Here is a 476,137-nt window from a genome sequence, read left to right on the forward strand (position 1 = left end):
CTGAACAGTCGCTTTTTATGTATTCAGCACCTATGTATAATGTTGTAAAAATGCTCTAGAAGCTAAAGTCGCAGAAATGTCACACATATTTGGCCTGCAACTTTCTGTGCGACAAATTCAGACAGGAAAAATCAGTATAAATCCTTAGAAAATTATCCCCCAGTGTCTCCATCTGCTGGCGGTATTGAATAAGCATTGCTGCACTGATGGGGTATGCATTAGACGAAAAAAAAGAAGAAAAAGAAGAATAATACGCCCAGAAAAGAGGCGAAAAGGAGAAAAACGTAAAAAAACGTGAAAAAAAAGTAAGAGGAAGAGAAGGGAAAAAAAGGTGGAAATGGGTTTAAAAGTGATTTCGGCGGAGAAATATATATATATATATATATATATATATATATATATATATATACGCGCACACACACACATATATATAAACGTATTCTCCGTTGAGATATTGCAGCCGCTGCTGTGTCCAGGCCCAGGAGCCTTAGCACTGTGCTGTGATGTCACTCAATACCACTGACATCACTAGGTGTAAACAACATCTCTCCTTTGCTGTGTATGTGACTATGGAGCTGTTTGGTGATGTCGTCTATTATGGCCTTCATAGAAGCAACAGGAGATTGTTGCATCCATCTAGAACCCTCAGAACTACAGTGCTATGATGTCACTCACTTCCACAGGCCTTGCAGAGTGTAAACAACAACAACCCAGCTTTGTTGTGTATGTAACCATAGGGATTTGTGATGTCACCTAGAACCTTCACAGCAGCGACAGCTTTATGAGGAGCATCAGCACTGCTCTGCCTGAGCAGAACCATCACCGCCATAGGTTGTCAAATAACCCGGATTTAACCCACACAGGTAAGTCCAATGGGGTGCAGGCATGTCCTCTATGCTTACAGCTTCCCGTGGGTGTTGGTTTGATACCGTTTGGGGACAGCCAAGGAGGCATCTGCAGGCAACAAAGGTAGGTGTGTGCTTGTGTGTGTGTTTCCTATGCAGATCCTAAGCCCAGTGTCACATGCAAGTAGGAGGAGTAAGAAGGGTTCCTGGCAAATCCGGGTTATGGATTGCATTTAAAAAGGCCCCGTGGGAGTGCAATGGGCCCCTGTCTTGCTGCTTAGCAATAATGGTATGGGTTTAGGTTCTGCTGTGTGTACTGGTGGTTGACTGCCCCCCAGCCCAGAGTGTGCATGGAAAATTGTCTGGCAGCCTCCCTGACAGCAAGCAGTGATAGTGCCCATGAAGGGGACCTTGTTGGGCCCGCCCCTTTCACGGTTATCGCTTCTCGGCCTTTTGGCTAAGATCAAGTGTAGTATCTGTTCTTATCAGTTTAATATCTGATACGTCCCCTATCTGGGGACCATATATTAAATGGATTTTTGAGAACGGGGGCCGATTTCGAAGCTTGCTTCCGTCGCCCTATGCATTGACCCGATATGGCAGTATCTTCGGGTACAGTGCACCACCCCCTTACAGGGTTAAAAAGAAAGATTCCTACTTTCATTGCTACCTGCTTGCTGGCTAGCCAGCTAGCCAGCCCTGTGGGCCTTGCTGCTGCTGCTGCAGCCAAAAAACAAAAGGTGGTGCTGCTGCTGCTTCTGCTGCTTCTGCTTCTGCTTGTGTCTGGCCGCTGTTGGAGCGTCCAGGCACAGGACTTCTGCTGCTGCTGACTAAATGGCCTCCTTAATTGGATCATTTGAGTAGCCAGCACACCTGTGCAGGTAGGGCATGACATGATAGGCAGCTGCCTTGATAGCGGGTGGGTGCTGAATGTTCCTAATTGACAAAATAAGATTAATGCTTATGAAGAAATATAAAATCTCATCCCTTCCCCAATATCGCGCCACACCCCTACCCCTTAATTCCCTGGTTGAACTTGATGGACATATGTCTTTTTTCGACCGTACTAACTATGTAACTATGTAACATAACATGGGGGGGGTCTCCTGGCTGTTCACACAGGTGTGTCATTGCTGTACATTGACCATGCATTGCTTCTGTGGTATTGCAAAGGCAAAGACAAATGCTTCCAGCCATCCATTGCACTAATGGATTGGTCATCAGCTGGCTGTCTATGTCCCGCATCAATATAGACCAAAGTACAGAGGGTTAGGCTATGCTATTGTGCACCTACCTGATGCATCAGAAGGTGCGAGGCCCTTGCTAAATTCTGTGCACAGACTTTGAGATCTATACTTTAGACTGTATCTAAACCTGCTCCAACATGGACTGACATTCTGGCCTACTTTCAGCCGATGCGACTTGTCTGTCGCTGAACAGTCGCTTTTTATGTATTCAGCACCTATGTATAATGTTGTAAAAATGCTCTAGAAGCTAAAGTCGCAGAAATGTCACACATATTTGGCCTGCAACTTTCTGTGCGACAAATTCAGACAGGAAAAATCAGTATAAATCCTTAGAAAATTATCCCCCAGTGTCTCCATCTGCTGGCGGTATTGAATAAGCATTGCTGCACTGATGGGGTATGCATTAGACGAAAAAAAAGAAGAAAAAGAAGAATAATACGCCCAGAAAAGAGGCGAAAAGGAGAAAAACGTAAAAAAACGTGAAAAAAAAGTAAGAGGAAGAGAAGGGAAAAAAAGGTGGAAATGGGTTTAAAAGTGATTTCGGCGGAGAAATATATATATATATATATATATATATATATATATATATATATATATACGCGCACACACACACATATATATAAACGTATTCTCCGTTGAGATATTGCAGCCGCTGCTGTGTCCAGGCCCAGGAGCCTTAGCACTGTGCTGTGATGTCACTCAATACCACTGACATCACTAGGTGTAAACAACATCTCTCCTTTGCTGTGTATGTGACTATGGAGCTGTTTGGTGATGTCGTCTATTATGGCCTTCATAGAAGCAACAGGAGATTGTTGCATCCATCTAGAACCCTCAGAACTACAGTGCTATGATGTCACTCACTTCCACAGGCCTTGCAGAGTGTAAACAACAACAACCCAGCTTTGTTGTGTATGTAACCATAGGGATTTGTGATGTCACCTAGAACCTTCACAGCAGCGACAGCTTTATGAGGAGCATCAGCACTGCTCTGCCTGAGCAGAACCATCACCGCCATAGGTTGTCAAATAACCCGGATTTAACCCACACAGGTAAGTCCAATGGGGTGCAGGCATGTCCTCTATGCTTACAGCTTCCCGTGGGTGTTGGTTTGATACCGTTTGGGGACAGCCAAGGAGGCATCTGCAGGCAACAAAGGTAGGTGTGTGCTTGTGTGTGTGTTTCCTATGCAGATCCTAAGCCCAGTGTCACATGCAAGTAGGAGGAGTAAGAAGGGTTCCTGGCAAATCCGGGTTATGGATTGCATTTAAAAAGGCCCCGTGGGAGTGCAATGGGCCCCTGTCTTGCTGCTTAGCAATAATGGTATGGGTTTAGGTTCTGCTGTGTGTACTGGTGGTTGACTGCCCCCCAGCCCAGAGTGTGCATGGAAAATTGTCTGGCAGCCTCCCTGACAGCAAGCAGTGATAGTGCCCATGAAGGGGACCTTGTTGGGCCCGCCCCTTTCACGGTTATCGCTTCTCGGCCTTTTGGCTAAGATCAAGTGTAGTATCTGTTCTTATCAGTTTAATATCTGATACGTCCCCTATCTGGGGACCATATATTAAATGGATTTTTGAGAACGGGGGCCGATTTCGAAGCTTGCTTCCGTCGCCCTATGCATTGACCCGATATGGCAGTATCTTCGGGTACAGTGCACCACCCCCTTACAGGGTTAAAAAGAAAGATTCCTACTTTCATTGCTACCTGCTTGCTGGCTAGCCAGCTAGCCAGCCCTGTGGGCCTTGCTGCTGCTGCTGCAGCCAAAAAACAAAAGGTGGTGCTGCTGCTGCTTCTGCTGCTTCTGCTTCTGCTTGTGTCTGGCCGCTGTTGGAGCGTCCAGGCACAGGACTTCTGCTGCTGCTGACTAAATGGCCTCCTTAATTGGATCATTTGAGTAGCCAGCACACCTGTGCAGGTAGGGCATGACATGATAGGCAGCTGCCTTGATAGCGGGTGGGTGCTGAATGTTCCTAATTGACAAAATAAGATTAATGCTTATGAAGAAATATAAAATCTCATCCCTTCCCCAATATCGCGCCACACCCCTACCCCTTAATTCCCTGGTTGAACTTGATGGACATATGTCTTTTTTCGACCGTACTAACTATGTAACTATGTAACATAACATGGGGGGGGTCTCCTGGCTGTTCACACAGGTGTGTCATTGCTGTACATTGACCATGCATTGCTTCTGTGGTATTGCAAAGGCAAAGACAAATGCTTCCAGCCATCCATTGCACTAATGGATTGGTCATCAGCTGGCTGTCTATGTCCCGCATCAATATAGACCAAAGTACAGAGGGTTAGGCTATGCTATTGTGCACCTACCTGATGCATCAGAAGGTGCGAGGCCCTTGCTAAATTCTGTGCACAGACTTTGAGATCTATACTTTAGACTGTATCTAAACCTGCTCCAACATGGACTGACATTCTGGCCTACTTTCAGCCGATGCGACTTGTCTGTCGCTGAACAGTCGCTTTTTATGTATTCAGCACCTATGTATAATGTTGTAAAAATGCTCTAGAAGCTAAAGTCGCAGAAATGTCACACATATTTGGCCTGCAACTTTCTGTGCGACAAATTCAGACAGGAAAAATCAGTATAAATCCTTAGAAAATTATCCCCCAGTGTCTCCATCTGCTGGCGGTATTGAATAAGCATTGCTGCACTGATGGGGTATGCATTAGACGAAAAAAAAGAAGAAAAAGAAGAATAATACGCCCAGAAAAGAGGCGAAAAGGAGAAAAACGTAAAAAAGCGTGAAAAAAAAGTAAGAGGAAGAGAAGGGAAAAAAAGGTGGAAATGGGTTTAAAAGTGATTTCGGCGGAGAAATATATATATATATATATATATATATATATATATATATATATATACGCGCACACACACACATATATATAAACTTATTCTCCGTTGAGATATTGCAGCCGCTGCTGTGTCCAGGCCCAGGAGCCTTAGCACTGTGCTGTGATGTCACTCAATACCACTGACATCACTAGGTGTAAACAACATCTCTCCTTTGCTGTGTATGTGACTATGGAGCTGTTTGGTGATGTCGTCTATTATGGCCTTCATAGAAGCAACAGGAGATTGTTGCATCCATCTAGAACCCTCAGAACTACAGTGCTATGATGTCACTCACTTCCACAGGCCTTGCAGAGTGTAAACAACAACAACCCAGCTTTGTTGTGTATGTAACCATAGGGATTTGTGATGTCACCTAGAACCTTCACAGCAGCGACAGCTTTATGAGGAGCATCAGCACTGCTCTGCCTGAGCAGAACCATCACCGCCATAGGTTGTCAAATAACCCGGATTAAACCCACACAGGTAAGTCCAATGGGGTGCAGGCATGTCCTCTATGCTTACAGCTTCCCGTGGGTGTTGGTTTGATACCGTTTGGGGACAGCCAAGGAGGCATCTGCAGGCAACAAAGGTAGGTGTGTGCTTGTGTGTGTGTTTCCTATGCAGATCCTAAGCCCAGTGTCACATGCAAGTAGGAGGAGTAAGAAGGGTTCCTGGCAAATCCGGGTTATGGATTGCATTTAAAAAGGCCCCGTGGGAGTGCAATGGGCCCCTGTCTTGCTGCTTAGCAATAATGGTATGGGTTTAGGTTCTGCTGTGTGTACTGGTGGTTGACTGCCCCCCAGCCCAGAGTGTGCATGGAAAATTGTCTGGCAGCCTCCCTGACAGCAAGCAGTGATAGTGCCCATGAAGGGGACCTTGTTGGGCCCGCCCCTTTCACGGTTATCGCTTCTCGGCCTTTTGGCTAAGATCAAGTGTAGTATCTGTTCTTATCAGTTTAATATCTGATACGTCCCCTATCTGGGGACCATATATTAAATGGATTTTTGAGAACGGGGGCCGATTTCGAAGCTTGCTTCCGTCGCCCTATGCATTGACCCGATATGGCAGTATCTTCGGGTACAGTGCACCACCCCCTTACAGGGTTAAAAAGAAAGATTCCTACTTTCATTGCTACCTGCTTGCTGGCTAGCCAGCTAGCCAGCCCTGTGGGCCTTGCTGCTGCTGCTGCAGCCAAAAAACAAAAGGTGGTGCTGCTGCTGCTTCTGCTGCTTCTGCTTCTGCTTGTGTCTGGCCGCTGTTGGAGCGTCCAGGCACAGGACTTCTGCTGCTGCTGACTAAATGGCCTCCTTAATTGGATCATTTGAGTAGCCAGCACACCTGTGCAGGTAGGGCATGACATGATAGGCAGCTGCCTTGATAGCGGGTGGGTGCTGAATGTTCCTAATTGACAAAATAAGATTAATGCTTATGAAGAAATATAAAATCTCATCCCTTCCCCAATATCGCGCCACACCCCTACCCCTTAATTCCCTGGTTGAACTTGATGGACATATGTCTTTTTTCGACCGTACTAACTATGTAACTATGTAACATAACATGGGGGGGGTCTCCTGGCTGTTCACACAGGTGTGTCATTGCTGTACATTGACCATGCATTGCTTCTGTGGTATTGCAAAGGCAAAGACAAATGCTTCCAGCCATCCATTGCACTAATGGATTGGTCATCAGCTGGCTGTCTATGTCCCGCATCAATATAGACCAAAGTACAGAGGGTTAGGCTATGCTATTGTGCACCTACCTGATGCATCAGAAGGTGCGAGGCCCTTGCTAAATTCTGTGCACAGACTTTGAGATCTATACTTTAGACTGTATCTAAACCTGCTCCAACATGGACTGACATTCTGGCCTACTTTCAGCCGATGCGACTTGTCTGTCGCTGAACAGTCGCTTTTTATGTATTCAGCACCTATGTATAATGTTGTAAAAATGCTCTAGAAGCTAAAGTCGCAGAAATGTCACACATATTTGGCCTGCAACTTTCTGTGCGACAAATTCAGACAGGAAAAATCAGTATAAATCCTTAGAAAATTATCCCCCAGTGTCTCCATCTGCTGGCGGTATTGAATAAGCATTGCTGCACTGATGGGGTATGCATTAGACGAAAAAAAAGAAGAAAAAGAAGAATAATACGCCCAGAAAAGAGGCGAAAAGGAGAAAAACGTAAAAAAACGTGAAAAAAAAGTAAGAGGAAGAGAAGGGAAAAAAAGGTGGAAATGGGTTTAAAAGTGATTTCGGCGGAGAAATATATATATATATATATATATATATATATATATATATATATATACGCGCACACACACACATATATATAAACGTATTCTCCGTTGAGATATTGCAGCCGCTGCTGTGTCCAGGCCCAGGAGCCTTAGCACTGTGCTGTGATGTCACTCAATACCACTGACATCACTAGGTGTAAACAACATCTCTCCTTTGCTGTGTATGTGACTATGGAGCTGTTTGGTGATGTCGTCTATTATGGCCTTCATAGAAGCAACAGGAGATTGTTGCATCCATCTAGAACCCTCAGAACTACAGTGCTATGATGTCACTCACTTCCACAGGCCTTGCAGAGTGTAAACAACAACAACCCAGCTTTGTTGTGTATGTAACCATAGGGATTTGTGATGTCACCTAGAACCTTCACAGCAGCGACAGCTTTATGAGGAGCATCAGCACTGCTCTGCCTGAGCAGAACCATCACCGCCATAGGTTGTCAAATAACCCGGATTTAACCCACACAGGTAAGTCCAATGGGGTGCAGGCATGTCCTCTATGCTTACAGCTTCCCGTGGGTGTTGGTTTGATACCGTTTGGGGACAGCCAAGGAGGCATCTGCAGGCAACAAAGGTAGGTGTGTGCTTGTGTGTGTGTTTCCTATGCAGATCCTAAGCCCAGTGTCACATGCAAGTAGGAGGAGTAAGAAGGGTTCCTGGCAAATCCGGGTTATGGATTGCATTTAAAAAGGCCCCGTGGGAGTGCAATGGGCCCCTGTCTTGCTGCTTAGCAATAATGGTATGGGTTTAGGTTCTGCTGTGTGTACTGGTGGTTGACTGCCCCCCAGCCCAGAGTGTGCATGGAAAATTGTCTGGCAGCCTCCCTGACAGCAAGCAGTGATAGTGCCCATGAAGGGGACCTTGTTGGGCCCGCCCCTTTCACGGTTATCGCTTCTCGGCCTTTTGGCTAAGATCAAGTGTAGTATCTGTTCTTATCAGTTTAATATCTGATACGTCCCCTATCTGGGGACCATATATTAAATGGATTTTTGAGAACGGGGGCCGATTTCGAAGCTTGCTTCCGTCGCCCTATGCATTGACCCGATATGGCAGTATCTTCGGGTACAGTGCACCACCCCCTTACAGGGTTAAAAAGAAAGATTCCTACTTTCATTGCTACCTGCTTGCTGGCTAGCCAGCTAGCCAGCCCTGTGGGCCTTGCTGCTGCTGCTGCAGCCAAAAAACAAAAGGTGGTGCTGCTGCTGCTTCTGCTGCTTCTGCTTCTGCTTGTGTCTGGCCGCTGTTGGAGCGTCCAGGCACAGGACTTCTGCTGCTGCTGACTAAATGGCCTCCTTAATTGGATCATTTGAGTAGCCAGCACACCTGTGCAGGTAGGGCATGACATGATAGGCAGCTGCCTTGATAGCGGGTGGGTGCTGAATGTTCCTAATTGACAAAATAAGATTAATGCTTATGAAGAAATATAAAATCTCATCCCTTCCCCAATATCGCGCCACACCCCTACCCCTTAATTCCCTGGTTGAACTTGATGGACATATGTCTTTTTTCGACCGTACTAACTATGTAACTATGTAACATAACATGGGGGGGGTCTCCTGGCTGTTCACACAGGTGTGTCATTGCTGTACATTGACCATGCATTGCTTCTGTGGTATTGCAAAGGCAAAGACAAATGCTTCCAGCCATCCATTGCACTAATGGATTGGTCATCAGCTGGCTGTCTATGTCCCGCATCAATATAGACCAAAGTACAGAGGGTTAGGCTATGCTATTGTGCACCTACCTGATGCATCAGAAGGTGCGAGGCCCTTGCTAAATTCTGTGCACAGACTTTGAGATCTATACTTTAGACTGTATCTAAACCTGCTCCAACATGGACTGACATTCTGGCCTACTTTCAGCCGATGCGACTTGTCTGTCGCTGAACAGTCGCTTTTTATGTATTCAGCACCTATGTATAATGTTGTAAAAATGCTCTAGAAGCTAAAGTCGCAGAAATGTCACACATATTTGGCCTGCAACTTTCTGTGCGACAAATTCAGACAGGAAAAATCAGTATAAATCCTTAGAAAATTATCCCCCAGTGTCTCCATCTGCTGGCGGTATTGAATAAGCATTGCTGCACTGATGGGGTATGCATTAGACGAAAAAAAAGAAGAAAAAGAAGAATAATACGCCCAGAAAAGAGGCGAAAAGGAGAAAAACGTAAAAAAACGTGAAAAAAAAGTAAGAGGAAGAGAAGGGAAAAAAAGGTGGAAATGGGTTTAAAAGTGATTTCGGCGGAGAAATATATATATATATATATATATATATATATATATATATATATATACGCGCACACACACACATATATATAAACGTATTCTCCGTTGAGATATTGCAGCCGCTGCTGTGTCCAGGCCCAGGAGCCTTAGCACTGTGCTGTGATGTCACTCAATACCACTGACATCACTAGGTGTAAACAACATCTCTCCTTTGCTGTGTATGTGACTATGGAGCTGTTTGGTGATGTCGTCTATTATGGCCTTCATAGAAGCAACAGGAGATTGTTGCATCCATCTAGAACCCTCAGAACTACAGTGCTATGATGTCACTCACTTCCACAGGCCTTGCAGAGTGTAAACAACAACAACCCAGCTTTGTTGTGTATGTAACCATAGGGATTTGTGATGTCACCTAGAACCTTCACAGCAGCGACAGCTTTATGAGGAGCATCAGCACTGCTCTGCCTGAGCAGAACCATCACCGCCATAGGTTGTCAAATAACCCGGATTTAACCCACACAGGTAAGTCCAATGGGGTGCAGGCATGTCCTCTATGCTTACAGCTTCCCGTGGGTGTTGGTTTGATACCGTTTGGGGACAGCCAAGGAGGCATCTGCAGGCAACAAAGGTAGGTGTGTGCTTGTGTGTGTGTTTCCTATGCAGATCCTAAGCCCAGTGTCACATGCAAGTAGGAGGAGTAAGAAGGGTTCCTGGCAAATCCGGGTTATGGATTGCATTTAAAAAGGCCCCGTGGGAGTGCAATGGGCCCCTGTCTTGCTGCTTAGCAATAATGGTATGGGTTTAGGTTCTGCTGTGTGTACTGGTGGTTGACTGCCCCCCAGCCCAGAGTGTGCATGGAAAATTGTCTGGCAGCCTCCCTGACAGCAAGCAGTGATAGTGCCCATGAAGGGGACCTTGTTGGGCCCGCCCCTTTCACGGTTATCGCTTCTCGGCCTTTTGGCTAAGATCAAGTGTAGTATCTGTTCTTATCAGTTTAATATCTGATACGTCCCCTATCTGGGGACCATATATTAAATGGATTTTTGAGAACGGGGGCCGATTTCGAAGCTTGCTTCCGTCGCCCTATGCATTGACCCGATATGGCAGTATCTTCGGGTACAGTGCACCACCCCCTTACAGGGTTAAAAAGAAAGATTCCTACTTTCATTGCTACCTGCTTGCTGGCTAGCCAGCTAGCCAGCCCTGTGGGCCTTGCTGCTGCTGCTGCAGCCAAAAAACAAAAGGTGGTGCTGCTGCTGCTTCTGCTGCTTCTGCTTCTGCTTGTGTCTGGCCGCTGTTGGAGCGTCCAGGCACAGGACTTCTGCTGCTGCTGACTAAATGGCCTCCTTAATTGGATCATTTGAGTAGCCAGCACACCTGTGCAGGTAGGGCATGACATGATAGGCAGCTGCCTTGATAGCGGGTGGGTGCTGAATGTTCCTAATTGACAAAATAAGATTAATGCTTATGAAGAAATATAAAATCTCATCCCTTCCCCAATATCGCGCCACACCCCTACCCCTTAATTCCCTGGTTGAACTTGATGGACATATGTCTTTTTTCGACCGTACTAACTATGTAACTATGTAACATAACATGGGGGGGGTCTCCTGGCTGTTCACACAGGTGTGTCATTGCTGTACATTGACCATGCATTGCTTCTGTGGTATTGCAAAGGCAAAGACAAATGCTTCCAGCCATCCATTGCACTAATGGATTGGTCATCAGCTGGCTGTCTATGTCCCGCATCAATATAGACCAAAGTACAGAGGGTTAGGCTATGCTATTGTGCACCTACCTGATGCATCAGAAGGTGCGAGGCCCTTGCTAAATTCTGTGCACAGACTTTGAGATCTATACTTTAGACTGTATCTAAACCTGCTCCAACATGGACTGACATTCTGGCCTACTTTCAGCCGATGCGACTTGTCTGTCGCTGAACAGTCGCTTTTTATGTATTCAGCACCTATGTATAATGTTGTAAAAATGCTCTAGAAGCTAAAGTCGCAGAAATGTCACACATATTTGGCCTGCAACTTTCTGTGCGACAAATTCAGACAGGAAAAATCAGTATAAATCCTTAGAAAATTATCCCCCAGTGTCTCCATCTGCTGGCGGTATTGAATAAGCATTGCTGCACTGATGGGGTATGCATTAGACGAAAAAAAAGAAGAAAAAGAAGAATAATACGCCCAGAAAAGAGGCGAAAAGGAGAAAAACGTAAAAAAACGTGAAAAAAAAGTAAGAGGAAGAGAAGGGAAAAAAAGGTGGAAATGGGTTTAAAAGTGATTTCGGCGGAGAAATATATATATATATATATATATATATATATATATATATATATATATACGCGCACACACACACATATATATAAACGTATTCTCCGTTGAGATATTGCAGCCGCTGCTGTGTCCAGGCCCAGGAGCCTTAGCACTGTGCTGTGATGTCACTCAATACCACTGACATCACTAGGTGTAAACAACATCTCTCCTTTGCTGTGTATGTGACTATGGAGCTGTTTGGTGATGTCGTCTATTATGGCCTTCATAGAAGCAACAGGAGATTGTTGCATCCATCTAGAACCCTCAGAACTACAGTGCTATGATGTCACTCACTTCCACAGGCCTTGCAGAGTGTAAACAACAACAACCCAGCTTTGTTGTGTATGTAACCATAGGGATTTGTGATGTCACCTAGAACCTTCACAGCAGCGACAGCTTTATGAGGAGCATCAGCACTGCTCTGCCTGAGCAGAACCATCACCGCCATAGGTTGTCAAATAACCCGGATTTAACCCACACAGGTAAGTCCAATGGGGTGCAGGCATGTCCTCTATGCTTACAGCTTCCCGTGGGTGTTGGTTTGATACCGTTTGGGGACAGCCAAGGAGGCATCTGCAGGCAACAAAGGTAGGTGTGTGCTTGTGTGTGTGTTTCCTATGCAGATCCTAAGCCCAGTGTCACATGCAAGTAGGAGGAGTAAGAAGGGTTCCTGGCAAATCCGGGTTATGGATTGCATTTAAAAAGGCCCCGTGGGAGTGCAATGGGCCCCTGTCTTGCTGCTTAGCAATAATGGTATGGGTTTAGGTTCTGCTGTGTGTACTGGTGGTTGACTGCCCCCCAGCCCAGAGTGTGCATGGAAAATTGTCTGGCAGCCTCCCTGACAGCAAGCAGTGATAGTGCCCATGAAGGGGACCTTGTTGGGCCCGCCCCTTTCACGGTTATCGCTTCTCGGCCTTTTGGCTAAGATCAAGTGTAGTATCTGTTCTTATCAGTTTAATATCTGATACGTCCCCTATCTGGGGACCATATATTAAATGGATTTTTGAGAACGGGGGCCGATTTCGAAGCTTGCTTCCGTCGCCCTATGCATTGACCCGATATGGCAGTATCTTCGGGTACAGTGCACCACCCCCTTACAGGGTTAAAAAGAAAGATTCCTACTTTCATTGCTACCTGCTTGCTGGCTAGCCAGCTAGCCAGCCCTGTGGGCCTTGCTGCTGCTGCTGCAGCCAAAAAACAAAAGGTGGTGCTGCTGCTGCTTCTGCTGCTTCTGCTTCTGCTTGTGTCTGGCCGCTGTTGGAGCGTCCAGGCACAGGACTTCTGCTGCTGCTGACTAAATGGCCTCCTTAATTGGATCATTTGAGTAGCCAGCACACCTGTGCAGGTAGGGCATGACATGATAGGCAGCTGCCTTGATAGCGGGTGGGTGCTGAATGTTCCTAATTGACAAAATAAGATTAATGCTTATGAAGAAATATAAAATCTCATCCCTTCCCCAATATCGCGCCACACCCCTACCCCTTAATTCCCTGGTTGAACTTGATGGACATATGTCTTTTTTCGACCGTACTAACTATGTAACTATGTAACATAACATGGGGGGGGTCTCCTGGCTGTTCACACAGGTGTGTCATTGCTGTACATTGACCATGCATTGCTTCTGTGGTATTGCAAAGGCAAAGACAAATGCTTCCAGCCATCCATTGCACTAATGGATTGGTCATCAGCTGGCTGTCTATGTCCCGCATCAATATAGACCAAAGTACAGAGGGTTAGGCTATGCTATTGTGCACCTACCTGATGCATCAGAAGGTGCGAGGCCCTTGCTAAATTCTGTGCACAGACTTTGAGATCTATACTTTAGACTGTATCTAAACCTGCTCCAACATGGACTGACATTCTGGCCTACTTTCAGCCGATGCGACTTGTCTGTCGCTGAACAGTCGCTTTTTATGTATTCAGCACCTATGTATAATGTTGTAAAAATGCTCTAGAAGCTAAAGTCGCAGAAATGTCACACATATTTGGCCTGCAACTTTCTGTGCGACAAATTCAGACAGGAAAAATCAGTATAAATCCTTAGAAAATTATCCCCCAGTGTCTCCATCTGCTGGCGGTATTGAATAAGCATTGCTGCACTGATGGGGTATGCATTAGACGAAAAAAAAGAAGAAAAAGAAGAATAATACGCCCAGAAAAGAGGCGAAAAGGAGAAAAACGTAAAAAAACGTGAAAAAAAAGTAAGAGGAAGAGAAGGGAAAAAAAGGTGGAAATGGGTTTAAAAGTGATTTCGGCGGAGAAATATATATATATATATATATATATATATATATATATACGCGCACACACACACATATATATAAACGTATTCTCCGTTGAGATATTGCAGCCGCTGCTGTGTCCAGGCCCAGGAGCCTTAGCACTGTGCTGTGATGTCACTCAATACCACTGACATCACTAGGTGTAAACAACATCTCTCCTTTGCTGTGTATGTGACTATGGAGCTGTTTGGTGATGTCGTCTATTATGGCCTTCATAGAAGCAACAGGAGATTGTTGCATCCATCTAGAACCCTCAGAACTACAGTGCTATGATGTCACTCACTTCCACAGGCCTTGCAGAGTGTAAACAACAACAACCCAGCTTTGTTGTGTATGTAACCATAGGGATTTGTGATGTCACCTAGAACCTTCACAGCAGCGACAGCTTTATGAGGAGCATCAGCACTGCTCTGCCTGAGCAGAACCATCACCGCCATAGGTTGTCAAATAACCCGGATTTAACCCACACAGGTAAGTCCAATGGGGTGCAGGCATGTCCTCTATGCTTACAGCTTCCCGTGGGTGTTGGTTTGATACCGTTTGGGGACAGCCAAGGAGGCATCTGCAGGCAACAAAGGTAGGTGTGTGCTTGTGTGTGTGTTTCCTATGCAGATCCTAAGCCCAGTGTCACATGCAAGTAGGAGGAGTAAGAAGGGTTCCTGGCAAATCCGGGTTATGGATTGCATTTAAAAAGGCCCCGTGGGAGTGCAATGGGCCCCTCTCTTGCTGCTTAGCAATAATGGTATGGGTTTAGGTTCTGCTGTGTGTACTGGTGGTTGACTGCCCCCCAGCCCAGAGTGTGCATGGAAAATTGTCTGGCAGCCTCCCTGACAGCAAGCAGTGATAGTGCCCATGAAGGGGACCTTGTTGGGCCCGCCCCTTTCACGGTTATCGCTTCTCGGCCTTTTGGCTAAGATCAAGTGTAGTATCTGTTCTTATCAGTTTAATATCTGATACGTCCCCTATCTGGGGACCATATATTAAATGGATTTTTGAGAACGGGGGCCGATTTCGAAGCTTGCTTCCGTCGCCCTATGCATTGACCCGATATGGCAGTATCTTCGGGTACAGTGCACCACCCCCTTACAGGGTTAAAAAGAAAGATTCCTACTTTCATTGCTACCTGCTTGCTGGCTAGCCAGCTAGCCAGCCCTGTGGGCCTTGCTGCTGCTGCTGCAGCCAAAAAACAAAAGGTGGTGCTGCTGCTGCTTCTGCTGCTTCTGCTTCTGCTTGTGTCTGGCCGCTGTTGGAGCGTCCAGGCACAGGACTTCTGCTGCTGCTGACTAAATGGCCTCCTTAATTGGATCATTTGAGTAGCCAGCACACCTGTGCAGGTAGGGCATGACATGATAGGCAGCTGCCTTGATAGCGGGTGGGTGCTGAATGTTCCTAATTGACAAAATAAGATTAATGCTTATGAAGAAATATAAAATCTCATCCCTTCCCCAATATCGCGCCACACCCCTACCCCTTAATTCCCTGGTTGAACTTGATGGACATATGTCTTTTTTCGACCGTACTAACTATGTAACTATGTAACATAACATGGGGGGGGTCTCCTGGCTGTTCACACAGGTGTGTCATTGCTGTACATTGACCATGCATTGCTTCTGTGGTATTGCAAAGGCAAAGACAAATGCTTCCAGCCATCCATTGCACTAATGGATTGGTCATCAGCTGGCTGTCTATGTCCCGCATCAATATAGACCAAAGTACAGAGGGTTAGGCTATGCTATTGTGCACCTACCTGATGCATCAGAAGGTGCGAGGCCCTTGCTAAATTCTGTGCACAGACTTTGAGATCTATACTTTAGACTGTATCTAAACCTGCTCCAACATGGACTGACATTCTGGCCTACTTTCAGCCGATGCGACTTGTCTGTCGCTGAACAGTCGCTTTTTATGTATTCAGCACCTATGTATAATGTTGTAAAAATGCTCTAGAAGCTAAAGTCGCAGAAATGTCACACATATTTGGCCTGCAACTTTCTGTGCGACAAATTCAGACAGGAAAAATCAGTATAAATCCTTAGAAAATTATCCCCCAGTGTCTCCATCTGCTGGCGGTATTGAATAAGCATTGCTGCACTGATGGGGTATGCATTAGACGAAAAAAAAGAAGAAAAAGAAGAATAATACGCCCAGAAAAGAGGCGAAAAGGAGAAAAACGTAAAAAAACGTGAAAAAAAAGTAAGAGGAAGAGAAGGGAAAAAAAGGTGGAAATGGGTTTAAAAGTGATTTCGGCGGAGAAATATATATATATATATATATATATATATATATATACGCGCACACACACACATATATATAAACGTATTCTCCGTTGAGATATTGCAGCCGCTGCTGTGTCCAGGCCCAGGAGCCTTAGCACTGTGCTGTGATGTCACTCAATACCACTGACATCACTAGGTGTAAACAACATCTCTCCTTTGCTGTGTATGTGACTATGGAGCTGTTTGGTGATGTCGTCTATTATGGCCTTCATAGAAGCAACAGGAGATTGTTGCATCCATCTAGAACCCTCAGAACTACAGTGCTATGATGTCACTCACTTCCACAGGCCTTGCAGAGTGTAAACAACAACAACCCAGCTTTGTTGTGTATGTAACCATAGGGATTTGTGATGTCACCTAGAACCTTCACAGCAGCGACAGCTTTATGAGGAGCATCAGCACTGCTCTGCCTGAGCAGAACCATCACCGCCATAGGTTGTCAAATAACCCGGATTTAACCCACACAGGTAAGTCCAATGGGGTGCAGGCATGTCCTCTATGCTTACAGCTTCCCGTGGGTGTTGGTTTGATACCGTTTGGGGACAGCCAAGGAGGCATCTGCAGGCAACAAAGGTAGGTGTGTGCTTGTGTGTGTGTTTCCTATGCAGATCCTAAGCCCAGTGTCACATGCAAGTAGGAGGAGTAAGAAGGGTTCCTGGCAAATCCGGGTTATGGATTGCATTTAAAAAGGCCCCGTGGGAGTGCAATGGGCCCCTGTCTTGCTGCTTAGCAATAATGGTATGGGTTTAGGTTCTGCTGTGTGTACTGGTGGTTGACTGCCCCCCAGCCCAGAGTGTGCATGGAAAATTGTCTGGCAGCCTCCCTGACAGCAAGCAGTGATAGTGCCCATGAAGGGGACCTTGTTGGGCCCGCCCCTTTCACGGTTATCGCTTCTCGGCCTTTTGGCTAAGATCAAGTGTAGTATCTGTTCTTATCAGTTTAATATCTGATACGTCCCCTATCTGGGGACCATATATTAAATGGATTTTTGAGAACGGGGGCCGATTTCGAAGCTTGCTTCCGTCGCCCTATGCATTGACCCGATATGGCAGTATCTTCGGGTACAGTGCACCACCCCCTTACAGGGTTAAAAAGAAAGATTCCTACTTTCATTGCTACCTGCTTGCTGGCTAGCCAGCTAGCCAGCCCTGTGGGCCTTGCTGCTGCTGCTGCAGCCAAAAAACAAAAGGTGGTGCTGCTGCTGCTTCTGCTGCTTCTGCTTCTGCTTGTGTCTGGCCGCTGTTGGAGCGTCCAGGCACAGGACTTCTGCTGCTGCTGACTAAATGGCCTCCTTAATTGGATCATTTGAGTAGCCAGCACACCTGTGCAGGTAGGGCATGACATGATAGGCAGCTGCCTTGATAGCGGGTGGGTGCTGAATGTTCCTAATTGACAAAATAAGATTAATGCTTATGAAGAAATATAAAATCTCATCCCTTCCCCAATATCGCGCCACACCCCTACCCCTTAATTCCCTGGTTGAACTTGATGGACATATGTCTTTTTTCGACCGTACTAACTATGTAACTATGTAACATAACATGGGGGGGGTCTCCTGGCTGTTCACACAGGTGTGTCATTGCTGTACATTGACCATGCATTGCTTCTGTGGTATTGCAAAGGCAAAGACAAATGCTTCCAGCCATCCATTGCACTAATGGATTGGTCATCAGCTGGCTGTCTATGTCCCGCATCAATATAGACCAAAGTACAGAGGGTTAGGCTATGCTATTGTGCACCTACCTGATGCATCAGAAGGTGCGAGGCCCTTGCTAAATTCTGTGCACAGACTTTGAGATCTATACTTTAGACTGTATCTAAACCTGCTCCAACATGGACTGACATTCTGGCCTACTTTCAGCCGATGCGACTTGTCTGTCGCTGAACAGTCGCTTTTTATGTATTCAGCACCTATGTATAATGTTGTAAAAATGCTCTAGAAGCTAAAGTCGCAGAAATGTCACACATATTTGGCCTGCAACTTTCTGTGCGACAAATTCAGACAGGAAAAATCAGTATAAATCCTTAGAAAATTATCCCCCAGTGTCTCCATCTGCTGGCGGTATTGAATAAGCATTGCTGCACTGATGGGGTATGCATTAGACGAAAAAAAAGAAGAAAAAGAAGAATAATACGCCCAGAAAAGAGGCGAAAAGGAGAAAAACGTAAAAAAACGTGAAAAAAAAGTAAGAGGAAGAGAAGGGAAAAAAAGGTGGAAATGGGTTTAAAAGTGATTTCGGCGGAGAAATATATATATATATATATATATATATATATATATATATATATACGCGCACACACACACATATATATAAACGTATTCTCCGTTGAGATATTGCAGCCGCTGCTGTGTCCAGGCCCAGGAGCCTTAGCACTGTGCTGTGATGTCACTCAATACCACTGACATCACTAGGTGTAAACAACATCTCTCCTTTGCTGTGTATGTGACTATGGAGCTGTTTGGTGATGTCGTCTATTATGGCCTTCATAGAAGCAACAGGAGATTGTTGCATCCATCTAGAACCCTCAGAACTACAGTGCTATGATGTCACTCACTTCCACAGGCCTTGCAGAGTGTAAACAACAACAACCCAGCTTTGTTGTGTATGTAACCATAGGGATTTGTGATGTCACCTAGAACCTTCACAGCAGCGACAGCTTTATGAGGAGCATCAGCACTGCTCTGCCTGAGCAGAACCATCACCGCCATAGGTTGTCAAATAACCCGGATTTAACCCACACAGGTAAGTCCAATGGGGTGCAGGCATGTCCTCTATGCTTACAGCTTCCCGTGGGTGTTGGTTTGATACCGTTTGGGGACAGCCAAGGAGGCATCTGCAGGCAACAAAGGTAGGTGTGTGCTTGTGTGTGTGTTTCCTATGCAGATCCTAAGCCCAGTGTCACATGCAAGTAGGAGGAGTAAGAAGGGTTCCTGGCAAATCCGGGTTATGGATTGCATTTAAAAAGGCCCCGTGGGAGTGCAATGGGCCCCTGTCTTGCTGCTTAGCAATAATGGTATGGGTTTAGGTTCTGCTGTGTGTACTGGTGGTTGACTGCCCCCCAGCCCAGAGTGTGCATGGAAAATTGTCTGGCAGCCTCCCTGACAGCAAGCAGTGATAGTGCCCATGAAGGGGACCTTGTTGGGCCCGCCCCTTTCACGGTTATCGCTTCTCGGCCTTTTGGCTAAGATCAAGTGTAGTATCTGTTCTTATCAGTTTAATATCTGATACGTCCCCTATCTGGGGACCATATATTAAATGGATTTTTGAGAACGGGGGCCGATTTCGAAGCTTGCTTCCGTCGCCCTATGCATTGACCCGATATGGCAGTATCTTCGGGTACAGTGCACCACCCCCTTACAGGGTTAAAAAGAAAGATTCCTACTTTCATTGCTACCTGCTTGCTGGCTAGCCAGCTAGCCAGCCCTGTGGGCCTTGCTGCTGCTGCTGCAGCCAAAAAACAAAAGGTGGTGCTGCTGCTGCTTCTGCTGCTTCTGCTTCTGCTTGTGTCTGGCCGCTGTTGGAGCGTCCAGGCACAGGACTTCTGCTGCTGCTGACTAAATGGCCTCCTTAATTGGATCATTTGAGTAGCCAGCACACCTGTGCAGGTAGGGCATGACATGATAGGCAGCTGCCTTGATAGCGGGTGGGTGCTGAATGTTCCTAATTGACAAAATAAGATTAATGCTTATGAAGAAATATAAAATCTCATCCCTTCCCCAATATCGCGCCACACCCCTACCCCTTAATTCCCTGGTTGAACTTGATGGACATATGTCTTTTTTCGACCGTACTAACTATGTAACTATGTAACATAACATGGGGGGGGTCTCCTGGCTGTTCACACAGGTGTGTCATTGCTGTACATTGACCATGCATTGCTTCTGTGGTATTGCAAAGGCAAAGACAAATGCTTCCAGCCATCCATTGCACTAATGGATTGGTCATCAGCTGGCTGTCTATGTCCCGCATCAATATAGACCAAAGTACAGAGGGTTAGGCTATGCTATTGTGCACCTACCTGATGCATCAGAAGGTGCGAGGCCCTTGCTAAATTCTGTGCACAGACTTTGAGATCTATACTTTAGACTGTATCTAAACCTGCTCCAACATGGACTGACATTCTGGCCTACTTTCAGCCGATGCGACTTGTCTGTCGCTGAACAGTCGCTTTTTATGTATTCAGCACCTATGTATAATGTTGTAAAAATGCTCTAGAAGCTAAAGTCGCAGAAATGTCACACATATTTGGCCTGCAACTTTCTGTGCGACAAATTCAGACAGGAAAAATCAGTATAAATCCTTAGAAAATTATCCCCCAGTGTCTCCATCTGCTGGCGGTATTGAATAAGCATTGCTGCACTGATGGGGTATGCATTAGACGAAAAAAAAGAAGAAAAAGAAGAATAATACGCCCAGAAAAGAGGCGAAAAGGAGAAAAACGTAAAAAAACGTGAAAAAAAAGTAAGAGGAAGAGAAGGGAAAAAAAGGTGGAAATGGGTTTAAAAGTGATTTCGGCGGAGAAATATATATATATATATATATATATATATATATATATATATATACGCGCACACACACACATATATATAAACGTATTCTCCGTTGAGATATTGCAGCCGCTGCTGTGTCCAGGCCCAGGAGCCTTAGCACTGTGCTGTGATGTCACTCAATACCACTGACATCACTAGGTGTAAACAACATCTCTCCTTTGCTGTGTATGTGACTATGGAGCTGTTTGGTGATGTCGTCTATTATGGCCTTCATAGAAGCAACAGGAGATTGTTGCATCCATCTAGAACCCTCAGAACTACAGTGCTATGATGTCACTCACTTCCACAGGCCTTGCAGAGTGTAAACAACAACAACCCAGCTTTGTTGTGTATGTAACCATAGGGATTTGTGATGTCACCTAGAACCTTCACAGCAGCGACAGCTTTATGAGGAGCATCAGCACTGCTCTGCCTGAGCAGAACCATCACCGCCATAGGTTGTCAAATAACCCGGATTTAACCCACACAGGTAAGTCCAATGGGGTGCAGGCATGTCCTCTATGCTTACAGCTTCCCGTGGGTGTTGGTTTGATACCGTTTGGGGACAGCCAAGGAGGCATCTGCAGGCAACAAAGGTAGGTGTGTGCTTGTGTGTGTGTTTCCTATGCAGATCCTAAGCCCAGTGTCACATGCAAGTAGGAGGAGTAAGAAGGGTTCCTGGCAAATCCGGGTTATGGATTGCATTTAAAAAGGCCCCGTGGGAGTGCAATGGGCCCCTGTCTTGCTGCTTAGCAATAATGGTATGGGTTTAGGTTCTGCTGTGTGTACTGGTGGTTGACTGCCCCCCAGCCCAGAGTGTGCATGGAAAATTGTCTGGCAGCCTCCCTGACAGCAAGCAGTGATAGTGCCCATGAAGGGGACCTTGTTGGGCCCGCCCCTTTCACGGTTATCGCTTCTCGGCCTTTTGGCTAAGATCAAGTGTAGTATCTGTTCTTATCAGTTTAATATCTGATACGTCCCCTATCTGGGGACCATATATTAAATGGATTTTTGAGAACGGGGGCCGATTTCGAAGCTTGCTTCCGTCGCCCTATGCATTGACCCGATATGGCAGTATCTTCGGGTACAGTGCACCACCCCCTTACAGGGTTAAAAAGAAAGATTCCTACTTTCATTGCTACCTGCTTGCTGGCTAGCCAGCTAGCCAGCCCTGTGGGCCTTGCTGCTGCTGCTGCAGCCAAAAAACAAAAGGTGGTGCTGCTGCTGCTTCTGCTGCTTCTGCTTCTGCTTGTGTCTGGCCGCTGTTGGAGCGTCCAGGCACAGGACTTCTGCTGCTGCTGACTAAATGGCCTCCTTAATTGGATCATTTGAGTAGCCAGCACACCTGTGCAGGTAGGGCATGACATGATAGGCAGCTGCCTTGATAGCGGGTGGGTGCTGAATGTTCCTAATTGACAAAATAAGATTAATGCTTATGAAGAAATATAAAATCTCATCCCTTCCCCAATATCGCGCCACACCCCTACCCCTTAATTCCCTGGTTGAACTTGATGGACATATGTCTTTTTTCGACCGTACTAACTATGTAACTATGTAACATAACATGGGGGGGGTCTCCTGGCTGTTCACACAGGTGTGTCATTGCTGTACATTGACCATGCATTGCTTCTGTGGTATTGCAAAGGCAAAGACAAATGCTTCCAGCCATCCATTGCACTAATGGATTGGTCATCAGCTGGCTGTCTATGTCCCGCATCAATATAGACCAAAGTACAGAGGGTTAGGCTATGCTATTGTGCACCTACCTGATGCATCAGAAGGTGCGAGGCCCTTGCTAAATTCTGTGCACAGACTTTGAGATCTATACTTTAGACTGTATCTAAACCTGCTCCAACATGGACTGACATTCTGGCCTACTTTCAGCCGATGCGACTTGTCTGTCGCTGAACAGTCGCATTTTATGTATTCAGCACCTATGTATAATGTTGTAAAAATGCTCTAGAAGCTAAAGTCGCAGAAATGTCACACATATTTGGCCTGCAACTTTCTGTGCGACAAATTCAGACAGGAAAAATCAGTATAAATCCTTAGAAAATTATCCCCCAGTGTCTCCATCTGCTGGCGGTATTGAATAAGCATTGCTGCACTGATGGGGTATGCATTAGACGAAAAAAAAGAAGAAAAAGAAGAATAATACGCCCAGAAAAGAGGCGAAAAGGAGAAAAACGTAAAAAAACGTGAAAAAAAAGTAAGAGGAAGAGAAGGGAAAAAAAGGTGGAAATGGGTTTAAAAGTGATTTCGGCGGAGAAATATATATATATATATATATATATATATATATATATATATATATACGCGCACACACACACATATATATAAACGTATTCTCCGTTGAGATATTGCAGCCGCTGCTGTGTCCAGGCCCAGGAGCCTTAGCACTGTGCTGTGATGTCACTCAATACCACTGACATCACTAGGTGTAAACAACATCTCTCCTTTGCTGTGTATGTGACTATGGAGCTGTTTGGTGATGTCGTCTATTATGGCCTTCATAGAAGCAACAGGAGATTGTTGCATCCATCTAGAACCCTCAGAACTACAGTGCTATGATGTCACTCACTTCCACAGGCCTTGCAGAGTGTAAACAACAACAACCCAGCTTTGTTGTGTATGTAACCATAGGGATTTGTGATGTCACCTAGAACCTTCACAGCAGCGACAGCTTTATGAGGAGCATCAGCACTGCTCTGCCTGAGCAGAACCATCACCGCCATAGGTTGTCAAATAACCCGGATTTAACCCACACAGGTAAGTCCAATGGGGTGCAGGCATGTCCTCTATGCTTACAGCTTCCCGTGGGTGTTGGTTTGATACCGTTTGGGGACAGCCAAGGAGGCATCTGCAGGCAACAAAGGTAGGTGTGTGCTTGTGTGTGTGTTTCCTATGCAGATCCTAAGCCCAGTGTCACATGCAAGTAGGAGGAGTAAGAAGGGTTCCTGGCAAATCCGGGTTATGGATTGCATTTAAAAAGGCCCCGTGGGAGTGCAATGGGCCCCTGTCTTGCTGCTTAGCAATAATGGTATGGGTTTAGGTTCTGCTGTGTGTACTGGTGGTTGACTGCCCCCCAGCCCAGAGTGTGCATGGAAAATTGTCTGGCAGCCTCCCTGACAGCAAGCAGTGATAGTGCCCATGAAGGGGACCTTGTTGGGCCCGCCCCTTTCACGGTTATCGCTTCTCGGCCTTTTGGCTAAGATCAAGTGTAGTATCTGTTCTTATCAGTTTAATATCTGATACGTCCCCTATCTGGGGACCATATATTAAATGGATTTTTGAGAACGGGGGCCGATTTCGAAGCTTGCTTCCGTCGCCCTATGCATTGACCCGATATGGCAGTATCTTCGGGTACAGTGCACCACCCCCTTACAGGGTTAAAAAGAAAGATTCCTACTTTCATTGCTACCTGCTTGCTGGCTAGCCAGCTAGCCAGCCCTGTGGGCCTTGCTGCTGCTGCTGCAGCCAAAAAACAAAAGGTGGTGCTGCTGCTGCTTCTGCTGCTTCTGCTTCTGCTTCTGCTTGTGTCTGGCCGCTGTTGGAGCGTCCAGGCACGGGACTTCTGCTGCTGCTGACTAAATGGCCTCCTTAATTGGATCATTTGAGTAGCCAGCACACCTGTGCAGGTAGGGCATGACATGATAGGCAGCTGCCTTGATAGCGGGTGGGTGCTGAATGTTCCTAATTGACAAAATAAGATTAATGCTTATGAAGAAATATAAAATCTCATCCCTTCCCCAATATCGCGCCACACCCCTACCCCTTAATTCCCTGGTTGAACTTGATGGACATATGTCTTTTTTCGACCGTACTAACTATGTAACTATGTAACATAACATGGGGGGGGTCTCCTGGCTGTTCACACAGGTGTGTCATTGCTGTACATTGACCATGCATTGCTTCTGTGGTATTGCAAAGGCAAAGACAAATGCTTCCAGCCATCCATTGCACTAATGGATTGGTCATCAGCTGGCTGTCTATGTCCCGCATCAATATAGACCAAAGTACAGAGGGTTAGGCTATGCTATTGTGCACCTACCTGATGCATCAGAAGGTGCGAGGCCCTTGCTAAATTCTGTGCACAGACTTTGAGATCTATACTTTAGACTGTATCTAAACCTGCTCCAACATGGACTGACATTCTGGCCTACTTTCAGCCGATGCGACTTGTCTGTCGCTGAACAGTCGCTTTTTATGTATTCAGCACCTATGTATAATGTTGTAAAAATGCTCTAGAAGCTAAAGTCGCAGAAATGTCACACATATTTGGCCTGCAACTTTCTGTGCGACAAATTCAGACAGGAAAAATCAGTATAAATCCTTAGAAAATTATCCCCCAGTGTCTCCATCTGCTGGCGGTATTGAATAAGCATTGCTGCACTGATGGGGTATGCATTAGACGAAAAAAAAGAAGAAAAAGAAGAATAATACGCCCAGAAAAGAGGCGAAAAGGAGAAAAACGTAAAAAAACGTGAAAAAAAAGTAAGAGGAAGAGAAGGGAAAAAAAGGTGGAAATGGGTTTAAAAGTGATTTCGGCGGAGAAATATATATATATATATATATATATATATATATATATATATATATACGCGCACACACACACATATATATAAACGTATTCTCCGTTGAGATATTGCAGCCGCTGCTGTGTCCAGGCCCAGGAGCCTTAGCACTGTGCTGTGATGTCACTCAATACCACTGACATCACTAGGTGTAAACAACATCTCTCCTTTGCTGTGTATGTGACTATGGAGCTGTTTGGTGATGTCGTCTATTATGGCCTTCATAGAAGCAACAGGAGATTGTTGCATCCATCTAGAACCCTCAGAACTACAGTGCTATGATGTCACTCACTTCCACAGGCCTTGCAGAGTGTAAACAACAACAACCCAGCTTTGTTGTGTATGTAACCATAGGGATTTGTGATGTCACCTAGAACCTTCACAGCAGCGACAGCTTTATGAGGAGCATCAGCACTGCTCTGCCTGAGCAGAACCATCACCGCCATAGGTTGTCAAATAACCCGGATTTAACCCACACAGGTAAGTCCAATGGGGTGCAGGCATGTCCTCTATGCTTACAGCTTCCCGTGGGTGTTGGTTTGATACCGTTTGGGGACAGCCAAGGAGGCATCTGCAGGCAACAAAGGTAGGTGTGTGCTTGTGTGTGTGTTTCCTATGCAGATCCTAAGCCCAGTGTCACATGCAAGTAGGAGGAGTAAGAAGGGTTCCTGGCAAATCCGGGTTATGGATTGCATTTAAAAAGGCCCCGTGGGAGTGCAATGGGCCCCTGTCTTGCTGCTTAGCAATAATGGTATGGGTTTAGGTTCTGCTGTGTGTACTGGTGGTTGACTGCCCCCCAGCCCAGAGTGTGCATGGAAAATTGTCTGGCAGCCTCCCTGACAGCAAGCAGTGATAGTGCCCATGAAGGGGACCTTGTTGGGCCCGCCCCTTTCACGGTTATCGCTTCTCGGCCTTTTGGCTAAGATCAAGTGTAGTATCTGTTCTTATCAGTTTAATATCTGATACGTCCCCTATCTGGGGACCATATATTAAATGGATTTTTGAGAACGGGGGCCGATTTCGAAGCTTGCTTCCGTCGCCCTATGCATTGACCCGATATGGCAGTATCTTCGGGTACAGTGCACCACCCCCTTACAGGGTTAAAAAGAAAGATTCCTACTTTCATTGCTACCTGCTTGCTGGCTAGCCAGCTAGCCAGCCCTGTGGGCCTTGCTGCTGCTGCTGCAGCCAAAAAACAAAAGGTGGTGCTGCTGCTGCTTCTGCTGCTTCTGCTTCTGCTTGTGTCTGGCCGCTGTTGGAGCGTCCAGGCACAGGACTTCTGCTGCTGCTGACTAAATGGCCTCCTTAATTGGATCAATTGAGTAGCCAGCACACCTGTGCAGGTAGGGCATGACATGATAGGCAGCTGCCTTGATAGCGGGTGGGTGCTGAATGTTCCTAATTGACAAAATAAGATTAATGCTTATGAAGAAATATAAAATCTCATCCCTTCCCCAATATCGCGCCACACCCCTACCCCTTAATTCCCTGGTTGAACTTGATGGACATATGTCTTTTTTCGACCGTACTAACTATGTAACTATGTAACATAACATGGGGGGGGTCTCCTGGCTGTTCACACAGGTGTGTCATTGCTGTACATTGACCATGCATTGCTTCTGTGGTATTGCAAAGGCAAAGACAAATGCTTCCAGCCATCCATTGCACTAATGGATTGGTCATCAGCTGGCTGTCTATGTCCCGCATCAATATAGACCAAAGTACAGAGGGTTAGGCTATGCTATTGTGCACCTACCTGATGCATCAGAAGGTGCGAGGCCCTTGCTAAATTCTGTGCACAGACTTTGAGATCTATACTTTAGACTGTATCTAAACCTGCTCCAACATGGACTGACATTCTGGCCTACTTTCAGCCGATGCGACTTGTCTGTCGCTGAACAGTCGCTTTTTATGTATTCAGCACCTATGTATAATGTTGTAAAAATGCTCTAGAAGCTAAAGTCGCAGAAATGTCACACATATTTGGCCTGCAACTTTCTGTGCGACAAATTCAGACAGGAAAAATCAGTATAAATCCTTAGAAAATTATCCCCCAGTGTCTCCATCTGCTGGCGGTATTGAATAAGCATTGCTGCACTGATGGGGTATGCATTAGACGAAAAAAAAGAAGAAAAAGAAGAATAATACGCCCAGAAAAGAGGCGAAAAGGAGAAAAACGTAAAAAAACGTGAAAAAAAAGTAAGAGGAAGAGAAGGGAAAAAAAGGTGGAAATGGGTTTAAAAGTGATTTCGGCGGAGAAATATATATATATATATATATATATATATATATATATATATATATATACGCGCACACACACACATATATATAAACGTATTCTCCGTTGAGATATTGCAGCCGCTGCTGTGTCCAGGCCCAGGAGCCTTAGCACTGTGCTGTGATGTCACTCAATACCACTGACATCACTAGGTGTAAACAACATCTCTCCTTTGCTGTGTATGTGACTATGGAGCTGTTTGGTGATGTCGTCTATTATGGCCTTCATAGAAGCAACAGGAGATTGTTGCATCCATCTAGAACCCTCAGAACTACAGTGCTATGATGTCACTCACTTCCACAGGCCTTGCAGAGTGTAAACAACAACAACCCAGCTTTGTTGTGTATGTAACCATAGGGATTTGTGATGTCACCTAGAACCTTCACAGCAGCGACAGCTTTATGAGGAGCATCAGCACTGCTCTGCCTGAGCAGAACCATCACCGCCATAGGTTGTCAAATAACCCGGATTTAACCCACACAGGTAAGTCCAATGGGGTGCAGGCATGTCCTCTATGCTTACAGCTTCCCGTGGGTGTTGGTTTGATACCGTTTGGGGACAGCCAAGGAGGCATCTGCAGGCAACAAAGGTAGGTGTGTGCTTGTGTGTGTGTTTCCTATGCAGATCCTAAGCCCAGTGTCACATGCAAGTAGGAGGAGTAAGAAGGGTTCCTGGCAAATCCGGGTTATGGATTGCATTTAAAAAGGCCCCGTGGGAGTGCAATGGGCCCCTGTCTTGCTGCTTAGCAATAATGGTATGGGTTTAGGTTCTGCTGTGTGTACTGGTGGTTGACTGCCCCCCAGCCCAGAGTGTGCATGGAAAATTGTCTGGCAGCCTCCCTGACAGCAAGCAGTGATAGTGCCCATGAAGGGGACCTTGTTGGGCCCGCCCCTTTCACGGTTATCGCTTCTCGGCCTTTTGGCTAAGATCAAGTGTAGTATCTGTTCTTATCAGTTTAATATCTGATACGTCCCCTATCTGGGGACCATATATTAAATGGATTTTTGAGAACGGGGGCCGATTTCGAAGCTTGCTTCCGTCGCCCTATGCATTGACCCGATATGGCAGTATCTTCGGGTACAGTGCACCACCCCCTTACAGGGTTAAAAAGAAAGATTCCTACTTTCATTGCTACCTGCTTGCTGGCTAGCCAGCTAGCCAGCCCTGTGGGCCTTGCTGCTGCTGCTGCAGCCAAAAAACAAAAGGTGGTGCTGCTGCTGCTTCTGCTGCTTCTGCTTCTGCTTGTGTCTGGCCGCTGTTGGAGCGTCCAGGCACAGGACTTCTGCTGCTGCTGACTAAATGGCCTCCTTAATTGGATCATTTGAGTAGCCAGCACACCTGTGCAGGTAGGGCATGACATGATAGGCAGCTGCCTTGATAGCGGGTGGGTGCTGAATGTTCCTAATTGACAAAATAAGATTAATGCTTATGAAGAAATATAAAATCTCATCCCTTCCCCAATATCGCGCCACACCCCTACCCCTTAATTCCCTGGTTGAACTTGATGGACATATGTCTTTTTTCGACCGTACTAACTATGTAACTATGTAACATAACATGGGGGGGGTCTCCTGGCTGTTCACACAGGTGTGTCATTGCTGTACATTGACCATGCATTGCTTCTGTGGTATTGCAAAGGCAAAGACAAATGCTTCCAGCCATCCATTGCACTAATGGATTGGTCATCAGCTGGCTGTCTATGTCCCGCATCAATATAGACCAAAGTACAGAGGGTTAGGCTATGCTATTGTGCACCTACCTGATGCATCAGAAGGTGCGAGGCCCTTGCTAAATTCTGTGCACAGACTTTGAGATCTATACTTTAGACTGTATCTAAACCTGCTCCAACATGGACTGACATTCTGGCCTACTTTCAGCCGATGCGACTTGTCTGTCGCTGAACAGTCGCTTTTTATGTATTCAGCACCTATGTATAATGTTGTAAAAATGCTCTAGAAGCTAAAGTCGCAGAAATGTCACACATATTTGGCCTGCAACTTTCTGTGCGACAAATTCAGACAGGAAAAATCAGTATAAATCCTTAGAAAATTATCCCCCAGTGTCTCCATCTGCTGGCGGTATTGAATAAGCATTGCTGCACTGATGGGGTATGCATTAGACGAAAAAAAAGAAGAAAAAGAAGAATAATACGCCCAGAAAAGAGGCGAAAAGGAGAAAAACGTAAAAAAACGTGAAAAAAAAGTAAGAGGAAGAGAAGGGAAAAAAAGGTGGAAATGGGTTTAAAAGTGATTTCGGCGGAGAAATATATATATATATATATATATATATATATATATATATATATATACGCGCACACACACACATATATATAAACGTATTCTCCGTTGAGATATTGCAGCCGCTGCTGTGTCCAGGCCCAGGAGCCTTAGCACTGTGCTGTGATGTCACTCAATACCACTGACATCACTAGGTGTAAACAACATCTCTCCTTTGCTGTGTATGTGACTATGGAGCTGTTTGGTGATGTCGTCTATTATGGCCTTCATAGAAGCAACAGGAGATTGTTGCATCCATCTAGAACCCTCAGAACTACAGTGCTATGATGTCACTCACTTCCACAGGCCTTGCAGAGTGTAAACAACAACAACCCAGCTTTGTTGTGTATGTAACCATAGGGATTTGTGATGTCACCTAGAACCTTCACAGCAGCGACAGCTTTATGAGGAGCATCAGCACTGCTCTGCCTGAGCAGAACCATCACCGCCATAGGTTGTCAAATAACCCGGATTTAACCCACACAGGTAAGTCCAATGGGGTGCAGGCATGTCCTCTATGCTTACAGCTTCCCGTGGGTGTTGGTTTGATACCGTTTGGGGACAGCCAAGGAGGCATCTGCAGGCAACAAAGGTAGGTGTGTGCTTGTGTGTGTGTTTCCTATGCAGATCCTAAGCCCAGTGTCACATGCAAGTAGGAGGAGTAAGAAGGGTTCCTGGCAAATCCGGGTTATGGATTGCATTTAAAAAGGCCCCGTGGGAGTGCAATGGGCCCCTGTCTTGCTGCTTAGCAATAATGGTATGGGTTTAGGTTCTGCTGTGTGTACTGGTGGTTGACTGCCCCCCAGCCCAGAGTGTGCATGGAAAATTGTCTGGCAGCCTCCCTGACAGCAAGCAGTGATAGTGCCCATGAAGGGGACCTTGTTGGGCCCGCCCCTTTCACGGTTATCGCTTCTCGGCCTTTTGGCTAAGATCAAGTGTAGTATCTGTTCTTATCAGTTTAATATCTGATACGTCCCCTATCTGGGGACCATATATTAAATGGATTTTTGAGAACGGGGGCCGATTTCGAAGCTTGCTTCCGTCGCCCTATGCATTGACCCGATATGGCAGTATCTTCGGGTACAGTGCACCACCCCCTTACAGGGTTAAAAAGAAAGATTCCTACTTTCATTGCTACCTGCTTGCTGGCTAGCCAGCTAGCCAGCCCTGTGGGCCTTGCTGCTGCTGCTGCAGCCAAAAAACAAAAGGTGGTGCTGCTGCTGCTTCTGCTGCTTCTGCTTCTGCTTGTGTCTGGCCGCTGTTGGAGCGTCCAGGCACAGGACTTCTGCTGCTGCTGACTAAATGGCCTCCTTAATTGGATCATTTGAGTAGCCAGCACACCTGTGCAGGTAGGGCATGACATGATAGGCAGCTGCCTTGATAGCGGGTGGGTGCTGAATGTTCCTAATTGACAAAATAAGATTAATGCTTATGAAGAAATATAAAATCTCATCCCTTCCCCAATATCGCGCCACACCCCTACCCCTTAATTCCCTGGTTGAACTTGATGGACATATGTCTTTTTTCGACCGTACTAACTATGTAACTATGTAACATAACATGGGGGGGGTCTCCTGGCTGTTCACACAGGTGTGTCATTGCTGTACATTGACCATGCATTGCTTCTGTGGTATTGCAAAGGCAAAGACAAATGCTTCCAGCCATCCATTGCACTAATGGATTGGTCATCAGCTGGCTGTCTATGTCCCGCATCAATATAGACCAAAGTACAGAGGGTTAGGCTATGCTATTGTGCACCTACCTGATGCATCAGAAGGTGCGAGGCCCTTGCTAAATTCTGTGCACAGACTTTGAGATCTATACTTTAGACTGTATCTAAACCTGCTCCAACATGGACTGACATTCTGGCCTACTTTCAGCCGATGCGACTTGTCTGTCGCTGAACAGTCGCTTTTTATGTATTCAGCACCTATGTATAATGTTGTAAAAATGCTCTAGAAGCTAAAGTCGCAGAAATGTCACACATATTTGGCCTGCAACTTTCTGTGCGACAAATTCAGACAGGAAAAATCAGTATAAATCCTTAGAAAATTATCCCCCAGTGTCTCCATCTGCTGGCGGTATTGAATAAGCATTGCTGCACTGATGGGGTATGCATTAGACGAAAAAAAAGAAGAAAAAGAAGAATAATACGCCCAGAAAAGAGGCGAAAAGGAGAAAAACGTAAAAAAACGTGAAAAAAAAGTAAGAGGAAGAGAAGGGAAAAAAAGGTGGAAATGGGTTTAAAAGTGATTTCGGCGGAGAAATATATATATATATATATATATATATATATATATATATATATATACGCGCACACACACACATATATATAAACGTATTCTCCGTTGAGATATTGCAGCCGCTGCTGTGTCCAGGCCCAGGAGCCTTAGCACTGTGCTGTGATGTCACTCAATACCACTGACATCACTAGGTGTAAACAACATCTCTCCTTTGCTGTGTATGTGACTATGGAGCTGTTTGGTGATGTCGTCTATTATGGCCTTCATAGAAGCAACAGGAGATTGTTGCATCCATCTAGAACCCTCAGAACTACAGTGCTATGATGTCACTCACTTCCACAGGCCTTGCAGAGTGTAAACAACAACAACCCAGCTTTGTTGTGTATGTAACCATAGGGATTTGTGATGTCACCTAGAACCTTCACAGCAGCGACAGCTTTATGAGGAGCATCAGCACTGCTCTGCCTGAGCAGAACCATCACCGCCATAGGTTGTCAAATAACCCGGATTTAACCCACACAGGTAAGTCCAATGGGGTGCAGGCATGTCCTCTATGCTTACAGCTTCCCGTGGGTGTTGGTTTGATACCGTTTGGGGACAGCCAAGGAGGCATCTGCAGGCAACAAAGGTAGGTGTGTGCTTGTGTGTGTGTTTCCTATGCAGATCCTAAGCCCAGTGTCACATGCAAGTAGGAGGAGTAAGAAGGGTTCCTGGCAAATCCGGGTTATGGATTGCATTTAAAAAGGCCCCGTGGGAGTGCAATGGGCCCCTGTCTTGCTGCTTAGCAATAATGGTATGGGTTTAGGTTCTGCTGTGTGTACTGGTGGTTGACTGCCCCCCAGCCCAGAGTGTGCATGGAAAATTGTCTGGCAGCCTCCCTGACAGCAAGCAGTGATAGTGCCCATGAAGGGGACCTTGTTGGGCCCGCCCCTTTCACGGTTATCGCTTCTCGGCCTTTTGGCTAAGATCAAGTGTAGTATCTGTTCTTATCAGTTTAATATCTGATACGTCCCCTATCTGGGGACCATATATTAAATGGATTTTTGAGAACGGGGGCCGATTTCGAAGCTTGCTTCCGTCGCCCTATGCATTGACCCGATATGGCAGTATCTTCGGGTACAGTGCACCACCCCCTTACAGGGTTAAAAAGAAAGATTCCTACTTTCATTGCTACCTGCTTGCTGGCTAGCCAGCTAGCCAGCCCTGTGGGCCTTGCTGCTGCTGCTGCAGCCAAAAAACAAAAGGTGGTGCTGCTGCTGCTTCTGCTGCTTCTGCTTCTGCTTGTGTCTGGCCGCTGTTGGAGCGTCCAGGCACAGGACTTCTGCTGCTGCTGACTAAATGGCCTCCTTAATTGGATCATTTGAGTAGCCAGCACACCTGTGCAGGTAGGGCATGACATGATAGGCAGCTGCCTTGATAGCGGGTGGGTGCTGAATGTTCCTAATTGACAAAATAAGATTAATGCTTATGAAGAAATATAAAATCTCATCCCTTCCCCAATATCGCGCCACACCCCTACCCCTTAATTCCCTGGTTGAACTTGATGGACATATGTCTTTTTTCGACCGTACTAACTATGTAACTATGTAACATAACATGGGGGGGGTCTCCTGGCTGTTCACACAGGTGTGTCATTGCTGTACATTGACCATGCATTGCTTCTGTGGTATTGCAAAGGCAAAGACAAATGCTTCCAGCCATCCATTGCACTAATGGATTGGTCATCAGCTGGCTGTCTATGTCCCGCATCAATATAGACCAAAGTACAGAGGGTTAGGCTATGCTATTGTGCACCTACCTGATGCATCAGAAGGTGCGAGGCCCTTGCTAAATTCTGTGCACAGACTTTGAGATCTATACTTTAGACTGTATCTAAACCTGCTCCAACATGGACTGACATTCTGGCCTACTTTCAGCCGATGCGACTTGTCTGTCGCTGAACAGTCGCTTTTTATGTATTCAGCACCTATGTATAATGTTGTAAAAATGCTCTAGAAGCTAAAGTCGCAGAAATGTCACACATATTTGGCCTGCAACTTTCTGTGCGACAAATTCAGACAGGAAAAATCAGTATAAATCCTTAGAAAATTATCCCCCAGTGTCTCCATCTGCTGGCGGTATTGAATAAGCATTGCTGCACTGATGGGGTATGCATTAGACGAAAAAAAAGAAGAAAAAGAAGAATAATACGCCCAGAAAAGAGGCGAAAAGGAGAAAAACGTAAAAAAACGTGAAAAAAAAGTAAGAGGAAGAGAAGGGAAAAAAAGGTGGAAATGGGTTTAAAAGTGATTTCGGCGGAGATATATATATATATATATATATATATATATATATATATATATATACGCGCACACACACACATATATATAAACGTATTCTCCGTTGAGATATTGCAGCCGCTGCTGTGTCCAGGCCCAGGAGCCTTAGCACTGTGCTGTGATGTCACTCAATACCACTGACATCACTAGGTGTAAACAACATCTCTCCTTTGCTGTGTATGTGACTATGGAGCTGTTTGGTGATGTCGTCTATTATGGCCTTCATAGAAGCAACAGGAGATTGTTGCATCCATCTAGAACCCTCAGAACTACAGTGCTATGATGTCACTCACTTCCACAGGCCTTGCAGAGTGTAAACAACAACAACCCAGCTTTGTTGTGTATGTAACCATAGGGATTTGTGATGTCACCTAGAACCTTCACAGCAGCGACAGCTTTATGAGGAGCATCAGCACTGCTCTGCCTGAGCAGAACCATCACCGCCATAGGTTGTCAAATAACCCGGATTTAACCCACACAGGTAAGTCCAATGGGGTGCAGGCATGTCCTCTATGCTTACAGCTTCCCGTGGGTGTTGGTTTGATACCGTTTGGGGACAGCCAAGGAGGCATCTGCAGGCAACAAAGGTAGGTGTGTGCTTGTGTGTGTGTTTCCTATGCAGATCCTAAGCCCAGTGTCACATGCAAGTAGGAGGAGTAAGAAGGGTTCCTGGCAAATCCGGGTTATGGATTGCATTTAAAAAGGCCCCGTGGGAGTGCAATGGGCCCCTGTCTTGCTGCTTAGCAATAATGGTATGGGTTTAGGTTCTGCTGTGTGTACTGGTGGTTGACTGCCCCCCAGCCCAGAGTGTGCATGGAAAATTGTCTGGCAGCCTCCCTGACAGCAAGCAGTGATAGTGCCCATGAAGGGGACCTTGTTGGGCCCGCCCCTTTCACGGTTATCGCTTCTCGGCCTTTTGGCTAAGATCAAGTGTAGTATCTGTTCTTATCAGTTTAATATCTGATACGTCCCCTATCTGGGGACCATATATTAAATGGATTTTTGAGAACGGGGGCCGATTTCGAAGCTTGCTTCCGTCGCCCTATGCATTGACCCGATATGGCAGTATCTTCGGGTACAGTGCACCACCCCCTTACAGGGTTAAAAAGAAAGATTCCTACTTTCATTGCTACCTGCTTGCTGGCTAGCCAGCTAGCCAGCCCTGTGGGCCTTGCTGCTGCTGCTGCAGCCAAAAAACAAAAGGTGGTGCTGCTGCTGCTTCTGCTGCTTCTGCTTCTGCTTGTGTCTGGCCGCTGTTGGAGCGTCCAGGCACAGGACTTCTGCTGCTGCTGACTAAATGGCCTCCTTAATTGGATCATTTGAGTAGCCAGCACACCTGTGCAGGTAGGGCATGACATGATAGGCAGCTGCCTTGATAGCGGGTGGGTGCTGAATGTTCCTAATTGACAAAATAAGATTAATGCTTATGAAGAAATATAAAATCTCATCCCTTCCCCAATATCGCGCCACACCCCTACCCCTTAATTCCCTGGTTGAACTTGATGGACATATGTCTTTTTTCGACCGTACTAACTATGTAACTATGTAACATAACATGGGGGGGGTCTCCTGGCTGTTCACACAGGTGTGTCATTGCTGTACATTGACCATGCATTGCTTCTGTGGTATTGCAAAGGCAAAGACAAATGCTTCCAGCCATCCATTGCACTAATGGATTGGTCATCAGCTGGCTGTCTATGTCCCGCATCAATATAGACCAAAGTACAGAGGGTTAGGCTATGCTATTGTGCACCTACCTGATGCATCAGAAGGTGCGAGGCCCTTGCTAAATTCTGTGCACAGACTTTGAGATCTATACTTTAGACTGTATCTAAACCTGCTCCAACATGGACTGACATTCTGGCCTACTTTCAGCCGATGCGACTTGTCTGTCGCTGAACAGTCGCTTTTTATGTATTCAGCACCTATGTATAATGTTGTAAAAATGCTCTAGAAGCTAAAGTCGCAGAAATGTCACACATATTTGGCCTGCAACTTTCTGTGCGACAAATTCAGACAGGAAAAATCAGTATAAATCCTTAGAAAATTATCCCCCAGTGTCTCCATCTGCTGGCGGTATTGAATAAGCATTGCTGCACTGATGGGGTATGCATTAGACGAAAAAAAAGAAGAAAAAGAAGAATAATACGCCCAGAAAAGAGGCGAAAAGGAGAAAAACGTAAAAAAACGTGAAAAAAAAGTAAAAGGAAGAGAAGGGAAAAAAAGGTGGAAATGGGTTTAAAAGTGATTTCGGCGGAGTAATATATATATATATATATATATATATATATATATATATATATACGCGCACACACACACATATATATAAACGTATTCTCCGTTGAGATATTGCAGCCGCAGCTGTGTCCAGGCCCAGGAGCCTTAGCACTGTGCTGTGATGTCACTCAATACCACTGACATCACTAGGTGTAAACAACATCTCTCCTTTGCTGTGTATGTGACTATGGAGCTGTTTGGTGATGTCGTCTATTATGGCCTTCATAGAAGCAACAGGAGATTGTTGCATCCATCTAGAACCCTCAGAACTACAGTGCTATGATGTCACTCACTTCCACAGGCCTTGCAGAGTGTAAACAACAACAACCCAGCTTTGTTGTGTATGTAACCATAGGGATTTGTGATGTCACCTAGAACCTTCACAGCAGCGACAGCTTTATGAGGAGCATCAGCACTGCTCTGCCTGAGCAGAACCATCACCGCCATAGGTTGTCAAATAACCCGGATTTAACCCACACAGGTAAGTCCAATGGGGTGCAGGCATGTCCTCTATGCTTACAGCTTCCCGTGGGTGTTGGTTTGATACCGTTTGGGGACAGCCAAGGAGGCATCTGCAGGCAACAAAGGTAGGTGTGTGCTTGTGTGTGTGTTTCCTATGCAGATCCTAAGCCCAGTGTCACATGCAAGTAGGAGGAGTAAGAAGGGTTCCTGGCAAATCCGGGTTATGGATTGCATTTAAAAAGGCCCCGTGGGAGTGCAATGGGCCCCTGTCTTGCTGCTTAGCAATAATGGTATGGGTTTAGGTTCTGCTGTGTGTACTGGTGGTTGACTGCCCCCCAGCCCAGAGTGTGCATGGAAAATTGTCTGGCAGCCTCCCTGACAGCAAGCAGTGATAGTGCCCATGAAGGGGACCTTGTTGGGCCCGCCCCTTTCACGGTTATCGCTTCTCGGCCTTTTGGCTAAGATCAAGTGTAGTATCTGTTCTTATCAGTTTAATATCTGATACGTCCCCTATCTGGGGACCATATATTAAATGGATTTTTGAGAACGGGGGCCGATTTCGAAGCTTGCTTCCGTCGCCCTATGCATTGACCCGATATGGCAGTATCTTCGGGTACAGTGCACCACCCCCTTACAGGGTTAAAAAGAAAGATTCCTACTTTCATTGCTACCTGCTTGCTGGCTAGCCAGCTAGCCAGCCCTGTGGGCCTTGCTGCTGCTGCTGCAGCCAAAAAACAAAAGGTGGTGCTGCTGCTGCTTCTGCTGCTTCTGCTTCTGCTTGTGTCTGGCCGCTGTTGGAGCGTCCAGGCACAGGACTTCTGCTGCTGCTGACTAAATGGCCTCCTTAATTGGATCATTTGAGTAGCCAGCACACCTGTGCAGGTAGGGCATGACATGATAGGCAGCTGCCTTGATAGCGGGTGGGTGCTGAATGTTCCTAATTGACAAAATAAGATTAATGCTTATGAAGAAATATAAAATCTCATCCCTTCCCCAATATCGCGCCACACCCCTACCCCTTAATTCCCTGGTTGAACTTGATGGACATATGTCTTTTTTCGACCGTACTAACTATGTAACTATGTAACTATGTAACATAACATGGGGGGGGTCTCCTGGCTGTTCACACAGGTGTGTCATTGCTGTACATTGACCATGCATTGCTTCTGTGGTATTGCAAAGGCAAAGACAAATGCTTCCAGCCATCCATTGCACTAATGGATTGGTCATCAGCTGGCTGTCTATGTCCCGCATCAATATAGACCAAAGTACAGAGGGTTAGGCTATGCTATTGTGCACCTACCTGATGCATCAGAAGGTGCGAGGCCCTTGCTAAATTCTGTGCACAGACTTTGAGATCTATACTTTAGACTGTATCTAAACCTGCTCCAACATGGACTGACATTCTGGCCTACTTTCAGCCGATGCGACTTGTCTGTCGCTGAACAGTCGCTTTTTATGTATTCAGCACCTATGTATAATGTTGTAAAAATGCTCTAGAAGCTAAAGTCGCAGAAATGTCACACATATTTGGCCTGCAACTTTCTGTGCGACAAATTCAGACAGGAAAAATCAGTATAAATCCTTAGAAAATTATCCCCCAGTGTCTCCATCTGCTGGCGGTATTGAATAAGCATTGCTGCACTGATGGGGTATGCATTAGACGAAAAAAAAGAAGAAAAAGAAGAATAATACGCCCAGAAAAGAGGCGAAAAGGAGAAAAACGTAAAAAAACGTGAAAAAAAAGTAAGAGGAAGAGAAGGGAAAAAAAGGTGGAAATGGGTTTAAAAGTGATTTCGGCGGAGAAATATATATATATATATATATATATATATATATATATATATATATACGCGCACACACACACATATATATAAACGTATTCTCCGTTGAGATATTGCAGCCGCTGCTGTGTCCAGGCCCAGGAGCCTTAGCACTGTGCTGTGATGTCACTCAATACCACTGACATCACTAGGTGTAAACAACATCTCTCCTTTGCTGTGTATGTGACTATGGAGCTGTTTGGTGATGTCGTCTATTATGGCCTTCATAGAAGCAACAGGAGATTGTTGCATCCATCTAGAACCCTCAGAACTACAGTGCTATGATGTCACTCACTTCCACAGGCCTTGCAGAGTGTAAACAACAACAACCCAGCTTTGTTGTGTATGTAACCATAGGGATTTGTGATGTCACCTAGAACCTTCACAGCAGCGACAGCTTTATGAGGAGCATCAGCACTGCTCTGCCTGAGCAGAACCATCACCGCCATAGGTTGTCAAATAACCCGGATTTAACCCACACAGGTAAGTCCAATGGGGTGCAGGCATGTCCTCTATGCTTACAGCTTCCCGTGGGTGTTGGTTTGATACCGTTTGGGGACAGCCAAGGAGGCATCTGCAGGCAACAAAGGTAGGTGTGTGCTTGTGTGTGTGTTTCCTATGCAGATCCTAAGCCCAGTGTCACATGCAAGTAGGAGGAGTAAGAAGGGTTCCTGGCAAATCCGGGTTATGGATTGCATTTAAAAAGGCCCCGTGGGAGTGCAATGGGCCCCTGTCTTGCTGCTTAGCAATAATGGTATGGGTTTAGGTTCTGCTGTGTGTACTGGTGGTTGACTGCCCCCCAGCCCAGAGTGTGCATGGAAAATTGTCTGGCAGCCTCCCTGACAGCAAGCAGTGATAGTGCCCATGAAGGGGACCTTGTTGGGCCCGCCCCTTTCACGGTTATCGCTTCTCGGCCTTTTGGCTAAGATCAAGTGTAGTATCTGTTCTTATCAGTTTAATATCTGATACGTCCCCTATCTGGGGACCATATATTAAATGGATTTTTGAGAACGGGGGCCGATTTCGAAGCTTGCTTCCGTCGCCCTATGCATTGACCCGATATGGCAGTATCTTCGGGTACAGTGCACCACCCCCTTACAGGGTTAAAAAGAAAGATTCCTACTTTCATTGCTACCTGCTTGCTGGCTAGCCAGCTAGCCAGCCCTGTGGGCCTTGCTGCTGCTGCTGCAGCCAAAAAACAAAAGGTGGTGCTGCTGCTGCTTCTGCTGCTTCTGCTTCTGCTTGTGTCTGGCCGCTGTTGGAGCGTCCAGGCACAGGACTTCTGCTGCTGCTGACTAAATGGCCTCCTTAATTGGATCATTTGAGTAGCCAGCACACCTGTGCAGGTAGGGCATGACATGATAGGCAGCTGCCTTGATAGCGGGTGGGTGCTGAATGTTCCTAATTGACAAAATAAGATTAATGCTTATGAAGAAATATAAAATCTCATCCCTTCCCCAATATCGCGCCACACCCCTACCCCTTAATTCCCTGGTTGAACTTGATGGACATATGTCTTTTTTCGACCGTACTAACTATGTAACTATGTAACATAACATGGGGGGGGTCTCCTGGCTGTTCACACAGGTGTGTCATTGCTGTACATTGACCATGCATTGCTTCTGTGGTATTGCAAAGGCAAAGACAAATGCTTCCAGCCATCCATTGCACTAATGGATTGGTCATCAGCTGGCTGTCTATGTCCCGCATCAATATAGACCAAAGTACAGAGGGTTAGGCTATGCTATTGTGCACCTACCTGATGCATCAGAAGGTGCGAGGCCCTTGCTAAATTCTGTGCACAGACTTTGAGATCTATACTTTAGACTGTATCTAAACCTGCTCCAACATGGACTGACATTCTGGCCTACTTTCAGCCGATGCGACTTGTCTGTCGCTGAACAGTCGCTTTTTATGTATTCAGCACCTATGTATAATGTTGTAAAAATGCTCTAGAAGCTAAAGTCGCAGAAATGTCACACATATTTGGCCTGCAACTTTCTGTGCGACAAATTCAGACAGGAAAAATCAGTATAAATCCTTAGAAAATTATCCCCCAGTGTCTCCATCTGCTGGCGGTATTGAATAAGCATTGCTGCACTGATGGGGTATGCATTAGACGAAAAAAAAGAAGAAAAAGAAGAATAATACGCCCAGAAAAGAGGCGAAAAGGAGAAAAACGTAAAAAAACGTGAAAAAAAAGTAAGAAGAAGAGAAGGGAAAAAAAGGTGGAAATGGGTTTAAAAGTGATTTCGGCGGAGAAATATATATATATATATATATATATATATATATATATATATATACGCGCACACACACACATATATATAAACGTATTCTCCGTTGAGATATTGCAGCCGCTGCTGTGTCCAGGCCCAGGAGCCTTAGCACTGTGCTGTGATGTCACTCAATACCACTGACATCACTAGGTGTAAACAACATCTCTCCTTTGCTGTGTATGTGACTATGGAGCTGTTTGGTGATGTCGTCTATTATGGCCTTCATAGAAGCAACAGGAGATTGTTGCATCCATCTAGAACCCTCAGAACTACAGTGCTATGATGTCACTCACTTCCACAGGCCTTGCAGAGTGTAAACAACAACAACCCAGCTTTGTTGTGTATGTAACCATAGGGATTTGTGATGTCACCTAGAACCTTCACAGCAGCGACAGCTTTATGAGGAGCATCAGCACTGCTCTGCCTGAGCAGAACCATCACCGCCATAGGTTGTCAAATAACCCGGATTTAACCCACACAGGTAAGTCCAATGGGGTGCAGGCATGTCCTCTATGCTTACAGCTTCCCGTGGGTGTTGGTTTGATACCGTTTGGGGACAGCCAAGGAGGCATCTGCAGGCAACAAAGGTAGGTGTGTGCTTGTGTGTGTGTTTCCTATGCAGATCCTAAGCCCAGTGTCACATGCAAGTAGGAGGAGTAAGAAGGGTTCCTGGCAAATCCGGGTTATGGATTGCATTTAAAAAGGCCCCGTGGGAGTGCAATGGGCCCCTGTCTTGCTGCTTAGCAATAATGGTATGGGTTTAGGTTCTGCTGTGTGTACTGGTGGTTGACTGCCCCCCAGCCCAGAGTGTGCATGGAAAATTGTCTGGCAGCCTCCCTGACAGCAAGCAGTGATAGTGCCCATGAAGGGGACCTTGTTGGGCCCGCCCCTTTCACGGTTATCGCTTCTCGGCCTTTTGGCTAAGATCAAGTGTAGTATCTGTTCTTATCAGTTTAATATCTGATACGTCCCCTATCTGGGGACCATATATTAAATGGATTTTTGAGAACGGGGGCCGATTTCGAAGCTTGCTTCCGTCGCCCTATGCATTGACCCGATATGGCAGTATCTTCGGGTACAGTGCACCACCCCCTTACAGGGTTAAAAAGAAAGATTCCTACTTTCATTGCTACCTGCTTGCTGGCTAGCCAGCTAGCCAGCCCTGTGGGCCTTGCTGCTGCTGCTGCAGCCAAAAAACAAAAGGTGGTGCTGCTGCTGCTTCTGCTGCTTCTGCTTCTGCTTGTGTCTGGCCGCTGTTGGAGCGTCCAGGCACAGGACTTCTGCTGCTGCTGACTAAATGGCCTCCTTAATTGGATCATTTGAGTAGCCAGCACACCTGTGCAGGTAGGGCATGACATGATAGGCAGCTGCCTTGATAGCGGGTGGGTGCTGAATGTTCCTAATTGACAAAATAAGATTAATGCTTATGAAGAAATATAAAATCTCATCCCTTCCCCAATATCGCGCCACACCCCTACCCCTTAATTCCCTGGTTGAACTTGATGGACATATGTCTTTTTTCGACCGTACTAACTATGTAACTATGTAACATAACATGGGGGGGGTCTCCTGGCTGTTCACACAGGTGTGTCATTGCTGTACATTGACCATGCATTGCTTCTGTGGTATTGCAAAGGCAAAGACAAATGCTTCCAGCCATCCATTGCACTAATGGATTGGTCATCAGCTGGCTGTCTATGTCCCGCATCAATATAGACCAAAGTACAGAGGGTTAGGCTATGCTATTGTGCACCTACCTGATGCATCAGAAGGTGCGAGGCCCTTGCTAAATTCTGTGCACAGACTTTGAGATCTATACTTTAGACTGTATCTAAACCTGCTCCAACATGGACTGACATTCTGGCCTACTTTCAGCCGATGCGACTTGTCTGTCGCTGAACAGTCGCTTTTTATGTATTCAGCACCTATGTATAATGTTGTAAAAATGCTCTAGAAGCTAAAGTCGCAGAAATGTCACACATATTTGGCCTGCAACTTTCTGTGCGACAAATTCAGACAGGAAAAATCAGTATAAATCCTTAGAAAATTATCCCCCAGTGTCTCCATCTGCTGGCGGTATTGAATAAGCATTGCTGCACTGATGGGGTATGCATTAGACGAAAAAAAAGAAGAAAAAGAAGAATAATACGCCCAGAAAAGAGGCGAAAAGGAGAAAAACGTAAAAAAACGTGAAAAAAAAGTAAGAGGAAGAGAAGGGAAAAAAAGGTGGAAATGGGTTTAAAAGTGATTTCGGCGGAGAAATATATATATATATATATATATATATATATATATATATATATATATATATACGCGCACACACACACATATATATAAACGTATTCTCCGTTGAGATATTGCAGCCGCTGCTGTGTCCAGGCCCAGGAGCCTTAGCACTGTGCTGTGATGTCACTCAATACCACTGACATCACTAGGTGTAAACAACATCTCTCCTTTGCTGTGTATGTGACTATGGAGCTGTTTGGTGATGTCGTCTATTATGGCCTTCATAGAAGCAACAGGAGATTGTTGCATCCATCTAGAACCCTCAGAACTACAGTGCTATGATGTCACTCACTTCCACAGGCCTTGCAGAGTGTAAACAACAACAACCCAGCTTTGTTGTGTATGTAACCATAGGGATTTGTGATGTCACCTAGAACCTTCACAGCAGCGACAGCTTTATGAGGAGCATCAGCACTGCTCTGCCTGAGCAGAACCATCACCGCCATAGGTTGTCAAATAACCCGGATTTAACCCACACAGGTAAGTCCAATGGGGTGCAGGCATGTCCTCTATGCTTACAGCTTCCCGTGGGTGTTGGTTTGATACCGTTTGGGGACAGCCAAGGAGGCATCTGCAGGCAACAAAGGTAGGTGTGTGCTTGTGTGTGTGTTTCCTATGCAGATCCTAAGCCCAGTGTCACATGCAAGTAGGAGGAGTAAGAAGGGTTCCTGGCAAATCCGGGTTATGGATTGCATTTAAAAAGGCCCCGTGGGAGTGCAATGGGCCCCTGTCTTGCTGCTTAGCAATAATGGTATGGGTTTAGGTTCTGCTGTGTGTACTGGTGGTTGACTGCCCCCCAGCCCAGAGTGTGCATGGAAAATTGTCTGGCAGCCTCCCTGACAGCAAGCAGTGATAGTGCCCATGAAGGGGACCTTGTTGGGCCCGCCCCTTTCACGGTTATCGCTTCTCGGCCTTTTGGCTAAGATCAAGTGTAGTATCTGTTCTTATCAGTTTAATATCTGATACGTCCCCTATCTGGGGACCATATATTAAATGGATTTTTGAGAACGGGGGCCGATTTCGAAGCTTGCTTCCGTCGCCCTATGCATTGACCCGATATGGCAGTATCTTCGGGTACAGTGCACCACCCCCTTACAGGGTTAAAAAGAAAGATTCCTACTTTCATTGCTACCTGCTTGCTGGCTAGCCAGCTAGCCAGCCCTGTGGGCCTTGCTGCTGCTGCTGCAGCCAAAAAACAAAAGGTGGTGCTGCTGCTGCTTCTGCTGCTTCTGCTTCTGCTTGTGTCTGGCCGCTGTTGGAGCGTCCAGGCACAGGACTTCTGCTGCTGCTGACTAAATGGCCTCCTTAATTGGATCATTTGAGTAGCCAGCACACCTGTGCAGGTAGGGCATGACATGATAGGCAGCTGCCTTGATAGCGGGTGGGTGCTGAATGTTCCTAATTGACAAAATAAGATTAATGCTTATGAAGAAATATAAAATCTCATCCCTTCCCCAATATCGCGCCACACCCCTACCCCTTAATTCCCTGGTTGAACTTGATGGACATATGTCTTTTTTCGACCGTACTAACTATGTAACTATGTAACATAACATGGGGGGGGTCTCCTGGCTGTTCACACAGGTGTGTCATTGCTGTACATTGACCATGCATTGCTTCTGTGGTATTGCAAAGGCAAAGACAAATGCTTCCAGCCATCCATTGCACTAATGGATTGGTCATCAGCTGGCTGTCTATGTCCCGCATCAATATAGACCAAAGTACAGAGGGTTAGGCTATGCTATTGTGCACCTACCTGATGCATCAGAAGGTGCGAGGCCCTTGCTAAATTCTGTGCACAGACTTTGAGATCTATACTTTAGACTGTATCTAAACCTGCTCCAACATGGACTGACATTCTGGCCTACTTTCAGCCGATGCGACTTGTCTGTCGCTGAACAGTCGCTTTTTATGTATTCAGCACCTATGTATAATGTTGTAAAAATGCTCTAGAAGCTAAAGTCGCAGAAATGTCACACATATTTGGCCTGCAACTTTCTGTGCGACAAATTCAGACAGGAAAAATCAGTATAAATCCTTAGAAAATTATCCCCCAGTGTCTCCATCTGCTGGCGGTATTGAATAAGCATTGCTGCACTGATGGGGTATGCATTAGACGAAAAAAAAGAAGAAAAAGAAGAATAATACGCCCAGAAAAGAGGCGAAAAGGAGAAAAACGTAAAAAAACGTGAAAAAAAAGTAAGAGGAAGAGAAGGGAAAAAAAGGTGGAAATGGGTTTAAAAGTGATTTCGGCGGAGAAATATATATATATATATATATATATATATATATACGTGCACACACACACATATATATAAACGTATTCTCCGTTGAGATATTGCAGCCGCTGCTGTGTCCAGGCCCAGGAGCCTTAGCACTGTGCTGTGATGTCACTCAATACCACTGACATCACTAGGTGTAAACAACATCTCTCCTTTGCTGTGTATGTGACTATGGAGCTGTTTGGTGATGTCGTCTATTATGGCCTTCATAGAAGCAACAGGAGATTGTTGCATCCATCTAGAACCCTCAGAACTACAGTGCTATGATGTCACTCACTTCCACAGGCCTTGCAGAGTGTAAACAACAACAACCCAGCTTTGTTGTGTATGTAACCATAGGGATTTGTGATGTCACCTAGAACCTTCACAGCAGCGACAGCTTTATGAGGAGCATCAGCACTGCTCTGCCTGAGCAGAACCATCACCGCCATAGGTTGTCAAATAACCCGGATTTAACCCACACAGGTAAGTCCAATGGGGTGCAGGCATGTCCTCTATGCTTACAGCTTCCCGTGGGTGTTGGTTTGATACCGTTTGGGGACAGCCAAGGAGGCATCTGCAGGCAACAAAGGTAGGTGTGTGCTTGTGTGTGTGTTTCCTATGCAGATCCTAAGCCCAGTGTCACATGCAAGTAGGAGGAGTAAGAAGGGTTCCTGGCAAATCCGGGTTATGGATTGCATTTAAAAAGGCCCCGTGGGAGTGCAATGGGCCCCTGTCTTGCTGCTTAGCAATAATGGTATGGGTTTAGGTTCTGCTGTGTGTACTGGTGGTTGACTGCCCCCCAGCCCAGAGTGTGCATGGAAAATTGTCTGGCAGCCTCCCTGACAGCAAGCAGTGATAGTGCCCATGAAGGGGACCTTGTTGGGCCCGCCCCTTTCACGGTTATCGCTTCTCGGCCTTTTGGCTAAGATCAAGTGTAGTATCTGTTCTTATCAGTTTAATATCTGATACGTCCCCTATCTGGGGACCATATATTAAATGGATTTTTGAGAACGGGGGCCGATTTCGAAGCTTGCTTCCGTCGCCCTATGCATTGACCCGATATGGCAGTATCTTCGGGTACAGTGCACCACCCCCTTACAGGGTTAAAAAGAAAGATTCCTACTTTCATTGCTACCTGCTTGCTGGCTAGCCAGCTAGCCAGCCCTGTGGGCCTTGCTGCTGCTGCTGCAGCCAAAAAACAAAAGGTGGTGCTGCTGCTGCTTCTGCTGCTTCTGCTTCTGCTTGTGTCTGGCCGCTGTTGGAGCGTCCAGGCACAGGACTTCTGCTGCTGCTGACTAAATGGCCTCCTTAATTGGATCATTTGAGTAGCCAGCACACCTGTGCAGGTAGGGCATGACATGATAGGCAGCTGCCTTGATAGCGGGTGGGTGCTGAATGTTCCTAATTGACAAAATAAGATTAATGCTTATGAAGAAATATAAAATCTCATCCCTTCCCCAATATCGCGCCACACCCCTACCCCTTAATTCCCTGGTTGAACTTGATGGACATATGTCTTTTTTCGACCGTACTAACTATGTAACTATGTAACATAACATGGGGGGGGTCTCCTGGCTGTTCACACAGGTGTGTCATTGCTGTACATTGACCATGCATTGCTTCTGTGGTATTGCAAAGGCAAAGACAAATGCTTCCAGCCATCCATTGCACTAATGGATTGGTCATCAGCTGGCTGTCTATGTCCCGCATCAATATAGACCAAAGTACAGAGGGTTAGGCTATGCTATTGTGCACCTACCTGATGCATCAGAAGGTGCGAGGCCCTTGCTAAATTCTGTGCACAGACTTTGAGATCTATACTTTAGACTGTATCTAAACCTGCTCCAACATGGACTGACATTCTGGCCTACTTTCAGCCGATGCGACTTGTCTGTCGCTGAACAGTCGCTTTTTATGTATTCAGCACCTATGTATAATGTTGTAAAAATGCTCTAGAAGCTAAAGTCGCAGAAATGTCACACATATTTGGCCTGCAACTTTCTGTGCGACAAATTCAGACAGGAAAAATCAGTATAAATCCTTAGAAAATTATCCCCCAGTGTCTCCATCTGCTGGCGGTATTGAATAAGCATTGCTGCACTGATGGGGTATGCATTAGACGAAAAAAAAGAAGAAAAAGAAGAATAATACGCCCAGAAAAGAGGCGAAAAGGAGAAAAACGTAAAAAAACGTGAAAAAAAAGTAAGAGGAAGAGAAGGGAAAAAAAGGTGGAAATGGGTTTAAAAGTGATTTCGGCGGAGAAATATATATATATATATATATATATATATATATATATATATACGCGCACACACACACATATATATAAACGTATTCTCCGTTGAGATATTGCAGCCGCTGCTGTGTCCAGGCCCAGGAGCCTTAGCACTGTGCTGTGATGTCACTCAATACCACTGACATCACTAGGTGTAAACAACATCTCTCCTTTGCTGTGTATGTGACTATGGAGCTGTTTGGTGATGTCGTCTATTATGGCCTTCATAGAAGCAACAGGAGATTGTTGCATCCATCTAGAACCCTCAGAACTACAGTGCTATGATGTCACTCACTTCCACAGGCCTTGCAGAGTGTAAACAACAACAACCCAGCTTTGTTGTGTATGTAACCATAGGGATTTGTGATGTCACCTAGAACCTTCACAGCAGCGACAGCTTTATGAGGAGCATCAGCACTGCTCTGCCTGAGCAGAACCATCACCGCCATAGGTTGTCAAATAACCCGGATTTAACCCACACAGGTAAGTCCAATGGGGTGCAGGCATGTCCTCTATGCTTACAGCTTCCCGTGGGTGTTGGTTTGATACCGTTTGGGGACAGCCAAGGAGGCATCTGCAGGCAACAAAGGTAGGTGTGTGCTTGTGTGTGTGTTTCCTATGCAGATCCTAAGCCCAGTGTCACATGCAAGTAGGAGGAGTAAGAAGGGTTCCTGGCAAATCCGGGTTATGGATTGCATTTAAAAAGGCCCCGTGGGAGTGCAATGGGCCCCTGTCTTGCTGCTTAGCAATAATGGTATGGGTTTAGGTTCTGCTGTGTGTACTGGTGGTTGACTGCCCCCCAGCCCAGAGTGTGCATGGAAAATTGTCTGGCAGCCTCCCTGACAGCAAGCAGTGATAGTGCCCATGAAGGGGACCTTGTTGGGCCCGCCCCTTTCACGGTTATCGCTTCTCGGCCTTTTGGCTAAGATCAAGTGTAGTATCTGTTCTTATCAGTTTAATATCTGATACGTCCCCTATCTGGGGACCATATATTAAATGGATTTTTGAGAACGGGGGCCGATTTCGAAGCTTGCTTCCGTCGCCCTATGCATTGACCCGATATGGCAGTATCTTCGGGTACAGTGCACCACCCCCTTACAGGGTTAAAAAGAAAGATTCCTACTTTCATTGCTACCTGCTTGCTGGCTAGCCAGCTAGCCAGCCCTGTGGGCCTTGCTGCTGCTGCTGCAGCCAAAAAACAAAAGGTGGTGCTGCTGCTGCTTCTGCTGCTTCTGCTTCTGCTTGTGTCTGGCCGCTGTTGGAGCGTCCAGGCACAGGACTTCTGCTGCTGCTGACTAAATGGCCTCCTTAATTGGATCATTTGAGTAGCCAGCACACCTGTGCAGGTAGGGCATGACATGATAGGCAGCTGCCTTGATAGCGGGTGGGTGCTGAATGTTCCTAATTGACAAAATAAGATTAATGCTTATGAAGAAATATAAAATCTCATCCCTTCCCCAATATCGCGCCACACCCCTACCCCTTAATTCCCTGGTTGAACTTGATGGACATATGTCTTTTTTCGACCGTACTAACTATGTAACTATGTAACATAACATGGGGGGGGTCTCCTGGCTGTTCACACAGGTGTGTCATTGCTGTACATTGACCATGCATTGCTTCTGTGGTATTGCAAAGGCAAAGACAAATGCTTCCAGCCATCCATTGCACTAATGGATTGGTCATCAGCTGGCTGTCTATGTCCCGCATCAATATAGACCAAAGTACAGAGGGTTAGGCTATGCTATTGTGCACCTACCTGATGCATCAGAAGGTACGAGGCCCTTGCTAAATTCTGTGCACAGACTTTGAGATCTATACTTTAGACTGTATCTAAACCTGCTCCAACATGGACTGACATTCTGGCCTACTTTCAGCCGATGCGACTTGTCTGTCGCTGAACAGTCGCTTTTTATGTATTCAGCACCTATGTATAATGTTGTAAAAATGCTCTAGAAGCTAAAGTCGCAGAAATGTCACACATATTTGGCCTGCAACTTTCTGTGCGACAAATTCAGACAGGAAAAATCAGTATAAATCCTTAGAAAATTATCCCCCAGTGTCTCCATCTGCTGGCGGTATTGAATAAGCATTGCTGCACTGATGGGGTATGCATTAGACGAAAAAAAAGAAGAAAAAGAAGAATAATACGCCCAGAAAAGAGGCGAAAAGGAGAAAAACGTAAAAAAACGTGAAAAAAAGTAAGAGGAAGAGAAGGGAAAAAAAGGTGGAAATGGGTTTAAAAGTGATTTCGGCGGAGAAATATATATATATATATATATATATATATATATATATATATATATATATATACGCGCACACACACACATATATATAAACGTATTCTCCGTTGAGATATTGCAGCCGCTGCTGTGTCCAGGCCCAGGAGCCTTAGCACTGTGCTGTGATGTCACTCAATACCACTGACATCACTAGGTGTAAACAACATCTCTCCTTTGCTGTGTATGTGACTATGGAGCTGTTTGGTGATGTCGTCTATTATGGCCTTCATAGAAGCAACAGGAGATTGTTGCATCCATCTAGAACCCTCAGAACTACAGTGCTATGATGTCACTCACTTCCACAGGCCTTGCAGAGTGTAAACAACAACAACCCAGCTTTGTTGTGTATGTAACCATAGGGATTTGTGATGTCACCTAGAACCTTCACAGCAGCGACAGCTTTATGAGGAGCATCAGCACTGCTCTGCCTGAGCAGAACCATCACCGCCATAGGTTGTCAAATAACCCGGATTTAACCCACACAGGTAAGTCCAATGGGGTGCAGGCATGTCCTCTATGCTTACAGCTTCCCGTGGGTGTTGGTTTGATACCGTTTGGGGACAGCCAAGGAGGCATCTGCAGGCAACAAAGGTAGGTGTGTGCTTGTGTGTGTGTTTCCTATGCAGATCCTAAGCCCAGTGTCACATGCAAGTAGGAGGAGTAAGAAGGGTTCCTGGCAAATCCGGGTTATGGATTGCATTTAAAAAGGCCCCGTGGGAGTGCAATGGGCCCCTGTCTTGCTGCTTAGCAATAATGGTATGGGTTTAGGTTCTGCTGTGTGTACTGGTGGTTGACTGCCCCCCAGCCCAGAGTGTGCATGGAAAATTGTCTGGCAGCCTCCCTGACAGCAAGCAGTGATAGTGCCCATGAAGGGGACCTTGTTGGGCCCGCCCCTTTCACGGTTATCGCTTCTCGGCCTTTTGGCTAAGATCAAGTGTAGTATCTGTTCTTATCAGTTTAATATCTGATACGTCCCCTATCTGGGGACCATATATTAAATGGATTTTTGAGAACGGGGGCCGATTTCGAAGCTTGCTTCCGTCGCCCTATGCATTGACCCGATATGGCAGTATCTTCGGGTACAGTGCACCACCCCCTTACAGGGTTAAAAAGAAAGATTCCTACTTTCATTGCTACCTGCTTGCTGGCTAGCCAGCTAGCCAGCCCTGTGGGCCTTGCTGCTGCTGCTGCAGCCAAAAAACAAAAGGTGGTGCTGCTGCTGCTTCTGCTGCTTCTGCTTCTGCTTGTGTCTGGCCGCTGTTGGAGCGTCCAGGCACAGGACTTCTGCTGCTGCTGACTAAATGGCCTCCTTAATTGGATCATTTGAGTAGCCAGCACACCTGTGCAGGTAGGGCATGACATGATAGGCAGCTGCCTTGATAGCGGGTGGGTGCTGAATGTTCCTAATTGACAAAATAAGATTAATGCTTATGAAGAAATATAAAATCTCATCCCTTCCCCAATATCGCGCCACACCCCTACCCCTTAATTCCCTGGTTGAACTTGATGGACATATGTCTTTTTTCGACCGTACTAACTATGTAACTATGTAACATAACATGGGGGGGGTCTCCTGGCTGTTCACACAGGTGTGTCATTGCTGTACATTGACCATGCATTGCTTCTGTGGTATTGCAAAGGCAAAGACAAATGCTTCCAGCCATCCATTGCACTAATGGATTGGTCATCAGCTGGCTGTCTATGTCCCGCATCAATATAGACCAAAGTACAGAGGGTTAGGCTATGCTATTGTGCACCTACCTGATGCATCAGAAGGTACGAGGCCCTTGCTAAATTCTGTGCACAGACTTTGAGATCTATACTTTAGACTGTATCTAAACCTGCTCCAACATGGACTGACATTCTGGCCTACTTTCAGCCGATGCGACTTGTCTGTCGCTGAACAGTCGCTTTTTATGTATTCAGCACCTATGTATAATGTTGTAAAAATGCTCTAGAAGCTAAAGTCGCAGAAATGTCACACATATTTGGCCTGCAACTTTCTGTGCGACAAATTCAGACAGGAAAAATCAGTATAAATCCTTAGAAAATTATCCCCCAGTGTCTCCATCTGCTGGCGGTATTGAATAAGCATTGCTGCACTGATGGGGTATGCATTAGACGAAAAAAAAGAAGAAAAAGAAGAATAATACGCCCAGAAAAGAGGCGAAAAGGAGAAAAACGTAAAAAAACGTGAAAAAAAGTAAGAGGAAGAGAAGGGAAAAAAAGGTGGAAATGGGTTTAAAAGTGATTTCGGCGGAGAAATATATATATATATATATATATATATATATATATATATATATATATACGCGCACACACACACATATATATAAACGTATTCTCCGTTGAGATATTGCAGCCGCTGCTGTGTCCAGGCCCAGGAGCCTTAGCACTGTGCTGTGATGTCACTCAATACCACTGACATCACTAGGTGTAAACAACATCTCTCCTTTGCTGTGTATGTGACTATGGAGCTGTTTGGTGATGTCGTCTATTATGGCCTTCATAGAAGCAACAGGAGATTGTTGCATCCATCTAGAACCCTCAGAACTACAGTGCTATGATGTCACTCACTTCCACAGGCCTTGCAGAGTGTAAACAACAACAACCCAGCTTTGTTGTGTATGTAACCATAGGGATTTGTGATGTCACCTAGAACCTTCACAGCAGCGACAGCTTTATGAGGAGCATCAGCACTGCTCTGCCTGAGCAGAACCATCACCGCCATAGGTTGTCAAATAACCCGGATTTAACCCACACAGGTAAGTCCAATGGGGTGCAGGCATGTCCTCTATGCTTACAGCTTCCCGTGGGTGTTGGTTTGATACCGTTTGGGGACAGCCAAGGAGGCATCTGCAGGCAACAAAGGTAGGTGTGTGCTTGTGTGTGTGTTTCCTATGCAGATCCTAAGCCCAGTGTCACATGCAAGTAGGAGGAGTAAGAAGGGTTCCTGGCAAATCCGGGTTATGGATTGCATTTAAAAAGGCCCCGTGGGAGTGCAATGGGCCCCTGTCTTGCTGCTTAGCAATAATGGTATGGGTTTAGGTTCTGCTGTGTGTACTGGTGGTTGACTGCCCCCCAGCCCAGAGTGTGCATGGAAAATTGTCTGGCAGCCTCCCTGACAGCAAGCAGTGATAGTGCCCATGAAGGGGACCTTGTTGGGCCCGCCCCTTTCACGGTTATCGCTTCTCGGCCTTTTGGCTAAGATCAAGTGTAGTATCTGTTCTTATCAGTTTAATATCTGATACGTCCCCTATCTGGGGACCATATATTAAATGGATTTTTGAGAACGGGGGCCGATTTCGAAGCTTGCTTCCGTCGCCCTATGCATTGACCCGATATGGCAGTATCTTCGGGTACAGTGCACCACCCCCTTACAGGGTTAAAAAGAAAGATTCCTACTTTCATTGCTACCTGCTTGCTGGCTAGCCAGCTAGCCAGCCCTGTGGGCCTTGCTGCTGCTGCTGCAGCCAAAAAACAAAAGGTGGTGCTGCTGCTGCTTCTGCTGCTTCTGCTTCTGCTTGTGTCTGGCCGCTGTTGGAGCGTCCAGGCACAGGACTTCTGCTGCTGCTGACTAAATGGCCTCCTTAATTGGATCATTTGAGTAGCCAGCACACCTGTGCAGGTAGGGCATGACATGATAGGCAGCTGCCTTGATAGCGGGTGGGTGCTGAATGTTCCTAATTGACAAAATAAGATTAATGCTTATGAAGAAATATAAAATCTCATCCCTTCCCCAATATCGCGCCACACCCCTACCCCTTAATTCCCTGGTTGAACTTGATGGACATATGTCTTTTTTCGACCGTACTAACTATGTAACTATGTAACATAACATGGGGGGGGGTCTCCTGGCTGTTCACACAGGTGTGTCATTGCTGTACATTGACCATGCATTGCTTCTGTGGTATTGCAAAGGCAAAGACAAATGCTTCCAGCCATCCATTGCACTAATGGATTGGTCATCAGCTGGCTGTCTATGTCCCGCATCAATATAGACCAAAGTACAGAGGGTTAGGCTATGCTATTGTGCACCTACCTGATGCATCAGAAGGTGCGAGGCCCTTGCTAAATTCTGTGCACAGACTTTGAGATCTATACTTTAGACTGTATCTAAACCTGCTCCAACATGGACTGACATTCTGGCCTACTTTCAGCCGATGCGACTTGTCTGTCGCTGAACAGTCGCTTTTTATGTATTCAGCACCTATGTATAATGTTGTAAAAATGCTCTAGAAGCTAAAGTCGCAGAAATGTCACACATATTTGGCCTGCAACTTTCTGTGCGACAAATTCAGACAGGAAAAATCAGTATAAATCCTTAGAAAATTATCCCCCAGTGTCTCCATCTGCTGGCGGTATTGAATAAGCATTGCTGCACTGATGGGGTATGCATTAGACGAAAAAAAAGAAGAAAAAGAAGAATAATACGCCCAGAAAAGAGGCGAAAAGGAGAAAAACGTAAAAAAACGTGAAAAAAAAGTAAGAGGAAGAGAAGGGAAAAAAAGGTGGAAATGGGTTTAAAAGTGATTTCGGCGGAGAAATATATATATATATATATATATATATATATATATATATATATACGCGCACACACACACATATATATAAACGTATTCTCCGTTGAGATATTGCAGCCGCTGCTGTGTCCAGGCCCAGGAGCCTTAGCACTGTGCTGTGATGTCACTCAATACCACTGACATCACTAGGTGTAAACAACATCTCTCCTTTGCTGTGTATGTGACTATGGAGCTGTTTGGTGATGTCGTCTATTATGGCCTTCATAGAAGCAACAGGAGATTGTTGCATCCATCTAGAACCCTCAGAACTACAGTGCTATGATGTCACTCACTTCCACAGGCCTTGCAGAGTGTAAACAACAACAACCCAGCTTTGTTGTGTATGTAACCATAGGGATTTGTGATGTCACCTAGAACCTTCACAGCAGCGACAGCTTTATGAGGAGCATCAGCACTGCTCTGCCTGAGCAGAACCATCACCGCCATAGGTTGTCAAATAACCCGGATTTAACCCACACAGGTAAGTCCAATGGGGTGCAGGCATGTCCTCTATGCTTACAGCTTCCCGTGGGTGTTGGTTTGATACCGTTTGGGGACAGCCAAGGAGGCATCTGCAGGCAACAAAGGTAGGTGTGTGCTTGTGTGTGTGTTTCCTATGCAGATCCTAAGCCCAGTGTCACATGCAAGTAGGAGGAGTAAGAAGGGTTCCTGGCAAATCCGGGTTATGGATTGCATTTAAAAAGGCCCCGTGGGAGTGCAATGGGCCCCTGTCTTGCTGCTTAGCAATAATGGTATGGGTTTAGGTTCTGCTGTGTGTACTGGTGGTTGACTGCCCCCCAGCCCAGAGTGTGCATGGAAAATTGTCTGGCAGCCTCCCTGACAGCAAGCAGTGATAGTGCCCATGAAGGGGACCTTGTTGGGCCCGCCCCTTTCACGGTTATCGCTTCTCGGCCTTTTGGCTAAGATCAAGTGTAGTATCTGTTCTTATCAGTTTAATATCTGATACGTCCCCTATCTGGGGACCATATATTAAATGGATTTTTGAGAACGGGGGCCGATTTCGAAGCTTGCTTCCGTCGCCCTATGCATTGACCCGATATGGCAGTATCTTCGGGTACAGTGCACCACCCCCTTACAGGGTTAAAAAGAAAGATTCCTACTTTCATTGCTACCTGCTTGCTGGCTAGCCAGCTAGCCAGCCCTGTGGGCCTTGCTGCTGCTGCTGCAGCCAAAAAACAAAAGGTGGTGCTTCTGCTGCTTCTGCTGCTTCTGCTTCTGCTTGTGTCTGGCCGCTGTTGGAGCGTCCAGGCACAGGACTTCTGCTGCTGCTGACTAAATGGCCTCCTTAATTGGATCATTTGAGTAGCCAGCACACCTGTGCAGGTAGGGCATGACATGATAGGCAGCTGCCTTGATAGCGGGTGGGTGCTGAATGTTCCTAATTGACAAAATAAGATTAATGCTTATGAAGAAATATAAAATCTCATCCCTTCCCCAATATCGCGCCACACCCCTACCCCTTAATTCCCTGGTTGAACTTGATGGACATATGTCTTTTTTCGACCGTACTAACTATGTAACTATGTAACATAACATGGGGGGGGTCTCCTGGCTGTTCACACAGGTGTGTCATTGCTGTACATTGACCATGCATTGCTTCTGTGGTATTGCAAAGGCAAAGACAAATGCTTCCAGCCATCCATTGCACTAATGGATTGGTCATCAGCTGGCTGTCTATGTCCCGCATCAATATAGACCAAAGTACAGAGGGTTAGGCTATGCTATTGTGCACCTACCTGATGCATCAGAAGGTGCGAGGCCCTTGCTAAATTCTGTGCACAGACTTTGAGATCTATACTTTAGACTGTATCTAAACCTGCTCCAACATGGACTGACATTCTGGCCTACTTTCAGCCGATGCGACTTGTCTGTCGCTGAACAGTCGCTTTTTATGTATTCAGCACCTATGTATAATGTTGTAAAAATGCTCTAGAAGCTAAAGTCGCAGAAATGTCACACATATTTGGCCTGCAACTTTCTGTGCGACAAATTCAGACAGGAAAAATCAGTATAAATCCTTAGAAAATTATCCCCCAGTGTCTCCATCTGCTGGCGGTATTGAATAAGCATTGCTGCACTGATGGGGTATGCATTAGACGAAAAAAAAGAAGAAAAAGAAGAATAATACGCCCAGAAAAGAGGCGAAAAGGAGAAAAACGTAAAAAAACGTGAAAAAAAAGTAAGAGGAAGAGAAGGGAAAAAAAGGTGGAAATGGGTTTAAAAGTGATTTCGGCGGAGAAATATATATATATATATATATATATATATATATATATATATACGCGCACACACACACATATATATAAACGTATTCTCCGTTGAGATATTGCAGCCGCTGCTGTGTCCAGGCCCAGGAGCCTTAGCACTGTGCTGTGATGTCACTCAATACCACTGACATCACTAGGTGTAAACAACATCTCTCCTTTGCTGTGTATGTGACTATGGAGCTGTTTGGTGATGTCGTCTATTATGGCCTTCATAGAAGCAACAGGAGATTGTTGCATCCATCTAGAACCCTCAGAACTACAGTGCTATGATGTCACTCACTTCCACAGGCCTTGCAGAGTGTAAACAACAACAACCCAGCTTTGTTGTGTATGTAACCATAGGGATTTGTGATGTCACCTAGAACCTTCACAGCAGCGACAGCTTTATGAGGAGCATCAGCACTGCTCTGCCTGAGCAGAACCATCACCGCCATAGGTTGTCAAATAACCCGGATTTAACCCACACAGGTAAGTCCAATGGGGTGCAGGCATGTCCTCTATGCTTACAGCTTCCCGTGGGTGTTGGTTTGATACCGTTTGGGGACAGCCAAGGAGGCATCTGCAGGCAACAAAGGTAGGTGTGTGCTTGTGTGTGTGTTTCCTATGCAGATCCTAAGCCCAGTGTCACATGCAAGTAGGAGGAGTAAGAAGGGTTCCTGGCAAATCCGGGTTATGGATTGCATTTAAAAAGGCCCCGTGGGAGTGCAATGGGCCCCTGTCTTGCTGCTTAGCAATAATGGTATGGGTTTAGGTTCTGCTGTGTGTACTGGTGGTTGACTGCCCCCCAGCCCAGAGTGTGCATGGAAAATTGTCTGGCAGCCTCCCTGACAGCAAGCAGTGATAGTGCCCATGAAGGGGACCTTGTTGGGCCCGCCCCTTTCACGGTTATCGCTTCTCGGCCTTTTGGCTAAGATCAAGTGTAGTATCTGTTCTTATCAGTTTAATATCTGATACGTCCCCTATCTGGGGACCATATATTAAATGGATTTTTGAGAACGGGGGCCGATTTCGAAGCTTGCTTCCGTCGCCCTATGCATTGACCCGATATGGCAGTATCTTCGGGTACAGTGCACCACCCCCTTACAGGGTTAAAAAGAAAGATTCCTACTTTCATTGCTACCTGCTTGCTGGCTAGCCAGCTAGCCAGCCCTGTGGGCCTTGCTGCTGCTGCTGCAGCCAAAAAACAAAAGGTGGTGCTGCTGCTGCTTCTGCTGCTTCTGCTTCTGCTTGTGTCTGGCCGCTGTTGGAGCGTCCAGGCACAGGACTTCTGCTGCTGCTGACTAAATGGCCTCCTTAATTGGATCATTTGAGTAGCCAGCACACCTGTGCAGGTAGGGCATGACATGATAGGCAGCTGCCTTGATAGCGGGTGGGTGCTGAATGTTCCTAATTGACAAAATAAGATTAATGCTTATGAAGAAATATAAAATCTCATCCCTTCCCCAATATCGCGCCACACCCCTACCCCTTAATTCCCTGGTTGAACTTGATGGACATATGTCTTTTTTCGACCGTACTAACTATGTAACTATGTAACATAACATGGGGGGGGTCTCCTGGCTGTTCACACAGGTGTGTCATTGCTGTACATTGACCATGCATTGCTTCTGTGGTATTGCAAAGGCAAAGACAAATGCTTCCAGCCATCCATTGCACTAATGGATTGGTCATCAGCTGGCTGTCTATGTCCCGCATCAATATAGACCAAAGTACAGAGGGTTAGGCTATGCTATTGTGCACCTACCTGATGCATCAGAAGGTGCGAGGCCCTTGCTAAATTCTGTGCACAGACTTTGAGATCTATACTTTAGACTGTATCTAAACCTGCTCCAACATGGACTGACATTCTGGCCTACTTTCAGCCGATGCGACTTGTCTGTCGCTGAACAGTCGCTTTTTATGTATTCAGCACCTATGTATAATGTTGTAAAAATGCTCTAGAAGCTAAAGTCGCAGAAATGTCACACATATTTGGCCTGCAACTTTCTGTGCGACAAATTCAGACAGGAAAAATCAGTATAAATCCTTAGAAAATTATCCCCCAGTGTCTCCATCTGCTGGCGGTATTGAATAAGCATTGCTGCACTGATGGGGTATGCATTAGACGAAAAAAAAGAAGAAAAAGAAGAATAATACGCCCAGAAAAGAGGCGAAAAGGAGAAAAACGTAAAAAAACGTGAAAAAAAAGTAAGAGGAAGAGAAGGGAAAAAAAGGTGGAAATGGGTTTAAAAGTGATTTCGGCGGAGAAATATATATATATATATATATATATATATATATATATATATATACGCGCACACACACACATATATATAAACGTATTCTCCGTTGAGATATTGCAGCCGCTGCTGTGTCCAGGCCCAGGAGCCTTAGCACTGTGCTGTGATGTCACTCAATACCACTGACATCACTAGGTGTAAACAACATCTCTCCTTTGCTGTGTATGTGACTATGGAGCTGTTTGGTGATGTCGTCTATTATGGCCTTCATAGAAGCAACAGGAGATTGTTGCATCCATCTAGAACCCTCAGAACTACAGTGCTATGATGTCACTCACTTCCACAGGCCTTGCAGAGTGTAAACAACAACAACCCAGCTTTGTTGTGTATGTAACCATAGGGATTTGTGATGTCACCTAGAACCTTCACAGCAGCGACAGCTTTATGAGGAGCATCAGCACTGCTCTGCCTGAGCAGAACCATCACCGCCATAGGTTGTCAAATAACCCGGATTTAACCCACACAGGTAAGTCCAATGGGGTGCAGGCATGTCCTCTATGCTTACAGCTTCCCGTGGGTGTTGGTTTGATACCGTTTGGGGACAGCCAAGGAGGCATCTGCAGGCAACAAAGGTAGGTGTGTGCTTGTGTGTGTGTTTCCTATGCAGATCCTAAGCCCAGTGTCACATGCAAGTAGGAGGAGTAAGAAGGGTTCCTGGCAAATCCGGGTTATGGATTGCATTTAAAAAGGCCCCGTGGGAGTGCAATGGGCCCCTGTCTTGCTGCTTAGCAATAATGGTATGGGTTTAGGTTCTGCTGTGTGTACTGGTGGTTGACTGCCCCCCAGCCCAGAGTGTGCATGGAAAATTGTCTGGCAGCCTCCCTGACAGCAAGCAGTGATAGTGCCCATGAAGGGGACCTTGTTGGGCCCGCCCCTTTCACGGTTATCGCTTCTCGGCCTTTTGGCTAAGATCAAGTGTAGTATCTGTTCTTATCAGTTTAATATCTGATACGTCCCCTATCTGGGGACCATATATTAAATGGATTTTTGAGAACGGGGGCCGATTTCGAAGCTTGCTTCCGTCGCCCTATGCATTGACCCGATATGGCAGTATCTTCGGGTACAGTGCACCACCCCCTTACAGGGTTAAAAAGAAAGATTCCTACTTTCATTGCTACCTGCTTGCTGGCTAGCCAGCTAGCCAGCCCTGTGGGCCTTGCTGCTGCTGCTGCAGCCAAAAAACAAAAGGTGGTGCTGCTGCTGCTTCTGCTGCTTCTGCTTCTGCTTGTGTCTGGCCGCTGTTGGAGCGTCCAGGCACAGGACTTCTGCTGCTGCTGACTAAATGGCCTCCTTAATTGGATCATTTGAGTAGCCAGCACACCTGTGCAGGTAGGGCATGACATGATAGGCAGCTGCCTTGATAGCGGGTGGGTGCTGAATGTTCCTAATTGACAAAATAAGATTAATGCTTATGAAGAAATATAAAATCTCATCCCTTCCCCAATATCGCGCCACACCCCTACCCCTTAATTCCCTGGTTGAACTTGATGGACATATGTCTTTTTTCGACCGTACTAACTATGTAACTATGTAACATAACATGGGGGGGGTCTCCTGGCTGTTCACACAGGTGTGTCATTGCTGTACATTGACCATGCATTGCTTCTGTGGTATTGCAAAGGCAAAGACAAATGCTTCCAGCCATCCATTGCACTAATGGATTGGTCATCAGCTGGCTGTCTATGTCCCGCATCAATATAGACCAAAGTACAGAGGGTTAGGCTATGCTATTGTGCACCTACCTGATGCATCAGAAGGTGCGAGGCCCTTGCTAAATTCTGTGCACAGACTTTGAGATCTATACTTTAGACTGTATCTAAACCTGCTCCAACATGGACTGACATTCTGGCCTACTTTCAGCCGATGCGACTTGTCTGTCGCTGAACAGTCGCTTTTTATGTATTCAGCACCTATGTATAATGTTGTAAAAATGCTCTAGAAGCTAAAGTCGCAGAAATGTCACACATATTTGGCCTGCAACTTTCTGTGCGACAAATTCAGACAGGAAAAATCAGTATAAATCCTTAGAAAATTATCCCCCAGTGTCTCCATCTGCTGGCGGTATTGAATAAGCATTGCTGCACTGATGGGGTATGCATTAGACGAAAAAAAAGAAGAAAAAGAAGAATAATACGCCCAGAAAAGAGGCGAAAAGGAGAAAAACGTAAAAAAACGTGAAAAAAAAGTAAGAGGAAGAGAAGGGAAAAAAAGGTGGAAATGGGTTTAAAAGTGATTTCGGCGGAGAATATATATATATATATATATATATATATATATATATATATATATATACGCGCACACACACACATATATATAAACGTATTCTCCGTTGAGATATTGCAGCCGCTGCTGTGTCCAGGCCCAGGAGCCTTAGCACTGTGCTGTGATGTCACTCAATACCACTGACATCACTAGGTGTAAACAACATCTCTCCTTTGCTGTGTATGTGACTATGGAGCTGTTTGGTGATGTCGTCTATTATGGCCTTCATAGAAGCAACAGGAGATTGTTGCATCCATCTAGAACCCTCAGAACTACAGTGCTATGATGTCACTCACTTCCACAGGCCTTGCAGAGTGTAAACAACAACAACCCAGCTTTGTTGTGTATGTAACCATAGGGATTTGTGATGTCACCTAGAACCTTCACAGCAGCGACAGCTTTATGAGGAGCATCAGCACTGCTCTGCCTGAGCAGAACCATCACCGCCATAGGTTGTCAAATAACCCGGATTTAACCCACACAGGTAAGTCCAATGGGGTGCAGGCATGTCCTCTATGCTTACAGCTTCCCGTGGGTGTTGGTTTGATACCGTTTGGGGACAGCCAAGGAGGCATCTGCAGGCAACAAAGGTAGGTGTGTGCTTGTGTGTGTGTTTCCTATGCAGATCCTAAGCCCAGTGTCACATGCAAGTAGGAGGAGTAAGAAGGGTTCCTGGCAAATCCGGGTTATGGATTGCATTTAAAAAGGCCCCGTGGGAGTGCAATGGGCCCCTGTCTTGCTGCTTAGCAATAATGGTATGGGTTTAGGTTCTGCTGTGTGTACTGGTGGTTGACTGCCCCCCAGCCCAGAGTGTGCATGGAAAATTGTCTGGCAGCCTCCCTGACAGCAAGCAGTGATAGTGCCCATGAAGGGGACCTTGTTGGGCCCGCCCCTTTCACGGTTATCGCTTCTCGGCCTTTTGGCTAAGATCAAGTGTAGTATCTGTTCTTATCAGTTTAATATCTGATACGTCCCCTTATATTAAATGGATTTTTGAGAACGGGGGCCGATTTCGAAGCTTGCTTCCGTCGCCCTATGCATTGACCCGATATGGCAGTATCTTCGGGTACAGTGCACCACCCCCTTACAGGGTTAAAAAGAAAGATTCCTACTTTCATTGCTACCTGCTTGCTGGCTAGCCAGCTAGCCAGCCCTGTGGGCCTTGCTGCTGCTGCTGCAGCCAAAAAACAAAAGGTGGTGCTTCTGCTGCTTCTGCTGCTTCTGCTTCTGCTTGTGTCTGGCCGCTGTTGGAGCGTCCAGGCACAGGACTTCTGCTGCTGCTGACTAAATGGCCTCCTTAATTGGATCATTTGAGTAGCCAGCACACCTGTGCAGGTAGGGCATGACATGATAGGCAGCTGCCTTGATAGCGGGTGGGTGCTGAATGTTCCTAATTGACAAAATAAGATTAATGCTTATGAAGAAATATAAAATCTCATCCCTTCCCCAATATCGCGCCACACCCCTACCCCTTAATTCCCTGGTTGAACTTGATGGACATATGTCTTTTTTCGACCGTACTAACTATGTAACTATGTAACATAACATGGGGGGGGTCTCCTGGCTGTTCACACAGGTGTGTCATTGCTGTACATTGACCATGCATTGCTTCTGTGGTATTGCAAAGGCAAAGACAAATGCTTCCAGCCATCCATTGCACTAATGGATTGGTCATCAGCTGGCTGTCTATGTCCCGCATCAATATAGACCAAAGTACAGAGGGTTAGGCTATGCTATTGTGCACCTACCTGATGCATCAGAAGGTGCGAGGCCCTTGCTAAATTCTGTGCACAGACTTTGAGATCTATACTTTAGACTGTATCTAAACCTGCTCCAACATGGACTGACATTCTGGCCTACTTTCAGCCGATGCGACTTGTCTGTCGCTGAACAGTCGCTTTTTATGTATTCAGCACCTATGTATAATGTTGTAAAAATGCTCTAGAAGCTAAAGTCGCAGAAATGTCACACATATTTGGCCTGCAACTTTCTGTGCGACAAATTCAGACAGGAAAAATCAGTATAAATCCTTAGAAAATTATCCCCCAGTGTCTCCATCTGCTGGCGGTATTGAATAAGCATTGCTGCACTGATGGGGTATGCATTAGACGAAAAAAAAGAAGAAAAAGAAGAATAATACGCCCAGAAAAGAGGCGAAAAGGAGAAAAACGTAAAAAAACGTGAAAAAAAAGTAAGAGGAAGAGAAGGGAAAAAAAGGTGGAAATGGGTTTAAAAGTGATTTCGGCGGAGAAATATATATATATATATATATATATATATATATATATATATACGCGCACACACACACATATATATAAACGTATTCTCCGTTGAGATATTGCAGCCGCTGCTGTGTCCAGGCCCAGGAGCCTTAGCACTGTGCTGTGATGTCACTCAATACCACTGACATCACTAGGTGTAAACAACATCTCTCCTTTGCTGTGTATGTGACTATGGAGCTGTTTGGTGATGTCGTCTATTATGGCCTTCATAGAAGCAACAGGAGATTGTTGCATCCATCTAGAACCCTCAGAACTACAGTGCTATGATGTCACTCACTTCCACAGGCCTTGCAGAGTGTAAACAACAACAACCCAGCTTTGTTGTGTATGTAACCATAGGGATTTGTGATGTCACCTAGAACCTTCACAGCAGCGACAGCTTTATGAGGAGCATCAGCACTGCTCTGCCTGAGCAGAACCATCACCGCCATAGGTTGTCAAATAACCCGGATTTAACCCACACAGGTAAGTCCAATGGGGTGCAGGCATGTCCTCTATGCTTACAGCTTCCCGTGGGTGTTGGTTTGATACCGTTTGGGGACAGCCAAGGAGGCATCTGCAGGCAACAAAGGTAGGTGTGTGCTTGTGTGTGTGTTTCCTATGCAGATCCTAAGCCCAGTGTCACATGCAAGTAGGAGGAGTAAGAAGGGTTCCTGGCAAATCCGGGTTATGGATTGCATTTAAAAAGGCCCCGTGGGAGTGCAATGGGCCCCTGTCTTGCTGCTTAGCAATAATGGTATGGGTTTAGGTTCTGCTGTGTGTACTGGTGGTTGACTGCCCCCCAGCCCAGAGTGTGCATGGAAAATTGTCTGGCAGCCTCCCTGACAGCAAGCAGTGATAGTGCCCATGAAGGGGACCTTGTTGGGCCCGCCCCTTTCACGGTTATCGCTTCTCGGCCTTTTGGCTAAGATCAAGTGTAGTATCTGTTCTTATCAGTTTAATATCTGATACGTCCCCTATCTGGGGACCATATATTAAATGGATTTTTGAGAACGGGGGCCGATTTCGAAGCTTGCTTCCGTCGCCCTATGCATTGACCCGATATGGCAGTATCTTCGGGTACAGTGCACCACCCCCTTACAGGGTTAAAAAGAAAGATTCCTACTTTCATTGCTACCTGCTTGCTGGCTAGCCAGCTAGCCAGCCCTGTGGGCCTTGCTGCTGCTGCTGCAGCCAAAAAACAAAAGGTGGTGCTGCTGCTGCTTCTGCTGCTTCTGCTTCTGCTTGTGTCTGGCCGCTGTTGGAGCGTCCAGGCACAGGACTTCTGCTGCTGCTGACTAAATGGCCTCCTTAATTGGATCATTTGAGTAGCCAGCACACCTGTGCAGGTAGGGCATGACATGATAGGCAGCTGCCTTGATAGCGGGTGGGTGCTGAATGTTCCTAATTGACAAAATAAGATTAATGCTTATGAAGAAATATAAAATCTCATCCCTTCCCCAATATCGCGCCACACCCCTACCCCTTAATTCCCTGGTTGAACTTGATGGACATATGTCTTTTTTCGACCGTACTAACTATGTAACTATGTAACATAACATGGGGGGGGTCTCCTGGCTGTTCACACAGGTGTGTCATTGCTGTACATTGACCATGCATTGCTTCTGTGGTATTGCAAAGGCAAAGACAAATGCTTCCAGCCATCCATTGCACTAATGGATTGGTCATCAGCTGGCTGTCTATGTCCCGCATCAATATAGACCAAAGTACAGAGGGTTAGGCTATGCTATTGTGCACCTACCTGATGCATCAGAAGGTGCGAGGCCCTTGCTAAATTCTGTGCACAGACTTTGAGATCTATACTTTAGACTGTATCTAAACCTGCTCCAACATGGACTGACATTCTGGCCTACTTTCAGCCGATGCGACTTGTCTGTCGCTGAACAGTCGCTTTTTATGTATTCAGCACCTATGTATAATGTTGTAAAAATGCTCTAGAAGCTAAAGTCGCAGAAATGTCACACATATTTGGCCTGCAACTTTCTGTGCGACAAATTCAGACAGGAAAAATCAGTATAAATCCTTAGAAAATTATCCCCCAGTGTCTCCATCTGCTGGCGGTATTGAATAAGCATTGCTGCACTGATGGGGTATGCATTAGACGAAAAAAAAGAAGAAAAAGAAGAATAATACGCCCAGAAAAGAGGCGAAAAGGAGAAAAACGTAAAAAAACGTGAAAAAAAAGTAAGAGGAAGAGAAGGGAAAAAAAGGTGGAAATGGGTTTAAAAGTGATTTCGGCGGAGAAATATATATATATATATATATATATATATATATATATATATATACGCGCACACACACACATATATATAAACGTATTCTCCGTTGAGATATTGCAGCCGCTGCTGTGTCCAGGCCCAGGAGCCTTAGCACTGTGCTGTGATGTCACTCAATACCACTGACATCACTAGGTGTAAACAACATCTCTCCTTTGCTGTGTATGTGACTATGGAGCTGTTTGGTGATGTCGTCTATTATGGCCTTCATAGAAGCAACAGGAGATTGTTGCATCCATCTAGAACCCTCAGAACTACAGTGCTATGATGTCACTCACTTCCACAGGCCTTGCAGAGTGTAAACAACAACAACCCAGCTTTGTTGTGTATGTAACCATAGGGATTTGTGATGTCACCTAGAACCTTCACAGCAGCGACAGCTTTATGAGGAGCATCAGCACTGCTCTGCCTGAGCAGAACCATCACCGCCATAGGTTGTCAAATAACCCGGATTTAACCCACACAGGTAAGTCCAATGGGGTGCAGGCATGTCCTCTATGCTTACAGCTTCCCGTGGGTGTTGGTTTGATACCGTTTGGGGACAGCCAAGGAGGCATCTGCAGGCAACAAAGGTAGGTGTGTGCTTGTGTGTGTGTTTCCTATGCAGATCCTAAGCCCAGTGTCACATGCAAGTAGGAGGAGTAAGAAGGGTTCCTGGCAAATCCGGGTTATGGATTGCATTTAAAAAGGCCCCGTGGGAGTGCAATGGGCCCCTGTCTTGCTGCTTAGCAATAATGGTATGGGTTTAGGTTCTGCTGTGTGTACTGGTGGTTGACTGCCCCCCAGCCCAGAGTGTGCATGGAAAATTGTCTGGCAGCCTCCCTGACAGCAAGCAGTGATAGTGCCCATGAAGGGGACCTTGTTGGGCCCGCCCCTTTCACGGTTATCGCTTCTCGGCCTTTTGGCTAAGATCAAGTGTAGTATCTGTTCTTATCAGTTTAATATCTGATACGTCCCCTATCTGGGGACCATATATTAAATGGATTTTTGAGAACGGGGGCCGATTTCGAAGCTTGCTTCCGTCGCCCTATGCATTGACCCGATATGGCAGTATCTTCGGGTACAGTGCACCACCCCCTTACAGGGTTAAAAAGAAAGATTCCTACTTTCATTGCTACCTGCTTGCTGGCTAGCCAGCTAGCCAGCCCTGTGGGCCTTGCTGCTGCTGCTGCAGCCAAAAAACAAAAGGTGGTGCTGCTGCTGCTTCTGCTGCTTCTGCTTCTGCTTGTGTCTGGCCGCTGTTGGAGCGTCCAGGCACAGGACTTCTGCTGCTGCTGACTAAATGGCCTCCTTAATTGGATCATTTGAGTAGCCAGCACACCTGTGCAGGTAGGGCATGACATGATAGGCAGCTGCCTTGATAGCGGGTGGGTGCTGAATGTTCCTAATTGACAAAATAAGATTAATGCTTATGAAGAAATATAAAATCTCATCCCTTCCCCAATATCGCGCCACACCCCTACCCCTTAATTCCCTGGTTGAACTTGATGGACATATGTCTTTTTTCGACCGTACTAACTATGTAACTATGTAACATAACATGGGGGGGGTCTCCTGGCTGTTCACACAGGTGTGTCATTGCTGTACATTGACCATGCATTGCTTCTGTGGTATTGCAAAGGCAAAGACAAATGCTTCCAGCCATCCATTGCACTAATGGATTGGTCATCAGCTGGCTGTCTATGTCCCGCATCAATATAGACCAAAGTACAGAGGGTTAGGCTATGCTATTGTGCACCTACCTGATGCATCAGAAGGTGCGAGGCCCTTGCTAAATTCTGTGCACAGACTTTGAGATCTATACTTTAGACTGTATCTAAACCTGCTCCAACATGGACTGACATTCTGGCCTACTTTCAGCCGATGCGACTTGTCTGTCGCTGAACAGTCGCTTTTTATGTATTCAGCACCTATGTATAATGTTGTAAAAATGCTCTAGAAGCTAAAGTCGCAGAAATGTCACACATATTTGGCCTGCAACTTTCTGTGCGACAAATTCAGACAGGAAAAATCAGTATAAATCCTTAGAAAATTATCCCCCAGTGTCTCCATCTGCTGGCGGTATTGAATAAGCATTGCTGCACTGATGGGGTATGCATTAGACGAAAAAAAAGAAGAAAAAGAAGAATAATACGCCCAGAAAAGAGGCGAAAAGGAGAAAAACGTAAAAAAACGTGAAAAAAAAGTAAGAGGAAGAGAAGGGAAAAAAAGGTGGAAATGGGTTTAAAAGTGATTTCGGCGGAGAAATATATATATATATATATATATATATATATATATATATATATATACGCGCACACACACACATATATATAAACGTATTCTCCGTTGAGATATTGCAGCCGCTGCTGTGTCCAGGCCCAGGAGCCTTAGCACTGTGCTGTGATGTCACTCAATACCACTGACATCACTAGGTGTAAACAACATCTCTCCTTTGCTGTGTATGTGACTATGGAGCTGTTTGGTGATGTCGTCTATTATGGCCTTCATAGAAGCAACAGGAGATTGTTGCATCCATCTAGAACCCTCAGAACTACAGTGCTATGATGTCACTCACTTCCACAGGCCTTGCAGAGTGTAAACAACAACAACCCAGCTTTGTTGTGTATGTAACCATAGGGATTTGTGATGTCACCTAGAACCTTCACAGCAGCGACAGCTTTATGAGGAGCATCAGCACTGCTCTGCCTGAGCAGAACCATCACCGCCATAGGTTGTCAAATAACCCGGATTTAACCCACACAGGTAAGTCCAATGGGGTGCAGGCATGTCCTCTATGCTTACAGCTTCCCGTGGGTGTTGGTTTGATACCGTTTGGGGACAGCCAAGGAGGCATCTGCAGGCAACAAAGGTAGGTGTGTGCTTGTGTGTGTGTTTCCTATGCAGATCCTAAGCCCAGTGTCACATGCAAGTAGGAGGAGTAAGAAGGGTTCCTGGCAAATCCGGGTTATGGATTGCATTTAAAAAGGCCCCGTGGGAGTGCAATGGGCCCCTGTCTTGCTGCTTAGCAATAATGGTATGGGTTTAGGTTCTGCTGTGTGTACTGGTGGTTGACTGCCCCCCAGCCCAGAGTGTGCATGGAAAATTGTCTGGCAGCCTCCCTGACAGCAAGCAGTGATAGTGCCCATGAAGGGGACCTTGTTGGGCCCGCCCCTTTCACGGTTATCGCTTCTCGGCCTTTTGGCTAAGATCAAGTGTAGTATCTGTTCTTATCAGTTTAATATCTGATACGTCCCCTATCTGGGGACCATATATTAAATGGATTTTTGAGAACGGGGGCCGATTTCGAAGCTTGCTTCCGTCGCCCTATGCATTGACCCGATATGGCAGTATCTTCGGGTACAGTGCACCACCCCCTTACAGGGTTAAAAAGAAAGATTCCTACTTTCATTGCTACCTGCTTGCTGGCTAGCCAGCTAGCCAGCCCTGTGGGCCTTGCTGCTGCTGCTGCAGCCAAAAAACAAAAGGTGGTGCTTCTGCTGCTTCTGCTGCTTCTGCTTCTGCTTGTGTCTGGCCGCTGTTGGAGCGTCCAGGCACAGGACTTCTGCTGCTGCTGACTAAATGGCCTCCTTAATTGGATCATTTGAGTAGCCAGCACACCTGTGCAGGTAGGGCATGACATGATAGGCAGCTGCCTTGATAGCGGGTGGGTGCTGAATGTTCCTAATTGACAAAATAAGATTAATGCTTATGAAGAAATATAAAATCTCATCCCTTCCCCAATATCGCGCCACACCCCTACCCCTTAATTCCCTGGTTGAACTTGATGGACATATGTCTTTTTTCGACCGTACTAACTATGTAACTATGTAACATAACATGGGGGGGGTCTCCTGGCTGTTCACACAGGTGTGTCATTGCTGTACATTGACCATGCATTGCTTCTGTGGTATTGCAAAGGCAAAGACAAATGCTTCCAGCCATCCATTGCACTAATGGATTGGTCATCAGCTGGCTGTCTATGTCCCGCATCAATATAGACCAAAGTACAGAGGGTTAGGCTATGCTATTGTGCACCTACCTGATGCATCAGAAGGTGCGAGGCCCTTGCTAAATTCTGTGCACAGACTTTGAGATCTATACTTTAGACTGTATCTAAACCTGCTCCAACATGGACTGACATTCTGGCCTACTTTCAGCCGATGCGACTTGTCTGTCGCTGAACAGTCGCTTTTTATGTATTCAGCACCTATGTATAATGTTGTAAAAATGCTCTAGAAGCTAAAGTCGCAGAAATGTCACACATATTTGGCCTGCAACTTTCTGTGCGACAAATTCAGACAGGAAAAATCAGTATAAATCCTTAGAAAATTATCCCCCAGTGTCTCCATCTGCTGGCGGTATTGAATAAGCATTGCTGCACTGATGGGGTATGCATTAGACGAAAAAAAAGAAGAAAAAGAAGAATAATACGCCCAGAAAAGAGGCGAAAAGGAGAAAAACGTAAAAAAACGTGAAAAAAAAGTAAGAGGAAGAGAAGGGAAAAAAAGGTGGAAATGGGTTTAAAAGTGATTTCGGCGGAGAAATATATATATATATATATATATATATATATATATATATATACGCGCACACACACACATATATATAAACGTATTCTCCGTTGAGATATTGCAGCCGCTGCTGTGTCCAGGCCCAGGAGCCTTAGCACTGTGCTGTGATGTCACTCAATACCACTGACATCACTAGGTGTAAACAACATCTCTCCTTTGCTGTGTATGTGACTATGGAGCTGTTTGGTGATGTCGTCTATTATGGCCTTCATAGAAGCAACAGGAGATTGTTGCATCCATCTAGAACCCTCAGAACTACAGTGCTATGATGTCACTCACTTCCACAGGCCTTGCAGAGTGTAAACAACAACAACCCAGCTTTGTTGTGTATGTAACCATAGGGATTTGTGATGTCACCTAGAACCTTCACAGCAGCGACAGCTTTATGAGGAGCATCAGCACTGCTCTGCCTGAGCAGAACCATCACCGCCATAGGTTGTCAAATAACCCGGATTTAACCCACACAGGTAAGTCCAATGGGGTGCAGGCATGTCCTCTATGCTTACAGCTTCCCGTGGGTGTTGGTTTGATACCGTTTGGGGACAGCCAAGGAGGCATCTGCAGGCAACAAAGGTAGGTGTGTGCTTGTGTGTGTGTTTCCTATGCAGATCCTAAGCCCAGTGTCACATGCAAGTAGGAGGAGTAAGAAGGGTTCCTGGCAAATCCGGGTTATGGATTGCATTTAAAAAGGCCCCGTGGGAGTGCAATGGGCCCCTGTCTTGCTGCTTAGCAATAATGGTATGGGTTTAGGTTCTGCTGTGTGTACTGGTGGTTGACTGCCCCCCAGCCCAGAGTGTGCATGGAAAATTGTCTGGCAGCCTCCCTGACAGCAAGCAGTGATAGTGCCCATGAAGGGGACCTTGTTGGGCCCGCCCCTTTCACGGTTATCGCTTCTCGGCCTTTTGGCTAAGATCAAGTGTAGTATCTGTTCTTATCAGTTTTCATGCTGGTGGGGATGGGTGCTGCATGGAGGATGCAGGTGTACCAGGGCTTTCCGGGGCTGGTTCTGAGGAATCAGCTCGACGGCTGCCCCGATGTGACCTGTTCCCTCCGGGTCTCGCCATGAGGCTGAGAGGGTCTAGAGCCGAGGTACTTTTGTGCCTCGGGGAGTGGTGACCCCGAGGTGCCGAAACTCACTGGGAGAATAGGCTCACTGAGTTGAAGCACGGGCACCATAATCTCTTCACCTTGTGGCACTCACCTCTTGATTCCCGGCCTTCTGGCTAGGATCAGAGAAATTTTTATAGATCCGGCCGGATGTCCGGGCAGTATATCTGCACACATTCACTTATTTATTTCTTTTTTGTCTCACTGTGTCACTTTTTGCGTGTTGTGTGTTCACAGGATTTGTCAGGATGCGGTAGCCCTTCTGGGTGTCCCTCCTGGCGGTCTAGGGGAGGTGTGTGTGGCCATTAGGTTCCGCACCTCCCTGCAAACACCCCGGGTACTCCTGCTTTGGCAGGGTACCTACCGTAATCGGCTCTGCGGGCAGATACCTTGGCCAACGCCAAGGGGGATGCCGGGAGCATTTGTGGTCCCCTAGTAGCTTCGGCGAAAAGGGACATCGAACCTGGAACCTCGCAGGTACCTTTTGGTCCGGAGGTGAAGGGTAAGGTTTGTTGGGGGGCCTCTCTCCTATCGGAGAAGGGCTTGCGATAGACCGCATCCTTTGTGCACGTTTTTTTTAGTGTAACACGTTTGCACTTTTTCTTGCACTTTGGGTGAATCGAAAGCACGTTCCTCGGCTTTAGATAAAAAAAAAAAAAAAAAAAATCTGTTCTTATCAGTTTAATATCTGATACGTCCCCTATCTGGGGACCATATATTAAATGGATTTTTGAGAACGGGGGCCGATTTCGAAGCTTGCTTCCGTCGCCCTATGCATTGACCCGATATGGCAGTATCTTCGGGTACAGTGCACCACCCCCTTACAGGGTTAAAAAGAAAGATTCCTACTTTCATTGCTACCTGCTTGCTGGCTAGCCAGCTAGCCAGCCCTGTGGGCCTTGCTGCTGCTGCTGCAGCCAAAAAACAAAAGGTGGTGCTGCTGCTGCTTCTGCTGCTTCTGCTTCTGCTTGTGTCTGGCCGCTGTTGGAGCGTCCAGGCACAGGACTTCTGCTGCTGCTGACTAAATGGCCTCCTTAATTGGATCATTTGAGTAGCCAGCACACCTGTGCAGGTAGGGCATGACATGATAGGCAGCTGCCTTGATAGCGGGTGGGTGCTGAATGTTCCTAATTGACAAAATAAGATTAATGCTTATGAAGAAATATAAAATCTCATCCCTTCCCCAATATCGCGCCACACCCCTACCCCTTAATTCCCTGGTTGAACTTGATGGACATATGTCTTTTTTCGACCGTACTAACTATGTAACTATGTAACATAACATGGGGGGGGGTCTCCTGGCTGTTCACACAGGTGTGTCATTGCTGTACATTGACCATGCATTGCTTCTGTGGTATTGCAAAGGCAAAGACAAATGCTTCCAGCCATCCATTGCACTAATGGATTGGTCATCAGCTGGCTGTCTATGTCCCGCATCAATATAGACCAAAGTACAGAGGGTTAGGCTATGCTATTGTGCACCTACCTGATGCATCAGAAGGTGCGAGGCCCTTGCTAAATTCTGTGCACAGACTTTGAGATCTATACTTTAGACTGTATCTAAACCTGCTCCAACATGGACTGACATTCTGGCCTACTTTCAGCCGATGCGACTTGTCTGTCGCTGAACAGTCGCTTTTTATGTATTCAGCACCTATGTATAATGTTGTAAAAATGCTCTAGAAGCTAAAGTCGCAGAAATGTCACACATATTTGGCCTGCAACTTTCTGTGCGACAAATTCAGACAGGAAAAATCAGTATAAATCCTTAGAAAATTATCCCCCAGTGTCTCCATCTGCTGGCGGTATTGAATAAGCATTGCTGCACTGATGGGGTATGCATTAGACGAAAAAAAAGAAGAAAAAGAAGAATAATACGCCCAGAAAAGAGGCGAAAAGGAGAAAAACGTAAAAAAACGTGAAAAAAAAGTAAGAGGAAGAGAAGGGAAAAAAAGGTGGAAATGGGTTTAAAAGTGATTTCGGCGGAGAAATATATATATATATATATATATATATATATATATATATATACGCGCACACACACACATATATATAAACGTATTCTCCGTTGAGATATTGCAGCCGCTGCTGTGTCCAGGCCCAGGAGCCTTAGCACTGTGCTGTGATGTCACTCAATACCACTGACATCACTAGGTGTAAACAACATCTCTCCTTTGCTGTGTATGTGACTATGGAGCTGTTTGGTGATGTCGTCTATTATGGCCTTCATAGAAGCAACAGGAGATTGTTGCATCCATCTAGAACCCTCAGAACTACAGTGCTATGATGTCACTCACTTCCACAGGCCTTGCAGAGTGTAAACAACAACAACCCAGCTTTGTTGTGTATGTAACCATAGGGATTTGTGATGTCACCTAGAACCTTCACAGCAGCGACAGCTTTATGAGGAGCATCAGCACTGCTCTGCCTGAGCAGAACCATCACCGCCATAGGTTGTCAAATAACCCGGATTTAACCCACACAGGTAAGTCCAATGGGGTGCAGGCATGTCCTCTATGCTTACAGCTTCCCGTGGGTGTTGGTTTGATACCGTTTGGGGACAGCCAAGGAGGCATCTGCAGGCAACAAAGGTAGGTGTGTGCTTGTGTGTGTGTTTCCTATGCAGATCCTAAGCCCAGTGTCACATGCAAGTAGGAGGAGTAAGAAGGGTTCCTGGCAAATCCGGGTTATGGATTGCATTTAAAAAGGCCCCGTGGGAGTGCAATGGGCCCCTGTCTTGCTGCTTAGCAATAATGGTATGGGTTTAGGTTCTGCTGTGTGTACTGGTGGTTGACTGCCCCCCAGCCCAGAGTGTGCATGGAAAATTGTCTGGCAGCCTCCCTGACAGCAAGCAGTGATAGTGCCCATGAAGGGGACCTTGTTGGGCCCGCCCCTTTCACGGTTATCGCTTCTCGGCCTTTTGGCTAAGATCAAGTGTAGTATCTGTTCTTATCAGTTTAATATCTGATACGTCCCCTATCTGGGGACCATATATTAAATGGATTTTTGAGAACGGGGGCCGATTTCGAAGCTTGCTTCCGTCGCCCTATGCATTGACCCGATATGGCAGTATCTTCGGGTACAGTGCACCACCCCCTTACAGGGTTAAAAAGAAAGATTCCTACTTTCATTGCTACCTGCTTGCTGGCTAGCCAGCTAGCCAGCCCTGTGGGCCTTGCTGCTGCTGCTGCAGCCAAAAAACAAAAGGTGGTGCTGCTGCTGCTTCTGCTGCTTCTGCTTCTGCTTGTGTCTGGCCGCTGTTGGAGCGTCCAGGCACAGGACTTCTGCTGCTGCTGACTAAATGGCCTCCTTAATTGGATCATTTGAGTAGCCAGCACACCTGTGCAGGTAGGGCATGACATGATAGGCAGCTGCCTTGATAGCGGGTGGGTGCTGAATGTTCCTAATTGACAAAATAAGATTAATGCTTATGAAGAAATATAAAATCTCATCCCTTCCCCAATATCGCGCCACACCCCTACCCCTTAATTCCCTGGTTGAACTTGATGGACATATGTCTTTTTTCGACCGTACTAACTATGTAACTATGTAACATAACATGGGGGGGGTCTCCTGGCTGTTCACACAGGTGTGTCATTGCTGTACATTGACCATGCATTGCTTCTGTGGTATTGCAAAGGCAAAGACAAATGCTTCCAGCCATCCATTGCACTAATGGATTGGTCATCAGCTGGCTGTCTATGTCCCGCATCAATATAGACCAAAGTACAGAGGGTTAGGCTATGCTATTGTGCACCTACCTGATGCATCAGAAGGTGCGAGGCCCTTGCTAAATTCTGTGCACAGACTTTGAGATCTATACTTTAGACTGTATCTAAACCTGCTCCAACATGGACTGACATTCTGGCCTACTTTCAGCCGATGCGACTTGTCTGTCGCTGAACAGTCGCTTTTTATGTATTCAGCACCTATGTATAATGTTGTAAAAATGCTCTAGAAGCTAAAGTCGCAGAAATGTCACACATATTTGGCCTGCAACTTTCTGTGCGACAAATTCAGACAGGAAAAATCAGTATAAATCCTTAGAAAATTATCCCCCAGTGTCTCCATCTGCTGGCGGTATTGAATAAGCATTGCTGCACTGATGGGGTATGCATTAGACGAAAAAAAAGAAGAAAAAGAAGAATAATACGCCCAGAAAAGAGGCGAAAAGGAGAAAAACGTAAAAAAACGTGAAAAAAAAGTAAGAGGAAGAGAAGGGAAAAAAAGGTGGAAATGGGTTTAAAAGTGATTTCGGCGGAGAAATATATATATATATATATATATATATATATATATATATATATACGCGCACACACACACATATATATAAACGTATTCTCCGTTGAGATATTGCAGCCGCTGCTGTGTCCAGGCCCAGGAGCCTTAGCACTGTGCTGTGATGTCACTCAATACCACTGACATCACTAGGTGTAAACAACATCTCTCCTTTGCTGTGTATGTGACTATGGAGCTGTTTGGTGATGTCGTCTATTATGGCCTTCATAGAAGCAACAGGAGATTGTTGCATCCATCTAGAACCCTCAGAACTACAGTGCTATGATGTCACTCACTTCCACAGGCCTTGCAGAGTGTAAACAACAACAACCCAGCTTTGTTGTGTATGTAACCATAGGGATTTGTGATGTCACCTAGAACCTTCACAGCAGCGACAGCTTTATGAGGAGCATCAGCACTGCTCTGCCTGAGCAGAACCATCACCGCCATAGGTTGTCAAATAACCCGGATTTAACCCACACAGGTAAGTCCAATGGGGTGCAGGCATGTCCTCTATGCTTACAGCTTCCCGTGGGTGTTGGTTTGATACCGTTTGGGGACAGCCAAGGAGGCATCTGCAGGCAACAAAGGTAGGTGTGTGCTTGTGTGTGTGTTTCCTATGCAGATCCTAAGCCCAGTGTCACATGCAAGTAGGAGGAGTAAGAAGGGTTCCTGGCAAATCCGGGTTATGGATTGCATTTAAAAAGGCCCCGTGGGAGTGCAATGGGCCCCTGTCTTGCTGCTTAGCAATAATGGTATGGGTTTAGGTTCTGCTGTGTGTACTGGTGGTTGACTGCCCCCCAGCCCAGAGTGTGCATGGAAAATTGTCTGGCAGCCTCCCTGACAGCAAGCAGTGATAGTGCCCATGAAGGGGACCTTGTTGGGCCCGCCCCTTTCACGGTTATCGCTTCTCGGCCTTTTGGCTAAGATCAAGTGTAGTATCTGTTCTTATCAGTTTAATATCTGATACGTCCCCTATCTGGGGACCATATATTAAATGGATTTTTGAGAACGGGGGCCGATTTCGAAGCTTGCTTCCGTCGCCCTATGCATTGACCCGATATGGCAGTATCTTCGGGTACAGTGCACCACCCCCTTACAGGGTTAAAAAGAAAGATTCCTACTTTCATTGCTACCTGCTTGCTGGCTAGCCAGCTAGCCAGCCCTGTGGGCCTTGCTGCTGCTGCTGCAGCCAAAAAACAAAAGGTGGTGCTGCTGCTGCTTCTGCTGCTTCTGCTTCTGCTTGTGTCTGGCCGCTGTTGGAGCGTCCAGGCACAGGACTTCTGCTGCTGCTGACTAAATGGCCTCCTTAATTGGATCATTTGAGTAGCCAGCACACCTGTGCAGGTAGGGCATGACATGATAGGCAGCTGCCTTGATAGCGGGTGGGTGCTGAATGTTCCTAATTGACAAAATAAGATTAATGCTTATGAAGAAATATAAAATCTCATCCCTTCCCCAATATCGCGCCACACCCCTACCCCTTAATTCCCTGGTTGAACTTGATGGACATATGTCTTTTTTCGACCGTACTAACTATGTAACTATGTAACATAACATGGGGGGGGTCTCCTGGCTGTTCACACAGGTGTGTCATTGCTGTACATTGACCATGCATTGCTTCTGTGGTATTGCAAAGGCAAAGACAAATGCTTCCAGCCATCCATTGCACTAATGGATTGGTCATCAGCTGGCTGTCTATGTCCCGCATCAATATAGACCAAAGTACAGAGGGTTAGGCTATGCTATTGTGCACCTACCTGATGCATCAGAAGGTGCGAGGCCCTTGCTAAATTCTGTGCACAGACTTTGAGATCTATACTTTAGACTGTATCTAAACCTGCTCCAACATGGACTGACATTCTGGCCTACTTTCAGCCGATGCGACTTGTCTGTCGCTGAACAGTCGCTTTTTATGTATTCAGCACCTATGTATAATGTTGTAAAAATGCTCTAGAAGCTAAAGTCGCAGAAATGTCACACATATTTGGCCTGCAACTTTCTGTGCGACAAATTCAGACAGGAAAAATCAGTATAAATCCTTAGAAAATTATCCCCCAGTGTCTCCATCTGCTGGCGGTATTGAATAAGCATTGCTGCACTGATGGGGTATGCATTAGACGAAAAAAAAGAAGAAAAAGAAGAATAATACGCCCAGAAAAGAGGCGAAAAGGAGAAAAACGTAAAAAAACGTGAAAAAAAAGTAAGAGGAAGAGAAGGGAAAAAAAGGTGGAAATGGGTTTAAAAGTGATTTCGGCGGAGAAATATATATATATATATATATATATATATATATATATATATATATACGCGCACACACACACATATATATAAACGTATTCTCCGTTGAGATATTGCAGCCGCTGCTGTGTCCAGGCCCAGGAGCCTTAGCACTGTGCTGTGATGTCACTCAATACCACTGACATCACTAGGTGTAAACAACATCTCTCCTTTGCTGTGTATGTGACTATGGAGCTGTTTGGTGATGTCGTCTATTATGGCCTTCATAGAAGCAACAGGAGATTGTTGCATCCATCTAGAACCCTCAGAACTACAGTGCTATGATGTCACTCACTTCCACAGGCCTTGCAGAGTGTAAACAACAACAACCCAGCTTTGTTGTGTATGTAACCATAGGGATTTGTGATGTCACCTAGAACCTTCACAGCAGCGACAGCTTTATGAGGAGCATCAGCACTGCTCTGCCTGAGCAGAACCATCACCGCCATAGGTTGTCAAATAACCCGGATTTAACCCACACAGGTAAGTCCAATGGGGTGCAGGCATGTCCTCTATGCTTACAGCTTCCCGTGGGTGTTGGTTTGATACCGTTTGGGGACAGCCAAGGAGGCATCTGCAGGCAACAAAGGTAGGTGTGTGCTTGTGTGTGTGTTTCCTATGCAGATCCTAAGCCCAGTGTCACATGCAAGTAGGAGGAGTAAGAAGGGTTCCTGGCAAATCCGGGTTATGGATTGCATTTAAAAAGGCCCCGTGGGAGTGCAATGGGCCCCTGTCTTGCTGCTTAGCAATAATGGTATGGGTTTAGGTTCTGCTGTGTGTACTGGTGGTTGACTGCCCCCCAGCCCAGAGTGTGCATGGAAAATTGTCTGGCAGCCTCCCTGACAGCAAGCAGTGATAGTGCCCATGAAGGGGACCTTGTTGGGCCCGCCCCTTTCACGGTTATCGCTTCTCGGCCTTTTGGCTAAGATCAAGTGTAGTATCTGTTCTTATCAGTTTAATATCTGATACGTCCCCTATCTGGGGACCATATATTAAATGGATTTTTGAGAACGGGGGCCGATTTCGAAGCTTGCTTCCGTCGCCCTATGCATTGACCCGATATGGCAGTATCTTCGGGTACAGTGCACCACCCCCTTACAGGGTTAAAAAGAAAGATTCCTACTTTCATTGCTACCTGCTTGCTGGCTAGCCAGCTAGCCAGCCCTGTGGGCCTTGCTGCTGCTGCTGCAGCCAAAAAACAAAAGGTGGTGCTTCTGCTGCTTCTGCTGCTTCTGCTTCTGCTTGTGTCTGGCCGCTGTTGGAGCGTCCAGGCACAGGACTTCTGCTGCTGCTGACTAAATGGCCTCCTTAATTGGATCATTTGAGTAGCCAGCACACCTGTGCAGGTAGGGCATGACATGATAGGCAGCTGCCTTGATAGCGGGTGGGTGCTGAATGTTCCTAATTGACAAAATAAGATTAATGCTTATGAAGAAATATAAAATCTCATCCCTTCCCCAATATCGCGCCACACCCCTACCCCTTAATTCCCTGGTTGAACTTGATGGACATATGTCTTTTTTCGACCGTACTAACTATGTAACTATGTAACATAACATGGGGGGGGTCTCCTGGCTGTTCACACAGGTGTGTCATTGCTGTACATTGACCATGCATTGCTTCTGTGGTATTGCAAAGGCAAAGACAAATGCTTCCAGCCATCCATTGCACTAATGGATTGGTCATCAGCTGGCTGTCTATGTCCCGCATCAATATAGACCAAAGTACAGAGGGTTAGGCTATGCTATTGTGCACCTACCTGATGCATCAGAAGGTGCGAGGCCCTTGCTAAATTCTGTGCACAGACTTTGAGATCTATACTTTAGACTGTATCTAAACCTGCTCCAACATGGACTGACATTCTGGCCTACTTTCAGCCGATGCGACTTGTCTGTCGCTGAACAGTCGCTTTTTATGTATTCAGCACCTATGTATAATGTTGTAAAAATGCTCTAGAAGCTAAAGTCGCAGAAATGTCACACATATTTGGCCTGCAACTTTCTGTGCGACAAATTCAGACAGGAAAAATCAGTATAAATCCTTAGAAAATTATCCCCCAGTGTCTCCATCTGCTGGCGGTATTGAATAAGCATTGCTGCACTGATGGGGTATGCATTAGACGAAAAAAAAGAAGAAAAAGAAGAATAATACGCCCAGAAAAGAGGCGAAAAGGAGAAAAACGTAAAAAAACGTGAAAAAAAAGTAAGAGGAAGAGAAGGGAAAAAAAGGTGGAAATGGGTTTAAAAGTGATTTCGGCGGAGAAATATATATATATATATATATATATATATATATATATATATATACGCGCACACACACACATATATATAAACGTATTCTCCGTTGAGATATTGCAGCCGCTGCTGTGTCCAGGCCCAGGAGCCTTAGCACTGTGCTGTGATGTCACTCAATACCACTGACATCACTAGGTGTAAACAACATCTCTCCTTTGCTGTGTATGTGACTATGGAGCTGTTTGGTGATGTCGTCTATTATGGCCTTCATAGAAGCAACAGGAGATTGTTGCATCCATCTAGAACCCTCAGAACTACAGTGCTATGATGTCACTCACTTCCACAGGCCTTGCAGAGTGTAAACAACAACAACCCAGCTTTGTTGTGTATGTAACCATAGGGATTTGTGATGTCACCTAGAACCTTCACAGCAGCGACAGCTTTATGAGGAGCATCAGCACTGCTCTGCCTGAGCAGAACCATCACCGCCATAGGTTGTCAAATAACCCGGATTTAACCCACACAGGTAAGTCCAATGGGGTGCAGGCATGTCCTCTATGCTTACAGCTTCCCGTGGGTGTTGGTTTGATACCGTTTGGGGACAGCCAAGGAGGCATCTGCAGGCAACAAAGGTAGGTGTGTGCTTGTGTGTGTGTTTCCTATGCAGATCCTAAGCCCAGTGTCACATGCAAGTAGGAGGAGTAAGAAGGGTTCCTGGCAAATCCGGGTTATGGATTGCATTTAAAAAGGCCCCGTGGGAGTGCAATGGGCCCCTGTCTTGCTGCTTAGCAATAATGGTATGGGTTTAGGTTCTGCTGTGTGTACTGGTGGTTGACTGCCCCCCAGCCCAGAGTGTGCATGGAAAATTGTCTGGCAGCCTCCCTGACAGCAAGCAGTGATAGTGCCCATGAAGGGGACCTTGTTGGGCCCGCCCCTTTCACGGTTATCGCTTCTCGGCCTTTTGGCTAAGATCAAGTGTAGTATCTGTTCTTATCAGTTTAATATCTGATACGTCCCCTATCTGGGGACCATATATTAAATGGATTTTTGAGAACGGGGGCCGATTTCGAAGCTTGCTTCCGTCGCCCTATGCATTGACCCGATATGGCAGTATCTTCGGGTACAGTGCACCACCCCCTTACAGGGTTAAAAAGAAAGATTCCTACTTTCATTGCTACCTGCTTGCTGGCTAGCCAGCTAGCCAGCCCTGTGGGCCTTGCTGCTGCTGCTGCAGCCAAAAAACAAAAGGTGGTGCTGCTGCTGCTTCTGCTGCTTCTGCTTCTGCTTGTGTCTGGCCGCTGTTGGAGCGTCCAGGCACAGGACTTCTGCTGCTGCTGACTAAATGGCCTCCTTAATTGGATCATTTGAGTAGCCAGCACACCTGTGCAGGTAGGGCATGACATGATAGGCAGCTGCCTTGATAGCGGGTGGGTGCTGAATGTTCCTAATTGACAAAATAAGATTAATGCTTATGAAGAAATATAAAATCTCATCCCTTCCCCAATATCGCGCCACACCCCTACCCCTTAATTCCCTGGTTGAACTTGATGGACATATGTCTTTTTTCGACCGTACTAACTATGTAACTATGTAACATAACATGGGGGGGGTCTCCTGGCTGTTCACACAGGTGTGTCATTGCTGTACATTGACCATGCATTGCTTCTGTGGTATTGCAAAGGCAAAGACAAATGCTTCCAGCCATCCATTGCACTAATGGATTGGTCATCAGCTGGCTGTCTATGTCCCGCATCAATATAGACCAAAGTACAGAGGGTTAGGCTATGCTATTGTGCACCTACCTGATGCATCAGAAGGTGCGAGGCCCTTGCTAAATTCTGTGCACAGACTTTGAGATCTATACTTTAGACTGTATCTAAACCTGCTCCAACATGGACTGACATTCTGGCCTACTTTCAGCCGATGCGACTTGTCTGTCGCTGAACAGTCGCTTTTTATGTATTCAGCACCTATGTATAATGTTGTAAAAATGCTCTAGAAGCTAAAGTCGCAGAAATGTCACACATATTTGGCCTGCAACTTTCTGTGCGACAAATTCAGACAGGAAAAATCAGTATAAATCCTTAGAAAATTATCCCCCAGTGTCTCCATCTGCTGGCGGTATTGAATAAGCATTGCTGCACTGATGGGGTATGCATTAGACGAAAAAAAAGAAGAAAAAGAAGAATAATACGCCCAGAAAAGAGGCGAAAAGGAGAAAAACGTAAAAAAACGTGAAAAAAAAGTAAGAGGAAGAGAAGGGAAAAAAAGGTGGAAATGGGTTTAAAAGTGATTTCGGCGGAGAAATATATATATATATATATATATATATATATATATATATATACGCGCACACACACACATATATATAAACGTATTCTCCGTTGAGATATTGCAGCCGCTGCTGTGTCCAGGCCCAGGAGCCTTAGCACTGTGCTGTGATGTCACTCAATACCACTGACATCACTAGGTGTAAACAACATCTCTCCTTTGCTGTGTATGTGACTATGGAGCTGTTTGGTGATGTCGTCTATTATGGCCTTCATAGAAGCAACAGGAGATTGTTGCATCCATCTAGAACCCTCAGAACTACAGTGCTATGATGTCACTCACTTCCACAGGCCTTGCAGAGTGTAAACAACAACAACCCAGCTTTGTTGTGTATGTAACCATAGGGATTTGTGATGTCACCTAGAACCTTCACAGCAGCGACAGCTTTATGAGGAGCATCAGCACTGCTCTGCCTGAGCAGAACCATCACCGCCATAGGTTGTCAAATAACCCGGATTTAACCCACACAGGTAAGTCCAATGGGGTGCAGGCATGTCCTCTATGCTTACAGCTTCCCGTGGGTGTTGGTTTGATACCGTTTGGGGACAGCCAAGGAGGCATCTGCAGGCAACAAAGGTAGGTGTGTGCTTGTGTGTGTGTTTCCTATGCAGATCCTAAGCCCAGTGTCACATGCAAGTAGGAGGAGTAAGAAGGGTTCCTGGCAAATCCGGGTTATGGATTGCATTTAAAAAGGCCCCGTGGGAGTGCAATGGGCCCCTGTCTTGCTGCTTAGCAATAATGGTATGGGTTTAGGTTCTGCTGTGTGTACTGGTGGTTGACTGCCCCCCAGCCCAGAGTGTGCATGGAAAATTGTCTGGCAGCCTCCCTGACAGCAAGCAGTGATAGTGCCCATGAAGGGGACCTTGTTGGGCCCGCCCCTTTCACGGTTATCGCTTCTCGGCCTTTTGGCTAAGATCAAGTGTAGTATCTGTTCTTATCAGTTTAATATCTGATACGTCCCCTATCTGGGGACCATATATTAAATGGATTTTTGAGAACGGGGGCCGATTTCGAAGCTTGCTTCCGTCGCCCTATGCATTGACCCGATATGGCAGTATCTTCGGGTACAGTGCACCACCCCCTTACAGGGTTAAAAAGAAAGATTCCTACTTTCATTGCTACCTGCTTGCTGGCTAGCCAGCTAGCCAGCCCTGTGGGCCTTGCTGCTGCTGCTGCAGCCAAAAAACAAAAGGTGGTGCTGCTGCTGCTTCTGCTGCTTCTGCTTCTGCTTGTGTCTGGCCGCTGTTGGAGCGTCCAGGCACAGGACTTCTGCTGCTGCTGACTAAATGGCCTCCTTAATTGGATCATTTGAGTAGCCAGCACACCTGTGCAGGTAGGGCATGACATGATAGGCAGCTGCCTTGATAGCGGGTGGGTGCTGAATGTTCCTAATTGACAAAATAAGATTAATGCTTATGAAGAAATAAAAAATCTCATCCCTTCCCCAATATCGCGCCACACCCCTACCCCTTAATTCCCTGGTTGAACTTGATGGACATATGTCTTTTTTCGACCGTACTAACTATGTAACTATGTAACATAACATGGGGGGGGTCTCCTGGCTGTTCACACAGGTGTGTCATTGCTGTACATTGACCATGCATTGCTTCTGTGGTATTGCAAAGGCAAAGACAAATGCTTCCAGCCATCCATTGCACTAATGGATTGGTCATCAGCTGGCTGTCTATGTCCCGCATCAATATAGACCAAAGTACAGAGGGTTAGGCTATGCTATTGTGCACCTACCTGATGCATCAGAAGGTGCGAGGCCCTTGCTAAATTCTGTGCACAGACTTTGAGATCTATACTTTAGACTGTATCTAAACCTGCTCCAACATGGACTGACATTCTGGCCTACTTTCAGCCGATGCGACTTGTCTGTCGCTGAACAGTCGCTTTTTATGTATTCAGCACCTATGTATAATGTTGTAAAAATGCTCTAGAAGCTAAAGTCGCAGAAATGTCACACATATTTGGCCTGCAACTTTCTGTGCGACAAATTCAGACAGGAAAAATCAGTATAAATCCTTAGAAAATTATCCCCCAGTGTCTCCATCTGCTGGCGGTATTGAATAAGCATTGCTGCACTGATGGGGTATGCATTAGACGAAAAAAAAGAAGAAAAAGAAGAATAATACGCCCAGAAAAGAGGCGAAAAGGAGAAAAACGTAAAAAAACGTGAAAAAAAAGTAAGAGGAAGAGAAGGGAAAAAAAGGTGGAAATGGGTTTAAAAGTGATTTCGGCGGAGAAATATATATATATATATATATATATATATATATATATATATATACGCGCACACACACACATATATATAAACGTATTCTCCGTTGAGATATTGCAGCCGCTGCTGTGTCCAGGCCCAGGAGCCTTAGCACTGTGCTGTGATGTCACTCAATACCACTGACATCACTAGGTGTAAACAACATCTCTCCTTTGCTGTGTATGTGACTATGGAGCTGTTTGGTGATGTCGTCTATTATGGCCTTCATAGAAGCAACAGGAGATTGTTGCATCCATCTAGAACCCTCAGAACTACAGTGCTATGATGTCACTCACTTCCACAGGCCTTGCAGAGTGTAAACAACAACAACCCAGCTTTGTTGTGTATGTAACCATAGGGATTTGTGATGTCACCTAGAACCTTCACAGCAGCGACAGCTTTATGAGGAGCATCAGCACTGCTCTGCCTGAGCAGAACCATCACCGCCATAGGTTGTCAAATAACCCGGATTTAACCCACACAGGTAAGTCCAATGGGGTGCAGGCATGTCCTCTATGCTTACAGCTTCCCGTGGGTGTTGGTTTGATACCGTTTGGGGACAGCCAAGGAGGCATCTGCAGGCAACAAAGGTAGGTGTGTGCTTGTGTGTGTGTTTCCTATGCAGATCCTAAGCCCAGTGTCACATGCAAGTAGGAGGAGTAAGAAGGGTTCCTGGCAAATCCGGGTTATGGATTGCATTTAAAAAGGCCCCGTGGGAGTGCAATGGGCCCCTGTCTTGCTGCTTAGCAATAATGGTATGGGTTTAGGTTCTGCTGTGTGTACTGGTGGTTGACTGCCCCCCAGCCCAGAGTGTGCATGGAAAATTGTCTGGCAGCCTCCCTGACAGCAAGCAGTGATAGTGCCCATGAAGGGGACCTTGTTGGGCCCGCCCCTTTCACGGTTATCGCTTCTCGGCCTTTTGGCTAAGATCAAGTGTAGTATCTGTTCTTATCAGTTTAATATCTGATACGTCCCCTATCTGGGGACCATATATTAAATGGATTTTTGAGAACGGGGGCCGATTTCGAAGCTTGCTTCCGTCGCCCTATGCATTGACCCGATATGGCAGTATCTTCGGGTACAGTGCACCACCCCCTTACAGGGTTAAAAAGAAAGATTCCTACTTTCATTGCTACCTGCTTGCTGGCTAGCCAGCTAGCCAGCCCTGTGGGCCTTGCTGCTGCTGCTGCAGCCAAAAAACAAAAGGTGGTGCTGCTGCTGCTTCTGCTGCTTCTGCTTCTGCTTGTGTCTGGCCGCTGTTGGAGCGTCCAGGCACAGGACTTCTGCTGCTGCTGACTAAATGGCCTCCTTAATTGGATCATTTGAGTAGCCAGCACACCTGTGCAGGTAGGGCATGACATGATAGGCAGCTGCCTTGATAGCGGGTGGGTGCTGAATGTTCCTAATTGACAAAATAAGATTAATGCTTATGAAGAAATATAAAATCTCATCCCTTCCCCAATATCGCGCCACACCCCTACCCCTTAATTCCCTGGTTGAACTTGATGGACATATGTCTTTTTTCGACCGTACTAACTATGTAACTATGTAACATAACATGGGGGGGGGTCTCCTGGCTGTTCACACAGGTGTGTCATTGCTGTACATTGACCATGCATTGCTTCTGTGGTATTGCAAAGGCAAAGACAAATGCTTCCAGCCATCCATTGCACTAATGGATTGGTCATCAGCTGGCTGTCTATGTCCCGCATCAATATAGACCAAAGTACAGAGGGTTAGGCTATGCTATTGTGCACCTACCTGATGCATCAGAAGGTGCGAGGCCCTTGCTAAATTCTGTGCACAGACTTTGAGATCTATACTTTAGACTGTATCTAAACCTGCTCCAACATGGACTGACATTCTGGCCTACTTTCAGCCGATGCGACTTGTCTGTCGCTGAACAGTCGCTTTTTATGTATTCAGCACCTATGTATAATGTTGTAAAAATGCTCTAGAAGCTAAAGTCGCAGAAATGTCACACATATTTGGCCTGCAACTTTCTGTGCGACAAATTCAGACAGGAAAAATCAGTATAAATCCTTAGAAAATTATCCCCCAGTGTCTCCATCTGCTGGCGGTATTGAATAAGCATTGCTGCACTGATGGGGTATGCATTAGACGAAAAAAAAGAAGAAAAAGAAGAATAATACGCCCAGAAAAGAGGCGAAAAGGAGAAAAACGTAAAAAAACGTGAAAAAAAAGTAAGAGGAAGAGAAGGGAAAAAAAGGTGGAAATGGGTTTAAAAGTGATTTCGGCGGAGAAATATATATATATATATATATATATATATATATATATATATATATATACGCGCACACACACACATATATATAAACGTATTCTCCGTTGAGATATTGCAGCCGCTGCTGTGTCCAGGCCCAGGAGCCTTAGCACTGTGCTGTGATGTCACTCAATACCACTGACATCACTAGGTGTAAACAACATCTCTCCTTTGCTGTGTATGTGACTATGGAGCTGTTTGGTGATGTCGTCTATTATGGCCTTCATAGAAGCAACAGGAGATTGTTGCATCCATCTAGAACCCTCAGAACTACAGTGCTATGATGTCACTCACTTCCACAGGCCTTGCAGAGTGTAAACAACAACAACCCAGCTTTGTTGTGTATGTAACCATAGGGATTTGTGATGTCACCTAGAACCTTCACAGCAGCGACAGCTTTATGAGGAGCATCAGCACTGCTCTGCCTGAGCAGAACCATCACCGCCATAGGTTGTCAAATAACCCGGATTTAACCCACACAGGTAAGTCCAATGGGGTGCAGGCATGTCCTCTATGCTTACAGCTTCCCGTGGGTGTTGGTTTGATACCGTTTGGGGACAGCCAAGGAGGCATCTGCAGGCAACAAAGGTAGGTGTGTGCTTGTGTGTGTGTTTCCTATGCAGATCCTAAGCCCAGTGTCACATGCAAGTAGGAGGAGTAAGAAGGGTTCCTGGCAAATCCGGGTTATGGATTGCATTTAAAAAGGCCCCGTGGGAGTGCAATGGGCCCCTGTCTTGCTGCTTAGCAATAATGGTATGGGTTTAGGTTCTGCTGTGTGTACTGGTGGTTGACTGCCCCCCAGCCCAGAGTGTGCATGGAAAATTGTCTGGCAGCCTCCCTGACAGCAAGCAGTGATAGTGCCCATGAAGGGGACCTTGTTGGGCCCGCCCCTTTCACGGTTATCGCTTCTCGGCCTTTTGGCTAAGATCAAGTGTAGTATCTGTTCTTATCAGTTTAATATCTGATACGTCCCCTATCTGGGGACCATATATTAAATGGATTTTTGAGAACGGGGGCCGATTTCGAAGCTTGCTTCCGTCGCCCTATGCATTGACCCGATATGGCAGTATCTTCGGGTACAGTGCACCACCCCCTTACAGGGTTAAAAAGAAAGATTCCTACTTTCATTGCTACCTGCTTGCTGGCTAGCCAGCTAGCCAGCCCTGTGGGCCTTGCTGCTGCTGCTGCAGCCAAAAAACAAAAGGTGGTGCTGCTGCTGCTTCTGCTGCTTCTGCTGCTTCTGCTTCTGCTTGTGTCTGGCCGCTGTTGGAGCGTCCAGGCACAGGACTTCTGCTGCTGCTGACTAAATGGCCTCCTTAATTGGATCATTTGAGTAGCCAGCACACCTGTGCAGGTAGGGCATGACATGATAGGCAGCTGCCTTGATAGCGGGTGGGTGCTGAATGTTCCTAATTGACAAAATAAGATTAATGCTTATGAAGAAATATAAAATCTCATCCCTTCCCCAATATCGCGCCACACCCCTACCCCTTAATTCCCTGGTTGAACTTGATGGACATATGTCTTTTTTCGACCGTACTAACTATGTAACTATGTAACATAACATGGGGGGGGTCTCCTGGCTGTTCACACAGGTGTGTCATTGCTGTACATTGACCATGCATTGCTTCTGTGGTATTGCAAAGGCAAAGACAAATGCTTCCAGCCATCCATTGCACTAATGGATTGGTCATCAGCTGGCTGTCTATGTCCCGCATCAATATAGACCAAAGTACAGAGGGTTAGGCTATGCTATTGTGCACCTACCTGATGCATCAGAAGGTGCGAGGCCCTTGCTAAATTCTGTGCACAGACTTTGAGATCTATACTTTAGACTGTATCTAAACCTGCTCCAACATGGACTGACATTCTGGCCTACTTTCAGCCGATGCGACTTGTCTGTCGCTGAACAGTCGCTTTTTATGTATTCAGCACCTATGTATAATGTTGTAAAAATGCTCTAGAAGCTAAAGTCGCAGAAATGTCACACATATTTGGCCTGCAACTTTCTGTGCGACAAATTCAGACAGGAAAAATCAGTATAAATCCTTAGAAAATTATCCCCCAGTGTCTCCATCTGCTGGCGGTATTGAATAAGCATTGCTGCACTGATGGGGTATGCATTAGACGAAAAAAAAGAAGAAAAAGAAGAATAATACGCCCAGAAAAGAGGCGAAAAGGAGAAAAACGTAAAAAAAACGTGAAAAAAAAGTAAGAGGAAGAGAAGGGAAAAAAAGGTGGAAATGGGTTTAAAAGTGATTTCGGCGGAGAAATATATATATATATATATATATATATATATATATATATATATCTATACGCGCACACACACACATATATATAAACGTATTCTCCGTTGAGATATTGCAGCCGCTGCTGTGTCCAGGCCCAGGAGCCTTAGCACTGTGCTGTGATGTCACTCAATACCACTGACATCACTAGGTGTAAACAACATCTCTCCTTTGCTGTGTATGTGACTATGGAGCTGTTTGGTGATGTCGTCTATTATGGCCTTCATAGAAGCAACAGGAGATTGTTGCATCCATCTAGAACCCTCAGAACTACAGTGCTATGATGTCACTCACTTCCACAGGCCTTGCAGAGTGTAAACAACAACAACCCAGCTTTGTTGTGTATGTAACCATAGGGATTTGTGATGTCACCTAGAACCTTCACAGCAGCGACAGCTTTATGAGGAGCATCAGCACTGCTCTGCCTGAGCAGAACCATCACCGCCATAGGTTGTCAAATAACCCGGATTTAACCCACACAGGTAAGTCCAATGGGGTGCAGGCATGTCCTCTATGCTTACAGCTTCCCGTGGGTGTTGGTTTGATACCGTTTGGGGACAGCCAAGGAGGCATCTGCAGGCAACAAAGGTAGGTGTGTGCTTGTGTGTGTGTTTCCTATGCAGATCCTAAGCCCAGTGTCACATGCAAGTAGGAGGAGTAAGAAGGGTTCCTGGCAAATCCGGGTTATGGATTGCATTTAAAAAGGCCCCGTGGGAGTGCAATGGGCCCCTGTCTTGCTGCTTAGCAATAATGGTATGGGTTTAGGTTCTGCTGTGTGTACTGGTGGTTGACTGCCCCCCAGCCCAGAGTGTGCATGGAAAATTGTCTGGCAGCCTCCCTGACAGCAAGCAGTGATAGTGCCCATGAAGGGGACCTTGTTGGGCCCGCCCCTTTCACGGTTATCGCTTCTCGGCCTTTTGGCTAAGATCAAGTGTAGTATCTGCATTTGGTCTGGTCGGAAGGTGTCTGTGGTACCCCGCTTCTCGGCCTTGGGGGATTGTCTCTCCTTACGGAGGGACTTCACCCCCTTGCTGCTATTGGGGAGCGGGCTTAGTCCACGGACAACGGGTTGCGATCCCCCTGTCTCTGGGACCTTGTGTCTCAGAAGGCATTTTCGGTACGTTGAGCGTTACCTGTAGCTTCGGAAGCACCTAGGGTACCCCCGACCTCTGCCTTGGGTAAGGGTTCCGCTTTTATAGCGGGATTCCGAGCCCCTGCTGCTATTGGGGAAGGGGCTTAGTCCCTGGGTGTGGAAGATGCCGTTCTCCTGGGCTTTCCCCTCTGGGGAAATGTCGATGCGAAATACCATCCGCATAGAGGTGTCGGAGAGCCATCGTCAGTTGAAGAACCTCCGCTTCATTGCGGAGGTGATTCTTCTTGACTACTTCCGCCTCAACAGGGAGGACATCCTGTGTCTAAATGACCAGGAAAGCCGTGGCCTGTATACCGTCACCTTCACGGCCACGGCGTGTTGCGATAACATCTATGCAACCTTGTCTGGTGCGGACCAGAGGGACGATCGACTCGACGGTCTTTCGTTCCAGTTCCTCTATGGTGAGGAACATATACCGTTGGTGGTGGCTATGCACAGCCCTCATGTGACCACGGAGGATATAGCCACTTTTCTTCGGCGATACTGCGAAGAGGTGCGATTCGCAAACAAAATCTTGAACTCCGTGCGGTTCTGGAACGGCAAGAGGAAGTTCTGGGTCAAGCTCCGTAAGGATCCCGGTGGTATTGGGGGTCTTTGCCATCCGCCCCCAAATTTTGCCATCGGGAGAGTTCGGGGCTTCCTGTTCTATCCTCAAATGCCTATGTATTGCCGAAATTGCTTGAGGTTTGGCCACACCCAGGAGACCTGCGGCGCGGAGCGTGTGATTCGCTGCAATAGGTGTGGCCAAGAAGGTCACATAGCCTCAAGATGTAGCCATACGATAAGGTGCAACCTCTGCGGAGAGGAAAATCACGATTTTAATTCCTGTCCCCATAAAGCAAAAACTACGATGGGTGGGTCAAGGCTGGGCCCACCCAAAGAGGGGACAGGACAAAAGACGTCCTTTTTTAAGATGCCCAAACCCCAGATGGCAGGTACTGATGGGTCCAGGCCCAAGACCTCTGGTGCTCCATCGGGGGGCCCACCGGTGGTAGTGCTAGGGGGAGGCCATGGGGATTCCACGAAGCCCGGGCGGGTGATCGAGTTTACTGCCCGGGAAATTGAAAGACGTCGATCGACTTCCTACCTGGCTCAAGAGCCCGCCGAAACTTCTGAAGGGGGCTCACCTGTGGCGGGTGGCAGCCGACGGGCCTCGGTGGGGGCAAAAGTGGACCCAAAATTGCAGCATAAGCCAGGTACTGGCTTGGCCCAGGGTCGCCCTGCTCCGGACGAAGAGGCCCCGGTGAAAGCCCGCCGGAAGGGGAGCCAGGTGGCCAGGTCTGAGCCCGGTCCTGTTACTCCGCCTATACAGGACAGGGCCAAGAAGACAAGTGGCGCCAAACCAGGGTTTGCTGCCCCGCCAGCAGTGGACCCGGTGGGTAAAACTGGCCATCGTCGATCGATGGGGAAGTTGGAGCAACAGTCCTCAGCAACGCTTGCTGGGGAACAAGCGATGAAAACTTCCCAAGGTAGCGGCAAAGGTTCCGGAAAAGAGGCCTCACAGGCCCCTGTGCAGCAGTTCCAGTCGTCAAATGATGAAAGAAGACGCAGATCCATCAGCCGGGGGCCAGAGATTACATCGAGTGAGAGCAACACAGAGGATATGGACAGCAGTGTGACATTTAAAAGACAAAGAGAAGAAGAAGAGGAAGACATTCAAAGGAAAGCGGCGTGCCGTAGTTCGGACGAGAGCGAGCTCAGGGTCGGGGCATCATCGATCTCAAGCTCCGACCCTCAGAACATCAAGGAGCTGATGACCCCGCAGGCGGGGGATGACGGTACGCAGCTTATTATTGACTTTGATTCTCCAAGCACGGACTCTCCATAAACTATGCCTATCCCTGTAAAAATTGCCTCACTCAATGTGAGGTCCTTAAAGAGCCCTGATCGCAGGGCTGCTTTATTTTCTTATCTAGAGACATGTGACTTTGACCTTTGCCTGCTACAAGAATGTGGAATCCCTAGTAAAATGGACTATAAAGACTTAAAAGAAGACTGGAAGCTGGGCCCATCCATATGGTCCGGTGCAAATGACTGTCGTTCTGTGGGTGTTGGGCTGCTCTGCCGAGGCCAGTCCTTTTCTATTCATACAGTAACTGAGATTGTGCCTGGCAGAGCTCTTTTAATTCATCTATATTTTAATGGACTTTTAATTCGTGTTTTAAATGTGTATGCCCCTCCTGATAAACAGGAGCGGGCAGAACTATTTGAAATTTTACCACTGTTTTGTGTTGGGTCTTCCCCCCTGCTGGTGGGAGGTGATTTTAACTGCATACGTGATGGGGAACACCGGCAGGGTGGGGATATTAATCGTAAAGACCGCACTTCTTACCTGCTTAAAAATTTTATTGATGATTTTAATTTGAAAGATTGCTGGAAGGATCTCTTGCCGGAGGACCCAGGCGCCACATGGTCCAATGGAAGAGTGAGCTCCAGAATCGATTTTATTTTTTCCTCTAGAGCTTTTAAACCCCTGAAATGCACGCTCGAGCAGAATATCTTCTCTGATCATAAGCTCCTCTTGGTGGGCCTGGAGCTAGAGGGGGAGCAAAAAGCAAAAAGGGGCCTCTGGAGATTAAACACCACACTCCTAGAGGACCCTGAGATAAAAGAGGAGTTTGTGCGGACCTACCAATGCTGGCAATCACAAAGAAAACCCCACGAGCCTATGCTGCACTGGTGGGAGGGCACCAAATCTAAAATCAGATTTTTTTTTATCAAAGCAGGTAAGAAGAAGGCAAAAATGGAAAAACAGTGGTTTTATGTTCTTAACATGCGTTTAAATGTACTTTTTAAATTGAAAGAAGCTGGTATGGATGTAGAAAATGATATTTTAAACCTTAAAACTGAAATAAAACATGCCATAGAAAAGAAAGGGAAACAAATCATTTTTAACTCACATGTGCAGCACCTGGAGGAGGGCGAGAAATGTTCCCGTTTCTTTTTTAAAAAAGTGATGAATAGGAGGGATATCATCCAAAACCTTGAGGGTGAATCCACTCCAAAAGGCATGTTAGATGCAGTTTTTAACTTCTACCAGCTTCTTTTTAATAAGAAAGATCTTAATCCATCCTTTTTAGAACATGTTCTTAATTCCCTTGATTTTAAGCTAGATGTTTTAGACCAGGAGGTTTTATCCCGTGATCTTAACTTAGATGAACTTTTATTTGTTTTTAAAAGTTTTTCTAGTGGGAAGGCCCCTGGGGAAGATGGTTTACCCATCGAATTTTATTTAGCTTTTTGGGATATTTTAAAGGATGATATGGTTTTATTGTATAAAGAAACTTTTATTGTTAATGAACTTCCCCCTTCCTGGAGGAGGGGGATTGTATCATTACTTTTTAAAAAGGGTGAAAAGGATATGCTAAAAAATTGGCGCCCCATCACACTTTTAAATGTTGATTATAAAGTTTTAGCCAAGTTATTAGCTGTCCGTTTTAAACCTTTTATTCATAAATTAATTCACCCAAATCAGGTTTGTGGGGTACCTGGAAGGTCTATAGCTGAATCCCTAAATATTTTAAGAGATGTTTTATGGTATTTTAAGGATAGAAATCAAACTGTAGCAATTTTATCCTTAGACTTTGAAAAAGCCTTTGATAGGGTCTCCCATGAATACCTGTTTTTAGTTCTTAAAAAGATGGCAGTGCCTGAAACGATTTTAAGCCGAATCATGCTTTTATACCGATCCTGTTTTAGTCAAGTCTCTGTTAATGGCTTTTTAACCAGCGGTGTTCCTCTTTTATCAGGTGTCAAACAGGGCTGCCCCCTGTCCCCACTCCTTTTTATTTGCGCAATCGAACCACTGATGGCCCTCCTCAGAAAAGACCGGGTAGTAAGAGGCGTACCGATACCTGGTGGAGGAGGGACCCATCTAAAGGTGTTGGGGTACATGGATGATGTCACCATACTGTGCCCGGACTCTCCATCCATGAGGGGGGCATTGAGGAACACCAGCTATTTCTGCGAGGTCTCTGGTTTTAAGCTAAACACAGATAAATGTGACTGTTTTTATATTGGCTCCTGGGATTCATCCATCACCCCAGGAGTCACAATGCAACAGGATCAAATTAAAGTTTTAGGTATTGTTTTTAACCAGGTCAATGATGGGAGCCCTAACTGGGATTCAGCTATAGCTAAGATGGAGAAGAAGATTTTAATGTGGAATCTTAGAAACCTTACCATGGAGGGGAAGATTTTAATAATAAAGATGGTTTTACTCCCTATTATGCTATACATTGCCATGGTATTTCCTCCATCTATTTTATACATTAAAAAAGTAACTAGAATTGTTTTTACTTTTTTATGGGGTTCAAAAATGGAGAAATTAAAGCGTGATTTTATGTACAAAAGTAAAGATAATGGCGGGAAAGATGTTCCTAACCTTTTTACTTTCTTTTACATAAAGTATTTCTGTTTCTGTTTTAAAATTATTAAATCCGATGGCATTTTTAGCTGCTTTTTAAGGTACGCTGCGGGCATGGTTTTTAAAAGATGGTTGCGCATCCCTCTGAACGCTCCGGTGCTTCTGTGTCCCCCAAAACATTATGTGGTGTTGGAAAAGACAGTCAGGCTCCTAGGTCTCCAAGATTTGGAGCCTGACATACTGGGGGACCAGAGAAAGGTATCAAAGGTCCTCAGGCGGAGTGAGGTTACCCTGGCAGTGTCCAATTTCACACAGGCAAGATCCAAAAAGGTATGGCGGAACGTGTACGGGAAGTTTCTGGCGAATGTACACAGGGATCTTGCCTGGGCAATCGTCCACCAGTGCCTCCCTACTCGTGAGTTTCAGCACAGGCGAGGACTGGTGGCGAGAGCCAAGTGCCCGAGAGATGGCTGCGGAGTGGACGAAACGGTGCTGCACATATTTTGGAACTGCCCTTTTGCACGGGAGCTTTGGAGGAAGGTAGGCCCACTTTTGAAGTGGGCCTGCGGCCTAAAAGATTTTAATCACGAATGTGTCTTTTACGGTCTTTTTAACTGCCCCAATTTTAAACAGCAGATGATCTGCTGGATGATTATTAATTGTTTTAAAAATGCCATCTGGAAAGTTAGGAACATCTTACTTTTTAAACATGATTTTATTGATGTTAAAAACTGTATAAAGCTGGCCCTGAGTGAGATGTACATCTATTACCTAAGAGACAAGAAACAGTTGGGGGCCAGCGAGGCAGCATCCATGTGGTGTCTGCCTCTATGGAACGAAATAACAGTATAATCAGTTTTTATGACATTTGTATAATGTTTTATCCTGCCATTTTTATTTTTTCTCCTTTTATTACTGGTTTTATTATTTGTATTTTAAAACTTTTGTGAACCTTTTATTATTTTGCATTTTAAATTTTGTATGGTTTCTTATTTATTCAATAAAATTTTGTTGAAACCTTATCTGTTCTTATCAGTTTAATATCTGATACGTCCCCTATCTGGGGACCATATATTAAATGGATTTTTGAGAACGGGGGCCGATTTCGAAGCTTGCTTCCGTCGCCCTATGCATTGACCCGATATGGCAGTATCTTCGGGTACAGTGCACCACCCCCTTACAGGGTTAAAAAGAAAGATTCCTACTTTCATTGCTACCTGCTTGCTGGCTAGCCAGCTAGCCAGCCCTGTGGGCCTTGCTGCTGCTGCTGCAGCCAAAAAACAAAAGGTGGTGCTGCTGCTGCTTCTGCTGCTTCTGCTTCTGCTTGTGTCTGGCCGCTGTTGGAGCGTCCAGGCACAGGACTTCTGCTGCTGCTGACTAAATGGCCTCCTTAATTGGATCATTTGAGTAGCCAGCACACCTGTGCAGGTAGGGCATGACATGATAGGCAGCTGCCTTGATAGCGGGTGGGTGCTGAATGTTCCTAATTGACAAAATAAGATTAATGCTTATGAAGAAATATAAAATCTCATCCCTTCCCCAATATCGCGCCACACCCCTACCCCTTAATTCCCTGGTTGAACTTGATGGACATATGTCTTTTTTCGACCGTACTAACTATGTAACTATGTAACATAACATGGGGGGGGGTCTCCTGGCTGTTCACACAGGTGTGTCATTGCTGTACATTGACCATGCATTGCTTCTGTGGTATTGCAAAGGCAAAGACAAATGCTTCCAGCCATCCATTGCACTAATGGATTGGTCATCAGCTGGCTGTCTATGTCCCGCATCAATATAGACCAAAGTACAGAGGGTTAGGCTATGCTATTGTGCACCTACCTGATGCATCAGAAGGTGCGAGGCCCTTGCTAAATTCTGTGCACAGACTTTGAGATCTATACTTTAGACTGTATCTAAACCTGCTCCAACATGGACTGACATTCTGGCCTACTTTCAGCCGATGCGACTTGTCTGTCGCTGAACAGTCGCTTTTTATGTATTCAGCACCTATGTATAATGTTGTAAAAATGCTCTAGAAGCTAAAGTCGCAGAAATGTCACACATATTTGGCCTGCAACTTTCTGTGCGACAAATTCAGACAGGAAAAATCAGTATAAATCCTTAGAAAATTATCCCCCAGTGTCTCCATCTGCTGGCGGTATTGAATAAGCATTGCTGCACTGATGGGGTATGCATTAGACGAAAAAAAAGAAGAAAAAGAAGAATAATACGCCCAGAAAAGAGGCGAAAAGGAGAAAAACGTAAAAAAACGTGAAAAAAAAGTAAGAGGAAGAGAAGGGAAAAAAAGGTGGAAATGGGTTTAAAAGTGATTTCGGCGGAGAAATATATATATATATATATATATATATATATATATATATATATATATATATATATATATACGCGCACACACACACATATATATAAACGTATTCTCCGTTGAGATATTGCAGCCGCTGCTGTGTCCAGGCCCAGGAGCCTTAGCACTGTGCTGTGATGTCACTCAATACCACTGACATCACTAGGTGTAAACAACATCTCTCCTTTGCTGTGTATGTGACTATGGAGCTGTTTGGTGATGTCGTCTATTATGGCCTTCATAGAAGCAACAGGAGATTGTTGCATCCATCTAGAACCCTCAGAACTACAGTGCTATGATGTCACTCACTTCCACAGGCCTTGCAGAGTGTAAACAACAACAACCCAGCTTTGTTGTGTATGTAACCATAGGGATTTGTGATGTCACCTAGAACCTTCACAGCAGCGACAGCTTTATGAGGAGCATCAGCACTGCTCTGCCTGAGCAGAACCATCACCGCCATAGGTTGTCAAATAACCCGGATTTAACCCACACAGGTAAGTCCAATGGGGTGCAGGCATGTCCTCTATGCTTACAGCTTCCCGTGGGTGTTGGTTTGATACCGTTTGGGGACAGCCAAGGAGGCATCTGCAGGCAACAAAGGTAGGTGTGTGCTTGTGTGTGTGTTTCCTATGCAGATCCTAAGCCCAGTGTCACATGCAAGTAGGAGGAGTAAGAAGGGTTCCTGGCAAATCCGGGTTATGGATTGCATTTAAAAAGGCCCCGTGGGAGTGCAATGGGCCCCTGTCTTGCTGCTTAGCAATAATGGTATGGGTTTAGGTTCTGCTGTGTGTACTGGTGGTTGACTGCCCCCCAGCCCAGAGTGTGCATGGAAAATTGTCTGGCAGCCTCCCTGACAGCAAGCAGTGATAGTGCCCATGAAGGGGACCTTGTTGGGCCCGCCCCTTTCACGGTTATCGCTTCTCGGCCTTTTGGCTAAGATCAAGTGTAGTATCTGTTCTTATCAGTTTAATATCTGATACGTCCCCTATCTGGGGACCATATATTAAATGGATTTTTGAGAACGGGGGCCGATTTCGAAGCTTGCTTCCGTCGCCCTATGCATTGACCCGATATGGCAGTATCTTCGGGTACAGTGCACCACCCCCTTACAGGGTTAAAAAGAAAGATTCCTACTTTCATTGCTACCTGCTTGCTGGCTAGCCAGCTAGCCAGCCCTGTGGGCCTTGCTGCTGCTGCTGCTGCAGCCAAAAAACAAAAGGTGGTGCTGCTGCTGCTTCTGCTGCTTCTGCTTCTGCTTGTGTCTGGCCGCTGTTGGAGCGTCCAGGCACAGGACTTCTGCTGCTGCTGACTAAATGGCCTCCTTAATTGGATCATTTGAGTAGCCAGCACACCTGTGCAGGTAGGGCATGACATGATAGGCAGCTGCCTTGATAGCGGGTGGGTGCTGAATGTTCCTAATTGACAAAATAAGATTAATGCTTATGAAGAAATATAAAATCTCATCCCTTCCCCAATATCGCGCCACACCCCTACCCCTTAATTCCCTGGTTGAACTTGATGGACATATGTCTTTTTTCGACCGTACTAACTATGTAACTATGTAACATAACATGGGGGGGGTCTCCTGGCTGTTCACACAGGTGTGTCATTGCTGTACATTGACCATGCATTGCTTCTGTGGTATTGCAAAGGCAAAGACAAATGCTTCCAGCCATCCATTGCACTAATGGATTGGTCATCAGCTGGCTGTCTATGTCCCGCATCAATATAGACCAAAGTACAGAGGGTTAGGCTATGCTATTGTGCACCTACCTGATGCATCAGAAGGTGCGAGGCCCTTGCTAAATTCTGTGCACAGACTTTGAGATCTATACTTTAGACTGTATCTAAACCTGCTCCAACATGGACTGACATTCTGGCCTACTTTCAGCCGATGCGACTTGTCTGTCGCTGAACAGTCGCTTTTTATGTATTCAGCACCTATGTATAATGTTGTAAAAATGCTCTAGAAGCAGTATAAATCCTTAGATCAGTATAAATCCTTAGAAAATTATCCCCCAGTGTCTCCATCTGCTGGCGGTATTGAATAAGCATTGCTGCACTGATGGGGTATGCATTAGACGAAAAAAAAGAAGAAAAAGAAGAATAATACGCCCAGAAAAGAGGCGAAAAGGAGAAAAACGTAAAAAAACGTGAAAAAAAAGTAAGAGGAAGAGAAGGGAAAAAAAGGTGGAAATGGGTTTAAAAGTGATTTCGGCGGAGAAATATATATATATATATATATATATATATACGCGCACACACACACATATATATAAACGTATTCTCCGTTGAGATATTGCAGCCGCTGCTGTGTCCAGGCCCAGGAGCCTTAGCACTGTGCTGTGATGTCACTCAATACCACTGACATCACTAGGTGTAAACAACATCTCTCCTTTGCTGTGTATGTGACTATGGAGCTGTTTGGTGATGTCGTCTATTATGGCCTTCATAGAAGCAACAGGAGATTGTTGCATCCATCTAGAACCCTCAGAACTACAGTGCTATGATGTCACTCACTTCCACAGGCCTTGCAGAGTGTAAACAACAACAACCCAGCTTTGTTGTGTATGTAACCATAGGGATTTGTGATGTCACCTAGAACCTTCACAGCAGCGACAGCTTTATGAGGAGCATCAGCACTGCTCTGCCTGAGCAGAACCATCACCGCCATAGGTTGTCAAATAACCCGGATTTAACCCACACAGGTAAGTCCAATGGGGTGCAGGCATGTCCTCTATGCTTACAGCTTCCCGTGGGTGTTGGTTTGATACCGTTTGGGGACAGCCAAGGAGGCATCTGCAGGCAACAAAGGTAGGTGTGTGCTTGTGTGTGTGTTTCCTATGCAGATCCTAAGCCCAGTGTCACATGCAAGTAGGAGGAGTAAGAAGGGTTCCTGGCAAATCCGGGTTATGGATTGCATTTAAAAAGGCCCCGTGGGAGTGCAATGGGCCCCTGTCTTGCTGCTTAGCAATAATGGTATGGGTTTAGGTTCTGCTGTGTGTACTGGTGGTTGACTGCCCCCCAGCCCAGAGTGTGCATGGAAAATTGTCTGGCAGCCTCCCTGACAGCAAGCAGTGATAGTGCCCATGAAGGGGACCTTGTTGGGCCCGCCCCTTTCACGGTTATCGCTTCTCGGCCTTTTGGCTAAGATCAAGTGTAGTATCTGTTCTTATCAGTTTAATATCTGATACGTCCCCTATCTGGGGACCATATATTAAATGGATTTTTGAGAACGGGGGCCGATTTCGAAGCTTGCTTCCGTCGCCCTATGCATTGACCCGATATGGCAGTATCTTCGGGTACAGTGCACCACCCCCTTACAGGGTTAAAAAGAAAGATTCCTACTTTCATTGCTACCTGCTTGCTGGCTAGCCAGCTAGCCAGCCCTGTGGGCCTTGCTGCTGCTGCTGCAGCCAAAAAACAAAAGGTGGTGCTGCTGCTGCTTCTGCTGCTTCTGCTTCTGCTTGTGTCTGGCCGCTGTTGGAGCGTCCAGGCACAGGACTTCTGCTGCTGCTGACTAAATGGCCTCCTTAATTGGATCATTTGAGTAGCCAGCACACCTGTGCAGGTAGGGCATGACATGATAGGCAGCTGCCTTGATAGCGGGTGGGTGCTGAATGTTCCTAATTGACAAAATAAGATTAATGCTTATGAAGAAATATAAAATCTCATCCCTTCCCCAATATCGCGCCACACCCCTACCCCTTAATTCCCTGGTTGAACTTGATGGACATATGTCTTTTTTCGACCGTACTAACTATGTAACTATGTAACATAACATGGGGGGGGTCTCCTGGCTGTTCACACAGGTGTGTCATTGCTGTACATTGACCATGCATTGCTTCTGTGGTATTGCAAAGGCAAAGACAAATGCTTCCAGCCATCCATTGCACTAATGGATTGGTCATCAGCTGGCTGTCTATGTCCCGCATCAATATAGACCAAAGTACAGAGGGTTAGGCTATGCTATTGTGCACCTACCTGATGCATCAGAAGGTGCGAGGCCCTTGCTAAATTCTGTGCACAGACTTTGAGATCTATACTTTAGACTGTATCTAAACCTGCTCCAACATGGACTGACATTCTGGCCTACTTTCAGCCGATGCGACTTGTCTGTCGCTGAACAGTCGCTTTTTATGTATTCAGCACCTATGTATAATGTTGTAAAAATGCTCTAGAAGCTAAAGTCGCAGAAATGTCACACATATTTGGCCTGCAACTTTCTGTGCGACAAATTCAGACAGGAAAAATCAGTATAAATCCTTAGAAAATTATCCCCCAGTGTCTCCATCTGCTGGCGGTATTGAATAAGCATTGCTGCACTGATGGGGTATGCATTAGACGAAAAAAAAGAAGAAAAAGAAGAATAATACGCCCAGAAAAGAGGCGAAAAGGAGAAAAACGTAAAAAAACGTGAAAAAAAAGTAAGAGGAAGAGAAGGGAAAAAAAGGTGGAAATGGGTTTAAAAGTGATTTCGGCGGAGAAATATATATATATATATATATATATATATATATATATATATACGCGCACACACACACATATATATAAACGTATTCTCCGTTGAGATATTGCAGCCGCTGCTGTGTCCAGGCCCAGGAGCCTTAGCACTGTGCTGTGATGTCACTCAATACCACTGACATCACTAGGTGTAAACAACATCTCTCCTTTGCTGTGTATGTGACTATGGAGCTGTTTGGTGATGTCGTCTATTATGGCCTTCATAGAAGCAACAGGAGATTGTTGCATCCATCTAGAACCCTCAGAACTACAGTGCTATGATGTCACTCACTTCCACAGGCCTTGCAGAGTGTAAACAACAACAACCCAGCTTTGTTGTGTATGTAACCATAGGGATTTGTGATGTCACCTAGAACCTTCACAGCAGCGACAGCTTTATGAGGAGCATCAGCACTGCTCTGCCTGAGCAGAACCATCACCGCCATAGGTTGTCAAATAACCCGGATTTAACCCACACAGGTAAGTCCAATGGGGTGCAGGCATGTCCTCTATGCTTACAGCTTCCCGTGGGTGTTGGTTTGATACCGTTTGGGGACAGCCAAGGAGGCATCTGCAGGCAACAAAGGTAGGTGTGTGCTTGTGTGTGTGTTTCCTATGCAGATCCTAAGCCCAGTGTCACATGCAAGTAGGAGGAGTAAGAAGGGTTCCTGGCAAATCCGGGTTATGGATTGCATTTAAAAAGGCCCCGTGGGAGTGCAATGGGCCCCTGTCTTGCTGCTTAGCAATAATGGTATGGGTTTAGGTTCTGCTGTGTGTACTGGTGGTTGACTGCCCCCCAGCCCAGAGTGTGCATGGAAAATTGTCTGGCAGCCTCCCTGACAGCAAGCAGTGATAGTGCCCATGAAGGGGACCTTGTTGGGCCCGCCCCTTTCACGGTTATCGCTTCTCGGCCTTTTGGCTAAGATCAAGTGTAGTATCTGTTCTTATCAGTTTAATATCTGATACGTCCCCTATCTGGGGACCATATATTAAATGGATTTTTGAGAACGGGGGCCGATTTCGAAGCTTGCTTCCGTCGCCCTATGCATTGACCCGATATGGCAGTATCTTCGGGTACAGTGCACCACCCCCTTACAGGGTTAAAAAGAAAGATTCCTACTTTCATTGCTACCTGCTTGCTGGCTAGCCAGCTAGCCAGCCCTGTGGGCCTTGCTGCTGCTGCTGCAGCCAAAAAACAAAAGGTGGTGCTGCTGCTGCTTCTGCTGCTTCTGCTTCTGCTTGTGTCTGGCCGCTGTTGGAGCGTCCAGGCACAGGACTTCTGCTGCTGCTGACTAAATGGCCTCCTTAATTGGATCATTTGAGTAGCCAGCACACCTGTGCAGGTAGGGCATGACATGATAGGCAGCTGCCTTGATAGCGGGTGGGTGCTGAATGTTCCTAATTGACAAAATAAGATTAATGCTTATGAAGAAATATAAAATCTCATCCCTTCCCCAATATCGCGCCACACCCCTACCCCTTAATTCCCTGGTTGAACTTGATGGACATATGTCTTTTTTCGACCGTACTAACTATGTAACTATGTAACATAACATGGGGGGGGTCTCCTGGCTGTTCACACAGGTGTGTCATTGCTGTACATTGACCATGCATTGCTTCTGTGGTATTGCAAAGGCAAAGACAAATGCTTCCAGCCATCCATTGCACTAATGGATTGGTCATCAGCTGGCTGTCTATGTCCCGCATCAATATAGACCAAAGTACAGAGGGTTAGGCTATGCTATTGTGCACCTACCTGATGCATCAGAAGGTGCGAGGCCCTTGCTAAATTCTGTGCACAGACTTTGAGATCTATACTTTAGACTGTATCTAAACCTGCTCCAACATGGACTGACATTCTGGCCTACTTTCAGCCGATGCGACTTGTCTGTCGCTGAACAGTCGCTTTTTATGTATTCAGCACCTATGTATAATGTTGTAAAAATGCTCTAGAAGCTAAAGTCGCAGAAATGTCACACATATTTGGCCTGCAACTTTCTGTGCGACAAATTCAGACAGGAAAAATCAGTATAAATCCTTAGAAAATTATCCCCCAGTGTCTCCATCTGCTGGCGGTATTGAATAAGCATTGCTGCACTGATGGGGTATGCATTAGACGAAAAAAAAGAAGAAAAAGAAGAATAATACGCCCAGAAAAGAGGCGAAAAGGAGAAAAACGTAAAAAAACGTGAAAAAAAAGTAAGAGGAAGAGAAGGGAAAAAAAGGTGGAAATGGGTTTAAAAGTGATTTCGGCGGAGAAATATATATATATATATATATATATATATATATATATATATATACGCGCACACACACACATATATATAAACGTATTCTCCGTTGAGATATTGCAGCCGCTGCTGTGTCCAGGCCCAGGAGCCTTAGCACTGTGCTGTGATGTCACTCAATACCACTGACATCACTAGGTGTAAACAACATCTCTCCTTTGCTGTGTATGTGACTATGGAGCTGTTTGGTGATGTCGTCTATTATGGCCTTCATAGAAGCAACAGGAGATTGTTGCATCCATCTAGAACCCTCAGAACTACAGTGCTATGATGTCACTCACTTCCACAGGCCTTGCAGAGTGTAAACAACAACAACCCAGCTTTGTTGTGTATGTAACCATAGGGATTTGTGATGTCACCTAGAACCTTCACAGCAGCGACAGCTTTATGAGGAGCATCAGCACTGCTCTGCCTGAGCAGAACCATCACCGCCATAGGTTGTCAAATAACCCGGATTTAACCCACACAGGTAAGTCCAATGGGGTGCAGGCATGTCCTCTATGCTTACAGCTTCCCGTGGGTGTTGGTTTGATACCGTTTGGGGACAGCCAAGGAGGCATCTGCAGGCAACAAAGGTAGGTGTGTGCTTGTGTGTGTGTTTCCTATGCAGATCCTAAGCCCAGTGTCACATGCAAGTAGGAGGAGTAAGAAGGGTTCCTGGCAAATCCGGGTTATGGATTGCATTTAAAAAGGCCCCGTGGGAGTGCAATGGGCCCCTGTCTTGCTGCTTAGCAATAATGGTATGGGTTTAGGTTCTGCTGTGTGTACTGGTGGTTGACTGCCCCCCAGCCCAGAGTGTGCATGGAAAATTGTCTGGCAGCCTCCCTGACAGCAAGCAGTGATAGTGCCCATGAAGGGGACCTTGTTGGGCCCGCCCCTTTCACGGTTATCGCTTCTCGGCCTTTTGGCTAAGATCAAGTGTAGTATCTGTTCTTATCAGTTTAATATCTGATACGTCCCCTATCTGGGGACCATATATTAAATGGATTTTTGAGAACGGGGGCCGATTTCGAAGCTTGCTTCCGTCGCCCTATGCATTGACCCGATATGGCAGTATCTTCGGGTACAGTGCACCACCCCCTTACAGGGTTAAAAAGAAAGATTCCTACTTTCATTGCTACCTGCTTGCTGGCTAGCCAGCTAGCCAGCCCTGTGGGCCTTGCTGCTGCTGCTGCAGCCAAAAAACAAAAGGTGGTGCTGCTGCTGCTTCTGCTGCTTCTGCTTCTGCTTGTGTCTGGCCGCTGTTGGAGCGTCCAGGCACAGGACTTCTGCTGCTGCTGACTAAATGGCCTCCTTAATTGGATCATTTGAGTAGCCAGCACACCTGTGCAGGTAGGGCATGACATGATAGGCAGCTGCCTTGATAGCGGGTGGGTGCTGAATGTTCCTAATTGACAAAATAAGATTAATGCTTATGAAGAAATATAAAATCTCATCCCTTCCCCAATATCGCGCCACACCCCTACCCCTTAATTCCCTGGTTGAACTTGATGGACATATGTCTTTTTTCGACCGTACTAACTATGTAACTATGTAACATAACATGGGGGGGGTCTCCTGGCTGTTCACACAGGTGTGTCATTGCTGTACATTGACCATGCATTGCTTCTGTGGTATTGCAAAGGCAAAGACAAATGCTTCCAGCCATCCATTGCACTAATGGATTGGTCATCAGCTGGCTGTCTATGTCCCGCATCAATATAGACCAAAGTACAGAGGGTTAGGCTATGCTATTGTGCACCTACCTGATGCATCAGAAGGTGCGAGGCCCTTGCTAAATTCTGTGCACAGACTTTGAGATCTATACTTTAGACTGTATCTAAACCTGCTCCAACATGGACTGACATTCTGGCCTACTTTCAGCCGATGCGACTTGTCTGTCGCTGAACAGTCGCTTTTTATGTATTCAGCACCTATGTATAATGTTGTAAAAATGCTCTAGAAGCTAAAGTCGCAGAAATGTCACACATATTTGGCCTGCAACTTTCTGTGCGACAAATTCAGACAGGAAAAATCAGTATAAATCCTTAGAAAATTATCCCCCAGTGTCTCCATCTGCTGGCGGTATTGAATAAGCATTGCTGCACTGATGGGGTATGCATTAGACGAAAAAAAAGAAGAAAAAGAAGAATAATACGCCCAGAAAAGAGGCGAAAAGGAGAAAAACGTAAAAAAACGTGAAAAAAAAGTAAGAGGAAGAGAAGGGAAAAAAAGGTGGAAATGGGTTTAAAAGTGATTTCGGCGGAGAAATATATATATATATATATATATATATATATATATATATATATATATACGCGCACACACACACATATATATAAACGTATTCTCCGTTGAGATATTGCAGCCGCTGCTGTGTCCAGGCCCAGGAGCCTTAGCACTGTGCTGTGATGTCACTCAATACCACTGACATCACTAGGTGTAAACAACATCTCTCCTTTGCTGTGTATGTGACTATGGAGCTGTTTGGTGATGTCGTCTATTATGGCCTTCATAGAAGCAACAGGAGATTGTTGCATCCATCTAGAACCCTCAGAACTACAGTGCTATGATGTCACTCACTTCCACAGGCCTTGCAGAGTGTAAACAACAACAACCCAGCTTTGTTGTGTATGTAACCATAGGGATTTGTGATGTCACCTAGAACCTTCACAGCAGCGACAGCTTTATGAGGAGCATCAGCACTGCTCTGCCTGAGCAGAACCATCACCGCCATAGGTTGTCAAATAACCCGGATTTAACCCACACAGGTAAGTCCAATGGGGTGCAGGCATGTCCTCTATGCTTACAGCTTCCCGTGGGTGTTGGTTTGATACCGTTTGGGGACAGCCAAGGAGGCATCTGCAGGCAACAAAGGTAGGTGTGTGCTTGTGTGTGTGTTTCCTATGCAGATCCTAAGCCCAGTGTCACATGCAAGTAGGAGGAGTAAGAAGGGTTCCTGGCAAATCCGGGTTATGGATTGCATTTAAAAAGGCCCCGTGGGAGTGCAATGGGCCCCTGTCTTGCTGCTTAGCAATAATGGTATGGGTTTAGGTTCTGCTGTGTGTACTGGTGGTTGACTGCCCCCCAGCCCAGAGTGTGCATGGAAAATTGTCTGGCAGCCTCCCTGACAGCAAGCAGTGATAGTGCCCATGAAGGGGACCTTGTTGGGCCCGCCCCTTTCACGGTTATCGCTTCTCGGCCTTTTGGCTAAGATCAAGTGTAGTATCTGTTCTTATCAGTTTAATATCTGATACGTCCCCTATCTGGGGACCATATATTAAATGGATTTTTGAGAACGGGGGCCGATTTCGAAGCTTGCTTCCGTCGCCCTATGCATTGACCCGATATGGCAGTATCTTCGGGTACAGTGCACCACCCCCTTACAGGGTTAAAAAGAAAGATTCCTACTTTCATTGCTACCTGCTTGCTGGCTAGCCAGCTAGCCAGCCCTGTGGGCCTTGCTGCTGCTGCTGCAGCCAAAAAACAAAAGGTGGTGCTGCTGCTGCTTCTGCTGCTTCTGCTTCTGCTTGTGTCTGGCCGCTGTTGGAGCGTCCAGGCACAGGACTTCTGCTGCTGCTGACTAAATGGCCTCCTTAATTGGATCATTTGAGTAGCCAGCACACCTGTGCAGGTAGGGCATGACATGATAGGCAGCTGCCTTGATAGCGGGTGGGTGCTGAATGTTCCTAATTGACAAAATAAGATTAATGCTTATGAAGAAATATAAAATCTCATCCCTTCCCCAATATCGCGCCACACCCCTACCCCTTAATTCCCTGGTTGAACTTGATGGACATATGTCTTTTTTCGACCGTACTAACTATGTAACTATGTAACATAACATGGGGGGGGTCTCCTGGCTGTTCACACAGGTGTGTCATTGCTGTACATTGACCATGCATTGCTTCTGTGGTATTGCAAAGGCAAAGACAAATGCTTCCAGCCATCCATTGCACTAATGGATTGGTCATCAGCTGGCTGTCTATGTCCCGCATCAATATAGACCAAAGTACAGAGGGTTAGGCTATGCTATTGTGCACCTACCTGATGCATCAGAAGGTGCGAGGCCCTTGCTAAATTCTGTGCACAGACTTTGAGATCTATACTTTAGACTGTATCTAAACCTGCTCCAACATGGACTGACATTCTGGCCTACTTTCAGCCGATGCGACTTGTCTGTCGCTGAACAGTCGCTTTTTATGTATTCAGCACCTATGTATAATGTTGTAAAAATGCTCTAGAAGCTAAAGTCGCAGAAATGTCACACATATTTGGCCTGCAACTTTCTGTGCGACAAATTCAGACAGGAAAAATCAGTATAAATCCTTAGAAAATTATCCCCCAGTGTCTCCATCTGCTGGCGGTATTGAATAAGCATTGCTGCACTGATGGGGTATGCATTAGACGAAAAAAAAGAAGAAAAAGAAGAATAATACGCCCAGAAAAGAGGCGAAAAGGAGAAAAACGTAAAAAAACGTGAAAAAAAAGTAAGAGGAAGAGAAGGGAAAAAAAGGTGGAAATGGGTTTAAAAGTGATTTCGGCGGAGAAATATATATATATATATATATATATATATATATATATACGCGCACACACACACATATATATAAACGTATTCTCCGTTGAGATATTGCAGCCGCTGCTGTGTCCAGGCCCAGGAGCCTTAGCACTGTGCTGTGATGTCACTCAATACCACTGACATCACTAGGTGTAAACAACATCTCTCCTTTGCTGTGTATGTGACTATGGAGCTGTTTGGTGATGTCGTCTATTATGGCCTTCATAGAAGCAACAGGAGATTGTTGCATCCATCTAGAACCCTCAGAACTACAGTGCTATGATGTCACTCACTTCCACAGGCCTTGCAGAGTGTAAACAACAACAACCCAGCTTTGTTGTGTATGTAACCATAGGGATTTGTGATGTCACCTAGAACCTTCACAGCAGCGACAGCTTTATGAGGAGCATCAGCACTGCTCTGCCTGAGCAGAACCATCACCGCCATAGGTTGTCAAATAACCCGGATTTAACCCACACAGGTAAGTCCAATGGGGTGCAGGCATGTCCTCTATGCTTACAGCTTCCCGTGGGTGTTGGTTTGATACCGTTTGGGGACAGCCAAGGAGGCATCTGCAGGCAACAAAGGTAGGTGTGTGCTTGTGTGTGTGTTTCCTATGCAGATCCTAAGCCCAGTGTCACATGCAAGTAGGAGGAGTAAGAAGGGTTCCTGGCAAATCCGGGTTATGGATTGCATTTAAAAAGGCCCCGTGGGAGTGCAATGGGCCCCTGTCTTGCTGCTTAGCAATAATGGTATGGGTTTAGGTTCTGCTGTGTGTACTGGTGGTTGACTGCCCCCCAGCCCAGAGTGTGCATGGAAAATTGTCTGGCAGCCTCCCTGACAGCAAGCAGTGATAGTGCCCATGAAGGGGACCTTGTTGGGCCCGCCCCTTTCACGGTTATCGCTTCTCGGCCTTTTGGCTAAGATCAAGTGTAGTATCTGTTCTTATCAGTTTAATATCTGATACGTCCCCTATCTGGGGACCATATATTAAATGGATTTTTGAGAACGGGGGCCGATTTCGAAGCTTGCTTCCGTCGCCCTATGCATTGACCCGATATGGCAGTATCTTCGGGTACAGTGCACCACCCCCTTACAGGGTTAAAAAGAAAGATTCCTACTTTCATTGCTACCTGCTTGCTGGCTAGCCAGCTAGCCAGCCCTGTGGGCCTTGCTGCTGCTGCTGCAGCCAAAAAACAAAAGGTGGTGCTGCTGCTGCTTCTGCTGCTTCTGCTTCTGCTTGTGTCTGGCCGCTGTTGGAGCGTCCAGGCACAGGACTTCTGCTGCTGCTGACTAAATGGCCTCCTTAATTGGATCATTTGAGTAGCCAGCACACCTGTGCAGGTAGGGCATGACATGATAGGCAGCTGCCTTGATAGCGGGTGGGTGCTGAATGTTCCTAATTGACAAAATAAGATTAATGCTTATGAAGAAATATAAAATCTCATCCCTTCCCCAATATCGCGCCACACCCCTACCCCTTAATTCCCTGGTTGAACTTGATGGACATATGTCTTTTTTCGACCGTACTAACTATGTAACTATGTAACATAACATGGGGGGGGTCTCCTGGCTGTTCACACAGGTGTGTCATTGCTGTACATTGACCATGCATTGCTTCTGTGGTATTGCAAAGGCAAAGACAAATGCTTCCAGCCATCCATTGCACTAATGGATTGGTCATCAGCTGGCTGTCTATGTCCCGCATCAATATAGACCAAAGTACAGAGGGTTAGGCTATGCTATTGTGCACCTACCTGATGCATCAGAAGGTGCGAGGCCCTTGCTAAATTCTGTGCACAGACTTTGAGATCTATACTTTAGACTGTATCTAAACCTGCTCCAACATGGACTGACATTCTGGCCTACTTTCAGCCGATGCGACTTGTCTGTCGCTGAACAGTCGCTTTTTATGTATTCAGCACCTATGTATAATGTTGTAAAAATGCTCTAGAAGCTAAAGTCGCAGAAATGTCACACATATTTGGCCTGCAACTTTCTGTGCGACAAATTCAGACAGGAAAAATCAGTATAAATCCTTAGAAAATTATCCCCCAGTGTCTCCATCTGCTGGCGGTATTGAATAAGCATTGCTGCACTGATGGGGTATGCATTAGACGAAAAAAAAGAAGAAAAAGAAGAATAATACGCCCAGAAAAGAGGCGAAAAGGAGAAAAACGTAAAAAAACGTGAAAAAAAAGTAAGAGGAAGAGAAGGGAAAAAAAGGTGGAAATGGGTTTAAAAGTGATTTCGGCGGAGAAATATATATATATATATATATATATATATATATATACGCGCACACACACACATATATATAAACGTATTCTCCGTTGAGATATTGCAGCCGCTGCTGTGTCCAGGCCCAGGAGCCTTAGCACTGTGCTGTGATGTCACTCAATACCACTGACATCACTAGGTGTAAACAACATCTCTCCTTTGCTGTGTATGTGACTATGGAGCTGTTTGGTGATGTCGTCTATTATGGCCTTCATAGAAGCAACAGGAGATTGTTGCATCCATCTAGAACCCTCAGAACTACAGTGCTATGATGTCACTCACTTCCACAGGCCTTGCAGAGTGTAAACAACAACAACCCAGCTTTGTTGTGTATGTAACCATAGGGATTTGTGATGTCACCTAGAACCTTCACAGCAGCGACAGCTTTATGAGGAGCATCAGCACTGCTCTGCCTGAGCAGAACCATCACCGCCATAGGTTGTCAAATAACCCGGATTTAACCCACACAGGTAAGTCCAATGGGGTGCAGGCATGTCCTCTATGCTTACAGCTTCCCGTGGGTGTTGGTTTGATACCGTTTGGGGACAGCCAAGGAGGCATCTGCAGGCAACAAAGGTAGGTGTGTGCTTGTGTGTGTGTTTCCTATGCAGATCCTAAGCCCAGTGTCACATGCAAGTAGGAGGAGTAAGAAGGGTTCCTGGCAAATCCGGGTTATGGATTGCATTTAAAAAGGCCCCGTGGGAGTGCAATGGGCCCCTGTCTTGCTGCTTAGCAATAATGGTATGGGTTTAGGTTCTGCTGTGTGTACTGGTGGTTGACTGCCCCCCAGCCCAGAGTGTGCATGGAAAATTGTCTGGCAGCCTCCCTGACAGCAAGCAGTGATAGTGCCCATGAAGGGGACCTTGTTGGGCCCGCCCCTTTCACGGTTATCGCTTCTCGGCCTTTTGGCTAAGATCAAGTGTAGTATCTGTTCTTATCAGTTTAATATCTGATACGTCCCCTATCTGGGGACCATATATTAAATGGATTTTTGAGAACGGGGGCCGATTTCGAAGCTTGCTTCCGTCGCCCTATGCATTGACCCGATATGGCAGTATCTTCGGGTACAGTGCACCACCCCCTTACAGGGTTAAAAAGAAAGATTCCTACTTTCATTGCTACCTGCTTGCTGGCTAGCCAGCTAGCCAGCCCTGTGGGCCTTGCTGCTGCTGCTGCAGCCAAAAAACAAAAGGTGGTGCTGCTGCTGCTTCTGCTGCTTCTGCTTCTGCTTGTGTCTGGCCGCTGTTGGAGCGTCCAGGCACAGGACTTCTGCTGCTGCTGACTAAATGGCCTCCTTAATTGGATCATTTGAGTAGCCAGCACACCTGTGCAGGTAGGGCATGACATGATAGGCAGCTGCCTTGATAGCGGGTGGGTGCTGAATGTTCCTAATTGACAAAATAAGATTAATGCTTATGAAGAAATATAAAATCTCATCCCTTCCCCAATATCGCGCCACACCCCTACCCCTTAATTCCCTGGTTGAACTTGATGGACATATGTCTTTTTTCGACCGTACTAACTATGTAACTATGTAACATAACATGGGGGGGGGTCTCCTGGCTGTTCACACAGGTGTGTCATTGCTGTACATTGACCATGCATTGCTTCTGTGGTATTGCAAAGGCAAAGACAAATGCTTCCAGCCATCCATTGCACTAATGGATTGGTCATCAGCTGGCTGTCTATGTCCCGCATCAATATAGACCAAAGTACAGAGGGTTAGGCTATGCTATTGTGCACCTACCTGATGCATCAGAAGGTGCGAGGCCCTTGCTAAATTCTGTGCACAGACTTTGAGATCTATACTTTAGACTGTATCTAAACCTGCTCCAACATGGACTGACATTCTGGCCTACTTTCAGCCGATGCGACTTGTCTGTCGCTGAACAGTCGCTTTTTATGTATTCAGCACCTATGTATAATGTTGTAAAAATGCTCTAGAAGCTAAAGTCGCAGAAATGTCACACATATTTGGCCTGCAACTTTCTGTGCGACAAATTCAGACAGGAAAAATCAGTATAAATCCTTAGAAAATTATCCCCCAGTGTCTCCATCTGCTGGCGGTATTGAATAAGCATTGCTGCACTGATGGGGTATGCATTAGACGAAAAAAAAGAAGAAAAAGAAGAATAATACGCCCAGAAAAGAGGCGAAAAGGAGAAAAACGTAAAAAAAAACGTGAAAAAAAAGTAAGAGGAAGAGAAGGGAAAAAAAGGTGGAAATGGGTTTAAAAGTGATTTCGGCGGAGAAATATATATATATATATATATATATATATATATATATATATACGCGCACACACACACATATATATAAACGTATTCTCCGTTGAGATATTGCAGCCGCTGCTGTGTCCAGGCCCAGGAGCCTTAGCACTGTGCTGTGATGTCACTCAATACCACTGACATCACTAGGTGTAAACAACATCTCTCCTTTGCTGTGTATGTGACTATGGAGCTGTTTGGTGATGTCGTCTATTATGGCCTTCATAGAAGCAACAGGAGATTGTTGCATCCATCTAGAACCCTCAGAACTACAGTGCTATGATGTCACTCACTTCCACAGGCCTTGCAGAGTGTAAACAACAACAACCCAGCTTTGTTGTGTATGTAACCATAGGGATTTGTGATGTCACCTAGAACCTTCACAGCAGCGACAGCTTTATGAGGAGCATCAGCACTGCTCTGCCTGAGCAGAACCATCACCGCCATAGGTTGTCAAATAACCCGGATTTAACCCACACAGGTAAGTCCAATGGGGTGCAGGCATGTCCTCTATGCTTACAGCTTCCCGTGGGTGTTGGTTTGATACCTTTGGGGACAGCCAAGGAGGCATCTGCAGGCAACAAAGGTAGGTGTGTGCTTGTGTGTGTGTTTCCTATGCAGATCCTAAGCCCAGTGTCACATGCAAGTAGGAGGAGTAAGAAGGGTTCCTGGCAAATCCGGGTTATGGATTGCATTTAAAAAGGCCCCGTGGGAGTGCAATGGGCCCCTGTCTTGCTGCTTAGCAATAATGGTATGGGTTTAGGTTCTGCTGTGTGTACTGGTGGTTGACTGCCCCCCAGCCCAGAGTGTGCATGGAAAATTGTCTGGCAGCCTCCCTGACAGCAAGCAGTGATAGTGCCCATGAAGGGGACCTTGTTGGGCCCGCCCCTTTCACGGTTATCGCTTCTCGGCCTTTTGGCTAAGATCAAGTGTAGTAATACAGGAGATCTGGTCAGAAGGTACTCGGGTACCCCTCTCCTCGGCCTTGTGGGATCGCCCAGGTTTATTGCCTGGGCTTCACCCACTTGTTGCTATTGGGGAGAGGGCCTAGTCCCAGGGTAACGAGTAGCGATCGCCTCTCAAGACCTTCGGGTGGAGAGAGGTTAGAACCATGGATGATGATCCGGATCCAGGTTCTGTGCCGGCATATGCAAGGATCAAAAACACCGTGAGAGTCATTCTCACGGATGATACCAAAAGGGCGGACGATTTGAAATTCGTAGTAGAGGACGTGCTCGGAGGAGTTTTCGGAATACAGAAGGGCGAGATATTGGCAATCCAGGACTACCCGAAGCGTAAAATTTTTGATGTGACGTTCACACAAAATGGCATCCACAGAGATTTTGTTACCAGAGCTGCTGCGAGTAAAGACAAAAAGCTTCAGGGTGTCCGGATTATTGAGCACGTTCTAGACGATATTAAGCTGGTGGTAGTAAAGATGTATTCCCCTTTCGCCAACCTACACGATGTTGAGTTGTTTTTACAAGTCTATTTTAGTAAGGTTGAGTGCAGAGGAAAAATCATGAACAGCTGTGGCATCTGGACATCTAAGTGGAGATTTCAGGTTACATGCAAAAAAGATGACAGATTGCCAGGGGGAATACAACTACCACCAGCTCGTTTTAAAATAAATAATATGTGTGGCGACCTCTTTTATGCGGGGATGCCAAGCTACTGCAGGAAGTGTCACAGATATGGACACACAAAAGAAAACTGTGAAAGTACATGCAAAAAATGTGGTAGCACACAGCACGAGACAGAGAAATGCACAAGAGGAGGGAGGTGCAATTTCTGTCAACAATTCGGTCACCTTTTCTCCTCTTGTCCCCACAGACATAGGACGGAGCAGCAGTGGCAACCCTGGAGGCAGCAAGGACAGCAACCGGGACACCAGCCGAGGCAAGCAGAGCCAGTGATTACCCCCCCACAAGAGGTAAGCGGTGAGATGGAGAAGGAGAAAGACCCCCCTCAGGCAAAAGGAGGGGACCCTAAAGAGCAGAGGATGGCCAAAAAACGTGCAAGTGGTGGAAAAACTGGCCCCCAGGAGCATGCTGGGTTAAGAGAGGAGCGGACGGCGGCCGAATCCGCTCCTCAGCAACCTCTGGCTCAGGGTCCCCCTGAGAGCGATGATCCGGGTGGAGAGGTGAAGGTTAAAAGGCGGAGGGGCTCCAGAAGACTCTATTCGGAGGCGGTCCAGGGGGAGCCGATGGAAGTACCTGCGGATGCAGGGAACCCAAGTGACGTTCCTCCACAGGTCCCCATAGGGGATACCCCCCCTCCTCCCTGCCAGGAGGAGGTTTCAGGGGTGACCGTCTCTGAGGTACCAGAGACGGAACTAAGTGAACACCCGACCCCTATGGAGGGGCAAGAGGTGGAAGAACCCAATGAGTCTGGAGCCCTGATTGCCAGGATGCCCGAGAACAACTATGCCTCAATCATGATGGAGGAGGGGGGTCGGCTGAGTGATGGTGCCTCCTCTCCTGCTTCCTCTATGCGTACAGTTGAGTCAGATTTTGGGGGGTATGAGGCTTCGGAGGGGGAATCAGAGGTGTAAGACGTTTTCTTGTACATTCCCATGGCTGAGTTGTCCGGTCTGTCCTTGAACGTGAGAAGTGTGAGCGCCAGAGTAAGAAGGGTTGCCCTATTTAATTACTTGTCGGTTTTTGCTGCTTCCGTCCTTTTCCTGCAGGAATGTGACATCCCGCACAGATTAAATTATAAAGAATATGAAGATGATTGGGTGCACGGTCCATCAGTCTGGTCTGGATCAAATGAGTCCAGATCAGCAGGGGTCGCCATACTTTTTAAAGGGAACGTTTTAATTGAGAGTTTTAACGAAATTTTACCAGGCAGAATTTTATTGGTCAACGCTTTTATTAATGGTATTAAATGGCAGTTTTTAAATTTTTATGGTTCTCCTGATAAGAATGAAAGAATAAAAATGTTGGAGATTTTACCCCTTTTTATTAACAATTCTAGTCCTCTTGTTTTATCAGGTGATTTTAATTGTATTTTAAGGGGAGAACGCCGTTTTTCGAACGCAGTGAGTAGGAACTATGATAAGACGTCTTTTATGTTAAAAAACTTGATTTTAGATTTTAATCTCACTGATGTTTTTAAAAAATGTAATTTTAACGTACCAGAGGAAGACGGTGTTACCTGGAGCAATGCAAGCTGTAGCTCCAGGATAGATTTTATTTTTTGTTCTTATCAAGTACTGCCTTTTAACTGTGATCTTTTTACCAATGTTTTTTCTGACCATAAATTATTGTATTTTAAAGTTAAAAGTGATTTTAAAAGGAGAACTGGTAGGAATGCCTGGAAGTTAAACGTGTCCCTTTTAGAAGATCCGCAGGTTTTATCAGATTTTATCACCTTTTACAAGGAATGCAGACGAGTAAAAGACCCCAACACTCCCACCAGTATCTGGTGGGAAAAAATGAAACTAAAAATAAAAGAATTTTTTATCCGTGTTGGGGTTAGGAAAGCTAAAGAAAAACGTGAATTTTATAATATCCTAAATACTCGTCTGCAAACCCTGTACAAATTCAGAGCACATGGGATGGAGGTGGAGAAGGAGGTACATGATCTTAAAAAAGAAATAACTAAGTGCCTGGAGCAGAAAGGAAAAGAAATTATCTTTAGGTCTCGAATACAGCATCTTGAGGAAAACGAGACCTGCTCCAGGTATTTTTTTAAGAAAATACATGAAAATAGAAGGTTAATAGAAAACATTGAAGGAGTGAATGATGTACAGGGTATTTTAAAAAAGGTGCAAGAGTTTTATGCGGATCTTTTTAATGTAAAACACATTGATGAATGTTTTATGAATGACTCGTTAAAGGAGATCACCAATTTTTTAGATCCTGTCTCACAGTCTTTTTTATTGCAGAATATTTCAGAGCAGGAGATTTTAGAGACCGTCAAGAGTTTTAAAACAGGTAAAGTGCCTGGGCCGGATGGTATACCCATTGAATTTTATGTTACTTTTTATGGTATTTTAAAAGAAGATTTGTTCTCCCTTTTTACGGAAGTCTTTAAGTCTAAAATCCTCCCAGGCTCATGGAAGAAGGGTGATGTCTCCCTGCTATTCAAAAAGGGAGACCGGTCGGAACTCAAAAACTGGAGACCAATCACCCTTCTGAACTGCGACTATAAAATAATGGCGAAACTGTGTGCTAACCGCTTAAAGAACGTAATCCATAAAATAATTCATACAAACCAAGTCTGTGGGGTGCCTGGGAGGAGTTTATGGGAGAACCTAAACCTTTTAAAGGATGTAATTAGCGACACCAAATTAAGAAAAGGAAAGCTGGCGGTTTTATCCATAGATTTTGAAAAAGCTTTCGACAGGGTGTCACATTTTTATCTTTTTAAGGTTTTAGAGAAAATGGGTATACCTGATGGCTTTTTATTGTCTCTTAGAGCTTTTTATGATAACTGTACTAGTAAAATTTTAGTAAATGGTTTTAAGACACAGGGCGTGATTTTAAATTCCGGAGTGAAGCAGGGGTGTCCCTTGTCCCCACTACTCTTCATTTGCGCAATAGAGCCTCTTTTATGTACAATACGAAAGGATAAGCAGATCCATGGAGTCCCCCTGCCAGGAGGAGGGGGACTAGAGGCGAAGGTAGTGGGGTACATGGACGATGTTGCGGTGTTTTGCAGGGACACCCCATCGCTTCAGAAGACGCTAAAACAGATTCAATATTTTAATTGTGCCTCCGGTTTTAAAGTCAATTTTAACAAAAGTAACATTTTAAACATAGGCGGAATGCCTTTGTATGATGTGCCCGTCCCTGTGTCTGAGTCGGTGCAGATTTTAGGTGTCTCCTTTGACGAGTCTAATAATGGTTTTAATAGCTGGGACTTGGTGGCTCAAAAAATAAATAAGAAAATATGTATGTGGAACATGCGAGAACTTACAATGGAAGGGAAGGTTTTAATTACAAAAATGGTGCTTTTACCTATTTTATTGTATTTAAGTCTGGTTTTCCCACCCCCCGAAATGGTTCTAAAGAAAATAACAAAAGCTTGTTTTACTTTCTTTTGGAGTTCTAAGAGCGAAAAATTAAAGAGACAAATTGTGATAAAACCGAACTCCAGGGGCGGTAAGGATTTTCCAGATTTTAAAGCTTTCCTTTTAATAAAGTTTTTTAGCATGTGTTTTACTACTGTTTTTAAAGATAGCTACTGGTCTTATTTTGTTCGTTTTAATACTGGTTATTTTATGCGGAGGAACGGCTGGTTTTCTACAGTTTTAAGTTGCCCTTATTCTTTGAATTTACCCCCTCAATACATGATTTTAGGAAAAATTTTAAACTTATATAATTTTAAAGGTAAAAGTGTTCAGGATCTGTGCAATAGCAAAAAACTACTAAAGGAAATAAAAGAAACCAGTACCGTGACTCCCATCAAAAATTTTAACGAACAGAAGTGTATACAGATTTGGAAGATGTTGAGTATTAATTATCTTTTTAATTCACAGAAGGACCTGGCCTGGAGCTGCGCACACGAGTGTCTTCCATGCCGGGCATTCCAGCACCGAAGAGGATTATCCAACTCTGCAACCTGCCCGAGGGAGGGATGCCGACAAGAGGAGACCGTGCACCATCTAATATGGACTTGTTTTTACTCGCAGAAAATATGGACAAAGATACTCCCTCTGGTAAAAAGGATAACTGGACTAAAAGACTTAAATATTGCAGTGGTTTTTTATGGTTGCCTGGAATGCCCAACACGGACTCAAGAGACTATTGCATGGAAGATCATAAACTGTGTGAAGGCAGCTCTGTGGAAGGCCAGGAATATTTTATTGTTCAAGCATGAGGTTTTATCTGTGAAGGACATTTTATCTATCTGTTTTTATGAAATGTACCAGTACTATCTTTTAGACAAGAAGAGATTTCCGCTTTTATCTAGAAAATGGTTTTTAAAAGAATGGAATTCTATCTTGTAAAGCCACCAAGTGCCCATTTTATGTTTTAATATGTTGTAAATATGTTATTTATATGTAACTGTATTTATTGACATATTTGCACAACTTTGTTAACATTATTTAATTTTTAATAAAGTTGCCCCCGTAAGGGTAGTCAAGTAAAAAAAAAAAATCTGTTCTTATCAGTTTAATATCTGATACGTCCCCTATCTGGGGACCATATATTAAATGGATTTTTGAGAACGGGGGCCGATTTCGAAGCTTGCTTCCGTCGCCCTATGCATTGACCCGATATGGCAGTATCTTCGGGTACAGTGCACCACCCCCTTACAGGGTTAAAAAGAAAGATTCCTACTTTCATTGCTACCTGCTTGCTGGCTAGCCAGCTAGCCAGCCCTGTGGGCCTTGCTGCTGCTGCTGCAGCCAAAAAACAAAAGGTGGTGCTGCTGCTGCTTCTGCTGCTTCTGCTTCTGCTTGTGTCTGGCCGCTGTTGGAGCGTCCAGGCACAGGACTTCTGCTGCTGCTGACTAAATGGCCTCCTTAATTGGATCATTTGAGTAGCCAGCACACCTGTGCAGGTAGGGCATGACATGATAGGCAGCTGCCTTGATAGCGGGTGGGTGCTGAATGTTCCTAATTGACAAAATAAGATTAATGCTTATGAAGAAATATAAAATCTCATCCCTTCCCCAATATCGCGCCACACCCCTACCCCTTAATTCCCTGGTTGAACTTGATGGACATATGTCTTTTTTCGACCGTACTAACTATGTAACTATGTAACATAACATGGGGGGGGTCTCCTGGCTGTTCACACAGGTGTGTCATTGCTGTACATTGACCATGCATTGCTTCTGTGGTATTGCAAAGGCAAAGACAAATGCTTCCAGCCATCCATTGCACTAATGGATTGGTCATCAGCTGGCTGTCTATGTCCCGCATCAATATAGACCAAAGTACAGAGGGTTAGGCTATGCTATTGTGCACCTACCTGATGCATCAGAAGGTGCGAGGCCCTTGCTAAATTCTGTGCACAGACTTTGAGATCTATACTTTAGACTGTATCTAAACCTGCTCCAACATGGACTGACATTCTGGCCTACTTTCAGCCGATGCGACTTGTCTGTCGCTGAACAGTCGCTTTTTATGTATTCAGCACCTATGTATAATGTTGTAAAAATGCTCTAGAAGCTAAAGTCGCAGAAATGTCACACATATTTGGCCTGCAACTTTCTGTGCGACAAATTCAGACAGGAAAAATCAGTATAAATCCTTAGAAAATTATCCCCCAGTGTCTCCATCTGCTGGCGGTATTGAATAAGCATTGCTGCACTGATGGGGTATGCATTAGACGAAAAAAAAGAAGAAAAAGAAGAATAATACGCCCAGAAAAGAGGCGAAAAGGAGAAAAACGTAAAAAAACGTGAAAAAAAAGTAAGAGGAAGAGAAGGGAAAAAAAGGTGGAAATGGGTTTAAAAGTGATTTCGGCGGAGAAATATATATATATATATATATATATATATATATATATATATATACGCGCACACACACACATATATATAAACGTATTCTCCGTTGAGATATTGCAGCCGCTGCTGTGTCCAGGCCCAGGAGCCTTAGCACTGTGCTGTGATGTCACTCAATACCACTGACATCACTAGGTGTAAACAACATCTCTCCTTTGCTGTGTATGTGACTATGGAGCTGTTTGGTGATGTCGTCTATTATGGCCTTCATAGAAGCAACAGGAGATTGTTGCATCCATCTAGAACCCTCAGAACTACAGTGCTATGATGTCACTCACTTCCACAGGCCTTGCAGAGTGTAAACAACAACAACCCAGCTTTGTTGTGTATGTAACCATAGGGATTTGTGATGTCACCTAGAACCTTCACAGCAGCGACAGCTTTATGAGGAGCATCAGCACTGCTCTGCCTGAGCAGAACCATCACCGCCATAGGTTGTCAAATAACCCGGATTTAACCCACACAGGTAAGTCCAATGGGGTGCAGGCATGTCCTCTATGCTTACAGCTTCCCGTGGGTGTTGGTTTGATACCGTTTGGGGACAGCCAAGGAGGCATCTGCAGGCAACAAAGGTAGGTGTGTGCTTGTGTGTGTGTTTCCTATGCAGATCCTAAGCCCAGTGTCACATGCAAGTAGGAGGAGTAAGAAGGGTTCCTGGCAAATCCGGGTTATGGATTGCATTTAAAAAGGCCCCGTGGGAGTGCAATGGGCCCCTGTCTTGCTGCTTAGCAATAATGGTATGGGTTTAGGTTCTGCTGTGTGTACTGGTGGTTGACTGCCCCCCAGCCCAGAGTGTGCATGGAAAATTGTCTGGCAGCCTCCCTGACAGCAAGCAGTGATAGTGCCCATGAAGGGGACCTTGTTGGGCCCGCCCCTTTCACGGTTATCGCTTCTCGGCCTTTTGGCTAAGATCAAGTGTAGTATCTGTTCTTATCAGTTTAATATCTGATACGTCCCCTATCTGGGGACCATATATTAAATGGATTTTTGAGAACGGGGGCCGATTTCGAAGCTTGCTTCCGTCGCCCTATGCATTGACCCGATATGGCAGTATCTTCGGGTACAGTGCACCACCCCCTTACAGGGTTAAAAAGAAAGATTCCTACTTTCATTGCTACCTGCTTGCTGGCTAGCCAGCTAGCCAGCCCTGTGGGCCTTGCTGCTGCTGCTGCAGCCAAAAAACAAAAGGTGGTGCTGCTGCTGCTTCTGCTGCTTCTGCTTCTGCTTGTGTCTGGCCGCTGTTGGAGCGTCCAGGCACAGGACTTCTGCTGCTGCTGACTAAATGGCCTCCTTAATTGGATCATTTGAGTAGCCAGCACACCTGTGCAGGTAGGGCATGACATGATAGGCAGCTGCCTTGATAGCGGGTGGGTGCTGAATGTTCCTAATTGACAAAATAAGATTAATGCTTATGAAGAAATATAAAATCTCATCCCTTCCCCAATATCGCGCCACACCCCTACCCCTTAATTCCCTGGTTGAACTTGATGGACATATGTCTTTTTTCGACCGTACTAACTATGTAACTATGTAACATAACATGGGGGGGGTCTCCTGGCTGTTCACACAGGTGTGTCATTGCTGTACATTGACCATGCATTGCTTCTGTGGTATTGCAAAGGCAAAGACAAATGCTTCCAGCCATCCATTGCACTAATGGATTGGTCATCAGCTGGCTGTCTATGTCCCGCATCAATATAGACCAAAGTACAGAGGGTTAGGCTATGCTATTGTGCACCTACCTGATGCATCAGAAGGTGCGAGGCCCTTGCTAAATTCTGTGCACAGACTTTGAGATCTATACTTTAGACTGTATCTAAACCTGCTCCAACATGGACTGACATTCTGGCCTACTTTCAGCCGATGCGACTTGTCTGTCGCTGAACAGTCGCTTTTTATGTATTCAGCACCTATGTATAATGTTGTAAAAATGCTCTAGAAGCTAAAGTCGCAGAAATGTCACACATATTTGGCCTGCAACTTTCTGTGCGACAAATTCAGACAGGAAAAATCAGTATAAATCCTTAGAAAATTATCCCCCAGTGTCTCCATCTGCTGGCGGTATTGAATAAGCATTGCTGCACTGATGGGGTATGCATTAGACGAAAAAAAAGAAGAAAAAGAAGAATAATACGCCCAGAAAAGAGGCGAAAAGGAGAAAAACGTAAAAAAACGTGAAAAAAAAGTAAGAGGAAGAGAAGGGAAAAAAAGGTGGAAATGGGTTTAAAAGTGATTTCGGCGGAGAAATATATATATATATATATATATATATATATATATATATATATACGCGCACACACACACATATATATAAACGTATTCTCCGTTGAGATATTGCAGCCGCTGCTGTGTCCAGGCCCAGGAGCCTTAGCACTGTGCTGTGATGTCACTCAATACCACTGACATCACTAGGTGTAAACAACATCTCTCCTTTGCTGTGTATGTGACTATGGAGCTGTTTGGTGATGTCGTCTATTATGGCCTTCATAGAAGCAACAGGAGATTGTTGCATCCATCTAGAACCCTCAGAACTACAGTGCTATGATGTCACTCACTTCCACAGGCCTTGCAGAGTGTAAACAACAACAACCCAGCTTTGTTGTGTATGTAACCATAGGGATTTGTGATGTCACCTAGAACCTTCACAGCAGCGACAGCTTTATGAGGAGCATCAGCACTGCTCTGCCTGAGCAGAACCATCACCGCCATAGGTTGTCAAATAACCCGGATTTAACCCACACAGGTAAGTCCAATGGGGTGCAGGCATGTCCTCTATGCTTACAGCTTCCCGTGGGTGTTGGTTTGATACCGTTTGGGGACAGCCAAGGAGGCATCTGCAGGCAACAAAGGTAGGTGTGTGCTTGTGTGTGTGTTTCCTATGCAGATCCTAAGCCCAGTGTCACATGCAAGTAGGAGGAGTAAGAAGGGTTCCTGGCAAATCCGGGTTATGGATTGCATTTAAAAAGGCCCCGTGGGAGTGCAATGGGCCCCTGTCTTGCTGCTTAGCAATAATGGTATGGGTTTAGGTTCTGCTGTGTGTACTGGTGGTTGACTGCCCCCCAGCCCAGAGTGTGCATGGAAAATTGTCTGGCAGCCTCCCTGACAGCAAGCAGTGATAGTGCCCATGAAGGGGACCTTGTTGGGCCCGCCCCTTTCACGGTTATCGCTTCTCGGCCTTTTGGCTAAGATCAAGTGTAGTATCTGCATTTGGTCTGGTCGGAAGGTGTCTGTGGTACCCCGCTTCTCGGCCTTGGGGGATTGTCTCTCCTTACGGAGGGACTTCACCCTCTTGCTGCTATTGGGGAGCGGGCTTAGTCCACGGACAACGGGTTGCGATCCCCCTGTCTCTGGGACCTTGTGTCTCAGAAGGCATTTTCGGTACGTTGAGCGTTACCTGTAGCTTCGGAAGCACCTAGGGTACCCCCGACCTCTGCCTTGGGTAAGGGTTCCGCTTTTATAGCGGGATTCCGAGCCCCTGCTGCTATTGGGATAGGGGCTTAGTCCCTGGGTGTGGAAGATGCCGTTCTCCTGGGCTTTCCCCTCTGGGGAAATGTCGATGCGAAATACCATCCGCATAGAGGTGTCGGAGAGCCATCGTCAGTTGAAGAACCTCCGCTTCATTGCGGAGGTGATTCTTCTTGACTACTTCCGCCTCAACAGGGAGGACATCCTGTGTCTAAATGACCAGGAAAGCCGTGGCCTGTATACCGTCACCTTCACGGCCACGGCGTGTTGCGATAACATCTATGCAACCTTGTCTGGTGCGGACCAGAGGGACGATCGACTCGACGGTCTTTCGTTCCAGTTCCTCTATGGTGAGGAACATATACCGTTGGTGGTGGCTATGCACAGCCCTCATGTGACCACGGAGGATATAGCCACTTTTCTTCGGCGATACTGCGAAGAGGTGCGATTCGCAAACAAAATCTTGAACTCCGTGCGGTTCTGGAACGGCAAGAGGAAGTTCTGGGTCAAGCTCCGTAAGGATCCCGGTGGTATTGGGGGTCTTTGCCATCCGCCCCCAAATTTTGCCATCGGGAGAGTTCGGGGCTTCCTGTTCTATCCTCAAATGCCTATGTATTGCCGAAATTGCTTGAGGTTTGGCCACACCCAGGAGACCTGCGGCGCGGAGCGTGTGATTCGCTGCAATAGGTGTGGCCAAGAAGGTCACATAGCCTCAAGATGTAGCCATACGATAAGGTGCAACCTCTGCGGAGAGGAAAATCACGATTTTAATTCCTGTCCCCATAAAGCAAAAACTACGATGGGTGGGTCAAGGCTGGGCCCACCCAAAGAGGGGACAGGACAAAAGACGTCCTTTTTTAAGATGCCCAAACCCCAGATGGCAGGTACTGATGGGTCCAGGCCCAAGACCTCTGGTGCTCCATCGGGGGGCCCACCGGTGGTAGTGCTAGGGGGAGGCCATGGGGATTCCACGAAGCCCGGGCGGGTGATCGAGTTTACTGCCCGGGAAATTGAAAGACGTCGATCGACTTCCTACCTGGCTCAAGAGCCCGCCGAAACTTCTGAAGGGGGCTCACCTGTGGCGGGTGGCAGCCGACGGGCCTCGGTGGGGGCAAAAGTGGACCCAAAATTGCAGCATAAGCCAGGTACTGGCTTGGCCCAGGGTCGCCCTGCTCCGGACGAAGAGGCCCCGGTGAAAGCCCGCCGGAAGGGGAGCCAGGTGGCCAGGTCTGAGCCCGGTCCTGTTACTCCGCCTATACAGGACAGGGCCAAGAAGACAAGTGGCGCCAAACCAGGGTTTGCTGCCCCGCCAGCAGTGGACCCGGTGGGTAAAACTGGCCATCGTCGATCGATGGGGAAGTTGGAGCAACAGTCCTCAGCAACGCTTGCTGGGGAACAAGCGATGAAAACTTCCCAAGGTAGCGGCAAAGGTTCCGGAAAAGAGGCCTCACAGGCCCCTGTGCAGCAGTTCCAGTCGTCAAATGATGAAAGAAGACGCAGATCCATCAGCCGGGGGCCAGAGATTACATCGAGTGAGAGCAACACAGAGGATATGGACAGCAGTGTGACATTTAAAAGACAAAGAGAAGAAGAAGAGGAAGACATTCAAAGGAAAGCGGCGTGCCGTAGTTCGGACGAGAGCGAGCTCAGGGTCGGGGCATCATCGATCTCAAGCTCCGACCCTCAGAACATCAAGGAGCTGATGACCCCGCAGGCGGGGGATGACGGTACGCAGCTTATTATTGACTTTGATTCTCCAAGCACGGACTCTCCATAAACTATGCCTATCCCTGTAAAAATTGCCTCACTCAATGTGAGGTCCTTAAAGAGCCCTGATCGCAGGGCTGCTTTATTTTCTTATCTAGAGACATGTGACTTTGACCTTTGCCTGCTACAAGAATGTGGAATCCCTAGTAAAATGGACTATAAAGACTTAAAAGAAGACTGGAAGCTGGGCCCATCCATATGGTCCGGTGCAAATGACTGTCGTTCTGTGGGTGTTGGGCTGCTCTGCCGAGGCCAGTCCTTTTCTATTCATACAGTAACTGAGATTGTGCCTGGCAGAGCTCTTTTAATTCATCTATATTTTAATGGACTTTTAATTCGTGTTTTAAATGTGTATGCCCCTCCTGATAAACAGGAGCGGGCAGAACTATTTGAAATTTTACCACTGTTTTGTGTTGGGTCTTCCCCCCTGCTGGTGGGAGGTGATTTTAACTGCATACGTGATGGGGAACACCGGCAGGGTGGGGATATTAATCGTAAAGACCGCACTTCTTACCTGCTTAAAAATTTTATTGATGATTTTAATTTGAAAGATTGCTGGAAGGATCTCTTGCCGGAGGACCCAGGCGCCACATGGTCCAATGGAAGAGTGAGCTCCAGAATCGATTTTATTTTTTCCTCTAGAGCTTTTAAACCCCTGAAATGCACGCTCGAGCAGAATATCTTCTCTGATCATAAGCTCCTCTTGGTGGGCCTGGAGCTAGAGGGGGAGCAAAAAGCAAAAAGGGGCCTCTGGAGATTAAACACCACACTCCTAGAGGACCCTGAGATAAAAGAGGAGTTTGTGCGGACCTACCAATGCTGGCAATCACAAAGAAAACCCCACGAGCCTATGCTGCACTGGTGGGAGGGCACCAAATCTAAAATCAGATTTTTTTTTATCAAAGCAGGTAAGAAGAAGGCAAAAATGGAAAAACAGTGGTTTTATGTTCTTAACATGCGTTTAAATGTACTTTTTAAATTGAAAGAAGCTGGTATGGATGTAGAAAATGATATTTTAAACCTTAAAACTGAAATAAAACATGCCATAGAAAAGAAAGGGAAACAAATCATTTTTAACTCACATGTGCAGCACCTGGAGGAGGGCGAGAAATGTTCCCGTTTCTTTTTTAAAAAAGTGATGAATAGGAGGGATATCATCCAAAACCTTGAGGGTGAATCCACTCCAAAAGGCATGTTAGATGCAGTTTTTAACTTCTACCAGCTTCTTTTTAATAAGAAAGATCTTAATCCATCCTTTTTAGAACATGTTCTTAATTCCCTTGATTTTAAGCTAGATGTTTTAGACCAGGAGGTTTTATCCCGTGATCTTAACTTAGATGAACTTTTATTTGTTTTTAAAAGTTTTTCTAGTGGGAAGGCCCCTGGGGAAGATGGTTTACCCATCGAATTTTATTTAGCTTTTTGGGATATTTTAAAGGATGATATGGTTTTATTGTATAAAGAAACTTTTATTGTTAATGAACTTCCCCCTTCCTGGAGGAGGGGGATTGTATCATTACTTTTTAAAAAGGGTGAAAAGGATATGCTAAAAAATTGGCGCCCCATCACACTTTTAAATGTTGATTATAAAGTTTTAGCCAAGTTATTAGCTGTCCGTTTTAAACCTTTTATTCATAAATTAATTCACCCAAATCAGGTTTGTGGGGTACCTGGAAGGTCTATAGCTGAATCCCTAAATATTTTAAGAGATGTTTTATGGTATTTTAAGGATAGAAATCAAACTGTAGCAATTTTATCCTTAGACTTTGAAAAAGCCTTTGATAGGGTCTCCCATGAATACCTGTTTTTAGTTCTTAAAAAGATGGCAGTGCCTGAAACGATTTTAAGCCGAATCATGCTTTTATACCGATCCTGTTTTAGTCAAGTCTCTGTTAATGGCTTTTTAACCAGCGGTGTTCCTCTTTTATCAGGTGTCAAACAGGGCTGCCCCCTGTCCCCACTCCTTTTTATTTGCGCAATCGAACCACTGATGGCCCTCCTCAGAAAAGACCGGGTAGTAAGAGGCGTACCGATACCTGGTGGAGGAGGGACCCATCTAAAGGTGTTGGGGTACATGGATGATGTCACCATACTGTGCCCGGACTCTCCATCCATGAGGGGGGCATTGAGGAACACCAGCTATTTCTGCGAGGTCTCTGGTTTTAAGCTAAACACAGATAAATGTGACTGTTTTTATATTGGCTCCTGGGATTCATCCATCACCCCAGGAGTCACAATGCAACAGGATCAAATTAAAGTTTTAGGTATTGTTTTTAACCAGGTCAATGATGGGAGCCCTAACTGGGATTCAGCTATAGCTAAGATGGAGAAGAAGATTTTAATGTGGAATCTTAGAAACCTTACCATGGAGGGGAAGATTTTAATAATAAAGATGGTTTTACTCCCTATTATGCTATACATTGCCATGGTATTTCCTCCATCTATTTTATACATTAAAAAAGTAACTAGAATTGTTTTTACTTTTTTATGGGGTTCAAAAATGGAGAAATTAAAGCGTGATTTTATGTACAAAAGTAAAGATAATGGCGGGAAAGATGTTCCTAACCTTTTTACTTTCTTTTACATAAAGTATTTCTGTTTCTGTTTTAAAATTATTAAATCCGATGGCATTTTTAGCTGCTTTTTAAGGTACGCTGCGGGCATGGTTTTTAAAAGATGGTTGCGCATCCCTCTGAACGCTCCGGTGCTTCTGTGTCCCCCAAAACATTATGTGGTGTTGGAAAAGACAGTCAGGCTCCTAGGTCTCCAAGATTTGGAGCCTGACATACTGGGGGACCAGAGAAAGGTATCAAAGGTCCTCAGGCGGAGTGAGGTTACCCTGGCAGTGTCCAATTTCACACAGGCAAGATCCAAAAAGGTATGGCGGAACGTGTACGGGAAGTTTCTGGCGAATGTACACAGGGATCTTGCCTGGGCAATCGTCCACCAGTGCCTCCCTACTCGTGAGTTTCAGCACAGGCGAGGACTGGTGGCGAGAGCCAAGTGCCCGAGAGATGGCTGCGGAGTGGACGAAACGGTGCTGCACATATTTTGGAACTGCCCTTTTGCACGGGAGCTTTGGAGGAAGGTAGGCCCACTTTTGAAGTGGGCCTGCGGCCTAAAAGATTTTAATCACGAATGTGTCTTTTACGGTCTTTTTAACTGCCCCAATTTTAAACAGCAGATGATCTGCTGGATGATTATTAATTGTTTTAAAAATGCCATCTGGAAAGTTAGGAACATCTTACTTTTTAAACATGATTTTATTGATGTTAAAAACTGTATAAAGCTGGCCCTGAGTGAGATGTACATCTATTACCTAAGAGACAAGAAACAGTTGGGGGCCAGCGAGGCAGCATCCATGTGGTGTCTGCCTCTATGGAACGAAATAACAGTATAATCAGTTTTTATGACATTTGTATAATGTTTTATCCTGCCATTTTTATTTTTTCTCCTTTTATTACTGGTTTTATTATTTGTATTTTAAAACTTTTGTGAACCTTTTATTATTTTGCATTTTAAATTTTGTATGGTTTCTTATTTATTCAATAAAATTTTGTTGAAACCTTATCTGTTCTTATCAGTTTAATATCTGATACGTCCCCTATCTGGGGACCATATATTAAATGGATTTTTGAGAACGGGGGCCGATTTCGAAGCTTGCTTCCGTCGCCCTATGCATTGACCCGATATGGCAGTATCTTCGGGTACAGTGCACCACCCCCTTACAGGGTTAAAAAGAAAGATTCCTACTTTCATTGCTACCTGCTTGCTGGCTAGCCAGCTAGCCAGCCCTGTGGGCCTTGCTGCTGCTGCTGCAGCCAAAAAACAAAAGGTGGTGCTGCTGCTGCTTCTGCTGCTTCTGCTTCTGCTTGTGTCTGGCCGCTGTTGGAGCGTCCAGGCACAGGACTTCTGCTGCTGCTGACTAAATGGCCTCCTTAATTGGATCATTTGAGTAGCCAGCACACCTGTGCAGGTAGGGCATGACATGATAGGCAGCTGCCTTGATAGCGGGTGGGTGCTGAATGTTCCTAATTGACAAAATAAGATTAATGCTTATGAAGAAATATAAAATCTCATCCCTTCCCCAATATCGCGCCACACCCCTACCCCTTAATTCCCTGGTTGAACTTGATGGACATATGTCTTTTTTCGACCGTACTAACTATGTAACTATGTAACATAACATGGGGGGGGTCTCCTGGCTGTTCACACAGGTGTGTCATTGCTGTACATTGACCATGCATTGCTTCTGTGGTATTGCAAAGGCAAAGACAAATGCTTCCAGCCATCCATTGCACTAATGGATTGGTCATCAGCTGGCTGTCTATGTCCCGCATCAATATAGACCAAAGTACAGAGGGTTAGGCTATGCTATTGTGCACCTACCTGATGCATCAGAAGGTGCGAGGCCCTTGCTAAATTCTGTGCACAGACTTTGAGATCTATACTTTAGACTGTATCTAAACCTGCTCCAACATGGACTGACATTCTGGCCTACTTTCAGCCGATGCGACTTGTCTGTCGCTGAACAGTCGCTTTTTATGTATTCAGCACCTATGTATAATGTTGTAAAAATGCTCTAGAAGCTAAAGTCGCAGAAATGTCACACATATTTGGCCTGCAACTTTCTGTGCGACAAATTCAGACAGGAAAAATCAGTATAAATCCTTAGAAAATTATCCCCCAGTGTCTAATTCTGCTGGCGGTATTGAATAAGCATTGCTGCACTGATGGGGTATGCATTAGACGAAAAAAAAGAAGAAAAAGAAGAATAATACGCCCAGAAAAGAGGCGAAAAGGAGAAAAACGTAAAAAAACGTGAAAAAAAAGTAAGAGGAAGAGAAGGGAAAAAAAGGTGGAAATGGGTTTAAAAGTGATTTCGGCGGAGAAATATATATATATATATATATATATATATATATATATATATATACGCGCACACACACACATATATATAAACGTATTCTCCGTTGAGATATTGCAGCCGCTGCTGTGTCCAGGCCCAGGAGCCTTAGCACTGTGCTGTGATGTCACTCAATACCACTGACATCACTAGGTGTAAACAACATCTCTCCTTTGCTGTGTATGTGACTATGGAGCTGTTTGGTGATGTCGTCTATTATGGCCTTCATAGAAGCAACAGGAGATTGTTGCATCCATCTAGAACCCTCAGAACTACAGTGCTATGATGTCACTCACTTCCACAGGCCTTGCAGAGTGTAAACAACAACAACCCAGCTTTGTTGTGTATGTAACCATAGGGATTTGTGATGTCACCTAGAACCTTCACAGCAGCGACAGCTTTATGAGGAGCATCAGCACTGCTCTGCCTGAGCAGAACCATCACCGCCATAGGTTGTCAAATAACCCGGATTTAACCCACACAGGTAAGTCCAATGGGGTGCAGGCATGTCCTCTATGCTTACAGCTTCCCGTGGGTGTTGGTTTGATACCGTTTGGGGACAGCCAAGGAGGCATCTGCAGGCAACAAAGGTAGGTGTGTGCTTGTGTGTGTGTTTCCTATGCAGATCCTAAGCCCAGTGTCACATGCAAGTAGGAGGAGTAAGAAGGGTTCCTGGCAAATCCGGGTTATGGATTGCATTTAAAAAGGCCCCGTGGGAGTGCAATGGGCCCCTGTCTTGCTGCTTAGCAATAATGGTATGGGTTTAGGTTCTGCTGTGTGTACTGGTGGTTGACTGCCCCCCAGCCCAGAGTGTGCATGGAAAATTGTCTGGCAGCCTCCCTGACAGCAAGCAGTGATAGTGCCCATGAAGGGGACCTTGTTGGGCCCGCCCCTTTCACGGTTATCGCTTCTCGGCCTTTTGGCTAAGATCAAGTGTAGTATCTGTTCTTATCAGTTTAATATCTGATACGTCCCCTATCTGGGGACCATATATTAAATGGATTTTTGAGAACGGGGGCCGATTTCGAAGCTTGCTTCCGTCGCCCTATGCATTGACCCGATATGGCAGTATCTTCGGGTACAGTGCACCACCCCCTTACAGGGTTAAAAAGAAAGATTCCTACTTTCATTGCTACCTGCTTGCTGGCTAGCCAGCTAGCCAGCCCTGTGGGCCTTGCTGCTGCTGCTGCAGCCAAAAAACAAAAGGTGGTGCTGGTGCTGCTGCTGCTTCTTCTGCTTCTGCTTGTGTCTGGCCGCTGTTGGAGCGTCCAGGCACAGGACTTCTGCTGCTGCTGACTAAATGGCCTCCTTAATTGGATCATTTGAGTAGCCAGCACACCTGTGCAGGTAGGGCATGACATGATAGGCAGCTGCCTTGATAGCGGGTGGGTGCTGAATGTTCCTAATTGACAAAATAAGATTAATGCTTATGAAGAAATATAAAATCTCATCCCTTCCCCAATATCGCGCCACACCCCTACCCCTTAATTCCCTGGTTGAACTTGATGGACATATATCTTTTTTCGACCGTACTAACTATGTAACTATGTAACATAACATGGGGGGGGTCTCCTGGCTGTTCACACAGGTGTGTCATTGCTGTACATTGACCATGCATTGCTTCTGTGGTATTGCAAAGGCAAAGACAAATGCTTCCAGCCATCCATTGCACTAATGGATTGGTCATCAGCTGGCTGTCTATGTCCCGCATCAATATAGACCAAAGTACAGAGGGTTAGGCTATGCTATTGTGCACCTACCTGATGCATCAGAAGGTGCGAGGCCCTTGCTAAATTCTGTGCACAGACTTTGAGATCTATACTTTAGACTGTATCTAAACCTGCTCCAACATGGACTGACATTCTGGCCTACTTTCAGCCGATGCGACTTGTCTGTCGCTGAACAGTCACTTTTTATGTATTCAGCACCTATGTATAATGTTGTAAAAATGCTCTAGAAGCTAAAGTCGCAGAAATGTCACACATATTTGGCCTGCAACTTTCTGTGCGACAAATTCAGACAGGAAAAATCAGTATAAATCCTTAGAAAATTATCCCCCAGTGTCTCCATCTGCTGGCGGTATTGAATAAGCATTGCTGCACTGATGGGGTATGCATTAGACGAAAAAAAAGAAGAAAAAGAAGAATAATACGCCCAGAAAAGAGGCGAAAAGGAGAAAAACGTAAAAAAACGTGAAAAAAAAGTAAGAGGAAGAGAAGGGAAAAAAAGGTGGAAATGGGTTTAAAAGTGATTTCGGCGGAGAAATATATATATATATATATATATATATATATATATATATATATACGCGCACACACACACATATATATAAACGTATTCTCCGTTGAGATATTGCAGCCGCTGCTGTGTCCAGGCCCAGGAGCCTTAGCACTGTGCTGTGATGTCACTCAATACCACTGACATCACTAGGTGTAAACAACATCTCTCCTTTGCTGTGTATGTGACTATGGAGCTGTTTGGTGATGTCGTCTATTATGGCCTTCATAGAAGCAACAGGAGATTGTTGCATCCATCTAGAACCCTCAGAACTACAGTGCTATGATGTCACTCACTTCCACAGGCCTTGCAGAGTGTAAACAACAACAACCCAGCTTTGTTGTGTATGTAACCATAGGGATTTGTGATGTCACCTAGAACCTTCACAGCAGCGACAGCTTTATGAGGAGCATCAGCACTGCTCTGCCTGAGCAGAACCATCACCGCCATAGGTTGTCAAATAACCCGGATTTAACCCACACAGGTAAGTCCAATGGGGTGCAGGCATGTCCTCTATGCTTACAGCTTCCCGTGGGTGTTGGTTTGATACCGTTTGGGGACAGCCAAGGAGGCATCTGCAGGCAACAAAGGTAGGTGTGTGCTTGTGTGTGTGTTTCCTATGCAGATCCTAAGCCCAGTGTCACATGCAAGTAGGAGGAGTAAGAAGGGTTCCTGGCAAATCCGGGTTATGGATTGCATTTAAAAAGGCCCCGTGGGAGTGCAATGGGCCCCTGTCTTGCTGCTTAGCAATAATGGTATGGGTTTAGGTTCTGCTGTGTGTACTGGTGGTTGACTGCCCCCCAGCCCAGAGTGTGCATGGAAAATTGTCTGGCAGCCTCCCTGACAGCAAGCAGTGATAGTGCCCATGAAGGGGACCTTGTTGGGCCCGCCCCTTTCACGGTTATCGCTTCTCGGCCTTTTGGCTAAGATCAAGTGTAGTATCTGTTCTTATCAGTTTAATATCTGATACGTCCCCTATCTGGGGACCATATATTAAATGGATTTTTGAGAACGGGGGCCGATTTCGAAGCTTGCTTCCGTCGCCCTATGCATTGACCCGATATGGCAGTATCTTCGGGTACAGTGCACCACCCCCTTACAGGGTTAAAAAGAAAGATTCCTACTTTCATTGCTACCTGCTTGCTGGCTAGCCAGCTAGCCAGCCCTGTGGGCCTTGCTGCTGCCGCTGCAGCCAAAAAACAAAAGGTGGTGCTGCTGCTGCTTCTGCTGCTTCTGCTTCTGCTTGTGTCTGGCCGCTGTTGGAGCGTCCAGGCACAGGACTTCTGCTGCTGCTGACTAAATGGCCTCCTTAATTGGATCATTTGAGTAGCCAGCACACCTGTGCAGGTAGGGCATGACATGATAGGCAGCTGCCTTGATAGCGGGTGGGTGCTGAATGTTCCTAATTGACAAAATAAGATTAATGCTTATGAAGAAATATAAAATCTCATCCCTTCCCCAATATCGCGCCACACCCCTACCCCTTAATTCCCTGGTTGAACTTGATGGACATATGTCTTTTTTCGACCGTACTAACTATGTAACTATGTAACATAACATGGGGGGGGTCTCCTGGCTGTTCACACAGGTGTGTCATTGCTGTACATTGACCATGCATTGCTTCTGTGGTATTGCAAAGGCAAAGACAAATGCTTCCAGCCATCCATTGCACTAATGGATTGGTCATCAGCTGGCTGTCTATGTCCCGCATCAATATAGACCAAAGTACAGAGGGTTAGGCTATGCTATTGTGCACCTACCTGATGCATCAGAAGGTGCGAGGCCCTTGCTAAATTCTGTGCACAGACTTTGAGATCTATACTTTAGACTGTATCTAAACCTGCTCCAACATGGACTGACATTCTGGCCTACTTTCAGCCGATGCGACTTGTCTGTCGCTGAACAGTCGCTTTTTATGTATTCAGCACCTATGTATAATGTTGTAAAAATGCTCTAGAAGCTAAAGTCGCAGAAATGTCACACATATTTGGCCTGCAACTTTCTGTGCGACAAATTCAGACAGGAAAAATCAGTATAAATCCTTAGAAAATTATCCCCCAGTGTCTCCATCTGCTGGCGGTATTGAATAAGCATTGCTGCACTGATGGGGTATGCATTAGACGAAAAAAAAGAAGAAAAAGAAGAATAATACGCCCAGAAAAGAGGCGAAAAGGAGAAAAACGTAAAAAAACGTGAAAAAAAAGTAAGAGGAAGAGAAGGGAAAAAAAGGTGGAAATGGGTTTAAAAGTGATTTCGGCGGAGAAATATATATATATATATATATATATATATATATATATATATATATATATACGCGCACACACACACATATATATAAACGTATTCTCCGTTGAGATATTGCAGCCGCTGCTGTGTCCAGGCCCAGGAGCCTTAGCACTGTGCTGTGATGTCACTCAATACCACTGACATCACTAGGTGTAAACAACATCTCTCCTTTGCTGTGTATGTGACTATGGAGCTGTTTGGTGATGTCGTCTATTATGGCCTTCATAGAAGCAACAGGAGATTGTTGCATCCATCTAGAACCCTCAGAACTACAGTGCTATGATGTCACTCACTTCCACAGGCCTTGCAGAGTGTAAACAACAACAACCCAGCTTTGTTGTGTATGTAACCATAGGGATTTGTGATGTCACCTAGAACCTTCACAGCAGCGACAGCTTTATGAGGAGCATCAGCACTGCTCTGCCTGAGCAGAACCATCACCGCCATAGGTTGTCAAATAACCCGGATTTAACCCACACAGGTAAGTCCAATGGGGTGCAGGCATGTCCTCTATGCTTACAGCTTCCCGTGGGTGTTGGTTTGATACCGTTTGGGGACAGCCAAGGAGGCATCTGCAGGCAACAAAGGTAGGTGTGTGCTTGTGTGTGTGTTTCCTATGCAGATCCTAAGCCCAGTGTCACATGCAAGTAGGAGGAGTAAGAAGGGTTCCTGGCAAATCCGGGTTATGGATTGCATTTAAAAAGGCCCCGTGGGAGTGCAATGGGCCCCTGTCTTGCTGCTTAGCAATAATGGTATGGGTTTAGGTTCTGCTGTGTGTACTGGTGGTTGACTGCCCCCCAGCCCAGAGTGTGCATGGAAAATTGTCTGGCAGCCTCCCTGACAGCAAGCAGTGATAGTGCCCATGAAGGGGACCTTGTTGGGCCCGCCCCTTTCACGGTTATCGCTTCTCGGCCTTTTGGCTAAGATCAAGTGTAGTATCTGTTCTTATCAGTTTAATATCTGATACGTCCCCTATCTGGGGACCATATATTAAATGGATTTTTGAGAACGGGGGCCGATTTCGAAGCTTGCTTCCGTCGCCCTATGCATTGACCCGATATGGCAGTATCTTCGGGTACAGTGCACCACCCCCTTACAGGGTTAAAAAGAAAGATTCCTACTTTCATTGCTACCTGCTTGCTAGCTAGCCAGCCCTGTGGGCCTTGCTGCTGCTGCTGCAGCCAAAAAACAAAAGGTGGTGCTGCTGCTGCTTCTGCTGCTTCTGCTTCTGCTTGTGTCTGGCCGCTGTTGGAGCGTCCAGGCACAGGACTTCTGCTGCTGCTGACTAAATGGCCTCCTTAATTGGATCATTTGAGTAGCCAGCACACCTGTGCAGGTAGGGCATGACATGATAGGCAGCTGCCTTGATAGCGGGTGGGTGCTGAATGTTCCTAATTGACAAAATAAGATTAATGCTTATGAAGAAATATAAAATCTCATCCCTTCCCCAATATCGCGCCACACCCCTACCCCTTAATTCCCTGGTTGAACTTGATGGACATATGTCTTTTTTCGACCGTACTAACTATGTAACTATGTAACATAACATGGGGGGGGGTCTCCTGGCTGTTCACACAGGTGTGTCATTGCTGTACATTGACCATGCATTGCTTCTGTGGTATTGCAAAGGCAAAGACAAATGCTTCCAGCCATCCATTGCACTAATGGATTGGTCATCAGCTGGCTGTCTATGTCCCGCATCAATATAGACCAAAGTACAGAGGGTTAGGCTATGCTATTGTGCACCTACCTGATGCATCAGAAGGTGCGAGGCCCTTGCTAAATTCTGTGCACAGACTTTGAGATCTATACTTTAGACTGTATCTAAACCTGCTCCAACATGGACTGACATTCTGGCCTACTTTCAGCCGATGCGACTTGTCTGTCGCTGAACAGTCGCTTTTTATGTATTCAGCACCTATGTATAATGTTGTAAAAATGCTCTAGAAGCTAAAGTCGCAGAAATGTCACACATATTTGGCCTGCAACTTTCTGTGCGACAAATTCAGACAGGAAAAATCAGTATAAATCCTTAGAAAATTATCCCCCAGTGTCTCCATCTGCTGGCGGTATTGAATAAGCATTGCTGCACTGATGGGGTATGCATTAGACGAAAAAAAAGAAGAAAAAGAAGAATAATACGCCCAGAAAAGAGGCGAAAAGGAGAAAAACGTAAAAAAACGTGAAAAAAAAGTAAGAGGAAGAGAAGGGAAAAAAAGGTGGAAATGGGTTTAAAAGTGATTTCGGCGGAGAAATATATATATATATATATATATATATATATATATATATATATATACGCGCACACACACACATATATATAAACGTATTCTCCGTTGAGATATTGCAGCCGCTGCTGTGTCCAGGCCCAGGAGCCTTAGCACTGTGCTGTGATGTCACTCAATACCACTGACATCACTAGGTGTAAACAACATCTCTCCTTTGCTGTGTATGTGACTATGGAGCTGTTTGGTGATGTCGTCTATTATGGCCTTCATAGAAGCAACAGGAGATTGTTGCATCCATCTAGAACCCTCAGAACTACAGTGCTATGATGTCACTCACTTCCACAGGCCTTGCAGAGTGTAAACAACAACAACCCAGCTTTGTTGTGTATGTAACCATAGGGATTTGTGATGTCACCTAGAACCTTCACAGCAGCGACAGCTTTATGAGGAGCATCAGCACTGCTCTGCCTGAGCAGAACCATCACCGCCATAGGTTGTCAAATAACCCGGATTTAACCCACACAGGTAAGTCCAATGGGGTGCAGGCATGTCCTCTATGCTTACAGCTTCCCGTGGGTGTTGGTTTGATACCGTTTGGGGACAGCCAAGGAGGCATCTGCAGGCAACAAAGGTAGGTGTGTGCTTGTGTGTGTGTTTCCTATGCAGATCCTAAGCCCAGTGTCACATGCAAGTAGGAGGAGTAAGAAGGGTTCCTGGCAAATCCGGGTTATGGATTGCATTTAAAAAGGCCCCGTGGGAGTGCAATGGGCCCCTGTCTTGCTGCTTAGCAATAATGGTATGGGTTTAGGTTCTGCTGTGTGTACTGGTGGTTGACTGCCCCCCAGCCCAGAGTGTGCATGGAAAATTGTCTGGCAGCCTCCCTGACAGCAAGCAGTGATAGTGCCCATGAAGGGGACCTTGTTGGGCCCGCCCCTTTCACGGTTATCGCTTCTCGGCCTTTTGGCTAAGATCAAGTGTAGTAATACAGGAGATCTGGTCAGAAGGTACTCGGGTACCCCTCTCCTCGGCCTTGTGGGATCGCCCAGGTTTATTGCCTGGGCTTCACCCACTTGTTGCTATTGGGGAGAGGGCCTAGTCCCAGGGTAACGAGTAGCGATCGCCTCTCAAGACCTTCGGGTGGAGAGAGGTTAGAACCATGGATGATGATCCGGATCCAGGTTCTGTGCCGGCATACGCAAGGATCAAAAACACCGTGAGAGTCATTCTCACGGATGATACCAAAAGGGCGGACGATTTTAAATTCGTAGTAGAGGACGTGCTCGGAGGAGTTTTCGGAATACAGAAGGGCGAGATATTGGCAATCCAGGACTACCCGAAGCGTAAAATTTTTGATGTGACGTTCACACAAAATGGCATCCACAGAGATTTTGTTACCAGAGCTGCTGCGAGTAAAGACAAAAAGCTTCAGGGTGTCCGGATTATTGAGCACGTTCTAGACGATATTAAGCTGGTGGTAGTAAAGATGTATTCCCCTTTCGCCAACCTACACGATGTTGAGTTGTTTTTACAAGTCTATTTTAGTAAGGTTGAGTGCAGAGGAAAAATCATGAACAGCTGTGGCATCTGGACATCTAAGTGGAGATTTCAGGTTACATGCAAAAAAGATGACAGATTGCCAGGGGGAATACAACTACCACCAGCTCGTTTTAAAATAAATAATATGTGTGGCGACCTCTTTTATGCGGGGATGCCAAGCTACTGCAGGAAGTGTCACAGATATGGACACACAAAAGAAAACTGTGAAAGTACATGCAAAAAATGTGGTAGCACACAGCACGAGACAGAGAAATGCACAAGAGGAGGGAGGTGCAATTTCTGTCAACAATTCGGTCACCTTTTCTCCTCTTGTCCCCACAGACATAGGACGGAGCAGCAGTGGCAACCCTGGAGGCAGCAAGGACAGCAACCGGGACACCAGCCGAGGCAAGCAGAGCCAGTGATTACCCCCCCACAAGAGGTAAGCGGTGAGATGGAGAAGGAGAAAGACCCCCCTCAGGCAAAAGGAGGGGACCCTAAAGAGCAGAGGATGGCCAAAAAACGTGCAAGTGGTGAAAAAACTGGCCCCCAGGAGCATGCTGGGTTAAGAGAGGAGCGGACTGCGGCCGAATCCGCTCCTCAGCAACCTCTGGCTCAGGGTCCCCCTGAGAGCGATGATCCGGGTGGAGAGGTGAAGGTTAAAAGGCGGAGGGGCTCCAGAAGACTCTATTCGGAGGCGGTCCAGGGGGAGCCGATGGAAGTACCTGCGGATGCAGGGAACCCAAGTGACGTTCCTCCACAGGTCCCCATAGGGGATACCCCCCCTCCTCCCTGCCAGGAGGAGGTTTCAGGGGTGACCGTCTCTGAGGTACCAGAGACGGAACTAAGTGAACACCCGACCCCTATGGAGGGGCAAGAGGTGGAAGAACCCAATGAGTCTGGAGCCCTGATTGCCAGGATGCCCGAGAACAACTATGCCTCAATCATGATGGAGGAGGGGGGTCGGCTGAGTGATGGTGCCTCCTCTCCTGCTTCCTCTATGCGTACAGTTGAGTCAGATTTTGGGGGGTATGAGGCTTCGGAGGGGGAATCAGAGGTGTAAGACGTTTTCTTGTACATTCCCATGGCTGAGTTGTCCGGTCTGTCCTTGAACGTGAGAAGTGTGAGCGCCAGAGTAAGAAGGGTTGCCCTATTTAATTACTTGTCGGTTTTTGCTGCTTCCGTCCTTTTCCTGCAGGAATGTGGCATCCCGCACAGATTAAATTATAAAGAATATGAAGATGATTGGGTGCACGGTCCATCAGTCTGGTCTGGATCAAATGAGTCCAGATCAGCAGGGGTCGCCATACTTTTTAAAGGGAACGTTTTAATTGAGAGTTTTAACGAAATTTTACCAGGCAGAATTTTATTGGTCAGCGCTTTTATTAATGGTATTAAATGGCAGTTTTTAAATTTTTATGGTTCTCCTGATAAGAATGAAAGAATAAAAATGTTGGAGATTTTACCCCTTTTTATTAACAATTCTAGTCCTCTTGTTTTATCAGGTGATTTTAATTGTATTTTAAGGGGAGAACGCCGTTTTTCGAACGCAGTGAGTAGGAACTATGATAAGACGTCTTTTATGTTAAAAAACTTGATTTTAGATTTTAATCTCACTGATGTTTTTAAAAAATGTAATTTTAACGTACCAGAGGAAGACGGTGTTACCTGGAGCAATGCAAGCTGTAGCTCCAGGATAGATTTTATTTTTTGTTCTTATCAAGTACTGCCTTTTAACTGTGATCTTTTTACCAATGTTTTTTCTGACCATAAATTATTGTATTTTAAAGTTAAAAGTGATTTTAAAAGGAGAACTGGTAGGAATGCCTGGAAGTTAAACGTGTCCCTTTTAGAAGATCCGCAGGTTTTATCAGATTTTATCACCTTTTACAAGGAATGCAGACGAGTAAAAGACCCCAACACTCCCACCAGTATCTGGTGGGAAAAAATGAAACTAAAAATAAAAGAATTTTTTATCCGTGTTGGGGTTAGGAAAGCTAAAGAAAAACGTGAATTTTATAATATCCTAAATACTCGTCTGCAAACCCTGTACAAATTCAGAGCACATGGGATGGAGGTGGAGAAGGAGGTACATGATCTTAAAAAAGAAATAACTAAGTGCCTGGAGCAGAAAGGAAAAGAAATTATCTTTAGGTCTCGAATACAGCATCTTGAGGAAAACGAGACCTGCTCCAGGTATTTTTTTAAGAAAATACATGAAAATAGAAGGTTAATAGAAAACATTGAAGGAGTGAATGATGTACAGGGTATTTTAAAAAAGGTGCAAGAGTTTTATGCGGATCTTTTTAATGTAAAACACATTGATGAATGTTTTATGAATGACTCGTTAAAGGAGATCACCAATTTTTTAGATCCTGTCTCACAGTCTTTTTTATTGCAGAATATTTCAGAGCAGGAGATTTTAGAGACCGTCAAGAGTTTTAAAACAGGTAAAGTGCCTGGGCCGGATGGTATACCCATTGAATTTTATGTTACTTTTTATGGTATTTTAAAAGAAGATTTGTTCTCCCTTTTTACTGAAGTCTTTAAGTCTAAAATCCTCCCAGGCTCATGGAAGAAGGGTGATGTCTCCCTGCTATTCAAAAAGGGAGACCGGTCGGAACTCAAAAACTGGAGACCAATCACCCTTCTGAACTGCGACTATAAAATAATGGCGAAACTGTGTGCTAACCGCTTAAAGAACGTAATCCATAAAATAATTCATACAAACCAAGTCTGTGGGGTGCCTGGGAGGAGTTTATGGGAGAACCTAAACCTTTTAAAGGATGTAATTAGCGACACCAAATTAAGAAAAGGAAAGCTGGCGGTTTTATCCATAGATTTTGAAAAAGCTTTCGACAGGGTGTCACATTTTTATCTTTTTAAGGTTTTAGAGAAAATGGGTATACCTGATGGCTTTTTATTGTCTCTTAGAGCTTTTTATGATAACTGTACTAGTAAAATTTTAGTAAATGGTTTTAAGACACAGGGCGTGATTTTAAATTCCGGAGTGAAGCAGGGGTGTCCCTTGTCCCCACTACTCTTCATTTGCGCAATAGAGCCTCTTTTATGTACAATACGAAAGGATAAGCAGATCCATGGAGTCCCCCTGCCAGGAGGAGGGGGACTAGAGGCGAAGGTAGTGGGGTACATGGACGATGTTGCGGTGTTTTGCAGGGACACCCCATCGCTTCAGAAGACGCTAAAACAGATTCAATATTTTAATTGTGCCTCCGGTTTTAAAGTCAATTTTAACAAAAGTAACATTTTAAACATAGGCGGAATGCCTTTGTATGATGTGCCCGTCCCTGTGTCTGAGTCGGTGCAGATTTTAGGTGTCTCCTTTGACGAGTCTAATAATGGTTTTAATAGCTGGGACTTGGTGGCTCAAAAAATAAATAAGAAAATATGTATGTGGAACATGCGAGAACTTACAATGGAAGGGAAGGTTTTAATTACAAAAATGGTGCTTTTACCTATTTTATTGTATTTAAGTCTGGTTTTCCCACCCCCCGAAATGGTTCTAAAGAAAATAACAAAAGCTTCTTTTACTTTCTTTTGGAGTTCTAAGAGCGAAAAATTAAAGAGACAAATTGTGATAAAACCGAACTCCAGGGGCGGTAAGGATTTTCCAGATTTTAAAGCTTTCCTTTTAATAAAGTTTTTTAGCATGTGTTTTACTACTGTTTTTAAAGATAGCTACTGGTCTTATTTTGTTCGTTTTAATACTGGTTATTTTATGCGGAGGAACGGCTGGTTTTCTACAGTTTTAAGTTGCCCTTATTCTTTGAATTTACCCCCTCAATACATGATTTTAGGAAAAATTTTAAACTTATATAATTTTAAAGGTAAAAGTGTTCAGGATCTGTGCAATAGCAAAAAACTACTAAAGGAAATAAAAGAAACCAGTACCGTGACTCCCATCAAAAATTTTAACGAACAGAAGTGTATACAGATTTGGAAGATGTTGAGTATTAATTATCTTTTTAATTCACAGAAGGACCTGGCCTGGAGCTGCGCACACGAGTGTCTTCCATGCCGGGCATTCCAGCACCGAAGAGGATTATCCAACTCTGCAACCTGCCCGAGGGAGGGATGCCGACAAGAGGAGACCGTGCACCATCTAATATGGACTTGTTTTTACTCGCAGAAAATATGGACAAAGATACTCCCTCTGGTAAAAAGGATAACTGGACTAAAAGACTTAAATATTGCAGTGGTTTTTTATGGTTGCCTGGAATGCCCAACACGGACTCAAGAGACTATTGCATGGAAGATCATAAACTGTGTGAAGGCAGCTCTGTGGAAGGCCAGGAATATTTTATTGTTCAAGCATGAGGTTTTATCTGTGAAGGACATTTTATCTATCTGTTTTTATGAAATGTACCAGTACTATCTTTTAGACAAGAAGAGATTTCCGCTTTTATCTAGAAAATGGTTTTTAAAAGAATGGAATTCTATCTTGTAAAGCCACCAAGTGCCCATTTTATGTTTTAATATGTTGTAAATATGTTATTTATATGTAACTGTATTTATTGACATATTTGCACAACTTTGTTAACATTATTTAATTTTTAATAAAGTTGCCCCCGTAAGGGTAGTCAAGTTAAAAAAAAAATCTGTTCTTATCAGTTTAATATCTGATACGTCCCCTATCTGGGGACCATATATTAAATGGATTTTTGAGAACGGGGGCCGATTTCGAAGCTTGCTTCCGTCGCCCTATGCATTGACCCGATATGGCAGTATCTTCGGGTACAGTGCACCACCCCCTTACAGGGTTAAAAAGAAAGATTCCTACTTTCATTGCTACCTGCTTGCTGGCTAGCCAGCTAGCCAGCCCTGTGGGCCTTGCTGCTGCTGCTGCAGCCAAAAAACAAAAGGTGGTGCTGCTGCTGCTTCTGCTGCTTCTGCTTCTGCTTGTGTCTGGCCGCTGTTGGAGCGTCCAGGCACAGGACTTCTGCTGCTGCTGACTAAATGGCCTCCTTAATTGGATCATTTGAGTAGCCAGCACACCTGTGCAGGTAGGGCATGACATGATAGGCAGCTGCCTTGATAGCGGGTGGGTGCTGAATGTTCCTAATTGACAAAATAAGATTAATGCTTATGAAGAAATATAAAATCTCATCCCTTCCCCAATATCGCGCCACACCCCTACCCCTTAATTCCCTGGTTGAACTTGATGGACATATGTCTTTTTTCGACCGTACTAACTATGTAACTATGTAACATAACATGGGGGGGGTCTCCTGGCTGTTCACACAGGTGTGTCATTGCTGTACATTGACCATGCATTGCTTCTGTGGTATTGCAAAGGCAAAGACAAATGCTTCCAGCCATCCATTGCACTAATGGATTGGTCATCAGCTGGCTGTCTATGTCCCGCATCAATATAGACCAAAGTACAGAGGGTTAGGCTATGCTATTGTGCACCTACCTGATGCATCAGAAGGTGCGAGGCCCTTGCTAAATTCTGTGCACAGACTTTGAGATCTATACTTTAGACTGTATCTAAACCTGCTCCAACATGGACTGACATTCTGGCCTACTTTCAGCCGATGCGACTTGTCTGTCGCTGAACAGTCGCTTTTTATGTATTCAGCACCTATGTATAATGTTGTAAAAATGCTCTAGAAGCTAAAGTCGCAGAAATGTCACACATATTTGGCCTGCAACTTTCTGTGCGACAAATTCAGACAGGAAAAATCAGTATAAATCCTTAGAAAATTATCCCCCAGTGTCTCCATCTGCTGGCGGTATTGAATAAGCATTGCTGCACTGATGGGGTATGCATTAGACGAAAAAAAAGAAGAAAAAGAAGAATAATACGCCCAGAAAAGAGGCGAAAAGGAGAAAAACGTAAAAAAACGTGAAAAAAAAGTAAGAGGAAGAGAAGGGAAAAAAAGGTGGAAATGGGTTTAAAAGTGATTTCGGCGGAGAAATATATATATATATATATATATATATATATATATATATATATACGCGCACACACACACATATATATAAACGTATTCTCCGTTGAGATATTGCAGCCGCTGCTGTGTCCAGGCCCAGGAGCCTTAGCACTGTGCTGTGATGTCACTCAATACCACTGACATCACTAGGTGTAAACAACATCTCTCCTTTGCTGTGTATGTGACTATGGAGCTGTTTGGTGATGTCGTCTATTATGGCCTTCATAGAAGCAACAGGAGATTGTTGCATCCATCTAGAACCCTCAGAACTACAGTGCTATGATGTCACTCACTTCCACAGGCCTTGCAGAGTGTAAACAACAACAACCCAGCTTTGTTGTGTATGTAACCATAGGGATTTGTGATGTCACCTAGAACCTTCACAGCAGCGACAGCTTTATGAGGAGCATCAGCACTGCTCTGCCTGAGCAGAACCATCACCGCCATAGGTTGTCAAATAACCCGGATTTAACCCACACAGGTAAGTCCAATGGGGTGCAGGCATGTCCTCTATGCTTACAGCTTCCCGTGGGTGTTGGTTTGATACCGTTTGGGGACAGCCAAGGAGGCATCTGCAGGCAACAAAGGTAGGTGTGTGCTTGTGTGTGTGTTTCCTATGCAGATCCTAAGCCCAGTGTCACATGCAAGTAGGAGGAGTAAGAAGGGTTCCTGGCAAATCCGGGTTATGGATTGCATTTAAAAAGGCCCCGTGGGAGTGCAATGGGCCCCTGTCTTGCTGCTTAGCAATAATGGTATGGGTTTAGGTTCTGCTGTGTGTACTGGTGGTTGACTGCCCCCCAGCCCAGAGTGTGCATGGAAAATTGTCTGGCAGCCTCCCTGACAGCAAGCAGTGATAGTGCCCATGAAGGGGACCTTGTTGGGCCCGCCCCTTTCACGGTTATCGCTTCTCGGCCTTTTGGCTAAGATCAAGTGTAGTATCTGTTCTTATCAGTTTAATATCTGATACGTCCCCTATCTGGGGACCATATATTAAATGGATTTTTGAGAACGGGGGCCGATTTCGAAGCTTGCTTCCGTCGCCCTATGCATTGACCCGATATGGCAGTATCTTCGGGTACAGTGCACCACCCCCTTACAGGGTTAAAAAGAAAGATTCCTACTTTCATTGCTACCTGCTTGCTGGCTAGCCAGCTAGCCAGCCCTGTGGGCCTTGCTGCTGCTGCTGCAGCCAAAAAACAAAAGGTGGTGCTGCTGCTGCTTCTGCTGCTTCTGCTTCTGCTTGTGTCTGGCCGCTGTTGGAGCGTCCAGGCACAGGACTTCTGCTGCTGCTGACTAAATGGCCTCCTTAATTGGATCATTTGAGTAGCCAGCACACCTGTGCAGGTAGGGCATGACATGATAGGCAGCTGCCTTGATAGCGGGTGGGTGCTGAATGTTCCTAATTGACAAAATAAGATTAATGCTTATGAAGAAATATAAAATCTCATCCCTTCCCCAATATCGCGCCACACCCCTACCCCTTAATTCCCTGGTTGAACTTGATGGACATATGTCTTTTTTCGACCGTACTAACTATGTAACTATGTAACATAACATGGGGGGGGTCTCCTGGCTGTTCACACAGGTGTGTCATTGCTGTACATTGACCATGCATTGCTTCTGTGGTATTGCAAAGGCAAAGACAAATGCTTCCAGCCATCCATTGCACTAATGGATTGGTCATCAGCTGGCTGTCTATGTCCCGCATCAATATAGACCAAAGTACAGAGGGTTAGGCTATGCTATTGTGCACCTACCTGATGCATCAGAAGGTGCGAGGCCCTTGCTAAATTCTGTGCACAGACTTTGAGATCTATACTTTAGACTGTATCTAAACCTGCTCCAACATGGACTGACATTCTGGCCTACTTTCAGCCGATGCGACTTGTCTGTCGCTGAACAGTCGCTTTTTATGTATTCAGCACCTATGTATAATGTTGTAAAAATGCTCTAGAAGCTAAAGTCGCAGAAATGTCACACATATTTGGCCTGCAACTTTCTGTGCGACAAATTCAGACAGGAAAAATCAGTATAAATCCTTAGAAAATTATCCCCCAGTGTCTCCATCTGCTGGCGGTATTGAATAAGCATTGCTGCACTGATGGGGTATGCATTAGACGAAAAAAAAGAAGAAAAAGAAGAATAATACGCCCAGAAAAGAGGCGAAAAGGAGAAAAACGTAAAAAAACGTGAAAAAAAAGTAAGAGGAAGAGAAGGGAAAAAAAGGTGGAAATGGGTTTAAAAGTGATTTCGGCGGAGAAATATATATATATATATATATATATATATATATATATATATATATACGCGCACACACACACATATATATAAACGTATTCTCCGTTGAGATATTGCAGCCGCTGCTGTGTCCAGGCCCAGGAGCCTTAGCACTGTGCTGTGATGTCACTCAATACCACTGACATCACTAGGTGTAAACAACATCTCTCCTTTGCTGTGTATGTGACTATGGAGCTGTTTGGTGATGTCGTCTATTATGGCCTTCATAGAAGCAACAGGAGATTGTTGCATCCATCTAGAACCCTCAGAACTACAGTGCTATGATGTCACTCACTTCCACAGGCCTTGCAGAGTGTAAACAACAACAACCCAGCTTTGTTGTGTATGTAACCATAGGGATTTGTGATGTCACCTAGAACCTTCACAGCAGCGACAGCTTTATGAGGAGCATCAGCACTGCTCTGCCTGAGCAGAACCATCACCGCCATAGGTTGTCAAATAACCCGGATTTAACCCACACAGGTAAGTCCAATGGGGTGCAGGCATGTCCTCTATGCTTACAGCTTCCCGTGGGTGTTGGTTTGATACCGTTTGGGGACAGCCAAGGAGGCATCTGCAGGCAACAAAGGTAGGTGTGTGCTTGTGTGTGTGTTTCCTATGCAGATCCTAAGCCCAGTGTCACATGCAAGTAGGAGGAGTAAGAAGGGTTCCTGGCAAATCCGGGTTATGGATTGCATTTAAAAAGGCCCCGTGGGAGTGCAATGGGCCCCTGTCTTGCTGCTTAGCAATAATGGTATGGGTTTAGGTTCTGCTGTGTGTACTGGTGGTTGACTGCCCCCCAGCCCAGAGTGTGCATGGAAAATTGTCTGGCAGCCTCCCTGACAGCAAGCAGTGATAGTGCCCATGAAGGGGACCTTGTTGGGCCCGCCCCTTTCACGGTTATCGCTTCTCGGCCTTTTGGCTAAGATCAAGTGTAGTATCTGTTCTTATCAGTTTAATATCTGATACGTCCCCTATCTGGGGACCATATATTAAATGGATTTTTGAGAACGGGGGCCGATTTCGAAGCTTGCTTCCGTCGCCCTATGCATTGACCCGATATGGTAGTATCTTCGGGTACAGTGCACCACCCCCTTACAGGGTTAAAAAGAAAGATTCCTACTTTCATTGCTACCTGCTTGCTGGCTAGCCAGCTAGCCAGCCCTGTGGGCCTTGCTGCTGCTGCTGCAGCCAAAAAACAAAAGGTGGTGCTGCTGCTGCTTCTGCTGCTTCTGCTTCTGCTTGTGTCTGGCCGCTGTTGGAGCGTCCAGGCACAGGACTTCTGCTGCTGCTGACTAAATGGCCTCCTTAATTGGATCATTTGAGTAGCCAGCACACCTGTGCAGGTAGGGCATGACATGATAGGCAGCTGCCTTGATAGCGGGTGGGTGCTGAATGTTCCTAATTGACAAAATAAGATTAATGCTTATGAAGAAATATAAAATCTCATCCCTTCCCCAATATCGCGCCACACCCCTACCCCTTAATTCCCTGGTTGAACTTGATGGACATATGTCTTTTTTCGACCGTACTAACTATGTAACTATGTAACATAACATGGGGGGGGTCTCCTGGCTGTTCACACAGGTGTGTCATTGCTGTACATTGACCATGCATTGCTTCTGTGGTATTGCAAAGGCAAAGACAAATGCTTCCAGCCATCCATTGCACTAATGGATTGGTCATCAGCTGGCTGTCTATGTCCCGCATCAATATAGACCAAAGTACAGAGGGTTAGGCTATGCTATTGTGCACCTACCTGATGCATCAGAAGGTGCGAGGCCCTTGCTAAATTCTGTGCACAGACTTTGAGATCTATACTTTAGACTGTATCTAAACCTGCTCCAACATGGACTGACATTCTGGCCTACTTTCAGCCGATGCGACTTGTCTGTCGCTGAACAGTCGCTTTTTATGTATTCAGCACCTATGTATAATGTTGTAAAAATGCTCTAGAAGCTAAAGTCGCAGAAATGTCACACATATTTGGCCTGCAACTTTCTGTGCGACAAATTCAGACAGGAAAAATCAGTATAAATCCTTAGAAAATTATCCCCCAGTGTCTCCATCTGCTGGCGGTATTGAATAAGCATTGCTGCACTGATGGGGTATGCATTAGACGAAAAAAAAGAAGAAAAAGAAGAATAATACGCCCAGAAAAGAGGCGAAAAGGAGAAAAACGTAAAAAAACGTGAAAAAAAAGTAAGAGGAAGAGAAGGGAAAAAAAGGTGGAAATGGGTTTAAAAGTGATTTCGGCGGAGAATATATATATATATATATATATATATATATATATATATATACGCGCACACACACACATATATATAAACGTATTCTCCGTTGAGATATTGCAGCCGCTGCTGTGTCCAGGCCCAGGAGCCTTAGCACTGTGCTGTGATGTCACTCAATACCACTGACATCACTAGGTGTAAACAACATCTCTCCTTTGCTGTGTATGTGACTATGGAGCTGTTTGGTGATGTCGTCTATTATGGCCTTCATAGAAGCAACAGGAGATTGTTGCATCCATCTAGAACCCTCAGAACTACAGTGCTATGATGTCACTCACTTCCACAGGCCTTGCAGAGTGTAAACAACAACAACCCAGCTTTGTTGTGTATGTAACCATAGGGATTTGTGATGTCACCTAGAACCTTCACAGCAGCGACAGCTTTATGAGGAGCATCAGCACTGCTCTGCCTGAGCAGAACCATCACCGCCATAGGTTGTCAAATAACCCGGATTTAACCCACACAGGTAAGTCCAATGGGGTGCAGGCATGTCCTCTATGCTTACAGCTTCCCGTGGGTGTTGGTTTGATACCGTTTGGGGACAGCCAAGGAGGCATCTGCAGGCAACAAAGGTAGGTGTGTGCTTGTGTGTGTGTTTCCTATGCAGATCCTAAGCCCAGTGTCACATGCAAGTAGGAGGAGTAAGAAGGGTTCCTGGCAAATCCGGGTTATGGATTGCATTTAAAAAGGCCCCGTGGGAGTGCAATGGGCCCCTGTCTTGCTGCTTAGCAATAATGGTATGGGTTTAGGTTCTGCTGTGTGTACTGGTGGTTGACTGCCCCCCAGCCCAGAGTGTGCATGGAAAATTGTCTGGCAGCCTCCCTGACAGCAAGCAGTGATAGTGCCCATGAAGGGGACCTTGTTGGGCCCGCCCCTTTCACGGTTATCGCTTCTCGGCCTTTTGGCTAAGATCAAGTGTAGTATCTGTTCTTATCAGTTTAATATCTGATACGTCCCCTATCTGGGGACCATATATTAAATGGATTTTTGAGAACGGGGGCCGATTTCGAAGCTTGCTTCCGTCGCCCTATGCATTGACCCGATATGGCAGTATCTTCGGGTACAGTGCACCACCCCCTTACAGGGTTAAAAAGAAAGATTCCTACTTTCATTGCTACCTGCTTGCTGGCTAGCCAGCTAGCCAGCCCTGTGGGCCTTGCTGCTGCTGCTGCAGCCAAAAAACAAAAGGTGGTGCTGCTGCTGCTTCTGCTGCTTCTGCTTCTGCTTGTGTCTGGCCGCTGTTGGAGCGTCCAGGCACAGGACTTCTGCTGCTGCTGACTAAATGGCCTCCTTAATTGGATCATTTGAGTAGCCAGCACACCTGTGCAGGTAGGGCATGACATGATAGGCAGCTGCCTTGATAGCGGGTGGGTGCTGAATGTTCCTAATTGACAAAATAAGATTAATGCTTATGAAGAAATATAAAATCTCATCCCTTCCCCAATATCGCGCCACACCCCTACCCCTTAATTCCCTGGTTGAACTTGATGGACATATGTCTTTTTTCGACCGTACTAACTATGTAACTATGTAACATAACATGGGGGGGGTCTCCTGGCTGTTCACACAGGTGTGTCATTGCTGTACATTGACCATGCATTGCTTCTGTGGTATTGCAAAGGCAAAGACAAATGCTTCCAGCCATCCATTGCACTAATGGATTGGTCATCAGCTGGCTGTCTATGTCCCGCATCAATATAGACCAAAGTACAGAGGGTTAGGCTATGCTATTGTGCACCTACCTGATGCATCAGAAGGTGCGAGGCCCTTGCTAAATTCTGTGCACAGACTTTGAGATCTATACTTTAGACTGTATCTAAACCTGCTCCAACATGGACTGACATTCTGGCCTACTTTCAGCCGATGCGACTTGTCTGTCGCTGAACAGTCGCTTTTTATGTATTCAGCACCTATGTATAATGTTGTAAAAATGCTCTAGAAGCTAAAGTCGCAGAAATGTCACACATATTTGGCCTGCAACTTTCTGTGCGACAAATTCAGACAGGAAAAATCAGTATAAATCCTTAGAAAATTATCCCCCAGTGTCTCCATCTGCTGGCGGTATTGAATAAGCATTGCTGCACTGATGGGGTATGCATTAGACGAAAAAAAAGAAGAAAAAGAAGAATAATACGCCCAGAAAAGAGGCGAAAAGGAGAAAAACGTAAAAAAACGTGAAAAAAAAGTAAGAGGAAGAGAAGGGAAAAAAAGGTGGAAATGGGTTTAAAAGTGATTTCGGCGGAGAAATATATATATATATATATATATATATATATATATATATATATATACGCGCACACACACACATATATATAAACGTATTCTCCGTTGAGATATTGCAGCCGCTGCTGTGTCCAGGCCCAGGAGCCTTAGCACTGTGCTGTGATGTCACTCAATACCACTGACATCACTAGGTGTAAACAACATCTCTCCTTTGCTGTGTATGTGACTATGGAGCTGTTTGGTGATGTCGTCTATTATGGCCTTCATAGAAGCAACAGGAGATTGTTGCATCCATCTAGAACCCTCAGAACTACAGTGCTATGATGTCACTCACTTCCACAGGCCTTGCAGAGTGTAAACAACAACAACCCAGCTTTGTTGTGTATGTAACCATAGGGATTTGTGATGTCACCTAGAACCTTCACAGCAGCGACAGCTTTATGAGGAGCATCAGCACTGCTCTGCCTGAGCAGAACCATCACCGCCATAGGTTGTCAAATAACCCGGATTTAACCCACACAGGTAAGTCCAATGGGGTGCAGGCATGTCCTCTATGCTTACAGCTTCCCGTGGGTGTTGGTTTGATACCGTTTGGGGACAGCCAAGGAGGCATCTGCAGGCAACAAAGGTAGGTGTGTGCTTGTGTGTGTGTTTCCTATGCAGATCCTAAGCCCAGTGTCACATGCAAGTAGGAGGAGTAAGAAGGGTTCCTGGCAAATCCGGGTTATGGATTGCATTTAAAAAGGCCCCGTGGGAGTGCAATGGGCCCCTGTCTTGCTGCTTAGCAATAATGGTATGGGTTTAGGTTCTGCTGTGTGTACTGGTGGTTGACTGCCCCCCAGCCCAGAGTGTGCATGGAAAATTGTCTGGCAGCCTCCCTGACAGCAAGCAGTGATAGTGCCCATGAAGGGGACCTTGTTGGGCCCGCCCCTTTCACGGTTATCGCTTCTCGGCCTTTTGGCTAAGATCAAGTGTAGTATCTGTTCTTATCAGTTTAATATCTGATACGTCCCCTATCTGGGGACCATATATTAAATGGATTTTTGAGAACGGGGGCCGATTTCGAAGCTTGCTTCCGTCGCCCTATGCATTGACCCGATATGGCAGTATCTTCGGGTACAGTGCACCACCCCCTTACAGGGTTAAAAAGAAAGATTCCTACTTTCATTGCTACCTGCTTGCTGGCTAGCCAGCTAGCCAGCCCTGTGGGCCTTGCTGCTGCTGCTGCAGCTAAAAAACAAAAGGTGGTGCTGCTGCTGCTTCTGCTGCTTCTGCTTCTGCTTGTGTCTGGCCGCTGTTGGAGCGTCCAGGCACAGGACTTCTGCTGCTGCTGACTAAATGGCCTCCTTAATTGGATCATTTGAGTAGCCAGCACACCTGTGCAGGTAGGGCATGACATGATAGGCAGCTGCCTTGATAGCGGGTGGGTGCTGAATGTTCCTAATTGACAAAATAAGATTAATGCTTATGAAGAAATATAAAATCTCATCCCTTCCCCAATATCGCGCCACACCCCTACCCCTTAATTCCCTGGTTGAACTTGATGGACATATGTCTTTTTTCGACCGTACTAACTATGTAACTATGTAACATAACATGGGGGGGGTCTCCTGGCTGTTCACACAGGTGTGTCATTGCTGTACATTGACCATGCATTGCTTCTGTGGTATTGCAAAGGCAAAGACAAATGCTTCCAGCCATCCATTGCACTAATGGATTGGTCATCAGCTGGCTGTCTATGTCCCGCATCAATATAGACCAAAGTACAGAGGGTTAGGCTATGCTATTGTGCACCTACCTGATGCATCAGAAGGTGCGAGGCCCTTGCTAAATTCTGTGCACAGACTTTGAGATCTATACTTTAGACTGTATCTAAACCTGCTCCAACATGGACTGACATTCTGGCCTACTTTCAGCCGATGCGACTTGTCTGTCGCTGAACAGTCGCTTTTTATGTATTCAGCACCTATGTATAATGTTGTAAAAATGCTCTAGAAGCTAAAGTCGCAGAAATGTCACACATATTTGGCCTGCAACTTTCTGTGCGACAAATTCAGACAGGAAAAATCAGTATAAATCCTTAGAAAATTATCCCCCAGTGTCTCCATCTGCTGGCGGTATTGAATAAGCATTGCTGCACTGATGGGGTATGCATTAGACGAAAAAAAAGAAGAAAAAGAAGAATAATACGCCCAGAAAAGAGGCGAAAAGGAGAAAAACGTAAAAAAACGTGAAAAAAAAGTAAGAGGAAGAGAAGGGAAAAAAAGGTGGAAATGGGTTTAAAAGTGATTTCGGCGGAGAAATATATATATATATATATATATATATATATATATATATATATACGCGCACACACACACATATATATAAACGTATTCTCCGTTGAGATATTGCAGCCGCTGCTGTGTCCAGGCCCAGGAGCCTTAGCACTGTGCTGTGATGTCACTCAATACCACTGACATCACTAGGTGTAAACAACATCTCTCCTTTGCTGTGTATGTGACTATGGAGCTGTTTGGTGATGTCGTCTATTATGGCCTTCATAGAAGCAACAGGAGATTGTTGCATCCATCTAGAACCCTCAGAACTACAGTGCTATGATGTCACTCACTTCCACAGGCCTTGCAGAGTGTAAACAACAACAACCCAGCTTTGTTGTGTATGTAACCATAGGGATTTGTGATGTCACCTAGAACCTTCACAGCAGCGACAGCTTTATGAGGAGCATCAGCACTGCTCTGCCTGAGCAGAACCATCACCGCCATAGGTTGTCAAATAACCCGGATTTAACCCACACAGGTAAGTCCAATGGGGTGCAGGCATGTCCTCTATGCTTACAGCTTCCCGTGGGTGTTGGTTTGATACCGTTTGGGGACAGCCAAGGAGGCATCTGCAGGCAACAAAGGTAGGTGTGTGCTTGTGTGTGTGTTTCCTATGCAGATCCTAAGCCCAGTGTCACATGCAAGTAGGAGGAGTAAGAAGGGTTCCTGGCAAATCCGGGTTATGGATTGCATTTAAAAAGGCCCCGTGGGAGTGCAATGGGCCCCTGTCTTGCTGCTTAGCAATAATGGTATGGGTTTAGGTTCTGCTGTGTGTACTGGTGGTTGACTGCCCCCCAGCCCAGAGTGTGCATGGAAAATTGTCTGGCAGCCTCCCTGACAGCAAGCAGTGATAGTGCCCATGAAGGGGACCTTGTTGGGCCCGCCCCTTTCACGGTTATCGCTTCTCGGCCTTTTGGCTAAGATCAAGTGTAGTATCTGTTCTTATCAGTTTAATATCTGATACGTCCCCTATCTGGGGACCATATATTAAATGGATTTTTGAGAACGGGGGCCGATTTCGAAGCTTGCTTCCGTCGCCCTATGCATTGACCCGATATGGCAGTATCTTCGGGTACAGTGCACCACCCCCTTACAGGGTTAAAAAGAAAGATTCCTACTTTCATTGCTACCTGCTTGCTGGCTAGCCAGCTAGCCAGCCCTGTGGGCCTTGCTGCTGCTGCTGCAGCCAAAAAACAAAAGGTGGTGCTGCTGCTGCTTCTGCTGCTTCTGCTTCTGCTTGTGTCTGGCCGCTGTTGGAGCGTCCAGGCACAGGACTTCTGCTGCTGCTGACTAAATGGCCTCCTTAATTGGATCATTTGAGTAGCCAGCACACCTGTGCAGGTAGGGCATGACATGATAGGCAGCTGCCTTGATAGCGGGTGGGTGCTGAATGTTCCTAATTGACAAAATAAGATTAATGCTTATGAAGAAATATAAAATCTCATCCCTTCCCCAATATCGCGCCACACCCCTACCCCTTAATTCCCTGGTTGAACTTGATGGACATATGTCTTTTTTCGACCGTACTAACTATGTAACTATGTAACATAACATGGGGGGGGTCTCCTGGCTGTTCACACAGGTGTGTCATTGCTGTACATTGACCATGCATTGCTTCTGTGGTATTGCAAAGGCAAAGACAAATGCTTCCAGCCATCCATTGCACTAATGGATTGGTCATCAGCTGGCTGTCTATGTCCCGCATCAATATAGACCAAAGTACAGAGGGTTAGGCTATGCTATTGTGCACCTACCTGATGCATCAGAAGGTGCGAGGCCCTTGCTAAATTCTGTGCACAGACTTTGAGATCTATACTTTAGACTGTATCTAAACCTGCTCCAACATGGACTGACATTCTGGCCTACTTTCAGCCGATGCGACTTGTCTGTCGCTGAACAGTCGCTTTTTATGTATTCAGCACCTATGTATAATGTTGTAAAAATGCTCTAGAAGCTAAAGTCGCAGAAATGTCACACATATTTGGCCTGCAACTTTCTGTGCGACAAATTCAGACAGGAAAAATCAGTATAAATCCTTAGAAAATTATCCCCCAGTGTCTCCATCTGCTGGCGGTATTGAATAAGCATTGCTGCACTGATGGGGTATGCATTAGACGAAAAAAAAGAAGAAAAAGAAGAATAATACGCCCAGAAAAGAGGCGAAAAGGAGAAAAACGTAAAAAAACGTGAAAAAAAAGTAAGAGGAAGAGAAGGGAAAAAAAGGTGGAAATGGGTTTAAAAGTGATTTCGGCGGAGAAATATATATATATATATATATATATATATATATATATATATATACGCGCACACACACACATATATATAAACGTATTCTCCGTTGAGATATTGCAGCCGCTGCTGTGTCCAGGCCCAGGAGCCTTAGCACTGTGCTGTGATGTCACTCAATACCACTGACATCACTAGGTGTAAACAACATCTCTCCTTTGCTGTGTATGTGACTATGGAGCTGTTTGGTGATGTCGTCTATTATGGCCTTCATAGAAGCAACAGGAGATTGTTGCATCCATCTAGAACCCTCAGAACTACAGTGCTATGATGTCACTCACTTCCACAGGCCTTGCAGAGTGTAAACAACAACAACCCAGCTTTGTTGTGTATGTAACCATAGGGATTTGTGATGTCACCTAGAACCTTCACAGCAGCGACAGCTTTATGAGGAGCATCAGCACTGCTCTGCCTGAGCAGAACCATCACCGCCATAGGTTGTCAAATAACCCGGATTTAACCCACACAGGTAAGTCCAATGGGGTGCAGGCATGTCCTCTATGCTTACAGCTTCCCGTGGGTGTTGGTTTGATACCGTTTGGGGACAGCCAAGGAGGCATCTGCAGGCAACAAAGGTAGGTGTGTGCTTGTGTGTGTGTTTCCTATGCAGATCCTAAGCCCAGTGTCACATGCAAGTAGGAGGAGTAAGAAGGGTTCCTGGCAAATCCGGGTTATGGATTGCATTTAAAAAGGCCCCGTGGGAGTGCAATGGGCCCCTGTCTTGCTGCTTAGCAATAATGGTATGGGTTTAGGTTCTGCTGTGTGTACTGGTGGTTGACTGCCCCCCAGCCCAGAGTGTGCATGGAAAATTGTCTGGCAGCCTCCCTGACAGCAAGCAGTGATAGTGCCCATGAAGGGGACCTTGTTGGGCCCGCCCCTTTCACGGTTATCGCTTCTCGGCCTTTTGGCTAAGATCAAGTGTAGTATCTGTTCTTATCAGTTTAATATCTGATACGTCCCCTATCTGGGGACCATATATTAAATGGATTTTTGAGAACGGGGGCCGATTTCGAAGCTTGCTTCCGTCGCCCTATGCATTGACCCGATATGGCAGTATCTTCGGGTACAGTGCACCACCCCCTTACAGGGTTAAAAAGAAAGATTCCTACTTTCATTGCTACCTGCTTGCTGGCTAGCCAGCTAGCCAGCCCTGTGGGCCTTGCTGCTGCTGCTGCAGCCAAAAAACAAAAGGTGGTGCTGCTGCTGCTTCTGCTGCTTCTGCTTCTGCTTGTGTCTGGCCGCTGTTGGAGCGTCCAGGCACAGGACTTCTGCTGCTGCTGACTAAATGGCCTCCTTAATTGGATCATTTGAGTAGCCAGCACACCTGTGCAGGTAGGGCATGACATGATAGGCAGCTGCCTTGATAGCGGGTGGGTGCTGAATGTTCCTAATTGACAAAATAAGATTAATGCTTATGAAGAAATATAAAATCTCATCCCTTCCCCAATATCGCGCCACACCCCTACCCCTTAATTCCCTGGTTGAACTTGATGGACATATGTCTTTTTTCGACCGTACTAACTATGTAACTATGTAACATAACATGGGGGGGGTCTCCTGGCTGTTCACACAGGTGTGTCATTACTGTACATTGACCATGCATTGCTTCTGTGGTATTGCAAAGGCAAAGACAAATGCTTCCAGCCATCCATTGCACTAATGGATTGGTCATCAGCTGGCTGTCTATGTCCCGCATCAATATAGACCAAAGTACAGAGGGTTAGGCTATGCTATTGTGCACCTACCTGATGCATCAGAAGGTGCGAGGCCCTTGCTAAATTCTGTGCACAGACTTTGAGATCTATACTTTAGACTGTATCTAAACCTGCTCCAACATGGACTGACATTCTGGCCTACTTTCAGCCGATGCGACTTGTCTGTCGCTGAACAGTCGCTTTTTATGTATTCAGCACCTATGTATAATGTTGTAAAAATGCTCTAGAAGCTAAAGTCGCAGAAATGTCACACATATTTGGCCTGCAACTTTCTGTGCGACAAATTCAGACAGGAAAAATCAGTATAAATCCTTAGAAAATTATCCCCCAGTGTCTCCATCTGCTGGCGGTATTGAATAAGCATTGCTGCACTGATGGGGTATGCATTAGACGAAAAAAAAGAAGAAAAAGAAGAATAATACGCCCAGAAAAGAGGCGAAAAGGAGAAAAACGTAAAAAAACGTGAAAAAAAAGTAAGAGGAAGAGAAGGGAAAAAAAGGTGGAAATGGGTTTAAAAGTGATTTCGGCGGAGAAATATATATATATATATATATATATATATATATATATATATATATATATATACGCGCACACACACACATATATATAAACGTATTCTCCGTTGAGATATTGCAGCCGCTGCTGTGTCCAGGCCCAGGAGCCTTAGCACTGTGCTGTGATGTCACTCAATACCACTGACATCACTAGGTGTAAACAACATCTCTCCTTTGCTGTGTATGTGACTATGGAGCTGTTTGGTGATGTCGTCTATTACGGCCTTCATAGAAGCAACAGGAGATTGTTGCATCCATCTAGAACCCTCAGAACTACAGTGCTATGATGTCACTCACTTCCACAGGCCTTGCAGAGTGTAAACAACAACAACCCAGCTTTGTTGTGTATGTAACCATAGGGATTTGTGATGTCACCTAGAACCTTCACAGCAGCGACAGCTTTATGAGGAGCATCAGCACTGCTCTGCCTGAGCAGAACCATCACCGCCATAGGTTGTCAAATAACCCGGATTTAACCCACACAGGTAAGTCCAATGGGGTGCAGGCATGTCCTCTATGCTTACAGCTTCCCGTGGGTGTTGGTTTGATACCGTTTGGGGACAGCCAAGGAGGCATCTGCAGGCAACAAAGGTAGGTGTGTGCTTGTGTGTGTGTTTCCTATGCAGATCCTAAGCCCAGTGTCACATGCAAGTAGGAGGAGTAAGAAGGGTTCCTGGCAAATCCGGGTTATGGATTGCATTTAAAAAGGCCCCGTGGGAGTGCAATGGGCCCCTGTCTTGCTGCTTAGCAATAATGGTATGGGTTTAGGTTCTGCTGTGTGTACTGGTGGTTGACTGCCCCCCAGCCCAGAGTGTGCATGGAAAATTGTCTGGCAGCCTCCCTGACAGCAAGCAGTGATAGTGCCCATGAAGGGGACCTTGTTGGGCCCGCCCCTTTCACGGTTATCGCTTCTCGGCCTTTTGGCTAAGATCAAGTGTAGTATCTGTTCTTATCAGTTTAATATCTGATACGTCCCCTATCTGGGGACCATATATTAAATGGATTTTTGAGAACGGGGGCCGATTTCGAAGCTTGCTTCCGTCGCCCTATGCATTGACCCGATATGGCAGTATCTTCGGGTACAGTGCACCACCCCCTTACAGGGTTAAAAAGAAAGATTCCTACTTTCATTGCTACCTGCTTGCTGGCTAGCCAGCTAGCCAGCCCTGTGGGCCTTGCTGCTGCTGCTGCAGCCAAAAAACAAAAGGTGGTGCTGCTGCTGCTTCTGCTGCTTCTGCTTCTGCTTGTGTCTGGCCGCTGTTGGAGCGTCCAGGCACAGGACTTCTGCTGCTGCTGACTAAATGGCCTCCTTAATTGGATCATTTGAGTAGCCAGCACACCTGTGCAGGTAGGGCATGACATGATAGGCAGCTGCCTTGATAGCGGGTGGGTGCTGAATGTTCCTAATTGACAAAATAAGATTAATGCTTATGAAGAAATATAAAATCTCATCCCTTCCCCAATATCGCGCCACACCCCTACCCCTTAATTCCCTGGTTGAACTTGATGGACATATGTCTTTTTTCGACCGTACTAACTATGTAACTATGTAACATAACATGGGGGGGGTCTCCTGGCTGTTCACACAGGTGTGTCATTGCTGTACATTGACCATGCATTGCTTCTGTGGTATTGCAAAGGCAAAGACAAATGCTTCCAGCCATCCATTGCACTAATGGATTGGTCATCAGCTGGCTGTCTATGTCCCGCATCAATATAGACCAAAGTACAGAGGGTTAGGCTATGCTATTGTGCACCTACCTGATGCATCAGAAGGTGCGAGGCCCTTGCTAAATTCTGTGCACAGACTTTGAGATCTATACTTTAGACTGTATCTAAACCTGCTCCAACATGGACTGACATTCTGGCCTACTTTCAGCCGATGCGACTTGTCTGTCGCTGAACAGTCGCTTTTTATGTATTCAGCACCTATGTATAATGTTGTAAAAATGCTCTAGAAGCTAAAGTCGCAGAAATGTCACACATATTTGGCCTGCAACTTTCTGTGCGACAAATTCAGACAGGAAAAATCAGTATAAATCCTTAGAAAATTATCCCCCAGTGTCTCCATCTGCTGGCGGTATTGAATAAGCATTGCTGCACTGATGGGGTATGCATTAGACGAAAAAAAAGAAGAAAAAGAAGAATAATACGCCCAGAAAAGAGGCGAAAAGGAGAAAAACGTAAAAAAACGTGAAAAAAAAGTAAGAGGAAGAGAAGGGAAAAAAAGGTGGAAATGGGTTTAAAAGTGATTTCGGCGGAGAAATATATATATATATATATATATATATATATATATATATATATACGCGCACACACACACATATATATAAACGTATTCTCCGTTGAGATATTGCAGCCGCTGCTGTGTCCAGGCCCAGGAGCCTTAGCACTGTGCTGTGATGTCACTCAATACCACTGACATCACTAGGTGTAAACAACATCTCTCCTTTGCTGTGTATGTGACTATGGAGCTGTTTGGTGATGTCGTCTATTACGGCCTTCATAGAAGCAACAGGAGATTGTTGCATCCATCTAGAACCCTCAGAACTACAGTGCTATGATGTCACTCACTTCCACAGGCCTTGCAGAGTGTAAACAACAACAACCCAGCTTTGTTGTGTATGTAACCATAGGGATTTGTGATGTCACCTAGAACCTTCACAGCAGCGACAGCTTTATGAGGAGCATCAGCACTGCTCTGCCTGAGCAGAACCATCACCGCCATAGGTTGTCAAATAACCCGGATTTAACCCACACAGGTAAGTCCAATGGGGTGCAGGCATGTCCTCTATGCTTACAGCTTCCCGTGGGTGTTGGTTTGATACCGTTTGGGGACAGCCAAGGAGGCATCTGCAGGCAACAAAGGTAGGTGTGTGCTTGTGTGTGTGTTTCCTATGCAGATCCTAAGCCCAGTGTCACATGCAAGTAGGAGGAGTAAGAAGGGTTCCTGGCAAATCCGGGTTATGGATTGCATTTAAAAAGGCCCCGTGGGAGTGCAATGGGCCCCTGTCTTGCTGCTTAGCAATAATGGTATGGGTTTAGGTTCTGCTGTGTGTACTGGTGGTTGACTGCCCCCCAGCCCAGAGTGTGCATGGAAAATTGTCTGGCAGCCTCCCTGACAGCAAGCAGTGATAGTGCCCATGAAGGGGACCTTGTTGGGCCCGCCCCTTTCACGGTTATCGCTTCTCGGCCTTTTGGCTAAGATCAAGTGTAGTATCTGTTCTTATCAGTTTAATATCTGATACGTCCCCTATCTGGGGACCATATATTAAATGGATTTTTGAGAACGGGGGCCGATTTCGAAGCTTGCTTCCGTCGCCCTATGCATTGACCCGATATGGCAGTATCTTCGGGTACAGTGCACCACCCCCTTACAGGGTTAAAAAGAAAGATTCCTACTTTCATTGCTACCTGCTTGCTGGCTAGCCAGCTAGCCAGCCCTGTGGGCCTTGCTGCTGCTGCTGCAGCCAAAAAACAAAAGGTGGTGCTGCTGCTGCTTCTGCTGCTTCTGCTTCTGCTTGTGTCTGGCCGCTGTTGGAGCGTCCAGGCACAGGACTTCTGCTGCTGCTGACTAAATGGCCTCCTTAATTGGATCATTTGAGTAGCCAGCACACCTGTGCAGGTAGGGCATGACATGATAGGCAGCTGCCTTGATAGCGGGTGGGTGCTGAATGTTCCTAATTGACAAAATAAGATTAATGCTTATGAAGAAATATAAAATCTCATCCCTTCCCCAATATCGCGCCACACCCCTACCCCTTAATTCCCTGGTTGAACTTGATGGACATATGTCTTTTTTCGACCGTACTAACTATGTAACTATGTAACATAACATGGGGGGGGTCTCCTGGCTGTTCACACAGGTGTGTCATTGCTGTACATTGACCATGCATTGCTTCTGTGGTATTGCAAAGGCAAAGACAAATGCTTCCAGCCATCCATTGCACTAATGGATTGGTCATCAGCTGGCTGTCTATGTCCCGCATCAATATAGACCAAAGTACAGAGGGTTAGGCTATGCTATTGTGCACCTACCTGATGCATCAGAAGGTGCGAGGCCCTTGCTAAATTCTGTGCACAGACTTTGAGATCTATACTTTAGACTGTATCTAAACCTGCTCCAACATGGACTGACATTCTGGACTACTTTCAGCCGATGCGACTTGTCTGTCGCTGAACAGTCGCTTTTTATGTATTCAGCACCTATGTATAATGTTGTAAAAATGCTCTAGAAGCTAAAGTCGCAGAAATGTCACACATATTTGGCCTGCAACTTTCTGTGCGACAAATTCAGACAGGAAAAATCAGTATAAATCCTTAGAAAATTATCCCCCAGTGTCTCCATCTGCTGGCGGTATTGAATAAGCATTGCTGCACTGATGGGGTATGCATTAGACGAAAAAAAAGAAGAAAAAGAAGAATAATACGCCCAGAAAAGAGGCGAAAAGGAGAAAAACGTAAAAAAACGTGAAAAAAAAGTAAGAGGAAGAGAAGGGAAAAAAAGGTGGAAATGGGTTTAAAAGTGATTTCGGCGGAGAAATATATATATATATATATATATATATATATATATATATATATACGCGCACACACACACATATATATAAACGTATTCTCCGTTGAGATATTGCAGCCGCTGCTGTGTCCAGGCCCAGGAGCCTTAGCACTGTGCTGTGATGTCACTCAATACCACTGACATCACTAGGTGTAAACAACATCTCTCCTTTGCTGTGTATGTGACTATGGAGCTGTTTGGTGATGTCGTCTATTATGGCCTTCATAGAAGCAACAGGAGATTGTTGCATCCATCTAGAACCCTCAGAACTACAGTGCTATGATGTCACTCACTTCCACAGGCCTTGCAGAGTGTAAACAACAACAACCCAGCTTTGTTGTGTATGTAACCATAGGGATTTGTGATGTCACCTAGAACCTTCACAGCAGCGACAGCTTTATGAGGAGCATCAGCACTGCTCTGCCTGAGCAGAACCATCACCGCCATAGGTTGTCAAATAACCCGGATTTAACCCACACAGGTAAGTCCAATGGGGTGCAGGCATGTCCTCTATGCTTACAGCTTCCCGTGGGTGTTGGTTTGATACCGTTTGGGGACAGCCAAGGAGGCATCTGCAGGCAACAAAGGTAGGTGTGTGCTTGTGTGTGTGTTTCCTATGCAGATCCTAAGCCCAGTGTCACATGCAAGTAGGAGGAGTAAGAAGGGTTCCTGGCAAATCCGGGTTATGGATTGCATTTAAAAAGGCCCCGTGGGAGTGCAATGGGCCCCTGTCTTGCTGCTTAGCAATAATGGTATGGGTTTAGGTTCTGCTGTGTGTACTGGTGGTTGACTGCCCCCCAGCCCAGAGTGTGCATGGAAAATTGTCTGGCAGCCTCCCTGACAGCAAGCAGTGATAGTGCCCATGAAGGGGACCTTGTTGGGCCCGCCCCTTTCACGGTTATCGCTTCTCGGCCTTTTGGCTAAGATCAAGTGTAGTATCTGTTCTTATCAGTTTAATATCTGATACGTCCCCTATCTGGGGACCATATATTAAATGGATTTTTGAGAACGGGGGCCGATTTCGAAGCTTGCTTCCGTCGCCCTATGCATTGACCCGATATGGCAGTATCTTCGGGTACAGTGCACCACCCCCTTACAGGGTTAAAAAGAAAGATTCCTACTTTCATTGCTACCTGCTTGCTGGCTAGCCAGCTAGCCAGCCCTGTGGGCCTTGCTGCTGCTGCTGCAGCCAAAAAACAAAAGGTGGTGCTGCTGCTGCTTCTGCTGCTTCTGCTTCTGCTTGTGTCTGGCCGCTGTTGGAGCGTCCAGGCACAGGACTTCTGCTGCTGCTGACTAAATGGCCTCCTTAATTGGATCATTTGAGTAGCCAGCACACCTGTGCAGGTAGGGCATGACATGATAGGCAGCTGCCTTGATAGCGGGTGGGTGCTGAATGTTCCTAATTGACAAAATAAGATTAATGCTTATGAAGAAATATAAAATCTCATCCCTTCCCCAATATCGCGCCACACCCCTACCCCTTAATTCCCTGGTTGAACTTGATGGACATATGTCTTTTTTCGACCGTACTAACTATGTAACTATGTAACATAACATGGGGGGGGTCTCCTGGCTGTTCACACAGGTGTGTCATTGCTGTACATTGACCATGCATTGCTTCTGTGGTATTGCAAAGGCAAAGACAAATGCTTCCAGCCATCCATTGCACTAATGGATTGGTCATCAGCTGGCTGTCTATGTCCCGCATCAATATAGACCAAAGTACAGAGGGTTAGGCTATGCTATTGTGCACCTACCTGATGCATCAGAAGGTGCGAGGCCCTTGCTAAATTCTGTGCACAGACTTTGAGATCTATACTTTAGACTGTATCTAAACCTGCTCCAACATGGACTGACATTCTGGCCTACTTTCAGCCGATGCGACTTGTCTGTCGCTGAACCGTCGCTTTTTATGTATTCAGCACCTATGTATAATGTTGTAAAAATGCTCTAGAAGCTAAAGTCGCAGAAATGTCACACATATTTGGCCTGCAACTTTCTGTGCGACAAATTCAGACAGGAAAAATCAGTATAAATCCTTAGAAAATTATCCCCCAGTGTCTCCATCTGCTGGCGGTATTGAATAAGCATTGCTGCACTGATGGGGTATGCATTAGACGAAAAAAAAGAAGAAAAAGAAGAATAATACGCCCAGAAAAGAGGCGAAAAGGAGAAAAACGTAAAAAAACGTGAAAAAAAAGTAAGAGGAAGAGAAGGGAAAAAAAGGTGGAAATGGGTTTAAAAGTGATTTCGGCGGAGAAATATATATATATATATATATATATATATATATATATATATATATATATATACGCGCACACACACACATATATATAAACGTATTCTCCGTTGAGATATTGCAGCCGCTGCTGTGTCCAGGCCCAGGAGCCTTAGCACTGTGCTGTGATGTCACTCAATACCACTGACATCACTAGGTGTAAACAACATCTCTCCTTTGCTGTGTATGTGACTATGGAGCTGTTTGGTGATGTCGTCTATTATGGCCTTCATAGAAGCAACAGGAGATTGTTGCATCCATCTAGAACCCTCAGAACTACAGTGCTATGATGTCACTCACTTCCACAGGCCTTGCAGAGTGTAAACAACAACAACCCAGCTTTGTTGTGTATGTAACCATAGGGATTTGTGATGTCACCTAGAACCTTCACAGCAGCGACAGCTTTATGAGGAGCATCAGCACTGCTCTGCCTGAGCAGAACCATCACCGCCATAGGTTGTCAAATAACCCGGATTTAACCCACACAGGTAAGTCCAATGGGGTGCAGGCATGTCCTCTATGCTTACAGCTTCCCGTGGGTGTTGGTTTGATACCGTTTGGGGACAGCCAAGGAGGCATCTGCAGGCAACAAAGGTAGGTGTGTGCTTGTGTGTGTGTTTCCTATGCAGATCCTAAGCCCAGTGTCACATGCAAGTAGGAGGAGTAAGAAGGGTTCCTGGCAAATCCGGGTTATGGATTGCATTTAAAAAGGCCCCGTGGGAGTGCAATGGGCCCCTGTCTTGCTGCTTAGCAATAATGGTATGGGTTTAGGTTCTGCTGTGTGTACTGGTGGTTGACTGCCCCCCAGCCCAGAGTGTGCATGGAAAATTGTCTGGCAGCCTCCCTGACAGCAAGCAGTGATAGTGCCCATGAAGGGGACCTTGTTGGGCCCGCCCCTTTCACGGTTATCGCTTCTCGGCCTTTTGGCTAAGATCAAGTGTAGTATCTGTTCTTATCAGTTTAATATCTGATACGTCCCCTATCTGGGGACCATATATTAAATGGATTTTTGAGAACGGGGGCCGATTTCGAAGCTTGCTTCCGTCGCCCTATGCATTGACCCGATATGGCAGTATCTTCGGGTACAGTGCACCACCCCCTTACAGGGTTAAAAAGAAAGATTCCTACTTTCATTGCTACCTGCTTGCTGGCTAGCCAGCTAGCCAGCCCTGTGGGCCTTGCTGCTGCTGCTGCAGCCAAAAAACAAAAGGTGGTGCTGCTGCTGCTTCTGCTGCTTCTGCTTCTGCTTGTGTCTGGCCGCTGTTGGAGCGTCCAGGCACAGGACTTCTGCTGCTGCTGACTAAATGGCCTCCTTAATTGGATCATTTGAGTAGCCAGCACACCTGTGCAGGTAGGGCATGACATGATAGGCAGCTGCCTTGATAGCGGGTGGGTGCTGAATGTTCCTAATTGACAAAATAAGATTAATGCTTATGAAGAAATATAAAATCTCATCCCTTCCCCAATATCGCGCCACACCCCTACCCCTTAATTCCCTGGTTGAACTTGATGGACATATGTCTTTTTTCGACCGTACTAACTATGTAACTATGTAACATAACATGGGGGGGGTCTCCTGGCTGTTCACACAGGTGTGTCATTGCTGTACATTGACCATGCATTGCTTCTGTGGTATTGCAAAGGCAAAGACAAATGCTTCCAGCCATCCATTGCACTAATGGATTGGTCATCAGCTGGCTGTCTATGTCCCGCATCAATATAGACCAAAGTACAGAGGGTTAGGCTATGCTATTGTGCACCTACCTGATGCATCAGAAGGTGCGAGGCCCTTGCTAAATTCTGTGCACAGACTTTGAGATCTATACTTTAGACTGTATCTAAACCTGCTCCAACATGGACTGACATTCTGGCCTACTTTCAGCCGATGCGACTTGTCTGTCGCTGAACAGTCGCTTTTTATGTATTCAGCACCTATGTATAATGTTGTAAAAATGCTCTAGAAGCTAAAGTCGCAGAAATGTCACACATATTTGGCCTGCAACTTTCTGTGCGACAAATTCAGACAGGAAAAATCAGTATAAATCGTTAGAAAATTATCCCCCAGTGTCTCCATCTGCTGGCGGTATTGAATAAGCATTGCTGCACTGATGGGGTATGCATTAGACGAAAAAAAAGAAGAAAAAGAAGAATAATATGCCCAGAAAAGAGGCGAAAAGGAGAAAAACGTAAAAAAAACGTGAAAAAAAAGTAAGAGGAAGAGAAGGGAAAAAAAGGTGGAAATGGGTTTAAAAGTGATTTCGGCGGAGAAATATATATATATATATATATATATATATATATATATATATATATATATACGCGCACACACACACATATATATAAACGTATTCTCCGTTGAGATATTGCAGCCGCTGCTGTGTCCAGGCCCAGGAGCCTTAGCACTGTGCTGTGATGTCACTCAATACCACTGACATCACTAGGTGTAAACAACATCTCTCCTTTGCTGTGTATGTGACTATGGAGCTGTTTGGTGATGTCGTCTATTATGGCCTTCATAGAAGCAACAGGAGATTGTTGCATCCATCTAGAACCCTCAGAACTACAGTGCTATGATGTCACTCACTTCCACAGGCCTTGCAGAGTGTAAACAACAACAACCCAGCTTTGTTGTGTATGTAACCATAGGGATTTGTGATGTCACCTAGAACCTTCACAGCAGCGACAGCTTTATGAGGAGCATCAGCACTGCTCTGCCTGAGCAGAACCATCACCGCCATAGGTTGTCAAATAACCCGGATTTAACCCACACAGGTAAGTCCAATGGGGTGCAGGCATGTCCTCTATGCTTACAGCTTCCCGTGGGTGTTGGTTTGATACCGTTTGGGGACAGCCAAGGAGGCATCTGCAGGCAACAAAGGTAGGTGTGTGCTTGTGTGTGTGTTTCCTATGCAGATCCTAAGCCCAGTGTCACATGCAAGTAGGAGGAGTAAGAAGGGTTCCTGGCAAATCCGGGTTATGGATTGCATTTAAAAAGGCCCCGTGGGAGTGCAATGGGCCCCTGTCTTGCTGCTTAGCAATAATGGTATGGGTTTAGGTTCTGCTGTGTGTACTGGTGGTTGACTGCCCCCCAGCCCAGAGTGTGCATGGAAAATTGTCTGGCAGCCTCCCTGACAGCAAGCAGTGATAGTGCCCATGAAGGGGACCTTGTTGGGCCCGCCCCTTTCACGGTTATCGCTTCTCGGCCTTTTGGCTAAGATCAAGTGTAGTATCTGTTCTTATCAGTTTAATATCTGATACGTCCCCTATCTGGGGACCATATATTAAATGGATTTTTGAGAACGGGGGCCGATTTCGAAGCTTGCTTCCGTCGCCCTATGCATTGACCCGATATGGCAGTATCTTCGGGTACAGTGCACCACCCCCTTACAGGGTTAAAAAGAAAGATTCCTACTTTCATTGCTACCTGCTTGCTGGCTAGCCAGCTAGCCAGCCCTGTGGGCCTTGCTGCTGCTGCTGCAGCCAAAAAACAAAAGGTGGTGCTGCTGCTGCTTCTGCTTCTGCTTGTGTCTGGCCGCTGTTGGAGCGTCCAGGCACAGGACTTCTGCTGCTGCTGACTAAATGGCCTCCTTAATTGGATCATTTGAGTAGCCAGCACACCTGTGCAGGTAGGGCATGACATGATAGGCAGCTGCCTTGATAGCGGGTGGGTGCTGAATGTTCCTAATTGACAAAATAAGATTAATGCTTATGAAGAAATATAAAATCTCATCCCTTCCCCAATATCGCGCCACACCCCTACCCCTTAATTCCCTGGTTGAACTTGATGGACATATGTCTTTTTTCGACCGTACTAACTATGTAACTATGTAACATAACATGGGGGGGGTCTCCTGGCTGTTCACACAGGTGTGTCATTGCTGTACATTGACCATGCATTGCTTCTGTGGTATTGCAAAGGCAAAGACAAATGCTTCCAGCCATCCATTGCACTAATGGATTGGTCATCAGCTGGCTGTCTATGTCCCGCATCAATATAGACCAAAGTACAGAGGGTTAGGCTATGCTATTGTGCACCTACCTGATGCATCAGAAGGTGCGAGGCCCTTGCTAAATTCTGTGCACAGACTTTGAGATCTATACTTTAGACTGTATCTAAACCTGCTCCAACATGGACTGACATTCTGGCCTACTTTCAGCCGATGCGACTTGTCTGTCGCTGAACAGTCGCTTTTTATGTATTCAGCACCTATGTATAATGTTGTAAAAATGCTCTAGAAGCTAAAGTCGCAGAAATGTCACACATATTTGGCCTGCAACTTTCTGTGCGACAAATTCAGACAGGAAAAATCAGTATAAATCCTTAGAAAATTATCCCCCAGTGTCTCCATCTGCTGGCGGTATTGAATAAGCATTGCTGCACTGATGGGGTATGCATTAGACGAAAAAAAAGAAGAAAAAGAAGAATAATACGCCCAGAAAAGAGGCGAAAAGGAGAAAAACGTAAAAAAACGTGAAAAAAAAGTAAGAGGAAGAGAAGGGAAAAAAAGGTGGAAATGGGTTTAAAAGTGATTTCGGCGGAGAAATATATATATATATATATATATATATATATATATATACGCGCACACACACACATATATATAAACGTATTCTCCGTTGAGATATTGCAGCCGCTGCTGTGTCCAGGCCCAGGAGCCTTAGCACTGTGCTGTGATGTCACTCAATACCACTGACATCACTAGGTGTAAACAACATCTCTCCTTTGCTGTGTATGTGACTATGGAGCTGTTTGGTGATGTCGTCTATTATGGCCTTCATAGAAGCAACAGGAGATTGTTGCATCCATCTAGAACCCTCAGAACTACAGTGCTATGATGTCACTCACTTCCACAGGCCTTGCAGAGTGTAAACAACAACAACCCAGCTTTGTTGTGTATGTAACCATAGGGATTTGTGATGTCACCTAGAACCTTCACAGCAGCGACAGCTTTATGAGGAGCATCAGCACTGCTCTGCCTGAGCAGAACCATCACCGCCATAGGTTGTCAAATAACCCGGATTTAACCCACACAGGTAAGTCCAATGGGGTGCAGGCATGTCCTCTATGCTTACAGCTTCCCGTGGGTGTTGGTTTGATACCGTTTGGGGACAGCCAAGGAGGCATCTGCAGGCAACAAAGGTAGGTGTGTGCTTGTGTGTGTGTTTCCTATGCAGATCCTAAGCCCAGTGTCACATGCAAGTAGGAGGAGTAAGAAGGGTTCCTGGCAAATCCGGGTTATGGATTGCATTTAAAAAGGCCCTGTGGGAGTGCAATGGGCCCCTGTCTTGCTGCTTAGCAATAATGGTATGGGTTTAGGTTCTGCTGTGTGTACTGGTGGTTGACTGCCCCCCAGCCCAGAGTGTGCATGGAAAATTGTCTGGCAGCCTCCCTGACAGCAAGCAGTGATAGTGCCCATGAAGGGGACCTTGTTGGGCCCGCCCCTTTCACGGTTATCGCTTCTCGGCCTTTTGGCTAAGATCAAGTGTAGTATCTGTTCTTATCAGTTTAATATCTGATACGTCCCCTATCTGGGGACCATATATTAAATGGATTTTTGAGAACGGGGGCCGATTTCGAAGCTTGCTTCCGTCGCCCTATGCATTGACCCGATATGGCAGTATCTTCGGGTACAGTGCACCACCCCCTTACAGGGTTAAAAAGAAAGATTCCTACTTTCATTGCTACCTGCTTGCTGGCTAGCCAGCTAGCCAGCCCTGTGGGCCTTGCTGCTGCTGCTGCAGCCAAAAAACAAAAGGTGGTGCTGCTGCTGCTTCTGCTGCTTCTGCTTCTGCTTGTGTCTGGCCGCTGTTGGAGCGTCCAGGCACAGGACTTCTGCTGCTGCTGACTAAATGGCCTCCTTAATTGGATCATTTGAGTAGCCAGCACACCTGTGCAGGTAGGGCATGACATGATAGGCAGCTGCCTTGATAGCGGGTGGGTGCTGAATGTTCCTAATTGACAAAATAAGATTAATGCTTATGAAGAAATATAAAATCTCATCCCTTCCCCAATATCGCGCCACACCCCTACCCCTTAATTCCCTGGTTGAACTTGATGGACATATGTCTTTTTTCGACCGTACTAACTATGTAACTATGTAACATAACATGGGGGGGGTCTCCTGGCTGTTCACACAGGTGTGTCATTGCTGTACATTGACCATGCATTGCTTCTGTGGTATTGCAAAGGCAAAGACAAATGCTTCCAGCCATCCATTGCACTAATGGATTGGTCATCAGCTGGCTGTCTATGTCCCGCATCAATATAGACCAAAGTACAGAGGGTTAGGCTATGCTATTGTGCACCTACCTGATGCATCAGAAGGTGCGAGGCCCTTGCTAAATTCTGTGCACAGACTTTGAGATCTATACTTTAGACTGTATCTAAACCTGCTCCAACATGGACTGACATTCTGGCCTACTTTCAGCCGATGCGACTTGTCTGTCGCTGAACAGTCGCTTTTTATGTATTCAGCACCTATGTATAATGTTGTAAAAATGCTCTAGAAGCTAAAGTCGCAGAAATGTCACACATATTTGGCCTGCAACTTTCTGTGCGACAAATTCAGACAGGAAAAATCAGTATAAATCCTTAGAAAATTATCCCCCAGTGTCTCCATCTGCTGGCGGTATTGAATAAGCATTGCTGCACTGATGGGGTATGCATTAGACGAAAAAAAAGAAGAAAAAGAAGAATAATACGCCCAGAAAAGAGGCGAAAAGGAGAAAAACGTAAAAAAACGTGAAAAAAAAGTAAGAGGAAGAGAAGGGAAAAAAAGGTGGAAATGGGTTTAAAAGTGATTTCGGCGGAGAAATATATATATATATATATATATATATATATATATATATATATATATACGCGCACACACACACATATATATAAACGTATTCTCCGTTGAGATATTGCAGCCGCTGCTGTGTCCAGGCCCAGGAGCCTTAGCACTGTGCTGTGATGTCACTCAATACCACTGACATCACTAGGTGTAAACAACATCTCTCCTTTGCTGTGTATGTGACTATGGAGCTGTTTGGTGATGTCGTCTATTATGGCCTTCATAGAAGCAACAGGAGATTGTTGCATCCATCTAGAACCCTCAGAACTACAGTGCTATGATGTCACTCACTTCCACAGGCCTTGCAGAGTGTAAACAACAACAACCCAGCTTTGTTGTGTATGTAACCATAGGGATTTGTGATGTCACCTAGAACCTTCACAGCAGCGACAGCTTTATGAGGAGCATCAGCACTGCTCTGCCTGAGCAGAACCATCACCGCCATAGGTTGTCAAATAACCCGGATTTAACCCACACAGGTAAGTCCAATGGGGTGCAGGCATGTCCTCTATGCTTACAGCTTCCCGTGGGTGTTGGTTTGATACCGTTTGGGGACAGCCAAGGAGGCATCTGCAGGCAACAAAGGTAGGTGTGTGCTTGTGTGTGTGTTTCCTATGCAGATCCTAAGCCCAGTGTCACATGCAAGTAGGAGGAGTAAGAAGGGTTCCTGGCAAATCCGGGTTATGGATTGCATTTAAAAAGGCCCTGTGGGAGTGCAATGGGCCCCTGTCTTGCTGCTTAGCAATAATGGTATGGGTTTAGGTTCTGCTGTGTGTACTGGTGGTTGACTGCCCCCCAGCCCAGAGTGTGCATGGAAAATTGTCTGGCAGCCTCCCTGACAGCAAGCAGTGATAGTGCCCATGAAGGGGACCTTGTTGGGCCCGCCCCTTTCACGGTTATCGCTTCTCGGCCTTTTGGCTAAGATCAAGTGTAGTATCTGTTCTTATCAGTTTAATATCTGATACGTCCCCTATCTGGGGACCATATATTAAATGGATTTTTGAGAACGGGGGCCGATTTCGAAGCTTGCTTCCGTCGCCCTATGCATTGACCCGATATGGCAGTATCTTCGGGTACAGTGCACCACCCCCTTACAGGGTTAAAAAGAAAGATTCCTACTTTCATTGCTACCTGCTTGCTGGCTAGCCAGCTAGCCAGCCCTGTGGGCCTTGCTGCTGCTGCTGCAGCCAAAAAACAAAAGGTGGTGCTGCTGCTGCTTCTGCTGCTTCTGCTTCTGCTTGTGTCTGGCCGCTGTTGGAGCGTCCAGGCACAGGACTTCTGCTGCTGCTGACTAAATGGCCTCCTTAATTGGATCATTTGAGTAGCCAGCACACCTGTGCAGGTAGGGCATGACATGATAGGCAGCTGCCTTGATAGCGGGTGGGTGCTGAATGTTCCTAATTGACAAAATAAGATTAATGCTTATGAAGAAATATAAAATCTCATCCCTTCCCCAATATCGCGCCACACCCCTACCCCTTAATTCCCTGGTTGAACTTGATGGACATATGTCTTTTTTCGACCGTACTAACTATGTAACTATGTAACATAACATGGGGGGGGTCTCCTGGCTGTTCACACAGGTGTGTCATTGCTGTACATTGACCATGCATTGCTTCTGTGGTATTGCAAAGGCAAAGACAAATGCTTCCAGCCATCCATTGCACTAATGGATTGGTCATCAGCTGGCTGTCTATGTCCCGCATCAATATAGACCAAAGTACAGAGGGTTAGGCTATGCTATTGTGCACCTACCTGATGCATCAGAAGGTGCGAGGCCCTTGCTAAATTCTGTGCACAGACTTTGAGATCTATACTTTAGACTGTATCTAAACCTGCTCCAACATGGACTGACATTCTGGCCTACTTTCAGCCGATGCGACTTGTCTGTCGCTGAACAGTCGCTTTTTATGTATTCAGCACCTATGTATAATGTTGTAAAAATGCTCTAGAAGCTAAAGTCGCAGAAATGTCACACATATTTGGCCTGCAACTTTCTGTGCGACAAATTCAGACAGGAAAAATCAGTATAAATCCTTAGAAAATTATCCCCCAGTGTCTCCATCTGCTGGCGGTATTGAATAAGCATTGCTGCACTGATGGGGTATGCATTAGACGAAAAAAAAGAAGAAAAAGAAGAATAATACGCCCAGAAAAGAGGCGAAAAGGAGAAAAACGTAAAAAAACGTGAAAAAAAAGTAAGAGGAAGAGAAGGGAAAAAAAGGTGGAAATGGGTTTAAAAGTGATTTCGGCGGAGAAATATATATATATATATATATATATATATATATATATATACGCGCACACACACACATATATATAAACGTATTCTCCGTTGAGATATTGCAGCCGCTGCTGTGTCCAGGCCCTGGAGCCTTAGCACTGTGCTGTGATGTCACTCAATACCACTGACATCACTAGGTGTAAACAACATCTCTCCTTTGCTGTGTATGTGACTATGGAGCTGTTTGGTGATGTCGTCTATTATGGCCTTCATAGAAGCAACAGGAGATTGTTGCATCCATCTAGAACCCTCAGAACTACAGTGCTATGATGTCACTCACTTCCACAGGCCTTGCAGAGTGTAAACAACAACAACCCAGCTTTGTTGTGTATGTAACCATAGGGATTTGTGATGTCACCTAGAACCTTCACAGCAGCGACAGCTTTATGAGGAGCATCAGCACTGCTCTGCCTGAGCAGAACCATCACCGCCATAGGTTGTCAAATAACCCGGATTTAACCCACACAGGTAAGTCCAATGGGGTGCAGGCATGTCCTCTATGCTTACAGCTTCCCGTGGGTGTTGGTTTGATACCGTTTGGGGACAGCCAAGGAGGCATCTGCAGGCAACAAAGGTAGGTGTGTGCTTGTGTGTGTGTTTCCTATGCAGATCCTAAGCCCAGTGTCACATGCAAGTAGGAGGAGTAAGAAGGGTTCCTGGCAAATCCGGGTTATGGATTGCATTTAAAAAGGCCCCGTGGGAGTGCAATGGGCCCCTGTCTTGCTGCTTAGCAATAATGGTATGGGTTTAGGTTCTGCTGTGTGTACTGGTGGTTGACTGCCCCCCAGCCCAGAGTGTGCATGGAAAATTGTCTGGCAGCCTCCCTGACAGCAAGCAGTGATAGTGCCCATGAAGGGGACCTTGTTGGGCCCGCCCCTTTCACGGTTATCGCTTCTCGGCCTTTTGGCTAAGATCAAGTGTAGTATCTGTTCTTATCAGTTTAATATCTGATACGTCCCCTATCTGGGGACCATATATTAAATGGATTTTTGAGAACGGGGGCCGATTTCGAAGCTTGCTTCCGTCGCCCTATGCATTGACCCGATATGGCAGTATCTTCGGGTACAGTGCACCACCCCCTTACAGGGTTAAAAAGAAAGATTCCTACTTTCATTGCTACCTGCTTGCTGGCTAGCCAGCTAGCCAGCCCTGTGGGCCTTGCTGCTGCTGCTGCAGCCAAAAAACAAAAGGTGGTGCTGCTGCTGCTTCTGCTTCTGCTTGTGTCTGGCCGCTGTTGGAGCGTCCAGGCACAGGACTTCTGCTGCTGCTGACTAAATGGCCTCCTTAATTGGATCATTTGAGTAGCCAGCACACCTGTGCAGGTAGGGCATGACATGATAGGCAGCTGCCTTGATAGCGGGTGGGTGCTGAATGTTCCTAATTGACAAAATAAGATTAATGCTTATGAAGAAATATAAAATCTCATCCCTTCCCCAATATCGCGCCACACCCCTACCCCTTAATTCCCTGGTTGAACTTGATGGACATATGTCTTTTTTCGACCGTACTAACTATGTAACTATGTAACATAACATGGGGGGGGTCTCCTGGCTGTTCACACAGGTGTGTCATTGCTGTACATTGACCATGCATTGCTTCTGTGGTATTGCAAAGGCAAAGACAAATGCTTCCAGCCATCCATTGCACTAATGGATTGGTCATCAGCTGGCTGTCTATGTCCCGCATCAATATAGACCAAAGTACAGAGGGTTAGGCTATGCTATTGTGCACCTACCTGATGCATCAGAAGGTGCGAGGCCCTTGCTAAATTCTGTGCACAGACTTTGAGATCTATACTTTAGACTGTATCTAAACCTGCTCCAACATGGACTGACATTCTGGCCTACTTTCAGCCGATGCGACTTGTCTGTCGCTGAACAGTCGCTTTTTATGTATTCAGCACCTATGTATAATGTTGTAAAAATGCTCTAGAAGCTAAAGTCGCAGAAATGTCACACATATTTGGCCTGCAACTTTCTGTGCGACAAATTCAGACAGGAAAAATCAGTATAAATCCTTAGAAAATTATCCCCCAGTGTCTCCATCTGCTGGCGGTATTGAATAAGCATTGCTGCACTGATGGGGTATGCATTAGACGAAAAAAAAGAAGAAAAAGAAGAATAATACGCCCAGAAAAGAGGCGAAAAGGAGAAAAACGTAAAAAAACGTGAAAAAAAAGTAAGAGGAAGAGAAGGGAAAAAAAGGTGGAAATGGGTTTAAAAGTGATTTCGGCGGAGAATATATATATATATATATATATATATATATATATATATATATATATATACGCGCACACACACACATATATATAAACGTATTCTCCGTTGAGATATTGCAGCCGCTGCTGTGTCCAGGCCCAGGAGCCTTAGCACTGTGCTGTGATGTCACTCAATACCACTGACATCACTAGGTGTAAACAACATCTCTCCTTTGCTGTGTATGTGACTATGGAGCTGTTTGGTGATGTCGTCTATTATGGCCTTCATAGAAGCAACAGGAGATTGTTGCATCCATCTAGAACCCTCAGAACTACAGTGCTATGATGTCACTCACTTCCACAGGCCTTGCAGAGTGTAAACAACAACAACCCAGCTTTGTTGTGTATGTAACCATAGGGATTTGTGATGTCACCTAGAACCTTCACAGCAGCGACAGCTTTATGAGGAGCATCAGCACTGCTCTGCCTGAGCAGAACCATCACCGCCATAGGTTGTCAAATAACCCGGATTTAACCCACACAGGTAAGTCCAATGGGGTGCAGGCATGTCCTCTATGCTTACAGCTTCCCGTGGGTGTTGGTTTGATACCGTTTGGGGACAGCCAAGGAGGCATCTGCAGGCAACAAAGGTAGGTGTGTGCTTGTGTGTGTGTTTCCTATGCAGATCCTAAGCCCAGTGTCACATGCAAGTAGGAGGAGTAAGAAGGGTTTCTGGCAAATCCGGGTTATGGATTGCATTTAAAAAGGCCCCGTGGGAGTGCAATGGGCCCCTGTCTTGCTGCTTAGCAATAATGGTATGGGTTTAGGTTCTGCTGTGTGTACTGGTGGTTGACTGCCCCCCAGCCCAGAGTGTGCATGGAAAATTGTCTGGCAGCCTCCCTGACAGCAAGCAGTGATAGTGCCCATGAAGGGGACCTTGTTGGGCCCGCCCCTTTCACGGTTATCGCTTCTCGGCCTTTTGGCTAAGATCAAGTGTAGTATCTGTTCTTATCAGTTTAATATCTGATACGTCCCCTATCTGGGGACCATATATTAAATGGATTTTTGAGAACGGGGGCCGATTTCGAAGCTTGCTTCCGTCGCCCTATGCATTGACCCGATATGGCAGTATCTTCGGGTACAGTGCACCACCCCCTTACAGGGTTAAAAAGAAAGATTCCTACTTTCATTGCTACCTGCTTGCTGGCTAGCCAGCTAGCCAGCCCTGTGGGCCTTGCTGCTGCTGCTGCAGCCAAAAAACAAAAGGTGGTGCTGCTGCTGCTTCTGCTGCTTCTGCTTCTGCTTGTGTCTGGCCGCTGTTGGAGCGTCCAGGCACAGGACTTCTGCTGCTGCTGACTAAATGGCCTCCTTAATTGGATCATTTGAGTAGCCAGCACACCTGTGCAGGTAGGGCATGACATGATAGGCAGCTGCCTTGATAGCGGGTGGGTGCTGAATGTTCCTAATTGACAAAATAAGATTAATGCTTATGAAGAAATATAAAATCTCATCCCTTCCCCAATATCGCGCCACACCCCTACCCCTTAATTCCCTGGTTGAACTTGATGGACATATGTCTTTTTTCGACCGTACTAACTATGTAACTATGTAACATAACATGGGGGGGGTCTCCTGGCTGTTCACACAGGTGTGTCATTGCTGTACATTGACCATGTATTGCTTCTGTGGTATTGCAAAGGCAAAGACAAATGCTTCCAGCCATCCATTGCACTAATGGATTGGTCATCAGCTGGCTGTCTATGTCCCGCATCAATATAGACCAAAGTACAGAGGGTTAGGCTATGCTATTGTGCACCTACCTGATGCATCAGAAGGTGCGAGGCCCTTGCTAAATTCTGTGCACAGACTTTGAGATCTATACTTTAGACTGTATCTAAACCTGCTCCAACATGGACTGACATTCTGGCCTACTTTCAGCCGATGCGACTTGTCTGTCGCTGAACAGTCGCTTTTTATGTATTCAGCACCTATGTATAATGTTGTAAAAATGCTCTAGAAGCTAAAGTCGCAGAAATGTCACACATATTTGGCCTGCAACTTTCTGTGCGACAAATTCAGACAGGAAAAATCAGTATAAATCCTTAGAAAATTATCCCCCAGTGTCTCCATCTGCTGGCGGTATTGAATAAGCATTGCTGCACTGATGGGGTATGCATTAGACGAAAAAAAAGAAGAAAAAGAAGAATAATACGCCCAGAAAAGAGGCGAAAAGGAGAAAAACGTAAAAAAACGTGAAAAAAAAGTAAGAGGAAGAGAAGGGAAAAAAAGGTGGAAATGGGTTTAAAAGTGATTTCGGCGGAGAAATATATATATATATATATATATATATATATATATATATATATATATATACGCGCACACACACACATATATATAAACGTATTCTCCGTTGAGATATTGCAGCCGCTGCTGTGTCCAGGCCCAGGAGCCTTAGCACTGTGCTGTGATGTCACTCAATACCACTGACATCACTAGGTGTAAACAACATCTCTCCTTTGCTGTGTATGTGACTATGGAGCTGTTTGGTGATGTCGTCTATTATGGCCTTCATAGAAGCAACAGGAGATTGTTGCATCCATCTAGAACCCTCAGAACTACAGTGCTATGATGTCACTCACTTCCACAGGCCTTGCAGAGTGTAAACAACAACAACCCAGCTTTGTTGTGTATGTAACCATAGGGATTTGTGATGTCACCTAGAACCTTCACAGCAGCGACAGCTTTATGAGGAGCATCAGCACTGCTCTGCCTGAGCAGAACCATCACCGCCATAGGTTGTCAAATAACCCGGATTTAACCCACACAGGTAAGTCCAATGGGGTGCAGGCATGTCCTCTATGCTTACAGCTTCCCGTGGGTGTTGGTTTGATACCGTTTGGGGACAGCCAAGGAGGCATCTGCAGGCAACAAAGGTAGGTGTGTGCTTGTGTGTGTGTTTCCTATGCAGATCCTAAGCCCAGTGTCACATGCAAGTAGGAGGAGTAAGAAGGGTTCCTGGCAAATCCGGGTTATGGATTGCATTTAAAAAGGCCCCGTGGGAGTGCAATGGGCCCCTGTCTTGCTGCTTAGCAATAATGGTATGGGTTTAGGTTCTGCTGTGTGTACTGGTGGTTGACTGCCCCCCCAGCCCAGAGTGTGCATGGAAAATTGTCTGGCAGCCTCCCTGACAGCAAGCAGTGATAGTGCCCATGAAGGGGACCTTGTTGGGCCCGCCCCTTTCACGGTTATCGCTTCTCGGCCTTTTGGCTAAGATCAAGTGTAGTATCTGTTCTTATCAGTTTAATATCTGATACGTCCCCTATCTGGGGACCATATATTAAATGGATTTTTGAGAACGGGGGCCGATTTCGAAGCTTGCTTCCGTCGCCCTATGCATTGACCCGATATGGCAGTATCTTCGGGTACAGTGCACCACCCCCTTACAGGGTTAAAAAGAAAGATTCCTACTTTCATTGCTACCTGCTTGCTGGCTAGCCAGCTAGCCAGCCCTGTGGGCCTTGCTGCTGCTGCAGCCAAAAAACAAAAGGTGGTGCTGCTGCTGCTTCTGCTGCTTCTGCTTCTGCTTGTGTCTGGCCCCTGTTGGAGCGTCCAGGCACAGGACTTCTGCTGCTGCTGACTAAATGGCCTCCTTAATTGGATCATTTGAGTAGCCAGCACACCTGTGCAGGTAGGGCATGACATGATAGGCAGCTGCCTTGATAGCGGGTGGGTGCTGAATGTTCCTAATTGACAAAATAAGATTAATGCTTATGAAGAAATATAAAATCTCATCCCTTCCCCAATATCGCGCCACACCCCTACCCCTTAATTCCCTGGTTGAACGTGATGGACATATGTCTTTTTTCGACCGTACTAACTATGTAACTATGTAACATAACATGGGGGGGGGGGGGGGGGTCTCCTGGCTGTTCACACAGGTGTGTCATTGCTGTACATTGACCATGCATTGCTTCTGTGGTATTGCAAAGGCAAAGACAAATGCTTCCAGCCATCCATTGCACTAATGGATTGGTCATCAGCTGGCTGTCTATGTCCCGCATCAATATAGACCAAAGTACAGAGGGTTAGGCTATGCTATTGTGCACCTACCTGATGCATCAGAAGGTGCGAGGCCCTTGCTAAATTCTGTGCACAGACTTTGAGATCTATGCTTTAGACTGTATCTAAACCTGCTCCAACATGGACTGACATTCTGGCCTACTTTCAGCCGATGCGACTTGTCTGTCGCTGAACAGTCGCTTTTTATGTATTCAGCACCTTATGTATAATGTTGTAAAAATGCTCTAGAAGCTAAAGTCGCAGAAATGTCACACATATTTGGCCTGCAACTTTCTGTGCGACAAATTCAGACAGGAAAAATCAGTATAAATCCTTAGAAAATTATCCCCCAGTGTCTCCATCTGCTGGCGGTATTGAATAAGCATTGCTGCACTGATGGGGTATGCATTAGACGAAAAAAAAGAAGAAAAAGAAGAATAATACGCCCAGAAAAGAGGCGAAAAGGAGAAAACGTAAAAAAAACGTGAAAAAAAAGTAAGAGGAAGAGAAGGGAAAAAAAGGTGGAAATGGGTTTAAAAGTGATTTCGGCGGAGAAATATATATATATATATATATATATATATATATATATATATACGCGCACACACACACATATATATAAACGTATTCTCCGTTGAGATATTGCAGCCGCTGCTGTGTCCAGGCCCAGGAGCCTTAGCACTGTGCTGTGATGTCACTCAATACCACTGACATCACTAGGTGTAAACAACATCTCTCCTTTGCTGTGTATGTGACTATGGAGCTGTTTGGTGATGTCGTCTATTATGGCCTTCATAGAAGCAACAGGAGATTGTTGCATCCATCTAGAACCCTCAGAACTACAGTGCTATGATGTCACTCACTTCCACAGGCCTTGCAGAGTGTAAACAACAACAACCCAGCTTTGTTGTGTATGTAACCATAGGGATTTGTGATGTCACCTAGAACCTTCACAGCAGCGACAGCTTTATGAGGAGCATCAGCACTGCTCTGCCTGAGCAGAACCATCACCGCCATAGGTTGTCAAATAACCCGGATTTAACCCACACAGGTAAGTCCAATGGGGTGCAGGCATGTCCTCTATGCTTACAGCTTCCCGTGGGTGTTGGTTTGATACCGTTTGGGGACAGCCAAGGAGGCATCTGCAGGCAACAAAGGTAGGTGTGTGCTTGTGTGTGTGTTTCCTATGCAGATCCTAAGCCCAGTGTCACATGCAAGTAGGAGGAGTAAGAAGGGTTCCTGGCAAATCCGGGTTATGGATTGCATTTAAAAAGGCCCCGTGGGAGTGCAATGGGCCCCTGTCTTGCTGCTTAGCAATAATGGTATGGGTTTAGGTTCTGCTGTGTGTACTGGTGGTTGACTGCCCCCCAGCCCAGAGTGTGCATGGAAAATTGTCTGGCAGCCTCCCTGACAGCAAGCAGTGATAGTGCCCATGAAGGGGACCTTGTTGGGCCCGCCCCTTTCACGGTTATCGCTTCTCGGCCTTTTGGCTAAGATCAAGTGTAGTATCTGTTCTTATCAGTTTAATATCTGATACGTCCCCTATCTGGGGACCATATATTAAATGGATTTTTGAGAACGGGGGCCGATTTCGAAGCTTGCTTCCGTCGCCCTATGCATTGACCCGATATGGCAGTATCTTCGGGTACAGTGCACCACCCCCTTACAGGGTTAAAAAGAAAGATTCCTACTTTCATTGCTACCTGCTTGCTGGCTAGCCAGCTAGCCAGCCCTGTGGGCCTTGCTGCTGCTGCTGCAGCCAAAAAACAAAAGGTGGTGCTGCTGCTGCTTCTGCTGCTTCTGCTTCTGCTTGTGTCTGGCCGCTGTTGGAGCGTCCAGGCACAGGACTTCTGCTGCTGCTGACTAAATGGCCTCCTTAATTGGATCATTTGAGTAGCCAGCACACCTGTGCAGGTAGGGCATGACATGATAGGCAGCTGCCTTGATAGCGGGTGGGTGCTGAATGTTCCTAATTGACAAAATAAGATTAATGCTTATGAAGAAATATAAAATCTCATCCCTTCCCCAATATCGCGCCACACCCCTACCCCTTAATTCCCTGGTTGAACTTGATGGACATATGTCTTTTTTCGACCGTACTAACTATGTAACTATGTAACATAACATGGGGGGGGTCTCCTGGCTGTTCACACAGGTGTGTCATTGCTGTACATTGACCATGCATTGCTTCTGTGGTATTGCAAAGGCAAAGACAAATGCTTCCAGCCATCCATTGCACTAATGGATTGGTCATCAGCTGGCTGTCTATGTCCCGCATCAATATAGACCAAAGTACAGAGGGTTAGGCTATGCTATTGTGCACCTACCTGATGCATCAGAAGGTGCGAGGCCCTTGCTAAATTCTGTGCACAGACTTTGAGATCTATACTTTAGACTGTATCTAAACCTGCTCCAACATGGACTGACATTCTGGCCTACTTTCAGCCGATGCGACTTGTCTGTCGCTGAACAGTCGCTTTTTATGTATTCAGCACCTATGTATAATGTTGTAAAAATGCTCTAGAAGCTAAAGTCGCAGAAATGTCACACATATTTGGCCTGCAACTTTCTGTGCGACAAATTCAGACAGGAAAAATCAGTATAAATCCTTAGAAAATTATCCCCCAGTGTCTCCATCTGCTGGCGGTATTGAATAAGCATTGCTGCACTGATGGGGTATGCATTAGACGAAAAAAAAAGAAGAAAAAGAAGAATAATACGCCCAGAAAAGAGGCGAAAAGGAGAAAAACGTAAAAAAACGTGAAAAAAAAGTAAGAGGAAGAGAAGGGAAAAAAAGGTGGAAATGGGTTTAAAAGTGATTTCGGCGGAGAAATATATATATATATATATATATATATATATATATATATATATATATACGCGCACACACACACATATATATAAACGTATTCTCCGTTGAGATATTGCAGCCGCTGCTGTGTCCAGGCCCAGGAGCCTTAGCACTGTGCTGTGATGTCACTCAATACCACTGACATCACTAGGTGTAAACAACATCTCTCCTTTGCTGTGTATGTGACTATGGAGCTGTTTGGTGATGTCGTCTATTATGGCCTTCATAGAAGCAACAGGAGATTGTTGCATCCATCTAGAACCCTCAGAACTACAGTGCTATGATGTCACTCACTTCCACAGGCCTTGCAGAGTGTAAACAACAACAACCCAGCTTTGTTGTGTATGTAAACCATAGGGATTTGTGATGTCACCTAGACCTTCACAGCAGCGACAGCTTTATGAGGAGCATCAGCACTGCTCTGCCTGAGCAGAACCATCACCGCCATAGGTTGTCAAATAACCCGGATTTAACCCACACAGGTAAGTCCAATGGGGTGCAGGCATGTCCTCTATGCTTACAGCTTCCCGTGGGTGTTGGTTTGATACCGTTTGGGGACAGCCAAGGAGGCATCTGCAGGCAACAAAGGTAGGTGTGTGCTTGTGTGTGTGTTTCCTATGCAGATCCTAAGCCCAGTGTCACATGCAAGTAGGAGGAGTAAGAAGGGTTCCTGGCAAATCCGGGTTATGGATTGCATTTAAAAAGGCCCCGTGGGAGTGCAATGGGCCCCTGTCTTGCTGCTTAGCAATAATGGTATGGGTTTAGGTTCTGCTGTGTGTACTGGTGGTTGACTGCCCCCCAGCCCAGAGTGTGCATGGAAAATTGTCTGGCAGCCTCCCTGACAGCAAGCAGTGATAGTGCCCATGAAGGGGACCTTGTTGGGCCCGCCCCTTTCACGGTTATCGCTTCTCGGCCTTTTGGCTAAGATCAAGTGTAGTATCTGTTCTTATCAGTTTAATATCTGATACGTCCCCTATCTGGGGACCATATATTAAATGGATTTTTGAGAACGGGGGCCGATTTCGAAGCTTGCTTCCGTCGCCCTATGCATTGACCCGATATGGCAGTATCTTCGGGTACAGTGCACCACCCCCTTACAGGGTTAAAAAGAAAGATTCCTACTTTCATTGCTACCTGCTTGCTGGCTAGCCAGCTAGCCAGCCCTGTGGGCCTTGCTGCTGCTGCTGCAGCCAAAAAACAAAAGGTGGTGCTGCTGCTGCTTCTGCTGCTTCTGCTTCTGCTTGTGTCTGGCCGCTGTTGGAGCGTCCAGGCACAGGACTTCTGCTGCTGCTGACTAAATGGCCTCCTTAATTGGATCATTTGAGTAGCCAGCACACCTGTGCAGGTAGGGCATGACATGATAGGCAGCTGCCTTGATAGCGGGTGGGTGCTGAATGTTCCTAATTGACAAAATAAGATTAATGCTTATGAAGAAATATAAAATCTCATCCCTTCCCCAATATCGCGCCACACCCCTACCCCTTAATTCCCTGGTTGAACTTGATGGACATATGTCTTTTTTCGACCGTACTAACTATGTAACTATGTAACATAACATGGGGGGGGTCTCCTGGCTGTTCACACAGGTGTGTCATTGCTGTACATTGACCATGCATTGCTTCTGTGGTATTGCAAAGGCAAAGGACAAATGCTTCCAGCCATCCATTGCACTAATGGATTGGTCATCAGCTGGCTGTCTATGTCCCGCATCAATATAGACCAAAGTACAGAGGGTTAGGCTATGCTATTGTGCACCTACCTGATGCATCAGAAGGTGCGAGGCCCTTGCTAAATTCTGTGCACAGACTTTGAGATCTATACTTTAGACTGTATCTAAACCTGCTCCAACATGGACTGACATTCTGGCCTACTTTCAGCCGATGCGACTTGTCTGTCGCTGAACAGTCGCTTTTTATGTATTCAGCACCTATGTATAATGTTGTAAAAATGCTCTAGAAGCTAAAGTCGCAGAAATGTCACACATATTTGGCCTGCAACTTTCTGTGCGACAAATTCAGACAGGAAAAATCAGTATAAATCCTTAGAAAATTATCCCCCAGTGTCTCCATCTGCTGGCGGTATTGAATAAGCATTGCTGCACTGATGGGGTATGCATTAGACGAAAAAAAAGAAGAAAAAGAAGATAATACGCCCAGAAAAGAGGCGAAAAGGAGAAAAACGTAAAAAAACGTGAAAAAAAAGTAAGAGGAAGAGAAGGGAAAAAAAGGTGGAAATGGGTTTAAAAGTGATTTCGGCGGAGAAATATATATATATATATATATATATATATATATATATATATATACGCGCACACACACACATATATATAAACGTATTCTCCGTTGAGATATTGCAGCCGCTGCTGTGTCCAGGCCCAGGAGCCTTAGCACTGTGCTGTGATGTCACTCAATACCACTGACATCACTAGGTGTAAACAACATCTCTCCTTTGCTGTGTATGTGACTATGGAGCTGTTTGGTGATGTCGTCTATTATGGCCTTCATAGAAGCAACAGGAGATTGTTGCATCCATCTAGAACCCTCAGAACTACAGTGCTATGATGTCACTCACTTCCACAGGCCTTGCAGAGTGTAAACAACAACAACCCAGCTTTGTTGTGTATGTAACCATAGGGATTTGTGATGTCACCTAGAACCTTCACAGCAGCGACAGCTTTATGAGGAGCATCAGCACTGCTCTGCCTGAGCAGAACCATCACCGCCATAGGTTGTCAAATAACCCGGATTTAACCCACACAGGTAAGTCCAATGGGGTGCAGGCATGTCCTCTATGCTTACAGCTTCCCGTGGGTGTTGGTTTGATACCGTTTGGGGACAGCCAAGGAGGCATCTGCAGGCAACAAAGGTAGGTGTGTGCTTGTGTGTGTGTTTCCTATGCAGATCCTAAGCCCAGTGTCACATGCAAGTAGGAGGAGTAAGAAGGGTTCCTGGCAAATCCGGGTTATGGATTGCATTTAAAAAGGCCCCGTGGGAGTGCAATGGGCCCCTGTCTTGCTGCTTAGCAATAATGGTATGGGTTTAGGTTCTGCTGTGTGTACTGGTGGTTGACTGCCCCCCAGCCCAGAGTGTGCATGGAAAATTGTCTGGCAGCCTCCCTGACAGCAAGCAGTGATAGTGCCCATGAAGGGGACCTTGTTGGGCCCGCCCCTTTCACGGTTATCGCTTCTCGGCCTTTTGGCTAAGATCAAGTGTAGTATCTGTTCTTATCAGTTTAATATCTGATACGTCCCCTATCTGGGGACCATATATTAAATGGATTTTTGAGAACGGGGGCCGATTTCGAAGCTTGCTTCCGTCGCCCTATGCATTGACCCGATATGGCAGTATCTTCGGGTACAGTGCACCACCCCCTTACAGGGTTAAAAAGAAAGATTCCTACTTTCATTGCTACCTGCTTGCTGGCTAGCCAGCTAGCCAGCCCTGTGGGCCTTGCTGCTGCTGCTGCAGCCAAAAAACAAAAGGTGGTGCTGCTGCTGCTTCTGCTGCTTCTGCTTCTGCTTGTGTCTGGCCGCTGTTGGAGCGTCCAGGCACAGGACTTCTGCTGCTGCTGACTAAATGGCCTCCTTAATTGGATCATTTGAGTAGCCAGCACACCTGTGCAGGTAGGGCATGACATGATAGGCAGCTGCCTTGATAGCGGGTGGGTGCTGAATGTTCCTAATTGACAAAATAAGATTAATGCTTATGAAGAAATATAAAATCTCATCCCTTCCCCAATATCGCGCCACACCCCTACCCCTTAATTCCCTGGTTGAACTTGATGGACATATGTCTTTTTTCGACCGTACTAACTATGTAACTATGTAACATAACATGGGGGGGGTCTCCTGGCTGTTCACACAGGTGTGTCATTGCTGTACATTGACCATGCATTGCTTCTGTGGTATTGCAAAGGCAAAGACAAATGCTTCCAGCCATCCATTGCACTAATGGATTGGTCATCAGCTGGCTGTCTATGTCCCGCATCAATATAGACCAAAGTACAGAGGGTTAGGCTATGCTATTGTGCACCTACCTGATGCATCAGAAGGTGCGAGGCCCTTGCTAAATTCTGTGCACAGACTTTGAGATCTATACTTTAGACTGTATCTAAACCTGCTCCAACATGGACTGACATTCTGGCCTACTTCAGCCGATGCGACTTGTCTGTCGCTGAACAGTCGCTTTTTATGTATTCAGCACCTATGTATAATGTTGTAAAAATGCTCTAGAAGCTAAAGTCGCAGAAATGTCACACATATTTGGCCTGCAACTTTCTGTGCGACAAATTCAGACAGGAAAAATCAGTATAAATCCTTAGAAAATTATCCCCCAGTGTCTCCATCTGCTGGCGGTATTGAATAAGCATTGCTGCACTGATGGGGTATGCATTAGACGAAAAAAAAGAAGAAAAAGAAGAATAATACGCCCAGAAAAAGAGGCGAAAAGGAGAAAAACGTAAAAAAACGTGAAAAAAAAGTAAGAGGAAGAGAAGGGAAAAAAAGGTGGAAATGGGTTTAAAAGTGATTTCGGCGGAGAAATATATATATATATATATATATATATATATATATATATACGCGCACACACACACATATATATAAACGTATTCTCCGTTGAGATATTGCAGCCGCTGCGCTGTGTCCAGGCCCAGGAGCCTTAGCACTGTGCTGTGATGTCACTCAATACCACTGACATCACTAGGTGTAAACAACATCTCTCCTTTGCTGTGTATGTGACTATGGAGCTGTTTGGTGATGTCGTCTATTATGGCCTTCATAGAAGCAACAGGAGATTGTTGCATCCATCTAGAACCCTCAGAACTACAGTGCTATGATGTCACTCACTTCCACAGGCCTTGCAGAGTGTAAACAACAACAACCCAGCTTTGTTGTGTATGTAACCATAGGGATTTGTGATGTCACCTAGAACCTTCACAGCAGCGACAGCTTTATGAGGAGCATCAGCACTGCTCTGCCTGAGCAGAACCATCACCGCCATAGGTTGTCAAATAACCCGGATTTAACCCACACAGGTAAGTCCAATGGGGTGCAGGCATGTCCTCTATGCTTACCGCTTCCCGTGGGTGTTGGTTTGATACCGTTTGGGGACAGCCAAGGAGGCATCTGCAGGCAACAAAGGTAGGTGTGTGCTTGTGTGTGTGTTTCCTATGCAGATCCTAAGCCCAGTGTCACATGCAAGTAGGAGGAGTAAGAAGGGTTCCTGGCAAATCCGGGTTATGGATTGCATTTAAAAAGGCCCCGTGGGAGTGCAATGGGCCCCTGTCTTGCTGCTTAGCAATAATGGTATGGGTTTAGGTTCTGCTGTGTGTACTGGTGGTTGACTGCCCCCCAGCCCAGAGTGTGCATGGAAAATTGTCTGGCAGCCTCCCTGACAGCAAGCAGTGATAGTGCCCATGAAGGGGACCTTGTTGGGCCCGCCCCTTTCACGGTTAACGCTTCTCGGCCTTTTGGCTAAGATCAAGTGTAGTATCTGTTCTTATCAGTTTAATATCTGATACGTCCCCTATCTGGGGACCATATATTAAATGGATTTTTGAGAACGGGGGCCGATTTCGAAGCTTGCTTCCGTCGCCCTATGCATTGACCCGATATGGCAGTATCTTCGGGTACAGTGCACCACCCCCTTACAGGGTTAAAAAGAAAGATTCCTACTTTCATTGCTACCTGCTTGCTGGCTAGCCAGCTAGCCAGCCCTGTGGGCCTTGCTGCTGCTGCTGCAGCCAAAAAACAAAAGGTGGTGCTGCTGCTGCTTCTGCTGCTTCTGCTTCTGCTTGTGTCTGGCCGCTGTTGGAGCGTCCAGGCACAGGACTTCTGCTGCTGCTGACTAAATGGCCTCCTTAATTGGATCATTTGAGTAGCCAGCACACCTGTGCAGGTAGGGCATGACATGATAGGCAGCTGCCTTGATAGCGGGTGGGTGCTGAATGTTCCTAATTGACAAAATAAGATTAATGCTTATGAAGAAATATAAAATCTCATCCCTTCCCCAATATCGCGCCACACCCCTACCCCTTAATTCCCTGGTTGAACTTGATGGACATATGTCTTTTTTCGACCGTACTAACTATGTAACTATGTAACATAACATGGGGGGGGTCTCCTGGCTGTTCACACAGGTGTGTCATTGCTGTACATTGACCATGCATTGCTTCTGTGGTATTGCAAAGGCAAAGACAAATGCTTCCAGCCATCCATTGCACTAATGGATTGGTCATCAGCTGGCTGTCTATGTCCCGCATCAATATAGACCAAAGTACAGAGGGTTAGGCTATGCTATTGTGCACCTACCTGATGCATCAGAAGGTGCGAGGCCCTTGCTAAATTCTGTGCACAGACTTTGAGATCTATACTTTAGACTGTATCTAAACCTGCTCCAACATGGACTGACATTCTGGCCTACTTTCAGCCGATGCGACTTGTCTGTCGCTGAACAGTCGCTTTTTATGTATTCAGCACCTATGTATAATGTTGTAAAAATGCTCTAGAAGCTAAAGTCGCAGAAATGTCACACATATTTGGCCTGCAACTTTCTGTGCGACAAATTCAGACAGGAAAAATCAGTATAAATCCTTAGAAAATTATCCCCCAGTGTCTCCATCTGCTGGCGGTATTGAATAAGCATTGCTGCACTGATGGGGTATGCATTAGACGAAAAAAAAGAAGAAAAAGAAGAATAATACGCCCAGAAAAGAGGCGAAAAGGAGAAAAACGTAAAAAAACGTGAAAAAAAAGTAAGAGGAAGAGAAGGGAAAAAAAGGTGGAAATGGGTTTAAAAGTGATTTCGGCGGAGAAATATATATATATATATATATATATATATATATATATATATACGCGCACACACACACATATATATAAACGTATTCTCCGTTGAGATATTGCAGCCGCTGCTGTGTCCAGGCCCAGGAGCCTTAGCACTGTGCTGTGATGTCACTCAATACCACTGACATCACTAGGTGTAAACAACATCTCTCCTTTGCTGTGTATGTGACTATGGAGCTGTTTGGTGATGTCGTCTATTATGGTCTTCATAGAAGCAACAGGAGATTGTTGCATCCATCTAGAACCCTCAGAACTACAGTGCTATGATGTCACTCACTTCCACAGGCCTTGCAGAGTGTAAACAACAACAACCCAGCTTTGTTGTGTATGTAACCATAGGGATTTGTGATGTCACCTAGAACCTTCACAGCAGCGACAGCTTTATGAGGAGCATCAGCACTGCTCTGCCTGAGCAGAACCATCACCGCCATAGGTTGTCAAATAACCCGGATTTAACCCACACAGGTAAGTCCAATGGGGTGCAGGCATGTCCTTTATGCTTACAGCTTCCCGTGGGTGTTGGTTTGATACCGTTTGGGGACAGCCAAGGAGGCATCTGCAGGCAACAAAGGTAGGTGTGTGCTTGTGTGTGTGTTTCCTATGCAGATCCTAAGCCCAGTGTCACATGCAAGTAGGAGGAGTAAGAAGGGTTCCTGGCAAATCCGGGTTATGGATTGCATTTAAAAAGGCCCCGTGGGAGTGCAATGGGCCCCTGTCTTGCTGCTTAGCAATAATGGTATGGGTTTAGGTTCTGCTGTGTGTACTGGTGGTTGACTGCCCCCCAGCCCAGAGTGTGCATGGAAAATTGTCTGGCAGCCTCCCTGACAGCAAGCAGTGATAGTGCCCATGAAGGGGACCTTGTTGGGCCCGCCCCTTTCACGGTTATCGCTTCTCGGCCTTTTGGCTAAGATCAAGTGTAGTATCTGTTCTTATCAGTTTAATATCTGATACGTCCCCTATCTGGGGACCATATATTAAATGGATTTTTGAGAACGGGGGCCGATTTCGAAGCTTGCTTCCGTCGCCCTATGCATTGACCCGATATGGCAGTATCTTCGGGTACAGTGCACCACCCCCTTACAGGGTTAAAAAGAAAGATTCCTACTTTCATTGCTACCTGCTTGCTGGCTAGCCAGCTAGCCAGCCCTGTGGGCCTTGCTGCTGCTGCTGCAGCCAAAAAACAAAAGGTGGTGCTGCTGCTGCTTCTGCTGCTTCTGCTTCTGCTTGTGTCTGGCCGCTGTTGGAGCGTCCAGGCACAGGACTTCTGCTGCTGCTGACTAAATGGCCTCCTTAATTGGATCATTTGAGTAGCCAGCACACCTGTGCAGGTAGGGCATGACATGATAGGCAGCTGCCTTGATAGCGGGTGGGTGCTGAATGTTCCTAATTGACAAAATAAGATTAATGCTTATGAAGAAATATAAAATCTCATCCCTTCCCCAATATCGCGCCACACCCCTACCCCTTAATTCCCTGGTTGAACTTGATGGACATATGTCTTTTTTCGACCGTACTAACTATGTAACTATGTAACATAACATGGGGGGGTCTCCTGGCTGTTCACACAGGTGTGTCATTGCTGTACATTGACCATGCATTGCTTCTGTGGTATTGCAAAGGCAAAGACAAATGCTTCCAGCCATCCATTGCACTAATGGATTGGTCATCAGCTGGCTGTCTATGTCCCGCATCAATATAGACCAAAGTACAGAGGGTTAGGCTATGCTATTGTGCACCTACCTGATGCATCAGAAGGTGCGAGGCCCTTGCTAAATTCTGTGCACAGACTTTGAGATCTATACTTTAGACTGTATCTAAACCTGCTCCAACATGGACTGACATTCTGGCCTACTTTCAGCCGATGCGACTTGTCTGTCGCTGAACAGTCGCTTTTTATGTATTCAGCACCTATGTATAATGTTGTAAAAATGCTCTAGAAGCTAAAGTCGCAGAAATGTCACACATATTTGGCCTGCAACTTTCTGTGCGACAAATTCAGACAGGAAAAATCAGTATAAATCCTTAGAAAATTATCCCCCAGTGTCTCCATCTGCTGGCGGTATTGAATAAGCATTGCTGCACTGATGGGGTATGCATTAGACGAAAAAAAAGAAGAAAAAGAAGAATAATACGCCCAGAAAAGAGGCGAAAAGGAGAAAAACGTAAAAAAACGTGAAAAAAAAGTAAGAGGAAGAGAAGGGAAAAAAAGGTGGAAATGGGTTTAAAAGTGATTTCGGCGGAGAAATATATATATATATATATATATATATATATATATATATATATATATATATATATATACGCGCACACACACACATATATATAAACGTATTCTCCGTTGAGATATTGCAGCCGCTGCTGTGTCCAGGCCCAGGAGCCTTAGCACTGTGCTGTGATGTCACTCAATACCACTGACATCACTAGGTGTAAACAACATCTCTCCTTTGCTGTGTATGTGACTATGGAGCTGTTTGGTGATGTCGTCTATTATGGCCTTCATAGAAGCAACAGGAGATTGTTGCATCCATCTAGAACCCTCAGAACTACAGTGCTATGATGTCACTCACTTCCACAGGCCTTGCAGAATGTAAACAACAACAACCCAGCTTTGTTGTGTATGTAACCATAGGGATTTGTGATGTCACCTAGAACCTTCACAGCAGCGACAGCTTTATGAGGAGCATCAGCACTGCTCTGCCTGAGCAGAACCATCACCGCCATAGGTTGTCAAATAACCCGGATTTAACCCACACAGGTAAGTCCAATGGGGTGCAGGCATGTCCTCTATGCTTACAGCTTCCCGTGGGTGTTGGTTTGATACCGTTTGGGGACAGCCAAGGAGGCATCTGCAGGCAACAAAGGTAGGTGTGTGCTTGTGTGTGTGTTTCCTATGCAGATCCTAAGCCCAGTGTCACATGCAAGTAGGAGGAGTAAGAAGGGTTCCTGGCAAATCCGGGTTATGGATTGCATTTAAAAAGGCCCCGTGGGAGTGCAATGGGCCCCTGTCTTGCTGCTTAGCAATAATGGTATGGGTTTAGGTTCTGCTGTGTGTACTGGTGGTTGACTGCCCCCCAGCCCAGAGTGTGCATGGAAAATTGTCTGGCAGCCTCCCTGACAGCAAGCAGTGATAGTGCCCATGAAGGGGACCTTGTTGGGCCCGCCCCTTTCACGGTTATCGCTTCTCGGCCTTTTGGCTAAGATCAAGTGTAGTATCTGTTCTTATCAGTTTAATATCTGATACGTCCCCTATCTGGGGACCATATATTAAATGGATTTTTGAGAACGGGGGCCGATTTCGAAGCTTGCTTCCGTCGCCCTATGCATTGACCCGATATGGCAGTATCTTCGGGTACAGTGCACCACCCCCTTACAGGGTTAAAAAGAAAGATTCCTACTTTCATTGCTACCTGCTTGCTGGCTAGCCAGCTAGCCAGCCCTGTGGGCCTTGCTGCTGCTGCTGCAGCCAAAAAACAAAAGGTGGTGCTGCTGCTGCTTCTGCTGCTTCTGCTTCTGCTTGTGTCTGGCCGCTGTTGGAGCGTCCAGGCACAGGACTTCTGCTGCTGCTGACTAAATGGCCTCCTTAATTGGATCATTTGAGTAGCCAGCACACCTGTGCAGGTAGGGCATGACATGATAGGCAGCTGCCTTGATAGCGGGTGGGTGCTGAATGTTCCTAATTGACAAAATAAGATTAATGCTTATGAAGAAATATAAAATCTCATCCCTTCCCCAATATCGCGCCACACCCCTACCCCTTAATTCCCTGGTTGAACTTGATGGACATATGTCTTTTTTCGACCGTACTAACTATGTAACTATGTAACATAACATGGGGGGGGTCTCCTGGCTGTTCACACAGGTGTGTCATTGCTGTACATTGACCATGCATTGCTTCTGTGGTATTGCAAAGGCAAAGACAAATGCTTCCAGCCATCCATTGCACTAATGGATTGGTCATCAGCTGGCTGTCTATGTCCCGCATCAATATAGACCAAAGTACAGAGGGTTAGGCTATGCTATTGTGCACCTACCTGATGCATCAGAAGGTGCGAGGCCCTTGCTAAATTCTGTGCACAGACTTTGAGATCTATACTTTAGACTGTATCTAAACCTGCTCCAACATGGACTGACATTCTGGCCTACTTTCAGCCGATGCGACTTGTCTGTCGCTGAACAGTCGCTTTTTATGTATTCAGCACCTATGTATAATGTTGTAAAAATGCTCTAGAAGCTAAAGTCGCAGAAATGTCACACATATTTGGCCTGCAACTTTCTGTGCGACAAATTCAGACAGGAAAAATCAGTATAAATCCTTAGAAAATTATCCCCCAGTGTCTCCATCTGCTGGCGGTATTGAATAAGCATTGCTGCACTGATGGGGTATGCATTAGACGAAAAAAAAGAAGAAAAAGAAGAATAATACGCCCAGAAAAGAGGCGAAAAGGAGAAAAACGTAAAAAAACGTGAAAAAAAAGTAAGAGGAAGAGAAGGGAAAAAAAGGTGGAAATGGGTTTAAAAGTGATTTCGGCGGAGAAATATATATATATATATATATATATATATATATATATACGCGCACACACACACATATATATAAACGTATTCTCCGTTGAGATATTGCAGCCGCTGCTGTGTCCAGGCCCAGGAGCCTTAGCACTGTGCTGTGATGTCACTCAATACCACTGACATCACTAGGTGTAAACAACATCTCTCCTTTGCTGTGTATGTGACTATGGAGCTGTTTGGTGATGTCGTCTATTATGGCCTTCATAGAAGCAACAGGAGATTGTTGCATCCATCTAGAACCCTCAGAACTACAGTGCTATGATGTCACTCACTTCCACAGGCCTTGCAGAGTGTAAACAACAACAACCCAGCTTTGTTGTGTATGTAACCATAGGGATTTGTGATGTCACCTAGAACCTTCACAGCAGCGACAGCTTTATGAGGAGCATCAGCACTGCTCTGCCTGAGCAGAACCATCACCGCCATAGGTTGTCAAATAACCCGGATTTAACCCACACAGGTAAGTCCAATGGGGTGCAGGCATGTCCTCTATGCTTACAGCTTCCCGTGGGTGTTGGTTTGATACCGTTTGGGGACAGCCAAGGAGGCATCTGCAGGCAACAAAGGTAGGTGTGTGCTTGTGTGTGTGTTTCCTATGCAGATTCTAAGCCCAGTGTCACATGCAAGTAGGAGGAGTAAGAAGGGTTCCTGGCAAATCCGGGTTATGGATTGCATTTAAAAAGGCCCCGTGGGAGTGCAATGGGCCCCTGTCTTGCTGCTTAGCAATAATGGTATGGGTTTAGGTTCTGCTGTGTGTACTGGTGGTTGACTGCCCCCCAGCCCAGAGTGTGCATGGAAAATTGTCTGGCAGCCTCCCTGACAGCAAGCAGTGATAGTGCCCATGAAGGGGACCTTGTTGGGCCCGCCCCTTTCACGGTTATCGCTTCTCGGCCTTTTGGCTAAGATCAAGTGTAGTATCTGTTCTTATCAGTTTAATATCTGATACGTCCCCTATCTGGGGACCATATATTAAATGGATTTTTGAGAACGGGGGCCGATTTCGAAGCTTGCTTCCGTCGCCCTATGCATTGACCCGATATGGCAGTATCTTCGGGTACAGTGCACCACCCCCTTACAGGGTTAAAAAGAAAGATTCCTACTTTCATTGCTACCTGCTTGCTGGCTAGCCAGCTAGCCAGCCCTGTGGGCCTTGCTGCTGCTGCTGCAGCCAAAAAACAAAAGGTGGTGCTGCTGCTGCTTCTGCTGCTTCTGCTTCTGCTTGTGTCTGGCCGCTGTTGGAGCGTCCAGGCACAGGACTTCTGCTGCTGCTGACTAAATGGCCTCCTTAATTGGATCATTTGAGTAGCCAGCACACCTGTGCAGGTAGGGCATGACATGATAGGCAGCTGCCTTGATAGCGGGTGGGTGCTGAATGTTCCTAATTGACAAAATAAGATTAATGCTTATGAAGAAATATAAAATCTCATCCCTTCCCCAATATCGCGCCACACCCCTACCCCTTAATTCCCTGGTTGAACTTGATGGACATATGTCTTTTTTCGACCGTACTAACTATGTAACTATGTAACATAACATGGGGGGGGTCTCCTGGCTGTTCACACAGGTGTGTCATTGCTGTACATTGACCATGCATTGCTTCTGTGGTATTGCAAAGGCAAAGACAAATGCTTCCAGCCATCCATTGCACTAATGGATTGGTCATCAGCTGGCTGTCTATGTCCCGCATCAATATAGACCAAAGTACAGAGGGTTAGGCTATGCTATTGTGCACCTACCTGATGCATCAGAAGGTGCGAGGCCCTTGCTAAATTCTGTGCACAGACTTTGAGATCTATACTTTAGACTGTATCTAAACCTGCTCCAACATGGACTGACATTCTGGCCTACTTTCAGCCGATGCGACTTGTCTGTCGCTGAACAGTCGCTTTTTATGTATTCAGCACCTATGTATAATGTTGTAAAAATGCTCTAGAAGCTAAAGTCGCAGAAATGTCACACATATTTGGCCTGCAACTTTCTGTGCGACAAATTCAGACAGGAAAAATCAGTATAAATCCTTAGAAAATTATCCCCCAGTGTCTCCATCTGCTGGCGGTATTGAATAAGCATTGCTGCACTGATGGGGTATGCATTAGACGAAAAAAAAGAAGAAAAAGAAGAATAATACGCCCAGAAAAGAGGCGAAAAGGAGAAAAACGTAAAAAAACGTGAAAAAAAAGTAAGAGGAAGAGAAGGGAAAAAAAGGTGGAAATGGGTTTAAAAGTGATTTCGGCGGAGAAATATATATATATATATATATATATATATATATATATATATACGCGCACACACACACATATATATAAACGTATTCTCCGTTGAGATATTGCAGCCGCTGCTGTGTCCAGGCCCAGGAGCCTTAGCACTGTGCTGTGATGTCACTCAATACCACTGACATCACTAGGTGTAAACAACATCTCTCCTTTGCTGTGTATGTGACTATGGAGCTGTTTGGTGATGTCGTCTATTATGGCCTTCATAGAAGCAACAGGAGATTGTTGCATCCATCTAGAACCCTCAGAACTACAGTGCTATGATGTCACTCACTTCCACAGGCCTTGCAGAGTGTAAACAACAACAACCCAGCTTTGTTGTGTATGTAACCATAGGGATTTGTGATGTCACCTAGAACCTTCACAGCAGCGACAGCTTTATGAGGAGCATCAGCACTGCTCTGCCTGAGCAGAACCATCACCGCCATAGGTTGTCAAATAACCCGGATTTAACCCACACAGGTAAGTCCAATGGGGTGCAGGCATGTCCTCTATGCTTACAGCTTCCCGTGGGTGTTGGTTTGATACCGTTTGGGGACAGCCAAGGAGGCATCTGCAGGCAACAAAGGTAGGTGTGTGCTTGTGTGTGTGTTTCCTATGCAGATCCTAAGCCCAGTGTCACATGCAAGTAGGAGGAGTAAGAAGGGTTCCTGGCAAATCCGGGTTATGGATTGCATTTAAAAAGGCCCCGTGGGAGTGCAATGGGCCCCTGTCTTGCTGCTTAGCAATAATGGTATGGGTTTAGGTTCTGCTGTGTGTACTGGTGGTTGACTGCCCCCCAGCCCAGAGTGTGCATGGAAAATTGTCTGGCAGCCTCCCTGACAGCAAGCAGTGATAGTGCCCATGAAGGGGACCTTGTTGGGCCCGCCCCTTTCACGGTTATCGCTTCTCGGCCTTTTGGCTAAGATCAAGTGTAGTATCTGCTCACTTGGTCTGGCTGGAAGGTTCCTGGGGTACCCGTGCCTTGGCCTTGGGGGATCGCTCTACCTATTTGGTGGAGCTTCACCCCCTTGCTGCTTTTGGGGTTACGGCTTACTCCCCAGGAAACGAGAAGTGATCACCAGGCAGCCACTGGGTCGCCTGGTTGCAAACAGAGGACGGAAGAAGATCTCGGCAGCTGAACAGACATGGCGGATATACCTGAATATGCTCGGGTCAAAAATGCTGTTCGATTTATCGTGGAGGAGCAAGCCAGAGGAGAAAAGAATGTGGACTTCTTAATCGTGGAGATCTTGTTTGGTCTGTTCCAAGTGCCAAGAATGGAGATCTTGACAGTCATGGATTACCCTCGAAAGGGGGTCTATGATGTTACTTTCAACAGCAAGTCTTTCTACAGAAAATTTTTGGAAACCTTGGAGAAAACCCGGAATCATCCAAAGATGGAAGGCATAAAATTGGTTGAGCACTTTGTGGACAATACCAAGCTGTTCACAGTTAAGATGTACTCGCCATACGCGAAAGAAAGTGACATCAAGCTCTTTTTGCAGGAATTTTGTGTGGAAGTAGAGGAAAGAGGTAAAGTCCTTAACCAACACCAGCTTTGGACAGGAAAATGGAAGTTCTTGTGCAGACTGAAAGAGGATGCGGGGGCGCCCGGAAGATTGTTGCTCCCACCAGCTCGGTTTAAAATAGGGAAGGACACAGGGGATTTATTTTTCCCAGAGATGGGAACTTTCTGCAAAAACTGCAAACAATACGGGCATGAAAGTTGTGGAAAGATAATATGTACCAAATGTCTAAAGGAAGGTCATGTCTTTTCTGAGTGTGGCCAAAGTAAGACCTGCAGGGCCTGTAAAAAGACTGGGCACTTCTTTAAAGACTGCCCGGAAAAATCTGAGGCTATGGAAGTTGGGGTGAAATTGAAGAGGAAGACAAAAGAAGAGAATATAGTTCCAGAGACCAAAAAAGTTTCTGGCAAGAGCAAAGAAAAGTTGGACACAGGAAAAAAAATGGAAGAAGAAAGCGTAAGTGAGGCTTCTGAAGGGGAGCACACAGAGGAATTAAAGAAAATAATTCTCAGTGAGTATTTTTCTGGATATTTGGGTGAGGTGCTAGACCAAGCCCCAAAGGAAGAAAAAGAAATATTTGTTCAAGACCTAGTAAAATTTAAAATAAAAGTGAATACCCGGCTTGAAACTGTGAGGGGAAAAATAATGCAGTCCATGAAGCCTGATGTAAGGCGCTTCATGGCGACCTACCAAGTGTCACCATGGTTGGCAGTCCCTGTCAAAGAAGCTTTGAAGAGTGGAGCTCTTCAATTCGGTTTAATTGATTATTTGGCAGTTTTCGCATGGAGAAAGGGTTTCATTTTGGATTAAGGTTTATTTGAGTTATTGTTGTTAGTTGTTTTGTTGTTTTAATTTGTTTTATTCTGGAAATAAATAAAAAAAAAAAAAAAAAAAAAAAGTTACCTGATGATGAGCACAAAAATCTAGTTCATATGAGATCTTAGAACTATGATTTAGTTCTGAGGGAAACTTAAAAAAAAAAATCTGTTCTTATCAGTTTAATATCTGATACGTCCCCTATCTGGGGACCATATATTAAATGGATTTTTGAGAACGGGGGCCGATTTCGAAGCTTGCTTCCGTCGCCCTATGCATTGACCCGATATGGCAGTATCTTCGGGTACAGTGCACCACCCCCTTACAGGGTTAAAAAGAAAGATTCCTACTTTCATTGCTACCTGCTTGCTGGCTAGCCAGCTAGCCAGCCCTGTGGGCCTTGCTGCTGCTGCAGCCAAAAAACAAAAGGTGGTGCTGCTGCTGCTTCTGCTGCTTCTGCTTGTGTCTGGCCGCTGTTGGAGCGTCCAGGCACAGGACTTCTGCTGCTGCTGACTAAATGGCCTCCTTAATTGGATCATTTGAGTAGCCAGCACACCTGTGCAGGTAGGGCATGACATGATAGGCAGCTGCCTTGATAGCGGGTGGGTGCTGAATGTTCCTAATTGACAAAATAAGATTAATGCTTATGAAGAAATATAAAATCTCATCCCTTCCCCAATATCGCGCCACACCCCTACCCCTTAATTCCCTGGTTGAACTTGATGGACATATGTCTTTTTTCGACCGTACTAACTATGTAACTATGTAACATAACATGGGGGGGGGGGGTCTCCTGGCTGTTCACACAGGTGTGTCATTGCTGTACATTGACCATGCATTGCTTCTGTGGTATTGCAAAGGCAAAGACAAATGCTTCCAGCCATCCATTGCACTAATGGATTGGTCATCAGCTGGCTGTCTATGTCCCGCATCAATATAGACCAAAGTACAGAGGGTTAGGCTATGCTATTGTGCACCTACCTGATGCATCAGAAGGTGCGAGGCCCTTGCTAAATTCTGTGCACAGACTTTGAGATCTATACTTTAGACTGTATCTAAACCTGCTCCAACATGGACTGACATTCTGGCCTACTTTCAGCCGATGCGACTTGTCTGTCGCTGAACAGTCGCTTTTTATGTATTCAGCACCTATGTATAATGTTGTAAAAATGCTCTAGAAGCTAAAGTCGCAGAAATGTCACACATATTTGGCCTGCAACTTTCTGTGCGACAAATTCAGACAGGAAAAATCAGTATAAATCCTTAGAAAATTATCCCCCAGTGTCTCCATCTGCTGGCGGTATTGAATAAGCATTGCTGCACTGATGGGGTATGCATTAGACGAAAAAAAAGAAGAAAAAGAAGAATAATACGCCCAGAAAAGAGGCGAAAAGGAGAAAAACGTAAAAAAACGTGAAAAAAAAGTAAGAGGAAGAGAAGGGAAAAAAAGGTGGAAATGGGTTTAAAAGTGATTTCGGCGGAGAAATATATATATATATATATATATATATATATATATATATATATACGCGCACACACACACATATATATAAACGTATTCTCCGTTGAGATATTGCAGCCGCTGCTGTGTCCAGGCCCAGGAGCCTTAGCACTGTGCTGTGATGTCACTCAATACCACTGACATCACTAGGTGTAAACAACATCTCTCCTTTGCTGTGTATGTGACTATGGAGCTGTTTGGTGATGTCGTCTATTATGGCCTTCATAGAAGCAACAGGAGATTGTTGCATCCATCTAGAACCCTCAGAACTACAGTGCTATGATGTCACTCACTTCCACAGGCCTTGCAGAGTGTAAACAACAACAACCCAGCTTTGTTGTGTATGTAACCATAGGGATTTGTGATGTCACCTAGAACCTTCACAGCAGCGACAGCTTTATGAGGAGCATCAGCACTGCTCTGCCTGAGCAGAACCATCACCGCCATAGGTTGTCAAATAACCCGGATTTAACCCACACAGGTAAGTCCAATGGGGTGCAGGCATGTCCTCTATGCTTACAGCTTCCCGTGGGTGTTGGTTTGATACCGTTTGGGGACAGCCAAGGAGGCATCTGCAGGCAACAAAGGTAGGTGTGTGCTTGTGTGTGTGTTTCCTATGCAGATCCTAAGCCCAGTGTCACATGCAAGTAGGAGGAGTAAGAAGGGTTCCTGGCAAATCCGGGTTATGGATTGCATTTAAAAAGGCCCCGTGGGAGTGCAATGGGCCCCTGTCTTGCTGCTTAGCAATAATGGTATGGGTTTAGGTTCTGCTGTGTGTACTGGTGGTTGACTGCCCCCCAGCCCAGAGTGTGCATGGAAAATTGTCTGGCAGCCTCCCTGACAGCAAGCAGTGATAGTGCCCATGAAGGGGACCTTGTTGGGCCCGCCCCTTTCACGGTTATCGCTTCTCGGCCTTTTGGCTAAGATCAAGTGTAGTATCTGTTCTTATCAGTTTAATATCTGATACGTCCCCTATCTGGGGACCATATATTAAATGGATTTTTGAGAACGGGGGCCGATTTCGAAGCTTGCTTCCGTCGCCCTATGCATTGACCCGATATGGCAGTATCTTCGGGTACAGTGCACCACCCCCTTACAGGGTTAAAAAGAAAGATTCCTACTTTCATTGCTACCTGCTTGCTGGCTAGCCAGCTAGCCAGCCCTGTGGGCCTTGCTGCTGCTGCTGCAGCCAAAAAACAAAAGGTGGTGCTGCTGCTGCTTCTGCTGCTTCTGCTTCTGCTTGTGTCTGGCCGCTGTTGGAGCGTCCAGGCACAGGACTTCTGCTGCTGCTGACTAAATGGCCTCCTTAATTGGATCATTTGAGTAGCCAGCACACCTGTGCAGGTAGGGCATGACATGATAGGCAGCTGCCTTGATAGCGGGTGGGTGCTGAATGTTCCTAATTGACAAAATAAGATTAATGCTTATGAAGAAATATAAAATCTCATCCCTTCCCCAATATCGCGCCACACCCCTACCCCTTAATTCCCTGGTTGAACTTGATGGACATATGTCTTTTTTCGACCGTACTAACTATGTAACTATGTAACATAACATGGGGGGGGTCTCCTGGCTGTTCACACAGGTGTGTCATTGCTGTACATTGACCATGCATTGCTTCTGTGGTATTGCAAAGGCAAAGACAAATGCTTCCAGCCATCCATTGCACTAATGGATTGGTCATCAGCTGGCTGTCTATGTCCCGCATCAATATAGACCAAAGTACAGAGGGTTAGGCTATGCTATTGTGCACCTACCTGATGCATCAGAAGGTGCGAGGCCCTTGCTAAATTCTGTGCACAGACTTTGAGATCTATACTTTAGACTGTATCTAAACCTGCTCCAACATGGACTGACATTCTGGCCTACTTTCAGCCGATGCGACTTGTCTGTCGCTGAACAGTCGCTTTTTATGTATTCAGCACCTATGTATAATGTTGTAAAAATGCTCTAGAAGCTAAAGTCGCAGAAATGTCACACATATTTGGCCTGCAACTTTCTGTGCGACAAATTCAGACAGGAAAAATCAGTATAAATCCTTAGAAAATTATCCCCCAGTGTCTCCATCTGCTGGCGGTATTGAATAAGCATTGCTGCACTGATGGGGTATGCATTAGACGAAAAAAAAGAAGAAAAAGAAGAATAATACGCCCAGAAAAGAGGCGAAAAGGAGAAAAACGTAAAAAAACGTGAAAAAAAAGTAAGAGGAAGAGAAGGGAAAAAAAGGTGGAAATGGGTTTAAAAGTGATTTCGGCGGAGAAATATATATATATATATATATATATATATATATATATATATATATACGCGCACACACACACATATATATAAACGTATTCTCCGTTGAGATATTGCAGCCGCTGCTGTGTCCAGGCCCAGGAGCCTTAGCACTGTGCTGTGATGTCACTCAATACCACTGACATCACTAGGTGTAAACAACATCTCTCCTTTGCTGTGTATGTGACTATGGAGCTGTTTGGTGATGTCGTCTATTATGGCCTTCATAGAAGCAACAGGAGATTGTTGCATCCATCTAGAACCCTCAGAACTACAGTGCTATGATGTCACTCACTTCCACAGGCCTTGCAGAGTGTAAACAACAACAACCCAGCTTTGTTGTGTATGTAACCATAGGGATTTGTGATGTCACCTAGAACCTTCACAGCAGCGACAGCTTTATGAGGAGCATCAGCACTGCTCTGCCTGAGCAGAACCATCACCGCCATAGGTTGTCAAATAACCCGGATTTAACCCACACAGGTAAGTCCAATGGGGTGCAGGCATGTCCTCTATGCTTACAGCTTCCCGTGGGTGTTGGTTTGATACCGTTTGGGGACAGCCAAGGAGGCATCTGCAGGCAACAAAGGTAGGTGTGTGCTTGTGTGTGTGTTTCCTATGCAGATCCTAAGCCCAGTGTCACATGCAAGTAGGAGGAGTAAGAAGGGTTCCTGGCAAATCCGGGTTATGGATTGCATTTAAAAAGGCCCCGTGGGAGTGCAATGGGCCCCTGTCTTGCTGCTTAGCAATAATGGTATGGGTTTAGGTTCTGCTGTGTGTACTGGTGGTTGACTGCCCCCCAGCCCAGAGTGTGCATGGAAAATTGTCTGGCAGCCTCCCTGACAGCAAGCAGTGATAGTGCCCATGAAGGGGACCTTGTTGGGCCCGCCCCTTTCACGGTTATCGCTTCTCGGCCTTTTGGCTAAGATCAAGTGTAGTATCTGTTCTTATCAGTTTAATATCTGATACGTCCCCTATCTGGGGACCATATATTAAATGGATTTTTGAGAACGGGGGCCGATTTCGAAGCTTGCTTCCGTCGCCCTATGCATTGACCCGATATGGCAGTATCTTCGGGTACAGTGCACCACCCCCTTACAGGGTTAAAAAGAAAGATTCCTACTTTCATTGCTACCTGCTTGCTGGCTAGCCAGCTAGCCAGCCCTGTGGGCCTTGCTGCTGCTGCTGCAGCCAAAAAACAAAAGGTGGTGCTGCTGCTGCTTCTGCTGCTTCTGCTTCTGCTTGTGTCTGGCCGCTGTTGGAGCGTCCAGGCACAGGACTTCTGCTGCTGCTGACTAAATGGCCTCCTTAATTGGATCATTTGAGTAGCCAGCACACCTGTGCAGGTAGGGCATGACATGATAGGCAGCTGCCTTGATAGCGGGTGGGTGCTGAATGTTCCTAATTGACAAAATAAGATTAATGCTTATGAAGAAATATAAAATCTCATCCCTTCCCCAATATCGCGCCACACCCCTACCCCTTAATTCCCTGGTTGAACTTGATGGACATATGTCTTTTTTCGACCGTACTAACTATGTAACTATGTAACATAACATGGGGGGGGTCTCCTGGCTGTTCACACAGGTGTGTCATTGCTGTACATTGACCATGCATTGCTTCTGTGGTATTGCAAAGGCAAAGACAAATGCTTCCAGCCATCCATTGCACTAATGGATTGGTCATCAGCTGGCTGTCTATGTCCCGCATCAATATAGACCAAAGTACAGAGGGTTAGGCTATGCTATTGTGCACCTACCTGATGCATCAGAAGGTGCGAGGCCCTTGCTAAATTCTGTGCACAGACTTTGAGATCTATACTTTAGACTGTATCTAAACCTGCTCCAACATGGACTGACATTCTGGCCTACTTTCAGCCGATGCGACTTGTCTGTCGCTGAACAGTCGCTTTTTATGTATTCAGCACCTATGTATAATGTTGTAAAAATGCTCTAGAAGCTAAAGTCGCAGAAATGTCACACATATTTGGCCTGCAACTTTCTGTGCGACAAATTCAGACAGGAAAAATCAGTATAAATCCTTAGAAAATTATCCCCCAGTGTCTCCATCTGCTGGCGGTATTGAATAAGCATTGCTGCACTGATGGGGTATGCATTAGACGAAAAAAAAGAAGAAAAAGAAGAATAATACGCCCAGAAAAGAGGCGAAAAGGAGAAAAACGTAAAAAAACGTGAAAAAAAAGTAAGAGGAAGAGAAGGGAAAAAAAGGTGGAAATGGGTTTAAAAGTGATTTCGGCGGAGAAATATATATATATATATATATATATATATATATATATATATATATATATACGCGCACACACACACATATATATAAACGTATTCTCCGTTGAGATATTGCAGCCGCTGCTGTGTCCAGGCCCAGGAGCCTTAGCACTGTGCTGTGATGTCACTCAATACCACTGACATCACTAGGTGTAAACAACATCTCTCCTTTGCTGTGTATGTGACTATGGAGCTGTTTGGTGATGTCGTCTATTATGGCCTTCATAGAAGCAACAGGAGATTGTTGCATCCATCTAGAACCCTCAGAACTACAGTGCTATGATGTCACTCACTTCCACAGGCCTTGCAGAGTGTAAACAACAACAACCCAGCTTTGTTGTGTATGTAACCATAGGGATTTGTGATGTCACCTAGAACCTTCACAGCAGCGACAGCTTTATGAGGAGCATCAGCACTGCTCTGCCTGAGCAGAACCATCACCGCCATAGGTTGTCAAATAACCCGGATTTAACCCACACAGGTAAGTCCAATGGGGTGCAGGCATGTCCTCTATGCTTACAGCTTCCCGTGAGTGTTGGTTTGATACCGTTTGGGGACAGCCAAGGAGGCATCTGCAGGCAACAAAGGTAGGTGTGTGCTTGTGTGTGTGTTTCCTATGCAGATCCTAAGCCCAGTGTCACATGCAAGTAGGAGGAGTAAGAAGGGTTCCTGGCAAATCCGGGTTATGGATTGCATTTAAAAAGGCCCCGTGGGAGTGCAATGGGCCCCTGTCTTGCTGCTTAGCAATAATGGTATGGGTTTAGGTTCTGCTGTGTGTACTGGTGGTTGACTGCCCCCCAGCCCAGAGTGTGCATGGAAAATTGTCTGGCAGCCTCCCTGACAGCAAGCAGTGATAGTGCCCATGAAGGGGACCTTGTTGGGCCCGCCCCTTTCACGGTTATCGCTTCTCGGCCTTTTGGCTAAGATCAAGTGTAGTATCTGTTCTTATCAGTTTAATATCTGATACGTCCCCTATCTGGGGACCATATATTAAATGGATTTTTGAGAACGGGGGCCGATTTCGAAGCTTGCTTCCGTCGCCCTATGCATTGACCCGATATGGCAGTATCTTCGGGTACAGTGCACCACCCCCTTACAGGGTTAAAAAGAAAGATTCCTACTTTCATTGCTACCTGCTTGCTGGCTAGCCAGCTAGCCAGCCCTGTGGGCCTTGCTGCTGCTGCTGCAGCCAAAAAACAAAAGGTGGTGCTGCTGCTGCTTCTGCTGCTTCTGCTTCTGCTTGTGTCTGGCCGCTGTTGGAGCGTCCAGGCACAGGACTTCTGCTGCTGCTGACTAAATGGCCTCCTTAATTGGATCATTTGAGTAGCCAGCACACCTGTGCAGGTAGGGCATGACATGATAGGCAGCTGCCTTGATAGCGGGTGGGTGCTGAATGTTCCTAATTGACAAAATAAGATTAATGCTTATGAAGAAATATAAAATCTCATCCCTTCCCCAATATCGCGCCACACCCCTACCCCTTAATTCCCTGGTTGAACTTGATGGACATATGTCTTTTTTCGACCGTACTAACTATGTAACTATGTAACATAACATGGGGGGGTCTCCTGGCTGTTCACACAGGTGTGTCATTGCTGTACATTGACCATGCATTGCTTCTGTGGTATTGCAAAGGCAAAGACAAATGCTTCCAGCCATCCATTGCACTAATGGATTGGTCATCAGCTGGCTGTCTATGTCCCGCATCAATATAGACCAAAGTACAGAGGGTTAGGCTATGCTATTGTGCACCTACCTGATGCATCAGAAGGTGCGAGGCCCTTGCTAAATTCTGTGCACAGACTTTGAGATCTATACTTTAGACTGTATCTAAACCTGCTCCAACATGGACTGACATTCTGGCCTACTTTCAGCCGATGCGACTTGTCTGTCGCTGAACAGTCGCTTTTTATGTATTCAGCACCTATGTATAATGTTGTAAAAATGCTCTAGAAGCTAAAGTCGCAGAAATGTCACACATATTTGGCCTGCAACTTTCTGTGCGACAAATTCAGACAGGAAAAATCAGTATAAATCCTTAGAAAATTATCCCCCAGTGTCTCCATCTGCTGGCGGTATTGAATAAGCATTGCTGCACTGATGGGGTATGCATTAGACGAAAAAAAAGAAGAAAAAGAAGAATAATACGCCCAGAAAAGAGGCGAAAAGGAGAAAAACGTAAAAAAACGTGAAAAAAAAGTAAGAGGAAGAGAAGGGAAAAAAAGGTGGAAATGGGTTTAAAAGTGATTTCGGCGGAGAATATATATATATATATATATATATATATATATATATATATATATATATACGCGCACACACACACATATATATAAACGTATTCTCCGTTGAGATATTGCAGCCGCTGCTGTGTCCAGGCCCAGGAGCCTTAGCACTGTGCTGTGATGTCACTCAATACCACTGACATCACTAGGTGTAAACAACATCTCTCCTTTGCTGTGTATGTGACTATGGAGCTGTTTGGTGATGTCGTCTATTATGGCCTTCATAGAAGCAACAGGAGATTGTTGCATCCATCTAGAACCCTCAGAACTACAGTGCTATGATGTCACTCACTTCCACAGGCCTTGCAGAGTGTAAACAACAACAACCCAGCTTTGTTGTGTATGTAACCATAGGGATTTGTGATGTCACCTAGAACCTTCACAGCAGCGACAGCTTTATGAGGAGCATCAGCACTGCTCTGCCTGAGCAGAACCATCACCGCCATAGGTTGTCAAATAACCCAGATTTAACCCACACAGGTAAGTCCAATGGGGTGCAGGCATGTCCTCTATGCTTACAGCTTCCCGTGGGTGTTGGTTTGATACCGTTTGGGGACAGCCAAGGAGGCATCTGCAGGCAACAAAGGTAGGTGTGTGCTTGTGTGTGTGTTTCCTATGCAGATCCTAAGCCCAGTGTCACATGCAAGTAGGAGGAGTAAGAAGGGTTCCTGGCAAATCCGGGTTATGGATTGCATTTAAAAAGGCCCCCGTGGGAGTGCAATGGGCCCCTGTCTTGCTGCTTAGCAATAATGGTATGGGTTTAGGTTCTGCTGTGTGTACTGGTGGTTGACTGCCCCCCAGCCCAGAGTGTGCATGGAAAATTGTCTGGCAGCCTCCCTGACAGCAAGCAGTGATAGTGCCCATGAAGGGGACCTTGTTGGGCCCGCCCCTTTCACGGTTATCGCTTCTCGGCCTTTTGGCTAAGATCAAGTGTAGTATCTGTTCTTATCAGTTTAATATCTGATACGTCCCCTATCTGGGGACCATATATTAAATGGATTTTTGAGAACGGGGGCCGATTTCGAAGCTTGCTTCCGTCGCCCTATGCATTGACCCGATATGGCAGTATCTTCGGGTACAGTGCACCACCCCCTTACAGGGTTAAAAAGAAAGATTCCTACTTTCATTGCTACCTGCTTGCTGGCTAGCCAGCTAGCCAGCCCTGTGGGCCTTGCTGCTGCTGCTGCAGCCAAAAAACAAAAGGTGGTGCTGCTGCTGCTTCTGCTGCTTCTGCTTCTGCTTGTGTCTGGCCGCTGTTGGAGCGTCCAGGCACAGGACTTCTGCTGCTGCTGACTAAATGGCCTCCTTAATTGGATCATTTGAGTAGCCAGCACACCTGTGCAGGTAGGGCATGACATGATAGGCAGCTGCCTTGATAGCGGGTGGGTGCTGAATGTTCCTAATTGACAAAATAAGATTAATGCTTATGAAGAAATATAAAATCTCATCCCTTCCCCAATATCGCGCCACACCCCTACCCCTTAATTCCCTGGTTGAACTTGATGGACATATGTCTTTTTTCGACCGTACTAACTATGTAACTATGTAACATAACATGGGGGGGGTCTCCTGGCTGTTCACACAGGTGTGTCATTGCTGTACATTGACCATGCATTGCTTCTGTGGTATTGCAAAGGCAAAGACAAATGCTTCCAGCCATCCATTGCACTAATGGATTGGTCATCAGCTGGCTGTCTATGTCCCGCATCAATATAGACCAAAGTACAGAGGGTTAGGCTATGCTATTGTGCACCTACCTGATGCATCAGAAGGTGCGAGGCCCTTGCTAAATTCTGTGCACAGACTTTGAGATCTATACTTTAGACTGTATCTAAACCTGCTCCAACATGGACTGACATTCTGGCCTACTTTCAGCCGATGCGACTTGTCTGTCGCTGAACAGTCGCTTTTTATGTATTCAGCACCTATGTATAATGTTGTAAAAATGCTCTAGAAGCTAAAGTCGCAGAAATGTCACACATATTTGGCCTGCAACTTTCTGTGCGACAAATTCAGACAGGAAAAATCAGTATAAATCCTTAGAAAATTATCCCCCAGTGTCTCCATCTGCTGGCGGTATTGAATAAGCATTGCTGCACTGATGGGGTATGCATTAGACGAAAAAAAAGAAGAAAAAGAAGAATAATACGCCCAGAAAAGAGGCGAAAAGGAGAAAAACGTAAAAAAACGTGAAAAAAAAGTAAGAGGAAGAGAAGGGAAAAAAAGGTGGAAATGGGTTTAAAAGTGATTTCGGCGGAGAAATATATATATATATATATATATATATATATATATATATATATACGCGCACACACACACATATATATAAACGTATTCTCCGTTGAGATATTGCAGCCGCTGCTGTGTCCAGGCCCAGGAGCCTTAGCACTGTGCTGTGATGTCACTCAATACCACTGACATCACTAGGTGTAAACAACATCTCTCCTTTGCTGTGTATGTGACTATGGAGCTGTTTGGTGATGTCGTCTATTATGGCCTTCATAGAAGCAACAGGAGATTGTTGCATCCATCTAGAACCCTCAGAACTACAGTGCTATGATGTCACTCACTTCCACAGGCCTTGCAGAGTGTAAACAACAACAACCCAGCTTTGTTGTGTATGTAACCATAGGGATTTGTGATGTCACCTAGAACCTTCACAGCAGCGACAGCTTTATGAGGAGCATCAGCACTGCTCTGCCTGAGCAGAACCATCACCGCCATAGGTTGTCAAATAACCCGGATTTAACCCACACAGGTAAGTCCAATGGGGTGCAGGCATGTCCTCTATGCTTACAGCTTCCCGTGGGTGTTGGTTTGATACCGTTTGGGGACAGCCAAGGAGGCATCTGCAGGCAACAAAGGTAGGTGTGTGCTTGTGTGTGTGTTTCCTATGCAGATCCTAAGCCCAGTGTCACATGCAAGTAGGAGGAGTAAGAAGGGTTCCTGGCAAATCCGGGTTATGGATTGCATTTAAAAAGGCCCCGTGGGAGTGCAATGGGCCCCTGTCTTGCTGCTTAGCAATAATGGTATGGGTTTAGGTTCTGCTGTGTGTACTGGGTGGTTGACTGCCCCCCAGCCCAGAGTGTGCATGGAAAATTGTCTGGCAGCCTCCCTGACAGCAAGCAGTGATAGTGCCCATGAAGGGGACCTTGTTGGGCCCGCCCCTTTCACGGTTATCGCTTCTCGGCCTTTTGGCTAAGATCAAGTGTAGTATCTGTTCTTATCAGTTTAATATCTGATACGTCCCCTATCTGGGGACCATATATTAAATGGATTTTTGAGAACGGGGGCCGATTTCGAAGCTTGCTTCCGTCGCCCTATGCATTGACCCGATATGGCAGTATCTTCGGGTACAGTGCACCACCCCCTTACAGGGTTAAAAAGAAAGATTCCTACTTTCATTGCTACCTGCTTGCTGGCTAGCCAGCTAGCCAGCCCTGTGGGCCTTGCTGCTGCTGCTGCAGCCAAAAAACAAAAGGTGGTGCTGCTGCTGCTTCTGCTGCTTCTGCTTCTGCTTGTGTCTGGCCGCTGTTGGAGCGTCCAGGCACAGGACTTCTGCTGCTGCTGACTAAATGGCCTCCTTAATTGGATCATTTGAGTAGCCAGCACACCTGTGAGGTAGGGCATGACATGATAGGCAGCTGCCTTGATAGCGGGTGGGTGCTGAATGTTCCTAATTGACAAAATAAGATTAATGCTTATGAAGAAATATAAAATCTCATCCCTTCCCCAATATCGCGCCACACCCCTACCCCTTAATTCCCTGGTTGAACTTGATGGACATATGTCTTTTTTCGACCGTACTAACTATGTAACTATGTAACATAACATGGGGGGGGGTCTCCTGGCTGTTCACACAGGTGTGTCATTGCTGTACATTGACCATGCATTGCTTCTGTGGTATTGCAAAGGCAAAGACAAATGCTTCCAGCCATCCATTGCACTAATGGATTGGTCATCAGCTGGCTGTCTATGTCCCGCATCAATATAGACCAAAGTACAGAGGGTTAGGCTATGCTATTGTGCACCTACCTGATGCATCAGAAGGTGCGAGGCCCTTGCTAAATTCTGTGCACAGACTTTGAGATCTATACTTTAGACTGTATCTAAACCTGCTCCAACATGGACTGACATTCTGGCCTACTTTCAGCCGATGCGACTTGTCTGTCGCTGAACAGTCGCTTTTTATGTATTCAGCACCTATGTATAATGTTGTAAAAATGCTCTAGAAGCTAAAGTCGCAGAAATGTCACACATATTTGGCCTGCAACTTTCTGTGCGACAAATTCAGACAGGAAAAATCAGTATAAATCCTTAGAAAATTATCCCCCAGTGTCTCCATCTGCTGGCGGTATTGAATAAGCATTGCTGCACTGATGGGGTATGCATTAGACGAAAAAAAAGAAGAAAAAGAAGAATAATACGCCCAGAAAAGAGGCGAAAAGGAGAAAAACGTAAAAAAACGTGAAAAAAAAGTAAGAGGAAGAGAAGGGAAAAAAAGGTGGAAATGGGTTTAAAAGTGATTTCGGCGGAGAAATATATATATATATATATATATATATATATATATATATACGCGCACACACACACATATATATAAACGTATTCTCCGTTGAGATATTGCAGCCGCTGCTGTGTCCAGGCCCAGGAGCCTTAGCACTGTGCTGTGATGTCACTCAATACCACTGACATCACTAGGTGTAAACAACATCTCTCCTTTGCTGTGTATGTGACTATGGAGCTGTTTGGTGATGTCGTCTATTATGGCCTTCATAGAAGCAACAGGAGATTGTTGCATCCATCTAGAACCCTCAGAACTACAGTGCTATGATGTCACTCACTTCCACAGGCCTTGCAGAGTGTAAACAACAACAACCCAGCTTTGTTGTGTATGTAACCATAGGGATTTGTGATGTCACCTAGAACCTTCACAGCAGCGACAGCTTTATGAGGAGCATCAGCACTGCTCTGCCTGAGCAGAACCATCACCGCCATAGGTTGTCAAATAACCCGGATTTAACCCACACAGGTAAGTCCAATGGGGTGCAGGCATGTCCTCTATGCTTACAGCTTCCCGTGGGTGTTGGTTTGATACCGTTTGGGGACAGCCAAGGAGGCATCTGCAGGCAACAAAGGTAGGTGTGTGCTTGTGTGTGTGTTTCCTATGCAGATCCTAAGCCCAGTGTCACATGCAAGTAGGAGGAGTAAGAAGGGTTCCTGGCAAATCCGGGTTATGGATTGCATTTAAAAAGGCCCCGTGGGAGTGCAATGGGCCCCTGTCTTGCTGCTTAGCAATAATGGTATGGGTTTAGGTTCTGCTGTGTGTACTGGTGGTTGACTGCCCCCCAGCCCAGAGTGTGCATGGAAAATTGTCTGGCAGCCTCCCTGACAGCAAGCAGTGATAGTGCCCATGAAGGGGACCTTGTTGGGCCCGCCCCTTTCACGGTTATCGCTTCTCGGCCTTTTGGCTAAGATCAAGTGTAGTATCTGTTCTTATCAGTTTAATATCTGATACGTCCCCTATCTGGGGACCATATATTAAATGGATTTTTGAGAACGGGGGCCGATTTCGAAGCTTGCTTCCGTCGCCCTATGCATTGACCCGATATGGCAGTATCTTCGGGTACAGTGCACCACCCCCTTACAGGGTTAAAAAGAAAGATTCCTACTTTCATTGCTACCTGCTTGCTGGCTAGCCAGCTAGCCAGCCCTGTGGGCCTTGCTGCTGCTGCTGCAGCCAAAAAACAAAAGGTGGTGCTGCTGCTGCTTCTGCTGCTTCTGCTTGTGTCTGGCCGCTGTTGGAGCGTCCAGGCACAGGACTTCTGCTGCTGCTGACTAAATGGCCTCCTTAATTGGATCATTTGAGTAGCCAGCACACCTGTGCAGGTAGGGCATGACATGATAGGCAGCTGCCTTGATAGCGGGTGGGTGCTGAATGTTCCTAATTGACAAAATAAGATTAATGCTTATGAAGAAATATAAAATCTCATCCCTTCCCCAATATCGCGCCACACCCCTCCTACCCCTTAATTCCCTGGTTGAACTTGATGGACATATGTCTTTTTTCGACCGTACTAACTATGTAACTATGTAACATAACATGGGGGGGGGGGGGGGGGGGGTCTCCTGGCTGTTCACACAGGTGTGTCATTGCTGTACATTGACCATGCATTGCTTCTGTGGTATTGCAAAGGCAAAGACAAATGCTTCCAGCCATCCATTGCACTAATGGATTGGTCATCAGCTGGCTGTCTATGTCCCGCATCAATATAGACCAAAGTACAGAGGGTTAGGCTATGCTATTGTGCACCTACCTGATGCATCAGAAGGTGCGAGGCCCTTGCTAAATTCTGTGCACAGACTTTGAGATCTATACTTTAGACTGTATCTAAACCTGCTCCAACATGGACTGACATTCTGGCCTACTTTCAGCCGATGCGACTTGTCTGTCGCTGAACAGTCGCTTTTTATGTATTCAGCACCTATGTATAATGTTGTAAAAATGCTCTAGAAGCTAAAGTCGCAGAAATGTCACACATATTTGGCCTGCAACTTTCTGTGCGACAAATTCAGACAGGAAAAATCAGTATAAATCCTTAGAAAATTATCCCCCAGTGTCTCCATCTGCTGGCGGTATTGAATAAGCATTGCTGCACTGATGGGGTATGCATTAGACGAAAAAAAAGAAGAAAAAGAAGAATAATACGCCCAGAAAAGAGGCGAAAAGGAGAAAAACGTAAAAAAACGTGAAAAAAAAGTAAGAGGAAGAGAAGGGAAAAAAAGGTGGAAATGGGTTTAAAAGTGATTTCGGCGGAGAAATATATATATATATATATATATATATATATATATATATATATATATATACGCGCACACACACACATATATATAAACGTATTCTCCGTTGAGATATTGCAGCCGCTGCTGTGTCCAGGCCCAGGAGCCTTAGCACTGTGCTGTGATGTCACTCAATACCACTGACATCACTAGGTGTAAACAACATCTCTCCTTTGCTGTGTATGTGACTATGGAGCTGTTTGGTGATGTCGTCTATTATGGCCTTCATAGAAGCAACAGGAGATTGTTGCATCCATCTAGAACCCTCAGAACTACAGTGCTATGATGTCACTCACTTCCACAGGCCTTGCAGAGTGTAAACAACAACAACCCAGCTTTGTTGTGTATGTAACCATAGGGATTTGTGATGTCACCTAGAACCTTCACAGCAGCGACAGCTTTATGAGGAGCATCAGCACTGCTCTGCCTGAGCAGAACCATTACCGCCATAGGTTGTCAAATAACCCGGATTTAACCCACACAGGTAAGTCCAATGGGGTGCAGGCATGTCCTCTATGCTTACAGCTTCCCGTGGGTGTTGGTTTGATACCGTTTGGGGACAGCCAAGGAGGCATCTGCAGGCAACAAAGGTAGGTGTGTGCTTGTGTGTGTGTTTCCTATGCAGATCCTAAGCCCAGTGTCACATGCAAGTAGGAGGAGTAAGAAGGGTTCCTGGCAAATCCGGGTTATGGATTGCATTTAAAAAGGCCCCGTGGGAGTGCAATGGGCCCCTGTCTTGCTGCTTAGCAATAATGGTATGGGTTTAGGTTCTGCTGTGTGTACTGGTGGTTGACTGCCCCCCAGCCCAGAGTGTGCATGGAAAATTGTCTGGCAGCCTCCCTGACAGCAAGCAGTGATAGTGCCCATGAAGGGGACCTTGTTGGGCCCGCCCCTTTCACGGTTATCGCTTCTCGGCCTTTTGGCTAAGATCAAGTGTAGTATCTGTTCTTATCAGTTTAATATCTGATACGTCCCCTATCTGGGGACCATATATTAAATGGATTTTTGAGAACGGGGGCCGATTTCGAAGCTTGCTTCCGTCGCCCTATGCATTGACCCGATATGGCAGTATCTTCGGGTACAGTGCACCACCCCCTTACAGGGTTAAAAAGAAAGATTCCTACTTTCATTGCTACCTGCTTGCTGGCTAGCCAGCTAGCCAGCCCTGTGGGCCTTGCTGCTGCTGCAGCCAAAAAACAAAAGGTGGTGCTGCTGCTTCTGCTGCTTCTGCTTGTGTCTGGCCGCTGTTGGAGCGTCCAGGCACAGGACTTCTGCTGCTGCTGACTAAATGGCCTCCTTAATTGGATCATTTGAGTAGCCAGCACACCTGTGCAGGTAGGGCATGACATGATAGGCAGCTGCCTTGATAGCGGGTGGGTGCTGAATGTTCCTAATTGACAAAATAAGATTAATGCTTATGAAGAAATATAAAATCTCATCCCTTCCCCAATATCGCGCCACACCCCTACCCCTTAATTCCCTGGTTGAACTTGATGGACATATGTCTTTTTTCGACCGTACTAACTATGTAACTATGTAACATAACATGGGGGGGGGGGGGGGGGGGTCTCCTGGCTGTTCACACAGGTGTGTCATTGCTGTACATTGACCATGCATTGCTTCTGTGGTATTGCAAAGGCAAAGACAAATGCTTCCAGCCATCCATTGCACTAATGGATTGGTCATCAGCTGGCTGTCTATGTCCCGCATCAATATAGACCAAAGTACAGAGGGTTAGGCTATGCTATTGTGCACCTACCTGATGCATCAGAAGGTGCGAGGCCCTTGCTAAATTCTGTGCACAGACTTTGAGATCTATACTTTAGACTGTATCTAAACCTGCTCCAACATGGACTGACATTCTGGCCTACTTTCAGCCGATGCGACTTGTCTGTCGCTGAACAGTCGCTTTTTATGTATTCAGCACCTATGTATAATGTTGTAAAAATGCTCTAGAAGCTAAAGTCGCAGAAATGTCACACATATTTGGCCTGCAACTTTCTGTGCGACAAATTCAGACAGGAAAAATCAGTATAAATCCTTAGAAAATTATCCCCCAGTGTCTCCATCTGCTGGCGGTATTGAATAAGCATTGCTGCACTGATGGGGTATGCATTAGACGAAAAAAAAGAAGAAAAAGAAGAATAATACGCCCAGAAAAGAGGCGAAAAGGAGAAAAACGTAAAAAAACGTGAAAAAAAAGTAAGAGGAAGAGAAGGGAAAAAAAGGTGGAAATGGGTTTAAAAGTGATTTCGGCGGAGAAATATATATATATATATATATATATATATATATATATATATATACGCGCACACACACACATATATATAAACGTATTCTCCGTTGAGATATTGCAGCCGCTGCTGTGTCCAGGCCCAGGAGCCTTAGCACTGTGCTGTGATGTCACTCAATACCACTGACATCACTAGGTGTAAACAACATCTCTCCTTTGCTGTGTATGTGACTATGGAGCTGTTTGGTGATGTCGTCTATTATGGCCTTCATAGAAGCAACAGGAGATTGTTGCATCCATCTAGAACCCTCAGAACTACAGTGCTATGATGTCACTCACTTCCACAGGCCTTGCAGAGTGTAAACAACAACAACCCAGCTTTGTTGTGTATGTAACCATAGGGATTTGTGATGTCACCTAGAACCTTCACAGCAGCGACAGCTTTATGAGGAGCATCAGCACTGCTCTGCCTGAGCAGAACCATCACCGCCATAGGTTGTCAAATAACCCGGATTTAACCCACACAGGTAAGTCCAATGGGGTGCAGGCATGTCCTCTATGCTTACAGCTTCCCGTGGGTGTTGGTTTGATACCGTTTGGGGACAGCCAAGGAGGCATCTGCAGGCAACAAAGGTAGGTGTGTGCTTGTGTGTGTGTTTCCTATGCAGATCCTAAGCCCAGTGTCACATGCAAGTAGGAGGAGTAAGAAGGGTTCCTGGCAAATCCGGGTTATGGATTGCATTTAAAAAGGCCCCGTGGGAGTGCAATGGGCCCCTGTCTTGCTGCTTAGCAATAATGGTATGGGTTTAGGTTCTGCTGTGTGTACTGGTGGTTGACTGCCCCCCAGCCCAGAGTGTGCATGGAAAATTGTCTGGCAGCCTCCCTGACAGCAAGCAGTGATAGTGCCCATGAAGGGGACCTTGTTGGGCCCGCCCCTTTCACGGTTATCGCTTCTCGGCCTTTTGGCTAAGATCAAGTGTAGTATCTGTTCTTATCAGTTTAATATCTGATACGTCCCCTATCTGGGGACCATATATTAAATGGATTTTTGAGAACGGGGGCCGATTTCGAAGCTTGCTTCCGTCGCCCTATGCATTGACCCGATATGGCAGTATCTTCGGGTACAGTGCACCACCCCCTTACAGGGTTAAAAAGAAAGATTCCTACTTTCATTGCTACCTGCTTGCTGGCTAGCCAGCTAGCCAGCCCTGTGGGCCTTGCTGCTGCTGCAGCCAAAAAACAAAAGGTGGTGCTGCTGCTTCTGCTGCTTCTGCTTGTGTCTGGCCGCTGTTGGAGCGTCCAGGCACAGGACTTCTGCTGCTGCTGACTAAATGGCCTCCTTAATTGGATCATTTGAGTAGCCAGCACACCTGTGCAGGTAGGGCATGACATGATAGGCAGCTGCCTTGATAGCGGGTGGGTGCTGAATGTTCCTAATTGACAAAATAAGATTAATGCTTATGAAGAAATATAAAATCTCATCCCTTCCCCAATATCGCGCCACACCCCTACCCCTTAATTCCCTGGTTGAACTTGATGGACATATGTCTTTTTTCGACCGTACTAACTATGTAACTATGTAACATAACATGGGGGGGGGGGGGGGGGGGTCTCCTGGCTGTTCACACAGGTGTGTCATTGCTGTACATTGACCATGCATTGCTTCTGTGGTATTGCAAAGGCAAAGACAAATGCTTCCAGCCATCCATTGCACTAATGGATTGGTCATCAGCTGGCTGTCTATGTCCCGCATCAATATAGACCAAAGTACAGAGGGTTAGGCTATGCTATTGTGCACCTACCTGATGCATCAGAAGGTGCGAGGCCCTTGCTAAATTCTGTGCACAGACTTTGAGATCTATACTTTAGACTGTATCTAAACCTGCTCCAACATGGACTGACATTCTGGCCTACTTTCAGCCGATGCGACTTGTCTGTCGCTGAACAGTCGCTTTTTATGTATTCAGCACCTATGTATAATGTTGTAAAAATGCTCTAGAAGCTAAAGTCGCAGAAATGTCACACATATTTGGCCTGCAACTTTCTGTGCGACAAATTCAGACAGGAAAAATCAGTATAAATCCTTAGAAAATTATCCCCCAGTGTCTCCATCTGCTGGCGGTATTGAATAAGCATTGCTGCACTGATGGGGTATGCATTAGACGAAAAAAAAGAAGAAAAAGAAGAATAATACGCCCAGAAAAGAGGCGAAAAGGAGAAAAACGTAAAAAAACGTGAAAAAAAAGTAAGAGGAAGAGAAGGGAAAAAAAGGTGGAAATGGGTTTAAAAGTGATTTCGGCGGAGAAATATATATATATATATATATATATATATATATATATACGCGCACACACACACATATATATAAACGTATTCTCCGTTGAGATATTGCAGCCGCTGCTGTGTCCAGGCCCAGGAGCCTTAGCACTGTGCTGTGATGTCACTCAATACCACTGACATCACTAGGTGTAAACAACATCTCTCCTTTGCTGTGTATGTGACTATGGAGCTGTTTGGTGATGTCGTCTATTATGGCCTTCATAGAAGCAACAGGAGATTGTTGCATCCATCTAGAACCCTCAGAACTACAGTGCTATGATGTCACTCACTTCCACAGGCCTTGCAGAGTGTAAACAACAACAACCCAGCTTTGTTGTGTATGTAACCATAGGGATTTGTGATGTCACCTAGAACCTTCACAGCAGCGACAGCTTTATGAGGAGCATCAGCACTGCTCTGCCTGAGCAGAACCATCACCGCCATAGGTTGTCAAATAACCCGGATTTAACCCACACAGGTAAGTCCAATGGGGTGCAGGCATGTCCTCTATGCTTACAGCTTCCCGTGGGTGTTGGTTTGATACCGTTTGGGGACAGCCAAGGAGGCATCTGCAGGCAACAAAGGTAGGTGTGTGCTTGTGTGTGTGTTTCCTATGCAGATCCTAAGCCCAGTGTCACATGCAAGTAGGAGGAGTAAGAAGGGTTCCTGGCAAATCCGGGTTATGGATTGCATTTAAAAAGGCCCCGTGGGAGTGCAATGGGCCCCTGTCTTGCTGCTTAGCAATAATGGTATGGGTTTAGGTTCTGCTGTGTGTACTGGTGGTTGACTGCCCCCCAGCCCAGAGTGTGCATGGAAAATTGTCTGGCAGCCTCCCTGACAGCAAGCAGTGATAGTGCCCATGAAGGGGACCTTGTTGGGCCCGCCCCTTTCACGGTTATCGCTTCTCGGCCTTTTGGCTAAGATCAAGTGTAGTATCTGTTCTTATCAGTTTAATATCTGATACGTCCCCTATCTGGGGACCATATATTAAATGGATTTTTGAGAACGGGGGCCGATTTCGAAGCTTGCTTCCGTCGCCCTATGCATTGACCCGATATGGCAGTATCTTCGGGTACAGTGCACCACCCCCTTACAGGGTTAAAAAGAAAGATTCCTACTTTCATTGCTACCTGCTTGCTGGCTAGCCAGCTAGCCAGCCCTGTGGGCCTTGCTGCTGCTGCAGCCAAAAAACAAAAGGTGGTGCTGCTGCTTCTGCTGCTTCTGCTTGTGTCTGGCCGCTGTTGGAGCGTCCAGGCACAGGACTTCTGCTGCTGCTGACTAAATGGCCTCCTTAATTGGATCATTTGAGTAGCCAGCACACCTGTGCAGGTAGGGCATGACATGATAGGCAGCTGCCTTGATAGCGGGTGGGTGCTGAATGTTCCTAATTGACAAAATAAGATTAATGCTTATGAAGAAATATAAAATCTCATCCCTTCCCCAATATCGCGCCACACCCCTACCCCTTAATTCCCTGGTTGAACTTGATGGACATATGTCTTTTTTCGACCGTACTAACTATGTAACTATGTAACATAACATGGGGGGGGGGGGGGGGGGGGTCTCCTGGCTGTTCACACAGGTGTGTCATTGCTGTACATTGACCATGCATTGCTTCTGTGGTATTGCAAAGGCAAAGACAAATGCTTCCAGCCATCCATTGCACTAATGGATTGGTCATCAGCTGGCTGTCTATGTCCCGCATCAATATAGACCAAAGTACAGAGGGTTAGGCTATGCTATTGTGCACCTACCTGATGCATCAGAAGGTGCGAGGCCCTTGCTAAATTCTGTGCACAGACTTTGAGATCTATACTTTAGACTGTATCTAAACCTGCTCCAACATGGACTGACATTCTGGCCTACTTTCAGCCGATGCGACTTGTCTGTCGCTGAACAGTCGCTTTTTATGTATTCAGCACCTATGTATAATGTTGTAAAAATGCTCTAGAAGCTAAAGTCGCAGAAATGTCACACATATTTGGCCTGCAACTTTCTGTGCGACAAATTCAGACAGGAAAAATCAGTATAAATCCTTAGAAAATTATCCCCCAGTGTCTCCATCTGCTGGCGGTATTGAATAAGCATTGCTGCACTGATGGGGTATGCATTAGACGAAAAAAAAGAAGAAAAAGAAGAATAATACGCCCAGAAAAGAGGCGAAAAGGAGAAAAACGTAAAAAAACGTGAAAAAAAAGTAAGAGGAAGAGAAGGGAAAAAAAGGTGGAAATGGGTTTAAAAGTGATTTCGGCGGAGAAATATATATATATATATATATATATATATATATATATATATATACGCGCACACACACACATATATATAAACGTATTCTCCGTTGAGATATTGCAGCCGCTGCTGTGTCCAGGCCCAGGAGCCTTAGCACTGTGCTGTGATGTCACTCAATACCACTGACATCACTAGGTGTAAACAACATCTCTCCTTTGCTGTGTATGTGACTATGGAGCTGTTTGGTGATGTCGTCTATTATGGCCTTCATAGAATAGAAGCAACAGGAGATTGTTGCATCCATCTAGAACCCTCAGAACTACAGTGCTATGATGTCACTCACTTCCACAGGCCTTGCAGAGTGTAAACAACAACAACCCAGCTTTGTTGTGTATGTAACCATAGGGATTTGTGATGTCACCTAGAACCTTCACAGCAGCGACAGCTTTATGAGGAGCATCAGCACTGCTCTGCCTGAGCAGAACCATCACCGCCATAGGTTGTCAAATAACCCGGATTTAACCCACACAGGTAAGTCCAATGGGGTGCAGGCATGTCCTCTATGCTTACAGCTTCCCGTGGGTGTTGGTTTGATACCGTTTGGGGACAGCCAAGGAGGCATCTGCAGGCAACAAAGGTAGGTGTGTGCTTGTGTGTGTGTTTCCTATGCAGATCCTAAGCCCAGTGTCACATGCAAGTAGGAGGAGTAAGAAGGGTTCCTGGCAAATCCGGGTTATGGATTGCATTTAAAAAGGCCCCGTGGGAGTGCAATGGGCCCCTGTCTTGCTGCTTAGCAATAATGGTATGGGTTTAGGTTCTGCTGTGTGTACTGGTGGTTGACTGCCCCCCAGCCCAGAGTGTGCATGGAAAATTGTCTGGCAGCCTCCCTGACAGCAAGCAGTGATAGTGCCCATGAAGGGGACCTTGTTGGGCCCGCCCCTTTCACGGTTATCGCTTCTCGGCCTTTTGGCTAAGATCAAGTGTAGTATCTGTTCTTATCAGTTTAATATCTGATACGTCCCCTATCTGGGGACCATATATTAAATGGATTTTTGAGAACGGGGGCCGATTTCGAAGCTTGCTTCCGTCGCCCTATGCATTGACCCGATATGGCAGTATCTTCGGGTACAGTGCACCACCCCCTTACAGGGTTAAAAAGAAAGATTCCTACTTTCATTGCTACCTGCTTGCTGGCTAGCCAGCTAGCCAGCCCTGTGGGCCTTGCTGCTGCTGCAGCCAAAAAACAAAAGGTGGTGCTGCTGCTTCTGCTGCTTCTGCTTGTGTCTGGCCGCTGTTGGAGCGTCCAGGCACAGGACTTCTGCTGCTGCTGACTAAATGGCCTCCTTAATTGGATCATTTGAGTAGCCAGCACACCTGTGCAGGTAGGGCATGACATGATAGGCAGCTGCCTTGATAGCGGGTGGGTGCTGAATGTTCCTAATTGACAAAATAAGATTAATGCTTATGAAGAAATATAAAATCTCATCCCTTCCCCAATATCGCGCCACACCCCTACCCCTTAATTCCCTGGTTGAACTTGATGGACATATGTCTTTTTTCGACCGTACTAACTATGTAACTATGTAACATAACATGGGGGGGGGGGGGGGGGGGTCTCCTGGCTGTTCACACAGGTGTGTCATTGCTGTACATTGACCATGCATTGCTTCTGTGGTATTGCAAAGGCAAAGACCAAATGCTTCCAGCCATCCATTGCACTAATGGATTGGTCATCAGCTGGCTGTCTATGTCCCGCATCAATATAGACCAAAGTACAGAGGGTTAGGCTATGCTATTGTGCACCTACCTGATGCATCAGAAGGTGCGAGGCCCTTGCTAAATTCTGTGCACAGACTTTGAGATCTATACTTTAGACTGTATCTAAACCTGCTCCAACATGGACTGACATTCTGGCCTACTTTCAGCCGATGCGACTTGTCTGTCGCTGAACAGTCGCTTTTTATGTATTCAGCACCTATGTATAATGTTGTAAAAATGCTCTAGAAGCTAAAGTCGCAGAAATGTCACACATATTTGGCCTGCAACTTTCTGTGCGACAAATTCAGACAGGAAAAATCAGTATAAATCCTTAGAAAATTATCCCCCAGTGTCTCCATCTGCTGGCGGTATTGAATAAGCATTGCTGCACTGATGGGGTATGCATTAGACGAAAAAAAAGAAGAAAAAGAAGAATAATACGCCCAGAAAAGAGGCGAAAAGGAGAAAAACGTAAAAAAACGTGAAAAAAAAGTAAGAGGAAGAGAAGGGAAAAAAAGGTGGAAATGGGTTTAAAAGTGATTTCGGCGGAGAAATATATATATATATATATATATATATATATATATATATATATATACGCGCACACACACACATATATATAAACGTATTCTCCGTTGAGATATTGCAGCCGCTGCTGTGTCCAGGCCCAGGAGCCTTAGCACTGTGCTGTGATGTCACTCAATACCACTGACATCACTAGGTGTAAACAACATCTCTCCTTTGCTGTGTATGTGACTATGGAGCTGTTTGGTGATGTCGTCTATTATGGCCTTCATAGAAGCAACAGGAGATTGTTGCATCCATCTAGAACCCTCAGAACTACAGTGCTATGATGTCACTCACTTCCACAGGCCTTGCAGAGTGTAAACAACAACAACCCAGCTTTGTTGTGTATGTAACCATAGGGATTTGTGATGTCACCTAGAACCTTCACAGCAGCGACAGCTTTATGAGGAGCATCAGCACTGCTCTGCCTGAGCAGAACCATCACCGCCATAGGTTGTCAAATAACCCGGATTTAACCCACACAGGTAAGTCCAATGGGGTGCAGGCATGTCCTCTATGCTTACAGCTTCCCGTGGGTGTTGGTTTGATACCGTTTGGGGACAGCCAAGGAGGCATCTGCAGGCAACAAAGGTAGGTGTGTGCTTGTGTGTGTGTTTCCTATGCAGATCCTAAGCCCAGTGTCACATGCAAGTAGGAGGAGTAAGAAGGGTTCCTGGCAAATCCGGGTTATGGATTGCATTTAAAAAGGCCCCGTGGGAGTGCAATGGGCCCCTGTCTTGCTGCTTAGCAATAATGGTATGGGTTTAGGTTCTGCTGTGTGTACTGGTGGTTGACTGCCCCCCAGCCCAGAGTGTGCATGGAAAATTGTCTGGCAGCCTCCCTGACAGCAAGCAGTGATAGTGCCCATGAAGGGGACCTTGTTGGGCCCGCCCCTTTCACGGTTATCGCTTCTCGGCCTTTTGGCTAAGATCAAGTGTAGTATCTGTTCTTATCAGTTTAATATCTGATACGTCCCCTATCTGGGGACCATATATTAAATGGATTTTTGAGAACGGGGGCCGATTTCGAAGCTTGCTTCCGTCGCCCTATGCATTGACCCGATATGGCAGTATCTTCGGGTACAGTGCACCACCCCCTTACAGGGTTAAAAAGAAAGATTCCTACTTTCATTGCTACCTGCTTGCTGGCTAGCCAGCTAGCCAGCCCTGTGGGCCTTGCTGCTGCTGCAGCCAAAAAACAAAAGGTGGTGCTGCTGCTTCTGCTGCTTCTGCTGCTTCTGCTTGTGTCTGGCCGCTGTTGGAGCGTCCAGGCACAGGACTTCTGCTGCTGCTGACTAAATGGCCTCCTTAATTGGATCATTTGAGTAGCCAGCACACCTGTGCAGGTAGGGCATGACATGATAGGCAGCTGCCTTGATAGCGGGTGGGTGCTGAATGTTCCTAATTGACAAAATAAGATTAATGCTTATGAAGAAATATAAAATCTCATCCCTTCCCCAATATCGCGCCACACCCCTACCCCTTAATTCCCTGGTTGAACTTGATGGACATATGTCTTTTTTCGACCGTACTAACTATGTAACTATGTAACATAACATGGGGGGGGGGGGGGGGGTCTCCTGGCTGTTCACACAGGTGTGTCATTGCTGTACATTGACCATGCATTGCTTCTGTGGTATTGCAAAGGCAAAGACAAATGCTTCCAGCCATCCATTGCACTAATGGATTGGTCATCAGCTGGCTGTCTATGTCCCGCATCAATATAGACCAAAGTACAGAGGGTTAGGCTATGCTATTGTGCACCTACCTGATGCATCAGAAGGTGCGAGGCCCTTGCTAAATTCTGTGCACAGACTTTGAGATCTATACTTTAGACTGTATCTAAACCTGCTCCAACATGGACTGACATTCTGGCCTACTTTCAGCCGATGCGACTTGTCTGTCGCTGAACAGTCGCTTTTTATGTATTCAGCACCTATGTATAATGTTGTAAAAATGCTCTAGAAGCTAAAGTCGCAGAAATGTCACACATATTTGGCCTGCAACTTTCTGTGCGACAAATTCAGACAGGAAAAATCAGTATAAATCCTTAGAAAATTATCCCCCAGTGTCTCCATCTGCTGGCGGTATTGAATAAGCATTGCTGCACTGATGGGGTATGCATTAGACGAAAAAAAAGAAGAAAAAGAAGAATAATACGCCCAGAAAAGAGGCGAAAAGGAGAAAAACGTAAAAAAACGTGAAAAAAAAGTAAGAGGAAGAGAAGGGAAAAAAAGGTGGAAATGGGTTTAAAAGTGATTTCGGCGGAGAAATATATATATATATATATATATATATATATATATATATATATATATACGCGCACACACACACATATATATAAACGTATTCTCCGTTGAGATATTGCAGCCGCTGCTGTGTCCAGGCCCAGGAGCCTTAGCACTGTGCTGTGATGTCACTCAATACCACTGACATCACTAGGTGTAAACAACATCTCTCCTTTGCTGTGTATGTGACTATGGAGCTGTTTGGTGATGTCGTCTATTATGGCCTTCATAGAAGCAACAGGAGATTGTTGCATCCATCTAGAACCCTCAGAACTACAGTGCTATGATGTCACTCACTTCCACAGGCCTTGCAGAGTGTAAACAACAACAACCCAGCTTTGTTGTGTATGTAACCATAGGGATTTGTGATGTCACCTAGAACCTTCACAGCAGCGACAGCTTTATGAGGAGCATCAGCACTGCTCTGCCTGAGCAGAACCATCACCGCCATAGGTTGTCAAATAACCCGGATTTAACCCACACAGGTAAGTCCAATGGGGTGCAGGCATGTCCTCTATGCTTACAGCTTCCCGTGGGTGTTGGTTTGATACCGTTTGGGGACAGCCAAGGAGGCATCTGCAGGCAACAAAGGTAGGTGTGTGCTTGTGTGTGTGTTTCCTATGCAGATCCTAAGCCCAGTGTCACATGCAAGTAGGAGGAGTAAGAAGGGTTCCTGGCAAATCCGGGTTATGGATTGCATTTAAAAAGGCCCCGTGGGAGTGCAATGGGCCCCTGTCTTGCTGCTTAGCAATAATGGTATGGGTTTAGGTTCTGCTGTGTGTACTGGTGGTTGACTGCCCCCCAGCCCAGAGTGTGCATGGAAAATTGTCTGGCAGCCTCCCTGACAGCAAGCAGTGATAGTGCCCATGAAGGGGACCTTGTTGGGCCCGCCCCTTTCACGGTTATCGCTTCTCGGCCTTTTGGCTAAGATCAAGTGTAGTATCTGTTCTTATCAGTTTAATATCTGATACGTCCCCTATCTGGGGACCATATATTAAATGGATTTTTGAGAACGGGGGCCGATTTCGAAGCTTGCTTCCGTCGCCCTATGCATTGACCCGATATGGCAGTATCTTCGGGTACAGTGCACCACCCCCTTACAGGGTTAAAAAGAAAGATTCCTACTTTCATTGCTACCTGCTTGCTGGCTAGCCAGCTAGCCAGCCCTGTGGGCCTTGCTGCTGCAGCCAAAAAACAAAAGGTGGTGCTGCTGCTTCTGCTGCTTCTGCTTGTGTCTGGCCCCTGTTGGAGCGTCCAGGCACAGGACTTCTGCTGCTGCTGACTAAATGGCCTCCTTAATTGGATCATTTGAGTAGCCAGCACACCTGTGCAGGTAGGGCATGACATGATAGGCAGCTGCCTTGATAGCGGGTGGGTGCTGAATGTTCCTAATTGACAAAATAAGATTAATGCTTATGAAGAAATATAAAATCTCATCCCTTCCCCAATATCGCGCCACACCCCTACCCCTTAATTCCCTGGTTGAACTTGATGGACATATGTCTTTTTTCGACCGTACTAACTATGTAACTATGTAACATAACATGGGGGGGGGGGGTCTCCTGGCTGTTCACACAGGTGTGTCATTGCTGTACATTGACCATGCATTGCTTCTGTGGTATTGCAAAGGCAAAGACAAATGCTTCCAGCCATCCATTGCACTAATGGATTGGTCATCAGCTGGCTGTCTATGTCCCGCATCAATATAGACCAAAGTACAGAGGGTTAGGCTATGCTATTGTGCACCTACCTGATGCATCAGAAGGTGCGAGGCCCTTGCTAAATTCTGTGCACAGACTTTGAGATCTATACTTTAGACTGTATCTAAACCTGCTCCAACATGGACTGACATTCTGGCCTACTTTCAGCCGATGCGACTTGTCTGTCGCTGAACAGTCGCTTTTTATGTATTCAGCACCTATGTATAATGTTGTAAAAATGCTCTAGAAGCTAAAGTCGCAGAAATGTCACACATATTTGGCCTGCAACTTTCTGTGCGACAAATTCAGACAGGAAAAATCAGTATAAATCCTTAGAAAATTATCCCCCAGTGTCTCCATCTGCTGGCGGTATTGAATAAGCATTGCTGCACTGATGGGGTTGCATTAGACGAAAAAAAAGAAGAAAAAGAAGAATAATACGCCCAGAAAAGAGGCGAAAAGGAGAAAAACGTAAAAAAACGTGAAAAAAAAGTAAGAGGAAGAGAAGGGAAAAAAAGGTGGAAATGGGTTTAAAAGTGATTTCGGCGGAGAAATATATATATATATATATATATATATATATATATATATATATATACGCGCACACACACACATATATATAAACGTATTCTCCGTTGAGATATTGCAGCCGCTGCTGTGTCCAGGCCCAGGAGCCTTAGCACTGTGCTGTGATGTCACTCAATACCACTGACATCACTAGGTGTAAACAACATCTCTCCTTTGCTGTGTATGTGACTATGGAGCTGTTTGGTGATGTCGTCTATTATGGCCTTCATAGAAGCAACAGGAGATTGTTGCATCCATCTAGAACCCTCAGAACTACAGTGCTATGATGTCACTCACTTCCACAGGCCTTGCAGAGTGTAAACAACAACAACCCAGCTTTGTTGTGTATGTAACCATAGGGATTTGTGATGTCACCTAGAACCTTCACAGCAGCGACAGCTTTATGAGGAGCATCAGCACTGCTCTGCCTGAGCAGAACCATCACCGCCATAGGTTGTCAAATAACCCGGATTTAACCCACACAGGTAAGTCCAATGGGGTGCAGGCATGTCCTCTATGCTTACAGCTTCCCGTGGGTGTTGGTTTGATACCGTTTGGGGACAGCCAAGGAGGCATCTGCAGGCAACAAAGGTAGGTGTGTGCTTGTGTGTGTGTTTCCTATGCAGATCCTAAGCCCAGTGTCACATGCAAGTAGGAGGAGTAAGAAGGGTTCCTGGCAAATCCGGGTTATGGATTGCATTTAAAAAGGCCCCGTGGGAGTGCAATGGGCCCCTGTCTTGCTGCTTAGCAATAATGGTATGGGTTTAGGTTCTGCTGTGTGTACTGGTGGTTGACTGCCCCCCAGCCCAGAGTGTGCATGGAAAATTGTCTGGCAGCCTCCCTGACAGCAAGCAGTGATAGTGCCCATGAAGGGGACCTTGTTGGGCCCGCCCCTTTCACGGTTATCGCTTCTCGGCCTTTTGGCTAAGATCAAGTGTAGTATCTGTTCTTATCAGTTTAATATCTGATACGTCCCCTATCTGGGGACCATATATTAAATGGATTTTTGAGAACGGGGGCCGATTTCGAAGCTTGCTTCCGTCGCCCTATGCATTGACCCGATATGGCAGTATCTTCGGGTACAGTGCACCACCCCCTTACAGGGTTAAAAAGAAAGATTCCTACTTTCATTGCTACCTGCTTGCTGGCTAGCCAGCTAGCCAGCCCTGTGGGCCTTGCTGCTGCAGCCAAAAAACAAAAGGTGGTGCTGCTGCTGCTGCTTCTGCTGCTTCTGCTTCTGCTTGTGTCTGGCCCCTGTTGGAGCGTCCAGGCACAGGACTTCTGCTGCTGCTGACTAAATGGCCTCCTTAATTGGATCATTTGAGTAGCCAGCACACCTGTGCAGGTAGGGCATGACATGATAGGCAGCTGCCTTGATAGCGGGTGGGTGCTGAATGTTCCTAATTGACAAAATAAGATTAATGCTTATGAAGAAATATAAAATCTCATCCCTTCCCCAATATCGCGCCACACCCCTACCCCTTAATTCCCTGGTTGAACTTGATGGACATATGTCTTTTTTCGACCGTACTAACTATGTAACTATGTAACATAACATGGGGGGGGGGGGGGGTCTCCTGGCTGTTCACACAGGTGTGTCATTGCTGTACATTGACCATGCATTGCTTCTGTGGTATTGCAAAGGCAAAGACAAATGCTTCCAGCCATCCATTGCACTAATGGATTGGTCATCAGCTGGCTGTCTATGTCCCGCATCAATATAGACCAAAGTACAGAGGGTTAGGCTATGCTATTGTGCACCTACCTGATGCATCAGAAGGTGCGAGGCCCTTGCTAAATTCTGTGCACAGACTTTGAGATCTATACTTTAGACTGTATCTAAACCTGCTCCAACATGGACTGACATTCTGGCCTACTTTCAGCCGATGCGACTTGTCTGTCGCTGAACAGTCGCTTTTTATGTATTCAGCACCTATGTATAATGTTGTAAAAATGCTCTAGAAGCTAAAGTCGCAGAAATGTCACACATATTTGGCCTGCAACTTTCTGTGCGACAAATTCAGACAGGAAAAATCAGTATAAATCCTTAGAAAATTATCCCCCAGTGTCTCCATCTGCTGGCGGTATTGAATAAGCATTGCTGCACTGATGGGGTATGCATTAGACGAAAAAAAAGAAGAAAAAGAAGAATAATACGCCCAGAAAAGAGGCGAAAAGGAGAAAAACGTAAAAAAACGTGAAAAAAAAGTAAGAGGAAGAGAAGGGAAAAAAAGGTGGAAATGGGTTTAAAAGTGATTTCGGCGGAGAAATATATATATATATATATATATATATATATATATATATATACGCGCACACACACACATATATATAAACGTATTCTCCGTTGAGATATTGCAGCCGCTGCTGTGTCCAGGCCCAGGAGCCTTAGCACTGTGCTGTGATGTCACTCAATACCACTGACATCACTAGGTGTAAACAACATCTCTCCATTGCTGTGTATGTGACTATGGAGCTGTTTGGTGATGTCGTCTATTATGGCCTTCATAGAAGCAACAGGAGATTGTTGCATCCATCTAGAACCCTCAGAACTACAGTGCTATGATGTCACTCACTTCCACAGGCCTTGCAGAGTGTAAACAACAACAACCCAGCTTTGTTGTGTATGTAACCATAGGGATTTGTGATGTCACCTAGAACCTTCACAGCAGCGACAGCTTTATGAGGAGCATCAGCACTGCTCTGCCTGAGCAGAACCATCACCGCCATAGGTTGTCAAATAACCCGGATTTAACCCACACAGGTAAGTCCAATGGGGTGCAGGCATGTCCTCTATGCTTACAGCTTCCCGTGGGTGTTGGTTTGATACCGTTTGGGGACAGCCAAGGAGGCATCTGCAGGCAACAAAGGTAGGTGTGTGCTTGTGTGTGTGTTTCCTATGCAGATCCTAAGCCCAGTGTCACATGCAAGTAGGAGGAGTAAGAAGGGTTCCTGGCAAATCCGGGTTATGGATTGCATTTAAAAAGGCCCCGTGGGAGTGCAATGGGCCCCTGTCTTGCTGCTTAGCAATAATGGTATGGGTTTAGGTTCTGCTGTGTGTACTGGTGGTTGACTGCCCCCCAGCCCAGAGTGTGCATGGAAAATTGTCTGGCAGCCTCCCTGACAGCAAGCAGTGATAGTGCCCATGAAGGGGACCTTGTTGGGCCCGCCCCTTTCACGGTTATCGCTTCTCGGCCTTTTGGCTAAGATCAAGTGTAGTATCTGTTCTTATCAGTTTAATATCTGATACGTCCCCTATCTGGGGACCATATATTAAATGGATTTTTGAGAACGGGGGCCGATTTCGAAGCTTGCTTCCGTCGCCCTATGCATTGACCCGATATGGCAGTATCTTCGGGTACAGTGCACCACCCCCTTACAGGGTTAAAAAGAAAGATTCCTACTTTCATTGCTACCTGCTTGCTGGCTAGCCAGCTAGCCAGCCCTGTGGGCCTTGCTGCTGCAGCCAAAAAACAAAAGGTGGTGCTGCTGCTGCTGCTTCTGCTGCTTCTGCTTCTGCTTGTGTCTGGCCCCTGTTGGAGCGTCCAGGCACAGGACTTCTGCTGCTGCTGACTAAATGGCCTCCTTAATTGGATCATTTGAGTAGCCAGCACACCTGTGCAGGTAGGGCATGACATGATAGGCAGCTGCCTTGATAGCGGGTGGGTGCTGAATGTTCCTAATTGACAAAATAAGATTAATGCTTATGAAGAAATATAAAATCTCATCCCTTCCCCAATATCGCGCCACACCCCTACCCCTTAATTCCCTGGTTGAACTTGATGGACATATGTCTTTTTTCGACCGTACTAACTATGTAACTATGTAACATAACATGGGGGGGGGGGGGGGGTCTCCTGGCTGTTCACACAGGTGTGTCATTGCTGTACATTGACCATGCATTGCTTCTGTGGTATTGCAAAGGCAAAGACAAATGCTTCCAGCCATCCATTGCACTAATGGATTGGTCATCAGCTGGCTGTCTATGTCCCGCATCAATATAGACCAAAGTACAGAGGGTTAGGCTATGCTATTGTGCACCTACCTGATGCATCAGAAGGTGCGAGGCCCTTGCTAAATTCTGTGCACAGACTTTGAGATCTATACTTTAGACTGTATCTAAACCTGCTCCAACATGGACTGACATTCTGGCCTACTTTCAGCCGATGCGACTTGTCTGTCGCTGAACAGTCGCTTTTTATGTATTCAGCACCTATGTATAATGTTGTAAAAATGCTCTAGAAGCTAAAGTCGCAGAAATGTCACACATATTTGGCCTGCAACTTTCTGTGCGACAAATTCAGACAGGAAAAATCAGTATAAATCCTTAGAAAATTATCCCCCAGTGTCTCCATCTGCTGGCGGTATTGAATAAGCATTGCTGCACTGATGGGGTATGCATTAGACGAAAAAAAAGAAGAAAAAGAAGAATAATACGCCCAGAAAAGAGGCGAAAAGGAGAAAAACGTAAAAAAACGTGAAAAAAAAGTAAGAGGAAGAGAAGGGAAAAAAAGGTGGAAATGGGTTTAAAAGTGATTTCGGCGGAGAAATATATATATATATATATATATATATATATATATATATATATACGCGCACACACACACATATATATAAACGTATTCTCCGTTGAGATATTGCAGCCGCTGCTGTGTCCAGGCCCAGGAGCCTTAGCACTGTGCTGTGATGTCACTCAATACCACTGACATCACTAGGTGTAAACAACATCTCTCCTTTGCTGTGTATGTGACTATGGAGCTGTTTGGTGATGTCGTCTATTATGGCCTTCATAGAAGCAACAGGAGATTGTTGCATCCATCTAGAACCCTCAGAACTACAGTGCTATGATGTCACTCACTTCCACAGGCCTTGCAGAGTGTAAACAACAACAACCCAGCTTTGTTGTGTATGTAACCATAGGGATTTGTGATGTCACCTAGAACCTTCACAGCAGCGACAGCTTTATGAGGAGCATCAGCACTGCTCTGCCTGAGCAGAACCATCACCGCCATAGGTTGTCAAATAACCCGGATTTAACCCACACAGGTAAGTCCAATGGGGTGCAGGCATGTCCTCTATGCTTACAGCTTCCCGTGGGTGTTGGTTTGATACCGTTTGGGGACAGCCAAGGAGGCATCTGCAGGCAACAAAGGTAGGTGTGTGCTTGTGTGTGTGTTTCCTATGCAGATCCTAAGCCCAGTGTCACATGCAAGTAGGAGGAGTAAGAAGGGTTCCTGGCAAATCCGGGTTATGGATTGCATTTAAAAAGGCCCCGTGGGAGTGCAATGGGCCCCTGTCTTGCTGCTTAGCAATAATGGTATGGGTTTAGGTTCTGCTGTGTGTACTGGTGGTTGACTGCCCCCCAGCCCAGAGTGTGCATGGAAAATTGTCTGGCAGCCTCCCTGACAGCAAGCAGTGATAGTGCCCATGAAGGGGACCTTGTTGGGCCCGCCCCTTTCACGGTTATCGCTTCTCGGCCTTTTGGCTAAGATCAAGTGTAGTATCTGTTCTTATCAGTTTAATATCTGATACGTCCCCTATCTGGGGACCATATATTAAATGGATTTTTGAGAACGGGGGCCGATTTCGAAGCTTGCTTCCGTCGCCCTATGCATTGACCCGATATGGCAGTATCTTCGGGTACAGTGCACCACCCCCTTACAGGGTTAAAAAGAAAGATTCCTACTTTCATTGCTACCTGCTTGCTGGCTAGCCAGCTAGCCAGCCCTGTGGGCCTTGCTGCTGCAGCCAAAAAACAAAAGGTGGTGCTGCTGCTGCTGCTTCTGCTGCTTCTGCTTCTGCTTGTGTCTGGCCCCTGTTGGAGCGTCCAGGCACAGGACTTCTGCTGCTGCTGACTAAATGGCCTCCTTAATTGGATCATTTGAGTAGCCAGCACACCTGTGCAGGTAGGGCATGACATGATAGGCAGCTGCCTTGATAGCGGGTGGGTGCTGAATGTTCCTAATTGACAAAATAAGATTAATGCTTATGAAGAAATATAAAATCTCATCCCTTCCCCAATATCGCGCCACACCCCTACCCCTTAATTCCCTGGTTGAACTTGATGGACATATGTCTTTTTTCGACCGTACTAACTATGTAACTATGTAACATAACATGGGGGGGGGGGGGGGGTCTCCTGGCTGTTCACACAGGTGTGTCATTGCTGTACATTGACCATGCATTGCTTCTGTGGTATTGCAAAGGCAAAGACAAATGCTTCCAGCCATCCATTGCACTAATGGATTGGTCATCAGCTGGCTGTCTATGTCCCGCATCAATATAGACCAAAGTACAGAGGGTTAGGCTATGCTATTGTGCACCTACCTGATGCATCAGAAGGTGCGAGGCCCTTGCTAAATTCTGTGCACAGACTTTGAGATCTATACTTTAGACTGTATCTAAACCTGCTCCAACATGGACTGACATTCTGGCCTACTTTCAGCCGATGCGACTTGTCTGTCGCTGAACAGTCGCTTTTTATGTATTCAGCACCTATGTATAATGTTGTAAAAATGCTCTAGAAGCTAAAGTCGCAGAAATGTCACACATATTTGGCCTGCAACTTTCTGTGCGACAAATTCAGACAGGAAAAATCAGTATAAATCCTTAGAAAATTATCCCCCAGTGTCTCCATCTGCTGGCGGTATTGAATAAGCATTGCTGCACTGATGGGGTATGCATTAGACGAAAAAAAAGAAGAAAAAGAAGAATAATACGCCCAGAAAAGAGGCGAAAAGGAGAAAAACGTAAAAAAACGTGAAAAAAAAGTAAGAGGAAGAGAAGGGAAAAAAAGGTGGAAATGGGTTTAAAAGTGATTTCGGCGGAGAAATATATATATATATATATATATATATATATATATATACGCGCACACACACACATATATATAAACGTATTCTCCGTTGAGATATTGCAGCCGCTGCTGTGTCCAGGCCCAGGAGCCTTAGCACTGTGCTGTGATGTCACTCAATACCACTGACATCACTAGGTGTAAACAACATCTCTCCTTTGCTGTGTATGTGACTATGGAGCTGTTTGGTGATGTCGTCTATTATGGCCTTCATAGAAGCAACAGGAGATTGTTGCATCCATCTAGAACCCTCAGAACTACAGTGCTATGATGTCACTCACTTCCACAGGCCTTGCAGAGTGTAAACAACAACAACCCAGCTTTGTTGTGTATGTAACCATAGGGATTTGTGATGTCACCTAGAACCTTCACAGCAGCGACAGCTTTATGAGGAGCATCAGCACTGCTCTGCCTGAGCAGAACCATCACCGCCATAGGTTGTCAAATAACCCGGATTTAACCCACACAGGTAAGTCCAATGGGGTGCAGGCATGTCCTCTATGCTTACAGCTTCCCGTGGGTGTTGGTTTGATACCGTTTGGGGACAGCCAAGGAGGCATCTGCAGGCAACAAAGGTAGGTGTGTGCTTGTGTGTGTGTTTCCTATGCAGATCCTAAGCCCAGTGTCACATGCAAGTAGGAGGAGTAAGAAGGGTTCCTGGCAAATCCGGGTTATGGATTGCATTTAAAAAGGCCCCGTGGGAGTGCAATGGGCCCCTGTCTTGCTGCTTAGCAATAATGGTATGGGTTTAGGTTCTGCTGTGTGTACTGGTGGTTGACTGCCCCCCAGCCCAGAGTGTGCATGGAAAATTGTCTGGCAGCCTCCCTGACAGCAAGCAGTGATAGTGCCCATGAAGGGGACCTTGTTGGGCCCGCCCCTTTCACGGTTATCGCTTCTCGGCCTTTTGGCTAAGATCAAGTGTAGTATCTGTTCTTATCAGTTTAATATCTGATACGTCCCCTATCTGGGGACCATATATTAAATGGATTTTTGAGAACGGGGGCCGATTTCGAAGCTTGCTTCCGTCGCCCTATGCATTGACCCGATATGGCAGTATCTTCGGGTACAGTGCACCACCCCCTTACAGGGTTAAAAAGAAAGATTCCTACTTTCATTGCTACCTGCTTGCTGGCTAGCCAGCTAGCCAGCCCTGTGGGCCTTGCTGCTGCAGCCAAAAAACAAAAGGTGGTGCTGCTGCTTCTGCTGCTTCTGCTTGTGTCTGGCCCCTGTTGGAGCGTCCAGGCACAGGACTTCTGCTGCTGCTGACTAAATGGCCTCCTTAATTGGATCATTTGAGTAGCCAGCACACCTGTGCAGGTAGGGCATGACATGATAGGCAGCTGCCTTGATAGCGGGTGGGTGCTGAATGTTCCTAATTGACAAAATAAGATTAATGCTTATGAAGAAATATAAAATCTCATCCCTTCCCCAATATCGCGCCACACCCCTACCCCTTAATTCCCTGGTTGAACTTGATGGACATATGTCTTTTTTCGACCGTACTAACTATGTAACTATGTAACATAACATGGGGGGGGGGGTCTCCTGGCTGTTCACACAGGTGTGTCATTGCTGTACATTGACCATGCATTGCTTCTGTGGTATTGCAAAGGCAAAGACAAATGCTTCCAGCCATCCATTGCACTAATGGATTGGTCATCAGCTGGCTGTCTATGTCCCGCATCAATATAGACCAAAGTACAGAGGGTTAGGCTATGCTATTGTGCACCTACCTGATGCATCAGAAGGTGCGAGGCCCTTGCTAAATTCTGTGCACAGACTTTGAGATCTATACTTTAGACTGTATCTAAACCTGCTCCAACATGGACTGACATTCTGGCCTACTTTCAGCCGATGCGACTTGTCTGTCGCTGAACAGTCGCTTTTTATGTATTCAGCACCTATGTATAATGTTGTAAAAATGCTCTAGAAGCTAAAGTCGCAGAAATGTCACACATATTTGGCCTGCAACTTTCTGTGCGACAAATTCAGACAGGAAAAATCAGTATAAATCCTTAGAAAATTATCCCCCAGTGTCTCCATCTGCTGGCGGTATTGAATAAGCATTGCTGCACTGATGGGGTATGCATTAGACGAAAAAAAAGAAGAAAAAGAAGAATAATACGCCCAGAAAAGAGGCGAAAAGGAGAAAAACGTAAAAAAACGTGAAAAAAAAGTAAGAGGAAGAGAAGGGAAAAAAAGGTGGAAATGGGTTTAAAAGTGATTTCGGCGGAGAAATATATATATATATATATATATATATATATATATATATATATATATACGCGCACACACACACATATATATAAACGTATTCTCCGTTGAGATATTGCAGCCGCTGCTGTGTCCAGGCCCAGGAGCCTTAGCACTGTGCTGTGATGTCACTCAATACCACTGACATCACTAGGTGTAAACAACATCTCTCCTTTGCTGTGTATGTGACTATGGAGCTGTTTGGTGATGTCGTCTATTATGGCCTTCATAGAAGCAACAGGAGATTGTTGCATCCATCTAGAACCCTCAGAACTACAGTGCTATGATGTCACTCACTTCCACAGGCCTTGCAGAGTGTAAACAACAACAACCCAGCTTTGTTGTGTATGTAACCATAGGGATTTGTGATGTCACCTAGAACCTTCACAGCAGCGACAGCTTTATGAGGAGCATCAGCACTGCTCTGCCTGAGCAGAACCATCACCGCCATAGGTTGTCAAATAACCCGGATTTAACCCACACAGGTAAGTCCAATGGGGTGCAGGCATGTCCTCTATGCTTACAGCTTCCCGTGGGTGTTGGTTTGATACCGTTTGGGGACAGCCAAGGAGGCATCTGCAGGCAACAAAGGTAGGTGTGTGCTTGTGTGTGTGTTTCCTATGCAGATCCTAAGCCCAGTGTCACATGCAAGTAGGAGGAGTAAGAAGGGTTCCTGGCAAATCCGGGTTATGGATTGCATTTAAAAAGGCCCCGTGGGAGTGCAATGGGCCCCTGTCTTGCTGCTTAGCAATAATGGTATGGGTTTAGGTTCTGCTGTGTGTACTGGTGGTTGACTGCCCCCCAGCACAGAGTGTGCATGGAAAATTGTCTGGCAGCCTCCCTGACAGCAAGCAGTGATAGTGCCCATGAAGGGGACCTTGTTGGGCCCGCCCCTTTCACGGTTATCGCTTCTCGGCCTTTTGGCTAAGATCAAGTGTAGTATCTGTTCTTATCAGTTTAATATCTGATACGTCCCCTATCTGGGGACCATATATTAAATGGATTTTTGAGAACGGGGGCCGATTTCGAAGCTTGCTTCCGTCGCCCTATGCATTGACCCGATATGGCAGTATCTTCGGGTACAGTGCACCACCCCCTTACAGGGTTAAAAAGAAAGATTCCTACTTTCATTGCTACCTGCTTGCTGGCTAGCCAGCTAGCCAGCCCTGTGGGCCTTGCTGCTGCAGCCAAAAAACAAAAGGTGGTGCTGCTGCTGCTGCTTCTGCTTCTGCTTGTGTCTGGCCCCTGTTGGAGCGTCCAGGCACAGGACTTCTGCTGCTGCTTACTAAATGGCCTCCTTAATTGGATCATTTGAGTAGCCAGCACACCTGTGCAGGTAGGGCATGACATGATAGGCAGCTGCCTTGATAGCGGGTGGGTGCTGAATGTTCCTAATTGACAAAATAAGATTAATGCTTATGAAGAAATATAAAATCTCATCCCTTCCCCAATATCGCGCCACACCCCTACCCCTTAATTCCCTGGTTGAACTTGATGGACATATGTCTTTTTTCGACCGTACTAACTATGTAACTATGTAACATAACATGGGGGGGGGGGGGGGTCTCCTGGCTGTTCACACAGGTGTGTCATTGCTGTACATTGACCATGCATTGCTTCTGTGGTATTGCAAAGGCAAAGACAAATGCTTCCAGCCATCCATTGCACTAATGGATTGGTCATCAGCTGGCTGTCTATGTCCCGCATCAATATAGACCAAAGTACAGAGGGTTAGGCTATGCTATTGTGCACCTACCTGATGCATCAGAAGGTGCGAGGCCCTTGCTAAATTCTGTGCACAGACTTTGAGATCTATACTTTAGACTGTATCTAAACCTGCTCCAACATGGACTGACATTCTGGCCTACTTTCAGCCGATGCGACTTGTCTGTCGCTGAACAGTCGCTTTTTATGTATTCAGCACCTATGTATAATGTTGTAAAAATGCTCTAGAAGCTAAAGTCGCAGAAATGTCACACATATTTGGCCTGCAACTTTCTGTGCGACAAATTCAGACAGGAAAAATCAGTATAAATCCTTAGAAAATTATCCCCCAGTGTCTCCATCTGCTGGCGGTATTGAATAAGCATTGCTGCACTGATGGGGTATGCATTAGACGAAAAAAAAGAAGAAAAAGAAGAATAATACGCCCAGAAAAGAGGCGAAAAGGAGAAAAACGTAAAAAAACGTGAAAAAAAAGTAAGAGGAAGAGAAGGGAAAAAAAGGTGGAAATGGGTTTAAAAGTGATTTCGGCGGAGAAATATATATATATATATATATATATATATATATATATATATACGCGCACACACACACATATATATAAACGTATTCTCCGTTGAGATATTGCAGCCGCTGCTGTGTCCAGGCCCAGGAGCCTTAGCACTGTGCTGTGATGTCACTCAATACCACTGACATCACTAGGTGTAAACAACATCTCTCCTTTGCTGTGTATGTGACTATGGAGCTGTTTGGTGATGTCGTCTATTATGGCCTTCATAGAAGCAACAGGAGATTGTTGCATCCATCTAGAACCCTCAGAACTACAGTGCTATGATGTCACTCACTTCCACAGGCCTTGCAGAGTGTAAACAACAACAACCCAGCTTTGTTGTGTATGTAACCATAGGGATTTGTGATGTCACCTAGAACCTTCACAGCAGCGACAGCTTTATGAGGAGCATCAGCACTGCTCTGCCTGAGCAGAACCATCACCGCCATAGGTTGTCAAATAACCCGGATTTAACCCACACAGGTAAGTCCAATGGGGTGCAGGCATGTCCTCTATGCTTACAGCTTCCCGTGGGTGTTGGTTTGATACCGTTTGGGGACAGCCAAGGAGGCATCTGCAGGCAACAAAGGTAGGTGTGTGCTTGTGTGTGTGTTTCCTATGCAGATCCTAAGCCCAGTGTCACATGCAAGTAGGAGGAGTAAGAAGGGTTCCTGGCAAATCCGGGTTATGGATTGCATTTAAAAAGGCCCCGTGGGAGTGCAATGGGCCCCTGTCTTGCTGCTTAGCAATAATGGTATGGGTTTAGGTTCTGCTGTGTGTACTGGTGGTTGACTGCCCCCCAGCCCAGAGTGTGCATGGAAAATTGTCTGGCAGCCTCCCTGACAGCAAGCAGTGATAGTGCCCATGAAGGGGACCTTGTTGGGCCCGCCCCTTTCACGGTTATCGCTTCTCGGCCTTTTGGCTAAGATCAAGTGTAGTATCTGTTCTTATCAGTTTAATATCTGATACGTCCCCTATCTGGGGACCATATATTAAATGGATTTTTGAGAACGGGGGCCGATTTCGAAGCTTGCTTCCGTCGCCCTATGCATTGACCCGATATGGCAGTATCTTCGGGTACAGTGCACCACCCCCTTACAGGGTTAAAAAGAAAGATTCCTACTTTCATTGCTACCTGCTTGCTGGCTAGCCAGCTAGCCAGCCCTGTGGGCCTTGCTGCTGCAGCCAAAAAACAAAAGGTGGTGCTGCTGCTGCTGCTTCTGCTGCTTCTGCTTCTGCTTGTGTCTGGCCCCTGTTGGAGCGTCCAGGCACAGGACTTCTGCTGCTGCTGACTAAATGGCCTCCTTAATTGGATCATTTGAGTAGCCAGCACACCTGTGCAGGTAGGGCATGACATGATAGGCAGCTGCCTTGATAGCGGGTGGGTGCTGAATGTTCCTAATTGACAAAATAAGATTAATGCTTATGAAGAAATATAAAATCTCATCCCTTCCCCAATATCGCGCCACACCCCTACCCCTTAATTCCCTGGTTGAACTTGATGGACATATGTCTTTTTTCGACCGTACTAACTATGTAACTATGTAACATAACATGGGGGGGGGGGGGGGGGGGGTCTCCTGGCTGTTCACACAGGTGTGTCATTGCTGTACATTGACCATGCATTGCTTCTGTGGTATTGCAAAGGCAAAGACAAATGCTTCCAGCCATCCATTGCACTAATGGATTGGTCATCAGCTGGCTGTCTATGTCCCGCATCAATATAGACCAAAGTACAGAGGGTTAGGCTATGCTATTGTGCACCTACCTGATGCATCAGAAGGTGCGAGGCCCTTGCTAAATTCTGTGCACAGACTTTGAGATCTATACTTTAGACTGTATCTAAACCTGCTCCAACATGGACTGACATTCTGGCCTACTTTCAGCCGATGCGACTTGTCTGTCGCTGAACAGTCGCTTTTTATGTATTCAGCACCTATGTATAATGTTGTAAAAATGCTCTAGAAGCTAAAGTCGCAGAAATGTCACACATATTTGGCCTGCAACTTTCTGTGCGACAAATTCAGACAGGAAAAATCAGTATAAATCCTTAGAAAATTATCCCCCAGTGTCTCCATCTGCTGGCGGTATTGAATAAGCATTGCTGCACTGATGGGGTATGCATTAGACGAAAAAAAAGAAGAAAAAGAAGAATAATACGCCCAGAAAAGAGGCGAAAAGGAGAAAAACGTAAAAAAACGTGAAAAAAAAGTAAGAGGAAGAGAAGGGAAAAAAAGGTGGAAATGGGTTTAAAAGTGATTTCGGCGGAGAAATATATATATATATATATATATATATATATATATATATATATATACGCGCACACACACACATATATATAAACGTATTCTCCGTTGAGATATTGCAGCCGCTGCTGTGTCCAGGCCCAGGAGCCTTAGCACTGTGCTGTGATGTCACTCAATACCACTGACATCACTAGGTGTAAACAACATCTCTCCTTTGCTGTGTATGTGACTATGGAGCTGTTTGGTGATGTCGTCTATTATGGCCTTCATAGAAGCAACAGGAGATTGTTGCATCCATCTAGAACCCTCAGAACTACAGTGCTATGATGTCACTCACTTCCACAGGCCTTGCAGAGTGTAAACAACAACAACCCAGCTTTGTTGTGTATGTAACCATAGGGATTTGTGATGTCACCTAGAACCTTCACAGCAGCGACAGCTTTATGAGGAGCATCAGCACTGCTCTGCCTGAGCAGAACCATCACCGCCATAGGTTGTCAAATAACCCGGATTTAACCCACACAGGTAAGTCCAATGGGGTGCAGGCATGTCCTCTATGCTTACAGCTTCCCGTGGGTGTTGGTTTGATACCGTTTGGGGACAGCCAAGGAGGCATCTGCAGGCAACAAAGGTAGGTGTGTGCTTGTGTGTGTGTTTCCTATGCAGATCCTAAGCCCAGTGTCACATGCAAGTAGGAGGAGTAAGAAGGGTTCCTGGCAAATCCGGGTTATGGATTGCATTTAAAAAGGCCCCGTGGGAGTGCAATGGGCCCCTGTCTTGCTGCTTAGCAATAATGGTATGGGTTTAGGTTCTGCTGTGTGTACTGGTGGTTGACTGCCCCCCAGCCCAGAGTGTGCATGGAAAATTGTCTGGCAGCCTCCCTGACAGCAAGCAGTGATAGTGCCCATGAAGGGGACCTTGTTGGGCCCGCCCCTTTCACGGTTATCGCTTCTCGGCCTTTTGGCTAAGATCAAGTGTAGTATCTGTTCTTATCAGTTTAATATCTGATACGTCCCCTATCTGGGGACCATATATTAAATGGATTTTTGAGAACGGGGGCCGATTTCGAAGCTTGCTTCCGTCGCCCTATGCATTGACCCGATATGGCAGTATCTTCGGGTACAGTGCACCACCCCCTTACAGGGTTAAAAAGAAAGATTCCTACTTTCATTGCTACCTGCTTGCTGGCTAGCCAGCTAGCCAGCCCTGTGGGCCTTGCTGCTGCAGCCAAAAAACAAAAGGTGGTGCTGCTGCTGCTGCTTCTGCTGCTTCTGCTTCTGCTTGTGTCTGGCCCCTGTTGGAGCGTCCAGGCACAGGACTTCTGCTGCTGCTGACTAAATGGCCTCCTTAATTGGATCATTTGAGTAGCCAGCACACCTGTGCAGGTAGGGCATGACATGATAGGCAGCTGCCTTGATAGCGGGTGGGTGCTGAATGTTCCTAATTGACAAAATAAGATTAATGCTTATGAAGAAATATAAAATCTCATCCCTTCCCCAATATCGCGCCACACCCCTACCCCTTAATTCCCTGGTTGAACTTGATGGACATATGTCTTTTTTCGACCGTACTAACTATGTAACTATGTAACATAACATGGGGGGGGGGGGGGTCTCCTGGCTGTTCACACAGGTGTGTCATTGCTGTACATTGACCATGCATTGCTTCTGTGGTATTGCAAAGGCAAAGACAAATGCTTCCAGCCATCCATTGCACTAATGGATTGGTCATCAGCTGGCTGTCTATGTCCCGCATCAATATAGACCAAAGTACAGAGGGTTAGGCTATGCTATTGTGCACCTACCTGATGCATCAGAAGGTGCGAGGCCCTTGCTAAATTCTGTGCACAGACTTTGAGATCTATACTTTAGACTGTATCTAAACCTGCTCCAACATGGACTGACATTCTGGCCTACTTTCAGCCGATGCGACTTGTCTGTCGCTGAACAGTCGCTTTTTATGTATTCAGCACCTATGTATAATGTTGTAAAAATGCTCTAGAAGCTAAAGTCGCAGAAATGTCACACATATTTGGCCTGCAACTTTCTGTGCGACAAATTCAGACAGGAAAAATCAGTATAAATCCTTAGAAAATTATCCCCCAGTGTCTCCATCTGCTGGCGGTATTGAATAAGCATTGCTGCACTGATGGGGTATGCATTAGACGAAAAAAAAGAAGAAAAAGAAGAATAATACGCCCAGAAAAGAGGCGAAAAGGAGAAAAACGTAAAAAAACGTGAAAAAAAAGTAAGAGGAAGAGAAGGGAAAAAAAGGTGGAAATGGGTTTAAAAGTGATTTCGGCGGAGAAATATATATATATATATATATATATATATATATATATATATATACGCGCACACACACACATATATATAAACGTATTCTCCGTTGAGATATTGCAGCCGCTGCTGTGTCCAGGCCCAGGAGCCTTAGCACTGTGCTGTGATGTCACTCAATACCACTGACATCACTAGGTGTAAACAACATCTCTCCTTTGCTGTGTATGTGACTATGGAGCTGTTTGGTGATGTCGTCTATTATGGCCTTCATAGAAGCAACAGGAGATTGTTGCATCCATCTAGAACCCTCAGAACTACAGTGCTATGATGTCACTCACTTCCACAGGCCTTGCAGAGTGTAAACAACAACAACCCAGCTTTGTTGTGTATGTAACCATAGGGATTTGTGATGTCACCTAGAACCTTCACAGCAGCGACAGCTTTATGAGGAGCATCAGCACTGCTCTGCCTGAGCAGAACCATCACCGCCATAGGTTGTCAAATAACCCGGATTTAACCCACACAGGTAAGTCCAATGGGGTGCAGGCATGTCCTCTATGCTTACAGCTTCCCGTGGGTGTTGGTTTGATACCGTTTGGGGACAGCCAAGGAGGCATCTGCAGGCAACAAAGGTAGGTGTGTGCTTGTGTGTGTGTTTCCTATGCAGATCCTAAGCCCAGTGTCACATGCAAGTAGGAGGAGTAAGAAGGGTTCCTGGCAAATCCGGGTTATGGATTGCATTTAAAAAGGCCCCGTGGGAGTGCAATGGGCCCCTGTCTTGCTGCTTAGCAATAATGGTATGGGTTTAGGTTCTGCTGTGTGTACTGGTGGTTGACTGCCCCCCAGCCCAGAGTGTGCATGGAAAATTGTCTGGCAGCCTCCCTGACAGCAAGCAGTGATAGTGCCCATGAAGGGGACCTTGTTGGGCCCGCCCCTTTCACGGTTATCGCTTCTCGGCCTTTTGGCTAAGATCAAGTGTAGTATCTGTTCTTATCAGTTTAATATCTGATACGTCCCCTATCTGGGGACCATATATTAAATGGATTTTTGAGAACGGGGGCCGATTTCGAAGCTTGCTTCCGTCGCCCTATGCATTGACCCGATATGGCAGTATCTTCGGGTACAGTGCACCACCCCCTTACAGGGTTAAAAAGAAAGATTCCTACTTTCATTGCTACCTGCTTGCTGGCTAGCCAGCTAGCCAGCCCTGTGGGCCTTGCTGCTGCAGCCAAAAAACAAAAGGTGGTGCTGCTGCTGCTGCTTCTGCTGCTTCTGCTTCTGCTTGTGTCTGGCCGCTGTTGGAGCGTCCAGGCACAGGACTTCTGCTGCTGCTGACTAAATGGCCTCCTTAATTGGATCATTTGAGTAGCCAGCACACCTGTGCAGGTAGGGCATGACATGATAGGCAGCTGCCTTGATAGCGGGTGGGTGCTGAATGTTCCTAATTGACAAAATAAGATTAATGCTTATGAAGAAATATAAAATCTCATCCCTTCCCCAATATCGCGCCACACCCCTACCCCTTAATTCCCTGGTTGAACTTGATGGACATATGTCTTTTTTCGACCGTACTAACTATGTAACTATGTAACATAACATGGGGGGGGGGGGGGTCTCCTGGCTGTTCACACAGGTGTGTCATTGCTGTACATTGACCATGCATTGCTTCTGTGGTATTGCAAAGGCAAAGACAAATGCTTCCAGCCATCCATTGCACTAATGGATTGGTCATCAGCTGGCTGTCTATGTCCCGCATCAATATAGACCAAAGTACAGAGGGTTAGGCTATGCTATTGTGCACCTACCTGATGCATCAGAAGGTGCGAGGCCCTTGCTAAATTCTGTGCACAGACTTTGAGATCTATACTTTAGACTGTATCTAAACCTGCTCCAACATGGACTGACATTCTGGCCTACTTTCAGCCGATGCGACTTGTCTGTCGCTGAACAGTCGCTTTTTATGTATTCAGCACCTATGTATAATGTTGTAAAAATGCTCTAGAAGCTAAAGTCGCAGAAATGTCACACATATTTGGCCTGCAACTTTCTGTGCGACAAATTCAGACAGGAAAAATCAGTATAAATCCTTAGAAAATTATCCCCCAGTGTCTCCATCTGCTGGCGGTATTGAATAAGCATTGCTGCACTGATGGGGTATGCATTAGACGAAAAAAAAGAAGAAAAAGAAGAATAATACGCCCAGAAAAGAGGCGAAAAGGAGAAAAACGTAAAAAAACGTGAAAAAAAAGTAAGAGGAAGAGAAGGGAAAAAAAGGTGGAAATGGGTTTAAAAGTGATTTCGGCGGAGAAATATATATATATATATATATATATATATATATATATATATATATATATATACGCGCACACACACACATATATATAAACGTATTCTCCGTTGAGATATTGCAGCCGCTGCTGTGTCCAGGCCCAGGAGCCTTAGCACTGTGCTGTGATGTCACTCAATACCACTGACATCACTAGGTGTAAACAACATCTCTCCTTTGCTGTGTATGTGACTATGGAGCTGTTTGGTGATGTCGTCTATTATGGCCTTCATAGAAGCAACAGGAGATTGTTGCATCCATCTAGAACCCTCAGAACTACAGTGCTATGATGTCACTCACTTCCACAGGCCTTGCAGAGTGTAAACAACAACAACCCAGCTTTGTTGTGTATGTAACCATAGGGATTTGTGATGTCACCTAGAACCTTCACAGCAGCGACAGCTTTATGAGGAGCATCAGCACTGCTCTGCCTGAGCAGAACCATCACCGCCATAGGTTGTCAAATAACCCGGATTTAACCCACACAGGTAAGTCCAATGGGGTGCAGGCATGTCCTCTATGCTTACAGCTTCCCGTGGGTGTTGGTTTGATACCGTTTGGGGACAGCCAAGGAGGCATCTGCAGGCAACAAAGGTAGGTGTGTGCTTGTGTGTGTGTTTCCTATGCAGATCCTAAGCCCAGTGTCACATGCAAGTAGGAGGAGTAAGAAGGGTTCCTGGCAAATCCGGGTTATGGATTGCATTTAAAAAGGCCCCGTGGGAGTGCAATGGGCCCCTGTCTTGCTGCTTAGCAATAATGGTATGGGTTTAGGTTCTGCTGTGTGTACTGGTGGTTGACTGCCCCCCAGCCCAGAGTGTGCATGGAAAATTGTCTGGCAGCCTCCCTGACAGCAAGCAGTGATAGTGCCCATGAAGGGGACCTTGTTGGGCCCGCCCCTTTCACGGTTATCGCTTCTCGGCCTTTTGGCTAAGATCAAGTGTAGTATCTGTTCTTATCAGTTTAATATCTGATACGTCCCCTATCTGGGGACCATATATTAAATGGATTTTTGAGAACGGGGGCCGATTTCGAAGCTTGCTTCCGTCGCCCTATGCATTGACCCGATATGGCAGTATCTTCGGGTACAGTGCACCACCCCCTTACAGGGTTAAAAAGAAAGATTCCTACTTTCATTGCTACCTGCTTGCTGGCTAGCCAGCTAGCCAGCCCTGTGGGCCTTGCTGCTGCAGCCAAAAAACAAAAGGTGGTGCTGCTGCTTCTGCTGCTTCTGCTTCTGCTTGTGTCTGGCCCCTGTTGGAGCGTCCAGGCACAGGACTTCTGCTGCTGCTGACTAAATGGCCTCCTTAATTGGATCATTTGAGTAGCCAGCACACCTGTGCAGGTAGGGCATGACATGATAGGCAGCTGCCTTGATAGCGGGTGGGTGCTGAATGTTCCTAATTGACAAAATAAGATTAATGCTTATGAAGAAATATAAAATCTCATCCCTTCCCCAATATCGCGCCACACCCCTACCCCTTAATTCCCTGGTTGAACTTGATGGACATATGTCTTTTTTCGACCGTACTAACTATGTAACTATGTAACATAACATGGGGGGGGGGGGGGTCTCCTGGCTGTTCACACAGGTGTGTCATTGCTGTACATTGACCATGCATTGCTTCTGTGGTATTGCAAAGGCAAAGACAAATGCTTCCAGCCATCCATTGCACTAATGGATTGGTCATCAGCTGGCTGTCTATGTCCCGCATCAATATAGACCAAAGTACAGAGGGTTAGGCTATGCTATTGTGCACCTACCTGATGCATCAGAAGGTGCGAGGCCCTTGCTAAATTCTGTGCACAGACTTTGAGATCTATACTTTAGACTGTATCTAAACCTGCTCCAACATGGACTGACATTCTGGCCTACTTTCAGCCGATGCGACTTGTCTGTCGCTGAACAGTCACTTTTTATTTATTCAGCACCTATGTATAATGTTGTAAAAATGCTCTAGAAGCTAAAGTCGCAGAAATGTCACACATATTTGGCCTGCAACTTTCTGTGCGACAAATTCAGACAGGAAAAATCAGTATAAATCCTTAGAAAATTATCCCCCAGTGTCTCCATCTGCTGGCGGTATTGAATAAGCATTGCTGCACTGATGGGGTATGCATTAGACGAAAAAAAAGAAGAAAAAGAAGAATAATACGCCCAGAAAAGAGGCGAAAAGGAGAAAAACGTAAAAAAACGTGAAAAAAAAGTAAGAGGAAGAGAAGGGAAAAAAAGGTGGAAATGGGTTTAAAAGTGATTTCGGCGGAGAAATATATATATATATATATATATATATATATATACGCGCACACACACACATATATATAAACGTATTCTCCGTTGAGATATTGCAGCCGCTGCTGTGTCCAGGCCCAGGAGCCTTAGCACTGTGCTGTGATGTCACTCAATACCACTGACATCACTAGGTGTAAACAACATCTCTCCTTTGCTGTGTATGTGACTATGGAGCTGTTTGGTGATGTTGTCTATTATGGCCTTCATAGAAGCAACAGGAGATTGTTGCATCCATCTAGAACCCTCAGAACTACAGTGCTATGATGTCACTCACTTCCACAGGCCTTGCAGAGTGTAAACAACAACAACCCAGCTTTGTTGTGTATGTAACCATAGGGATTTGTGATGTCACCTAGAACCTTCACAGCAGCGACAGCTTTATGAGGAGCATCAGCACTGCTCTGCCTGAGCAGAACCATCACCGCCATAGGTTGTCAAATAACCCGGATTTAACCCACACAGGTAAGTCCAATGGGGTGCAGGCATGTCCTCTATGCTTACAGCTTCCCGTGGGTGTTGGTTTGATACCGTTTGGGGACAGCCAAGGAGGCATCTGCAGGCAACAAAGGTAGGTGTGTGCTTGTGTGTGTGTTTCCTATGCAGATCCTAAGCCCAGTGTCACATGCAAGTAGGAGGAGTAAGAAGGGTTCCTGGCAAATCCGGGTTATGGATTGCATTTAAAAAGGCCCCGTGGGAGTGCAATGGGCCCCTGTCTTGCTGCTTAGCAATAATGGTATGGGTTTAGGTTCTGCTGTGTGTACTGGTGGTTGACTGCCCCCCAGCCCAGAGTGTGCATGGAAAATTGTCTGGCAGCCTCCCTGACAGCAAGCAGTGATAGTGCCCATGAAGGGGACCTTGTTGGGCCCGCCCCTTTCACGGTTATCGCTTCTCGGCCTTTTGGCTAAGATCAAGTGTAGTATCTGTTCTTATCAGTTTAATATCTGATACGTCCCCTATCTGGGGACCATATATTAAATGGATTTTTGAGAACGGGGGCCGATTTCGAAGCTTGCTTCCGTCGCCCTATGCATTGACCCGATATGGCAGTATCTTCGGGTACAGTGCACCACCCCCTTACAGGGTTAAAAAGAAAGATTCCTACTTTCATTGCTACCTGCTTGCTGGCTAGCCAGCTAGCCAGCCCTGTGGGCCTTGCTGCTGCAGCCAAAAAACAAAAGGTGGTGCTGCTGCTGCTGCTTCTGCTGCTTCTGCTTCTGCTTGTGTCTGGCCCCTGTTGGAGCGTCCAGGCACAGGACTTCTGCTGCTGCTGACTAAATGGCCTCCTTAATTGGATCATTTGAGTAGCCAGCACACCTGTGCAGGTAGGGCATGACATGATAGGCAGCTGCCTTGATAGCGGGTGGGTGCTGAATGTTCCTAATTGACAAAATAAGATTAATGCTTATGAAGAAATATAAAATCTCATCCCTTCCCCAATATCGCGCCACACCCCTACCCCTTAATTCCCTGGTTGAACTTGATGGACATATGTCTTTTTTCGACCGTACTAACTATGTAACTATGTAACATAACATGGGGGGGGGGGGGGGGGGGTCTCCTGGCTGTTCACACAGGTGTGTCATTGCTGTACATTGACCATGCATTGCTTCTGTGGTATTGCAAAGGCAAAGACAAATGCTTCCAGCCATCCATTGCACTAATGGATTGGTCATCAGCTGGCTGTCTATGTCCCGCATCAATATAGACCAAAGTACAGAGGGTTAGGCTATGCTATTGTGCACCTACCTGATGCATCAGAAGGTGCGAGGCCCTTGCTAAATTCTGTGCACAGACTTTGAGATCTATACTTTAGACTGTATCTAAACCTGCTCCAACATGGACTGACATTCTGGCCTACTTTCAGCCGATGCGACTTGTCTGTCGCTGAACAGTCGCTTTTTATGTATTCAGCACCTATGTATAATGTTGTAAAAATGCTCTAGAAGCTAAAGTCGCAGAAATGTCACACATATTTGGCCTGCAACTTTCTGTGCGACAAATTCAGACAGGAAAAATCAGTATAAATCCTTAGAAAATTATCCCCCAGTGTCTCCATCTGCTGGCGGTATTGAATAAGCATTGCTGCACTGATGGGGTATGCATTAGACGAAAAAAAAGAAGAAAAAGAAGAATAATACGCCCAGAAAAGAGGCGAAAAGGAGAAAAACGTAAAAAAACTTGAAAAAAAAGTAAGAGGAAGAGAAGGGAAAAAAAGGTGGAAATGGGTTTAAAAGTGATTTCGGCGGAGAAATATATATATATATATATATATATATATATATATATATATATATATATATATATACGCGCACACACACACATATATATAAACGTATTCTCCGTTGAGATATTGCAGCCGCTGCTGTGTCCAGGCCCAGGAGCCTTAGCACTGTGCTGTGATGTCACTCAATACCACTGACATCACTAGGTGTAAACAACATCTCTCCTTTGCTGTGTATGTGACTATGGAGCTGTTTGGTGATGTCGTCTATTATGGCCTTCATAGAAGCAACAGGAGATTGTTGCATCCATCTAGAACCCTCAGAACTACAGTGCTATGATGTCACTCACTTCCACAGGCCTTGCAGAGTGTAAACAACAACAACCCAGCTTTGTTGTGTATGTAACCATAGGGATTTGTGATGTCACCTAGAACCTTCACAGCAGCGACAGCTTTATGAGGAGCATCAGCACTGCTCTGCCTGAGCAGAACCATCACCGCCATAGGTTGTCAAATAACCCGGATTTAACCCACACAGGTAAGTCCAATGGGGTGCAGGCATGTCCTCTATGCTTACAGCTTCCCGTGGGTGTTGGTTTGATACCGTTTGGGGACAGCCAAGGAGGCATCTGCAGGCAACAAAGGTAGGTGTGTGCTTGTGTGTGTGTTTCCTATGCAGATCCTAAGCCCAGTGTCACATGCAAGTAGGAGGAGTAAGAAGGGTTCCTGGCAAATCCGGGTTATGGATTGCATTTAAAAAGGCCCCGTGGGAGTGCAATGGGCCCCTGTCTTGCTGCTTAGCAATAATGGTATGGGTTTAGGTTCTGCTGTGTGTACTGGTGGTTGACTGCCCCCCAGCCCAGAGTGTGCATGGAAAATTGTCTGGCAGCCTCCCTGACAGCAAGCAGTGATAGTGCCCATGAAGGGGACCTTGTTGGGCCCGCCCCTTTCACGGTTATCGCTTCTCGGCCTTTTGGCTAAGATCAAGTGTAGTATCTGTTCTTATCAGTTTAATATCTGATACGTCCCCTATCTGGGGACCATATATTAAATGGATTTTTGAGAACGGGGGCCGATTTCGAAGCTTGCTTCCGTCGCCCTATGCATTGACCCGATATGGCAGTATCTTCGGGTACAGTGCACCACCCCCTTACAGGGTTAAAAAGAAAGATTCCTACTTTCATTGCTACCTGCTTGCTGGCTAGCCAGCTAGCCAGCCCTGTGGGCCTTGCTGCTGCAGCCAAAAAACAAAAGGTGGTGCTGCTGCTGCTGCTTCTGCTGCTTCTGCTTGTGTCTGGCCCCTGTTGGAGCGTCCAGGCACAGGACTTCTGCTGCTGCTGACTAAATGGCCTCCTTAATTGGATCATTTGAGTAGCCAGCACACCTGTGCAGGTAGGGCATGACATGATAGGCAGCTGCCTTGATAGCGGGTGGGTGCTGAATGTTCCTAATTGACAAAATAAGATTAATGCTTATGAAGAAATATAAAATCTCATCCCTTCCCCAATATCGCGCCACACCCCTACCCCTTAATTCCCTGGTTGAACTTGATGGACATATGTCTTTTTTCGACCGTACTAACTATGTAACTATGTAACATAACATGGGGGGGGGGGGGGGGGGGGGGGTCTCCTGGCTGTTCACACAGGTGTGTCATTGCTGTACATTGACCATGCATTGCTTCTGTGGTATTGCAAAGGCAAAGACAAATGCTTCCAGCCATCCATTGCACTAATGGATTGGTCATCAGCTGGCTGTCTATGTCCCGCATCAATATAGACCAAAGTACAGAGGGTTAGGCTATGCTATTGTGCACCTACCTGATGCATCAGAAGGTGCGAGGCCCTTGCTAAATTCTGTGCACAGACTTTGAGATCTATACTTTAGACTGTATCTAAACCTGCTCCAACATGGACTGACATTCTGGCCTACTTTCAGCCGATGCGACTTGTCTGTCGCTGAACAGTCGCTTTTTATGTATTCAGCACCTATGTATAATGTTGTAAAAATGCTCTAGAAGCTAAAGTCGCAGAAATGTCACACATATTTGGCCTGCAACTTTCTGTGCGACAAATTCAGACAGGAAAAATCAGTATAAATCCTTAGAAAATTATCCCCCAGTGTCTCCATCTGCTGGCGGTATTGAATAAGCATTGCTGCACTGATGGGGTATGCATTAGACGAAAAAAAAGAAGAAAAAGAAGAATAATACGCCCAGAAAAGAGGCGAAAAGGAGAAAAACGTAAAAAAACGTGAAAAAAAAGTAAGAGGAAGAGAAGGGAAAAAAAGGTGGAAATGGGTTTAAAAGTGATTTCGGCGGAGAAATATATATATATATATATATATATATATATATATATATATATATATACGCGCACACACACACATATATATAAACGTATTCTCCGTTGAGATATTGCAGCCGCTGCTGTGTCCAGGCCCAGGAGCCTTAGCACTGTGCTGTGATGTCACTCAATACCACTGACATCACTAGGTGTAAACAACATCTCTCCTTTGCTGTGTATGTGACTATGGAGCTGTTTGGTGATGTCGTCTATTATGGCCTTCATAGAAGCAACAGGAGATTGTTGCATCCATCTAGAACCCTCAGAACTACAGTGCTATGATGTCACTCACTTCCACAGGCCTTGCAGAGTGTAAACAACAACAACCCAGCTTTGTTGTGTATGTAACCATAGGGATTTGTGATGTCACCTAGAACCTTCACAGCAGCGACAGCTTTATGAGGAGCATCAGCACTGCTCTGCCTGAGCAGAACCATCACCGCCATAGGTTGTCAAATAACCCGGATTTAACCCACACAGGTAAGTCCAATGGGGTGCAGGCATGTCCTCTATGCTTACAGCTTCCCGTGGGTGTTGGTTTGATACCGTTTGGGGACAGCCAAGGAGGCATCTGCAGGCAACAAAGGTAGGTGTGTGCTTGTGTGTGTGTTTCCTATGCAGATCCTAAGCCCAGTGTCACATGCAAGTAGGAGGAGTAAGAAGGGTTCCTGGCAAATCCGGGTTATGGATTGCATTTAAAAAGGCCCCGTGGGAGTGCAATGGGCCCCTGTCTTGCTGCTTAGCAATAATGGTATGGGTTTAGGTTCTGCTGTGTGTACTGGTGGTTGACTGCCCCCCAGCCCAGAGTGTGCATGGAAAATTGTCTGGCAGCCTCCCTGACAGCAAGCAGTGATAGTGCCCATGAAGGGGACCTTGTTGGGCCCGCCCCTTTCACGGTTATCGCTTCTCGGCCTTTTGGCTAAGATCAAGTGTAGTATCTGTTCTTATCAGTTTAATATCTGATACGTCCCCTATCTGGGGACCATATATTAAATGGATTTTTGAGAACGGGGGCCGATTTCGAAGCTTGCTTCCGTCGCCCTATGCATTGACCCGATATGGCAGTATCTTCGGGTACAGTGCACCACCCCCTTACAGGGTTAAAAAGAAAGATTCCTACTTTCATTGCTACCTGCTTGCTGGCTAGCCAGCTAGCCAGCCCTGTGGGCCTTGCTGCTTGCAGCCAAAAAACAAAAGGTGGTGCTGGCTGCTGCTGCTTCTGCTGCTTCTGCTTCTGCTTGTGTCTGGCCCCTGTTGGAGCGTCCAGGCACAGGACTTCTGCTGCTGCTGACTAAATGGCCTCCTTAATTGGATCATTTGAGTAGCCAGCACACCTGTGCAGGTAGGGCATGACATGATAGGCAGCTGCCTTGATAGCGGGTGGGTGCTGAATGTTCCTAATTGACAAAATAAGATTAATGCTTATGAAGAAATATAAAATCTCATCCCTTCCCCAATATCGCGCCACACCCCTACCCCTTAATTCCCTGGTTGAACTTGATGGACATATGTCTTTTTTCGACCGTACTAACTATGTAACTATGTAACATAACATGGGGGGGGGGGGGGGGGGGGTCTCCTGGCTGTTCACACAGGTGTGTCATTGCTGTACATTGACCATGCATTGCTTCTGTGTATTGCAAAGGCAAAGACAAATGCTTCCAGCCATCCATTGCACTAATGGATTGGTCCTCAGCTGGCTGTCTATGTCCCGCATCAATATAGACCAAAGTACCACGAGGGTTAGGCTATGCTATTGTGCACCTACCTGATGCATCAGAAGGTGCGAGGCCCTTGCTAAATTCTGTGCACAGACTTTGAGATCTATACTTTAGACTGTATCTAAACCTGCTCCAACATGGACTGACATTCTGGCCTACTTTCAGCCGATGCGACTTGTCTGTCGCTGAACAGTCGCTTTTTATGTATTCAGCACCTATGTATAATGTTGTAAAAATGCTCTAGAAGCTAAAGTCGCAGAAATGTCACACATATTTGGCCTGGCAACTTTCTGTGCGACAAATTCAGACAGGAAAAATCAGTATAAATCCTTAGAAAATTATCCCCCAGTGTCTCCATCTGCTGGCGGTATTGAATAAGCATTGCTGCACTGATGGGGTATGCATTAGACGAAAAAAAAAGAAGAAAAAGAAGAATAATACGCCCAGAAAAGAGGCGAAAAGGAGAAAAACGTAAAAAAACTTGAAAAAAAAGTAAGAGAAGGGAAAAAAAGGTGGAAATGGGTTTAAAAGTGATTTCGGCGGAGAAATATATATATATATATATATATATATATATATATATATATATATACGCGCACACACACACATATATATAAACGTATTCTCCGTTGAGATATTGCAGCCGCTGCTGTGTCCAGGCCCAGGAGCCTTAGCACTGTGCTGTGATGTCACTCAATACCACTGACATCACTAGGTGTAAACAACATCTCTCCTTTGCTGTGTATGTGACTATGGAGCTGTTTGGTGATGTCGTCTATTATGGCCTTCATAGAAGCAACAGGAGATTGTTGCATCCATCTAGAACCCTCAGAACTACAGTGCTATGATGTCACTCACTTCCACAGGCCTTGCAGAGTGTAAACAACAACAACCCAGCTTTGTTGTGTATGTAACCATAGGATTTGTGATGTCACCTAGAACCTTCACAGCAGCGACAGCTTTATGAGGAGCATCAGCACTGCTCTGCCTGAGCAGAACCATCACCGCCATAGGTTGTCAAATAACCCGGATTTAACCCACACAGGTAAGTCCAATGGGGTGCAGGCATGTCCTCTATGCTTACAGCTTCCCGTGGGTGTTGGTTTGATACCGTTTGGGGACAGCCAAGGAGGCATCTGCAGGCAACAAAGGTAGGTGTGTGCTTGTGTGTGTGTTTCCTATGCAGATCCTAAGCCCAGTGTCACATGCAAGTAGGAGGAGTAAGAAGGGTTCCTGGCAAATCCGGGTTATGGATTGCATTTAAAAAGGCCCCGTGGGAGTGCAATGGGCCCCTGTCTTGCTGCTTAGCAATAATGGTATGGGTTTAGGTTCTGCTGTGTGTACTGGTGGTTGACTGCCCCCCAGCCCAGAGTGTGCATGGAAAATTGTCTGGCAGCCTCCCTGACAGCAAGCAGTGATAGTGCCCATGAAGGGGACCTTGTTGGGCCCGCCCCTTTCACGGTTATCGCTTCTCGGCCTTTTGGCTAAGATCAAGTGTAGTATCTGTTCTTATCAGTTTAATATCTGATACGTCCCCTATCTGGGGACCATATATTAAATGGATTTTTGAGAACGGGGGCCGATTTCGAAGCTTGCTTCCGTCGCCCTATGCATTGACCCGATATGGCAGTATCTTCGGGTACAGTGCACCACCCCCTTACAGGGTTAAAAAGAAAGATTCCTACTTTCATTGCTACCTGCTTGCTGGCTAGCCAGCTAGCCAGCCCTGTGGGCCTTGCTGCTGCAGCCAAAAAACAAAAGGTGGTGCTGCTGCTGCTGCTTCTGCTGCTTCTGCTTCTGCTTGTGTCTGGCCCCTGTGAGCGTCCAGGCACAGGACTTCTGCTGCTGCTGACTAAATGGCCTCCTTAATTGGATCATTTGAGTAGCCAGCACACCTGTGCAGGTAGGGCATGACATGATAGGCAGCTGCCTTGATAGCGGGTGGGTGCTGAATGTTCCTAATTGACAAAATAAGATTAATGCTTATGAAGAAATATAAATCTCATCCCTTCCCCAATATCGCGCCACACCCCTACCCCTTAATTCCCTGGTTGAACTTGATGGACATATGTCTTTTTTCGACCGTACTAACTATGTAACTATGTAACATAACATGGGGGGGGGGGGGGGGGGGTCTCCTGGCTGTTCACACAGGTGTGTCATTGCTGTACATTGACCATGCATTGCTTCTGTGGTATTGCAAAGGCAAAGACAAATGCTTCCAGCCATCCATTGCACTAATGGATTGGTCATCAGCTGGCTGTCTATGTCCCGCATCAATATAGACCAAAGTACAGAGGGTTAGGCTATGCTATTGTGCACCTACCTGATGCATCAGAAGGTGCGAGGCCCTTGCTAAATTCTGTGCACAGACTTTGAGATCTATACTTTAGACTGTATCTAAACCTGCTCCAACATGGACTGACATTCTGGCCTACTTTCAGCCGATGCGACTTGTCTGTCGCTGAACAGTCGCTTTTTATGTATTCAGCACCTATGTATAATGTTGTAAAAATGCTCTAGAAGCTAAAGTCGCAGAAATGTCACACATATTTGGCCTGCAACTTTCTGTGCGACAAATTCAGACAGGAAAAATCAGTATAAATCCTTAGAAAATTATCCCCCAGTGTCTCCATCTGCTGGCGGTATTGAATAAGCATTGCTGCACTGATGGGGTATGCATTAGACGAAAAAAAAGAAGAAAAAGAAGAATAATACGCCCAGAAAAGAGGCGAAAAGGAGAAAAACGTAAAAAAACGTGAAAAAAAAGTAAGAGGAAGAGAAGGGAAAAAAAGGTGGAAATGGGTTTAAAAGTGATTTCGGCGGAGAAATATATATATATATATATATATATATATATATATATATATATACGCGCACACACACACATATATATAAACGTATTCTCCGTTGAGATATTGCAGCCGCTGCTGTGTCCAGGCCCAGGAGCCTTAGCACTGTGCTGTGATGTCACTCAATACCACTGACATCACTAGGTGTAAACAACATCTCTCCTTTGCTGTGTATGTGACTATGGAGCTGTTTGGTGATGTCGTCTATTATGGCCTTCATAGAAGCAACAGGAGATTGTTGCATCCATCTAGAACCCTCAGAACTACAGTGCTATGATGTCACTCACTTCCACAGGCCTTGCAGAGTGTAAACAACAACAACCCAGCTTTGTTGTGTATGTAACCATAGGGATTTGTGATGTCACCTAGAACCTTCACAGCAGCGACAGCTTTATGAGGAGCATCAGCACTGCTCTGCCTGAGCAGAACCATCACCGCCATAGGTTGTCAAATAACCCGGATTTAACCCACACAGGTAAGTCCAATGGGGTGCAGGCATGTCCTCTATGCTTACAGCTTCCCGTGGGTGTTGGTTTGATACCGTTTGGGGACAGCCAAGGAGGCATCTGCAGGCAACAAAGGTAGGTGTGTGCTTGTGTGTGTGTTTCCTATGCAGATCCTAAGCCCAGTGTCACATGCAAGTAGGAGGAGTAAGAAGGGTTCCTGGCAAATCCGGGTTATGGATTGCATTTAAAAAGGCCCCGTGGGAGTGCAATGGGCCCCTGTCTTGCTGCTTAGCAATAATGGTATGGGTTTAGGTTCTGCTGTGTGTACTGGTGGTTGACTGCCCCCCAGCCCAGAGTGTGCATGGAAAATTGTCTGGCAGCCTCCCTGACAGCAAGCAGTGATAGTGCCCATGAAGGGGACCTTGTTGGGCCCGCCCCTTTCACGGTTATCGCTTCTCGGCCTTTGGCTAAGATCAAGTGTAGTATCTGTTCTTATCAGTTTAATATCTGATACGTCCCCTATCTGGGGACCATATATTAAATGGATTTTTGAGAACGGGGGCCGATTTCGAAGCTTGCTTCCGTCGCCCTATGCATTGACCCGATATGGCAGTATCTTCGGGTACAGTGCACCACCCCCTTACAGGGTTAAAAAGAAAGATTCCTACTTTCATTGCTACCTGCTTGCTGGCTAGCCAGCTAGCCAGCCCTGTGGGCCTTGCTGCTGCAGCCAAAAAACAAAAGGTGGTGCTGCTGCTGCTGCTTCTGCTGCTTCTGCTTCTGCTTGTGTCTGGCCCCTGTTGGAGCGTCCAGGCACAGGACTTCTGCTGCTGCTGACTAAATGGCCTCCTTAATTGGATCATTTGAGTAGCCAGCACACCTGTGCAGGTAGGGCATGACATGATAGGCAGCTGCCTTGATAGCGGGTGGGTGCTGAATGTTCCTAATTGACAAAATAAGATTAATGCTTATGAAGAAATATAAAATCTCATCCCTTCCCCAATATCGCGCCACACCCCTACCCCTTAATTCCCTGGTTGAACTTGATGGACATATGTCTTTTTTCGACCGTACTAACTATGTAACTATGTAACATAACATGGGGGGGGGGGGGGGGGTCTCCTGGCTGTTCACACAGGTGTGTCATTGCTGTACATTGACCATGCATTGCTTCTGTGGTATTGCAAAGGCAAAGACAAATGCTTCCAGCCATCCATTGCACTAATGGATTGGTCATCAGCTGGCTGTCTATGTCCCGCATCAATATAGACCAAAGTACAGAGGGTTAGGCTATGCTATTGTGCACCTACCTGATGCATCAGAAGGTGCGAGGCCCTTGCTAAATTCTGTGCACAGACTTTGAGATCTATACTTTAGACTGTATCTAAACCTGCTCCAACATGGACTGACATTCTGGCCTACTTTCAGCCGATGCGACTTGTCTGTCGCTGAACAGTCGCTTTTTATGTATTCAGCACCTATGTATAATGTTGTAAAAATGCTCTAGAAGCTAAAGTCGCAGAAATGTCACACATATTTGGCCTGCAACTTTCTGTGCGACAAATTCAGACAGGAAAAATCAGTATAAATCCTTAGAAAATTATCCCCCAGTGTCTCCATCTGCTGGCGGTATTGAATAAGCATTGCTGCACTGATGGGGTATGCATTAGACGAAAAAAAAGAAGAAAAAGAAGAATAATACGCCCAGAAAAGAGGCGAAAAGGAGAAAAACGTAAAAAAACGTGAAAAAAAAGTAAGAGGAAGAGAAGGGAAAAAAAGGTGGAAATGGGTTTAAAAGTGATTTCGGCGGAGAAATATATATATATATATATATATATATATATATATATATATATATACGCGCACACACACACATATATATAAACGTATTCTCCGTTGAGATATTGCAGCCGCTGCTGTGTCCAGGCCCAGGAGCCTTAGCACTGTGCTGTGATGTCACTCAATACCACTGACATCACTAGGTGTAAACAACATCTCTCCTTTGCTGTGTATGTGACTATGGAGCTGTTTGGTGATGTCGTCTATTATGGCCTTCATAGAAGCAACAGGAGATTGTTGCATCCATCTAGAACCCTCAGAACTACAGTGCTATGATGTCACTCACTTCCACAGGCCTTGCAGAGTGTAAACAACAACAACCCAGCTTTGTTGTGTATGTAACCATAGGGATTTGTGATGTCACCTAGAACCTTCACAGCAGCGACAGCTTTATGAGGAGCATCAGCACTGCTCTGCCTGAGCAGAACCATCACCGCCATAGGTTGTCAAATAACCCGGATTTAACCCACACAGGTAAGTCCAATGGGGTGCAGGCATGTCCTCTATGCTTACAGCTTCCCGTGGGTGTTGGTTTGATACCGTTTGGGGACAGCCAAGGAGGCATCTGCAGGCAACAAAGGTAGGTGTGTGCTTGTGTGTGTGTTTCCTATGCAGATCCTAAGCCCAGTGTCACATGCAAGTAGGAGGAGTAAGAAGGGTTCCTGGCAAATCCGGGTTATGGATTGCATTTAAAAAGGCCCCGTGGGAGTGCAATGGGCCCCTGTCTTGCTGCTTAGCAATAATGGTATGGGTTTAGGTTCTGCTGTGTGTACTGGTGGTTGACTGCCCCCCAGCCCAGAGTGTGCATGGAAAATTGTCTGGCAGCCTCCCTGACAGCAAGCAGTGATAGTGCCCATGAAGGGGACCTTGTTGGGCCCGCCCCTTTCACGGTTATCGCTTCTCGGCCTTTTGGCTAAGATCAAGTGTAGTATCTGTTCTTATCAGTTTAATATCTGATACGTCCCCTATCTGGGGACCATATATTAAATGGATTTTTGAGAACGGGGGCCGATTTCGAAGCTTGTTTCCGTCGCCCTATGCATTGACCCGATATGGCAGTATCTTCGGGTACAGTGCACCACCCCCTTACAGGGTTAAAAAGAAAGATTCCTACTTTCATTGCTACCTGCTTGCTGGCTAGCCAGCTAGCCAGCCCTGTGGGCCTTGCTGCTGCAGCCAAAAAACAAAAGGTGGTGCTGCTGCTGCTGCTTCTGCTGCTTCTGCTTCTGCTTGTGTCTGGCCCCTGTTGGAGCGTCCAGGCACAGGACTTCTGCTGCTGCTGACTAAATGGCCTCCTTAATTGGATCATTTGAGTAGCCAGCACACCTGTGCAGGTAGGGCATGACATGATAGGCAGCTGCCTTGATAGCGGGTGGGTGCTGAATGTTCCTAATTGACAAAATAAGATTAATGCTTATGAAGAAATATAAAATCTCATCCCTTCCCCAATATCGCGCCACACCCCTACCCCTTAATTCCCTGGTTGAACTTGATGGACATATGTCTTTTTTCGACCGTACTAACTATGTAACTATGTAACATAACATGGGGGGGGGGGGGTCTCCTGGCTGTTCACACAGGTGTGTCATTGCTGTACATTGACCATGCATTGCTTCTGTGGTATTGCAAAGGCAAAGACAAATGCTTCCAGCCATCCATTGCACTAATGGATTGGTCATCAGCTGGCTGTCTATGTCCCGCATCAATATAGACCAAAGTACAGAGGGTTAGGCTATGCTATTGTGCACCTACCTGATGCATCAGAAGGTGCGAGGCCCTTGCTAAATTCTGTGCACAGACTTTGAGATCTATACTTTAGACTGTATCTAAACCTGCTCCAACATGGACTGACATTCTGGCCTACTTTCAGCCGATGCGACTTGTCTGTCGCTGAACAGTCGCTTTTTATGTATTCAGCACCTATGTATAATGTTGTAAAAATGCTCTAGAAGCTAAAGTCGCAGAAATGTCACACATATTTGGCCTGCAACTTTCTGTGCGACAAATTCAGACAGGAAAAATCAGTATAAATCCTTAGAAAATTATCCCCCAGTGTCTCCATCTGCTGGCGGTATTGAATAAGCATTGCTGCACTGATGGGGTATGCATTAGACGAAAAAAAAGAAGAAAAAGAAGAATAATACGCCCAGAAAAGAGGCGAAAAGGAGAAAAACGTAAAAAAACGTGAAAAAAAAGTAAGAGGAAGAGAAGGGAAAAAAAGGTGGAAATGGGTTTAAAAGTGATTTCGGCGGAGAAATATATATATATATATATATATATATATATATATATATATACGCGCACACACACACATATATATAAACGTATTCTCCGTTGAGATATTGCAGCCGCTGCTGTGTCCAGGCCCAGGAGCCTTAGCACTGTGCTGTGATGTCACTCAATACCACTGACATCACTAGGTGTAAACAACATCTCTCCTTTGCTGTGTATGTGACTATGGAGCTGTTTGGTGATGTCGTCTATTATGGCCTTCATAGAAGCAACAGGAGATTGTTGCATCCATCTAGAACCCTCAGAACTACAGTGCTATGATGTCACTCACTTCCACAGGCCTTGCAGAGTGTAAACAACAACAACCCAGCTTTGTTGTGTATGTAACCATAGGGATTTGTGATGTCACCTAGAACCTTCACAGCAGCGACAGCTTTATGAGGAGCATCAGCACTGCTCTGCCTGAGCAGAACCATCACCGCCATAGGTTGTCAAATAACCCGGATTTAACCCACACAGGTAAGTCCAATGGGGTGCAGGCATGTCCTCTATGCTTACAGCTTCCCGTGGGTGTTGGTTTGATACCGTTTGGGGACAGCCAAGGAGGCATCTGCAGGCAACAAAGGTAGGTGTGTGCTTGTGTGTGTGTTTCCTATGCAGATCCTAAGCCCAGTGTCACATGCAAGTAGGAGGAGTAAGAAGGGTTCCTGGCAAATCCGGGTTATGGATTGCATTTAAAAAGGCCCCGTGGGAGTGCAATGGGCCCCTGTCTTGCTGCTTAGCAATAATGGTATGGGTTTAGGTTCTGCTGTGTGTACTGGTGGTTGACTGCCCCCCAGCCCAGAGTGTGCATGGAAAATTGTCTGGCAGCCTCCCTGACAGCAAGCAGTGATAGTGCCCATGAAGGGGACCTTGTTGGGCCCGCCCCTTTCACGGTTATCGCTTCTCGGCCTTTTGGCTAAGATCAAGTGTAGTATCTGTTCTTATCAGTTTAATATCTGATACGTCCCCTATCTGGGGACCATATATTAAATGGATTTTTGAGAACGGGGGCCGATTTCGAAGCTTGCTTCCGTCGCCCTATGCATTGACCCGATATGGCAGTATCTTCGGGTACAGTGCACCACCCCCTTACAGGGTTAAAAAGAAAGATTCCTACTTTCATTGCTACCTGCTTGCTGGCTAGCCAGCTAGCCAGCCCTGTGGGCCTTGCTGCTGCAGCCAAAAAACAAAAGGTGGTGCTGCTGCTGCTTCTGCTGCTTCTGCTTCTGCTTGTGTCTGGCCCCTGTTGGAGCGTCCAGGCACAGGACTTCTGCTGCTGCTGACTAAATGGCCTCCTTAATTGGATCATTTGAGTAGCCAGCACACCTGTGCAGGTAGGGCATGACATGATAGGCAGCTGCCTTGATAGCGGGTGGGTGCTGAATGTTCCTAATTGACAAAATAAGATTAATGCTTATGAAGAAATATAAAATCTCATCCCTTCCCCAATATCGCGCCACACCCCTACCCCTTAATTCCCTGGTTGAACTTGATGGACATATGTCTTTTTTCGACCGTACTAACTATGTAACTATGTAACATAACATGGGGGGGGGGGGGGGGTCTCCTGGCTGTTCACACAGGTGTGTCATTGCTGTACATTGACCATGCATTGCTTCTGTGGTATTGCAAAGGCAAAGACAAATGCTTCCAGCCATCCATTGCACTAATGGATTGGTCATCAGCTGGCTGTCTATGTCCCGCATCAATATAGACCAAAGTACAGAGGGTTAGGCTATGCTATTGTGCACCTACCTGATGCATCAGAAGGTGCGAGGCCCTTGCTAAATTCTGTGCACAGACTTTGAGATCTATACTTTAGACTGTATCTAAACCTGCTCCAACATGGACTGACATTCTGGCCTACTTTCAGCCGATGCGACTTGTCTGTCGCTGAACAGTCGCTTTTTATGTATTCAGCACCTATGTATAATGTTGTAAAAATGCTCTAGAAGCTAAAGTCGCAGAAATGTCACACATATTTGGCCTGCAACTTTCTGTGCGACAAATTCAGACAGGAAAAATCAGTATAAATCCTTAGAAAATTATCCCCCAGTGTCTCCATCTGCTGGCGGTATTGAATAAGCATTGCTGCACTGATGGGGTATGCATTAGACGAAAAAAAAGAAGAAAAAGAAGAATAATACGCCCAGAAAAGAGGCGAAAAGGAGAAAAACGTAAAAAAACGTGAAAAAAAAGTAAGAGGAAGAGAAGGGAAAAAAAGGTGGAAATGGGTTTAAAAGTGATTTCGGCGGAGAAATATATATATATATATATATATATATATATATATATATATATATACGCGCACACACACACATATATATAAACGTATTCTCCGTTGAGATATTGCAGCCGCTGCTGTGTCCAGGCCCAGGAGCCTTAGCACTGTGCTGTGATGTCACTCAATACCACTGACATCACTAGGTGTAAACAACATCTCTCCTTTGCTGTGTATGTGACTATGGAGCTGTTTGGTGATGTCGTCTATTATGGCCTTCATAGAAGCAACAGGAGATTGTTGCATCCATCTAGAACCCTCAGAACTACAGTGCTATGATGTCACTCACTTCCACAGGCCTTGCAGAGTGTAAACAACAACAACCCAGCTTTGTTGTGTATGTAACCATAGGGATTTGTGATGTCACCTAGAACCTTCACAGCAGCGACAGCTTTATGAGGAGCATCAGCACTGCTCTGCCTGAGCAGAACCATCACCGCCATAGGTTGTCAAATAACCCGGATTTAACCCACACAGGTAAGTCCAATGGGGTGCAGGCATGTCCTCTATGCTTACAGCTTCCCGTGGGTGTTGGTTTGATACCGTTTGGGGACAGCCAAGGAGGCATCTGCAGGCAACAAAGGTAGGTGTGTGCTTGTGTGTGTGTTTCCTATGCAGATCCTAAGCCCAGTGTCACATGCAAGTAGGAGGAGTAAGAAGGGTTCCTGGCAAATCCGGGTTATGGATTGCATTTAAAAAGGCCCCGTGGGAGTGCAATGGGCCCCTGTCTTGCTGCTTAGCAATAATGGTATGGGTTTAGGTTCTGCTGTGTGTACTGGTGGTTGACTGCCCCCCAGCCCAGAGTGTGCATGGAAAATTGTCTGGCAGCCTCCCTGACAGCAAGCAGTGATAGTGCCCATGAAGGGGACCTTGTTGGGCCCGCCCCTTTCACGGTTATCGCTTCTCGGCCTTTTGGCTAAGATCAAGTGTAGTATCTGTTCTTATCAGTTTAATATCTGATACGTCCCCTATCTGGGGACCATATATTAAATGGATTTTTGAGAACGGGGGCCGATTTCGAAGCTTGCTTCCGTCGCCCTATGCATTGACCCGATATGGCAGTATCTTCGGGTACAGTGCACCACCCCCTTACAGGGTTAAAAAGAAAGATTCCTACTTTCATTGCTACCTGCTTGCTGGCTAGCCAGCTAGCCAGCCCTGTGGGCCTTGCTGCTGCAGCCAAAAAACAAAAGGTGGTGCTGCTGCTGCTGCTTCTGCTGCTTCTGCTTCTGCTTGTGTCTGGCCCCTGTTGGAGCGTCCAGGCACAGGACTTCTGCTGCTGCTGACTAAATGGCCTCCTTAATTGGATCATTTGAGTAGCCAGCACACCTGTGCAGGTAGGGCATGACATGATAGGCAGCTGCCTTGATAGCGGGTGGGTGCTGAATGTTCCTAATTGACAAAATAAGATTAATGCTTATGAAGAAATATAAAATCTCATCCCTTCCCCAATATCGCGCCACACCCCTACCCCTTAATTCCCTGGTTGAACTTGATGGACATATGTCTTTTTTCGACCGTACTAACTATGTAACTATGTAACATAACATGGGGGGGGGGGGTCTCCTGGCTGTTCACACAGGTGTGTCATTGCTGTACATTGACCATGCATTGCTTCTGTGGTATTGCAAAGGCAAAGACAAATGCTTCCAGCCATCCATTGCACTAATGGATTGGTCATCAGCTGGCTGTCTATGTCCCGCATCAATATAGACCAAAGTACAGAGGGTTAGGCTATGCTATTGTGCACCTACCTGATGCATCAGAAGGTGCGAGGCCCTTGCTAAATTCTGTGCACAGACTTTGAGATCTATACTTTAGACTGTATCTAAACCTGCTCCAACATGGACTGACATTCTGGCCTACTTTCAGCCGATGCGACTTGTCTGTCGCTGAACAGTCGCTTTTTATGTATTCAGCACCTATGTATAATGTTGTAAAAATGCTCTAGAAGCTAAAGTCGCAGAAATGTCACACATATTTGGCCTGCAACTTTCTGTGCGACAAATTCAGACAGGAAAAATCAGTATAAATCCTTAGAAAATTATCCCCCAGTGTCTCCATCTGCTGGCGGTATTGAATAAGCATTGCTGCACTGATGGGGTATGCATTAGACGAAAAAAAAGAAGAAAAAGAAGAATAATACGCCCAGAAAAGAGGCGAAAAGGAGAAAAACGTAAAAAAACGTGAAAAAAAAGTAAGAGGAAGAGAAGGGAAAAAAAGGTGGAAATGGGTTTAAAAGTGATTTCGGCGGAGAAATATATATATATATATATATATATATATATATATATATATATATATACGCGCACACACACACATATATATAAACGTATTCTCCGTTGAGATATTGCAGCCGCTGCTGTGTCCAGGCCCAGGAGCCTTAGCACTGTGCTGTGATGTCACTCAATACCACTGACATCACTAGGTGTAAACAACATCTCTCCTTTGCTGTGTATGTGACTATGGAGCTGTTTGGTGATGTCGTCTATTATGGCCTTCATAGAAGCAACAGGAGATTGTTGCATCCATCTAGAACCCTCAGAACTACAGTGCTATGATGTCACTCACTTCCACAGGCCTTGCAGAGTGTAAACAACAACAACCCAGCTTTGTTGTGTATGTAACCATAGGGATTTGTGATGTCACCTAGAACCTTCACAGCAGCGACAGCTTTATGAGGAGCATCAGCACTGCTCTGCCTGAGCAGAACCATCACCGCCATAGGTTGTCAAATAACCCGGATTTAACCCACACAGGTAAGTCCAATGGGGTGCAGGCATGTCCTCTATGCTTACAGCTTCCCGTGGGTGTTGGTTTGATACCGTTTGGGGACAGCCAAGGAGGCATCTGCAGGCAACAAAGGTAGGTGTGTGCTTGTGTGTGTGTTTCCTATGCAGATCCTAAGCCCAGTGTCACATGCAAGTAGGAGGAGTAAGAAGGGTTCCTGGCAAATCCGGGTTATGGATTGCATTTAAAAAGGCCCCGTGGGAGTGCAATGGGCCCCTGTCTTGCTGCTTAGCAATAATGGTATGGGTTTAGGTTCTGCTGTGTGTACTGGTGGTTGACTGCCCCCCAGCCCAGAGTGTGCATGGAAAATTGTCTGGCAGCCTCCCTGACAGCAAGCAGTGATAGTGCCCATGAAGGGGACCTTGTTGGGCCCGCCCCTTTCACGGTTATCGCTTCTCGGCCTTTTGGCTAAGATCAAGTGTAGTATCTGTTCTTATCAGTTTAATATCTGATACGTCCCCTATCTGGGGACCATATATTAAATGGATTTTTGAGAACGGGGGCCGATTTCGAAGCTTGCTTCCGTCGCCCTATGCATTGACCCGATATGGCAGTATCTTCGGGTACAGTGCACCACCCCCTTACAGGGTTAAAAAGAAAGATTCCTACTTTCATTGCTACCTGCTTGCTGGCTAGCCAGCTAGCCAGCCCTGTGGGCCTTGCTGCTGCAGCCAAAAAACAAAAGGTGGTGCTGCTGCTGCTGCTTCTGCTGCTTCTGCTTCTGCTTGTGTCTGGCCCCTGTTGGAGCGTCCAGGCACAGGACTTCTGCTGCTGCTGACTAAATGGCCTCCTTAATTGGATCATTTGAGTAGCCAGCACACCTGTGCAGGTAGGGCATGACATGATAGGCAGCTGCCTTGATAGCGGGTGGGTGCTGAATGTTCCTAATTGACAAAATAAGATTAATGCTTATGAAGAAATATAAAATCTCATCCCTTCCCCAATATCGCGCCACACCCCTACCCCTTAATTCCCTGGTTGAACTTGATGGACATATGTCTTTTTTCGACCGTACTAACTATGTAACTATGTAACATAACATGGGGGGGGGGGGGGGGGGTCTCCTGGCTGTTCACACAGGTGTGTCATTGCTGTACATTGACCATGCATTGCTTCTGTGGTATTGCAAAGGCAAAGACAAATGCTTCCAGCCATCCATTGCACTAATGGATTGGTCATCAGCTGGCTGTCTATGTCCCGCATCAATATAGACCAAAGTACAGAGGGTTAGGCTATGCTATTGTGCACCTACCTGATGCATCAGAAGGTGCGAGGCCCTTGCTAAATTCTGTGCACAGACTTTGAGATCTATACTTTAGACTGTATCTAAACCTGCTCCAACATGGACTGACATTCTGGCCTACTTTCAGCCGATGCGACTTGTCTGTCGCTGAACAGTCGCTTTTTATGTATTCAGCACCTATGTATAATGTTGTAAAAATGCTCTAGAAGCTAAAGTCGCAGAAATGTCACACATATTTGGCCTGCAACTTTCTGTGCGACAAATTCAGACAGGAAAAATCAGTATAAATCCTTAGAAAATTATCCCCCAGTGTCTCCATCTGCTGGCGGTATTGAATAAGCATTGCTGCACTGATGGGGTATGCATTAGACGAAAAAAAAGAAGAAAAAGAAGAATAATACGCCCAGAAAAGAGGCGAAAAGGAGAAAAACGTAAAAAAACGTGAAAAAAAAGTAAGAGGAAGAGAAGGGAAAAAAAGGTGGAAATGGGTTTAAAAGTGATTTCGGCGGAGAAATATATATATATATATATATATATATATATATATATATATATATATATATATATACGCGCACACACACACATATATATAAACGTATTCTCCGTTGAGATATTGCAGCCGCTGCTGTGTCCAGGCCCAGGAGCCTTAGCACTGTGCTGTGATGTCACTCAATACCACTGACATCACTAGGTGTAAACAACATCTCTCCTTTGCTGTGTATGTGACTATGGAGCTGTTTGGTGATGTCGTCTATTATGGCCTTCATAGAAGCAACAGGAGATTGTTGCATCCATCTAGAACCCTCAGAACTACAGTGCTATGATGTCACTCACTTCCACAGGCCTTGCAGAGTGTAAACAACAACAACCCAGCTTTGTTGTGTATGTAACCATAGGGATTTGTGATGTCACCTAGAACCTTCACAGCAGCGACAGCTTTATGAGGAGCATCAGCACTGCTCTGCCTGAGCAGAACCATCACCGCCATAGGTTGTCAAATAACCCGGATTTAACCCACACAGGTAAGTCCAATGGGGTGCAGGCATGTCCTCTATGCTTACAGCTTCCCGTGGGTGTTGGTTTGATACCGTTTGGGGACAGCCAAGGAGGCATCTGCAGGCAACAAAGGTAGGTGTGTGCTTGTGTGTGTGTTTCCTATGCAGATCCTAAGCCCAGTGTCACATGCAAGTAGGAGGAGTAAGAAGGGTTCCTGGCAAATCCGGGTTATGGATTGCATTTAAAAAGGCCCCGTGGGAGTGCAATGGGCCCCTGTCTTGCTGCTTAGCAATAATGGTATGGGTTTAGGTTCTGCTGTGTGTACTGGTGGTTGACTGCCCCCCAGCCCAGAGTGTGCATGGAAAATTGTCTGGCAGCCTCCCTGACAGCAAGCAGTGATAGTGCCCATGAAGGGGACCTTGTTGGGCCCGCCCCTTTCACGGTTATCGCTTCTCGGCCTTTTGGCTAAGATCAAGTGTAGTATCTGTTCTTATCAGTTTAATATCTGATACGTCCCCTATCTGGGGACCATATATTAAATGGATTTTTGAGAACGGGGGCCGATTTCGAAGCTTGCTTCCGTCGCCCTATGCATTGACCCGATATGGCAGTATCTTCGGGTACAGTGCACCACCCCCTTACAGGGTTAAAAAGAAAGATTCCTACTTTCATTGCTACCTGCTTGCTGGCTAGCCAGCTAGCCAGCCCTGTGGGCCTTGCTGCTGCAGCCAAAAAACAAAAGGTGGTGCTGCTGCTGCTGCTTCTGCTGCTTCTGCTTCTGCTTGTGTCTGGCCCCTGTTGGAGCGTCCAGGCACAGGACTTCTGCTGCTGCTGACTAAATGGCCTCCTTAATTGGATCATTTGAGTAGCCAGCACACCTGTGCAGGTAGGGCATGACATGATAGGCAGCTGCCTTGATAGCGGGTGGGTGCTGAATGTTCCTAATTGACAAAATAAGATTAATGCTTATGAAGAAATATAAAATCTCATCCCTTCCCCAATATCGCGCCACACCCCTACCCCTTAATTCCCTGGTTGAACTTGATGGACATATGTCTTTTTTCGACCGTACTAACTATGTAACTATGTAACATAACATGGGGGGGGGGGGGGGGGGTCTCCTGGCTGTTCACACAGGTGTGTCATTGCTGTACATTGACCATGCATTGCTTCTGTGGTATTGCAAAGGCAAAGACAAATGCTTCCAGCCATCCATTGCACTAATGGATTGGTCATCAGCTGGCTGTCTATGTCCCGCATCAATATAGACCAAAGTACAGAGGGTTAGGCTATGCTATTGTGCACCTACCTGATGCATCAGAAGGTGCGAGGCCCTTGCTAAATTCTGTGCACAGACTTTGAGATCTATACTTTAGACTGTATCTAAACCTGCTCCAACATGGACTGACATTCTGGCCTACTTTCAGCCGATGCAACTTGTCTGTCGCTGAACAGTCGCTTTTTATGTATTCAGCACCTATGTATAATGTTGTAAAAATGCTCTAGAAGCTAAAGTCGCAGAAATGTCACACATATTTGGCCTGCAACTTTCTGTGCGACAAATTCAGACAGGAAAAATCAGTATAAATCCTTAGAAAATTATCCCCCAGTGTCTCCATCTGCTGGCGGTATTGAACAAGCATTGCTGCACTGATGGGGTATGCATTAGACGAAAAAAAAGAAGAAAAAGAAGAATAATACGCCCAGAAAAGAGGCGAAAAGGAGAAAAACGTAAAAAAACGTGAAAAAAAAGTAAGAGGAAGAGAAGGGAAAAAAAGGTGGAAATGGGTTTAAAAGTGATTTCGGCGGAGAAATATATATATATATATATATATATATATATATATATATATATACGCGCACACACACACATATATATAAACGTATTCTCCGTTGAGATATTGCAGCCGCTGCTGTGTCCAGGCCCAGGAGCCTTAGCACTGTGCTGTGATGTCACTCAATACCACTGACATCACTAGGTGTAAACAACATCTCTCCTTTGCTGTGTATGTGACTATGGAGCTGTTTGGTGATGTCGTCTATTATGGCCTTCATAGAAGCAACAGGAGATTGTTGCATCCATCTAGAACCCTCAGAACTACAGTGCTATGATGTCACTCACTTCCACAGGCCTTGCAGAGTGTAAACAACAACAACCCAGCTTTGTTGTGTATGTAACCATAGGGATTTGTGATGTCACCTAGAACCTTCACAGCAGCGACAGCTTTATGAGGAGCATCAGCACTGCTCTGCCTGAGCAGAACCATCACCGCCATAGGTTGTCAAATAACCCGGATTTAACCCACACAGGTAAGTCCAATGGGGTGCAGGCATGTCCTCTATGCTTACAGCTTCCCGTGGGTGTTGGTTTGATACCGTTTGGGGACAGCCAAGGAGGCATCTGCAGGCAACAAAGGTAGGTGTGTGCTTGTGTGTGTGTTTCCTATGCAGATCCTAAGCCCAGTGTCACATGCAAGTAGGAGGAGTAAGAAGGGTTCCTGGCAAATCCGGGTTATGGATTGCATTTAAAAAGGCCCCGTGGGAGTGCAATGGGCCCCTGTCTTGCTGCTTAGCAATAATGGTATGGGTTTAGGTTCTGCTGTGTGTACTGGTGGTTGACTGCCCCCCAGCCCAGAGTGTGCATGGAAAATTGTCTGGCAGCCTCCCTGACAGCAAGCAGTGATAGTGCCCATGAAGGGGACCTTGTTGGGCCCGCCCCTTTCACGGTTATCGCTTCTCGGCCTTTTGGCTAAGATCAAGTGTAGTATCTGTTCTTATCAGTTTAATATCTGATACGTCCCCTATCTGGGGACCATATATTAAATGGATTTTTGAGAACGGGGGCCGATTTCGAAGCTTGCTTCCGTCGCCCTATGCATTGACCCGATATGGCAGTATCTTCGGGTACAGTGCACCACCCCCTTACAGGGTTAAAAAGAAAGATTCCTACTTTCATTGCTACCTGCTTGCTGGCTAGCCAGCTAGCCAGCCCTGTGGGCCTTGCTGCTGCAGCCAAAAAACAAAAGGTGGTGCTGCTGCTGCTGCTTCTGCTGCTTCTGCTTCTGCTTGTGTCTGGCCCCTGTTGGAGCGTCCAGGCACAGGACTTCTGCTGCTGCTGACTAAATGGCCTCCTTAATTGGATCATTTGAGTAGCCAGCACACCTGTGCAGGTAGGGCATGACATGATAGGCAGCTGCCTTGATAGCGGGTGGGTGCTGAATGTTCCTAATTGACAAAATAAGATTAATGCTTATGAAGAAATATAAAATCTCATCCCTTCCCCAATATCGCGCCACACCCCTACCCCTTAATTCCCTGGTTGAACTTGATGGACATATGTCTTTTTTCGACCGTACTAACTATGTAACTATGTAACATAACATGGGGGGGGGGGGGGGGGTCTCCTGGCTGTTCACACAGGTGTGTCATTGCTGTACATTGACCATGCATTGCTTCTGTGGTATTGCAAAGGCAAAGACAAATGCTTCCAGCCATCCATTGCACTAATGGATTGGTCATCAGCTGGCTGTCTATGTCCCGCATCAATATAGACCAAAGTACAGAGGGTTAGGCTATGCTATTGTGCACCTACCTGATGCATCAGAAGGTGCGAGGCCCTTGCTAAATTCTGTGCACAGACTTTGAGATCTATACTTTAGACTGTATCTAAACCTGCTCCAACATGGACTGACATTCTGGCCTACTTTCAGCCGATGCGACTTGTCTGTCGCTGAACAGTCGCTTTTTATGTATTCAGCACCTATGTATAATGTTGTAAAAATGCTCTAGAAGCTAAAGTCGCAGAAATGTCACACATATTTGGCCTGCAACTTTCTGTGCGACAAATTCAGACAGGAAAAATCAGTATAAATCCTTAGAAAATTATCCCCCAGTGTCTCCATCTGCTGGCGGTATTGAATAAGCATTGCTGCACTGATGGGGTATGCATTAGACGAAAAAAAAGAAGAAAAAGAAGAATAATACGCCCAGAAAAGAGGCGAAAAGGAGAAAAACGTAAAAAAACGTGAAAAAAAAGTAAGAGGAAGAGAAGGGAAAAAAAGGTGGAAATGGGTTTAAAAGTGATTTCGGCGGAGAAATATATATATATATATATATATATATATATATATACGCGCACACACACACATATATATAAACGTATTCTCCGTTGAGATATTGCAGCCGCTGCTGTGTCCAGGCCCAGGAGCCTTAGCACTGTGCTGTGATGTCACTCAATACCACTGACATCACTAGGTGTAAACAACATCTCTCCTTTGCTGTGTATGTGACTATGGAGCTGTTTGGTGATGTCGTCTATTATGGCCTTCATAGAAGCAACAGGAGATTGTTGCATCCATCTAGAACCCTCAGAACTACAGTGCTATGATGTCACTCACTTCCACAGGCCTTGCAGAGTGTAAACAACAACAACCCAGCTTTGTTGTGTATGTAACCATAGGGATTTGTGATGTCACCTAGAACCTTCACAGCAGCGACAGCTTTATGAGGAGCATCAGCACTGCTCTGCCTGAGCAGAACCATCACCGCCATAGGTTGTCAAATAACCCGGATTTAACCCACACAGGTAAGTCCAATGGGGTGCAGGCATGTCCTCTATGCTTACAGCTTCCCGTGGGTGTTGGTTTGATACCGTTTGGGGACAGCCAAGGAGGCATCTGCAGGCAACAAAGGTAGGTGTGTGCTTGTGTGTGTGTTTCCTATGCAGATCCTAAGCCCAGTGTCACATGCAAGTAGGAGGAGTAAGAAGGGTTCCTGGCAAATCCGGGTTATGGATTGCATTTAAAAAGGCCCCGTGGGAGTGCAATGGGCCCCTGTCTTGCTGCTTAGCAATAATGGTATGGGTTTAGGTTCTGCTGTGTGTACTGGTGGTTGACTGCCCCCCAGCCCAGAGTGTGCATGGAAAATTGTCTGGCAGCCTCCCTGACAGCAAGCAGTGATAGTGCCCATGAAGGGGACCTTGTTGGGCCCGCCCCTTTCACGGTTATCGCTTCTCGGCCTTTTGGCTAAGATCAAGTGTAGTATCTGTTCTTATCAGTTTAATATCTGATACGTCCCCTATCTGGGGACCATATATTAAATGGATTTTTGAGAACGGGGGCCGATTTCGAAGCTTGCTTCCGTCGCCCTATGCATTGACCCGATATGGCAGTATCTTCGGGTACAGTGCACCACCCCCTTACAGGGTTAAAAAGAAAGATTCCTACTTTCATTGCTACCTGCTTGCTGGCTAGCCAGCTAGCCAGCCCTGTGGGCCTTGCTGCTGCAGCCAAAAAACAAAAGGTGGTGCTGCTGCTGCTGCTTCTGCTGCTTCTGCTTCTGCTTGTGTCTGGCCCCTGTTGGAGCGTCCAGGCACAGGACTTCTGCTGCTGCTGACTAAATGGCCTCCTTAATTGGATCATTTGAGTAGCCAGCACACCTGTGCAGGTAGGGCATGACATGATAGGCAGCTGCCTTGATAGCGGGTGGGTGCTGAATGTTCCTAATTGACAAAATAAGATTAATGCTTATGAAGAAATATAAAATCTCATCCCTTCCCCAATATCGCGCCACACCCCTACCCCTTAATTCCCTGGTTGAACTTGATGGACATATGTCTTTTTTCGACCGTACTAACTATGTAACTATGTAACATAACATGGGGGGGGGGGGGGGTCTCCTGGCTGTTCACACAGGTGTGTCATTGCTGTACATTGACCATGCATTGCTTCTGTGGTATTGCAAAGGCAAAGACAAATGCTTCCAGCCATCCATTGCACTAATGGATTGGTCATCAGCTGGCTGTCTATGTCCCGCATCAATATAGACCAAAGTACAGAGGGTTAGGCTATGCTATTGTGCACCTACCTGATGCATCAGAAGGTGCGAGGCCCTTGCTAAATTCTGTGCACAGACTTTGAGATCTATACTTTAGACTGTATCTAAACCTGCTCCAACATGGACTGACATTCTGGCCTACTTTCAGCCGATGCGACTTGTCTGTCGCTGAACAGTCGCTTTTTATGTATTCAGCACCTATGTATAATGTTGTAAAAATGCTCTAGAAGCTAAAGTCGCAGAAATGTCACACATATTTGGCCTGCAACTTTCTGTGCGACAAATTCAGACAGGAAAAATCAGTATAAATCCTTAGAAAATTATCCCCCAGTGTCTCCATCTGCTGGCGGTATTGAATAAGCATTGCTGCACTGATGGGGTATGCATTAGACGAAAAAAAAGAAGAAAAAGAAGAATAATACGCCCAGAAAAGAGGCGAAAAGGAGAAAAACGTAAAAAAACGTGAAAAAAAAGTAAGAGGAAGAGAAGGGAAAAAAAGGTGGAAATGGGTTTAAAAGTGATTTCGGCGGAGAAATATATATATATATATATATATATATATATATATATATATACGCGCACACACACACATATATATAAACGTATTCTCCGTTGAGATATTGCAGCCGCTGCTGTGTCCAGGCCCAGGAGCCTTAGCACTGTGCTGTGATGTCACTCAATACCACTGACATCACTAGGTGTAAACAACATCTCTCCTTTGCTGTGTATGTGACTATGGAGCTGTTTGGTGATGTCGTCTATTATGGCCTTCATAGAAGCAACAGGAGATTGTTGCATCCATCTAGAACCCTCAGAACTACAGTGCTATGATGTCACTCACTTCCACAGGCCTTGCAGAGTGTAAACAACAACAACCCAGCTTTGTTGTGTATGTAACCATAGGGATTTGTGATGTCACCTAGAACCTTCACAGCAGCGACAGCTTTATGAGGAGCATCAGCACTGCTCTGCCTGAGCAGAACCATCACCGCCATAGGTTGTCAAATAACCCGGATTTAACCCACACAGGTAAGTCCAATGGGGTGCAGGCATGTCCTCTATGCTTACAGCTTCCCGTGGGTGTTGGTTTGATACCGTTTGGGGACAGCCAAGGAGGCATCTGCAGGCAACAAAGGTAGGTGTGTGCTTGTGTGTGTGTTTCCTATGCAGATCCTAAGCCCAGTGTCACATGCAAGTAGGAGGAGTAAGAAGGGTTCCTGGCAAATCCGGGTTATGGATTGCATTTAAAAAGGCCCCGTGGGAGTGCAATGGGCCCCTGTCTTGCTGCTTAGCAATAATGGTATGGGTTTAGGTTCTGCTGTGTGTACTGGTGGTTGACTGCCCCCCAGCCCAGAGTGTGCATGGAAAATTGTCTGGCAGCCTCCCTGACAGCAAGCAGTGATAGTGCCCATGAAGGGGACCTTGTTGGGCCCGCCCCTTTCACGGTTATCGCTTCTCGGCCTTTTGGCTAAGATCAAGTGTAGTATCTGTTCTTATCAGTTTAATATCTGATACGTCCCCTATCTGGGGACCATATATTAAATGGATTTTTGAGAACGGGGGCCGATTTCGAAGCTTGCTTCCGTCGCCCTATGCATTGACCCGATATGGCAGTATCTTCGGGTACAGTGCACCACCCCCTTACAGGGTTAAAAAGAAAGATTCCTACTTTCATTGCTACCTGCTTGCTGGCTAGCCAGCTAGCCAGCCCTGTGGGCCTTGCTGCTGCAGCCAAAAAACAAAAGGTGGTGCTGCTGCTGCTGCTTCTGCTGCTTCTGCTTCTGCTTGTGTCTGGCCCCTGTTGGAGCGTCCAGGCACAGGACTTCTGCTGCTGCTGACTAAATGGCCTCCTTAATTGGATCATTTGAGTAGCCAGCACACCTGTGCAGGTAGGGCATGACATGATAGGCAGCTTGATAGCGGGTGGGTGCTGAATGTTCCTAATTGACAAAATAAGATTAATGCTTATGAAGAAATATAAAATCTCATCCCTTCCCCAATATCGCGCCACACCCCTACCCCTTAATTCCCTGGTTGAACTTGATGGACATATGTCTTTTTTCGACCGTACTAACTATGTAACTATGTAACATAACATGGGGGGGGGGGGGGTCTCCTGGCTGTTCACAACAGGTGTGTCATTGCTGTACATTGACCATGCATGCTTCTGTGGTATTGCAAAGGCAAAGACAAATGCTTCCAGCCATCCATTGCACTAATGGATTGGTCATCAGCTGGCTGTCTATGTCCCGCATCAATATAGACCAAAGTACAGAGGGTTAGGCTATGCTATGTGCACCTACCTGATGCATCAGAAGGTGCGAGGCCCTTGCTAAATTCTGTGCACAGACTTGAGATCTATACTTTAGACTGTATCTAAACCTGCTCCAACATGGACTGACATTCTGGCCTACTTTCAGCCGATGCGACTTGTCTGTCGCTGAACAGTCGCTTTTTATGTATTCAGCACCTATGTATAATGTTGTAAAAAATGCTCTAGAAGCTAAAGTCGCAGAAATGTCACACATATTTGGCCTGCAACTTTCTGTGCGACAAATTCAGACAGGAAAAATCAGTATAAATCCTTAGAAAATTATCCCCCAGTGTCTCCATCTGCCTGGCGGTATTGAATAAGCATTGCTGCACTGATGGGGTATGCATTAGAAGAAAAAAAAGAAGAAAAAGAAGAATAATACGCCCAGAAAAGAGGCGAAAAGGAGAAAAACGTAAAAAAACGTGAAAAAAAAAGTAAGAGGAAGAGAAGGGAAAAAAAGGTGGAAATGGGTTTAAAAGTGATTTCGGCGGAGAAATATATATATTATATATATATATATATATATACTATATATATATACGCGCACACACACACATATATATAAACGTATTCTCCGTTGAGATATTGCAGCCGCTGCTGTGTCCAGGCCCAGGAGCCTTAGCACTGTGCTGTGATGTCACTCAATACCACTGACATCACTAGGTGTAAACAACATCTCTCCTTTGCTGTGTATGTGACTATGGAGCTGTTTGGTGATGTCGTCTATTATGGCCTTCATAGAAGCAACAGGAGATTGTTGCATCCATCTAGAACCCTCAGAACTACAGTGCTATGATGTCACTCACTTCCACAGGCCTTGCAGAGTGTAAACAACAACAACCCAGCTTTGTTGTGTATGTAACCATAGGGATTTGTGATGTCACCTAGAACCTTCACAGCAGCGACAGCTTTATGAGGAGCATCAGCACTGCTCTGCCTGAGCAGAACCATCACCGCCATAGGTTGTCAAATAACCCGGATTTAACCCACACAGGTAAGTCCAATGGGGTGCAGGCATGTCCTCTATGCTTACAGCTTCCCGTGGGTGTTGGTTTGATACCGTTTGGGACAGCCAAGGAGGCATCTGCAGGCAAACAAAGGTAGGTGTGTGCTTGTGTGTGTGTTTCCTATGCAGATCCTAAGCCCAGTGTCACATGCAAGTAGGAGGAGTAAGAAGGGGTTCCTGGCAAATCCGGGTTATGGATTGCATTTAAAAAGGCCCCGTGGGAGTGCAATGGGCCCCTGTCTTGCTGCTTAGCAATAATGGTATGGGTTTAGGTTCTGCAGTGTGTACTGGTGGTTGACTGCCCCCCAGCCCAGAGTGTGCATGGAAAATTGTCTGGCAGCCTCCCTGACAGCAAGCAGTGATAGTGCCCATGAAGGGGACCTTGTTGGGCCCGCCCCTTTCACGGTTATCGCTTCTCGGCCTTTTGGCTAAAGATCAAGTGTAGTATCTGTTCTTATCAGTTTAATATCTGATACGTCCCCTATCTGGGACCATATATTAAATGGATTTTTGAGAACGGGGGCCGATTTCGAAGCTTGCTTCCGTCGCCCTATGCATTGACCCGATATGGCAGTATCTTCGGGTACAGTGCACCACCCCCTTACAGGGTTAAAAAGAAAGATTCCTACTTTCATTGCTACCTGCTTGCTGGCTAGCCAGCTAGCCAGCCCTGTGGGCCTTGCTGCTGCAGCCAAAAACAAAAGGTGGTGCTGCTGCTGCTGCTTCTGCTGCTTCTGCTTCTGCTTGTGTCTGGCCCCTGTTGGAGCGTCCAGGCACAGGACTTCTGCTGCTGCTGACTAAATGGCCTCCTTAATTGGATCATTTGAGTAGCCAGCACACCTGTGCAGGTAGGGCATGACATGATAGGCAGCTGCCTTGATAGCGGGTGGGTGCTGAATGTTCCTAATTGACAAAATAAGATTAATGCTTATGAAGAAATATAAAATCTCATCCCTTCCCCAATATCGCGCCACAACCCCTACCCCTTAATTCCCTGGTTGAACTTGATGACATATGTCTTTTTTCGACCGTACTAACTATGTAACTATGTAACATAACATGGGGGGGGGGGGGGGGGGGGGTCTCCTGGCCTGTTCACACAGGTGTGTCATTGCTGTACATTGACCATGCATTGCTTCTGTGGTATTGCAAAGGCAAAGACAAATGCTTCCAGCCATCCATTGCACTAATGGATTGGTCATCAGCTGGCTGTCTATGTCCCGCCTCAATATAGACCAAAGTACAGAGGGTTAGGCTATGCTATTGTGTACCTGATGCATCAGAAGGTGCGAGGCCCTTGCTAAATTCTGTGCACAGACTTTGAGATCTATACTTTAGACTGTATCTAAACCTGCTCCAACATGGACTGACATTCTGGCCTACTTTCAGCCGATGCGACTTGTCTGTCGCTGAACAGTCGCTTTTTATGTATTCAGCACCTATGTATAATGTTGTAAAAATGCTCTAGAAGCTAAAGTCGCAGAAATGTCACACATATTTGGCCTGCAACTTTCTGTGCGACAAATTCAGACAGGAAAAATCAGTATAAATCCTTAGAAAATTATCCCCCAGTGTCTCCATCTGCTGGCGGTATTGAATAAGCATTGCTGCACTGATGGGGTATGCATTAGACGAAAAAAAAGAAGAAAAAGAAGAATAATACGCCCAGAAAAGAGGCGAAAAGGAGAAAAACGTAAAAAAACGTGAAAAAAAAGTAAGAGGAAGAGAAGGGAAAAAAAGGTGGAAATGGGTTTAAAAGTGATTTCGGCGGAGAAATATATATATATATATATATATATATATATATATATATGTATATATATATATATATACGCGCACACACACACATATATATAAACGTATTCTCCGTTGAGATATTGCAGCCGCTGCTGTGTCCAGGCCCAGGAGCCTTAGCACTGTGCTGTGATGTCACTCAATACCACTGACATCACTAGGTGTAAACAACATCTCTCCTTTGCTGTGTATGTGACTATGGAGCTGTTTGGTGATGTCGTCTATTATGGCCTTCATAGAAGCAACAGGAGATTGTTGCATCCATCTAGAACCCTCAGAACTACAGTGCTATGATGTCACTCACTTCCACAGGCCTTGCAGAGTGTAAACAACAACAACCCAGCTTTGTTGTGTATGTAACCATAGGGATTTGTGATGTCACCTAGAACCTTCACAGCAGCGACAGCTTTATGAGGAGCATCAGCACTGCTCTGCCTGAGCAGAACCATCACCGCCATAGGTTGTCAAATAACCCGGATTTAACCCACACAGGTAAGTCCAATGGGGTGCAGGCATGTCCTCTATGCTTACAGCTTCCCGTGGGTGTTGGTTTGATACCGTTTGGGGACAGCCAAGGAGGCATCTGCAGGCAACAAAGGTAGGTGTGTGCTTGTGTGTGTGTTTCCTATGCAGATCCTAAGCCCAGTGTCACATGCAAGTAGGAGGAGTAAGAAGGGTTCCTGGCAAATCCGGGTTATGGATTGCATTTAAAAAGGCCCCGTGGGAGTGCAATGGGCCCCTGTCTTGCTGCTTAGCAATAATGGTATGGGTTTAGGTTCTGCTGTGTGTACTGGTGGTTGACTGCCCCCCAGCCCAGAGTGTGCATGGAAAATTGTCTGGCAGCCTCCCTGACAGCAAGCAGTGATAGTGCCCATGAAGGGGACCTTGTTGGGCCCGCCCCTTTCACGGTTATCGCTTCTCGGCCTTTTGGCTAAGATCAAGTGTAGTATCTGTTCTTATCAGTTTAATATCTGATACGTCCCCTATCTGGGGACCATATATTAAATGGATTTTTGAGAACGGGGGCCGATTTCGAAGCTTGCTTCCGTCGCCCTATGCATTGACCCGATATGGCAGTATCTTCGGGTACAGTGCACCACCCCCTTACAGGGTTAAAAAGAAAGATTCCTACTTTCATTGCTACCTGCTTGCTGGCTAGCCAGCTAGCCAGCCCTGTGGGCCTTGCTGCTGCAGCCAAAAAACAAAAGGTGGTGCTGCTGCTGCTGCTTCTGCTGCTTCTGCTTCTGCTTGTGTCTGGCCCCTGTTGGAGCGTCCAGGCACAGGACTTCTGCTGCTGCTGACTAAATGGCCTCCTTAATTGGATCATTTGAGTAGCCAGCACACCTGTGCAGGTAGGGCATGACATGATAGGCAGCTGCCTTGATAGCGGGTGGGTGCTGAATGTTCCTAATTGACAAAATAAGATTAATGCTTATGAAGAAATATAAAATCTCATCCCTTCCCCAATATCGCGCCACACCCCTACCCCTTAATTCCCTGGTTGAACTTGATGGACATATGTCTTTTTTCGACCGTACTAACTATGTAACTATGTAACATAACATGGGGGGGGGGGGGGGGGTCTCCTGGCTGTTCACACAGGTGTGTCATTGCTGTACATTGACCATGCATTGCTTCTGTGGTATTGCAAAGGCAAAGACAAATGCTTCCAGCCATCCATTGAACTAATGGATTGGTCATCAGCTGGCTGTCTATGTCCCGCATCAATATAGACCAAAGTACAGAGGGTTAGGCTATGCTATTGTGCACCTACCTGATGCATCAGAAGGTGCGAGGCCCTTGCTAAATTCTGTGCACAGACTTTGAGATCTATACTTTAGACTGTATCTAAACCTGCTCCAACATGGACTGACATTCTGGCCTACTTTCAGCCGATGCGACTTGTCTGTCGCTGAACAGTCGCTTTTTATGTATTCAGCACCTATGTATAATGTTGTAAAAATGCTCTAGAAGCTAAAGTCGCAGAAATGTCACACATATTTGGCCTGCAACTTTCTGTGCGACAAATTCAGACAGGAAAAATCAGTATAAATCCTTAGAAAATTATCCCCCAGTGTCTCCATCTGCTGGCGGTATTGAATAAGCATTGCTGCACTGATGGGGTATGCATTAGACGAAAAAAAAGAAGAAAAAGAAGAATAATACGCCCAGAAAAGAGGCGAAAAGGAGAAAAACGTAAAAAAACGTGAAAAAAAAGTAAGAGGAAGAGAAGGGAAAAAAAGGTGGAAATGGGTTTAAAAGTGATTTCGGCGGAGAATATATATATATATATATATATATATATATATATATATATATATACGCGCACACACACACATATATATAAACGTATTCTCCGTTGAGATATTGCAGCCGCTGCTGTGTCCAGGCCCAGGAGCCTTAGCACTGTGCTGTGATGTCACTCAATACCACTGACATCACTAGGTGTAAACAACATCTCTCCTTTGCTGTGTATGTGACTATGGAGCTGTTTGGTGATGTCGTCTATTATGGCCTTCATAGAAGCAACAGGAGATTGTTGCATCCATCTAGAACCCTCAGAACTACAGTGCTATGATGTCACTCACTTCCACAGGCCTTGCAGAGTGTAAACAACAACAACCCAGCTTTGTTGTGTATGTAACCATAGGGATTTGTGATGTCACCTAGAACCTTCACAGCAGCGACAGCTTTATGAGGAGCATCAGCACTGCTCTGCCTGAGCAGAACCATCACCGCCATAGGTTGTCAAATAACCCGGATTTAACCCACACAGGTAAGTCCAATGGGGTGCAGGCATGTCCTCTATGCTTACAGCTTCCCGTGGGTGTTGGTTTGATACCGTTTGGGGACAGCCAAGGAGGCATCTGCAGGCAACAAAGGTAGGTGTGTGCTTGTGTGTGTGTTTCCTATGCAGATCCTAAGCCCAGTGTCACATGCAAGTAGGAGGAGTAAGAAGGGTTCCTGGCAAATCCGGGTTATGGATTGCATTTAAAAAGGCCCCGTGGGAGTGCAATGGGCCCCTGTCTTGCTGCTTAGCAATAATGGTATGGGTTTAGGTTCTGCTGTGTGTACTGGTGGTTGACTGCCCCCCAGCCCAGAGTGTGCATGGAAAATTGTCTGGCAGCCTCCCTGACAGCAAGCAGTGATAGTGCCCATGAAGGGGACCTTGTTGGGCCCGCCCCTTTCACGGTTATCGCTTCTCGGCCTTTTGGCTAAGATCAAGTGTAGTATCTGTTCTTATCAGTTTAATATCTGATACGTCCCCTATCTGGGGACCATATATTAAATGGATTTTTGAGAACGGGGGCCGATTTCGAAGCTTGCTTCCGTCGCCCTATGCATTGACCCGATATGGCAGTATCTTCGGGTACAGTGCACCACCCCCTTACAGGGTTAAAAAGAAAGATTCCTACTTTCATTGCTACCTGCTTGCTGGCTAGCCAGCTAGCCAGCCCTGTGGGCCTTGCTGCTGCAGCCAAAAAACAAAAGGTGGTGCTGCTGCTGCTGCTTCTGCTGCTTCTGCTTCTGCTTGTGTCTGGCCCCTGTTGGAGCGTCCAGGCACAGGACTTCTGCTGCTGCTGACTAAATGGCCTCCTTAATTGGATCATTTGAGTAGCCAGCACACCTGTGCAGGTAGGGCATGACATGATAGGCAGCTGCCTTGATAGCGGGTGGGTGCTGAATGTTCCTAATTGACAAAATAAGATTAATGCTTATGAAGAAATATAAAATCTCATCCCTTCCCCAATATCGCGCCACACCCCTACCCCTTAATTCCCTGGTTGAACTTGATGGACATATGTCTTTTTTCGACCGTACTAACTATGTAACTATGTAACATAACATGGGGGGGGGGGGGGGTCTCCTGGCTGTTCACACAGGTGTGTCATTGCTGTACATTGACCATGCATTGCTTCTGTGGTATTGCAAAGGCAAAGACAAATGCTTCCAGCCATCCATTGCACTAATGGATTGGTCATCAGCTGGCTGTCTATGTCCCGCATCAATATAGACCAAAGTACAGAGGGTTAGGCTATGCTATTGTGCACCTACCTGATGCATCAGAAGGTGCGAGGCCCTTGCTAAATTCTGTGCACAGACTTTGAGATCTATACTTTAGACTGTATCTAAACCTGCTCCAACATGGACTGACATTCTGGCCTACTTTCAGCCGATGCGACTTGTCTGTCGCTGAACAGTCGCTTTTTATGTATTCAGCACCTATGTATAATGTTGTAAAAATGCTCTAGAAGCTAAAGTCGCAGAAATGTCACACATATTTGGCCTGCAACTTTCTGTGCGACAAATTCAGACAGGAAAAATCAGTATAAATCCTTAGAAAATTATCCCCCAGTGTCTCCATCTGCTGGCGGTATTGAATAAGCATTGCTGCACTGATGGGGTATGCATTAGACGAAAAAAAAGAAGAAAAAGAAGAATAATACGCCCAGAAAAGAGGCGAAAAGGAGAAAAACGTAAAAAAACGTGAAAAAAAAGTAAGAGGAAGAGAAGGGAAAAAAAGGTGGAAATGGGTTTAAAAGTGATTTCGGCGGAGAAATATATATATATATATATATATATATATATATATATATATATATACGCGCACACACACACATATATATAAACGTATTCTCCGTTGAGATATTGCAGCCGCTGCTGTGTCCAGGCCCAGGAGCCTTAGCACTGTGCTGTGATGTCACTCAATACCACTGACATCACTAGGTGTAAACAACATCTCTCCTTTGCTGTGTATGTGACTATGGAGCTGTTTGGTGATGTCGTCTATTATGGCCTTCATAGAAGCAACAGGAGATTGTTGCATCCATCTAGAACCCTCAGAACTACAGTGCTATGATGTCACTCACTTCCACAGGCCTTGCAGAGTGTAAACAACAACAACCCAGCTTTGTTGTGTATGTAACCATAGGGATTTGTGATGTCACCTAGAACCTTCACAGCAGCGACAGCTTTATGAGGAGCATCAGCACTGCTCTGCCTGAGCAGAACCATCACCGCCATAGGTTGTCAAATAACCCGGATTTAACCCACACAGGTAAGTCCAATGGGGTGCAGGCATGTCCTCTATGCTTACAGCTTCCCGTGGGTGTTGGTTTGATACCGTTTGGGGACAGCCAAGGAGGCATCTGCAGGCAACAAAGGTAGGTGTGTGCTTGTGTGTGTGTTTCCTATGCAGATCCTAAGCCCAGTGTCACATGCAAGTAGGAGGAGTAAGAAGGGTTCCTGGCAAATCCGGGTTATGGATTGCATTTAAAAAGGCCCCGTGGGAGTGCAATGGGCCCCTGTCTTGCTGCTTAGCAATAATGGTATGGGTTTAGGTTCTGCTGTGTGTACTGGTGGTTGACTGCCCCCCAGCCCAGAGTGTGCATGGAAAATTGTCTGGCAGCCTCCCTGACAGCAAGCAGTGATAGTGCCCATGAAGGGGACCTTGTTGGGCCCGCCCCTTTCACGGTTATCGCTTCTCGGCCTTTTGGCTAAGATCAAGTGTAGTATCTGTTCTTATCAGTTTAATATCTGATACGTCCCCTATCTGGGGACCATATATTAAATGGATTTTTGAGAACGGGGGCCGATTTCGAAGCTTGCTTCCGTCGCCCTATGCATTGACCCGATATGGCAGTATCTTCGGGTACAGTGCACCACCCCCTTACAGGGTTAAAAAGAAAGATTCCTACTTTCATTGCTACCTGCTTGCTGGCTAGCCAGCTAGCCAGCCCTGTGGGCCTTGCTGCTGCAGCCAAAAAACAAAAGGTGGTGCTGCTGCTGCTGCTTCTGCTGCTTCTGCTTCTGCTTGTGTCTGGCCCCTGTTGGAGCGTCCAGGCACAGGACTTCTGCTGCTGCTGACTAAATGGCCTCCTTAATTGGATCATTTGAGTAGCCAGCACACCTGTGCAGGTAGGGCATGACATGATAGGCAGCTGCCTTGATAGCGGGTGGGTGCTGAATGTTCCTAATTGACAAAATAAGATTAATGCTTATGAAGAAATATAAAATCTCATCCCTTCCCCAATATCGCGCCACACCCCTACCCCTTAATTCCCTGGTTGAACTTGATGGACATATGTCTTTTTTCGACCGTACTAACTATGTAACTATGTAACATAACATGGGGGGGGGGGGGGGGTCTCCTGGCTGTTCACACAGGTGTGTCATTGCTGTACATTGACCATGCATTGCTTCTGTGGTATTGCAAAGGCAAAGACAAATGCTTCCAGCCATCCATTGCACTAATGGATTGGTCATCAGCTGGCTGTCTATGTCCCGCATCAATATAGACCAAAGTACAGAGGGTTAGGCTATGCTATTGTGCACCTACCTGATGCATCAGAAGGTGCGAGGCCCTTGCTAAATTCTGTGCACAGACTTTGAGATCTATACTTTAGACTGTATCTAAACCTGCTCCAACATGGACTGACATTCTGGCCTACTTTCAGCCGATGCGACTTGTCTGTCGCTGAACAGTCGCTTTTTATGTATTCAGCACCTATGTATAATGTTGTAAAAATGCTCTAGAAGCTAAAGTCGCAGAAATGTCACACATATTTGGCCTGCAACTTTCTGTGCGACAAATTCAGACAGGAAAAATCAGTATAAATCCTTAGAAAATTATCCCCCAGTGTCTCCATCTGCTGGCGGTATTGAATAAGCATTGCTGCACTGATGGGGTATGCATTAGACGAAAAAAAAGAAGAAAAAGAAGAATAATACGCCCAGAAAAGAGGCGAAAAGGAGAAAAACGTAAAAAAACGTGAAAAAAAAGTAAGAGGAAGAGAAGGGAAAAAAAGGTGGAAATGGGTTTAAAAGTGATTTCGGCGGAGAAATATATATATATATATATATATATATATATATATATATATATATACGCGCACACACACACATATATATAAACGTATTCTCCGTTGAGATATTGCAGCCGCTGCTGTGTCCAGGCCCAGGAGCCTTAGCACTGTGCTGTGATGTCACTCAATACCACTGACATCACTAGGTGTAAACAACATCTCTCCTTTGCTGTGTATGTGACTATGGAGCTGTTTGGTGATGTCGTCTATTATGGCCTTCATAGAAGCAACAGGAGATTGTTGCATCCATCTAGAACCCTCAGAACTACAGTGCTATGATGTCACTCACTTCCACAGGCCTTGCAGAGTGTAAACAACAACAACCCAGCTTTGTTGTGTATGTAACCATAGGGATTTGTGATGTCACCTAGAACCTTCACAGCAGCGACAGCTTTATGAGGAGCATCAGCACTGCTCTGCCTGAGCAGAACCATCACCGCCATAGGTTGTTCAAATAACCCGGATTTAACCCACACAGGTAAGTCCAATGGGGTGCAGGCATGTCCTCTATGCTTACAGCTTCCCGTGGGTGTTGGTTTGATACCGTTTGGGGACAGCCAAGGAGGCATCTGCAGGCAACAAAGGTAGGTGTGTGCTTGTGTGTGTGTTTCCTATGCAGATCCTAAGCCCAGTGTCACATGCAAGTAGGAGGAGTAAGAAGGGTTCCTGGCAAATCCGGGTTATGGATTGCATTTAAAAAGGCCCCGTGGGAGTGCAATGGGCCCCTGTCTTGCTGCTTAGCAATAATGGTATGGGTTTAGGTTCTGCTGTGTGTACTGGTGGTTGACTGCCCCCCAGCCCAGAGTGTGCATGGAAAATTGTCTGGCAGCCTCCCTGACAGCAAGCAGTGATAGTGCCCATGAAGGGGACCTTGTTGGGCCCGCCCCTTTCACGGTTATCGCTTCTCGGCCTTTTGGCTAAGATCAAGTGTAGTATCTGTTCTTATCAGTTTAATATCTGATACGTCCCCTATCTGGGGACCATATATTAAATGGATTTTTGAGAACGGGGGCCGATTTCGAAGCTTGCTTCCGTCGCCCTATGCATTGACCCGATATGGCAGTATCTTCGGGTACAGTGCACCACCCCCTTACAGGGTTAAAAAGAAAGATTCCTACTTTCATTGCTACCTGCTTGCTGGCTAGCCAGCTAGCCAGCCCTGTGGGCCTTGCTGCTGCAGCCAAAAAACAAAAGGTGGTGCTGCTGCTGCTGCTTCTGCTGCTTCTGCTTCTGCTTGTGTCTGGCCCCTGTTGGAGCGTCCAGGCACAGGACTTCTGCTGCTGCTGACTAAATGGCCTCCTTAATTGGATCATTTGAGTAGCCAGCACACCTGTGCAGGTAGGGCATGACATGATAGGCAGCTGCCTTGATAGCGGGTGGGTGCTGAATGTTCCTAATTGACAAAATAAGATTAATGCTTATGAAGAAATATAAAATCTCATCCCTTCCCCAATATCGCGCCACACCCCTACCCCTTAATTCCCTGGTTGAACTTGATGGACATATGTCTTTTTTCGACCGTACTAACTATGTAACTATGTAACATAACATGGGGGGGGGGGGGGGGGGTCTCCTGGCTGTTCACACAGGTGTGTCATTGCTGTACATTGACCATGCATTGCTTCTGTGGTATTGCAAAGGCAAAGACAAATGCTTCCAGCCATCCATTGCACTAATGGATTGGTCATCAGCTGGCTGTCTATGTCCCGCATCAATATAGACCAAAGTACAGAGGGTTAGGCTATGCTATTGTGCACCTACCTGATGCATCAGAAGGTGCGAGGCCCTTGCTAAATTCTGTGCACAGACTTTGAGATCTATACTTTAGACTGTATCTAAACCTGCTCCAACATGGACTGACATTCTGGCCTACTTTCAGCCGATGCGACTTGTCTGTCGCTGAACAGTCGCTTTTTATGTATTCAGCACCTATGTATAATGTTGTAAAAATGCTCTAGAAGCTAAAGTCGCAGAAATGTCACACATATTTGGCCTGCAACTTTCTGTGCGACAAATTCAGACAGGAAAAATCAGTATAAATCCTTAGAAAATTATCCCCCAGTGTCTCCATCTGCTGGCGGTATTGAATAAGCATTGCTGCACTGATGGGGTATGCATTAGACGAAAAAAAAGAAGAAAAAGAAGAATAATACGCCCAGAAAAGAGGCGAAAAGGAGAAAAACGTAAAAAAACGTGAAAAAAAAGTAAGAGGAAGAGAAGGGAAAAAAAGGTGGAAATGGGTTTAAAAGTGATTTCGGCGGAGAAATATATATATATATATATATATATATATTATATATATATATACGCGCACACACACACATATATATAAACGTATTCTCCGTTGAGATATTGCAGCCGCTGCTGTGTCCAGGCCCAGGAGCCTTAGCACTGTGCTGTGATGTCACTCAATACCACTGACATCACTAGGTGTAAACAACATCTCTCCTTTGCTGTGTATGTGACTATGGAGCTGTTTGGTGATGTCGTCTATTATGGCCTTCATAGAAGCAACAGGAGATTGTTGCATCCATCTAGAACCCTCAGAACTACAGTGCTATGATGTCACTCACTTCCACAGGCCTTGCAGAGTGTAAACAACAACAACCCAGCTTTGTTGTGTATGTAACCATAGGGATTTGTGATGTCACCTAGAACCTTCACAGCAGCGACAGCTTTATGAGGAGCATCAGCACTGCTCTGCCTGAGCAGAACCATCACCGCCATAGGTTGTCAAATAACCCGGATTTAACCCACACAGGTAAGTCCAATGGGGTGCAGGCATGTCCTCTATGCTTACAGCTTCCCGTGGGTGTTGGTTTGATACCGTTTGGGGACAGCCAAGGAGGCATCTGCAGGCAACAAAGGTAGGTGTGTGCTTGTGTGTGTGTTTCCTATGCAGATCCTAAGCCCAGTGTCACATGCAAGTAGGAGGAGTAAGAAGGGTTCCTGGCAAATCCGGGTTATGGATTGCATTTAAAAAGGAAGGCCCCGTGGGAGTGCAATGGGCCCCTGTCTTGCTGCTTAGCAATAATGGTATGGGTTTAGGTTCTGCTGTGTGTACTGGTGGTTGACTGCCCCCCAGCCCAGAGTGTGCATGGAAAATTGTCTGGCAGCCTCCCTGACAGCAAGCAGTGATAGTGCCCATGAAGGGGACCTTGTTGGGGTCGCCCCTTTCACGGTTATCGCTTCTCGGCCTTTTGGCTAAGATCAAGTGTAGTATCTGTTCTTATCAGTTTAATATCTGATACGTCCCCTATCTGGGGACCATATATTAAATGGATTTTTGAGAACGGGGGCCGATTTCGAAGCTTGCTTCCGTCGCCCTATGCATTGACCCGATATGGCAGTATCTTCGGGTACAGTGCACCACCCCCTTACAGGGTTAAAAAGAAAGATTCCTACTTTCATTGCTACCTGCTTGCTGGCTAGCCAGCTAGCCAGCCCTGTGGGCCTTGCTGCTGCAGCCAAAAAACAAAAGGTGGTGCTGCTGCTGCTGCTTCTGCTGCTTCTGCTTCTGCTTGTGTCTGGCCCCTGTTGGAGCGTCCAGGCACAGGACTTCTGCTGCTGCTGACTAAATGGCCTCCTTAATTGGATCATTTGAGTAGCCAGCACACCTGTGCAGGTAGGGCATGACATGATAGGCAGCTGCCTTGATAGCGGGTGGGTGCTGAATGTTCCTAATTGACAAAATAAGATTAATGCTTATGAAGAAATATAAAATCTCATCCCTTCCCCAATATCGCGCCACACCCCTACCCCTTAATTCCCTGGTTGAACTTGATGGACATATGTCTTTTTTCGACCGTACTAACTATGTAACTATGTAACATAACATGGGGGGGTGGGGGGTCTCCTGGCTGTTCACACAGGTGTGTCATTGCTGTACATTGACCATGCATTGCTTCTGTGGTATTGCAAAGGCAAAGACAAATGCTTCCAGCCATCCATTGCACTAATGGATTGGTCATCAGCTGGCTGTCTATGTCCCGCATCAATATAGACCAAAGTACAGAGGGTTAGGCTATGCTATTGTGCACCTACCTGATGCATCAGAAGGTGCGAGGCCCTTGCTAAATTCTGTGCACAGACTTTGAGATCTATACTTTAGACTGTATCTAAACCTGCTCCAACATGGACTGACATTCTGGCCTACTTTCAGCCGATGCGACTTGTCTGTCGCTGAACAGTCGCTTTTTATGTATTCAGCACCTATGTATAATGTTGTAAAAATGCTCTAGAAGCTAAAGTCGCAGAAATGTCACACATATTTGGCCTGCAACTTTCTGTGCGACAAATTCAGACAGGAAAAATCAGTATAAATCCTTAGAAAATTATCCCCCAGTGTCTCCATCTGCTGGCGGTATTGAATAAGCATTGCTGCACTGATGGGGTATGCATTAGACGAAAAAAAAGAAGAAAAAGAAGAATAATACGCCCAGAAAAGAGGCGAAAAGGAGAAAAACGTAAAAAAACGTGAAAAAAAAGTAAGAGGAAGAGAAGGGAAAAAAAGGTGGAAATGGGTTTAAAAGTGATTTCGGCGGAGAAATATATATATATATATATATATATATATATATATATATATATACGCGCACACACACACATATATATAAACGTATTCTCCGTTGAGATATTGCAGCCGCTGCTGTGTCCAGGCCCAGGAGCCTTAGCACTGTGCTGTGATGTCACTCAATACCACTGACATCACTAGGTGTAAACAACATCTCTCCTTTGCTGTGTATGTGACTATGGAGCTGTTTGGTGATGTCGTCTATTATGGCCTTCATAGAAGCAACAGGAGATTGTTGCATCCATCTAGAACCCTCAGAACTACAGTGCTATGATGTCACTCACTTCCACAGGCCTTGCAGAGTGTAAACAACAACAACCCAGCTTTGTTGTGTATGTAACCATAGGGATTTGTGATGTCACCTAGAACCTTCACAGCAGCGACAGCTTTATGAGGAGCATCAGCACTGCTCTGCCTGAGCAGAACCATCACCGCCATAGGTTGTCAAATAACCCGGATTTAACCCACACAGGTAAGTCCAATGGGGTGCAGGCATGTCCTCTATGCTTACAGCTTCCCGTGGGTGTTGGTTTGATACCGTTTGGGGACAGCCAAGGAGGCATCTGCAGGCAACAAAGGTAGGTGTGTGCTTGTGTGTGTGTTTCCTATGCAGATCCTAAGCCCAGTGTCACATGCAAGTAGGAGGAGTAAGAAGGGTTCCTGGCAAATCCGGGTTATGGATTGCATTTAAAAAGGCCCCGTGGGAGTGCAATGGGCCCCTGTCTTGCTGCTTAGCAATAATGGTATGGGTTTAGGTTCTGCTGTGTGTACTGGTGGTTGACTGCCCCCCAGCCCAGAGTGTGCATGGAAAATTGTCTGGCAGCCTCCCTGACAGCAAGCAGTGATAGTGCCCATGAAGGGGACCTTGTTGGGCCCGCCCCTTTCACGGTTATCGCTTCTCGGCCTTTTGGCTAAGATCAAGTGTAGTATCTGTTCTTATCAGTTTAATATCTGATACGTCCCCTATCTGGGGACCATATATTAAATGGATTTTTGAGAACGGGGGCCGATTTCGAAGCTTGCTTCCGTCGCCCTATGCATTGACCCGATATGGCAGTATCTTCGGGTACAGTGCACCACCCCCTTACAGGGTTAAAAAGAAAGATTCCTACTTTCATTGCTACCTGCTTGCTGGCTAGCCAGCTAGCCAGCCCTGTGGGCCTTGCTGCTGCAGCCAAAAAACAAAAGGTGGTGCTGCTGCTGCTGCTTCTGCTGCTTCTGCTTCTGCTTGTGTCTGGCCCCTGTTGGAGCGTCCAGGCACAGGACTTCTGCTGCTGCTGCTGACTAAATGGCCTCCTTAATTGGATCATTTGAGTAGCCAGCACACCTGTGCAGGTAGGGCATGACATGATAGGCAGCTGCCTTGATAGCGGGTGGGTGCTGAATGTTCCTAATTGACAAAATAAGATTAATGCTTATGAAGAAATATAAAATCTCATCCCTTCCCCAATATCGCGCCACACCCCTACCCCTTAATTCCCTGGTTGAACTTGATGGACATATGTCTTTTTTCGACCGTACTAACTATGTAACTATGTAACATAACATGGGGGGGGGGGGGGGGTCTCCTGGCTGTTCACACAGGTGTGTCATTGCTGTACATTGCCCATGCATTGCTTCTGTGGTATTGCAAAGGCAAAGACAAATGCTTCCAGCCATCCATTGCACTAATGGATTGGTCATCAGCTGGCTGTCTATGTCCCGCATCAATATAGACCAAAGTACAGAGGGTTAGGCTATGCTATTGTGCACCTACCTGATGCATCAGAAGGTGCGAGGCCCTTGCTAAATTCTGTGCACAGACTTTGAGATCTATACTTTAGACTGTATCTAAACCTGCTCCAACATGGACTGACATTCTGGCCTACTTTCAGCCGATGCGACTTGTCTGTCGCTGAACAGTCGCTTTTTATGTATTCAGCACCTATGTATAATGTTGTAAAAATGCTCTAGAAGCTAAAGTCGCAGAAATGTCACACATATTTGGCCTGCAACTTTCTGTGCGACAAATTCAGACAGGAAAAATCAGTATAAATCCTTAGAAAATTATCCCCCAGTGTCTCCATCTGCTGGCGGTATTGAATAAGCATTGCTGCACTGATGGGGTATGCATTAGACGAAAAAAAAGAAGAAAAAGAAGAATAATACGCCCAGAAAAGAGGCGAAAAGGAGAAAAACGTAAAAAAACGTGAAAAAAAAGTAAGAGGAAGAGAAGGGAAAAAAAGGTGGAAATGGGTTTAAAAGTGATTTCGGCGGAGAAATATATATATATATATATATATATATATATATATATATATATATATATATATATATATATACGCGCACACACACACATATATATAAACGTATTCTCCGTTGAGATATTGCAGCCGCTGCTGTGTCCAGGCCCAGGAGCCTTAGCACTGTGCTGTGATGTCACTCAATACCACTGACATCACTAGGTGTAAACAACATCTCTCCTTTGCTGTGTATGTGACTATGGAGCTGTTTGGTGATGTCGTCTATTATGGCCTTCATAGAAGCAACAGGAGATTGTTGCATCCATCTAGAACCCTCAGAACTACAGTGCTATGATGTCACTCACTTCCACAGGCCTTGCAGAGTGTAAACAACAACAACCCAGCTTTGTTGTGTATGTAACCATAGGGATTTGTGATGTCACCTAGAACCTTCACAGCAGCGACAGCTTTATGAGGAGCATCAGCACTGCTCTGCCTGAGCAGAACCATCACCGCCATAGGTTGTCAAATAACCCGGATTTAACCCACACAGGTAAGTCCAATGGGGTGCAGGCATGTCCTCTATGCTTACAGCTTCCCGTGGGTGTTGGTTTGATACCGTTTGGGGACAGCCAAGGAGGCATCTGCAGGCAACAAAGGTAGGTGTGTGCTTGTGTGTGTGTTTCCTATGCAGATCCTAAGCCCAGTGTCACATGCAAGTAGGAGGAGTAAGAAGGGTTCCTGGCAAATCCGGGTTATGGATTGCATTTAAAAAGGCCCCGTGGGAGTGCAATGGGCCCCTGTCTTGCTGCTTAGCAATAATGGTATGGGTTTAGGTTCTGCTGTGTGTACTGGTGGTTGACTGCCCCCCAGCCCAGAGTGTGCATGGAAAATTGTCTGGCAGCCTCCCTGACAGCAAGCAGTGATAGTGCCCATGAAGGGGACCTTGTTGGGCCCGCCCCTTTCACGGTTATCGCTTCTCGGCCTTTTGGCTAAGATCAAGTGTAGTATCTGTTCTTATCAGTTTAATATCTGATACGTCCCCTATCTGGGGACCATATATTAAATGGATTTTTGAGAACGGGGGCCGATTTCGAAGCTTGCTTCCGTCGCCCTATGCATTGACCCGATATGGCAGTATCTTCGGGTACAGTGCACCACCCCCTTACAGGGTTAAAAAGAAAGATTCCTACTTTCATTGCTACCTGCTTGCTGGCTAGCCAGCTAGCCAGCCCTGTGGGCCTTGCTGCTGCAGCCAAAAAACAAAAGGTGGTGCTGCTGCTGCTGCTTCTGCTGCTTCTGCTTCTGCTTGTGTCTGGCCCCTGTTGGAGCGTCCAGGCACAGGACTTCTGCTGCTGCTGACTAAATGGCCTCCTTAATTGGATCATTTGAGTAGCCAGCACACCTGTGCAGGTAGGGCATGACATGATAGGCAGCTGCCTTGATAGCGGGTGGGTGCTGAATGTTCCTAATTGACAAAATAAGATTAATGCTTATGAAGAAATATAAAATCTCATCCCTTCCCCAATATCGCGCCACACCCCTACCCCTTAATTCCCTGGTTGAACTTGATGGACATATGTCTTTTTTCGACCGTACTAACTATGTAACTATGTAACATAACATGGGGGGGGGGGGGGGGTCTCCTGGCTGTTCACACAGGTGTGTCATTGCTGTACATTGACCATGCATTGCTTCTGTGGTATTGCAAAGGCAAAGACAAATGCTTCCAGCCATCCATTGCACTAATGGATTGGTCATCAGCTGGCTGTCTATGTCCCGCATCAATATAGACCAAAGTACAGAGGGTTAGGCTATGCTATTGTGCACCTACCTGATGCATCAGAAGGTGCGAGGCCCTTGCTAAATTCTGTGCACAGACTTTGAGATCTATACTTTAGACTGTATCTAAACCTGCTCCAACATGGACTGACATTCTGGCCTACTTTCAGCCGATGCGACTTGTCTGTCGCTGAACAGTCGCTTTTTATGTATTCAGCACCTATGTATAATGTTGTAAAAATGCTCTAGAAGCTAAAGTCGCAGAAATGTCACACATATTTGGCCTGCAACTTTCTGTGCGACAAATTCAGACAGGAAAAATCAGTATAAATCCTTAGAAAATTATCCCCCAGTGTCTCCATCTGCTGGCGGTATTGAATAAGCATTGCTGCACTGATGGGGTATGCATTAGACGAAAAAAAAGAAGAAAAAGAAGAATAATACGCCCAGAAAAGAGGCGAAAAGGAGAAAAACGTAAAAAAACGTGAAAAAAAAAGTAAGAGGAAGAGAAGGGAAAAAAAGGTGGAAATGGGTTTAAAAGTGATTTCGGCGGAGAAATATATATATATATATATATATATATATATATATATATATATATATACGCGCACACACACACATATATATAAACGTATTCTCCGTTGAGATATTGCAGCCGCTGCTGTGTCCAGGCCCAGGAGCCTTAGCACTGTGCTGTGATGTCACTCAATACCACTGACATCACTAGGTGTAAACAACATCTCTCCTTTGCTGTGTATGTGACTATGGAGCTGTTTGGTGATGTCGTCTATTATGGCCTTCATAGAAGCAACAGGAGATTGTTGCATCCATCTAGAACCCTCAGAACTACAGTGCTATGATGTCACTCACTTCCACAGGCCTTGCAGAGTGTAAACAACAACAACCCAGCTTTGTTGTGTATGTAACCATAGGGATTTGTGATGTCACCTAGAACCTTCACAGCAGCGACAGCTTTATGAGGAGCATCAGCACTGCTCTGCCTGAGCAGAACCATCACCGCCATAGGTTGTCAAATAACCCGGATTTAACCCACACAGGTAAGTCCAATGGGGTGCAGGCATGTCCTCTATGCTTACAGCTTCCCGTGGGTGTTGGTTTGATACCGTTTGGGGACAGCCAAGGAGGCATCTGCAGGCAACAAAGGTAGGTGTGTGCTTGTGTGTGTGTTTCCTATGCAGATCCTAAGCCCAGTGTCACATGCAAGTAGGAGGAGTAAGAAGGGTTCCTGGCAAATCCGGGTTATGGATTGCATTTAAAAAGGCCCCGTGGGAGTGCAATGGGCCCCTGTCTTGCTGCTTAGCAATAATGGTATGGGTTTAGGTTCTGCTGTGTGTACTGGTGGTTGACTGCCCCCCAGCCCAGAGTGTGCATGGAAAATTGTCTGGCAGCCTCCCTGACAGCAAGCAGTGATAGTGCCCATGAAGGGGACCTTGTTGGGCCCGCCCCTTTCACGGTTATCGCTTCTCGGCCTTTTGGCTAAGATCAAGTGTAGTATCTGTTCTTATCAGTTTAATATCTGATACGTCCCCTATCTGGGGACCATATATTAAATGGATTTTTGAGAACGGGGGCCGATTTCGAAGCTTGCTTCCGTCGCCCTATGCATTGACCCGATATGGCAGTATCTTCGGGTACAGTGCACCACCCCCTTACAGGGTTAAAAAGAAAGATTCCTACTTTCATTGCTACCTGCTTGCTGGCTAGCCAGCTAGCCAGCCCTGTGGGCCTTGCTGCTGCAGCCAAAAAACAAAAGGTGGTGCTGCTGCTGCTGCTTCTGCTGCTTCTGCTTGTGTCTGGCCGCTGTTGGAGCGTCCAGGCACAGGACTTCTGCTGCTGCTGACTAAATGGCCTCCTTAATTGGATCATTTGAGTAGCCAGCACACCTGTGCAGGTAGGGCATGACATGATAGGCAGCTGCCTTGATAGCGGGTGGGTGCTGAATGTTCCTAATTGACAAAATAAGATTAATGCTTATGAAGAAATATAAAATCTCATCCCTTCCCCAATATCGCGCCACACCCCTACCCCTTAATTCCCTGGTTGAACTTGATGGACATATGTCTTTTTTCGACCGTACTAACTATGTAACTATGTAACATAACATGGGGGGGGGGGGGGGGTCTCCTGGCTGTTCACACAGGTGTGTCATTGCTGTACATTGACCATGCATTGCTTCTGTGGTATTGCAAAGGCAAAGACAAATGCTTCCAGCCATCCATTGCACTAATGGATTGGTCATCAGCTGGCTGTCTATGTCCCGCATCAATATAGACCAAAGTACAGAGGGTTAGGCTATGCTATTGTGCACCTACCTGATGCATCAGAAGGTGCGAGGCCCTTGCTAAATTCTGTGCACAGACTTTGAGATCTATACTTTAGACTGTATCTAAACCTGCTCCAACATGGACTGACATTCTGGCCTACTTTCAGCCGATGCGACTTGTCTGTCGCTGAACAGTCGCTTTTTATGTATTCAGCACCTATGTATAATGTTGTAAAAATGCTCTAGAAGCTAAAGTCGCAGAAATGTCACACATATTTGGCCTGCAACTTTCTGTGCGACAAATTCAGACAGGAAAAATCAGTATAAATCCTTAGAAAATTATCCCCCAGTGTCTCCATCTGCTGGCGGTATTGAATAAGCATTGCTGCACTGATGGGGTATGCATTAGACGAAAAAAAAGAAGAAAAAGAAGAATAATACGCCCAGAAAAGAGGCGAAAAGGAGAAAAACGTAAAAAAACGTGAAAAAAAAGTAAGAGGAAGAGAAGGGAAAAAAAGGTGGAAATGGGTTTAAAAGTGATTTCGGCGGAGAAATATATATATATATATATATATATATATATATATATATATATATATACATACGCGCACACACACACATATATATAAACGTATTCTCCGTTGAGATATTGCAGCCGCTGCTGTGTCCAGGCCCAGGAGCCTTAGCACTGTGCTGTGATGTCACTCAATACCACTGACATCACTAGGTGTAAACAACATCTCTCCTTTGCTGTGTATGTGACTATGGAGCTGTTTGGTGATGTCGTCTATTATGGCCTTCATAGAAGCAACAGGAGATTGTTGCATCCATCTAGAACCCTCAGAACTACAGTGCTATGATGTCACTCACTTCCACAGGCCTTGCAGAGTGTAAACAACAACAACCCAGCTTTGTTGTGTATGTAACCATAGGGATTTGTGATGTCACCTAGAACCTTCACAGCAGCGACAGCTTTATGAGGAGCATCAGCACTGCTCTGCCTGAGCAGAACCATCACCGCCATAGGTTGTCAAATAACCCGGATTTAACCCACACAGGTAAGTCCAATGGGGTGCAGGCATGTCCTCTATGCTTACAGCTTCCCGTGGGTGTTGGTTTGATACCGTTTGGGGACAGCCAAGGAGGCATCTGCAGGCAACAAAGGTAGGTGTGTGCTTGTGTGTGTGTTTCCTATGCAGATCCTAAGCCCAGTGTCACATGCAAGTAGGAGGAGTAAGAAGGGTTCCTGGCAAATCCGGGTTATGGATTGCATTTAAAAAGGCCCCGTGGGAGTGCAATGGGCCCCTGTCTTGCTGCTTAGCAATAATGGTATGGGTTTAGGTTCTGCTGTGTGTACTGGTGGTTGACTGCCCCCCAGCCCAGAGTGTGCATGGAAAATTGTCTGGCAGCCTCCCTGACAGCAAGCAGTGATAGTGCCCATGAAGGGGACCTTGTTGGGCCCGCCCCTTTCACGGTTATCGCTTCTCGGCCTTTTGGCTAAGATCAAGTGTAGTATCTGTTCTTATCAGTTTAATATCTGATACGTCCCCTATCTGGGGACCATATATTAAATGGATTTTTGAGAACGGGGGCCGATTTCGAAGCTTGCTTCCGTCGCCCTATGCATTGACCCGATATGGCAGTATCTTCGGGTACAGTGCACCACCCCCTTACAGGGTTAAAAAGAAAGATTCCTACTTTCATTGCTACCTGCTTGCTGGCTAGCCAGCTAGCCAGCCCTGTGGGCCTTGCTGCTGCAGCCAAAAAACAAAAGGTGGTGCTGCTGCTGCTGCTTCTGCTGCTTCTGCTTGTGTCTGGCCGCTGTTGGAGCGTCCAGGCACAGGACTTCTGCTGCTGCTGACTAAATGGCCTCCTTAATTGGATCATTTGAGTAGCCAGCACACCTGTGCAGGTAGGGCATGACATGATAGGCAGCTGCCTTGATAGCGGGTGGGTGCTGAATGTTCCTAATTGACAAAATAAGATTAATGCTTATGAAGAAATATAAAATCTCATCCCTTCCCCAATATCGCGCCACACCCCTACCCCTTAATTCCCTGGTTGAACTTGATGGACATATGTCTTTTTTCGACCGTACTAACTATGTAACTATGTAACATAACATGGGGGGGGGGGGGGGGGTCTCCTGGCTGTTCACACAGGTGTGTCATTGCTGTACATTGACCATGCATTGCTTCTGTGGTATTGCAAAGGCAAAGACAAATGCTTCCAGCCATCCATTGCACTAATGGATTGGTCATCAGCTGGCTGTCTATGTCCCGCATCAATATAGACCAAAGTACAGAGGGTTAGGCTATGCTATTGTGCACCTACCTGATGCATCAGAAGGTGCGAGGCCCTTGCTAAATTCTGTGCACAGACTTTGAGATCTATACTTTAGACTGTATCTAAACCTGCTCCAACATGGACTGACATTCTGGCCTACTTTCAGCCGATGCGACTTGTCTGTCGCTGAACAGTCGCTTTTTATGTATTCAGCACCTATGTATAATGTTGTAAAAATGCTCTAGAAGCTAAAGTCGCAGAAATGTCACACATATTTGGCCTGCAACTTTCTGTGCGACAAATTCAGACAGGAAAAATCAGTATAAATCCTTAGAAAATTATCCCCCAGTGTCTCCATCTGCTGGCGGTATTGAATAAGCATTGCTGCACTGATGGGGTATGCATTAGACGAAAAAAAAGAAGAAAAAGAAGAATAATACGCCCAGAAAAGAGGCGAAAAGGAGAAAAACGTAAAAAAACGTGAAAAAAAAGTAAGAGGAAGAGAAGGGAAAAAAAGGTGGAAATGGGTTTAAAAGTGATTTCGGCGGAGAAATATATATATATATATATATATATATATATATATATATATATATACGCGCACACACACACATATATATAAACGTATTCTCCGTTGAGATATTGCAGCCGCTGCTGTGTCCAGGCCCAGGAGCCTTAGCACTGTGCTGTGATGTCACTCAATACCACTGACATCACTAGGTGTAAACAACATCTCTCCTTTGCTGTGTATGTGACTATGGAGCTGTTTGGTGATGTCGTCTATTATGGCCTTCATAGAAGCAACAGGAGATTGTTGCATCCATCTAGAACCCTCAGAACTACAGTGCTATGATGTCACTCACTTCCACAGGCCTTGCAGAGTGTAAACAACAACAACCCAGCTTTGTTGTGTATGTAACCATAGGGATTTGTGATGTCACCTAGAACCTTCACAGCAGCGACAGCTTTATGAGGAGCATCAGCACTGCTCTGCCTGAGCAGAACCATCACCGCCATAGGTTGTCAAATAACCCGGATTTAACCCACACAGGTAAGTCCAATGTGGGGTGCAGGCATGTCCTCTATGCTTACAGCTTCCCGTGGGTGTTGGTTTGATACCGTTTGGGGACAGCCAAGGAGGCATCTGCAGGCAACAAAGGTAGGTGTGTGCTTGTGTGTGTGTTTCCTATGCAGATCCTAAGCCCAGTGTCACATGCAAGTAGGAGGAGTAAGAAGGGTTCCTGGCAAATCCGGGTTATGGATTGCATTTAAAAAGGCCCCGTGGGAGTGCAATGGGCCCCTGTCTTGCTGCTTAGCAATAATGGTATGGGTTTAGGTTCTGCTGTGTGTACTGGTGGTTGACTGCCCCCCAGCCCAGAGTGTGCATGGAAAATTGTCTGGCAGCCTCCCTGACAGCAAGCAGTGATAGTGCCCATGAAGGGGACCTTGTTGGGCCCGCCCCTTTCACGGTTATCGCTTCTCGGCCTTTTGGCTAAGATCAAGTGTAGTATCTGTTCTTATCAGTTTAATATCTGATACGTCCCCTATCTGGGGACCATATATTAAATGGATTTTTGAGAACGGGGGCCGATTTCGAAGCTTGCTTCCGTCGCCCTATGCATTGACCCGATATGGCAGTATCTTCGGGTACAGTGCACCACCCCCTTACAGGGTTAAAAAGAAAGATTCCTACTTTCATTGCTACCTGCTTGCTGGCTAGCCAGCTAGCCAGCCCTGTGGGCCTTGCTGCTGCAGCCAAAAAACAAAAGGTGGTGCTGCTGCTGCTGCTTCTGCTGCTTCTGCTTGTGTCTGGCCGCTGTTGGAGCGTCCAGGCACAGGACTTCTGCTGCTGCTGACTAAATGGCCTCCTTAATTGGATCATTTGAGTAGCCAGCACACCTGTGCAGGTAGGGCATGACATGATAGGCAGCTGCCTTGATAGCGGGTGGGTGCTGAATGTTCCTAATTGACAAAATAAGATTAATGCTTATGAAGAAATATAAAATCTCATCCCTTCCCCAATATCGCGCCACACCCCTACCCCTTAATTCCCTGGTTGAACTTGATGGACATATGTCTTTTTTCGACCGTACTAACTATGTAACTATGTAACATAACATGGGGGGGGGGGGGGGGGTCTCCTGGCTGTTCACACAGGTGTGTCATTGCTGTACATTGACCATGCATTGCTTCTGTGGTATTGCAAAGGCAAAGACAAATGCTTCCAGCCATCCATTGCACTAATGGATTGGTCATCAGCTGGCTGTCTATGTCCCGCATCAATATAGACCAAAGTACAGAGGGTTAGGCTATGCTATTGTGCACCTACCTGATGCATCAGAAGGTGCGAGGCCCTTGCTAAATTCTGTGCACAGACTTTGAGATCTATACTTTAGACTGTATCTAAACCTGCTCCAACATGGACTGACATTCTGGCCTACTTTCAGCCGATGCGACTTGTCTGTCGCTGAACAGTCGCTTTTTATGTATTCAGCACCTATGTATAATGTTGTAAAAATGCTCTAGAAGCTAAAGTCGCAGAAATGTCACACATATTTGGCCTGCAACTTTCTGTGCGACAAATTCAGACAGGAAAAATCAGTATAAATCCTTAGAAAATTATCCCCCAGTGTCTCCATCTGCTGGCGGTATTGAATAAGCATTGCTGCACTGATGGGGTATGCATTAGACGAAAAAAAAGAAGAAAAAGAAGAATAATACGCCCAGAAAAGAGGCGAAAAGGAGAAAAACGTAAAAAAACGTGAAAAAAAAGTAAGAGGAAGAGAAGGGAAAAAAAGGTGGAAATGGGTTTAAAAGTGATTTCGGCGGAGAAATATATATATATATATATATATATATATATATATATATATATATATATACGCGCACACACACACATATATATAAACGTATTCTCCGTTGAGATATTGCAGCCGCTGCTGTGTCCAGGCCCAGGAGCCTTAGCACTGTGCTGTGATGTCACTCAATACCACTGACATCACTAGGTGTAAACAACATCTCTCCTTTGCTGTGTATGTGACTATGGAGCTGTTTGGTGATGTCGTCTATTATGGCCTTCATAGAAGCAACAGGAGATTGTTGCATCCATCTAGAACCCTCAGAACTACAGTGCTATGATGTCACTCACTTCCACAGGCCTTGCAGAGTGTAAACAACAACAACCCAGCTTTGTTGTGTATGTAACCATAGGGATTTGTGATGTCACCTAGAACCTTCACAGCAGCGACAGCTTTATGAGGAGCATCAGCACTGCTCTGCCTGAGCAGAACCATCACCGCCATAGGTTGTCAAATAACCCGGATTTAACCCACACAGGTAAGTCCAATGGGGTGCAGGCATGTCCTCTATGCTTACAGCTTCCCGTGGGTGTTGGTTTGATACCGTTTGGGGACAGCCAAGGAGGCATCTGCAGGCAACAAAGGTAGGTGTGTGCTTGTGTGTGTGTTTCCTATGCAGATCCTAAGCCCAGTGTCACATGCAAGTAGGAGGAGTAAGAAGGGTTCCTGGCAAATCCGGGTTATGGATTGCATTTAAAAAGGCCCCGTGGGAGTGCAATGGGCCCCTGTCTTGCTGCTTAGCAATAATGGTATGGGTTTAGGTTCTGCTGTGTGTACTGGTGGTTGACTGCCCCCCAGCCCAGAGTGTGCATGGAAAATTGTCTGGCAGCCTCCCTGACAGCAAGCAGTGATAGTGCCCATGAAGGGGACCTTGTTGGGCCCGCCCCTTTCACGGTTATCGCTTCTCGGCCTTTTGGCTAAGATCAAGTGTAGTATCTGTTCTTATCAGTTTAATATCTGATACGTCCCCTATCTGGGGACCATATATTAAATGGATTTTTGAGAACGGGGGCCGATTTCGAAGCTTGCTTCCGTCGCCCTATGCATTGACCCGATATGGCAGTATCTTCGGGTACAGTGCACCACCCCCTTACAGGGTTAAGAAGAAAGATTCCTACTTTCATTGCTACCTGCTTGCTGGCTAGCCAGCTAGCCAGCCCTGTGGGCCTTGCTGCTGCAGCCAAAAAACAAAAGGTGGTGCTGCTGCTGCTGCTTCTGCTGCTTCTGCTTGTGTCTGGCCGCTGTTGGAGCGTCCAGGCACAGGACTTCTGCTGCTGCTGACTAAATGGCCTCCTTAATTGGATCATTTGAGTAGCCAGCACACCTGTGCAGGTAGGGCATGACATGATAGGCAGCTGCCTTGATAGCGGGTGGGTGCTGAATGTTCCTAATTGACAAAATAAGATTAATGCTTATGAAGAAATATAAAATCTCATCCCTTCCCCAATATCGCGCCACACCCCTACCCCTTAATTCCCTGGTTGAACTTGATGGACATATGTCTTTTTTCGACCGTACTAACTATGTAACTATGTAACATAACATGGGGGGGGGGGGGGGTCTCCTGGCTGTTCACACAGGTGTGTCATTGCTGTACATTGACCATGCATTGCTTCTGTGGTATTGCAAAGGCAAAGACAAATGCTTCCAGCCATCCATTGCACTAATGGATTGGTCATCAGCTGGCTGTCTATGTCCCGCATCAATATAGACCAAAGTACAGAGGGTTAGGCTATGCTATTGTGCACCTACCTGATGCATCAGAAGGTGCGAGGCCCTTGCTAAATTCTGTGCACAGACTTTGAGATCTATACTTTAGACTGTATCTAAACCTGCTCCAACATGGACTGACATTCTGGCCTACTTTCAGCCGATGCGACTTGTCTGTCGCTGAACAGTCGCTTTTTATGTATTCAGCACCTATGTATAATGTTGTAAAAATGCTCTAGAAGCTAAAGTCGCAGAAATGTCACACATATTTGGCCTGCAACTTTCTGTGTGACAAATTCAGACAGGAAAAATCAGTATAAATCCTTAGAAAATTATCCCCCAGTGTCTCCATCTGCTGGCGGTATTGAATAAGCATTGCTGCACTGATGGGGTATGCATTAGACGAAAAAAAAGAAGAAAAAGAAGAATAATACGCCCAGAAAAGAGGCGAAAAGGAGAAAAACGTAAAAAAACGTGAAAAAAAAGTAAGAGGAAGAGAAGGGAAAAAAAGGTGGAAATGGGTTTAAAAGTGATTTCGGCGGAGAAATATATATATATATATATATATATATATATATATATATATATATATATATATATATACATACGCGCACACACACACATATATATAAACGTATTCTCCGTTGAGATATTGCAGCCGCTGCTGTGTCCAGGCCCAGGAGCCTTAGCACTGTGCTGTGATGTCACTCAATACCACTGACATCACTAGGTGTAAACAACATCTCTCCTTTGCTGTGTATGTGACTATGGAGCTGTTTGGTGATGTCGTCTATTACGGCCTTCATAGAAGCAACAGGAGATTGTTGCATCCATCTAGAACCCTCAGAACTACAGTGCTATGATGTCACTCACTTCCACAGGCCTTGCAGAGTGTAAACAACAACAACCCAGCTTTGTTGTGTATGTAACCATAGGGATTTGTGATGTCACCTAGAACCTTCACAGCAGCGACAGCTTTATGAGGAGCATCAGCACTGCTCTGCCTGAGCAGAACCATCACCGCCATAGGTTGTCAAATAACCCGGATTTAACCCACACAGGTAAGTCCAATGGGGTGCAGGCATGTCCTCTATGCTTACAGCTTCCCGTGGGTGTTGGTTTGATACCGTTTGGGGACAGCCAAGGAGGCATCTGCAGGCAACAAAGGTAGGTGTGTGCTTGTGTGTGTGTTTCCTATGCAGATCCTAAGCCCAGTGTCACATGCAAGTAGGAGGAGTAAGAAGGGTTCCTGGCAAATCCGGGTTATGGATTGCATTTAAAAAGGCCCCGTGGGAGTGCAATGGGCCCCTGTCTTGCTGCTTAGCAATAATGGTATGGGTTTAGGTTCTGCTGTGTGTACTGGTGGTTGACTGCCCCCCAGCCCAGAGTGTGCATGGAAAATTGTCTGGCAGCCTCCCTGACAGCAAGCAGTGATAGTGCCCATGAAGGGGACCTTGTTGGGCCCGCCCCTTTCACGGTTATCGCTTCTCGGCCTTTTGGCTAAGATCAAGTGTAGTATCTGTTCTTATCAGTTTAATATCTGATACGTCCCCTATCTGGGGACCATATATTAAATGGATTTTTGAGAACGGGGGCCGATTTCGAAGCTTGCTTCCGTCGCCCTATGCATTGACCCGATATGGCAGTATCTTCGGGTACAGTGCACCACCCCCTTACAGGGTTAAAAAGAAAGATTCCTACTTTCATTGCTACCTGCTTGCTGGCTAGCCAGCTAGCCAGCCCTGTGGGCCTTGCTGCTGCAGCCAAAAAACAAAAGGTGGTGCTGCTGCTGCTGCTTCTGCTGCTTCTGCTTGTGTCTGGCCGCTGTTGGAGCGTCCAGGCACAGGACTTCTGCTGCTGCTGACTAAATGGCCTCCTTAATTGGATCATTTGAGTAGCCAGCACACCTGTGCAGGTAGGGCATGACATGATAGGCAGCTGCCTTGATAGCGGGTGGGTGCTGAATGTTCCTAATTGACAAAATAAGATTAATGCTTATGAAGAAATATAAAATCTCATCCCTTCCCCAATATCGCGCCACACCCCTACCCCTTAATTCCCTGGTTGAACTTGATGGACATATGTCTTTTTTCGACCGTACTAACTATGTAACTATGTAACATAACATGGGGGGGGGGGGGGGGTCTCCTGGCTGTTCACACAGGTGTGTCATTGCTGTACATTGACCATGCATTGCTTCTGTGGTATTGCAAAGGCAAAGACAAATGCTTCCAGCCATCCATTGCACTAATGGATTGGTCATCAGCTGGCTGTCTATGTCCCGCATCAATATAGACCAAAGTACAGAGGGTTAGGCTATGCTATTGTGCACCTACCTGATGCATCAGAAGGTGCGAGGCCCTTGCTAAATTCTGTGCACAGACTTTGAGATCTATACTTTAGACTGTATCTAAACCTGCTCCAACATGGACTGACATTCTGGCCTACTTTCAGCCGATGCGACTTGTCTGTCGCTGAACAGTCGCTTTTTATGTATTCAGCACCTATGTATAATGTTGTAAAAATGCTCTAGAAGCTAAAGTCGCAGAAATGTCACACATATTTGGCCTGCAACTTTCTGTGCGACAAATTCAGACAGGAAAAATCAGTATAAATCCTTAGAAAATTATCCCCCAGTGTCTCCATCTGCTGGCGGTATTGAATAAGCATTGCTGCACTGATGGGGTATGCATTAGACGAAAAAAAAGAAGAAAAAGAAGAATAATACGCCCAGAAAAGAGGCGAAAAGGAGAAAAACGTAAAAAAACGTGAAAAAAAAGTAAGAGGAAGAGAAGGGAAAAAAAGGTGGAAATGGGTTTAAAAGTGATTTCGGCGGAGAAATATATATATATATATATATATATATATATATATATATATATACGCGCACACACACACATATATATAAACGTATTCTCCGTTGAGATATTGCAGCCGCTGCTGTGTCCAGGCCCAGGAGCCTTAGCACTGTGCTGTGATGTCACTCAATACCACTGACATCACTAGGTGTAAACAACATCTCTCCTTTGCTGTGTATGTGACTATGGAGCTGTTTGGTGATGTCGTCTATTATGGCCTTCATAGAAGCAACAGGAGATTGTTGCATCCATCTAGAACCCTCAGAACTACAGTGCTATGATGTCACTCACTTCCACAGGCCTTGCAGAGTGTAAACAACAACAACCCAGCTTTGTTGTGTATGTAACCATAGGGATTTGTGATGTCACCTAGAACCTTCACAGCAGCGACAGCTTTATGAGGAGCATCAGCACTGCTCTGCCTGAGCAGAACCATCACCGCCATAGGTTGTCAAATAACCCGGATTTAACCCACACAGGTAAGTCCAATGGGGTGCAGGCATGTCCTCTATGCTTACAGCTTCCCGTGGGTGTTGGTTTGATACCGTTTGGGGACAGCCAAGGAGGCATCTGCAGGCAACAAAGGTAGGTGTGTGCTTGTGTGTGTGTTTCCTATGCAGATCCTAAGCCCAGTGTCACATGCAAGTAGGAGGAGTAAGAAGGGTTCCTGGCAAATCCGGGTTATGGATTGCATTTAAAAAGGCCCCGTGGGAGTGCAATGGGCCCCTGTCTTGCTGCTTAGCAATAATGGTATGGGTTTAGGTTCTGCTGTGTGTACTGGTGGTTGACTGCCCCCCAGCCCAGAGTGTGCATGGAAAATTGTCTGGCAGCCTCCCTGACAGCAAGCAGTGATAGTGCCCATGAAGGGGACCTTGTTGGGCCCGCCCCTTTCACGGTTATCGCTTCTCGGCCTTTTGGCTAAGATCAAGTGTAGTATCTGTTCTTATCAGTTTAATATCTGATACGTCCCCTATCTGGGGACCATATATTAAATGGATTTTTGAGAACGGGGGCCGATTTCGAAGCTTGCTTCCGTCGCCCTATGCATTGACCCGATATGGCAGTATCTTCGGGTACAGTGCACCACCCCCTTACAGGGTTAAAAAGAAAGATTCCTACTTTCATTGCTACCTGCTTGCTGGCTAGCCAGCTAGCCAGCCCTGTGGGCCTTGCTGCTGCAGCCAAAAAACAAAAGGTGGTGCTGCTGCTGCTGCTTCTGCTGCTTCTGCTTGTGTCTGGCCGCTGTTGGAGCGTCCAGGCACAGGACTTCTGCTGCTGCTGACTAAATGGCCTCCTTAATTGGATCATTTGAGTAGCCAGCACACCTGTGCAGGTAGGGCATGACATGATAGGCAGCTGCCTTGATAGCGGGTGGGTGCTGAATGTTCCTAATTGACAAAATAAGATTAATGCTTATGAAGAAATATAAAATCTCATCCCTTCCCCAATATCGCGCCACACCCCTACCCCTTAATTCCCTGGTTGAACTTGATGGACATATGTCTTTTTTCGACCGTACTAACTATGTAACTATGTAACATAACATGGGGGGGGGGGGGGGGGTCTCCTGGCTGTTCACACAGGTGTGTCATTGCTGTACATTGACCATGCATTGCTTCTGTGGTATTGCAAAGGCAAAGACAAATGCTTCCAGCCATCCATTGCACTAATGGATTGGTCATCAGCTGGCTGTCTATGTCCCGCATCAATATAGACCAAAGTACAGAGGGTTAGGCTATGCTATTGTGCACCTACCTGATGCATCAGAAGGTGCGAGGCCCTTGCTAAATTCTGTGCACAGACTTTGAGATCTATACTTTAGACTGTATCTAAACCTGCTCCAACATGGACTGACATTCTGGCCTACTTTCAGCCGATGCGACTTGTCTGTCGCTGAACAGTCGCTTTTTATGTATTCAGCACCTATGTATAATGTTGTAAAAATGCTCTAGAAGCTAAAGTCGCAGAAATGTCACACATATTTGGCCTGCAACTTTCTGTGCGACAAATTCAGACAGGAAAAATCAGTATAAATCCTTAGAAAATTATCCCCCAGTGTCTCCATCTGCTGGCGGTATTGAATAAGCATTGCTGCACTGATGGGGTATGCATTAGACGAAAAAAAAGAAGAAAAAGAAGAATAATACGCCCAGAAAAGAGGCGAAAAGGAGAAAAACGTAAAAAAACGTGAAAAAAAAGTAAGAGGAAGAGAAGGGAAAAAAAGGTGGAAATGGGTTTAAAAGTGATTTCGGCGGAGAATATATATATATATATATATATATATATATATATATATATATATACGCGCACACACACACATATATATAAACGTATTCTCCGTTGAGATATTGCAGCCGCTGCTGTGTCCAGGCCCAGGAGCCTTAGCACTGTGCTGTGATGTCACTCAATACCACTGACATCACTAGGTGTAAACAACATCTCTCCTTTGCTGTGTATGTGACTATGGAGCTGTTTGGTGATGTCGTCTATTATGGCCTTCATAGAAGCAACAGGAGATTGTTGCATCCATCTAGAACCCTCAGAACTACAGTGCTATGATGTCACTCACTTCCACAGGCCTTGCAGAGTGTAAACAACAACAACCCAGCTTTGTTGTGTATGTAACCATAGGGATTTGTGATGTCACCTAGAACCTTCACAGCAGCGACAGCTTTATGAGGAGCATCAGCACTGCTCTGCCTGAGCAGAACCATCACCGCCATAGGTTGTCAAATAACCCGGATTTAACCCACACAGGTAAGTCCAATGGGGTGCAGGCATGTCCTCTATGCTTACAGCTTCCCGTGGGTGTTGGTTTGATACAGTTTGGGGACAGCCAAGGAGGCATCTGCAGGCAACAAAGGTAGGTGTGTGCTTGTGTGTGTGTTTCCTATGCAGATCCTAAGCCCAGTGTCACATGCAAGTAGGAGGAGTAAGAAGGGTTCCTGGCAAATCCGGGTTATGGATTGCATTTAAAAAGGCCCCGTGGGAGTGCAATGGGCCCCTGTCTTGCTGCTTAGCAATAATGGTATGGGTTTAGGTTCTGCTGTGTGTACTGGTGGTTGACTGCCCCCCAGCCCAGAGTGTGCATGGAAAATTGTCTGGCAGCCTCCCTGACAGCAAGCAGTGATAGTGCCCATGAAGGGGACCTTGTTGGGCCCGCCCCTTTCACGGTTATCGCTTCTCGGCCTTTTGGCTAAGATCAAGTGTAGTATCTGTTCTTATCAGTTTAATATCTGATACGTCCCCTATCTGGGGACCATATATTAAATGGATTTTTGAGAACGGGGGCCGATTTCGAAGCTTGCTTCCGTCGCCCTATGCATTGACCCGATATGGCAGTATCTTCGGGTACAGTGCACCACCCCCTTACAGGGTTAAAAAGAAAGATTCCTACTTTCATTGCTACCTGCTTGCTGGCTAGCCAGCTAGCCAGCCCTGTGGGCCTTGCTGCTGCAGCCAAAAAACAAAAGGTGGTGCTGCTGCTGCTGCTTCTGCTGCTTCTGCTTGTGTCTGGCCGCTGTTGGAGCGTCCAGGCACAGGACTTCTGCTGCTGCTGACTAAATGGCCTCCTTAATTGGATCATTTGAGTAGCCAGCACACCTGTGCAGGTAGGGCATGACATGATAGGCAGCTGCCTTGATAGCGGGTGGGTGCTGAATGTTCCTAATTGACAAAATAAGATTAATGCTTATGAAGAAATATAAAATCTCATCCCTTCCCCAATATCGCGCCACACCCCTACCCCTTAATTCCCTGGTTGAACTTGATGGACATATGTCTTTTTTCGACCGTACTAACTATGTAACTATGTAACATAACATGGGGGGGGGGGGGGGGGGTCTCCTGGCTGTTCACACAGGTGTGTCATTGCTGTACATTGACCATGCATTGCTTCTGTGGTATTGCAAAGGCAAAGACAAATGCTTCCAGCCATCCATTGCACTAATGGATTGGTCATCAGCTGGCTGTCTATGTCCCGCATCAATATAGACCAAAGTACAGAGGGTTAGGCTATGCTATTGTGCACCTACCTGATGCATCAGAAGGTGCGAGGCCCTTGCTAAATTCTGTGCACAGACTTTGAGATCTATACTTTAGACTGTATCTAAACCTGCTCCAACATGGACTGACATTCTGGCCTACTTTCAGCCGATGCGACTTGTCTGTCGCTGAACAGTCGCTTTTTATGTATTCAGCACCTATGTATAATGTTGTAAAAATGCTCTAGAAGCTAAAGTCGCAGAAATGTCACACATATTTGGCCTGCAACTTTCTGTGCGACAAATTCAGACAGGAAAAATCAGTATAAATCCTTAGAAAATTATCCCCCAGTGTCTCCATCTGCTGGCGGTATTGAATAAGCATTGCTGCACTGATGGGGTATGCATTAGACGAAAAAAAAGAAGAAAAAGAAGAATAATACGCCCAGAAAAGAGGCGAAAAGGAGAAAAACGTAAAAAAACGTGAAAAAAAAGTAAGAGGAAGAGAAGGGAAAAAAAGGTGGAAATGGGTTTAAAAGTGATTTCGGCGGAGAATATATATATATATATATATATATATATATATATATATATATATATACGCGCACACACACACATATATATAAACGTATTCTCCGTTGAGATATTGCAGCCGCTGCTGTGTCCAGGCCCAGGAGCCTTAGCACTGTGCTGTGATGTCACTCAATACCACTGACATCACTAGGTGTAAACAACATCTCTCCTTTGCTGTGTATGTGACTATGGAGCTGTTTGGTGATGTCGTCTATTATGGCCTTCATAGAAGCAACAGGAGATTGTTGCATCCATCTAGAACCCTCAGAACTACAGTGCTATGATGTCACTCACTTCCACAGGCCTTGCAGAGTGTAAACAACAACAACCCAGCTTTGTTGTGTATGTAACCATAGGGATTTGTGATGTCACCTAGAACCTTCACAGCAGCGACAGCTTTATGAGGAGCATCAGCACTGCTCTGCCTGAGCAGAACCATCACCGCCATAGGTTGTCAAATAACCCGGATTTAACCCACACAGGTAAGTCCAATGGGGTGCAGGCATGTCCTCTATGCTTACAGCTTCCCGTGGGTGTTGGTTTGATACCGTTTGGGGACAGCCAAGGAGGCATCTGCAGGCAACAAAGGTAGGTGTGTGCTTGTGTGTGTGTTTCCTATGCAGATCCTAAGCCCAGTGTCACATGCAAGTAGGAGGAGTAAGAAGGGTTCCTGGCAAATCCGGGTTATGGATTGCATTTAAAAAGGCCCCGTGGGAGTGCAATGGGCCCCTGTCTTGCTGCTTAGCAATAATGGTATGGGTTTAGGTTCTGCTGTGTGTACTGGTGGTTGACTGCCCCCCAGCCCAGAGTGTGCATGGAAAATTGTCTGGCAGCCTCCCTGACAGCAAGCAGTGATAGTGCCCATGAAGGGGACCTTGTTGGGCCCACCCCTTTCACGGTTATCGCTTCTCGGCCTTTTGGCTAAGATCAAGTGTAGTATCTGTTCTTATCAGTTTAATATCTGATACGTCCCCTATCTGGGGACCATATATTAAATGGATTTTTGAGAACGGGGGCCGATTTCGAAGCTTGCTTCCGTCGCCCTATGCATTGACCCGATATGGCAGTATCTTCGGGTACAGTGCACCACCCCCTTACAGGGTTAAAAAGAAAGATTCCTACTTTCATTGCTACCTGCTTGCTGGCTAGCCAGCTAGCCAGCCCTGTGGGCCTTGCTGCTGCAGCCAAAAAACAAAAGGTGGTGCTGCTGCTGCTGCTTCTGCTGCTTCTGCTTGTGTCTGGCCGCTGTTGGAGCGTCCAGGCACAGGACTTCTGCTGCTGCTGACTAAATGGCCTCCTTAATTGGATCATTTGAGTAGCCAGCACACCTGTGCAGGTAGGGCATGACATGATAGGCAGCTGCCTTGATAGCGGGTGGGTGCTGAATGTTCCTAATTGACAAAATAAGATTAATGCTTATGAAGAAATATAAAATCTCATCCCTTCCCCAATATCGCGCCACACCCCTACCCCTTAATTCCCTGGTTGAACTTGATGGACATATGTCTTTTTTCGACCGTACTAACTATGTAACTATGTAACATAACATGGGGGGGGGGTCTCCTGGCTGTTCACACAGGTGTGTCATTGCTGTACATTGACCATGCATTGCTTCTGTGGTATTGCAAAGGCAAAGACAAATGCTTCCAGCCATCCATTGCACTAATGGATTGGTCATCAGCTGGCTGTCTATGTCCCGCATCAATATAGACCAAAGTACAGAGGGTTAGGCTATGCTATTGTGCACCTACCTGATGCATCAGAAGGTGCGAGGCCCTTGCTAAATTCTGTGCACAGACTTTGAGATCTATACTTTAGACTGTATCTAAACCTGCTCCAACATGGACTGACATTCTGGCCTACTTTCAGCCGATGCGACTTGTCTGTCGCTGAACAGTCGCTTTTTATGTATTCAGCACCTATGTATAATGTTGTAAAAATGCTCTAGAAGCTAAAGTCGCAGAAATGTCACACATATTTGGCCTGCAACTTTCTGTGCGACAAATTCAGACAGGAAAAATCAGTATAAATCCTTAGAAAATTATCCCCCAGTGTCTCCATCTGCTGGCGGTATTGAATAAGCATTGCTGCACTGATGGGGTATGCATTAGACGAAAAAAAAGAAGAAAAGGAAGAATAATACGCCCAGAAAAGAGGCGAAAAGGAGAAAAACGTAAAAAAACGTGAAAAAAAAGTAAGAGGAAGAGAAGGGAAAAAAAGGTGGAAATGGGTTTAAAAGTGATTTCGGCGGAGAATATATATATATATATATATATATATATATATATATATATATATACGCGCACACACACACATATATATAAACGTATTCTCCGTTGAGATATTGCAGCCGCTGCTGTGTCCAGGCCCAGGAGCCTTAGCACTGTGCTGTGATGTCACTCAATACCACTGACATCACTAGGTGTAAACAACATCTCTCCTTTGCTGTGTATGTGACTATGGAGCTGTTTGGTGATGTCGTCTATTATGGCCTTCATAGAAGCAACAGGAGATTGTTGCATCCATCTAGAACCCTCAGAACTACAGTGCTATGATGTCACTCACTTCCACAGGCCTTGCAGAGTGTAAACAACAACAACCCAGCTTTGTTGTGTATGTAACCATAGGGATTTGTGATGTCACCTAGAACCTTCACAGCAGACAGCTTTATGAGGAGCATCAGCACTGCTCTGCCTGAGCAGAACCATCACCGCCATAGGTTGTCAAATAACCCGGATTTAACCCACACAGGTAAGTCCAATGGGGTGCAGGCATGTCCTCTATGCTTACAGCTTCCCGTGGGTGTTGGTTTGATACCGTTTGGGGACAGCCAAGGAGGCATCTGCAGGCAACAAAGGTAGGTGTGTGCTTGTGTGTGTGTTTCCTATGCAGATCCTAAGCCCAGTGTCACATGCAAGTAGGAGGAGTAAGAAGGGTTCCTGGCAAATCCGGGTTATGGATTGCATTTAAAAAGGCCCCGTGGGAGTGCAATGGGCCCCTGTCTTGCTGCTTAGCAATAATGGTATGGGTTTAGGTTCTGCTGTGTGTACTGGTGGTTGACTGCCCCCCAGCCCAGAGTGTGCATGGAAAATTGTCTGGCAGCCTCCCTGACAGCAAGCAGTGATAGTGCCCATGAAGGGGACCTTGTTGGGCCCGCCCCTTTCACGGTTATCGCTTCTCGGCCTTTTGGCTAAGATCAAGTGTAGTATCTGTTCTTATCAGTTTAATATCTGATACGTCCCCTATCTGGGGACCATATATTAAATGGATTTTTGAGAACGGGGGCCGATTTCGAAGCTTGCTTCCGTCGCCCTATGCATTGACCCGATATGGCAGTATCTTCGGGTACAGTGCACCACCCCCTTACAGGGTTAAAAAGAAAGATTCCTACTTTCATTGCTACCTGCTTGCTGGCTAGCCAGCTAGCCAGCCCTGTGGGCCTTGCTGCTGCAGCCAAAAAACAAAAGGTGGTGCTGCTGCTGCTGCTTCTGCTGCTTCTGCTTGTGTCTGGCCGCTGTTGGAGCGTCCAGGCACAGGACTTCTGCTGCTGCTGACTAAATGGCCTCCTTAATTGGATCATTTGAGTAGCCAGCACACCTGTGCAGGTAGGGCATGACATGATAGGCAGCTGCCTTGATAGCGGGTGGGTGCTGAATGTTCCTAATTGACAAAATAAGATTAATGCTTATGAAGAAATATAAAATCTCATCCCTTCCCCAATATCGCGCCACACCCCTACCCCTTAATTCCCTGGTTGAACTTGATGGACATATGTCTTTTTTCGACCGTACTAACTATGTAACTATGTAACATAACATGGGGGGGGGGGGGGGGGGGGTCTCCTGGCTGTTCACACAGGTGTGTCATTGCTGTACATTGACCATGCATTGCTTCTGTGGTATTGCAAAGGCAAAGACAAATGCTTCCAGCCATCCATTGCACTAATGGATTGGTCATCAGCTGGCTGTCTATGTCCCGCATCAATATAGACCAAAGTACAGAGGGTTAGGCTATGCTATTGTGCACCTACCTGATGCATCAGAAGGTGCGAGGCCCTTGCTAAATTCTGTGCACAGACTTTGAGATCTATACTTTAGACTGTATCTAAACCTGCTCCAACATGGACTGACATTCTGGCCTACTTTCAGCCGATGCGACTTGTCTGTCGCTGAACAGTCGCTTTTTATGTATTCAGCACCTATGTATAATGTTGTAAAAATGCTCTAGAAGCTAAAGTCGCAGAAATGTCACACATATTTGGCCTGCAACTTTCTGTGCGACAAATTCAGACAGGAAAAATCAGTATAAATCCTTAGAAAATTATCCCCCAGTGTCTCCATCTGCTGGCGGTATTGAATAAGCATTGCTGCACTGATGGGGTATGCATTAGACGAAAAAAAAGAAGAAAAAGAAGAATAATACGCCCAGAAAAGAGGCGAAAAGGAGAAAAACGTAAAAAAACGTGAAAAAAAAGTAAGAGGAAGAGAAGGGAAAAAAAGGTGGAAATGGGTTTAAAAGTGATTTCGGCGGAGAAATATATATATATATATATATATATATATATATATATATATATATATACGCGCACACACACACATATATATAAACGTATTCTCCGTTGAGATATTGCAGCCGCTGCTGTGTCCAGGCCCAGGAGCCTTAGCACTGTGCTGTGATGTCACTCAATACCACTGACATCACTAGGTGTAAACAACATCTCTCCTTTGCTGTGTATGTGACTATGGAGCTGTTTGGTGATGTCGTCTATTATGGCCTTCATAGAAGCAACAGGAGATTGTTGCATCCATCTAGAACCCTCAGAACTACAGTGCTATGATGTCACTCACTTCCACAGGCCTTGCAGAGTGTAAACAACAACAACCCAGCTTTGTTGTGTATGTAACCATAGGGATTTGTGATGTCACCTAGAACCTTCACAGCAGCGACAGCTTTATGAGGAGCATCAGCACTGCTCTGCCTGAGCAGAACCATCACCGCCATAGGTTGTCAAATAACCCGGATTTAACCCACACAGGTAAGTCCAATGGGGTGCAGGCATGTCCTCTATGCTTACAGCTTCCCGTGGGTGTTGGTTTGATACCGTTTGGGGACAGCCAAGGAGGCATCTGCAGGCAACAAAGGTAGGTGTGTGCTTGTGTGTGTGTTTCCTATGCAGATCCTAAGCCCAGTGTCACATGCAAGTAGGAGGAGTAAGAAGGGTTCCTGGCAAATCCGGGTTATGGATTGCATTTAAAAAGGCCCCGTGGGAGTGCAATGGGCCCCTGTCTTGCTGCTTAGCAATAATGGTATGGGTTTAGGTTCTGCTGTGTGTACTGGTGGTTGACTGCCCCCCAGCCCAGAGTGTGCATGGAAAATTGTCTGGCAGCCTCCCTGACAGCAAGCAGTGATAGTGCCCATGAAGGGGACCTTGTTGGGCCCGCCCCTTTCACGGTTATCGCTTCTCGGCCTTTTGGCTAAGATCAAGTGTAGTATCTGTTCTTATCAGTTTAATATCTGATACGTCCCCTATCTGGGGACCATATATTAAATGGATTTTTGAGAACGGGGGCCGATTTCGAAGCTTGCTTCCGTCGCCCTATGCATTGACCCGATATGGCAGTATCTTCGGGTACAGTGCACCACCCCCTTACAGGGTTAAAAAGAAAGATTCCTACTTTCATTGCTACCTGCTTGCTGGCTAGCCAGCTAGCCAGCCCTGTGGGCCTTGCTGCTGCAGCCAAAAAACAAAAGGTGGTGCTGCTGCTGCTGCTTCTGCTGCTTCTGCTTGTGTCTGGCCGCTGTTGGAGCGTCCAGGCACAGGACTTCTGCTGCTGCTGACTAAATGGCCTCCTTAATTGGATCATTTGAGTAGCCAGCACACCTGTGCAGGTAGGGCATGACATGATAGGCAGCTGCCTTGATAGCGGGTGGGTGCTGAATGTTCCTAATTGACAAAATAAGATTAATGCTTATGAAGAAATATAAAATCTCATCCCTTCCCCAATATCGCGCCACACCCCTACCCCTTAATTCCCTGGTTGAACTTGATGGACATATGTCTTTTTTCGACCGTACTAACTATGTAACTATGTAACATAACATGGGGGGGGGGGGGGGGGGGGTCTCCTGGCTGTTCACACAGGTGTGTCATTGCTGTACATTGACCATGCATTGCTTCTGTGGTATTGCAAAGGCAAAGACAAATGCTTCCAGCCATCCATTGCACTAATGGATTGGTCATCAGCTGGCTGTCTATGTCCCGCATCAATATAGACCAAAGTACAGAGGGTTAGGCTATGCTATTGTGCACCTACCTGATGCATCAGAAGGTGCGAGGCCCTTGCTAAATTCTGTGCACAGACTTTGAGATCTATACTTTAGACTGTATCTAAACCTGCTCCAACATGGACTGACATTCTGGCCTACTTTCAGCCGATGCGACTTGTCTGTCGCTGAACAGTCGCTTTTTATGTATTCAGCACCTATGTATAATGTTGTAAAAATGCTCTAGAAGCTAAAGTCGCAGAAATGTCACACATATTTGGCCTGCAACTTTCTGTGCGACAAATTCAGACAGGAAAAATCAGTATAAATCCTTAGAAAATTATCCCCCAGTGTCTCCATCTGCTGGCGGTATTGAATAAGCATTGCTGCACTGATGGGGTATGCATTAGACGAAAAAAAAAGAAGAAAAAGAAGAATAATACGCCCAGAAAAGAGGCGAAAAGGAGAAAAACGTAAAAAAACGTGAAAAAAAAGTAAGAGGAAGAGAAGGGAAAAAAAGGTGGAAATGGGTTTAAAAGTGATTTCGGCGGAGAAATATATATATATATATATATATATATATATATATATATATATACGCGCACACACACACATATATATAAACGTATTCTCCGTTGAGATATTGCAGCCGCTGCTGTGTCCAGGCCCAGGAGCCTTAGCACTGTGCTGTGATGTCACTCAATACCACTGACATCACTAGGTGTAAACAACATCTCTCCTTTGCTGTGTATGTGACTATGGAGCTGTTTGGTGATGTCGTCTATTATGGCCTTCATAGAAGCAACAGGAGATTGTTGCATCCATCTAGAACCCTCAGAACTACAGTGCTATGATGTCACTCACTTCCACAGGCCTTGCAGAGTGTAAACAACAACAACCCAGCTTTGTTGTGTATGTAACCATAGGGATTTGTGATGTCACCTAGAACCTTCACAGCAGCGACAGCTTTATGAGGAGCATCAGCACTGCTCTGCCTTAGCAGAACCATCACCGCCATAGGTTGTCAAATAACCCGGATTTAACCCACACAGGTAAGTCCAATGGGGTGCAGGCATGTCCTCTATGCTTACAGCTTCCCGTGGGTGTTGGTTTGATACCGTTTGGGGACAGCCAAGGAGGCATCTGCAGGCAACAAAGGTAGGTGTGTGCTTGTGTGTGTGTTTCCTATGCAGATCCTAAGCCCAGTGTCACATGCAAGTAGGAGGAGTAAGAAGGGTTCCTGGCAAATCCGGGTTATGGATTGCATTTAAAAAGGCCCCGTGGGAGTGCAATGGGCCCCTGTCTTGCTGCTTAGCAATAATGGTATGGGTTTAGGTTCTGCTGTGTGTACTGGTGGTTGACTGCCCCCCAGCCCAGAGTGTGCATGGAAAATTGTCTGGCAGCCTCCCTGACAGCAAGCAGTGATAGTGCCCATGAAGGGGACCTTGTTGGGCCCGCCCCTTTCACGGTTATCGCTTCTCGGCCTTTTGGCTAAGATCAAGTGTAGTATCTGCATTTGGTCTGGTCGGAAGGTGTCTGTGGTACCCCGCTTCTCGGCCTTGGGGGATTGTCTCTCCTTACGGAGGGACTTCACCCCCTTGCTGCTATTGGGGAGCGGGCTTAGTCCACGGACAACGGGTTGCGATCCCCCTGTCTCTGGGACCTTGTGTCTCAGAAGGCATTTTCGGTACGTTGAGCGTTACCTGTAGCTTCGGAAGCACCTAGGGTACCCCCGACCTCTGCCTTGGGTAAGGGTTCCGCTTTTATAGCGGGATTCCGAGCCCCTGCTGCTATTGGGGAAGGGGCTTAGTCCCTGGGTGTGGAAGATGCCGTTCTCCTGGGCTTTCCCCTCTGGGGAAATGTCGATGCGAAATACCATCCGCATAGAGGTGTCGGAGAGCCATCGTCAGTTGAAGAACCTCCGCTTCATTGCGGAGGTGATTCTTCTTGACTACTTCCGCCTCAATAGGGAGGACATCCTGTGTCTAAATGACCAGGAAAGCCGTGGCCTGTATACCGTCACCTTCACGGCCACGGCGTGTTGCGATAACATCTATGCAACCTTGTCTGGTGCGGACCAGAGGGACGATCGACTCGACGGTCTTTCGTTCCAGTTCCTCTATGGTGAGGAACATATACCGTTGGTGGTGGCTATGCACAGCCCTCATGTGACCACGGAGGATATAGCCACTTTTCTTCGGCGATACTGCGAAGAGGTGCGATTCGCAAACAAAATCTTGAACTCCGTGCGGTTCTGGAACGGCAAGAGGAAGTTCTGGGTCAAGCTCCGTAAGGATCCCGGTGGTATTGGGGGTCTTTGCCATCCGCCCCCAAATTTTGCCATCGGGAGAGTTCGGGGCTTCCTGTTCTATCCTCAAATGCCTATGTATTGCCGAAATTGCTTGAGGTTTGGCCACACCCAGGAGACCTGCGGCGCGGAGCGTGTGATTCGCTGCAATAGGTGTGGCCAAGAAGGTCACATAGCCTCAAGATGTAGCCATACAATAAGGTGCAACCTCTGCGGAGAGGAAAATCACGATTTTAATTCCTGTCCCCATAAAGCAAAAACTACGATGGGTGGGTCAAGGCTGGGCCCACCCAAAGAGGGGACAGGACAAAAGACGTCCTTTTTTAAGATGCCCAAACCCCAGATGGCAGGTACTGATGGGTCCAGGCCCAAGACCTCTGGTGCTCCATCGGGGGGCCCACCGGTGGTAGTGCTAGGGGGAGGCCATGGGGATTCCACGAAGCCCGGGCGGGTGATCGAGTTTACTGCCCGGGAAATTGAAAGACGTCGATCGACTTCCTACCTGGCTCAAGAGCCCGCCGAAACTTCTGAAGGGGGCTCACCTGTGGCGGGTGGCAGCCGACGGGCCTCGGTGGGGGCAAAAGTGGACCCAAAATTGCAGCATAAGCCAGGTACTGGCTTGGCCCAGGGTCGCCCTGCTCCGGACGAAGAGGCCCCGGTGAAAGCCCGCCGGAAGGGGAGCCAGGTGGCCAGGTCTGAGCCCGGTCCTGTTACTCCGCCTATACAGGACAGGGCCAAGAAGACAAGTGGCGCCAAACCAGGGTTTGCTGCCCCGCCAGCAGTGGACCCGGTGGGTAAAACTGGCCATCGTCGATCGATGGGGAAGTTGGAGCAACAGTCCTCAGCAACGCTTGCTGGGGAACAAGCGATGAAAACTTCCCAAGGTAGCGGCAAAGGTTCCGGAAAAGAGGCCTCACAGGCCCCTGTGCAGCAGTTCCAGTCGTCAAATGATGAAAGAAGACGCAGATCCATCAGCCGGGGGCCAGAGATTACATCGAGTGAGAGCAACACAGAGGATATGGACAGCAGTGTGACATTTAAAAGACAAAGAGAAGAAGAAGAGGAAGACATTCAAAGGAAAGCGGCGTGCCGTAGTTCGGACGAGAGCGAGCTCAGGGTCGGGGCATCATCGATCTCAAGCTCCGACCCTCAGAACATCAAGGAGCTGATGACCCCGCAGGCGGGGGATGACGGTACGCAGCTTATTATTGACTTTGATTCTCCAAGCACGGACTCTCCATAAACTATGCCTATCCCTGTAAAAATTGCCTCACTCAATGTGAGGTCCTTAAAGAGCCCTGATCGCAGGGCTGCTTTATTTTCTTATCTAGAGACATGTGACTTTGACCTTTGCCTGCTACAAGAATGTGGAATCCCTAGTAAAATGGACTATAAAGACTTAAAAGAAGACTGGAAGCTGGGCCCATCCATATGGTCCGGTGCAAATGACTGTCGTTCTGTGGGTGTTGGGCTGCTCTGCCGAGGCCAGTCCTTTTCTATTCATACAGTAACTGAGATTGTGCCTGGCAGAGCTCTTTTAATTCATCTATATTTTAATGGACTTTTAATTCGTGTTTTAAATGTGTATGCCCCTCCTGATAAACAGGAGCGGGCAGAACTATTTGAAATTTTACCACTGTTTTGTGTTGGGTCTTCCCCCCTGCTGGTGGGAGGTGATTTTAACTGCATACGTGATGGGGAACACCGGCAGGGTGGGGATATTAATCGTAAAGACCGCACTTCTTACCTGCTTAAAAATTTTATTGATGATTTTAATTTGAAAGATTGCTGGAAGGATCTCTTGCCGGAGGACCCAGGCGCCACATGGTCCAATGGAAGAGTGAGCTCCAGAATCGATTTTATTTTTTCCTCTAGAGCTTTTAAACCCCTGAAATGCACGCTCGAGCAGAATATCTTCTCTGATCATAAGCTCCTCTTGGTGGGCCTGGAGCTAGAGGGGGAGCAAAAAGCAAAAAGGGGCCTCTGGAGATTAAACACCACACTCCTAGAGGACCCTGAGATAAAAGAGGAGTTTGTGCGGACCTACCAATGCTGGCAATCACAAAGAAAACCCCACGAGCCTATGCTGCACTGGTGGGAGGGCACCAAATCTAAAATCAGATTTTTTTTTATCAAAGCAGGTAAGAAGAAGGCAAAAATGGAAAAACAGTGGTTTTATGTTCTTAACATGCGTTTAAATGTACTTTTTAAATTGAAAGAAGCTGGTATGGATGTAGAAAATGATATTTTAAACCTTAAAACTGAAATAAAACATGCCATAGAAAAGAAAGGGAAACAAATCATTTTTAACTCACATGTGCAGCACCTGGAGGAGGGCGAGAAATGTTCCCGTTTCTTTTTTAAAAAAGTGATGAATAGGAGGGATATCATCCAAAACCTTGAGGGTGAATCCACTCCAAAAGGCATGTTAGATGCAGTTTTTAACTTCTACCAGCTTCTTTTTAATAAGAAAGATCTTAATCCATCCTTTTTAGAACATGTTCTTAATTCCCTTGATTTTAAGCTAGATGTTTTAGACCAGGAGGTTTTATCCCGTGATCTTAACTTAGATGAACTTTTATTTGTTTTTAAAAGTTTTTCTAGTGGGAAGGCCCCTGGGGAAGATGGTTTACCCATCGAATTTTATTTAGCTTTTTGGGATATTTTAAAGGATGATATGGTTTTATTGTATAAAGAAACTTTTATTGTTAATGAACTTCCCCCTTCCTGGAGGAGGGGGATTGTATCATTACTTTTTAAAAAGGGTGAAAAGGATATGCTAAAAAATTGGCGCCCCATCACACTTTTAAATGTTGATTATAAAGTTTTAGCCAAGTTATTAGCTGTCCGTTTTAAACCTTTTATTCATAAATTAATTCACCCAAATCAGGTTTGTGGGGTACCTGGAAGGTCTATAGCTGAATCCCTAAATATTTTAAGAGATGTTTTATGGTATTTTAAGGATAGAAATCAAACTGTAGCAATTTTATCCTTAGACTTTGAAAAAGCCTTTGATAGGGTCTCCCATGAATACCTGTTTTTAGTTCTTAAAAAGATGGCAGTGCCTGAAACGATTTTAAGCCGAATCATGCTTTTATACCGATCCTGTTTTAGTCAAGTCTCTGTTAATGGCTTTTTAACCAGCGGTGTTCCTCTTTTATCAGGTGTCAAACAGGGCTGCCCCCTGTCCCCACTCCTTTTTATTTGCGCAATCGAACCACTGATGGCCCTCCTCAGAAAAGACCGGGTAGTAAGAGGCGTACCGATACCTGGTGGAGGAGGGACCCATCTAAAGGTGTTGGGGTACATGGATGATGTCACCATACTGTGCCCGGACTCTCCATCCATGAGGGGGGCATTGAGGAACACCAGCTATTTCTGCGAGGTCTCTGGTTTTAAGCTAAACACAGATAAATGTGACTGTTTTTATATTGGCTCCTGGGATTCATCCATCACCCCAGGAGTCACAATGCAACAGGATCAAATTAAAGTTTTAGGTATTGTTTTTAACCAGGTCAATGATGGGAGCCCTAACTGGGATTCAGCTATAGCTAAGATGGAGAAGAAGATTTTAATGTGGAATCTTAGAAACCTTACCATGGAGGGGAAGATTTTAATAATAAAGATGGTTTTACTCCCTATTATGCTATACATTGCCATGGTATTTCCTCCATCTATTTTATACATTAAAAAAGTAACTAGAATTGTTTTTACTTTTTTATGGGGTTCAAAAATGGAGAAATTAAAGCGTGATTTTATGTACAAAAGTAAAGATAATGGCGGGAAAGATGTTCCTAACCTTTTTACTTTCTTTTACATAAAGTATTTCTGTTTCTGTTTTAAAATTATTAAATCCGATGGCATTTTTAGCTGCTTTTTAAGGTACGCTGCGGGCATGGTTTTTAAAAGATGGTTGCGCATCCCTCTGAACGCTCCGGTGCTTCTGTGTCCCCCAAAACATTATGTGGTGTTGGAAAAGACAGTCAGGCTCCTAGGTCTCCAAGATTTGGAGCCTGACATACTGGGGGACCAGAGAAAGGTATCAAAGGTCCTCAGGCGGAGTGAGGTTACCCTGGCAGTGTCCAATTTCACACAGGCAAGATCCAAAAAGGTATGGCGGAACGTGTACGGGAAGTTTCTGGCGAATGTACACAGGGATCTTGCCTGGGCAATCGTCCACCAGTGCCTCCCTACTCGTGAGTTTCAGCACAGGCGAGGACTGGTGGCGAGAGCCAAGTGCCCGAGAGATGGCTGCGGAGTGGACGAAACGGTGCTGCACATATTTTGGAACTGCCCTTTTGCACGGGAGCTTTGGAGGAAGGTAGGCCCACTTTTGAAGTGGGCCTGCGGCCTAAAAGATTTTAATCACGAATGTGTCTTTTACGGTCTTTTTAACTGCCCCAATTTTAAACAGCAGATGATCTGCTGGATGATTATTAATTGTTTTAAAAATGCCATCTGGAAAGTTAGGAACATCTTACTTTTTAAACATGATTTTATTGATGTTAAAAACTGTATAAAGCTGGCCCTGAGTGAGATGTACATCTATTACCTAAGAGACAAGAAACAGTTGGGGGCCAGCGAGGCAGCATCCATGTGGTGTCTGCCTCTATGGAACGAAATAACAGTATAATCAGTTTTTATGACATTTGTATAATGTTTTATCCTGCCATTTTTATTTTTTCTCCTTTTATTACTGGTTTTATTATTTGTATTTTAAAACCTTTGTGAACCTTTTATTATTTTGCATTTTAAATTTTGTATGGTTTCTTATTTATTCAATAAAATTTTGTTGAAACCTTATCTGTTCTTATCAGTTTAATATCTGATACGTCCCCTATCTGGGGACCATATATTAAATGGATTTTTGAGAACGGGGGCCGATTTCGAAGCTTGCTTCCGTCGCCCTATGCATTGACCCGATATGGCAGTATCTTCGGGTACAGTGCACCACCCCCTTACAGGGTTAAAAAGAAAGATTCCTACTTTCATTGCTACCTGCTTGCTGGCTAGCCAGCTAGCCAGCCCTGTGGGCCTTGCTGCTGCAGCCAAAAAACAAAAGGTGGTGCTGCTGCTGCTGCTTCTGCTGCTTCTGCTTGTGTCTGGCCGCTGTTGGAGCGTCCAGGCACAGGACTTCTGCTGCTGCTGACTAAATGGCCTCCTTAATTGGATCATTTGAGTAGCCAGCACACCTGTGCAGGTAGGGCATGACATGATAGGCAGCTGCCTTGATAGCGGGTGGGTGCTGAATGTTCCTAATTGACAAAATAAGATTAATGCTTATGAAGAAATATAAAATCTCATCCCTTCCCCAATATCGCGCCACACCCCTACCCCTTAATTCCCTGGTTGAACTTGATGGACATATGTCTTTTTTCGACCGTACTAACTATGTAACTATGTAACATAACATGGGGGGGGGGGGGGGGTCTCCTGGCTGTTCACACAGGTGTGTCATTGCTGTACATTGACCATGCATTGCTTCTGTGGTATTGCAAAGGCAAAGACAAATGCTTCCAGCCATCCATTGCACTAATGGATTGGTCATCAGCTGGCTGTCTATGTCCCGCATCAATATAGACCAAAGTACAGAGGGTTAGGCTATGCTATTGTGCACCTACCTGATGCATCAGAAGGTGCGAGGCCCTTGCTAAATTCTGTGCACAGACTTTGAGATCTATACTTTAGACTGTATCTAAACCTGCTCCAACATGGACTGACATTCTGGCCTACTTTCAGCCGATGCGACTTGTCTGTCGCTGAACAGTCGCTTTTTATGTATTCAGCACCTATGTATAATGTTGTAAAAATGCTCTAGAAGCTAAAGTCGCAGAAATGTCACACATATTTGGCCTGCAACTTTCTGTGCGACAAATTCAGACAGGAAAAATCAGTATAAATCCTTAGAAAATTATCCCCCAGTGTCTCCATCTGCTGGCGGTATTGAATAAGCATTGCTGCACTGATGGGGTATGCATTAGACGAAAAAAAAGAAGAAAAAGAAGAATAATACGCCCAGAAAAGAGGCGAAAAGGAGAAAAACGTAAAAAAACGTGAAAAAAAAGTAAGAGGAAGAGAAGGGAAAAAAAGGTGGAAATGGGTTTAAAAGTGATTTCGGCGGAGATATATATATATATATATATATATATATATATATATATATATATACGCGCACACACACACATATATATAAACGTATTCTCCGTTGAGATATTGCAGCCGCTGCTGTGTCCAGGCCCAGGAGCCTTAGCACTGTGCTGTGATGTCACTCAATACCACTGACATCACTAGGTGTAAACAACATCTCTCCTTTGCTGTGTATGTGACTATGGAGCTGTTTGGTGATGTCGTCTATTATGGCCTTCATAGAAGCAACAGGAGATTGTTGCATCCATCTAGAACCCTCAGAACTACAGTGCTATGATGTCACTCACTTCCACAGGCCTTGCAGAGTGTAAACAACAACAACCCAGCTTTGTTGTGTATGTAACCATAGGGATTTGTGATGTCACCTAGAACCTTCACAGCAGCGACAGCTTTATGAGGAGCATCAGCACTGCTCTGCCTGAGCAGAACCATCACCGCCATAGGTTGTCAAATAACCCGGATTTAACCCACACAGGTAAGTCCAATGGGGTGCAGGCATGTCCTCTATGCTTACAGCTTCCCGTGGGTGTTGGTTTGATACCGTTTGGGGACAGCCAAGGAGGCATCTGCAGGCAACAAAGGTAGGTGTGTGCTTGTGTGTGTGTTTCCTATGCAGATCCTAAGCCCAGTGTCACATGCAAGTAGGAGGAGTAAGAAGGGTTCCTGGCAAATCCGGGTTATGGATTGCATTTAAAAAGGCCCCGTGGGAGTGCAATGGGCCCCTGTCTTGCTGCTTAGCAATAATGGTATGGGTTTAGGTTCTGCTGTGTGTACTGGTGGTTGACTGCCCCCCAGCCCAGAGTGTGCATGGAAAATTGTCTGGCAGCCTCCCTGACAGCAAGCAGTGATAGTGCCCATGAAGGGGACCTTGTTGGGCCCGCCCCTTTCACGGTTATCGCTTCTCGGCCTTTTGGCTAAGATCAAGTGTAGTATCTGTTCTTATCAGTTTAATATCTGATACGTCCCCTATCTGGGGACCATATATTAAATGGATTTTTGAGAACGGGGGCCGATTTCGAAGCTTGCTTCCGTCGCCCTATGCATTGACCCGATATGGCAGTATCTTCGGGTACAGTGCACCACCCCCTTACAGGGTTAAAAAGAAAGATTCCTACTTTCATTGCTACCTGCTTGCTGGCTAGCCAGCTAGCCAGCCCTGTGGGCCTTGCTGCTGCAGCCAAAAAACAAAAGGTGGTGCTGCTGCTGCTGCTTCTGCTGCTTCTGCTTGTGTCTGGCCGCTGTTGGAGCGTCCAGGCACAGGACTTCTGCTGCTGCTGACTAAATGGCCTCCTTAATTGGATCATTTGAGTAGCCAGCACACCTGTGCAGGTAGGGCATGACATGATAGGCAGCTGCCTTGATAGCGGGTGGGTGCTGAATGTTCCTAATTGACAAAATAAGATTAATGCTTATGAAGAAATATAAAATCTCATCCCTTCCCCAATATCGCGCCACACCCCTACCCCTTAATTCCCTGGTTGAACTTGATGGACATATGTCTTTTTTCGACCGTACTAACTATGTAACTATGTAACATAACATGGGGGGGGGGGGGGGGTCTCCTGGCTGTATACACAGGTGTGTCATTGCTGTACATTGACCATGCATTGCTTCTGTGGTATTGCAAAGGCAAAGACAAATGCTTCCAGCCATCCATTGCACTAATGGATTGGTCATCAGCTGGCTGTCTATGTCCCGCATCAATATAGACCAAAGTACAGAGGGTTAGGCTATGCTATTGTGCACCTACCTGATGCATCAGAAGGTGCGAGGCCCTTGCTAAATTCTGTGCACAGACTTTGAGATCTATACTTTAGACTGTATCTAAACCTGCTCCAACATGGACTGACATTCTGGCCTACTTTCAGCCGATGCGACTTGTCTGTCGCTGAACAGTCGCTTTTTATGTATTCAGCACCTATGTATAATGTTGTAAAAATGCTCTAGAAGCTAAAGTCGCAGAAATGTCACACATATTTGGCCTGCAACTTTCTGTGCGACAAATTCAGACAGGAAAAATCAGTATAAATCCTTAGAAAATTATCCCCCAGTGTCTCCATCTGCTGGCGGTATTGAATAAGCATTGCTGCACTGATGGGGTATGCATTAGACGAAAAAAAAGAAGAAAAAGAAGAATAATACGCCCAGAAAAGAGGCGAAAAGGAGAAAAACGTAAAAAAACGTGAAAAAAAAGTAAGAGGAAGAGAAGGGAAAAAAAGGTGGAAATGGGTTTAAAAGTGATTTCGGCGGAGAAATATATATATATATATATATATATATATATATATATATATATATACGCGCACACACACACATATATATAAACGTATTCTCCGTTGAGATATTGCAGCCGCTGCTGTGTCCAGGCCCAGGAGCCTTAGCACTGTGCTGTGATGTCACTCAATACCACTGACATCACTAGGTGTAAACAACATCTCTCCTTTGCTGTGTATGTGACTATGGAGCTGTTTGGTGATGTCGTCTATTATGGCCTTCATAGAAGCAACAGGAGATTGTTGCATCCATCTAGAACCCTCAGAACTACAGTGCTATGATGTCACTCACTTCCACAGGCCTTGCAGAGTGTAAACAACAACAACCCAGCTTTGTTGTGTATGTAACCATAGGGATTTGTGATGTCACCTAGAACCTTCACAGCAGCGACAGCTTTATGAGGAGCATCAGCACTGCTCTGCCTGAGCAGAACCATCACCGCCATAGGTTGTCAAATAACCCGGATTTAACCCACACAGGTAAGTCCAATGGGGTGCAGGCATGTCCTCTATGCTTACAGCTTCCCGTGGGTGTTGGTTTGATACCGTTTGGGGACAGCCAAGGAGGCATCTGCAGGCAACAAAGGTAGGTGTGTGCTTGTGTGTGTGTTTCCTATGCAGATCCTAAGCCCAGTGTCACATGCAAGTAGGAGGAGTAAGAAGGGTTCCTGGCAAATCCGGGTTATGGATTGCATTTAAAAAGGCCCCGTGGGAGTGCAATGGGCCCCTGTCTTGCTGCTTAGCAATAATGGTATGGGTTTAGGTTCTGCTGTGTGTACTGGTGGTTGACTGCCCCCCAGCCCAGAGTGTGCATGGAAAATTGTCTGGCAGCCTCCCTGACAGCAAGCAGTGATAGTGCCCATGAAGGGGACCTTGTTGGGCCCGCCCCTTTCACGGTTATCGCTTCTCGGCCTTTTGGCTAAGATCAAGTGTAGTATCTGTTCTTATCAGTTTAATATCTGATACGTCCCCTATCTGGGGACCATATATTAAATGGATTTTTGAGAACGGGGGCCGATTTCGAAGCTTGCTTCCGTCGCCCTATGCATTGACCCGATATGGCAGTATCTTCGGGTACAGTGCACCACCCCCTTACAGGGTTAAAAAGAAAGATTCCTACTTTCATTGCTACCTGCTTGCTGGCTAGCCAGCTAGCCAGCCCTGTGGGCCTTGCTGCTACAGCCAAAAAACAAAAGGTGGTGCTGCTGCTGCTGCTTCTGCTGCTTCTGCTTGTGTCTGGCCGCTGTTGGAGCGTCCAGGCACAGGACTTCTGCTGCTGCTGACTAAATGGCCTCCTTAATTGGATCATTTGAGTAGCCAGCACACCTGTGCAGGTAGGGCATGACATGATAGGCAGCTGCCTTGATAGCGGGTGGGTGCTGAATGTTCCTAATTGACAAAATAAGATTAATGCTTATGAAGAAATATAAAATCTCATCCCTTCCCCAATATCGCGCCACACCCCTACCCCTTAATTCCCTGGTTGAACTTGATGGACATATGTCTTTTTTCGACCGTACTAACTATGTAACTATGTAACATAACATGGGGGGGGGGGGGTCTCCTGGCTGTTCACACAGGTGTGTCATTGCTGTACATTGACCATGCATTGCTTCTGTGGTATTGCAAAGGCAAAGACAAATGCTTCCAGCCATCCATTGCACTAATGGATTGGTCATCAGCTGGCTGTCTATGTCCCGCATCAATATAGACCAAAGTACAGAGGGTTAGGCTATGCTATTGTGCACCTACCTGATGCATCAGAAGGTGCGAGGCCCTTGCTAAATTCTGTGCACAGACTTTGAGATCTATACTTTAGACTGTATCTAAACCTGCTCCAACATGGACTGACATTCTGGCCTACTTTCAGCCGATGCGACTTGTCTGTCGCTGAACAGTCGCTTTTTATGTATTCAGCACCTATGTATAATGTTGTAAAAATGCTCTAGAAGCTAAAGTCGCAGAAATGTCACACATATTTGGCCTGCAACTTTCTGTGCGACAAATTCAGACAGGAAAAATCAGTATAAATCCTTAGAAAATTATCCCCCAGTGTCTCCATCTGCTGGCGGTATTGAATAAGCATTGCTGCACTGATGGGGTATGCATTAGACGAAAAAAAAGAAGAAAAAGAAGAATAATACGCCCAGAAAAGAGGCGAAAAGGAGAAAAACGTAAAAAAACGTGAAAAAAAAGTAAGAGGAAGAGAAGGGAAAAAAAGGTGGAAATGGGTTTAAAAGTGATTTCGGCGGAGAAATATATATATATATATATATATATATATATATATATATATATATATATACGCGCACACACACACATATATATAAACGTATTCTCCGTTGAGATATTGCAGCCGCTGCTGTGTCCAGGCCCAGGAGCCTTAGCACTGTGCTGTGATGTCACTCAATACCACTGACATCACTAGGTGTAAACAACATCTCTCCTTTGCTGTGTATGTGACTATGGAGCTGTTTGGTGATGTCGTCTATTATGGCCTTCATAGAAGCAACAGGAGATTGTTGCATCCATCTAGAACCCTCAGAACTACAGTGCTATGATGTCACTCACTTCCACAGGCCTTGCAGAGTGTAAACAACAACAACCCAGCTTTGTTGTGTATGTAACCATAGGGATTTGTGATGTCACCTAGAACCTTCACAGCAGCGACAGCTTTATGAGGAGCATCAGCACTGCTCTGCCTGAGCAGAACCATCACCGCCATAGGTTGTCAAATAACCCGGATTTAACCCACACAGGTAAGTCCAATGGGGTGCAGGCATGTCCTCTATGCTTACAGCTTCCCGTGGGTGTTGGTTTGATACCGTTTGGGGACAGCCAAGGAGGCATCTGCAGGCAACAAAGGTAGGTGTGTGCTTGTGTGTGTGTTTCCTATGCAGATCCTAAGCCCAGTGTCACATGCAAGTAGGAGGAGTAAGAAGGGTTCCTGGCAAATCCGGGTTATGGATTGCATTTAAAAAGGCCCCGTGGGAGTGCAATGGGCCCCTGTCTTGCTGCTTAGCAATAATGGTATGGGTTTAGGTTCTGCTGTGTGTACTGGTGGTTGACTGCCCCCCAGCCCAGAGTGTGCATGGAAAATTGTCTGGCAGCCTCCCTGACAGCAAGCAGTGATAGTGCCCATGAAGGGGACCTTGTTGGGCCCGCCCCTTTCACGGTTATCGCTTCTCGGCCTTTTGGCTAAGATCAAGTGTAGTATCTGTTCTTATCAGTTTAATATCTGATACGTCCCCTATCTGGGGACCATATATTAAATGGATTTTTGAGAACGGGGGCCGATTTCGAAGCTTGCTTCCGTCGCCCTATGCATTGACCCGATATGGCAGTATCTTCGGGTACAGTGCACCACCCCCTTACAGGGTTAAAAAGAAAGATTCCTACTTTCATTGCTACCTGCTTGCTGGCTAGCCAGCTAGCCAGCCCTGTGGGCCTTGCTGCTACAGCCAAAAAACAAAAGGTGGTGCTGCTGCTGCTGCTTCTGCTGCTTCTGCTTGTGTCTGGCCGCTGTTGGAGCGTCCAGGCACAGGACTTCTGCTGCTGCTGACTAAATGGCCTCCTTAATTGGATCATTTGAGTAGCCAGCACACCTGTGCAGGTAGGGCATGACATGATAGGCAGCTGCCTTGATAGCGGGTGGGTGCTGAATGTTCCTAATTGACAAAATAAGATTAATGCTTATGAAGAAATATAAAATCTCATCCCTTCCCCAATATCGCGCCACACCCCTACCCCTTAATTCCCTGGTTGAACTTGATGGACATATGTCTTTTTTCGACCGTACTAACTATGTAACTATGTAACATAACATGGGGGGGGGGGGGGTCTCCTGGCTGTTCACACAGGTGTGTCATTGCTGTACATTGACCATGCATTGCTTCTGTGGTATTGCAAAGGCAAAGACAAATGCTTCCAGCCATCCATTGCACTAATGGATTGGTCATCAGCTGGCTGTCTATGTCCCGCATCAATATAGACCAAAGTACAGAGGGTTAGGCTATGCTATTGTGCACCTACCTGATGCATCAGAAGGTGCGAGGCCCTTGCTAAATTCTGTGCACAGACTTTGAGATCTATACTTTAGACTGTATCTAAACCTGCTCCAACATGGACTGACATTCTGGCCTACTTTCAGCCGATGCGACTTGTCTGTCGCTGAACAGTCGCTTTTTATGTATTCAGCACCTATGTATAATGTTGTAAAAATGCTCTAGAAGCTAAAGTCGCAGAAATGTCACACATATTTGGCCTGCAACTTTCTGTGCGACAAATTCAGACAGGAAAAATCAGTATAAATCCTTAGAAAATTATCCCCCAGTGTCTCCATCTGCTGGCGGTATTGAATAAGCATTGCTGCACTGATGGGGTATGCATTAGACGAAAAAAAAGAAGAAAAAGAAGAATAATACGCCCAGAAAAGAGGCGAAAAGGAGAAAAACGTAAAAAAACGTGAAAAAAAAGTAAGAGGAAGAGAAGGGAAAAAAAGGTGGAAATGGGTTTAAAAGTGATTTCGGCGGAGAAATATATATATATATATATATATATATATATATATATATATACGCGCACACACACACATATATATAAACGTATTCTCCGTTGAGATATTGCAGCCGCTGCTGTGTCCAGGCCCAGGAGCCTTAGCACTGTGCTGTGATGTCACTCAATACCACTGACATCACTAGGTGTAAACAACATCTCTCCTTTGCTGTGTATGTGACTATGGAGCTGTTTGGTGATGTCGTCTATTATGGCCTTCATAGAAGCAACAGGAGATTGTTGCATCCATCTAGAACCCTCAGAACTACAGTGCTATGATGTCACTCACTTCCACAGGCCTTGCAGAGTGTAAACAACAACAACCCAGCTTTGTTGTGTATGTAACCATAGGGATTTGTGATGTCACCTAGAACCTTCACAGCAGCGACAGCTTTATGAGGAGCATCAGCACTGCTCTGCCTGAGCAGAACCATCACCGCCATAGGTTGTCAAATAACCCGGATTTAACCCACACAGGTAAGTCCAATGGGGTGCAGGCATGTCCTCTATGCTTACAGCTTCCCGTGGGTGTTGGTTTGATACCGTTTGGGGACAGCCAAGGAGGCATCTGCAGGCAACAAAGGTAGGTGTGTGCTTGTGTGTGTGTTTCCTATGCAGATCCTAAGCCCAGTGTCACATGCAAGTAGGAGGAGTAAGAAGGGTTCCTGGCAAATCCGGGTTATGGATTGCATTTAAAAAGGCCCCGTGGGAGTGCAATGGGCCCCTGTCTTGCTGCTTAGCAATAATGGTATGGGTTTAGGTTCTGCTGTGTGTACTGGTGGTTGACTGCCCCCCAGCCCAGAGTGTGCATGGAAAATTGTCTGGCAGCCTCCCTGACAGCAAGCAGTGATAGTGCCCATGAAGGGGACCTTGTTGGGCCCGCCCCTTTCACGGTTATCGCTTCTCGGCCTTTTGGCTAAGATCAAGTGTAGTATCTGTTCTTATCAGTTTAATATCTGATACGTCCCCTATCTGGGGACCATATATTAAATGGATTTTTGAGAACGGGGGCCGATTTCGAAGCTTGCTTCCGTCGCCCTATGCATTGACCCGATATGGCAGTATCTTCGGGTACAGTGCACCACCCCCTTACAGGGTTAAAAAGAAAGATTCCTACTTTCATTGCTACCTGCTTGCTGGCTAGCCAGCTAGCCAGCCCTGTGGGCCTTGCTGCTGCAGCCAAAAAACAAAAGGTGGTGCTGCTGCTGCTGCTTCTGCTGCTTCTGCTTGTGTCTGGCCGCTGTTGGAGCGTCCAGGCACAGGACTTCTGCTGCTGCTGACTAAATGGCCTCCTTAATTGGATCATTTGAGTAGCCAGCACACCTGTGCAGGTAGGGCATGACATGATAGGCAGCTGCCTTGATAGCGGGTGGGTGCTGAATGTTCCTAATTGACAAAATAAGATTAATGCTTATGAAGAAATATAAAATCTCATCCCTTCCCCAATATCGCGCCACACCCCTACCCCTTAATTCCCTGGTTGAACTTGATGGACATATGTCTTTTTTCGACCGTACTAACTATGTAACTATGTAACATAACATGGGGGGGGGTCTCCTGGCTGTTCACACAGGTGTGTCATTGCTGTACATTGACCATGCATTGCTTCTGTGGTATTGCAAAGGCAAAGACAAATGCTTCCAGCCATCCATTGCACTAATGGATTGGTCATCAGCTGGCTGTCTATGTCCCGCATCAATATAGACCAAAGTACAGAGGGTTAGGCTATGCTATTGTGCACCTACCTGATGCATCAGAAGGTGCGAGGCCCTTGCTAAATTCTGTGCACAGACTTTGAGATCTATACTTTAGACTGTATCTAAACCTGCTCCAACATGGACTGACATTCTGGCCTACTTTCAGCCGATGCGACTTGTCTGTCGCTGAACAGTCGCTTTTTATGTATTCAGCACCTATGTATAATGTTGTAAAAATGCTCTAGAAGCTAAAGTCGCAGAAATGTCACACATATTTGGCCTGCAACTTTCTGTGCGACAAATTCAGACAGGAAAAATCAGTATAAATCCTTAGAAAATTATCCCCCAGTGTCTCCATCTGCTGGCGGTATTGAATAAGCATTGCTGCACTGATGGGGTATGCATTAGACGAAAAAAAAGAAGAAAAAGAAGAATAATACGCCCAGAAAAGAGGCGAAAAGGAGAAAAACGTAAAAAAACGTGAAAAAAAAGTAAGAGGAAGAGAAGGGAAAAAAAGGTGGAAATGGGTTTAAAAGTGATTTCGGCGGAGAAATATATATATATATATATATATATATATATATATATATATATATACGCGCACACACACACATATATATAAACGTATTCTCCGTTGAGATATTGCAGCCGCTGCTGTGTCCAGGCCCAGGAGCCTTAGCACTGTGCTGTGATGTCACTCAATACCACTGACATCACTAGGTGTAAACAACATCTCTCCTTTGCTGTGTATGTGACTATGGAGCTGTTTGGTGATGTCGTCTATTATGGCCTTCATAGAAGCAACAGGAGATTGTTGCATCCATCTAGAACCCTCAGAACTACAGTGCTATGATGTCACTCACTTCCACAGGCCTTGCAGAGTGTAAACAACAACAACCCAGCTTTGTTGTGTATGTAACCATAGGGATTTGTGATGTCACCTAGAACCTTCACAGCAGCGACAGCTTTATGAGGAGCATCAGCACTGCTCTGCCTGAGCAGAACCATCACCGCCATAGGTTGTCAAATAACCCGGATTTAACCCACACAGGTAAGTCCAATGGGGTGCAGGCATGTCCTCTATGCTTACAGCTTCCCGTGGGTGTTGGTTTGATACCGTTTGGGGACAGCCAAGGAGGCATCTGCAGGCAACAAAGGTAGGTGTGTGCTTGTGTGTGTGTTTCCTATGCAGATCCTAAGCCCAGTGTCACATGCAAGTAGGAGGAGTAAGAAGGGTTCCTGGCAAATCCGGGTTATGGATTGCATTTAAAAAGGCCCCGTGGGAGTGCAATGGGCCCCTGTCTTGCTGCTTAGCAATAATGGTATGGGTTTAGGTTCTGCTGTGTGTACTGGTGGTTGACTGCCCCCCAGCCCAGAGTGTGCATGGAAAATTGTCTGGCAGCCTCCCTGACAGCAAGCAGTGATAGTGCCCATGAAGGGGACCTTGTTGGGCCCGCCCCTTTCACGGTTATCGCTTCTCGGCCTTTTGGCTAAGATCAAGTGTAGTATCTGTTCTTATCAGTTTAATATCTGATACGTCCCCTATCTGGGGACCATATATTAAATGGATTTTTGAGAACGGGGGCCGATTTCGAAGCTTGCTTCCGTCGCCCTATGCATTGACCCGATATGGCAGTATCTTCGGGTACAGTGCACCACCCCCTTACAGGGTTAAAAAGAAAGATTCCTACTTTCATTGCTACCTGCTTGCTGGCTAGCCAGCTAGCCAGCCCTGTGGGCCTTGCTGCTGCAGCCAAAAAACAAAAGGTGGTGCTGCTGCTGCTGCTTCTGCTGCTTCTGCTTGTGTCTGGCCGCTGTTGGAGCGTCCAGGCACAGGACTTCTGCTGCTGCTGACTAAATGGCCTCCTTAATTGGATCATTTGAGTAGCCAGCACACCTGTGCAGGTAGGGCATGACATGATAGGCAGCTGCCTTGATAGCGGGTGGGTGCTGAATGTTCCTAATTGACAAAATAAGATTAATGCTTATGAAGAAATATAAAATCTCATCCCTTCCCCAATATCGCGCCACACCCCTACCCCTTAATTCCCTGGTTGAACTTGATGGACATATGTCTTTTTTCGACCGTACTAACTATGTAACTATGTAACATAACATGGGGGGGGGGGGTCTCCTGGCTGTTCACACAGGTGTGTCATTGCTGTACATTGACCATGCATTGCTTCTGTGGTATTGCAAAGGCAAAGACAAATGCTTCCAGCCATCCATTGCACTAATGGATTGGTCATCAGCTGGCTGTCTATGTCCCGCATCAATATAGACCAAAGTACAGAGGGTTAGGCTATGCTATTGTGCACCTACCTGATGCATCAGAAGGTGCGAGGCCCTTGCTAAATTCTGTGCACAGACTTTGAGATCTATACTTTAGACTGTATCTAAACCTGCTCCAACATGGACTGACATTCTGGCCTACTTTCAGCCGATGCGACTTGTCTGTCGCTGAACAGTCGCTTTTTATGTATTCAGCACCTATGTATAATGTTGTAAAAATGCTCTAGAAGCTAAAGTCGCAGAAATGTCACACATATTTGGCCTGCAACTTTCTGTGCGACAAATTCAGACAGGAAAAATCAGTATAAATCCTTAGAAAATTATCCCCCAGTGTCTCCATCTGCTGGCGGTATTGAATAAGCATTGCTGCACTGATGGGGTATGCATTAGACGAAAAAAAAGAAGAAAAAGAAGAATAATACGCCCAGAAAAGAGGCGAAAAGGAGAAAAACGTAAAAAAACGTGAAAAAAAAGTAAGAGGAAGAGAAGGGAAAAAAAGGTGGAAATGGGTTTAAAAGTGATTTCGGCGGAGAATATATATATATATATATATATATATATATATATATATATATATATACGCGCACACACACACATATATATAAACGTATTCTCCGTTGAGATATTGCAGCCGCTGCTGTGTCCAGGCCCAGGAGCCTTAGCACTGTGCTGTGATGTCACTCAATACCACTGACATCACTAGGTGTAAACAACATCTCTCCTTTGCTGTGTATGTGACTATGGAGCTGTTTGGTGATGTCGTCTATTATGGCCTTCATAGAAGCAACAGGAGATTGTTGCATCCATCTAGAACCCTCAGAACTACAGTGCTATGATGTCACTCACTTCCACAGGCCTTGCAGAGTGTAAACAACAACAACCCAGCTTTGTTGTGTATGTAACCATAGGGATTTGTGATGTCACCTAGAACCTTCACAGCAGCGACAGCTTTATGAGGAGCATCAGCACTGCTCTGCCTGAGCAGAACCATCACCGCCATAGGTTGTCAAATAACCCGGATTTAACCCACACAGGTAAGTCCAATGGGGTGCAGGCATGTCCTCTATGCTTACAGCTTCCCGTGGGTGTTGGTTTGATACCGTTTGGGGACAGCCAAGGAGGCATCTGCAGGCAACAAAGGTAGGTGTGTGCTTGTGTGTGTGTTTCCTATGCAGATCCTAAGCCCAGTGTCACATGCAAGTAGGAGGAGTAAGAAGGGTTCCTGGCAAATCCGGGTTATGGATTGCATTTAAAAAGGCCCCGTGGGAGTGCAATGGGCCCCTGTCTTGCTGCTTAGCAATAATGGTATGGGTTTAGGTTCTGCTGTGTGTACTGGTGGTTGACTGCCCCCCAGCCCAGAGTGTGCATGGAAAATTGTCTGGCAGCCTCCCTGACAGCAAGCAGTGATAGTGCCCATGAAGGGGACCTTGTTGGGCCCGCCCCTTTCACGGTTATCGCTTCTCGGCCTTTTGGCTAAGATCAAGTGTAGTATCTGTTCTTATCAGTTTAATATCTGATACGTCCCCTATCTGGGGACCATATATTAAATGGATTTTTGAGAACGGGGGCCGATTTCGAAGCTTGCTTCCGTCGCCCTATGCATTGACCCGATATGGCAGTATCTTCGGGTACAGTGCACCACCCCCTTACAGGGTTAAAAAGAAAGATTCCTACTTTCATTGCTACCTGCTTGCTGGCTAGCCAGCTAGCCAGCCCTGTGGGCCTTGCTGCTGCAGCCAAAAAACAAAAGGTGGTGCTGCTGCTGCTGCTTCTGCTGCTTCTGCTTGTGTCTGGCCGCTGTTGGAGCGTCCAGGCACAGGACTTCTGCTGCTGCTGACTAAATGGCCTCCTTAATTGGATCATTTGAGTAGCCAGCACACCTGTGCAGGTAGGGCATGACATGATAGGCAGCTGCCTTGATAGCGGGTGGGTGCTGAATGTTCCTAATTGACAAAATAAGATTAATGCTTATGAAGAAATATAAAATCTCATCCCTTCCCCAATATCGCGCCACACCCCTACCCCTTAATTCCCTGGTTGAACTTGATGGACATATGTCTTTTTTCGACCGTACTAACTATGTAACTATGTAACATAACATGGGGGGGGGGGGTCTCCTGGCTGTTCACACAGGTGTGTCATTGCTGTACATTGACCATGCATTGCTTCTGTGGTATTGCAAAGGCAAAGACAAATGCTTCCAGCCATCCATTGCACTAATGGATTGGTCATCAGCTGGCTGTCTATGTCCCGCATCAATATAGACCAAAGTACAGAGGGTTAGGCTATGCTATTGTGCACCTACCTGATGCATCAGAAGGTGCGAGGCCCTTGCTAAATTCTGTGCACAGACTTTGAGATCTATACTTTAGACTGTATCTAAACCTGCTCCAACATGGACTGACATTCTGGCCTACTTTCAGCCGATGCGACTTGTCTGTCGCTGAACAGTCGCTTTTTATGTATTCAGCACCTATGTATAATGTTGTAAAAATGCTCTAGAAGCTAAAGTCGCAGAAATGTCACACATATTTGGCCTGCAACTTTCTGTGCGACAAATTCAGACAGGAAAAATCAGTATAAATCCTTAGAAAATTATCCCCCAGTGTCTCCATCTGCTGGCGGTATTGAATAAGCATTGCTGCACTGATGGGGTATGCATTAGACGAAAAAAAAGAAGAAAAAGAAGAATAATACGCCCAGAAAAGAGGCGAAAAGGAGAAAAACGTAAAAAAACGTGAAAAAAAAGTAAGAGGAAGAGAAGGGAAAAAAAGGTGGAAATGGGTTTAAAAGTGATTTCGGCGGAGAAATATATATATATATATATATATATATATATATATATATATATACGCGCACACACACACATATATATAAACGTATTCTCCGTTGAGATATTGCAGCCGCTGCTGTGTCCAGGCCCAGGAGCCTTAGCACTGTGCTGTGATGTCACTCAATACCACTGACATCACTAGGTGTAAACAACATCTCTCCTTTGCTGTGTATGTGACTATGGAGCTGTTTGGTGATGTCGTCTATTATGGCCTTCATAGAAGCAACAGGAGATTGTTGCATCCATCTAGAACCCTCAGAACTACAGTGCTATGATGTCACTCACTTCCACAGGCCTTGCAGAGTGTAAACAACAACAACCCAGCTTTTGTTGTGTATGTAACCATAGGGATTTGTGATGTCACCTAGAACCTTCACAGCAGCGACAGCTTTATGAGGAGCATCAGCACTGCTCTGCCTGAGCAGAACCATCACCGCCATAGGTTGTCAAATAACCCGGATTTAACCCACACAGGTAAGTCCAATGGGGTGCAGGCATGTCCTCTATGCTTACAGCTTCCCGTGGGTGTTGGTTTGATACCGTTTGGGGACAGCCAAGGAGGCATCTGCAGGCAACAAAGGTAGGTGTGTGCTTGTGTGTGTGTTTCCTATGCAGATCCTAAGCCCAGTGTCACATGCAAGTAGGAGGAGTAAGAAGGGTTCCTGGCAAATCCGGGTTATGGATTGCATTTAAAAAGGCCCCGTGGGAGTGCAATGGGCCCCTGTCTTGCTGCTTAGCAATAATGGTATGGGTTTAGGTTCTGCTGTGTGTACTGGTGGTTGACTGCCCCCCAGCCCAGAGTGTGCATGGAAAATTGTCTGGCAGCCTCCCTGACAGCAAGCAGTGATAGTGCCCATGAAGGGGACCTTGTTGGGCCCGCCCCTTTCACGGTTATCGCTTCTCGGCCTTTTGGCTAAGATCAAGTGTAGTATCTGTTCTTATCAGTTTAATATCTGATACGTCCCCTATCTGGGGACCATATATTAAATGGATTTTTGAGAACGGGGGCCGATTTCGAAGCTTGCTTCCGTCGCCCTATGCATTGACCCGATATGGCAGTATCTTCGGGTACAGTGCACCACCCCCTTACAGGGTTAAAAAGAAAGATTCCTACTTTCATTGCTACCTGCTTGCTGGCTAGCCAGCTAGCCAGCCCTGTGGGCCTTGCTGCTGCAGCCAAAAAACAAAAGGTGGTGCTGCTGCTGCTGCTGCTGCTGCTTCTGCTGCTTCTGCTTGTGTCTGGCCGCTGTTGGAGCGTCCAGGCACAGGACTTCTGCTGCTGCTGACTAAATGGCCTCCTTAATTGGATCATTTGAGTAGCCAGCACACCTGTGCAGGTAGGGCATGACATGATAGGCAGCTGCCTTGATAGCGGGTGGGTGCTGAATGTTCCTAATTGACAAAATAAGATTAATGCTTATGAAGAAATATAAAATCTCATCCCTTCCCCAATATCGCGCCACACCCCTACCCCTTAATTCCCTGGTTGAACTTGATGGACATATGTCTTTTTTCGACCGTACTAACTATGTAACTATGTAACATAACATGGGGGGGGGGGGGTCTCCTGGCTGTTCACACAGGTGTGTCATTGCTGTACATTGACCATGCATTGCTTCTGTGGTATTGCAAAGGCAAAGACAAATGCTTCCAGCCATCCATTGCACTAATGGATTGGTCATCAGCTGGCTGTCTATGTCCCGCATCAATATAGACCAAAGTACAGAGGGTTAGGCTATGCTATTGTGCACCTACCTGATGCATCAGAAGGTGCGAGGCCCTTGCTAAATTCTGTGCACAGACTTTGAGATCTATACTTTAGACTGTATCTAAACCTGCTCCAACATGGACTGACATTCTGGCCTACTTTCAGCCGATGCGACTTGTCTGTCGCTGAACAGTCGCTTTTTATGTATTCAGCACCTATGTATAATGTTGTAAAAATGCTCTAGAAGCTAAAGTCGCAGAAATGTCACACATATTTGGCCTGCAACTTTCTGTGCGACAAATTCAGACAGGAAAAATCAGTATAAATCCTTAGAAAATTATCCCCCAGTGTCTCCATCTGCTGGCGGTATTGAATAAGCATTGCTGCACTGATGGGGTATGCATTAGACGAAAAAAAAGAAGAAAAAGAAGAATAATACGCCCAGAAAAGAGGCGAAAAGGAGAAAAACGTAAAAAAACGTGAAAAAAAAGTAAGAGGAAGAGAAGGGAAAAAAAGGTGGAAATGGGTTTAAAAGTGATTTCGGCGGAGATATATATATATATATATATATATATATATATATATATATATACGCGCACACACACACATATATATAAACGTATTCTCCGTTGAGATATTGCAGCCGCTGCTGTGTCCAGGCCCAGGAGCCTTAGCACTGTGCTGTGATGTCACTCAATACCACTGACATCACTAGGTGTAAACAACATCTCTCCTTTGCTGTGTATGTGACTATGGAGCTGTTTGGTGATGTCGTCTATTATGGCCTTCATAGAAGCAACAGGAGATTGTTGCATCCATCTAGAACCCTCAGAACTACAGTGCTATGATGTCACTCACTTCCACAGGCCTTGCAGAGTGTAAACAACAACAACCCAGCTTTGTTGTGTATGTAACCATAGGGATTTGTGATGTCACCTAGAACCTTCACAGCAGCGACAGCTTTATGAGGAGCATCAGCACTGCTCTGCCTGAGCAGAACCATCACCGCCATAGGTTGTCAAATAACCCGGATTTAACCCACACAGGTAAGTCCAATGGGGTGCAGGCATGTCCTCTATGCTTACAGCTTCCCGTGGGTGTTGGTTTGATACCGTTTGGGGACAGCCAAGGAGGCATCTGCAGGCAACAAAGGTAGGTGTGTGCTTGTGTGTGTGTTTCCTATGCAGATCCTAAGCCCAGTGTCACATGCAAGTAGGAGGAGTAAGAAGGGTTCCTGGCAAATCCGGGTTATGGATTGCATTTAAAAAGGCCCCATGGGAGTGCAATGGGCCCCTGTCTTGCTGCTTAGCAATAATGGTATGGGTTTAGGTTCTGCTGTGTGTACTGGTGGTTGACTGCCCCCCAGCCCAGAGTGTGCATGGAAAATTGTCTGGCAGCCTCCCTGACAGCAAGCAGTGATAGTGCCCATGAAGGGGACCTTGTTGGGCCCGCCCCTTTCACGGTTATCGCTTCTCGGCCTTTTGGCTAAGATCAAGTGTAGTATCTGTTCTTATCAGTTTAATATCTGATACGTCCCCTATCTGGGGACCATATATTAAATGGATTTTTGAGAACGGGGGCCGATTTCGAAGCTTGCTTCCGTCGCCCTATGCATTGACCCGATATGGCAGTATCTTCGGGTACAGTGCACCACCCCCTTACAGGGTTAAAAAGAAAGATTCCTACTTTCATTGCTACCTGCTTGCTGGCTAGCCAGCTAGCCAGCCCTGTGGGCCTTGCTGCTGCAGCCAAAAAACAAAAGGTGGTGCTGCTGCTGCTGCTTCTGCTGCTTCTGCTTGTGTCTGGCCGCTGTTGGAGCGTCCAGGCACAGGACTTCTGCTGCTGCTGACTAAATGGCCTCCTTAATTGGATCATTTGAGTAGCCAGCACACCTGTGCAGGTAGGGCATGACATGATAGGCAGCTGCCTTGATAGCGGGTGGGTGCTGAATGTTCCTAATTGACAAAATAAGATTAATGCTTATGAAGAAATATAAAATCTCATCCCTTCCCCAATATCGCGCCACACCCCTACCCCTTAATTCCCTGGTTGAACTTGATGGACATATGTCTTTTTTCGACCGTACTAACTATGTAACTATGTAACATAACATGGGGGGGGGTCTCCTGGCTGTTCACACAGGTGTGTCATTGCTGTACATTGACCATGCATTGCTTCTGTGGTATTGCAAAGGCAAAGACAAATGCTTCCAGCCATCCATTGCACTAATGGATTGGTCATCAGCTGGCTGTCTATGTCCCGCATCAATATAGACCAAAGTACAGAGGGTTAGGCTATGCTATTGTGCACCTACCTGATGCATCAGAAGGTGCGAGGCCCTTGCTAAATTCTGTGCACAGACTTTGAGATCTATACTTTAGACTGTATCTAAACCTGCTCCAACATGGACTGACATTCTGGCCTACTTTCAGCCGATGCGACTTGTCTGTCGCTGAACAGTCGCTTTTTATGTATTCAGCACCTATGTATAATGTTGTAAAAATGCTCTAGAAGCTAAAGTCGCAGAAATGTCACACATATTTGGCCTGCAACTTTCTGTGCGACAAATTCAGACAGGAAAAATCAGTATAAATCCTTAGAAAATTATCCCCCAGTGTCTCCATCTGCTGGCGGTATTGAATAAGCATTGCTGCACTGATGGGGTATGCATTAGACGAAAAAAAAGAAGAAAAAGAAGAATAATACGCCCAGAAAAGAGGCGAAAAGGAGAAAAACGTAAAAAAACGTGAAAAAAAAGTAAGAGGAAGAGAAGGGAAAAAAAGGTGGAAATGGGTTTAAAAGTGATTTCGGCGGAGAAATATATATATATATATATATATATATATATATATATATATATACGCGCACACACACACATATATATAAACGTATTCTCCGTTGAGATATTGCAGCCGCTGCTGTGTCCAGGCCCAGGAGCCTTAGCACTGTGCTGTGATGTCACTCAATACCACTGACATCACTAGGTGTAAACAACATCTCTCCTTTGCTGTGTATGTGACTATGGAGCTGTTTGGTGATGTCGTCTATTATGGCCTTCATAGAAGCAACAGGAGATTGTTGCATCCATCTAGAACCCTCAGAACTACAGTGCTATGATGTCACTCACTTCCACAGGCCTTGCAGAGTGTAAACAACAACAACCCAGCTTTGTTGTGTATGTAACCATAGGGATTTGTGATGTCACCTAGAACCTTCACAGCAGCGACAGCTTTATGAGGAGCATCAGCACTGCTCTGCCTGAGCAGAACCATCACCGCCATAGGTTGTCAAATAACCCGGATTTAACCCACACAGGTAAGTCCAATGGGGTGCAGGCATGTCCTCTATGCTTACAGCTTCCCGTGGGTGTTGGTTTGATACCGTTTGGGGACAGCCAAGGAGGCATCTGCAGGCAACAAAGGTAGGTGTGTGCTTGTGTGTGTGTTTCCTATGCAGATCCTAAGCCCAGTGTCACATGCAAGTAGGAGGAGTAAGAAGGGTTCCTGGCAAATCCGGGTTATGGATTGCATTTAAAAAGGCCCCGTGGGAGTGCAATGGGCCCCTGTCTTGCTGCTTAGCAATAATGGTATGGGTTTAGGTTCTGCTGTGTGTACTGGTGGTTGACTGCCCCCCAGCCCAGAGTGTGCATGGAAAATTGTCTGGCAGCCTCCCTGACAGCAAGCAGTGATAGTGCCCATGAAGGGGACCTTGTTGGGCCCGCCCCTTTCACGGTTATCGCTTCTCGGCCTTTTGGCTAAGATCAAGTGTAGTATCTGTTCTTATCAGTTTAATATCTGATACGTCCCCTATCTGGGGACCATATATTAAATGGATTTTTGAGAACGGGGGCCGATTTCGAAGCTTGCTTCCGTCGCCCTATGCATTGACCCGATATGGCAGTATCTTCGGGTACAGTGCACCACCCCCTTACAGGGTTAAAAAGAAAGATTCCTACTTTCATTGCTACCTGCTTGCTGGCTAGCCAGCTAGCCAGCCCTGTGGGCCTTGCTGCTGCAGCCAAAAAACAAAAGGTGGTGCTGCTGCTGCTGCTTCTGCTGCTTCTGCTTGTGTCTGGCCGCTGTTGGAGCGTCCAGGCACAGGACTTCTGCTGCTGCTGACTAAATGGCCTCCTTAATTGGATCATTTGAGTAGCCAGCACACCTGTGCAGGTAGGGCATGACATGATAGGCAGCTGCCTTGATAGCGGGTGGGTGCTGAATGTTCCTAATTGACAAAATAAGATTAATGCTTATGAAGAAATATAAAATCTCATCCCTTCCCCAATATCGCGCCACACCCCTACCCCTTAATTCCCTGGTTGAACTTGATGGACATATGTCTTTTTTCGACCGTACTAACTATGTAACTATGTAACATAACATGGGGGGGGGGGGGGGGTCTCCTGGCTGTTCACACAGGTGTGTCATTGCTGTACATTGACCATGCATTGCTTCTGTGGTATTGCAAAGGCAAAGACAAATGCTTCCAGCCATCCATTGCACTAATGGATTGGTCATCAGCTGGCTGTCTATGTCCCGCATCAATATAGACCAAAGTACAGAGGGTTAGGCTATGCTATTGTGCACCTACCTGATGCATCAGAAGGTGCGAGGCCCTTGCTAAATTCTGTGCACAGACTTTGAGATCTATACTTTAGACTGTATCTAAACCTGCTCCAACATGGACTGACATTCTGGCCTACTTTCAGCCGATGCGACTTGTCTGTCGCTGAACAGTCGCTTTTTATGTATTCAGCACCTATGTATAATGTTGTAAAAATGCTCTAGAAGCTAAAGTCGCAGAAATGTCACACATATTTGGCCTGCAACTTTCTGTGCGACAAATTCAGACAGGAAAAATCAGTATAAATCCTTAGAAAATTATCCCCCAGTGTCTCCATCTGCTGGCGGTATTGAATAAGCATTGCTGCACTGATGGGGTATGCATTAGACGAAAAAAAAGAAGAAAAAGAAGAATAATACGCCCAGAAAAGAGGCGAAAAGGAGAAAAACGTAAAAAAACGTGAAAAAAAAGTAAGAGGAAGAGAAGGGAAAAAAAGGTGGAAATGGGTTTAAAAGTGATTTCGGCGGAGAAATATATATATATATATATATATATATATATATATATATATATACGCGCACACACACACATATATATAAACGTATTCTCCGTTGAGATATTGCAGCCGCTGCTGTGTCCAGGCCCAGGAGCCTTAGCACTGTGCTGTGATGTCACTCAATACCACTGACATCACTAGGTGTAAACAACATCTCTCCTTTGCTGTGTATGTGACTATGGAGCTGTTTGGTGATGTCGTCTATTATGGCCTTCATAGAAGCAACAGGAGATTGTTGCATCCATCTAGAACCCTCAGAACTACAGTGCTATGATGTCACTCACTTCCACAGGCCTTGCAGAGTGTAAACAACAACAACCCAGCTTTGTTGTGTATGTAACCATAGGGATTTGTGATGTCACCTAGAACCTTCACAGCAGCGACAGCTTTATGAGGAGCATCAGCACTGCTCTGCCTGAGCAGAACCATCACCGCCATAGGTTGTCAAATAACCCGGATTTAACCCACACAGGTAAGTCCAATGGGGTGCAGGCATGTCCTCTATGCTTACAGCTTCCCGTGGGTGTTGGTTTGATACCGTTTGGGGACAGCCAAGGAGGCATCTGCAGGCAACAAAGGTAGGTGTGTGCTTGTGTGTGTGTTTCCTATGCAGATCCTAAGCCCAGTGTCACATGCAAGTAGGAGGAGTAAGAAGGGTTCCTGGCAAATCCGGGTTATGGATTGCATTTAAAAAGGCCCCATGGGAGTGCAATGGGCCCCTGTCTTGCTGCTTAGCAATAATGGTATGGGTTTAGGTTCTGCTGTGTGTACTGGTGGTTGACTGCCCCCCAGCCCAGAGTGTGCATGGAAAATTGTCTGGCAGCCTCCCTGACAGCAAGCAGTGATAGTGCCCATGAAGGGGACCTTGTTGGGCCCGCCCCTTTCACGGTTATCGCTTCTCGGCCTTTTGGCTAAGATCAAGTGTAGTATCTGTTCTTATCAGTTTAATATCTGATACGTCCCCTATCTGGGGACCATATATTAAATGGATTTTTGAGAACGGGGGCCGATTTCGAAGCTTGCTTCCGTCGCCCTATGCATTGACCCGATATGGCAGTATCTTCGGGTACAGTGCACCACCCCCTTACAGGGTTAAAAAGAAAGATTCCTACTTTCATTGCTACCTGCTTGCTGGCTAGCCAGCTAGCCAGCCCTGTGGGCCTTGCTGCTGCAGCCAAAAAACAAAAGGTGGTGCTGCTGCTGCTGCTTCTGCTGCTTCTGCTTGTGTCTGGCCGCTGTTGGAGCGTCCAGGCACAGGACTTCTGCTGCTGCTGACTAAATGGCCTCCTTAATTGGATCATTTGAGTAGCCAGCACACCTGTGCAGGTAGGGCATGACATGATAGGCAGCTGCCTTGATAGCGGGTGGGTGCTGAATGTTCCTAATTGACAAAATAAGATTAATGCTTATGAAGAAATATAAAATCTCATCCCTTCCCCAATATCGCGCCACACCCCTACCCCTTAATTCCCTGGTTGAACTTGATGGACATATGTCTTTTTTCGACCGTACTAACTATGTAACTATGTAACATAACATGGGGGGGGGTCTCCTGGCTGTTCACACAGGTGTGTCATTGCTGTACATTGACCATGCATTGCTTCTGTGGTATTGCAAAGGCAAAGACAAATGCTTCCAGCCATCCATTGCACTAATGGATTGGTCATCAGCTGGCTGTCTATGTCCCGCATCAATATAGACCAAAGTACAGAGGGTTAGGCTATGCTATTGTGCACCTACCTGATGCATCAGAAGGTGCGAGGCCCTTGCTAAATTCTGTGCACAGACTTTGAGATCTATACTTTAGACTGTATCTAAACCTGCTCCAACATGGACTGACATTCTGGCCTACTTTCAGCCGATGCGACTTGTCTGTCGCTGAACAGTCGCTTTTTATGTATTCAGCACCTATGTATAATGTTGTAAAAATGCTCTAGAAGCTAAAGTCGCAGAAATGTCACACATATTTGGCCTGCAACTTTCTGTGCGACAAATTCAGACAGGAAAAATCAGTATAAATCCTTAGAAAATTATCCCCCAGTGTCTCCATCTGCTGGCGGTATTGAATAAGCATTGCTGCACTGATGGGGTATGCATTAGACGAAAAAAAAGAAGAAAAAGAAGAATAATACGCCCAGAAAAGAGGCGAAAAGGAGAAAAACGTAAAAAAACGTGAAAAAAAAGTAAGAGGAAGAGAAGGGAAAAAAAGGTGGAAATGGGTTTAAAAGTGATTTCGGCGGAGAAATATATATATATATATATATATATATATATATATATATATATACGCGCACACACACACATATATATAAACGTATTCTCCGTTGAGATATTGCAGCCGCTGCTGTGTCCAGGCCCAGGAGCCTTAGCACTGTGCTGTGATGTCACTCAATACCACTGACATCACTAGGTGTAAACAACATCTCTCCTTTGCTGTGTATGTGACTATGGAGCTGTTTGGTGATGTCGTCTATTATGGCCTTCATAGAAGCAACAGGAGATTGTTGCATCCATCTAGAACCCTCAGAACTACAGTGCTATGATGTCACTCACTTCCACAGGCCTTGCAGAGTGTAAACAACAACAACCCAGCTTTGTTGTGTATGTAACCATAGGGATTTGTGATGTCACCTAGAACCTTCACAGCAGCGACAGCTTTATGAGGAGCATCAGCACTGCTCTGCCTGAGCAGAACCATCACCGCCATAGGTTGTCAAATAACCCGGATTTAACCCACACAGGTAAGTCCAATGGGGTGCAGGCATGTCCTCTATGCTTACAGCTTCCCGTGGGTGTTGGTTTGATACCGTTTGGGGACAGCCAAGGAGGCATCTGCAGGCAACAAAGGTAGGTGTGTGCTTGTGTGTGTGTTTCCTATGCAGATCCTAAGCCCAGTGTCACATGCAAGTAGGAGGAGTAAGAAGGGTTCCTGGCAAATCCGGGTTATGGATTGCATTTAAAAAGGCCCCGTGGGAGTGCAATGGGCCCCTGTCTTGCTGCTTAGCAATAATGGTATGGGTTTAGGTTCTGCTGTGTGTACTGGTGGTTGACTGCCCCCCAGCCCAGAGTGTGCATGGAAAATTGTCTGGCAGCCTCCCTGACAGCAAGCAGTGATAGTGCCCATGAAGGGGACCTTGTTGGGCCCGCCCCTTTCACGGTTATCGCTTCTCGGCCTTTTGGCTAAGATCAAGTGTAGTATCTGTTCTTATCAGTTTAATATCTGATACGTCCCCTATCTGGGGACCATATATTAAATGGATTTTTGAGAACGGGGGCCGATTTCGAAGCTTGCTTCCGTCGCCCTATGCATTGACCCGATATGGCAGTATCTTCGGGTACAGTGCACCACCCCCTTACAGGGTTAAAAAGAAAGATTCCTACTTTCATTGCTACCTGCTTGCTGGCTAGCCAGCTAGCCAGCCCTGTGGGCCTTGCTGCTGCAGCCAAAAAACAAAAGGTGGTGCTGCTGCTGCTGCTTCTGCTGCTTCTGCTTGTGTCTGGCCGCTGTTGGAGCGTCCAGGCACAGGACTTCTGCTGCTGCTGACTAAATGGCCTCCTTAATTGGATCATTTGAGTAGCCAGCACACCTGTGCAGGTAGGGCATGACATGATAGGCAGCTGCCTTGATAGCGGGTGGGTGCTGAATGTTCCTAATTGACAAAATAAGATTAATGCTTATGAAGAAATATAAAATCTCATCCCTTCCCCAATATCGCGCCACACCCCTACCCCTTAATTCCCTGGTTGAACTTGATGGACATATGTCTTTTTTCGACCGTACTAACTATGTAACTATGTAACATAACATGGGGGGGGGGGGGGGGTCTCCTGGCTGTTCACACAGGTGTGTCATTGCTGTACATTGACCATGCATTGCTTCTGTGGTATTGCAAAGGCAAAGACAAATGCTTCCAGCCATCCATTGCACTAATGGATTGGTCATCAGCTGGCTGTCTATGTCCCGCATCAATATAGACCAAAGTACAGAGGGTTAGGCTATGCTATTGTGCACCTACCTGATGCATCAGAAGGTGCGAGGCCCTTGCTAAATTCTGTGCACAGACTTTGAGATCTATACTTTAGACTGTATCTAAACCTGCTCCAACATGGACTGACATTCTGGCCTACTTTCAGCCGATGCGACTTGTCTGTCGCTGAACAGTCGCTTTTTATGTATTCAGCACCTATGTATAATGTTGTAAAAATGCTCTAGAAGCTAAAGTCGCAGAAATGTCACACATATTTGGCCTGCAACTTTCTGTGCGACAAATTCAGACAGGAAAAATCAGTATAAATCCTTAGAAAATTATCCCCCAGTGTCTCCATCTGCTGGCGGTATTGAATAAGCATTGCTGCACTGATGGGGTATGCATTAGACGAAAAAAAAGAAGAAAAAGAAGAATAATACGCCCAGAAAAGAGGCGAAAAGGAGAAAAACGTAAAAAAACGTGAAAAAAAAGTAAGAGGAAGAGAAGGGAAAAAAAGGTGGAAATGGGTTTAAAAGTGATTTCGGCGGAGAAATATATATATATATATATATATATATATATATATATATATACGCGCACACACACACATATATATAAACGTATTCTCCGTTGAGATATTGCAGCCGCTGCTGTGTCCAGGCCCAGGAGCCTTAGCACTGTGCTGTGATGTCACTCAATACCACTGACATCACTAGGTGTAAACAACATCTCTCCTTTGCTGTGTATGTGACTATGGAGCTGTTTGGTGATGTCGTCTATTATGGCCTTCATAGAAGCAACAGGAGATTGTTGCATCCATCTAGAACCCTCAGAACTACAGTGCTATGATGTCACTCACTTCCACAGGCCTTGCAGAGTGTAAACAACAACAACCCAGCTTTGTTGTGTATGTAACCATAGGGATTTGTGATGTCACCTAGAACCTTCACAGCAGCGACAGCTTTATGAGGAGCATCAGCACTGCTCTGCCTGAGCAGAACCATCACCGCCATAGGTTGTCAAATAACCCGGATTTAACCCACACAGGTAAGTCCAATGGGGTGCAGGCATGTCCTCTATGCTTACAGCTTCCCGTGGGTGTTGGTTTGATACCGTTTGGGGACAGCCAAGGAGGCATCTGCAGGCAACAAAGGTAGGTGTGTGCTTGTGTGTGTGTTTCCTATGCAGATCCTAAGCCCAGTGTCACATGCAAGTAGGAGGAGTAAGAAGGGTTCCTGGCAAATCCGGGTTATGGATTGCATTTAAAAAGGCCCCGTGGGAGTGCAATGGGCCCCTGTCTTGCTGCTTAGCAATAATGGTATGGGTTTAGGTTCTGCTGTGTGTACTGGTGGTTGACTGCCCCCCAGCCCAGAGTGTGCATGGAAAATTGTCTGGCAGCCTCCCTGACAGCAAGCAGTGATAGTGCCCATGAAGGGGACCTTGTTGGGCCCGCCCCTTTCACGGTTATCGCTTCTCGGCCTTTTGGCTAAGATCAAGTGTAGTATCTGTTCTTATCAGTTTAATATCTGATACGTCCCCTATCTGGGGACCATATATTAAATGGATTTTTGAGAACGGGGGCCGATTTCGAAGCTTGCTTCCGTCGCCCTATGCATTGACCCGATATGGCAGTATCTTCGGGTACAGTGCACCACCCCCTTACAGGGTTAAAAAGAAAGATTCCTACTTTCATTGCTACCTGCTTGCTGGCTAGCCAGCTAGCCAGCCCTGTGGGCCTTGCTGCTGCAGCCAAAAAACAAAAGGTGGTGCTGCTGCTGCTGCTTCTGCTGCTTCTGCTTGTGTCTGGCCGCTGTTGGAGCGTCCAGGCACAGGACTTCTGCTGCTGCTGACTAAATGGCCTCCTTAATTGGATCATTTGAGTAGCCAGCACACCTGTGCAGGTAGGGCATGACATGATAGGCAGCTGCCTTGATAGCGGGTGGGTGCTGAATGTTCCTAATTGACAAAATAAGATTAATGCTTATGAAGAAATATAAAATCTCATCCCTTCCCCAATATCGCGCCACACCCCTACCCCTTAATTCCCTGGTTGAACTTGATGGACATATGTCTTTTTTCGACCGTACTAACTATGTAACTATGTAACATAACATGGGGGGGGGGGGGGGTCTCCTGGCTGTTCACACAGGTGTGTCATTGCTGTACATTGACCATGCATTGCTTCTGTGGTATTGCAAAGGCAAAGACAAATGCTTCCAGCCATCCATTGCACTAATGGATTGGTCATCAGCTGGCTGTCTATGTCCCGCATCAATATAGACCAAAGTACAGAGGGTTAGGCTATGCTATTGTGCACCTACCTGATGCATCAGAAGGTGCGAGGCCCTTGCTAAATTCTGTGCACAGACTTTGAGATCTATACTTTAGACTGTATCTAAACCTGCTCCAACATGGACTGACATTCTGGCCTACTTTCAGCCGATGCGACTTGTCTGTCGCTGAACAGTCGCTTTTTATGTATTCAGCACCTATGTATAATGTTGTAAAAATGCTCTAGAAGCTAAAGTCGCAGAAATGTCACACATATTTGGCCTGCAACTTTCTGTGCGACAAATTCAGACAGGAAAAATCAGTATAAATCCTTAGAAAATTATCCCCCAGTGTCTCCATCTGCTGGCGGTATTGAATAAGCATTGCTGCACTGATGGGGTATGCATTAGACGAAAAAAAAGAAGAAAAAGAAGAATAATACGCCCAGAAAAGAGGCGAAAAGGAGAAAAACGTAAAAAAACGTGAAAAAAAAGTAAGAGGAAGAGAAGGGAAAAAAAGGTGGAAATGGGTTTAAAAGTGATTTCGGCGGAGAAATATATATATATATATATATATATATATATATATATATATATACGCGCACACACACACATATATATAAACGTATTCTCCGTTGAGATATTGCAGCCGCTGCTGTGTCCAGGCCCAGGAGCCTTAGCACTGTGCTGTGATGTCACTCAATACCACTGACATCACTAGGTGTAAACAACATCTCTCCTTTGCTGTGTATGTGACTATGGAGCTGTTTGGTGATGTCGTCTATTATGGCCTTCATAGAAGCAACAGGAGATTGTTGCATCCATCTAGAACCCTCAGAACTACAGTGCTATGATGTCACTCACTTCCACAGGCCTTGCAGAGTGTAAACAACAACAACCCAGCTTTGTTGTGTATGTAACCATAGGGATTTGTGATGTCACCTAGAACCTTCACAGCAGCGACAGCTTTATGAGGAGCATCAGCACTGCTCTGCCTGAGCAGAACCATCACCGCCATAGGTTGTCAAATAACCCGGATTTAACCCACACAGGTAAGTCCAATGGGGTGCAGGCATGTCCTCTATGCTTACAGCTTCCCGTGGGTGTTGGTTTGATACCGTTTGGGGACAGCCAAGGAGGCATCTGCAGGCAACAAAGGTAGGTGTGTGCTTGTGTGTGTGTTTCCTATGCAGATCCTAAGCCCAGTGTCACATGCAAGTAGGAGGAGTAAGAAGGGTTCCTGGCAAATCCGGGTTATGGATTGCATTTAAAAAGGCCCCGTGGGAGTGCAATGGGCCCCTGTCTTGCTGCTTAGCAATAATGGTATGGGTTTAGGTTCTGCTGTGTGTACTGGTGGTTGACTGCCCCCCAGCCCAGAGTGTGCATGGAAAATTGTCTGGCAGCCTCCCTGACAGCAAGCAGTGATAGTGCCCATGAAGGGGACCTTGTTGGGCCCGCCCCTTTCACGGTTATCGCTTCTCGGCCTTTTGGCTAAGATCAAGTGTAGTATCTGTTCTTATCAGTTTAATATCTGATACGTCCCCTATCTGGGGACCATATATTAAATGGATTTTTGAGAACGGGGGCCGATTTCGAAGCTTGCTTCCGTCGCCCTATGCATTGACCCGATATGGCAGTATCTTCGGGTACAGTGCACCACCCCCTTACAGGGTTAAAAAGAAAGATTCCTACTTTCATTGCTACCTGCTTGCTGGCTAGCCAGCTAGCCAGCCCTGTGGGCCTTGCTGCTGCAGCCAAAAAACAAAAGGTGGTGCTGCTGCTGCTGCTTCTGCTGCTTCTGCTTGTGTCTGGCCGCTGTTGGAGCGTCCAGGCACAGGACTTCTGCTGCTGCTGACTAAATGGCCTCCTTAATTGGATCATTTGAGTAGCCAGCACACCTGTGCAGGTAGGGCATGACATGATAGGCAGCTGCCTTGATAGCGGGTGGGTGCTGAATGTTCCTAATTGACAAAATAAGATTAATGCTTATGAAGAAATATAAAATCTCATCCCTTCCCCAATATCGCGCCACACCCCTACCCCTTAATTCCCTGGTTGAACTTGATGGACATATGTCTTTTTTCGACCGTACTAACTATGTAACTATGTAACATAACATGGGGGGGGGGGGGGGTCTCCTGGCTGTTCACACAGGTGTGTCATTGCTGTACATTGACCATGCATTGCTTCTGTGGTATTGCAAAGGCAAAGACAAATGCTTCCAGCCATCCATTGCACTAATGGATTGGTCATCAGCTGGCTGTCTATGTCCCGCATCAATATAGACCAAAGTACAGAGGGTTAGGCTATGCTATTGTGCACCTACCTGATGCATCAGAAGGTGCGAGGCCCTTGCTAAATTCTGTGCACAGACTTTGAGATCTATACTTTAGACTGTATCTAAACCTGCTCCAACATGGACTGACATTCTGGCCTACTTTCAGCCGATGCGACTTGTCTGTCGCTGAACAGTCGCTTTTTATGTATTCAGCACCTATGTATAATGTTGTAAAAATGCTCTAGAAGCTAAAGTCGCAGAAATGTCACACATATTTGGCCTGCAACTTTCTGTGCGACAAATTCAGACAGGAAAAATCAGTATAAATCCTTAGAAAATTATCCCCCAGTGTCTCCATCTGCTGGCGGTATTGAATAAGCATTGCTGCACTGATGGGGTATGCATTAGACGAAAAAAAAGAAGAAAAAGAAGAATAATACGCCCAGAAAAGAGGCGAAAAGGAGAAAAACGTAAAAAAACGTGAAAAAAAAGTAAGAGGAAGAGAAGGGAAAAAAAGGTGGAAATGGGTTTAAAAGTGATTTCGGCGGAGAAATATATATATATATATATATATATATATATATATATATATATATACGCGCACACACACACATATATATAAACGTATTCTCCGTTGAGATATTGCAGCCGCTGCTGTGTCCAGGCCCAGGAGCCTTAGCACTGTGCTGTGATGTCACTCAATACCACTGACATCACTAGGTGTAAACAACATCTCTCCTTTGCTGTGTATGTGACTATGGAGCTGTTTGGTGATGTCGTCTATTATGGCCTTCATAGAAGCAACAGGAGATTGTTGCATCCATCTAGAACCCTCAGAACTACAGTGCTATGATGTCACTCACTTCCACAGGCCTTGCAGAGTGTAAACAACAACAACCCAGCTTTGTTGTGTATGTAACCATAGGGATTTGTGATGTCACCTAGAACCTTCACAGCAGCGACAGCTTTATGAGGAGCATCAGCACTGCTCTGCCTGAGCAGAACCATCACCGCCATAGGTTGTCAAATAACCCGGATTTAACCCACACAGGTAAGTCCAATGGGGTGCAGGCATGTCCTCTATGCTTACAGCTTCCCGTGGGTGTTGGTTTGATACCGTTTGGGGACAGCCAAGGAGGCATCTGCAGGCAACAAAGGTAGGTGTGTGCTTGTGTGTGTGTTTCCTATGCAGATCCTAAGCCCAGTGTCACATGCAAGTAGGAGGAGTAAGAAGGGTTCCTGGCAAATCCGGGTTATGGATTGCATTTAAAAAGGCCCCGTGGGAGTGCAATGGGCCCCTGTCTTGCTGCTTAGCAATAATGGTATGGGTTTAGGTTCTGCTGTGTGTACTGGTGGTTGACTGCCCCCCAGCCCAGAGTGTGCATGGAAAATTGTCTGGCAGCCTCCCTGACAGCAAGCAGTGATAGTGCCCATGAAGGGGACCTTGTTGGGCCCGCCCCTTTCACGGTTATCGCTTCTCGGCCTTTTGGCTAAGATCAAGTGTAGTATCTGTTCTTATCAGTTTAATATCTGATACGTCCCCTATCTGGGGACCATATATTAAATGGATTTTTGAGAACGGGGGCCGATTTCGAAGCTTGCTTCCGTCGCCCTATGCATTGACCCGATATGGCAGTATCTTCGGGTACAGTGCACCACCCCCTTACAGGGTTAAAAAGAAAGATTCCTACTTTCATTGCTACCTGCTTGCTGGCTAGCCAGCTAGCCAGCCCTGTGGGCCTTGCTGCTGCAGCCAAAAAACAAAAGGTGGTGCTGCTGCTGCTGCTTCTGCTGCTTCTGCTTGTGTCTGGCCGCTGTTGGAGCGTCCAGGCACAGGACTTCTGCTGCTGCTGACTAAATGGCCTCCTTAATTGGATCATTTGAGTAGCCAGCACACCTGTGCAGGTAGGGCATGACATGATAGGCAGCTGCCTTGATAGCGGGTGGGTGCTGAATGTTCCTAATTGACAAAATAAGATTAATGCTTATGAAGAAATATAAAATCTCATCCCTTCCCCAATATCGCGCCACACCCCTACCCCTTAATTCCCTGGTTGAACTTGATGGACATATGTCTTTTTTCGACCGTACTAACTATGTAACTATGTAACATAACATGGGGGGGGGGGGGGGGTCTCCTGGCTGTTCACACAGGTGTGTCATTGCTGTACATTGACCATGCATTGCTTCTGTGGTATTGCAAAGGCAAAGACAAATGCTTCCAGCCATCCATTGCACTAATGGATTGGTCATCAGCTGGCTGTCTATGTCCCGCATCAATATAGACCAAAGTACAGAGGGTTAGGCTATGCTATTGTGCACCTACCTGATGCATCAGAAGGTGCGAGGCCCTTGCTAAATTCTGTGCACAGACTTTGAGATCTATACTTTAGACTGTATCTAAACCTGCTCCAACATGGACTGACATTCTGGCCTACTTTCAGCCGATGCGACTTGTCTGTCGCTGAACAGTCGCTTTTTATGTATTCAGCACCTATGTATAATGTTGTAAAAATGCTCTAGAAGCTAAAGTCGCAGAAATGTCACACATATTTGGCCTGCAACTTTCTGTGCGACAAATTCAGACAGGAAAAATCAGTATAAATCCTTAGAAAATTATCCCCCAGTGTCTCCATCTGCTGGCGGTATTGAATAAGCATTGCTGCACTGATGGGGTATGCATTAGACGAAAAAAAAGAAGAAAAAGAAGAATAATACGCCCAGAAAAGAGGCGAAAAGGAGAAAAACGTAAAAAAACGTGAAAAAAAAGCAAGAGGAAGAGAAGGGAAAAAAAGGTGGAAATGGGTTTAAAAGTGATTTCGGCGGAGAAATATATATATATATATATATATATATATATATATATATATATATATACGCGCACACACACACATATATATAAACGTATTCTCCGTTGAGATATTGCAGCCGCTGCTGTGTCCAGGCCCAGGAGCCTTAGCACTGTGCTGTGATGTCACTCAATACCACTGACATCACTAGGTGTAAACAACATCTCTCCTTTGCTGTGTATGTGACTATGGAGCTGTTTGGTGATGTCGTCTATTATGGCCTTCATAGAAGCAACAGGAGATTGTTGCATCCATCTAGAACCCTCAGAACTACAGTGCTATGATGTCACTCACTTCCACAGGCCTTGCAGAGTGTAAACAACAACAACCCAGCTTTGTTGTGTATGTAACCATAGGGATTTGTGATGTCACCTAGAACCTTCACAGCAGCGACAGCTTTATGAGGAGCATCAGCACTGCTCTGCCTGAGCAGAACCATCACCGCCATAGGTTGTCAAATAACCCGGATTTAACCCACACAGGTAAGTCCAATGGGGTGCAGGCATGTCCTCTATGCTTACAGCTTCCCGTGGGTGTTGGTTTGATACCGTTTGGGGACAGCCAAGGAGGCATCTGCAGGCAACAAAGGTAGGTGTGTGCTTGTGTGTGTGTTTCCTATGCAGATCCTAAGCCCAGTGTCACATGCAAGTAGGAGGAGTAAGAAGGGTTCCTGGCAAATCCGGGTTATGGATTGCATTTAAAAAGGCCCCGTGGGAGTGCAATGGGCCCCTGTCTTGCTGCTTAGCAATAATGGTATGGGTTTAGGTTCTGCTGTGTGTACTGGTGGTTGACTGCCCCCCAGCCCAGAGTGTGCATGGAAAATTGTCTGGCAGCCTCCCTGACAGCAAGCAGTGATAGTGCCCATGAAGGGGACCTTGTTGGGCCCGCCCCTTTCACGGTTATCGCTTCTCGGCCTTTTGGCTAAGATCAAGTGTAGTATCTGTTCTTATCAGTTTAATATCTGATACGTCCCCTATCTGGGGACCATATATTAAATGGATTTTTGAGAACGGGGGCCGATTTCGAAGCTTGCTTCCGTCGCCCTATGCATTGACCCGATATGGCAGTATCTTCGGGTACAGTGCACCACCCCCTTACAGGGTTAAAAAGAAAGATTCCTACTTTCATTGCTACCTGCTTGCTGGCTAGCCAGCTAGCCAGCCCTGTGGGCCTTGCTGCTACAGCCAAAAAACAAAAGGTGGTGCTGCTGCTGCTGCTGCTGCTTCTGCTGCTTCTGCTTGTGTCTGGCCGCTGTTGGAGCGTCCAGGCACAGGACTTCTGCTGCTGCTGACTAAATGGCCTCCTTAATTGGATCATTTGAGTAGCCAGCACACCTGTGCAGGTAGGGCATGACATGATAGGCAGCTGCCTTGATAGCGGGTGGGTGCTGAATGTTCCTAATTGACAAAATAAGATTAATGCTTATGAAGAAATATAAAATCTCATCCCTTCCCCAATATCGCGCCACACCCCTACCCCTTAATTCCCTGGTTGAACTTGATGGACATATGTCTTTTTTCGACCGTACTAACTATGTAACTATGTAACATAACATGGGGGGGGGGGGGGGGGTCTCCTGGCTGTTCACACAGGTGTGTCATTGCTGTACATTGACCATGCATTGCTTCTGTGGTATTGCAAAGGCAAAGACAAATGCTTCCAGCCATCCATTGCACTAATGGATTGGTCATCAGCTGGCTGTCTATGTCCCGCATCAATATAGACCAAAGTACAGAGGGTTAGGCTATGCTATTGTGCACCTACCTGATGCATCAGAAGGTGCGAGGCCCTTGCTAAATTCTGTGCACAGACTTTGAGATCTATACTTTAGACTGTATCTAAACCTGCTCCAACATGGACTGACATTCTGGCCTACTTTCAGCCGATGCGACTTGTCTGTCGCTGAACAGTCGCTTTTTATGTATTCAGCACCTATGTATAATGTTGTAAAAATGCTCTAGAAGCTAAAGTCGCAGAAATGTCACACATATTTGGCCTGCAACTTTCTGTGCGACAAATTCAGACAGGAAAAATCAGTATAAATCCTTAGAAAATTATCCCCCAGTGTCTCCATCTGCTGGCGGTATTGAATAAGCATTGCTGCACTGATGGGGTATGCATTAGACGAAAAAAAAGAAGAAAAAGAAGAATAATACGCCCAGAAAAGAGGCGAAAAGGAGAAAAACGTAAAAAAACGTGAAAAAAAAGTAAGAGGAAGAGAAGGGAAAAAAAGGTGGAAATGGGTTTAAAAGTGATTTCGGCGGAGAAATATATATATATATATATATATATATATATATATATATATATACGCGCACACACACACATATATATAAACGTATTCTCCGTTGAGATATTGCAGCCGCTGCTGTGTCCAGGCCCAGGAGCCTTAGCACTGTGCTGTGATGTCACTCAATACCACTGACATCACTAGGTGTAAACAACATCTCTCCTTTGCTGTGTATGTGACTATGGAGCTGTTTGGTGATGTCGTCTATTATGGCCTTCATAGAAGCAACAGGAGATTGTTGCATCCATCTAGAACCCTCAGAACTACAGTGCTATGATGTCACTCACTTCCACAGGCCTTGCAGAGTGTAAACAACAACAACCCAGCTTTGTTGTGTATGTAACCATAGGGATTTGTGATGTCACCTAGAACCTTCACAGCAGCGACAGCTTTATGAGGAGCATCAGCACTGCTCTGCCTGAGCAGAACCATCACCGCCATAGGTTGTCAAATAACCCGGATTTAACCCACACAGGTAAGTCCAATGGGGTGCAGGCATGTCCTCTATGCTTACAGCTTCCCGTGGGTGTTGGTTTGATACCGTTTGGGGACAGCCAAGGAGGCATCTGCAGGCAACAAAGGTAGGTGTGTGCTTGTGTGTGTGTTTCCTATGCAGATCCTAAGCCCAGTGTCACATGCAAGTAGGAGGAGTAAGAAGGGTTCCTGGCAAATCCGGGTTATGGATTGCATTTAAAAAGGCCCCGTGGGAGTGCAATGGGCCCCTGTCTTGCTGCTTAGCAATAATGGTATGGGTTTAGGTTCTGCTGTGTGTACTGGTGGTTGACTGCCCCCCAGCCCAGAGTGTGCATGGAAAATTGTCTGGCAGCCTCCCTGACAGCAAGCAGTGATAGTGCCCATGAAGGGGACCTTGTTGGGCCCGCCCCTTTCACGGTTATCGCTTCTCGGCCTTTTGGCTAAGATCAAGTGTAGTATCTGTTCTTATCAGTTTAATATCTGATACGTCCCCTATCTGGGGACCATATATTAAATGGATTTTTGAGAACGGGGGCCGATTTCGAAGCTTGCTTCCGTCGCCCTATGCATTGACCCGATATGGCAGTATCTTCGGGTACAGTGCACCACCCCCTTACAGGGTTAAAAAGAAAGATTCCTACTTTCATTGCTACCTGCTTGCTGGCTAGCCAGCTAGCCAGCCCTGTGGGCCTTGCTGCTGCAGCCAAAAAACAAAAGGTGGTGCTGCTGCTGCTGCTTCTGCTGCTTCTGCTTGTGTCTGGCCGCTGTTGGAGCGTCCAGGCACAGGACTTCTGCTGCTGCTGACTAAATGGCCTCCTTAATTGGATCATTTGAGTAGCCAGCACACCTGTGCAGGTAGGGCATGACATGATAGGCAGCTGCCTTGATAGCGGGTGGGTGCTGAATGTTCCTAATTGACAAAATAAGATTAATGCTTATGAAGAAATATAAAATCTCATCCCTTCCCCAATATCGCGCCACACCCCTACCCCTTAATTCCCTGGTTGAACTTGATGGACATATGTCTTTTTTCGACCGTACTAACTATGTAACTATGTAACATAACATGGGGGGGGGGGTCTCCTGGCTGTTCACACAGGTGTGTCATTGCTGTACATTGACCATGCATTGCTTCTGTGGTATTGCAAAGGCAAAGACAAATGCTTCCAGCCATCCATTGCACTAATGGATTGGTCATCAGCTGGCTGTCTATGTCCCGCATCAATATAGACCAAAGTACAGAGGGTTAGGCTATGCTATTGTGCACCTACCTGATGCATCAGAAGGTGCGAGGCCCTTGCTAAATTCTGTGCACAGACTTTGAGATCTATACTTTAGACTGTATCTAAACCTGCTCCAACATGGACTGACATTCTGGCCTACTTTCAGCCGATGCGACTTGTCTGTCGCTGAACAGTCGCTTTTTATGTATTCAGCACCTATGTATAATGTTGTAAAAATGCTCTAGAAGCTAAAGTCGCAGAAATGTCACACATATTTGGCCTGCAACTTTCTGTGCGACAAATTCAGACAGGAAAAATCAGTATAAATCCTTAGAAAATTATCCCCCAGTGTCTCCATCTGCTGGCGGTATTGAATAAGCATTGCTGCACTGATGGGGTATGCATTAGACGAAAAAAAAGAAGAAAAAGAAGAATAATACGCCCAGAAAAGAGGCGAAAAGGAGAAAAACGTAAAAAAACGTGAAAAAAAAGTAAGAGGAAGAGAAGGGAAAAAAAGGTGGAAATGGGTTTAAAAGTGATTTCGGCGGAGAAATATATATATATATATATATATATATATATATATATATATATACGCGCACACACACACATATATATAAACGTATTCTCCGTTGAGATATTGCAGCCGCTGCTGTGTCCAGGCCCAGGAGCCTTAGCACTGTGCTGTGATGTCACTCAATACCACTGACATCACTAGGTGTAAACAACATCTCTCCTTTGCTGTGTATGTGACTATGGAGCTGTTTGGTGATGTCGTCTATTATGGCCTTCATAGAAGCAACAGGAGATTGTTGCATCCATCTAGAACCCTCAGAACTACAGTGCTATGATGTCACTCACTTCCACAGGCCTTGCAGAGTGTAAACAACAACAACCCAGCTTTGTTGTGTATGTAACCATAGGGATTTGTGATGTCACCTAGAACCTTCACAGCAGCGACAGCTTTATGAGGAGCATCAGCACTGCTCTGCCTGAGCAGAACCATCACCGCCATAGGTTGTCAAATAACCCGGATTTAACCCACACAGGTAAGTCCAATGGGGTGCAGGCATGTCCTCTATGCTTACAGCTTCCCGTGGGTGTTGGTTTGATACCGTTTGGGGACAGCCAAGGAGGCATCTGCAGGCAACAAAGGTAGGTGTGTGCTTGTGTGTGTGTTTCCTATGCAGATCCTAAGCCCAGTGTCACATGCAAGTAGGAGGAGTAAGAAGGGTTCCTGGCAAATCCGGGTTATGGATTGCATTTAAAAAGGCCCCGTGGGAGTGCAATGGGCCCCTGTCTTGCTGCTTAGCAATAATGGTATGGGTTTAGGTTCTGCTGTGTGTACTGGTGGTTGACTGCCCCCCAGCCCAGAGTGTGCATGGAAAATTGTCTGGCAGCCTCCCTGACAGCAAGCAGTGATAGTGCCCATGAAGGGGACCTTGTTGGGCCCGCCCCTTTCACGGTTATCGCTTCTCGGCCTTTTGGCTAAGATCAAGTGTAGTATCTGTTCTTATCAGTTTAATATCTGATACGTCCCCTATCTGGGGACCATATATTAAATGGATTTTTGAGAACGGGGGCCGATTTCGAAGCTTGCTTCCGTCGCCCTATGCATTGACCCGATATGGCAGTATCTTCGGGTACAGTGCACCACCCCCTTACAGGGTTAAAAAGAAAGATTCCTACTTTCATTGCTACCTGCTTGCTGGCTAGCCAGCTAGCCAGCCCTGTGGGCCTTGCTGCTGCAGCCAAAAAACAAAAGGTGGTGCTGCTGCTGCTGCTTCTGCTGCTTCTGCTTGTGTCTGGCCGCTGTTGGAGCGTCCAGGCACAGGACTTCTGCTGCTGCTGACTAAATGGCCTCCTTAATTGGATCATTTGAGTAGCCAGCACACCTGTGCAGGTAGGGCATGACATGATAGGCAGCTGCCTTGATAGCGGGTGGGTGCTGAATGTTCCTAATTGACAAAATAAGATTAATGCTTATGAAGAAATATAAAATCTCATCCCTTCCCCAATATCGCGCCACACCCCTACCCCTTAATTCCCTGGTTGAACTTGATGGACATATGTCTTTTTTCGACCGTACTAACTATGTAACTATGTAACATAACATGGGGGGGGGGGTCTCCTGGCTGTTCACACAGGTGTGGCTGTACATTGACCATGCATTGCTTCTGTGGTATTGCAAAGGCAAAGACAAATGCTTCCAGCCATCCATTGCACTAATGGATTGGTCATCAGCTGGCTGTCTATGTTCCGCATCAATATAGACCAAAGTACAGAGGGTTAGGCTATGCTATTGTGCACCTACCTGATGCATCAGAAGGTGCGAGGCCCTTGCTAAATTCTGTGCACAGACTTTGAGATCTATACTTTAGACTGTATCTAAACCTGCTCCAACATGGACTGACATTCTGGCCTACTTTCAGCCGATGCGACTTGTCTGTCGCTGAACAGTCGCTTTTTATGTATTCAGCACCTATGTATAATGTTGTAAAAATGCTCTAGAAGCTAAAGTCGCAGAAATGTCACACATATTTGGCCTGCAACTTTCTGTGCGACAAATTCAGACAGGAAAAATCAGTATAAATCCTTAGAAAATTATCCCCCAGTGTCTCCATCTGCTGGCGGTATTGAATAAGCATTGCTGCACTGATGGGGTATGCATTAGACGAAAAAAAAGAAGAAAAAGAAGAATAATACGCCCAGAAAAGAGGCGAAAAGGAGAAAAACGTAAAAAAACGTGAAAAAAAGTAAGAGGAAGAGAAGGGAAAAAAAGGTGGAAATGGGTTTAAAAGTGATTTCGGCGGAGAAATATATATATATATATATATATATATATACGCGCACACACACACATATATATAAACGTATTCTCCGTTGAGATATTGCAGCCGCTGCTGTGTCCAGGCCCAGGAGCCTTAGCACTGTGCTGTGATGTCACTCAATACCACTGACATCACTAGGTGTAAACAACATCTCTCCTTTGCTGTGTATGTGACTATGGAGCTGTTTGGTGATGTCGTCTATTATGGCCTTCATAGAAGCAACAGGAGATTGTTGCATCCATCTAGAACCCTCAGAACTACAGTGCTATGATGTCACTCACTTCCACAGGCCTTGCAGAGTGTAAACAACAACAACCCAGCTTTGTTGTGTATGTAACCATAGGGATTTGTGATGTCACCTAGAACCTTCACAGCAGCGACAGCTTTATGAGGAGCATCAGCACTGCTCTGCCTGAGCAGAACCATCACCGCCATAGGTTGTCAAATAACCCGGATTTAACCCACACAGGTAAGTCCAATGGGGTGCAGGCATGTCCTCTATGCTTACAGCTTCCCGTGGGTGTTGGTTTGATACCGTTTGGGGACAGCCAAGGAGGCATCTGCAGGCAACAAAGGTAGGTGTGTGCTTGTGTGTGTGTTTCCTATGCAGATCCTAAGCCCAGTGTCACATGCAAGTAGGAGGAGTAAGAAGGGTTCCTGGCAAATCCGGGTTATGGATTGCATTTAAAAAGGCCCCGTGGGAGTGCAATGGGCCCCTGTCTTGCTGCTTAGCAATAATGGTATGGGTTTAGGTTCTGCTGTGTGTACTGGTGGTTGACTGCCCCCCAGCCCAGAGTGTGCATGGAAAATTGTCTGGCAGCCTCCCTGACAGCAAGCAGTGATAGTGCCCATGAAGGGGACCTTGTTGGGCCCGCCCCTTTCACGGTTATCGCTTCTCGGCCTTTTGGCTAAGATCAAGTGTAGTATCTGTTCTTATCAGTTTAATATCTGATACGTCCCCTATCTGGGGACCATATATTAAATGGATTTTTGAGAACGGGGGCCGATTTCGAAGCTTGCTTCCGTCGCCCTATGCATTGACCCGATATGGCAGTATCTTCGGGTACAGTGCACCACCCCCTTACAGGGTTAAAAAGAAAGATTCCTACTTTCATTGCTACCTGCTTGCTGGCTAGCCAGCTAGCCAGCCCTGTGGGCCTTGCTGCTGCAGCCAAAAAACAAAAGGTGGTGCTGCTGCTGCTGCTGCTGCTGCTTCTGCTGCTTCTGCTTGTGTCTGGCCGCTGTTGGAGCGTCCAGGCACAGGACTTCTGCTGCTGCTGACTAAATGGCCTCCTTAATTGGATCATTTGAGTAGCCAGCACACCTGTGCAGGTAGGGCATGACATGATAGGCAGCTGCCTTGATAGCGGGTGGGTGCTGAATGTTCCTAATTGACAAAATAAGATTAATGCTTATGAAGAAATATAAAATCTCATCCCTTCCCCAATATCGCGCCACACCCCTACCCCTTAATTCCCTGGTTGAACTTGATGGACATATGTCTTTTTTCGACCGTACTAACTATGTAACTATGTAACATAACATGGGGGGGGGGGGTCTCCTGGCTGTTCACACAGGTGTGTCATTGCTGTACATTGACCATGCATTGCTTCTGTGGTATTGCAAAGGCAAAGACAAATGCTTCCAGCCATCCATTGCACTAATGGATTGGTCATCAGCTGGCTGTCTATGTCCCGCATCAATATAGACCAAAGTACAGAGGGTTAGGCTATGCTATTGTGCACCTACCTGATGCATCAGAAGGTGCGAGGCCCTTGCTAAATTCTGTGCACAGACTTTGAGATCTATACTTTAGACTGTATCTAAACCTGCTCCAACATGGACTGACATTCTGGCCTACTTTCAGCCGATGCGACTTGTCTGTCGCTGAACAGTCGCTTTTTATGTATTCAGCACCTATGTATAATGTTGTAAAAATGCTCTAGAAGCTAAAGTCGCAGAAATGTCACACATATTTGGCCTGCAACTTTCTGTGCGACAAATTCAGACAGGAAAAATCAGTATAAATCCTTAGAAAATTATCCCCCAGTGTCTCCATCTGCTGGCGGTATTGAATAAGCATTGCTGCACTGATGGGGTATGCATTAGACGAAAAAAAAGAAGAAAAAGAAGAATAATACGCCCAGAAAAGAGGCGAAAAGGAGAAAAACGTAAAAAAACGTGAAAAAAAAGTAAGAGGAAGAGAAGGGAAAAAAAGGTGGAAATGGGTTTAAAAGTGATTTCGGCGGAGTATATATATATATATATATATATATATATATATATATATATACGCGCACACACACACATATATATAAACGTATTCTCCGTTGAGATATTGCAGCCGCTGCTGTGTCCAGGCCCAGGAGCCTTAGCACTGTGCTGTGATGTCACTCAATACCACTGACATCACTAGGTGTAAACAACATCTCTCCTTTGCTGTGTATGTGACTATGGAGCTGTTTGGTGATGTCGTCTATTATGGCCTTCATAGAAGCAACAGGAGATTGTTGCATCCATCTAGAACCCTCAGAACTACAGTGCTATGATGTCACTCACTTCCACAGGCCTTGCAGAGTGTAAACAACAACAACCCAGCTTTGTTGTGTATGTAACCATAGGGATTTGTGATGTCACCTAGAACCTTCACAGCAGCGACAGCTTTATGAGGAGCATCAGCACTGCTCTGCCTGAGCAGAACCATCACCGCCATAGGTTGTCAAATAACCCGGATTTAACCCACACAGGTAAGTCCAATGGGGTGCAGGCATGTCCTCTATGCTTACAGCTTCCCGTGGGTGTTGGTTTGATACCGTTTGGGGACAGCCAAGGAGGCATCTGCAGGCAACAAAGGTAGGTGTGTGCTTGTGTGTGTGTTTCCTATGCAGATCCTAAGCCCAGTGTCACATGCAAGTAGGAGGAGTAAGAAGGGTTCCTGGCAAATCCGGGTTATGGATTGCATTTAAAAAGGCCCCATGGGAGTGCAATGGGCCCCTGTCTTGCTGCTTAGCAATAATGGTATGGGTTTAGGTTCTGCTGTGTGTACTGGTGGTTGACTGCCCCCCAGCCCAGAGTGTGCATGGAAAATTGTCTGGCAGCCTCCCTGACAGCAAGCAGTGATAGTGCCCATGAAGGGGACCTTGTTGGGCCCGCCCCTTTCACGGTTATCGCTTCTCGGCCTTTTGGCTAAGATCAAGTGTAGTATCTGTTCTTATCAGTTTAATATCTGATACGTCCCCTATCTGGGGACCATATATTAAATGGATTTTTGAGAACGGGGGCCGATTTCGAAGCTTGCTTCCGTCGCCCTATGCATTGACCCGATATGGCAGTATCTTCGGGTACAGGGCACCACCCCCTTACAGGGTTAAAAAGAAAGATTCCTACTTTCATTGCTACCTGCTTGCTGGCTAGCCAGCTAGCCAGCCCTGTGGGCCTTGCTGCTGCAGCCAAAAAACAAAAGGTGGTGCTGCTGCTGCTGCTTCTGCTGCTTCTGCTGCTTCTGCTTGTGTCTGGCCGCTGTTGGAGCGTCCAGGCACAGGACTTCTGCTGCTGCTGACTAAATGGCCTCCTTAATTGGATCATTTGAGTAGCCAGCACACCTGTGCAGGTAGGGCATGACATGATAGGCAGCTGCCTTGATAGCGGGTGGGTGCTGAATGTTCCTAATTGACAAAATAAGATTAATGCTTATGAAGAAATATAAAATCTCATCCCTTCCCCAATATCGCGCCACACCCCTACCCCTTAATTCCCTGGTTGAACTTGATGGACATATGTCTTTTTTCGACCGTACTAACTATGTAACTATGTAACATAACATGGGGGGGGGTCTCCTGGCTGTTCACACAGGTGTGTCATTGCTGTACATTGACCATGCATTGCTTCTGTGGTATTGCAAAGGCAAAGACAAATGCTTCCAGCCATCCATTGCACTAATGGATTGGTCATCAGCTGGCTGTCTATGTCCCGCATCAATATAGACCAAAGTACAGAGGGTTAGGCTATGCTATTGTGCACCTACCTGATGCATCAGAAGGTGCGAGGCCCTTGCTAAATTCTGTGCACAGACTTTGAGATCTATACTTTAGACTGTATCTAAACCTGCTCCAACATGGACTGACATTCTGGCCTACTTTCAGCCGATGCGACTTGTCTGTCGCTGAACAGTCGCTTTTTATGTATTCAGCACCTATGTATAATGTTGTAAAAATGCTCTAGAAGCTAAAGTCGCAGAAATGTCACACATATTTGGCCTGCAACTTTCTGTGCGACAAATTCAGACAGGAAAAATCAGTATAAATCCTTAGAAAATTATCCCCCAGTGTCTCCATCTGCTGGCGGTATTGAATAAGCATTGCTGCACTGATGGGGTATGCATTAGACGGAAAAAAAGAAGAAAAAGAAGAATAATACGCCCAGAAAAGAGGCGAAAAGGAGAAAAACGTAAAAAAACGTGAAAAAAAAGTAAGAGGAAGAGAAGGGAAAAAAAGGTGGAAATGGGTTTAAAAGTGATTTCGGCGGAGAAATATATATATATATATATATATATATATATATATATATATATACGCGCACACACACACATATATATAAACGTATTCTCCGTTGAGATATTGCAGCCGCTGCTGTGTCCAGGCCCAGGAGCCTTAGCACTGTGCTGTGATGTCACTCAATACCACTGACATCACTTGGTGTAAACAACATCTCTCCTTTGCTGTGTATGTGACTATGGAGCTGTTTGGTGATGTCGTCTATTATGGCCTTCATAGAAGCAACAGGAGATTGTTGCATCCATCTAGAACCCTCAGAACTACAGTGCTATGATGTCACTCACTTCCACAGGCCTTGCAGAGTGTAAACAACAACAACCCAGCTTTGTTGTGTATGTAACCATAGGGATTTGTGATGTCACCTAGAACCTTCACAGCAGCGACAGCTTTATGAGGAGCATCAGCACTGCTCTGCCTGAGCAGAACCATCACCGCCATAGGTTGTCAAATAACCCGGATTTAACCCACACAGGTAAGTCCAATGGGGTGCAGGCATGTCCTCTATGCTTACAGCTTCCCGTGGGTGTTGGTTTGATACCATTTGGGGACAGCCAAGGAGGCATCTGCAGGCAACAAAGGTAGGTGTGTGCTTGTGTGTGTGTTTCCTATGCAGATCCTAAGCCCAGTGTCACATGCAAGTAGGAGGAGTAAGAAGGGTTCCTGGCAAATCCGGGTTATGGATTGCATTTAAAAAGGCCCCGTGGGAGTGCAATGGGCCCCTGTCTTGCTGCTTAGCAATAATGGTATGGGTTTAGGTTCTGCTGTGTGTACTGGTGGTTGACTGCCCCCCAGCCCAGAGTGTGCATGGAAAATTGTCTGGCAGCCTCCCTGACAGCAAGCAGTGATAGTGCCCATGAAGGGGACCTTGTTGGGCCCGCCCCTTTCACGGTTATCGCTTCTCGGCCTTTTGGCTAAGATCAAGTGTAGTATCTGTTCTTATCAGTTTAATATCTGATACGTCCCCTATCTGGGGACCATATATTAAATGGATTTTTGAGAACGGGGGCCGATTTCGAAGCTTGCTTCCGTCGCCCTATGCATTGACCCGATATGGCAGTATCTTCGGGTACAGTGCACCACCCCCTTACAGGGTTAAAAAGAAAGATTCCTACTTTCATTGCTACCTGCTTGCTGGCTAGCCAGCTAGCCAGCCCTGTGGGCCTTGCTGCTGCAGCCAAAAAACAAAAGGTGGTGCTGCTGCTGCTGCTTCTGCTGCTTCTGCTTGTGTCTGGCCGCTGTTGGAGCGTCCAGGCACAGGACTTCTGCTGCTGCTGACTAAATGGCCTCCTTAATTGGATCATTTGAGTAGCCAGCACACCTGTGCAGGTAGGGCATGACATGATAGGCAGCTGCCTTGATAGCGGGTGGGTGCTGAATGTTCCTAATTGACAAAATAAGATTAATGCTTATGAAGAAATATAAAATCTCATCCCTTCCCCAATATCGCGCCACACCCCTACCCCTTAATTCCCTGGTTGAACTTGATGGACATATGTCTTTTTTCGACCGTACTAACTATGTAACTATGTAACATAACATGGGGGGGGGGGGGGGGGGGGTCTCCTGGCTGTTCACACAGGTGTGTCATTGCTGTACATTGACCATGCATTGCTTCTGTGGTATTGCAAAGGCAAAGACAAATGCTTCCAGCCATCCATTGCACTAATGGATTGGTCATCAGCTGGCTGTCTATGTCCCGCATCAATATAGACCAAAGTACAGAGGGTTAGGCTATGCTATTGTGCACCTACCTGATGCATCAGAAGGTGCGAGGCCCTTGCTAAATTCTGTGCACAGACTTTGAGATCTATACTTTAGACTGTATCTAAACCTGCTCCAACATGGACTGACATTCTGGCCTACTTTCAGCCGATGCGACTTGTCTGTCGCTGAACAGTCGCTTTTTATGTATTCAGCACCTATGTATAATGTTGTAAAAATGCTCTAGAAGCTAAAGTCGCAGAAATGTCACACATATTTGGCCTGCAACTTTCTGTGCGACAAATTCAGACAGGAAAAATCAGTATAAATCCTTAGAAAATTATCCCCCAGTGTCTCCATCTGCTGGCGGTATTGAATAAGCATTGCTGCACTGATGGGGTATGCATTAGACGAAAAAAAAGAAGAAAAAGAAGAATAATACGCCCAGAAAAGAGGCGAAAAGGAGAAAAACGTAAAAAAACGTGAAAAAAAAGTAAGAGGAAGAGAAGGGAAAAAAAGGTGGAAATGGGTTTAAAAGTGATTTCGGCGGAGAAATATATATATATATATATATATATATATATATATATATATATACGCGCACACACACACATATATATAAACGTATTCTCCGTTGAGATATTGCAGCCGCTGCTGTGTCCAGGCCCAGGAGCCTTAGCACTGTGCTGTGATGTCACTCAATACCACTGACATCACTAGGTGTAAACAACATCTCTCCTTTGCTGTGTATGTGACTATGGAGCTGTTTGGTGATGTCGTCTATTATGGCCTTCATAGAAGCAACAGGAGATTGTTGCATCCATCTAGAACCCTCAGAACTACAGTGCTATGATGTCACTCACTTCCACAGGCCTTGCAGAGTGTAAACAACAACAACCCAGCTTTGTTGTGTATGTAACCATAGGGATTTGTGATGTCACCTAGAACCTTCACAGCAGCGACAGCTTTATGAGGAGCATCAGCACTGCTCTGCCTGAGCAGAACCATCACCGCCATAGGTTGTCAAATAACCCGGATTTAACCCACACAGGTAAGTCCAATGGGGTGCAGGCATGTCCTCTATGCTTACAGCTTCCCGTGGGTGTTGGTTTGATACCGTTTGGGGACAGCCAAGGAGGCATCTGCAGGCAACAAAGGTAGGTGTGTGCTTGTGTGTGTGTTTCCTATGCAGATCCTAAGCCCAGTGTCACATGCAAGTAGGAGGAGTAAGAAGGGTTCCTGGCAAATCCGGGTTATGGATTGCATTTAAAAAGGCCCCGTGGGAGTGCAATGGGCCCCTGTCTTGCTGCTTAGCAATAATGGTATGGGTTTAGGTTCTGCTGTGTGTACTGGTGGTTGACTGCCCCCCAGCCCAGAGTGTGCATGGAAAATTGTCTGGCAGCCTCCCTGACAGCAAGCAGTGATAGTGCCCATGAAGGGGACCTTGTTGGGCCCGCCCCTTTCACGGTTATCGCTTCTCGGCCTTTTGGCTAAGATCAAGTGTAGTATCTGTTCTTATCAGTTTTCATGCTGGTGGGGATGGGTGCTGCATGGAGGATGCAGGTGTACCAGGGCTTTCCGGGGCTGGTTCTGAGGAATCAGCTCGACGGCTGCCCCGATGTGACCTGTTCCCTCCGGGTCTCGCCATGAGGCTGAGAGGGTCTAGAGCCGAGGTACTTTTGTGCCTCGGGGAGTGGTGACCCCGAGGTGCCGAAACTCACTGGGAGAATAGGCTCACTGAGTTGAAGCACGGGCACCATAATCTCTTCACCTTGTGGCACTCACCTCTTGATTCCCGGCCTTCTGGCTAGGATCAGAGAAATTTTTATAGATCCGGCCGGATGTCCGGGCAGTATATCTGCACACATTCACTTATTTATTTATTTTTTTGTCTCATTGTGTCACTTTTTGCGTGTTGTGTGTTCACAGGATTTGTCAGGATGCGGTAGCCCTTCTGGGTGTCCCTCCTGGCGGTCTAGGGGAGGTGTGTGTGGCCATTAGGTTCCGCACCTCCCTGCAAACACCCCGGGTACCCCTGCTTTGGCAGGGTACCTACCGTAATCGGCTCTGCGGGCAGATACCTTGGCCAACGCCAAGGGGGATGCCGGGAGCATTTGTGGTCCCCTAGTAGCTTTGGCGAAAAGGGACATCGAACCTGGAACCTCGCAGGTACCTTTTGGTCCGGAGGCGAAGGGTAAGGTTTGTTGGGGGGCCTCTCTCCTATCGGAGAAGGGCTTGCGATAGACCGCATCCTTTGTGCACGTTTTTTTTTAGTGTAACACGTTTGCACTTTTTCTTGCACTTTGGGTGAATCGAAAGCACGCTCCTCGGCTTTAAAAAAAAAAAAAAAAAAAAAAAAATATGTTCTTATCAGTTTAATATCTGATACGTCCCCTATCTGGGGACCATATATTAAATGGATTTTTGAGAACGGGGGCCGATTTCGAAGCTTGCTTCCGTCGCCCTATGCATTGACCCGATATGGCAGTATCTTCGGGTACAGTGCACCACCCCCTTACAGGGTTAAAAAGAAAGATTCCTACTTTCATTGCTACCTGCTTGCTGGCTAGCCAGCTAGCCAGCCCTGTGGGCCTTGCTGCTGCAGCCAAAAAACAAAAGGTGGTGCTGCTGCTGCTGCTTCTGCTGCTTCTGCTTGTGTCTGGCCGCTGTTGGAGCGTCCAGGCACAGGACTTCTGCTGCTGCTGACTAAATGGCCTCCTTAATTGGATCATTTGAGTAGCCAGCACACCTGTGCAGGTAGGGCATGACATGATAGGCAGCTGCCTTGATAGCGGGTGGGTGCTGAATGTTCCTAATTGACAAAATAAGATTAATGCTTATGAAGAAATATAAAATCTCATCCCTTCCCCAATATCGCGCCACACCCCTACCCCTTAATTCCCTGGTTGAACTTGATGGACATATGTCTTTTTTCGACCGTACTAACTATGTAACTATGTAACATAACATGGGGGGGGGGGGGGGGGGGGTCTCCTGGCTGTTCACACAGGTGTGTCATTGCTGTACATTGACCATGCATTGCTTCTGTGGTATTGCAAAGGCAAAGACAAATGCTTCCAGCCATCCATTGCACTAATGGATTGGTCATCAGCTGGCTGTCTATGTCCCGCATCAATATAGACCAAAGTACAGAGGGTTAGGCTATGCTATTGTGCACCTACCTGATGCATCAGAAGGTGCGAGGCCCTTGCTAAATTCTGTGCACAGACTTTGAGATCTATACTTTAGACTGTATCTAAACCTGCTCCAACATGGACTGACATTCTGGCCTACTTTCAGCCGATGCGACTTGTCTGTCGCTGAACAGTCGCTTTTTATGTATTCAGCACCTATGTATAATGTTGTAAAAATGCTCTAGAAGCTAAAGTCGCAGAAATGTCACACATATTTGGCCTGCAACTTTCTGTGCGACAAATTCAGACAGGAAAAATCAGTATAAATCCTTAGAAAATTATCCCCCAGTGTCTCCATCTGCTGGCGGTATTGAATAAGCATTGCTGCACTGATGGGGTATGCATTAGACGAAAAAAAAGAAGAAAAAGAAGAATAATACGCCCAGAAAAGAGGCGAAAAGGAGAAAAACGTAAAAAAACGTGAAAAAAAAGTAAGAGGAAGAGAAGGGAAAAAAAGGTGGAAATGGGTTTAAAAGTGATTTCGGCGGAGAATATATATATATATATATATATATATATATATATATATATATACGCGCACACACACACATATATATAAACGTATTCTCCGTTGAGATATTGCAGCCGCTGCTGTGTCCAGGCCCAGGAGCCTTAGCACTGTGCTGTGATGTCACTCAATACCACTGACATCACTAGGTGTAAACAACATCTCTCCTTTGCTGTGTATGTGACTATGGAGCTGTTTGGTGATGTCGTCTATTATGGCCTTCATAGAAGCAACAGGAGATTGTTGCATCCATCTAGAACCCTCAGAACTACAGTGCTATGATGTCACTCACTTCCACAGGCCTTGCAGAGTGTAAACAACAACAACCCAGCTTTGTTGTGTATGTAACCATAGGGATTTGTGATGTCACCTAGAACCTTCACAGCAGCGACAGCTTTATGAGGAGCATCAGCACTGCTCTGCCTGAGCAGAACCATCACCGCCATAGGTTGTCAAATAACCCGGATTTAACCCACACAGGTAAGTCCAATGGGGTGCAGGCATGTCCTCTATGCTTACAGCTTCCCGTGGGTGTTGGTTTGATACCGTTTGGGGACAGCCAAGGAGGCATCTGCAGGCAACAAAGGTAGGTGTGTGCTTGTGTGTGTGTTTCCTATGCAGATCCTAAGCCCAGTGTCACATGCAAGTAGGAGGAGTAAGAAGGGTTCCTGGCAAATCCGGGTTATGGATTGCATTTAAAAAGGCCCCGTGGGAGTGCAATGGGCCCCTGTCTTGCTGCTTAGCAATAATGGTATGGGTTTAGGTTCTGCTGTGTGTACTGGTGGTTGACTGCCCCCCAGCCCAGAGTGTGCATGGAAAATTGTCTGGCAGCCTCCCTGACAGCAAGCAGTGATAGTGCCCATGAAGGGGACCTTGTTGGGCCCGCCCCTTTCACGGTTATCGCTTCTCGGCCTTTTGGCTAAGATCAAGTGTAGTATCTGTTCTTATCAGTTTAATATCTGATACGTCCCCTATCTGGGGACCATATATTAAATGGATTTTTGAGAACGGGGGCCGATTTCGAAGCTTGCTTCCGTCGCCCTATGCATTGACCCGATATGGCAGTATCTTCGGGTACAGTGCACCACCCCCTTACAGGGTTAAAAAGAAAGATTCCTACTTTCATTGCTACCTGCTTGCTGGCTAGCCAGCTAGCCAGCCCTGTGGGCCTTGCTGCTGCAGCCAAAAAACAAAAGGTGGTGCTGCTGCTTCTGCTGCTTCTGCTTGTGTCTGGCCGCTGTTGGAGCGTCCAGGCACAGGACTTCTGCTGCTGCTGACTAAATGGCCTCCTTAATTGGATCATTTGAGTAGCCAGCACACCTGTGCAGGTAGGGCATGACATGATAGGCAGCTGCCTTGATAGCGGGTGGGTGCTGAATGTTCCTAATTGACAAAATAAGATTAATGCTTATGAAGAAATATAAAATCTCATCCCTTCCCCAATATCGCGCCACACCCCTACCCCTTAATTCCCTGGTTGAACTTGATGGACATATGTCTTTTTTCGACCGTACTAACTATGTAACTATGTAACATAACATGGGGGGGGGGGGGGGGGGGGTCTCCTGGCTGTTCACACAGGTGTGTCATTGCTGTACATTGACCATGCATTGCTTCTGTGGTATTGCAAAGGCAAAGACAAATGCTTCCAGCCATCCATTGCACTAATGGATTGGTCATCAGCTGGCTGTCTATGTCCCGCATCAATATAGACCAAAGTACAGAGGGTTAGGCTATGCTATTGTGCACCTACCTGATGCATCAGAAGGTGCGAGGCCCTTGCTAAATTCTGTGCACAGACTTTGAGATCTATACTTTAGACTGTATCTAAACCTGCTCCAACATGGACTGACATTCTGGCCTACTTTCAGCCGATGCGACTTGTCTGTCGCTGAACAGTCGCTTTTTATGTATTCAGCACCTATGTATAATGTTGTAAAAATGCTCTAGAAGCTAAAGTCGCAGAAATGTCACACATATTTGGCCTGCAACTTTCTGTGCGACAAATTCAGACAGGAAAAATCAGTATAAATCCTTAGAAAATTATCCCCCAGTGTCTCCATCTGCTGGCGGTATTGAATAAGCATTGCTGCACTGATGGGGTATGCATTAGACGAAAAAAAAGAAGAAAAAGAAGAATAATACGCCCAGAAAAGAGGCGAAAAGGAGAAAAACGTAAAAAAACGTGAAAAAAAAGTAAGAGGAAGAGAAGGGAAAAAAAGGTGGAAATGGGTTTAAAAGTGATTTCGGCGGAGAAATATATATATATATATATATATATATATATATATATATATACGCGCACACACACACATATATATAAACGTATTCTCCGTTGAGATATTGCAGCCGCTGCTGTGTCCAGGCCCAGGAGCCTTAGCACTGTGCTGTGATGTCACTCAATACCACTGACATCACTAGGTGTAAACAACATCTCTCCTTTGCTGTGTATGTGACTATGGAGCTGTTTGGTGATGTCGTCTATTATGGCCTTCATAGAAGCAACAGGAGATTGTTGCATCCATCTAGAACCCTCAGAACTACAGTGCTATGATGTCACTCACTTCCACAGGCCTTGCAGAGTGTAAACAACAACAACCCAGCTTTGTTGTGTATGTAACCATAGGGATTTGTGATGTCACCTAGAACCTTCACAGCAGCGACAGCTTTATGAGGAGCATCAGCACTGCTCTGCCTGAGCAGAACCATCACCGCCATAGGTTGTCAAATAACCCGGATTTAACCCACACAGGTAAGTCCAGTGGGGTGCAGGCATGTCCTCTATGCTTACAGCTTCCCGTGGGTGTTGGTTTGATACCGTTTGGGGACAGCCAAGGAGGCATCTGCAGGCAACAAAGGTAGGTGTGTGCTTGTGTGTGTGTTTCCTATGCAGATCCTAAGCCCAGTGTCACATGCAAGTAGGAGGAGTAAGAAGGGTTCCTGGCAAATCCGGGTTATGGATTGCATTTAAAAAGGCCCCGTGGGAGTGCAATGGGCCCCTGTCTTGCTGCTTAGCAATAATGGTATGGGTTTAGGTTCTGCTGTGTGTACTGGTGGTTGACTGCCCCCCAGCCCAGAGTGTGCATGGAAAATTGTCTGGCAGCCTCCCTGACAGCAAGCAGTGATAGTGCCCATGAAGGGGACCTTGTTGGGCCCGCCCCTTTCACGGTTATCGCTTCTCGGCCTTTTGGCTAAGATCAAGTGTAGTATCTGTTCTTATCAGTTTAATATCTGATACGTCCCCTATCTGGGGACCATATATTAAATGGATTTTTGAGAACGGGGGCCGATTTCGAAGCTTGCTTCCGTCGCCCTATGCATTGACCCGATATGGCAGTATCTTCGGGTACAGTGCACCACCCCCTTACAGGGTTAAAAAGAAAGATTCCTACTTTCATTGCTACCTGCTTGCTGGCTAGCCAGCTAGCCAGCCCTGTGGGCCTTGCTGCTGCAGCCAAAAAACAAAAGGTGGTGCTGCTGCTGCTGCTTCTGCTGCTTCTGCTTGTGTCTGGCCGCTGTTGGAGCGTCCAGGCACAGGACTTCTGCTGCTGCTGACTAAATGGCCTCCTTAATTGGATCATTTGAGTAGCCAGCACACCTGTGCAGGTAGGGCATGACATGATAGGCAGCTGCCTTGATAGCGGGTGGGTGCTGAATGTTCCTAATTGACAAAATAAGATTAATGCTTATGAAGAAATATAAAATCTCATCCCTTCCCCAATATCGCGCCACACCCCTACCCCTTAATTCCCTGGTTGAACTTGATGGACATATGTCTTTTTTCGACCGTACTAACTATGTAACTATGTAACATAACATGGGGGGGGGGGGGGGGGGGGGGGTCTCCTGGCTGTTCACACAGGTGTGTCATTGCTGTACATTGACCATGCATTGCTTCTGTGGTATTGCAAAGGCAAAGACAAATGCTTCCAGCCATCCATTGCACTAATGGATTGGTCATCAGCTGGCTGTCTATGTCCCGCATCAATATAGACCAAAGTACAGAGGGTTAGGCTATGCTATTGTGCACCTACCTGATGCATCAGAAGGTGCGAGGCCCTTGCTAAATTCTGTGCACAGACTTTGAGATCTATACTTTAGACTGTATCTAAACCTGCTCCAACATGGACTGACATTCTGGCCTACTTTCAGCCGATGCGACTTGTCTGTCGCTGAACAGTCGCTTTTTATGTATTCAGCACCTATGTATAATGTTGTAAAAATGCTCTAGAAGCTAAAGTCGCAGAAATGTCACACATATTTGGCCTGCAACTTTCTGTGCGACAAATTCAGACAGGAAAAATCAGTATAAATCCTTAGAAAATTATCCCCCAGTGTCTCCATCTGCTGGCGGTATTGAATAAGCATTGCTGCACTGATGGGGTATGCATTAGACGAAAAAAAAGAAGAAAAAGAAGAATAATACGCCCAGAAAAGAGGCGAAAAGGAGAAAAACGTAAAAAAACGTGAAAAAAAAGTAAGAGGAAGAGAAGGGAAAAAAAGGTGGAAATGGGTTTAAAAGTGATTTCGGCGGAGAAATATATATATATATATATATATATATATATATATATATATATATATATACGCGCACACACACACATATATATAAACGTATTCTCCGTTGAGATATTGCAGCCGCTGCTGTGTCCAGGCCCAGGAGCCTTAGCACTGTGCTGTGATGTCACTCAATACCACTGACATCACTAGGTGTAAACAACATCTCTCCTTTGCTGTGTATGTGACTATGGAGCTGTTTGGTGATGTCGTCTATTATGGCCTTCATAGAAGCAACAGGAGATTGTTGCATCCATCTAGAACCCTCAGAACTACAGTGCTATGATGTCACTCACTTCCACAGGCCTTGCAGAGTGTAAACAACAACAACCCAGCTTTGTTGTGTATGTAACCATAGGGATTTGTGATGTCACCTAGAACCTTCACAGCAGCGACAGCTTTATGAGGAGCATCAGCACTGCTCTGCCTGAGCAGAACCATCACCGCCATAGGTTGTCAAATAACCCGGATTTAACCCACACAGGTAAGTCCAATGGGGTGCAGGCATGTCCTCTATGCTTACAGCTTCCCGTGGGTGTTGGTTTGATACCGTTTGGGGACAGCCAAGGAGGCATCTGCAGGCAACAAAGGTAGGTGTGTGCTTGTGTGTGTGTTTCCTATGCAGATCCTAAGCCCAGTGTCACATGCAAGTAGGAGGAGTAAGAAGGGTTCCTGGCAAATCCGGGTTATGGATTGCATTTAAAAAGGCCCCGTGGGAGTGCAATGGGCCCCTGTCTTGCTGCTTAGCAATAATGGTATGGGTTTAGGTTCTGCTGTGTGTACTGGTGGTTGACTGCCCCCCAGCCCAGAGTGTGCATGGAAAATTGTCTGGCAGCCTCCCTGACAGCAAGCAGTGATAGTGCCCATGAAGGGGACCTTGTTGGGCCCGCCCCTTTCACGGTTATCGCTTCTCGGCCTTTTGGCTAAGATCAAGTGTAGTATCTGTTCTTATCAGTTTAATATCTGATACGTCCCCTATCTGGGGACCATATATTAAATGGATTTTTGAGAACGGGGGCCGATTTCGAAGCTTGCTTCCGTCGCCCTATGCATTGACCCGATATGGCAGTATCTTCGGGTACAGTGCACCACCCCCTTACAGGGTTAAAAAGAAAGATTCCTACTTTCATTGCTACCTGCTTGCTGGCTAGCCAGCTAGCCAGCCCTGTGGGCCTTGCTGCTGCAGCCAAAAAACAAAAGGTGGTGCTGCTGCTGCTGCTTCTGCTGCTTCTGCTGCTTCTGCTTGTGTCTGGCCGCTGTTGGAGCGTCCAGGCACAGGACTTCTGCTGCTGCTGACTAAATGGCCTCCTTAATTGGATCATTTGAGTAGCCAGCACACCTGTGCAGGTAGGGCATGACATGATAGGCAGCTGCCTTGATAGCGGGTGGGTGCTGAATGTTCCTAATTGACAAAATAAGATTAATGCTTATGAAGAAATATAAAATCTCATCCCTTCCCCAATATCGCGCCACACCCCTAACCCTTAATTCCCTGGTTGAACTTGATGGACATATGTCTTTTTTCGACCGTACTAACTATGTAACTATGTAACATAACATGGGGGGGGGGGGGGGGGTCTCCTGGCTGTTCACACAGGTGTGTCATTGCTGTACATTGACCATGCATTGCTTCTGTGGTATTGCAAAGGCAAAGACAAATGCTTCCAGCCATCCATTGCACTAATGGATTGGTCATCAGCTGGCTGTCTATGTCCCGCATCAATATAGACCAAAGTACAGAGGGTTAGGCTATGCTATTGTGCACCTACCTGATGCATCAGAAGGTGCGAGGCCCTTGCTAAATTCTGTGCACAGACTTTGAGATCTATACTTTAGACTGTATCTAAACCTGCTCCAACATGGACTGACATTCTGGCCTACTTTCAGCCGATGCGACTTGTCTGTCGCTGAACAGTCGCTTTTTATGTATTCAGCACCTATGTATAATGTTGTAAAAATGCTCTAGAAGCTAAAGTCGCAGAAATGTCACACATATTTGGCCTGCAACTTTCTGTGCGACAAATTCAGACAGGAAAAATCAGTATAAATCCTTAGAAAATTATCCCCCAGTGTCTCCATCTGCTGGCGGTATTGAATAAGCATTGCTGCACTGATGGGGTATGCATTAGACGAAAAAAAAGAAGAAAAAGAAGAATAATACGCCCAGAAAAGAGGCGAAAAGGAGAAAAACGTAAAAAAACGTGAAAAAAAAGTAAGAGGAAGAGAAGGGAAAAAAAGGTGGAAATGGGTTTAAAAGTGATTTCGGCGGAGAATATATATATATATATATATATATATATATATATATATATATATATATATATATACATATACGCGCACACACACACATATATATAAACGTATTCTCCGTTGAGATATTGCAGCCGCTGCTGTGTCCAGGCCCAGGAGCCTTAGCACTGTGCTGTGATGTCACTCAATACCACTGACATCACTAGGTGTAAACAACATCTCTCCTTTGCTGTGTATGTGACTATGGAGCTGTTTGGTGATGTCGTCTATTATGGCCTTCATAGAAGCAACAGGAGATTGTTGCATCCATCTAGAACCCTCAGAACTACAGTGCTATGATGTCACTCACTTCCACAGGCCTTGCAGAGTGTAAACAACAACAACCCAGCTTTGTTGTGTATGTAACCATAGGGATTTGTGATGTCACCTAGAACCTTCACAGCAGCGACAGCTTTATGAGGAGCATCAGCACTGCTCTGCCTGAGCAGAACCATCACCGCCATAGGTTGTCAAATAACCCGGATTTAACCCACACAGGTAAGTCCAATGGGGTGCAGGCATGTCCTCTATGCTTACAGCTTCCCGTGGGTGTTGGTTTGATACCGTTTGGGGACAGCCAAGGAGGCATCTGCAGGCAACAAAGGTAGGTGTGTGCTTGTGTGTGTGTTTCCTATGCAGATCCTAAGCCCAGTGTCACATGCAAGTAGGAGGAGTAAGAAGGGTTCCTGGCAAATCCGGGTTATGGATTGCATTTAAAAAGGCCCCGTGGGAGTGCAATGGGCCCCTGTCTTGCTGCTTAGCAATAATGGTATGGGTTTAGGTTCTGCTGTGTGTACTGGTGGTTGACTGCCCCCCAGCCCAGAGTGTGCATGGAAAATTGTCTGGCAGCCTCCCTGACAGCAAGCAGTGATAGTGCCCATGAAGGGGACCTTGTTGGGCCCGCCCCTTTCACGGTTATCGCTTCTCGGCCTTTTGGCTAAGATCAAGTGTAGTATCTGTTCTTATCAGTTTAATATCTGATACGTCCCCTATCTGGGGACCATATATTAAATGGATTTTTGAGAACGGGGGCCGATTTCGAAGCTTGCTTCCGTCGCCTTATGCATTGACCCGATATGGCAGTATCTTCGGGTACAGTGCACCACCCCCTTACAGGGTTAAAAAGAAAGATTCCTACTTTCATTGCTACCTGCTTGCTGGCTAGCCAGCTAGCCAGCCCTGTGGGCCTTGCTGCTGCAGCCAAAAAACAAAAGGTGGTGCTGCTGCTGCTGCTTCTGCTGCTTCTGCTTGTGTCTGGCCGCTGTTGGAGCGTCCAGGCACAGGACTTCTGCTGCTGCTGACTAAATGGCCTCCTTAATTGGATCATTTGAGTAGCCAGCACACCTGTGCAGGTAGGGCATGACATGATAGGCAGCTGCCTTGATAGCGGGTGGGTGCTGAATGTTCCTAATTGACAAAATAAGATTAATGCTTATGAAGAAATATAAAATCTCATCCCTTCCCCAATATCGCGCCACACCCCTACCCCTTAATTCCCTGGTTGAACTTGATGGACATATGTCTTTTTTCGACCGTACTAACTATGTAACTATGTAACATAACATGGGGGGGGGGGGGGGGGTCTCCTGGCTGTTCACACAGGTGTGTCATTGCTGTACATTGACCATGCATTGCTTCTGTGGTATTGCAAAGGCAAAGACAAATGCTTCCAGCCATCCATTGCACTAATGGATTGGTCATCAGCTGGCTGTCTATGTCCCGCATCAATATAGACCAAAGTACAGAGGGTTAGGCTATGCTATTGTGCACCTACCTGATGCATCAGAAGGTGCGAGGCCCTTGCTAAATTCTGTGCACAGACTTTGAGATCTATACTTTAGACTGTATCTAAACCTGCTCCAACATGGACTGACATTCTGGCCTACTTTCAGCCGATGCGACGTGTCTGTCGCTGAACAGTCGCTTTTTATGTATTCAGCACCTATGTATAATGTTGTAAAAATGCTCTAGAAGCTAAAGTCGCAGAAATGTCACACATATTTGGCCTGCAACTTTCTGTGCGACAAATTCAGACAGGAAAAATCAGTATAAATCCTTAGAAAATTATCCCCCAGTGTCTCCATCTGCTGGCGGTATTGAATAAGCATTGCTGCACTGATGGGGTATGCATTAGACGAAAAAAAAGAAGAAAAAGAAGAATAATACGCCCAGAAAAGAGGCGAAAAGGAGAAAAACGTAAAAAAACGTGAAAAAAAAGTAAGAGGAAGAGAAGGGAAAAAAAGGTGGAAATGGGTTTAAAAGTGATTTCGGCGGAGAAATATATATATATATATATATATATATATATATATATATATATACGCGCACACACACACATATATATAAACGTATTCTCCGTTGAGATATTGCAGCCGCTGCTGTGTCCAGGCCCAGGAGCCTTAGCACTGTGCTGTGATGTCACTCAATACCACTGACATCACTAGGTGTAAACAACATCTCTCCTTTGCTGTGTATGTGACTATGGAGCTGTTTGGTGATGTCGTCTATTATGGCCTTCATAGAAGCAACAGGAGATTGTTGCATCCATCTAGAACCCTCAGAACTACAGTGCTATGATGTCACTCACTTCCACAGGCCTTGCAGAGTGTAAACAACAACAACCCAGCTTTGTTGTGTATGTAACCATAGGGATTTGTGATGTCACCTAGAACCTTCACAGCAGCGACAGCTTTATGAGGAGCATCAGCACTGCTCTGCCTGAGCAGAACCATCACCGCCATAGGTTGTCAAATAACCCGGATTTAACCCACACAGGTAAGTCCAATGGGGTGCAGGCATGTCCTCTATGCTTACAGCTTCCCGTGGGTGTTGGTTTGATACCGTTTGGGGACAGCCAAGGAGGCATCTGCAGGCAACAAAGGTAGGTGTGTGCTTGTGTGTGTGTTTCCTATGCAGATCCTAAGCCCAGTGTCACATGCAAGTAGGAGGAGTAAGAAGGGTTCCTGGCAAATCCGGGTTATGGATTGCATTTAAAAAGGCCCCGTGGGAGTGCAATGGGCCCCTGTCTTGCTGCTTAGCAATAATGGTATGGGTTTAGGTTCTGCTGTGTGTACTGGTGGTTGACTGCCCCCCAGCCCAGAGTGTGCATGGAAAATTGTCTGGCAGCCTCCCTGACAGCAAGCAGTGATAGTGCCCATGAAGGGGACCTTGTTGGGCCCGCCCCTTTCACGGTTATCGCTTCTCGGCCTTTTGGCTAAGATCAAGTGTAGTATCTGTTCTTATCAGTTTAATATCTGATACGTCCCCTATCTGGGGACCATATATTAAATGGATTTTTGAGAACGGGGGCCGATTTCGAAGCTTGCTTCCGTCGCCCTATGCATTGACCCGATATGGCAGTATCTTCGGGTACAGTGCACCACCCCCTTACAGGGTTAAAAAGAAAGATTCCTACTTTCATTGCTACCTGCTTGCTGGCTAGCCAGCTAGCCAGCCCTGTGGGCCTTGCTGCTGCAGCCAAAAAACAAAAGGTGGTGCTGCTGCTGCTGCTTCTGCTGCTTCTGCTTGTGTCTGGCCGCTGTTGGAGCGTCCAGGCACAGGACTTCTGCTGCTGCTGACTAAATGGCCTCCTTAATTGGATCATTTGAGTAGCCAGCACACCTGTGCAGGTAGGGCATGACATGATAGGCAGCTGCCTTGATAGCGGGTGGGTGCTGAATGTTCCTAATTGACAAAATAAGATTAATGCTTATGAAGAAATATAAAATCTCATCCCTTCCCCAATATCGCGCCACACCCCTACCCCTTAATTCCCTGGTTGAACTTGATGGACATATGTCTTTTTTCGACCGTACTAACTATGTAACTATGTAACATAACATGGGGGGGGGGGGGGGGGGGTCTCCTGGCTGTTCACACAGGTGTGTCATTGCTGTACATTGACCATGCATTGCTTCTGTGGTATTGCAAAGGCAAAGACAAATGCTTCCAGCCATCCATTGCACTAATGGATTGGTCATCAGCTGGCTGTCTATGTCCCGCATCAATATAGACCAAAGTACAGAGGGTTAGGCTATGCTATTGTGCACCTACCTGATGCATCAGAAGGTGCGAGGCCCTTGCTAAATTCTGTGCACAGACTTTGAGATCTATACTTTAGACTGTATCTAAACCTGCTCCAACATGGACTGACATTCTGGCCTACTTTCAGCCGATGCGACTTGTCTGTCGCTGAACAGTCGCTTTTTATGTATTCAGCACCTATGTATAATGTTGTAAAAATGCTCTAGAAGCTAAAGTCGCAGAAATGTCACACATATTTGGCCTGCAACTTTCTGTGCGACAAATTCAGACAGGAAAAATCAGTATAAATCCTTAGAAAATTATCCCCCAGTGTCTCCATCTGCTGGCGGTATTGAATAAGCATTGCTGCACTGATGGGGTATGCATTAGACGAAAAAAAAGAAGAAAAAGAAGAATAATACGCCCAGAAAAGAGGCGAAAAGGAGAAAAACGTAAAAAAACGTGAAAAAAAAGTAAGAGGAAGAGAAGGGAAAAAAAGGTGGAAATGGGTTTAAAAGTGATTTCGGCGGAGATATATATATATATATATATATATATATATATATATATATATACGCGCACACACACACATATATATAAACGTATTCTCCGTTGAGATATTGCAGCCGCTGCTGTGTCCAGGCCCAGGAGCCTTAGCACTGTGCTGTGATGTCACTCAATACCACTGACATCACTAGGTGTAAACAACATCTCTCCTTTGCTGTGTATGTGACTATGGAGCTGTTTGGTGATGTCGTCTATTATGGCCTTCATAGAAGCAACAGGAGATTGTTGCATCCATCTAGAACCCTCAGAACTACAGTGCTATGATGTCACTCACTTCCACAGGCCTTGCAGAGTGTAAACAACAACAACCCAGCTTTGTTGTGTATGTAACCATAGGGATTTGTGATGTCACCTAGAACCTTCACAGCAGCGACAGCTTTATGAGGAGCATCAGCACTGCTCTGCCTGAGCAGAACCATCACCGCCATAGGTTGTCAAATAACCCGGATTTAACCCACACAGGTAAGTCCAATGGGGTGCAGGCATGTCCTCTATGCTTACAGCTTCCCGTGGGTGTTGGTTTGATACCGTTTGGGGACAGCCAAGGAGGCATCTGCAGGCAACAAAGGTAGGTGTGTGCTTGTGTGTGTGTTTCCTATGCAGATCCTAAGCCCAGTGTCACATGCAAGTAGGAGGAGTAAGAAGGGTTCCTGGCAAATCCGGGTTATGGATTGCATTTAAAAAGGCCCCGTGGGAGTGCAATGGGCCCCTGTCTTGCTGCTTAGCAATAATGGTATGGGTTTAGGTTCTGCTGTGTGTACTGGTGGTTGACTGCCCCCCAGCCCAGAGTGTGCATGGAAAATTGTCTGGCAGCCTCCCTGACAGCAAGCAGTGATAGTGCCCATGAAGGGGACCTTGTTGGGCCCGCCCCTTTCACGGTTATCGCTTCTCGGCCTTTTGGCTAAGATCAAGTGTAGTATCTGTTCTTATCAGTTTAATATCTGATACGTCCCCTATCTGGGGACCATATATTAAATGGATTTTTGAGAACGGGGGCCGATTTCGAAGCTTGCTTCCGTCGCCCTATGCATTGACCCGATATGGCAGTATCTTCGGGTACAGTGCACCACCCCCTTACAGGGTTAAAAAGAAAGATTCCTACTTTCATTGCTACCTGCTTGCTGGCTAGCCAGCTAGCCAGCCCTGTGGGCCTTGCTGCTGCAGCCAAAAAACAAAAGGTGGTGCTGCTGCTGCTGCTTCTGCTGCTTCTGCTTGTGTCTGGCCGCTGTTGGAGCGTCCAGGCACAGGACTTCTGCTGCTGCTGACTAAATGGCCTCCTTAATTGGATCATTTGAGTAGCCAGCACACCTGTGCAGGTAGGGCATGACATGATAGGCATCTGCCTTGATAGCGGGTGGGTGCTGAATGTTCCTAATTGACAAAATAAGATTAATGCTTATGAAGAAATATAAAATCTCATCCCTTCCCCAATATCGCGCCACACCCCTACCCCTTAATTCCCTGGTTGAACTTGATGGACATATGTCTTTTTTCGACCGTACTAACTATGTAACTATGTAACATAACATGGGGGGGGGGGGGGGGGTCTCCTGGCTGTTCACACAGGTGTGTCATTGCTGTACATTGACCATGCATTGCTTCTGTGGTACTGCAAAGGCAAAGACAAATGCTTCCAGCCATCCATTGCACTAATGGATTGGTCATCAGCTGGCTGTCTATGTCCCGCATCAATATAGACCAAAGTACAGAGGGTTAGGCTATGCTATTGTGCACCTACCTGATGCATCAGAAGGTGCGAGGCCCTTGCTAAATTCTGTGCACAGACTTTGAGATCTATACTTTAGACTGTATCTAAACCTGCTCCAACATGGACTGACATTCTGGCCTACTTTCAGCCGATGCGACTTGTCTGTCGCTGAACAGTCGCTTTTTATGTATTCAGCACCTATGTATAATGTTGTAAAAATGCTCTAGAAGCTAAAGTCGCAGAAATGTCACACATATTTGGCCTGCAACTTTCTGTGCGACAAATTCAGACAGGAAAAATCAGTATAAATCCTTAGAAAATTATCCCCCAGTGTCTCCATCCGCTGGCGGTATTGAATAAGCATTGCTGCACTGATGGGGTATGCATTAGACGAAAAAAAAGAAGAAAAAGAAGAATAATACGCCCAGAAAAGAGGCGAAAAGGAGAAAAACGTAAAAAAACGTGAAAAAAAAGTAAGAGGAAGAGAAGGGAAAAAAAGGTGGAAATGGGTTTAAAAGTGATTTCGGCGGAGATATATATATATATATATATATATATATATATATATATATATATATACGCGCACACACACACATATATATAAACGTATTCTCCGTTGAGATATTGCAGCCGCTGCTGTGTCCAGGCCCAGGAGCCTTAGCACTGTGCTGTGATGTCACTCAATACCACTGACATCACTAGGTGTAAACAACATCTCTCCTTTGCTGTGTATGTGACTATGGAGCTGTTTGGTGATGTCGTCTATTATGGCCTTCATAGAAGCAACAGGAGATTGTTGCATCCATCTAGAACCCTCAGAACTACAGTGCTATGATGTCACTCACTTCCACAGGCCTTGCAGAGTGTAAACAACAACAACCCAGCTTTGTTGTGTATGTAACCATAGGGATTTGTGATGTCACCTAGAACCTTCACAGCAGCGACAGCTTTATGAGGAGCATCAGCACTGCTCTGCCTGAGCAGAACCATCACCGCCATAGGTTGTCAAATAACCCGGATTTAACCCACACAGGTAAGTCCAATGGGGTGCAGGCATGTCCTCTATGCTTACAGCTTCCCGTGGGTGTTGGTTTGATACCGTTTGGGGACAGCCAAGGAGGCATCTGCAGGCAACAAAGGTAGGTGTGTGCTTGTGTGTGTGTTTCCTATGCAGATCCTAAGCCCAGTGTCACATGCAAGTAGGAGGAGTAAGAAGGGTTCCTGGCAAATCCGGGTTATGGATTGCATTTAAAAAGGCCCCGTGGGAGTGCAATGGGCCCCTGTCTTGCTGCTTAGCAATAATGGTATGGGTTTAGGTTCTGCTGTGTGTACTGGTGGTTGACTGCCCCCCAGCCCAGAGTGTGCATGGAAAATTGTCTGGCAGCCTCCCTGACAGCAAGCAGTGATAGTGCCCATGAAGGGGACCTTGTTGGGCCCGCCCCTTTCACGGTTATCGCTTCTCGGCCTTTTGGCTAAGATCAAGTGTAGTATCTGTTCTTATCAGTTTAATATCTGATACGTCCCCTATCTGGGGACCATATATTAAATGGATTTTTGAGAACGGGGGCCGATTTCGAAGCTTGCTTCCGTCGCCCTATGCATTGACCCGATATGGCAGTATCTTCGGGTACAGTGCACCACCCCCTTACAGGGTTAAAAAGAAAGATTCCTACTTTCATTGCTACCTGCTTGCTGGCTAGCCAGCTAGCCAGCCCTGTGGGCCTTGCTGCTGCAGCCAAAAAACAAAAGGTGGTGCTGCTGCTGCTGCTTCTGCTGCTTCTGCTTGTGTCTGGCCGCTGTTGGAGCGTCCAGGCACAGGACTTCTGCTGCTGCTGACTAAATGGCCTCCTTAATTGGATCATTTGAGTAGCCAGCACACCTGTGCAGGTAGGGCATGACATGATAGGCAGCTGCCTTGATAGCGGGTGGGTGCTGAATGTTCCTAATTGACAAAATAAGATTAATGCTTATGAAGAAATATAAAATCTCATCCCTTCCCCAATATCGCGCCACACCCCTACCCCTTAATTCCCTGGTTGAACTTGATGGACATATGTCTTTTTTCGACCGTACTAACTATGTAACTATGTAACATAACATGGGGGGGGGGGGGGGGGGTCTCCTGGCTGTTCACACAGGTGTGTCATTGCTGTACATTGACCATGCATTGCTTCTGTGGTATTGCAAAGGCAAAGACAAATGCTTCCAGCCATCCATTGCACTAATGGATTGGTCATCAGCTGGCTGTCTATGTCCCGCATCAATATAGACCAAAGTACAGAGGGTTAGGCTATGCTATTGTGCACCTACCTGATGCATCAGAAGGTGCGAGGCCCTTGCTAAATTCTGTGCACAGACTTTGAGATCTATACTTTAGACTGTATCTAAACCTGCTCCAACATGGACTGACATTCTGGCCTACTTTCAGCCGATGCGACTTGTCTGTCGCTGAACAGTCGCTTTTTATGTATTCAGCACCTATGTATAATGTTGTAAAAATGCTCTAGAAGCTAAAGTCGCAGAAATGTCACACATATTTGGCCTGCAACTTTCTGTGCGACAAATTCAGACAGGAAAAATCAGTATAAATCCTTAGAAAATTATCCCCCAGTGTCTCCATCTGCTGGCGGTATTGAATAAGCATTGCTGCACTGATGGGGTATGCATTAGACGAAAAAAAAGAAGAAAAAGAAGAATAATACGCCCAGAAAAGAGGCGAAAAGGAGAAAAACGTAAAAAAACGTGAAAAAAAAGTAAGAGGAAGAGAAGGGAAAAAAAGGTGGAAATGGGTTTAAAAGTGATTTCGGCGGAGAAATATATATATATATATATATATATATATATATATATATATACGCGCACACACACACATATATATAAACGTATTCTCCGTTGAGATATTGCAGCCGCTGCTGTGTCCAGGCCCAGGAGCCTTAGCACTGTGCTGTGATGTCACTCAATACCACTGACATCACTAGGTGTAAACAACATCTCTCCTTTGCTGTGTATGTGACTATGGAGCTGTTTGGTGATGTCGTCTATTATGGCCTTCATAGAAGCAACAGGAGATTGTTGCATCCATCTAGAACCCTCAGAACTACAGTGCTATGATGTCACTCACTTCCACAGGCCTTGCAGAGTGTAAACAACAACAACCCAGCTTTGTTGTGTATGTAACCATAGGGATTTGTGATGTCACCTAGAACCTTCACAGCAGCGACAGCTTTATGAGGAGCATCAGCACTGCTCTGCCTGAGCAGAACCATCACCGCCATAGGTTGTCAAATAACCCGGATTTAACCCACACAGGTAAGTCCAATGGGGTGCAGGCATGTCCTCTATGCTTACAGCTTCCCGTGGGTGTTGGTTTGATACCGTTTGGGGACAGCCAAGGAGGCATCTGCAGGCAACAAAGGTAGGTGTGTGCTTGTGTGTGTGTTTCCTATGCAGATCCTAAGCCCAGTGTCACATGCAAGTAGGAGGAGTAAGAAGGGTTCCTGGCAAATCCGGGTTATGGATTGCATTTAAAAAGGCCCCGTGGGAGTGCAATGGGCCCCTGTCTTGCTGCTTAGCAATAATGGTATGGGTTTAGGTTCTGCTGTGTGTACTGGTGGTTGACTGCCCCCCAGCCCAGAGTGTGCATGGAAAATTGTCTGGCAGCCTCCCTGACAGCAAGCAGTGATAGTGCCCATGAAGGGGACCTTGTTGGGCCCGCCCCTTTCACGGTTATCGCTTCTCGGCCTTTTGGCTAAGATCAAGTGTAGTATCTGTTCTTATCAGTTTAATATCTGATACGTCCCCTATCTGGGGACCATATATTAAATGGATTTTTGAGAACGGGGGCCGATTTCGAAGCTTGCTTCCGTCGCCCTATGCATTGACCCGATATGGCAGTATCTTCGGGTACAGTGCACCACCCCCTTACAGGGTTAAAAAGAAAGATTCCTACTTTCATTGCTACCTGCTTGCTGGCTAGCCAGCTAGCCAGCCCTGTGGGCCTTGCTGCTGCAGCCAAAAAACAAAAGGTGGTGCTGCTGCTGCTGCTTCTGCTTGTGTCTGGCCGCTGTTGGAGCGTCCAGGCACAGGACTTCTGCTGCTGCTGACTAAATGGCCTCCTTAATTAAATCATTTGAGTAGCCAGCACACCTGTGCAGGTAGGGCATGACATGATAGGCAGCTGCCTTGATAGCGGGTGGGTGCTGAATGTTCCTAATTGACAAAATAAGATTAATGCTTATGAAGAAATATAAAATCTCATCCCTTCCCCAATATCGCGCCACACCCCTACCCCTTAATTCCCTGGTTGAACTTGATGGACATATGTCTTTTTTCGACCGTACTAACTATGTAACTATGTAACATAACATGGGGGGGGGGGGGGGGGGGGGGGGTCTCCTGGCTGTTCACACAGGTGTGTCATTGCTGTACATTGACCATGCATTGCTTCTGTGGTATTGCAAAGGCAAAGACAAATGCTTCCAGCCATCCATTGCACTAATGGATTGGTCATCAGCTGGCTGTCTATGTCCCGCATCAATATAGACCAAAGTACAGAGGGTTAGGCTATGCTATTGTGCACCTACCTGATGCATCAGAAGGTGCGAGGCCCTTGCTAAATTCTGTGCACAGACTTTGAGATCTATACTTTAGACTGTATCTAAACCTGCTCCAACATGGACTGACATTCTGGCCTACTTTCAGCCGATGCGACTTGTCTGTCGCTGAACAGTCGCTTTTTATGTATTCAGCACCTATGTATAATGTTGTAAAAATGCTCTAGAAGCTAAAGTCGCAGAAATGTCACACATATTTGGCCTGCAACTTTCTGTGCGACAAATTCAGACAGGAAAAATCAGTATAAATCCTTAGAAAATTATCCCCCAGTGTCTCCATCTGCTGGCGGTATTGAATAAGCATTGCTGCACTGATGGGGTATGCATTAGACGAAAAAAAAGAAGAAAAAGAAGAATAATACGCCCAGAAAAGAGGCGAAAAGGAGAAAAACGTAAAAAAACGTGAAAAAAAAGTAAGAGGAAGAGAAGGGAAAAAAAGGTGGAAATGGGTTTAAAAGTGATTTCGGCGGACAAATATATATATATATATATATATATATATATATATATATATATATACGCGCACACACACACATATATATAAACGTATTCTCCGTTGAGATATTGCAGCCGCTGCTGTGTCCAGGCCCAGGAGCCTTAGCACTGTGCTGTGATGTCACTCAATACCACTGACATCACTAGGTGTAAACAACATCTCTCCTTTGCTGTGTATGTGACTATGGAGCTGTTTGGTGATGTCGTCTATTATGGCCTTCATAGAAGCAACAGGAGATTGTTGCATCCATCTAGAACCCTCAGAACTACAGTGCTATGATGTCACTCACTTCCACAGGCCTTGCAGAGTGTAAACAACAACAACCCAGCTTTGTTGTGTATGTAACCATAGGGATTTGTGATGTCACCTAGAACCTTCACAGCAGCGACAGCTTTATGAGGAGCATCAGCACTGCTCTGCCTGAGCAGAACCATCACCGCCATAGGTTGTCAAATAACCCGGATTTAACCCACACAGGTAAGTCCAATGGGGTGCAGGCATGTCCTCTATGCTTACAGCTTCCCGTGGGTGTTGGTTTGATACCGTTTGGGGACAGCCAAGGAGGCATCTGCAGGCAACAAAGGTAGGTGTGTGCTTGTGTGTGTGTTTCCTATGCAGATCCTAAGCCCAGTGTCACATGCAAGTAGGAGGAGTAAGAAGGGTTCCTGGCAAATCCGGGTTATGGATTGCATTTAAAAAGGCCCCGTGGGAGTGCAATGGGCCCCTGTCTTGCTGCTTAGCAATAATGGTATGGGTTTAGGTTCTGCTGTGTGTACTGGTGGTTGACTGCCCCCCAGCCCAGAGTGTGCATGGAAAATTGTCTGGCAGCCTCCCTGACAGCAAGCAGTGATAGTGCCCATGAAGGGGACCTTGTTGGGCCCGCCCCTTTCACGGTTATCGCTTCTCGGCCTTTTGGCTAAGATCAAGTGTAGTATCTGTTCTTATCAGTTTAATATCTGATACGTCCCCTATCTGGGGACCATATATTAAATGGATTTTTGAGAACGGGGGCCGATTTCGAAGCTTGCTTCCGTCGCCCTATGCATTGACCCGATATGGCAGTATCTTCGGGTACAGTGCACCACCCCCTTACAGGGTTAAAAAGAAAGATTCCTACTTTCATTGCTACCTGCTTGCTGGCTAGCCAGCTAGCCAGCCCTGTGGGCCTTGCTGCTGCAGCCAAAAAACAAAAGGTGGTGCTGCTGCTGCTGCTTCTGCTGCTTCTGCTTGTGTCTGGCCGCTGTTGGAGCGTCCAGGCACAGGACTTCTGCTGCTGCTGACTAAATGGCCTCCTTAATTGGATCATTTGTGTAGCCAGCACACCTGTGCAGGTAGGGCATGACATGATAGGCAGCTGCCTTGATAGCGGGTGGGTGCTGAATGTTCCTAATTGACAAAATAAGATTAATGCTTATGAAGAAATATAAAATCTCATCCCTTCCCCAATATCGCGCCACACCCCTACCCCTTAATTCCCTGGTTGAACTTGATGGACATATGTCTTTTTTCGACCGTACTAACTATGTAACTATGTAACATAACATGGGGGGGGGGGGGGGGGGGGGTCTCCTGGCTGTTCACACAGGTGTGTCATTGCTGTACATTGACCATGCATTGCTTCTGTGGTATTGCAAAGGCAAAGACAAATGCTTCCAGCCATCCATTGCACTAATGGATTGGTCATCAGCTGGCTGTCTATGTCCCGCATCAATATAGACCAAAGTACAGAGGGTTAGGCTATGCTATTGTGCACCTACCTGATGCATCAGAAGGTGCGAGGCCCTTGCTAAATTCTGTGCACAGACTTTGAGATCTATACTTTAGACTGTATCTAAACCTGCTCCAACATGGACTGACATTCTGGCCTACTTTCAGCCGATGCGACTTGTCTGTCGCTGAACAGTCGCTTTTTATGTATTCAGCACCTATGTATAATGTTGTAAAAATGCTCTAGAAGCTAAAGTCGCAGAAATGTCACACATATTTGGCCTGCAACTTTCTGTGCGACAAATTCAGACAGGAAAAATCAGTATAAATCCTTAGAAAATTATCCCCCAGTGTCTCCATCTGCTGGCGGTATTGAATAAGCATTGCTGCACTGATGGGGTATGCATTAGACGAAAAAAAAGAAGAAAAAGAAGAATAATACGCCCAGAAAAGAGGCGAAAAGGAGAAAAACGTAAAAAAACGTGAAAAAAAAGTAAGAGGAAGAGAAGGGAAAAAAAGGTGGAAATGGGTTTAAAAGTGATTTCGGCGGAGATATATATATATATATATATATATATATATATATATATATATATATATATATACGCGCACACACACACATATATATAAACGTATTCTCCGTTGAGATATTGCAGCCGCTGCTGTGTCCAGGCCCAGGAGCCTTAGCACTGTGCTGTGATGTCACTCAATACCACTGACATCACTAGGTGTAAACAACATCTCTCCTTTGCTGTGTATGTGACTATGGAGCTGTTTGGTGATGTCGTCTATTATGGCCTTCATAGAAGCAACAGGAGATTGTTGCATCCATCTAGAACCCTCAGAACTACAGTGCTATGATGTCACTCACTTCCACAGGCCTTGCAGAGTGTAAACAACAACAACCCAGCTTTGTTGTGTATGTAACCATAGGGATTTGTGATGTCACCTAGAACCTTCACAGCAGCGACAGCTTTATGAGGAGCATCAGCACTGCTCTGCCTGAGCAGAACCATCACCGCCATAGGTTGTCAAATAACCCGGATTTAACCCACACAGGTAAGTCCAATGGGGTGCAGGCATGTCCTCTATGCTTACAGCTTCCCGTGGGTGTTGGTTTGATACCGTTTGGGGACAGCCAAGGAGGCATCTGCAGGCAACAAAGGTAGGTGTGTGCTTGTGTGTGTGTTTCCTATGCAGATCCTAAGCCCAGTGTCACATGCAAGTAGGAGGAGTAAGAAGGGTTCCTGGCAAATCCGGGTTATGGATTGCATTTAAAAAGGCCCCGTGGGAGTGCAATGGGCCCCTGTCTTGCTGCTTAGCAATAATGGTATGGGTTTAGGTTCTGCTGTGTGTACTGGTGGTTGACTGCCCCCCAGCCCAGAGTGTGCATGGAAAATTGTCTGGCAGCCTCCCTGACAGCAAGCAGTGATAGTGCCCATGAAGGGGACCTTGTTGGGCCCGCCCCTTTCACGGTTATCGCTTCTCGGCCTTTTGGCTAAGATCAAGTGTAGTATCTGTTCTTATCAGTTTAATATCTGATACGTCCCCTATCTGGGGACCATATATTAAATGGATTTTTGAGAACGGGGGCCGATTTCGAAGCTTGCTTCCGTCGCCCTATGCATTGACCCGATATGGCAGTATCTTCGGGTACAGTGCACCACCCCCTTACAGGGTTAAAAAGAAAGATTCCTACTTTCATTGCTACCTGCTTGCTGGCTAGCCAGCTAGCCAGCCCTGTGGGCCTTGCTGCTGCAGCCAAAAAACAAAAGGTGGTGGTGCTGCTGCTGCTTCTGCTGCTTCTGCTTGTGTCTGGCCGCTGTTGGAGCGTCCAGGCACAGGACTTCTGCTGCTGCTGACTAAATGGCCTCCTTAATTGGATCATTTGAGTAGCCAGCACACCTGTGCAGGTAGGGCATGACATGATAGGCAGCTGCCTTGATAGCGGGTGGGTGCTGAATGTTCCTAATTGACAAAATAAGATTAATGCTTATGAAGAAATATAAAATCTCATCCCTTCCCCAATATCGCGCCACACCCCTACCCCTTAATTCCCTGGTTGAACTTGATGGACATATGTCTTTTTTCGACCGTACTAACTATGTAACTATGTAACATAACATGGGGGGGGGGGGGGGGTCTCCTGGCTGTTCACACAGGTGTGTCATTGCTGTACATTGACCATGCATTGCTTCTGTGGTATTGCAAAGGCAAAGACAAATGCTTCCAGCCATCCATTGCACTAATGGATTGGTCATCAGCTGGCTGTCTATGTCCCGCATCAATATAGACCAAAGTACAGAGGGTTAGGCTATGCTATTGTGCACCTACCTGATGCATCAGAAGGTGCGAGGCCCTTGCTAAATTCTGTGCACAGACTTTGAGATCTATACTTTAGACTGTATCTAAACCTGCTCCAACATGGACTGACATTCTGGCCTACTTTCAGCCGATGCGACTTGTCTGTCGCTGAACAGTCGCTTTTTATGTATTCAGCACCTATGTATAATGTTGTAAAAATGCTCTAGAAGCTAAAGTCGCAGAAATGTCACACATATTTGGCCTGCAACTTTCTGTGCGACAAATTCAGACAGGAAAAATCAGTATAAATCCTTAGAAAATTATCCCCCAGTGTCTCCATCTGCTGGCGGTATTGAATAAGCATTGCTGCACTGATGGGGTATGCATTAGACGAAAAAAAAGAAGAAAAAGAAGAATAATACGCCCAGAAAAGAGGCGAAAAGGAGAAAAACGTAAAAAAACGTGAAAAAAAAGTAAGAGGAAGAGAAGGGAAAAAAAGGTGGAAATGGGTTTAAAAGTGATTTTGGCGGAGAAATATATATATACGCGCACACACACACATATATATAAACGTATTCTCCGTTGAGATATTGCAGCCGCTGCTGTGTCCAGGCCCAGGAGCCTTAGCACTGTGCTGTGATGTCACTCAATACCACTGACATCACTAGGTGTAAACAACATCTCTCCTTTGCTGTGTATGTGACTATGGAGCTGTTTGGTGATGTCGTCTATTATGGCCTTCATAGAAGCAACAGGAGATTGTTGCATCCATCTAGAACCCTCAGAACTACAGTGCTATGATGTCACTCACTTCCACAGGCCTTGCAGAGTGTAAACAACAACAACCCAGCTTTGTTGTGTATGTAACCATAGGGATTTGTGATGTCACCTAGAACCTTCACAGCAGCGACAGCTTTATGAGGAGCATCAGCACTGCTCTGCCTGAGCAGAACCATCACCGCCATAGGTTGTCAAATAACCCGGATTTAACCCACACAGGTAAGTCCAATGGGGTGCAGGCATGTCCTCTATGCTTACAGCTTCCCGTGGGTGTTGGTTTGATACCGTTTGGGGACAGCCAAGGAGGCATCTGCAGGCAACAAAGGTAGGTGTGTGCTTGTGTGTGTGTTTCCTATGCAGATCCTAAGCCCAGTGTCACATGCAAGTAGGAGGAGTAAGAAGGGTTCCTGGCAAATCCGGGTTATGGATTGCATTTAAAAAGGCCCCGTGGGAGTGCAATGGGCCCCTGTCTTGCTGCTTAGCAATAATGGTATGGGTTTAGGTTCTGCTGTGTGTACTGGTGGTTGACTGCCCCCCAGCCCAGAGTGTGCATGGAAAATTGTCTGGCAGCCTCCCTGACAGCAAGCAGTGATAGTGCCCATGAAGGGGACCTTGTTGGGCCCGCCCCTTTCACGGTTATCGCTTCTCGGCCTTTTGGCTAAGATCAAGTGTAGTATCTGTTCTTATCAGTTTAATATCTGATACGTCCCCTATCTGGGGACCATATATTAAATGGATTTTTGAGAACGGGGGCCGATTTCGAAGCTTGCTTCCGTCGCCCTATGCATTGACCCGATATGGCAGTATCTTCGGGTACAGTGCACCACCCCCTTACAGGGTTAAAAAGAAAGATTCCTACTTTCATTGCTACCTGCTTGCTGGCTAGCCAGCTAGCCAGCCCTGTGGGCCTTGCTGCTGCAGCCAAAAAACAAAAGGTGGTGCTGCTGCTGCTGCTGCTTCTGCTGCTTCTGCTTGTGTCTGGCCGCTGTTGGAGCGTCCAGGCACAGGACTTCTGCTGCTGCTGACTAAATGGCCTCCTTAATTGGATCATTTGAGTAGCCAGCACACCTGTGCAGGTAGGGCATGACATGATAGGCAGCTGCCTTGATAGCGGGTGGGTGCTGAATGTTCCTAATTGACAAAATAAGATTAATGCTTATGAAGAAATATAAAATCTCATCCCTTCCCCAATATCGCGCCACACCCCTACCCCTTAATTCCCTGGTTGAACTTGATGGACATATGTCTTTTTTCGACCGTACTAACTATGTAACTATGTAACATAACATGGGGGGGGGGGGGGGGGGTCTCCTGGCTGTTCACACAGGTGTGTCATTGCTGTACATTGACCATGCATTGCTTCTGTGGTATTGCAAAGGCAAAGACAAATGCTTCCAGCCATCCATTGCACTAATGGATTGGTCATCAGCTGGCTGTCTATGTCCCGCATCAATATAGACCAAAGTACAGAGGGTTAGGCTATGCTATTGTGCACCTACCTGATGCATCAGAAGGTGCGAGGCCCTTGCTAAATTCTGTGCACAGACTTTGAGATCTATACTTTAGACTGTATCTAAACCTGCTCCAACATGGACTGACATTCTGGCCTACTTTCAGCCGATGCGACTTGTCTGTCGCTGAACAGTCGCTTTTTATGTATTCAGCACCTATGTATAATGTTGTAAAAATGCTCTAGAAGCTAAAGTCGCAGAAATGTCACACATATTTGGCCTGCAACTTTCTGTGCGACAAATTCAGACAGGAAAAATCAGTATAAATCCTTAGAAAATTATCCCCCAGTGTCTCCATCTGCTGGCGGTATTGAATAAGCATTGCTGCACTGATGGGGTATGCATTAGACGAAAAAAAAGAAGAAAAAGAAGAATAATACACCCAGAAAAGAGGCGAAAAGGAGAAAAACGTAAAAAAACGTGAAAAAAAAGTAAGAGGAAGAGAAGGGAAAAAAAGGTGGAAATGGGTTTAAAAGTGATTTCGGCGGAGAAATATATATATATATATATATATATATATATATATATATATATATATACGCGCACACACACACATATATATAAACGTATTCTCCGTTGAGATATTGCAGCCGCTGCTGTGTCCAGGCCCAGGAGCCTTAGCACTGTGCTGTGATGTCACTCAATACCACTGACATCACTAGGTGTAAACAACATCTCTCCTTTGCTGTGTATGTGACTATGGAGCTGTTTGGTGATGTCGTCTATTATGGCCTTCATAGAAGCAACAGGAGATTGTTGCATCCATCTAGAACCCTCAGAACTACAGTGCTATGATGTCACTCACTTCCACAGGCCTTGCAGAGTGTAAACAACAACAACCCAGCTTTGTTGTGTATGTAACCATAGGGATTTGTGATGTCACCTAGAACCTTCACAGCAGCGACAGCTTTATGAGGAGCATCAGCACTGCTCTGCCTGAGCAGAACCATCACCGCCATAGGTTGTCAAATAACCCGGATTTAACCCACACAGGTAAGTCCAATGGGGTGCAGGCATGTCCTCTATGCTTACAGCTTCCCGTGGGTGTTGGTTTGATACCGTTTGGGGACAGCCAAGGAGGCATCTGCAGGCAACAAAGGTAGGTGTGTGCTTGTGTGTGTGTTTCCTATGCAGATCCTAAGCCCAGTGTCACATGCAAGTAGGAGGAGTAAGAAGGGTTCCTGGCAAATCCGGGTTATGGATTGCATTTAAAAAGGCCCCGTGGGAGTGCAATGGGCCCCTGTCTTGCTGCTTAGCAATAATGGTATGGGTTTAGGTTCTGCTGTGTGTACTGGTGGTTGACTGCCCCCCAGCCCAGAGTGTGCATGGAAAATTGTCTGGCAGCCTCCCTGACAGCAAGCAGTGATAGTGCCCATGAAGGGGACCTTGTTGGGCCCGCCCCTTTCACGGTTATCGCTTCTCGGCCTTTTGGCTAAGATCAAGTGTAGTATCTGTTCTTATCAGTTTAATATCTGATACGTCCCCTATCTGGGGACCATATATTAAATGGATTTTTGAGAACGGGGGCCGATTTCGAAGCTTGCTTCCGTCGCCCTATGCATTGACCCGATATGGCAGTATCTTCGGGTACAGTGCACCACCCCCTTACAGGGTTAAAAAGAAAGATTCCTACTTTCATTGCTACCTGCTTGCTGGCTAGCCAGCTAGCCAGCCCTGTGGGCCTTGCTGCTGCAGCCAAAAAACAAAAGGTGGTGCTGCTGCTGCTGCTGCTTCTGCTGCTTCTGCTTGTGTCTGGCCGCTGTTGGAGCGTCCAGGCACAGGACTTCTGCTGCTGCTGACTAAATGGCCTCCTTAATTGGATCATTTGAGTAGCCAGCACACCTGTGCAGGTAGGGCATGACATGATAGGCAGCTGCCTTGATAGCGGGTGGGTGCTGAATGTTCCTAATTGACAAAATAAGATTAATGCTTATGAAGAAATATAAAATCTCATCCCTTCCCCAATATCGCGCCACACCCCTACCCCTTAATTCCCTGGTTGAACTTGATGGACATATGTCTTTTTTCGACCGTACTAACTATGTAACTATGTAACATAACATGGGGGGGGGGGGGGGGGGTCTCCTGGCTGTTCACACAGGTGTGTCATTGCTGTACATTGACCATGCATTGCTTCTGTGGTATTGCAAAGGCAAAGACAAATGCTTCCAGCCATCCATTGCACTAATGGATTGGTCATCAGCTGGCTGTCTATGTCCCGCATCAATATAGACCAAAGTACAGAGGGTTAGGCTATGCTATTGTGCACCTACCTGATGCATCAGAAGGTGCGAGGCCCTTGCTAAATTCTGTGCACAGACTTTGAGATCTATACTTTAGACTGTATCTAAACCTGCTCCAACATGGACTGACATTCTGGCCTACTTTCAGCCGATGCGACTTGTCTGTCGCTGAACAGTCGCTTTTTATGTATTCAGCACCTATGTATAATGTTGTAAAAATGCTCTAGAAGCTAAAGTCGCAGAAATGTCACACATATTTGGCCTGCAACTTTCTGTGCGACAAATTCAGACAGGAAAAATCAGTATAAATCCTTAGAAAATTATCCCCCAGTGTCTCCATCTGCTGGCGGTATTGAATAAGCATTGCTGCACTGATGGGGTATGCATTAGACGAAAAAAAAGAAGAAAAAGAAGAATAATACACCCAGAAAAGAGGCGAAAAGGAGAAAAACGTAAAAAAACGTGAAAAAAAAGTAAGAGGAAGAGAAGGGAAAAAAAGGTGGAAATGGGTTTAAAAGTGATTTCGGCGGAGAAATATATATATATATATATATATATATATATATATATATATATATATACGCGCACACACACACATATATATAAACGTATTCTCCGTTGAGATATTGCAGCCGCTGCTGTGTCCAGGCCCAGGAGCCTTAGCACTGTGCTGTGATGTCACTCAATACCACTGACATCACTAGGTGTAAACAACATCTCTCCTTTGCTGTGTATGTGACTATGGAGCTGTTTGGTGATGTCGTCTATTATGGCCTTCATAGAAGCAACAGGAGATTGTTGCATCCATCTAGAACCCTCAGAACTACAGTGCTATGATGTCACTCACTTCCACAGGCCTTGCAGAGTGTAAACAACAACAACCCAGCTTTGTTGTGTATGTAACCATAGGGATTTGTGATGTCACCTAGAACCTTCACAGCAGCGACAGCTTTATGAGGAGCATCAGCACTGCTCTGCCTGAGCAGAACCATCACCGCCATAGGTTGTCAAATAACCCGGATTTAACCCACACAGGTAAGTCCAATGGGGTGCAGGCATGTCCTCTATGCTTACAGCTTCCCGTGGGTGTTGGTTTGATACCGTTTGGGGACAGCCAAGGAGGCATCTGCAGGCAACAAAGGTAGGTGTGTGCTTGTGTGTGTGTTTCCTATGCAGATCCTAAGCCCAGTGTCACATGCAAGTAGGAGGAGTAAGAAGGGTTCCTGGCAAATCCGGGTTATGGATTGCATTTAAAAAGGCCCCGTGGGAGTGCAATGGGCCCCTGTCTTGCTGCTTAGCAATAATGGTATGGGTTTAGGTTCTGCTGTGTGTACTGGTGGTTGACTGCCCCCCAGCCCAGAGTGTGCATGGAAAATTGTCTGGCAGCCTCCCTGACAGCAAGCAGTGATAGTGCCCATGAAGGGGACCTTGTTGGGCCCGCCCCTTTCACGGTTATCGCTTCTCGGCCTTTTGGCTAAGATCAAGTGTAGTATCTGTTCTTATCAGTTTAATATCTGATACGTCCCCTATCTGGGGACCATATATTAAATGGATTTTTGAGAACGGGGGCCGATTTCGAAGCTTGCTTCCGTCGCCCTATGCATTGACCCGATATGGCAGTATCTTCGGGTACAGTGCACCACCCCCTTACAGGGTTAAAAAGAAAGATTCCTACTTTCATTGCTACCTGCTTGCTGGCTAGCCAGCTAGCCAGCCCTGTGGGCCTTGCTGCTGCAGCCAAAAAACAAAAGGTGGTGCTGCTGCTGCTGCTTCTGCTGCTTCTGCTTGTGTCTGGCCGCTGTTGGAGCGTCCAGGCACAGGACTTCTGCTGCTGCTGACTAAATGGCCTCCTTAATTGGATCATTTGAGTAGCCAGCACACCTGTGCAGGTAGGGCATGACATGATAGGCAGCTGCCTTGATAGCGGGTGGGTGCTGAATGTTCCTAATTGACAAAATAAGATTAATGCTTATGAAGAAATATAAAATCTCATCCCTTCCCCAATATCGCGCCACACCCCTACCCCTTAATTCCCTGGTTGAACTTGATGGACATATGTCTTTTTTCGACCGTACTAACTATGTAACTATGTAACATAACATGGGGGGGGGGGGGGGGGGGTCTCCTGGCTGTTCACACAGGTGTGTCATTGCTGTACATTGACCATGCATTGCTTCTGTGGTATTGCAAAGGCAAAGACAAATGCTTCCAGCCATCCATTGCACTAATGGATTGGTCATCAGCTGGCTGTCTATGTCCCGCATCAATATAGACCAAAGTACAGAGGGTTAGGCTATGCTATTGTGCACCTACCTGATGCATCAGAAGGTGCGAGGCCCTTGCTAAATTCTGTGCACAGACTTTGAGATCTATACTTTAGACTGTATCTAAACCTGCTCCAACATGGACTGACATTCTGGCCTACTTTCAGCCGATGCGACTTGTCTGTCGCTGAACAGTCGCTTTTTATGTATTCAGCACCTATGTATAATGTTGTAAAAATGCTCTAGAAGCTAAAGTCGCAGAAATGTCACACATATTTGGCCTGCAACTTTCTGTGCGACAAATTCAGACAGGAAAAATCAGTATAAATCCTTAGAAAATTATCCCCCAGTGTCTCCATCTGCTGGCGGTATTGAATAAGCATTGCTGCACTGATGGGGTATGCATTAGACGAAAAAAAAGAAGAAAAAGAAGAATAATACACCCAGAAAAGAGGCGAAAAGGAGAAAAACGTAAAAAAACGTGAAAAAAAAGTAAGAGGAAGAGAAGGGAAAAAAAGGTGGAAATGGGTTTAAAAGTGATTTCGGCGGAGAAATATATATATATATATATATATATATATATATATATATACGCGCACACACACACATATATATAAACGTATTCTCCGTTGAGATATTGCAGCCGCTGCTGTGTCCAGGCCCAGGAGCCTTAGCACTGTGCTGTGATGTCACTCAATACCACTGACATCACTAGGTGTAAACAACATCTCTCCTTTGCTGTGTATGTGACTATGGAGCTGTTTGGTGATGTCGTCTATTATGGCCTTCATAGAAGCAACAGGAGATTGTTGCATCCATCTAGAACCCTCAGAACTACAGTGCTATGATGTCACTCACTTCCACAGGCCTTGCAGAGTGTAAACAACAACAACCCAGCTTTGTTGTGTATGTAACCATAGGGATTTGTGATGTCACCTAGAACCTTCACAGCAGCGACAGCTTTATGAGGAGCATCAGCACTGCTCTGCCTGAGCAGAACCATCACCGCCATAGGTTGTCAAATAACCCGGATTTAACCCACACAGGTAAGTCCAATGGGGTGCAGGCATGTCCTCTATGCTTACAGCTTCCCGTGGGTGTTGGTTTGATACCGTTTGGGGACAGCCAAGGAGGCATCTGCAGGCAACAAAGGTAGGTGTGTGCTTGTGTGTGTGTTTCCTATGCAGATCCTAAGCCCAGTGTCACATGCAAGTAGGAGGAGTAAGAAGGGTTCCTGGCAAATCCGGGTTATGGATTGCATTTAAAAAGGCCCCGTGGGAGTGCAATGGGCCCCTGTCTTGCTGCTTAGCAATAATGGTATGGGTTTAGGTTCTGCTGTGTGTACTGGTGGTTGACTGCCCCCCAGCCCAGAGTGTGCATGGAAAATTGTCTGGCAGCCTCCCTGACAGCAAGCAGTGATAGTGCCCATGAAGGGGACCTTGTTGGGCCCGCCCCTTTCACGGTTATCGCTTCTCGGCCTTTTGGCTAAGATCAAGTGTAGTATCTGTTCTTATCAGTTTAATATCTGATACGTCCCCTATCTGGGGACCATATATTAAATGGATTTTTGAGAACGGGGGCCGATTTCGAAGCTTGCTTCCGTCGCCCTATGCATTGACCCGATATGGCAGTATCTTCGGGTACAGTGCACCACCCCCTTACAGGGTTAAAAAGAAAGATTCCTACTTTCATTGCTACCTGCTTGCTGGCTAGCCAGCTAGCCAGCCCTGTGGGCCTTGCTGCTGCAGCCAAAAAAACAAAAGGTGGTGCTGCTGCTGCTGCTTCTGCTGCTTCTGCTTGTGTCTGGCCGCTGTTGGAGCGTCCAGGCACAGGACTTCTGCTGCTGCTGACTAAATGGCCTCCTTAATTGGATCATTTGAGTAGCCAGCACACCTGTGCAGGTAGGGCATGACATGATAGGCAGCTGCCTTGATAGCGGGTGGGTGCTGAATGTTCCTAATTGACAAAATAAGATTAATGCTTATGAAGAAATATAAAATCTCATCCCTTCCCCAATATCGCGCCACACCCCTACCCCTTAATTCCCTGGTTGAACTTGATGGACATATGTCTTTTTTCGACCGTACTAACTATGTAACTATGTAACATAACATGGGGGGGGGGGGGGGTCTCCTGGCTGTTCACACAGGTGTGTCATTGCTGTACATTGACCATGCATTGCTTCTGTGGTGTTGCAAAGGCAAAGACAAATGCTTCCAGCCATCCATTGCACTAATGGATTGGTCATCAGCTGGCTGTCTATGTCCCGCATCAATATAGACCAAAGTACAGAGGGTTAGGCTATGCTATTGTGCACCTACCTGATGCATCAGAAGGTGCGAGGCCCTTGCTAAATTCTGTGCACAGACTTTGAGATCTATGCTTTAGACTGTATCTAAACCTGCTCCAACATGGACTGACATTCTGGCCTACTTTCAGCCGATGCGACTTGTCTGTCGCTGAACAGTCGCTTTTTATGTATTCAGCACCTATGTATAATGTTGTAAAAATGCTCTAGAAGCTAAAGTCGCAGAAATGTCACACATATTTGGCCTGCAACTTTCTGTGCGACAAATTCAGACAGGAAAAATCAGTATAAATCCTTAGAAAATTATCCCCCAGTGTCTCCATCTGCTGGCGGTATTGAATAAGCATTGCTGCACTGATGGGGTATGCATTAGACGAAAAAAAAGAAGAAAAAGAAGAATAATACGCCCAGAAAAGAGGCGAAAAGGAGAAAAACGTAAAAAAACGTGAAAAAAAAGTAAGAGGAAGAGAAGGGAAAAAAAGGTGGAAATGGGTTTAAAAGTGATTTCGGCGGAGAAATATATATATATATATATATATATATATATATATATATATATATATACGCGCACACACACACATATATATAAACGTATTCTCCGTTGAGATATTGCAGCCGCTGCTGTGTCCAGGCCCAGGAGCCTTAGCACTGTGCTGTGATGTCACTCAATACCACTGACATCACTAGGTGTAAACAACATCTCTCCTTTGCTGTGTATGTGACTATGGAGCTGTTTGGTGATGTCGTCTATTATGGCCTTCATAGAAGCAACAGGAGATTGTTGCATCCATCTAGAACCCTCAGAACTACAGTGCTATGATGTCACTCACTTCCACAGGCCTTGCAGAGTGTAAACAACAACAACCCAGCTTTGTTGTGTATGTAACCATAGGGATTTGTGATGTCACCTAGAACCTTCACAGCAGCGACAGCTTTATGAGGAGCATCAGCACTGCTCTGCCTGAGCAGAACCATCACCGCCATAGGTTGTCAAATAACCCGGATTTAACCCACACAGGTAAGTCCAATGGGGTGCAGGCATGTCCTCTATGCTTACAGCTTCCCGTGGGTGTTGGTTTGATACCGTTTGGGGACAGCCAAGGAGGCATCTGCAGGCAACAAAGGTAGGTGTGTGCTTGTGTGTGTGTTTCCTATGCAGATCCTAAGCCCAGTGTCACATGCAAGTAGGAGGAGTAAGAAGGGTTCCTGGCAAATCCGGGTTATGGATTGCATTTAAAAAGGCCCCGTGGGAGTGCAATGGGCCCCTGTCTTGCTGCTTAGCAATAATGGTATGGGTTTAGGTTCTGCTGTGTGTACTGGTGGTTGACTGCCCCCCAGCCCAGAGTGTGCATGGAAAATTGTCTGGCAGCCTCCCTGACAGCAAGCAGTGATAGTGCCCATGAAGGGGACCTTGTTGGGCCCGCCCCTTTCACGGTTATCGCTTCTCGGCCTTTTGGCTAAGATCAAGTGTAGTATCTGTTCTTATCAGTTTAATATCTGATACGTCCCCTATCTGGGGACCATATATTAAATGGATTTTTGAGAACGGGGGCCGATTTCGAAGCTTGCTTCCGTCGCCCTATGCATTGACCCGATATGGCAGTATCTTCGGGTACAGTGCACCACCCCCTTACAGGGTTAAAAAGAAAGATTCCTACTTTCATTGCTACCTGCTTGCTGGCTAGCCAGCTAGCCAGCCCTGTGGGCCTTGCTGCTGCAGCCAAAAAACAAAAGGTGGTGCTGCTGCTGCTGCTTCTGCTGCTTCTGCTTGTGTCTGGCCGCTGTTGGAGCGTCCAGGCACAGGACTTCTGCTGCTGCTGACTAAATGGCCTCCTTAATTGGATCATTTGAGTAGCCAGCACACCTGTGCAGGTAGGGCATGACATGATAGGCAGCTGCCTTGATAGCGGGTGGGTGCTGAATGTTCCTAATTGACAAAATAAGATTAATGCTTATGAAGAAATATAAAATCTCATCCCTTCCCCAATATCGCGCCACACCCCTACCCCTTAATTCCCTGGTTGAACTTGATGGACATATGTCTTTTTTCGACCGTACTAACTATGTAACTATGTAACATAACATGGGGGGGGGGGGGGGGGGGGGTCTCCTGGCTGTTCACATAGGTGTGTCATTGCTGTACATTGACCATGCATTGCTTCTGTGGTATTGCAAAGGCAAAGACAAATGCTTCCAGCCATCCATTGCACTAATGGATTGGTCATCAGCTGGCTGTCTATGTCCCGCATCAATATAGACCAAAGTACAGAGGGTTAGGCTATGCTATTGTGCACCTACCTGATGCATCAGAAGGTGCGAGGCCCTTGCTAAATTCTGTGCACAGACTTTGAGATCTATACTTTAGACTGTATCTAAACCTGCTCCAACATGGACTGACATTCTGGCCTACTTTCAGCCGATGCGACTTGTCTGTCGCTGAACAGTCGCTTTTTATGTATTCAGCACCTATGTATAATGTTGTAAAAATGCTCTAGAAGCTAAAGTCGCAGAAATGTCACACATATTTGGCCTGCAACTTTCTGTGCGACAAATTCAGACAGGAAAAATCAGTATAAATCCTTAGAAAATTATCCCCCAGTGTCTCCATCTGCTGGCGGTATTGAATAAGCATTGCTGCACTGATGGGGTATGCATTAGACGAAAAAAAAGAAGAAAAAGAAGAATAATACGCCCAGAAAAGAGGCGAAAAGGAGAAAAACGTAAAAAAAACGTGAAAAAAAAGTAAGAGGAAGAGAAGGGAAAAAAAGGTGGAAATGGGTTTAAAAGTGATTTCGGCGGAGAAATATATATATATATATATATATATATATATATATATATATATATATATACGCGCACACACACACATATATATAAACGTATTCTCCGTTGAGATATTGCAGCCGCTGCTGTGTCCAGGCCCAGGAGCCTTAGCACTGTGCTGTGATGTCACTCAATACCACTGACATCACTAGGTGTAAACAACATCTCTCCTTTGCTGTGTATGTGACTATGGAGCTGTTTGGTGATGTCGTCTATTATGGCCTTCATAGAAGCAACAGGAGATTGTTGCATCCATCTAGAACCCTCAGAACTACAGTGCTATGATGTCACTCACTTCCACAGGCCTTGCAGAGTGTAAACAACAACAACCCAGCTTTGTCGTGTATGTAACCATAGGGATTTGTGATGTCACCTAGAACCTTCACAGCAGCGACAGCTTTATGAGGAGCATCAGCACTGCTCTGCCTGAGCAGAACCATCACCGCCATAGGTTGTCAAATAACCCGGATTTAACCCACACAGGTAAGTCCAATGGGGTGCAGGCATGTCCTCTATGCTTACAGCTTCCCGTGGGTGTTGGTTTGATACCGTTTGGGGACAGCCAAGGAGGCATCTGCAGGCAACAAAGGTAGGTGTGTGCTTGTGTGTGTGTTTCCTATGCAGATCCTAAGCCCAGTGTCACATGCAAGTAGGAGGAGTAAGAAGGGTTCCTGGCAAATCCGGGTTATGGATTGCATTTAAAAAGGCCCCGTGGGAGTGCAATGGGCCCCTGTCTTGCTGCTTAGCAATAATGGTATGGGTTTAGGTTCTGCTGTGTGTACTGGTGGTTGACTGCCCCCCAGCCCAGAGTGTGCATGGAAAATTGTCTGGCAGCCTCCCTGACAGCAAGCAGTGATAGTGCCCATGAAGGGGACCTTGTTGGGCCCGCCCCTTTCACGGTTGTCGCTTCTCGGCCTTTTGGCTAAGATCAAGTGTAGTATCTGTTCTTATCAGTTTAATATCTGATACGTCCCCTATCTGGGGACCATATATTAAATGGATTTTTGAGAACGGGGGCCGATTTCGAAGCTTGCTTCCGTCGCCCTATGCATTGACCCGATATGGCAGTATCTTCGGGTACAGTGCACCACCCCCTTACAGGGTTAAAAAGAAAGATTCCTACTTTCATTGCTGCTTGCTGGCTAGCCAGCTAGCCAGCCCTGTGGGCCTTGCTGCTGCAGCCAAAAAACAAAAGGTGGTGCTGCTGCTGCTGCTTCTGCTGCTTCTGCTTGTGTCTGGCCGCTGTTGGAGCGTCCAGGCACAGGACTTCTGCTGCTGCTGACTAAATGGCCTCCTTAATTGGATCATTTGAGTAGCCAGCACACCTGTGCAGGTAGGGCATGACATGATAGGCAGCTGCCTTGATAGCGGGTGGGTGCTGAATGTTCCTAATTGACAAAATAAGATTAATGCTTATGAAGAAATATAAAATCTCATCCCTTCCCCAATATCGCGCCACACCCCTACCCCTTAATTCCCTGGTTGAACTTGATGGACATATGTCTTTTTTCGACCGTACTAACTATGTAACTATGTAACATAACATGGGGGGGGGGGTCTCCTGGCTGTTCACACAGGTGTGTCATTGCTGTACATTGACCATGCATTGCTTCTGTGGTATTGCAAAGGCAAAGACAAATGCTTCCAGCCATCCATTGCACTAATGGATTGGTCATCAGCTGGCTGTCTATGTCCCGCATCAATATAGACCAAAGTACAGAGGGTTAGGCTATGCTATTGTGCACCTACCTGATGCATCAGAAGGTGCGAGGCCCTTGCTAAATTCTGTGCACAGACTTTGAGATCTATACTTTAGACTGTATCTAAACCTGCTCCAACATGGACTGACATTCTGGCCTACTTTCAGCCGATGCGACTTGTCTGTCGCTGAACAGTCGCTTTTTATGTATTCAGCACCTATGTATAATGTTGTAAAAATGCTCTAGAAGCTAAAGTCGCAGAAATGTCACACATATTTGGCCTGCAACTTTCTGTGCGACAAATTCAGACAGGAAAAATCAGTATAAATCCTTAGAAAATTATCCCCCAGTGTCTCCATCTGCTGGCGGTATTGAATAAGCATTGCTGCACTGATGGGGTATGCATTAGACGAAAAAAAAGAAGAAAAAGAAGAATAATACGCCCAGAAAAGAGGCGAAAAGGAGAAAAACGTAAAAAAACGTGAAAAAAAAGTAAGAGGAAGAGAAGGGAAAAAAAGGTGGAAATGGGTTTAAAAGTGATTTTGGCGGAGAAATATATATATATATATATATATATATATATATATACGCGCACACACACACATATATATAAACGTATTCTCCGTTGAGATATTGCAGCCGCTGCTGTGTCCAGGCCCAGGAGCCTTAGCACTGTGCTGTGATGTCACTCAATACCACTGACATCACTAGGTGTAAACAACATCTCTCCTTTGCTGTGTATGTGACTATGGAGCTGTTTGGTGATGTCGTCTATTATGGCCTTCATAGAAGCAACAGGAGATTGTTGCATCCATCTAGAACCCTCAGAACTACAGTGCTATGATGTCACTCACTTCCACAGGCCTTGCAGAGTGTAAACAACAACAACCCAGCTTTGTTGTGTATGTAACCATAGGGATTTGTGATGTCACCTAGAACCTTCACAGCAGTGACAGCTTTATGAGGAGCATCAGCACTGCTCTGCCTGAGCAGAACCATCACCGCCATAGGTTGTCAAATAACCCGGATTTAACCCACACAGGTAAGTCCAATGGGGTGCAGGCATGTCCTCTATGCTTACAGCTTCCCGTGGGTGTTGGTTTGATACCGTTTGGGGACAGCCAAGGAGGCATCTGCAGGCAACAAAGGTAGGTGTGTGCTTGTGTGTGTGTTTCCTATGCAGATCCTAAGCCCAGTGTCACATGCAAGTAGGAGGAGTAAGAAGGGTTCCTGGCAAATCCGGGTTATGGATTGCATTTAAAAAGGCCCCGTGGGAGTGCAATGGGCCCCTGTCTTGCTGCTTAGCAATAATGGTATGGGTTTAGGTTCTGCTGTGTGTACTGGTGGTTGACTGCCCCCCAGCCCAGAGTGTGCATGGAAAATTGTCTGGCAGCCTCCCTGACAGCAAGCAGTGATAGTGCCCATGAAGGGGACCTTGTTGGGCCCGCCCCTTTCACGGTTATCGCTTCTCGGCCTTTTGGCTAAGATCAAGTGTAGTATCTGTTCTTATCAGTTTAATATCTGATACGTCCCCTATCTGGGGACCATATATTAAATGGATTTTTGAGAACGGGGGCCGATTTCGAAGCTTGCTTCCGTCGCCCTATGCATTGACCCGATATGGCAGTATCTTCGGGTACAGTGCACCACCCCCTTACAGGGTTAAAAAGAAAGATTCCTACTTTCATTGCTACCTGCTTGCTGGCTAGCCAGCTAGCCAGCCCTGTGGGCCTTGCTGCTGCAGCCAAAAAACAAAAGGTGGTGCTGCTGCTGCTGCTTCTGCTGCTTCTGCTTGTGTCTGGCCGCTGTTGGAGCGTCCAGGCACAGGACTTCTGCTGCTGCTGACTAAATGGCCTCCTTAATTGGATCATTTGAGTAGCCAGCACACCTGTGCAGGTAGGGCATGACATGATAGGCAGCTGCCTTGATAGCGGGTGGGTGCTGAATGTTCCTAATTGACAAAATAAGATTAATGCTTATGAAGAAATATAAAATCTCATCCCTTCCCCAATATCGCGCCACACCCCTACCCCTTAATTCCCTGGTTGAACTTGATGGACATATGTCTTTTTTCGACCGTACTAACTATGTAACTATGTAACATAACATGGGGGGGGGGGGGGTCTCCTGGCTGTTCACACAGGTGTGTCATTGCTGTACATTGACCATGCATTGCTTCTGTGGTATTGCAAAGGCAAAGACAAATGCTTCCAGCCATCCATTGCACTAATGGATTGGTCATCAGCTGGCTGTCTATGTCCCGCATCAATATAGACCAAAGTACAGAGGGTTAGGCTATGCTATTGTGCACCTACCTGATGCATCAGAAGGTGCGAGGCCCTTGCTAAATTCTGTGCACAGACTTTGAGATCTATACTTTAGACTGTATCTAAACCTGCTCCAACATGGACTGACATTCTGGCCTACTTTCAGCCGATGCGACTTGTCTGTCGCTGAACAGTCGCTTTTTATGTATTCAGCACCTATGTATAATGTTGTAAAAATGCTCTAGAAGCTAAAGTCGCAGAAATGTCACACATATTTGGCCTGCAACTTTCTGTGCGACAAATTCAGACAGGAAAAATCAGTATAAATCCTTAGAAAATTATCCCCCAGTGTCTCCATCTGCTGGCGGTATTGAATAAGCATTGCTGCACTGATGGGGTATGCATTAGACGAAAAAAAAGAAGAAAAAGAAGAATAATACGCCCAGAAAAGAGGCGAAAAGGAGAAAAACGTAAAAAAACGTGAAAAAAAAGTAAGAGGAAGAGAAGGGAAAAAAAGGTGGAAATGGGTTTAAAAGTGATTTCGGCGGAGAAATATATATATATATATATATATATATATATATATATATATATATACGCGCACACACACACATATATATAAACGTATTCTCCGTTGAGATATTGCAGCCGCTGCTGTGTCCAGGCCCAGGAGCCTTAGCACTGTGCTGTGATGTCACTCAATACCACTGACATCACTAGGTGTAAACAACATCTCTCCTTTGCTGTGTATGTGACTATGGAGCTGTTTGGTGATGTCGTCTATTATGGCCTTCATAGAAGCAACAGGAGATTGTTGCATCCATCTAGAACCCTCAGAACTACAGTGCTATGATGTCACTCACTTCCACAGGCCTTGCAGAGTGTAAACAACAACAACCCAGCTTTGTTGTGTATGTAACCATAGGGATTTGTGATGTCACCTAGAACCTTCACAGCAGCGACAGCTTTATGAGGAGCATCAGCACTGCTCTGCCTGAGCAGAACCATCACCGCCATAGGTTGTCAAATAACCCGGATTTAACCCACACAGGTAAGTCCAATGGGGTGCAGGCATGTCCTCTATGCTTACAGCTTCCCGTGGGTGTTGGTTTGATACCGTTTGGGGACAGCCAAGGAGGCATCTGCAGGCAACAAAGGTAGGTGTGTGCTTGTGTGTGTGTTTCCTATGCAGATCCTAAGCCCAGTGTCACATGCAAGTAGGAGGAGTAAGAAGGGTTCCTGGCAAATCCGGGTTATGGATTGCATTTAAAAAGGCCCCGTGGGAGTGCAATGGGCCCCTGTCTTGCTGCTTAGCAATAATGGTATGGGTTTAGGTTCTGCTGTGTGTACTGGTGGTTGACTGCCCCCCAGCCCAGAGTGTGCATGGAAAATTGTCTGGCAGCCTCCCTGACAGCAAGCAGTGATAGTGCCCATGAAGGGGACCTTGTTGGGCCCGCCCCTTTCACGGTTATCGCTTCTCGGCCTTTTGGCTAAGATCAAGTGTAGTATCTGTTCTTATCAGTTTAATATCTGATACGTCCCCTATCTGGGGACCATATATTAAATGGATTTTTGAGAACGGGGGCCGATTTCGAAGCTTGCTTCCGTCGCCCTATGCATTGACCCGATATGGCAGTATCTTCGGGTACAGTGCACCACCCCCTTACAGGGTTAAAAAGAAAGATTCCTACTTTCATTGCTACCTGCTTGCTGGCTAGCCAGCTAGCCAGCCCTGTGGGCCTTGCTGCTGCAGCCAAAAAACAAAAGGTGGTGCTGCTGCTGCTGCTTCTGCTGCTTCTGCTTGTGTCTGGCCGCTGTTGGAGCGTCCAGGCACAGGACTTCTGCTGCTGCTGACTAAATGGCCTCCTTAATTGGATCATTTGAGTAGCCAGCACACCTGTGCAGGTAGGGCATGACATGATAGGCAGCTGCCTTGATAGCGGGTGGGTGCTGAATGTTCCTAATTGACAAAATAAGATTAATGCTTATGAAGAAATATAAAATCTCATCCCTTCCCCAATATCGCGCCACACCCCTACCCCTTAATTCCCTGGTTGAACTTGATGGACATATGTCTTTTTTCGACCGTACTAACTATGTAACTATGTAACATAACATGGGGGGGGGGGGGGGGTCTCCTGGCTGTTCACACAGGTGTGTCATTGCTGTACATTGACCATGCATTGCTTCTGTGGTATTGCAAAGGCAAAGACAAATGCTTCCAGCCATCCATTGCACTAATGGATTGGTCATCAGCTGGCTGTCTATGTCCCGCATCAATATAGACCAAAGTACAGAGGGTTAGGCTATGCTATTGTGCACCTACCTGAGCATCAGAAGGTGCGAGGCCCTTGCTAAATTCTGTGCACAGACTTTGAGATCTATACTTTAGACTGTATCTAAACCTGCTCCAACATGGACTGACATTCTGGCCTACTTTCAGCCGATGCGACTTGTCTGTCGCTGAACAGTCGCTTTTTATGTATTCAGCACCTATGTATAATGTTGTAAAAATGCTCTAGAAGCTAAAGTCGCAGAAATGTCACACATATTTGGCCTGCAACTTTCTGTGCGACAAATTCAGACAGGAAAAATCAGTATAAATCCTTAGAAAATTATCCCCCAGTGTCTCCATCTGCTGGCGGTATTGAATAAGCATTGCTGCACTGATGGGGTATGCATTAGACGAAAAAAAAGAAGAAAAAGAAGAATAATACGCCCAGAAAAGAGGCGAAAAGGAGAAAAACGTAAAAAAACGTGAAAAAAAAGTAAGAGGAAGAGAAGGGAAAAAAAGGTGGAAATGGGTTTAAAAGTGATTTCGGCGGAGAAATATATATATATATATATATATATATATATATATATATATATATATACGCGCACACACACACATATATATAAACGTATTCTCCGTTGAGATATTGCAGCCGCTGCTGTGTCCAGGCCCAGGAGCCTTAGCACTGTGCTGTGATGTCACTCAATACCACTGACATCACTAGGTGTAAACAACATCTCTCCTTTGCTGTGTATGTGACTATGGAGCTGTTTGGTGATGTCGTCTATTATGGCCTTCATAGAAGCAACAGGAGATTGTTGCATCCATCTAGAACCCTCAGAACTACAGTGCTATGATGTCACTCACTTCCACAGGCCTTGCAGAGTGTAAACAACAACAACCCAGCTTTGTTGTGTATGTAACCATAGGGATTTGTGATGTCACCTAGAACCTTCACAGCAGCGACAGCTTTATGAGGAGCATCAGCACTGCTCTGCCTGAGCAGAACCATCACCGCCATAGGTTGTCAAATAACCCGGATTTAACCCACACAGGTAAGTCCAATGGGGTGCAGGCATGTCCTCTATGCTTACAGCTTCCCGTGGGTGTTGGTTTGATACCGTTTGGGGACAGCCAAGGAGGCATCTGCAGGCAACAAAGGTAGGTGTGTGCTTGTGTGTGTGTTTCCTATGCAGATCCTAAGCCCAGTGTCACATGCAAGTAGGAGGAGTAAGAAGGGTTCCTGGCAAATCCGGGTTATGGATTGCATTTAAAAAGGCCCCGTGGGAGTGCAATGGGCCCCTGTCTTGCTGCTTAGCAATAATGGTATGGGTTTAGGTTCTGCTGTGTGTACTGGTGGTTGACTGCCCCCCAGCCCAGAGTGTGCATGGAAAATTGTCTGGCAGCCTCCCTGACAGCAAGCAGTGATAGTGCCCATGAAGGGGACCTTGTTGGGCCCGCCCCTTTCACGGTTATCGCTTCTCGGCCTTTTGGCTAAGATCAAGTGTAGTATCTGTTCTTATCAGTTTAATATCTGATACGTCCCCTATCTGGGGACCATATATTAAATGGATTTTTGAGAACGGGGGCCGATTTCGAAGCTTGCTTCCGTCGCCCTATGCATTGACCCGATATGGCAGTATCTTCGGGTACAGTGCACCACCCCCTTACAGGGTTAAAAAGAAAGATTCCTACTTTCATTGCTACCTGCTTGCTGGCTAGCCAGCTAGCCAGCCCTGTGGGCCTTGCTGCTGCAGCCAAAAAACAAAAGGTGGTGCTGCTGCTGCTGCTTCTGCTGCTTCTGCTTGTGTCTGGCCGCTGTTGGAGCGTCCAGGCACAGGACTTCTGCTGCTGCTGACTAAATGGCCTCCTTAATTGGATCATTTGAGTAGCCAGCACACCTGTGCAGGTAGGGCATGACATGATAGGCAGCTGCCTTGATAGCGGGTGGGTGCTGAATGTTCCTAATTGACAAAATAAGATTAATGCTTATGAAGAAATATAAAATCTCATCCCTTCCCCAATATCGCGCCACACCCCTACCCCTTAATTCCCTGGTTGAACTTGATGGACATATGTCTTTTTTCGACCGTACTAACTATGTAACTATGTAACATAACATGGGGGGGGGGGGGGGGGTCTCCTGGCTGTTCACACAGGTGTGTCATTGCTGTACATTGACCATGCATTGCTTCTGTGGTATTGCAAAGGCAAAGACAAATGCTTCCAGCCATCCATTGCACTAATGGATTGGTCATCAGCTGGCTGTCTATGTCCCGCATCAATATAGACCAAAGTACAGAGGGTTAGGCTATGCTATTGTGCACCTACCTGATGCATCAGAAGGTGCGAGGCCCTTGCTAAATTCTGTGCACAGACTTTGAGATCTATACTTTAGACTGTATCTAAACCTGCTCCAACATGGACTGACATTCTGGCCTACTTTCAGCCGATGCGACTTGTCTGTCGCTGAACAGTCGCTTTTTATGTATTCAGCACCTATGTATAATGTTGTAAAAATGCTCTAGAAGCTAAAGTCGCAGAAATGTCACACATATTTGGCCTGCAACTTTCTGTGCGACAAATTCAGACAGGAAAAATCAGTATAAATCCTTAGAAAATTATCCCCCAGTGTCTCCATCTGCTGGCGGTATTGAATAAGCATTGCTGCACTGATGGGGTATGCATTAGACGAAAAAAAAGAAGAAAAAGAAGAATAATACGCCCAGAAAAGAGGCGAAAAGGAGAAAAACGTAAAAAAACGTGAAAAAAAAGTAAGAGGAAGAGAAGGGAAAAAAAGGTGGAAATGGGTTTAAAAGTGATTTCGGCGGAGAAATATATATATATATATATATATATATATATAGTATATATATATATACGCGCACACACACACATATATATAAACGTATTCTCCGTTGAGATATTGCAGCCGCTGCTGTGTCCAGGCCCAGGAGCCTTAGCACTGTGCTGTGATGTCACTCAATACCACTGACATCACTAGGTGTAAACAACATCTCTCCTTTGCTGTGTATGTGACTATGGAGCTGTTTGGTGATGTCGTCTATTATGGCCTTCATAGAAGCAACAGGAGATTGTTGCATCCATCTAGAACCCTCAGAACTACAGTGCTATGATGTCACTCACTTCCACAGGCCTTGCAGAGTGTAAACAACAACAACCCAGCTTTGTTGTGTATGTAACCATAGGGATTTGTGATGTCACCTAGAACCTTCACAGCAGCGACAGCTTTATGAGGAGCATCAGCACTGCTCTGCCTGAGCAGAACCATCACCGCCATAGGTTGTCAAATAACCCGGATTTAACCCACACAGGTAAGTCCAATGGGGTGCAGGCATGTCCTCTATGCTTACAGCTTCCCGTGGGTGTTGGTTTGATACCGTTTGGGGACAGCCAAGGAGGCATCTGCAGGCAACAAAGGTAGGTGTGTGCTTGTGTGTGTGTTTCCTATGCAGATCCTAAGCCCAGTGTCACATGCAAGTAGGAGGAGTAAGAAGGGTTCCTGGCAAATCCGGGTTATGGATTGCATTTAAAAAGGCCCCGTGGGAGTGCAATGGGCCCCTGTCTTGCTGCTTAGCAATAATGGTATGGGTTTAGGTTCTGCTGTGTGTACTGGTGGTTGACTGCCCCCCAGCCCAGAGTGTGCATGGAAAATTGTCTGGCAGCCTCCCTGACAGCAAGCAGTGATAGTGCCCATGAAGGGGACCTTGTTGGGCCCGCCCCTTTCACGGTTATCGCTTCTCGGCCTTTTGGCTAAGATCAAGTGTAGTATCTGTTCTTATCAGTTTAATATCTGATACGTCCCCTATCTGGGGACCATATATTAAATGGATTTTTGAGAACGGGGGCCGATTTCGAAGCTTGCTTCCGTCGCCCTATGCATTGACCCGATATGGCAGTATCTTCGGGTACAGTGCACCACCCCCTTACAGGGTTAAAAAGAAAGATTCCTACTTTCATTGCTACCTGCTTGCTGGCTAGCCAGCTAGCCAGCCCTGTGGGCCTTGCTGCTGCAGCCAAAAAACAAAAGGTGGTGCTGCTGCTGCTGCTTCTGCTGCTTCTGCTTGTGTCTGGCCGCTGTTGGAGCGTCCAGGCACAGGACTTCTGCTGCTGCTGACTAAATGGCCTCCTTAATTGGATCATTTGAGTAGCCAGCACACCTGTGCAGGTAGGGCATGACATGATAGGCAGCTGCCTTGATAGCGGGTGGGTGCTGAATGTTCCTAATTGACAAAATAAGATTAATGCTTATGAAGAAATATAAAATCTCATCCCTTCCCCAATATCGCGCCACACCCCTACCCCTTAATTCCCTGGTTGAACTTGATGGACATATGTCTTTTTTCGACCGTACTAACTATGTAACTATGTAACATAACATGGGGGGGGGGGGGGGTCTCCTGGCTGTTCACACAGGTGTGTCATTGCTGTACATTGACCATGCATTGCTTCTGTGGTATTGCAAAGGCAAAGACAAATGCTTCCAGCCATCCATTGCACTAATGGATTGGTCATCAGCTGGCTGTCTATGTCCCGCATCAATATAGACCAAAGTACAGAGGGTTAGGCTATGCTATTGTGCACCTACCTGATGCATCAGAAGGTGCGAGGCCCTTGCTAAATTCTGTGCACAGACTTTGAGATCTATACTTTAGACTGTATCTAAACCTGCTCCAACATGGACTGACATTCTGGCCTACTTTCAGCCGATGCGACTTGTCTGTCGCTGAACAGTCGCTTTTTATGTATTCAGCACCTATGTATAATGTTGTAAAAATGCTCTAGAAGCTAAAGTCGCAGAAATGTCACACATATTTGGCCTGCAACTTTCTGTGCGACAAATTCAGACAGGAAAAATCAGTATAAATCCTTAGAAAATTATCCCCCAGTGTCTCCATCTGCTGGCGGTATTGAATAAGCATTGCTGCACTGATGGGGTATGCATTAGACGAAAAAAAAGAAGAAAAAGAAGAATAATACGCCCAGAAAAGAGGCGAAAAGGAGAAAAACGTAAAAAAACGTGAAAAAAAAGTAAGAGGAAGAGAAGGGAAAAAAAGGTGGAAATGGGTTTAAAAGTGATTTCGGCGGAGAAATATATATATATATATATATATATATATATATATATATATATATACGCGCACACACACACATATATATAAACGTATTCTCCGTTGAGATATTGCAGCCGCTGCTGTGTCCAGGCCCAGGAGCCTTAGCACTGTGCTGTGATGTCACTCAATACCACTGACATCACTAGGTGTAAACAACATCTCTCCTTTGCTGTGTATGTGACTATGGAGCTGTTTGGTGATGTCGTCTATTATGGCCTTCATAGAAGCAACAGGAGATTGTTGCATCCATCTAGAACCCTCAGAACTACAGTGCTATGATGTCACTCACTTCCACAGGCCTTGCAGAGTGTAAACAACAACAACCCAGCTTTGTTGTGTATGTAACCATAGGGATTTGTGATGTCACCTAGAACCTTCACAGCAGCGACAGCTTTATGAGGAGCATCAGCACTGCTCTGCCTGAGCAGAACCATCACCGCCATAGGTTGTCAAATAACCCGGATTTAACCCACACAGGTAAGTCCAATGGGGTGCAGGCATGTCCTCTATGCTTACAGCTTCCCGTGGGTGTTGGTTTGATACCGTTTGGGGACAGCCAAGGAGGCATCTGCAGGCAACAAAGGTAGGTGTGTGCTTGTGTGTGTGTTTCCTATGCAGATCCTAAGCCCAGTGTCACATGCAAGTAGGAGGAGTAAGAAGGGTTCCTGGCAAATCCGGGTTATGGATTGCATTTAAAAAGGCCCCGTGGGAGTGCAATGGGCCCCTGTCTTGCTGCTTAGCAATAATGGTATGGGTTTAGGTTCTGCTGTGTGTACTGGTGGTTGACTGCCCCCCAGCCCAGAGTGTGCATGGAAAATTGTCTGGCAGCCTCCCTGACAGCAAGCAGTGATAGTGCCCATGAAGGGGACCTTGTTGGGCCCGCCCCTTTCACGGTTATCGCTTCTCGGCCTTTTGGCTAAGATCAAGTGTAGTATCTGTTCTTATCAGTTTAATATCTGATACGTCCCCTATCTGGGGACCATATATTAAATGGATTTTTGAGAACGGGGGCCGATTTCGAAGCTTGCTTCCGTCGCCCTATGCATTGACCCGATATGGCAGTATCTTCGGGTACAGTGCACCACCCCCTTACAGGGTTAAAAAGAAAGATTCCTACTTTCATTGCTACCTGCTTGCTGGCTAGCCAGCTAGCCAGCCCTGTGGGCCTTGCTGCTGCAGCCAAAAAACAAAAGGTGGTGCTGCTGCTGCTGCTTCTGCTGCTTCTGCTTGTGTCTGGCCGCTGTTGGAGCGTCCAGGCACAGGACTTCTGCTGCTGCTGACTAAATGGCCTCCTTAATTGGATCATTTGAGTAGCCAGCACACCTGTGCAGGTAGGGCATGACATGATAGGCAGCTGCCTTGATAGCGGGTGGGTGCTGAATGTTCCTAATTGACAAAATAAGATTAATGCTTATGAAGAAATATAAAATCTCATCCCTTCCCCAATATCGCGCCACACCCCTACCCCTTAATTCCCTGGTTGAACTTGATGGACATATGTCTTTTTTCGACCGTACTAACTATGTAACTATGTAACATAACATGGGGGGGGGGGGGGGGTCTCCTGGCTGTTCACACAGGTGTGTCATTGCTGTACATTGACCATGCATTGCTTCTGTGGTATTGCAAAGGCAAAGACAAATGCTTCCAGCCATCCATTGCACTAATGGATTGGTCATCAGCTGGCTGTCTATGTCCCGCATCAATATAGACCAAAGTACAGAGGGTTAGGCTATGCTATTGTGCACCTACCTGATGCATCAGAAGGTGCGAGGCCCTTGCTAAATTCTGTGCACAGACTTTGAGATCTATACTTTAGACTGTATCTAAACCTGCTCCAACATGGACTGACATTCTGGCCTACTTTCAGCCGATGCGACTTGTCTGTCGCTGAACAGTCGCTTTTTATGTATTCAGCACCTATGTATAATGTTGTAAAAATGCTCTAGAAGCTAAAGTCGCAGAAATGTCACACATATTTGGCCTGCAACTTTCTGTGCGACAAATTCAGACAGGAAAAATCAGTATAAATCCTTAGAAAATTATCCCCCAGTGTCTCCATCTGCTGGCGGTATTGAATAAGCATTGCTGCACTGATGGGGTATGCATTAGACGAAAAAAAAGAAGAAAAAGAAGAATAATACGCCCAGAAAAGAGGCGAAAAGGAGAAAAACGTAAAAAAACGTGAAAAAAAAGTAAGAGGAAGAGAAGGGAAAAAAAGGTGGAAATGGGTTTAAAAGTGATTTCGGCGGAGAAATATATATATATATATATATATATATATATATATATATATATATACGCGCACACACACACATATATATAAACGTATTCTCCGTTGAGATATTGCAGCCGCTGCTGTGTCCAGGCCCAGGAGCCTTAGCACTGTGCTGTGATGTCACCCACTGACATCACTAGGTGTAAACAACATCTCTCCTTTGCTGTGTATGTGACTATGGAGCTGTTTGGTGATGTCGTCTATTATGGCCTTCATAGAAGCAACAGGAGATTGTTGCATCCATCTAGAACCCTCAGAACTACAGTGCTATGATGTCACTCACTTCCACAGGCCTTGCAGAGTGTAAACAACAACAACCCAGCTTTGTTGTGTATGTAACCATAGGGATTTGTGATGTCACCTAGAACCTTCACAGCAGCGACAGCTTTATGAGGAGCATCAGCACTGCTCTGCCTGAGCAGAACCATCACCGCCATAGGTTGTCAAATAACCCGGATTTAACCCACACAGGTAAGTCCAATGGGGTGCAGGCATGTCCTCTATGCTTACAGCTTCCCGTGGGTGTTGGTTTGATACCGTTTGGGGACAGCCAAGGAGGCATCTGCAGGCAACAAAGGTAGGTGTGTGCTTGTGTGTGTGTTTCCTATGCAGATCCTAAGCCCAGTGTCACATGCAAGTAGGAGGAGTAAGAAGGGTTCCTGGCAAATCCGGGTTATGGATTGCATTTAAAAAGGCCCCGTGGGAGTGCAATGGGCCCCTGTCTTGCTGCTTAGCAATAATGGTATGGGTTTAGGTTCTGCTGTGTGTACTGGTGGTTGACTGCCCCCCAGCCCAGAGTGTGCATGGAAAATTGTCTGGCAGCCTCCCTGACAGCAAGCAGTGATAGTGCCCATGAAGGGGACCTTGTTGGGCCCGCCCCTTTCACGGTTATCGCTTCTCGGCCTTTTGGCTAAGATCAAGTGTAGTATCTGTTCTTATCAGTTTAATATCTGATACGTCCCCTATCTGGGGACCATATATTAAATGGATTTTTGAGAACGGGGGCCGATTTCGAAGCTTGCTTCCGTCGCCCTATGCATTGACCCGATATGGCAGTATCTTCGGGTACAGTGCACCACCCCCTTACAGGGTTAAAAAGAAAGATTCCTACTTTCATTGCTACCTGCTTGCTGGCTAGCCAGCTAGCCAGCCCTGTGGGCCTTGCTGCTGCAGCCAAAAAACAAAAGGTGGTGCTGCTGCTGCTGCTTCTGCTGCTTCTGCTTGTGTCTGGCCGCTGTTGGAGCGTCCAGGCACAGGACTTCTGCTGCTGCTGACTAAATGGCCTCCTTAATTGGATCATTTGAGTAGCCAGCACACCTGTGCAGGTAGGGCATGACATGATAGGCAGCTGCCTTGATAGCGGGTGGGTGCTGAATGTTCCTAATTGACAAAATAAGATTAATGCTTATGAAGAAATATAAAATCTCATCCCTTCCCCAATATCGCGCCACACCCCTACCCCTTAATTCCCTGGTTGAACTTGATGGACATATGTCTTTTTTCGACCGTACTAACTATGTAACTATGTAACATAACATGGGGGGGGGGGGGGTCTCCTGGCTGTTCACACAGGTGTGTCATTGCTGTACATTGACCATGCATTGCTTCTGTGGTATTGCAAAGGCAAAGACAAATGCTTCCAGCCATCCATTGCACTAATGGATTGGTCATCAGCTGGCTGTCTATGTCCCGCATCAATATAGACCAAAGTACAGAGGGTTAGGCTATGCTATTGTGCACCTACCTGATGCATCAGAAGGTGCGAGGCCCTTGCTAAATTCTGTGCACAGACTTTGAGATCTATACTTTAGACTGTATCTAAACCTGCTCCAACATGGACTGACATTCTGGCCTACTTTCAGCCGATGCGACTTGTCTGTCGCTGAACAGTCGCTTTTTATGTATTCAGCACCTATGTATAATGTTGTAAAAATGCTCTAGAAGCTAAAGTCGCAGAAATGTCACACATATTTGGCCTGCAACTTTCTGTGCGACAAATTCAGACAGGAAAAATCAGTATAAATCCTTAGAAAATTATCCCCCAGTGTCTCCATCTGCTGGCGGTATTGAATAAGCATTGCTGCACTGATGGGGTATGCATTAGACGAAAAAAAAGAAGAAAAAGAAGAATAATACGCCCAGAAAAGAGGCGAAAAGGAGAAAAACGTAAAAAAACGTGAAAAAAAAGTAAGAGGAAGAGAAGGGAAAAAAAGGTGGAAATGGGTTTAAAAGTGATTTCGGCGGAGAAATATATATATATATATATATATATATATATATATATATATATATACGCGCACACACACACATATATATAAACGTATTCTCCGTTGAGATATTGCAGCCGCTGCTGTGTCCAGGCCCAGGAGCCTTAGCACTGTGCTGTGATGTCACTCAATACCACTGACATCACTAGGTGTAAACAACATCTCTCCTTTGCTGTGTATGTGACTATGGAGCTGTTTGGTGATGTCGTCTATTATGGCCTTCATAGAAGCAACAGGAGATTGTTGCATCCATCTAGAACCCTCAGAACTACAGTGCTATGATGTCACTCACTTCCACAGGCCTTGCAGAGTGTAAACAACAACAACCCAGCTTTGTTGTGTATGTAACCATAGGGATTTGTGATGTCACCTAGAACCTTCACAGCAGCGACAGCTTTATGAGGAGCATCAGCACTGCTCTGCCTGAGCAGAACCATCACCGCCATAGGTTGTCAAATAACCCGGATTTAACCCACACAGGTAAGTCCAATGGGGTGCAGGCATGTCCTCTATGCTTACAGCTTCCCGTGGGTGTTGGTTTGATACCGTTTGGGGACAGCCAAGGAGGCATCTGCAGGCAACAAAGGTAGGTGTGTGCTTGTGTGTGTGTTTCCTATGCAGATCCTAAGCCCAGTGTCACATGCAAGTAGGAGGAGTAAGAAGGGTTCCTGGCAAATCCGGGTTATGGATTGCATTTAAAAAGGCCCCGTGGGAGTGCAATGGGCCCCTGTCTTGCTGCTTAGCAATAATGGTATGGGTTTAGGTTCTGCTGTGTGTACTGGTGGTTGACTGCCCCCCAGCCCAGAGTGTGCATGGAAAATTGTCTGGCAGCCTCCCTGACAGCAAGCAGTGATAGTGCCCATGAAGGGGACCTTGTTGGGCCCGCCCCTTTCACGGTTATCGCTTCTCGGCCTTTTGGCTAAGATCAAGTGTAGTATCTGTTCTTATCAGTTTAATATCTGATACGTCCCCTATCTGGGGACCATATATTAAATGGATTTTTGAGAACGGGGGCCGATTTCGAAGCTTGCTTCCGTCGCCCTATGCATTGACCCGATATGGCAGTATCTTCGGGTACAGTGCACCACCCCCTTACAGGGTTAAAAAGAAAGATTCCTACTTTCATTGCTACCTGCTTGCTGGCTAGCCAGCTAGCCAGCCCTGTGGGCCTTGCTGCTGCAGCCAAAAAACAAAAGGTGGTGCTGCTGCTGCTGCTTCTGCTGCTTCTGCTTGTGTCTGGCCGCTGTTGGAGCGTCCAGGCACAGGACTTCTGCTGCTGCTGACTAAATGGCCTCCTTAATTGGATCATTTGAGTAGCCAGCACACCTGTGCAGGTAGGGCATGACATGATAGGCAGCTGCCTTGATAGCGGGTGGGTGCTGAATGTTCCTAATTGACAAAATAAGATTAATGCTTATGAAGAAATATAAAATCTCATCCCTTCCCCAATATCGCGCCACACCCCTACCCCTTAATTCCCTGGTTGAACTTGATGGACATATGTCTTTTTTCGACCGTACTAACTATGTAACTATGTAACATAACATGGGGGGGGGGGGGGGGGGGTCTCCTGGCTGTTCACACAGGTGTGTCATTGCTGTACATTGACCATGCATTGCTTCTGTGGTATTGCAAAGGCAAAGACAAATGCTTCCAGCCATCCATTGCACTAATGGATTGGTCATCAGCTGGCTGTCTATGTCCCGCATCAATATAGACCAAAGTACAGAGGGTTAGGCTATGCTATTGTGCACCTACCTGATGCATCAGAAGGTGCGAGGCCCTTGCTAAATTCTGTGCACAGACTTTGAGATCTATACTTTAGACTGTATCTAAACCTGCTCCAACATGGACTGACATTCTGGCCTACTTTCAGCCGATGCGACTTGTCTGTCGCTGAACAGTCGCTTTTTATGTATTCAGCACCTATGTATAATGTTGTAAAAATGCTCTAGAAGCTAAAGTCGCAGAAATGTCACACATATTTGGCCTGCAACTTTCTGTGCGACAAATTCAGACAGGAAAAATCAGTATAAATCCTTAGAAAATTATCCCCCAGTGTCTCCATCTGCTGGCGGTATTGAATAAGCATTGCTGCACTGATGGGGTATGCATTAGACGAAAAAAAAGAAGAAAAAGAAGAATAATACGCCCAGAAAAGAGGCGAAAAGGAGAAAAACGTAAAAAAACGTGAAAAAAAAGTAAGAGGAAGAGAAGGGAAAAAAAGGTGGAAATGGGTTTAAAAGTGATTTCGGCGGAGAATATATATATATATATATATATATATATATATATATATATATATATACGCGCACACACACACATATATATAAACGTATTCTCCGTTGAGATATTGCAGCCGCTGCTGTGTCCAGGCCCAGGAGCCTTAGCACTGTGCTGTGATGTCACTCAATACCACTGACATCACTAGGTGTAAACAACATCTCTCCTTTGCTGTGTATGTGACTATGGAGCTGTTTGGTGATGTCGTCTATTATGGCCTTCATAGAAGCAACAGGAGATTGTTGCATCCATCTAGAACCCTCAGAACTACAGTGCTATGATGTCACTCACTTCCACAGGCCTTGCAGAGTGTAAACAACAACAACCCAGCTTTGTTGTGTATGTAACCATAGGGATTTGTGATGTCACCTAGAACCTTCACAGCAGCGACAGCTTTATGAGGAGCATCAGCACTGCTCTGCCTGAGCAGAACCATCACCGCCATAGGTTGTCAAATAACCCGGATTTAACCCACACAGGTAAGTCCAATGGGGTGCAGGCATGTCCTCTATGCTTACAGCTTCCCGTGGGTGTTGGTTTGATACCGTTTGGGGACAGCCAAGGAGGCATCTGCAGGCAACAAAGGTAGGTGTGTGCTTGTGTGTGTGTTTCCTATGCAGATCCTAAGCCCAGTGTCACATGCAAGTAGGAGGAGTAAGAAGGGTTCCTGGCAAATCCGGGTTATGGATTGCATTTAAAAAGGCCCCGTGGGAGTGCAATGGGCCCCTGTCTTGCTGCTTAGCAATAATGGTATGGGTTTAGGTTCTGCTGTGTGTACTGGTGGTTGACTGCCCCCCAGCCCAGAGTGTGCATGGAAAATTGTCTGGCAGCCTCCCTGACAGCAAGCAGTGATAGTGCCCATGAAGGGGACCTTGTTGGGCCCGCCCCTTTCACGGTTATCGCTTCTCGGCCTTTTGGCTAAGATCAAGTGTAGTATCTGTTCTTATCAGTTTAATATCTGATACGTCCCCTATCTGGGGACCATATATTAAATGGATTTTTGAGAACGGGGGCCGATTTCGAAGCTTGCTTCCGTCGCCCTATGCATTGACCCGATATGGCAGTATCTTCGGGTACAGTGCACCACCCCCTTACAGGGTTAAAAAGAAAGATTCCTACTTTCATTGCTACCTGCTTGCTGGCTAGCCAGCTAGCCAGCCCTGTGGGCCTTGCTGCTGCAGCCAAAAAACAAAAGGTGGTGCTGCTGCTGCTGCTTCTGCTGCTTCTGCTTGTGTCTGGCCGCTGTTGGAGCGTCCAGGCACAGGACTTCTGCTGCTGCTGACTAAATGGCCTCCTTAATTGGATCATTTGAGTAGCCAGCACACCTGTGCAGGTAGGGCATGACATGATAGGCAGCTGCCTTGATAGCGGGTGGGTGCTGAATGTTCCTAATTGACAAAATAAGATTAATGCTTATGAAGAAATATAAAATCTCATCCCTTCCCCAATATCGCGCCACACCCCTACCCCTTAATTCCCTGGTTGAACTTGATGGACATATGTCTTTTTTCGACCGTACTAACTATGTAACTATGTAACATAACATGGGGGGGGGGGGGGTCTCCTGGCTGTTCACACAGGTGTGTCATTGCTGTACATTGACCATGCATTGCTTCTGTGGTATTGCAAAGGCAAAGACAAATGCTTCCAGCCATCCATTGCACTAATGGATTGGTCATCAGCTGGCTGTCTATGTCCCGCATCAATATAGACCAAAGTACAGAGGGTTAGGCTATGCTATAGTGCACCTACCTGATGCATCAGAAGGTGCGAGGCCCTTGCTAAATTCTGTGCACAGACTTTGAGATCTATACTTTAGACTGTATCTAAACCTGCTCCAACATGGACTGACATTGTGGCCTACTTTCAGCCGATGCGACTTGTCTGTCGCTGAACAGTCGCTTTTTATGTATTCAGCACCTATGTATAATGTTGTAAAAATGCTCTAGAAGCTAAAGTCGCAGAAATGTCACACATATTTGGCCTGCAACTTTCTGTGCGACAAATTCAGACAGGAAAAATCAGTATAAATCCTTAGAAAATTATCCCCCAGTGTCTCCATCTGCTGGCGGTATTGAATAAGCATTGCTGCACTGATGGGGTATGCATTAGACGAAAAAAAAGAAGAAAAAGAAGAATAATACGCCCAGAAAAGAGGCGAAAAGGAGAAAAACGTAAAAAAACGTGAAAAAAAAGTAAGAGGAAGAGAAGGGAAAAAAAGGTGGAAATGGGTTTAAAAGTGATTTCGGCGGAGAAATATATATATATATATATATATATATATATATATATATACGCGCACACACACACATATATATAAACGTATTCTCCGTTGAGATATTGCAGCCGCTGCTGTGTCCAGGCCCAGGAGCCTTAGCACTGTGCTGTGATGTCACTCAATACCACTGACATCACTAGGTGTAAACAACATCTCTCCTTTGCTGTGTATGTGACTATGGAGCTGTTTGGTGATGTCGTCTATTATGGCCTTCATAGAAGCAACAGGAGATTGTTGCATCCATCTAGAACCCTCAGAACTACAGTGCTATGATGTCACTCACTTCCACAGGCCTTGCAGAGTGTAAACAACAACAACCCAGCTTTGTTGTGTATGTAACCATAGGGATTTGTGATGTCACCTAGAACCTTCACAGCAGCGACAGCTTTATGAGGAGCATCAGCACTGCTCTGCCTGAGCAGAACCATCACCGCCATAGGTTGTCAAATAACCCGGATTTAACCCACACAGGTAAGTCCAATGGGGTGCAGGCATGTCCTCTATGCTTACAGCTTCCCGTGGGTGTTGGTTTGATACCGTTTGGGGACAGCCAAGGAGGCATCTGCAGGCAACAAAGGTAGGTGTGTGCTTGTGTGTGTGTTTCCTATGCAGATCCTAAGCCCAGTGTCACATGCAAGTAGGAGGAGTAAGAAGGGTTCCTGGCAAATCCGGGTTATGGATTGCATTTAAAAAGGCCCCGTGGGAGTGCAATGGGCCCCTGTCTTGCTGCTTAGCAATAATGGTATGGGTTTAGGTTCTGCTGTGTGTACTGGTGGTTGACTGCCCCCCAGCCCAGAGTGTGCATGGAAAATTGTCTGGCAGCCTCCCTGACAGCAAGCAGTGATAGTGCCCATGAAGGGGACCTTGTTGGGCCCGCCCCTTTCACGGTTATCGCTTCTCGGCCTTTTGGCTAAGATCAAGTGTAGTATCTGTTCTTATCAGTTTAATATCTGATACGTCCCCTATCTGGGGACCATATATTAAATGGATTTTTGAGAACGGGGGCCGATTTCGAAGCTTGCTTCCGTCGCCCTATGCATTGACCCGATATGGCAGTATCTTCGGGTACAGTGCACCACCCCCTTACAGGGTTAAAAAGAAAGATTCCTACTTTCATTGCTACCTGCTTGCTGGCTAGCCAGCTAGCCAGCCCTGTGGGCCTTGCTGCTGCAGCCAAAAAACAAAAGGTGGTGCTGCTGCTGCTGCTTCTGCTGCTTCTGCTTGTGTCTGGCCGCTGTTGGAGCGTCCAGGCACAGGACTTCTGCTGCTGCTGACTAAATGGCCTCCTTAATTGGATCATTTGAGTAGCCAGCACACCTGTGCAGGTAGGGCATGACATGATAGGCAGCTGCCTTGATAGCGGGTGGGTGCTGAATGTTCCTAATTGACAAAATAAGATTAATGCTTATGAAGAAATATAAAATCTCATCCCTTCCCCAATATCGCGCCACACCCCTACCCCTTAATTCCCTGGTTGAACTTGATGGACATATGTCTTTTTTCGACCGTACTAACTATGTAACTATGTAACATAACATGGGGGGGGGGGGGGTCTCCTGGCTGTTCACACAGGTGTGTCATTGCTGTACATTGACCATGCATTGCTTCTGTGGTATTGCAAAGGCAAAGACAAATGCTTCCAGCCATCCATTGCACTAATGGATTGGTCATCAGCTGGCTGTCTATGTCCCGCATCAATATAGACCAAAGTACAGAGGGTTAGGCTATGCTATTGTGCACCTACCTGATGCATCAGAAGGTGCGAGGCCCTTGCTAAATTCTGTGCACAGACTTTGAGATCTATACTTTAGACTGTATCTAAACCTGCTCCAACATGGACTGACATTCTGGCCTACTTTCAGCCGATGCGACTTGTCTGTCGCTGAACAGTCGCTTTTTATGTATTCAGCACCTATGTATAATGTTGTAAAAATGCTCTAGAAGCTAAAGTCGCAGAAATGTCACACATATTTGGCCTGCAACTTTCTGTGCGACAAATTCAGACAGGAAAAATCAGTATAAATCCTTAGAAAATTATCCCCCAGTGTCTCCATCTGCTGGCGGTATTGAATAAGCATTGCTGCACTGATGGGGTATGCATTAGACGAAAAAAAAGAAGAAAAAGAAGAATAATACGCCCAGAAAAGAGGCGAAAAGGAGAAAAACGTAAAAAAACGTGAAAAAAAAGTAAGAGGAAGAGAAGGGAAAAAAAGGTGGAAATGGGTTTAAAAGTGATTTCGGCGGAGATATATATATATATATATATATATATATATATATATATATATACGCGCACACACACACATATATATAAACGTATTCTCCGTTGAGATATTGCAGCCGCTGCTGTGTCCAGGCCCAGGAGCCTTAGCACTGTGCTGTGATGTCACTCAATACCACTGACATCACTAGGTGTAAACAACATCTCTCCTTTGCTGTGTATGTGACTATGGAGCTGTTTGGTGATGTCGTCTATTATGGCCTTCATAGAAGCAACAGGAGATTGTTGCATCCATCTAGAACCCTCAGAACTACAGTGCTATGATGTCACTCACTTCCACAGGCCTTGCAGAGTGTAAACAACAACAACCCAGCTTTGTTGTGTATGTAACCATAGGGATTTGTGATGTCACCTAGAACCTTCACAGCAGCGACAGCTTTATGAGGAGCATCAGCACTGCTCTGCCTGAGCAGAACCATCACCGCCATAGGTTGTCAAATAACCCGGATTTAACCCACACAGGTAAGTCCAATGGGGTGCAGGCATGTCCTCTATGCTTACAGCTTCCCGTGGGTGTTGGTTTGATACCGTTTGGGGACAGCCAAGGAGGCATCTGCAGGCAACAAAGGTAGGTGTGTGCTTGTGTGTGTGTTTCCTATGCAGATCCTAAGCCCAGTGTCACATGCAAGTAGGAGGAGTAAGAAGGGTTCCTGGCAAATCCGGGTTATGGATTGCATTTAAAAAGGCCCCGTGGGAGTGCAATGGGCCCCTGTCTTGCTGCTTAGCAATAATGGTATGGGTTTAGGTTCTGCTGTGTGTACTGGTGGTTGACTGCCCCCCAGCCCAGAGTGTGCATGGAAAATTGTCTGGCAGCCTCCCTGACAGCAAGCAGTGATAGTGCCCATGAAGGGGACCTTGTTGGGCCCGCCCCTTTCACGGTTATCGCTTCTCGGCCTTTTGGCTAAGATCAAGTGTAGTATCTGCATTTGGTCTGGTCGGAAGGTGTCTGTGGTACCCCGCTTCTCGGCCTTGGGGGATTGTCTCTCCTTACGGAGGGACTTCACCCCCTTGCTGCTATTGGGGAGCGGGCTTAGTCCACAGACAACGGGTTGCGATCCCCCTGTCTCTGGGACCTTGTGTCTCAGAAGGCATTTTCGGTACGTTGAGCGTTACCTGTAGCTTCGGAAGCACCTAGGGTACCCCCGACCTCTGCCTTGGGTAAGGGTTCCGCTTTTATAGCGGGATTCTGAGCCCCTGCTGCTATTGGGGAAGGGGCTTAGTCCCTGGGTGTGGAAGATGCCGTTCTCCTGGGCTTTCCCCTCTGGGGAAATGTCGATGCGAAATACCATCCGCATAGAGGTGTCGGAGAGCCATCGTCAGTTGAAGAACCTCCGCTTCATTGCGGAGGTGATTCTTCTTGACTACTTCCGCCTCAATAGGGAGGACATCCTGTGTCTAAATGACCAGGAAAGCCGTGGCCTGTATACCGTCACCTTCACGGCCACGGCGTGTTGCGATAACATCTATGCAACCTTGTCTGGTGCGGACCAGAGGGACGATCGACTCGACGGTCTTTCGTTCCAGTTCCTCTATGGTGAGGAACATATACCGTTGGTGGTGGCTATGCACAGCCCTCATGTGACCACGGAGGATATAGCCACTTTTCTTCGGCGATACTGCGAAGAGGTGCGATTCGCAAACAAAATCTTGAACTCCGTGCGGTTCTGGAACGGCAAGAGGAAGTTCTGGGTCAAGCTCCGTAAGGATCCCGGTGGTATTGGGGGTCTTTGCCATCCGCCCCCAAATTTTGCCATCGGGAGAGTTCGGGGCTTCCTGTTCTATCCTCAAATGCCTATGTATTGCCGAAATTGCTTGAGGTTTGGCCACACCCAGGAGACCTGCGGCGCGGAGCGTGTGATTCGCTGCAATAGGTGTGGCCAAGAAGGTCACATAGCCTCAAGATGTAGCCATACGATAAGGTGCAACCTCTGCGGAGAGGAAAATCACGATTTTAATTCCTGTCCCCATAAAGCAAAAACTACGATGGGTGGGTCAAGGCTGGGCCCACCCAAAGAGGGGACAGGACAAAAGACGTCCTTTTTTAAGATGCCCAAACCCCAGATGGCAGGTACTGATGGGTCCAGGCCCAAGACCTCTGGTGCTCCATCGGGGGGCCCACCGGTGGTAGTGCTAGGGGGAGGCCATGGGGATTCCACGAAGCCCGGGCGGGTGATCGAGTTTACTGCCCGGGAAATTGAAAGACGTCGATCGACTTCCTACCTGGCTCAAGAGCCCGCCGAAACTTCTGAAGGGGGCTCACCTGTGGCGGGTGGCAGCCGACGGGCCTCGGTGGGGGCAAAGGTGGACCCAAAATTACAGCATAAGCCAGGTACTGGCTTGGCCCAGGGTCGCCCTGCTCCGGACGAAGAGGCCCCGGTGAAAGCCCGCCGGAAGGGGAGCCAGGTGGCCAGGTCTGAGCCCGGTCCTGTTACTCCGCCTATACAGGACAGGGCCAAGAAGACAAGTGGCGCCAAACCAGGGTTTGCTGCCCCGCCAGCAGTGGACCCGGTGGGTAAAACTGGCCATCGTCGATCGATGGGGAAGTTGGAGCAACAGTCCTCAGCAACGCTTGCTGGGGAACAAGCGATGAAAACTTCCCAAGGTAGCGGCAAAGGTTCCGGAAAAGAGGCCTCACAGGCCCCTGTGCAGCAGTTCCAGTCGTCAAATGATGAAAGAAGACGCAGATCCATCAGCCGGGGGCCAGAGATTACATCGAGTGAGAGCAACACAGAGGATATGGACAGCAGTTTAAAAGACAAAGAGAAGAAGAAGAGGAAGACATTCAAAGGAAAGCGGCGTGCCGTAGTTCGGACGAGAGCGAGCTCAGGGTCGGGGCATCATCGATCTCAAGCTCCGACCCTCAGAACATCAAGGAGCTGATGACCCCGCAGGCGGGGGATGACGGTACGCAGCTTATTATTGACTTTGATTCTCCAAGCACGGACTCTCCATAAACTATGCCTATCCCTGTAAAAATTGCCTCACTCAATGTGAGGTCCTTAAAGAGCCCTGATCGCAGGGCTGCTTTATTTTCTTATCTAGAGACATGTGACTTTGACCTTTGCCTGCTACAAGAATGTGGAATCCCTAGTAAAATGGACTATAAAGACTTAAAAGAAGACTGGAAGCTGGGCCCATCCATATGGTCCGGTGCAAATGACTGTCGTTCTGTGGGTGTTGGGCTGCTCTGCCGAGGCCAGTCCTTTTCTATTCATACAGTAACTGAGATTGTGCCTGGCAGAGCTCTTTTAATTCATCTATATTTTAATGGACTTTTAATTCGTGTTTTAAATGTGTATGCCCCTCCTGATAAACAGGAGCGGGCAGAACTATTTGAAATTTTACCACTGTTTTGTGTTGGGTCTTCCCCCCTGCTGGTGGGAGGTGATTTTAACTGCATACGTGATGGGGAACACCGGCAGGGTGGGGATATTAATCGTAAAGACCGCACTTCTTACCTGCTTAAAAATGTTATTGATGATTTTAATTTGAAAGATTGCTGGAAGGATCTCTTGCCGGAGGACCCGGGCGCCACATGGTCCAATGGAAGAGTGAGCTCCAGAATCGATTTTATTTTTTCCTCTAGAGCTTTTAAACCCCTGAAATGCACGCTCGAGCAGAATATCTTCTCTGATCATAAGCTCCTCTTGGTGGGCCTGGAGCTAGAGGGGGAGCAAAAAGCAAAAAGGGGCCTCTGGAGATTAAACACCACACTCCTAGAGGACCCTGAGATAAAAGAGGAGTTTGTGCGGACCTACCAGTGCTGGCAATCACAAAGAAAACCCCACGAGCCTATGCTGCACTGGTGGGAGGGCACCAAATCTAAAATCAGATTTTTTTTTTATCAAAGCAGGTAAGAAGAAGGCAAAAATGGAAAAACAGTGGTTTTATGTTCTTAACATGCGTTTAAATGTACTTTTTAAATTGAAAGAAGCTGGTATGGATGTAGAAAATGATATTTTAAACCTTAAAACTGAAATAAAACATGCCATAGAAAAGAAAGGGAAACAAATCATTTTTAACTCACATGTGCAGCACCTGGAGGAGGGCGAGAAATGTTCCCGTTTCTTTTTTAAAAAAGTGATGAATAGGAGGGATATCATCCAGAACCTTGAGGGTGAATCCACTCCAAAAGGCATGTTAGATGCAGTTTTTAACTTCTACCAGCTTCTTTTTAATAAGAAAGATCTTAATCCATCCTTTTTAGAACATGTTCTTAATTCCCTTGATTTTAAGCTAGATGTTTTAGACCAGGAGGTTTTATCCCGTGATCTTAACTTAGATGAACTTTTATTTGTTTTTAAAAGTTTTTCTAGTGGGAAGGCCCCTGGGGAAGATGGTTTACCCATCGAGTTTTATTTAGCTTTTTGGGATATTTTAAAGGATGATATGGTTTTATTGTATAAAGAAACTTTTATTGTTAATGAACTTCCCCCTTCCTGGAGGAGGGGGATTGTATCATTACTTTTTAAAAAAGGTGAAAAGGATATGCTAAAAAATTGGCGCCCCATCACACTTTTAAATGTCGATTATAAAGTTTTAGCCAAGTTATTAGCTGTCCGTTTTAAACCTTTTATTCATAAATTAGTTCACCCAAATCAGGTTTGTGGGGTACCTGGAAGGTCTATAGCTGAATCCCTAAATATTTTAAGAGATGTTTTATGGTATTTTAAGGATAGAAATCAAACTGTAGCAATTTTATCCTTAGACTTTGAAAAAGCCTTTGATAGGGTCTCCCATGAATACCTGTTTTTAGTTCTTAAAAAGATGGCAGTGCCTGAAACGATTTTAAGCCGAATCATGCTTTTATACCGATCCTGTTTTAGTCAAGTCTCTGTTAATGGCTTTTTAACCAGCGGTGTTCCTCTTTTATCAGGTGTCAAACAGGGCTGCCCCCTGTCCCCACTCCTTTTTATTTGCGCAATCGAACCACTGATGGCCCTCCTCAGAAAAGACCGGGTAGTAAGAGGCGTACCGATACCTGGTGGAGGAGGGACCCATCTAAAGGTGTTGGGGTACATGGATGATGTCACCATACTGTGCCTGGACTCTCCATCCATGAGGGGGGCATTGAGGAACACCAGCTATTTCTGCGAGGTCTCTGGTTTTAAGCTAAACACAGATAAATGTGACTGTTTTTATATTGGCTCCTGGGATTCATCCATCACCCCAGGAGTCACAATGCAACAGGATCAAATTAAAGTTTTAGGTATTGTTTTTAACCAGGTCAATGATGGGAGCCATAACTGGGATTCAGCTATAGCTAAGATGGAGAAGAAGATTTTAATGTGGAATCTTAGAAACCTTACCATGGAGGGGAAGATTTTAATAATAAAGATGGTTTTACTCCCTATTATGCTATACATTGCCATGGTATTTCCTCCATCTATTTTATACATTAAAAAAGTAACTAGAATTGTTTTTACTTTTTTATGGGGTTCAAAAATGGAGAAATTAAAGCGTGATTTTATGTACAAAAGTAGAGATAATGGCGGGAAAGATGTTCCTAACCTTTTTACTTTCTTTTACATAAAGTATTTCTGTTTCTGTTTTAAGATTATTAAATCCAATGGCATTTTTAGCTGCTTTTTAAGGTACGCTGCGGGCATGGTTTTTAAAAGATGGTTGCGCATCCCTCTGAACGCTCCGGTGCTTCTGTGTCCCCCAAAACATTATGTGGTGTTGGAAAAGACAGTCAGGCTCCTAGGTCTCCAAGATTTGGAGCCTGACATACTGGGGGACCAGAGAAAGGTATCAAAGGTCCTCAGGCGGAGTGAGGTTACCCTGGCAGTGTCCAATTTCACACAGGCAAGATCCAAAAAGGTATGGCGGAACGTGTACGGGAAGTTTCTGGCGAATGTACACAGGGATCTTGCCTGGGCAATCGTCCACCAGTGCCTCCCTACTCGTGAGTTCCAGCACAGGCGAGGACTGGTGGCGAGAGCCAAGTGCCCGAGAGATGGCTGCGGAGTGGACGAAACGGTGCTGCACATATTTTGGAACTGCCCTTTTGCACGGGAGCTTTGGAGGAAGGTAGGCCCACTTTTGAAGTGGGCCTGCGGCCTAAAAGATTTTAATCACGAATGTGTCTTTTACGGTCTTTTTAACTGCCCCAATTTTAAACAGCAGATGATCTGCTGGATGATTATTAATTGTTTTAAAAATGCCATCTGGAAAGTTAGGAACATCTTACTTTTTAAACATGATTTTATTGATGTTAAAAACTGTATAAAGCTGGCCCTGAGTGAGATGTACATATATTACCTAAGAGACAAGAAACAGTTAGGGGCCAGCGAGGCAGCATCCATGTGGTGTCTGCCTCTATGGAACGAAATAACAGTATAATCAGTTTTTATGACATTTGTATAATGTTTTATCCTGCCATTTTAATTTTTTCTCCTTTTATTACTGGTTTTATTATTTGTATTTTAAAACTTTTGTGAACCTTTTATTATTTTGCATTTTAAATTTTGTATGGTTTCTTATTTATTCAATAAAATTTTGTTGAAACCTTTATCTGTTCTTATCAGTTTAATATCTGATACGTCCCCTATCTGGGGACCATATATTAAATGGATTTTTGAGAACGGGGGCCGATTTCGAAGCTTGCTTCCGTCGCCCTATGCATTGACCCGATATGGCAGTATCTTCGGGTACAGTGCACCACCCCCTTACAGGGTTAAAAAGAAAGATTCCTACTTTCATTGCTACCTGCTTGCTGGCTAGCCAGCTAGCCAGCCCTGTGGGCCTTGCTGCTGCTGCAGCCAAAAAACAAAAGGTGGTGCTGCTGCTGCTTCTGCTGCTTCTGCTTCTGCTTGTGTCTGGCCCCTGTTGGAGCGTCCAGGCACAGGACTTCTGCTGCTGCTGACTAAATGGCCTCCTTAATTGGATCATTTGAGTAGCCAGCACACCTGTGCAGGTAGGGCATGACATGATAGGCAGCTGCCTTGATAGCGGGTGGGTGCTGAATGTTCCTAATTGACAAAATAAGATTAATGCTTATGAAGAAATATAAAATCTCATCCCTTCCCCAATATCGCGCCACACCCCTACCCCTTAATTCCCTGGTTGAACGTGATGGACATATGTCTTTTTTCGACCGTACTAACTATGTAACTATGTAACATAACATGGGGGGGGGGTCTCCTGGCTGTTCACACAGGTGTGTCATTGCTGTACATTGACCATGCATTGCTTCTGTGGTATTGCAAAGGCAAAGACAAATGCTTCCAGCCATCCATTGCACTAATGGATTGGTCATCAGCTGGCTGTCTATGTCCCGCATCAATATAGACCAAAGTACAGAGGGTTAGGCTATGCTATTGTGCACCTACCTGATGCATCAGAAGGTGCGAGGCCCTTGCTAAATTCTGTGCACAGACTTTGAGATCTATGCTTTAGACTGTATCTAAACCTGCTCCAACATGGACTGACATTCTGGCCTACTTTCAGCCGATGCGACTTGTCTGTCGCTGAACAGTCGCTTTTTATGTATTCAGCACCTATGTATAATGTTGTAAAAATGCTCTAGAAGCTAAAGTCGCAGAAATGTCACACATATTTGGCCTGCAACTTTCTGTGCGACAAATTCAGACAGGAAAAATCAGTATAAATCCTTAGAAAATTATCCCCCAGTGTCTCCATCTGCTGGCGGTATTGAATAAGCATTGCTGCACTGATGGGGTATGCATTAGACGAAAAAAAAGAAGAAAAAGAAGAATAATACGCCCAGAAAAGAGGCGAAAAGGAGAAAAACGTAAAAAAACGTGAAAAAAAAGTAAGAGGAAGAGAAGGGAAAAAAAGGTGGAAATGGGTTTAAAAGTGATTTCGGCGGAGAAATATATATATATATATATATATATATATATATATATATATATATATATATGCGCACACACACACATAGATATAAACGTATTCTCCGTTGAGATATTGCAGCCGCTGCTGTGTCCAGGCCCAGGAGCCTTAGCACTGTGCTGTGATGTCACTCAATACCACTGACATCACTAGGTGTAAACAACATCTCTCCTTTGCTGTGTATGTGACTATGGAGCTGTTTGGTGATGTCGTCTATTACGGCCTTCATAGAAGCAACAGGAGATTGTTGCATCCATCTTGAACCCTCAGAACTACAGTGCTATGATGTCACTCACTTCCACAGGCCTTGCAGAGTGTAAACAACAACAACCCAGCTTTGTTGTGTATGTAACCAAAGGGATTTGTGATGTCACCTAGAACCTTCACAGCAGCGACAGCTTTATGAGGAGCATCAGCACTGCTCTGCCTGAGCAGAACCATCACCGCCATAGGTTGTCAAATAACCCGGATTTAACCCACACAGGTAAGTCCAATGGGGTGCAGGCATGTCCTCTATGCTTACAGCTTCCCGTGGGTGTTGGTTTGATACCGTTTGGGGACAGCCAAGGAGGCATCTGCAGGCAACAAAGGTAGGTGTGTGCTTGTGTGTGTGTTTCCTATGCAGATCCTAAGCCCAGTGTCACATGCAAGTAGGAGGAGTAAGAAGGGTTCCTGGCAAATCCGGGTTATGGATTGCATTTAAAAAGGCCCCGTGGGAGTGCAATGGGCCCCTGTCTTGCTGCTTAGCAATAATGGTATGGGTTTAGGTTCTGCTGTGTGTACTGGTGGTTGACTGCCCCCCAGCCCAGAGTGTGCATGGAAAATTGTCTGGCAGCCTCCCTGACAGCAAGCAGTGATAGTGCCCATGAAGGGGACCTTGTTGGGCCCGCCCCTTTCACGGTTATCGCTTCTCGGCCTTTTGGCTAAGATCAAGTGTAGTATCTGTTCTTATCAGTTTAATATCTGATACGTCCCCTATCTGGGGACCATATATTAAATGGATTTTTGAGAACGGGGGCCGATTTCGAAGCTTGCTTCCGTCGCCCTATGCATTGACCCGATATGGCAGTATCTTCGGGTACAGTGCACCACCCCCTTACAGGGTTAAAAAGAAAGATTCCTACTTTCATTGCTACCTGCTTGCTGGCTAGCCAGCTAGCCAGCCCTGTGGGCCTTGCTGCTGCTGCAGCCAAAAAACAAAAGGTGGTGCTGCTGCTGCTTCTTCTGCTGCTTCTGCTTCTGCTTGTGTCTGGCCCCTGTTGGAGCGTCCAGGCACAGGACTTCTGCTGCTGCTGACTAAATGGCCTCCTTAATTGGATCATTTGAGTAGCCAGCACACCTGTGCAGGTAGGGCATGACATGATAGGCAGCTGCCTTGATAGCGGGTGGGTGCTGAATGTTCCTAATTGACAAAATAAGATTAATGCTTATGAAGAAATATAAAATCTCATCCCTTCCCCAATATCGCGCCACACCCCTACCCCTTAATTCCCTGGTTGAACGTGATGGACATATGTCTTTTTTCGACCGTACTAACTATGTAACTATGTAACATAACATGGGGGGGGGTCTCCTGGCTGTTCACACAGGTGTGTCATTGCTGTACATTGACCATGCATTGCTTCTGTGGTATTGCAAAGGCAAAGACAAATGCTTCCAGCCATCCATTGCACTAATGGATTGGTCATCAGCTGGCTGTCTATGTCCCGCATCAATATAGACCAAAGTACAGAGGGTTAGGCTATGCTATTGTGCACCTACCTGATGCATCAGAAGGTGCGAGGCCCTTGCTAAATTCTGTGCACAGACTTTGAGATCTGTGCTTTAGACTGTATCTAAACCTGCTCCAACATGGACTGACATTCTGGCCTACTTTCAGCCGATGCGACTTGTCTGTCGCTGAACAGTCGCTTTTTATGTATTCAGCACCTATGTATAATGTTGTAAAAATGCTCTAGAAGCTAAAGTCGCAGAAATGTCACACATATTTGGCCTGCAACTTTCTGTGCGACAAATTCAGACAGGAAAAATCAGTATAAATCCTTAGAAAATTATCCCCCAGTGTCTCCATCTGCTGGCGGTATTGAATAAGCATTGCTGCACTGATGGGGTATGCATTAGACGAAAAAAAAGAAGAAAAAGAAGAATAATACGCCCAGAAAAGAGGCGAAAAGGAGAAAAACGTAAAAAAACGTGAAAAAAAAGTAAGAGGAAGAGAAGGGAAAAAAAGGTGGAAATGGGTTTAAAAGTGATTTCGGCGGAGAAATATATATATATATATATATATATATATATATATATATATATATGCGCACACACACACATAGATATAAACGTATTCTCCGTTGAGATATTGCAGCCGCTGCTGTGTCCAGGCCCAGGAGCCTTAGCACTGTGCTGTGATGTCACTCAATACCACTGACATCACTAGGTGTAAACAACATCTCTCCTTTGCTGTGTATGTGACTATGGAGCTGTTTGGTGATGTCGTCTATTACGGCCTTCATAGAAGCAACAGGAGATTGTTGCATCCATCTTGAACCCTCAGAACTACAGTGCTATGATGTCACTCACTTCCACAGGCCTTGCAGAGTGTAAACAACAACAACCCAGCTTTGTTGTGTATGTAACCAAAGGGATTTGTGATGTCACCTAGAACCTTCACAGCAGCGACAGCTTTATGAGGAGCATCAGCACTGCTCTGCCTGAGCAGAACCATCACCGCCATAGGTTGTCAAATAACCCGGATTTAACCCACACAGGTAAGTCCAATGGGGTGCAGGCATGTCCTCTATGCTTACAGCTTCCCGTGGGTGTTGGTTTGATACCGTTTGGGGACAGCCAAGGAGGCATCTGCAGGCAACAAAGGTAGGTGTGTGCTTGTGTGTGTGTTTCCTATGCAGATCCTAAGCCCAGTGTCACATGCAAGTAGGAGGAGTAAGAAGGGTTCCTGGCAAATCCGGGTTATGGATTGCATTTAAAAAGGCCCCGTGGGAGTGCAATGGGCCCCTGTCTTGCTGCTTAGCAATAATGGTATGGGTTTAGGTTCTGCTGTGTGTACTGGTGGTTGACTGCCCCCCAGCCCAGAGTGTGCATGGAAAATTGTCTGGCAGCCTCCCTGACAGCAAGCAGTGATAGTGCCCATGAAGGGGACCTTGTTGGGCCCGCCCCTTTCACGGTTATCGCTTCTCGGCCTTTTGGCTAAGATCAAGTGTAGTATCTGTTCTTATCAGTTTAATATCTGATACGTCCCCTATCTGGGGACCATATATTAAATGGATTTTTGAGAACGGGGGCCGATTTCGAAGCTTGCTTCCGTCGCCCTATGCATTGACCCGATATGGCAGTATCTTCGGGTACAGTGCACCACCCCCTTACAGGGTTAAAAAGAAAGATTCCTACTTTCATTGCTACCTGCTTGCTGGCTAGCCAGCTAGCCAGCCCTGTGGGCCTTGCTGCTGCTGCAGCCAAAAAACAAAAGGTGGTGCTGCTGCTGCTTCTGCTGCTTCTGCTTCTGCTTGTGTCTGGCCCCTGTTGGAGCGTCCAGGCACAGGACTTCTGCTGCTGCTGACTAAATGGCCTCCTTAATTGGATCATTTGAGTAGCCAGCACACCTGTGCAGGTAGGGCATGACATGATAGGCAGCTGCCTTGATAGCGGGTGGGTGCTGAATGTTCCTAATTGACAAAATAAGATTAATGCTTATGAAGAAATATAAAATCTCATCCCTTCCCCAATATCGCGCCACACCCCTACCCCTTAATTCCCTGGTTGAACGTGATGGACATATGTCTTTTTTCGACCGTACTAACTATGTAACTATGTAACATAACATGGGGGGGGGGTCTCCTGGCTGTTCACACAGGTGTGTCATTGCTGTACATTGACCATGCATTGCTTCTGTGGTATTGCAAAGGCAAAGACAAATGCTTCCAGCCATCCATTGCACTAATGGATTGGTCATCAGCTGGCTGTCTATGTCCCGCATCAATATAGACCAAAGTACAGAGGGTTAGGCTATGCTATTGTGCACCTACCTGATGCATCAGAAGGTGCGAGGCCCTTGCTAAATTCTGTGCACAGACTTTGAGATCTATGCTTTAGACTGTATCTAAACCTGCTCCAACATGGACTGACATTCTGGCCTACTTTCAGCCGATGCGACTTGTCTGTCGCTGAACAGTCGCTTTTTATGTATTCAGCACCTATGTATAATGTTGTAAAAATGCTCTAGAAGCTAAAGTCGCAGAAATGTCACACATATTTGGCCTGCAACTTTCTGTGCGACAAATTCAGACAGGAAAAATCAGTATAAATCCTTAGAAAATTATCCCCCAGTGTCTCCATCTGCTGGCGGTATTGAATAAGCATTGCTGCACTGATGGGGTATGCATTAGACGAAAAAAAAGAAGAAAAAGAAGAATAATACGCCCAGAAAAGAGGCGAAAAGGAGAAAAACGTAAAAAAACGTGAAAAAAAAGTAAGAGGAAGAGAAGGGAAAAAAAGGTGGAAATGGGTTTAAAAGTGATTTCGGCGGAGAAATATATATATATATATATATATATATATATATATATATATATATATGCGCACACACACACATAGATATAAACGTATTCTCCGTTGAGATATTGCAGCCGCTGCTGTGTCCAGGCCCAGGAGCCTTAGCACTGTGCTGTGATGTCACTCAATACCACTGACATCACTAGGTGTAAACAACATCTCTCCTTTGCTGTGTATGTGACTATGGAGCTGTTTGGTGATGTCGTCTATTACGGCCTTCATAGAAGCAACAGGAGATTGTTGCATCCATCTTGAACCCTCAGAACTACAGTGCTATGATGTCACTCACTTCCACAGGCCTTGCAGAGTGTAAACAACAACAACCCAGCTTTGTTGTGTATGTAACCAAAGGGATTTGTGATGTCACCTAGAACCTTCACAGCAGCGACAGCTTTATGAGGAGCATCAGCACTGCTCTGCCTGAGCAGAACCATCACCGCCATAGGTTGTCAAATAACCCGGATTTAACCCACACAGGTAAGTCCAATGGGGTGCAGGCATGTCCTCTATGCTTACAGCTTCCCGTGGGTGTTGGTTTGATACCGTTTGGGGACAGCCAAGGAGGCATCTGCAGGCAACAAAGGTAGGTGTGTGCTTGTGTGTGTGTTTCCTATGCAGATCCTAAGCCCAGTGTCACATGCAAGTAGGAGGAGTAAGAAGGGTTCCTGGCAAATCCGGGTTATGGATTGCATTTAAAAAGGCCCCGTGGGAGTGCAATGGGCCCCTGTCTTGCTGCTTAGCAATAATGGTATGGGTTTAGGTTCTGCTGTGTGTACTGGTGGTTGACTGCCCCCCAGCCCAGAGTGTGCATGGAAAATTGTCTGGCAGCCTCCCTGACAGCAAGCAGTGATAGTGCCCATGAAGGGGACCTTGTTGGGCCCGCCCCTTTCACGGTTATCGCTTCTCGGCCTTTTGGCTAAGATCAAGTGTAGTTCTGCTCGCTTGGTCTGGCCAGAGGGTGTCTGGGGTACCCGGCTCCTTTGCCTGGGGGGATCGTCCTTCTTAACGGAGGGACTTCACCCTCCTGCTGCTATTAGGGAGCCGGCCTAGTCCCCAGACAACGGGAGGCGATCCACACCCACCTACCTGCTTGCGTGGGGGAGGTGCCTGGATACGTTGGAGATGGCTGAAGATCGTGGATCTGCTTCTGAGGGTGTACCATCCTTCGCAAGATTACGAAATGGAGTGCGGATTTCCTTGCAGGATGTGCGGAAAAAGGAGAGAGGCCTGGTATTCGTGGTCGAGGATGTTTTGTTCAAGCTCTTGGAGATCAGGAAGGAACAAATTCTTTCCATGCTGGAATTTCCAAAGAGTGGATACTATGATGTTGTGCTTATGTCAGAAGAGGACTATGATGTATTCTGGAGCCGTTTTCAGCAAAGGAAAGGAAGTTCGGTCCTGGAGGGAGTGGGGATAATTCCACACTTCCCTCGCAGAGAAAGACTGGTGACTGTAAGAATGTACAGCCCATATACACCAGAAGAAGACATTGTTACTTTCCTGTTAAGATTTTGTGATAATGTATTGCCCAAAGGTAAGATTTTGAACCAGTTTGGATTATGGACTACCAAATGGAAGTTTGAAGTAAAATTTAAAGAAACGGTGGATGGTAAGCTAATAGTCCCGCCAGGGCGGTTTAAAATTGGAACGGTAAACGGTGACTTGTTTTTCTCCGGCATGCAAGAGTTTTGCCGTAAGTGTAAGCAGTATGGCCATAGTAAGGACGTATGTACCTTCCTGTGGTGCTTCAAGTGCCAAGAGGAAGGTCATGAGGCGGAGAATTGTGAGAAGAAGAAGAAGTGCCATCTGTGTGGGAATGAGGGCCATCTTCTTGGCTCTTGTCCCAAGAAAAAGGTTGGGAAAAAAGAGGCGGTTAAAAGAAGCCGAGAGGAAGTAGTTGAAGCAAAAGAGCCTGAGCTAGAACAGGTTCCAATAAGAAGAGCAGCGGAACAGAAGAAAAAGAAAGAGGTGGAAGAGTTTGTGCCGTCACAATATGGTGGTGTGCTTGGAAGTTTATTGGAGAATCTGTCAGAAACAGAAAGACGGACATTTGATAAAGAAATGATTGAGCTAAAAGCAAGATTTAAGTCACGGGAGGAGGAGGTGCGGGACAAAGTTTATTTTTCTTTTAAGGCGGATATGAATCGTTTCATTGAAGCGTATAAAATTCCAGCCTGGTTGGCATCTCAAGCCAAGAGTGATGTGACTAGAGGGAATATCAGTCTAGGTTTGATTGATTTCCTAACGGTGTATGCTTGGAGGAAGGGAATGACTTTCTAATGGAGATTTGTTAATTAGAAAGTAAGGTATGGTTTAGTTATTTTATGGGTTTTTCTTTATGTATTGATTTTAAAATGTTTCTTTTTATTTCATTTGGTGTTTAAGAAAAGAAATTAAATTATGTTACCCAAGGATGAACACAATAATTGAGTTTCTAATAAGATCTTGGAACTCTGAGTGAGTTCTGAGGGCAAATAAAAAAAAAAAAATCTGTTCTTATCAGTTTAATATCTGATACGTCCCCTATCTGGGGACCATATATTAAATGGATTTTTGAGAACGGGGGCCGATTTCGAAGCTTGCTTCCGTCGCCCTATGCATTGACCCGATATGGCAGTATCTTCGGGTACAGTGCACCACCCCCTTACAGGGTTAAAAAGAAAGATTCCTACTTTCATTGCTACCTGCTTGCTGGCTAGCCAGCTAGCCAGCCCTGTGGGCCTTGCTGCTGCTGCAGCCAAAAAACAAAAGGTGGTGCTGCTGCTGCTTCTTCTGCTGCTTCTGCTTCTGCTTGTGTCTGGCCCCTGTTGGAGCGTCCAGGCACAGGACTTCTGCTGCTGCTGACTAAATGGCCTCCTTAATTGGATCATTTGAGTAGCCAGCACACCTGTGCAGGTAGGGCATGACATGATAGGCAGCTGCCTTGATAGCGGGTGGGTGCTGAATGTTCCTAATTGACAAAATAAGATTAATGCTTATGAAGAAATATAAAATCTCATCCCTTCCCCAATATCGCGCCACACCCCTACCCCTTAATTCCCTGGTTGAACGTGATGGACATATGTCTTTTTTCGACCGTACTAACTATGTAACTATGTAACATAACATGGGGGGGGGTCTCCTGGCTGTTCACACAGGTGTGTCATTGCTGTACATTGACCATGCATTGCTTCTGTGGTATTGCAAAGGCAAAGACAAATGCTTCCAGCCATCCATTGCACTAATGGATTGGTCATCAGCTGGCTGTCTATGTCCCGCATCAATATAGACCAAAGTACAGAGGGTTAGGCTATGCTATTGTGCACCTACCTGATGCATCAGAAGGTGCGAGGCCCTTGCTAAATTCTGTGCACAGACTTTGAGATCTGTGCTTTAGACTGTATCTAAACCTGCTCCAACATGGACTGACATTCTGGCCTACTTTCAGCCGATGCGACTTGTCTGTCGCTGAACAGTCGCTTTTTATGTATTCAGCACCTATGTATAATGTTGTAAAAATGCTCTAGAAGCTAAAGTCGCAGAAATGTCACACATATTTGGCCTGCAACTTTCTGTGCGACAAATTCAGACAGGAAAAATCAGTATAAATCCTTAGAAAATTATCCCCCAGTGTCTCCATCTGCTGGCGGTATTGAATAAGCATTGCTGCACTGATGGGGTATGCATTAGACGAAAAAAAAGAAGAAAAAGAAGAATAATACGCCCAGAAAAGAGGCGAAAAGGAGAAAAACGTAAAAAAACGTGAAAAAAAAGTAAGAGGAAGAGAAGGGAAAAAAAGGTGGAAATGGGTTTAAAAGTGATTTCGGCGGAGAAATATATATATATATATATATATATATATATATATATATATATATATATGCGCACACACACACATAGATATAAACGTATTCTCCGTTGAGATATTGCAGCCGCTGCTGTGTCCAGGCCCAGGAGCCTTAGCACTGTGCTGTGATGTCACTCAATACCACTGACATCACTAGGTGTAAACAACATCTCTCCTTTGCTGTGTATGTGACTATGGAGCTGTTTGGTGATGTCGTCTATTACGGCCTTCATAGAAGCAACAGGAGATTGTTGCATCCATCTTGAACCCTCAGAACTACAGTGCTATGATGTCACTCACTTCCACAGGCCTTGCAGAGTGTAAACAACAACAACCCAGCTTTGTTGTGTATGTAACCAAAGGGATTTGTGATGTCACCTAGAACCTTCACAGCAGCGACAGCTTTATGAGGAGCATCAGCACTGCTCTGCCTGAGCAGAACCATCACCGCCATAGGTTGTCAAATAACCCGGATTTAACCCACACAGGTAAGTCCAATGGGGTGCAGGCATGTCCTCTATGCTTACAGCTTCCCGTGGGTGTTGGTTTGATACCGTTTGGGGACAGCCAAGGAGGCATCTGCAGGCAACAAAGGTAGGTGTGTGCTTGTGTGTGTGTTTCCTATGCAGATCCTAAGCCCAGTGTCACATGCAAGTAGGAGGAGTAAGAAGGGTTCCTGGCAAATCCGGGTTATGGATTGCATTTAAAAAGGCCCCGTGGGAGTGCAATGGGCCCCTGTCTTGCTGCTTAGCAATAATGGTATGGGTTTAGGTTCTGCTGTGTGTACTGGTGGTTGACTGCCCCCCAGCCCAGAGTGTGCATGGAAAATTGTCTGGCAGCCTCCCTGACAGCAAGCAGTGATAGTGCCCATGAAGGGGACCTTGTTGGGCCCGCCCCTTTCACGGTTATCGCTTCTCGGCCTTTTGGCTAAGATCAAGTGTAGTATCTGTTCTTATCAGTTTAATATCTGATACGTCCCCTATCTGGGGACCATATATTAAATGGATTTTTGAGAACGGGGGCCGATTTCGAAGCTTGCTTCCGTCGCCCTATGCATTGACCCGATATGGCAGTATCTTCGGGTACAGTGCACCACCCCCTTACAGGGTTAAAAAGAAAGATTCCTACTTTCATTGCTACCTGCTTGCTGGCTAGCCAGCTAGCCAGCCCTGTGGGCCTTGCTGCTGCTGCAGCCAAAAAACAAAAGGTGGTGCTGCTGCTGCTTCTGCTGCTTCTGCTTCTGCTTGTGTCTGGCCCCTGTTGGAGCGTCCAGGCACAGGACTTCTGCTGCTGCTGACTAAATGGCCTCCTTAATTGGATCATTTGAGTAGCCAGCACACCTGTGCAGGTAGGGCATGACATGATAGGCAGCTGCCTTGATAGCGGGTGGGTGCTGAATGTTCCTAATTGACAAAATAAGATTAATGCTTATGAAGAAATATAAAATCTCATCCCTTCCCCAATATCGCGCCACACCCCTACCCCTTAATTCCCTGGTTGAACGTGATGGACATATGTCTTTTTTCGACCGTACTAACTATGTAACTATGTAACATAACATGGGGGGGGGGTCTCCTGGCTGTTCACACAGGTGTGTCATTGCTGTACATTGACCATGCATTGCTTCTGTGGTATTGCAAAGGCAAAGACAAATGCTTCCAGCCATCCATTGCACTAATGGATTGGTCATCAGCTGGCTGTCTATGTCCCGCATCAATATAGACCAAAGTACAGAGGGTTAGGCTATGCTATTGTGCACCTACCTGATGCATCAGAAGGTGCGAGGCCCTTGCTAAATTCTGTGCACAGACTTTGAGATCTATGCTTTAGACTGTATCTAAACCTGCTCCAACATGGACTGACATTCTGGCCTACTTTCAGCCGATGCGACTTGTCTGTCGCTGAACAGTCGCTTTTTATGTATTCAGCACCTATGTATAATGTTGTAAAAATGCTCTAGAAGCTAAAGTCGCAGAAATGTCACACATATTTGGCCTGCAACTTTCTGTGCGACAAATTCAGACAGGAAAAATCAGTATAAATCCTTAGAAAATTATCCCCCAGTGTCTCCATCTGCTGGCGGTATTGAATAAGCATTGCTGCACTGATGGGGTATGCATTAGACGAAAAAAAAGAAGAAAAAGAAGAATAATACGCCCAGAAAAGAGGCGAAAAGGAGAAAAACGTAAAAAAACGTGAAAAAAAAGTAAGAGGAAGAGAAGGGAAAAAAAGGTGGAAATGGGTTTAAAAGTGATTTCGGCGGAGAAATATATATATATATATATATATATATATATATATATATATATATATATGCGCACACACACACATAGATATAAACGTATTCTCCGTTGAGATATTGCAGCCGCTGCTGTGTCCAGGCCCAGGAGCCTTAGCACTGTGCTGTGATGTCACTCAATACCACTGACATCACTAGGTGTAAACAACATCTCTCCTTTGCTGTGTATGTGACTATGGAGCTGTTTGGTGATGTCGTCTATTACGGCCTTCATAGAAGCAACAGGAGATTGTTGCATCCATCTTGAACCCTCAGAACTACAGTGCTATGATGTCACTCACTTCCACAGGCCTTGCAGAGTGTAAACAACAACAACCCAGCTTTGTTGTGTATGTAACCAAAGGGATTTGTGATGTCACCTAGAACCTTCACAGCAGCGACAGCTTTATGAGGAGCATCAGCACTGCTCTGCCTGAGCAGAACCATCACCGCCATAGGTTGTCAAATAACCCGGATTTAACCCACACAGGTAAGTCCAATGGGGTGCAGGCATGTCCTCTATGCTTACAGCTTCCCGTGGGTGTTGGTTTGATACCGTTTGGGGACAGCCAAGGAGGCATCTGCAGGCAACAAAGGTAGGTGTGTGCTTGTGTGTGTGTTTCCTATGCAGATCCTAAGCCCAGTGTCACATGCAAGTAGGAGGAGTAAGAAGGGTTCCTGGCAAATCCGGGTTATGGATTGCATTTAAAAAGGCCCCGTGGGAGTGCAATGGGCCCCTGTCTTGCTGCTTAGCAATAATGGTATGGGTTTAGGTTCTGCTGTGTGTACTGGTGGTTGACTGCCCCCCAGCCCAGAGTGTGCATGGAAAATTGTCTGGCAGCCTCCCTGACAGCAAGCAGTGATAGTGCCCATGAAGGGGACCTTGTTGGGCCCGCCCCTTTCACGGTTATCGCTTCTCGGCCTTTTGGCTAAGATCAAGTGTAGTTCTGCTCGCTTGGTCTGGCCAGAGGGTGTCTGGGGTACCCGGCTCCTTTGCCTGGGGGGATCGTCCTTCTTAACGGAGGGACTTCACCCTCCTGCTGCTATTAGGGAGCCGGCCTAGTCCCCAGACAACGGGAGGCGATCCACACCCACCTACCTGCTTGCGTGGGGGAGGTGCCTGGATACGTTGGAGATGGCTGAAGATCGTGGATCTGCTTCTGAGGGTGTACCATCCTTCGCAAGATTACGAAATGGAGTGCGGATTTCCTTGCAGGATGTGCGGAAAAAGGAGAGAGGCCTGGTATTCGTGGTCGAGGATGTTTTGTTCAAGCTCTTGGAGATCAGGAAGGAACAAATTCTTTCCATGCTGGAATTTCCAAAGAGTGGATACTATGATGTTGTGCTTATGTCAGAAGAGGACTATGATGTATTCTGGAGCCGTTTTCAGCAAAGGAAAGGAAGTTCGGTCCTGGAGGGAGTGGGGATAATTCCACACTTCCCTCGCAGAGAAAGACTGGTGACTGTAAGAATGTACAGCCCATATACACCAGAAGAAGACATTGTTACTTTCCTGTTAAGATTTTGTGATAATGTATTGCCCAAAGGTAAGATTTTGAACCAGTTTGGATTATGGACTACCAAATGGAAGTTTGAAGTAAAATTTAAAGAAACGGTGGATGGTAAGCTAATAGTCCCGCCAGGGCGGTTTAAAATTGGAACGGTAAACGGTGACTTGTTTTTCTCCGGCATGCAAGAGTTTTGCCGTAAGTGTAAGCAGTATGGCCATAGTAAGGACGTATGTACCTTCCTGTGGTGCTTCAAGTGCCAAGAGGAAGGTCATGAGGCGGAGAATTGTGAGAAGAAGAAGAAGTGCCATCTGTGTGGGAATGAGGGCCATCTTCTTGGCTCTTGTCCCAAGAAAAAGGTTGGGAAAAAAGAGGCGGTTAAAAGAAGCCGAGAGGAAGTAGTTGAAGCAAAAGAGCCTGAGCTAGAACAGGTTCCAATAAGAAGAGCAGCGGAACAGAAGAAAAAGAAAGAGGTGGAAGAGTTTGTGCCGTCACAATATGGTGGTGTGCTTGGAAGTTTATTGGAGAATCTGTCAGAAACAGAAAGACGGACATTTGATAAAGAAATGATTGAGCTAAAAGCAAGATTTAAGTCACGGGAGGAGGAGGTGCGGGACAAAGTTTATTTTTCTTTTAAGGCGGATATGAATCGTTTCATTGAAGCGTATAAAATTCCAGCCTGGTTGGCATCTCAAGCCAAGAGTGATGTGACTAGAGGGAATATCAGTCTAGGTTTGATTGATTTCCTAACGGTGTATGCTTGGAGGAAGGGAATGACTTTCTAATGGAGATTTGTTAATTAGAAAGTAAGGTATGGTTTAGTTATTTTATGGGTTTTTCTTTATGTATTGATTTTAAAATGTTTCTTTTTATTTCATTTGGTGTTTAAGAAAAGAAATTAAATTATGTTACCCAAGGATGAACACAATAATTGAGTTTCTAATAAGATCTTGGAACTCTGAGTGAGTTCTGAGGGCAAATAAAAAAAAAAAAATCTGTTCTTATCAGTTTAATATCTGATACGTCCCCTATCTGGGGACCATATATTAAATGGATTTTTGAGAACGGGGGCCGATTTCGAAGCTTGCTTCCGTCGCCCTATGCATTGACCCGATATGGCAGTATCTTCGGGTACAGTGCACCACCCCCTTACAGGGTTAAAAAGAAAGATTCCTACTTTCATTGCTACCTGCTTGCTGGCTAGCCAGCTAGCCAGCCCTGTGGGCCTTGCTGCTGCTGCAGCCAAAAAACAAAAGGTGGTGCTGCTGCTGCTTCTTCTGCTGCTTCTGCTTCTGCTTGTGTCTGGCCCCTGTTGGAGCGTCCAGGCACAGGACTTCTGCTGCTGCTGACTAAATGGCCTCCTTAATTGGATCATTTGAGTAGCCAGCACACCTGTGCAGGTAGGGCATGACATGATAGGCAGCTGCCTTGATAGCGGGTGGGTGCTGAATGTTCCTAATTGACAAAATAAGATTAATGCTTATGAAGAAATATAAAATCTCATCCCTTCCCCAATATCGCGCCACACCCCTACCCCTTAATTCCCTGGTTGAACGTGATGGACATATGTCTTTTTTCGACCGTACTAACTATGTAACTATGTAACATAACATGGGGGGGGGTCTCCTGGCTGTTCACACAGGTGTGTCATTGCTGTACATTGACCATGCATTGCTTCTGTGGTATTGCAAAGGCAAAGACAAATGCTTCCAGCCATCCATTGCACTAATGGATTGGTCATCAGCTGGCTGTCTATGTCCCGCATCAATATAGACCAAAGTACAGAGGGTTAGGCTATGCTATTGTGCACCTACCTGATGCATCAGAAGGTGCGAGGCCCTTGCTAAATTCTGTGCACAGACTTTGAGATCTGTGCTTTAGACTGTATCTAAACCTGCTCCAACATGGACTGACATTCTGGCCTACTTTCAGCCGATGCGACTTGTCTGTCGCTGAACAGTCGCTTTTTATGTATTCAGCACCTATGTATAATGTTGTAAAAATGCTCTAGAAGCTAAAGTCGCAGAAATGTCACACATATTTGGCCTGCAACTTTCTGTGCGACAAATTCAGACAGGAAAAATCAGTATAAATCCTTAGAAAATTATCCCCCAGTGTCTCCATCTGCTGGCGGTATTGAATAAGCATTGCTGCACTGATGGGGTATGCATTAGACGAAAAAAAAGAAGAAAAAGAAGAATAATACGCCCAGAAAAGAGGCGAAAAGGAGAAAAACGTAAAAAAACGTGAAAAAAAAGTAAGAGGAAGAGAAGGGAAAAAAAGGTGGAAATGGGTTTAAAAGTGATTTCGGCGGAGAAATATATATATATATATATATATATATATATATATATATATATATATATATATGCGCACACACACACATAGATATAAACGTATTCTCCGTTGAGATATTGCAGCCGCTGCTGTGTCCAGGCCCAGGAGCCTTAGCACTGTGCTGTGATGTCACTCAATACCACTGACATCACTAGGTGTAAACAACATCTCTCCTTTGCTGTGTATGTGACTATGGAGCTGTTTGGTGATGTCGTCTATTACGGCCTTCATAGAAGCAACAGGAGATTGTTGCATCCATCTTGAACCCTCAGAACTACAGTGCTATGATGTCACTCACTTCCACAGGCCTTGCAGAGTGTAAACAACAACAACCCAGCTTTGTTGTGTATGTAACCAAAGGGATTTGTGATGTCACCTAGAACCTTCACAGCAGCGACAGCTTTATGAGGAGCATCAGCACTGCTCTGCCTGAGCAGAACCATCACCGCCATAGGTTGTCAAATAACCCGGATTTAACCCACACAGGTAAGTCCAATGGGGTGCAGGCATGTCCTCTATGCTTACAGCTTCCCGTGGGTGTTGGTTTGATACCGTTTGGGGACAGCCAAGGAGGCATCTGCAGGCAACAAAGGTAGGTGTGTGCTTGTGTGTGTGTTTCCTATGCAGATCCTAAGCCCAGTGTCACATGCAAGTAGGAGGAGTAAGAAGGGTTCCTGGCAAATCCGGGTTATGGATTGCATTTAAAAAGGCCCCGTGGGAGTGCAATGGGCCCCTGTCTTGCTGCTTAGCAATAATGGTATGGGTTTAGGTTCTGCTGTGTGTACTGGTGGTTGACTGCCCCCCAGCCCAGAGTGTGCATGGAAAATTGTCTGGCAGCCTCCCTGACAGCAAGCAGTGATAGTGCCCATGAAGGGGACCTTGTTGGGCCCGCCCCTTTCACGGTTATCGCTTCTCGGCCTTTTGGCTAAGATCAAGTGTAGTATCTGTTCTTATCAGTTTAATATCTGATACGTCCCCTATCTGGGGACCATATATTAAATGGATTTTTGAGAACGGGGGCCGATTTCGAAGCTTGCTTCCGTCGCCCTATGCATTGACCCGATATGGCAGTATCTTCGGGTACAGTGCACCACCCCCTTACAGGGTTAAAAAGAAAGATTCCTACTTTCATTGCTACCTGCTTGCTGGCTAGCCAGCTAGCCAGCCCTGTGGGCCTTGCTGCTGCTGCAGCCAAAAAACAAAAGGTGGTGCTGCTGCTGCTTCTTCTGCTGCTTCTGCTTCTGCTTGTGTCTGGCCCCTGTTGGAGCGTCCAGGCACAGGACTTCTGCTGCTGCTGACTAAATGGCCTCCTTAATTGGATCATTTGAGTAGCCAGCACACCTGTGCAGGTAGGGCATGACATGATAGGCAGCTGCCTTGATAGCGGGTGGGTGCTGAATGTTCCTAATTGACAAAATAAGATTAATGCTTATGAAGAAATATAAAATCTCATCCCTTCCCCAATATCGCGCCACACCCCTACCCCTTAATTCCCTGGTTGAACGTGATGGACATATGTCTTTTTTCGACCGTACTAACTATGTAACTATGTAACATAACATGGGGGGGGGGTCTCCTGGCTGTTCACACAGGTGTGTCATTGCTGTACATTGACCATGCATTGCTTCTGTGGTATTGCAAAGGCAAAGACAAATGCTTCCAGCCATCCATTGCACTAATGGATTGGTCATCAGCTGGCTGTCTATGTCCCGCATCAATATAGACCAAAGTACAGAGGGTTAGGCTATGCTATTGTGCACCTACCTGATGCATCAGAAGGTGCGAGGCCCTTGCTAAATTCTGTGCACAGACTTTGAGATCTATGCTTTAGACTGTATCTAAACCTGCTCCAACATGGACTGACATTCTGGCCTACTTTCAGCCGATGCGACTTGTCTGTCGCTGAACAGTCGCTTTTTATGTATTCAGCACCTATGTATAATGTTGTAAAAATGCTCTAGAAGCTAAAGTCGCAGAAATGTCACACATATTTGGCCTGCAACTTTCTGTGCGACAAATTCAGACAGGAAAAATCAGTATAAATCCTTAGAAAATTATCCCCCAGTGTCTCCATCTGCTGGCGGTATTGAATAAGCATTGCTGCACTGATGGGGTATGCATTAGACGAAAAAAAAGAAGAAAAAGAAGAATAATACGCCCAGAAAAGAGGCGAAAAGGAGAAAAACGTAAAAAAACGTGAAAAAAAAGTAAGAGGAAGAGAAGGGAAAAAAAGGTGGAAATGGGTTTAAAAGTGATTTCGGCGGAGAAATATATATATATATATATATATATATATATATATATATATATATATGCGCACACACACACATAGATATAAACGTATTCTCCGTTGAGATATTGCAGCCGCTGCTGTGTCCAGGCCCAGGAGCCTTAGCACTGTGCTGTGATGTCACTCAATACCACTGACATCACTAGGTGTAAACAACATCTCTCCTTTGCTGTGTATGTGACTATGGAGCTGTTTGGTGATGTCGTCTATTACGGCCTTCATAGAAGCAACAGGAGATTGTTGCATCCATCTTGAACCCTCAGAACTACAGTGCTATGATGTCACTCACTTCCACAGGCCTTGCAGAGTGTAAACAACAACAACCCAGCTTTGTTGTGTATGTAACCAAAGGGATTTGTGATGTCACCTAGAACCTTCACAGCAGCGACAGCTTTATGAGGAGCATCAGCACTGCTCTGCCTGAGCAGAACCATCACCGCCATAGGTTGTCAAATAACCCGGATTTAACCCACACAGGTAAGTCCAATGGGGTGCAGGCATGTCCTCTATGCTTACAGCTTCCCGTGGGTGTTGGTTTGATACCGTTTGGGGACAGCCAAGGAGGCATCTGCAGGCAACAAAGGTAGGTGTGTGCTTGTGTGTGTGTTTCCTATGCAGATCCTAAGCCCAGTGTCACATGCAAGTAGGAGGAGTAAGAAGGGTTCCTGGCAAATCCGGGTTATGGATTGCATTTAAAAAGGCCCCGTGGGAGTGCAATGGGCCCCTGTCTTGCTGCTTAGCAATAATGGTATGGGTTTAGGTTCTGCTGTGTGTACTGGTGGTTGACTGCCCCCCAGCCCAGAGTGTGCATGGAAAATTGTCTGGCAGCCTCCCTGACAGCAAGCAGTGATAGTGCCCATGAAGGGGACCTTGTTGGGCCCGCCCCTTTCACGGTTATCGCTTCTCGGCCTTTTGGCTAAGATCAAGTGTAGTTCTGCTCGCTTGGTCTGGCCAGAGGGTGTCTGGGGTACCCGGCTCCTTTGCCTGGGGGGATCGTCCTTCTTAACGGAGGGACTTCACCCTCCTGCTGCTATTAGGGAGCCGGCCTAGTCCCCAGACAACGGGAGGCGATCCACACCCACCTACCTGCTTGCGTGGGGGAGGTGCCTGGATACGTTGGAGATGGCTGAAGATCGTGGATCTGCTTCTGAGGGTGTACCATCCTTCGCAAGATTACGAAATGGAGTGCGGATTTCCTTGCAGGATGTGCGGAAAAAGGAGAGAGGCCTGGTATTCGTGGTCGAGGATGTTTTGTTCAAGCTCTTGGAGATCAGGAAGGAACAAATTCTTTCCATGCTGGAATTTCCAAAGAGTGGATACTATGATGTTGTGCTTATGTCAGAAGAGGACTATGATGTATTCTGGAGCCGTTTTCAGCAAAGGAAAGGAAGTTCGGTCCTGGAGGGAGTGGGGATAATTCCACACTTCCCTCGCAGAGAAAGACTGGTGACTGTAAGAATGTACAGCCCATATACACCAGAAGAAGACATTGTTACTTTCCTGTTAAGATTTTGTGATAATGTATTGCCCAAAGGTAAGATTTTGAACCAGTTTGGATTATGGACTACCAAATGGAAGTTTGAAGTAAAATTTAAAGAAACGGTGGATGGTAAGCTAATAGTCCCGCCAGGGCGGTTTAAAATTGGAACGGTAAACGGTGACTTGTTTTTCTCCGGCATGCAAGAGTTTTGCCGTAAGTGTAAGCAGTATGGCCATAGTAAGGACGTATGTACCTTCCTGTGGTGCTTCAAGTGCCAAGAGGAAGGTCATGAGGCGGAGAATTGTGAGAAGAAGAAGAAGTGCCATCTGTGTGGGAATGAGGGCCATCTTCTTGGCTCTTGTCCCAAGAAAAAGGTTGGGAAAAAAGAGGCGGTTAAAAGAAGCCGAGAGGAAGTAGTTGAAGCAAAAGAGCCTGAGCTAGAACAGGTTCCAATAAGAAGAGCAGCGGAACAGAAGAAAAAGAAAGAGGTGGAAGAGTTTGTGCCGTCACAATATGGTGGTGTGCTTGGAAGTTTATTGGAGAATCTGTCAGAAACAGAAAGACGGACATTTGATAAAGAAATGATTGAGCTAAAAGCAAGATTTAAGTCACGGGAGGAGGAGGTGCGGGACAAAGTTTATTTTTCTTTTAAGGCGGATATGAATCGTTTCATTGAAGCGTATAAAATTCCAGCCTGGTTGGCATCTCAAGCCAAGAGTGATGTGACTAGAGGGAATATCAGTCTAGGTTTGATTGATTTCCTAACGGTGTATGCTTGGAGGGAGGGAATGACTTTCTAATGGAGATTTGTTAATTAGAAAGTAAGGTATGGTTTAGTTATTTTATGGGTTTTTCTTTATGTATTGATTTTAAAATGTTTCTTTTTATTTCATTTGGTGTTTAAGAAAAGAAATTAAATTATGTTACCCAAGGATGAACACAATAATTGAGTTTCTAATAAGATCTTGGAACTCTGAGTGAGTTCTGAGGGCAAATAAAAAAAAAAAAATCTGTTCTTATCAGTTTAATATCTGATACGTCCCCTATCTGGGGACCATATATTAAATGGATTTTTGAGAACGGGGGCCGATTTCGAAGCTTGCTTCCGTCGCCCTATGCATTGACCCGATATGGCAGTATCTTCGGGTACAGTGCACCACCCCCTTACAGGGTTAAAAAGAAAGATTCCTACTTTCATTGCTACCTGCTTGCTGGCTAGCCAGCTAGCCAGCCCTGTGGGCCTTGCTGCTGCTGCAGCCAAAAAACAAAAGGTGGTGCTGCTGCTGCTTCTTCTGCTGCTTCTGCTTCTGCTTGTGTCTGGCCCCTGTTGGAGCGTCCAGGCACAGGACTTCTGCTGCTGCTGACTAAATGGCCTCCTTAATTGGATCATTTGAGTAGCCAGCACACCTGTGCAGGTAGGGCATGACATGATAGGCAGCTGCCTTGATAGCGGGTGGGTGCTGAATGTTCCTAATTGACAAAATAAGATTAATGCTTATGAAGAAATATAAAATCTCATCCCTTCCCCAATATCGCGCCACACCCCTACCCCTTAATTCCCTGGTTGAACGTGATGGACATATGTCTTTTTTCGACCGTACTAACTATGTAACTATGTAACATAACATGGGGGGGGGTCTCCTGGCTGTTCACACAGGTGTGTCATTGCTGTACATTGACCATGCATTGCTTCTGTGGTATTGCAAAGGCAAAGACAAATGCTTCCAGCCATCCATTGCACTAATGGATTGGTCATCAGCTGGCTGTCTATGTCCCGCATCAATATAGACCAAAGTACAGAGGGTTAGGCTATGCTATTGTGCACCTACCTGATGCATCAGAAGGTGCGAGGCCCTTGCTAAATTCTGTGCACAGACTTTGAGATCTGTGCTTTAGACTGTATCTAAACCTGCTCCAACATGGACTGACATTCTGGCCTACTTTCAGCCGATGCGACTTGTCTGTCGCTGAACAGTCGCTTTTTATGTATTCAGCACCTATGTATAATGTTGTAAAAATGCTCTAGAAGCTAAAGTCGCAGAAATGTCACACATATTTGGCCTGCAACTTTCTGTGCGACAAATTCAGACAGGAAAAATCAGTATAAATCCTTAGAAAATTATCCCCCAGTGTCTCCATCTGCTGGCGGTATTGAATAAGCATTGCTGCACTGATGGGGTATGCATTAGACGAAAAAAAAGAAGAAAAAGAAGAATAATACGCCCAGAAAAGAGGCGAAAAGGAGAAAAACGTAAAAAAACGTGAAAAAAAAGTAAGAGGAAGAGAAGGGAAAAAAAGGTGGAAATGGGTTTAAAAGTGATTTCGGCGGAGAAATATATATATATATATATATATATATATATATATATATATATATATGCGCACACACACACATAGATATAAACGTATTCTCCGTTGAGATATTGCAGCCGCTGCTGTGTCCAGGCCCAGGAGCCTTAGCACTGTGCTGTGATGTCACTCAATACCACTGACATCACTAGGTGTAAACAACATCTCTCCTTTGCTGTGTATGTGACTATGGAGCTGTTTGGTGATGTCGTCTATTACGGCCTTCATAGAAGCAACAGGAGATTGTTGCATCCATCTTGAACCCTCAGAACTACAGTGCTATGATGTCACTCACTTCCACAGGCCTTGCAGAGTGTAAACAACAACAACCCAGCTTTGTTGTGTATGTAACCAAAGGGATTTGTGATGTCACCTAGAACCTTCACAGCAGCGACAGCTTTATGAGGAGCATCAGCACTGCTCTGCCTGAGCAGAACCATCACCGCCATAGGTTGTCAAATAACCCGGATTTAACCCACACAGGTAAGTCCAATGGGGTGCAGGCATGTCCTCTATGCTTACAGCTTCCCGTGGGTGTTGGTTTGATACCGTTTGGGGACAGCCAAGGAGGCATCTGCAGGCAACAAAGGTAGGTGTGTGCTTGTGTGTGTGTTTCCTATGCAGATCCTAAGCCCAGTGTCACATGCAAGTAGGAGGAGTAAGAAGGGTTCCTGGCAAATCCGGGTTATGGATTGCATTTAAAAAGGCCCCGTGGGAGTGCAATGGGCCCCTGTCTTGCTGCTTAGCAATAATGGTATGGGTTTAGGTTCTGCTGTGTGTACTGGTGGTTGACTGCCCCCCAGCCCAGAGTGTGCATGGAAAATTGTCTGGCAGCCTCCCTGACAGCAAGCAGTGATAGTGCCCATGAAGGGGACCTTGTTGGGCCCGCCCCTTTCACGGTTATCGCTTCTCGGCCTTTTGGCTAAGATCAAGTGTAGTATCTGTTCTTATCAGTTTAATATCTGATACGTCCCCTATCTGGGGACCATATATTAAATGGATTTTTGAGAACGGGGGCCGATTTCGAAGCTTGCTTCCGTCGCCCTATGCATTGACCCGATATGGCAGTATCTTCGGGTACAGTGCACCACCCCCTTACAGGGTTAAAAAGAAAGATTCCTACTTTCATTGCTACCTGCTTGCTGGCTAGCCAGCTAGCCAGCCCTGTGGGCCTTGCTGCTGCTGCAGCCAAAAAACAAAAGGTGGTGCTGCTGCTGCTTCTGCTGCTTCTGCTTCTGCTTGTGTCTGGCCCCTGTTGGAGCGTCCAGGCACAGGACTTCTGCTGCTGCTGACTAAATGGCCTCCTTAATTGGATCATTTGAGTAGCCAGCACACCTGTGCAGGTAGGGCATGACATGATAGGCAGCTGCCTTGATAGCGGGTGGGTGCTGAATGTTCCTAATTGACAAAATAAGATTAATGCTTATGAAGAAATATAAAATCTCATCCCTTCCCCAATATCGCGCCACACCCCTACCCCTTAATTCCCTGGTTGAACGTGATGGACATATGTCTTTTTTCGACCGTACTAACTATGTAACTATGTAACATAACATGGGGGGGGGGGGTCTCCTGGCTGTTCACACAGGTGTGTCATTGCTGTACATTGACCATGCATTGCTTCTGTGGTATTGCAAAGGCAAAGACAAATGCTTCCAGCCATCCATTGCACTAATGGATTGGTCATCAGCTGGCTGTCTATGTCCCGCATCAATATAGACCAAAGTACAGAGGGTTAGGCTATGCTATTGTGCACCTACCTGATGCATCAGAAGGTGCGAGGCCCTTGCTAAATTCTGTGCACAGACTTTGAGATCTATGCTTTAGACTGTATCTAAACCTGCTCCAACATGGACTGACATTCTGGCCTACTTTCAGCCGATGCGACTTGTCTGTCGCTGAACAGTCGCTTTTTATGTATTCAGCACCTATGTATAATGTTGTAAAAATGCTCTAGAAGCTAAAGTCGCAGAAATGTCACACATATTTGGCCTGCAACTTTCTGTGCGACAAATTCAGACAGGAAAAATCAGTATAAATCCTTAGAAAATTATCCCCCAGTGTCTCCATCTGCTGGCGGTATTGAATAAGCATTGCTGCACTGATGGGGTATGCATTAGACGAAAAAAAAGAAGAAAAAGAAGAATAATACGCCCAGAAAAGAGGCGAAAAGGAGAAAAACGTAAAAAAACGTGAAAAAAAAGTAAGAGGAAGAGAAGGGAAAAAAAGGTGGAAATGGGTTTAAAAGTGATTTCGGCGGAGAAATATATATATATATATATATATATATATATATATATATATATATATATATGCGCACACACACACATAGATATAAACGTATTCTCCGTTGAGATATTGCAGCCGCTGCTGTGTCCAGGCCCAGGAGCCTTAGCACTGTGCTGTGATGTCACTCAATACCACTGACATCACTAGGTGTAAACAACATCTCTCCTTTGCTGTGTATGTGACTATGGAGCTGTTTGGTGATGTCGTCTATTACGGCCTTCATAGAAGCAACAGGAGATTGTTGCATCCATCTTGAACCCTCAGAACTACAGTGCTATGATGTCACTCACTTCCACAGGCCTTGCAGAGTGTAAACAACAACAACCCAGCTTTGTTGTGTATGTAACCAAAGGGATTTGTGATGTCACCTAGAACCTTCACAGCAGCGACAGCTTTATGAGGAGCATCAGCACTGCTCTGCCTGAGCAGAACCATCACCGCCATAGGTTGTCAAATAACCCGGATTTAACCCACACAGGTAAGTCCAATGGGGTGCAGGCATGTCCTCTATGCTTACAGCTTCCCGTGGGTGTTGGTTTGATACCGTTTGGGGACAGCCAAGGAGGCATCTGCAGGCAACAAAGGTAGGTGTGTGCTTGTGTGTGTGTTTCCTATGCAGATCCTAAGCCCAGTGTCACATGCAAGTAGGAGGAGTAAGAAGGGTTCCTGGCAAATCCGGGTTATGGATTGCATTTAAAAAGGCCCCGTGGGAGTGCAATGGGCCCCTGTCTTGCTGCTTAGCAATAATGGTATGGGTTTAGGTTCTGCTGTGTGTACTGGTGGTTGACTGCCCCCCAGCCCAGAGTGTGCATGGAAAATTGTCTGGCAGCCTCCCTGACAGCAAGCAGTGATAGTGCCCATGAAGGGGACCTTGTTGGGCCCGCCCCTTTCACGGTTATCGCTTCTCGGCCTTTTGGCTAAGATCAAGTGTAGTATCTGTTCTTATCAGTTTAATATCTGATACGTCCCCTATCTGGGGACCATATATTAAATGGATTTTTGAGAACGGGGGCCGATTTCGAAGCTTGCTTCCGTCGCCCTATGCATTGACCCGATATGGCAGTATCTTCGGGTACAGTGCACCACCCCCTTACAGGGTTAAAAAGAAAGATTCCTACTTTCATTGCTACCTGCTTGCTGGCTAGCCAGCTAGCCAGCCCTGTGGGCCTTGCTGCTGCTGCAGCCAAAAAACAAAAGGTGGTGCTGCTGCTGCTTCTGCTGCTTCTGCTTCTGCTTGTGTCTGGCCCCTGTTGGAGCGTCCAGGCACAGGACTTCTGCTGCTGCTGACTAAATGGCCTCCTTAATTGGATCATTTGAGTAGCCAGCACACCTGTGCAGGTAGGGCATGACATGATAGGCAGCTGCCTTGATAGCGGGTGGGTGCTGAATGTTCCTAATTGACAAAATAAGATTAATGCTTATGAAGAAATATAAAATCTCATCCCTTCCCCAATATCGCGCCACACCCCTACCCCTTAATTCCCTGGTTGAACGTGATGGACATATGTCTTTTTTCGACCGTACTAACTATGTAACTATGTAACATAACATGGGGGGGGGGGGGTCTCCTGGCTGTTCACACAGGTGTGTCATTGCTGTACATTGACCATGCATTGCTTCTGTGGTATTGCAAAGGCAAAGACAAATGCTTCCAGCCATCCATTGCACTAATGGATTGGTCATCAGCTGGCTGTCTATGTCCCGCATCAATATAGACCAAAGTACAGAGGGTTAGGCTATGCTATTGTGCACCTACCTGATGCATCAGAAGGTGCGAGGCCCTTGCTAAATTCTGTGCACAGACTTTGAGATCTATGCTTTAGACTGTATCTAAACCTGCTCCAACATGGACTGACATTCTGGCCTACTTTCAGCCGATGCGACTTGTCTGTCGCTGAACAGTCGCTTTTTATGTATTCAGCACCTATGTATAATGTTGTAAAAATGCTCTAGAAGCTAAAGTCGCAGAAATGTCACACATATTTGGCCTGCAACTTTCTGTGCGACAAATTCAGACAGGAAAAATCAGTATAAATCCTTAGAAAATTATCCCCCAGTGTCTCCATCTGCTGGCGGTATTGAATAAGCATTGCTGCACTGATGGGGTATGCATTAGACGAAAAAAAAGAAGAAAAAGAAGAATAATACGCCCAGAAAAGAGGCGAAAAGGAGAAAAACGTAAAAAAACGTGAAAAAAAAGTAAGAGGAAGAGAAGGGAAAAAAAGGTGGAAATGGGTTTAAAAGTGATTTCGGCGGAGAAATATATATATATATATATATATATATATATATATATATATATATGCGCACACACACACATAGATATAAACGTATTCTCCGTTGAGATATTGCAGCCGCTGCTGTGTCCAGGCCCAGGAGCCTTAGCACTGTGCTGTGATGTCACTCAATACCACTGACATCACTAGGTGTAAACAACATCTCTCCTTTGCTGTGTATGTGACTATGGAGCTGTTTGGTGATGTCGTCTATTACGGCCTTCATAGAAGCAACAGGAGATTGTTGCATCCATCTTGAACCCTCAGAACTACAGTGCTATGATGTCACTCACTTCCACAGGCCTTGCAGAGTGTAAACAACAACAACCCAGCTTTGTTGTGTATGTAACCAAAGGGATTTGTGATGTCACCTAGAACCTTCACAGCAGCGACAGCTTTATGAGGAGCATCAGCACTGCTCTGCCTGAGCAGAACCATCACCGCCATAGGTTGTCAAATAACCCGGATTTAACCCACACAGGTAAGTCCAATGGGGTGCAGGCATGTCCTCTATGCTTACAGCTTCCCGTGGGTGTTGGTTTGATACCGTTTGGGGACAGCCAAGGAGGCATCTGCAGGCAACAAAGGTAGGTGTGTGCTTGTGTGTGTGTTTCCTATGCAGATCCTAAGCCCAGTGTCACATGCAAGTAGGAGGAGTAAGAAGGGTTCCTGGCAAATCCGGGTTATGGATTGCATTTAAAAAGGCCCCGTGGGAGTGCAATGGGCCCCTGTCTTGCTGCTTAGCAATAATGGTATGGGTTTAGGTTCTGCTGTGTGTACTGGTGGTTGACTGCCCCCCAGCCCAGAGTGTGCATGGAAAATTGTCTGGCAGCCTCCCTGACAGCAAGCAGTGATAGTGCCCATGAAGGGGACCTTGTTGGGCCCGCCCCTTTCACGGTTATCGCTTCTCGGCCTTTTGGCTAAGATCAAGTGTAGTATCTGTTCTTATCAGTTTAATATCTGATACGTCCCCTATCTGGGGACCATATATTAAATGGATTTTTGAGAACGGGGGCCGATTTCGAAGCTTGCTTCCGTCGCCCTATGCATTGACCCGATATGGCAGTATCTTCGGGTACAGTGCACCACCCCCTTACAGGGTTAAAAAGAAAGATTCCTACTTTCATTGCTACCTGCTTGCTGGCTAGCCAGCTAGCCAGCCCTGTGGGCCTTGCTGCTGCTGCAGCCAAAAAACAAAAGGTGGTGCTGCTGCTGCTTCTGCTGCTTCTGCTTCTGCTTGTGTCTGGCCCCTGTTGGAGCGTCCAGGCACAGGACTTCTGCTGCTGCTGACTAAATGGCCTCCTTAATTGGATCATTTGAGTAGCCAGCACACCTGTGCAGGTAGGGCATGACATGATAGGCAGCTGCCTTGATAGCGGGTGGGTGCTGAATGTTCCTAATTGACAAAATAAGATTAATGCTTATGAAGAAATATAAAATCTCATCCCTTCCCCAATATCGCGCCACACCCCTACCCCTTAATTCCCTGGTTGAACGTGATGGACATATGTCTTTTTTCGACCGTACTAACTATGTAACTATGTAACATAACATGGGGGGGGGGGTCTCCTGGCTGTTCACACAGGTGTGTCATTGCTGTACATTGACCATGCATTGCTTCTGTGGTATTGCAAAGGCAAAGACAAATGCTTCCAGCCATCCATTGCACTAATGGATTGGTCATCAGCTGCTGTCTATGTCCCGCATCAATATAGACCAAAGTACAGAGGGTTAGGCTATGCTATTGTGCACCTACCTGATGCATCAGAAGGTGCGAGGCCCTTGCTAAATTCTGTGCACAGACTTTGAGATCTATGCTTTAGACTGTATCTAAACCTGCTCCAACATGGACTGACATTCTGGCCTACTTTCAGCCGATGCGACTTGTCTGTCGCTGAACAGTCGCTTTTTATGTATTCAGCACCTATGTATAATGTTGTAAAAATGCTCTAGAAGCTAAAGTCGCAGAAATGTCACACATATTTGGCCTGCAACTTTCTGTGCGACAAATTCAGACAGGAAAAATCAGTATAAATCCTTAGAAAATTATCCCCCAGTGTCTCCATCTGCTGGCGGTATTGAATAAGCATTGCTGCACTGATGGGGTATGCATTAGACGAAAAAAAAGAAGAAAAAGAAGAATAATACGCCCAGAAAAGAGGCGAAAAGGAGAAAAAACGTAAAAAAACGTGAAAAAAAAGTAAGAGGAAGAGAAGGGAAAAAAAGGTGGAAATGGGTTTAAAAGTGATTTCGGCGGAGAAATATATATATATATATATATATATATATATATATATATATATATGCGCACACACACACATAGATATAAACGTATTCTCCGTTGAGATATTGCAGCCGCTGCTGTGTCCAGGCCCAGGAGCCTTAGCACTGTGCTGTGATGTCACTCAATACCACTGACATCACTAGGTGTAAACAACATCTCTCCTTTGCTGTGTATGTGACTATGGAGCTGTTTGGTGATGTCGTCTATTACGGCCTTCATAGAAGCAACAGGAGATTGTTGCATCCATCTTGAACCCTCAGAACTACAGTGCTATGATGTCACTCACTTCCACAGGCCTTGCAGAGTGTAAACAACAACAACCCAGCTTTGTTGTGTATGTAACCAAAGGGATTTGTGATGTCACCTAGAACCTTCACAGCAGCGACAGCTTTATGAGGAGCATCAGCACTGCTCTGCCTGAGCAGAACCATCACCGCCATAGGTTGTCAAATAACCCGGATTTAACCCACACAGGTAAGTCCAATGGGGTGCAGGCATGTCCTCTATGCTTACAGCTTCCCGTGGGTGTTGGTTTGATACCGTTTGGGGACAGCCAAGGAGGCATCTGCAGGCAACAAAGGTAGGTGTGTGCTTGTGTGTGTGTTTCCTATGCAGATCCTAAGCCCAGTGTCACATGCAAGTAGGAGGAGTAAGAAGGGTTCCTGGCAAATCCGGGTTATGGATTGCATTTAAAAAGGCCCCGTGGGAGTGCAATGGGCCCCTGTCTTGCTGCTTAGCAATAATGGTATGGGTTTAGGTTCTGCTGTGTGTACTGGTGGTTGACTGCCCCCCAGCCCAGAGTGTGCATGGAAAATTGTCTGGCAGCCTCCCTGACAGCAAGCAGTGATAGTGCCCATGAAGGGGACCTTGTTGGGCCCGCCCCTTTCACGGTTATCGCTTCTCGGCCTTTTGGCTAAGATCAAGTGTAGTATCTGTTCTTATCAGTTTAATATCTGATACGTCCCCTATCTGGGGACCATATATTAAATGGATTTTTGAGAACGGGGGCCGATTTCGAAGCTTGCTTCCGTCGCCCTATGCATTGACCCGATATGGCAGTATCTTCGGGTACAGTGCACCACCCCCTTACAGGGTTAAAAAGAAAGATTCCTACTTTCATTGCTACCTGCTTGCTGGCTAGCCAGCTAGCCAGCCCTGTGGGCCTTGCTGCTGCTGCAGCCAAAAAACAAAAGGTGGTGCTGCTGCTGCTTCTGCTGCTTCTGCTTCTGCTTGTGTCTGGCCCCTGTTGGAGCGTCCAGGCACAGGACTTCTGCTGCTGCTGACTAAATGGCCTCCTTAATTGGATCATTTGAGTAGCCAGCACACCTGTGCAGGTAGGGCATGACATGATAGGCAGCTGCCTTGATAGCGGGTGGGTGCTGAATGTTCCTAATTGACAAAATAAGATTAATGCTTATGAAGAAATATAAAATCTCATCCCTTCCCCAATATCGCGCCACACCCCTACCCCTTAATTCCCTGGTTGAACGTGATGGACATATGTCTTTTTTCGACCGTACTAACTATGTAACTATGTAACATAACATGGGGGGGGGGGTCTCCTGGCTGTTCACACAGGTGTGTCATTGCTGTACATTGACCATGCATTGCTTCTGTGGTATTGCAAAGGCAAAGACAAATGCTTCCACCCATCCATTGCACTAATGGATTGGTCATCAGCTGGCTGTCTATGTCCCGCATCAATATAGACCAAAGTACAGAGGGTTAGGCTATGCTATTGTGCACCTACCTGATGCATCAGAAGGTGCGAGGCCCTTGCTAAATTCTGTGCACAGACTTTGAGATCTATGCTTTAGACTGTATCTAAACCTGCTCCAACATGGACTGACATTCTGGCCTACTTTCAGCCGATGCGACTTGTCTGTCGCTGAACAGTCGCTTTTTATGTATTCAGCACCTATGTATAATGTTGTAAAAATGCTCTAGAAGCTAAAGTCGCAGAAATGTCACACATATTTGGCCTGCAACTTTCTGTGCGACAAATTCAGACAGGAAAAATCAGTATAAATCCTTAGAAAATTATCCCCCAGTGTCTCCATCTGCTGGCGGTATTGAATAAGCATTGCTGCACTGATGGGGTATGCATTAGACGAAAAAAAAGAAGAAAAAGAAGAATAATACACCCAGAAAAGAGGCGAAAAGGAGAAAAACGTAAAAAAACGTGAAAAAAAAGTAAGAGGAAGAGAAGGGAAAAAAAGGTGGAAATGGGTTTAAAAGTGATTTCGGCGGAGAAATATATATATATATATATATATATATATATATATATATATATATATATATATATGCGCACACACACACATAGATATAAACGTATTCTCCGTTGAGATATTGCAGCCGCTGCTGTGTCCAGGCCCAGGAGCCTTAGCACTGTGCTGTGATGTCACTCAATACCACTGACATCACTAGGTGTAAACAACATCTCTCCTTTGCTGTGTATGTGACTATGGAGCTGTTTGGTGATGTCGTCTATTACGGCCTTCATAGAAGCAACAGGAGATTGTTGCATCCATCTTGAACCCTCAGAACTACAGTGCTATGATGTCACTCACTTCCACAGGCCTTGCAGAGTGTAAACAACAACAACCCAGCTTTGTTGTGTATGTAACCAAAGGGATTTGTGATGTCACCTAGAACCTTCACAGCAGCGACAGCTTTATGAGGAGCATCAGCACTGCTCTGCCTGAGCAGAACCATCACCGCCATAGGTTGTCAAATAACCCGGATTTAACCCACACAGGTAAGTCCAATGGGGTGCAGGCATGTCCTCTATGCTTACAGCTTCCCGTGGGTGTTGGTTTGATACCGTTTGGGGACAGCCAAGGAGGCATCTGCAGGCAACAAAGGTAGGTGTGTGCTTGTGTGTGTGTTTCCTATGCAGATCCTAAGCCCAGTGTCACATGCAAGTAGGAGGAGTAAGAAGGGTTCCTGGCAAATCCGGGTTATGGATTGCATTTAAAAAGGCCCCGTGGGAGTGCAATGGGCCCCTGTCTTGCTGCTTAGCAATAATGGTATGGGTTTAGGTTCTGCTGTGTGTACTGGTGGTTGACTGCCCCCCAGCCCAGAGTGTGCATGGAAAATTGTCTGGCAGCCTCCCTGACAGCAAGCAGTGATAGTGCCCATGAAGGGGACCTTGTTGGGCCCGCCCCTTTTACGGTTATCGCTTCTCGGCCTTTTGGCTAAGATCAAGTGTAGTATCTGTTCTTATCAGTTTAATATCTGATACGTCCCCTATCTGGGGACCATATATTAAATGGATTTTTGAGAACGGGGGCCGATTTCGAAGCTTGCTTCCGTCGCCCTATGCATTGACCCGATATGGCAGTATCTTCGGGTACAGTGCACCACCCCCTTACAGGGTTAAAAAGAAAGATTCCTACTTTCATTGCTACCTGCTTGCTGGCTAGCCAGCTAGCCAGCCCTGTGGGCCTTGCTGCTGCTGCAGCCAATAAACAATAGGTGGTGCTGCTGCTGCTTCTGCTGCTTCTGCTTCTGCTTGTGTCTGGCCCCTGTTGGAGCGTCCAGGCACAGGACTTCTGCTGCTGCTGACTAAATGGCCTCCTTAATTGGATCATTTGAGTAGCCAGCACACCTGTGCAGGTAGGGCATGACATGATAGGCAGCTGCCTTGATAGCGGGTGGGTGCTGAATGTTCCTAATTGACAAAATAAGATTAATGCTTATGAAGAAATATAAAATCTCATCCCTTCCCCAATATCGCGCCACACCCCTACCCCTTAATTCCCTGGTTGAACGTGATGGACATATGTCTTTTTTCGACCGTACTAACTATGTAACTATGTAACATAACATGGGGGGGGGGGGGGGGGTCTCCTGGCTGTTCACACAGGTGTGTCATTGCTGTACATTGACCATGCATTGCTTCTGTGGTATTGCAAAGGCAAAGACAAATGCTTCCAGCCATCCATTGCACTAATGGATTGGTCATCAGCTGGCTGTCTATGTCCCGCATCAATATAGACCAAAGTACAGAGGGTTAGGCTATGCTATTGTGCACCTACCTGATGCATCAGAAGGTGCGAGGCCCTTGCTAAATTCTGTGCACAGACTTTGAGATCTATGCTTTAGACTGTATCTAAACCTGCTCCAACATGGACTGACATTCTGGCCTACTTTCAGCCGATGCGACTTGTCTGTCGCTGAACAGTCGCTTTTTATGTATTCAGCACCTATGTATAATGTTGTAAAAATGCTCTAGAAGCTAAAGTCGCAGAAATGTCACACATATTTGGCCTGCAACTTTCTGTGCGACAAATTCAGACGGAAAAATCAGTATAAATCCTTAGAAAATTATCCCCCAGTGTCTCCATCTGCTGGCGGTATTGAATAAGCATTGCTGCACTGATGGGGTATGCATTAGACGAAAAAAAAGAAGAAAAAGAAGAATAATACGCCCAGAAAAGAGGCGAAAAGGAGAAAAACGTAAAAAAACGTGAAAAAAAAGTAAGAGGAAGAGAAGGGAAAAAAAGGTGGAAATGGGTTTAAAAGTGATTTCGGCGGAGAAATATATATATATATATATATATATATATATATATATATATATATATATATGCGCACACACACACATAGATATAAACGTATTCTCCGTTGAGATATTGCAGCCGCTGCTGTGTCCAGGCCCAGGAGCCTTAGCACTGTGCTGTGATGTCACTCAATACCACTGACATCACTAGGTGTAAACAACATCTCTCCTTTGCTGTGTATGTGACTATGGAGCTGTTTGGTGATGTCGTCTATTACGGCCTTCATAGAAGCAACAGGAGATTGTTGCATCCATCTTGAACCCTCAGAACTACAGTGCTATGATGTCACTCACTTCCACAGGCCTTGCAGAGTGTAAACAACAACAACCCAGCTTTGTTGTGTATGTAACCAAAGGGATTTGTGATGTCACCTAGAACCTTCACAGCAGCGACAGCTTTATGAGGAGCATCAGCACTGCTCTGCCTGAGCAGAACCATCACCGCCATAGGTTGTCAAATAACCCGGATTTAACCCACACAGGTAAGTCCAATGGGGTGCAGGCATGTCCTCTATGCTTACAGCTTCCCGTGGGTGTTGGTTTGATACCGTTTGGGGACAGCCAAGGAGGCATCTGCAGGCAACAAAGGTAGGTGTGTGCTTGTGTGTGTGTTTCCTATGCAGATCCTAAGCCCAGTGTCACATGCAAGTAGGAGGAGTAAGAAGGGTTCCTGGCAAATCCGGGTTATGGATTGCATTTAAAAAGGCCCCGTGGGAGTGCAATGGGCCCCTGTCTTGCTGCTTAGCAATAATGGTATGGGTTTAGGTTCTGCTGTGTGTACTGGTGGTTGACTGCCCCCCAGCCCAGAGTGTGCATGGAAAATTGTCTGGCAGCCTCCCTGACAGCAAGCAGTGATAGTGCCCATGAAGGGGACCTTGTTGGGCCCGCCCCTTTCACGGTTATCGCTTCTCGGCCTTTTGGCTAAGATCAAGTGTAGTATCTGTTCTTATCAGTTTAATATCTGATACGTCCCCTATCTGGGGACCATATATTAAATGGATTTTTGAGAACGGGGGCCGATTTCGAAGCTTGCTTCCGTCGCCCTATGCATTGACCCGATATGGCAGTATCTTCGGGTACAGTGCACCACCCCCTTACAGGGTTAAAAAGAAAGATTCCTACTTTCATTGCTACCTGCTTGCTGGCTAGCCAGCTAGCCAGCCCTGTGGGCCTTGCTGCTGCTGCAGCCAATAAACAAAAGGTGGTGCTGCTGCTGCTTCTGCTGCTTCTGCTTCTGCTTGTGTCTGGCCCCTGTTGGAGCGTCCAGGCACAGGACTTCTGCTGCTGCTGACTAAATGGCCTCCTTAATTGGATCATTTGAGTAGCCAGCACACCTGTGCAGGTAGGGCATGACATGATAGGCAGCTGCCTTGATAGCGGGTGGGTGCTGAATGTTCCTAATTGACAAAATAAGATTAATGCTTATGAAGAAATATAAAATCTCATCCCTTCCCCAATATCGCGCCACACCCCTACCCCTTAATTCCCTGGTTGAACGTGATGGACATATGTCTTTTTTCGACCGTACTAACTATGTAACTATGTAACATAACATGGGGGGGGGGGGGTCTCCTGGCTGTTCACACAGGTGTGTCATTGCTGTACATTGACCATGCATTGCTTCTGTGGTATTGCAAAGGCAAAGACAAATGCTTCCAGCCATCCATTGCACTAATGGATTGGTCATCAGCTGGCTGTCTATGTCCCGCATCAATATAGACCAAAGTACAGAGGGTTAGGCTATGCTATTGTGCACCTACCTGATGCATCAGAAGGTGCGAGGCCCTTGCTAAATTCTGTGCACAGACTTTGAGATCTATGCTTTAGACTGTATCTAAACCTGCTCCAACATGGACTGACATTCTGGCCTACTTTCAGCCGATGCGACTTGTCTGTCGCTGAACAGTCGCTTTTTATGTATTCAGCACCTATGTATAATGTTGTAAAAATGCTCTAGAAGCTAAAGTCGCAGAAATGTCACACATATTTGGCCTGCAACTTTCTGTGCGACAAATTCAGACAGGAAAAATCAGTATAAATCCTTAGAAAATTATCCCCCAGTGTCTCCATCTGCTGGCGGTATTGAATAAGCATTGCTGCACTGATGGGGTATGCATTAGACGAAAAAAAAGAAGAAAAAGAAGAATAATACGCCCAGAAAAGAGGCG

At 45.9% G+C, this 476,137-nt stretch overlaps 185 non-coding genes and 15 pseudogenes across 185 annotated transcripts; all 200 read left to right on the forward strand.

Moving 5' to 3' along the window:
• The first annotated feature begins 1,282 nt into the window (after nt 1-1,282).
• On the forward strand, nt 1,283-1,473 carry LOC130314144 (U2 spliceosomal RNA). Its single transcript, XR_008861885.1, has one exon. It is a non-coding gene; the product is annotated as a U2 spliceosomal RNA (small nuclear RNA).
• Nucleotides 1,474-3,563: 2,090 nt separating this feature from the next.
• LOC130314267 (U2 spliceosomal RNA) lies at nt 3,564-3,754 on the forward strand. The gene has a single exon (XR_008861996.1). It is a non-coding gene; the product is annotated as a U2 spliceosomal RNA (small nuclear RNA).
• A 2,088-nt stretch (nt 3,755-5,842) lies between these two features.
• On the forward strand, nt 5,843-6,033 carry LOC130314334 (U2 spliceosomal RNA). The gene has a single exon (XR_008862043.1). It is a non-coding gene; the product is annotated as a U2 spliceosomal RNA (small nuclear RNA).
• Nucleotides 6,034-8,121: 2,088 nt separating this feature from the next.
• Nucleotides 8,122-8,312, forward strand: LOC130314346 (U2 spliceosomal RNA). The gene has a single exon (XR_008862054.1). It is a non-coding gene; the product is annotated as a U2 spliceosomal RNA (small nuclear RNA).
• A 2,088-nt stretch (nt 8,313-10,400) lies between these two features.
• Nucleotides 10,401-10,591, forward strand: LOC130314359 (U2 spliceosomal RNA). The gene has a single exon (XR_008862065.1). It is a non-coding gene; the product is annotated as a U2 spliceosomal RNA (small nuclear RNA).
• Nucleotides 10,592-12,681: 2,090 nt separating this feature from the next.
• Nucleotides 12,682-12,872, forward strand: LOC130314151 (U2 spliceosomal RNA). Its single transcript, XR_008861891.1, has one exon. It is a non-coding gene; the product is annotated as a U2 spliceosomal RNA (small nuclear RNA).
• Nucleotides 12,873-14,952: 2,080 nt separating this feature from the next.
• LOC130314163 (U2 spliceosomal RNA) lies at nt 14,953-15,143 on the forward strand. Its single transcript, XR_008861902.1, has one exon. It is a non-coding gene; the product is annotated as a U2 spliceosomal RNA (small nuclear RNA).
• A 2,078-nt stretch (nt 15,144-17,221) lies between these two features.
• LOC130314175 (U2 spliceosomal RNA) lies at nt 17,222-17,412 on the forward strand. The gene has a single exon (XR_008861913.1). It is a non-coding gene; the product is annotated as a U2 spliceosomal RNA (small nuclear RNA).
• A 2,086-nt stretch (nt 17,413-19,498) lies between these two features.
• LOC130314187 (U2 spliceosomal RNA) lies at nt 19,499-19,689 on the forward strand. The gene has a single exon (XR_008861924.1). It is a non-coding gene; the product is annotated as a U2 spliceosomal RNA (small nuclear RNA).
• A 2,086-nt stretch (nt 19,690-21,775) lies between these two features.
• On the forward strand, nt 21,776-21,966 carry LOC130314199 (U2 spliceosomal RNA). Its single transcript, XR_008861935.1, has one exon. It is a non-coding gene; the product is annotated as a U2 spliceosomal RNA (small nuclear RNA).
• Nucleotides 21,967-24,054: 2,088 nt separating this feature from the next.
• On the forward strand, nt 24,055-24,245 carry LOC130314211 (U2 spliceosomal RNA). Its single transcript, XR_008861946.1, has one exon. It is a non-coding gene; the product is annotated as a U2 spliceosomal RNA (small nuclear RNA).
• Nucleotides 24,246-26,339: 2,094 nt separating this feature from the next.
• LOC130314223 (U2 spliceosomal RNA) lies at nt 26,340-26,530 on the forward strand. Its single transcript, XR_008861957.1, has one exon. It is a non-coding gene; the product is annotated as a U2 spliceosomal RNA (small nuclear RNA).
• Nucleotides 26,531-28,620: 2,090 nt separating this feature from the next.
• On the forward strand, nt 28,621-28,811 carry LOC130314235 (U2 spliceosomal RNA). Its single transcript, XR_008861968.1, has one exon. It is a non-coding gene; the product is annotated as a U2 spliceosomal RNA (small nuclear RNA).
• A 2,088-nt stretch (nt 28,812-30,899) lies between these two features.
• Nucleotides 30,900-31,090, forward strand: LOC130314248 (U2 spliceosomal RNA). Its single transcript, XR_008861979.1, has one exon. It is a non-coding gene; the product is annotated as a U2 spliceosomal RNA (small nuclear RNA).
• A 2,088-nt stretch (nt 31,091-33,178) lies between these two features.
• On the forward strand, nt 33,179-33,369 carry LOC130314261 (U2 spliceosomal RNA). Its single transcript, XR_008861990.1, has one exon. It is a non-coding gene; the product is annotated as a U2 spliceosomal RNA (small nuclear RNA).
• Nucleotides 33,370-35,455: 2,086 nt separating this feature from the next.
• Nucleotides 35,456-35,646, forward strand: LOC130314274 (U2 spliceosomal RNA). Its single transcript, XR_008862002.1, has one exon. It is a non-coding gene; the product is annotated as a U2 spliceosomal RNA (small nuclear RNA).
• Nucleotides 35,647-37,732: 2,086 nt separating this feature from the next.
• LOC130314286 (U2 spliceosomal RNA) lies at nt 37,733-37,923 on the forward strand. The gene has a single exon (XR_008862013.1). It is a non-coding gene; the product is annotated as a U2 spliceosomal RNA (small nuclear RNA).
• Nucleotides 37,924-40,019: 2,096 nt separating this feature from the next.
• On the forward strand, nt 40,020-40,210 carry LOC130314298 (U2 spliceosomal RNA). The gene has a single exon (XR_008862024.1). It is a non-coding gene; the product is annotated as a U2 spliceosomal RNA (small nuclear RNA).
• A 2,086-nt stretch (nt 40,211-42,296) lies between these two features.
• LOC130314310 (U2 spliceosomal RNA) lies at nt 42,297-42,487 on the forward strand. The gene has a single exon (XR_008862033.1). It is a non-coding gene; the product is annotated as a U2 spliceosomal RNA (small nuclear RNA).
• A 2,094-nt stretch (nt 42,488-44,581) lies between these two features.
• Nucleotides 44,582-44,772, forward strand: LOC130314322 (U2 spliceosomal RNA). Its single transcript, XR_008862037.1, has one exon. It is a non-coding gene; the product is annotated as a U2 spliceosomal RNA (small nuclear RNA).
• Nucleotides 44,773-46,848: 2,076 nt separating this feature from the next.
• LOC130314329 (U2 spliceosomal RNA) lies at nt 46,849-47,039 on the forward strand. The gene has a single exon (XR_008862038.1). It is a non-coding gene; the product is annotated as a U2 spliceosomal RNA (small nuclear RNA).
• Nucleotides 47,040-49,123: 2,084 nt separating this feature from the next.
• On the forward strand, nt 49,124-49,314 carry LOC130314330 (U2 spliceosomal RNA). The gene has a single exon (XR_008862039.1). It is a non-coding gene; the product is annotated as a U2 spliceosomal RNA (small nuclear RNA).
• Nucleotides 49,315-51,407: 2,093 nt separating this feature from the next.
• On the forward strand, nt 51,408-51,598 carry LOC130314331 (U2 spliceosomal RNA). The gene has a single exon (XR_008862040.1). It is a non-coding gene; the product is annotated as a U2 spliceosomal RNA (small nuclear RNA).
• Nucleotides 51,599-53,687: 2,089 nt separating this feature from the next.
• On the forward strand, nt 53,688-53,878 carry LOC130314332 (U2 spliceosomal RNA). The gene has a single exon (XR_008862041.1). It is a non-coding gene; the product is annotated as a U2 spliceosomal RNA (small nuclear RNA).
• Nucleotides 53,879-55,965: 2,087 nt separating this feature from the next.
• On the forward strand, nt 55,966-56,156 carry LOC130314333 (U2 spliceosomal RNA). The gene has a single exon (XR_008862042.1). It is a non-coding gene; the product is annotated as a U2 spliceosomal RNA (small nuclear RNA).
• A 2,084-nt stretch (nt 56,157-58,240) lies between these two features.
• LOC130314335 (U2 spliceosomal RNA) lies at nt 58,241-58,431 on the forward strand. The gene has a single exon (XR_008862044.1). It is a non-coding gene; the product is annotated as a U2 spliceosomal RNA (small nuclear RNA).
• Nucleotides 58,432-60,517: 2,086 nt separating this feature from the next.
• LOC130314337 (U2 spliceosomal RNA) lies at nt 60,518-60,708 on the forward strand. The gene has a single exon (XR_008862045.1). It is a non-coding gene; the product is annotated as a U2 spliceosomal RNA (small nuclear RNA).
• Nucleotides 60,709-62,797: 2,089 nt separating this feature from the next.
• LOC130314302 (U2 spliceosomal RNA) lies at nt 62,798-62,976 on the forward strand (annotated as a pseudogene).
• Nucleotides 62,977-65,060: 2,084 nt separating this feature from the next.
• On the forward strand, nt 65,061-65,251 carry LOC130314338 (U2 spliceosomal RNA). The gene has a single exon (XR_008862046.1). It is a non-coding gene; the product is annotated as a U2 spliceosomal RNA (small nuclear RNA).
• Nucleotides 65,252-67,337: 2,086 nt separating this feature from the next.
• LOC130314339 (U2 spliceosomal RNA) lies at nt 67,338-67,528 on the forward strand. Its single transcript, XR_008862047.1, has one exon. It is a non-coding gene; the product is annotated as a U2 spliceosomal RNA (small nuclear RNA).
• A 2,088-nt stretch (nt 67,529-69,616) lies between these two features.
• On the forward strand, nt 69,617-69,807 carry LOC130314340 (U2 spliceosomal RNA). Its single transcript, XR_008862048.1, has one exon. It is a non-coding gene; the product is annotated as a U2 spliceosomal RNA (small nuclear RNA).
• A 2,084-nt stretch (nt 69,808-71,891) lies between these two features.
• On the forward strand, nt 71,892-72,051 carry LOC130314318 (U2 spliceosomal RNA; annotated as a pseudogene).
• Nucleotides 72,052-72,745: 694 nt separating this feature from the next.
• Nucleotides 72,746-72,931, forward strand: LOC130314312 (U2 spliceosomal RNA). Its single transcript, XR_008862035.1, has one exon. It is a non-coding gene; the product is annotated as a U2 spliceosomal RNA (small nuclear RNA).
• Nucleotides 72,932-75,016: 2,085 nt separating this feature from the next.
• Nucleotides 75,017-75,207, forward strand: LOC130314341 (U2 spliceosomal RNA). Its single transcript, XR_008862049.1, has one exon. It is a non-coding gene; the product is annotated as a U2 spliceosomal RNA (small nuclear RNA).
• Nucleotides 75,208-77,293: 2,086 nt separating this feature from the next.
• On the forward strand, nt 77,294-77,484 carry LOC130314342 (U2 spliceosomal RNA). The gene has a single exon (XR_008862050.1). It is a non-coding gene; the product is annotated as a U2 spliceosomal RNA (small nuclear RNA).
• A 2,088-nt stretch (nt 77,485-79,572) lies between these two features.
• On the forward strand, nt 79,573-79,763 carry LOC130314343 (U2 spliceosomal RNA). The gene has a single exon (XR_008862051.1). It is a non-coding gene; the product is annotated as a U2 spliceosomal RNA (small nuclear RNA).
• A 2,086-nt stretch (nt 79,764-81,849) lies between these two features.
• Nucleotides 81,850-82,040, forward strand: LOC130314344 (U2 spliceosomal RNA). The gene has a single exon (XR_008862052.1). It is a non-coding gene; the product is annotated as a U2 spliceosomal RNA (small nuclear RNA).
• A 2,084-nt stretch (nt 82,041-84,124) lies between these two features.
• On the forward strand, nt 84,125-84,315 carry LOC130314345 (U2 spliceosomal RNA). Its single transcript, XR_008862053.1, has one exon. It is a non-coding gene; the product is annotated as a U2 spliceosomal RNA (small nuclear RNA).
• Nucleotides 84,316-86,401: 2,086 nt separating this feature from the next.
• Nucleotides 86,402-86,592, forward strand: LOC130314348 (U2 spliceosomal RNA). The gene has a single exon (XR_008862055.1). It is a non-coding gene; the product is annotated as a U2 spliceosomal RNA (small nuclear RNA).
• Nucleotides 86,593-88,683: 2,091 nt separating this feature from the next.
• LOC130314349 (U2 spliceosomal RNA) lies at nt 88,684-88,874 on the forward strand. The gene has a single exon (XR_008862056.1). It is a non-coding gene; the product is annotated as a U2 spliceosomal RNA (small nuclear RNA).
• Nucleotides 88,875-90,974: 2,100 nt separating this feature from the next.
• LOC130314323 (U2 spliceosomal RNA) lies at nt 90,975-91,192 on the forward strand (annotated as a pseudogene).
• Nucleotides 91,193-96,581: 5,389 nt separating this feature from the next.
• Nucleotides 96,582-96,767, forward strand: LOC130314304 (U2 spliceosomal RNA). The gene has a single exon (XR_008862028.1). It is a non-coding gene; the product is annotated as a U2 spliceosomal RNA (small nuclear RNA).
• A 2,103-nt stretch (nt 96,768-98,870) lies between these two features.
• On the forward strand, nt 98,871-99,061 carry LOC130314350 (U2 spliceosomal RNA). The gene has a single exon (XR_008862057.1). It is a non-coding gene; the product is annotated as a U2 spliceosomal RNA (small nuclear RNA).
• Nucleotides 99,062-101,084: 2,023 nt separating this feature from the next.
• On the forward strand, nt 101,085-101,275 carry LOC130314351 (U2 spliceosomal RNA). Its single transcript, XR_008862058.1, has one exon. It is a non-coding gene; the product is annotated as a U2 spliceosomal RNA (small nuclear RNA).
• Nucleotides 101,276-103,359: 2,084 nt separating this feature from the next.
• On the forward strand, nt 103,360-103,550 carry LOC130314352 (U2 spliceosomal RNA). Its single transcript, XR_008862059.1, has one exon. It is a non-coding gene; the product is annotated as a U2 spliceosomal RNA (small nuclear RNA).
• Nucleotides 103,551-105,636: 2,086 nt separating this feature from the next.
• Nucleotides 105,637-105,827, forward strand: LOC130314353 (U2 spliceosomal RNA). The gene has a single exon (XR_008862060.1). It is a non-coding gene; the product is annotated as a U2 spliceosomal RNA (small nuclear RNA).
• Nucleotides 105,828-107,917: 2,090 nt separating this feature from the next.
• Nucleotides 107,918-108,108, forward strand: LOC130314354 (U2 spliceosomal RNA). The gene has a single exon (XR_008862061.1). It is a non-coding gene; the product is annotated as a U2 spliceosomal RNA (small nuclear RNA).
• Nucleotides 108,109-110,188: 2,080 nt separating this feature from the next.
• LOC130314355 (U2 spliceosomal RNA) lies at nt 110,189-110,379 on the forward strand. Its single transcript, XR_008862062.1, has one exon. It is a non-coding gene; the product is annotated as a U2 spliceosomal RNA (small nuclear RNA).
• Nucleotides 110,380-112,457: 2,078 nt separating this feature from the next.
• Nucleotides 112,458-112,648, forward strand: LOC130314356 (U2 spliceosomal RNA). The gene has a single exon (XR_008862063.1). It is a non-coding gene; the product is annotated as a U2 spliceosomal RNA (small nuclear RNA).
• A 2,086-nt stretch (nt 112,649-114,734) lies between these two features.
• On the forward strand, nt 114,735-114,867 carry LOC130314327 (U2 spliceosomal RNA; annotated as a pseudogene).
• A 5,026-nt stretch (nt 114,868-119,893) lies between these two features.
• LOC130314309 (U2 spliceosomal RNA) lies at nt 119,894-120,098 on the forward strand (annotated as a pseudogene).
• Nucleotides 120,099-122,184: 2,086 nt separating this feature from the next.
• On the forward strand, nt 122,185-122,375 carry LOC130314357 (U2 spliceosomal RNA). The gene has a single exon (XR_008862064.1). It is a non-coding gene; the product is annotated as a U2 spliceosomal RNA (small nuclear RNA).
• A 2,086-nt stretch (nt 122,376-124,461) lies between these two features.
• Nucleotides 124,462-124,679, forward strand: LOC130314321 (U2 spliceosomal RNA; annotated as a pseudogene).
• Nucleotides 124,680-130,068: 5,389 nt separating this feature from the next.
• On the forward strand, nt 130,069-130,254 carry LOC130314305 (U2 spliceosomal RNA). The gene has a single exon (XR_008862029.1). It is a non-coding gene; the product is annotated as a U2 spliceosomal RNA (small nuclear RNA).
• Nucleotides 130,255-132,340: 2,086 nt separating this feature from the next.
• LOC130314360 (U2 spliceosomal RNA) lies at nt 132,341-132,531 on the forward strand. The gene has a single exon (XR_008862066.1). It is a non-coding gene; the product is annotated as a U2 spliceosomal RNA (small nuclear RNA).
• A 2,086-nt stretch (nt 132,532-134,617) lies between these two features.
• Nucleotides 134,618-134,808, forward strand: LOC130314361 (U2 spliceosomal RNA). Its single transcript, XR_008862067.1, has one exon. It is a non-coding gene; the product is annotated as a U2 spliceosomal RNA (small nuclear RNA).
• A 2,092-nt stretch (nt 134,809-136,900) lies between these two features.
• LOC130314362 (U2 spliceosomal RNA) lies at nt 136,901-137,091 on the forward strand. Its single transcript, XR_008862068.1, has one exon. It is a non-coding gene; the product is annotated as a U2 spliceosomal RNA (small nuclear RNA).
• A 2,081-nt stretch (nt 137,092-139,172) lies between these two features.
• Nucleotides 139,173-139,305, forward strand: LOC130314328 (U2 spliceosomal RNA; annotated as a pseudogene).
• A 5,026-nt stretch (nt 139,306-144,331) lies between these two features.
• Nucleotides 144,332-144,535, forward strand: LOC130314308 (U2 spliceosomal RNA; annotated as a pseudogene).
• A 2,086-nt stretch (nt 144,536-146,621) lies between these two features.
• Nucleotides 146,622-146,812, forward strand: LOC130314363 (U2 spliceosomal RNA). The gene has a single exon (XR_008862069.1). It is a non-coding gene; the product is annotated as a U2 spliceosomal RNA (small nuclear RNA).
• A 2,088-nt stretch (nt 146,813-148,900) lies between these two features.
• Nucleotides 148,901-149,091, forward strand: LOC130314295 (U2 spliceosomal RNA). The gene has a single exon (XR_008862021.1). It is a non-coding gene; the product is annotated as a U2 spliceosomal RNA (small nuclear RNA).
• Nucleotides 149,092-151,174: 2,083 nt separating this feature from the next.
• On the forward strand, nt 151,175-151,365 carry LOC130314365 (U2 spliceosomal RNA). The gene has a single exon (XR_008862070.1). It is a non-coding gene; the product is annotated as a U2 spliceosomal RNA (small nuclear RNA).
• Nucleotides 151,366-153,453: 2,088 nt separating this feature from the next.
• Nucleotides 153,454-153,644, forward strand: LOC130314145 (U2 spliceosomal RNA). The gene has a single exon (XR_008861886.1). It is a non-coding gene; the product is annotated as a U2 spliceosomal RNA (small nuclear RNA).
• A 2,086-nt stretch (nt 153,645-155,730) lies between these two features.
• Nucleotides 155,731-155,921, forward strand: LOC130314146 (U2 spliceosomal RNA). Its single transcript, XR_008861887.1, has one exon. It is a non-coding gene; the product is annotated as a U2 spliceosomal RNA (small nuclear RNA).
• Nucleotides 155,922-158,007: 2,086 nt separating this feature from the next.
• On the forward strand, nt 158,008-158,198 carry LOC130314147 (U2 spliceosomal RNA). The gene has a single exon (XR_008861888.1). It is a non-coding gene; the product is annotated as a U2 spliceosomal RNA (small nuclear RNA).
• A 2,094-nt stretch (nt 158,199-160,292) lies between these two features.
• Nucleotides 160,293-160,483, forward strand: LOC130314149 (U2 spliceosomal RNA). The gene has a single exon (XR_008861889.1). It is a non-coding gene; the product is annotated as a U2 spliceosomal RNA (small nuclear RNA).
• A 2,086-nt stretch (nt 160,484-162,569) lies between these two features.
• On the forward strand, nt 162,570-162,760 carry LOC130314150 (U2 spliceosomal RNA). The gene has a single exon (XR_008861890.1). It is a non-coding gene; the product is annotated as a U2 spliceosomal RNA (small nuclear RNA).
• Nucleotides 162,761-164,846: 2,086 nt separating this feature from the next.
• LOC130314152 (U2 spliceosomal RNA) lies at nt 164,847-165,037 on the forward strand. Its single transcript, XR_008861892.1, has one exon. It is a non-coding gene; the product is annotated as a U2 spliceosomal RNA (small nuclear RNA).
• A 2,094-nt stretch (nt 165,038-167,131) lies between these two features.
• Nucleotides 167,132-167,322, forward strand: LOC130314153 (U2 spliceosomal RNA). Its single transcript, XR_008861893.1, has one exon. It is a non-coding gene; the product is annotated as a U2 spliceosomal RNA (small nuclear RNA).
• A 2,093-nt stretch (nt 167,323-169,415) lies between these two features.
• Nucleotides 169,416-169,606, forward strand: LOC130314154 (U2 spliceosomal RNA). The gene has a single exon (XR_008861894.1). It is a non-coding gene; the product is annotated as a U2 spliceosomal RNA (small nuclear RNA).
• Nucleotides 169,607-171,677: 2,071 nt separating this feature from the next.
• Nucleotides 171,678-171,868, forward strand: LOC130314155 (U2 spliceosomal RNA). Its single transcript, XR_008861895.1, has one exon. It is a non-coding gene; the product is annotated as a U2 spliceosomal RNA (small nuclear RNA).
• Nucleotides 171,869-173,958: 2,090 nt separating this feature from the next.
• LOC130314156 (U2 spliceosomal RNA) lies at nt 173,959-174,149 on the forward strand. Its single transcript, XR_008861896.1, has one exon. It is a non-coding gene; the product is annotated as a U2 spliceosomal RNA (small nuclear RNA).
• Nucleotides 174,150-176,231: 2,082 nt separating this feature from the next.
• On the forward strand, nt 176,232-176,422 carry LOC130314157 (U2 spliceosomal RNA). The gene has a single exon (XR_008861897.1). It is a non-coding gene; the product is annotated as a U2 spliceosomal RNA (small nuclear RNA).
• A 2,082-nt stretch (nt 176,423-178,504) lies between these two features.
• LOC130314158 (U2 spliceosomal RNA) lies at nt 178,505-178,695 on the forward strand. The gene has a single exon (XR_008861898.1). It is a non-coding gene; the product is annotated as a U2 spliceosomal RNA (small nuclear RNA).
• A 2,093-nt stretch (nt 178,696-180,788) lies between these two features.
• On the forward strand, nt 180,789-180,979 carry LOC130314160 (U2 spliceosomal RNA). Its single transcript, XR_008861899.1, has one exon. It is a non-coding gene; the product is annotated as a U2 spliceosomal RNA (small nuclear RNA).
• A 2,091-nt stretch (nt 180,980-183,070) lies between these two features.
• LOC130314161 (U2 spliceosomal RNA) lies at nt 183,071-183,261 on the forward strand. Its single transcript, XR_008861900.1, has one exon. It is a non-coding gene; the product is annotated as a U2 spliceosomal RNA (small nuclear RNA).
• Nucleotides 183,262-185,352: 2,091 nt separating this feature from the next.
• LOC130314162 (U2 spliceosomal RNA) lies at nt 185,353-185,543 on the forward strand. The gene has a single exon (XR_008861901.1). It is a non-coding gene; the product is annotated as a U2 spliceosomal RNA (small nuclear RNA).
• Nucleotides 185,544-187,629: 2,086 nt separating this feature from the next.
• LOC130314164 (U2 spliceosomal RNA) lies at nt 187,630-187,820 on the forward strand. Its single transcript, XR_008861903.1, has one exon. It is a non-coding gene; the product is annotated as a U2 spliceosomal RNA (small nuclear RNA).
• A 2,084-nt stretch (nt 187,821-189,904) lies between these two features.
• On the forward strand, nt 189,905-190,095 carry LOC130314294 (U2 spliceosomal RNA). The gene has a single exon (XR_008862020.1). It is a non-coding gene; the product is annotated as a U2 spliceosomal RNA (small nuclear RNA).
• A 2,084-nt stretch (nt 190,096-192,179) lies between these two features.
• LOC130314165 (U2 spliceosomal RNA) lies at nt 192,180-192,370 on the forward strand. The gene has a single exon (XR_008861904.1). It is a non-coding gene; the product is annotated as a U2 spliceosomal RNA (small nuclear RNA).
• Nucleotides 192,371-194,469: 2,099 nt separating this feature from the next.
• Nucleotides 194,470-194,660, forward strand: LOC130314166 (U2 spliceosomal RNA). The gene has a single exon (XR_008861905.1). It is a non-coding gene; the product is annotated as a U2 spliceosomal RNA (small nuclear RNA).
• A 2,080-nt stretch (nt 194,661-196,740) lies between these two features.
• LOC130314167 (U2 spliceosomal RNA) lies at nt 196,741-196,931 on the forward strand. The gene has a single exon (XR_008861906.1). It is a non-coding gene; the product is annotated as a U2 spliceosomal RNA (small nuclear RNA).
• Nucleotides 196,932-199,015: 2,084 nt separating this feature from the next.
• Nucleotides 199,016-199,168, forward strand: LOC130314320 (U2 spliceosomal RNA; annotated as a pseudogene).
• Nucleotides 199,169-200,590: 1,422 nt separating this feature from the next.
• On the forward strand, nt 200,591-200,778 carry LOC130314311 (U2 spliceosomal RNA). Its single transcript, XR_008862034.1, has one exon. It is a non-coding gene; the product is annotated as a U2 spliceosomal RNA (small nuclear RNA).
• Nucleotides 200,779-202,859: 2,081 nt separating this feature from the next.
• LOC130314168 (U2 spliceosomal RNA) lies at nt 202,860-203,050 on the forward strand. Its single transcript, XR_008861907.1, has one exon. It is a non-coding gene; the product is annotated as a U2 spliceosomal RNA (small nuclear RNA).
• Nucleotides 203,051-205,138: 2,088 nt separating this feature from the next.
• On the forward strand, nt 205,139-205,329 carry LOC130314169 (U2 spliceosomal RNA). Its single transcript, XR_008861908.1, has one exon. It is a non-coding gene; the product is annotated as a U2 spliceosomal RNA (small nuclear RNA).
• A 2,092-nt stretch (nt 205,330-207,421) lies between these two features.
• LOC130314171 (U2 spliceosomal RNA) lies at nt 207,422-207,612 on the forward strand. The gene has a single exon (XR_008861909.1). It is a non-coding gene; the product is annotated as a U2 spliceosomal RNA (small nuclear RNA).
• Nucleotides 207,613-209,703: 2,091 nt separating this feature from the next.
• LOC130314172 (U2 spliceosomal RNA) lies at nt 209,704-209,894 on the forward strand. Its single transcript, XR_008861910.1, has one exon. It is a non-coding gene; the product is annotated as a U2 spliceosomal RNA (small nuclear RNA).
• Nucleotides 209,895-211,981: 2,087 nt separating this feature from the next.
• Nucleotides 211,982-212,172, forward strand: LOC130314173 (U2 spliceosomal RNA). Its single transcript, XR_008861911.1, has one exon. It is a non-coding gene; the product is annotated as a U2 spliceosomal RNA (small nuclear RNA).
• A 2,082-nt stretch (nt 212,173-214,254) lies between these two features.
• LOC130314174 (U2 spliceosomal RNA) lies at nt 214,255-214,445 on the forward strand. The gene has a single exon (XR_008861912.1). It is a non-coding gene; the product is annotated as a U2 spliceosomal RNA (small nuclear RNA).
• A 2,101-nt stretch (nt 214,446-216,546) lies between these two features.
• On the forward strand, nt 216,547-216,737 carry LOC130314176 (U2 spliceosomal RNA). The gene has a single exon (XR_008861914.1). It is a non-coding gene; the product is annotated as a U2 spliceosomal RNA (small nuclear RNA).
• A 2,085-nt stretch (nt 216,738-218,822) lies between these two features.
• On the forward strand, nt 218,823-219,013 carry LOC130314177 (U2 spliceosomal RNA). The gene has a single exon (XR_008861915.1). It is a non-coding gene; the product is annotated as a U2 spliceosomal RNA (small nuclear RNA).
• A 2,079-nt stretch (nt 219,014-221,092) lies between these two features.
• On the forward strand, nt 221,093-221,283 carry LOC130314178 (U2 spliceosomal RNA). The gene has a single exon (XR_008861916.1). It is a non-coding gene; the product is annotated as a U2 spliceosomal RNA (small nuclear RNA).
• A 2,091-nt stretch (nt 221,284-223,374) lies between these two features.
• On the forward strand, nt 223,375-223,565 carry LOC130314179 (U2 spliceosomal RNA). The gene has a single exon (XR_008861917.1). It is a non-coding gene; the product is annotated as a U2 spliceosomal RNA (small nuclear RNA).
• A 2,088-nt stretch (nt 223,566-225,653) lies between these two features.
• LOC130314180 (U2 spliceosomal RNA) lies at nt 225,654-225,844 on the forward strand. Its single transcript, XR_008861918.1, has one exon. It is a non-coding gene; the product is annotated as a U2 spliceosomal RNA (small nuclear RNA).
• Nucleotides 225,845-227,940: 2,096 nt separating this feature from the next.
• On the forward strand, nt 227,941-228,131 carry LOC130314182 (U2 spliceosomal RNA). The gene has a single exon (XR_008861919.1). It is a non-coding gene; the product is annotated as a U2 spliceosomal RNA (small nuclear RNA).
• A 2,076-nt stretch (nt 228,132-230,207) lies between these two features.
• On the forward strand, nt 230,208-230,398 carry LOC130314183 (U2 spliceosomal RNA). The gene has a single exon (XR_008861920.1). It is a non-coding gene; the product is annotated as a U2 spliceosomal RNA (small nuclear RNA).
• A 2,088-nt stretch (nt 230,399-232,486) lies between these two features.
• Nucleotides 232,487-232,677, forward strand: LOC130314184 (U2 spliceosomal RNA). The gene has a single exon (XR_008861921.1). It is a non-coding gene; the product is annotated as a U2 spliceosomal RNA (small nuclear RNA).
• Nucleotides 232,678-234,768: 2,091 nt separating this feature from the next.
• On the forward strand, nt 234,769-234,959 carry LOC130314185 (U2 spliceosomal RNA). Its single transcript, XR_008861922.1, has one exon. It is a non-coding gene; the product is annotated as a U2 spliceosomal RNA (small nuclear RNA).
• Nucleotides 234,960-237,044: 2,085 nt separating this feature from the next.
• Nucleotides 237,045-237,235, forward strand: LOC130314186 (U2 spliceosomal RNA). The gene has a single exon (XR_008861923.1). It is a non-coding gene; the product is annotated as a U2 spliceosomal RNA (small nuclear RNA).
• A 2,078-nt stretch (nt 237,236-239,313) lies between these two features.
• On the forward strand, nt 239,314-239,504 carry LOC130314188 (U2 spliceosomal RNA). Its single transcript, XR_008861925.1, has one exon. It is a non-coding gene; the product is annotated as a U2 spliceosomal RNA (small nuclear RNA).
• A 2,079-nt stretch (nt 239,505-241,583) lies between these two features.
• LOC130314189 (U2 spliceosomal RNA) lies at nt 241,584-241,774 on the forward strand. Its single transcript, XR_008861926.1, has one exon. It is a non-coding gene; the product is annotated as a U2 spliceosomal RNA (small nuclear RNA).
• Nucleotides 241,775-243,871: 2,097 nt separating this feature from the next.
• On the forward strand, nt 243,872-244,062 carry LOC130314190 (U2 spliceosomal RNA). The gene has a single exon (XR_008861927.1). It is a non-coding gene; the product is annotated as a U2 spliceosomal RNA (small nuclear RNA).
• Nucleotides 244,063-246,151: 2,089 nt separating this feature from the next.
• Nucleotides 246,152-246,342, forward strand: LOC130314191 (U2 spliceosomal RNA). Its single transcript, XR_008861928.1, has one exon. It is a non-coding gene; the product is annotated as a U2 spliceosomal RNA (small nuclear RNA).
• Nucleotides 246,343-248,439: 2,097 nt separating this feature from the next.
• LOC130314193 (U2 spliceosomal RNA) lies at nt 248,440-248,630 on the forward strand. The gene has a single exon (XR_008861929.1). It is a non-coding gene; the product is annotated as a U2 spliceosomal RNA (small nuclear RNA).
• Nucleotides 248,631-250,703: 2,073 nt separating this feature from the next.
• On the forward strand, nt 250,704-250,894 carry LOC130314194 (U2 spliceosomal RNA). Its single transcript, XR_008861930.1, has one exon. It is a non-coding gene; the product is annotated as a U2 spliceosomal RNA (small nuclear RNA).
• Nucleotides 250,895-253,000: 2,106 nt separating this feature from the next.
• On the forward strand, nt 253,001-253,191 carry LOC130314195 (U2 spliceosomal RNA). The gene has a single exon (XR_008861931.1). It is a non-coding gene; the product is annotated as a U2 spliceosomal RNA (small nuclear RNA).
• A 2,096-nt stretch (nt 253,192-255,287) lies between these two features.
• On the forward strand, nt 255,288-255,478 carry LOC130314196 (U2 spliceosomal RNA). Its single transcript, XR_008861932.1, has one exon. It is a non-coding gene; the product is annotated as a U2 spliceosomal RNA (small nuclear RNA).
• Nucleotides 255,479-257,573: 2,095 nt separating this feature from the next.
• On the forward strand, nt 257,574-257,764 carry LOC130314197 (U2 spliceosomal RNA). Its single transcript, XR_008861933.1, has one exon. It is a non-coding gene; the product is annotated as a U2 spliceosomal RNA (small nuclear RNA).
• A 2,091-nt stretch (nt 257,765-259,855) lies between these two features.
• Nucleotides 259,856-260,045, forward strand: LOC130314300 (U2 spliceosomal RNA). The gene has a single exon (XR_008862026.1). It is a non-coding gene; the product is annotated as a U2 spliceosomal RNA (small nuclear RNA).
• A 2,094-nt stretch (nt 260,046-262,139) lies between these two features.
• On the forward strand, nt 262,140-262,330 carry LOC130314297 (U2 spliceosomal RNA). Its single transcript, XR_008862023.1, has one exon. It is a non-coding gene; the product is annotated as a U2 spliceosomal RNA (small nuclear RNA).
• A 2,086-nt stretch (nt 262,331-264,416) lies between these two features.
• Nucleotides 264,417-264,607, forward strand: LOC130314198 (U2 spliceosomal RNA). The gene has a single exon (XR_008861934.1). It is a non-coding gene; the product is annotated as a U2 spliceosomal RNA (small nuclear RNA).
• Nucleotides 264,608-266,697: 2,090 nt separating this feature from the next.
• Nucleotides 266,698-266,888, forward strand: LOC130314200 (U2 spliceosomal RNA). The gene has a single exon (XR_008861936.1). It is a non-coding gene; the product is annotated as a U2 spliceosomal RNA (small nuclear RNA).
• A 2,091-nt stretch (nt 266,889-268,979) lies between these two features.
• On the forward strand, nt 268,980-269,170 carry LOC130314201 (U2 spliceosomal RNA). Its single transcript, XR_008861937.1, has one exon. It is a non-coding gene; the product is annotated as a U2 spliceosomal RNA (small nuclear RNA).
• Nucleotides 269,171-271,275: 2,105 nt separating this feature from the next.
• Nucleotides 271,276-271,466, forward strand: LOC130314202 (U2 spliceosomal RNA). The gene has a single exon (XR_008861938.1). It is a non-coding gene; the product is annotated as a U2 spliceosomal RNA (small nuclear RNA).
• A 2,093-nt stretch (nt 271,467-273,559) lies between these two features.
• Nucleotides 273,560-273,750, forward strand: LOC130314204 (U2 spliceosomal RNA). Its single transcript, XR_008861939.1, has one exon. It is a non-coding gene; the product is annotated as a U2 spliceosomal RNA (small nuclear RNA).
• Nucleotides 273,751-275,834: 2,084 nt separating this feature from the next.
• On the forward strand, nt 275,835-276,025 carry LOC130314205 (U2 spliceosomal RNA). The gene has a single exon (XR_008861940.1). It is a non-coding gene; the product is annotated as a U2 spliceosomal RNA (small nuclear RNA).
• A 2,088-nt stretch (nt 276,026-278,113) lies between these two features.
• Nucleotides 278,114-278,304, forward strand: LOC130314206 (U2 spliceosomal RNA). Its single transcript, XR_008861941.1, has one exon. It is a non-coding gene; the product is annotated as a U2 spliceosomal RNA (small nuclear RNA).
• A 2,089-nt stretch (nt 278,305-280,393) lies between these two features.
• Nucleotides 280,394-280,584, forward strand: LOC130314301 (U2 spliceosomal RNA). Its single transcript, XR_008862027.1, has one exon. It is a non-coding gene; the product is annotated as a U2 spliceosomal RNA (small nuclear RNA).
• Nucleotides 280,585-282,690: 2,106 nt separating this feature from the next.
• Nucleotides 282,691-282,881, forward strand: LOC130314207 (U2 spliceosomal RNA). Its single transcript, XR_008861942.1, has one exon. It is a non-coding gene; the product is annotated as a U2 spliceosomal RNA (small nuclear RNA).
• Nucleotides 282,882-284,974: 2,093 nt separating this feature from the next.
• LOC130314208 (U2 spliceosomal RNA) lies at nt 284,975-285,165 on the forward strand. Its single transcript, XR_008861943.1, has one exon. It is a non-coding gene; the product is annotated as a U2 spliceosomal RNA (small nuclear RNA).
• A 2,092-nt stretch (nt 285,166-287,257) lies between these two features.
• LOC130314209 (U2 spliceosomal RNA) lies at nt 287,258-287,448 on the forward strand. Its single transcript, XR_008861944.1, has one exon. It is a non-coding gene; the product is annotated as a U2 spliceosomal RNA (small nuclear RNA).
• A 2,094-nt stretch (nt 287,449-289,542) lies between these two features.
• LOC130314210 (U2 spliceosomal RNA) lies at nt 289,543-289,733 on the forward strand. The gene has a single exon (XR_008861945.1). It is a non-coding gene; the product is annotated as a U2 spliceosomal RNA (small nuclear RNA).
• Nucleotides 289,734-291,829: 2,096 nt separating this feature from the next.
• LOC130314212 (U2 spliceosomal RNA) lies at nt 291,830-292,020 on the forward strand. The gene has a single exon (XR_008861947.1). It is a non-coding gene; the product is annotated as a U2 spliceosomal RNA (small nuclear RNA).
• A 2,089-nt stretch (nt 292,021-294,109) lies between these two features.
• LOC130314213 (U2 spliceosomal RNA) lies at nt 294,110-294,300 on the forward strand. The gene has a single exon (XR_008861948.1). It is a non-coding gene; the product is annotated as a U2 spliceosomal RNA (small nuclear RNA).
• Nucleotides 294,301-296,412: 2,112 nt separating this feature from the next.
• On the forward strand, nt 296,413-296,603 carry LOC130314215 (U2 spliceosomal RNA). Its single transcript, XR_008861949.1, has one exon. It is a non-coding gene; the product is annotated as a U2 spliceosomal RNA (small nuclear RNA).
• A 2,096-nt stretch (nt 296,604-298,699) lies between these two features.
• On the forward strand, nt 298,700-298,890 carry LOC130314216 (U2 spliceosomal RNA). The gene has a single exon (XR_008861950.1). It is a non-coding gene; the product is annotated as a U2 spliceosomal RNA (small nuclear RNA).
• A 2,093-nt stretch (nt 298,891-300,983) lies between these two features.
• LOC130314217 (U2 spliceosomal RNA) lies at nt 300,984-301,174 on the forward strand. The gene has a single exon (XR_008861951.1). It is a non-coding gene; the product is annotated as a U2 spliceosomal RNA (small nuclear RNA).
• A 2,090-nt stretch (nt 301,175-303,264) lies between these two features.
• LOC130314218 (U2 spliceosomal RNA) lies at nt 303,265-303,455 on the forward strand. Its single transcript, XR_008861952.1, has one exon. It is a non-coding gene; the product is annotated as a U2 spliceosomal RNA (small nuclear RNA).
• A 2,092-nt stretch (nt 303,456-305,547) lies between these two features.
• On the forward strand, nt 305,548-305,738 carry LOC130314219 (U2 spliceosomal RNA). Its single transcript, XR_008861953.1, has one exon. It is a non-coding gene; the product is annotated as a U2 spliceosomal RNA (small nuclear RNA).
• Nucleotides 305,739-307,840: 2,102 nt separating this feature from the next.
• Nucleotides 307,841-308,031, forward strand: LOC130314220 (U2 spliceosomal RNA). The gene has a single exon (XR_008861954.1). It is a non-coding gene; the product is annotated as a U2 spliceosomal RNA (small nuclear RNA).
• A 2,085-nt stretch (nt 308,032-310,116) lies between these two features.
• Nucleotides 310,117-310,307, forward strand: LOC130314221 (U2 spliceosomal RNA). The gene has a single exon (XR_008861955.1). It is a non-coding gene; the product is annotated as a U2 spliceosomal RNA (small nuclear RNA).
• Nucleotides 310,308-312,394: 2,087 nt separating this feature from the next.
• On the forward strand, nt 312,395-312,585 carry LOC130314222 (U2 spliceosomal RNA). The gene has a single exon (XR_008861956.1). It is a non-coding gene; the product is annotated as a U2 spliceosomal RNA (small nuclear RNA).
• Nucleotides 312,586-314,675: 2,090 nt separating this feature from the next.
• Nucleotides 314,676-314,866, forward strand: LOC130314224 (U2 spliceosomal RNA). Its single transcript, XR_008861958.1, has one exon. It is a non-coding gene; the product is annotated as a U2 spliceosomal RNA (small nuclear RNA).
• Nucleotides 314,867-316,944: 2,078 nt separating this feature from the next.
• On the forward strand, nt 316,945-317,135 carry LOC130314226 (U2 spliceosomal RNA). Its single transcript, XR_008861959.1, has one exon. It is a non-coding gene; the product is annotated as a U2 spliceosomal RNA (small nuclear RNA).
• Nucleotides 317,136-319,228: 2,093 nt separating this feature from the next.
• LOC130314227 (U2 spliceosomal RNA) lies at nt 319,229-319,419 on the forward strand. Its single transcript, XR_008861960.1, has one exon. It is a non-coding gene; the product is annotated as a U2 spliceosomal RNA (small nuclear RNA).
• A 2,090-nt stretch (nt 319,420-321,509) lies between these two features.
• LOC130314324 (U2 spliceosomal RNA) lies at nt 321,510-321,727 on the forward strand (annotated as a pseudogene).
• Nucleotides 321,728-327,116: 5,389 nt separating this feature from the next.
• On the forward strand, nt 327,117-327,302 carry LOC130314306 (U2 spliceosomal RNA). Its single transcript, XR_008862030.1, has one exon. It is a non-coding gene; the product is annotated as a U2 spliceosomal RNA (small nuclear RNA).
• Nucleotides 327,303-329,387: 2,085 nt separating this feature from the next.
• Nucleotides 329,388-329,578, forward strand: LOC130314228 (U2 spliceosomal RNA). The gene has a single exon (XR_008861961.1). It is a non-coding gene; the product is annotated as a U2 spliceosomal RNA (small nuclear RNA).
• A 2,087-nt stretch (nt 329,579-331,665) lies between these two features.
• Nucleotides 331,666-331,856, forward strand: LOC130314229 (U2 spliceosomal RNA). Its single transcript, XR_008861962.1, has one exon. It is a non-coding gene; the product is annotated as a U2 spliceosomal RNA (small nuclear RNA).
• Nucleotides 331,857-333,944: 2,088 nt separating this feature from the next.
• On the forward strand, nt 333,945-334,135 carry LOC130314230 (U2 spliceosomal RNA). The gene has a single exon (XR_008861963.1). It is a non-coding gene; the product is annotated as a U2 spliceosomal RNA (small nuclear RNA).
• Nucleotides 334,136-336,216: 2,081 nt separating this feature from the next.
• LOC130314231 (U2 spliceosomal RNA) lies at nt 336,217-336,407 on the forward strand. Its single transcript, XR_008861964.1, has one exon. It is a non-coding gene; the product is annotated as a U2 spliceosomal RNA (small nuclear RNA).
• Nucleotides 336,408-338,487: 2,080 nt separating this feature from the next.
• On the forward strand, nt 338,488-338,678 carry LOC130314232 (U2 spliceosomal RNA). The gene has a single exon (XR_008861965.1). It is a non-coding gene; the product is annotated as a U2 spliceosomal RNA (small nuclear RNA).
• A 2,084-nt stretch (nt 338,679-340,762) lies between these two features.
• LOC130314233 (U2 spliceosomal RNA) lies at nt 340,763-340,953 on the forward strand. Its single transcript, XR_008861966.1, has one exon. It is a non-coding gene; the product is annotated as a U2 spliceosomal RNA (small nuclear RNA).
• A 2,082-nt stretch (nt 340,954-343,035) lies between these two features.
• LOC130314234 (U2 spliceosomal RNA) lies at nt 343,036-343,226 on the forward strand. Its single transcript, XR_008861967.1, has one exon. It is a non-coding gene; the product is annotated as a U2 spliceosomal RNA (small nuclear RNA).
• A 2,089-nt stretch (nt 343,227-345,315) lies between these two features.
• On the forward strand, nt 345,316-345,506 carry LOC130314237 (U2 spliceosomal RNA). Its single transcript, XR_008861969.1, has one exon. It is a non-coding gene; the product is annotated as a U2 spliceosomal RNA (small nuclear RNA).
• Nucleotides 345,507-347,584: 2,078 nt separating this feature from the next.
• LOC130314238 (U2 spliceosomal RNA) lies at nt 347,585-347,775 on the forward strand. Its single transcript, XR_008861970.1, has one exon. It is a non-coding gene; the product is annotated as a U2 spliceosomal RNA (small nuclear RNA).
• Nucleotides 347,776-349,860: 2,085 nt separating this feature from the next.
• LOC130314239 (U2 spliceosomal RNA) lies at nt 349,861-350,051 on the forward strand. The gene has a single exon (XR_008861971.1). It is a non-coding gene; the product is annotated as a U2 spliceosomal RNA (small nuclear RNA).
• Nucleotides 350,052-352,129: 2,078 nt separating this feature from the next.
• LOC130314240 (U2 spliceosomal RNA) lies at nt 352,130-352,320 on the forward strand. Its single transcript, XR_008861972.1, has one exon. It is a non-coding gene; the product is annotated as a U2 spliceosomal RNA (small nuclear RNA).
• Nucleotides 352,321-354,403: 2,083 nt separating this feature from the next.
• LOC130314241 (U2 spliceosomal RNA) lies at nt 354,404-354,594 on the forward strand. The gene has a single exon (XR_008861973.1). It is a non-coding gene; the product is annotated as a U2 spliceosomal RNA (small nuclear RNA).
• A 2,084-nt stretch (nt 354,595-356,678) lies between these two features.
• Nucleotides 356,679-356,869, forward strand: LOC130314242 (U2 spliceosomal RNA). Its single transcript, XR_008861974.1, has one exon. It is a non-coding gene; the product is annotated as a U2 spliceosomal RNA (small nuclear RNA).
• Nucleotides 356,870-358,955: 2,086 nt separating this feature from the next.
• LOC130314243 (U2 spliceosomal RNA) lies at nt 358,956-359,146 on the forward strand. Its single transcript, XR_008861975.1, has one exon. It is a non-coding gene; the product is annotated as a U2 spliceosomal RNA (small nuclear RNA).
• Nucleotides 359,147-361,235: 2,089 nt separating this feature from the next.
• On the forward strand, nt 361,236-361,426 carry LOC130314244 (U2 spliceosomal RNA). Its single transcript, XR_008861976.1, has one exon. It is a non-coding gene; the product is annotated as a U2 spliceosomal RNA (small nuclear RNA).
• A 2,092-nt stretch (nt 361,427-363,518) lies between these two features.
• Nucleotides 363,519-363,709, forward strand: LOC130314245 (U2 spliceosomal RNA). The gene has a single exon (XR_008861977.1). It is a non-coding gene; the product is annotated as a U2 spliceosomal RNA (small nuclear RNA).
• Nucleotides 363,710-365,789: 2,080 nt separating this feature from the next.
• LOC130314246 (U2 spliceosomal RNA) lies at nt 365,790-365,980 on the forward strand. The gene has a single exon (XR_008861978.1). It is a non-coding gene; the product is annotated as a U2 spliceosomal RNA (small nuclear RNA).
• A 2,060-nt stretch (nt 365,981-368,040) lies between these two features.
• Nucleotides 368,041-368,231, forward strand: LOC130314249 (U2 spliceosomal RNA). The gene has a single exon (XR_008861980.1). It is a non-coding gene; the product is annotated as a U2 spliceosomal RNA (small nuclear RNA).
• Nucleotides 368,232-370,318: 2,087 nt separating this feature from the next.
• On the forward strand, nt 370,319-370,509 carry LOC130314299 (U2 spliceosomal RNA). The gene has a single exon (XR_008862025.1). It is a non-coding gene; the product is annotated as a U2 spliceosomal RNA (small nuclear RNA).
• Nucleotides 370,510-372,596: 2,087 nt separating this feature from the next.
• Nucleotides 372,597-372,787, forward strand: LOC130314250 (U2 spliceosomal RNA). The gene has a single exon (XR_008861981.1). It is a non-coding gene; the product is annotated as a U2 spliceosomal RNA (small nuclear RNA).
• Nucleotides 372,788-374,876: 2,089 nt separating this feature from the next.
• LOC130314319 (U2 spliceosomal RNA) lies at nt 374,877-375,036 on the forward strand (annotated as a pseudogene).
• Nucleotides 375,037-375,732: 696 nt separating this feature from the next.
• On the forward strand, nt 375,733-375,919 carry LOC130314317 (U2 spliceosomal RNA). The gene has a single exon (XR_008862036.1). It is a non-coding gene; the product is annotated as a U2 spliceosomal RNA (small nuclear RNA).
• Nucleotides 375,920-378,007: 2,088 nt separating this feature from the next.
• LOC130314251 (U2 spliceosomal RNA) lies at nt 378,008-378,198 on the forward strand. The gene has a single exon (XR_008861982.1). It is a non-coding gene; the product is annotated as a U2 spliceosomal RNA (small nuclear RNA).
• Nucleotides 378,199-380,279: 2,081 nt separating this feature from the next.
• Nucleotides 380,280-380,470, forward strand: LOC130314252 (U2 spliceosomal RNA). Its single transcript, XR_008861983.1, has one exon. It is a non-coding gene; the product is annotated as a U2 spliceosomal RNA (small nuclear RNA).
• A 2,098-nt stretch (nt 380,471-382,568) lies between these two features.
• On the forward strand, nt 382,569-382,759 carry LOC130314254 (U2 spliceosomal RNA). Its single transcript, XR_008861984.1, has one exon. It is a non-coding gene; the product is annotated as a U2 spliceosomal RNA (small nuclear RNA).
• Nucleotides 382,760-384,871: 2,112 nt separating this feature from the next.
• On the forward strand, nt 384,872-385,062 carry LOC130314293 (U2 spliceosomal RNA). Its single transcript, XR_008862019.1, has one exon. It is a non-coding gene; the product is annotated as a U2 spliceosomal RNA (small nuclear RNA).
• Nucleotides 385,063-387,148: 2,086 nt separating this feature from the next.
• Nucleotides 387,149-387,339, forward strand: LOC130314255 (U2 spliceosomal RNA). The gene has a single exon (XR_008861985.1). It is a non-coding gene; the product is annotated as a U2 spliceosomal RNA (small nuclear RNA).
• A 2,086-nt stretch (nt 387,340-389,425) lies between these two features.
• LOC130314256 (U2 spliceosomal RNA) lies at nt 389,426-389,616 on the forward strand. Its single transcript, XR_008861986.1, has one exon. It is a non-coding gene; the product is annotated as a U2 spliceosomal RNA (small nuclear RNA).
• A 2,088-nt stretch (nt 389,617-391,704) lies between these two features.
• LOC130314257 (U2 spliceosomal RNA) lies at nt 391,705-391,895 on the forward strand. Its single transcript, XR_008861987.1, has one exon. It is a non-coding gene; the product is annotated as a U2 spliceosomal RNA (small nuclear RNA).
• A 2,085-nt stretch (nt 391,896-393,980) lies between these two features.
• LOC130314258 (U2 spliceosomal RNA) lies at nt 393,981-394,171 on the forward strand. Its single transcript, XR_008861988.1, has one exon. It is a non-coding gene; the product is annotated as a U2 spliceosomal RNA (small nuclear RNA).
• Nucleotides 394,172-396,257: 2,086 nt separating this feature from the next.
• Nucleotides 396,258-396,448, forward strand: LOC130314260 (U2 spliceosomal RNA). Its single transcript, XR_008861989.1, has one exon. It is a non-coding gene; the product is annotated as a U2 spliceosomal RNA (small nuclear RNA).
• Nucleotides 396,449-398,546: 2,098 nt separating this feature from the next.
• LOC130314262 (U2 spliceosomal RNA) lies at nt 398,547-398,737 on the forward strand. Its single transcript, XR_008861991.1, has one exon. It is a non-coding gene; the product is annotated as a U2 spliceosomal RNA (small nuclear RNA).
• A 2,053-nt stretch (nt 398,738-400,790) lies between these two features.
• On the forward strand, nt 400,791-400,981 carry LOC130314263 (U2 spliceosomal RNA). The gene has a single exon (XR_008861992.1). It is a non-coding gene; the product is annotated as a U2 spliceosomal RNA (small nuclear RNA).
• Nucleotides 400,982-403,075: 2,094 nt separating this feature from the next.
• On the forward strand, nt 403,076-403,266 carry LOC130314264 (U2 spliceosomal RNA). Its single transcript, XR_008861993.1, has one exon. It is a non-coding gene; the product is annotated as a U2 spliceosomal RNA (small nuclear RNA).
• Nucleotides 403,267-405,360: 2,094 nt separating this feature from the next.
• On the forward strand, nt 405,361-405,551 carry LOC130314265 (U2 spliceosomal RNA). The gene has a single exon (XR_008861994.1). It is a non-coding gene; the product is annotated as a U2 spliceosomal RNA (small nuclear RNA).
• A 2,084-nt stretch (nt 405,552-407,635) lies between these two features.
• LOC130314266 (U2 spliceosomal RNA) lies at nt 407,636-407,826 on the forward strand. Its single transcript, XR_008861995.1, has one exon. It is a non-coding gene; the product is annotated as a U2 spliceosomal RNA (small nuclear RNA).
• A 2,089-nt stretch (nt 407,827-409,915) lies between these two features.
• Nucleotides 409,916-410,106, forward strand: LOC130314268 (U2 spliceosomal RNA). Its single transcript, XR_008861997.1, has one exon. It is a non-coding gene; the product is annotated as a U2 spliceosomal RNA (small nuclear RNA).
• A 2,097-nt stretch (nt 410,107-412,203) lies between these two features.
• Nucleotides 412,204-412,394, forward strand: LOC130314296 (U2 spliceosomal RNA). The gene has a single exon (XR_008862022.1). It is a non-coding gene; the product is annotated as a U2 spliceosomal RNA (small nuclear RNA).
• Nucleotides 412,395-414,462: 2,068 nt separating this feature from the next.
• Nucleotides 414,463-414,653, forward strand: LOC130314269 (U2 spliceosomal RNA). Its single transcript, XR_008861998.1, has one exon. It is a non-coding gene; the product is annotated as a U2 spliceosomal RNA (small nuclear RNA).
• A 2,085-nt stretch (nt 414,654-416,738) lies between these two features.
• LOC130314271 (U2 spliceosomal RNA) lies at nt 416,739-416,929 on the forward strand. Its single transcript, XR_008861999.1, has one exon. It is a non-coding gene; the product is annotated as a U2 spliceosomal RNA (small nuclear RNA).
• Nucleotides 416,930-419,017: 2,088 nt separating this feature from the next.
• On the forward strand, nt 419,018-419,208 carry LOC130314272 (U2 spliceosomal RNA). Its single transcript, XR_008862000.1, has one exon. It is a non-coding gene; the product is annotated as a U2 spliceosomal RNA (small nuclear RNA).
• Nucleotides 419,209-421,297: 2,089 nt separating this feature from the next.
• On the forward strand, nt 421,298-421,488 carry LOC130314273 (U2 spliceosomal RNA). Its single transcript, XR_008862001.1, has one exon. It is a non-coding gene; the product is annotated as a U2 spliceosomal RNA (small nuclear RNA).
• A 2,086-nt stretch (nt 421,489-423,574) lies between these two features.
• LOC130314275 (U2 spliceosomal RNA) lies at nt 423,575-423,765 on the forward strand. Its single transcript, XR_008862003.1, has one exon. It is a non-coding gene; the product is annotated as a U2 spliceosomal RNA (small nuclear RNA).
• A 2,081-nt stretch (nt 423,766-425,846) lies between these two features.
• Nucleotides 425,847-426,037, forward strand: LOC130314276 (U2 spliceosomal RNA). Its single transcript, XR_008862004.1, has one exon. It is a non-coding gene; the product is annotated as a U2 spliceosomal RNA (small nuclear RNA).
• Nucleotides 426,038-428,122: 2,085 nt separating this feature from the next.
• On the forward strand, nt 428,123-428,313 carry LOC130314277 (U2 spliceosomal RNA). Its single transcript, XR_008862005.1, has one exon. It is a non-coding gene; the product is annotated as a U2 spliceosomal RNA (small nuclear RNA).
• A 2,091-nt stretch (nt 428,314-430,404) lies between these two features.
• LOC130314278 (U2 spliceosomal RNA) lies at nt 430,405-430,595 on the forward strand. Its single transcript, XR_008862006.1, has one exon. It is a non-coding gene; the product is annotated as a U2 spliceosomal RNA (small nuclear RNA).
• Nucleotides 430,596-432,674: 2,079 nt separating this feature from the next.
• On the forward strand, nt 432,675-432,865 carry LOC130314279 (U2 spliceosomal RNA). The gene has a single exon (XR_008862007.1). It is a non-coding gene; the product is annotated as a U2 spliceosomal RNA (small nuclear RNA).
• A 2,081-nt stretch (nt 432,866-434,946) lies between these two features.
• On the forward strand, nt 434,947-435,164 carry LOC130314326 (U2 spliceosomal RNA; annotated as a pseudogene).
• Nucleotides 435,165-440,547: 5,383 nt separating this feature from the next.
• LOC130314307 (U2 spliceosomal RNA) lies at nt 440,548-440,734 on the forward strand. The gene has a single exon (XR_008862031.1). It is a non-coding gene; the product is annotated as a U2 spliceosomal RNA (small nuclear RNA).
• A 2,091-nt stretch (nt 440,735-442,825) lies between these two features.
• Nucleotides 442,826-443,016, forward strand: LOC130314280 (U2 spliceosomal RNA). The gene has a single exon (XR_008862008.1). It is a non-coding gene; the product is annotated as a U2 spliceosomal RNA (small nuclear RNA).
• A 2,087-nt stretch (nt 443,017-445,103) lies between these two features.
• On the forward strand, nt 445,104-445,294 carry LOC130314282 (U2 spliceosomal RNA). The gene has a single exon (XR_008862009.1). It is a non-coding gene; the product is annotated as a U2 spliceosomal RNA (small nuclear RNA).
• Nucleotides 445,295-448,925: 3,631 nt separating this feature from the next.
• On the forward strand, nt 448,926-449,127 carry LOC130314313 (U2 spliceosomal RNA; annotated as a pseudogene).
• A 2,091-nt stretch (nt 449,128-451,218) lies between these two features.
• Nucleotides 451,219-451,409, forward strand: LOC130314283 (U2 spliceosomal RNA). The gene has a single exon (XR_008862010.1). It is a non-coding gene; the product is annotated as a U2 spliceosomal RNA (small nuclear RNA).
• A 3,633-nt stretch (nt 451,410-455,042) lies between these two features.
• Nucleotides 455,043-455,244, forward strand: LOC130314315 (U2 spliceosomal RNA; annotated as a pseudogene).
• Nucleotides 455,245-457,339: 2,095 nt separating this feature from the next.
• LOC130314284 (U2 spliceosomal RNA) lies at nt 457,340-457,530 on the forward strand. Its single transcript, XR_008862011.1, has one exon. It is a non-coding gene; the product is annotated as a U2 spliceosomal RNA (small nuclear RNA).
• Nucleotides 457,531-461,164: 3,634 nt separating this feature from the next.
• Nucleotides 461,165-461,366, forward strand: LOC130314316 (U2 spliceosomal RNA; annotated as a pseudogene).
• Nucleotides 461,367-463,455: 2,089 nt separating this feature from the next.
• Nucleotides 463,456-463,646, forward strand: LOC130314285 (U2 spliceosomal RNA). The gene has a single exon (XR_008862012.1). It is a non-coding gene; the product is annotated as a U2 spliceosomal RNA (small nuclear RNA).
• A 2,093-nt stretch (nt 463,647-465,739) lies between these two features.
• On the forward strand, nt 465,740-465,930 carry LOC130314287 (U2 spliceosomal RNA). The gene has a single exon (XR_008862014.1). It is a non-coding gene; the product is annotated as a U2 spliceosomal RNA (small nuclear RNA).
• Nucleotides 465,931-468,018: 2,088 nt separating this feature from the next.
• On the forward strand, nt 468,019-468,209 carry LOC130314288 (U2 spliceosomal RNA). Its single transcript, XR_008862015.1, has one exon. It is a non-coding gene; the product is annotated as a U2 spliceosomal RNA (small nuclear RNA).
• A 2,086-nt stretch (nt 468,210-470,295) lies between these two features.
• LOC130314289 (U2 spliceosomal RNA) lies at nt 470,296-470,486 on the forward strand. Its single transcript, XR_008862016.1, has one exon. It is a non-coding gene; the product is annotated as a U2 spliceosomal RNA (small nuclear RNA).
• Nucleotides 470,487-472,582: 2,096 nt separating this feature from the next.
• On the forward strand, nt 472,583-472,773 carry LOC130314290 (U2 spliceosomal RNA). The gene has a single exon (XR_008862017.1). It is a non-coding gene; the product is annotated as a U2 spliceosomal RNA (small nuclear RNA).
• Nucleotides 472,774-474,870: 2,097 nt separating this feature from the next.
• LOC130314291 (U2 spliceosomal RNA) lies at nt 474,871-475,061 on the forward strand. The gene has a single exon (XR_008862018.1). It is a non-coding gene; the product is annotated as a U2 spliceosomal RNA (small nuclear RNA).
• The last annotated feature ends 1,076 nt before the right edge of the window (nt 475,062-476,137 follow it).

The sequence above is a fragment of the Hyla sarda genome, unplaced genomic scaffold (genome assembly GCF_029499605.1).
Source record: "Hyla sarda isolate aHylSar1 unplaced genomic scaffold, aHylSar1.hap1 scaffold_181, whole genome shotgun sequence".
Classification (NCBI taxonomy): domain Eukaryota; kingdom Metazoa; phylum Chordata; class Amphibia; order Anura; family Hylidae; genus Hyla; species Hyla sarda.